At 37.1% G+C, this 535,905-nt stretch overlaps 111 protein-coding genes, 12 long non-coding RNA genes and 2 other non-coding genes across 156 annotated transcripts; 65 read left to right on the forward strand and 60 right to left on the reverse strand.

Annotated features, from left to right (window-relative positions):
- Positions 1-5,090: 5,090 nt before the first annotated feature.
- Positions 5,091-9,273, forward strand: LOC118434183. Its single transcript, XM_035847053.1, has 5 exons — positions 5,091-5,320; positions 7,719-8,051; positions 8,143-8,390; positions 8,480-8,730; positions 8,812-9,273. The coding sequence occupies exons 1-5, from the start codon at positions 5,104-5,106 to the stop codon at positions 8,984-8,986; spliced, it is 1,224 nt and encodes a 407-aa protein (XP_035702946.1). The 5' UTR covers positions 5,091-5,103; the 3' UTR covers positions 8,987-9,273.
- Positions 9,274-16,582: 7,309 nt separating this feature from the next.
- On the forward strand, positions 16,583-20,265 carry LOC118435811 (pickpocket protein 28-like). The gene is given in 12 exon segments (XM_035852240.1): positions 16,583-17,157; positions 17,223-17,423; positions 17,495-17,717; positions 17,778-17,926; positions 17,987-18,108; positions 18,110-18,228; positions 18,295-18,429; positions 18,540-18,675; positions 18,763-18,822; positions 19,114-19,261; positions 19,475-19,572; positions 19,653-20,265. Coding segments are annotated over 12 exon segments (1,899 nt in total). The 5' UTR covers positions 16,583-16,990; the 3' UTR covers positions 19,994-20,265.
- A 1,632-nt stretch (positions 20,266-21,897) lies between these two features.
- On the reverse strand, positions 21,898-23,141 carry LOC110859943 (protein canopy homolog 3). The gene is made up of 3 exons (XM_022109021.2): positions 22,968-23,141; positions 22,633-22,901; positions 21,898-22,554 (listed from the first exon to the last, which is right to left on the reverse strand). Exons 1-3 carry the CDS (start codon positions 23,095-23,097, stop codon positions 22,324-22,326), a joined length of 630 nt encoding a protein of 209 aa, XP_021964713.1. The 5' UTR covers positions 23,098-23,141; the 3' UTR covers positions 21,898-22,323.
- Positions 23,142-24,001: 860 nt separating this feature from the next.
- On the reverse strand, positions 24,002-24,938 carry LOC110846581. Its single transcript, XM_022093386.2, has 4 exons — positions 24,714-24,938; positions 24,538-24,639; positions 24,249-24,403; positions 24,002-24,182 (listed from the first exon to the last, which is right to left on the reverse strand). The coding sequence occupies exons 1-4, from the start codon at positions 24,853-24,855 to the stop codon at positions 24,105-24,107; spliced, it is 477 nt and encodes a 158-aa protein (XP_021949078.1). The 5' UTR covers positions 24,856-24,938; the 3' UTR covers positions 24,002-24,104.
- A 514-nt stretch (positions 24,939-25,452) lies between these two features.
- On the forward strand, positions 25,453-26,587 carry LOC110846572. Its single transcript, XM_022093372.2, has 5 exons — positions 25,453-25,723; positions 25,819-25,900; positions 25,966-26,012; positions 26,090-26,282; positions 26,357-26,587. Exons 1-5 carry the CDS (start codon positions 25,547-25,549, stop codon positions 26,449-26,451), a joined length of 594 nt encoding a protein of 197 aa, XP_021949064.1. The 5' UTR covers positions 25,453-25,546; the 3' UTR covers positions 26,452-26,587.
- Positions 26,588-26,870: 283 nt separating this feature from the next.
- Positions 26,871-28,798, reverse strand: LOC118435783. Its single transcript, XM_035852200.1, has 2 exons — positions 28,383-28,798; positions 26,871-27,944 (listed from the first exon to the last, which is right to left on the reverse strand). Exons 1-2 carry the CDS (start codon positions 28,618-28,620, stop codon positions 27,109-27,111), a joined length of 1,074 nt encoding a protein of 357 aa, XP_035708093.1. The 5' UTR covers positions 28,621-28,798; the 3' UTR covers positions 26,871-27,108.
- Positions 28,799-31,856: 3,058 nt separating this feature from the next.
- Positions 31,857-34,320, reverse strand: LOC110860040 (venom serine carboxypeptidase). Its single transcript, XM_035852191.1, has 6 exons — positions 33,949-34,320; positions 33,690-33,873; positions 33,476-33,622; positions 32,978-33,225; positions 32,546-32,733; positions 31,857-32,467 (listed from the first exon to the last, which is right to left on the reverse strand). The coding sequence occupies exons 1-6, from the start codon at positions 34,282-34,284 to the stop codon at positions 32,113-32,115; spliced, it is 1,458 nt and encodes a 485-aa protein (XP_035708084.1). The 5' UTR covers positions 34,285-34,320; the 3' UTR covers positions 31,857-32,112.
- A 418-nt stretch (positions 34,321-34,738) lies between these two features.
- Positions 34,739-36,453, reverse strand: LOC110846554 (bacillopeptidase F). The gene is made up of 3 exons (XM_022093349.2): positions 35,259-36,453; positions 35,024-35,178; positions 34,739-34,946 (listed from the first exon to the last, which is right to left on the reverse strand). Exons 1-3 carry the CDS (start codon positions 36,392-36,394, stop codon positions 34,906-34,908), a joined length of 1,332 nt encoding a protein of 443 aa, XP_021949041.1. The 5' UTR covers positions 36,395-36,453; the 3' UTR covers positions 34,739-34,905.
- Positions 36,454-37,720: 1,267 nt separating this feature from the next.
- On the forward strand, positions 37,721-38,284 carry LOC110846589. Its single transcript, XM_022093398.2, has 2 exons — positions 37,721-37,856; positions 37,936-38,284. The coding sequence occupies exons 1-2, from the start codon at positions 37,785-37,787 to the stop codon at positions 38,212-38,214; spliced, it is 351 nt and encodes a 116-aa protein (XP_021949090.1). The 5' UTR covers positions 37,721-37,784; the 3' UTR covers positions 38,215-38,284.
- Positions 38,285-41,764: 3,480 nt separating this feature from the next.
- Positions 41,765-43,658, reverse strand: LOC110860142 (neprilysin-2). The gene is made up of 2 exons (XM_035852208.1): positions 42,249-43,658; positions 41,765-42,180 (listed from the first exon to the last, which is right to left on the reverse strand). Exon 1 carries the CDS (start codon positions 43,399-43,401, stop codon positions 42,580-42,582), a length of 822 nt encoding a protein of 273 aa, XP_035708101.1. The 5' UTR covers positions 43,402-43,658; the 3' UTR covers positions 41,765-42,180; positions 42,249-42,579.
- A 4,517-nt stretch (positions 43,659-48,175) lies between these two features.
- LOC110846561 (cubilin) lies at positions 48,176-49,679 on the forward strand. The gene is made up of 5 exons (XM_022093361.2): positions 48,176-48,333; positions 48,413-48,466; positions 48,647-48,857; positions 49,008-49,361; positions 49,476-49,679. The coding sequence occupies exons 1-5, from the start codon at positions 48,282-48,284 to the stop codon at positions 49,588-49,590; spliced, it is 786 nt and encodes a 261-aa protein (XP_021949053.1). The 5' UTR covers positions 48,176-48,281; the 3' UTR covers positions 49,591-49,679.
- Positions 49,680-50,636: 957 nt separating this feature from the next.
- LOC110860243 (pickpocket protein 28) lies at positions 50,637-54,766 on the forward strand. The gene is made up of 9 exons (XM_022109327.1): positions 50,637-50,788; positions 50,849-51,049; positions 51,181-51,400; positions 51,527-51,675; positions 51,744-51,984; positions 52,059-52,193; positions 54,271-54,406; positions 54,473-54,532; positions 54,609-54,766. The coding sequence occupies exons 1-9, from the start codon at positions 50,637-50,639 to the stop codon at positions 54,764-54,766; spliced, it is 1,452 nt and encodes a 483-aa protein (XP_021965019.1).
- Positions 54,767-55,609: 843 nt separating this feature from the next.
- On the forward strand, positions 55,610-59,518 carry LOC110863663. Of its 3 annotated transcripts, XR_004835488.1 has the most exons (7): positions 55,613-57,096; positions 57,168-57,255; positions 57,339-57,509; positions 57,581-57,785; positions 58,818-59,018; positions 59,082-59,242; positions 59,441-59,518. XR_004835488.1 is itself a non-coding variant. In XM_022113022.2 (6 exons), exons 1-6 carry the CDS (start codon positions 55,892-55,894, stop codon positions 59,156-59,158), a joined length of 1,947 nt encoding a protein of 648 aa, XP_021968714.2. In that variant the 5' UTR covers positions 55,613-55,891; the 3' UTR covers positions 59,159-59,333. The 3 variants fall into 3 exon arrangements, 2 of the variants coding, with proteins under 2 accessions (XP_035710539.1, XP_021968714.2); XM_022113022.2 differs by lacking the exon at positions 59,441-59,518 and having other exon boundaries at positions 59,082-59,333; XM_035854646.1 differs by lacking the exons at positions 57,581-57,785; positions 59,441-59,518 and having other exon boundaries at positions 55,610-57,096; positions 57,339-57,519; positions 59,082-59,333.
- Positions 59,519-59,861: 343 nt separating this feature from the next.
- On the forward strand, positions 59,862-62,768 carry LOC110863278. Its single transcript, XM_022112542.2, has 8 exons — positions 59,862-60,031; positions 60,116-60,304; positions 60,904-61,013; positions 61,316-61,475; positions 61,544-61,660; positions 61,731-61,864; positions 62,089-62,266; positions 62,329-62,768. Exons 1-8 carry the CDS (start codon positions 59,914-59,916, stop codon positions 62,625-62,627), a joined length of 1,305 nt encoding a protein of 434 aa, XP_021968234.1. The 5' UTR covers positions 59,862-59,913; the 3' UTR covers positions 62,628-62,768.
- A 611-nt stretch (positions 62,769-63,379) lies between these two features.
- On the forward strand, positions 63,380-64,442 carry LOC110854447 (vitelline membrane outer layer protein 1). Its single transcript, XM_022102887.2, has 3 exons — positions 63,380-63,575; positions 63,661-64,119; positions 64,195-64,442. The coding sequence occupies exons 1-3, from the start codon at positions 63,473-63,475 to the stop codon at positions 64,242-64,244; spliced, it is 612 nt and encodes a 203-aa protein (XP_021958579.1). The 5' UTR covers positions 63,380-63,472; the 3' UTR covers positions 64,245-64,442.
- A 989-nt stretch (positions 64,443-65,431) lies between these two features.
- On the forward strand, positions 65,432-66,549 carry LOC110842159. Its single transcript, XM_022087871.2, has 2 exons — positions 65,432-66,020; positions 66,315-66,549. The coding sequence occupies exons 1-2, from the start codon at positions 65,580-65,582 to the stop codon at positions 66,480-66,482; spliced, it is 609 nt and encodes a 202-aa protein (XP_021943563.1). The 5' UTR covers positions 65,432-65,579; the 3' UTR covers positions 66,483-66,549.
- A 6,015-nt stretch (positions 66,550-72,564) lies between these two features.
- On the forward strand, positions 72,565-73,984 carry LOC118434096. Its single transcript, XM_035846891.1, has 3 exons — positions 72,565-72,664; positions 73,490-73,839; positions 73,901-73,984. Exons 2-3 carry the CDS (start codon positions 73,522-73,524, stop codon positions 73,958-73,960), a joined length of 378 nt encoding a protein of 125 aa, XP_035702784.1. The 5' UTR covers positions 72,565-72,664; positions 73,490-73,521; the 3' UTR covers positions 73,961-73,984.
- Positions 73,985-74,891: 907 nt separating this feature from the next.
- Positions 74,892-75,928, forward strand: LOC110863280 (vitelline membrane outer layer protein 1). Its single transcript, XM_022112544.2, has 3 exons — positions 74,892-75,170; positions 75,236-75,691; positions 75,779-75,928. The coding sequence occupies exons 1-3, from the start codon at positions 75,065-75,067 to the stop codon at positions 75,826-75,828; spliced, it is 612 nt and encodes a 203-aa protein (XP_021968236.1). The 5' UTR covers positions 74,892-75,064; the 3' UTR covers positions 75,829-75,928.
- A 3,172-nt stretch (positions 75,929-79,100) lies between these two features.
- Positions 79,101-81,011, forward strand: LOC110863377 (vitelline membrane outer layer protein 1). Its single transcript, XM_022112673.2, has 3 exons — positions 79,101-79,424; positions 79,595-80,050; positions 80,302-81,011. The coding sequence occupies exons 1-3, from the start codon at positions 79,322-79,324 to the stop codon at positions 80,349-80,351; spliced, it is 609 nt and encodes a 202-aa protein (XP_021968365.1). The 5' UTR covers positions 79,101-79,321; the 3' UTR covers positions 80,352-81,011.
- A 34-nt stretch (positions 81,012-81,045) lies between these two features.
- LOC118436225 lies at positions 81,046-86,515 on the reverse strand. The gene is made up of 5 exons (XM_035853827.1): positions 86,399-86,515; positions 86,046-86,298; positions 85,434-85,746; positions 81,463-81,757; positions 81,046-81,207 (listed from the first exon to the last, which is right to left on the reverse strand). The coding sequence occupies exons 1-5, from the start codon at positions 86,513-86,515 to the stop codon at positions 81,046-81,048; spliced, it is 1,140 nt and encodes a 379-aa protein (XP_035709720.1).
- Positions 86,516-92,993: 6,478 nt separating this feature from the next.
- LOC118434112 lies at positions 92,994-96,252 on the reverse strand. Its single transcript, XM_035846908.1, has 8 exons — positions 95,763-96,252; positions 95,230-95,563; positions 95,041-95,150; positions 94,583-94,742; positions 94,398-94,514; positions 94,198-94,331; positions 93,784-93,961; positions 92,994-93,716 (listed from the first exon to the last, which is right to left on the reverse strand). The coding sequence occupies exons 2-8, from the start codon at positions 95,540-95,542 to the stop codon at positions 93,412-93,414; spliced, it is 1,317 nt and encodes a 438-aa protein (XP_035702801.1). The 5' UTR covers positions 95,543-95,563; positions 95,763-96,252; the 3' UTR covers positions 92,994-93,411.
- A 2,152-nt stretch (positions 96,253-98,404) lies between these two features.
- Positions 98,405-100,109, forward strand: LOC110863470 (retinol dehydrogenase 12). The gene is made up of 4 exons (XM_022112789.2): positions 98,405-98,827; positions 99,211-99,440; positions 99,508-99,808; positions 99,877-100,109. The coding sequence occupies exons 1-4, from the start codon at positions 98,516-98,518 to the stop codon at positions 100,045-100,047; spliced, it is 1,014 nt and encodes a 337-aa protein (XP_021968481.1). The 5' UTR covers positions 98,405-98,515; the 3' UTR covers positions 100,048-100,109.
- Positions 100,031-104,025, reverse strand: LOC110863471. Of its 6 annotated transcripts, XR_002549267.2 has the most exons (9): positions 103,797-104,025; positions 103,531-103,540; positions 103,401-103,424; positions 103,187-103,307; positions 103,000-103,099; positions 102,743-102,931; positions 100,454-100,598; positions 100,291-100,380; positions 100,031-100,212 (listed from the first exon to the last, which is right to left on the reverse strand). XR_002549267.2 is itself a non-coding variant. In XM_035851471.1 (7 exons), the coding sequence occupies exons 1-7, from the start codon at positions 103,887-103,889 to the stop codon at positions 102,584-102,586; spliced, it is 636 nt and encodes a 211-aa protein (XP_035707364.1). In that variant the 5' UTR covers positions 103,890-104,019; the 3' UTR covers positions 101,812-102,583. The 6 variants fall into 6 exon arrangements, 5 of the variants coding, with proteins under 5 accessions (XP_035707360.1, XP_035707364.1, XP_035707369.1 ...); XM_035851471.1 differs by lacking the exons at positions 100,031-100,212; positions 100,291-100,380; positions 100,454-100,598 and adding an exon at positions 101,812-102,682 and having other exon boundaries at positions 103,797-104,019; XM_035851476.1 differs by lacking the exons at positions 100,031-100,212; positions 100,291-100,380; positions 100,454-100,598; positions 103,401-103,424 and adding an exon at positions 101,812-102,682 and having other exon boundaries at positions 103,797-104,019.
- A 98-nt stretch (positions 104,026-104,123) lies between these two features.
- Positions 104,124-107,502, reverse strand: LOC110859690 (mucin-17-like). Its single transcript, XM_022108663.2, has 2 exons — positions 106,418-107,502; positions 104,124-106,344 (listed from the first exon to the last, which is right to left on the reverse strand). Exons 1-2 carry the CDS (start codon positions 107,379-107,381, stop codon positions 104,399-104,401), a joined length of 2,910 nt encoding a protein of 969 aa, XP_021964355.2. The 5' UTR covers positions 107,382-107,502; the 3' UTR covers positions 104,124-104,398.
- Positions 107,503-109,675: 2,173 nt separating this feature from the next.
- LOC110860536 (acetyl-coenzyme A transporter 1) lies at positions 109,676-111,881 on the forward strand. The gene is made up of 4 exons (XM_035853876.1): positions 109,676-110,327; positions 110,408-110,778; positions 111,028-111,380; positions 111,445-111,881. The coding sequence occupies exons 1-4, from the start codon at positions 109,840-109,842 to the stop codon at positions 111,793-111,795; spliced, it is 1,563 nt and encodes a 520-aa protein (XP_035709769.1). The 5' UTR covers positions 109,676-109,839; the 3' UTR covers positions 111,796-111,881.
- Positions 111,882-113,573: 1,692 nt separating this feature from the next.
- Positions 113,574-115,861, forward strand: LOC110859699 (spermine oxidase). Its single transcript, XM_022108675.2, has 8 exons — positions 113,574-113,737; positions 113,813-114,080; positions 114,143-114,382; positions 114,446-114,583; positions 114,664-114,759; positions 114,834-114,974; positions 115,040-115,549; positions 115,619-115,861. Exons 1-8 carry the CDS (start codon positions 113,664-113,666, stop codon positions 115,742-115,744), a joined length of 1,593 nt encoding a protein of 530 aa, XP_021964367.1. The 5' UTR covers positions 113,574-113,663; the 3' UTR covers positions 115,745-115,861.
- Positions 115,862-125,069: 9,208 nt separating this feature from the next.
- Positions 125,070-129,340, forward strand: LOC110860632 (histone-lysine N-methyltransferase E(z)). The gene is made up of 11 exons (XM_035846839.1): positions 125,070-125,198; positions 125,408-125,723; positions 125,817-126,471; positions 126,528-126,703; positions 126,783-126,956; positions 127,036-127,127; positions 127,196-127,478; positions 127,588-127,758; positions 127,838-128,020; positions 128,718-128,889; positions 129,013-129,340. Exons 2-11 carry the CDS (start codon positions 125,444-125,446, stop codon positions 129,119-129,121), a joined length of 2,295 nt encoding a protein of 764 aa, XP_035702732.1. The 5' UTR covers positions 125,070-125,198; positions 125,408-125,443; the 3' UTR covers positions 129,122-129,340.
- A 1,212-nt stretch (positions 129,341-130,552) lies between these two features.
- LOC110853744 lies at positions 130,553-132,595 on the forward strand. Its single transcript, XM_022102066.2, has 5 exons — positions 130,553-130,977; positions 131,054-131,252; positions 131,341-131,525; positions 131,653-131,833; positions 131,988-132,595. Exons 1-5 carry the CDS (start codon positions 130,655-130,657, stop codon positions 132,147-132,149), a joined length of 1,050 nt encoding a protein of 349 aa, XP_021957758.1. The 5' UTR covers positions 130,553-130,654; the 3' UTR covers positions 132,150-132,595.
- A 273-nt stretch (positions 132,596-132,868) lies between these two features.
- On the reverse strand, positions 132,869-133,376 carry LOC118433807. Its single transcript, XR_004833588.1, has 2 exons — positions 133,285-133,376; positions 132,869-132,947 (listed from the first exon to the last, which is right to left on the reverse strand). It is a non-coding gene; the product is annotated as an uncharacterized LOC118433807 (long non-coding RNA).
- A 5,412-nt stretch (positions 133,377-138,788) lies between these two features.
- LOC110842049 lies at positions 138,789-139,906 on the reverse strand. Its single transcript, XM_022087756.2, has 3 exons — positions 139,695-139,906; positions 139,274-139,552; positions 138,789-139,151 (listed from the first exon to the last, which is right to left on the reverse strand). The coding sequence occupies exons 2-3, from the start codon at positions 139,525-139,527 to the stop codon at positions 138,932-138,934; spliced, it is 474 nt and encodes a 157-aa protein (XP_021943448.1). The 5' UTR covers positions 139,528-139,552; positions 139,695-139,906; the 3' UTR covers positions 138,789-138,931.
- A 7,774-nt stretch (positions 139,907-147,680) lies between these two features.
- LOC110848098 lies at positions 147,681-154,097 on the reverse strand. The gene is made up of 7 exons (XM_022095222.2): positions 153,921-154,097; positions 153,748-153,835; positions 153,491-153,651; positions 151,075-153,379; positions 150,885-150,998; positions 150,468-150,803; positions 147,681-150,379 (listed from the first exon to the last, which is right to left on the reverse strand). Exons 1-7 carry the CDS (start codon positions 153,999-154,001, stop codon positions 147,939-147,941), a joined length of 5,526 nt encoding a protein of 1,841 aa, XP_021950914.1. The 5' UTR covers positions 154,002-154,097; the 3' UTR covers positions 147,681-147,938.
- A 3,409-nt stretch (positions 154,098-157,506) lies between these two features.
- On the forward strand, positions 157,507-160,894 carry LOC110854852. Its single transcript, XM_022103283.2, has 4 exons — positions 157,507-157,897; positions 158,083-158,367; positions 158,888-159,697; positions 159,842-160,894. Exons 1-4 carry the CDS (start codon positions 157,687-157,689, stop codon positions 160,384-160,386), a joined length of 1,851 nt encoding a protein of 616 aa, XP_021958975.1. The 5' UTR covers positions 157,507-157,686; the 3' UTR covers positions 160,387-160,894.
- A 3,179-nt stretch (positions 160,895-164,073) lies between these two features.
- LOC110860722 (plasma alpha-L-fucosidase) lies at positions 164,074-166,580 on the forward strand. Its single transcript, XM_035846118.1, has 4 exons — positions 164,074-164,313; positions 164,393-165,548; positions 165,618-165,765; positions 165,836-166,580. The coding sequence occupies exons 2-4, from the start codon at positions 164,862-164,864 to the stop codon at positions 166,477-166,479; spliced, it is 1,479 nt and encodes a 492-aa protein (XP_035702011.1). The 5' UTR covers positions 164,074-164,313; positions 164,393-164,861; the 3' UTR covers positions 166,480-166,580.
- Positions 166,519-167,618, reverse strand: LOC110862670 (gamma-glutamylaminecyclotransferase C). Its single transcript, XM_022111888.2, has 2 exons — positions 167,069-167,618; positions 166,519-167,004 (listed from the first exon to the last, which is right to left on the reverse strand). Exons 1-2 carry the CDS (start codon positions 167,246-167,248, stop codon positions 166,693-166,695), a joined length of 492 nt encoding a protein of 163 aa, XP_021967580.1. The 5' UTR covers positions 167,249-167,618; the 3' UTR covers positions 166,519-166,692.
- Positions 167,619-168,186: 568 nt separating this feature from the next.
- Positions 168,187-169,797, reverse strand: LOC110862464. The gene is made up of 6 exons (XM_022111661.2): positions 169,609-169,797; positions 169,407-169,539; positions 168,749-169,330; positions 168,555-168,675; positions 168,455-168,488; positions 168,187-168,361 (listed from the first exon to the last, which is right to left on the reverse strand). Exons 1-6 carry the CDS (start codon positions 169,691-169,693, stop codon positions 168,294-168,296), a joined length of 1,023 nt encoding a protein of 340 aa, XP_021967353.1. The 5' UTR covers positions 169,694-169,797; the 3' UTR covers positions 168,187-168,293.
- A 3,859-nt stretch (positions 169,798-173,656) lies between these two features.
- On the forward strand, positions 173,657-175,241 carry LOC110863624. The gene is made up of 2 exons (XM_022112972.2): positions 173,657-174,323; positions 174,415-175,241. Exons 1-2 carry the CDS (start codon positions 174,251-174,253, stop codon positions 174,978-174,980), a joined length of 639 nt encoding a protein of 212 aa, XP_021968664.1. The 5' UTR covers positions 173,657-174,250; the 3' UTR covers positions 174,981-175,241.
- An 833-nt stretch (positions 175,242-176,074) lies between these two features.
- On the reverse strand, positions 176,075-177,282 carry LOC118433987 (esterase LipQ-like). Its single transcript, XM_035846546.1, has 3 exons — positions 177,129-177,282; positions 176,823-177,047; positions 176,075-176,750 (listed from the first exon to the last, which is right to left on the reverse strand). The coding sequence occupies exons 1-3, from the start codon at positions 177,190-177,192 to the stop codon at positions 176,209-176,211; spliced, it is 831 nt and encodes a 276-aa protein (XP_035702439.1). The 5' UTR covers positions 177,193-177,282; the 3' UTR covers positions 176,075-176,208.
- A 4,623-nt stretch (positions 177,283-181,905) lies between these two features.
- On the reverse strand, positions 181,906-184,467 carry LOC110859332 (protein LURP-one-related 15). Its single transcript, XM_022108269.2, has 2 exons — positions 182,929-184,467; positions 181,906-182,828 (listed from the first exon to the last, which is right to left on the reverse strand). The coding sequence occupies exon 2, from the start codon at positions 182,804-182,806 to the stop codon at positions 182,168-182,170; it is 639 nt and encodes a 212-aa protein (XP_021963961.1). The 5' UTR covers positions 182,807-182,828; positions 182,929-184,467; the 3' UTR covers positions 181,906-182,167.
- A 255-nt stretch (positions 184,468-184,722) lies between these two features.
- On the reverse strand, positions 184,723-186,992 carry LOC110854726 (prostaglandin reductase 1). The gene is made up of 9 exons (XM_022103187.2): positions 186,680-186,992; positions 186,498-186,597; positions 186,367-186,434; positions 186,173-186,290; positions 185,974-186,092; positions 185,752-185,903; positions 185,195-185,306; positions 185,003-185,121; positions 184,723-184,917 (listed from the first exon to the last, which is right to left on the reverse strand). The coding sequence occupies exons 1-9, from the start codon at positions 186,780-186,782 to the stop codon at positions 184,807-184,809; spliced, it is 1,002 nt and encodes a 333-aa protein (XP_021958879.1). The 5' UTR covers positions 186,783-186,992; the 3' UTR covers positions 184,723-184,806.
- A 6,701-nt stretch (positions 186,993-193,693) lies between these two features.
- On the reverse strand, positions 193,694-195,200 carry LOC110863271. The gene is made up of 2 exons (XM_022112532.2): positions 194,687-195,200; positions 193,694-194,569 (listed from the first exon to the last, which is right to left on the reverse strand). The coding sequence occupies exons 1-2, from the start codon at positions 194,963-194,965 to the stop codon at positions 193,862-193,864; spliced, it is 987 nt and encodes a 328-aa protein (XP_021968224.1). The 5' UTR covers positions 194,966-195,200; the 3' UTR covers positions 193,694-193,861.
- A 7,369-nt stretch (positions 195,201-202,569) lies between these two features.
- LOC110860821 lies at positions 202,570-203,850 on the forward strand. The gene is made up of 4 exons (XM_022109968.2): positions 202,570-202,704; positions 202,779-202,922; positions 202,992-203,184; positions 203,272-203,850. The coding sequence occupies exons 1-4, from the start codon at positions 202,573-202,575 to the stop codon at positions 203,820-203,822; spliced, it is 1,020 nt and encodes a 339-aa protein (XP_021965660.2). The 5' UTR covers positions 202,570-202,572; the 3' UTR covers positions 203,823-203,850.
- A 282-nt stretch (positions 203,851-204,132) lies between these two features.
- Positions 204,133-205,344, reverse strand: LOC110847506 (chymotrypsinogen A). The gene is made up of 3 exons (XM_022094458.2): positions 205,164-205,344; positions 204,370-205,096; positions 204,133-204,295 (listed from the first exon to the last, which is right to left on the reverse strand). The coding sequence occupies exons 1-3, from the start codon at positions 205,299-205,301 to the stop codon at positions 204,267-204,269; spliced, it is 894 nt and encodes a 297-aa protein (XP_021950150.1). The 5' UTR covers positions 205,302-205,344; the 3' UTR covers positions 204,133-204,266.
- A 2,303-nt stretch (positions 205,345-207,647) lies between these two features.
- Positions 207,648-209,072, forward strand: LOC118434043. Its single transcript, XM_035846724.1, has 2 exons — positions 207,648-208,278; positions 208,352-209,072. Exons 1-2 carry the CDS (start codon positions 207,967-207,969, stop codon positions 208,658-208,660), a joined length of 621 nt encoding a protein of 206 aa, XP_035702617.1. The 5' UTR covers positions 207,648-207,966; the 3' UTR covers positions 208,661-209,072.
- Positions 208,849-211,301, reverse strand: LOC110842034. The gene is made up of 4 exons (XM_022087737.2): positions 211,097-211,301; positions 210,812-210,955; positions 209,634-209,811; positions 208,849-209,561 (listed from the first exon to the last, which is right to left on the reverse strand). Exons 1-4 carry the CDS (start codon positions 211,166-211,168, stop codon positions 209,038-209,040), a joined length of 918 nt encoding a protein of 305 aa, XP_021943429.1. The 5' UTR covers positions 211,169-211,301; the 3' UTR covers positions 208,849-209,037.
- Positions 211,302-212,970: 1,669 nt separating this feature from the next.
- LOC110842268 lies at positions 212,971-213,485 on the forward strand. The gene is made up of 2 exons (XR_002547326.2): positions 212,971-213,106; positions 213,191-213,485. It is a non-coding gene; the product is annotated as an uncharacterized LOC110842268 (long non-coding RNA).
- A 799-nt stretch (positions 213,486-214,284) lies between these two features.
- Positions 214,285-215,828, reverse strand: LOC118436250 (acetyl-coenzyme A transporter 1-like). Its single transcript, XM_035853922.1, has 4 exons — positions 215,486-215,828; positions 215,233-215,405; positions 214,799-215,056; positions 214,285-214,635 (listed from the first exon to the last, which is right to left on the reverse strand). Exons 1-4 carry the CDS (start codon positions 215,826-215,828, stop codon positions 214,285-214,287), a joined length of 1,125 nt encoding a protein of 374 aa, XP_035709815.1.
- Positions 215,829-217,992: 2,164 nt separating this feature from the next.
- On the reverse strand, positions 217,993-219,932 carry LOC110854822. Its single transcript, XM_022103256.2, has 3 exons — positions 219,352-219,932; positions 218,798-219,242; positions 217,993-218,545 (listed from the first exon to the last, which is right to left on the reverse strand). The coding sequence occupies exons 1-3, from the start codon at positions 219,886-219,888 to the stop codon at positions 218,046-218,048; spliced, it is 1,482 nt and encodes a 493-aa protein (XP_021958948.1). The 5' UTR covers positions 219,889-219,932; the 3' UTR covers positions 217,993-218,045.
- Positions 219,933-220,485: 553 nt separating this feature from the next.
- LOC110841889 (GDNF-inducible zinc finger protein 1) lies at positions 220,486-223,882 on the reverse strand. Its single transcript, XM_022087589.2, has 7 exons — positions 223,719-223,882; positions 223,407-223,604; positions 223,157-223,325; positions 222,828-223,061; positions 222,572-222,748; positions 221,777-222,502; positions 220,486-221,693 (listed from the first exon to the last, which is right to left on the reverse strand). The coding sequence occupies exons 2-7, from the start codon at positions 223,602-223,604 to the stop codon at positions 221,041-221,043; spliced, it is 2,157 nt and encodes a 718-aa protein (XP_021943281.1). The 5' UTR covers positions 223,719-223,882; the 3' UTR covers positions 220,486-221,040.
- Positions 223,883-224,551: 669 nt separating this feature from the next.
- Positions 224,552-226,727, reverse strand: LOC110862991. Of its 3 annotated transcripts, none has more exons than XM_035846488.1 (4): positions 226,301-226,727; positions 226,084-226,173; positions 225,027-225,953; positions 224,552-224,921 (listed from the first exon to the last, which is right to left on the reverse strand). In XM_035846488.1, the coding sequence occupies exons 2-4, from the start codon at positions 226,156-226,158 to the stop codon at positions 224,832-224,834; spliced, it is 1,092 nt and encodes a 363-aa protein (XP_035702381.1). In that variant the 5' UTR covers positions 226,159-226,173; positions 226,301-226,727; the 3' UTR covers positions 224,552-224,831. The 3 variants fall into 3 exon arrangements, with proteins under 3 accessions (XP_035702381.1, XP_021967889.1, XP_035702380.1); XM_022112197.2 differs by having other exon boundaries at positions 226,250-226,727; XM_035846487.1 differs by having other exon boundaries at positions 226,084-226,727.
- Positions 226,728-228,707: 1,980 nt separating this feature from the next.
- LOC110853508 lies at positions 228,708-229,290 on the forward strand. The gene is made up of 2 exons (XM_022101787.2): positions 228,708-228,865; positions 228,936-229,290. Exons 1-2 carry the CDS (start codon positions 228,802-228,804, stop codon positions 229,235-229,237), a joined length of 366 nt encoding a protein of 121 aa, XP_021957479.1. The 5' UTR covers positions 228,708-228,801; the 3' UTR covers positions 229,238-229,290.
- A 361-nt stretch (positions 229,291-229,651) lies between these two features.
- Positions 229,652-231,135, reverse strand: LOC110853502 (protein lifeguard 2). Its single transcript, XM_022101775.2, has 3 exons — positions 230,833-231,135; positions 230,472-230,753; positions 229,652-230,300 (listed from the first exon to the last, which is right to left on the reverse strand). Exons 1-3 carry the CDS (start codon positions 230,961-230,963, stop codon positions 229,751-229,753), a joined length of 963 nt encoding a protein of 320 aa, XP_021957467.1. The 5' UTR covers positions 230,964-231,135; the 3' UTR covers positions 229,652-229,750.
- A 2,626-nt stretch (positions 231,136-233,761) lies between these two features.
- On the reverse strand, positions 233,762-237,470 carry LOC110859598. Of its 2 annotated transcripts, XR_004835211.1 has the most exons (3): positions 237,452-237,470; positions 234,248-234,363; positions 233,762-234,167 (listed from the first exon to the last, which is right to left on the reverse strand). It is a non-coding gene; the product is annotated as an uncharacterized LOC110859598 (long non-coding RNA). The 2 variants fall into 2 exon arrangements; XR_004835210.1 differs by lacking the exon at positions 237,452-237,470 and having other exon boundaries at positions 234,248-234,743.
- On the reverse strand, positions 235,424-236,420 carry LOC118436109. The gene is made up of 2 exons (XR_004835212.1): positions 236,111-236,420; positions 235,424-236,034 (listed from the first exon to the last, which is right to left on the reverse strand). It is a non-coding gene; the product is annotated as an uncharacterized LOC118436109 (long non-coding RNA).
- A 124-nt stretch (positions 237,471-237,594) lies between the features above and the next one.
- On the forward strand, positions 237,595-239,513 carry LOC110841690 (protein real-time). 2 transcript variants are annotated; one of them, XM_035853293.1, is made up of 8 exons: positions 237,595-238,167; positions 238,236-238,263; positions 238,327-238,402; positions 238,467-238,510; positions 238,600-238,717; positions 238,786-238,992; positions 239,070-239,150; positions 239,245-239,513. In XM_035853293.1, the coding sequence occupies exons 2-8, from the start codon at positions 238,237-238,239 to the stop codon at positions 239,436-239,438; spliced, it is 747 nt and encodes a 248-aa protein (XP_035709186.1). In that variant the 5' UTR covers positions 237,595-238,167; position 238,236; the 3' UTR covers positions 239,439-239,513. The 2 variants fall into 2 exon arrangements, with proteins under 2 accessions (XP_035709186.1, XP_021943071.1); XM_022087379.2 differs by having other exon boundaries at positions 237,595-238,263.
- A 13-nt stretch (positions 239,514-239,526) lies between these two features.
- LOC110841688 lies at positions 239,527-241,774 on the reverse strand. Its single transcript, XM_022087378.2, has 4 exons — positions 241,542-241,774; positions 241,293-241,388; positions 240,550-241,193; positions 239,527-240,474 (listed from the first exon to the last, which is right to left on the reverse strand). Exons 1-4 carry the CDS (start codon positions 241,557-241,559, stop codon positions 239,778-239,780), a joined length of 1,455 nt encoding a protein of 484 aa, XP_021943070.1. The 5' UTR covers positions 241,560-241,774; the 3' UTR covers positions 239,527-239,777.
- A 195-nt stretch (positions 241,775-241,969) lies between these two features.
- Positions 241,970-244,366, forward strand: LOC118436104. The gene is made up of 2 exons (XM_035853286.1): positions 241,970-243,657; positions 243,711-244,366. Exons 1-2 carry the CDS (start codon positions 242,705-242,707, stop codon positions 244,330-244,332), a joined length of 1,575 nt encoding a protein of 524 aa, XP_035709179.1. The 5' UTR covers positions 241,970-242,704; the 3' UTR covers positions 244,333-244,366.
- Positions 244,367-244,566: 200 nt separating this feature from the next.
- On the forward strand, positions 244,567-247,743 carry LOC110863634 (SEC14-like protein 2). The gene is made up of 7 exons (XM_022112987.2): positions 244,567-245,421; positions 245,516-245,591; positions 245,677-245,720; positions 245,781-245,898; positions 245,975-246,181; positions 246,263-246,343; positions 246,748-247,743. Exons 1-7 carry the CDS (start codon positions 245,266-245,268, stop codon positions 246,948-246,950), a joined length of 885 nt encoding a protein of 294 aa, XP_021968679.2. The 5' UTR covers positions 244,567-245,265; the 3' UTR covers positions 246,951-247,743.
- A 676-nt stretch (positions 247,744-248,419) lies between these two features.
- Positions 248,420-250,231, forward strand: LOC110860922 (SEC14-like protein 4). Its single transcript, XM_022110073.2, has 8 exons — positions 248,420-248,643; positions 248,723-248,798; positions 248,893-248,936; positions 249,080-249,133; positions 249,276-249,339; positions 249,427-249,561; positions 249,630-249,782; positions 249,858-250,231. Exons 1-8 carry the CDS (start codon positions 248,458-248,460, stop codon positions 250,046-250,048), a joined length of 903 nt encoding a protein of 300 aa, XP_021965765.1. The 5' UTR covers positions 248,420-248,457; the 3' UTR covers positions 250,049-250,231.
- Positions 250,232-250,620: 389 nt separating this feature from the next.
- On the forward strand, positions 250,621-253,004 carry LOC110842218. 3 transcript variants are annotated; one of them, XR_004833234.1, is made up of 7 exons: positions 250,631-251,030; positions 251,113-251,188; positions 251,267-251,492; positions 251,558-251,765; positions 251,846-251,926; positions 252,005-252,382; positions 252,451-253,004. It is a non-coding gene; the product is annotated as an uncharacterized LOC110842218 (transcript). The 3 variants fall into 3 exon arrangements; XR_004833233.1 differs by lacking the exon at positions 252,451-253,004 and having other exon boundaries at positions 250,632-251,044; positions 252,005-252,338; XR_004833235.1 differs by lacking the exon at positions 252,451-253,004 and having other exon boundaries at positions 250,621-251,030; positions 251,113-251,492; positions 252,005-252,338.
- A 1,586-nt stretch (positions 253,005-254,590) lies between these two features.
- Positions 254,591-256,214, forward strand: LOC110863677 (bacillopeptidase F). The gene is made up of 3 exons (XM_022113039.2): positions 254,591-255,749; positions 255,816-255,987; positions 256,084-256,214. The coding sequence occupies exons 1-3, from the start codon at positions 254,652-254,654 to the stop codon at positions 256,122-256,124; spliced, it is 1,311 nt and encodes a 436-aa protein (XP_021968731.1). The 5' UTR covers positions 254,591-254,651; the 3' UTR covers positions 256,125-256,214.
- Positions 256,215-258,032: 1,818 nt separating this feature from the next.
- On the reverse strand, positions 258,033-260,219 carry LOC118433423 (SEC14-like protein 4). Its single transcript, XM_035845348.1, has 7 exons — positions 259,713-260,219; positions 259,571-259,646; positions 259,459-259,502; positions 259,269-259,386; positions 258,991-259,194; positions 258,680-258,760; positions 258,033-258,618 (listed from the first exon to the last, which is right to left on the reverse strand). Exons 1-7 carry the CDS (start codon positions 259,839-259,841, stop codon positions 258,428-258,430), a joined length of 843 nt encoding a protein of 280 aa, XP_035701241.1. The 5' UTR covers positions 259,842-260,219; the 3' UTR covers positions 258,033-258,427.
- A 934-nt stretch (positions 260,220-261,153) lies between these two features.
- Positions 261,154-263,092, reverse strand: LOC110863441 (SEC14-like protein 4). The gene is made up of 8 exons (XM_022112751.2): positions 262,934-263,092; positions 262,492-262,866; positions 262,344-262,419; positions 262,203-262,246; positions 262,016-262,133; positions 261,736-261,942; positions 261,558-261,638; positions 261,154-261,473 (listed from the first exon to the last, which is right to left on the reverse strand). Exons 2-8 carry the CDS (start codon positions 262,633-262,635, stop codon positions 261,271-261,273), a joined length of 873 nt encoding a protein of 290 aa, XP_021968443.1. The 5' UTR covers positions 262,636-262,866; positions 262,934-263,092; the 3' UTR covers positions 261,154-261,270.
- A 1,977-nt stretch (positions 263,093-265,069) lies between these two features.
- Positions 265,070-266,971, reverse strand: LOC110863651 (SEC14-like protein 4). The gene is made up of 7 exons (XM_022113005.2): positions 266,731-266,971; positions 266,589-266,664; positions 266,476-266,519; positions 266,060-266,177; positions 265,786-265,992; positions 265,636-265,716; positions 265,070-265,380 (listed from the first exon to the last, which is right to left on the reverse strand). Exons 1-7 carry the CDS (start codon positions 266,863-266,865, stop codon positions 265,187-265,189), a joined length of 855 nt encoding a protein of 284 aa, XP_021968697.1. The 5' UTR covers positions 266,866-266,971; the 3' UTR covers positions 265,070-265,186.
- A 3,455-nt stretch (positions 266,972-270,426) lies between these two features.
- On the reverse strand, positions 270,427-273,253 carry LOC110841674 (platelet-derived growth factor receptor beta). Of its 2 annotated transcripts, none has more exons than XM_035846794.1 (10): positions 272,806-273,253; positions 272,642-272,741; positions 272,486-272,571; positions 272,125-272,410; positions 271,606-271,890; positions 271,431-271,536; positions 271,255-271,354; positions 271,062-271,187; positions 270,786-270,997; positions 270,427-270,695 (listed from the first exon to the last, which is right to left on the reverse strand). In XM_035846794.1, the coding sequence occupies exons 1-10, from the start codon at positions 272,896-272,898 to the stop codon at positions 270,500-270,502; spliced, it is 1,590 nt and encodes a 529-aa protein (XP_035702687.1). In that variant the 5' UTR covers positions 272,899-273,253; the 3' UTR covers positions 270,427-270,499. The 2 variants fall into 2 exon arrangements, with proteins under 2 accessions (XP_035702687.1, XP_021943057.1); XM_022087365.2 differs by having other exon boundaries at positions 270,786-271,000; positions 272,806-272,984.
- Positions 273,254-273,996: 743 nt separating this feature from the next.
- Positions 273,997-276,543, reverse strand: LOC110861023 (platelet-derived growth factor receptor alpha). Its single transcript, XM_022110167.2, has 10 exons — positions 276,406-276,543; positions 276,058-276,157; positions 275,906-275,991; positions 275,560-275,836; positions 275,191-275,475; positions 275,015-275,126; positions 274,839-274,947; positions 274,643-274,768; positions 274,356-274,570; positions 273,997-274,282 (listed from the first exon to the last, which is right to left on the reverse strand). Exons 1-10 carry the CDS (start codon positions 276,493-276,495, stop codon positions 274,078-274,080), a joined length of 1,605 nt encoding a protein of 534 aa, XP_021965859.1. The 5' UTR covers positions 276,496-276,543; the 3' UTR covers positions 273,997-274,077.
- Positions 276,544-277,812: 1,269 nt separating this feature from the next.
- LOC110862072 (sphingomyelin phosphodiesterase) lies at positions 277,813-280,387 on the reverse strand. The gene is made up of 6 exons (XM_022111230.2): positions 280,108-280,387; positions 279,779-280,040; positions 279,317-279,715; positions 278,753-279,245; positions 278,239-278,674; positions 277,813-278,149 (listed from the first exon to the last, which is right to left on the reverse strand). The coding sequence occupies exons 1-6, from the start codon at positions 280,251-280,253 to the stop codon at positions 277,894-277,896; spliced, it is 1,992 nt and encodes a 663-aa protein (XP_021966922.1). The 5' UTR covers positions 280,254-280,387; the 3' UTR covers positions 277,813-277,893.
- Positions 280,388-280,995: 608 nt separating this feature from the next.
- LOC118434140 lies at positions 280,996-282,600 on the reverse strand. 2 transcript variants are annotated; one of them, XM_035846948.1, is made up of 2 exons: positions 282,344-282,600; positions 280,996-282,097 (listed from the first exon to the last, which is right to left on the reverse strand). In XM_035846948.1, the coding sequence occupies exons 1-2, from the start codon at positions 282,485-282,487 to the stop codon at positions 281,717-281,719; spliced, it is 525 nt and encodes a 174-aa protein (XP_035702841.1). In that variant the 5' UTR covers positions 282,488-282,600; the 3' UTR covers positions 280,996-281,716. The 2 variants fall into 2 exon arrangements, with proteins under 2 accessions (XP_035702841.1, XP_035702840.1); XM_035846947.1 differs by having other exon boundaries at positions 282,344-282,591.
- Positions 282,601-283,029: 429 nt separating this feature from the next.
- LOC110841608 lies at positions 283,030-287,997 on the reverse strand. Of its 5 annotated transcripts, XM_035854551.1 has the most exons (7): positions 285,282-287,997; positions 285,112-285,201; positions 284,504-285,030; positions 284,078-284,421; positions 283,785-284,005; positions 283,455-283,708; positions 283,030-283,378 (listed from the first exon to the last, which is right to left on the reverse strand). In XM_035854551.1, the coding sequence occupies exons 3-7, from the start codon at positions 284,728-284,730 to the stop codon at positions 283,195-283,197; spliced, it is 1,230 nt and encodes a 409-aa protein (XP_035710444.1). In that variant the 5' UTR covers positions 284,731-285,030; positions 285,112-285,201; positions 285,282-287,997; the 3' UTR covers positions 283,030-283,194. The 5 variants fall into 5 exon arrangements, with proteins under 5 accessions (XP_035710444.1, XP_035710438.1, XP_035710434.1 ...); XM_035854545.1 differs by having other exon boundaries at positions 284,504-285,475; positions 285,560-287,997; XM_035854541.1 differs by having other exon boundaries at positions 284,504-285,201.
- On the forward strand, positions 287,932-290,033 carry LOC118436422. The gene is made up of 2 exons (XM_035854528.1): positions 287,932-289,572; positions 289,643-290,033. Exons 1-2 carry the CDS (start codon positions 287,956-287,958, stop codon positions 290,012-290,014), a joined length of 1,989 nt encoding a protein of 662 aa, XP_035710421.1. The 5' UTR covers positions 287,932-287,955; the 3' UTR covers positions 290,015-290,033.
- Positions 289,426-290,866, reverse strand: LOC118436440. Its single transcript, XR_004835450.1, has 4 exons — positions 290,726-290,866; positions 290,524-290,587; positions 289,635-289,783; positions 289,426-289,560 (listed from the first exon to the last, which is right to left on the reverse strand). It is a non-coding gene; the product is annotated as an uncharacterized LOC118436440 (long non-coding RNA).
- A 366-nt stretch (positions 290,867-291,232) lies between these two features.
- LOC110861127 lies at positions 291,233-293,417 on the forward strand. Its single transcript, XM_022110270.2, has 2 exons — positions 291,233-292,338; positions 292,413-293,417. Exons 1-2 carry the CDS (start codon positions 291,265-291,267, stop codon positions 293,148-293,150), a joined length of 1,812 nt encoding a protein of 603 aa, XP_021965962.1. The 5' UTR covers positions 291,233-291,264; the 3' UTR covers positions 293,151-293,417.
- A 118-nt stretch (positions 293,418-293,535) lies between these two features.
- LOC110852949 lies at positions 293,536-299,819 on the reverse strand. The gene is made up of 4 exons (XM_022101137.2): positions 299,061-299,819; positions 294,886-295,235; positions 293,846-294,150; positions 293,536-293,781 (listed from the first exon to the last, which is right to left on the reverse strand). Exons 1-4 carry the CDS (start codon positions 299,688-299,690, stop codon positions 293,618-293,620), a joined length of 1,449 nt encoding a protein of 482 aa, XP_021956829.1. The 5' UTR covers positions 299,691-299,819; the 3' UTR covers positions 293,536-293,617.
- Positions 299,565-304,276, forward strand: LOC118436438. Its single transcript, XR_004835448.1, has 4 exons — positions 299,565-299,691; positions 300,743-300,799; positions 301,759-302,297; positions 303,596-304,276. It is a non-coding gene; the product is annotated as an uncharacterized LOC118436438 (long non-coding RNA).
- A 3,970-nt stretch (positions 304,277-308,246) lies between these two features.
- Positions 308,247-309,669, reverse strand: LOC110842133. Of its 2 annotated transcripts, none has more exons than XR_002547302.2 (2): positions 309,033-309,669; positions 308,247-308,846 (listed from the first exon to the last, which is right to left on the reverse strand). XR_002547302.2 is itself a non-coding variant. In XM_022087845.2 (2 exons), the coding sequence occupies exons 1-2, from the start codon at positions 309,248-309,250 to the stop codon at positions 308,327-308,329; spliced, it is 705 nt and encodes a 234-aa protein (XP_021943537.1). In that variant the 5' UTR covers positions 309,251-309,657; the 3' UTR covers positions 308,247-308,326. The 2 variants fall into 2 exon arrangements, 1 of the variants encoding a protein (XP_021943537.1); XM_022087845.2 differs by having other exon boundaries at positions 309,066-309,657.
- A 2,525-nt stretch (positions 309,670-312,194) lies between these two features.
- LOC110861231 (dehydrodolichyl diphosphate synthase complex subunit DHDDS) lies at positions 312,195-313,831 on the forward strand. Of its 3 annotated transcripts, XM_035859069.1 has the most exons (6): positions 312,195-312,451; positions 312,706-312,762; positions 312,828-312,989; positions 313,066-313,220; positions 313,301-313,600; positions 313,664-313,830. In XM_035859069.1, exons 1-5 carry the CDS (start codon positions 312,342-312,344, stop codon positions 313,585-313,587), a joined length of 771 nt encoding a protein of 256 aa, XP_035714962.1. In that variant the 5' UTR covers positions 312,195-312,341; the 3' UTR covers positions 313,588-313,600; positions 313,664-313,830. The 3 variants fall into 3 exon arrangements, with proteins under 3 accessions (XP_035714962.1, XP_035714954.1, XP_021966059.2); XM_035859061.1 differs by having other exon boundaries at positions 313,301-313,831; XM_022110367.2 differs by having other exon boundaries at positions 313,066-313,214; positions 313,301-313,830.
- Positions 313,832-313,838: 7 nt separating this feature from the next.
- LOC110855755 lies at positions 313,839-316,577 on the reverse strand. Of its 2 annotated transcripts, XM_035859055.1 has the most exons (7): positions 316,447-316,576; positions 316,149-316,367; positions 315,970-316,049; positions 315,680-315,884; positions 315,428-315,597; positions 314,615-314,758; positions 313,839-314,523 (listed from the first exon to the last, which is right to left on the reverse strand). In XM_035859055.1, the coding sequence occupies exons 4-7, from the start codon at positions 315,882-315,884 to the stop codon at positions 314,245-314,247; spliced, it is 798 nt and encodes a 265-aa protein (XP_035714948.1). In that variant the 5' UTR covers positions 315,970-316,049; positions 316,149-316,367; positions 316,447-316,576; the 3' UTR covers positions 313,839-314,244. The 2 variants fall into 2 exon arrangements, with proteins under 2 accessions (XP_035714948.1, XP_021959849.1); XM_022104157.2 differs by having other exon boundaries at positions 314,615-315,597; positions 316,447-316,577.
- A 2,407-nt stretch (positions 316,578-318,984) lies between these two features.
- LOC118433688 lies at positions 318,985-320,936 on the forward strand. Its single transcript, XM_035845876.1, has 5 exons — positions 318,985-319,443; positions 319,534-319,739; positions 319,817-319,910; positions 320,199-320,245; positions 320,339-320,936. Exons 1-5 carry the CDS (start codon positions 319,194-319,196, stop codon positions 320,642-320,644), a joined length of 903 nt encoding a protein of 300 aa, XP_035701769.1. The 5' UTR covers positions 318,985-319,193; the 3' UTR covers positions 320,645-320,936.
- Positions 320,937-326,067: 5,131 nt separating this feature from the next.
- On the forward strand, positions 326,068-329,227 carry LOC110861333. Its single transcript, XM_022110473.2, has 3 exons — positions 326,068-327,229; positions 327,325-327,684; positions 327,753-329,227. Exons 1-3 carry the CDS (start codon positions 327,002-327,004, stop codon positions 328,833-328,835), a joined length of 1,671 nt encoding a protein of 556 aa, XP_021966165.2. The 5' UTR covers positions 326,068-327,001; the 3' UTR covers positions 328,836-329,227.
- A 1,752-nt stretch (positions 329,228-330,979) lies between these two features.
- LOC110858745 (1-acylglycerol-3-phosphate O-acyltransferase ABHD5) lies at positions 330,980-333,285 on the forward strand. Its single transcript, XM_022107609.2, has 9 exons — positions 330,980-331,242; positions 331,321-331,391; positions 331,462-331,683; positions 331,750-331,924; positions 332,007-332,037; positions 332,112-332,235; positions 332,326-332,446; positions 332,711-332,897; positions 332,971-333,285. Exons 1-9 carry the CDS (start codon positions 331,148-331,150, stop codon positions 333,085-333,087), a joined length of 1,143 nt encoding a protein of 380 aa, XP_021963301.1. The 5' UTR covers positions 330,980-331,147; the 3' UTR covers positions 333,088-333,285.
- A 2,387-nt stretch (positions 333,286-335,672) lies between these two features.
- On the forward strand, positions 335,673-338,428 carry LOC110861438. Its single transcript, XM_035848152.1, has 6 exons — positions 335,673-336,897; positions 336,989-337,142; positions 337,227-337,441; positions 337,518-337,686; positions 337,754-338,025; positions 338,103-338,428. Exons 1-6 carry the CDS (start codon positions 336,596-336,598, stop codon positions 338,200-338,202), a joined length of 1,212 nt encoding a protein of 403 aa, XP_035704045.1. The 5' UTR covers positions 335,673-336,595; the 3' UTR covers positions 338,203-338,428.
- Positions 338,429-341,069: 2,641 nt separating this feature from the next.
- LOC118432869 (6-deoxyerythronolide-B synthase EryA2, modules 3 and 4-like) lies at positions 341,070-350,551 on the forward strand. The gene is made up of 13 exons (XM_035853974.1): positions 341,070-341,076; positions 342,546-342,687; positions 342,755-343,044; positions 343,113-343,167; positions 343,248-343,428; positions 343,515-343,693; positions 343,875-344,087; positions 344,151-344,661; positions 344,740-344,803; positions 344,874-346,384; positions 346,454-346,951; positions 347,010-350,440; positions 350,482-350,551. The coding sequence occupies exons 1-13, from the start codon at positions 341,070-341,072 to the stop codon at positions 350,549-350,551; spliced, it is 7,152 nt and encodes a 2,383-aa protein (XP_035709867.1).
- Positions 350,522-352,995, forward strand: LOC118433806 (reducing polyketide synthase swnK-like). The gene has a single exon (XM_035846073.1). It carries the CDS (start codon positions 350,589-350,591, stop codon positions 352,479-352,481), a length of 1,893 nt encoding a protein of 630 aa, XP_035701966.1. The 5' UTR covers positions 350,522-350,588; the 3' UTR covers positions 352,482-352,995.
- A 238-nt stretch (positions 352,996-353,233) lies between these two features.
- LOC110861530 (DBH-like monooxygenase protein 1) lies at positions 353,234-355,978 on the forward strand. Its single transcript, XM_022110697.2, has 9 exons — positions 353,234-353,549; positions 353,873-354,147; positions 354,223-354,334; positions 354,401-354,613; positions 354,686-354,834; positions 354,891-355,066; positions 355,133-355,273; positions 355,346-355,526; positions 355,596-355,978. Exons 1-9 carry the CDS (start codon positions 353,277-353,279, stop codon positions 355,864-355,866), a joined length of 1,791 nt encoding a protein of 596 aa, XP_021966389.1. The 5' UTR covers positions 353,234-353,276; the 3' UTR covers positions 355,867-355,978.
- Positions 355,979-356,170: 192 nt separating this feature from the next.
- LOC110841979 (cullin-3) lies at positions 356,171-359,731 on the forward strand. The gene is made up of 13 exons (XM_022087683.2): positions 356,171-356,211; positions 356,290-356,413; positions 356,509-356,621; positions 356,695-356,895; positions 356,999-357,187; positions 357,259-357,486; positions 357,548-357,797; positions 357,873-358,012; positions 358,080-358,262; positions 358,331-358,474; positions 358,562-358,773; positions 358,847-359,203; positions 359,289-359,731. Exons 3-13 carry the CDS (start codon positions 356,574-356,576, stop codon positions 359,302-359,304), a joined length of 1,968 nt encoding a protein of 655 aa, XP_021943375.2. The 5' UTR covers positions 356,171-356,211; positions 356,290-356,413; positions 356,509-356,573; the 3' UTR covers positions 359,305-359,731.
- Positions 359,732-360,596: 865 nt separating this feature from the next.
- Positions 360,597-361,857, forward strand: LOC110863011. The gene is made up of 3 exons (XR_002549240.2): positions 360,597-360,670; positions 360,790-361,496; positions 361,575-361,857. It is a non-coding gene; the product is annotated as an uncharacterized LOC110863011 (long non-coding RNA).
- A 228-nt stretch (positions 361,858-362,085) lies between these two features.
- Positions 362,086-362,991, reverse strand: LOC110863012. The gene is made up of 2 exons (XR_002549241.2): positions 362,799-362,991; positions 362,086-362,694 (listed from the first exon to the last, which is right to left on the reverse strand). It is a non-coding gene; the product is annotated as an uncharacterized LOC110863012 (long non-coding RNA).
- Positions 362,992-364,051: 1,060 nt separating this feature from the next.
- LOC110861732 lies at positions 364,052-366,418 on the forward strand. The gene is made up of 2 exons (XM_022110890.2): positions 364,052-364,238; positions 364,320-366,418. Exons 1-2 carry the CDS (start codon positions 364,220-364,222, stop codon positions 365,903-365,905), a joined length of 1,605 nt encoding a protein of 534 aa, XP_021966582.2. The 5' UTR covers positions 364,052-364,219; the 3' UTR covers positions 365,906-366,418.
- Positions 366,419-366,443: 25 nt separating this feature from the next.
- On the forward strand, positions 366,444-367,469 carry LOC110863463 (S-antigen protein). Its single transcript, XM_022112779.2, has 2 exons — positions 366,444-366,568; positions 366,646-367,469. Exons 1-2 carry the CDS (start codon positions 366,503-366,505, stop codon positions 367,390-367,392), a joined length of 813 nt encoding a protein of 270 aa, XP_021968471.1. The 5' UTR covers positions 366,444-366,502; the 3' UTR covers positions 367,393-367,469.
- Positions 367,470-368,851: 1,382 nt separating this feature from the next.
- Positions 368,852-370,528, forward strand: LOC110842002 (acidic repeat-containing protein). 2 transcript variants are annotated; one of them, XM_022087706.2, is made up of 3 exons: positions 368,852-368,968; positions 369,033-369,375; positions 370,243-370,528. In XM_022087706.2, exons 1-2 carry the CDS (start codon positions 368,912-368,914, stop codon positions 369,372-369,374), a joined length of 399 nt encoding a protein of 132 aa, XP_021943398.1. In that variant the 5' UTR covers positions 368,852-368,911; the 3' UTR covers position 369,375; positions 370,243-370,528. The 2 variants fall into 2 exon arrangements, with proteins under 2 accessions (XP_021943398.1, XP_035702620.1); XM_035846727.1 differs by lacking the exon at positions 370,243-370,528 and having other exon boundaries at positions 369,033-369,487.
- Positions 370,529-371,778: 1,250 nt separating this feature from the next.
- LOC110842110 lies at positions 371,779-374,115 on the forward strand. Of its 2 annotated transcripts, none has more exons than XM_035846869.1 (5): positions 371,779-371,956; positions 372,035-373,199; positions 373,295-373,510; positions 373,586-373,801; positions 373,897-374,115. In XM_035846869.1, the coding sequence occupies exons 2-5, from the start codon at positions 373,151-373,153 to the stop codon at positions 373,959-373,961; spliced, it is 546 nt and encodes a 181-aa protein (XP_035702762.1). In that variant the 5' UTR covers positions 371,779-371,956; positions 372,035-373,150; the 3' UTR covers positions 373,962-374,115. The 2 variants fall into 2 exon arrangements, with proteins under 2 accessions (XP_035702762.1, XP_021943515.2); XM_022087823.2 differs by having other exon boundaries at positions 371,781-371,956; positions 372,029-373,199.
- Positions 374,116-375,911: 1,796 nt separating this feature from the next.
- LOC118433916 lies at positions 375,912-378,211 on the forward strand. The gene is made up of 4 exons (XM_035846407.1): positions 375,912-376,104; positions 376,194-376,287; positions 376,355-376,395; positions 376,490-378,211. Exons 1-4 carry the CDS (start codon positions 375,913-375,915, stop codon positions 376,901-376,903), a joined length of 741 nt encoding a protein of 246 aa, XP_035702300.1. The 5' UTR covers position 375,912; the 3' UTR covers positions 376,904-378,211.
- A 25-nt stretch (positions 378,212-378,236) lies between these two features.
- On the reverse strand, positions 378,237-379,504 carry LOC110863348. The gene is made up of 5 exons (XM_022112629.2): positions 379,351-379,504; positions 378,983-379,259; positions 378,750-378,923; positions 378,607-378,696; positions 378,237-378,545 (listed from the first exon to the last, which is right to left on the reverse strand). The coding sequence occupies exons 1-5, from the start codon at positions 379,399-379,401 to the stop codon at positions 378,325-378,327; spliced, it is 813 nt and encodes a 270-aa protein (XP_021968321.1). The 5' UTR covers positions 379,402-379,504; the 3' UTR covers positions 378,237-378,324.
- A 1,085-nt stretch (positions 379,505-380,589) lies between these two features.
- LOC110842320 lies at positions 380,590-383,142 on the reverse strand. The gene is made up of 4 exons (XM_022088033.2): positions 381,790-383,142; positions 381,380-381,706; positions 380,824-381,043; positions 380,590-380,716 (listed from the first exon to the last, which is right to left on the reverse strand). Exons 1-4 carry the CDS (start codon positions 381,883-381,885, stop codon positions 380,646-380,648), a joined length of 714 nt encoding a protein of 237 aa, XP_021943725.2. The 5' UTR covers positions 381,886-383,142; the 3' UTR covers positions 380,590-380,645.
- A 3,189-nt stretch (positions 383,143-386,331) lies between these two features.
- Positions 386,332-390,164, forward strand: LOC110861828 (glucose dehydrogenase [FAD, quinone]). 2 transcript variants are annotated; one of them, XM_035846547.1, is made up of 12 exons: positions 386,332-387,053; positions 387,122-387,184; positions 387,255-387,397; positions 387,457-387,643; positions 387,915-388,046; positions 388,153-388,274; positions 388,345-388,515; positions 388,655-388,808; positions 388,888-389,223; positions 389,310-389,456; positions 389,532-389,601; positions 389,670-390,164. In XM_035846547.1, exons 1-12 carry the CDS (start codon positions 386,867-386,869, stop codon positions 389,809-389,811), a joined length of 1,854 nt encoding a protein of 617 aa, XP_035702440.1. In that variant the 5' UTR covers positions 386,332-386,866; the 3' UTR covers positions 389,812-390,164. The 2 variants fall into 2 exon arrangements, with proteins under 2 accessions (XP_035702440.1, XP_021966685.1); XM_022110993.2 differs by having other exon boundaries at positions 386,334-387,053; positions 389,523-389,601.
- A 2,837-nt stretch (positions 390,165-393,001) lies between these two features.
- On the forward strand, positions 393,002-396,490 carry LOC110861925 (oxygen-dependent choline dehydrogenase-like). The gene is made up of 12 exons (XM_035854015.1): positions 393,002-393,391; positions 393,460-393,522; positions 393,587-393,852; positions 393,937-394,123; positions 394,412-394,540; positions 394,612-394,733; positions 394,808-394,978; positions 395,125-395,278; positions 395,337-395,707; positions 395,750-395,879; positions 395,946-396,024; positions 396,093-396,490. Exons 1-12 carry the CDS (start codon positions 393,205-393,207, stop codon positions 396,238-396,240), a joined length of 2,007 nt encoding a protein of 668 aa, XP_035709908.1. The 5' UTR covers positions 393,002-393,204; the 3' UTR covers positions 396,241-396,490.
- Positions 396,491-405,685: 9,195 nt separating this feature from the next.
- On the forward strand, positions 405,686-407,332 carry LOC110862023 (glucose dehydrogenase [FAD, quinone]). Its single transcript, XM_022111203.1, has 7 exons — positions 405,686-405,700; positions 405,818-406,021; positions 406,167-406,320; positions 406,385-406,720; positions 406,817-406,963; positions 407,030-407,108; positions 407,176-407,332. The coding sequence occupies exons 1-7, from the start codon at positions 405,686-405,688 to the stop codon at positions 407,330-407,332; spliced, it is 1,092 nt and encodes a 363-aa protein (XP_021966895.1).
- Positions 407,333-408,806: 1,474 nt separating this feature from the next.
- Positions 408,807-413,012, reverse strand: LOC118438371. The gene is made up of 5 exons (XM_035858399.1): positions 412,066-413,012; positions 411,760-411,936; positions 411,484-411,668; positions 411,242-411,407; positions 408,807-411,167 (listed from the first exon to the last, which is right to left on the reverse strand). The coding sequence occupies exons 1-5, from the start codon at positions 412,616-412,618 to the stop codon at positions 411,031-411,033; spliced, it is 1,218 nt and encodes a 405-aa protein (XP_035714292.1). The 5' UTR covers positions 412,619-413,012; the 3' UTR covers positions 408,807-411,030.
- A 1,973-nt stretch (positions 413,013-414,985) lies between these two features.
- On the reverse strand, positions 414,986-416,280 carry LOC118436313. Its single transcript, XM_035854112.1, has 2 exons — positions 415,982-416,280; positions 414,986-415,691 (listed from the first exon to the last, which is right to left on the reverse strand). Exons 1-2 carry the CDS (start codon positions 416,278-416,280, stop codon positions 415,211-415,213), a joined length of 780 nt encoding a protein of 259 aa, XP_035710005.1. The 3' UTR covers positions 414,986-415,210.
- A 678-nt stretch (positions 416,281-416,958) lies between these two features.
- LOC110842132 lies at positions 416,959-418,277 on the reverse strand. Its single transcript, XM_022087844.2, has 3 exons — positions 417,922-418,277; positions 417,712-417,851; positions 416,959-417,389 (listed from the first exon to the last, which is right to left on the reverse strand). The coding sequence occupies exons 1-3, from the start codon at positions 418,105-418,107 to the stop codon at positions 417,062-417,064; spliced, it is 654 nt and encodes a 217-aa protein (XP_021943536.2). The 5' UTR covers positions 418,108-418,277; the 3' UTR covers positions 416,959-417,061.
- A 74-nt stretch (positions 418,278-418,351) lies between these two features.
- Positions 418,352-420,884, forward strand: LOC110862122. 2 transcript variants are annotated; one of them, XM_035858408.1, is made up of 5 exons: positions 418,352-419,737; positions 419,957-420,038; positions 420,113-420,130; positions 420,247-420,310; positions 420,388-420,884. In XM_035858408.1, the coding sequence occupies exons 2-5, from the start codon at positions 419,970-419,972 to the stop codon at positions 420,756-420,758; spliced, it is 522 nt and encodes a 173-aa protein (XP_035714301.1). In that variant the 5' UTR covers positions 418,352-419,737; positions 419,957-419,969; the 3' UTR covers positions 420,759-420,884. The 2 variants fall into 2 exon arrangements, with proteins under 2 accessions (XP_035714301.1, XP_021967010.2); XM_022111318.2 differs by having other exon boundaries at positions 418,352-420,038.
- Positions 420,885-421,496: 612 nt separating this feature from the next.
- Positions 421,497-425,336, reverse strand: LOC110862210 (cytochrome b5-related protein). Its single transcript, XM_022111420.2, has 5 exons — positions 424,871-425,336; positions 424,497-424,801; positions 423,753-424,262; positions 423,529-423,656; positions 421,497-422,710 (listed from the first exon to the last, which is right to left on the reverse strand). Exons 1-5 carry the CDS (start codon positions 424,962-424,964, stop codon positions 422,431-422,433), a joined length of 1,317 nt encoding a protein of 438 aa, XP_021967112.1. The 5' UTR covers positions 424,965-425,336; the 3' UTR covers positions 421,497-422,430.
- A 616-nt stretch (positions 425,337-425,952) lies between these two features.
- Positions 425,953-429,790, reverse strand: LOC118434163. The gene is made up of 3 exons (XM_035847000.1): positions 429,125-429,790; positions 428,198-428,518; positions 425,953-427,831 (listed from the first exon to the last, which is right to left on the reverse strand). Exons 1-3 carry the CDS (start codon positions 429,561-429,563, stop codon positions 427,386-427,388), a joined length of 1,206 nt encoding a protein of 401 aa, XP_035702893.1. The 5' UTR covers positions 429,564-429,790; the 3' UTR covers positions 425,953-427,385.
- Positions 429,791-432,357: 2,567 nt separating this feature from the next.
- Positions 432,358-434,779, reverse strand: LOC110863633 (mitochondrial chaperone BCS1). Its single transcript, XM_022112986.2, has 2 exons — positions 434,531-434,779; positions 432,358-434,419 (listed from the first exon to the last, which is right to left on the reverse strand). Exons 1-2 carry the CDS (start codon positions 434,708-434,710, stop codon positions 433,115-433,117), a joined length of 1,485 nt encoding a protein of 494 aa, XP_021968678.1. The 5' UTR covers positions 434,711-434,779; the 3' UTR covers positions 432,358-433,114.
- A 1,074-nt stretch (positions 434,780-435,853) lies between these two features.
- LOC110859361 (methyltransferase-like protein 7A) lies at positions 435,854-437,798 on the reverse strand. Its single transcript, XM_035846117.1, has 5 exons — positions 437,527-437,798; positions 437,118-437,332; positions 436,924-437,018; positions 436,683-436,841; positions 435,854-436,603 (listed from the first exon to the last, which is right to left on the reverse strand). The coding sequence occupies exons 1-5, from the start codon at positions 437,625-437,627 to the stop codon at positions 436,379-436,381; spliced, it is 795 nt and encodes a 264-aa protein (XP_035702010.1). The 5' UTR covers positions 437,628-437,798; the 3' UTR covers positions 435,854-436,378.
- Positions 437,799-443,870: 6,072 nt separating this feature from the next.
- LOC110857876 lies at positions 443,871-444,947 on the forward strand. The gene is made up of 3 exons (XM_022106493.2): positions 443,871-444,046; positions 444,120-444,207; positions 444,272-444,947. The coding sequence occupies exons 1-3, from the start codon at positions 443,959-443,961 to the stop codon at positions 444,813-444,815; spliced, it is 720 nt and encodes a 239-aa protein (XP_021962185.1). The 5' UTR covers positions 443,871-443,958; the 3' UTR covers positions 444,816-444,947.
- Positions 444,948-448,857: 3,910 nt separating this feature from the next.
- On the forward strand, positions 448,858-452,985 carry LOC110862306. The gene is made up of 6 exons (XM_022111526.2): positions 448,858-449,009; positions 449,135-449,222; positions 449,307-450,185; positions 450,256-450,369; positions 450,432-450,767; positions 450,856-452,985. Exons 1-6 carry the CDS (start codon positions 448,926-448,928, stop codon positions 452,799-452,801), a joined length of 3,447 nt encoding a protein of 1,148 aa, XP_021967218.1. The 5' UTR covers positions 448,858-448,925; the 3' UTR covers positions 452,802-452,985.
- A 472-nt stretch (positions 452,986-453,457) lies between these two features.
- Positions 453,458-454,141, forward strand: LOC110841844. The gene is made up of 3 exons (XR_002547257.2): positions 453,458-453,571; positions 453,647-453,800; positions 453,879-454,141. It is a non-coding gene; the product is annotated as an uncharacterized LOC110841844 (long non-coding RNA).
- A 276-nt stretch (positions 454,142-454,417) lies between these two features.
- LOC118439025 lies at positions 454,418-456,292 on the reverse strand. The gene is made up of 2 exons (XM_035860053.1): positions 455,561-456,292; positions 454,418-455,336 (listed from the first exon to the last, which is right to left on the reverse strand). The coding sequence occupies exons 1-2, from the start codon at positions 456,060-456,062 to the stop codon at positions 454,561-454,563; spliced, it is 1,278 nt and encodes a 425-aa protein (XP_035715946.1). The 5' UTR covers positions 456,063-456,292; the 3' UTR covers positions 454,418-454,560.
- A 3,475-nt stretch (positions 456,293-459,767) lies between these two features.
- LOC118434129 lies at positions 459,768-461,616 on the reverse strand. The gene is made up of 3 exons (XM_035846921.1): positions 461,347-461,616; positions 461,107-461,267; positions 459,768-461,037 (listed from the first exon to the last, which is right to left on the reverse strand). The coding sequence occupies exons 1-3, from the start codon at positions 461,588-461,590 to the stop codon at positions 459,850-459,852; spliced, it is 1,593 nt and encodes a 530-aa protein (XP_035702814.1). The 5' UTR covers positions 461,591-461,616; the 3' UTR covers positions 459,768-459,849.
- A 616-nt stretch (positions 461,617-462,232) lies between these two features.
- LOC118434104 lies at positions 462,233-464,531 on the reverse strand. Its single transcript, XM_035846900.1, has 3 exons — positions 464,174-464,531; positions 463,926-464,086; positions 462,233-463,710 (listed from the first exon to the last, which is right to left on the reverse strand). The coding sequence occupies exons 1-3, from the start codon at positions 464,412-464,414 to the stop codon at positions 462,472-462,474; spliced, it is 1,641 nt and encodes a 546-aa protein (XP_035702793.1). The 5' UTR covers positions 464,415-464,531; the 3' UTR covers positions 462,233-462,471.
- Positions 464,532-464,897: 366 nt separating this feature from the next.
- On the reverse strand, positions 464,898-468,629 carry LOC118433532 (platelet-derived growth factor receptor beta-like). Its single transcript, XM_035845527.1, has 10 exons — positions 468,389-468,629; positions 467,967-468,308; positions 467,550-467,894; positions 466,641-467,210; positions 466,343-466,567; positions 466,141-466,270; positions 465,947-466,058; positions 465,729-465,851; positions 465,449-465,660; positions 464,898-465,385 (listed from the first exon to the last, which is right to left on the reverse strand). The coding sequence occupies exons 1-10, from the start codon at positions 468,588-468,590 to the stop codon at positions 465,226-465,228; spliced, it is 2,421 nt and encodes an 806-aa protein (XP_035701420.1). The 5' UTR covers positions 468,591-468,629; the 3' UTR covers positions 464,898-465,225.
- Positions 468,630-470,041: 1,412 nt separating this feature from the next.
- LOC118434757 lies at positions 470,042-471,451 on the forward strand. Its single transcript, XM_035848938.1, has 2 exons — positions 470,042-470,467; positions 470,613-471,451. Exons 1-2 carry the CDS (start codon positions 470,097-470,099, stop codon positions 471,364-471,366), a joined length of 1,125 nt encoding a protein of 374 aa, XP_035704831.1. The 5' UTR covers positions 470,042-470,096; the 3' UTR covers positions 471,367-471,451.
- Positions 471,452-471,469: 18 nt separating this feature from the next.
- Positions 471,470-472,203, reverse strand: LOC118434773. Its single transcript, XR_004834232.1, has 3 exons — positions 472,096-472,203; positions 471,956-472,024; positions 471,470-471,863 (listed from the first exon to the last, which is right to left on the reverse strand). It is a non-coding gene; the product is annotated as an uncharacterized LOC118434773 (long non-coding RNA).
- Positions 472,204-478,983: 6,780 nt separating this feature from the next.
- Positions 478,984-481,305, reverse strand: LOC118434188. Its single transcript, XM_035847064.1, has 4 exons — positions 481,191-481,305; positions 480,577-481,122; positions 480,194-480,409; positions 478,984-480,089 (listed from the first exon to the last, which is right to left on the reverse strand). The coding sequence occupies exons 2-4, from the start codon at positions 481,099-481,101 to the stop codon at positions 479,910-479,912; spliced, it is 921 nt and encodes a 306-aa protein (XP_035702957.1). The 5' UTR covers positions 481,102-481,122; positions 481,191-481,305; the 3' UTR covers positions 478,984-479,909.
- Positions 481,268-482,685, forward strand: LOC118434189. Its single transcript, XR_004833822.1, has 4 exons — positions 481,268-481,390; positions 481,527-481,763; positions 481,837-481,912; positions 482,019-482,685. It is a non-coding gene; the product is annotated as an uncharacterized LOC118434189 (long non-coding RNA).
- Positions 482,686-484,249: 1,564 nt separating this feature from the next.
- Trnap-ugg lies at positions 484,250-484,321 on the reverse strand. Its single transcript has one exon. It is a non-coding gene; the product is annotated as a tRNA-Pro (tRNA).
- Positions 484,322-485,728: 1,407 nt separating this feature from the next.
- Positions 485,729-488,024, forward strand: LOC118434097. 2 transcript variants are annotated; one of them, XM_035846894.1, is made up of 3 exons: positions 485,729-486,358; positions 486,421-486,850; positions 486,937-488,024. In XM_035846894.1, exons 2-3 carry the CDS (start codon positions 486,460-486,462, stop codon positions 487,002-487,004), a joined length of 459 nt encoding a protein of 152 aa, XP_035702787.1. In that variant the 5' UTR covers positions 485,729-486,358; positions 486,421-486,459; the 3' UTR covers positions 487,005-488,024. The 2 variants fall into 2 exon arrangements, with proteins under 2 accessions (XP_035702787.1, XP_035702792.1); XM_035846899.1 differs by lacking the exon at positions 485,729-486,358 and having other exon boundaries at positions 486,379-486,850.
- Positions 488,025-490,405: 2,381 nt separating this feature from the next.
- Positions 490,406-493,016, reverse strand: LOC110862397 (bestrophin-1). Of its 2 annotated transcripts, XM_035846471.1 has the most exons (6): positions 492,707-493,015; positions 492,370-492,611; positions 492,094-492,306; positions 491,490-491,869; positions 491,249-491,427; positions 490,406-491,177 (listed from the first exon to the last, which is right to left on the reverse strand). In XM_035846471.1, the coding sequence occupies exons 2-6, from the start codon at positions 492,597-492,599 to the stop codon at positions 490,695-490,697; spliced, it is 1,485 nt and encodes a 494-aa protein (XP_035702364.1). In that variant the 5' UTR covers positions 492,600-492,611; positions 492,707-493,015; the 3' UTR covers positions 490,406-490,694. The 2 variants fall into 2 exon arrangements, with proteins under 2 accessions (XP_035702364.1, XP_035702362.1); XM_035846469.1 differs by having other exon boundaries at positions 492,370-493,016.
- Positions 493,017-493,084: 68 nt separating this feature from the next.
- LOC110841765 (immunoglobulin domain-containing protein oig-4) lies at positions 493,085-494,377 on the forward strand. The gene is made up of 5 exons (XM_022087459.2): positions 493,085-493,211; positions 493,291-493,453; positions 493,548-493,658; positions 493,737-493,886; positions 493,955-494,377. Exons 2-5 carry the CDS (start codon positions 493,376-493,378, stop codon positions 494,111-494,113), a joined length of 498 nt encoding a protein of 165 aa, XP_021943151.1. The 5' UTR covers positions 493,085-493,211; positions 493,291-493,375; the 3' UTR covers positions 494,114-494,377.
- A 470-nt stretch (positions 494,378-494,847) lies between these two features.
- Positions 494,848-497,118, forward strand: LOC118433996. 2 transcript variants are annotated; one of them, XM_035846580.1, is made up of 3 exons: positions 494,848-495,066; positions 495,126-495,695; positions 495,845-497,118. In XM_035846580.1, exons 2-3 carry the CDS (start codon positions 495,145-495,147, stop codon positions 496,608-496,610), a joined length of 1,317 nt encoding a protein of 438 aa, XP_035702473.1. In that variant the 5' UTR covers positions 494,848-495,066; positions 495,126-495,144; the 3' UTR covers positions 496,611-497,118. The 2 variants fall into 2 exon arrangements, with proteins under 2 accessions (XP_035702473.1, XP_035702474.1); XM_035846581.1 differs by having other exon boundaries at positions 495,129-495,695.
- On the reverse strand, positions 497,119-501,267 carry LOC118433995 (hemocyanin G chain-like). Its single transcript, XM_035846579.1, has 14 exons — positions 500,961-501,267; positions 500,852-500,887; positions 500,692-500,771; positions 500,397-500,621; positions 499,778-500,309; positions 499,585-499,677; positions 499,366-499,519; positions 499,186-499,296; positions 498,806-499,108; positions 498,527-498,730; positions 498,305-498,449; positions 498,104-498,229; positions 497,510-497,850; positions 497,119-497,427 (listed from the first exon to the last, which is right to left on the reverse strand). The coding sequence occupies exons 1-14, from the start codon at positions 501,218-501,220 to the stop codon at positions 497,374-497,376; spliced, it is 2,664 nt and encodes an 887-aa protein (XP_035702472.1). The 5' UTR covers positions 501,221-501,267; the 3' UTR covers positions 497,119-497,373.
- A 7,536-nt stretch (positions 501,268-508,803) lies between these two features.
- LOC110862503 lies at positions 508,804-514,071 on the forward strand. The gene has a single exon (XM_022111735.1). The coding sequence runs from the start codon at positions 508,804-508,806 to the stop codon at positions 514,069-514,071; it is 5,268 nt and encodes a 1,755-aa protein (XP_021967427.1).
- Positions 514,072-514,930: 859 nt separating this feature from the next.
- LOC110850698 (metabotropic glutamate receptor 2) lies at positions 514,931-521,718 on the forward strand. The gene is made up of 25 exons (XM_022098216.2): positions 514,931-515,066; positions 515,141-515,181; positions 515,253-515,521; positions 515,584-516,455; positions 516,546-516,672; positions 516,813-516,842; positions 517,257-517,423; positions 517,521-517,691; positions 517,770-517,802; positions 517,883-517,921; positions 517,997-518,069; positions 518,168-518,203; positions 518,299-518,514; positions 518,638-518,809; positions 518,869-518,975; positions 519,059-519,208; positions 519,292-519,425; positions 519,490-519,602; positions 519,667-519,849; positions 519,951-520,143; positions 520,210-520,417; positions 520,480-520,556; positions 520,629-520,908; positions 520,970-521,290; positions 521,686-521,718. Exons 3-24 carry the CDS (start codon positions 515,467-515,469, stop codon positions 521,251-521,253), a joined length of 3,720 nt encoding a protein of 1,239 aa, XP_021953908.2. The 5' UTR covers positions 514,931-515,066; positions 515,141-515,181; positions 515,253-515,466; the 3' UTR covers positions 521,254-521,290; positions 521,686-521,718.
- A 7,783-nt stretch (positions 521,719-529,501) lies between these two features.
- On the forward strand, positions 529,502-530,859 carry LOC110842086. Of its 2 annotated transcripts, none has more exons than XR_004833758.1 (3): positions 529,502-529,767; positions 529,843-530,437; positions 530,548-530,859. It is a non-coding gene; the product is annotated as an uncharacterized LOC110842086 (long non-coding RNA). The 2 variants fall into 2 exon arrangements; XR_002547288.2 differs by having other exon boundaries at positions 530,551-530,859.
- A 1,196-nt stretch (positions 530,860-532,055) lies between these two features.
- On the forward strand, positions 532,056-533,893 carry LOC110862589 (piggyBac transposable element-derived protein 4). The gene is made up of 3 exons (XM_035854190.1): positions 532,056-532,107; positions 532,168-532,311; positions 532,368-533,893. The coding sequence occupies exons 1-3, from the start codon at positions 532,056-532,058 to the stop codon at positions 533,891-533,893; spliced, it is 1,722 nt and encodes a 573-aa protein (XP_035710083.1).
- The last annotated feature ends 2,012 nt before the right edge of the window (positions 533,894-535,905 follow it).

The following is a 535,905-nucleotide window of genomic DNA, read 5'->3' on the forward strand; positions in this document are numbered from 1 at the left end:
AATTTCCACCCCCTCACAAAATTCTCCGAGTTTACCGTCACATCTGCAATTAGTGGAAGCACCCAATGTCCCAAACCTAGAATCGCTACTGTAACCGAGACCATAATAAATGTTACGGCATGTGGCATCGTATCGGCCATTTTAATCGCGATATACCCCATCACGACGACACACAAGAAGGGTAGGACTAATCCGATAGGTATTATGTAATAGAAAACCTCATTTACTACCTTATTCAAGACTTGAAGTTGACGATATTTTATGAAGCTTTTCATATATTTGGAAATATTTTGAAACTTTTTCCAAGAATTTTGAATCGTCCCCTTCTTTAAGACCGTGTTTAGCGTTAGGGTCACATTAGTTAGTACATTTGCACAGCCAAAGATCATCATGCAGCCGTGCAGGGTGGCAGGAAAGATGATCAGTATTCGGCAAAGTACTTTCATTTTTTCTGAGAGGAATGAAACATTGCGAAACCAGAGGTATGTCCCGTCAACATTGTGGCGTCGTAGGGGGACCGTGCTGGCAGAAATGGTTGACGTCACAACGGCGAGTACAAGTCCGTGAAGAAATAGTCCGACTGATGATGAAGATGCTGACCCATTTCCTAGAAAATTCGGACAGTTTAGAATTTTTGTGTTGCATAAAATGTAAAAAAACGGTGCTTTGGTGTCTTAAAGGCTGAAAGTAGAAGTCTACAACTGAGGTTGATATATCGCATCCAGCGATACAAAAATTCAAAACATCAACAAATTAAAAATTCACCGGTGAATGTAGAGTATCTTTTTACGACTGAATTAGATAACATTTTTTCCAACTTTTCAATATGCAAATAATTTCGATGGATCTAATTTCAAATTACAGTACAATAATTTGTAACAAATTACACCAATAAGCCACTCACTTCTGCAATATGTGGATAAATGTTTACAAACGCAAAAAATGTTTTTTCACATGGAAGCACGAAACCAGTATTGATAAGTACGTTTTTGTGTATCTTTAGTCGTGTAAATAAAGGTCTATACCTTGATCATACATACCTTTGATTTTCTCCAAATTCCGTAACATGAAACACATTTCGTTCACTTTCAGAACGAAAGTGAAAATAATAGTGGTCGCCACGGAATTAGAGCACGACCGCAAGATTAAAAGGAGCTGCACCGTGATGGTAATGTCCGCATCTTTCTTATCCGACGCCATATGTCTGATCAACATGGCCAAGTAAATTGATCCAATTATAGCAACCAAGCTCGACAAGAGGAACCACGGGATTAATTTTTTCCTCTGCGTTGGCCTTGGTTCCCAAGTGGCCCTATCCCACGTGATGAATTGGGGGTACAGATATTCGCTAAATATTGCGAAACGTTTCAGTGCCTCGAATTCTGTGTGCGATGGAAGAGAAAACTTTGGTAGGGTGAACATTTTTGTACAGAATTTCATAAATTTTGTGAATTTTATTTTTACAGAATGTTGTAATTCTGATGTGAGACACACAAACGCTTGTATCTGTATTACCAAAAATTGCGTTTGACGTGGTGGCGTCATACTTCCCTTGTCATTGACCTCGGGACTAAATTTGCGAAAACATCGTCGTCTGTAAAGTATTATGTATATGCAAATTCATAAGTACATATATACGTGCATGCATGCATACATACATATGTATGTACATACATATATATCTATAATTATGATTAGTAGAAACCCTGACATTAAATGTTGCCCAGCAATTTATAGATATTTTGTATTCACGACTTTTTAGTCCGTTGGTATTGTCAATTATAATTTTTACGTATAATGAGGCATTCTAGAAGATAATGACGATTCCAACATGCACAGCGATAAATTAAGTACTTATTACGTATTTAAATACCCTACTTGCCAGGAATGGGTAAACTATTTAGATATATATAGACAGAAACTATCTACACACGGAAGGAAGTCCTAGAAAATTTTTAGTTTGTAAATAACGTTAATTACATTAATCATGCACTTACATATTTACTCCTTATGAGCAAAAGTAAAAGTTTAAAAAATATATATCAGGCATGTACTAGTAATTGTAGAATCTATCGATTTCAAAGATAGCAAAGCTATGTATATTTGACACAATCTAAATAATTTGTCTATGCATTTATAATGTAATTATTGGAAAAGGTTATTATTGTGAATGCATTAAAATGGATGTCAAATTATTAGTATGGATTTATTTCTTATGAACAAGTTCCCTTTAATGCGCATATCATATACATATATGTACATTTACATAGGTTGAACTTATCATTGATAAGGATCAAATATTCTAAATCGAGATGACCGAAGATACCGTGTAGTACAAAACCTTCGACAGAAAACCTGTTCTCGACCCCTTCACCAAATAATAAAACGGTCCGATGTAAACCTTCAACTTTCCACAACTCTTTAACTGTCTCTTCCGATATTTCGAGTATCCCTGAAGCCCCCAAAACCTAATAAATTCCTCCGACCTTATCGTCAACTCTGCCATGAGAGGCATAATCAAATGTGCCATGCCCAAAACTGTCGAAATAATACACAAGCTCAAAAAAGTGATGGGAAGTGGCACCTTGAAGGTCATCTTGATCACGATATATCCCATCCCCACGGCACAAACGAACGGAAGAAGGAGTGAAATTGGGAGAATAAAGGACAAAATTTGGTTCAACAAAGTCGTCATTATTTCAAGTTGGCGATACTTGAAGAAACATTTCGGAAACATAAAAAGCCTACGATTTGTCATAGATTTCAAACACTGCTTAAAAAATAGTACTAAATTTGTCACGATTATTTCGAACGCGAACATAGCAACGCCGATGTGTAAGGTGAATGTAAAAATTATGAGCATTCTCAAAATTAACGTTATAAATGGGGAGATCATGGTCACATTTCTAAACCAGAAGTATGTTATATCAATATTGTGTAATAGAGTTGGGACGAGGCAGGTCGCAAAAGGGGCTGAAGTCACAAGCGTGATTAAGGTGTGAAGAAATATGCCGACGAGGTCCAACTCAGGTTGCCCCGATTTACCTAAAATAGCGAGAGTTGAATTTTATACATTTTTACAAATTTGGAGAACAAATTTTGACCAAAAAAATGCAAAAAACACAATTTTTCCAACATCGTTCATGCAATTTGAAAATTTCTGCATGAAAAGAAGAGTCAATTGTTCTTTTAAATAGAGCAGTTTCGCATGCGCATAATTAGAAGAACCAAAATGAGTGGAATAGAAAAATTGACTAATTAAGGAAATTTCAAAAATCTTACCATGGTCAAAATTCAAAATCTTTTCCATTTTCAACAAGGACTTGAACAAGTAGCACAACTCTTTTGCATGGAGGACGAGGGTCAGACTTACAGCGGTCGAGATTGAGTAAGCTGCAAATACGAGGACGAGTAGTATTCCGGACGTTAAATTAATGTCTGGATCCTTCCGGTACGAAACTAGTTGTTCGAAGAGCATAAAGAAGGAATTTAGAGCAACGAGGGCCGTACAGAAGGATAAGATGTACCAGACGGCCAGATTTCTTTTCTTATTAGGGCGAGGTTCCCACGTGATCCGATTCCAAGTTATGTACTGAGGATAGACCATTTCGCTCAAGATTGAAAATCGTTGTAGAGCATGAAACGACGTGTGTGGTGGGATTGAGATAGATTTTAAATGATTCATCATGATCGCAAATTTCGACATAGAAATCTACTTCATCAATTTTGTCTTCAAAATATCGTAATCAAAATATGGAAATGTTAGAGTATTGTCTTTTAGGTTATTTAGATAGTTTTGACACAAGTTGTATAATGAGGATTTAAGGAGTTAAAAATTTCAAATGAACTGAAAGAATGGTAAGAATTTGCATGACCAGTACAAAACAAATTTTTATAACTGTTTGTTTAATTCGATACGAATAACTGGAGAGTAATTGAGATTATAAATACAAAAATATGTGTACATGTATATACATGTGCATTTATGTATGTACACTAATACTTCTGAACATAATTGATACCCCATGCACATGTACATATGTATTTACTGGAAAGTAAAAATTACAAACATAAATAATCCTTTCGATCAAACCATATCCAGAACCTTGATCAAGGGAATACCCTAAAATTTCGAACAACATGGGTTGCTAATTACAGGGCAGATGTGCGTATCTAAATATCGGTATGAAAAACGTTACATTAAAGCTTGCAATGATTGGCTGAAATCGTGGGTGTGTACAATTTCAATGACGTCAATGCCCATCCCAAATTGACAACATTTATCTCGTATCGCAAAATTATGGTACCCAGATAATATGTCGAATTACAGGTTATGTAAGTTACGTAATATGTATTTGTTTGTTTATATGTACAAATTTATAACCTCAGCTGGCCTGTGCATTGCAAATATTTTTTTTGGAATGATGAATCCGTCACAATTTCGCAGTTCTTGATGGAAAATTATCTCTGCTATGAGTCTAAAATTGTGTTTAAACATTTGATCTCCAGCCATTATTTAGGCTGGACACTAAACTCATTACAAAGAAATAACAACTATTATGTAAATGAGAACCATGCGTATGTGTGCATGTACAATGTATGTATATGTGTAGATCTTGAGGGTCCAGCACAAGATCTGTAAGTATAATAGTAGTCTCACAAAAACTTGAACTTGACTCAACTCCTGTTTGCACAATTCCATTCAACTATTAAATTCACTCAATTCCGCCGTAATTCCTGCATCATTTTTATGCAACACATAAAGAAGTAATCATGCCAATAGAATTACGTCACGTTAAATTTCCTTACTTCCCAAATATCCCAGGGTTGCCTCGGCTTCGTTTTAAAATCCTTAATGACCAACATTATTTCGTGACTGGGGCTGAAATGGGTTTCTTCTCTTGTCTAATTCCCACAGGTGTAATGACTCAAGTCAATTACAGATATTTTCTAGTAGGGATTACCAGCATGCCAATTTCATCCAAGTAGGAAATGTAACAACGCATCAAATTTTGGTGCAAAGTTGCGCAATCATGGCCAAACTTTTAAATACAAAATGCGTAACTTGCCCATTTCCAGTTCAGTTCATTTTCAACTCTTCATATGAAACGAGGATTACGATTTGTAAAACTGTTCGAATTTGATTTGCTAAGCATGGAATCAATAAATGTCCAAGTTTCCATCGATATCAAACAAGTTTCTGATAAATATAGTGACAAGGTTAAAGCCCGTCTCGAATGTGTGCCAAAGTTAGACTTTGAGTTACCCTTCTTCCTTCCAAAAGTTTATAGGAAAAATTTCCAGGACTTGTCAAACGAAGGTGAGTTTGTATGCAGATTAAAAATTTGCCAATGGTGTGCGGAAGACTCCAGCCCACGGACCCCAGCCCGTGGGAGTCCAGCCCACCATTTCCAGCCCGTGATTAACTCCAGCCCGCGATCTCCAGCCGTAATTATTTCCAGGCTGGAAATAATTACGGCTGGAGTTGCTTTGCTTAGCTCGAACCAGGATTTATTAGAAAACTCAAGTTTCTTAAAATTTTCTTTTCAAAAATTTTGAAATTTAACCCTCCTATATTCTAATTTGCAATTTATTTTACGACTCCATACTAAATTTGAGCTGAATGTATAAACTCTTAGAAATCGGTGTTGGTCACCCGTTAGTACCTCTGGTTACTTTTTGTTCATATTTGACTTCCTATTATTTCATGAGAATCCACTAACTATCACCCTGCCGAATTTTAACTTCTTACTATTTCTAAAAATCGGTATGGGTCACCCCATAGGGTCGCTGTAGACAAAAAATTTACCAATTTCACTTCATATTCTTTTATTAGGGGTCAACAGCAGCCGCTTTGCCAAATTTCAGCTCGATTGGATTTTCTCTCCAGATGTACATAATGATTGCTTTTTGCACTATAACCCAAAAAGGGGTACATGGGTGTGGCTCCCTTGCTGACTACTCGGTTTTCCAGCTTGTGTGGTGGCACAAGGACTAAGCATACTCGAAACCACGTTTTGATATTCATTTATGTATTGGGGCAGGAGATATTTATGGGCTGGAAATAATTACGGCTGGAGATAATTAAGGGCTGGAGTTGGTGGGCTGGAGATCGCGGGCTGGAGTTAATCACGGGCTGGAAATGGTGGGCTGGACTCCCACGGGCTGGGGTCCGTGGGCTGGAAAAATCCGCAAATCTTTGCCAATAATGCTGAATAAATTCAGGCGGCATATTTTTTACATTGCTAAAAAACGGTAAACTATATATGAATATGAGTTATGTAAAGTGTCGGCATTTGGCATTTTACCAAATTTTATTAAATACAAAGACCCAGGCGATGTTATGTTGACAGTGGACGTACTCACGGAAATGTGTTTTCTCGTATCAAAACTTAGGTCCAATTATTTGCGAAATAAAAGCATGACCATTTTTTAGATCAATTTACACACCCCATAGTAATTTTCTAGCATAAAGGTTTGCAAACTTGCAAATTTTGGTGAACCTTACGCGTTACAAAATAGGTACATATGCATTTGTATATGTACTTGGTATGCTCGACTTGAGACATTTCCGACGATTGTTGTGAGTACGCCCAGTAGCTTTGCGAGAAGGGTGGCCCGACCAATGTGCAAAGACAAATGTGCAAACGACAAATGTGCAAAGACGTTTGTGCAAATGATAAATGTGCAACCTGACAAATGTGCAGCCCGATAAATGTGCAAACGATAAATGTGCAACCGATAAATATGCAGGAATTTTTCCAACAAATGGTGCAATATATCTTGATATAATTTAAACATGAAATCAAATTACATCTCCTCAAAAACTTAAATTTGAAACATTAATTTTGTGGTGGCATCCCGTATGATGTCTGTTGAAGCTGTAGATCTTATATTGAGCAGTATTAATTTATTGTTAACTTCATATTTTACTAAATTATATTTTTATGGTGCATAAATTTCCTGGTACATACATCTTCGTGAATTCGTGAATTTTAGCCTATCGTATAGGCTGGAATTTTGTACATATAAAAATTCTAAATTTCAATGAAATAATTCGGGATTTACTTATTTGCTGTCATTTTAAATTCTGTCCCCGAGGGGTGTCCCTAACTAAAGTTTAATTGTCACTAGCTAAATTTAGCATTACATAAATGTAAGGTTAGCATTACAGTGATTCGGCACGGGAATTTTATTATAAAATTGACAGGGGTCAACCCCGTTATAATTATGATTAGTAATATTTAATAAGTATAGAATCTCCATTATATGATCTCCAGCTTCATAAGCTTCACCACAAAATTAATGTTTCAGAATTCTTAGTTTTTTGATAAGATGTAATTTGATTTGAAGTGTAAATTATATCAAGATATATTGCACTATTTGTTGGAAAAATTCCTGCACATTTATCGGTTGCACATTTATCGTTTGCACATTTATCGGGCTGCACATTTGTCAGGTTGCACATTTATCGTTTGCACAAATGTCTTTGCACATTTGTCGTTTGCAGATTTGTCTTTGCACATTTGTCACCCCATCGCGAGAAGATTTTATTTCGTATGTAATTTAGAAAATCATGTACATATATATATTTACAGAAAAATTGTGTAAATACGTTCAAAGATGTTATAAATACTATGTACAAACATTCATTCAAGCGAATTTTCTCAAAGGAAGTAACTTTGATTACAATAATTTCTAAATTATGTATTCCACAGAACAAGACGTTCTCCTAACGCAGACGGAGTCTGTAATCAAAAAAGTCTCGGCCTGGCTGGAAAATCAATTCCCCGTCGTCATGAAGAAAGGAACTGCTTCAAAAATCACGTCGCATTCCGTCTCTTACGTCAAATATTGCTGTCCTCAAATCTCACCGGATTCAGATCAATTTTACCCCTTGGTTAGGGCAATATCCGTCGCCCTCCTAATCGACTTCTTTGTTGATGACACCCAACTATTTTATGACTACGATTTTAATGATTTAAGAGACGGTTTCGAAGTCTTCAAGTCCTTAATGGATGACGTATATGAAAGAGATCTCGATTACATGGGTAAGTTTTGTTTAAAAACTTATACATACAAAATCTTTACACTCATACTTATGTAAATTGCAATTTTTAACATACACATTTTTCCTCGTAGACGAGGAAGTTCATCAAAAAATCTTCAAAATGAAAGAAATTCATGGCAACAAATTTGCCGCAATGCTTGTCGGTGCAGCTTTTGAGCTAACAAACGACTCCGCCTGTATTTTTGGAGCTCGAGGAAATTCTCGAAAGCAAGCGTTTTTCTTTAACAAGGTTTTAGAATCTGCACTGGCAGGACTATTGTTTAAAAGTGGAGATATTGAGGAATGTTCGGCAAACACGCATCGATACCTTCGCTCGTCGGTGAGCCAAAACCCTAATAAATGAAATTGAAGTATTTACATAATTTTGGAAATTTAGAAATTTGAAAATTTCCTTCTTACATTTTTTAGGACGGGACAATAGCTCACATGGTGAACGTAATGGCGGTCATACGAGACGCAATCGTTCCCAGGAAAGTGACAGAAAATCCAATTTTCCGCCGATTTCTTGCCACAGTTGACGAAATTTCTGGAGCCTTTAATGATATTTTAGGACTACAAAAGGATATTCGAATTGGCGAAGAAAATGGCAACGTCATGTACAAGGTGAAGAGGGGAGTGGAACTACAGGTTGCACTGGAAGAGGAAATCAGCATTCTTAAGTGAGCTCTTTTTTGTCAAATATTTTCAACGTCATGCCAATAGTTCATGTAATTTATGTCGAAACCGTTTCTGATTTACAGGAATAATATCAACGACTACATGAAATTGAAGGAGATTATTGTCAAATATTTTCCACTGGACAAAAACTTGGAAGAATACTTCGACATAACAGATTCCGTCTTGTTTGGGCTTTTCCAAGTCTTCACGGAGTCTGAAATTTACGGGATGAGAGATCACATAAAAATTTCTGTATAAATTTCATAAATAAATCCCTGAGGATTATTTACCTACGTTAAGATTATCTATAAATTGTGTACATATATCCACATTACGCAATTTCTCAAGGCAGGGATGAAATAAAGATATTCCTTCGAACAATTGCGTAATACTCTTCAGTTTTCATTTATCAACGTCTTGTTATCTACGTATATATGTAAACGTATTTGTAAATGCAAATGTAATATGCATGTACATATGCATGGTCATTCTGCGCGAGTTGAGCGACTAAAAAAATAAATAAACTCAATTTAAAACTAATTTATGTATTATAGAGAAGTTTTCATAATTATTGGAGTTTTGACTCTTCAAACTTCAATAATAACCAAATTTTTTAAATATTTGAAAATCATGTCAGTTCATCTGGTATGCAGAAAGGAAAAATTAAATAGCCATAGATTTGTGCACATCGTCCCGGATGCAAACCAGATTTATAATCTGATATCCAATGACGTTAAAGGATTAATTTAATTTCAATTTCCTGTAGCTTTTAGAACGTAAATTACTGCCTTCCATGTATTTACATATGAAACAAAATTATAGGCATGAAGAATGTTGTAGTATGCATAGGAACTAGTAAAATACTTACCATTAGCTTAAGTATGTATGTATTTATATATGTACGTATCATCAACTAAATATTTATATCTCATTATTGCTATTTTATTCCGAAAAATTTTCATGCTATTTAAATATCCTCGTTAATATTGGCAGAAAATAACGAGGTTGACACATTACACATAAAAAATAATCCAACGGGTCCGGTCACGAAATGTCAGAACAGCAGTGTATTTACTAAATATCCCAATATTTATGTATGGAAGGACTTGGCTTCTAATATATAGAAAAATAATTATGTATCTATGTAGCAAAAACCAAATAGTCGTTTCCTCCAAATGCGTACACATATAATTATCATTTGCCAAAACAGACAATATCATATATGACATTTTATTTCCGATCAGACATCAAGACGAATAACAGATCATTTTCCAATAGTTTTTACAGATACTATCACATAGAAAATATTTTATCCATAGAACAGATCAAATATGTTTGCAAAAAAAATGAATACCGCATCTGTCATGACCTTATCAACAATACAAATTCTTCTACTACTGATAACATCATCGTCGTTGTCTTCATACACCCAATTTAGCTGGGCAGACTTGATTTCACATTTACCACGCAACTATGAACTAAATTTCCGAAGTTGTTCCCCCATAAGGAAGTTGGAATCATACGTTATTTCTAACTTTCAGCTTGACCATGTCAAAACAGTACAATCCTATTTTTCTTTTTGTACGGAAACTCTTGAATCATTCCTGGCCGAGCGAGAATTATTTTATTTCCGAACGATGAGAAAATTTTCGCCAAACAACAAACTGTTCATTCTGCTGCCTTCCGAAACGTTAGAAAGTCTTCATTACCTGATTACACGCACCGGATATGGAACGGATTCTAGTTTCAGAGTTCTGTTCTACGGTCTGGTGGGGGCAGGACATTTGCAATATTTCTTAAATGCTTTTCACGATCAGAACTTGATTCCAGAACCAAGATTTATGTGTCCTTTAGTTTTCTTGGGGGTATCATCTGAGGCGACAGACGGTGACATGATTACCTTGACATCGGGACACATTTTGTGCTACACGTGTCATGAAAGTAGACGGTTTTCGAGGGTTGAATTGAATAGTGATCCGGTCACCCTACTTCGTCTTCACGTAGAATTAAATTCTAATGGGCATGACGGAGTCTTACAGCTTTTTCAGGTGGCCGAAAGAATCCCAACTCCCGAAGAGTTTGAAGAAAACCCGAGGCTGACACAATGTGAGAAATATTTTGGTTCTGAGCCAAAATGTGAGAATTCGTTATTAGTGATGCTACAACTTGCTATGGAGAAAGTCAATATTTCGAAGATAGAAGGTAAGCATTTCATGCGATGTTTGCTCTGAAGTCGAAAGTATATAGTTTAAAGTAATTGGCTGAACAGTAAGCAAATATTAATAGTTTCAAATTGAGACTCTAAATTCATTGGAAAATTTTCTGAGAATTTATTCGGTTTTGGGAAAATAATATGCCTACCAGGAAACTGTTCAGATTTTTTTCTGTTGCTGAACAATACGACAAAATTAACATAAGCAAAATAATAGAAAATAAACCTCTTCGAAAAACTGATTACCTACATTTTCCTAATTATTTATGTATCCTTTAGTGCATTACTTTCACTATACATCATAAACTAAAATAGTGGCGCAATTTGATATATCTAGAAGAGTGAATTTGGAACATAGCACTCATAACAGGGCGGGAATTTCATATACATATTTGTATAGAATGCCCACCCTCTCATGGCTGCGCTTATGATTTCGAAGCGTAATTTTACTTTAGCGATTTAGTACAAAATTCATATTTTATGCAAATACATGTCTAATCTATTTCAGTCGTTCCTGCGTGCTCTCCATACGACGACTCTTCCTGGGCCGCGCTCCTCATCTGCTTAGGAACGCTGGAGATGGGCGCCGTCGACAACATCTCGGACTATGACCACGCCCTCCTTGCCGGCGGTTTGCAGCGGACGATGCATTCACTTTACTGTGTTGAGGAAAAGACTTTCACTGCACCCACGTGGACTTGGTTCGTCACTCCGTTCGACTGGGAAATCTGGTTCCTTTTGATAACATCAGTAATTTTGTTTGGCCTTGTGCGCCGTTCATTTTGGGTATCGTTTGACGTCATTTTCTACTTCATCTACGTCCCGATAAGAAAAATCGAGAATTTCGGGTTTTTCACGTTTCCCACATTAATCTTTATTTCGTTTCTTTCCTATCATTATGAATCTTTTACAACCACCTCGCTGACAGCACCACTGAATATTCTCATGTACGAAACTTTGAAAGAATTAGAAGACGCGGGGTATAAAATGGTTATCCCAGATCGATCGAATTTCCCCTTTGTAGAATTTTTAGTGGGAAAGTACTACAATAAAACTATGGGGAGACCGTTAACCCCAGATGATATCTATATTGACAAGGAAATCAATGTTTTTGATGACACTTTAAAATACGCATGGTTTAACAGACTCGCAAAAGACAAAGGACACATTCCCATTCAGGACGAAATTTTTACCAAGTTGGACAAGACTGAGGTAAAAATTCGAACGGATAAGGTTTCCTGTTTCGTGACTGAGCAGGCTTTGATGTCAGTATCGGTTCGTTTGCAACTCTATGGTCCGTTGCTGGTTTCTACCGAATTTCGTAGGATTTTTGTCTGGCATTTGGAAAGTTGGATTTGGAGTTGGTATTTGAATATGAGATGGACGCATTTTGTGAGACGTCTGAACAAGGAGAGGTTTGAAGAAGATTGTGGCGAAGGATGCCAGCAGTTTAGGAAACTTAAATTGTCTGAATCAATTGGATTATTGTTCATTGTGCATGCTGCGCTTTTGTGTGTGGCAATAATTATTTATTTGAGAGAAGATTATGCTAGGGTTAGGGGCATATTAGTTTATTTTTGCTTAAAAGGCAAGGAATTCATATCAAAATTATGGACAAAAATAAAGTACAAAGGGAAGGATAACAAATTGAAGGAAGAATGGATACAACTATTTGAGAACGAATTTAAGCATATTAATCAGCGATAATGGTATTATGTAGAAATTTATGTAATCAATCTTAGAACAGTAAGTAACTGAATAAGGGTATTAATTAAGTTAGGTACGTTAATCGTGAACTGCCAAAACTGTATAAATATAATATAAGGTATGCAGCCTGCATACATATGAACGCATATATGTACCTATTGATTTTAAGGCAATATATATGTATGCATATGTTATATATTTATGCATATTATGTATTTGACTCAACTGCATGACAAATAGCATCGATACGTGTGTACACCACACAAATACAAATAAATATGTACATGTTTTTAATTTTCATTGCAGTTTGCGTGTCATTCGACTTATGTATCTAAACACGTGGATAGAAATAGATACCTGAATGTCCCTCACTTGCATACGTACTTCACGAGCGTACCTCATGAGCAGACGTCGGATATGAATGAATGATAAAACCTCAAAAAATGACCGTAAAAATCCCCAAAATATGACCATAAAAATGACTTTATTTTTCAAATTTTTGGCTTAATTTTTTGATATATTTTCTTGTAATGCTAAATTTTTATCAATTAAACAAATTCTGGGGTGCTTTAATTCATTCCCAATGAATTAAATCACCTTAGGCGAAAGTGAACGTAAATTTCTGAAAGTTTCTCACAATGAATAATTGTGAGAAAACTGAATTTTTTGTCATTTTCCGTCGATTTGGTTGCCAAATCTTAGAATTTGGCCAAAAATGATAAAAGGGTTACTCCATGAGTTATGGTAATGGACCTGATGTCGAAAATCGATTTTTTTGAAATCCTTCAACTGTGTGTTAGAGGACCTTAAAATATGCAGAAAAATCATTTTCCCGGAATTTATAAAGTCTGAATGGGGCTGGTAGGAGGGGGTGTGGTTTCCGTTGAGATACCACCTTTTTGCAGCCGCTATTGCACTCAGGGGCTTCAAATTTCACATAAAGCTACCATAGGCCAATACAATTGCGGGTCTTTTTTTCTTTTTTTGAAATTAGGTCAAGTTGACCGTTTTTAGGTCAAAATCCGCAGCATATTTGTCTGAAAAACAGACGTCTTAGATAACCCCATAAATGGGGTATGGTTGGAAAGGTCTCGGAAAGAGGATTAAGAATATATATACTTTGTGGGGTCTGGGACCACTCCCTGGTGTTCCAGAGGCAGAACAATATTTTCGAGTTTTGCCCATCTATTTCTATGTTAGCTCCCCTATCTGCTGCAGTGTTAAAATCTGGAGAGATAGAAAATTCTCATTCTTCTGTTCTAAAATAACAGGGGGTGGTCCCTGACCCCACGAAGTAAATATATTCTGACTCCTCTTGCCGAGACCTTTCTAATGATGCCCCATTTATGGGGCTATGAGAGACGATCTGCAGAAAAATTTGACATAATGCACATTTTGACCTAAAAAAGGTCACAGTGACCTAATTTCAACAAAAGATAAAAAGACCCGCAATTCTAATGGCCTCTAGTAGCTATGTGTGAAATTTGGAGCCCCTGCGTGCAATAGCGGCTGCGTAAAGGTGGTATCTCAACGGAAGCCACACCCCCTCTTATCAGCCCTATTGAAACCTCAAAAATTCGGGGAAAATGATTTTCGTTCATATTTTAAGGTCCTCTAACACATACTTGAAGGAATACACAAAAATCGATTTTCGACATCAGGTACATTACCATAACTCCTGGAGTAACCCAAAATGAACGAAAAAAAACCCGAAATATGATCGGGAATATGAATATGTCCTAACACCCGAAAATATGACTAATATGAGAAAATATGCTTTGACCTACGTGACCTACTAGTGACCATAAACATTCTCAGAAAGTTTGGCGACTGTAGATCAATAAATGGAAAAAGTCATTTTTCATTCATATCCGACGTATGGTGATGAGCCAACCAGAAACCTACCCATATTTGCGATATTAAACACCCACACCCACACACATATTGGGCGGTGAAAGTAAATATGCACGTACCCAGGTCGATTTCTTCATGTGCCACAGTGCGGCGGCCTTATGGGGGCAATTCCGGAAATTCTCCAGACATTTTTTTGCAAAAATTTGTATATGCTCTTCTATCCTGAGGGTTGGAATGACCCTCAGTGAAATTTCGTTGGGCCACACCCCCTGGGGGGCGAAGTGGCCCCCCGCTTGACCTTTGACATTATACTGTGGCTGAGACTGTAGGTCTATGTGTGTGTAGCTTACATTCCAAATTTGAAAGCATTTGGTCTACCACAATGCCGGGCGCAGTATGGCGACACTTGCAAAACCCCCCTTTTCGGCCCTTTTCAACCGCTTATAACTTCGCTAGGTGGATCGATAGAGCTTAGCTGTTTGGGGGATAAGATGACACACATTCTCAAGATTCATCCCCTGCTAAAACGGTAGACCCACTCTTCCCCCATTCAAAGGCATCAGGTTTTGAATTTCGGCGTAATTGAACAATGTCGACATGCCCACATTGTCGACACTTCCGTGTCGACACGATCAAAAATATGTGTTTCCATCATCTTGTACATATGGATGCGATCGCACATAGTTGAATGTTATAGTCAACCGATATTTTTAACCACGAAGTGTGCAAAATTTGTCATGCAACATGTGTCACTTGGTTGGTGATTATAAAGAGTACGAATGAAATTTAGCTTCTGCAAGGTTGTGAAATATTTGTATTTTCTCGTGAGATTTGTGAAGAAATCAATCGGATAATCCCACGAAAAACTAAGGCCAAATGAAATAAAGAATGGGCACTTACATACATATACAAATATCTACATATGTAGGCATGTATCTATGTGTATCATGAGGTTCTGGCCTACTTACAATGAGTAATTTACATGTGTGCATTTAATTATATACATACATAGGTGCACTCTGTCCGGGGTTATGGTTTCGAATTTCTGTTATGTTAGGATTTTTAAATTTACGACTCTTGTGCAGTCAGTTTTTGACTTACTTTTTAGCCCGAACCAGGGCTTATGTAATTGTCATGTCCGTCTGTCTGTCTGTCCGTCTGTCTTTCGATAACTCTCGAACGAGTTGACCGATTGACTTGAAATTTTTACTATATGCATATTGGACAAAGTTAGGAAACGAGTTCGAAGATGGGTGACATTGGTCCAGTGGTTGACCGGTGGGGGTCATCGGAGTGGGTGGGGTATAATGCACCAAAATTTCAAAATCGTCATAGAAAGCTCAAATTTGGTACACAGGTTGCTAATGGCTCCTAATGAAAGAATATGAAGTGAAATTGGAAAATTTGTCAACCCGAGGTACCCGAGGGGGTGACCCATACCGATTTTTCAAAATCATCCAATCGAGCTGAAATTTGGCATAGAGGCTGCTAATGGTCCGTAATGGAAGAATATGAAGTGAAATTGGTAAAATTTTCATCCAGAGGGACCCTATGGGGTGACCCCCACCGATTTTCAGAAATTAACATAGAAAGCTGAAATTTGGACCTGAGATCCATACTGCTTTTTCACGAAGTAACATGAAGTTAAATATGAACAAAAATTAACCAGGGGGGCTATAGAGACGACCTCCACTAGGAAGTAGTCAAGGGAAGGGATAGTAAATATTTTTAGAATTTGGAGCCTAGTAATACGAAGGATTGCTGGAAGAATTAGTGCAAAATAGCACATAATTTCATAGAAAACTACTGACAAACATGGGTTTACTAATCATTCCTGGTTCGGGCTAAGCAAAGCTGTACTGATAGGTTTTTGTAAGCTTTAACAACGTAAACTGTGCGGTGTAAACATTACCCATACAAACTCTGTGATATATGTATTTACATATACATATGGATAAATGACTTAAATGTATGTAAATGTATTTATGTGTATAGCGTAGGCAAAATATAATTGCAGCATATAGTAAAAATTGACATATTGGTGCATGTTTTTCTCAAAAATCCTGCTGAAGAACAAATTAATTACCGATGATAAGTATACTGTCAAAACGTATTTATCTAAATATGACCACTTCCATAAATAAGTACCTATGTAGGTTAACGTGACGTATGCATGCATGTACATATGCACATACCTACATACATACGTAGCCCAGTAACCTAGAAGCTAAGAAAGAAATTTATCGAACTGTTAGAGAACAACAATTATGAATCTTTTATTAAAGGTGGTCATCCATTTCGTTCTGTGGTTATGAGTTTCGTTCCAGTGAATTATTGCATTAAAAATTGCGACTGAAATTATTTTTGGCACGTGTACATAGATTCCAGTTATACTCGATAACCCACAATGCCCGACTTTAGTTGAGAACTTCGACTACGGGTATGCACATTTAATTTCATTGAAAAAGACTGTGATTAAAACTGCAACAATGATGACCATACTGAACTCAAAGTCACACCAGCTTGACCTCAAAGTAACAGATGGGGTATTTCTGAAAGACTTGGACTGGTGGGAACCGACCTCACAGTACTGCATGGACAGCAGTTTACACGGTCTACGATTTATTGGACAGCCTAAGCGTCACTTGGTGGAAAGGTAAATATTCAATTGTAGTTACATAAATATGTGCATATCCAATTAATTTTCTTCATTTTGTGCAGAATCTTTTGGATTATCGCGTTTCTCGTGTCGGTCGGATTTGCTACCGTTTTGATCTTCCAAATCTGGGACAAGTACCGCCTCACCCCAGTAATCACAGTATTCCAACCAAAAGATACCAGAATTAATCTCTTGCCATTTCCTGCAATCACGATCTGCAACACGAACAATGTGCAGAAATCGAAGGCCGAGGAGTACGAAAAGTCAGTAAAAATATGTAAATTAATTTTAATTGCATGAAATGCATTCATATTAAATATTCACTATTCTGCAGACTGGTTATTGATAATCCAACAAATCGTGAAGCAAATCATGATCTTTATTTTTTAAATCATATTTGTGAGTCAACCATGACATTCACCGATTCCTTCAACCTTTCCCTCGAAGGCGGCGCTGTGCGAAAAGATCTTATTGACCACGTCGTTAAATTTAAAACGGATAGAAATATATCGTTTGGGACAAAAGCTGGTCAGCGTATTGTTCACCTTTTAAGAGATGTAAAACTCGAAATTTATTTCAATTTAATTCAGGATAAAGAATGTTTTCCAAATAAATAGGTTACTCAAAAATGTGACGAGATGATCCTTCTCTGCATGTGGGGAGGCGATGTTATGAATTGCAGCGATTTGTTTGATGAAATTGAGACTGATTTTGGCTACTGCTGTGTCTTTAATATGGCTCCGATGTCTTTGTTGATGAATTTGAGGTAAGATTGTCAAACTAATTTCAATATATCCTTTGGCTATTTGGATATTTTGTTTAAAAGAAATGATTCTCGAGACGACCCTACCAGAATTGAAGACTGGAAGTCACTAAACTTGGATACGGACAACATGATTCTAGAAGAGGAGGGATCATTTGAAAATGAATACGTACAAAGGTTCGGAACACGACCGAAATTCCCGCACAGGCAACGCCGACCTGGGAAAACAACGGGGACTGTCAGTCCTGCTGAATCCGGACGAGGAAAGTTATTTCTGCACGAATACTGATTCCGTTGGATTCATGGTAAGGTTAATTGTGTATTTTTTACATAGTTGCTGGTAATTAGATAATAGATTTAGAAATTTCCAGGCATTGGCTCATCTTCCTTTCGATTTTCCGAACGTGGCTGATAAAGGAGTCCCCATTAAACCGAATACTGAGACCTATCTAAAAATCGAACCTGACGTTGTCACGGCTGGAAGTGAGATTCAAGATTTTCCACTTGTAAGCATGGCGTTATGTACATAGTGCATCATAAAATTTGATCTTAACTACATTTTTAATCGTGAATTATGCTGGTGATATTAACTAACACCAATCTAATTTTGTTGCAGGAAAATCGTAACTGTTACTTCGGCCAAGAATTTTCCCTCAAGTACTATAAATACTACACAATGTCCAACTGTGAAAACGAATGCATTGCAAACATAACGTATAACGAGTGTAAATGCATTCGCTACTACATGCCGAGTAATTTTCTTGCAACTAACTTTTATTTAAGGCCCCATTTTAATATTAGAATATTAAATATTTTAATATTTTTCTATCTTCCAACAGGGAGCGAAGAAGAATATATTTGTGGAGTTAAAAAATACAATTGTACTGAGACAATTCTTAGTAAGTAATCATTCTGAAAATCCATGCAAAATTAATTTTCCTCATCCGGGTTTACTATTTGATACATAAACGTAATGAATGATAGAAAATTTAAATGACTTAATTTGAAGTACATATTTTATCTGGTTTGCCGCTGAGCTTGTTTGCAAAAATTTGCATAATGTTTTCAGTTTGGCAAAAATTCGTTAGCTATGTAATCATCGATTTAAAAAAAAATTATTTGGTGTCATTATGGCGTAAATAGTTTATCATGTTAGAAATACAAACGACTTGTTTTGTTACACGTTACAGGGGACATTTTACAAGAGGGATTGCAAGGAAGATGCAAAATGTGTCTCCCCAGTTGCACAGATATCGAATTCAAAATGCGAACTAGCTTCATGCCCATTCGGGGGGACATTCCTCTGTGGGAGTACACAAACAGGACAAATGCGTCATGGTTAGTTCGCAATTTTCCATTATGAGTTTCCAAATTCAAATCGCAATATTGATATTTTCTTGAAATTTTGATAATTACTTAAAAACTGAAATGCGAACGTTCGAAAATCACGTCAAATTTTTGGCAAACATGCAAACTTTGCTTCCATGTTAATGATACCTACTTGTAATGAAAATGCTATTATATGCGAATAATTTCTTCTGTTCTTGACAGGGTTGGTAAAAACGTGTCCATCCTTCACGTCCATTATATGGCGGATAATACCCACCCGAGGCAGAGAAAAGAGCTGTACGGTTTCATCGACTTAGTTTGTAAGACGTTAAATAAGAACGTTAACTTAATCCACAACAATTAGTTTAGGCATTATTCAAATAATTTATTTCGTGCTTAGCCAACACTGGTGGTCTTCTCGGACTTTGCATGGGGTTCAGCGTTCTCAGCATACTGGAGATAATTTATTTCCTCACGCTGCGACTTTACTGTCAGACCCGATCGGGCAGGAACACGGGACACAAAGCGTCTCGGGGCATCAAATATGCTTACAAGAAATTCAGACAATTTCTCGGAGTGGAACGATCCACAAATGTGACAATGTTCTATTTTCAACATGGAAAAAATAGCATCCAGTTTCTCGACAATCCACCGGCAGGAGACAAACTCTGCGACGTAAATGTTCCTCAAAATCAGTTAAGAATTATTGCGAAAACTGTCGACAATAGATTTTTTTGGTAGCGTGATTAACTTTGTCAATGTATGCACAAAGAAGAAAATTGGTACAAATCAAGTTCAGCATTTAAGATTAGTATCATTAAGTACGTACGCATAGGTTAGAAGAAGCGACATACATATTTATTTAAATAGACGAATAATTTAATTTTTTCCTAAAAAGAAACAAATACTTATTTTCGACAGGATTTTTTCTCAAATGATGATCAAGCAAAGTCTGAGAACTTCATAAATTAAATAAATTAACAAATAATTCAATTGTTAGGCATGAATGGCAATGGGTCGATAGTTGATGAGTCTAATTCTGTTATTTATGCATGAAAATACATGCTTTACCAGGGTGCATAAACATTTGTTGTCCGTGGTTTCTCCTAAGGTAAGTATATATGTAAAATGTAAAAATACCAATTTTCATAAATGCATCTATAGTATGACTATTAAAAAAAATTTATGCACGTTTGTAATAAAGATCACATAATACAATTCATTATTACATATATCATAAACTACTTATTTAACAATTAGAATTAGAGTTATCGGACGACATGATTGTTTTAATGCAGATATATATTTTTATTCCGAGCTTTCGATACTACAATTGTATCATCTTCAGGGAAAATTTTAGAAATCGAAAAACAAGAATGATTTCACTTCAAATAGTTATTACAAACTATTTTTGTTCAAAAACGGTATCGTTATTTAATAATCTCTAGAAAATTTCAATTTGGAATTTCTATATTCACGCAGTTTCTTCTCGACGATGGTTGTGATTAATCCACAACTCCCAGATTTCGTCCTCGTCATATTTATTCTTTAAGTTCTTATCAAAGAGAGGAATCACGCTGATACTTCCATCCCACGAGGAGCAGGCAAGATATACGCGTCCATGCGATATGAAGAATATTTGTCCCAAAAATCTCAGCCCAATTGGCCCCAACGTTCTGGCAAATGTTTCATGATCCGCGATAACCATTTCGAGATGGATAAACAGATAAACAGGGTCTAGCTTTTTAGATTTTAAGCGAGTTAGCAATTTCCTAATCGATCCCGCAATTTTTTCAGCATCCCTCGAAGGCATTGGGTACAAGATAGCAGTCGATTTTCCAAGAAATTTGCTGATATTCACATGTTTCCGAGAAATATCCACGGATACGGAATTTCCCAACCTTCAATTATTTCAAAATTGAAGTTGTATGTATTTCAAAAGTAAATCAATCATGCTTAATTTACCTTCGCAATTCCTCAATTTCAATCAAATAATTCTCCAGGACTGGATTCCAACAGTTTTCCGAGATAAATTCCTTCCCCTCGGCTAGCAAAGTGGAGTCAAATTCCACAAAGATGTGCAACGTGTTCCAATCTTGCACCAGGTTGACGATAGCGGATGGAAAGCATTCGTGACGAGATGAAGTAATTTGGATCAAAAAACTTATTATGATGAAAATGCTAGTTATCCAGAAATTAATCATTTTGCAGAGAAATTAGTATACATAAGTTTGTGGGGAAGTGAAACGGAAGGATATGGGGAATGAAATGAAGCTAAACCAGAAAAGAAGGGGGAAGGACGACAAATATACACGTCAGCTTAAAAGCGTGGATTTGCTATTGTTCTTTTCTTAATTCAATTGCATAATTGCTAGTAATCGGGGATATGCATGTGTTCGTCTTGTGTGGCCAATATTGATTAATGTTAGTTTTTTCAGGAAGGGTGATGGGGAATTAAACTTCCATGGCGTAAATATGAGACAAAGGAATATGTTCTTATACAGAAACGCATGCATGATATACATACATATGTATGTATGAATGTACATACTTATACATCAGTGTCCAACACCTTTTTTCATGCACATTTGTGATGGATTTGATTTGGGATTCATAATTAATAAAATTGGATGTATGTACTTGTCTAAATATTCAAGATTTATGTATTTATTTTAAGTGTCATATAGTGAAATAGTTAATGTACAGGTGATCTACATTTGCTTAATTACTTATGATTGTACATATATGTAGCAATGAATGTGTAACATGCTATGCTATGCTTAGCTTCGCATTTGATAAAAATATGATTTACACATAATTTAAGAAAACTATTTGCCAAACAATTCGATAAGCCACGTAGGAATACATAGATAGGTTTGTGTGTACCGTACACATAGGTATGTACAAGAATCTGAGAACAATTATAATGTTAAAGAATATGTACATACCTAACGGGCAAGCCAATTATGAATAGCCGCAGCTAGCTAAGCATGAAATCATGTATATACGCAGATGTGTACATATATTTAATTATATATCAATATATGTAAATGTTTTCCTTAGTTGTTTTCCTAATTAATTAGCTCATCTTCCTCCAAACTTTGTCCAGGACTTGGATCATACTCCACAACGTCCGGTCTCTTGCGTCCAACCGTCTTCACCTTCTTTCTTGGCCCCAAGCATGTCTGGCTGTTCCTTTGCTTTAACACCACTCCCCTGCACAAGTAGTCCTGCAAGGACATCCCGGACCCTTCATGCTCCAAGTACCACACCTCAATCTCATCTTCCCACCGTTCCACAAACTGATGAAAAATAAAAAAAACTTACTTAATTTGACGCTACCCACTTTTATTGTTTATTAAAATAATCGGTATACTTACCTGGTCGCATTTTCCCTTGAAAAGCTGAATCTCTTCGTATCTGTACGCCCTCTTGGTGTCATTTAGCTTTTTCTCATATTCCATGTGAGCGTGGAACAGTTGGAGACATGTTCGTTCCGTTGATTCGATTAGGCGGAGCTGGCTCTTACCGTAGTCCAATTGAGGTGCAGCGTCTCTTAGTTCAAAATTGTACCCTTTTTCAATTACCTGGTAGTGGCGACCCGTTTCGATAAATTGATCCCCGAGCTTGTTCGTAACGACCCTGCAAACTGATGAGGGAAATTTAAAATTGATGCAATTTCATTTTTTAATCCAACTTTAAAATATGTATGTACCTTCGCATTTTGAGTTGTCCTTCGTAATGTAGTCAAGCTCTTCCTTGGTCTTGGCGATTACTTGGTTGCTCAGTTTTGCAGCGCCGGCTGACCCCACAAGAAGGGCCAGAAAATTAAAAGTGGCAAGCATGACGCCAAGCAAAGAAGTTGTGCGTTATCTGTTGGAATGATACATAAGAGACGCTCCTTCGTGTCAGAACTGTTTTAATTTTGATTTGTATGGGCACAGTTACCATAACAACGATCGGATCGATATGACCTTGGATAAGATAAGTGTTTCAAACTAGTGTTTTTTTATTGATCAATATTTATATTTTATCGCGAACTACATAAGAAGTACATACATGCAAACACTTTAAAGCAATAGAAAACTTGGTCAACAGGATTTCGTGCAAAAGCTATCCACATCCTGTAGTGGGTAGTTTTCCGTATAGCATTTCTTCAATTTCAGCCTATGTACATATGTGTGTGGGTGTAAATTACTAGTGGAAAATTTAAAACCGAATGCCTTCTTCATATTTACATATCACTGTTTATTTAATATGTTTGTCAGCATACATATATCTATGTATGTACGTATGTATCGCCGTTATATGTACGGATAGTAAATAGTGAGGGTATTCGTTATTTTTTTGTATCCTTAGTATCGTAAAATAGTTTACGAAGATAAAACAAGGGTTCAGGTTTCGTAAAAATCGTAAGCGTAGTAACGTGATTTTCGATGAGAAAATCTTACGACGCTTACAAAATCTCGTAAGCATCGTAAGTTATTTTACGATACGAAAAATACTAAGGATACGAAAAAATAATGAATACCCTCATCCTCAGTATATGTAATGATTTCAAGGCTCAACTATAAAGAACGAAGAGTATGAAATAAATGCATATTTATGAACATATGTATATATGTCTTAGCTTATGAAAAATATAACGTTTTTATTTTATAAAAACTAATTTTGCTCATGTGGCAAGTGGCTTTAGTCCAAGCTTCGACTTGCAAGCATAATTATTTCACTTAAATAAGAAAAAAATGGTTCGTCCTTCTACGATGCTCACAATTTTATTACATACTAAATTTTGAGAAATGAAAGATTTCGTTTGTATTTCTGAAGTCCAACCGAGAGGAGCTTAACATTCCTAAACGATATTGATTGGGATGACCAAGCAGAGTTCGTGCACGTAATTTTGGTAAGTTTTCAGTCGGAATTCGCCTTGCTGCAAGTACAAAAACATATTAGTTCGTACTGCATATGTATTTACTATCAAAATGTCTCATCGTACCCCCATGTGAGATGATGCCGCGTTGAATGTGTACGAAAAGACGTAAACTTGTGCAGGATCAATCGTGCTGTCAGGAATTGGTCCGTCAGAAAGTTCTAGGAGTTGAGTGTCCCTCAAAAGGATGGCCCTATGTGACATGTCCCAGTGGAAGTCCCCTACATTATACAATTCATGTTTTAAATTATGTTCGTAACGACTTTTTTAGTCATATTATTCTGAACTTAGAAATCGTAACATAATAAAGTTCTTCAAAAATAAATAATACATCGAATTAAATTATTTTACATACGTGGTCTAAACGTGACATCAAGCGTGTATGAGCTTCCAGCATTCAATGTGCATGGGGCGGATGCACATCCCGACAAGGTGACATCAACAAGAGTGGCAACTCCTACAGATTAAATAAAAGTAATAATTACTTATTTTCTCCTTATTATTATTAATTATCGTATCATTTTTAATTACCACAATCAGTAAATCCTGACAAAGCCAGTGGTCCCTGGGAAGCTTTGGGGCCAACATACTTCGTCAATGATGATCCTGGAAGAGACGCTGAATTGGCAGAGAGGACAATGCCAACAAGCACGGCGAATGATAACTTGAACATTTTGCAATGTAAATAAATCTTGCTGCTGTACAAAAATTTAGGATGTGTCGTTCTGTCTTTTGACTGCGTGAGGTGCAACTTGACCACAAGTATTTATACACTATTTACCATTTTATCATCACTGTGTAAAACTTAGACAAACAAGCCCCCACATGATCCAATCATAACTAATTGCTACATTTTCAATTGAAATTGTCAATCAACTCCGGGCTTATCTATCATGTGATTGCGGCATGATGCTTGCACCTCAATGGTCCCATATTCAAAACAATTGGCTGTGTAGCATGTCCCGTTTGGGAATCACATTCCAGCGAAGCATCCCATTGTCATGTGATGTGATCTATTAGATTAATTAATTTTGGAACGATTACAATCTACAAGAATGACTCGAAATACACACACAATGAGCTCATCAAATACACTGCGTAGTAAAATTAGGAAAGATATTAAATAAGTGCCAATTAATCATGCGTTGTGGATGCCTATTTCCACATGGATGACAAGCCGCTCAAGTAGGTGCACGAATTAATTAGTGATAGATAAGCTGCCTCTTTCTGCGCCCGACACTTCACATTCGTATAAATTTGAAGGATAGTCTGATCCTGGATACAGTTGTGTTTGCTAATCGTTCAGATAGACATATAAATATTTACATATTTAGTTCGAGAGAAATTCGGAAATTTTGAAAAAAATGAAATTAATACTTATCGTACTTTCCTTGACCGTTTTGGCCGGTCAGCAGGTTGCAGGTCACGGCCGTGTCGTCGATCCCCCACAGAGAGGCTCGCTTTGGAGGCTGCCAGAATACGCTTGGGCGAATCCTGGACATCAAGCTGATGATCAGGAACTCCTCTGTGGTGGGCGAGACGTGCGTAGTTTATTTTTAAAAATACATAATTTAATGATATTATTTTAATTGATGATTTTTTAAGAAATTTATAATTTATTTACCTATGTATTTAGGTGACTGACCCGTACGTTGGGGCTTGTGGACTTTGCGGTGACAGTCTTTTGGACCCAAGACCGAGAAAGCATGAAATTGGAGGTATGCTAAATTTCGATTTTAAAATTCATATGTATGCATTTAAAAATTAATTTCTAAAAAAACAGGTGAATACGAGCGAGGAATTATCACCAGAAATTATACCGTTGGCCAGGTGTGTACCGTTTCTCTTAAAATCGTTACTATGTAATCCCCTCCCTGAATTTTATGAATTTTATGATTTTTTTACAGACCGTGCCAATCGAAGTTTTCATCGCTGTTAACCACAATGGTTGGCATGAGTTCAGAATCTGTCCTTACAGCGTGACAGGTCAAGAGAGTGAAACGTGTTTTAACCAATATTTGCTGACCTTTGCATCCGGTGGTACCCGAGAGGACATCGGAGGTAACCAGAATCTTCGAACGAGCGTCATCCTTCCTCCAGGTTTGTATATAAATTCATGCGGTTAAACAAAGGAATAAGATTTGGAAAATAATTATTATTCTCATTATTTTTAGGACTAACGTGCGACAGGTGTGTTTTGCAATGGTCTTGGTTTGGGGAGGGGTCAAACCAATACTACAGAAATTGTGCGGACGTTTCCATCCACTAAAAAACTTTTGGAATTATACGTTGTCAAAGGGGATCCTCAATAAATAAGTAAATTTCCTGAAACTAACTACTCAATATTTGGAATAAAATCAAAGTTCAAAATCTTGCACTGAAATAAATGTATTTATAATTTCGAATTAAGCGTTCGAGGAATATCCTATAATTTACATAATATTCGCCGTAAAATCACAAATTATTAAAACTTTTACAAATATCCGGACGGTTTATCTCCAACGATAAAATTTATTATTGTCATATTATAGTTACACACACGTTATCGTATCACATATATTTTACGTAGGACAAAATATATATTTGGGCATGTGTACATCATTTTTGAGTATGTAAATAGTAGAATGGCAATGGCGTGGTTAGCTGTATAACTATTTATATATTCGTATTTTAAAATCATAAAGATATTGGTAAGTAAAAAAATTGAAACATTAAGACATGTCTTGTACATATGTACATACATAAAACTGAATATATACTGAGCAATTTAGCTATCGATCACAACCAGAACTCTTCAAGCACTTTTTTAAACTAGATAAAATGTCGTAATAAAAATTGAAAGAAAGCCTAACTTATTTGGATACTACATTATTTAATTATTCTGCAGCACACACCCTTGCACCATTTATGCACATACATGTCCAGCTTAAAGTAAAACAACCATTGACACAGTATGGTACAATGCTAACGAAAAACACAGTATCTTCAATCCCTTCGTTACATAGCCGAATGGTCCAATTGATATCCTAATCAGTCGAAAACTCTCCAATTGCTTCCTCCTGTACGCCGAAACCCTGCGAAGTTTCCAAAGTCTGATAAAATCGTTCGATCTGACTGTTACTTCGACCATTAACGGAACCATGAAATGGACCAACGTGACGAACAAGCATATGACAAACATTGACAGCAGAGTGATCGGAAATGGCACCGATCCCGTCAGTTTGATCAACATGTATCCACACGCGACACAGCAGACGAGCAAGACCATCATTGAAAATGGCAGAATCACGAAAGCGATCTGATTCAGGATTGTAATCATGACTTGAAGTTGCCGATACTTTAGCAAATTTCTAGCGAAGGAGGGAATTCTTCCAAATTTTAGGCCAAATTTTGAAACTCGGATTAAAATTTTGAAGTCGGTAATTGTACTTGTACCATTTTCCTCTTGGTATTTAACATCTTCAAAAAGTTTCTGATTTATCATTGACTTCAAAGAAATGTGAAACATCAAGTAGATATTAGTTCCGTATATGATGCAAGTATAGATTAGTACAGAGCCGTGTAATGTTGAAATTGATATGATAAACAGTCTGCAAAATAGAATCGGAATTGATGAAAGTGAAGATATATTTCGAAAAAGAAAGTAGGTTGGATCGACGTGTGGAAGAATAAGTGGAACGCTGCAAAAAACAAAAGTTGTCGCAATTGGAGCTGGAATCATGGCGTGAAGTAGTAATCCGATTAGTTTGGGTTCTTCATCCCCTGGATAAATTAAAAAGAAGTCGTTAAACAAAATTAAAAGAGGCAAAATTTTGCCAGGTTACATATTAACTATGTTAATGCACATTGTGGATTAACATGAATTTCTATTTGGATAAGTGTGCTTTAATACATATAAACATAATTTTACGTATACCGAAGGTTATAGCGATTACTTCGATTATGCAATATTAAGTATGCGCGATTTTGAATTATGCAATTTGTATATTAAGTAACGTATTGCGAAACTTGGCAGAAAGTCACCCTTACAATTAGTTTGTATCAGTACATATAATCTGCACATAATCAGTACATATAATCGTATGTAACTGCTTATGATAATCAGAGTTAAACTATAGTCTCAAACCTTCAGACTTCGGAGTCGTGCCGTATTCAATACAGTGCTAGAAAATATTTAGAATACAAAATTTAACGTCTTACCATCACCCCCATTCATGCAATCCTTCATATTTTGCAGATTTCCCAAAACGAAGCAGAGTTCCTGCACTTTGGAGATAAGCGTAACAATCACAACCACATCGAAACCGTAAACAACAACGTGCAGGAGAAACATGAGAATCGGAATGAGTGTAATTTCCGGATCTTTTTGATACGAAAGGATTTCCTTGAATACGATTAAAGTGTATGAAATTGTGGCCAGGATGATAACCAAGGACATAAAGTACCACGGGATCAGGTTTTGCTTTCTGGTTGGATATGGTTTCCATGACGACCGATCCCACGTGAAATATTGAAAATATTGAGCTTCACTAAATATAGCGAAGTGTTGAAGTGCATCGTATATTCGTAAGGATGGTGGATTATGCTTCACAGATTTTATGAATTTTAAGATCTTCATGTTTATCTTGACAGGGTTTTTAAGGACAAGGAAACTGTTTAATATGGTAAAGTTCGACACGGGTTGCAATTTAATATTCAAAATTGTCAAAGTCATTCCCAATTATTTTTAGTAATTATTAATGTGTGTTTTTGCTCCGACTGGGTTATGCGAAACTACATAGCCTTTTATATAGTTTGACATTTGCAACATTTAATAGGTGAACGTATGATTTATTTATTGTGTTTTTGGGCCACGGGTATAAAAAATAAAGCTGACGTATACCGTACATTACGAGCTAAAAAATTACTGCAATGTTGAGTAAGCTCTTATTTAAATATTTATATCTAGGCAACCACGGAATTATATACTCAAAACTCTAAAGCTTATTTTGGGAAGCAAACAGATTTAATAAAGTGGCGGTAGATTTATCAGCACAAATTGATAGCAGCATAGTATGTATATACATACATACTCGTATGTATACCACGGACACCTCAGATTCAAAAAAATTTGCCAGCCACTGGACACGCCCATCTATGACGTGACGTCGCTCACAAAAATTTGGGTAAATAAAAAAATGACCAACGGATACTAATTAATGGGTATAATCTTCACATAAAGTAGCTCCCATCTACTTAATAATTGCCCATTCTACACCCGATCAATGTTTAACAATTCTCGTTCCGTTTGTTGCTGGCAGTACACATGTGTAATCAAATTCAACCTTGGAATATTTTTATTTTATTCGTTGAAGAGAAGATACGACGTGGTCAACATATGTACATAGATGATGGAAAGACCAAATGCTAAGAAAAAATTAAGTTCCTCGCGTCTCAACGTTTTGAGAAATAAGCTTTCCTTTTTTGCATGAGAAAGTTGGGAAACTTTTTCCGAACCCTTCATACATGCATGTAGAAATATGCATATGGAAACAATATGATCGATCGCCGATGTCAAATTAATGAGTATAAACGATAAAATAAATCAATTCGGACGGGGTAGATGACGTAATTGCGTAAGAGGGACTAGAGTTAATTCCTTTGTTGATTATCTACATGAAGAAAAATATTTAAATCCATATCCTTTAAATAATTAATAAATATTTCATTTGCTAGACAGATATACAGATATGTAGGGCTATGTACAGGCTATGCCAAATATGTACATAAAACATTACTTACGCTCATATGACATTCTATTTAAATGTGCCGTGCTATATATAATTTAACAATTGTTACTTTAAAAACAAAAGGTTATGACACAGTGTGATACATGTATACAACGCTTGTCCAAAAAAGTTTGATCGGTATCGCCTTTTTTGCATGAAGGAATAGTTCAACTGATATTTTTAGCAATTGATTTTAAAATTCCAGAAAGCATATGTAAAGAAGCCTTCATGCTCAAAACCATCGATAAGTGTCATCATTTAGCGGCATTATGGCACCACACACAATAATTTTATAAATGTGTATGCCCATTACATACACTTCTGTTTTCCATTAAAAATACAGTAATTCAGATGTTTATATTTGTATCCATGCAAGGCAACCTTTCTCATGAAAAGTTACAAAGATTAAAGATTGTTTTCAGATAAAGAATTTATCCAAAGTCCAAACGTATAATTTTGTACACCGTTATGTAAACGAGAACTACATGCAAATACATGTGATGATACATCTGATACGATATTCGAATAATGTAATCTAGACTAAATCCTTGGCTGGGTACGGTTATGTACCCAAATTTTTGTTAAAACCTAGATAGCAATCTGTAAAAAATTACATCGCAATTTAGTAGATATTTGTAAAGTATGTACGTATTTATTAATGTCATCGGGGTAACTGGTTTAATTCGGAAATGAATTCAAGGCTAGTGTTTATACTAACAAATAAATGCTTCTGTTATTATTTACTGTTAACCTTTTCCTACAAATCTATCATTCATAATGAAATTTGAAAATATAATAATATCCACAATTTTGTTACCATTCACATTATCTTTGCAACTAGAAACTGAGTCCAGTTACCTGAGACAGATTATACAGTCAAGTCTTGATTCTTCGCAAATCAGTACTTTTTGCTCAGCAAATATACTGATTTTCCATGAAGATTATCACGTAAACGGTATAATTGATTCTACAAAATTCATCAAGCTAGTTTTTACTCACACGATTTCAATTTCCATATCCAACTCTGCAACTGCATCAAATTCTCTCACAACAATTGGCGACCATGAAGAAGGCAGTTTAACCAAATTATTTATAACGCGGAAAATTCTTCACTGCGCTGCAAATTCATTATCCATCATTTTAACTCAAGCCACACATACTCATATCCTCGAAAAACTATATTTTCCAGATAAAAATTCCATTGTCCTACTTTACCCGTTAACAAATAATCTTTTTCAGTTTCTACATAATCTAAGAAATTCTTACAGCCTCCCATTTCGCAACCCCATGGTTATCCTGGGACTAAATTACAACTCCCTCATGTGCTACACATGCCCACCTAAGGAAAGATTTCACCCTATAAAAATCACCACAAAATCCATCAGTTCCACCCACGTGCGCCTAGTTTCTAACGGATTCAAGTCTCCCGCCCTAATCACAGCCCTAGCCCATCTCCCAATCACTTTAGAAGACTACCAAAAAAATCCACTGACTCAAAACTGTGCTAAAAATTTCATCCTAGAGAAAAAATGTGTCCCAAAATACATCCAGTGGCAAATCCTTGCTCTCCTTTTAAACGTCACTTTCTCCCAGATGGATCAACAAGGTGAGAAATATGTACAGGTCGCAACTTTATGGGGAGAGAGAGGCACCAAGTGGGGTGCTACGGCTGGGGTTGGGTGGGGCGGTGGGGTACGTTCTAGTGTATACGTTGGCGGGATGTTTGATTGGTTTGGTTGTATTTTGTGGAGAAGTTGAGAAGACAAATAGGTATGCTTGTAAGATTTATGGGTGGTTCAAGAAGGCGGGAAAATTTAAAGTACCATGCACATGGAGAGCAACTAATTCTTTGAAACGCTTAAAACAAATTGCAAACAAAATCTCAATTTAGACATAATCAGCATCATATTTTGTTACAGTGTTAATAGAGAAATTTGTATTTCTGTTTAAATTATCTCTTATAGGTAAATGTTTAATTAAAATTTAAGTAAGTATGCATTTGAACTACGCATAATTTATATCTTTTACTGTGAAGGAATACTAATTTTTGTTAAATAAATACTTTCCTTGCTTACTTTCACCGTGCATAAACTGATAATTTTAAATCATGGAACCTTATTTAATACACACCAATGATTACAATAATTTACATATATAATTCCTCAAAACGGAAGACCCCTAGTAAATCTATGCATCAAATCATACATAACAATCGGTTGATCAACAGCCGCGAGATGACCGGCACTTCGAAGTAAGACGAAGGCGAAATTTCTCGCAAATTTCGTGTATCCTGCTATCATGCCGTTGACAAGCCATACTCGACGAGGTGCATTTTCCATGGCGTCACTCCCTGCCCAATCCAGCGTGGATATGAACTTCTGAATGCCCGTTTGGGGAACGACAACGTCCAACTGGGAGGCGTAGAAAAGGACGCGATAATTTTCCTGAAGCAACGTTTCTACCGACGGTTTCACAGATTTGCTAATATCCTCCCGCATGCTGTCCAACATGTCGATACTAAAATGAGTAAAGCATAATTTTTTTCAGTATTCGACTTTAAAAAATTGACAATTTTTTAATATGAATTATTCCCACCTTCTCGTAAATGGCTGATTTCCTACGTGAATAGCTCGCCGAACGTCGATATTATTAACGAAATCGATATAATTTCCAGTTTCCTTTCTTCTGACGGGTTGTAACATGTTGAAGTAGTCCGTGAAACCGGTCATGTTTTGAAAGTGGGATTCAATCTCACCATCGCCAACAATTAATCTTTCCACAGCCTGGAAATCAGAATCGTAACAAATCACATTATTTAGTGTTCTCCAGCTTTTATAAGCAGATACTAAAAAATTTCAATTTCAGAATTTTTTATGTCTACTGGTTTTCAAAAATAATATCTTTTCGTAAATATTGCTGCCCTATCTTCAAATATATATAGATTCAATTTTCCCTAAAGCATAGGACTACAAAAATTTCCAATTAAAATATTGTACTTAGAAATATTTCTAAGAGAAAATGGGTTACCGCTGTCGCCTCAACCCACTCCTCCCCTTCAATTAAATCCTTAACAGTAGCCTCCTCCTGGAGAAAAATATCCCTCTGCGCACCATCAATTAGCCCCAGATTGTAGAGAAAATCTCCATATTCGTTTTGCGTGTAAGGGTCGAAATATCCAGACCCAATCATTACGCCTTTCAACCTTATTTTATCAGCCTTCTTCTTTCCGATGTTCTCCGCATGAATTTTTACTCCCAAGGATGGAATGTATTTCCCTTAAAATCATTAAAACAATTTTTATTAGATATGCGAATTTTGTATCAGAGGTCAACACCGCCGATCGTAAGCCCGCCGATAGCAGTTTGCACGTCGTCGACGCCGCCTAGGAATATCTTAGATTTTCTATTCCTTCAACATTAGGACACCGCGGAAAAATCACAAAAATTTGCCACGCCGTCGCCCCAAAATTTGTCGGTGTTGACCTCTATTTCAGTCAATTGCTTAAGTTTTTTATGTAGTCCTCACCTGCATAAGATTCTCCCGCTATGTAAAAATCTCTTTGCAAAAATTCTGGAAATATTTGATAAAACAGCCGCATCGCGGTGTACAAATTTTGACTGATGTCCCCTTGATTTTTTCCGTATCCTTTTGAATCGTCGGTGAAGCTGAACCCTTCAGAATTCAAACTTAACCTTCAAATGGTGACAAAAATTGACAAACTTTAAACATAACGCGTCACCTGTCCCGACTGGAGAGTCCATGTAAATTATGGAGTGCGTCCTTGTCCAGGCGTACTCCCTGTTTTGCAAGATTCCACCCTTGCCAACTAATAGTGGACCATGTTCGACAAAAAGTCCGAACAAAGAAGACGTCCCGGGACCTCCGTTTAACCATAAAATTACCGGCGCTGTTTCCGGCTTGACCTGAATAGTTTTATGTATGTACCGCTTTTAAGGAAAATTCTTTAAAAAATCGGAAATTTATAAATATAGTGTTACCGCGGCCGGGACAAACCAGAAGAACAGGTTAGAATTATATTTTTTATTCACGGTGAGAAATCCACTGTAGCTTTCGAAACCATCGGATAAATTTCTAATCCGGGATTGTTCCCTGAATTTTGAGAACGGTTCATCCTCTAAGGCTTGGCCTAACTTGGCTCGTTCGTCTACATCAAGTAATAGCTGATCACCACATATATTGTTTACATCGAAGCCACAGTTATTTTTGGAAATTTGTGGGACAGATTCTTGAAATTGTAGCCAACAATTTACAACTATTTTACCCTGATAGGAAAGAAATACGAAAAGAGAGTATAAATAACGTGTCAACTTCATCTTGAACTTGTCAATTGAAGTGTCACCTCAGTATCACCACGTGAATGCACAGACATGTCAAAGTTGTTATACGATATTAGAAAGTAGTTTAGTTGCTATTTAGCGTTTTATGAAATAGAAATCGAAGCGTGGACATTTTTCATCTCTTGATATATGTGCGGATGTATATGTACATATGTATGTACTGCGGAGGGTAAAAGTGGTTGATCGGCAGATGGATGATGTATGTACATATATATTGAAATGGTAAAAAATAACTGGTTATTTTCATTATAATTATGTATTATTTTCATTAAAGCATGACTGTGATGTGTGCTATTCTTTTTGTTTGATGCATTCTTTTTGTCATCATGTATAGGCGATAAATTTTCGTGCATAGTTAATCATACCTCAGTAAAACAAGACATTGTTATTAATATAGATTTATGCATAGCTAATAACAAATAGAGGAGAGTACATTTCAAATTTTCAAGTTTATTGATTCAAATTTATTTAATCATTTTAAATTTTCTACGCTTTAAAATTGGATTACATTCGAGTTCAGTTTTAAATTAATTAAACGAATTCGGGTTTCCATTCATCAAATTTTAAAATATGTACATCATGTCATGCCGACAATGATTATTTACCAAGGGCTCGTCCCACATCAATTCGTCCCCAACCTAAAAATAACAACAAATATACAAATACAAACCTTATTACAAACCATTCTTTTAACTTGAAAATTTTCCCCACTTACCGAACGCATTATTCGGATAATCACCCCCATACAGACCACAATTCTTATCGGCCGGAGTAACATACGGTCTCGCCGCGGACTCTCCCAACAGGTCGTAAACTTCGTCATATGTCATTGAGCTGTTCGCAGATAAAATCAGACAAATCGCTCCAGCACTATAAAAATACAAATTAATCATGCAAATTTTTTATCTGAGTATAAATTAAAATATGTCTAACAAAAATTTGCCATTTACACGTGCGGGGTCGCCATGGAGGTCCCACTCATCGTGACATAATTATTAATCGCCGTCCCACACGACAAGATGTTCTCTCCAGGAGCAGAAAAATCCGGTTTCAACATTCCCATTGGACCGGCCGCACCTCGGGAAGAAAACGTTGCCATGGCGTCCAGCGTAGTCGTCGCTCCCACGCCAATCAGGTCGGGTTGATCCCCCGGAGAATTTCCCGTTCTGCACGCTGCCCCAGAATTTCCGATGGCGAAAACCGGTATGATATTGGCCAAACGCCACGCAGCGACTTGACTTCCATACCATCCGTCATCACTTCCCCCGCCCCACGAGCAGCTCACGACGTTTGGACGAGGATCATTCGTCAAAACGAATTGAGCGCACGTCGTTAGTGCCGCTTCGGTACCGGATCCTTCATTGTCCAGGCCTCGACACGCGATCCACTGGGCGCCAGGGGCAACACCGACGCCATTCACGATACCGAGGATAGTTCCCATGCAGTGAGTTCCATGTCCATGATTGTCCGTCGGCCCCATCGTGGAATAGTAGGGGTCCGCCCATCCGCCCGCGTAATTTGACGAAAGCGCGATATGTGGTAAATGGACACCCGTATCGATGACGCAGGCGACTGTGCCCTCACCGCGAGTAACGTTCCATGCTGCAGGGGCCCGGATTTGATTCACGCCCCATTGAATGATCCCCTGCTTGTGGGAAGGGACGATCTCTTCATGGACTTTGGTGGCGGGGGAGATTGAGACAGTTTTTTGTACTCGGAGTTCATAATCACCTCCCAGATCGCCCAGATAGAATAAGGCTTCTGGCGTCAGACCTTTGACCAGGATGATGTTTGACGCCCAATATTGCTCATATGTTAAACCTAGGGCTTCAAGTTGCGGTAAATATGGGGCCTGGGCGGCGGACGTTAATCCTTTCAGCATGGTGATGAGGGTGGATACACGGGCATCGCCGGTGAGGGATGCAAGGACCGGAGAGGACTTGACTTGCTGGATAATTTGTGGCAGTTGGAGAATGGCTTCAGTGACATGGCCAGATTTCACGGATTGTTGAAGAAGAGGGTCAACCCTGCCTGAGAGGCAGAAAGTGACCTGGGTCACCAGGACGAGAAGGAGGATATGTTTCATTGGGAGAGATGGGTTTGTTTGAGGGCTGGAGTGAAACTGGCCAAAAATCTGGCCTGGATATTCGGTTTAATTTTAGCTTGGAGCCTTGTAATCGTAAATGATTACGGTTTGTGAGCATTGTTTTGAAGGTGACATTGATAAATGAATCAAATTCAGTGGCTTACGAAGGTGTCACCCCCCATGATACATTATTCAGTAAGTACTATTTACTTATTTGTGCGGGTACAATTTGGTACATTTTTACATTGTTTATAGACAATAATCAGTATATGCAGATATGACACCTCATTCCAAGCTTTATGTAACTGGTATTGATTAGAGTTGCACTTATACCGAATTTATGTTAGCAATTATGGATGTATTTGTCTGTCCTTTAACTAATGTCGGATAAGACTGATGATATAATAATTGCCATGGGCATTGTCGAAAATGATGCACATTTATTTTATGCTAAACCATTTTAGTTAATAAGTCTGACCGCTGTTGTCATTAATAATTATAGCGAGGATGAAATAATTAATTTCTCTTGTCAAATGAATGATCGCATAATCATAAATACAAAGCTTGTTTACTTTATCGCATGCAACTCGAGTTAAACAATGAAGCTGACACTTGTATCATGCAATTAAGTACATAGATTTAAATTGTCATGCATTTTAAATCTAATAATAGACTATCCCATTATAAGATAGCAAGTTTATCACTTTTCGCGAAAGAAATTTAATTCAAGTTTCTCAGTCCATTTATGAAAACAAATTAACGGTCCTTCTAACCCTGTTAATCACATACGTGTGCACTTTGAGTAAGCACTTAAACTTTGTCGTCATCCATTAATACCGGAGAATTAATGAAGAGTATTTATGAACATACAGCTGTGAAATCGGTCACTCCAACTTGATCGCGGTTCGTAAAAATCGTGATAACTTGGCGAAAAATGAGTTCGACACAGAAATCCATTCACTTTATATTTGAGATATTAATCACAAAGTTCAAAATGTCCAAATTACAAAGTTAAAAGTGTCACACACTTGTGTAGTCTGCAAAAAATTAGTTTCGGGTCCATGCGATTAATAAAATGATCCAGATATACATATATTAACCGATAACCACCACGACATATCTAATAAGTAATTGGAAATTTATGCATACATACATACATATCTACATATGTACATGATGAACGCTTATCTCCACGCGTATCTATATATCTGGACTTATTTACCCGAAACGTGTACGTACCTATTTCCACAAATGGAGAATATATGTATGCTCTTGTTCTCACTTATCACACAATACGTTTTAGACGGTTAATGATATTTACTCGACTTCAGTCTAGCCAGCTGTGCGGACCTAAAATATTTAATTCAAACGCCTAACAAAGTAATTTATCATGGTGGAACTTACCTTCATAGTTTGTGCATCCGCCCTTGCTTTCATTATTTGTTTCGCACTCTATATCAATGTAATAACTATAAAAATCATTTAATTATTTACACAATTACTTATGTCAAAGTACTAAATTGATTATTTATTTGACATAGTGGGTTGTCTGGATTAAGGGAAATGATCCAAAGGAAACTTCAAATTTTGGAGTTACTAGCTCAGAAGAAGAAATACGTGAGCATAAAAATAGCGCTCAAGTCAGCGTCATCGCCTCGCAGGGGACTCAACTTCCAGATTATGATTCCTTTATGCTCGCAAATTCTAATGGGAAGCGTGGAAATTGTGACTGTATTTTGGTAATGGAAGAAACTTATTGTGCTCCACCGACATATGAGGAATCCTTATCGTTGGCCATGAAAAAACATGGAAAGACATGATTGGAACGAATTAAGTAAATATGTAAAAAAGACTAATTTAAAAAAGTAAATAAACTATAACGAACATGCATAATCAATTAATGAGTGCAAGTGCACTTATATTACATACATGTCTACATACATTTTGCATATTCTTTATTGTAAATTGTACATACTTATTTTTAATACTTACTCTCAGATACCTTCATAGATAAGTACATCAGTATTAATTTTCACAATTCACAACACGTGTTTAAATAAGTACATGAATTTATATGTATTTATATGATACGCATATATGAATAACCACATCTGATTGAAACTCAATAGAAAATTTTCTCTCATAAAAGTATCACTTTATGGCAAAATATTTGTTAATATGCACATATGCGCGTATGTATGTATGCAAGCACGTCATTACGTACACACGCTCAGGTTGATAATTATGCATATACCGTATATGACATACGTAGAAATGTATATAAAAACTACTTTCAACCAGTGTTGGAAATTTCGCAATTTCCATTGTAAACGAGGGAGAGACGTGATGGTTTGAAGGTTGGAATGAAACTGGGCAAATCTGGTCCTGATTATGGGTTCAATTTCAACTTTGAAATTTGCAACCTCGTAAGGGGCCGTCCATAAATTACGTAACGCAAGAGGGGGGGAGGGGGGGTCATGGGAAGAGCGTTACGAATTGTTATGTAGGGGGAGGGGGGGTATAACAAATTTGTTACGTAACAGGTTTCAGTGTACGCATGTAAATACGTTTTTCATTATGGTGCTCACATTAAAAGAAGAGCAAAATTCTTGCCTACTTGTAAACCATCATTCCTCCACAGTGACCTCGGAGGGCGATGGTGTGACGTAAGTTTCACGATTAATTGAGCCTTACCTTTAAGATGAGAATTTGATCGGAATTTGCCGATCACCTGAGCCCCAACCAGGTCACTTAGGAGGCATGATGGTTGTCAAGAATTGTACTCATCTATTAATGGTCGTACGATAGTTTTCCGGGTGCAACTTGACAAAAGGTTCCATTGTGAGTCTTGGTAAACGTTGAGAGACCTGTAAGATTTACAATTTCCATTTCTTGTCGAATATGATTTCGTTGTTCTTGAACAAGAAATTCACAAAATTCTAATTTATCTAGCAATTTAAAAGAAATAGAAGCAATAAAAGCGACATTTGTCTACACAACCTGGAACAAATGAAAATTTTGCAAGACTGTTACTGTTACTGTTACTGTTAAAGAAATTACCTGCGGTGAAATCAAATTTACGTTACGTTACGAAGGGGGAGGGGGGTAGTCGAGAAGCGTTACGATGCCGTTACGAGGGGGGAGGGGGGTTACGTAATTTATGGACGGCCCCTAATCGGAAAGATCACCAATCCATTACCTCCATTTGGGAGGTAATTGTTTTGAGTGAAATTGATAAATGGATTGATCCAGGTGCAGGTGGGAGCGTTCACATGGCTGTTACTAACTGTACTTCGTACATACCTACATATGCAACTTTAATACATATTCTACATGTTGTATATTATAATTTACGTAAAGTGAGATAAGTAGGTACATACGCTCACTATTCCAATGAAATTACACAGGACGCATTAAAAAACATGAGCAATAGTAATAGTGAGATAAATAACGAATTTTATCTACGTAATAAACAAATTTCTTCAGTGCATATGTATCTAAAGCAGTGAATTTAGCATTTTTCATACATTTTTCTATATAAGTCAACACAACAATACAACAAAATGCAATACCTCAAGAAGAAATGATTTGCGAGTCACAAATTGTTACTAATATTAATGCACTACCAGATTAAATATAAAATTATACTCCCGCACTGAAATTATCAGTATGTGAGATTTAATAATTACATCTTACATACTGATCGTAAGTGAGGAAGGAAGTTGCTGTATAGATATTATGAATGACGCAAATTTATCGAATTAGTCAAAGGAAGGAACACACTATATGGTAAATAATATTTAGAAAACCAGAAAATACCAAAGCATTGCATAATCTATGCTGCATATTGACTTTGTTGTTGGAAGATTGTTGAAATTGTGTGTAAGGTGCGTATTCATGTATGCACATGTACATACATAAATACGCACCTTACACATGCACATATACATCTTATTAATACATGCATAAATATGTTTATTCACACGCGTCCTCAGTCTCTGAGAACGGGGTTGCTGGCATTGTAAAAATAATATCAGTTTAGATTTAAGTGGCAAAGTCCAAGGAAAGGTCATTAAGCGAATGTGGGGCAAATACCTAGTCGGGTACGAAATTCTTTGATAAACATTTTTTACTGCAGAAAAATAACGGGTAAGAATTTTTAATTAAAATTTCCCATATGGATGCATAATATACCTGTGTATAATATAAAAATACTACCTTTCCAAATTTCCTCTCCTGGAGTACACACGCTTGAGAAATCTGATGGACGGCCGGTCGCTTGGAGCACGCGCGGTTTCTACCGGAAAATGGTCACAAGCGTTGAGAAGCAAAATTTGAGAACTTCTGCACCAGTGGAAGTTTTAGAGCAGGCCATGGTCTCAATTTTACGCCCCAAGTCAAAATCCAGATGATTAAGGTCTGCTATTACCGATGGCATTTTTGTGACCAAATTAAATCGATGAAATGAGCTCATAGTCAATTTTGGACAATTTTTGCACCATATGGCTGAGCCGTGACCTTTTAAGAAATTCAGTTTTTATTTTTCAATAGGCCGGACTTCAAAGGTTTTACACTAAGTTTGGCAACTTTGGTAATGTAATTCTTGGCTTGCGCTGTAACCCTTTCTAGAGAAAAGCAGGGTTTCGCTTCCTCCGGCAGATTAATTCAAATCCAAACCATCACAGACTTAGGGGGATGAGATCTTCGACGTTTTCTATTTGCCAGGGGTATGTATGATTTTTACTTAGTGCAAATTCTTTAATTTTCCTTGTTAAATTTACGCAAGGCTTGTGATAAGTTTCCACGGGAAACCGTGCGTAATCCAGGCGATCGGTTTACCATCAGATTTTGTAAGTTTGTGTGCTCCAGAAGAGGAAATTTGGATATTTAGTATTTTTATGTTATACACAGGTTTATTATGCATCCATGTGAAAAATTGTAATTAAAAATTCTTACCCGTTATTTTTCTGTAGTAAAAAACGTTTATCAAAGAATTTCGTACCTGACTAGGTATGTGTGTGAATTTGTGAATCATTTGTATATACGCACCTTACACGTGAACGTCAACAATCTTCCAACGTAAAAATCAGCAATCTTATGCACAGAATTTTTATACATGTTTTATGCAATGTTGTGTGTGTGAACTTTTATTATGCTTAAAGATTTATAAGGCAAGGATTGGATTGCAAAAAGATGACTTCGATGATGATAAGATGATTTGAGATGACATGGTGAAGGTGGACAATTTTGATGACACTTAATACATAAATAGATATACAGCTTGCCAGTAAAATACGTACAAAAATTAACCTGATGGATATGTACAGAAATATGTATATTGTTTTTATTAAAAAATTCCCAACGTAAAAATCCAAACTATTCCAAACAAAGGTCTTCTGAATATAAAAGGCAAAAAATTATGTACAAAACATAAACCACGCGTTACATATATTACATTTCAACGTAAGCAAAATTTGGCTAATTGAAATTGACAAATTTCGAAAACAACTTATTAATCAATTAAATATCTGCAGTGGTGGCGAGCAGTATCTGAAAATTTTTCGTTTTACCAATCCGCATTAAAACGCAGTGGGCACAAAGAATCTGCACTTCTTTTCTGGATTATATCGTGATCCTACCGGACAGTTAAACGCTTTTGCAAACTCGTCATTGTTGCTGAAAGTACCAAGGACCCGGATTGAGCTAGGACTGTGGGGGTCTTTTTCTACCTGTTCCTTCAAAAGAAGCATCTCCATCTCATCGTTTACATAAGAGTGACATTTCTCCTATTCGGAAATAAATACGACGGTATACAAATATGCTGAATTAAAAAATTAGTGCGATTTATACATACTTGAGCACTTGCTATGAAGAATATTTGCTGCCAAGTAAACTTTTCCAGTCCGGGCGGTATTTATGGTACGGACGACCCCATATTTTCTACGAAAGAGTCAAATACAACCTGCATACCAATAATGTCCGCGACGTTTTCTTTCAAAGTGAGTGTCCCGTTTACGACGAGTGTGGTGTTCTCATAGCCTGGAGGAAGGGGGACGTGAAATACATTATACTGCGCTTCAACGCATGCACATTTTTCTGCAAAGTTGTCTCTGGTACGTTGGTTTACGACAGATTTTAGAAATTCAATAAACACTCCTGACTCATCTGCAAATTAAATTAAGATTTCACAAATTGGCAAAAATTCCTGAAGAATAATTCTGGCTCAAAAAATAGCCTTTCAGTCCTATTCCGTTAATGTATGGATCTAAAGAATGTGCCAATTCGTGGCCATATGTGCTCCCCAACTTTGAGAATTTTAATAAATCCGGAAACTCATGATCAAATATTGGCGCTCGGATGATCCCCGCCGGAATAAAGATGTTGTTCAAAAGACTATTGTAAAATGCATTAGCTCGGGATGTAGACTCGTCAAATTTTCGTTCTAATTCAATGTCCAGCTCCGCCTCAGTTCTCATACGCAGAAGCTGCTTCAAGTTGTTCAAAAAGGATGAATGGTATCCATATATTGATACATTCTCATATCTGGCATCCATCGCAGTTTCGTTCATAATGTGACCAAGGAGTCCAACGATCGTACTCAAATTGCCGATACTTGAGCTAATATTCAACTTGGAATTGACACCGTCAATCCAATCTGTCGAGTCAACCATCTTTGATTTAAACGTCTTCCAGATTTTGCTCGTCAAATCTGTCACACTTTCACCTTGATCTATATCGTAATGGTGTAGGATAAAAAGCTTGGCAAGAATTTCGGGAAAGAGTTCACGAGTAAAACTGGTGCACGCTTGGGGGTAGGATCGTTCTGGTCCAACCAAGAATGTAAGTTTTCTGGCGTCATCATCAAAAAATGGGAATTGAGGTTCAAGTAAATCCTTGAACATCCAACCCCAAGTCTTGATGTTGCGAATTCTGTGTAGTGATTCAGACCCTAGGCGAGTGGATGCACTATAAGAATTACTCTTCGCTTTGGACATCAACGTATCCATGATCGGCTTGAGAAGTGGGTTATTGTTGCACGAAGAGTAGAATAGTTTCGCTTTTCCTTCGGCACCATATCGGGTCCGGAGGCCTTCTGTAAAAATATGACAATAATATGTATAACTTCATATATTAAATACTATATGTAACATGCTGTTTCTAAACTTGCAGTGATCAGTGGTGGCGGAAGTTGGGGGGACATAGCATTGTGGGATAGGAGGAGGATGAACTTATTAACATGGATAAGATACGATTTTACTAACTTGCTGGAGGGAATGTCCCCCTGTCCCCCTACTTCCGCCCCTAGTGATAGTGATTCTATAAGTATTTACCTAGATACATATGTATCCACTTACCTATCAATTTCGTAACCAGTTTTATATTTTCTTGGTCAATCTCGCTCAAAACGTTGGTTGAATTTGCTTTCTCCTTCTTCAATTTGGCAGCATGTTCTACGATCCATCCACGACAAGAATACTTGAGTGAATACAAGAATATGTATAAGCAATCAGTTATGATATGCACATGCTATTGAGCGATTTAAAAAATTTCACCTGGTAAAAGTCACTGCACGGGTCGAATGACTCATCCACACCCATGGAGGATTTCAACCATGCTACAGCTTTACAAGTAGAAGTTTGGCAACGGCTATGCTCGTCCTCCTTTTAGCAATAGTTATCAGTTAGAGCGACCTTAACAATTTTCAATTTTAAAATATGTCGTCATTCATGGGCTGGGGAACGGTTCAATTTTTTTGCAATGCTATTACTGAAATGGACTTAGCGCATTCCTAAGTATTTACATACATGCATACATAAATATATTTCAGTGTTATTGTATCCACGATTCCGCAACCCATGTCGTCATTTGTCATGATTACCTTTCCCTTAGGGATTTCAGTTATCAAAGTACTTAACGGTGGTCTGGTCGTTATGGGATTCGTGCCACTGGGAGATGCCACAGGCTGTCTCGTCGTGCTGGCCGCTTTAATGGTAGGCGTGGTCATATGGATTTGTTCCGTTCTTGTGCGTGAAGAGTTTGAAGTGTAATCCAAAACTTGCAACGCGTGATTATCGACAGGAGTAGGTGGAGACGAATTGGGTGCCTGTTGAGTTTCGTTGCCTCCATTGAAAATCACTACTAAAATCAGGATGACCAGTAACGCACATGTCACCACCGCCCCTAAAATTCCTTTCGCTCCGAAACGGCGACCTCCTTGCAGGTCAATGTCTCCCACATTTGAAGGTGAAGATGGTGAAAGTTTATTTAATTCAAGGGTTTCATGTCCGCCACCCCCAACGCTTCCATCGGAGATCAATGATGAAGACATTCTTGCCTCTGGATAACTAATAACATTATCCAGTTCGTCCGACATGATGATATTGACGGACTTGAGTAAACTAGCTAAACCAACTTGAGATGCAATATCTGTAATATTCTCAGTCTCAGGAAAGGAAATGAAATGAGGGTAGGCCCAAGCAATCAATATGATGTTGTTGTTACATAAGTGGACCTCATCGAGGATGAGTCAGTCAGAGAAGAGATGTTAAGACGGGGTAATCTTGATGATTAGCCGGAACCAAAGAAAAACGTTGCATGACAAATAAGTATTTCATTAAGTTCGGATACCTATCCTAACCGACAAGATATTAAATATGGTTGTATGTAGATACTTGTGTGTACTTATTGGCTTCTTGTAAAATATTATTTTTAATATCTAAATACATAGGTACTTTCATATATTTTCTAGCTTGAGAGCATCTCAACATTCAGTGATTTTCGTTAATATTTTCATAAATCTTTTGCCTACAACGGATTGGTAATATGTATCTAATCATCACCAGCGAACGTTTTGTTTGGCAGCGGTAATCATTAAGAATTTCTTGGTAAGGATAAGTCATGGGCGAAATGAACGAAGTGAAGAAATATGAGATGTACAATGCTTAGATGCATTAATTTTTATGCATTCAAAAAATGGGATATGCACGTAAATCTTGTAAATAAATAAATATGTCGTGACTTATCTTAATATATAATTTTGATTTTCTTATTTACTAACCATAAGAAAAAATACTGTGTACATCTATATTGTGAAATCAGTCCTTTAAGAAACAAATATTTTGTGTGACTCTTCTGCGCTTGTATGTACATATTTAAATTAAATACATATGTACATATGACGAATACGTATGTAAGTGGGACCATCCTTAACTTTCACGCACTGGATGCAAATTATTTTGCTGCAGTGTTTTATCACCCGAGTACTTTGTCAGCAGAGCTGGGAATTAATCGAGATTAACCAATGTGTTTAAATTTTTAATCTTAATCTTAATTTTAATCTCTGTAATGCCAATACATTGCTTAATCTCGATTAATTCCCAGCGCTGTTTGTCAGGATGGAAACTGTAATAACTTCCATAGTATTAAACCCCACCATGTATACATTTACATATATAGATGTAAGTATTAGTAAGAATCATATCGGTTAATACTGATAAATAGATTCATAGAACGTAATGAGGCAATTCACATTGTCCTTCGTAAAACCCGTAAATTCTGCAAACTTAAAAGTTTTTACAAAATTAGCTTACAAATTTTTGCAACATTTCTCAGATCACGGTCGTCTTTTTAATTTGTAAAATGCATGAATCTGCATGAATGCCCAGTGACTGCGTGAATCACCTCATTATTTACAAATACATACCTACATACATACACGTGTCAAAGTTTTAGGTGGAATGCCTAATCCCAACTAATGCAGGGATCACAATACCACTATATAAATATCTGGAAAACCTGACATTGTCTGATTTTCTGGGGATTTTCTGTAATTATTTATTATTGATTAAAGAGGGGATTATGTATACATATGTAAATATGTATGTCGTATAATAAGTGCATATGTAAATCCATCGGCTTAGATACTCAATATATTCATGCAGTTAATTCAACCCAGTGATACTGTAATGGATATCTGTTAGACAGTTTCTATATTGCATTTTATTTAAATGAGATACATGACCAAATTCTACATATTTACACATTGCATAATAAATTTTCGGATAGAAATGTTTAAGTAAATCAGCTAGACACTCGAGCTACATACAAAGCCACTCTTTGAGCTAATCAAAGTATACAATGTGTCATCTGCAAGCCTGCATAGTGTGATAAATTCACAAGTATTTGGTATTTATGACAGGTTAATATACTGATTAGATCTGACTTTACTTTTGGGTAAAATGAGTTTTATCAAATCCTTGTATTAGATTTTCCAGGGAATTTGAAATTTATTTAGGATTACTTTTGATCCGTTGACGTCATGATTTACATTTTTGTGGACTACTTGACTTTACAGATCAGATATAAAAGGGAAGGTAATGTATGTGGGAAGCATCATTAATTTGTAGAAGCAGTTTGTTGATAATCTACACGCCGAGTTAGGTAACCAAATTGGTACACATATTAGCATCAAAAATGGCACGAGTTTACATATTCATCGCAATCGCTCTGATTTTCTTGGTCATGTCACTGAACCATGGTAATAAATACTTATCTTATATTTTTTAAATTTCCACAAAGTTTGAAGCTGATAAATCATGTTTTTACAACGCAGGAGTTCAAGGGAGTCCAGCCTGGGTGGGTGGGGCAGCTGATAAGGTAGCTATTTAAGCTATCTACATAGATAATTGACAGATTTATGCACATTGATCAAAATTTCCAAATTTAATTCAGAAATCATCACTATAATTTCGTTCTAACGCTTTGATAACATGGTTTTTATTGATGTATATTTTAAGGTTGCTTCTACCAGAGATAATCCTTGAATCCAGCCATTACAACCCTCGTGATAACCTCTGCAGCCGGGCAGATTGTGGATAGCTTACCCGATGGAAATGCATGCATGTAAATTACTTCAAACTAACAAAGTGTTCTTTCCAGAATACAAAATTCACCAAGAATAATGTCTAAATTAACTTTTAAAATATGATATCAGCAATTTAACTGCAAAAGTTAATGTATCAAATGCGAGAAAGAAAGCATTGAAGCAGTACTATTTACATAGGGCGAAAATAATCACATAAACTTTTCTCCCAAGGCAATTATATACTTAATTACAATATATTCAAAATTTATTTCGAATTCTGTGGTTCCACGACATGTATTTAGGTAAGTACATACGTATGTAGACAAGAATTTTGGAATATTAAGGATCAACTACAGTTAAATCATACAAATATATCCTGAAATATCCATGAGTTACTCGATCTCACTTTAATTTTATATACTTCTGTAAGATGTGTTAAATACTGACGAGTTTGTAACTTATTCACTTCTGAATTTTCTATGCATTTATTCTTCACTTTGATAACGATGCGACCGTGTAACGGGTCAGCAATCAAGATAATTAATCACCAATTAAATTCATACATATGTGACAAAGCACAACAGGTAACACAAATTGCGAAATATGCACAACTCGAATTGAAACTGGGTTTCACCATAACCTGCAAAAGGTTCCGAAATCCCAATAATGTGACGGTGGATCAACCAATTGAGACTCTCTCAGAGAGTCTCAATTGGTTAATGGAGAGAGTCTCTCTCCATTAACCTGTCAACTTACATAGGTACATCACTTGATGCTCAATTTTCTCGACTATGTAAAACACTCGAATGGCATATGTATAACGTTAGCTCCCATTGCGTCATCAATTCAATTCATCACAACAAAATACTTGACGACACCGAAAAGCAATTACCTTATCAAATTCAACGTCACTCCCACGCTCATTTATAAACCGATCCACCAATCCAAAATTGATCATTCTTTCAATTCTGCTTAATTACTCAATTATTTAAGTAGTCTCAAATTTCTAATCTTATTCATAAAATGAATTCCGTCACAAGTTTAATTTTCTTCTTTTTAGTGATAGCAGTTTCAGGTAAATTAAGATTTACGTAAAGTTTAAAACTCCACAGTATTTAAGATTGCGTCGCTAATTATAATCATATTTTTTGTAGCTGCGCCACAATTACCCGTACAAACACTGGAGGATCCTGCTCCAGTTACAAAAAGTAAAAATCCAAATCCAAATTTTGTGCGCTTTTGATCCGTTAGTATCAAGTCATATTCTGTCGAAATCGTATTATAAAATTTAAAACAGATACTAGAAAAAGAATTATCTAGTTAAATTCATTAAACTAATTAAACTAGTTAAACTTAAAGTGATCATTTAATTTTTAATTAATTAACAGTTATCACATGCGGCGGATTAATTGACGCATCCTCCGCTCAGATCGACCTTCAGGTCGGAGGTTCTATCAGAGCTGACCAGAGATGCATATGGCTTGTTAAACCTCCCCTTAATCGTCAACGGTTTAGCCTCACGTCAACCGGACTTGGGGAAAACGATGGACTATTTGTATCCACGTATATGTTAGGAGTTGTTGGACCACCAATTAAAATGTAAAGGGAAAAATTAGTGTATTTATCAAATTGTCCCTTGTTTTTGTTTAATTATATCACCTCAAACTTTATAATTCTGTAATCTCTCAACCCCAATATTAATGCATCACATTGCCTCAGGATCCTCAATTCTAAAAATTACTTTTCTAGCTCAACCGTTGGTCAGAATCATACCCTTACCAGCGATTTGGTCATGGTGACCTTAAGTGTCGGTCACGGTCCTACGAGAGGATTCTCCTTGACGTATTTCTCATCCGGGTCATACGTCGGTCCAGTTCTGACCGGGTACACCGAGCTGACCGCTACCGCGGGAAATTATTCATACCCCGAAGACGGCGGAAACTACAGGAACAGTGAGAATGCCTTGTTCGTTATCGCCCCCTCGGTTCCAGGACGCCCCACATTGCGATTCACCTTTGTGGAGCTCGAGTTCGAAGGAAACTGCTCATACGACTCTGTTCGAATCTTTAATTGGTTCGATAACAATTATATCGAGGTGTCAAGGTGAGTGGCAAAATTTTTATGGATTTTGTCGTGCAAAAATTTGCAAAAATTTTCATGAAAAGCTTTCCAAAAGGAATGATGAAATTTGAAGATTACGAAATATATTATTTTCAGATTTTGTGGAACAACTATTCCTCCTTCTCTCACGCTTATTGAAGGCGCTGGTATCGTCACTTTTAGATCTGACTCTAGCGAGGTCAGGAGAGGATTCAAGTTCGAGTGGGTTTAAAGTTTTTTAAATGTTTATTTTGGTGAATTTTGAAATATATGAAAATTGTTCTTAAACTTGACCATATGCACTTATTAAATGCATAAAACTAAAACAACTACACATGGCCACGATGAAGAATTTACATATTTGTACATAGGTGACGAAAAATCCTGTCTTAAATTATATTGTATGAAAGTTAAGTAAATGCATGAACAAATGCATAATTTTATGAAATGGAGAAAGCTATGGATGTCGCTTTCCATCATTCCTTTACAACAATATCTGTAAGGGTAGTATCAAAATAGTAGAGCCATCACCCAGAATAAATATGTATTTACTTCTATTTACATTTACACATACTTTTTTGCATCACGTATGTACGTGCAAATTATTTATTTTGAAAGCTTGCGTACATATGTATCTATGTGTCTCAACGAAACGATAACTCCATCAACGTAGCAAAATCCTACACACATAGTCAAGCAAAAAAATAGGCACCACAACCTCAATTATTCACATCATATTCATACTTCCGACTATGTCATAAATGAAATACAGAAGTGCGTGGAGTGAGTTTGTACTTCTTCATGTGGTTACACAGTGAAAGTTAGGGGAAAACATGACCAACCGCAAAATATATAACTTTTTTTGTCATGCAATATGGTTTCTGAATCGTCATAGACTACTGGTCGGCACAGATTGTCACGAAATAGCAATTTATCGCCCTCATGTACGAATATGAGTATGTAATGTATGTAGGAATTCATGGACTGATAGACTAGTATGAACGAAATCTTGAATCAAGTTTGGACTACAGAATCTAATACAAAGTTATTAACTTCTACATACATACTATGTCCACCACTCTTGCTATACATGAAATAAAAAGTCGTCATGGCTGATTTATTCTTTTGCGGTTTCGAGTTATGATTGAGTTTCGAACCTTTATCCTAATTGAATTTATAACGGGACCTTAGTCTAGAACTTGGACATGGTGCGTGAGCCTCACAATTTGAATATGTCTTGAATTTGGTATTATATATTTACATTAAAATTAAGTAAAAATGAAAATGCAGCCTCAGTTTGACCTTAAAGTAACGGATGGGGTACTTCTGAAAGATATGGACTGGTGGGAACCGACCTCGCAGTACTGCATAGATAGCAGCTTACACGGCTTCCGGTTCATGGGACAACCGAAGCGTCATTTTGTGGAAAGGTGACGAATTCATAGAAATCTATTTCTGAAACTTTTATTAAACAATTTTAAAATTTCCAGAGTCTTTTGGTTAATCGCAATTATCACTTCTATGTCGGTTGCGGTAATTTTGATCCTCCAAATCTGGGAGAAGTATCGCCTCACCCCAGTCATCACGGTGTTCCAACCAAAGGATACTAGAATTAATCTCTTGCCATTTCCTGCAATCACTATCTGCAACACGAACAATGTGCAGAAATCGAAGGCCGAGGAGTATGAAAAGTTAGTAATATTTAAGTCATTAACATGTAAATATCATGCATTTTCGCATCTGAATGATTATGATTTAATAATCAACTGTGAATTCGAGATTCTAGAAAACTATCAGTCCAACTAATTGTATTCCGTTACAGTCGACTGATTGCAAATCCGACGGATGCGCAGATCAACAGTGATCTCTACAGATTGAACCACATTTGTCAATCTTCCTCAACATTCAAGGATTCTTTCAACCTTTCCCTCAATCGAGGTGCTGTGCGGAGGGATCTCATTCGACAAGTCATCGAATTCAAAGCCAGTCGAAATCTCCCCTTTGGGACGAATTCTGCTACTTTTAATTATTTATTGAGAGATGTAATGACAAATACAAACAAATTATAAAAATTTACAATTTTTATACAAAAATATTCAAATACAAATACTACACAAATTTATATTTGTATGCAAATTAATTATAAATGACCAATCCACTTTTGGCAGGTGGCCCAAAAATGTGACGAGATGATTCTTCTCTGCATGTGGGGAGGTGAAGTTAGGAAATGTAGCCATTTATTTGAAGAAATTGAGACGGATTTCGGCTACTGCTGCGTTTTTAATATGGTTCCGATGTCTTTGTTGATGAATTTGAGGTAATTTTTTAGCCAAATAGATTACGTAAGCTGTTTGCTGTTTTGATGTACTTCACACTATTTTAAAGAAATGATTCACGAGACAACCAAGCCAGAATTGAGGAATGGGAATCCCTTAGTTTGGATACAGACAACATTATCCTCGACGAGGATGGGACATTTGAAAACGAATATATGCAAAAGTTTGGAACGCTACCGAGATTTCCGCGTAGGCAACGTCGACCTGGGAAATCAACTGGACTCTCAGTTCTACTGAATCCGGACGAGGAAAGCTATTTCTGCACGAATACTGATTCCGTTGGATTCATGGCGAGACTTATTTATTTAATAAATATTTTACCCTGTAATTGCTGGTAATTAGATAATAGAGTTGGTATTCTTAGGCATTGGCTCATCTTCCCTTCGATTTTCCGAACGTGGCCGATAAAGGAGTCCCCATTAAACCGAATACTGAAACATATCTCAAAATCGAACCCGACATTGTCACGGCTGGAAGTGAAATTCAAGGCTTTCCATTGGTAAGGATGGAATGGCTTGAGAAATAATTTAATTTAGGGAAAATTCGAAAATTCTCCTAAATTTAGACACGTATCATGTTAATAGCATTCATACTACACACGTCTCAAAATGGATGAATAATTTCATGATTGGCAAGTCATTATTGCACAATTAAAATATTTAGACCTCACAGTGCATACTAATTCTGTTGCAGTTTATAGTAAGTTCATACATACAGTCAATGGAAAAAGTATTGACAACCCCCACGCCAACTAAATAAAATTGGCTATAACATTGGAATTCATTATACAATTAGCATGAAAATTTGTACGTATTTAACAAATATAATGTAGTTTTCGATTATAGTCATGTTTTATTGATTAAAATTAGATGAACACGGTTTTTGAATAATTTGTTGGAAAATTTGCAAAATTAACCCACAAAAAGTATTGGCAACATGTGGCACAATTAATTACGCGAAACAATTTTCGTAACCACCTACCGCGACTCATTACGGTAAGTTAATTAGGTGACAAAATATGACGTTAGCTACATTTTTAGTACGCAATTGTGTTGTCTGGAACCAAAATGGCGACACCAAACGAGCTCTATTTGACGCGGCGAGAAATAATCAATTCTTGTTCGCAAAAAACTTTGATATCGAAAAATCAAAGAGAAAACATAGTTTTCCATATTTACTGTTGGAAATGTAGCCAAAAAATATAAAATGACAATTTTAGTTTCTACTTTTCCATGATGGGAAAGAAAAAAAGTCACCTACGCCCAAAAGTAGCTGATGAATCAAGCAACAAATTACTTGAAATCGGAAGATTTCAACACCCAAAACCAATTAGAATTTGAGAACCAATTATGGAGTCAATATTAAATACAATATTGTGATCAATCAAAAATCATACAATGGGGTTTCAGGGTCCAGTAGCCCGATAGAAGAGAAGGCCCCCAAAACGAACCAACTCAAGATATTTAAATCAGCTAAATATCACCCTAAATGGACTTCCAATGGATGAAGAAGGGTCTAGAGGTCTCACATAAGTAAATTTAACTTATTGGGTGCGGGTTGGATGGTTAGAGTTTGGAGGATGCAAAATTAGGCTCTCAAAAATGAATGCTGCCGTCTGGGAGTCAATCACGAAGGAGGATCGATTATGGTTTGGGGTTAAATGACTAGGTCGTGGCGTAGTTACCTGGTCATTATCGATGAATTCATGACCAATAAGGTCTAAATAATTATTCCAAACGATAATTTGAAATTATTTGGCAAAAACCTGACATGGGCAGGAATTTAATATTCCAAAAATGCTGTGACCCAAAACAGCTACCCCAATTAACGATGCAAGTTTTTGGAGACCTAAGAGTTTAAGCTTCTTTCGTTGGTTGCACAGTCTCCCGATGTGAATCTTACTGTCCGGGTACAGAAAGGAGAGACTGGTGGAAAACCACTCGTCGAAAAAAGAGCTGGCCGAAATTTCGAAAAAAAATTAGGCAGCCATGTCAAAAAGTGTTATTAAAAGACCTTTCGAATCAATTCCAATGCGTATTTCTGCTCGTACTGCGTCGAGGGAAGGTGATATGTATTACTAGAAGCAGTTTGTCGCAATAAAATTGGCGTTTCTTTGATTTATAATTTTTTAAGTTAGAGGGTGCCAATACTTTTTGCGGGTTAATTTTGCAAATTTTCCAACAAATTATTTAAAACCTGTGTCCATCTAATTTTAATCAATAAAACATGACTATAATCGAAAACTACATTATATTTGTTAAATACGTACAAATTTTCATGCTAATTGTATAATGCATTCCAATGATATCGCCAATTTTATTTAGTTGGCGTGGGGGTTGCCAATACTTTTTCCATTGACTGTACGTATTTACTTTTTGCATGAAAAATGATAAATCTCACAAATTTTTGCATGGTTATGACACTAATTTGCATATATAGTTTGATCACTGCTTAACTAACTTTCTAATTTAAGATGCTAATTCTCAACTTCCCGTTGAGTAATTTCCGAATCTTCCCTGCGAAATTATAAATCCCAAAAAATATTAATTGAGATATTTAAATCCTATTTTTTACAGGATAAACGCAATTGTTACTTTGGACAAGAATTCTCCCTAAAATACTTCAAATACTATACTCTATCCAACTGTGAAAACGAATGTATTGCCAACTTAACGTTTAAGGAATGCGACTGCATTCGCTATTACATGCCGAGTAAGATCGTTTCTACTTGGTAAATGACCAATTTACGCTGTAAAATTACGTTAATACTTATTTTAGGAAGCGAAATTCAAGAAATATGCGGAGTAAAAAAATACAACTGTTCGGAGAAAATTATTCGTAAGTAAATGATCCTAGCGATAAATGTTTATGAAATCATTAAAAAAACTCAGTCAAATTTAATACTAAATTTCAGGGAAACTTTTAAAAGAGGGGTTGCAAGATCGGTGCAAAATGTGCCGGCCTACATGCAATGACATTGAGTTCAAAATGACCACAAGTTTCATGCCGATGAGGACTGACATTCCTCTCTGGGAGTATCCAAATCGAACCAATGCTTCATGGTTGATTTAAAAAATACCAAAATTTTAAATTTCGATGAAACATGTTAAATTGTATCGTGCAGGGTAAATCAGAACGTGTCAATTCTTCACGTCCACTATTTAACCGACACGACATACCCGAAGCAAAGGAAAGAGCTGTATGGATTTATCGATCTACTTTGTAAGTACATATGCAACTATAGCAGATGAATTGTTTAATAATCAGAGTAGCTCGATTTACACGCATATGCATTTATTTAGCAAGCACTGGTGGTCTTCTTGGTCTCTGCATGGGATTCAGTGCTATCAGCATACTGGAAATAATTTACTTTTTCACTCTCCGACTTTATTGTCAGTCACGATCAGGAAGAAATTGTGGGCATAAAATGACCAGAGCAAGCAAAAGGTTGTGGACACAATTAAAAAAAATCTTCTTCAAAGTTGAGGATACCGAAGATCCGACGACATTTTATTTTCGAAATGATGAAGAGTTTCTTAGGGGTCATGTCGTCGATCAGCTCCGTGGTGTGCACGTTATAAAACCTCAGCAACAATGGAGAGTTGTTGAGCAACATAGGAATGACAAATTTGCGTGGTAAATAAATACGCTTTCGAAATAATATGTAGAATCTCCTGGGATGTCTTCTCTTTTGTGCGTATGTAGCAATTTCTGCTAAAAATAATTGAAATAGTTTCACATACATACTGATATTTACGAGTCTTACGACAACCTCAAGTTCGTCATTGCTTTAACTTTAACGCTAACTTGACATAAAATACGTAGACACAATAACTCGTTTATGTATGTCTTAATTGGTAATAAAGTCTTTTTATTTAAGCATACATGTACATAATCTGTATTCTTTAGATCGTACATCAATAACATGCGTTACCATGGCAACCTGTACACATAAATTTCTATTAATACTTCCCTCTCTTATCGTTACAATCTACATAAATGCATACATTATAAAATTTCATATTTAAGCCACACTTCTACCCTCCATATATGCATACGTTTGCGTATCTATATAAATATGTATCTATGAATTTTCCTATTGCCCTATATTAATCTCAATGAAATGCGATAAGCTAAATATTTGTGATAAGGATACAGATAAACATGCTTGTTCTCTGTAAATGAAAAGCCAGCTGCATGCTACCCACATTTCGCTTATACTCTCTTGACTATTCATTAGAAAATCGTACATACAAAATGTCAAATCCTGGCACACCCTGGGAATTTTTGGGCTCCACTGGTAACACGAGTCACAGTTCAACCTTCAAAATTTACAACAATGAAGGATTCTTTGCCTTAAAAATTATTCTCCCACCTTCGCCCGAACAAAGTGACCCCCAAGTCGTACAATGTCCTCTGATGTGGGGCAAGTCTCACTCCAACGTTGTCAAAGTGTACGAAATATTCAGCCATACCTGGAATACGGCCGAGTTGGAGGGGATTTTCAGCTACGCTGGGGGCAAAAATGTTAAAAAGTTGCTCAAAAAATACGGAAGTCAAACAGAATTAGAAACAATGTGCATCCGGACGGAACTCTGTGGTCCTTCATTACGATATTGGCTCAACAATTCCATCACCAAAAGTGAAGTAACCTTTGACACTGCGAAACTGCAAGCACAAATCGTTCGAGATATCATATCCGGTCTAAAATTCCTCCACTCTAAGAAAATCGTTCACGGTAATCTCACCCCGGAAAACATTTTATTTACGAGATCCGACATACGCGGTGATTTCCAGTTACCGGTAAAACTTGGCGATAACGTGTTCGAGTCTTATGGGTCCAAAAGTGACAGAATCATGAACGAATACACGGCTCCTGAAATAATAATAAATTATGTACCATCCACTCAAAGCGATGTTTACTCGTTGGGTCTCATAATCTGTGAAATATTAGAAAATATTACCCCGTTGGAAAGAAAGGCAAAATTTTTAGACGTCAAAAAAGGAATAATTCTTTCAATTCGGGAACATCCCGTGCTAAACGACGTACCGAGAGTGATTCATCGGGCGACAAGATACTCAAAGTTGAACAGATATCAAAGTATTTATGAGTTGGAGCTTGCCTTGTTCGAAACCATGGATGCCGACAAGTCTGAAAAAGACGAAGATAAAGTTCTGTTACAATCTTTGACCTCTAAATTGACCCTGACGACTCCAGAACCAATCCTTCGAGAGAGTTTGGCACCATGTTTGCATCACGTCATTGTCCAATTCGTGGAAAAGACCTGGTACGAGGCTATAGTTCCGATGCGGAAAATGAATATGGAAACACTAACATCCACCAAATATGGCCCTAATGAAGACCAAGCCACGGTTTTGACAGTACTCGCGTCAGTTTATAGGTACAACTTTCTCCACAATTTCACAAATCTTAAAAAAATGGGATGAGTAAAATGCATACGAAATACTTTAGAGAACAGAATCACCCCCAAGAAGCAGTCAACCTTTTAAAAGATGTCTTCGCCATCAAGGAGCACACACAAGGAAAATATAATCTCTCGGTACACACACAAAGTAAATTCATGTTTAACCAATTTTTTCACCAAACTTTAATTAACTCATCAACACTTACAACTTACGCAAGGTGGCTGCAACATTAAACGATTTGTACAAAATGTATGCAGCATGTGGAAATTATATCGATGCTAAATCCTCCTGCAAAACAGCGTTAGACATTCTGGAGGTAATTTTAGACAAAAATGACCTAAAAATTGCTGACCAGCTAAATCGTTTGGCCAATATGGATTTACTCTTGGTGAGGAAAAGTATGTATTTTTATTTCATTTATAAAACGTTGCTTAATTAATATTTATGTACCTGTAATAGGACAAATATGACGAAGCAGAAATGCACTACAACAGAGCATTGAAAATGTACTCTTCCAAACTAAAACCGTTTAATGTGAGAATTGCAAAAACCAAGAACAACTTGGCGTCCTGTTATGTCGCCCAGGAGAAATTTAAAGAGGCAGAGATTTTGTATAAAGAAATATTAACACGTGAGAGTGAAAGAGGGTTTGGTCACATTGAGGGTATGTAAAACATATTCATACACTGTTTCAAGCCAACTTTTTAAACTGTTTAATTTAAAAAAATTATCTCGGTACTGCACTGGGCCTGGGCTGGAAATATAAGAGTTAATTATCGCAATTATTGAATACATACGAGCTTCACAAAATTTAAAAAAAAACGTTTCAAAAATTTTTAAGATGTAACGAAATTTATGAAAATATCTTGATCAAGCTTGATCCAGTCACAAAATTCACAAAGCTTTGCGTGAATTTTCTAGATTATTACAGCGAAATGTTATATGCATACCTACATATATACATATACGTATTATGCTGAATGCATAATAATAATAATAATAATAATAGCCTTTATTATCCTCATTTACTAGTACTAGGGAATGCACAAAAATGAATTTAGCATAGCACACTAGCCTATTTTCGTGAGCTTACATCCTATTTAAGCCATTACTACTACCGTCAACAACGTCAAATTATAAATTTAACTAGATGAACAAAACAAAACTAACTCGCTACCTACTGGCGCGACTATGTTGGTTGCATACCAAGACTAGTAATGTTTGTAAAATTTAGATACATATAAGATAATCCAATATTTAACCAATTGACAAATTTTAATTAATAACTTACTTAAATTATAAATTGTGTTGGAAAAATGCACAAAAAACCAACTAAATTTTGAAATACAAACCAATTTTTGATTCCCCAACCAACCGAGGAGTGAGGGACAGAGGCCGCGTGGTAATTCAGATTGTAAAAAAAACACATTAAAATAAAGAATTAATAAACAAATTTTGACTGGAATAGTTGACCAGCTTGATAAAGAACGATTTTCGCACATTGCCAATTAAAATTAATGTTATTACCAATTAAATTTAGTTAAAATTAATATAATATAAATAAATTTAGGAGAGCTCGTGCAAGAGCAAATCCTCCTCGGTTGGCGCGCAGACGGGGAATGAAATATGGCATATGTAATAATAATAATGGCATATGTAACTAAATTTGAGTACCTCTATGATATATATTTTTTAGATGATCACCAATCCGTATGGCAAATTGCAGACCAAATTGAAGAAAATGAGACAACCCAAGATTTCCATTTTACAGAAGAGCTGCTTTACCATGCACCTCAAGTAACAAAAGTCCTCCAGAATTTAGCCTGGTTATATCGCCACCAAGGAAAAGTGAAAGCTGCCAAATTTATCGAACAACAAACAACCATAACATCACTTGGTACTAAAAAAGTAACAATTTATTTCGAAAATTGCAAAAAACATCATGTTTGATTTTGTGTAGATGACAACAATGCCGTGAATCCTAAATTTACAAAGACCTGCAACGATGATCAGAACAACAACGCCACAACTAATTAAAAATAACACAACAACTTCAATCATGTCCACAAAGTTACTGATATTTCGATAAGCGTAACAATATTTAATAAAACGAAAGATCGTGTAGGTTAATTTAGTAATTTTAATTAATTTTACTTATCTTTACCTTACCGAAAAATCAATAAATATCGCCTCAGACTTATCCTACTTTGCACAATTATGTACATCAATTCCTGATGTGTTTGCTTTGATCAAGTTTTGATTCACAACGGAAACAATGAGGAAATAATATGCACAAAAAATGTATCCTCTTTCTTTCAGGGTCATCAGGTTAAACAAATTTGTCGCCAAATCTCTAAAGCAGCGTCACATAGGTAAGTATTTGCTTAATACTTTTTTAAAGAAATTAACACCGTTTAAGCTAAATGACATTCATTTAATAATGTGACACTTTTCAATTTTTTGAGAAATCAATCTCCCATACAAACATCCCAATCAAGCTGAGAGGTACCGTATTCACATCACTGAACAAATATTGAAACATGCATACGTGGAAAAGCCTTCACCTCTACGTAGTCATAAATTCACGTGCTAATTAATTGTTTCAATTTGCATGTGTTTCCTGTACAGTTAATTTATCAAAGCAAGTCTATTTGTCCCCGTCTGCCGACCTTTTATTCTCGTTGACCTGTGGAACTGGCACAGATTTTCTGCATAAAATACGCCCTTTAGACTAAATATTTCTTCATTTCGTACCCTCTTTTGAAACAGATCACACACAAACTTTGGACAGAATGAGGGTTAGTTCTTTTTCTACGAGCAGAATTCTTTGCATGGGAATTTGTCTAGCCGGATTAATTGGTCATGGTGCAAGTGATAGTTCAGGAAAAAGTTCCTCGCGAAATCCGAAACGTGAGCAACTTTTCCAATATTTGTCAAGATATAATTTATGCAATACTAATAAAAAATACTAATCTGAGCTGTTTTTATTTCAAGGCATGAACGGCTACTTCCCCTTTATCAAGATAGTTATTCCACCAGAACCTTGTGGAAGTAATTTGAATCCAAACCCCTCGAATGGCAACATGGTTCGAAACGGGGTGTGCCTTCCGAGAGGACAGTGCGAATTCAGGAAGGGCGAAAAGGACGGGGATTGTGCGAAAGGATTTGGAGATTGTTGCAAGTGTGAGTTGGCTAAATTTCAAAATAAAAAATCATATATATGCTTAAGGCTTACCCTCAAGCTCGGAGGAGTGAATCGGGTTTGGAGCAATATCCCAGTTTCAACCTTCTCTCTCGCTTTGCGTAATGCCTTGTAGTGCCTATCTCGAAACTTCGCATCGACCCTGTGGGGGGGAGGAGTCGACCTCAGGGTTCATAATAGTGGAATATGTTGCACTCGTCTTTCTGCGTCTGATGGTATTTTTTCAAATTTTTTGGACTCGCGCGAAGGGCTGCAAATGGTTTACCAGTCTACATAAGATTACATTACTTGATGGTAAACCATTTGCAGCCCTTCGCGCGAGTCCAAAAAATTTGAAAAAAATACCATCAGACGCAGAAAGACGAGTGCAACATATTCCACTATTATGAACCCTGAGGTCGACTCCTCCCCCCCACAAGGTCGATGCGAAGTTTCGAGATAGGCACTACAAGGCATTACGCAAAGCGAGAGAGAAGGTTGAAACTGGGATATTGCTCCAAACCCGATTCACTCCTCCGAGCTTGAGGGTAAGCCTTAATTATGAAAAATGTATGTAAATAGATATTCTATTTCTTTACAGTTAAAGCAAGCTGCAATGCTACACATCACGATTTCACAATCTATGATGAAGTTGTTACGCTTAACACGCATCAACCTCTGGACACCGACTGTATTTATGAAATACGAAGGGTTAGTTGGTAGCCAGTACTTTTTTCATCGATGTAAATAATTTAAAAAAAAATAATGGGTGTACTCACGACAATCTTCGCGTAGCTTACGAATCTCAAAAGTTGAGCATATTAATAGATTCTATCTATAACCTCCGAAATTGAGATGTTTCGAAAAACTTATTACCGGAAAATAATGGAAGTCTGAATTGTGTTCCCATGTTTACACAGCACGTGCTAAATTGCCTTGCAAATTAAAATATAATCTTGAATGCCTAAATTAAATTAATTTCAGTTTTTATAAATTATATTTTTGCATTTTAGAAAAGCAGCAAATACTGCGGTGTTAAACTTGATTTTGTCGCGTTTAATTCTCAACATGCCGACGAGAATGGGATGTGCAGCAGGGACAGCATTACGATTCGTGGCTCAACCACAGTTCCTGATGGGTTTGTGACGTGTGGGGATCTCAGAGGTCAACACAGTAAGATTTCCATCCCCAATTCCAATTTGACATATTTATGTAGATATTTAGCATCAATTATTTTTCAGTGTACCTCAACTTCAATAAGGCCGGGTCGATCGAGATTCTCCCCTCTTTTACGACCATGGGCGGAGGGTCGTACCAAATTGTAGCGTCACAATATGGCTGTGTTTCACCCTCAAGGCGTAATTACCATACAATGAATTATTATTCTCAAATTAGCAGTTTTCACCATATACATATTTTCCTCCTTAGCACCAGACAACTCGTGTCTGCAATATTTCAACTCGACTCGTGGCGTCGTGAAAAGTTTTGGCTACCCAGTCCGTCAGCAAAGCTCTCAACAATACACGGTCTGTGTGGGAGGATCAAACTCGCAATCAATTACGGTAAATGGACACATTTAAATCATACATATTTACCAAAATTCGACAATTATTTTTAAGTGACGCCAGTTTAAACAGTGAAACCTGTAACCCATCGATTTCACGACGGGTTGTTTAAATTTTCACAATTATCTCAGTTTTCAAATTTCCCACGTTTTAAATATGCATTTAGCACACAACCTATTTCCATGGTATTACATTACTCATTATGCAAATTACAATCTCAGTGGCGACCCTGTTCAGCAGCCAACGCTGAGACGAAGGACCCTCCCTTCAAAATAGCCAGCAATCCAAACGGACCCACGTCGCCTGATTGGATCTGTCGTCCCGATCGGGACTGGGTTCAAGTTAACGGAGCTAATCAAATGTGCAAACCTAGCGATATTCCAGGGAATGGGATCAAAAGTAAACTATCATGAATTTATTAAACAGAATTTTCGCATAATTCAGTGTCCATATTGATTCAGCTTCCTTCACCCCGTTCCTGCTCAATGTAAACTTCAACGATGTTGAGAAAGACCCGCTGCCTTGTACTGAAGATATCATGAGAATGCCAGAAACTGCGTGTGTGCCTGACTTCACAGTGCCTCCAGTTGGTACCGTACCTCTTTGTGTAATGTCCCAATATGATCAATGTTTCTGGAATGCCACCGCCGCACCGGGGCGCTGTGAGTGTGATCCGAAACCAGCCACCATTGCCGGGCTTGAATCTGACATTGACAATTGGGGATTTTGCTTAGAGTATATGCAGAGTAGTAGAAGATAATGGGAATTGAAAATAATTATGCATAATTAAGACGCCAAATCTGATACTGATTTGCATACTTCGTATAACTTATTTACATTTTAACTTAAGTTATATAAAAGCAGGAGCAGAAAGCAATAAATGAATGTCACCCAATTAAAATTTTTTTTTTAATCCTAATTAGAAGGAAAATGTGGTGGAACATAAATGTTTGTGACTTCGCCACTATAAAATCCATTACTGATACTTGTTTTTAAACAATCTCCCATAACTCACGGGATATTTTACCTGGTGTGTATCCCAGTAAAGATTATTAATTGGAAACAAGCATCACCAATATGAAGCACGTCTACCCCAATAAATAATCAACCTCAAGTGGAGACATCCTTTCACCTATATTTGTTTGTACGCGAACTTAATTCTTCTGCTTTATCACTTTGTAAAAACATGCCGATGATCACGTCAATGGGCTGGACTCGATCAGACAACGTGTCCAGTCCAATGTACTTATTCATCCGTAATCAGTTGGACGTTAGTAGTAATGTGGTATGTGTTTAACTTCATGGTCCAAATAAAGCATTCATCCTTAGTTAACTAACCTGAGTAATGAACAATCAACAGGAGGATCAACACAATTGAAACCTTGTTGATTTCCACACTATAAAAAATGAGTCATCCATCACCCCAATCTCTCATAAACATCCTCAATTGAGAGTCTCAATTACAAATATGACGTATTCCGATAACTCCCATCACAAGTATATAACCAGCTTCGAACCTCTACCGATCATTACTAAACCATCACAAACATTCAAGCCAATAACAGTAAAATCTCCAAGCATTTCATAATTATCCAAGTTTTCAAAATGTGGTCAATTTTGACTATCGCACTCTTTTCTACAATTCTCATCACCGAGGGCAACATCATTATTGAATCTCCTCCTGAAACCAATTATGGCGAATGGGGACGTAAGTACTTAAAAAATTCGGTCGATAATTTCTTAATCCGACAAAAACTGTATCACTAATTCGCACTTTTTCACTTGGCCCTTAGCCTGGTCCCGTTGCCCTTTCGGAACATACGCCCAAGCTCTACAAGTCCGGACCGAACCCTACCAAGGACTCTTTGGGGACGACACAGCCACAAATGGAATCCGCCTCTATTGTGGTGATCCTAACAATGGTTCCACAATTTACATTACTTCAACCGTTGCGGAGTGGGGCAACTGGGGGTCGGTGTTTTCATGTCGATCGGACGGCCGTCCACTGCCCCCAGACGGTTTTGTAAGCGGATTTCAATTGAGAGTAGAACCACCCCAGGGGGCAGGCGACGACACCAGTACCAACAATGCACGAATTTTTTGCACATATCCACCCCACCTCGGCATCCCAGAAGAGATGAAGGAGGGCGATGGACTCACTTATGGCAGGTGGACTTCTGATCGGAAATGCTTCAGTAATCAAGCAATTTGTGCTCTTCAAACGCAAGTGGAAAGATATCAAGGGGATCCTGGTATGTGTTTTTGATTAAATATTTTTATAATATGCATTAACGAATATTTTGTAATAGTGTTTTTTACTAATGTAGGTGACGATACAGCAATGAATAATATACGCGCAGAGTGCTGTGACCGCTAAAAGAGATATACAACTACAGTTATGTAACTACATAAAAGCTGATCTCATGTATTTCATAAATTTGCTTATTCTTTGAAATGACTTTCGTTTCATTAATAATATTGGTACACTGAAATAAATAGGCTAAATTTTATTATAAATACCTTGATCCCGTCAATTGGGTAATAAATACATACATATGTGCATATGTACGTGAAATTTGCAACGTCCAAATGAACAATGACTTATCATCGTAGATTGCAGATTTGTGCACAAAATCTTTATCCCTATCTCTAAGCTATAAATGATTCAGTAATACATATTTAGATAAATTGTTACCACGTGCATATATAAATGCATACGTCACACATACATACACATAATAATGTATCTATGTATGACTAAAGCAGCAAATGTATGTATATTTTTATTTGTCATAAGTTTCCGACATTTAAATATGTATGTACAACCGGATCAAGTCTGTTACATTTATATAATTTGTGTGAATTCAACATTTACGATTTAACTATATGCACATATGTACATGTATGTACCCATGTATTTAATGACGCATAATTATTCGAGTGTATGCTATTCTAACTCGAAGGATATCAAATATGCAATTAACTAAATTGATACAACTCATGAACTATTTTCGTAAATAATATTATTGCAAATTGTGGATTTATATCAGGGGATGTACTTATTTGTAATCAAAATCCAAACCCAAAATCTGTACTGTGTTGTATGTATACATTATTATCACCAATGATGTTGAAATGGCGAGGAAAGGATACCGGTCCCAGTTTACAAATTTTGACATTTTAACAATTTTTACTCATACAAATGTTTAATTTTAAACGCCAATTACAATTTAAATGTGTGAAATGACTCGCATATTGAATTCCATAACATTAAGAACAATAAAGTAGGTCGTTCAGATAATACTTTTCCATTAAACATTCTCATATTTTTCATCATACCGGAAAAACAGCCTGAAAAACAATTCTATTGACATGCTTGTGGAGATTACAATTGATTTTATTAGTTGGTATTAAATTTTAACTCTCCATACATATGAATCATTCGGTAAATTTCGCAGGCTGATAAATATAATTAGGTCATAATTTTTTTCCATGATACAAACATAAAATTGGACGCTCAAAACAAAAACTAATTTGAGCTTTCTTAACTGTGTACCACCTTCGCGTAAAAGTCATCTAAATGGATTTTGGGGATCATCGTTAATGCAACAGCAAAGTGACAAGTATTTAAACTGGGTCAAAACAAATGTGTTGTTCAGTCTGAATTTCAATTCTCTTATAGACTTATCCAGCAAAAAACTTGTTTAAAAAAATGGAGGCTAAATTTTTAATAATTACCATTCTCATGACTTGTGTGGCATTGCGAGGTACCTGTGATCAAATCGTGATACCCGATGGGCTCACTTTCTGGCATTATTTCAACACATCCAGAGCTCCGTTTCAATCCGCTACATCTCCGGAAGAAATTGGTCTCTCCCAACTTGCCGGATGGCAAATCTTGTACCTCAAATCGTATCTACACACCGACAATAATATCGATTTTAGCTCGTCGTTCGATTTGCCAAGATGGATTTGTAAAGGGACCCAGGTCCAGATTAACATTCGGTACTTTAGTTCTCTCGCGTCAGTCACAGTATGGCCAATAGTGGACAAAAACGCCACCCACGGTGGAAGCAGCTACGCCAACTTGGTCGACTTTAACGGAGGATGGGTCAATTTTGTGGCTGATATCGATATCGAAAGGAGTGAACAGGTACATGCATACGTGGCTCCGTTGATATGATTGCAATAAATGTTTCACGCCGTTTAGTGATCAAATTTATGATTCCGCACGAACGTTGTTTATCCCGAGACTCTTTAATTTTGGTGAAGTAATTCGAAATCTACTAATAGTTTACAAATTAAGTACTTATGTACTTATGATTGTAGCGTTCAATTTGCACTGTGGAATTAATGTTATCGTGATTCAATATTAGCTGCTACGAATTGCCTGGAATTAGAAGTCCTTAGTTATATAATCTAAATGTATGTGAATGCAAATATTTAGGTCATGTTGGATGGCGTGATAATGCCAATGGGTCATTTCCTACTTGATGAAATAATTTTTCTGTACACCGGAGAAAAATGCAACACTGACGGGACAACTCAAACTCTGGAAACCGATACTACTCCATTGAATACTGATGGATGGATTACTGATGCTACCGTTGCTTGAGCTAGGAAGAGCGAATATATAAACAATTTTTGAAACATAAATAAACAATGATGCCAACAATTTAAAATTGTGCAAATTTATGAATGAATTTGGTCGGCTAGAAATGGCAATAGTTCATTAGACCGGATCTGCTGATTATGTTGACCGCAAGACCATGCATGCAAAATTTTAGACATTACAATATGTTTTGTTTAAAGCGAGTTACCGTGACCGGCGTGACCTTGGACATTCTGTTTATTCTCGACGTTAATTACGCAATTGGAGTTAAATTTATGGTTATTCACAACTCAGAAATCCATATCAACACATGCACTGCCACACGATGAGAAATGTAGCTTTGTTAGATGGGAAGCTATGTATATCTCTTGTCGTGTGATGCACTGCGTCTTTCTTCGGACGCTTGTGATAACTGAGCATTACATGTAGAATCAAAAAACATGAAAGACGTCAGATCCTTTCCTGTCTCCTTTTATAAGCATGATTTTCAAAATTTGTCAAATAATTTAAATGTCAACTATGATTTACGAATTTGCTACTCATTATTACAATTTTGTTCAGTAAACACCACAAGCGCTTGTGGTGTTTACAGTGTAAACTTTACACTACAAGCTAGTGTTGTGTGCCATACACGCTTGCAAACGTGTATAGCACATAAATAGTATATATGTATACTATTATGTATATATTTAGTATGAGCCTGATATTGCATTTATTGATTATAATTCTACACCGATTACAACAGCTTTTATTACTAATAATCTGTTCAAATGAATTCTTCGGCGAATCAGGTAGTCTTTTGTAATAAGGTCATAAATGTTTCCTAGTGGTTTCAAAAACCATAAATTTGGTATTGTAAAATAGACATACATTTGCGCATTTAAACCTTCATCAGCTATTTTGAAATTTCGCGTTTCTACTTTATCAAAATATTAAATGTTATTTTAAAGTAATATTTTCATCATAAAAAGCAGTTGTCATTTTTTGGCCGATTTTTAGAAACATGATTTTACTGCCCCCTTCTTCAATGTGTATGTGTTGCTATGATACGCAATAAAGTTCTAATCAAGTAGAAATTAATTAAATTTTATTAACTAAGAGTAGAATTCTCGGAAGACATGGTTGTTGGTATGTAAAGCAATTTATTACAAGCTTTCGATGCCACACTTGCATCATCATCATCATCAACACATCCCGAGCTCCGTTCCAATCCGCTACATCTCCGGAAGAAATTGGCCTTCACGATCTCGCCGGATCACAAATCTGGTTTATTAAATCGTACCAACCAACCGACAGTAATATCGACTTTAGGACGTCATTCGATTTGCCAAAATGGATTTGCAAAGGGACCCAGGTTCAGATTAACATTCAGTACTTTAGTTCACTCGCCTCAGTTACAGTGTGGCCCGTTGTGGACAAGGGGGCCACCCACGGAAGGAGTAGCTATGCCAACTTGCCCGACTTTAACGAAGGATGGGTCAATTTTGTCGCCTATGTAGACATTGATAGAAGCGAACAGGTATGAACACGTGTGTATGTACATATGTGTAACTATCTACTTGCATAAATTTATAGTAATATGTATCAGTGGCCCCGGAAGTGTGGGGACAGAGGGAAACTCTGTTAAAAACCCGTTAAATAAATCCCTCAACCCTTTATCCTACAATGTTAATGTCCCCACGGCTTCCGCAGCCACTGATATGCATATTCATATCATATTCACATAAACCTTATCTACTCATGACAAAGCTTATGTAAATAGGACAAATAAATGTTTAACAATTTATTACTTGTTATAACCTTGGGAAATACATAGATAATTACCTCATATGGTGATACGACAAATATGTAAATGACATTTATGTAACGACAATTATGTAAGGACATTTATATAGATGACATTTGTGCTGCCCGACAAATCTGTAACCCGACGAATATGTAATTGACCAATATGCAAACGACAAATATCGTACAAATAGGATTTCGTCTATATATTTTGGATTGGTCAATCATATTTTCGAAACAGTATATTCAAGCTGAAAATCTCAGGAAAAATAAAAATCCCAACATAAATATCAATCCCAGCAAGAATACAAACTACTTGTCCGACCGTTTTGCGGTCCCCGATCTAGGGTGTGTCAATCAATCTCGAGCTATTTGTTCAACAATAAATTCCCCCCTCCCTTCACCGGTTGACAAGTTTTTAACTTGATTTCATATTACCAGTTTACATCTCGATTTGAACCATAAAACCGAATTTTAACTAAATGTCTTACCTTTAATAATCAAAAAATAATTTTCAAAATTAATCTTATCCTTGTTCTTTCTGAGTAATGAGTAATTAATTACCAAATTTTCAGCTATTTCGAAAATTTGGCACATGCTACCACAGTCCTACCAAATACCCACCTATATGTCCCCTCCCAGTCAACTGGTTAACCGGTTTTGATCAAGTACATTTAACCTGACTCATATTTTATTATTTTTTCATTAATTTTTAAATTCAATTTTAATTTTTAATTTGTTTTTTGTCACTGTTTGAATTTGTCCTTTTAAAAATTCGCGAAATCCTATGTGTTACATATTTGTCGTTTGCATATCGGTCGCTTACATATGTGTCGGGTTACATATTTGTCGAGTAGCATAAATATCATTTACATAAATGTCGTTACATAAATGTCGTTACACAAACGTCGGTTACATATTTGTTTTTACATATTTGTTTTTACATATTTGTCACCTCGTCCCTCATATACATAGTCAATCATTTCCTGCAAATAAAAATTCGTGTCTAAAACTTTTAGATCGTGATCGATGGAGTAATAATGCCAATGGGTCATTTCATACTGGACGAAGTAATTTTCTTGTACGCCGGGGGAGACTGCTTTGATGACGGTACAACTACTGGATACCCTGTAACATTTACCACAACCAGATATCCCACAACATCCAGGACTACTTATTACTGGGACACTCCTTCCACGACTGACGAGTCAACGACTCGCGATTATTGGCAAGATTCCACCACTACCCGTCCAAATCCTACTACAACTCGTGGACCAACGACGCGTGATTGGTACGAGTCAACAACTGACGATTATTGGCACCACCCGACAACTACCCGTCCAAATCCTACTACAACTCGTGCACCAACGACTCGTGATTGGTATGAGCCAACAACTGACGATTATTGGCACCACCCGACAACTACCCGTCCAAATCCCACTACAACCCGCGGACCAACGACTCGTGATTGGTTCGAGTCAACAACTGAGGATTATTGGCACCACCCGACAACTACCCGTCCAAATCCTACTACAACTCGTGCACCAACGACTCGTGATTGGTACGATGCGTCATCGACTACCGATTCTTGGCACGATGTCACCACTATTGCACCGGCTGAATTTTTTTTTAATTATACAAATTTTTGAAATTATATAATTTTTTTTAAGTATTTGCTAATTATGTAGTTCTTTCAAAGTGTGCAAATTTTTTCAATATCTCTAATAACTTCCTGCCAAATTGGTAGTAATTGTTCCTTAGTGGTAAATTTTTCCTTACCATAACATTACTCAACGATAATTCTCGTTATTAGTGTCGGTAGAGTACTTCGGTCGGTAATGATTTAATACAAATTATCTATAAAAGTGTAGGCGGTAGGTGGAAGTAATCTGTTTGTCTCCTCTGGGTAGGCGACTTACGCAAAAAAAAACATTGCATGGAAGTGCTAATCTGAACCCCTTCCAAAAAATCGTCGAAGCACCCAATCAAAAATAAATCTTAATCATTTGATGTTTTTTTACAATTTATTATATATCAGGGTGAATAAACATTTTGTCGTCCGGGGTTTAAATACAAATTAAAAGTCGGGGGAATTGAATGCAATTTTGCCATGACAACCACCAAAATGCATAGCAAAATTGCATTCAATTCCTCAACTTTTAATTTTTAATAAAAAATTCATCTTGGTATCACCCCTTTAGAAGAAACCCCGGACGACAAAATGTTTATGCACCCTGATTATGTACTAAAAAAATTCAAAAATATTTACATTGTTTACTAAATACCCATTTTAGGGTGTTATTTACACAAACATTATGACTTATTTTTTTCTGAGGTGAGGAAAGTAACCAAGGGCTACCCTCACGACAGAAAAGCTCATGGTTACGGCGAAGCCAAAGTATGCTTTCAAGACAGGGTCCTAAAACTTCCGCCACAGCTCGAACGGTTGCATTTATTGAAAAATTGTTGAAACAAAAAAATCAGACAATCACGAAATCTAGTGTCTTTTCATCTTTCTCCTTACGAAAGTCTAATATTACAAGAATTTTAGGACCTTCGAAACATTAAAATGAACCGGAAATTCAATTTTTTTGCCATACAATGATCATGCCCGCTATTGATTTTATTGTCTGGGCGCTGATCACGCATCATTTGAGGTACGTTCGAGAAAAATCGGTTGAAAAATGAGAAACTTTTGATGGTGGTATCTGCAACCATTTACGCTGCTTAAAATGCTTATCATAATTGAACTTTAACTAGCTGGTTGCAGTGGTTGCTATTGGTAACTAGGGTTCCCGCGGGTAACGGGTCGGGTACCCGTTACCCGCATACCCGCACGATTCTTGCGGGTACCCGTTATCTGCGGGTAGCGAGAACTACCCGCACGGGTAACGGGTAATTCAGTTTTTATTTAATTTTCGCCATAACCTAGTTCACAAAGAAAGTTAGCAGCAAGTTAGTCCGCATTTACCAACAAAAGCGTCAGTTTATTATTTGTCATTTTCCAGCAACAAGCGTTTATTACGAGTTTATTGTCTCTTTTTGGAAGCCAAAGAAGCATACGGTAGCCTCAAATACATTTCACGTCCATAAAATTTGGAGCAATTATTGTTTCTCAAGCATCGTTTGCCTGCTCTAAAATATCAATAATAATTTGTCCTGTATTTGTCTGTATTTATGTAAGACTGACCAGATTTTAATTTGTGCTTTGTAATTTGTGAAGATGAAAAACCTGAATCCGATAGAAAGCAAAAAATTTATTTGTAGACAATTCTTTTAATGAAAACTTCATTTCAATCAAAATTTGAAAAAATCAAACAAAAAATTGAACCTTTTTCATGCTATCGCAAGATTGCCCAGGAGAGTATATCAAAAAGTCAGGCCCAAAATTAGGAATAACATGGTACTTATCTTTTTGTTGAATCGATTCGAAGAAAAATATTGGCAGCAAAGTTTAATTTTTAAGTAAATGTTCTGTATCTTTTCCTCCACTGGACGAAAACCATGGTGGACTTTGAACACAGTTCCCCAATAGTTTCCTTTAAACGGGTCATTCAACGGAAAAATAAGTGTCATGTAATTCCTATTTTTTGGCTTAATATTTTGATATATGTACATAAATCGGTATATCTAGCTTGAAAAACGATCCAATGTAAGCCAAAGATTTTGGTTCCAAAAATAGCTAGTGACACCTACGAGCAAATTATGGCATGCGTTACTTGCATAGCATTATCTCGAAGTACATATCAACCCAAATGAACAAATAATTGATCAAATCAAATTTATTCTGAAGTTTGGTTAGTTTTTAACCTTATTCTCATAACGGGTAGCGGGTAACGGGTACCCGCACGGGTACCCGTGCGGGTACGGGTAGTTGTACTGCGGGTAACGGGTCGGGTAACGGGTAGCATTTTCGCTACCCGCGGCAACCATATTGGTAACCAACAAAAAAATTCCAACCCAAAAACCAGAAAATAAAACTACGTTTAAAAACAGCATTTTTCGGCGAGGGTGCGACTAAAAACTTTAAAACAAGAGCATTGGGTTAATTTTAAAATTTAATATTTACCAACTTTTGCCTCGCCGTGGGCCCAAATTGATTTTGTACTTAAATAATGCCCACGGTGAGGCAAAAGTTGGTAAATATTAAATTTTAAAATTAGCCCAATGCTCTTGTTTTAAAGTTTTTAGTCGCACCCTAATGCTGTTTTTTAAACGTAGTTTTATTCTGATATATGTTCCTAGAAATTTCGTCGCTGGAGGCTTCATTTCAGTGTTTTCTACGTTTGGGGGGCATAGCTACGCCACTACAGACTTAAACGGAGGGTCATTCTCAGTTTCTCTTACACAGTACGATTATTTTAACAATGAAAATGGAAGGATTAGAAGTACAGTATCAGGTAATCTCATAATTTATTTGTAGTCATACATGTCAACAAAGCAAGTAAATGTGGATGTTCAACCTCCATTTTGACGTTGCTTAGGAAAATATTTCCTTATTTCGAACATGTTGATGTTGTTGCATTGAAAAAAATGGATTACAGTCTTACAGTATACGTATTTATATATATTCATCTACAATTAGGACGCAAGGCCGGTGCGTTGCAGATTTTTTTAAACCTGTAGAATGCCACACATCTAGGCAACTTTTAGTTCACAACTCATTTTCAGACCAGTGCGCAAAAACCACAGATTTTTTAACTTTAAAATTCCTGTGAAAACCCTCCCGTTTCCACGGGAATTTTTAAACAGGTTTGAGGACCGTGAATCCATCAATTCCGCTGTGGAAAATACAGCAGTTTTTTTAATTTAAAGTTACAAACATCTGCGCTTTTTGCGTACTGACCTGTGTTTTGAACTAAAAATTATTTATAGATGTGTGACATTCTACGGGTTTAAAAAAATTAGGAATGCACAAACCTGACGTACCCATTTTAAGAGAGATATGCACAATTACATTTTCCTTCTCTCCGCTAAATCTCGCAACAAAAATAACATTGTTTCACGCTACTATATGTATGTATCGTACCATCCTAAGCTAAGCCGCGCTATTTGTAAATTTCCCTACGGCGTAGAGCGGGGATTTATGGAGAACAGGCTTCTGCCTGTAGGCAGACGATTATTATAAAATAGCGAGCTTTTAGTTTATACTTTTATAAATGCGACATTTTCTTCCAACTAAGGTATCACTTTAGACAGAATTTTCTGAATTTTAAATCACTTAGCTAGCTACCAGGCAGATGGATCAGTACTCGACATGCTTCCCTTTTCTGCTGTTGGAGATGCACGGGGAACTGTAGCTACGGACACACATATTTGGGGACGTTTTTCGGTGAAAAATGGGCACATTTCTTACAATTGCGACCAATCAGAAATAGCCTACTATGTAAATCCATATTTCGTAAGTGTTACCGGGTTCCAAGACGATGCAATCCCGCCACCGCTGATGACGGAGTTCAAGGGTAAAGCTACTGCTCAAATGAGTAACAAATTGGCAGAGTTATACTTAGGACTGGCCAATTGGAATGCACTTTTGAAAAATGCCATGTGTCAATTCATGACGGAAATATTCACGGTAATTTCTTAGGGGAATGATTATACATATGTCAAGATTTTAATTTCTTAAATTTTCGTAGGAAACTTCTGTACTGGACATTATTAAAACTCCACATGCACCAAAATTTTCTTACTGGTAGATGGACGCCTAAACTAAATATGCATTAATGGAATAATAATTTGACTGTATTGTGAAATAAAGTTGCTTTCCTCACGTGTCAATGCGGGACAATTTGAATGTATGCAAATTCTAAATTTCTATATCCCTTTAATCCGACATTATTAAGTCATGCAGGTCAAAAAATTCATTGTTTCTACAATTTCTAAGCAGGCACTCGGCTTTCAATCGTTTCATGTTTATTGTCATAATGAGTTTCCAAACTTATATTTAATCATAACTTTCGTTTAAAAAATGCTCATACATATTTTGCTCCATCATTTTTGTGTGAAATAATTAGTTTAAAACGTTAGAAGTACTACTTCCAGCATCATTCTACTCAATGATTTCTATAATTTGGTGTGAAACTTCTAATCAATTCATAATTTCCTTATTTATAATTATGTTATTTCCCCGGAGTTGTACATCATTTCTTACCTATTGCTTTTATACAAATGCAAACCTATCGTTAAACCCTGGGTGAGAACATGCTCATGTGTAATCCTTGCCCGAAGTACTAACACGAGGTACTTTTTATCACTAATTATATACATACATACATCTGTAAATCCGTCCGTAAAATCCATCTCATTATGTCGAGTGGATACATCCCGTACTCGACGGAGGTTCAATTGTTCTGCGGTATCACGGGAAACACACCAATTAATTAATTAAACCATTTATCAGACCACACGCGAAAACAAATTCAGGTACACACTTAATAAATTAAAACCTTCACCTGTCGGCCTTATCGCTTGTAACTGGCCATATATTTGGCATTGTCCAACACACGTAAACATGTACAATTATACCTCTACCAACATACTCACCATTTTCACCTCGTTCTTCTCCAGTCATAAATGATGTATCAATTTAAAGCCTTCTCAATCTGTTAACAACTGGATCAAACTGCCATACGTACATATCTTACAGAACAATGGCACCGTTAATATTAATTCCTACCATTTATGCGTATGTAACTCTATATAAAAAGGCGTCCTGATTCGATACTCCTTCACATTGTACAGCAACTCCTGACCGTCACACCTTCTCCAAATTTTAGCACTGTATTTTTTAAAGACTAAAAATGTCACCCAGTTTTTTAATTCTTTTAACCTCGTTGGTAGCCTTAACAACTGGAGTTAACATTATTATCGAATCTCCACCCGAAACAAATTGGGGAACTTGGGGGCGTAAGTTCTAATTACATCATTACTTGACAAATTTTACATAATTAGATCTTACCCCCAACTTCTAGCCTGGTCACGTTGCCCGAACGGTCGATATGCTCAAGCCCTCCAAATCCGTACGGAACCTTACCAAGGTCTCATCATTGACGACACAGCCGTCAATGGGATCCGATTGTATTGTGGAGATCCCCAGAATGCGTCTACAATAGTGATCACGTCTACTGTCCAAGTTTGGGGGAACTGGGGAAACGTATACACGTGTCGTAGCGATGGGCGTCCCGTTCCCCCAGACGGATTCGTATCCGGTTTTGAGTTGAGGGCAGAACGCGACCAAGGATCCGGCGATGACACCGCAACGAATAACCTTAGAATTTTCTGTACTTATCCACCCTTTGTCGGTGTGGGGGAGCAGATGAAGGAGGGGGACGGTTTGACCTATGGGAGGTGGACGGGTGCGAGGAGGTGTAATAGTAATCAAGCCATTTGTGCCTTGCAGACGCAGGTCGAACCGGATCAAGGGAATGGTAAGGATACATAATCATGCTATTTACTCAATATTGTTAATTTAATTACCAGGTTACATTTTCTTAACAAGTTTTTTTGTTTTATAGGCGACGATACAGCCATGAATAATATCCGAACAGAGTGCTGCGATAAATAAATAAATTTTCGATTTAAAATTGTCAATTATATTGTATTCATTTAAGCATGACTTTACAGAGCATCTGCCCAATGAATAAATATAAACACTTAATTTCTGATATTCATTAGATTTATTGGTAATCTACATTTCATCAGATTCAAATTCATAACTTTTGTATAAATCTTGCTTGGTTGGTTAAATACAATAATCAAATCTATTTCCCGTACATAATGTATGTATGTATGCACGTAGTCTCATAAATTTTACATATTTGAGAAAATTAATTTATCTATTACAACAAAATTCAAAGTTTTTCATAATAAACTTAAATATGAATTTTCAAATGAGACGACAAAATATCTATATCACATTAAGTCGGTATGTTTTTACACACCAAACATTATGGCTACAATTTTGAACATGGAAATACAAATTAATACCATTTTTCTTTTTACTCCGACGATTTTACGAGGCTTAAAATGTTTGGTCCCAAGTTTACTGTATAAAATTTAGCCACGGGTCTCAGAAGCACAAATCATGAGCTGTATTTACATATTATGTATGTCTCAACAATTATGTATGTAGAAGATGAGTTGGGACTCCCAACTCATCTCATCTGTATTTATGAATGGATTAAATATCACAATAATTTTTTCTCTTTATTGGTTGCAATGTCATGCAAAAATAAATAAACAAACACTTAATGAGTCACTGAATTATAATGCCATCATCATTTTACAGAGGTGAGTAAATATATAAATGCAATACGTCAGCACGCGGATGCATATGCTTAACTTTGTACATTTCCCTGATAACTACCTATTCAGCATTACACAAATTACCTCAAATCAGGAATAATCTCAATTTGCATAAAAATCCCGCTTAATACTCAAGCTTAAGCTTAACCAGTTGCCTCCCAAGCACATGAATGTCATGTGCTGCACAAAACGTCGCTAAGGGCCCAAGTACATCAAAGTCGTGTAATTCTTGTACGGTAACCATGCGCCCAAGTACATCAATGTCGTGTAATTTTTTTTAGCCCGAACCAGGGCTTATGTGATCGTCATGTCCGTCTGTCTTTCGATAACTTTCGAACGAGTTGACCGATTTTAACCAAATTTGGTGCAGACATGTATATGCAACGACCGAGTTCGAAGATGGGGTTCGATGAGAAAAGATTTGGACCGGTGGGGGTCATATTTGGACCAGTGGGTATTAGGCACCTAAATCTCAAAATTGTGATAGAAAGCTGAAATTTGGCACGGAGCGTGCTAATGGTTCCTAATAGAAGAATATAAAGCGAGATTGGAAAATTTTTCAACCGGAAGTACCGGAGAGGGTATGACCAATACCGATTTTTCAAAATCATCCAATCGAGCTGAAATTTTGTATAAAGGCTGCTTATGGCCCCTAATGGAAGAATATGAAGTGAATTGGTAAAATTTTCATCGTCCGGGACCCGTTGGGGTGACCCATACCGATTTTCAGAACTTGTCGGAAAAAAGCTGAAATTCAAAACAGTGATACTTAATGGCTTCTCATGAAATAATATGAAGTCAAATACGAACAAAAAGCAACTATAAGTTAAAGTCACCCCAGAGGGGGTGACCCATACCGATTTCTATGAGTTATGTAAGAATTAGTGCAAAATAGTATCACAATTGTATAGAAAATTTCATTGTGAAAAACCTATCAGTACAGGCTGTACTGATAGGTTTTTCACAATGCCAATACTGCCCCAGAGAACGCTCGACTTACTTCTTCACTATCTGCACATGTTTATAAGTTTGAGAAAAGTTTAGGTCAAATATTTGCTATTGATAATAAATACTTGATCGTAATACACTAGCCCCAAAAAACTCCAGCTTTATAGAGATTATTTACGGAAATTCCAACATATCTGTACAGCTTTGCTTAGCCCGAACCAGGATTGATTAGCAAACCCATGTTTGTCAGAATGTTGTACCATTTTTCACTAATTCTTGCATTAACTTAACGTCACTTGGTAGTATTACTTGGCACCAAACCAAATACCACGAGCAGTAGAGGCTGTTCGCATAAAAATTTCGAAATTCAACCCTCCTATATTTTAATTCTAACTTTTTTTTCGACTCCGCACTAAATTTTATCTGAATATATAAACTCTTAGAAATCGGTATGGGTACCCCTCTGGCTACTTTTTGTTCCTCTTTGACTTCATATAATTTCATGAGAAGCCATTAAGTATCACAGTTCCGAATTTCAGCTGTTTGCGACAAGCTATGAAAATCGGTATGGGTCACCTCAACGGGTCCTGGCCTTTAAAAATTTTACCAATTTCACTTCATATTCTTTCATTAGGAGCCATTACCAGCCTCTGTACCAAATTTGAGTTTTCTACGACGATTTCGAAATTTTGGTGCATAATACCCCACCCACTCCGATGACCCCCACCGGTCAACCACTGGACCGATTTCGCCCATCTTCGAACTCATTTCCTAACTTTGTCCAATCTGCATATGGTAAAAATTTCAAGTCAATCGGTTAACTCGTTCGAGAGTTATTTTAAAGACAGGCAGGCAGACAGACAGACAGACAGACGGACGGACATGACAATTACATAAGCCCTGACTCGGGCTAAAAATTGCCTTGGCAAACAAGCAATGATAAGTAAAATAATTTCTATATGTCAAATTATCAGTATCAACTCTGCATTAATTTGGGCGCTAGCGTACGTGTCATAATTTCATATCTTGGACCGCATTGGAAATGATTGTCCAAGAAAAATGGTACAAGGATCGCGAAATTCGAAGCGTTATATTGGGGGCTTAGCAACTACTTTATGCCTTTTAATGTGGCAGGCAACTGGTTAACCTTTCAACTCTAACTCTCTTGTTAACATCCTTCTCCACGTTTACATAACCATAATCCATTGTCATCACCTTTATCAAAGAAAACAATAAACAAGCCCTCCTACGTAATAGGTGTCTCTTGTCATCACATTTTATGATCGAAATCGCACCACCGACTAAAGTCCGCAGTGATTGGGCTATCATTAGGAGAAGAATCGCCTGATATTTCGCCGACAAATGGTTATCTTCCTTCTGCCCAATTGTCCAGCGTTCGGTCGCATGATCCCCTAAACCTATCTTAAACCAGAGTAAAATACATACCGTTTTTGTCATTAGAATCGCTCTATCATTCAGCTGTCAAAGTAGTCAGATTAGAAATAACGCTAAGCCCTGTGTTTCCCAATGATTTATTCATATGATTAATGTTTATCAACAGTCACTGCCGGCTCATTTTTGATTGTCATTGTCAGATCCTGGAAGTGAGACAGGTCACTGTTTCATAACTGGCGTATCGAAAACCTATCTACCACATACCTCATGACATGGTTCGTCGATAACTCCAATTGTTGTATAAAACTGGGTTGATTAAGAATTTTCATACCAATTACAAGCTTTCGATCCTCTATTTAACATACAAAAATAGTACAAATTAAAGTACAAACATCTATACAATTCTAAAAATGTGGTACATCTTCGCAGCCACGATTTCTTCCCTGCTTCTGCTCACCAGTGGGAACATGATTATCGAGTCACCTTACGAAACAAATTGGGGTGATTGGGGTCGTAAGTGGAAATTATTTAATTACTTGAAACTAAACATTCGTAAAGAAGTTAAAAACTAATTTGGATATTTGTAAACCATAAAATTCATAAAATTCGTACTTAAATTTTTAAAAATTTATGATGGAAAAGGTGAACACCTTAATACAATAATTGTATCCTTTATATTCCAGCCTGGTCACGATGCCCGTTCGGAACGTACGCTCAGGCAATTCAAATCCGCACCGAACCGTATCAAGGTCTTTTCATTGACGACACAGCTGTAAATGGGATTCGATTGTATTGTGGGGACCCAAGAAACATTTCCACGATTGTGATCACCTCAGCCGGTCAGGTTTGGGGTAATTGGGGGACCGTCTACTCGTGTAGAAGCGACGACCGCCCCGTCCCGCCGGACGGTTTTGTGACAGGATTTGAGCTACGAGTGGAACGGGATCAAGGATCTAGCGACGATACAGCGACAAACAACCTAAGAATTTTGTGCTCTTACCCTCCTTCGATAGGAGTTCCGGAGCAGCAAAAGGAGGGGGATGGGTTGGCATATGGGGGTTGGACGGGGTCACAGCGTTGCTTTAGCTACCAGGCCATTTGTGCCTTACAGACTCAAGTTGAGCGGGATCTGGGGGATGGTGAGAAATTGAGATTATATTTGCAGTGCAATTCACTCGGCTATTTGTAAACTATACAAGTTTTATAAAAGTATTTTACAAGCTTTTACAAAGCATGAAGTCATCCATGATCTAAAGAAGATCACAAAAGATTTGTCCCATCAATTTGTCATTTTACCGAGGTTACATAAAGGTCCGAGTGAATTTGTGATGCATGATCCATTCTAAAAGTATGGTTTTTATTGCTAAATTTACATATAACTTATTTACAGGTGACGACACAGCCCTGAACAATATTCGAGCAGAGTGTTGCGATCAGTAGTTTATTTACTTATGATTAATTTATGTATGTATGTACATCGCTGTCGAAAGGAAGAAGAGCAAGTATGACAAATAATTCTTCATCAGTTTTTGGGAAGATTGGATATATCGTTTCAGAGGAATTCGTTAAAGCGCATTAAGTTATATAATAATGTACTAGCAATAAACCAGTTCAATAAATATATAGCTCTCACATAATTGGATTTGATGCAAAAATTTAAATTATATCGCTAGAATTTTAATAGTAATTTTGTTACACTACTCTAAAATGTCACAAATCAAACCATCAGACACATTACGTGTACAAAATGCCGGTGCAAACTTTCATCTGGGCAACTTTCTTTCACAATATTTACTATATATTTTAAATAATCTGTTGGACAAAATTTGCATTTATCTATATACCTATTTATTCACTCATCTGATTATTGTTTTATGCTTTACCCAGTTATTGTCTATATTTTCCCGATCGATATCGATTCTTCTAAAACTACTTGTTTTGTATTAAATAAATGTCAATATGATAGAATATGATAGATAAAATGACTTATGAAAATGTTAACAGGCCATCAAACTGAAATAAATAAATTCAGCATGAAAATAGTTAAATGATTGAAGCCCAGTTACAAAGTTAATAAAAAGTATTATGATTTTATTTTTATATGCCAATATGTATCTGTATACCATGCGTAATGTTAAATCGTAAGTAATAAACTGATCGTAGTGTCCAAATTGGTTTGTACAAATGTTGTAAATGTCGACATTTTAAAAAAGTAAAACGAGCCGACTTCAACTCGCAGTGAGTTCAGAGATTTAGCCACCTTTTTCTCGAATCGGCTTCCAAACTGGGTAACGTCCTGATCAAAATTATGAAATGATTTAGCAAACCGTATAAATAAAGCTTTTTTTATTTACTAAAGACAATTATTTAGCAAGCAAGTTTCAATTCTGGAGCATATGGTTTTGATCACTTTCTCGTCCTGTGTCGCACTTGTACTACTTCGGCAAGTAAAGTTGCATGGTGCTTATGCAAAGCTCGAGACAGTAACAATTTTCGAGGTAATATGACAAAATTTTCGTGATTCAGAATTTTATGTCGAAAATTCAAGTACCTTTTTGAATTGGTTAGAAATCGAGAACATTCTGGCCCCTGATGTAATACACCTTCCCTGAAAAATCATCGTCAATCCCAGAGCTGTTTCCACCATGAGGACGAAGCTGGGTTGCACATTGGGCAAAAATCGGATCAACGTAACATGTGAGGGGACTTGCAGGGCGAGCAATGTGTTTTGAAATGTTGGCCATAAAATTCCAGCAGCCATCTCATTGTTGAAAATGTTTAGAATTTTTAGGGATGAAAATAATTCTAATCTGGTCGAAATTGGGATTCCTTGGTGTGAAAACTTCCTAGAAATGTTTTCAAAATGTGAAAATGATACACATATTGTGGAAAATTAATTTTATAAAACTCATGCGGAAAAAAGTGCAAGGATTTTGCCAACTTTACAAATGAAAATACGCCCTAAATCGTAATGTACAATAGGTATGTTTATTTGTCGCCTGATTTTGTTTTAAGTGCATGGTTGTCTAAATGTTTATTCTTAGGTGAGGCTATGGTTACTGAAAAAAAATACCTAAGTAAGCATTCACTTGGGTTCTGAAAAGTGACCACAGCCCATAACTTTATCATTTCTCAACCGATTTTGCTCAAATAAAAACCCAGAGTCAATTATAATCATGAAGAATCTAGTTCTCAGCTGCCATGCATGAACTCTTCTTATTTTGTGTTTAATCGTTCAAAAATCACTTCCATAATAACATTTTGCCTTATTATACAGAAGTGAAGCATTTAACAGAAAATTTGCGTGGATGGAAATGTGACAAATATAGCTATCTTTCATTTAAAATTATAATCATCAAAATCGGTTGAGAAATAAAAAAGTTTTCCCTTTGACGAAAAATGAACCTTTGGGTTCAGGGCCGGCGCTGAAGGGGTCAGGTCGTCTAGCAATTGAAAAGCTTTGATTCACATTTTAAAGGGTGCAGGTGTAAATATCATGTAAAATGTCTTAACCCAGGCCTGGGTTAGGACATTTTACAAGATATTTTGCAAAAATTTGGCATCCGTCAGATAATTTTAATAATCAAATCAAATCAATTTTGTTCACAAATTTTCAGCACCTATCTCAAATATTTGAACCCAACCTTAACAAAGGTTTGAGTAACGACTCATTCACCGCGATATTACCAATTAAAAGCTTAAAATAAACTAAACCCTAAAAAGGATTGCTTAGGTGAGACTGTAGTATGTGCGATTAAAAGTTTGAAATAACCCCCCCCCCTCCTCCCACCCTGGAGAGAAAGTGTTGGTAAAATCAGCATCACCGCCCTGGGAATAATTTCATCACGGTTAAATAATTTCAACCCAAAACATCATGTACTTGGTCTATATTAAATTACTTCTAGCAGTTTACGCATCTACTAGTTTTATCGTTAGAAATACCATTGGTGGTTGTTGATTTTTCGTTAATAATGTACTGTAATATTATTGAAGACAAGTTCACTCGGTAAATAAAATAAGACATGGCTGGGGCTTATTTCACTTTGAATGCGCAGTCAAGAAACAGATAATCAGCCATTCTTTTGGGATGTTTATGTAAATTCTATGTTAATATTTTCTGTTATATTTGCACTGCAAAAACCTGCACAATTCAAAAATTATTCCCAGTGTGGTGATGCTCATTTTACCAACACTTTCGCTCCAGGGTGGGAGGAGGGGGGGGGGTTATTTCAAACTTTTAATCGCACATACTACAGTCTCACCTAAGCAATCCTTTTTAGGGTTTAGTTTATGTACCTAGTAGTCGCTAAAGTTCTGTTATAAGAACAACTCGCTGTAGCGAACCCAGTTTATCGAATTTCGAAAAAGTAATTAAATAACTGAAAAGCCCATGAAATTCTGTATAAGAAACATGATTCACTTTTTAAAGTGTCAATCTTATAAGGCTAGGCGAGCCCGCAGTCTTCGTTTCCACCACTCGATCGAAGTACGCACGCGTTCCCGGGAAGATTGACCGCATATCCTGACGACAGAATTTTTTATGGATTCCAAACTTGTGTGAAGTTTAGCACATACATCCAGCTGAAGTTTGAAAAATGTATCATAGTTCAGCAGGATTAGGTTCGACAACAGTGAATTTTTTTCTTGATCTGAAATGGAGTCATGAATTGAGGATTTTAACCACCGAATTGTTATCTTGACCATATGAACAGGACCTGAGCCCTTGTTGAATGTTACGTCGCTATTTTTGAATAGGTAATAGTTCAGTGGTTCCACAATTCGCTGGAGAACTTGAAAAATAATTTTTGACACAAATTTTCACCCCCTTGCTAAGAAAAAGCACTTTTTCGACCCAATCCGAGCTAAGGAGGAGAGTACGCCAACCTGATAATGACAGATCTTGATGTCCTTTGGGTATATGGTAGTACCCCCTCTGAAAGTAAAAAGTGTGAAGCGGTTTGATGCCATGGCCCAATTTACGCCCGTCACACCCCTTTGAAGGCGCGCCCGATGCCAAACTAGCTGCACTAAAAAATTCGCCAAAAATCCAATTTTGTTCGGATTTTCATAATAGTTACATATTTATGATCCCAAATAGTTGCTTTATCATATCTGATATCAATCTGAACTTTTTTGGAATTTTGAATTTTTTCAAGCCATGCCCTTTTCAGGAAATATTCGAAAATATTGAAAATTTCTGAAATGTTAATTTTGCAACTGAATATGATAAAGCAACTATTTGGGATCATAAATATGTAACTATTATGAAAATCCGAACAAAATTGGATTTTTGGCGAATTTTTTAGTGCAGCTAGTTTGGCATCGGGCGCGCCTTCAAAGGGGTGTGACGGGCGTAAATTGGGCCATGGCATCAAACCGCTTCACACTTTTTACTTTCAGAGGGGGTACTACCATATACCCAAAGGACATCAAGATCTGTCATTATCAGGTTGGCGTACTCTCCTCCTAAGTCCAATAAAAAAATCATAAAAACAGGATGGTGGGCCCCATAAAAATTTTTGAAATTTTTATGAATAGCCTAGACCGGTGGGGTGCAAATATGGTATTTTTGCTATTTTATTTAGCCTCACCCATAAAGGTGGGCTCATTTTTTTAAAATATCGGTTTCCATTTTTCAAGCGCGTACCGCGTGATCAGCACCCGGGTTCTGATGGGTCTGTTTTCACTTGGCGTGTAGCTAACAAGTAGTTCTCCTCAAATCTTGAAGATATAAGTTCGCATTAAGGGCCCGGGACGTACTTTTACTTGATCCGTTCTTTTGTGAGGGAAATTTTGTTAGGGCTCGGCATGGATTCGGGCGAATCCAGCTTTTTCGCGCCTTCGTCAATTTTGGTAACCTTTTTAGCCGTTCACTTCCACTTATTTTTCCGTCGTCGACACTGCCAGTGTCACTGCATCATTTTATTGTACGGTCGACCATCTTGCAATCAATTCCGATTTTTATTGAACAATTTAAAAATGTCAATTTTTTACGTTCGCTAAAATGTTGCTGAAAAATTTACATATGCCATGTTTGCCCATCTATCATTTATTCATCTGGGGTCACAAAAGTTTTCGAAACATGGTTTCTGACGGTAAATTGCATGGAGATTTCAATAAAAAATAGTACAACCTTCTAAAAAATTACTTTGCCTGCTTAATTTACCCGGGAAATCTTATAACAGAACTATTGCGAGTACTAGGTAGATATGTACGTACGTCATGTATGTATGTACTTCCAGAGTTTAAATGTGTATGCATGAACTGTAATGGGTTGCAAAATCCATTAGATGAGAATGGCTCAAATCAATTACCACATGTGTATGGGGGCAAGAAGATAATGGGGGTATTCACTACGAGTTCGCATCGCAACATAATTTTGACAAAAAATTGCAAACTAGATAAATACTAGCCTTGGAGTTCGCAAATGAATTTTCAAGCCAAATTAGTTGGCGACCGTTGCTAACGATGCGAATTCGTAATGAATATCAGAAATATAAATATTTGATACAATTTAGTCACCTGTTCTTAACGACTTCCAGCCACAAACTATTAATATGTATGTAGCAATACAATATCGACACGGTCAGCCCGACGGCGAAGGAGTTAGCAAAGGTAAGGTTTACTTCGTACAGGATAAACAGCAACGCGACGAGGGGTTTATCATAGACTGGTCGAGGGATGAATTGGGACCCCCAGTATTGAGGGTGGTGCCGATCCTTAATTTGTTGCGGCAACGTGCCCAAGATGGGGTAGAGGGCAGAGACAATCGCGACAATTACGATGAAACGAGCCAGGCTTTTATACCTCGAGGAATGCAATGTTCCAAATTTTCCTAGAATTATAATTTATTAGAAAAAACATGAACGTACTTTTGGTAACTAGCCAACCAAGTAACTTCTCGAGGATTCAGATTATTTTTAGTTCGAAAAATTTAAATCCTCTGATAGTCGTTTGGTGGAAAACTGTTTAAAATCTGGTCCAACTTGGTCAAATTTTCCGCATTAGGCGTGTAATTATTGTGGCTTTTTAGTCCATGAGAAATTCAGGAACATAGAATAGGAATAACATTATAGAGCAAGAATTCATAAAACACAAATTATATTTGTGTCGGTAATTGACACCTATACATACTTTTCAGATTGGCATCCAGTTTGACCACGCTGTTCAAAAACATACTGCACCGTTTCCTTCTGAGGAACAGCTCCCAGCCAATTATTCCAGTGCCAGATCGTCCAATTACATTTGTCATCTCGACCAGAAAATCAGGTATTGAGGTTTGTTGCGTCGGCCGAGAATAAATTGTCCAAACTCTGTATGTGCAGTCCAAAGTCATAACAAGCAACGTTGTGAACATTAGAGAAAGTGAAGTCAAGCTCTTCACTGCCTGTACACAAGGAAAATAATGGCAAATGTTGTATTAAATATACATTTGTTTTCCACCAAGAGAAAATATACATACTGACAAATCAATTCTTAAAATTTACCAGAAATTGACCATCAATTTCGGAATACTTGAGTGGAACCGAGTTTACAAAATTTCCATACTTTAACAAGAGTGCGACGCTGTTAACCCAATATTTCTGTAGTTTTATGGGAAACATTGTTTTCAGGGAAAAAATCTTTTTGTGGTATGCACCGTTTTCAAGAAAAAGTTCTTAACGGAATACAAAACTGAATAAAGCACATTATTTACTACAAGTTATGTAGATAGTTGGGTAATAACGGGAGATGATGCCTTTCACGATATGCGTTGTTTAATTTTTCCAGAATTTAATATTTAAACAAGATTACTTTGAAAAAAATAATTTAAAATTTAAAAATAAGTAGTCTGCAAAAAAAATTATTTTCCTGATGAAGGGTCAAGCATTATACTGAAAGTTTGAGTATAATAAGTAAATATCCGATAAACTGGCTTTGGTGCACTCTACTCAAACTTCAAGATTATTTTTGTGGGCAATGTGCCTATTTTGAAGTATAACTAGATAATCCACAAAATCTTTTGTGTTTCAAAAATTTCTACAACCTTCAGCAGTACTGTAAAATTACGAGAAATATCTCGTAATTTTACAGTTCTACAGTTTTACAGTTCAGAGAAACTGTTCACGGCCAAGTGCACATTTTCGCAAATTTCAAGCGACCAAAAATGTAGAATAATTGTCAAAAAATTCGCCCGATAGCTTCGTACACTCAGAATAAAAAGTAAGCAAATTGCTACTGGGCGGTGTCTATATATGACCTCACCGGTTTGGTAGCGATTTCCTACAGAATTGTAGTAAATTTGCTACCACATTTTGACTAACCGTAACAGCGGGATAAGGAAATGCTACAAGATGGTAGCAAATTTACTACAATTCTGTAGAAAATCGCTACCAAACCGGTGAGGTCATATATAGACACCACCCAGTAGCAATTTGCTTACATTTTATTCTGAGTGTACATAAATTGACAAAGTTATTTACTTTTATCATGTAAAATATAGGTCGGACTGAACTTACTTATTAAATCAAAATTATGTTATTGAGTTGTCGGCAAGCATAAATTGAGTTTCACAGGATGTGCATAGATACTTAAATATGCAAGATATGAAAGACTACTTTTGATTTAATATCCTCTAGAAAGGTGAGCTACGTCATGAATTTAATATAGATTTTGATATGCTACGTATTTATTGATTTCAACATTTAAATTTATTTAGTAAGGATAGATTTCGAGATTATCCATTGCATTTACTTCATATGTATTACTAACTACTGTTCATCCAATATTAATAGTCGCAATTTCTTCGAAAATTTTCTGAAAGGTTATTTGGTTGCTAATTGAAAAATAAATAATCTGCCAGGTAACCTTTCAGAATTTTTTGCGACTAATAATACTGGATGAACAGTAACGATGAATTATTCCTGGAATTGAGTGGATAAGTAAAGAGTTATATAGTTCATTACTTGGTATCATTATGGTTTGTTGGGTTGGGCTAAATTTTATGTATCCGTGTTACATACATATGCACTTGTTTTTAAAGGTCATGTGTATCTGTCTGTCCGTCCCCATAGGACCGAATTGGTTCGTCGAAGTAAACACTTTTTAAACTCAGAGTTGTAGACTAATTTTCAGGTGAACTTTATCAGTCGTCAAAATTGGCCCTCTGATCTTGCAAATTAAGTGCAGATTATGTATGTATGTAACGCTACAAAATCACTTCTTGTTTATTGATCAGAGTATAAGCTGTGTTCGCAGAGTTTGTACGAAAAAAATCAAAAAAAATCACAAAAAGTATAGCAAAAAGCTGACTACGCAAGAGTCGCACAAGAAAGGTCCCTAACTTAAAAAAACGCTACAAAATCATGCTTGTATCTATGTAACCAATGGCATGCATTACCTTCTCCCAGTCATGATGACATTAATATCAGTAGTTTGGCAATAGCAATGATGTACCTAGTTGGATTTTTCTGAAGTTATTCCATATTGCATATTTACATATTAGAGATATGTGCAACCGACGGCCACTACGCTAAGGTGAGTTATTTTATTTTTCACTGAAAATTTAGGATAGTGGTTCATGCAAACTCTGAGGTTTGATGGAATGTATTAAAAATTATCAAACAAGAAAATAATAGAAGGTGGAACACTTGAAATATAGTTCTAGAACATTAATTCTATTTTTAAGATATTCTTTCCAATTTGTATTTAACCAATTGGTAAAACACAGGATACGTCATATGACGAATTTGGTCTAAAAGAGGTTAATTTCCCAAACCAAGTCAGTTTCATGAACTTTGGGATAAATACAATTTTTGCTACTTCAATGTGTAGTTAATATTACATTATTTATTTATTTATTGTAGTTTTGGTATTACGAAACTACTTTCTAGAGAAAAAAATAGTTTATTCATTTTCATAGACATTTATTCTACATTCATATACACATTTTAGTGACAAAACTTGCACATCTCAAAACTCATAAAATTGATTCAGTTTTGGAAATTTGATAAGTGCCAGTTTTGTATCTGACGACTTAGTAGATACCTATTAACTTTATGATTTTGTAACACTACCTAAACTATTGAATTGGGATAGTGTAAGATGAAAAATTCAAATTTCGACGCGTCACACAATAGAACCTTAAATAATATTTTGAATCTTACAATATGTAGGCATCAGTGTCGTCAACATGGACTTTGTAATTATATCGTGCATCGGAGTAGGAGCATGGTGCCAATTGCTGTATTCACTCTGGCTTTGTTCCGACCCTGCATGCCACCAATTTTGACCAGCATGCTGTATCTTCAATATTCATGGGCTGACAGTGGGCAATCAGGGATCATGTTCAAGACTGCGACAGCAATTTTGATGTCTTATTTCTGGTTCATGATTCCAGGAACAGTATTAACGGAGGTGCTATTATTCCTTCTGTACCCAGCCGAGGTGAAGCTCATGATCCTTAAAGAAATTAAAAGGTTGAAAATTCTTTACGTATGGAAACTTTGAGCGTACTTTCGTTAACCTCGCATCGAATATCTCGAGAACTAAGCATACTGTAGCAACACAACTTGTGAAGTTTTGCGAAACCTCGCAAATTTTGCAAAACTTTTGTTGGAAAACCAGGATTTTTTCACAAACTTACTTACAAACGTAATTGGGCATGTTTTTATTTTGCAAACTTAGATATTCTTGCAAATCGCAACTTCAACTAATCAATGAGTAAGAATTAAATAATTCGACAAGCAGATCCGCCGACTATTTCAAAAGTGGAAATACTCTATTGGATTATGTTCCCTATATGAAAAGAATTAAAACTTAGCAATTTTTTCGGGCGCCAAAATTTCCCTTGGGGGGTTATGAGAATAATGGGAGATTCATATGGTGCACCTAGGGCACAGCATATCTATGGAACGGGTTGATGAAATTTCAAAAACAAAATTTTGTTAGACTCTCTGGATCAGTACCCCGATAGGTTTTTCGAACCGAGTTGGAATTCCGACTTTCAGGGGTTTTTCCCAGCGACGCAAGATTTACTCAAAAATTAGTTTTTCGCTATGACGAAAAAGTATGACGAAATGTTCCTACGTTAGCGTTTCACCAATTTTTACTATGTTGCAAATTATTAGTAGTAGAATAAAGGTTAAATTACCCAAAAAGTCGAAATCGACCTGCGTGACCTTTTCTGGGGATCGAAAGGTCACAATGTCAAAGGTCACATTGCCCCATAAATGGGGTATCGTTGGAAAGGTATTGGCGAGAGGATTCAGAATATGTATACTTTGTGGGGTCTGAGACCACTCCCCGCAAACATAGAGCCAGAAGAATATTTTTGAGTTTTTCCCATGCATGCTTCCGTGTTAGCTCCCAATCCACTGCTGTGCTAAATTCTGGACAACTGTCGATTTTCGCTCCTTTGCCTCTAGACTTGCAGGGAGGGATTTCAGACCTTACCTTAGAGGGAGGGATAATACCTTTCCAACGATACCCCATTTATGGGGCAATGTGACCTTTGACATTGTGACCTTTCGATCCCCGGAAAAGGTCACGCAGGTCGATTTCGACTTTTTGAGTAATTTAACCTTTATTCTACTACTAATAATTTGCAACATAGTAAAAATTGGTGAAACGCTAACGTATGAACATTTCGTCATACTTTTTCGTCATAGCGAAAAACTAATTTTTGAGTAAATCTTGCGTCGCTGGGAAAAACCCCTGAAAGCCGGAATTCCAACTCGGTTCGAAAAACCTATCGGGGTACTGATCCAGAGAGTCTAACAAAATTTTGTCTTTGAAATTTCATCAACCCGTTCCATAGATATGCTGTGCCCTAGGTGCACCATATGAATCTCCCATTATTCTCATAACCCCCCAAGGGAAATTTTGGCGCCCGAAAAAATTGCTAAGTTTTAATTCTTTTCATATGGGGAACATAATCCAATAGAGTATTTCCACTTTTGAAATAGTCGGCGGATCTGCTTGTCGAATTATTTAATTCTTACTCCAATGGAAACTAAATTAAAATAGGATTACATAACTGTTTGCGAAATTTGCGAAATATCATATTTTGCGAATTCCCTCACGATAAGCTTCGCAAGTTTGCAATATAATGAGATGTGATACGAACCAGGCGTTGTCGTGAGTACGCTCAACAATATCATGTGTATATTGCATATTTTAATTAACCCTTAGCCGAGGAGAAACGGTAACTATGTTTGGCGTTGCTGCGGGGCGTTTCGATGACCATAATTGTGATCATTCGGGAAGCCAAAAAATAATTAAAATCTGACAAGTTCTAAATCTGGAAACTTTTATTATATGAGTTGCTTAGATTCGGGACGATTTTATAAATGCTAAATTCGGGAGAACGGCAAAACACGTTAGGAGAAAATTAACTGCGGGACAACGTCAATAAATATCATATTTAAAATGATGAGTATTAAAATTTAAGTGTAACATTGTAAAGCAAAGTTGCATGATAATTTTAGAGTTATGAACTATGACTATGGTGCAAAATTATGACTATGCAAAACTACTCAAGACATTTGTAAAATAGAGCTATTGGTCCAAAACCACACATGTTTGTGGATCTATATAAGGGTTTTTTTTAACTTGGATCAAGAGTTCTGACTAACTATATGCATTCATTTGGTATATTTTAATTTTTAAATGCAGCCAAGACCTTAATCCAGTCGAGGAGATCAATTTGAAAATTTATGAGTTTGATAAAAGGTGTATATAACCCTTTAATTATTGGGGACGCTAGTTTTACCTCATATTTTGTATCTTAAATAATCCCCTGTAACTTTATAAATTATCTGAGATAGTTGGTGTACTAACCAAAAAATTTGTCGAGCTTCTGGGAAAACTCGAACTAATTTCTCCCACTAGTTTTTCATCAACATTGAAATTTAGCAAAAATGAACATTTCCTGGCAAAACCAAGATTACACGAGACGGGTGTGGTTTGGCCTCAATAACTTTCCGTTATAAATTTCTTGAATAGTTTTAGCAGTTAGTAAACTAGAGTCAAAAATTTTACATGCAACCCATCCTATGCAAAGCAGGGGCGAAGTTATATGAATGTGACCTAGTGTTACCACGGACGATTCTGAACCAAGGCCCTAATAATTTTAGTTTTTAGTGCCAACGTGTTTTGCCGTTTCCCGAATCAGCTAAATAATTTTTACCACGGAAATATCCGTTGTCCCGCACCTGACATGGAAACGTGAAAACGTGAAAAGCCGTTGACCCCGAAGGCAGAGACTTTTTTTGTGAACGGCTTTTCACGGTCTCCCGAATTAAAGCAAAAACTCTCAAACGTTTTTAAACGGTCTCCCATGGCTGAGGGTTAAAATTAGTTTATTTTGTATTTAGGAATATGAGCCAAGGTGGTCAAGCCACATTTGAATATCTAACAACCTTCCGGACCTTACAGCTCTTATCAGACATGCACAACTCCGTCTGCAGACAACCAGCCATGCCAGCGTTGATTTGGAGCGTGATTGTTTGCGAAAGTTTCGCACTGTACATTTTGATCACGTCAGCGTACATAATTCCATTCCCGGTTCTAATTTTATTTGCTGTCATAGCGGTTGAGTTATTTGTCGTGATTGTGGCTCCCCTCAAAATGGTGGCGAAACCGTATGTCAAATCAGTTGTACTGTTAAAGTCGTTAAATGTGTGTTCACGAGTTTTTTGCATCAATTGATGCTAATTAAAAATCCCCTTGTCCATTATTGAGCATCTTAATCGTACCATTAATATCGAAGAATCCGCGACGCAATTGGTGCGAATCAATACAGAAAATCGATAGTGAAAAGACTACAATTTTGGAATTACTAGCACCTTTGGGGTCGAATAATCGGTTATCGAAAACGATGCGAAATAATTGCAAAATCAGTTATATTATGCAAAATGCACCAAAAGTGCAGAATAACTGGAAGAAATAATTATACAATTTTGATCAATCAGTATGCAAATGGTGCAAATTAGTTGGGAAAATTGATCGACGAAGGACTACAATTTTTGGAATAATTAGCACCGTGAAATCGGTTGACCAAAATGATGCGAAACAATTGGGAGAATCGATGCAAAATGCACCAATAGTGAAGAATAACTGGAAGAAATAATTTAAAAAATTGATATCACGATTTAATTGAGTCGTGCCAAAAGTCTAAATTTCATCAAAAGTAAATATTTATTTTCTCGCGTTATCCTACATTATTGGTGCAAGATTATACGATTACAATATATCTAATTTCACTGATTACTCTGCACCAATGGTGCAAAATTGTATTACACGCAGAGCTGGGAATTAATCGCGATTAACCAATGTGTTTAAATGTCTAATCTTAATCTTAATTTTAATCTCTATAATGCCAATACATTGCTTAATCTCGATTAATTCCCAGCTCTGATTACACGTATGCACTTATTTTGTCGGCTTATTCTGCACCTGTGTGGTGTAAATTTATATCAAATGATTATTGCAGGTGAGCTACTTCTAACGTTACTACGGTTTATTTTCTACTACTCTGCGTATACTCCAAGCAAAATCCCCAATTATAAATATCCCATTCAAGCCCGGCAATGGTGGCTGGTTTCGGGTCACACTCACAACGCCCGGGTGAGGGTGTGGCAGTGGCATTCCAGAAACATTCATCATACATGGACACTACGCAAGGAGGTACTATACCAGCTGGAGGCGCTGTGAAGTCAGGCACACAAGCAGTTTCTGGCATTCTCATGATATCTTCTGTACAAGGCAGCTCGGCTTTCTCAACATCGTTGAAATTGACGTTGAGCAGGAACGGAGTGAAGGAGGCTGAATGAAATAGGGAAACTTACATAATTATGCAAAAATTCTGTTTAGAAAATTCATGGAAATTTACATTTAATCCCATTCCCTGGAATATCGCTAGGTTTGCACATTTGATTAGCTCCGTTAACTTGAACCCAGTCCCGATCGGGACGACAGATCCAATCAGGCGACGCGGGTCCGTTTGGATTGCTGGCTATTTTGAAGGGAGGGTCCTTCATCTCAGCGTTGGCTGCGGAACAGGGTCGCCACTGAGATCAAAGTTTGCATAATTACTAATACCATGAAAATTGGCTGTGTTAAATACATAAAAATAGGGACGTTGAAAAATGAAAGCTGGGATAATTATGAGAATTTAGACCAAGTGTCGAGAAAACGGTGGGTTAAAGTCCGACTTGCTTCGATTCAGACAGATTTCAGTTTTCTTTACTTCAAAATAGTACTCTATTTTCTATATGTATTTCTAATTTGTATTGTGTCTATTTACCGTAATTGATCGCGAGTTTGACCCTCCCACACAGACCGTGTATTGTTGTGAGCTTTGCTGACGGACTGGGTAGCCAAAACTTTTGACGACGCCACGAGTCGAGTTAAAATACTGCAGACACGAGTTGTCTGGTGCTGAGGAAGAAAATATGGTGAAAAAACTGGTAGTTTGCGTAGAATAATTCATTGTACGGTAATTACGCCTCAAGGGTGAAACGCAGCCATATTGTGACGCTACAATTTGGTACGACCCTCCGCCCATGGTCGTAAAAGAGGGGAGAATCTCGATCGACCCGGCCTTGTTGAAGTTGAGGTACACTGAAAAATAATTAGTGCTAAATATCTACAAAAATATCTCACTTTAGAATTTAGGATGGAAATCTTACTGTGTTGACCTGTAAGATCTCCACACGTTACAAATCCATCAGGAACTGTGCTGGTGCCACGAATCGTAATGCTGTCCCTGCTGCATATCCCATTGTCATCGGCATGTTGAGAATTATATGCGACAAAATCAAGTTTAACGCCGCAGTATTTGTCGCTTTTCTAAAATTCAAAAATTTAGTTGATGAAAAATTAAATATATTTATTTGACGTACTACACAGGATACTAAATATTTTATTTTGCATCGCAACTTAGCACGTGCTATATATGAAACCTTAGTAACAAAATTCAAACTCCCATTAGTTACCAGCATTTTTTTCTATGGGTAAATACCGAAAAATTTCGAAAGTAATTTTGATACATACATATGTTCAACTTGCGAAAGTTGTCGTGAGTAAACCCAATATTTTTTAAATTATTTAAATCGATTCAGAAAAAAAATATTTGTTACCAACGTACCCTTCGTATCTCATAAATGCAGTCGGTATCCAGAGGTTGGTGTGTGTTCAGCGTAACGACTTCTTCATAAATGGTGACATTATGCTGAGTAGAAGTGCAGCTTGCTGTAACTGTAACCATAAAAAAAATATTTACATTTTCCATAATGCAGCATGAATTTTTTATTATTTTGAAATGTGTCCAACTCACATTTGCAACATTCTCCAAATCCATCAACACAATCCCCGTCCTTTTCGCCCTCCCTGAGTTCGCACTGTCCTCCCGGAAGGCAGACCCCGTTTCGAACTGCGTTACCACCTGGGTTCAAATTAATTCCACAAGGTTCTGGTAGAACTTCGTGACAATCATCACTAGTGGTTGGCATATCAGTGGTGGAATATTGGTCCCAATAATATGTGGTCCTGGGTGTCGTAGGATGTCCGGTGGTTCTGCCGTCATCAAAGCAGTTTCCCCCAGTGTACAAGAAAATTATTTCGTCCAGCATGAAATGACCCATTGGCATTATTACTCCATCGATCACGAGCTAATTAATCATCCATTTTAATCCACATTTTTAATTAAAAGCAATTATTAACATTATTGAATATATTTCAAGTTTATTACAGTTAAGGAAGTTGTTCAGAATGCATTTAATTTTATTTGCATAAGCCTAACCATTATATTACATGCATATTTATGTACATATGAAATTGCATGTACATATTGTAGACATATGTATATACCTGTTCGCTCCTGTCAATATCGATATCGGCCACAAAACTGACCCATCCTCCGTTAAAGTCGGTCAAGCTGCCATAGCTGCTTCCCCCGTGGGTGGCATTTTTGTCCACCACGGGCCACACTGTGACTGACGCGAGTGAGCTAAAGTACCGAATATTAATCTGAACCTGGGTCCCTTTACAAATCCATCTTGGCAAATCGAACGACGCGCTAAAGTCGATATTACTGTCGGTTGGTTGGTACGATTTAATAAACCAGATTTGTGATCCGGCGAGACCGTGAAGACCAATTTCTTCTGGAGAGGTGGCAGTTTTAAATGAAGCTCGAGATGTGTTAAAATAGTGCCAGAAAGTAGCCCCGTCTTGAATTACGATTTGATCACAATTTCCCCGCAATGCCACAAAGAGTGCAATGTCAACAGAGTGGCAACTATTCCTAGTTTGAGGTACATCTTTTGCAGTTTGGAAACTATGTATTTGATGATTCCCAACTATCTAGGCTCCAATGCGAACTGAAACACGGAATGAGGTACAAATTTTGGTCTACATGGTTTAAATATTCCGATTTGCATAATGTAATCTCCGAAAATCGTATTTTATAATGGGAATACTTGACGTACAGGAACATTTATGAGATTAATAAAAGTCTATCATGAGAATTTGTGGCATTTAAGCCAGAAAATGTGTGCGGTTATTCGGCAACGTTTGAAACTTTTTAAATAACCCTAGATTAGGCTTGCTCGGTTCTCTAAAAAATTCACCTGGACAGATTACTCGTCATAAAATCAGCTCAGGATTAATTTTAATTTGTGCACGATGTAAATCCATTGATTACGTCGCAGTTTTGGAGGTGACCGTGGATGGTATGCATACAACGTCATCGTTCTGAGGATGAAAACATCTCTACCTGACCTGCTCATATTTTGATACTGTTTGGATACACACAATGTAGCCTTTGGGGAGTACATAGAAAGATGAAGGAGGGTTTGGTGACATGTCCCCTTTTGCATGCGCCACAACCCTCAAATGGCAAAAAATACGAACAATTTTTGCTTGTTTAAATCCAAGTATCGGATTTTGATAATGCTTGAATTGTTATACCCCCAGTTTTCAAAAATATTCAGACCAAATTTAATAAATTGCACTATGTATCGGGTATGATAAAGCAACTATCTAAATAGGTTAACAAAAATGTAGACCAGCGGTCGAGGTGTCCTTGGTCTTTCAAACGTTCAAACGTTATAAATTCATGTGTACCTCGGCAATTTATCAGATTCCTGGGGAATCGTAATTTTGTAAGCTTATCCGCCTAAAGTTGTCGAATTTGGCTAAATTTGGTTTACAATGCACTATAATTTAATTTTAAGTGTAGGTTACCGTGGTTTATGACATAATTATCCCGGTTGCTTGCTTATACGGAACAATTGAAGTTTACAGATACCTAATTTAATTGCAGGATATTTCACCCACTAACGAATTTAATTATGTATGTATATGGGTGGATATGGGTTAAATTGCAGATAACAATGACTCACGCCGATGATACAATTCAATTACTTAATTTGACTTGATTCTATTGCGTATCGCAGCAACGAATACATATTAAATTGACCCCATGCCACTAATAAAAATACGTTTGCCGGATAATGGGTCTTATAAATGTCCAAACTTGAACGGCCCGACCTTGAGGATTTTCCAAAAACCCGGCCTTATTCTTCGTCGACATTTTTAATTTTGAGCTAAATGACATTAGCATTATAATTTTATTCAAGGAATCAAAAAGTACTTAAAATGCTTGTTAATAGAAACAATTAATTAAATTAACTATATACATGCTCAATGATCATTGGTTATCACAGGCGTCTGAAGAAAGACGCAGGGCCAGTTTTGATATGGATTTCTGGTCTGAGTTGTGAATAGGTAATTCTAAATTTAAGAGGAAAATTGTTAAAGATTGGTAAGCAATCCGAAACAACAACATCTCTTGTGATAGATGAAAATTAATATTTAAATTAATAAAACTACTGAAATTCTATATATGCATAAATGTACATTTAACGAATGTACACACTTTTGATGCAAAATATTCAAGTACCAAATTTTATATTACATCAATTCTACATAATATATAAATCCACCCTCTTCCCTTCTCATTTGTATGCAGAGTTTAATTAGATGAGCAAGCATGGATACATACATAAATACAATTACATATGTACAGATTACCGCATTAAAGCTCAATACATACACAAGTTAGCAATTTCCAAGTTCTTTGTTTGATATTTTGTCCGAGTGGTAAATACATCTGAAATGCAGCAGTATACATAGCCGGGTCTGGTAATTTAGGTTATAACGCATTCTAATTAATACGTAGCTCCTGCTTACATACATATGTAGATATACGGATTATGAAACACATCCAGACAAAAAACATATATATATAACAACATGTTTACATAATACAGATCCGATGAGTGACTCGTGACTGTCACTACTTGGTTAACATGTAAACTGACCAATACATAAGTAATACACAAACCATGGTCAAATACGAATCACAATTTTATGATTATCAGATAACAATTTAATCAATATCACGGCTAACTTATGCAATCCTAAACATATGTATTAACACCGCACGTTAAATATGCACTTGACTTTCATTCCAACTCATTCCATTAACCCATAAATACATATTATTCATTATTAAATATTATTAATCTTTCAGCATAAATAAATAATTAGTTGCACCTGCCATGTTCATCCTAATTTCAATCCTCTCCTATTTTGGAGGGGTACGTCTCGCCCTGTTCCCTCTGGGGGGCTACCTTGTGATAAAAGTGATCAAATACTTGCTCCGACGAAACCGCGGCCAGGTGGACAAATCCAATGAAGTCGACGTTCAAGGGAAGCTTGTAATTGTGACCGGGGCATCCGCCGGGATTGGAAAGGCCACCGTTCTGGAATTTATTGAAAGGGGGGCGAAAGTGGTTTTGGCATGCCGAAATATTGCAAAGACGGAGGAAGTGGTGGAAGAGTTGAGACAAAAGACGGATAAGGGAGAAATGGTAAGAATATTGTCCATCAAGTGATGGTCCTGAGAATTTTCCTTTGTGTTGTATTATGGATAATACATCCAGTTTTTGCTTGTTTTTAAGAAATTACATATTTAAAAATCAAGAGAACTAGTATTAAAAGTATCCTGATAATAATATTTGTAATAGTATTTGTAAACCCTCGTACTAAAATATGCCAGATTTAGTCCCAGACGAAATAGTTCTTTGTATAATGTTTTTTATCCACAGTTTCCAAAAAAATATGTCTAATTTGATATTTTACAATATGTCGGCTTTGTAAAGATTTCTCATCGGTTTGAACATAACCCAAAAAAAAAATTCAATAATTTAAAAATTCAAATTTAATTCAAAAATTTAATAATTTTTGTTCCCAGATCATCATGCAACTCGATCTAGGATCACTGCAATCAATTCGCGATTTTGTGCAACAATTCAAATCCAAATTCTCCAAGTTGGACATTCTCATTAATAATGCCGGCTTATCCAATTTAATCCGAAGAAACACCAAGGACGGATTTGAGGAACAATTTGGTGTCAATTATTTAGGACACTTCCTACTCACAAATCTCCTATTGGATGAATTAAAGAAAGGTGATATCCGTAGGTGAGTAAATCCTGTTTTCGAATACCGTTTAGAACCAACTTTTTAAATTCCTCAAAAATTCCTACAGGATAGTTAACGTCGGATCCTTCGCACACAGTTGGGGAAAACTTAACTTTGACGACCTCATGCATGACAAGACGCCTCCACCAAGCAAACCCTTGCCCATCATGTCCGGTTTCTACGCCAACTCCAAGTTGGGCAACAGTTTATTCAATCTCGAGCTGGCTAAAAGGTTACAAGGCTCCGGAGTGAACACGTACTGTCTTTGTCCCGGCTTTGTGCAAACGGACATTGGAACTGATCGGAAATCTGGCATTAAGAAATATATTATGAAAATGTTCCGTTATTTTGCCAAGACTGCGGAAGAGGTTAAACATTTAGTGATTAAGATATTCATAAAAATGAGAATTTACATAATGTTTCGCTTTTTTATTAGGGCGCCGCCACCACTATTTATTGCGCCCTAAGCAAAAACGTGACTAATCATTCTGGTGAAATGTATCGAAACTGTGAATTCTGGGATGCCGGCAAGAGACCTAAATTGAGCCACGAGGATGCCGCCAGATTGTGGAGTAAGAGTGAACAATTGGTTGGACTTGACAAATAAATTTATTACGAATGCAAAAAAATTTCCAACAAATTGTAATCAATAAAGACATGTTCAACGAATAAGTAATTAATTAGATTCTTAAGCAAATTTGCAAAATTATGAAGGGTCTCCAGAGTGAAATTGTACAATCACAACTAAATACGTGCTAATCCCTGCAATCATCTAAAAAAAATACATGTATGATTTAATTGCATATTTTCCAAATTTTCGTTTAATCAAAACGATTTTATTGTTACTCACCGATGCGAAAAGTTTCAAATTTAAAGTCAACACAGAATTTGCAATGGACAAGGGTTCCAGTGTCACTCGAAGGCTGGATTGATCTTCAACCTTTAAATAAAATAATTTTTACTAAATATATTTGAAGTTTGATCCACTACAAATTTATAACAAATTTGCACACCTTAAATTTGCATGCCTCCTCAATTTCTGACCATCTCGCTAGTGCAATTTTCGCCTTGATTCCCATCACTTTATCATCATCGCTCCCACTATACTTTACCATTTTGCAAAACTTTTTACTCTTCTGCTCCAAACCACTTGCCGAACTGGCCAACCAATAGAAATATATTGAAAATATAACAATTTGCGAAATCGTTAAAAAACACATCAAATAATCACGTACATTCATAGCAACCAGGATAAAGTAGACACAATAAATTAAATACACAAAGCTATGGAATACTTGAGCGTTCAAGAATGTTGCAAACATTTCTGAAAACTCGGAAACATTTTCATCCAAGGAAATATAGTCCTTGACAAGATTACTTATTTTATCGTGATAATTCTCTTTCTCTGACTTTAATTCTAGTAATAATTCGTCCAGTAAAAATTCATAACTCGTCACGAAGTAGATCATTCCATGAAACGCAAAACAGGACAAAATTGCGTTAATAGAAAAAGCCCAATCTTGCAGAGAACCGAGTAACCCGATCCCATCCCAAGCTCCAGCGCCCTTTAATCCGTAACTGATGTAAATCCAACTTTCAACCGAAGAATTTACCAACTGTGTCACAAAATGTAGCGCCCATCTCAACTTAAGATTTTTTGCATGTTTCCTGCCTCTTCTAAAGTTCGTAAACTTTTTAAATTTCCCGCATAATTTACAAAATTGTTCCCAAAAGGAAATAAGACGTTTCCTATCTTGCAACAAACTTATTCTCGAAATTAACGGGCAAATGACAGATCCCGCTCCCCACGTGACGTTCAACACTAGGAAAGTATTCCTCCCTTGATTTACGAATCCGGATATGGATGTTTTGAAGCGATTGACGGCAAGAAACAGGGCTGCCACCATGGGTCCGATGGAACTTAGGATTAGCGCGATCAGCCAAATAGCAGCGGGTGACCGGTACCAGGATGAATAACGCAGTGTTAATGATAAAGTGTCCCTTCGATAAATCGAAATTGGGAAAAATCCGCAAAGTTGTAAAATTCGAAGAGGGTAGAGTGCTCCATTTGTGTGGAAAGATTGTTTTGTAGGGGTTTGAACTTGGCCTGTAGTGATTTTTTGAGATTCTAGATCCATTATTATGCCACTGATAATTTTACTAATTTAATCCGTAAGATTACATATAATCTACTCAATTGCTTGAGTATTATGAACGACCTGTACGAACGGAAAGTGTATTCGAAACTATCAAGATGCATGATATTTCTGTACGGAAAGTACAGTCTACTCATAAATTCTTTTTATGTACATATGTATTACTTGCATGTTTGCCCATATCAATTTGAATCCATTAACAAATTGCTGACAAATATCATTAACAAGGTGTACATGTATATATTTATTAAGCTATTTATCCATTGAGGTTCTACATAAATTGGTCTTGTTGACTACTGGAGTGTATGTACAAACTTATTCTTAGATCCATTATGGTTAGACGTACATTACAAATAATTCATCACGTAATTGAAAGTTTCTTCCAATTCGTATGTGGGTTACGTGTACACAGAGGAAAAGTGGAATATGTGGGTGTAGCTGGTAGGGGGTGTACTTGTATCATTTTACCTATTAGTCAAATTGCTCTAAATCAACAATCAAGTCCCTTTCTTTTAGTCAGTTTCTCAAGGGGCTCAATTTATAGAATTGGGTCAAGTATTTCATGCAACCCACATTTAGGTATGTATATATATATGTATCTCGATATTTGTAATATAATAATATCTGTTCTAATGGCCTGGAACATATGCAAGTATGTGTGTATATAGACAAACACGTATACAAAAGTACGTTAGCATTACTTATTTGGTAAAAAACCTGTGTACCTAATTTAAATACGAATATTATATGTAGATATGTAAATACATGCATGCAATTTTACTGTTTACATTAGTTTCAGCAAATAAATCCGAGACATATACATATGTAAAATTAAATAACGGTGGTAATTAACTTGTCGAAGTAAAACTACCTCAAATTAAAGCTTAGGCCAAACCAATTTAAAAATTTGCAGGTCTAAATTTTATGCCGATATTTCCTTCTCCGCCATTTCCATTTCTAGTAACGCTTTAGAGTTTGAAGTCTTAACTAAAAAACCTTTAATTTCTCGAGATCTTCATCTGTGCGATGCGTTTTCAGAAATTTGTACAACATGAGAGCTTTTACTCTTGGATCAAATTCACGCTTCTGTGAAAACCCACATTTTATATAATTTTCTGATATCATTTGTGAAAAAAATTTTCTTACGATTCGTTCAGATAGCTCGCCCGGGATGATATTGAAGATCTCCAAATAATTTAACAGAGTTGATGACATATGCGTACAATCACATAAGTTTGACAAAACCATGGAATCCGATAAAATTAAAGCCAGTCGGCTTGTGCTTACTTTCTTCTCATATTTTACTTTTACCTCACCACCATTTTTAATCGCAATCTATGGAAATCAGTAAAGTTATGTTTAACAAATGTAATAAAATTTATTAAAGGCCAAATGTTATTCACCTGGTCCAACAATAGTGTTTGTTCGACGACATTACCGTCCGTCCCCACGTCTTTCTCAGCCTTGTTCGTCTCCATATCATATCCAAGACTACCATTCCCTCTAAAAAAATATACTAAATGTAAAAAACCTGTCTAGAGTATAGCACGATGACTTACAAATTAATAAATATATGTATGACCAACGTACTGCTCCCGAGCGTTAATTATCCTTGGATGGAACGCAATCTTTTGGATATATTGTTCGGGAAGCTTATTGATAAAAGCTATAATTGCTTCCTCTGTATTTTCGAGGATTATGTTTTCCCGATCTAAATATATATTTGTATATGTACATATATCTTATAATTTATAATACTATTATATTAGGAAAGTTATCTTCTCAAATTTTACGTTTCTCTTACATGCATCAACCCTCGTTTCATTATCTGAGGATGAGTATAAACGAGCAAAAAAATAATTAAGAAATAAATAGCATAATTCCAAGATGAAGGAAGAAATGAGAAATATTATTTTTACTGCATAACAACTTACCCTTAATATTCTGCTGGTGTTGAGTATGTTGAGCCAAATCGTCGTTCGGCATTGCGATAAATGGCAGAATTTTTGGATAAAACAAACAAACTTTTAATTTTAAATGAGATTTTTTTGAAAGACCACGAATACTGAGAATGTGTAGAGTTGGCAGAGGGGAAGACGGATAATAAGAATGAGTAGAAATATGGGAGAGCAGAAATTATGCAAAAATTTGCAAACTCATTTCATTTTCATACAGAAAGTTAAATATCTCATAACCTCACCTCAATCCCACCTTCTTCTGCATTGGTTTGTGTAGCAACATTATGTCCAGCACTCTTTCTCCCCTCTAATAATACATGATTAGATGTGACCATGGCGAAATCTCTGTGTGCAATGAGAGTGTATGCAAAAACGGAATTATAATAGATATGCAACGGATTATAACTAGCAAATTCTTACAAAATGTAAAATCAACCAAACTACTCAAAGTATAAAAGCGGACTGGAAAAAAATGCCAACACTTTGCGTATACTCTTAGAACATGGCATGTAGAGAATACGATTAGCTTGGCATTCAAGTTTTCTTCAGAATGCATTACATCTTATCCATTATTTGTAGTAGAATAATTTATTTAACAAGATAAGATTAGTCGTTTCATGAAATTGTGTTACACATTATATCAGACTACACTATCGGACTGTTTGCTGTTCAACATTAAGACTCAATATGAAGGAACAATAATAATGCCCACGTATTCCAGTTAATGTGAACAAGAAAAATGGAATATTTTTTAATAAATACTTAATAGGTTACTTTTGCTTATCATTAGATTACACCTCCAAAACAACCTTATCCAGATAATTATCAGGATAAGCATGCACAATTAAGGAGCCTTTACACAAGTTTGTTTTTCCTCGTCAAAATTGAAATCATTGACATAAGGTGCCATAGTATCCTGTGGGCAGCGGTAGAAAACTCGGTAGAACCTGGCGTAGAAAGGATACCACGAGCAAAGGACAAAGTCACACCTTGGATTATTTACACGCGGGCAATATTTTGCTTTTTCTTCTCCACTTCTAATAGAAAAGTATCCCTCTCTCTTGCAAGGATAGGGAAATGGGCCGGGATATGTCGTTGTAGTTAACGGGGGATTCGAATCGTCCGTAGTTGGATTTGAACTTGAATCATCAGGGGTTTCAGTAGTTGGCAGTGGACTTGAATCAGTGGGCGCTGGGTTTGAATCTTCCATAGTTGGCGAGGAACTTGAATCGCCCGTAGTTGGCGGGGAACTTGAATCATCCGTTGTTGGCGGAGAACTGGAATAGTTCGTAGTTGGCGGGGGACTTGAGTCGTCAGTAGTTGGCGGGGAATTTGAATCGTCAGTAGTTGGCGGGTAACTTGAGTCGTCTGTTGTTGGCGGGGAACTCGAGTCATCCGTTGTTGGCGGGAGACTTGAATCGTGAGTAGTTGGCGGAGAACTTGAATAGTCCGTAGTTGGCAAGGAACTTGAATCGTCAGTAGTTGGTACTGAACTTGACTCCTCGGTAGTTGGTACTGAACTTGACTCTTCGGTAGTTGGTACTGAACTTAACTCCTCCGTAGTTGGTACTGAACTTGACTCCTCGGTAGTTGGTACTGAACTTGACTCCTCCGTAGTTGGTACTGAACTTGACTCCTCAGTAGTTGGTACTGAACTTGACTCCTCGGTAGTTGGTACTGAACTTGATTCCTCCGTAGTTGGTACGGAACTTGACCCATCGGTAGTTGGTACTGAACTTGATTCCTCCGTAGTTGGTACGGAACTTGACCCATCGTTAGTTGGTACTGAACTTGACTCCTCCGTAGTTGATACTGAACTTGACTCCTCCGTAGTTGGTACTGAACTTGACTCCTCGGTAGTTGGTACTGAACTTGACTCCTCCGTAGTTGGTACTGAACTTGACTCCTCCGTAGTTGGTACTGAACTTGACTCCTCGGTAGTTGGTACTGAACTTGACTCCTCGGTAGTTGGTACTGAACTTGACTCCTCCGTAGTTGGTACTGAACTTGACTCCTCGGTAGTTGGTACTGAACTTGACTCCTCCGTGGTTGGTACTGAACTTGACTCCTCCGTAGTTGATACTGAACTTGACTCCTCGGTAGTTGGTACTGAACTTGATTCCTCCGTAGTTGGTACGGAACTTGACCCATCGGTAGTTGGTACTGAACTTGATTCCTCCGTAGTTGGTACGGAACTTGACCCATCGTTAGTTGGTACTGAACTTGACTCCTCCGTAGTTGGTACTGAACTTGACTCCTCCGTAGTTGATACTGAACTTGATGCATCCGTGCTTATCGTAGGTGGAATTGTAGAAATGATCGGCGGAATCAGCGCATTCATCACATCCCTTGCATTAACTGTGCCGTACCCATAAGCATTGTTCGGAAATGCAGTTTCTACAAAATTCCCGCAATTTCTCCCCGTATCCCAATTATACACCGTGCGACAATTCGAAGTTAAACTGGATAAAACCTGAGCAAATCTAATATCTGGATTGTATCCCTTCATCAAGGCCACCACTCCCGCTACATGAGCTGCTGCAGATAGCGTCGAATCTAGGAACGCATACCCAACATCGCCCCGATTTGTGAAAGCCGACCGTATATTGACCCCCGGGGCGACAAGATCCGGTTTTACTAAGTTTAGTTGAGAGTTGTCGCCTCTACTTGAAAATGGGGCAAGTAAATTCGAAGTAAGTGACGTTGCTCCAACGGCGATCACATCAGCAACGGAATCCGCCGGTGATACCACAGTTCCACATACTTCGTCCGGAATAGGAATCATGTCCCCTAAATACATATGTAAAGTAGACACAATTTTTATTTCCTACTTTTCGGAGTTCAATATTTTAGTTCACCTCACCAACGCCAAACACTGGAATAATATTCGCCACATGCCAGTAATTTATGGTTTCGTCGTAAAAGTCATCGTCTTGACGGCCACGAAACCACATGCCGAGCACGACGTGTGGCGCTTGGTCACAATCTGCCTCACTACCATCAGCCAAAGTTGGGCAGCACATCCACTGACCGCACGCAATAAGATCAGCTTCGCTTATCGTATCGCTATTAAACGCTCGACACGCCATCCATGACGCTCCTGGCGCTACGCCGATGCCGTTCCCGCCGACGATTGTTCCTAAAAAGTGGGTGCCGAAACCTCGTTCATCTATTGGAGTTTGTGATGCTGCATCCAACGCATCAAACCAACCATATCGGTCGCCAACATATCGGTCCCTCAGGATGACGTGGGATGCGAGGGCTCCACTGGCGATGACTCCAATGCGGACACCTGTTCCATTATTGCCTCCGGGTAATTCCCATGCTTCCGGGGCCGAAATTTCGTCTATGTTCCAGTCAGCTCGAGTTTCCCCTTGGGGAGATTGAGATACTCGTACCGGAAGACTTGGCACTTTAACTTTCTTGCTTTCCTTAATTCGTGTCACGGATGAGAGCAGGGCAATCTCATGGGTCAGAGTACTATTCGCGTCGAGGACGTAAACCTGGTTCGTACTCCAGAAGACGGTATATTTTATTTTTTTCGCAATCAAGAGTTTAATTAATTCCTCTTGCTGTTGTGTGGCGTGGGATTTGAGTGATTTGACAATCGCTGTGATACGCGAACCTCGGTCGGGGAAGGATTTCGTGGCGAATGTCTTTAAAACGTGGGATGCCGAGACATTGAAGGATATCAGGACATTAAAGGTCGTTTTTGGGCTTAAAGTTTTGAACTTGTGCTGAAGTGTGGGCTCAATTTTGTTCGTGGAAGTACCCGTAGCGACAAATTGTGACATTATCGGTATTATGTAAACGAGTTTAAGAAGCATTTTTACTGTAAATTAAACCAACTTAATTTGGAGTTCGTTGTATGCCGTACTTCTTTGCGACCTAAAACAAGAACTAATGACTGGATGGACACTTTCACGACCTCTTATTGTCCAGATTTGCGTTTCGAACTTTGTTGTACATAATGTAAAAGTCTGCGGTGTTTCTTTTAGGATAGATTTGAATCGCATTTTTTACAAGCAAATAAACATGATAACTGATATTAAATACGACAAATAATACAAATATTACATTATTGTTGCGATATTTATTATCTACGTACCATGTACAATAATGTCATAAAGAGTTTAATCCGATTGGTAGGATTAGTGAATTAGTGAGAGATCATATCCCGTTAAAAGCATTCTTATCAAATTAAACAGGACAGTGGACCACGACCTGGGGATGAAGTGGGTCAAATCGACAAAAATTGATCCCACAATGTTTTTAAAGGATTGTACGAAGAGAGTAAACATCATATAATTAAGTACCTCAGCCATATAAAAAATGATCGCCGGCTGCATAAATGCACTCTTTTACAGATTTATTAAATTTAATTCGAATTGGATATTTATGCAAGCAAGTTCATTAGATACCTATTTATTATTCGAGTACTTTTTCTTGTAGATTATTAAAGTTCAATGTGATAATATCATATTGAAATAAGCATATATGTAAAACGCATAATGCACAATGTAAATACTGTATTTATTTAAACCCTTGTTTTACGTACAACGTAGAAACCCTGATGGCAATAAGAGTTTAATTATCAATTTTCTTTATTTGCATGTGCTACGTTAGTACTGCTAACTGCGAACTTAATTTACTATTTCTGAAAATTTTGCTATATGTATTTTGCTTCATTCAGACTAGCCTTTTCATATGTAAATATGAGTTTTATCTGTAATAGTTAAAAAAATCAACTCTTTATGTAGTTGGCAAGGTCAAAGCCCCAATCTCATGTGTACATACATACTTTTCAACCTAATTATCCCGTTGCCGTAGTGATATATAGTACATAGTTCCTTATCTTATATTAAACTTCCGTGAACAATTTAAAATTGGTCAAGTCAAAATCGGCGATAACCACCTTACAACACCTCCTAATTTTTCATTGGACATATTCAATATTGCCGTGCCGGTGGAGTCATATATGTGCTCCGGACGCTAATAATTTAATGCCAGGTTTCTAAGAGTGTACACAAGTACACATATGTATGCATATACATACATACAATGATGCAATATGCATAATAATGATATACATAGGTAAGTATATGCATATGTACATATCTACAAACAAGCAATAACCATTTATTTACAATTTGTGCCACATGCAAGATTTTAATTGATACGTATCCTTTCCAGAAATAATCCCGGGGGCAGGTGGATTTCTCTCAAGAAAATTAGTAGCACCTGGCTCAACCAAGACCTAACTAAATGAGACAGGCATTGTATTTATTTATGTAACAAAATAAATTAGAAACAAAGAAAAGCAATTATGAAATTTCAATCCAATCTGTAGAAAAGTATGCAAGTGTCCAAGCTAATGAAAAATTAATTAAATTACAAACCAGCAAACTTAACTAACATTCTAACATGTCCAGTATGTATTGACGGCATGAATATACATAAGACACGGATAATGTGACATTATTAATGTCACATGCAATAATTCATTTATGTATTTCGTAGTAAAACACGTAATCTTCAAGTACTGATAAAACAATCAGTATTTAGTTATCGTTTGTTTCTTCAACTATTTAGACATCGTACTAGGGTGTTATAATTGGTGTTTCTTAACGCTATACATATGCAACAAGTAACTCAATTTTTCTTTTCTATATTTGTCACTCTGCATACGGAAAAAGTACCAGTTAAAATTTTACCAAAAATTGAATCATTGAGGGTATTCATTTTGAGTTCGCATCGTTAGCAACGTTCGCAAAAAAATAAAGTTCGCAAGTTCGCAAAAAAATTGTGCTTGAAAATTGATTTGCGAACTTGCGCATCTCCAGGGCTAGTATTTAGTTCGCAAAATATTTTTCACAAATTTTGCAATGAGACAAGTTCATAAATCTCTATTAGTTACCGAAGTTTGGCTGTTTGAATTTTTGAAATTTCATATTTGGTAAATTTCAGATGCAAAATTTCGGTAACTAATGGAAATTAAAGTATTTTTCCAATTTTAAAATTCGAGAGATTTGTATATCAAATTTTCGGAACTGTCATTTGCGAAGTGTCTTCACTTCGTTGCTTCGCAAAATTCGCAATTTCGGAAAAGTTATGTTGCGATTCGAACATGCGAACTCGTAATGAATACCCTCATTATTTTGAAAGTATCTTCAAGTAATTGTGTCTCAAGTTATAGCCTTACATCAGTTATTGCTTTAATTATTTGCCGCATCTACCTAGAAAAATATCGATTGAGTTTAAACTGTAATAGGACAAAACTAAAAAATGGTATTTTGTATAAATAATAAAGTGAACGAGAAGATAAAATCTAACCTGGAACCCGGAACTGAGCAAGGAATTTTGAAAAGAATTTTATTCGAGTGGAGAAATATTTCGATTCTGCTCTTCCTCTACACATTACAAGGCGTCCCCAATGGTCTAGCCGGATCAATCCCTCTCCTACTCCAAGCTCGTGGCACTAATTACTCCGACCAAGCCATTTTCTCGTTAGTGAGCTGGCCTTTCAACTTGAAATTATTATGGGCCCCACTGGTGGATGCCATTTACTGGAAGCGCATGGGAAGAAGGAAGTCATGGCTCGTACCGGTTCAATATCTTATTGGTGTCACGTTATTATTTCTATCCTTCCATGTGGACTCGTTAATCGACTCCCTCGAGATATGGGTGTTAACGGCTTTGATGTTTTTTCTCAATCTCCTCATTGCAACGCAAGATATCGTCGTCGATGGTTGGGCGCTGAATCTGCTTAAAAGGTTTGCATCTAATTTGATCTAATGGATGACAACATTAAATAAAATTTTACATTTTAGCTCATTTATTTTCCTTGTGTTAGAGAAAATGTGGGCCTCGCGACAACATGCAACGCTGTCGGCCTCCAAATTGGGAGATTCATTGGATATGGACTCTTCATAAATTTGGCGTCTCCTGATTTTTCAAATAAATATCTACGCACCGTCCCAAAAAGCGACGTGGGAGTGGTCACTTTATCCGGTTTTATGTTCGCGTGGTCAATTATTTACTTTGTTTGTACGACACTCACCTTCTTCTGCAAGAAAGAGAAGGATGCAGATCCAGAGATTGAAAATGCAGAAGTGGACGAGGACAAAAGGAACATAACAATTACTAGTTACCTTCGACTATGGCGTATCATCAAACTGCCTGCTGTACAAAATTGTCTCATCTTCTGCTTAACAGGCAATGTGGGTAATTATACTAATTAGTATTTATTTCCTTAAGGGAACGCGTATTATTATGTCATCAAGAAAACTCCGATTTTTAGACCACCCACCTACACCCTCCCTCTCTTACTCTCTCATGTTAACCATAACACTAGCAAAATAGGGGACCCAGAACCACCAATTTTTAATAACGTATTATTTGGACCTTTGTTCCTGAACAAAGTGTACCGATAAAGTGCATCAATAAAATGTATTTATTTATTGAATGTTACAGTTGGCCTTTCATCTTTCATCCATGACTTGAAGCAGGTAGAGGCTGGATTGTCCAAGGAGGTTTTGGCACAGCTCTCCGTTCCGTTGGCACCACTTGGACTTCTGATCACTGTACTAATGACAAAGTGGACGTCGGGAGTGCGGCCGATGAGTCTATTTAGAAATACTTATGGTCTCACGTATGTAGATAGATATGCTAAGTCTGCTTTTAACCTTAACGACTCTACTATTTGTAGGTTGCTCTCGACAGTTATCTTTGCTGCAATGGTGCCGGTAACTGGCTTTTTAAACAACCATGGCACATTCCCATGGTGGTATTTCCCCTCACTGCTCGGGATTGATATATTCGCTACGGTAAACAAGTCAGTCCCCACAAAATACTCAATCAATATAATTAGTTTAGTTATTTTCTCTTTAGATTTGCTTCACATGTACGGGTGTCGCTCAGGTTGCATTTATCACGAAAATCAGCGATCCGGCGTATGGCGCAACTTACGCGACATTATTCAACACCGGAATAAATGTGGGAGCAATCGGGTCTGTCGCGGTTTCCCTTTGGTTGGTTGACCCCCTCACAGTGAAGTCTGGCAGCTCTGACGGATTGTGTTCCACCGTGTTTGATGGCTACTACGTTGAGACGATCGCTTGTGTGCTTATCGGCGTCAGCTGGTTTTATTTCTGGGGAAATAATGCGATTACGGAGTTACAAGCGAAACCTGAATCTGCATGGAAATTAGGGACAGTACGGGATGAGTGTCAGCCTGTATGATAGCATAATTTAGAAGAATTTCATTTAATATCTACTTCCAAAACCCACACTTTTAATATTAAGGATTAATTAGTTTGTTCAAATTAAAAAACTCTCAACGTATAATAAATTTTAAATAATGCATTTAATTTGTCGAATTGAGTAACCGAAATTGTTTTATTAATTGTTTCATTAATATTTTTATTAATATGTAAAATTGGAAGGGAACTCCTATGCTCGTATTACTTATACCCTTACGCCTCAACGTAGCCGTTGTTATCACACCAACTCCAAGATGGGGTCACTTTGATTACGGTGACTGCTTTTTAGTTGTTTTTTCATAGTCATTCTTTTCATTTTCATAGTAAAGGCTTTTCATTATTAGTTTTTTCATAGTCGGCTTTTACATAGCATATACCTTTATATGGTCGTTGCTTAAATAGTACAGTCTCTTTCATAGTGAATAACGTTAACAGTGATATCATTTATGTACATAGAATTTCTCCGTTAATCCAACCGTAGTTTTGACAACCCATGAGGTCACATGTAAGCTCCTACTGGATAAAAAATAATGCGAGAAGTAATTTTAACCATAGTCGACGAAAATTTTGTCCATGTGTAAGTGTCTAACTCGAGAAAATCATGAGGTCAAAGGCAAGCCTCTGAATGAATAAATGCTTCACACCCTGCACTGCCAAATCTAGCATATGTATGCAAGTGAAATCGTAGTGGGAAAGTTCAAGTAGCTAAACTCCGATGTTAATCGGCCTTAATTCATGTCCCAAAATAACCGGACATTTTTTTAATTTTTGGATATTGACTGGGATGTACAAAAAATCGACGACATGCAAGGTGAGATACAGCAATACGAATGAAACGTCAATTACAAGTAGATTTCGTTGATTCAGAATACCATTAAGGGACGGTCCATAAATTATGTCACGCGAGAGGGGGGAGGGGGGGTCCAGGCTCCAATGATATCGTGCCTATGTGACACATGTTAAAGGGGGGAGGGGGGTCTAGAAAATCGCGATTTTTGCGTGACATAATTTATGGATCTCCCCTAAGGAATGGGTCTAGGGTAGCTCGTCGAAAGAGTAACTCGTCGAGGAGGAGTCGAAGCAAAAAACGTCGTGAAAGATGATAACGATGACGAGAAGAAATGAGGCGTCAGCAATAATACTAGTCGGGATGTTATTTAAATATGTACATAAATCTGATCATATGTTTTCGACACGATATTGTACAACATTTTAATCTACTTAATAGTGTTAGGTACAAAAATGTGGAGATATATATTTTATACTTAAAACTGACAGATCTAGGTAACAAATTCCAATAAATTTCATATCAATGAGTTAAATAGTTGAAGTTATTTTATAAATACCAATTTATTTCTCCTTAATTAGCTAACAAATCATAACTAATCTGATAAAAAATTAGATATGTATTCACGTAGGGAAGGTATCCGAACTATATTCGTACACACATACATACTTGCATACACGAGACGAGCTTTTTTAATTAGTTTTTTGCACATTTATCTTGATTGATGGCTGCATTGTTACATAAAAAAACCAATGGCCAATGGAAACTTAACTGATGCTTATTGGCGTATGTATCCTTACCAAATACCAGGGAATTATTGCAACCTTGCTACCATTTACCCACTGGTTGATTAAGCCACTCACGGACAAATTACAAGTGCAGTCCTTAAGCACAATAATGTAATAGTGATAATATCTACGTAACCAAGCCCTCATGGGATTCATGATATCAGTTTATTACGCAAGTTGCTCCAGCAGACAAAAATAACTTGGGTTATGTAAATTTGAGTTTATTCCTGTAGTGGACGCCAGTTAATTACTTGTAAGACTGGGACACAGATCATGATGCGTCTCCTCTTAATTTTTGCATTCCTCGGGAATGCATTCGCCCTACAAGCAAACTCCATAGACACAAAGTAAGCCCGAAAATAATTATTTGCATACATATTTTTGACGAAAAATTCCAGGCTTACGTAAATATTAATTATTAGACAAGTCACTCCCAGCGTGATCGTTGTGGGCGCGGGCGTCGCCGGGATCAAGGCTGCAGCTCTCTTAAACGAGGCCGGATTTAATGTCACCGTTCTCGAGGCAGGATCTCGAGTTGGAGGTCGTGTCATGACGGTGAAATTAGGCGATGGACGACACATTGAGATGGGTGGAGAGTGGATTCACGGACAAGTGAATAACAGTGTTTTCGAACTGGTGGAACCCCTCGGCCTGGTTTTGGATACAATTGAAGACAACCAAATTCTGGAGGTTTTTGATAAAATTAAATAATTAATTAGAGTAAAAGTAATACAAATAGGTCTCGATTTTAGTATGGAAACTATTTTGGTCTACCAACCGGAGAATTGCTGAATTCCACTCTGGCTGGTGCAATGGAGCAATATTTGGACTACGTTTGGTTCGACCCGGAAGATTGGGGGGTGGAAGTGGAGGTAGACATGTCACAGGGCGAGTGGGCGAGATGGATGCTGGACAGATTTAATGGCGTATATCCGATTCATGACAATGCCACATTTCTCGAAGCAGTTTATGACTGGGCTCACAGGACAAGTGTAAGATTGTTAGTCGCACATTTATTTAGCATAGGTGAAGTTTATTCTCGTATAAATTTATAGAACGCTGAGGAATCTTCGACAAGTTGGTTCAACGTGTCGTCAAGCGATGAAGGGGAGCAGTACATATGGCTCGATGGTCATCCCAATGTGCGGTGGAAACCTCCATACTCTTACGCAAGTTTGTGCGAGCTTATCTTGGTGGGTTGCATAGTGTGACATTGTCAGATGAGGGTCAAATTAAAAGGTGCCAAATGATATACAATTCATACAAAATTTAGACCGGATCCGTGACGGACGACAACTTCTACTCGCTCCCAGGATACGTCAAGTTGGGCAGGGAAGTGTCCAACATCCAGTACTCGACGGGTGCAATTGTACGTAAATTTAAGGACACATTTATTACCTGGTTAATAATCCCTTCTCTACATATGATATCTCGTATTATTAGTCGGTAACGGTCACCACGACAAACCAGGAGCAATATATAGCCGACCATGTCATCTTCACTCCATCGCTGGGCGTCCTTAAAGCCAACCATCTAACACTGTTTAACCCACCTCTGCGTGCCAAGAAACAACTAGCCATCGAAGTAATTTGACCTAATTTCTACGTCAAAATCACTCTCTTTTTACAAAAAAAAACTTATAATTACAGAATATCGGATTCGGGACCGTGTCGAAGGTCAACCTTGAATTTGCCGAGCCCTGGTGGCCGCTCGAATTTGAGGGCCTTTTCCCAGTGTGGGATGACATTGATTATACCAACGCCTCCCTTCAATACTGGCGCGAGGACATTACCGACGAGGAGTTACTTTTTGAATATGACGGAATCCCCCTTTGGACCAGGGCGATCCTTTCCTTTCACAACGTCGACTCTGGATCAGCCCCAAATATTTTGAGGACCTGGGTGAGCGGAAACCCATCCCGCTTAATCGACCGGAGTGATCCCGTCTACGTGCAGGAGAGCATAATGAAGGTCATGCACAAATTTTTGGACGCCACTTTTCCCAACATGACGGAACCAATTGTGTCGTATAAGACCTTCTGGAGCACAAATCCCCTTTTCCGGGGGACTTACAGCTACAGACGGCCAGAAAGTGATGAGAACGACGTGTGGGCGAGAGACTTAATGGAACCGGTGGAGCACTTGGCGTCGACCAAACCGGTACGATGATACAAAATAAGTAGTTCAATCTTAGTGAAATTTATGCTAAAAAGGGATGTTTTTTGCTAGTTGGTCTGTTTTGCTGGAGAGGCTACGCATCCCACGTATTATGCAACTGTACACGGCGCTTATGACTCTGGCGCAAGAGAAGCGGAGAGAATTATTGCGTGGTGGCGTGACAATGCTTCGCCATGACCAAAAATAAATGAAAATAAAATGCAACACTACAAATGACGTTATCGGATGTATGTATAAAGGCATATCAGTAATTTATTGTTCATGGAAAAAGTAAAAATCAAATTTGAAATCAAATCATTTATGTATCTGTATACATTTATTTGATCAAAAATTAATTCTACCCTTGGCCCGTAAACAGAATTGTGGCATTTTAACTTATTTTCGTATGAAATCAGCTCCGCAAATATAACATTACACTCGAAATAAAAATAAGTAAAATTTACTCAAGGTTGAGTAAAAAAGAGGATTGCACAACCAAAAGGTAAAAATTAGCAAACGTTGTGCAAAATTTATCAACCCATTAGACAATTATTGCACAACGGTTGGAGAAATTTTACCTTTTGGTTATGTGGTCCTCTTTTTTCACTCAACCTTAAGTAAATTTTATTTAGCACATTTTTACACTATTATGTTTTACTAATCAATCATCTACATCATTATTTAATTAGGTTAAATTAATCCCGCCTGCCTCATCTACACTCAACAAAGCAGTAATCGTCGCATTTATCATTGCATCATAATACAACGCTTTGGTCTCCATTTTACACAAAAATAAATTCCCCATTGACCAGTTGGTTCTCATCACGTTTTTAACTGGTCCTATTTGTGCTGGATTCGTACAGGACCAAGGGCACCGGTAAAAGACGTGTTTAGTTTGTGCGTATGACACGAGCTTCGCCCGGTACCAGGGGCTCGAGCTTAGGACGTATGGAGGTGGTCACAACCATACCACCTCGAGATGGGGTTGTATGGTTATTTTCATGTTTAAATTTAGACGAGTTAAAGACGGCCGAGGGACGAAGACCGATGAAACTAGTGCGCCACATTTAAATATTTGGCAGCATGGATGTTTTTGCTTCTAGTTTTACTTCCAGTCTGCAGCAAGCGGTCAGACAGAGGATATTTACAGAAATTCGACGAAAAAAATTACCAGACGTGCTACTAAAAATTTTGAAAGCTCGCGAGAATTACTAAACTCTAAAACAGTCAGTAAACCAGACGCCAAAACTTGGAAAATCTTGAGACTGAAATAGTTAAACGATACGGTATGTAGTATTTTTTACATTAGTTATAATATAAAGTTCGTGGGTGTATTGTTAAAACTTTATTTATATTCTGTTTAGGAAAATACGAAGATGCTCGCCTAAACCTTCCACTTCTTGTGCAAGGAGGAGGGATTAGTAGTGGCGCAGAACTGGGGAAGGAGTCGACTACGTAAGACCGTCAACAGAAAACTTTTTAACGCTGACTCAAGTAGCGATGACGAGAATGATAGTCCGTTAAAGAAGAGCTACATGTAAAACCTAAACAATCTAACTCATTCGTAAACATAATTTACCGTTTCATTCTAACTTGTTTGCATTAATTAATATAATTAGAATAACTAATTTTTCAAAGGACGAGCCCCGATGAGTTCTTTGTCCCAGGTACGAAGCCAGAATATTGATCAAGGGTCATTTAATGGAACAATTGCACTTACTCCAAAAACCGATGGTATGTAGTTCACTTCCTTCTACAGTAACAATTTAAATTTTAGGAGCGCATCTATTTTTTTGGTGCAGATATAATTCGTAAACTGGATTATCTTCAAGCGACCATTAACGAGCTTCGAGAAACTTTACATCTGACTTTGCGTAATCAAAATAGGACGATTATTGAAGACCTTGATGGTGACGAAAAGGTTATTCCATTAAACAACTTGACGGAGTATGACGAATTGGAAAGATCCCTTGTTCTAAAGTGATGGCACCGATTATCGCATCCGATAAGATTTCAGAACAAGGGTTAACATCAAGCTTTTAAGTTCACCCCAATCTTCTTACTTCTGCTTATCATAATTTATGTATTGTAATTTCTAGATAGCGAGATTAACAGGCTCATGCAGTGAAGGCACAGATGCTATTTACCGCGTGCTTACACTTTTGATGACGGACGATTTTGCAGCAACACAAAGTTTGGCGGGTCAACGCGGAAAAAAATCTTTTAAAGATCGTGAAAGGATCAAAAGCTTTGTTTATTGTAAGGCTGATAATTTAAGCTTTTCGTCCTTGCTTCATTCTGGTGCATATTTTAACTATTTTCAATTTTAGCTGCCGTCCGGACAAATCCACTAATGTCATCAGCTACGCATAAAGACATCGACGAAAGCATCCAGAACTGGCTGAACAAAGCTCCTGCCAGGATCAAAGCAAGAAAGAAAAAGGTATGTACATAACCTTCATATATTAGTAGATTAAGAATGTTTAAGAATATTATTTAATGTGAGACATATTTATACTTATCCTTAGATGCAGCTTGGATGGAATTGCAGAGCACGTTTCGTCATAAATTAATTGCTAGTTATATTTTAATTTGTATTAAAGCTACGAAGATAAATATAAATGAATTGAGTAAAAAATAGTTCTTGGTGGTTACATACTCGTACTATTTTCGTATATTTGCACCGCATACGAACGTGATTAGAACGAATTCAGCCCGGTTCCAGGGACGTTCTCAATTGGTTCCGTTTTGGTATTAACGGACCAGATAAGGACGAGCCTAGCACGTTTACCGGCGCCCGTTCACCCCGTACCAGCCCGTCTATAACTTGTTCTAAACACGAACTTCGACTCGTCCTTTCGTCCATTACGGACGAATAAAATACGTGTTCAGTAACCAGTTTGGTCAATGGGGTTAGTACTTCCCACCGCTCCGTAAACTTTCAGAGGCTGGATCGCTTTTAACCTCTTCTTTACATATTTTTTATCTCCACCTTCATCACCCAACATCTTATTCCAGCCTGCACGGAGCTTGACACTATTTTCATACACGTCCACCAGCATTGGCAACATGAGCCGAATTAGGATCGGAGTTAGCACTGAGACCGTCGGGAAGTAGAGGAACAACGGCATCTCAATTGTACTGTACATTTTCAGAGATATAAAATTGCACACGGTACAAAGTGCCATCCTGCAGAACATGACAATTAAGCCCATATTGGCCGTGTAGTTCCTTGTCGCCGTGATTGCGATGTGACAAGCCTCGTACTTCACAATGGCGGAATGCGTCGCAAGCTGTTTAATATCTTCAGTCGTCATTTCTCCGACGGTTGAGATTCCGGCCAGGACAAGATGTGCAGAAAAGGTGGCCAAACAAATTACTGTCGAAAATAGGCGACACCCTTCACAAAGGACGCAAATCATGGAGAGACGGACGGGATAGAGTAGGATTTTACTAGCCAATTTCAAATCTGGAGGAACCAAGTATTCTGTAATTTTATAGAATGGATCCCCACCTGAATGCAGGATGAAGATGAAAATAAAGAAGGGATAGATGGCAAAGGCGGAGACTGTGCAGTTAAGAACAATGTCGACAGGGTGTAATCCGCTACTTCCTTTTTCTAAAAGTGACAAATTTTTTGTTATTTTGCTTAAAAAAGATGCATTTTTATTAATGGAACCCACCCACGACTATTGTAGCGCTCAAATTGAGCGTAACTTACAAAATTTGCAAGATATCGTAAAATCATTTCCCAAACTTATCCTCTCTATCACAAGCGAAAGAATTGCAGAAATCCATAGAAACTAAATGAAAATACGATCACCGGACTGTTTTTATCCATAGCTTCGCGAAATTATATTTTGCGAATCCCCTAATGACATAAATTCTCTGAGCATCCCAAATTTAATAAATGAGTTGCTATGCTAAATAAGACGCTGTCGTGAGTACGCCCATTGATCGCATATGTATGTCTAGATATGTATTTATCTATGTGTACCTTTTCTGGCGAACATGGCTGTGAGAACGTTAATCGAATATGCAAAATCCTTTCCATACAGGAGGATCACTACTTCTTCTATGAATGCGAATGAGCTCATGCATAGAAATAACACGGAAAGCACTAAGTCTTTAAATTTGACGTCTATTTTCCCATAGTTGTGGCAGATGATGAGAGTCGAGCAGGTAAAAATTACAGCAAGCATGCCTCCAAAGACGGACCACACCCATGGTAACATCTTTTTAGATAGTATCGGGTTAAAAATTAAGATGCCTAATTTTCCATCCCACTCGAGAGGACAGGAGAATAAGTATTTGAAAGATTTTGTCAAATTGTTCAAAGACTTGTACATTAACAGAGTGACAATCATTTCGAACAGGATTGTTTTTGGAATTATTTTAAAAGTAGTCAAGATTGATGAGGAAGTATAGAAGTGAGAAAATTTGTGGAGACATTGTAGATTTATATGTGTTACGAAACAGCGTATTGACGTATGTACGTACATATGTATGCACTTATGTACATGGTTTGTCCTTAAGCGTACATATATGTACATAACTTGATGTAAATGTTATTACTAAACGTAGGATATATGTAATCAAATAATTTGATTCAGATTGTATAATAGGAGGATGGAATTGTTCATAAATATTATCCGAAGGTGAAAGTGAGGTAAATATGTTTTTACTAGGAAATGCCAAAATTATGCTTTTAATTTTAATGAGAAGCAATATACTGTGTGTGCATAATTCTAATGGTTTTTACTTATAAATGTATTTGGCATTGAATATAAAACAAATGAAGCTAAACGCATTGCATAATTGCACTGAAAGATCTTTCGAGTAAAATATGTATGCAATTTAATTATGTAAAATATTTTTCTCGTGTTAAGTAATGTAATATATAATGCCACCCTTGGCCCACATTTCGTCATTCCAAACTTTTTGATCAAATTTTTAGAAAAACAACTCTTTGCATACTCCACGGAATAAGTTCTGTAAATTCTGAAATATCTTCCGATGACTAAATTAGACCCAAAACATCGAGTGTTGGTCAAACAAAAAGCGATGCTTTCGGAACCCTGCTTGAAAAAGCGCGGCGTGTTTCTGATTGAAAGAAATTATTTGGAGGGTTATAGACAAGTAGCTGGCGTCAGGCTGTTTCACCTATATATGAGATAACTTTGACTTGAGGAAAAGGCCGGATCATGTAAAAAAAACCACGTCCGGTTGTCTCCTGGTTGCTTACCTCTGTTACAGAGGCGACCGTACGTCGTTTCTTTTTAGATTATCCGGCCCTTTCCTCAAGTCAAAGTTATCTCATATATAGGTGAAACAGCCTGGCTGGCGTAAGTTAAGTATGTTATCGTGCCGACCGTGAGTTTGTCCCAGTTGGTATCTAAATATGTAGCTGGATATCACATCAAAAATAGGAAAGATTGATATTGATTGGGAAATGATTTATGCAGCGTGATGAATTTGATTTGAATTTCAGCCCGCTCTCAATGTTAATCAAATGGGCCCGTGGTTTTTGCGGGTAGAAATTCCATCACGCTTAATTATTTTCAGCACAGTAGTCGTCACCCAACTCGCATGCTATTGACTGGGAAGTGGTTAAGGGTGATGGATTTGATTTGAATTTCAGCCCGCTCGCAATGTTAATCAAATGGGCACGTGTTTTTGGCGGGCAGAAATTCCATCACCCTTAACCAGTTCCCAGTCAATATGTAGACGGCTCCCGTTTGAAATGCTGGATGGAAGGAATGATGGCTGATGATGATTGATATTAAAAAATGATTTTAATGATGAACTTGAACTTCGCATCTTTTCCTTCTTCCGGGGTTGGCTGGATGAAATGTTTAATTTTTGTCATTGCATGTGACGTCTCAATTTGTGATGCTGTGGAGTTTGAAATCCGATTTGGGGTTAATAAATACTAAATGTTGTAATTACTTGGTGTGACTGTATAAATAATTTATTCTCACTACGTCAGTGCTCATATTTGATAATTACATCTCCGAAATTGTTATCTGAGGTAGTCTGCATATCAGAGCTTTTTAATTAACGCAAAGAATAATTAATTAGTAATTAATAATTAGCGCTGACATCTTTAATCTAATTAATTATCAATTTTTAATTAGAGAGCTTCAACTAATTAATTATAATTACTAATTAATTACTTCTAAAAAAAGTAATTAATTACTTCTCGAAAAATAATTAATTAGTTAAAAAAAGAATTGTTTTCAACGCAAATTTACAAGCTACAATATAAAATTACGGACGGCAGAAATAATTACCGGCAACTCAAATTTATAATAATCGTTACATTTTAACATCGCCCATATTTCGGATACATTTATGTATCCTTTAATTGATGGAATGATTATAATCAGTCCATCAAGTAAAGTTCAACTGGAGCTGATGATGGTATTTGAGTATTGACATTGTTAGTTTGTTAAGATTTTCATATTAATTTTTGAGAATATCGTCTTCCATTATTTGCACTTATATACTTTACAGTATGCAGTTATTTATTGTAACAAAGTTGAAATTATTGCATGAAATTTAATTATGAGGGCTTGAAAATAAGTCATGTAGAATAGGAGAGTTGCCAGATTAAAAAACGCCACTTTACCTGGGAAAACGAAACAGCGCAAACCAGATAAATCTCAAAAATTAAGTAATTAATTAGTTAATTAATTAATTGGTTAAAATATCACGAAACTAATTAATTATAATTGACTCAGTTTAATTACTCTAGTAAGGTAATTAAAACTAATTTATAATTGTTAATTAGCTGAAAATTGGTAATTAATTAGCAAATTAATTGATTTCACTAATTAATTAAAAAGCTCTGCTGCATATACACAGCGCGTAACCGTTTTGATGAAAATGAGGGCTAAATTCCATTAACTTCGGAGTAACTGGGAAAATCCTGTCCAGTGACTTCCAAAAGTACTTATGAAGTTTCGACGGAGAACGACGCTATCCAACGCCGTCGTCCCTACTCTGAAATGCACCTTGATAACCGAATAATTCTGTAAGTCCGTACGACACCCACTGGGAATTTTGCAACACCTTCCCGAAAAATAGTACATTGTGCATATGTATGTACATATATGACTCAAGGCGGGATTCGCCAAAAATTTGCCGCTTCGTTTTTGCAACCCAACTCACCGAGTTGGTTAAGATAAGGGCATACTGTGAAATTATTAAGTGACCTTAATAATAATAGGGGCAAGGAAATATAAGGTCGTTTTTTATTTGACAAGCGTGTTATTAGATGATAAATTGGGTATATAGTCTATTCAGATAAAGTCTTACTCGCGCAGTACTTTTGACCCCAGTAAGATAAAATTAAAACACAAGTTGCATTTTACATACATTCAGTACCTATAATTGATGTTAAGCTCTTTTACCTGGAGCAGCTTTACCATACACGCGCGGCATAATAATTTTTCACTTTTTACGTGAGAAAAAAATCGCAATGTTCGAGTTGTGTAGTGTGTAGCAGTCCAAGGAAAATTATCATCTGGCTGCCCAAACTATTAAGCTTTCCCTAGGGACAGTGTCTATCTATGGTATAAACGTTTCGGTGGTCTAAGGTCAGGGAGGACTCCAGTGATGTCCGAAGTTCTGAACGTCAAACTAGCACAAAATCTCCGTCGGAGGCCAAAGACTTTGACCATACAAATTATATACCTTACAACTTCAGCAATCAGAAGAGCACTGAAAAATGACCCACACATAAGTCCTTCAAGCTTACAATGCGATGGTGTGAAGTGTAACCCTCTGAATTGTTTGAAATTTTAAAATTGTGTGGTCCAAGTCAATACAACAAACGTTTCTTGGGGCATTTTGTGCGATGGCTGGAATTGTTCAAAACTAAACTATTTGAGGTCAAAGTTGAAAAATTGGCTATTTCTCCCTTTAAAAGAATGGGAGTGGGGTTTGCTTCCTCTGCTTAGTAAAAATCACCCATTTTTGGAACTTCGACTTCAAATAGGTTGGCTAATTCTGACCATCGCACAAAATGCCTTAAGAAACGTTGGTTGTACTGACTTGGACCACATAATTTTAAAATTTCAGCCAAATTTGAGGGTTACACTTCACACCATCGCATTGTTAGTAAGTACCACAAGGTCACCCATCCGCGGAAAGATGCTACGCTAAAAAAAATAAACTCCTTCCTCAAGTGGCATGGGGAAAAACAAGAAAAAATTATCAGTTTGTCGATGAGAATTCCTATACGATCGAAACATTTCTGAACCAAAAACTAAATAATTTTGCATTATATAATCTAAGGGTTAGCTGATTACACAATAGAGGTCAAAATTTCATCTTATCGGGGTGCATTCATGGTTTTTGGGGGAATCGGCGGAATTGATTGGGCAAAAACCGCCCAATTTCCTTGATTAAGGAGAGGAGATAGTTTTAAAATATATTTGGTTAACGTCTTGGTGAAGAGTGAACACCCCCTCAACCAGTCCATATTGGGTGGAAGCCCGCCGGCCCTTGTGCAGGGCTCCACAATAAAAAATGCAGCGAAATTCGTGAAAAACTTAATTATTTAAGATGCACATTTCTGACTTCATTTCCACCTTAGGTTTGACTTTGGCATTTTCGAACCAAAATAGATATCAACACCAAATGTCTATTAAAGTCGAGGAAAAGGTATGTTCTTAACCCCATATAAACGTCAGGGTCACAAAAAAATTTCTGACCCGGGAATGTGACACTTTGTCAGTAAATTTCGTTCGTTCCGCGGTGGGTGATTGGGGTTCGCTTCTTCAAAAGTTTACCAGCACAAGGGGATCAAACGTTTAAGTGTGACATGTTTTCTATTCAAAATTTAACTGGCTTTCCAATGAAATGACCATGAAATTTAAATTCTCAAAAATGAATGCGTCCTACGCGTTTATACCAGTAACACTATATCTGGATAGACTGGGTAATATTAGTTGAGAATCTCAACTTGAAATTGAGGTGGATGCTAATTATAATTGGTTAATACATAATTAGTAGCTAATTATGTATTTTACTACCTAATAGCTTATCCATACGATTATATATAAATATATATTTTCGAAAGACGATAAATCTACTCTACGCGATTTAGACTCTGACTCGTTAATTCAGAAAAGTTGTATATTCAGATACACTCCCAGAACTTTTATTGACCACGCAAATTAATCAGTTTCACAAAAGTCTCTAATCTCTTTCATAATTTCACAATTATCCAAAACGGTATCGAGTTTTCTAGTCTATCATTTTTTACATATAACGCTATAGACATGTCTGGCCGATTATTTTATAATCATAATTCTAGATATTACATACTTAACTAAGGTGTAATTTGACATATATAGAGCTACATATTTAATAAGCTAAATAATATAAATATTATTTAGCTAAGATAGAATTAGATAAGCTAAATTTTAGCTTATCTAATTCTACCGGTTTATCTTTCTTCATTTGGGGGCGGAATGAGTCACAGTGGGTGACAACCAACGCGCCAAATTTAATGGGACCCATGCCCAACGAAAGCGACAAGTTTTAGTCTTGCTTGGTTGCTCCAGAAATTTAGTTTGATTTTGATTTTGATTTCATATCGTAGTTTTTTGGACAGAATATAATAATAATTAAGAACCAAAAGGTAAACTTCTTATGATAGACTTTCCATTTGGCATTTTGTCTTTGATATGTTTTTTTAATTTTGTAAACTGAAAATCGATTTATAAATTATAATTTATAATTTATAAATTATAATTTATAATAAATGATCTAATCATCTCTTTTCGAAATTCGAATCATTTACTGCGCTAATAAGTAAAGTTGACTAATTGCAGTTCATATTTTATGTAGTTAAATATCAAGCTAATATTCTAACCAGTCACCAAAATGGAAACTACAACTAGGAATCAGGATCAGTCGGACGACGACGAGCAGCTAGACTCATCATCGTCATCATTGGATTCGGCAATAGGACATCTGAAAAAGAAAAAGCACATTCGGTTGGAAGGGGAAGATTCTGATTCGGAATCTAGAAGTTTGAACGAAGAAATTGAGGTGCTGAAAACATACTTCCAGGAAAATGTGAAACAAGCTGCTGAAGATCTTCACGAAGAAGTAGAAGCTGAGCTCACCGCGGATTGGAGAAGTAACATGAACCGGATGGAAGGTAATAAAATAGTTTGAAATTTATATTCTCAATTTGTACTAAATGCTCGTAAGTAACAATTCTATCATTTTATTTTATATTTTGTATTTACAGAGGAGATTAAAAAACTTGACGAGAGGAAAGACTCAGAACGACCGGCTGATTTTAAGCTCAATACAAGTCAGTGGACCGTACCTCCTTCAGTTACATCGTCTTCATCGGACTCGGACTCGCCCCAAACCCAAAAACAGACCAGCATGAAGAGTCCTGGAACCAAGTTTAGAGGTTATACCATTCCAATTAAAGATAAATTGCGCCCGTCATTTGGTGGACGATCCAAGGTTGCAGCCAGTGTCATTCCGAAGATAAAAGCACTTCCACCAGTGACCTACTGGGTTTCCACTCCTACAAATGTTTATGCTGAGGATGAGCCGACGCTGACCCATATTCCATACCTAGGAGAAGAAGTGCTGGCGAATAAGAAAGAAGCTGGAAGGTTTATAAAGCAACTTGTTAACGACACCTATGATAGTCAGGTGTATGGGCATGATGAAGACGATGACGACGACGACGCTGATGATCAACTAAATAGTACGCCAACGTACACCCCTGCATATAAGATTGAGAGCGATGAACAGTTTATGAAACTAGTGAACAAGGCGATGCAGATTAGTGGCGAACCTGAGGGTGCCTCTCCGAAACTGGAAATATTTGAAGCAATGGTGAAACTGTATCAGATGCGTTGGAAACCGGAAGCATTGATGGATCGGTATGAATTTTGCGAAGCAAATGTAATGATTCTGAAGATGGTCTTTTTAATTTCAGATATATGAGCCTTTCCCAAGAAGCAGCCAGCTGTCAATTGTTCGAACCTCGACATCCTGACTACTCGCCAAACATTGATGGACCAGAAGCCCAATCCATTTCGAAGGACAAAGCCATGCATTCTTATCATTCCTTATTTTGCAAGAGATGTGCCATGTACTACTGCACGTATCATAGTAAAAAAATAGAATTTAGTCAAGATCGTCAAAACTCGAATTAACACAACGAATAATTATACTTCAATTTATTTTTCAGCGCCGGAGGAGCGTGGTGAGATGCCAACTGATTCAGATGATTCCAGTTCTGAAGAGGATGCAGAAGAAGAAGAAGAAGACAAAATTTGTGGTACTAAATGTTATCGGCTGGGAATTGAGGAAAAGCCAACATCGTCACGTCGTATTACTTCTCATACAACCGAATGGACTCCGGGTATATATGCACAAACAAAAAAAGACATTTTTTCCTGATTGATCATCCATTTTTCTTTATTATTTATCTATGCATTCAGCGGAGGAGACCTTATTCCGATCAATTCAACCTTTGTTTAAAAAAGATTTTTGCTCAATGGCGGAAATAATTCTGAATCGGACGTGCCAAGAGGTTTTAGAGTTTTTATTCCAACGAAGAGAAATTACACATTTAAATGGTATTTAACTTGTTCTGTGTAGGTGTTCCAGTTTGCTCAAGGACAGAGTCTTCTTGAGGAAAAAAAGGAGTCGAACATGGAAAGTGAGGACGACCCTCCTTGCTCCAGCAGCGGAAAAACTAGGAAAGCAAAGTCCAAGACTCCGCGAAAACCAAAGAAGTTTAAAGCTCCGTTAATTGTGGATTCGCATGAGAATAACTACATCCCGTGCAATCACTCTGGGGAATGCTCTGTATCTAATCCGGATTGCTGCTGTGCTCAATCAACGCTCAATTGCGAAAAATTCTGCCTTTGCAGCGCCGACTGTAAGACAGAATATCAAACTCGCCAAACAACTAATTTTAAATCTATATTTTCTTAATTTATTAGAGGTTAGTTCTTTATAATATTTTTTTATTGTTTTTTGTGTTCAAGGTTCGAATCGGTTCCCGGGTTGCAAATGCAAGGGCCAATGTTCCACGAAATTGTGTCCATGTTTCATCGCTAGTCGCGAATGCGACGCTGACCTTTGCAAAGCTTGTAGTGCTCATGAACTCGACAGGGAAAAAATTCATTGTAAAAACGTCAACTGTCAACGACGATTTGGTAATCAAAAATATTTTTGCTGATCTAATAATTAGTAATAATGGCTGTTTTTACATGAATATCATTTTGTACATTGCAGGCAAGCGTCTCCTGTTGGGCCGATCTTCTGTCTCTGGTTGGGGCTGCTTCCTTGCCGGCGGTGCAAATAAAGATGACTTCATCTCAGAATATTGTGGGGAACGAATCTCCAAGAATGAAACGGAGCGCAGGGGAATAGTCTATGACAGAAAGAAATGTAGCTTCCTGTTCAATCTGAATTCAGGTATGCATCAGATAATTAATGAATTGCCCATGACTGGATTATCGTTGATGCACAGGGCAAGGAAAACCCCGGGGTTTTGCTATTGAAAACCCATACCCAGGGGTTTCCCAGTCCCAGGCTTTTTATGGTAGTCGGGGTTTTGGAAGCAAACTGAGTTACGACCTCGTATATTAAGTTCTGAAAATAATCTACTTTTTCAGTAATTTCGCAACAAAACAGCTTATTAATTCAATTTTAAAAGCTAATTAATTTGTAGAATTTTTAGTAATGTCCTATTATCATACTTTATTCAGTTCGAAAACCCCGTCTACCCGTGGGTTTGCTAGCCCAGAACCCACCAAAAACCCGAGGTAGCATACCCTGTTCATGTCCGTCGGTCGACCCTTGGTCAGCTAAATCTAAATAACCTCATTTACCGGTAGAAAAAAAAATCTTGAAACCAAACGTAAAAAAGTTACAGGCTAATTACATGTTAGAATTACATGTTAGAATACGACAAAAATTAAATTTTAAAACGCAATCAATTTGATTGCGTTTTATTTTTTTGTCTGAGAATATTGATTGAATCAATATTCTCAGTTAAAATATGCATATGACTCGCAAATTGATAATATATTGTCTACTTTAGGTGTATCGTTTACGATTAGGTGATATCAAATGGTGTTATATTATATTATTATTATTCTATCCCTTTCAGATTATGTGATTGATTCAACGAGGATTGGAAATAAACTACGATTTGCAAATCATTCTAAAGGTGCGAAGGCGAATTGCTACACAAAAATTCTGCGAGTGAATGGAGATCATCGGATTGCTGTATTTGCAAAGGATAAAATCGAACCAGGCACCGAGCTTCTCTTCGACTATGGGTAAATTACTTTATTAATGCATGAAATTATTAAATTAATTGTTTATGTGCTTACATATGTACACAGTTGTACATATATTCACTACTTATAAATTAAATGGTTATATTTGGGTATCTCTTTCAGTGCCAAGGGAGACAATAAACTCGCCAAGCCGATTTATGATGACGAGATGAAGGGTGGTGGTACAGGAAAGAAGAAGCCAATGAAATGCACTAAGAAAAACGCAAACTAGGAAACACATTTAAATTACACGCTTGCAAATTTTCACATTACATTTGTTTTATTTAGTATAGAAAAGTATTAGCTTTTCCTACTTCTGTAGTTGAGTAGTTATTATCTTTTTTTAGACAGATTTCCTGACATTCTACTTATAAAATTATACGTAATTCAATCAAATATGAAACATGTTAAAACTTAAATAAAGAAAATATTCGAAAAATATAAGAACAAATGGTACTACTTAATAATTTATATATTGACATCCGTTATGAGCAATTATATAATAATGCAAGGCTCGGGCTCTCCAGGTGCGGCACTAGTGATGAAGTTTCGAATCCAGTTGGATCCGTAAGCAGTTGCATTTGAAGATGTTTGGGGCACGTTTATCTATGTCTCTGGAATAAAATTTTATCCTTCCCCAGACTTGGTGATTAATTCTTAGAGACATTGCCAAAATGGAAAACTTCTTACATATACAATCTTTCAGTTATCTTAAAGAAAAATTCAGATTTTGTCAAAATAAATAAACTACAAATACTGGTATTCCCTTCGTCATCTCGACGTTTCTTTGACGCTGGTCGTGGTGGTTTGAAGAAGGCGCTGGGATCAAATGCCATACAGATTACTTGGATGTCATACCCTTTTCCTGATTTCAAAATGAGTGACTGGTCAAATAATATTGTTTCATATTCATTTACGCAATCTTTCCCATGGGTGATAGTCGCCTTGGACAAAAGGAGTCCCGTCTCTGATCTAACGATTAGAGTTTCGTCGTCACGTCCAGTTTCATTTGTAATGAAATGACCAACATTTTCATTCAGGATGTGTCGTCGTTAAATTAAATACATAAACAGCAGACTATCTGGAAATTAGTCATCCAATTTGTTGAAAACAAATTCGTTGTCCATCTACAAACTACGATCTTTTTGTCCTTAACAATTTAATTTAACCGAGTTGACAGGTACAAATCAATTTAATCAAGTCTGTACAAAATTGAGTCACACTTGTTATCGACATCGTCCAGTTAAATAATGCATTTGTCTACCTGCATGACAAATAAGACAAATCATTTACTGCATGACTTATATTTATCTCAAATAATCGTCGTCGCATTAAACCGGTTTCCATTAATTTCTTAAGAAGTCAATTCCCCGTAACATTATTAACCAATGCTACGTAATATTATTACAATGGCAAAAGTGAGGATGACATCAGCGGAACAGGTATGCAAAATAAGTCGCCCTTCGTTCATACAAATTTACCTTGATGCATGTATGTATATACGTAAATACATATATCTATATATCTGTTCGTTCAACACTTCTTTCGCATCAAAAACCTACATTACCTTCTCCAGAATTAACCACATATACATATTTCGCGATAACAGGTCGAGTCATGCTTGTTGTCAACTTATTAGATAAAACTAATCCTATTCCACGCTAAGCTGTAGCCAGTCTTGTCTTGGCGAGGAATCAACTACCACGCACATATAAATCTCTACCTCGCCCGCTACTTTTTCCATTTTTGAACAATTCGTAAAACAATGTGCAAATTAAGCTTAATATCCTTCACGTTTGTCCTGTTCGTCGCTGTGAGTTCATCCCCACAGCAAAGGTATCGGGGATCGACGGGGGAGCAGAGGTACCGCGGGAGTGAGTATGACTCGGAGCGAGCATATCGTGGTGACGGATCTGACCAGTGGTATCGTGGAGGCGACAGTTCGCAGCAAAGGGTAGCAGGCGACGACCGATACAAGGAACGAGAGTACCGTCGCGATGAAGACCGATATTATGCAGATTCCCCACAAAGTAGTTACAATGACAGGAATCCGAGACCAGAAAAACTGCATTTCGTCCTTTCAGCTACGTACGAAAGTCATCGTATTTTTGGGGATAATTTAAAGTAAAAGTTATTTACTGATTTTAATTTGAAATGTATACAGAAATCTCCCAGCGGGAAGAAATTCGCGACATGAGAGCGTCAATTCGTACGTAAAAGTGCGATTTGGCTCCCTTCCAACCCATTCGACGCGAAGAGGTGAAGATCTCCAATCATTGGATGATTCTGAAGTCTTTGTGAATGAATTGAATCCAAAATGGATCAAGGTTTGGGAAATTCAGTACACCAAAGGAACTAATCAGGTGAAATTTATGCGTATCTAAATAATGTGATGAACTCAAGGGTTCAAAATTTCCTGATACAATTTTTTATTGCTACTACAATAATCAGAAAGTCTGGGTCCAAGTTCGAGAGCATGGAATTACTGGCGAAGGCACCGTCATTGGACAGGCCGAGATTGATTTGGATGAATATGTCGAGCACGGTCACCAACTCACCGTTCCAATTTCGGGGACTAAATCGGGACAGATTGTGATGCAAAATACGGCACCATTCAAATTTACACTAGAACTTAAGTATGTTTTTATTACTTTTAATTCATTTATTTTGCATTTATTTATATGTTTTTTAACCATGCGTAGTTTTAAACATTTGTTCTTAAATTTCGCCATGTCATTAACATATGTACATATTTATGTGCAGGAGCATTCCAGGCTTGGATGAGTTTGGAGGTTTAAGTGATCCGTACGTATTGTGCTATTTCCGATACGGAAAGGATGGACGAGATTACAAGTTTCATGAGACAAAAACGCTGGATAATACTCGTACGGCTGTGTGGAATCAGCCCATAACTTTCGACAACTTCCAACGTGGAACTGACCAGGTTTGTTCTTTCAATGTATTTTCTTGGATGATGTGTATGCATAATTAGCGCGATTTTTTTTGTTCGCCAAGTTCTCAAATCAAAGTACTTTTTTAGGAAATGATAAAATTGCATCCGCATTAATTTTGTATTAATTTTACTTTCACTTTTCCAGATGTTCCACTTTGTTGTAAAGGACGCAGACAACATTTCGGCTGATGATGATATTGGCGAAGCGTTCCTGGACGTTGAAGCATTTGCTGATAAAAAACAAAAATCAGTCCTGCCAATTTCTTCATACTCTAACGTCACACTGTATGTCAAATATGTGATATGATTATATTTTTGGAAATTGGTATATATATAAATAATTCTGTGAATAAAATTGAACCTCAATTTATGTACGTGTATGTATGTAAATAAATGTACACATGTAGGTATGTATGCTCATATGTACATGCAATGAGAGTTGGTCGCTTAGTTCTTGCATACGAAGAATGTAGAATTTTAAATGTCTCATTAATATTACAATTCCCATGAAAATTTTCCATACTTAAGATTTTAAATTATATCCGAGAATGGCAAGGATATTCGTAACTTGGCCAAATTTATTTCATCACTCTAAATACACTATATTAATAATCACAAATAAGAATATGATAAAAAATAAACAGTTGTTAGGTATATGTATGCCTACGTAGTTATGTATATGTAATTAGTTATGAATCTGTACATCACTCCAGCTTTAACTCTCTTCCAATAAATACTCTCCTCTGTCTCCTCTCACTGTGTACCACTTATTTATGTATAATCATATATACATAACATTGGTGGACCGTCGAGTACTTTCTTTCGCTCCTCCCACTCACAATGGATTTTAAAATTTTCAAAATTCTTCGCAAGACATATCACCTACCAAATTTGCTCCGACTGCGACGACTAAGCAGCTTGACCACCGCCGCTTAGAGCTTGTCATTTTGCTTCCGAGGGTAACTTCCCAAATCTCTCTTCTCAAAACCTTGCGTAAACTGTGTGATTTTCCTGTGAAACTTTTTTGTGAATTTTCGTCATCTGGTCTGTAAATTGGATTATCCTCCCGGATGCTATCAGGTCTGTAAATTGGTTCTAAACCACCCTGAAAATATTCCCCCATTCTTAAAATTTCCAAATCTCCAGTCCAAAATTTACATTTCATAATTCGAGCAAATATGCTAAATTCAAAATTCCGTTATTTGTTTTAAACACGTCAAAAAAATATATGCAAAATTGTCCTTCAAAATTGTTAAAAAATCGTAAAAATATTGTAAAAAAAAAATTCCGTTTAATTTCTGAAAAATTTTGATCAAAATTCGTTAAAAATTTATCAAAATTTCTGCAAAATATTTTGCAAAAATGTCATTTTTATTCATTTCGTCTGGAAAATTGTCCCAATTCTTTATCAAATTTTGTTGCAAAAATGTAATCTGATTCACCTTGTCTCAAAATTCTGCTGAACTTTTATGCTCGATCTGCGTTGTCACCACTTTCCCAGGCTGAGAATGAAATCTAACGCCGAGATTAATGTTTGTAATGAGCAACGTCTACATAATATTTGCATGGTTAAGTATGGAAATCCAGATTGTATATAGTTCCCCTTTTTTAACCAGTCACGGTTATGGGTCACCCACATAAAACCCTGAGTCTTCGAGTTGTACGGTTACGGGTCAGCGTCTCAAGTCTCACACAAGTGTGCGTATTCCACTTGTAACTTTAAAGTCCAAATTGTATATAGTTCCCTTATTTCAAGAGTTGCGGTTATGGGTCACCCACACAAAACCCTGCGTCTTCGAGTTGTCCGGTTATGGGTCACCCACACAAAACCCTCACCAGTCTGCGTATTTATGTATCTCCGATATCCCGATGGACCACATACCAAGACCACAATAATTTATTTCTCTTTGTTCATCGTTTTGTCCAAATCTGCAAGTTTTATATAAGTCAGCCACCACCACGCCTGAGATGATACAATTCTACCACCGATTGCGAGCCATACCATCTTCTCAAGTTCCAGCCCGTCATAATTACGACGTCATTAGTTATGTGTATTAAATTGTTTAATGTTATTCATGCAAAATATTCGTTCATGTTTGTTTACCGGAGTCATTTCATATTTCGTTTTTCCATGAATTTTACCTATGTATTTCTCAAACCACCAAAATTTCTAATTCAAATTGTTAGTTTGCAGACCTACACACCTTTCAGACTATTTTTCAGGAGAACAATTTTTTCGTGAGAGGGTAGTGTTAGGTATATGTATGCCTACGTAGTTATGTATATGTAATTAGTTATGAATCTGTACATCACTCCAGCTTTAACTCTCTTCTAATAAATACTCTCCTCTGTCTCCTCTCACTGTGTACCACTTATTTATGTATAATCATACATACATAACACAGTTTAATACTAGGAAATAGGAAAATGGACATATATGTAAATAAATTGATACATACATAAATACATATGTACCATAAGAATATATGAAATCAATAAGATTTAAGATAAAATTTATAAATTGTCTTACAATTTATCTAAACCAAATCACAACCCTAAATGAAACGTCATGAAAAATTTTAAATATGCATGTACACATTATTAAAGACTATTCAAACTTTATAATAATCGTCTTCTGACAAAAATGCCAAACAGTCTCCACACAAAACAAAGTAGCTGCAACAAGCAAGCCTACACCATGAATAATAAATATCTGGCCAAGCTTTCCCGTCAATGCAACACTTTCCGTTTGAATCGCAGTATACGCCACGCGATGCATATTTTTGTCAATTATAGCCCAAATATAATTCCTAAACCAAAGTTGTACAAGCCCAACTTGTCTCAAGTAATGCATCCAGGAAACAATTTCCTTAAAACCGTGACCCTTCAGGTAGAAAGCGTATATTCTCTGAAAGAATATCGTGTCCGTCACGGCGTGACAAAATCTCCGTGGCGCCTTTTCTTTTCTCGTGATCCTTCGCTGCTTCACGCGAGAATTTACAAATGGCATAAACCATTTCAATTCAGTTTTTCTAAAATCTCGCACAACGTTATAGTTGACCAGAACACTGTCCCATGATGTCCAAGGCGTGTCCAGCACTTTTATCCAATCTGAATGATAGGATGTGTCAATATTGTAGTGCTGTAGAAATAAATATTACTAGATTTAGAGATTTAAACGAGATTGTGTAACCGTTATCCGATGATACGTAAATATAAAATCAAGCAAGGGATATCATTTATGCGAAAAATAATAACGATCTTAAATCAGGTTGAATTATCCAAAATATTATTTGCGTAATCAGTTATTGTGAAAAAGCGTATGCAAACAAGCGTGCCCAATCAAATTGAAGTTTTTCTTACCGCAAGTGCATCCTTGATTTCGTGCAGGTCCAAATCATACGTCTCGTCGATTGAGTCTGTCGGTATAAAGACCTTGTACCCCCTCTCGACCACTAACTCTCTCAAGTTTTTGGCAACAAGTGGCCGTGGTGGGGCTATGATGTCACTTGTGATGACCGATTCGTATCGTATCGTCAGAAATAGCGATAACACGGAAAATACGATTAGTGTTTTCGATTCTAGGATTACCCTGAGTTTGACCTGACGTAAAACGGTGGAAAGAATGTCTAAGAGTTTGTGAACTAGGAGAAATAGTTCTTCTCGAAGTGACATGCCATTGTTTTTATGTTGCATGGAAATAACGGCATATTGTATGTAATTAAACATCAAGATTAGCAGGATGGACGTTACCCACCAAATCCAAACACTTTGATGCAACGGATATAACCAGGACGAGTAGGTCGACGTCTCATATTTTAACGCATCCTCACAATAAACAATTGACAACTCCTCCACGTCCCTGATGAATGTGAGTGAAGATATTGACGCCTGCCGGTACTGCTCAAGGTAGAGTTCGCCCCCAATCACCAAATTCACTCTGAAGTGGCTATATTTTCAAAAAAATATTAATTAATCTTATCGTATTGAACTTAATTAATCTAAATAGATATACAAAAAACCTACAGTGCAGACTCCATATAGCCCGAGTCAGGGACATAGTCCCTGAATCAATAAGTCAGAGCCCACTTCTAATTTTTTTCCGACCGACATAATATCACCAACTTCCGTGTTGTGGATGGTTAAAAGTTTGTTAGATAGTTTCTACTATTTGGTACCAAATTTTTGAATTAGTTACAAATCATGTGCCTTGACCACCATGACCAGTGGGCTTCTTTAACATCATGAAGTTCTAAGCTGTATGCATGTACTATCCAACAGTGGTTTTCACTTTTTCAGCCTCCATATCAAATTTCAGCTCAATATAACGATTTTGAAAAATCAGTATGGGTCACCCGATAGGGTCACTCTGGTTGCACTTTGCTCACTTTTAACTTCATAGTCTTTAATTAGAAGCCATTAAGTATCATTGTGCCGGATTCCATCTTTTTAAAGCAATTTCTAAAAATCGGTATGGGTCACCCCATAGGGTCGCTCCTGATAACAATTTTACCAATATCATATCATATTCTTTCATTAAACCCCATAAGCAACCTCTCCACCAAATTTCAGTTCGATATGATGGTTTTTAAAAATCGGTATGGGTCACCCCATAGGGTCGCTCAAGATGAAAATTTTTCCAACTTGAAGTCATTTTTATCTAGTAGGAGCCATTAGCAACCTCTGTGCCAAATTTCAGCTTTCTACGACAATTTTGAAACTTTGGTGCATAATACCCCACCCACTCCGATGACCCCCACCGGTCAATCACTGGACCGATTTCGCCCATCTTCGAACTCGTTTCCTAATTTTGTCCAATATGCATGTGGTAAAAATTTCAAGTCAATCGGTTCAGCCGTTTTGGCTCTATCGTGCCGGACAGACAGACGGACAGACAGACAGACGGACGGACATGACGGTTCCATAAGCCCTGACTCGGGCTAAAAACTAATCTGATCTTAAATATATAAATGCATACCTTGGTGATTTCCGTGAAGTGAAGAAATCCCACTTCGTATCCCAATCAATTAACTCGATGGAAAAGTTGTAGTAAGCTTGGGCAGTTTCAAAGAATCTGTAATTGGGCTCACAGGAGAAAGGTTTCCTCAAATATGCTTGGTCTGTGCAAAATTTTTCAAGATATCCATGTATTCCGATAGGCTTAAGATTCCAGTTTAATTTGTCCGGTTTTTGATTGGATCGAAATTCTACCGAATGCTTTAAAACTATCGAATTAACCAGCGAAGAGAGATCCTGGTGTAAGAAGGTGTGGTCAGGATAATTTTGAAGGCATAATTGACAAATTTTGACCAAACTCCAAATGTTTTTTGTATTGGAAATTGAGTAAATTTGAGCCGTGTAAAAGCTGACAATTTTTTGGAAATCGTGATACCTTATTTCATCATTATTGAGGAATACGAAAACGGAGTTTCGACTAAATCCTGCCGGATTATATAAACTATGGTGAATATCATGGTCAGAATTGGGATACAAAATAAACACCACTTTCACAAAGTCATGATGAAATTTATACTGAAATTTGCCTAATTGTGTAACATCCTCTCGGTTTGAAAACGAAAGTAGCACACATTTACTTTGTGGTCCGTCTAAGAAGTTTATAATTTCGTGTTGGATGTCTAAATTTGGGCGGAATGAATTCACATAATATAGATCACAGTCAAACATGCAAAGGGCAAAGGTGGCTGAAAGTATAAATAACAAAAATTTGAGGGTAAATTTCATTTCAAGACTTGAGATAACTTATAAAAATGTAAATATGCAAGACGACTTATTTTTGGGTTTATGTTTTTCTTAGAGACTTTCAAAAATGTTAACTTATTTCAAAGGGTAACTGTAGAGTTACAGAAATTGAAACTTCTAAAGTAAGACTCGACGAATAATGTAGCATGTCACGAGAAGGACTAGACCAAAAAAACATGAATTTAAAAAATTGAACGAAACAAATTATTCTAAAAACACTAATGTAATCAATATTGCTTTTGTGTTGTCAGATATGACGTAATTACATAATATCCTTATTAACGAGGATTACATATGTATGTACATTATTTACATAAATACATATGTACATATGTATGTATTTATGGAAACAACACAAAAGATCTACACAAGTACTTCCGAGTATTTATCAAGCTACTTGACCAAATTTTGTTTTGTATCTCAATCCGCATTTCTAAATAATGTTTAGTTTACGCCCACATACGTTCATAAACTAGTTAAATGTTTGCCAACTTATTTTTATGTTTCGTATTGGGAAGCTACCAACGACATAAGTAAATGTACCCCTACAGTAATTGTAGTATCTATTCGGTCAGGTAGACAAATATAGTGTCTAGAAATTAACAAAAAAATGCTCTATTATTCATGTGTACATACATATGTATGTAATATTTATGTATAAATGAGCAAAAGCTATTTGTCATTGTGTTCCAAAAAATGCTAAACTTGTTCACTTTCATAGTTCTGATGAGACATTAATAATTGGATAAGTTTTAAATAACTACGTTTGTATGGTTCCGCTCGTTACACGGAAGATTTTAATTTAGTTTTTTATAATCTCTTCTTTAATTTGGCATTATTAAATACATACGTACATTGTGTCACTAAACTTAATATGTACATATGTATATACAGAGTTCAAGAGGAACTTTACACCTATTATATGTATCCTAATTATTCTAAGTTTACAGCCATTACTGGATATCCCATTAATGTATTTCAAACTAGTCACGTAGCTTGCGACCTCATTATGAGTTAAAAAACAAATGCCTAGCAATGATTCATCATGCCATTTAATTGTATGCAATATGCATTTCTATTTAATATGTAAATACTTGAATATACGTGCCCTTAAAATTTATGCGACCATACTTTAATGGGTAAAAAGTCAAATTCTCCTAATTTTCATACATACTTATGAGCAAGCAATTTTTTTATTAATTCAAAGCTCTCAAAATTTATAAAACACAACAATATTTTACTGATCCATGCATTTAATTTCAATTGGTTTTGACATCTAAGTCTAGCATTTGACGATTTAGGTTGAAGAAAATCGCTATAACGTCATACTTAGCAATTGTAACAACCATACCCATAGAGAGCTTGGTCGGTAACGAATTCTCGAGTACACGGGGTGCTCTGGCCGCACCCACTGCAGCAGAGAGTTTGCTCCCCATCGGTGTCACCACGCACCTTGTTCGGCCCAGTGGCGAATCTCTTCATGAAGCCAAGCCCATGTTTTTCGACACCTTGGACGAAAACGTCATAGAAATTGAGGGAACGGTTGCACCTGAAAACGAATAAAAAATGTGTATGTAAATAATTAGTAATGCATGATGTACTTAGGAATTTATTCAAATGCCAAGATATTTGCATATTTAGAAACCGAAACGTAATAATTAAAATTTTCACCCGACACAATCCACTTTGGAGAGAAGGGCAGTTTTTCCCTGCGAGTAGGCATTCATCCCCAGCATGGCATTCATCATGTCCAGTTCTGCATCAGTGCATGGAGTTCGAGGAATGCTGGCGCCGAGGGCGATTACCTCATCGAAAAGTTGGTCGCTAACGTGGGCGAAGGTTTGGGTAGAGCCGGACTTGGCCAGACGCACCCAGTTGTCCAATTCTTCCATGGTTTCATAGCGTCGCAGGGTTGAGAGTGACATGATGTTGAAATGGGGAGAAGTTTGCCTGAAAAATAAATACATTTTTGAATTAGCTGAAAATTACTGAAAATTACTGAATTAATTGAAAAATAAATAACTTTTTAAAATTGAATTAGAGTACAGAAAATTAGTAATTCGTAATCTGTGTAAAGAAACTAAATACTAACCGAAATTTTGCCGTGGTAAGTTATCTTGCGTGTTGCAAATGTGAAAGTAGAATGAGAAAGCTGGAAAAGAGGGCCACTTTTTATACCCTGTAGGACACTTAGTAGTTGATGAAAATTCATGAAATCCCTTAATTGAGGTACACAAGATTTGATACACAAATATATTATTTAAGGAAGTGGCAACGATAGTGAGTAAATAAGTATGCGTCAAGATTCATAGTCGGAGTCTTGCGTGGCTATAAGGATTACACGATTTGTGTCGGAAGCCAAAGTCCGCAGAATGCAGAGGTTTCCGACGGGTTGGAGTATATGTAATTGTATAATTACGATCGTTCATGAATGTACTTTAATCTAATTTCACGAATAACGAGCGCAATAAAAATCAAATAACAACTAAACCTCTGGAACAAAATAAAATAACAATCTACATACGACGCATGAAAAAGTAAACGTGCTAAATCTTGAGAATTTTATCTACTCAAGTGCCCTTTGCATAATATTGAAATGTAAACAATGTTTACTAAACATTTTTATTTCTCTAGGTTCCGTTCGGTATAGTGTTGTACATGGATAGCCATAGAAATACTTGGAAACAAATGGCTTCTTGTCTATTAATTTTTATTATTTGTCATGAACTAAATTTTGGGTATTTATATATTTAGTTCATTGCTCAGTCTGAATAATTATGATACATTAAAAAATTTGGTAACGAAATTGTAGAAGCATAAGCGTAATGTATCGGTTCTTAGGATTAGTTAATAAATAAGTTTACAGTAATTAATTACCAACACGCTGGTGGAATACATCCTTAAATTGTACCCACCTGTGATACATAATATGTATATAGTTACCAATCTACATGTTCATGTGCTGTCACATTTTGTCACCAATTGTGCAGTGTGTAAGCAATGCGATGATCTGTGACCTATGTACATACGTAGGTAAATTTAGATACATATTTATGTATGTATATGAGATGGAGGTGGCTAGATGGAATCCATTATTCAGTTCATGAAAAACAGTAAAAGTTATGAAGTGCTGCCTTAATTGAGCTTCATGTCTAAATAATGGCTTATTTTATTATGTGTCAAATTTCTCCGACATAACTACATATGTATATATGTGCATATACGACTAAATCTAACAGATCCCTGTGATTCCATGTGGTTACCCACCATATTGATCTTGTTATTTTATGCCGGAATTATTTAATGGTTTATATTGAAATTCCAACTTGGTAGCCCAAATTTTAAAGTAAAACATTATCATCAAAGGTAATATATTCTAAAAGCTCTAAAATTCGAACTTGTCCAGAATTTCCTCAAAAAGTCACAATTAAAAGAGACTTCTACTCTTAACAATTATAAGATGTTATTTTAACGATGATTTCTTCGACGTCAACAAAAACAGATTTCTGTAATTTTAATAAAAACATTGTCAACAATGGCGCATTGATTATGAAATAAACTCCTTTATGTACATGCATAAAGCCCCCTTTGCTTCCATTTATGAAATCCAGCATCCTTGGATTAAGGATGAATGAATGAATTGCATAACAAATTTTCCCACTATACAATACCTATTTATAGATCACACAATTGCATAGAGCACAGTTTATAAATTCCATTAAAAAATCACACTCCATTATTATTTAAAACCACTTTTTTATTATTTCCAAATGGTTACCATGCCAATTGAAAATAAGTTTCTAATTATCTCCCACACTTTCTTCCCCCTTTGTCTGCCCATCCTTGCGACCTCTGTCTGACTGCTGCTACCGCGCGGCTAAACACATTTGGGTGTGCCGCGGGAGCCCTCCTGATAGCCCCCCGCGCCATGAGATTGACTTTCTCTGTGCTGACTGCACCCATGGCACGCCCTACTGCGGCTACGGACCTTGCAACCTTTTCGGTTGTAATTGTGATGGTGGATGCCGAGATTTTCCACGTAACGCGACATCTTCATTAATAAATCGCCTTAAATTATCAACGTATATCGTATATAACGTAATTATCAAAGTATGTGCATCTCATCAATTTCCATTTCGCAACGAAGGGCCCAGAGGACAAGGGGTCATAGATCATGATGCCGAGATGAGGGAGACGGTGAACTCCATCATGTCAGACCTCGATACGGATAAAGACGGTGCAATTAACATTCATGAATTTCGCATCTTACGAGACACACAAGACATTGACGTTCTTGAGGAGTTTGTAAATTTGGACGAGAATGAAGATGGACTAATCACACCAAACGAGATTGATGATAAATATACGAAATGACGATTTTCCTCGTGTAGTTTGATTCAATTTGATTTACCGATTCTGTTAGCAATTTTTTTATATTTGTTATATTTATGTACACAGTTTGGGCAGGATGTTAACAATAATACGTCATAAAACTAAAAGTCGGATGTTATTGATTCATATTGCCAAATTTTTATAGCCGACCCAATCCTCAAAATATAAACAATACATATCCCCATTGGAATTGGAATTCATTATTGTTTTAATGCAGAGCGTTTTTTGGTGGCATTTGAAATTGAAACATGTCAATTTCAATTGAATGTTAACTTTATGGAACAAGTAATTAAGCAGATTACATGATAAATAAGTGCACAGAAATATTTTCACATACATAATGGACAGGACACCTCACTTTTCTAAAATGGTCAACTTTTACGTCACCATCTCATTAGTGAGTCAAACTCTGGTACGAATTTCATAAACGTACGAAAATTGTAAACAATTTCCCAACACGACAGATATTTGCCTCGGTTAATTCCATGTCGCAGAAGGATTACGAAGTCTATTTCAAATGTAAAGGGCGTCCAACGGGGATGGAAGATTATTACAAGGACATTATGCCAACCGTTGCGTCATGTTTGACGGAATCACCGCGTGCGGTATTGCATATTATTTTGCAAATTTGAGCTGATTACTGACCCACAGTCTTTCTTGTTAATAAAAGTTGCCTAAATTTACTTGTCCTCAAGTGCAGACATGTTTGCGGGTATCAACGCCTAAACCAACTTGACGAGGAAACGGGAAAGTTTAACCACAAAGAATTGCGAAAGTGCATGACAAATATTACAAGTACGAGAATGCAACCAAGGAAAAGGTTTTGTTTTCGTATAAGCAATGCTTCCAGGAAAGTAAGAAGTTCATTTTTTTACTAAAAAAATCTTACCTTTGATTTTCATACACGTTTCAAAAATGTACAGAACCCTTTATTCTCAACGGTCGCTGCGAACCGATGCGCATCGCCATGTATTGCATCTACAATGAGTATATAAAAGTAATGAGATTAATGCTGTAAAAAAAGTATCAGTTAGGAATATTATTCGTACATAATTTACTAAGCTCCACGTTAAAAATATTCCCAGTACTGCGATCCAGGAAAGAAAGCCAAAAACGTGAAGGATAAGAGTGAAGAAAATGACGTCGTGGGTGACGTTGTCGGAGCCGCATTGACACGAAGCGCTAATAATAATGATATTCCTAGGACAGACTCAAACGTAGCAGGACAAACAGGACAATAATTAAGCAATCAAATGCATAATAAATATGTAGACAAGAAACGTATATATTTATAATGAAACAAAAATCCAATATTGAATTTCCAATTTATTTCGTTGCAAACAGGAGGCATAATATTGAAGCTTTAATTACTGCAGGACGTACAATTATACAATGCCATATTTACAGATGAACTCAATTCAAGAACACTACTTAGGCTTCACAGGTTAGTTAAAGTACTTACTCTACTTAGGATTAAGATTAGTATTTTACAAATGTTGTAAATATGCTCATTTTTAACATAAAGTATTACAAGTGAACATTTCTGTATTTAAAAAATCATGTCAATTTTTCTCATTGACAGAATTATTTGTAAAGTTTTTGTTTTTATTTTGGGTTTTAGAAACAAATACATTAATTGAAGTAATTTCATCGGCATCTGAGGACATTTTCTTGAATTATTTTATTGCAAGCTTTCTTTCACATAAATAAATAAATTAAGTTTACTTCATCCGTTTATGTACTTGACTAATAAGCTGTAGTACGGCACTTTCGTCTCTGAATTTCACTCCACAGGCGTATTTCACTATATAAATAATATAGCAATGTGACACGTGTAACAATGCAAAATTATATTAATACTAATATCTCACCACTGTTTTTGCACCAATAATGTTCCAGTAGCAGAACTAATATGGCCATGGAGCCCAATACTCCAAGCACTATGAATGCCCAAACTACATCATCCACGCCAAGGTTTTCCAGATATTTAGACTTTGAAAAGCAAACCAAAGTCCCATTGTTCGTGTAGGACAAGTACCTCCGCAGTAAACCTGTTTCCCTGATTTTTAAAATACTACGCAAAAAAATTGCATCTTACTTCTAAACCAAACCATGTAAAAACATAGAACAAAATATTTACTGTCTATTCAAGTATCCTCTCAGCGGAGAATTCTTTCTCACATAAAAGGATCCCGCTAAAGGAAAGTTTGACCTTTCGATCCGAAGGATGGACAATGAGTCGCAGATTTGGTCGTCCGAATTCCTCATCGGATTTATGGAGTGCACACGTTCCCTAAACTTTGTTAGCATGTCGGCATTGTTGACGGAGGTCAGCTCTACGGTGACATAGCAGTGCTTTCCTGACTGGACAGCTCCAATAAATTCATCCATGGAATCCAGAGTGTCATTAATAACCCGAAGTTTAAATGGTTTCTGTCAACAATGGAAATATCTCGTGTATTTAATCCTATGTCAACCTTTTAAAAAATTGAACCTTCGGATCCGATACAATATCACCCAATGCTGCTTTGACGTGGAAAATGAAATCATGCTTGAGCAAATCTTCGATCGTGGTGATAGTTTTAACCCGAGTCATCATAACGTTCAATAATTTGGTCGAGTAAAACAAATAAATTATAGTGGAGAGAAAACAGGCCGTTAATATCAGAAATTTAAGCAGAAATGGTTTCTGATTAGGCCAGAATTTTGGGCAGAATGAGTAACCTAACAAAATATTTATGACATTTTTAAAATGTGCAGAATTATTTATGCACATGCATATGTACTTTTGGGATTAGTGATATAGATAGCCTTACTTCTCTGCGCCACGATGGACACGATAATTAAAAGCGTTTCTGTAAAACTCTTCTCTCTAATGGATTTTGTTTCCAATCCGAACTTTACGCTGAGCATAAGCGTTCCAATTAATACGATAAATATAAAATATACTAGAAACACGTCAGGATTCAGCGGCTGGATAAATATATTTCGAACCGAGCTAGACTTTGGTTGCTGAAAGTAGGCGAAGAGTCTGTAAAAATACAATCCGAATTGATTTATATTTTAATACGAGAGGGATTCATTTACATGTCACCTTTCACCCAATAAGGGTGACAGTGGGGACCATTTGGCGACGCGAGCGGGGGTGATGTAGAAGTAGCCGATGCCAATATCCGCCTCGCCACTAGTTATTTGTAGACCGACGCCACCCTCGAAGTAGCCAAAACTAAAGTCAACCTCGGAATAGGACAATTTTCGAAGTTTTGCGCTAAAAAAATAAAATGAGCGTATGCAATTATTCTTTAAACATTTTTTGATTAATTAATTTTTAGTATAATTTTCTACGCGATTGTCAAAAACTGTAATTGATATTGAATTATGAAATTTCTTGTGTTAACAAAAAATCTGTATTTACCGGAAGTTTGAAATGCTTTGCATATCTCGAACGACACTCTCTACTATCCGACTTCCTTGTAAAATGCCATCGATATCCACCAACCCTTCAACACCTTCCCTCACCTACATAGGCAAAAATCAAAAGAAAAAATCCCAAGGATCGCATAATATTCGAACTATTTTATTTATTTATAACACCCACTCACGTTTGTTACAAGGGATAGAGTGAAGCCCTTCAAGTCTAATTTCATTGGTAAACAGTCGTCCTGAAAATAGTAATCGTCGTCATACCCAAACTCTGAGTAATTATTAAGTCGAAGTAAGTGCATGTGGTCACATTGTTGGGGAGAAATAAAATTATTTTTAGAGAAAGTGGAAGACATGGGAAACATGTGCAAAATTATGAGTACCACAGAAAAAAAATATGGCCATTTCACAGGCAACTTTTAAATTAAACGTACGTTTAAATGACTAGAACATTTAGCGAGTTTCATAAATGTGTAAGATATACACACAACATAATCTATGTAACTGTGTACAATTGACAATTGGAGAATTTGAGCAAATGCTAAAAGTTTATTGAATGAAGTGTGACGATTAACTCACTTAACCTGATTATGCTATGCATTTATGCATGAGCTATGGATTTTCTAAAGCAACAATTTGCTAAAATTGTTTGATTACTTACTTGTTGACTAATACACGTTAATATTTATTTAGTGTAATATTAATTAATATGGACGAATACGATATGGACGAATAATATAGTGAAATTTTCGGCTTCCAACGATTTTAGCATTTCATACCTCAAAATTAACGTATTATTGAATTGGGCACATTACGGATTTAAGAGGTGTGCGGATGATGCCACCCGATCAATCGCACCCCATCAATCGCACCCCGGCTAACGCACTCCACCATTGCCACCCCTAGGAGTATCCCACCCCCGATTTTGTGAGATTTTGACAAATTTTCGGGCACAAATAAATGAGTGTAAATATGCGATATGTTGCTGAATTTATTGGGGTTATAAAACAATGCTAGGATTATCTCATGAGTGAGATTACCAGCACAGTTTAAGAACAAATTTTGGGTACCGGGACTGTACCTGCAACACTATACAAAAATGGTATTGGTACTATATGTACCGATACCGCCGATGAATTTCCCCGGCGGCGGCGGCGTGTCAAATCGGGTCGGCGTCGGCGGCGCGCCGGCGAAAAATCGGCGGCGTGGAGCTCTGTACCGGAACCGGACAGGTTGTGCTGGAAGGGCGTCATCGTTTTTAAATAATTGACACAATTTTAATAAAGGATTTACACATTAATCCTGCTACACGGCAAAAACGCCCGTCGGTGTTTCAGTACGGGCGTATCAAAAATCGCATTGCGAGCCATTTGTACTTAAATTTAAATACATTCCTACTTGCACCGAGTACGATTGTACTTCGATTAAGTACGGATGGCTCGCAATGCGATTTTTGATACGTCCGTACTGAAATACCGACGGGCATTTTTTGCAGTATACTAGTAAAAATAAAGCAAACGTGTATGTATGTATGTACATATTACTTTCTTAATGCTTCCCAAAGGCGTGTAATTTATTCAAATATCATCAGGCTTGATAAATTAAATTCATATTTCGACAAAAAATCTATAAAAAATTAAATCTCCGTAAAAATTGAAACACATAAGTCAATATCAACGAAAATAAGTCTCAGTAAAAATTCAAATATCATCAAAATATAAACAATTAGGTCTACAAATTAATCAGTTCAGCTTTATTTTTACTAGTAATAGGATTAATGTGTAAATCCTTCATGAATTCTTAGGATTGTGTCCATTATTTAAAAACGATGACGGTAACTCAAAATCTCACTCATGAGATAATCCTAGAATTGTTTTATAACCCCAATAAATTCAGCAACATATCGCATATTTACACTCATTTATTTGTGCCCGAAAATTTGTCAAAATCTCACAAAATCGGGGGTGGGATACTCCTAGGGGTGCGATTGATAAGGGGTGGCATCTACAGGGGTGCGATTGCTCGGGTGCGAATGATCGGGGGTGGCATCATCCTAGGGGTGGCAATGGTGGGGTGCGTTAGCCGGGGTGCGATTGATGGGGTGCGATTGATCGGGTGGCATCATCCGCAAATCTGAATAAGATTGGGGGACGCAAATTGTCATGCTTATGAAAATCTACGTTTTATGGAACAAGTTACAACTTACATACTTTCCAGTTAGTTTACGATTTACGCGTTTGAGACATGTCAAAATTAGTAGAATTCTTATTAATGTATAATACTTTTATTAAAAACTTTATTATATCACACAAATAATTCCAATAACGGTACGATAAAATATATTTATTCTGTAAATTTTAAGAATAAGAGTCATAATCATAAATAAAATAAATTCAACCAAGACTACATGAACACGTAGTTATTAAATAATTTAACGTAATTTACTTAATCAATAAAATAAAAATGCTTAAAGTCGACATTTGGACATACATGTCTACATAAATTTACATACGCATCTTTACTACTTCGACGGAGTACTAGCGTACTCCCTTGCATAATATTTCTCCAGATGCAAATCCCCAATTACGCCCCCTTTGCTCAGATAATTCGCCTCATCGACGTAAACCCCACTTCCGACCAACTCCAAATCCACGTAGTCTGCATACACCTCCAGATCCGAGAAGGACGCGGTGTCACTGGCCAAAAAGAGTTGAAAGGTCCACAAAGTGTACGGGCTCATGATGGAGTCACCCGCCGCAAACTTTTTGTAAACCTCGTTCCTCCCCAGTCGCAAGTGAGTGTCGGGATCTCTCTCGAAATGGTAGGCTATCGTTATATTCGGTCCCGGAATTTGATAGCTCTCTCCCCCAAATTGATACCTCGAAACTCCCGAGTGGACCATTTCTACTTTGAAGTGCTTCAACAAGTCGTCCAGTTTTCCCTGCTCTCTTTTTACCTTGGATCTCAAGCTGATCTCCGCAATGACAAACTTTACAGCGGCAAACCCTTTCTTGACCCCGTATTCGCTGTTCGCGGTCAATGTGATGGGTGCGCCTTTGAGCAAACTTCGTATCGCGGCGTTCCACCTCTCATTTTCCCAAACGTAAAAGGCATATCCCGAAGTAAACTTGGGGTCAAATTCTAGTGTAATGAGGTTTGTGTCTTCTTTCACAATGGAGCTCTGGTACGTGTCCAAGTCTTGTTTCAAAGTGGAGATTTTTTCATTTAATTTCGACACGAGAAAGCTGGAATTCTTATCCGTCAATTGCAAACTGTCCGGGAGGGTGAACTTGGCCAAGTATTTGTTCGCAAAGGGGAAGACCCATTGTTTAAATGAGGTCATGAACTTATCATACTGCTCGATTAGCAGGTTGGATTTGCTCGCTTGGGTGACCAAGTTGATCCAAGAAGCAGTCTCCAAGTCGGTAATGCCCACAGTGAGGACATCCTTCGAATTTACGGCTGCGATATAATCCACTAATTTACTTTGGTCTTCATACTTTTCGATAAAATCGTACAAGTCGATGAGCAAGGTCATGGCCTGGTCGAGTTTGTCCACGCAGGTGAGAATGCTTTCCTCCACGGCTTGACCTTTGGTGAATCGCTTGATGAGATTCTTATAATCGCGCAAACTTCCTTGCACTTTCCACTGCGTGACGCGCAGAGAAACTTGAGATTTGTCCTTATCATGCTCCAAATTGTGGTAGAGTTGGGCCATTTCGTCATTCATTTTCGCCATGATGGGAATCATGTTTCTGTTGATGGAGGATTCGAACGCTTTTAGATTTTCGACGGCCCCTTGCGCCTTTTCCACTTCGCTGCCCAACTCATCCAGGTTTTTGTACTCGTTCGCCAACTTGTTATAGTTATCGAGCCCAAATCCGGTTATCAGGTTGAAACCATTCTTCACTCTGTTCAAGGATTTCAGGTTTGCATCCAACTTTTTCTTATCTGGTTCGGAGAGGGGTTTGGCTTCCTGGTCTTTGAGGAGTTGGTCGAGTCGTTTGGTTTTGGTTTTCATGAGCTCTTGCAACTCTTCGGCTCGTTTTGAGTAGGTGTTTTTAAAGACGGAGAAATCCAAGGGACTGTTTTTGTCCATGTCGGCCGCCTTTTTCTTAATTTCTTCAATTTTTTGGGGCAGGTCTTGCAAGTCGTCGACTAAATCGCCACTTTCTTTTATAGCTTTGTCCGCCTGTTCCGTCATTTTGTCAAACTTTTCCTTTTCTTTGTCATACGTTTCTTTCGTGTAGGTTTCCGTCTGTGTGAGAAAGTCGAGCGCTTCGGTGGGCACGTTTAATAGGGGTCGGACGGACGAGTCGGCGTTTTCCGCTCCACTGAATTCTTTCGAGAAAGCGGTGAAAGTTCCGATTGCTGATCCCGCCAAGGCGCCCTGCGCTCCGAAGAAGGACGCAACTTGTCCAGTGAATTCTAATCCGGTCAAAAGATAGCGGAAAGGCATCAAATCCTTCATTTTTTGGAGTCGTTTCTTGGCCTTTTCCACCTCGTCTTTCGCGTCCTCTTCCGCGTTGATGATGGAACTGAGGAGAAAGTCGGTGTTGTGTTTGAGCTCGGTCCGCACGGAGAGCAAAGCTGGTCCAACGGTATCCGAAATGAAGGAGAGGGCTTGGGAGATCTTTTGTTTGAAGGTCGAACTCATCGCGGCTCGACTCTTCTCCACAACTTTTTTCTCCTCGAGGTCCTTGAGTTCGTTGAGCGTGGTCGTGATGACGCCGGCGTATCGGGCCAGGTCGAACACCATGTCGGCGGAGGAGTCAGTTTCACGGAGACGAGAAATAGTGGAGAGCGTGGAGGAGTACAGGGTCGCGAGGACTTTCTTTTCTTCCTTGACCCACGTGGGATTTGAGGCGTTTTTGGTACTGGTGTAATTTGCAAAGGCTTCAAGTCGAGAGGAAAACGAGGTGAGGACGGATTCAATTCGGGCGTTTTGGTTTTCAGTATTGTCTGAAATTGAAATAATTATTGCTATGATTTATCTTTTAATTCATAATTTGTAAGATTCGTTTTTTATGAAATATTGGGAAATTTATACCTTGCAAATTCAGTATCTTTTTCTGATATCCAACCAACTCATAAGCATATGCTTTCCCACTGCGGTAAAACCAATCCGTCAAGAGGTCACAGTTGATGTCAATGTCTGGTTCGGGCAGTTGGAGAAAGGCATCTGCTTTCCAATCGCCTAAAAGCCTGTAGCCTTCGATGATTTGTTCAGCATGGGCTGGTTCTTGTTGGTTCGTGGTTGATACGTTCCACGTCCCCTTGGAACCGTCGGGTTGTCGCGTGTAGACTCCGTAGTTTACACAGTTCACCCAACTCCTCCCGTCATTCTCACACTCGACGCGGTCCCCTTGAAGTCCACCCAGACCGGCTGAAAAAATTGTTGGCAAGTAGATATTCAGTAATTGTGCATTAAGATATGCATTTTGAATGGGGAAGACTGTTAATTTACCTTCGCCTGCCCAACCGGGATCCCCAGTGGAACCTTGTTCCATCGAAACGATGACTTCTGGGTCTTTTGGTGAGCGTGAAACTGTGTGAATTACTACATCACCCGGAAATCCTCCTACGCATCAAACAAATAAAATTAGTAATATGCAAATTAATTGTTTAACTCATCCTAATACGAATATTCTTCGAACCTTTGCCACCTACGCCACCGTTCCCACCATTTCCGCCCTTCGTTCCATCGTGTCCCAAAGTTCCTCTATTCGTGCACGAGGGAACGTTGTGATTGTTGTCCCAACAATGGCTCGCGACGATGGAAGCTTTCTCCACATCCTGAAGTGTTTTGTCAGTCGCATCGTCCCCCTTCTTGCCTTCGCCTCCTTTCTCGCCTTGCTGTCCGTGTGATCCGTTGCCTCCGTTGACAGAAATGTAGAGAGGAACTGGACTGACATGTTCACCGCCGGATTGTTCCCAGTGTCCCACAACGCCGACAAAATAGGCTCCCGGGTTACCTGGCCTTCCAGCATAACCATCCTCTCCCTTGAAGCCAAACAGTATTGAAGTTGAGGGTCGATTCACCTTCGCTGGCCAAGGAATCCCGTCTTCCCCATCAAACTTGAAATGGAATCCTGACACGATTTGGTCATCCCGAGTCAAATGCATGTCCCAAATCGGAGCGATGATTGAGACCTGTTTGACCCCCAAAATTGTGAGATCCGAGTCGATAAAGAATTTGCGCGTGGCGAGGATAGAAATTGATTTGAGTTTCTTGGAGCAAGGATTCTTGACGGAGGTGCTGTTCACGTCGGTGAAGTCGGTCACTTTGATATAATTTCCTCGCACGATAAGCCCGTCTTGATCTTCGTTGCAGATAATCTTTGGCTTCGGCCAGGCGGAATGGACCAGTTTCTTTAACCAATTTCGATCAAAAGCGGTTAAAGATTTTGAGTCAAGGATTTTTTGGACCTCGGCTGGACCGAGGTAACTCTCGTTGTGGAAATAAGGATACGCGAGGTCAAACGCTTTCATCCCTTCGGGTTCTGGGTTTTCGTCATCATTTCCGACAGGTTTTCTCGCATGGAAATAATAACTGTCCAGACTTTGTGAAAGGTCGGAGAGCAGTTTGTACCAGTCCATTCGTGTTTTGAGTTCCCCTTTGTCATACGACCGGATGGGTTCGATCCACTCGCTCCACTTTCTCTCCACTTGTCCAACGGATGGAATTTCCCTCCCGATTAAAATTAGAAAATCGAGGAAGGACGACACCCTCAAAATGTTTCTCGTTGCGGGCAGATCCACCTCAAAACCTGGGAAATTACTCCACCGAGAAACGTCTGAAATTATTCTCTCGGTCGTGGCGTGTTCGTCCTCGTTGTTCAATTGGATGAGAATCGTTTCCAGTGGGTAATACTCACGGTATAAATTGACCAAAATTCCATCGATGGAAGTGTTCGGGTGGTCCCGCAGTTGACCAAGTCTCCTCAGCGTGGTCACGTAGGAGGCAAATTCTTCCGTAATCTTGGCGTTGGCTTGGACTCCCATTTCGTGCACTTGCTCCGCCGTGGAAAGGCTGACATTGTAGGCGAAACTGGTGCTTTTATCGGATACATCGGCGTCACCTAATTGTTTTAGGAGGGTGTCGATGTCTTGTTTTGCCTTCACAATTTTTGCATCTTTGTCCAAACTTCCACATTTCTCGGGTGACAGGAGCAGCGAAATGTAAGAGCCGCCCTCGTGGTGCAGATTTTCGATGAATTTTGCTTTCTCTTCGATCAGGAGTCTGTCCTCGGAGGTGAGATAATTGAAGGAGAGTCCTTGCAGTAAGGATTGCATGTGCGTCAACATGGTGGAGCTGATGTCTTGCAAAATAATTTCGTCACTTTGTCCCCTTTCCGTTGTCACGTCGGTCACAACGAGGCCCATTTTTCCCGTGTAATGAGCAACATTATGGGCGAGAAAGGGCACGGCGTGATTGAGGAGGGAGTCAAACTGGTCGCTTTCCTTGTTTTTAAAGGCCGAGTGAGGAATGGTGAACAACAATTTGGCAAAGGTGAGCTGATCGGTCAACTTCCTGGTGTAAAAGGTGGAGAGAATGTTGGCTTTGGGGCCTCGGTTTCCTGAGAATTCTGGCAACTCGTAGAAAACTTGGTGGCTCGTGGGGTGGACGAGGGTGCGCGGAATGACCTCGAAAATGGAGGAATACGATGGAGGACCAAATCGGGCATGGATGGCGGATAGGATGATGGGTGTGGTGGTGTCATTATGTGGAAATACGCCACGTAGCGAGGCCAGATCGGAGAGGGTAACCAAGGCAACGGAACTTTTGCTCAACTTTGAATTGCTGAGGATGAGAGTGGCTTGAGACGAAGGATATTTCTCTGGGACGAGGTCGGACGTTATTTCGTTGAGGAGGTTGCTGTCGTGCTCGAAATCTGGGGGCGTTTCGGGTTCCGGGAGGGAGCAGGAAGACGGATAGAAAGACATGGAAACTTGGGGTGGCTGTAAAATGAACGGAAAAATTGAATTAAATTTAGATTGCATTTAATATAGAAGATTGAGCCACACTTAATTTTGCTACTCTTATATTTATGTAAATAATACAATAATTACCTGGTCGAGACTATGTTGAGAGTAAGGTTTGCAAAGCTTCTCGTTATGGACGTCGATATGCTCAGATTCCTCCAAGTCTTTGCACCAAGCGGTCATATCACTGGAAGAAAGTGATTCCAAGTGAAAGCTATTTCCGGGTTGAAGTCGTCGCTCATTGTCATCTGGAAAGACAAATTTTACAGTTTCAAAGTAAATTCCCATGTTTACAGTGCACAAAAGTTAATTATCCGCAAATAAATGCTATTTTAAATACTTACCTTGGATTTGTTCACCTTGTCCTTTAGCTTCTTGTGTTGTACTTAATTCTCGTTGCTGACGAATTTGTGCACAATTTGTATCAGGTATCTGTCGGGTTAAAATCAATTTATTTCATGTAAAATTTAAAGGTAGAAAAATCGTAGTAAAATTTGTAGCAATTTCCATTACTTACCAGTCTCGAAATTCCAAAGAGGAATAAGATAAGGTGTAAGTCGTTCCGAGATGTTTTATCTAGACTCGTTCTGAGTCTCATTTTTCCCACTATGTATTTCACGTCTAACCAAAAAACACTGAAAAACACTCCACTAATCTGTAGTTCCTTAGTTGACGGCTGGATTTGGAGTGAACGAGTTTTGATAAGGTGACCACCTTTTAAACAACCAAGAAGACTTTGTAGGACCAAACAGGACAAAAACGCTGGATATCCCAAGGGTAATCAAAATTCTGAGAATAACAGCGTTTGTGTTCTCACTGTCGGCTTAAACCATTAGCAAAGGAAGGAAACACTAATATTTAAGTAACTTAAGACAAGGGTTCTACCAACAACAAAGCATACGATAAATATGTAAGCACCTGCCATGACCTCGTACATATACTCCTACCCAAACAAAAATTTAAAATATTTCGAACAACAAAAAAAGAACAATTCATAATTCATTCATTCTGCAGCTGGACTGGACATTCCAAAATTTAGTGTTTTCCGTTTCCACGCTTTGTTTAACCAGCTTGTTATGATACAAGAGATTGAAGCATTGTTGGTTGAAAATCATTAAAATGTACATATGCATTTCATATTATGACATAATGTAAGGTCAAGGATCCCGTCCCACGGTCCCACGCTTAGTATCAGTTCAATGAACTGAGTTCATCAGCATCATTCGTCTTTCCAAATTTTATGAAAATTTTTGTATTTTTATTTATATTTTTATGTAGATATGAAGCTATCATAAGCTTATTGTAAGCTTAGATAGGATTTTTAACCTATGTAAAAAATGATACGGCATTGCATACTAAATATGTAGTTGTACGTCATTTATGGTTGTATCTTTACACAAATGTGTAACTAATGCTTCTCAGAAGAGAATATTAGGAAGCTTTCTAATCCATGATTTCTAAGGATAAGCAATGCATGGAACACAGAAACATGTATCTATTACTAATAGTAATTTATGTATTATTTTCCAAAATGGGAATCATTTAATAAGGAAGGGATTGATACGAAGAAACGGATTTATGCATCGCACTGTAAAGTCAATAGTTTCACAGGGAAGGTTGAAGGTACTTATAAAGTGAAAAATTCTTAGAAATAATTGTAGCCTGCTGAGGACTTCACAATCACAATTTTATTCTACTCCATGATAAAAGATTATATCCTTACGTCTCTGTACATGCATGCATATTATGTTCACATAATTTTGGAACAAACCCATCCGGGTCCCTGTTTTGGGGATAGAACTAGAAATTTATTTATGACGATAAAATCAAATGGATTTTTGCAGAATATTTGTAATATGTGTACGTACATATATATTGAAAGGATTTCCAAGTATACATATATCTGTATGTAGAAACATACAAAAAATTTTTAAACATGCAGACATTTTAGTTCACGATTAAGGACAAATTGGTATTTGCCTATAAAAATAGTTTGAAATTGACTTCACTTTAATAGTGAAGTCAATTGTCAAACCTCAACACAGCATCATTTATGAATAGATCATTTATCTAGGCTCATTTAATATCAATCATATATCAAATATATATTTCAGCTCATGGTTTATTTGATTGCAAAATAGTGCAGACTTCATTTAGCCCGAGTCAAGAACAGAGTCCGCTTCTAAATTTTTTTTTCCGAATTGACTGGAATTACCACTCTCCCCTACCCAGAGATGGCAGAGAACTAATCCAAGGTCCTGCTGAGAAACTACTTTAACGCCAAATTGGTCAACATCGGTTCGTCCGTCCGTCCGTGTGGCACTCACAGACACACCGGTTCTATAAGCCTGACTTGACTCGGACTAAAACAAAACGCGACCATGGCCTCAAATGTCATGGCAAAAGCAAAACTGTCCCTAGTTACTTTCAATTAGTTAACCATGCACATATTTTTTGCTATCACGTGCAGTCGTATACTTTTCAGCTTCAGCTTTATTGACAAGGACATCAAATCTTGATGATCAAGACTAACAATGTGGATGTTAAGTAGACAAGTGGTGATTATTAAACCTGGAATAAGTTGGTTTAAATTAGTGCTTCCTATTTTAGCAAGGATGCCTAATTTACACGAAGATTATTTAATACTTCAGACTCCGCATGAATTAAACCAGTCGCCAAATTACTGTCATGCTGACATTATTAATATCATCTTAAATTTGAGTTATTAGGATACAAAATACTTTGGATAAAATGGAGACGAAGATCTTCTTCTATCTATTTATTTTACTCTTATTTGTCACTATTGGTACGTAATAATGAGGGTATTCATTATTTCTTCGTATCCGTAGTATCGTAAAATAGTTTACGAAGAAAAAACAAGGGGTCAGGTTTAGTAAAAATCGTAAGCGTAGTAACGTGATTTTCGATGAGAAAATCTTACGACGCTTACAAAATCTCGTAAGCGTCGTAAGTATTTTACGATACGAAGAATACTAAGGATACGAAGAAATAATGAATACCCTCAATATTTATATTTGTTAATTGTGTAATGAAAATCATGCAGTTGGAAATCCATATTTTCTCATTTTTAGGGAGCTGTTGCAACACAAATCCTTCGCGATCGGACGACTTGAACTGTAAATTAGAATGCGAAGCCAGATTTCGAAAGCGTCTCGTTTGCAGCGGCGAGTTCACTTCGGACCTCGACGACCCAGAAGCAATTAACGGGTGCAGGTGCTACTGTCTTAATAATCGGTTTGCTTGTGATGGAATGCAAGCCTGCTATGGAGTCTAGTTTTCTAATTTTATTGAACGCCGAGCATTTATAAAAATAAAACAGTAAATAAATATTAATCTGAACGACGCCAATCAACGCCAATCTCGGAGAAGATTGTTTTTCTGTTCCGTTAATAAAAAAAATTAACCCAATTTTGACTAAAAATATATGGAGATTAAATTAATTACTTCAATGTATTTATGCGACAAGTAAATAAATATGTAAGTGAAAGCGTAACCCCGTATAGAAATGCATACATAAATACACAATATTCACAAATTTTCATGTTTTTATTTATTAAAGGTCAACAAGCTATCGTGAATCGTAACGTGTGGTGCTTTCGCTGAGCAATCGATTTGATAATCTCAGCAGCATATTTATGTAAATTGTCGTCACAGAGCTGTACGTATTCACTCATTTATGATTTACATACAAGCCATACAAGGCACGAACTTTGTCTTTAGATTCAGCTTTTCAATTACGGGATAAGTCGGAGATGACTCATGCACTGTGATTTAACCTACATTGAGTTGTATATCATCATCATTCTTCATTTCTGGAGATTTTGTAGAGTCGGAATAAGTCGGATGTATGTAATATTTAGTTCTCGGATCTTAAACATTGTCAACCCTGGAGATCTAAGATTCCCAAATTATTTTCGACCAGTTTCAATTCACGCATTGTATGTATGTATGCATGTATATACACATATGTGTTTTACATATGTATGTGTTATTCTAAAGCAAGACGCTAATGTTAACATGTACGCAATATTGGTTTTGTATTGTCAGATATGATGTAACAGGGATTACATATGCACATAAATACATACATACAATGCACATTGTACATACATACATCTATGCGGTTGACAGGCGATTTCCCTCGCTGAAATTCGTGTTAAAACCGTATCCATTATAATCAATTAGTTTGTGAACAATAAATTACACGCCAGTTGTCATACGACACAATCGAAGACTCCGATTACCATCGTAATAAGTTTATCATGAATACGAATTCAAATTCAAGTACCCCTACCGACAAGGACGCAGACGAGGATACTGGTAGTGGTACCAGTACAGATCAGGACAGTACAAGTACGAGTACGAGTACAAGTACAAGTACCGACACGGATTCAGACAAGGGCTCTGGCACCAGTACAGATAGTGATGGTATGGATGCCGAAGCAGATAAGAATATCATGGATACATCAATCCGTAAGTTTGGGAGAAAATATACTCCAACTATAAACAAAATTCCAAAACGTTTTTGTAGTCAACATATTTAATTTCAGTTAATATGATTTCTTAAATACAATTTTCTTATAGTAATTTCAACTTTTATATCTATATATTTTTTTTAACTTGAAACGAGGAAACTACAAAATTTTAAAATTTTTCAGCAAATGTTCCCTGTTTACGAACCACTCAGCAGAATGATGGCGAGACAACGACCACGATTACAAAAGAAGTAGAAAACCGTCAGACGTTTAAAAATTCCAAAGGAGGAAAGTTCGTTGAAGTGAAGCAAGTTAGAAGAATGCTGATAACTCGAAGGGACGGAAAATTTGTCACGGCTTCAATTCCGAAACCGACTATTAACAAAAAACAACGCCTTGTTAAGAAAACAAAAACAGCGAGGCGAATGAAACAGACTGACGACAAATTGTCCTATATTCTTGGAGGAGGTAAGAAAAAGGATGTACATATTGAAGTACATGTGCATACGTGTACAGAAAGTAGGCTATTAATACAGCTAATTGATAATTATAAATTAGTAGTATGTGTATGTATATTAATACATATGTGCGTGATGTATACATACTTAATGTGCTTAATTCACTGATAGGCGACAAATTTATTACTTTGGAATTATTAGGATCTATGATTCAAAGGGTTGATCTATTTATTACAGTAAACAATTACATGAACTACAGTATGCAACTTTATGTACATACACGCAATTGCTGACATAATATAGCGATAGATGTAGCAATTTTTATGTCATTCACAGTAGGATTTTTCATTATAGTACTTCCGTGAATACCAAATTTTCGTCAGTGTAATAATTAATTACGGAGGATAGTACACTATAAAAATAAGTGGTTAAAAATGGCTTATTATAAATATACGTACATACATATATTGGATAGATATTGTAAACAATGTATGTAAAAAAGATTATCTAATTTGTAATCGTTTTTGTAGACTATGCCTCCACCATGGACTTTGCAGCGTTGAACGCCAAGGTTGTAAATGAGCCTAAGAAAAAGTCCGAGTTTGAAATTCGGAGCAAAGACATTACCAATTCTCTGAAAAACGAACTCGTTAGGAAGAAGTTCGGCAAATCCACCCCAACTACGAGGTTATACGACTATCAGATTGAAGCAGTTCTTAGAGCAGATTCATTTTTTAAAGAATTTGAAACTGCTCGAGAACCTCCTCAAATGGCTCTGATCGTGGCACCACCAGGATCTGGAAAGTCTGGAATGGTCGCTCTGCTCCCTTACGTCCTTAATTCACACAAAGTACTAATCTTGACGCCATCAAAAATTATTTCGGAACAACTCGCCACCGAATTCGGGCACGGCTCACCACAAAAACCGTTTTTCTACAAAGTAGGAATGATCCAAAACTTATCCCTCTGTAATAAAGTACTGGAACGCGTCCATCTAGCTCAATCGACTCGAGAGGTCATCGAAATCATGACGAATGGCAATTTGGTCATCGTCAACGCCCAAAAATTCGGAGGTAACTCGGCCTGCAGTCTTACCTCCCAGAGGGCTAACGTCGAAGATAGGCAGATCACATTAGATCGATTGGATCAGTTTGACACTATTATTGTGGACGAGGCGCACCACTATCCTGCCGCGACTTGGGAAACGATTGTGCAAGCATTTAAAGGAAAGAAAGTCGTATTTTTGACTGCGACACCATATCTTGGAACTGATGAGAAGGCTCTGACATTGTTTGGGGCACTAAAACTTGTGTATGAAATTCCAAGGAACGCGTTGGAAGGTAGCCCTGCTTATAATTTTTAGTTTCCATCCTAAATTATTGCCAAAATATATTGAGCAACTATACATATATACATATATTTTTTCAAAGTTCGCAAATTATAATATAATTCTTATTGGTATCAATCTTTACGCCCATTTCCAGGAGTCACCATCCGCCCCATGGAATTTATCGAAAACCATTTTAACTCTGTAAATCTGAAGGATCCGGCATTTTTGGACCAGTTACACAAGGATGTTAAAGATATTCTCAAAAAGCACCGTCGTCAAGAACCTCGAGAGAAACATCCTCAAGCCATGATACTCGTCGCAACTAAGGTGGAAGCAAAAGCCGTCGCGGCCGGACTGGGTCCAACTGCAACCTTCATCATCGCAGACAACCAGATGGAGAGGAACTTGTCTGCTTTCACCAAGAAGGAAAAGACGATTGCCGTCGTGTGTGGCATGCTGCGCGAAGGGTATGACAACTCCAGCGTCACTTTGGTCGTGTTTCTTAGAAAATGCAAGTCAAGCGTGTTGTTCGAGCAATTTTGCGGCCGGCGCATCCGAATGCACAGGTTGCTTACAGGGAAAAATCCGGACAAAACGGTCGCCACGGTCATGAGCTACACCTACTTTGGGCAAAGGAAGATGTGGGAGGCGAGGGAGAGACGGGCTGAGATGGATCCTGAGGACGAGGATGACGAATAATTGGGTAGATAATATTTAAAATGCTTTGTAATTCCTTGTGCCAATCCAAGATGTTTAATGTCTGGCCAGTTAACTACTTATTATTATTTAGTATTAAATATTTTATACTATTTTTTTCATACAACGATATGCGAATTTATGTGTTACGATGACTGAAGTAATATTCTTGCTCAGCCCATATTACGGACTAACAAATACTTCCACCGTATTATATTTATGTACAAGTTTTTTAAGAAAATACTTACCTGACAATTAACTTTACTTTTTTATGCAATCTTCATGAAAAATCAAATTATTACAAAAATGGTTAATTAATTATATCAATAATAAAATAAAAATCGACAGTTAGCACCAATTACATAGATTAGAAGTAAATAAATAAATCAAGGTAAAGAAGTTATAAATTGTTACTTAACTTAGATTTAAAAAAAAGTATTTTATGAATTTCGTACTTTTATATTTTGGAAGTTAGTTATTAATAAATTTCCTACCTTAAAATGATCTAAAACATTTAATACTTATCTGTCACCATAATTAAATTTTGAACAACAATGCTTACGATTACAAAATATTTATCATTTTCATTTCCATTTTTCACCTTTCACTTCCCCATCACTTGCTTGAAATTGAAGCAGAACTATTAAATAAGTCGTGATAGTTCCCACAATCTGAAAAGATAATTATAAATGCATATATACGTACATTTCTTATCCATGCTCAAAAAGCGAAATAAGATTACCGGTGGAATCATTGCAAGATTAATGCGAAAATAGTCCGTTTCAAAATGCAATCGTTCCATCGTTGAGACGGAATTATGATCATTTAAACGGTTCAGGTTCCGGTTGCATAGTTCGCCCAAAAGAAGAAAATAAAAATCTTGGCATTCCATTTTCCTTTTAATTTTCATTTTGTCCACCAAATCGCCACTAACCTTTTGCAACTGCGTTCCTTTTTTGCAAACCATGTAGAGCAAATAAAAATAGGCAAGGACGCTTAACCCATTTTGAATCACGATTCGCAATCCGACCTCGCTCGGAGGGATATTTGTTGCCGCAAAATATGCCGAGAAGATGATGCGGATTAGATTATGCGTCATGTCGACTAGGATCCAATGGCCGAAAAGGCTTTCAAAATCCGTCAAGTTTTGCCTAACTTGAGAATACAGGTTAAGTTGGGATTGGAATGAAGCGTCCGTCTCACAAATGCGATGCACTAGTTCGAGATACCAACTTAAAAAGAAGACCAGCAAAAATGGAAAAATACATCGAAGGAGAGCCAAGAAAAATGGGGTCACCATGACGAAAACGAATGGAAAGCTTCCTTTAAAGTTTGTAATGTATTTTGGATGCAATTAATTGTAATAATTATTACAATTTTTAATTAAATATGCAGTCTATTTAGTATTTACCTCCCATGTCGATCACGTACATCTGCAATATTTCGACCATGGTTCCCATCACGAATAGTACACAAATGAGGAGCTCTTTCCTAGACCGAGAGCAATACCGATTTTCTTGATTAAGCTTCTGAAATACTGGGTTATGGCATAAGTTCCAAAATTTTGTGTAAAATTGGCCCAGTTCTTTCCTCTTTAGATAAATGGACATTTGTAAATACACCGATACAAATAGGTCCGCGATGGATATCAGAGTTATTGATGCGATGAAGGTCCGTGATTGAAATTTAAGGGCGTGAACAACCCATATCTCGTTGGTTTGAAAGTTGTCTATATTAGCGAGGAAAATTGTTACAATTAAGATAAACAGGACTGCGTAGAATGCTGTGGGGAGACTAACTAGGTGTCGTTTGATAAGGATTTGTTTATTAGACTTATTGTCATGCAGTTTGGGGTTTATGGGAAAATAGCCCAAAATTTGAGACAAATATAGCACAAATATATCCATTACGAAACTCTACAGATTAAATAAATGTGTTCAGGAATTTTACTAATGATCATGGAAGTTTGCCCATATTTTTAAGAATATGACAGAACCGTGTATCATGTAGGTACATAGATGACATTTCCAAAAATTAATTCCAATATTAATGTGGTTTTAGTGGATTTTATGGGCGTAATCATTTTAGTAACTTTACTTATTTAGCAATTGTGTTTGGAGAAGAATAAGTTGATTACAAATATTTTTAGGCTCGATTTGAGCAATTTATCTAGCAATGCGTATACCTCTTTGTGAAATTAAACTAATAATTATTGGGAGAGCTAAAAAACTTCACTTACGTAATACGCACAATCATCATAATAACCTATGTAGGAGGCGTTTATTTGAACATTCCGTCGTGTTCTACGGCTTCATGCAATGATAGCGTAATACTTATTTATCAATTAATTGTGGGTTAAGCATTTATTCAAACAAATAACTGCTCAATAAATTCGCCTCATAAAACCCTTGAAAATGTTTGAATGTCAAAGTCGCCTAACAAATACATATAGTTCTATATACATATGGCGGAAAATCCAATTACTTATTCATGCAAATATTATTACACACATACTTTTACATGCATACATATATTCTCGCTTATAAGCAAGCATCAACAGTGAAGAGATACATTTACATTTCGCCACAATTTTAGGACAGGTGGAAACATGTACAAATTCCTAGACACGAAATCTTCTAAAATTGACCGTTCCGACAAGCAAATTCCAATCTTCAATGTGCCAATGTCCTCATCAGGCGGACATATCGTGCTACACGTGGCACAAATTCTTGGTTACTTTCCAATCTTTATAAACCCCATTACTGACCCATTACGTAAAAACACACGAAGAAAAGTAGCTAACCAAAATTTCCTGGCTATCCCCACTGTGTTTCACTGCATTCTCATCTTGTCCATAGCTATTATTTTCTTTACAAATTTGACTGCATTCGAAACCAGCGAGGTCTGGGTGGCCGGTGCGCGACGGAAGAGGTCACGCACATTCATAATGTCAATAATTTTTAAATCCACTGCCGAGATCTTGGTCGCAGCTTACATTCAGATCTCAATTTTTGTTAAACAGAACAAGTTGAACGATTTCTATGCAGAGTTTGTAAACATGGTAGATTTTTTAAGATTGTATCATCAAGCCACAAATTTGGTCAAAGTGCAATCTGTGTAATGAAAATCATAGCGAAGCATCCTCTCTTAGAGGTATTCTCCTGTGGGCGTTGTTTGTCACTGGAATGACGCTGGAAACTTTACTAATGTACGCAGTCGAATTTGACGGTATGCAAAATTTGAGTGTCTGCACATGTATATGTACTTGTACATCTACACATAAATAAAATAAAGCTTACTGGATTAAAAACATCAAAATTAGTTTCTTAAATATTTTTGAAATTTTGATCTGCAGGAAGTCCAGCATTCGTATTCGTTATTGTAACTCCAACAGTTCTTGGTCTTCTTCGATCGATATTTCCCTTCTTGCTGACCTACTTCCTTAATTGGTACCTGAAGATTATTTATCAACTGGTACACGATTCTAGTCTCAATATTCAACAAGTGGATCTGTATTTTCGCCTGAGACAAAATTTAACCGTTTTTGGCCGGATTTTCAGCCACTGGATACTACTGGACATGGGGCATAGTTTAATGCGCATAATTTTCTCTGCTTACTTTGTCGCTACAAATATAATTCAACCTGGTATGCGGTGGAGAGTCGTAATTCAGAATGGCTGCACAGTTCTCGTTTGCTTGTACTGGTTGTGGGTGTTGTGCGAGAAAGCGACAAAGTTAAGGCAAGATAGTGTTGATTTTTTGGAGAAAGTGAGACTTGCACAGAAATTGGAGAAGGCACGAAATGATCCTTCTTTTTCGAGAAAGTTTAACAAGGCAGGAATGGATGAGATATGTGATTATTCGTCAAGCATGGAACCCCTCTATTTTGAGACTGACTATTACCGTGTGGACCTGAGCTTGATCACCCCGGTTAGAAATATACATATACTTATTTATAGTTTGTGTAGTTGTTAAACTTGTTAAGTATGTAATCTATATTTATTTTTAGATTATTAAAACAATTACGACGTACTTGATTGTATTGATGCAGTTTCAAGTCGAAACACCAGTGGCTCAAAAAAATTAAGAGATATATAACTTTCGTTGCATATGAGGGTTACAAAATATTAATTCAATGCATTGATTCATATGTACATGCATCTCTACCACTAAACAGTTCTCTGACATATGTAGACTTGTGTGATTTGGTAGTTAATAAGGAAGTATTTGTTTATTCACTTGGAGTCATCGTATGCATTTTATTTATCTTTCCAGCTCTACACATGTATGTTAATGCTGAACGGCAACGGTTAAGAGAATATTCTTTAATTCATGTTATAATTATAGCTTGTTTCATGTAGCGAGACAAATCAGTGCAAAATTTGTACTACAGATACAAATATTTCTAGTTTCAGTCAATCTCTACCGGTTTACATCACCATTTGCAGCTTCAAATTAACAAGTAATTCATAACAGTAATGCATTCAAGACTTGCCATCATACTTTTCATGTTGTCAATCTTTTACCCATCGATGTCTAAATCTGGGTTGCCTGTAACAAAAATACTGTACCACGCTGATAAGTCACAAGAAACAAGTTCTCGACCTTATAATTTCACTCCCACCTGGAAATCCCTCGACTCGCGACCATTGCCCGAATGGTATGACAAAGCCAAAATCGGGATAAAATTTGCATGGGGGGTATTTTCTGTACCATCGTTTCATGGTGAGTGGTTTTGGTACGACTGGAAAACTTACAAGTATCCCGACGTCGTATCTTTTATGAGGGACAACTACCCCCCAAACTTCACCTATCAAGATTTTGCATCCGACTTCACCGCACAATTTTACAACACTTCTGAGTGGGTGGACCTGATAGAAAAGTACGGCGCGAAGTATGTCGTTTTTAATGGGAAGCACCACGAAGGGTACACAATGTACCCGTCGAAATATTCTTTTGGCTGGAATTCAGTGGATGTCGGGTCTGGACGGGATCTTCTAGGCGAATTGGCAACCGAGTTAAGACAGAGAAGGAACGATATCAAGTTTGGGATTTATCATTCCTGGTATGAATTTTACAATCCGTTATATTTACTCGACAAGAAGAACGGATTTAACACGTCCGAGTTTGTGGAGAGAAAGACATATCCAGAATTAATTGAAGCTGTGAGATAATAACTTTAAATGTGAGTAGAGTTTAATTGTGGATATAAATGTGATCTCAATAATTAACAGGTAATGAGCTACAAGCCGGAAATCATTTGGTCAGACGGTGACTGGGAGGCGGAAGAGGGGTATTGGAAAAGTAAAGAATTTTTAGCCTGGCTGTACAACTCGAGCCCGGTTAAAAACACGGTCGTTGTAAATGATCGGTGGGGAAGAGGTAATTAATTTTTTACAAATCTTCGTAGAAAATAAGCGAATGTCATACATATTTATGCAAATATTTACAGGAACTGGGTGCAAACACGGTGGCTACTTCAACTGTCAGGATCGCTACAACCCTGGCGTCCTTCAGCCCCACAAGTGGGAAAACGTGTTATCCGTGGATACAATTTCGTGGGGTTACCGACGCAACGCTCTCGTCCAGGATTACCACACGACGCAAGAGCTGATCATGCAAATGGTCATGACGGTCTCGTGTGGGGGCAACTTTCTGCTAAACATTGGGCCTACGAGGGAGGGAATGATACCACCGATTTCTCAAGAACGACTTGTGCAAATTGGGATGTGGCTGAGAATTAATGGTGATGCTATTTATGACACGATCCCATGGACGAGGGCGCAGAATGACTACGTCTCCCCGGGCGTTTGGTACACTTACAAACCAAGAGAAAATAAATTGTTTGCGATTTTGTTAGAGACCAATTGGCCGAAGGAAGGCCAATTGGTTTTGGGATCTGTGGATAGTAAAATGATGAAGATTTCAAGCGTTGGGATTTATGGGGTGCTGGATAAAGGAGAAAAGCTGTTAGCGTGGTTACCATGTGTTGAAGGGGGTGGTTGTAAAGATGGTGGAATCATCGTAACGTTGCCAAATATTAGACCAAATTCGAGAAATAGGTGGGGATGGGTGTTAATAATACATTATGTGTAATTTTATTACATAGATTTTTTGGTTAATTAAGTCTTAATACACATTTTTAAATTTCTTTATTGCAGATTGCAAAACAGTAAGAATAAATGAAGGTGAAAGTATTTACGGCTCTAATTAAGTCACAAATTGCATCTTCAAATTAATTTCTCGTATTGGTTAAAGAATTTTTTATCAGTATTCCAAAATGATTGCATATCTAACAGCAATTTTATCCTAACTTCCAATTTCCTTTCGTAACGTGTCTAAAAGTTGCTTCCTCTCTTCCGGCGAAACTTTGCCAGAAATGGATCTCAATACGTCGTAGTTGTTACATATGTAATTTTCAAAGTACTCTTCATCCAGTAGATCGTCACGGAATGAGTGGAAGACAAATATCCAGGCTGTCACGGTCTTAGGGTGACCATTTGTTGGTGGAATGATTTCAATCTCGGCTTCCTCTCGAATATAAACGTCTGGGTTGTGTTCGAATTTATCCAGAAATTGGAGCATTTTGTCGTCGATCTTGTAAATTTCACCACTCACGTTCTGAAATAAGTGACAAATTACTTATGTAGCTTAATTTTAATTAATTTGCTAAAATTATACCAACCTTTCCATGTCCTCGTTTGTCCAATAAGAATGGAACTTCGTACTTTGTAGTGACAATCAATGGAAATAGATCCTTCGTTTTTCCATCACTTACATATTCAGCTGCACCGTTGTCCTTATTCTCAATCACGTAATGATTTGGACATCCCCTCTTCAACGTTCCGTACACGAAGACGTACATTATTTTGTTCAAATATAAAACAATTTTAAAATAACTGCTTCTGATTTTGAGCAACAAACCGAGTTACACGCTACGAGAGTCAACTGCACATGTTCATATGGACATACATACACTGGATCGCAATTCTCCGGCTCGGTGATAGATGATTACATAACATATGTAGTAAATGCAGTATGCATATATAGGTAGATCTAAATATGAAAGTATGATATCTATGCACAGATATACATTTATATTGTATTCAGACTGGGATATCGAAGTGTTATAGTACCAAACACAATGGGATCACGTTGTCTACCTCACTGCAAACTTGAAGAGTAATTAATTTATACATTTACACAATTACTTGGATTAAGATTGATATATGGTGTGGATGGGACTGCTTGATAGAAGGTCATCTTTTTTGCTGTCCGGCTAGATTTTCGTAGGTAATTGCTATACTTTAGTCTTTGGTAAGTACGTAATAAAAGCATGATAAGTCAGATTAGAGACGAGGGAGTAAACGTGAATGTATTTATTTTACATATGTATGTACCTAATATGTACACAGAAGTAGTATTGCACATCCAGATTGGACAACTGCATATTGTCCCGGCTTTACTAACTGATTATAGTTAGACTAACTTGATAAAATGCATCTTTTTGCTTATATGCAAACATTTGCAAAATTTATTAGTCCATGTTCATATATTCAGTATTCGCAGATTTGGTGTTATTTTTTAACTTAACGGATGAAAACGAGTATGTACTCTTCAGGTATCATTTATTTGCCTGTATTAAAAACGAAATATTTTTCTATTTTACGATCAAGCCAAATGGGTACAAATTTCGAATTTCATAACTGCTTGTATACACACTTACATATGACCATAAATACATACTTATTTTTTATACATGAGAAGGTGCATGAAAAATGACAAGAATTTTGCGTACAAATATGCAGATGCTCAAAAAATGCAACTTTAGGTTTGCAAGTATTTATTGTCTTTGGTTTGTGGTAGGAATAACACAGCTCTGTCATCTCATTAAATCTCAACTTTAAAACTTAATTAATCCCCATGACCCTCTTCGTCATCTTATTCACTGCAGCAGGTTGATTTCCCCATTTGGTTGCTGGAATAAAGAAACAAGAAATATAATTTATGCACATTCACTAAATATCTTTAGCATCAATTTAGAAATGTATGACATATAACAAACTCTCACCGAAGGAACCAAGTCCCGTGTATCCAAACCAATCCTAAAAGAAGAATAACCGTCAAATTATATCATTTGCTCTACCTCTCCCAAAATCTGTATTCCTTACCCAACATCCAACCGGGCTTATCAGTGTAGACGTCGTCTGTGGGTACATGACAATGATGTCGTTAACTTCAGCCACGTCGTTGTACTGGGTCTTTGTCGCAAATCCATCGCCAACCATGTGCCTGTCAATCATTGATTAATTAAAAACCAAACTATTACTACATATAATTATTATTTATCTTATCTTATCTTTACTCATTCGCCATGCATCCATGAAAAGCGACATGAAGTCTGCATTTCTTGCCCCAATTTTTGCACGCTTTGGGCACGTAGATCAATCCCGTGTACGACATAGACGCCACGATTGGGTCAATGGCGAAAAACTCTCCTTGATTAAACTCCAAGAGTTCTCCATCGGCCACAAACCCAGGCTCTGGCCGAGTAATGTTATCCCCGTAGAGATGCTTAAACATCTCGTAGGCGCCATTGTAAGCGCATTCGTTCACGAAACCGTGCAAAATATTCAGCTGCCCGCACGGCCCTCCGAATCCATTACCATCGACGGGCTGTCCATGACCTGCTCCAATGTCGAATTCGTGTCCGATGTTAGCGCCATAGTGTTGGTACATGGTCTCAATTTTACGTCCACCCAACGGGTCTACGACCGAGTCTAAAAATCCGTGGAAAATGTAGACCTTGGAGTCGGCCAGGTTTCTGACGGGGTCAATCTGGTTGGCAGCGGCGAGGATGTTGGCTTCCGAGATGAGCCAGGGGACGCTGACGAGGGAAGGTGTCAACATACAAGCAGCCGCATCTACTGGACCGCCGTAACCACACCTGGCAAATTACAAACTTGCTGAAGCATTACTAATGGAATTAATTAATTAATTAACTGAAGCATTAATTTCCATACAAGTACGGTCCTCCCGCGAAGATTCCGGCCCCCTTGACGATGCTGGAGTAGATGAAGTGATATTGAGTAGCAAACGCTCCGCCGGATGAAATTCCAGACACGGTGAGAGAGTTTGGATCAACATCGTAGGTCACTGAAAATAAGGGAGAAGTTTGTGGTACATTTTACTGATTTTAAAAATAAATTTTATGTAAATTCTTACAAAGTCGTGGGGGAATTTTAGGCTGAGGATTAGCCTTGCTGGCTGCAACCAGTGAAACGAACAGGACAAGTTGTAAGAAACCCATGTTGGTTATCGTTATGTGTACGTTTTTCTGGTGAGGGTCCAGCTTTTATATTGAATTTGAAGTGGATTCAGTTCCTGCTTATCGAAAAGAGGAGTCAGGGTACAAACGTGAAACATGTCATGTAAAACATGTACATGACAGACAGGGTTTGAGCAACCGAAATATTTATTTGCAAATACGTAAATTATCAGAGGAGATAATAAACCAATTAGCGAAGAATATACTGCTTGGCGCAGGGGTTGGACCTTCACACCTATAGACTAAATATAGGTGGGAAGAGAGGTCATGCAGTAGATTTTCAGTTAAACTGAAAATCTACTGCATGACATCTCCTCAATTACATACATACAGTATAGGCAGAAAGTCATTATACCCTCATACTTTATGTACATAAAGCCTCATATAGTTCGAGAAGCTTGAGAGGACGAACTGCAATTTTGCACAATTACTTACTATGATGCAAGGTTTCCGGAACCATACTTTGGATAACGGCCTGGCACAAGCAACGACACTGTGAAATTATATCCAAAATTCCGACAGGAAAAAAGTGTTTATACCCTTTGACTTTTTGGTACTTTTAATGTAATTTTTGAAAATAAAATCTTAAATCGCCCTTCTCGCACCAAATGATTCATTATTAATTGAAAAATAACATTTGTCTCGTACTGAACTGGTTGTCCATTACTAAAATTAGCTCATAATCACTCAAAAACACCTTAATCCCGGCCTGAAACAAATTGTCGTAAATTTTGATGATGAAAGGCTTCGACACCAAAGAATTTCCGACTAACTACCCATTAAGAATGGTAGAGTTGCCAGAATAGTCTAGAACTGCAAAAAGTTTGGGATCGAATGGAATTTAACAGCTTTATCGTGTACATGGATCACGCCCCCATGGACGGATCACGGCAAGTTCTCCAAAAGCCAAAGATTTCACGGTTATCTCCACGAAAAATCAACTTGAACACGAGGGAGGAATATAATCTTCGAGTTCTGTTCGAATTACAAAGGGTAGGATCGCTTAAGATGAATTTGCATAGCGAGCAACGTGGAGAATTCTATTTCTCCGCGAGGCCTATATTGCAGACAGCTCTAAATGTGCTAAAAATCATGATAATTGGACGGCTAAATATTAGAAACTCCTGATATTGTTCGCCGACGTCAACATCAACCTCTTTGGTTCAAATTGGGACCAGTGGAATATGGATTCAGCAAAGAGACGCTTACAAAATCAACTACCGTACGCTAACCATTCAGAATGGGGAGGAAATCGAATTTTTTGGGCGTGACGTTATGGAAGGGCGTCCGAAACTTTAGTACAATCGAAGTAATAATGTACTCCAACTACCTCTGCGACGTTCTGAGTTGGAATTTGATGGTAACGTGAGGAAATAACCGTTGGGGAGTAATTATATTTTCAAATAGTAAGGCGATCCTAAGCATACATCAAAATTATTGAGGATTTGATTTAGAACGAAGGAGGTTGAATTGTTGAATTGCCTTCCACAATCATCGGACAGCATGCTAAATGACATTTATGATCAACAATGAAACCCAAAATTTCTCAGCACACGCTATCCAACCTCAAAGGACTGGTCCTCGCCATAAGGCTTGAATAGGAGAATTAGGACACTTCTGTCACTAGCTTATTTTTTGGCTCGATGCCAAGATGTGTCTTTGCCTTCCTAAGCGATGGGGGAGGACATCCCAGGTGCTAATTTGACTGTTATTTGACACAAAAAAATTATCAACACATTTTCTATTAAACTTTAATTGGGGTATAAAGACTTTTTTCCTGTCGGAATTTTGGATATAATATCACCGTGTCGTTGCTTGTATCACGCCGTTATCCAAAGTATGGTTCTGGAAACCCTGCATCATAGTAAGTAATTGTGCAAAATTGCAGTTCATCCTCTCAAGTTTCTCGAAAAATATGAGGCTTTATGTACAAAAAGTATAAGGGTATAATGACTTTCTGCCTATACTGTACTACATACATATGCATACTTGGTATACGGTTTATTATGTGCTTGTGTTTGTGGAAATGATGGATTTGCTGATTTTTCCAAGTCAATTTCAAGTTTCAAACTCTTGAATGATAAGTAAGACGATCCAGTATGCTCGCCTGGGTCATGTGTAAAGTTGTATGTATGAGTCGGCTCCACCTCGAGAACAGTGCATATTGGCTCAAAGAATAATTGTCCAGTTATCTAATCAGATATTTCAGTTACCTATAAATGTTTAACAAGTAGATGGTTTTTTTAATTTTAAAATTAGGCATGATTTCCTCGCAGTCGAACCGCATGTATCGTACACATGCGTCGATTGCGAATAAATTCAAATCAAATGACTTTACCTGATAAAAAAGTAACATTCAGTTTGAACTCGTGTAGGTACACTTGGCATTATCATAAATTATTATTATTAAACACAAATTATATAACAAATGCACTTTGTCGCGTACATTATGCTCATCCAATTTGTTTTATTTATAGTATGTGCATACTGATTAATACTTAATTAATTGGCGTGCAAAAAATACCTTCAGATCAAAATTTGCATATCAAATCTTCCAGGATTTTAGATTATTATGAATTATATTGATCTCAAGTTTAATAATTGCAATACACAATATACATACATATATGCATGCAAATTTTGAAGTACACAAGGGATAGAACATGTTATCTTAGGCAGAGTAGATATACTAATACTGATACTTATAAATATTTACCAGCTTAACAAATTTCTAACTGAATTCAACGAGCATCAAGTACACATGTACATTCTACATCATTTATGAAATTGATCATGTGGAGGGACATGAACCCCTATTTTTAATTAAGATGTATTGCTTGCATATTTAATACATTATTTAAGTTGAATTTTCATCAATAAGAAAGAAAGCATGCACATTTCAGTTCCACTGGATTACATACATACATGTTATGTATTCTTTATCTCTCTATCAGATCATGATCTGGCAGACCTCGAGGTCTGCCACACATAGTCACAGTCTGAGACGAGGATGTTGTACTTTACAAAATGGGTAACTCCATACACATTTTGCCTGATTTCATGTCACATTTTATCTGTAAAGTGTTGCGAGGAAATTAAATGCAACTCGTACACGAATTTGTGCCATTAAGGACAAGTGTCTACATTTCTGTATATGTACATAGATCTATTGAGGAATGACGCATATCATATCATAGAGGAGAATCGCAGACTAATAAAACATTTCTTACACGCTTCCATATTTTTTTAAATTCCCGAAATGAGAATAGTAGATATTTCAGGCATTATTTCTACTACCTAGATATTTATTTATGTATAAATTGATTTCGTCGCACATTTTATACAAGTTTTCAATAACTAATAGGAGACACACTCTGCAAAATGGAATTATTCTGCATATAATAAAAGTCGCAGATCTTTTGTGAATTTAGTTACTTCTGTAATCATATTGAATTAATGCATAAAAATGTGTACATAAATATTTACATATATGTGCTCGTATGTTCCTAGGTCACTTATCAACATGCCCTTTATTGCTTACATGCATTCGCTTACATACATTAAAATTACATGTTGAAATCTAGTTTTTGTGACAATGCCATTTCCGTTGACTTTTGATGGTCATAATAACCACATTGAAAGATGTCAGATCAAACCGACCAAATATGGAACACGTCATACGTATCGAACCAGCTCTTCGATTAGCAATGAAAAACTGCACACTTGATTTGTATTATTATAAGTATTAATTAAAATACTAAAAATATTGCTTTCGTTGAGTAGGCAATAAGTATATATTACTTCCAAATACATGTGTTGCCATTCCTTTGATTGACAATTAAGTTCATTCCTCAATTAAAGTAATCTTCTCATTATTAATTCATCATTATGTTCAGGTTCGTTTGTGGCAGGGTTTCTGGAAAGCTTTTTTGCACACAATTAAAATGTTTAAACACATTGACTCATATAATTTATATGGTAAATATTTATGTAGATAAAGTTTCGCAATAGACAGAAGATGACAATTTACGCAATAAACACACAGAACATGAAGAACTTTAAGGTACCCTGGCGAAGATTTTTGTTCACACAAGAACCGGTTACACAGTAAGGTGGCCCTTATCCAAACCTTTATCTGCACATTTATCTATTTATCTAACTAACAAGACCAATGCATGATTCAGTACAAAACAGGAACAAAGAGCAAAGATCAGTTAATCTAGTGCAATAAAATCTTCTTTTTGCTACAGTTTCGCATCTATGTGTAACCTCCACCCTTCTTCGTATTGAATTTATTAATTGTAACGTAGGATCAAAATGAGAAACATATTTCTCAATTTCCTACTATGCAGTACACAGGTATTCCAGCAAATATCACCTCTTCCTCAACAACATGCCATGACAAATTAGTATCGCCAGCTACCTGCAATATATTACTACGAATCATTGTTAGACTACTAATTTAATTGGGCTAGAGTATAAACTGAGTTAGTTAGACCCAGCCTTTCGATCCAGGACGTTCGTGCTCTAAAATCCGTCATGATTCGTACAAAGATAATTTCTACCTGGACTATTCTCCTAGTTTGCGGAGCTCAGGCTGGGATTCTAGAAAGTAAGTGATTTTTAAAATAAGAAATATTGAGATATTTCTAAATAAAAGTCACTACGAAATTGTGGTAATTAAAATGTGCAACATTTTCCAGGTCCAAATTATTACCACGACTATGCCCCCACGTTCCATCACTACCACCCACAACCTCGACCTCAACCGCACTACATCCATTGCACCCCGGAAGTCCACAACGTCATCGAAGTCATTCCGCCACCAGTAATTGTGCGTGTGGTGGAAAAACGGCGACAAACTGCGAAGGACCTCCTCGACCTAATTTGTCGCGCTCTCACGGACATGGGTGGAATCGCGAGCGAAGACAACCCTGAAATCGGGGCCAGAATTATTGCCAAACTGAACATCGAGAAGGACACTGCCACCCTGATTTACGCCGAGTGGAAGGATGGAGTAAATTACCGGAGTCGGAGATTCAAACGCCAAGCTGCTGGGGAGGACAGAGTTAAGAACGAACTTGGCGACCTGCTTACCAAAGCGGGCGATGTTATTGAGTCAGATAAGGAAAAACTAAGTCCAGCTGCGCAAGATAAGATTGATTCGAGGCATGAAAGAGCTGTGGACGATTGTCAGGCGGACGTCTGCAAGTCTCATGCAGCCAAGAGGAACAGAATTAAGGAGGCGAAAGCGGCGAGAAAGGGATAAGTAGATTGGCGTCAAGTATGCAAATTAGTAGATACGACGGAGAGTTTTTTAAGTACAATATTTAAGAATTAATGTATAAATTAATATTTTATATTTTCTTAACAATTATATATCGATTAGAACATTTTTCTTTATTTTAACAAACATTTCCCGAATTTTATAACGAAGGTGGGCACCAAATTTTCTCAAGTAACATACTTATGTAACGAGATCATGAACAATGATTTAAATTTTCAAATAAAACAATCACTATGGAGTAAATTGTGTTTCTTAAATGTGGATATTTATCTCGTAATCCGAAACTTGATAAAATGGAAAACTTAGGATAACTCTAGATAATAAAAGTAACTAAAGTTCACAGTACCATCACATTATCATATTTGCGATGCAAAATATCGTAATTCCTATTAGGATTCACAGTTAGTAATTATTAATTACTCTTAAACACAAGTCCAGAAATTCATATGCAACTAGTCTCAACATTTCGTGGAAGCATTTGTTCAAGTACAACAGCCAGATCGGAATGAGAATGTCAAACCAATGTAAAACCCATTAAACAAGAATACTCAACCGCAACAACATTATTGGAGTGAATGCAGTGGCTTAATCACATGAATTTAAATCAACTCGTTTATGAACTTTTTCCAGTGTACATATGTACGTGTTTATACAATAATTGTTGGTATACACGTTAGTATGGAATTGGTCCCCAAGTATGTATTTAATTTTGACTTATCCTACATGCAACGATTTACGGTATTTCGTGAAATTTCTTATCGCATTTTGAAGTCGTATTTTATGTTCGGAAACGTTTAATTAGCCACTTTTATATACTTGCATGTATTTACAACTGTCCAAAGCGTGATTACAGAAATGTTTTAGTATTGCAATATACGAATGAAACTCGATTACATTCAATACGTAATTTCAGGTACATAATGCTACAACTGCTACAAGCCAGCATTTACATAAGTATATATGTATGTACATGGAATGGAGCAGATTGGTTTTTGATATGTTGTTGTCCATAAATTTGTGGTACATTGTCATTAATACATAAAAGTAAAGCTGTCCCTTTGCATTGTCGAAATTGATATTTTGAACTCTAAATACGATCATCGGTTTTACTAATTCAAAGAAATACGATACGTTTTTTGTTATCAAAACATTCCCATTTTTGTAATTCAAGCATTGAACGAAATAATTATATCTGTAATTCTACTACGGTTTAATTCCAGTGCGTATTAAAGAAATCTGCCATTTGCAGAATCATATCCTCCGTGTACTCCCAAGCCCAATCGAAATGGCCTCCTGGATAAACCGTAAAGTTATTGATGACACCGTATGCGTCCAACTTGTTTTTCAGCAATCCGACTTGACTTATCGGTACGAGTGGGTCCGCATTTCCGTAAAATCCGATAGTCGGAGCAGAATCTGCCGACACATAAGTCACCGGACTTGTAGCGTTGTAAAGGTCAGGACATTCCGCATATCGACAAGGACCAACCAGTGCGAGGAATAGCTCGGAGACGATGGGATCTTCAGTGTAAGCTGGATCTGTTAGGTCAGCTGGCCCCACCAAGTCGACAACCACTTTTACATTCTTGGTCTGACTATCCCATAGATAACTGTAAAGCATGGACAAGTGTGCACCAGCACTGCCCCCGAACAAGGCGAAGGTCACGTTTGTGGTGAACGTGGATTTTAGGAATGATATGGCCAAGTGAATGTCTTCGAGCTGCTTCGGAAATCCGGGACTTGCAGTGGTCCCTATTTTTTAGAAAAATTACAAACTCATGATTTTGTACGACAATGGCAAAAACGTTTTATTTAATTCGCTACCGAGTCGATACTCCATGTTGGTGACGCAGTAGTCGGGGAACAGGGTCTGGAAAATAGGAACCCATCCAGCCATTTCTGCTTTGCTGCCTGCCCCCCATGCGCCCCCGTGGATAAGGATGATCACTTTGTTGATCCGACCGAAATCAAGGGATGGAAGGTAAACGTCGATAACTTGTTCGGGGTCCGTACCATCGCCATATGGAACGTTGGGTATGGGAACTTGGGCTATAAAAATTTCACAAAGCTTATTAATTATGTTTACAAATACCGAAGTTTGGTTATACTATTTTATTATCTAATTTTTACCATCAGTAGTTAAATAAAAAAGTGAAACTACGAAGAGCAGAGGTATGATTTTTTGCATAATCATTGTCACGTGGTATATATATGATTGTCTGAAAATATGTGAGAAAATAAACTATTTTTGATAAATTGTTCAAATGGCGAGGTCTGAGTGGGTTTAAATACACAACTTCCAAGTGGTTTATTAATTATAATTGAGTAATCGGTATCGTTGTTTATCTTTATCAGTTTGACATAGTCTCTACTTATTTATGTACGAACGTATCATTTTGACAAAGGTGAAGTAATTTAAATAGTTGCACCGTTTTTGCAATTTGTACAGACAATACAATTTGCACAGTCATGATTGGATGTACATACATACGTAGGCTTGAAAGACATTATCCAGATTTACATACATTAATTGATGTTTAGCTACACATGTACACTATCTACATATTATATTACATATCCGTAATTCCAATATCCAAATGCATTTCGTTAAGTTCTGGAAGATTTCACTTTTCCGCAGTTTTATAAAATTAAATTCTAAAATTTGTCTGATTTGTATGATCAATTATTATTACATTTATTCCCCTAAATACTTATTATTTAATGTATGTATACTAATTTTTCGCGAATGCAATTTATACTACAATTGACAATGAATAGACCCGAGAAGGATTTTTATGTTGATTTTTACGTCATACATAGTTGGTTTCCCGACATTTCATGTACCTACACATTAAGATGAAAGCAAATATTGAAATACAATCTTATCGTTCTCACCGTCTGAACAAGAAATCATTGGATTCGAAAACTAGCTAAACTATTTATATCGGGTCTCAAAGCCCATAATCATTTCGTTAAATTATTTAATTAATGACGGCATGCAATTTTATTTACAAAGAGTTGACAAAGTGCATCAAATTAAGCCTTACATATATGTAAGTATTTACATATTTCAAGAGTTTATTTTATGGTACAAATTTTTTATTTATAAAGTAAGGTATTTAAGCGCATACCCTTCTCAACTAATAAAAAAATTATTGCATATTTATTGAAGTGAAAATATAAATACTTAACATTGGGCTAGACTAGAAATAACGACGTCTAGAGAAATATGTATATTTAAAACTTATTGGACATGTTTAGTTAGAATACTATGCTGCATACGCATTGCAAATATTTTATTTTGAGAAGCTTAATTAGAACAATTACACTGGTCAAAAGAAAAAATTACTTACTAACATCAATTACACGTTAGCATTGCGAAAATCAATACCTTTTGGAATTGGAGTTAATTTTTTGCCATCTTACTGTCAGTAGTTTAATCTGGCGATAACATACATTTGTAAAATAAGCGTATCGTATTTGTACTCTGCTCGACCCCACCTTGTCCTAATAATTTGTTAAATTTGAGGTCTATGTATTTGTTCATATGTAGAAATGTCAGAACATTAAAACTAAAACCAAACATTAATCCTGTTGAGTTTGGAAAGCTACTCCCATTTTTCCCTACCAAGTATAAAAATTAATTTAAAACAAGGATTTTTACTGATTTTTTGACATGTACTCCAGTTTTGTATACCACCTTTTGCACATAATTTCAATAACAACCACAAAAGTTGGAGCATTTAGTGCTCATTTTAATATAAAAACGAGAAGGTTTTATTCAACTGTGAAATCGAAGAGAGATTTCAAAATTTTGATTTTCATTATGACTTGTCGTTTAACATTTCTTCTCGTCAAAACGTTGAAATTGTGGAAGAGTCATGGAACCAAGTGCACAGTGTTCAAAGAGGCCAATTTATTGGAAGTAATTCCCCGAGCACTTTTCTCTTAATATTTTTGCATTTTCCGAGCTCTGGGGGGTCAAAGACGTGCCCATAAAAAATTTAACGAGCCACACCCACTTTGGGTGTGGTTTTTTCCTAGTGGGTTTAGGGTCAATCGCCCAGTCCAAACTTGTGTGCTAAGCGATTCTACACCTTCTAAAAAAATTTCATCAAAATCGGTCCATAAACAAAAAAGTTATTGCAGGTCAAAGTTTGGCGAAAGGCAAAACACCCCTACTTTAGGGGCGTGGTTCTCCGAAGAGTGCAAACTTCAAACTCTGAAAATGGTTGTAAATGATGGCCCCCCTTGGTGTGTACATATTCTGAAAAAATGGAGTTCTGAAATTTGCACATTTCCATGATACATGGCCGGGAACATTGAAAAAATTCATGTCGAAATTGTCCAAAACAGGCGAAACTCAACATGACGTAGAGTAGTAAAAATCGATATCTAGCTTCAGCTAGGGCTAAAAAGTGCGTCGCAAGTGAAATTGACCCATGTCGTAAGGGAATGACGTCGACTTGTCGAAATTTCGACATGATCCTATAAAGCTCAAATTTAAAACTAATATTCCCCCAGCATTCAAAATAAATATTCTAGCACTTTTGGCAATGTCGACAGTCAATTTCGCCGATTTTGAAATTTAGACATTTTAAAGGTCAATATTCGGCGAAATGGGCTGTCGACATTGCCAAAAGTGCTAGAATAATTATTTTGAATGGTGGAGGAGTATTGGTTTTAAATTTGAGCTTTATAGGATCATGTCGAAATTTCGACAAGTCGACGCCATTCCCTTACGACATGGGTCAATTTCACTTGCGACGCACTTTTTAGCCCTAGCTGAAGCTAGATATCGATTTTTACTACTCTACGTCATGTTGAGTTTCGCCTGTTTTGGACAATTTCGACATGAATTTTTTCAATGTTCCCGGCCATGTATCATGGAAATGTGCAAATTTCAGAACTCCATTTTTTCAGAATATGTACACACCAAGGGGGGCCATCATTTACAACCATTTTCAGAGTTTGAAGTTTGCACTCTTCGGAGAACCACGCCCCTAAAGTAGGGGTGTTTTGCCTTTCGCCAAACTTTGACCTGCAATAACTTTTTTGTTTATGGACCGATTTTGATGAAATTTTTTTAGAAGGTGTAGAATCGCTTAGCACACAAGTTTGGACTGGGCGATTGACCCTAAACCCACTAGGAAAAAACCACACCCAAAGTGGGTGTGGCTCGTTAAATTTTTTATGGGCACGTCTTTGACCCCCCAGAGCTCGGAAAATGCAAAAATATTAAGAGAAAAGTGCTCGGGGAATTACTTCCAATAAATTGGCCTCTTTGAACACTGTGAAGTGGAACCCAGAATTTCTCTCAGCATATGGCTTCACTTGTGGGATGTTCTTCATTTATGGGTTACTGATCAATCTGTATGGCTTCCATGACCAATTTATCCTCGTGATGAATCGGACCATACATTATCTTCCAATTTTCCAAAGTTAGTGTAATATTTGACTATATAAATACTTAGATATATGGATTTTTAATTTCACGAAGCTATGTGTGTATCCTTCCTGTTGTCCGTGGTTTCGCAAATTTCGCCATGATATGCAATTTACCATTCAAAAGCCAAAGCGACTTCATTCAAAGAAACCATAGACAACAAGAATTGCACATAATTCTCATTTATTATTTTAGAAAAATGGATGCCGGTCGCACATTCTCGATACATATGGAAATACTCAGCACTTCTGGATTTCTTCATTTTCATTCAAGTCGTGCTCATGCTTATCCTCCCATTTTCGACGACACTATTCTTCATCTTTTCTCCAAATAGTAGCGCCCACCCGAGGCACATAATTCCAGATGGCTATGCGTTCAAAGATAGCTTTATATTTGGTTTGATGTCCGTGCTATTTGCAACGTGGTCAGCGTGTGCTTGCTGGTATGCAATCATGGTGTATGTCGTGCTGGGAACAATCTATATCGGTAATATGCTATATATTTTGGTAATTAAACTAATGGTAAAAAACATATAGATTAAAATACATATTTTCCATCTAATCCTCAGTATCAATGACGCTAATTATGCGGGAATTAAAAATAAATGCGGAAGTTCACCTTGCAATTCCAGCACTGCGAAATCCGTCGAATCTTAGCATGGAATTTGTAACACTGCAGCTCTTTCATAATGAGATGATGCAAAATACGGGATTGTTGTTAGTTTTCATGCATGGCGTGCTATCCCACTTTTGTTTGTTTTGCAATTTCACTGTTTTACGACACTGGGAATGGATTCAGAAGTCAACGAAGGTATGATGATGAGTAATGTAATGAAACTTGACAAATTTCCGGTTTTTAAGTTCACATTTTATTTTTAGCTGCTGCTAACCGTTTGGTCTGTATGCACACAATTCGGGTGGGTACTGGTTCTCGAACTGTCAGGAAGGTATCATTCCTATTCGATCAAGACGGTGAAGTCGTGGAAGGAAATTTACTTTAAGGACAAGAAAGAAGCGAAATGGTTCTCCAAGTTCAGAAAGGCGAGAAAAGAGTTGGAATTGGGAAAGAAAGGTGTGCTAACGTTTAAACGGTTGACTGTGTTAAAGTTTCTGAGAGGAATTATTAAAGGCACGTTCAGAGCTTTGTTGACTTGGGGAAACGAAGGTTATGATGTGCAAGATAAAATATACAGGATGTCATGGATACGAAATTATTATAATGATTTGCAAATATTTATTTTCAATTTTTCGTAAATTTTTCGTTTCTTAGATTAAGGTTACGAGTTTTTTTAAGACAAGTTTCTTGTAATTGATGATCATGCAAACCGTGTGGTATATAAACACATATGTATGTATGTACCTACTTACGAACTATGTGATATGCATACGTATACATAAGTGAATAATGCATTTAATTACTTGACACTATAGTCTCAAGAACCTGTAATACTGTACAAACAAATTTGGCATGATATTTTCAAAGTTTATTATAAATATAAATACCATTATTAGTGTAACATATGTAAGTACAGTGGAACATGATAATAATACTTAAAATAAATTTAGTGCATTCGAGTATTCTATTGTTTGTCATGTTAAGTTCATAAGTAATAAATATTTGTTCATTTTTACATATTACGATAAGAGTAATGCTGGTCAGTTTTAATAAATAGTGGTACGAGTATATTTGAGATTCGAAAAGGTGGTAAAAAAATTGACACAATTTAATTACTGTCTCTGCTGTGCTCATCTAAGGCGATGCACATTATCACGGCTAGTGCGATATCAACCCCACCAGCAATTTCGATTATGTAGTCGTCAACTCCAAACAACAAGGATCGTCCAGTTAAAGGTCTGAATATTCTGGCAATGGGGATGCCTCCCTGTTTCGGTTCCCCCAAATAAATTACGCAACGTTTTTCCCTCCAGTCTCCCTTCAAGGTAATCAAACGAGGACGCCCGCTGATAACGTCGATGAACTGTGATGACAGCTTAGCTTTGAAAAAGGTCAGTTTGCTGTTAAACTTACAAATTTCTCGATCCGAATGTTCTCCTGCATATACTTTGAACTTGTCTGTGAACGAGAAGAGCTGTTCTTTCATGTTCAGAACGGGGACACCCATGTTGTCCCGTAACACCTTCTTCTCCCGCAGACTGAACACTCGTCCTTGACACTGGAAGTAGACAAATTCCCTGTTGGAAGCGTCCGTAATCTTAAAATCGTCCCCCGAAAAGGACCAGAGTTTCTCCCGAAGGCGGAGCTGGACGGTCTGCGGGAGGCAAAATCGTGGCTCAGTGGCGCAAATGGGATCCTTCGACTGGGGATATAAAGGTTGTTCAAATGCTGATTGATCTGCCCCCATTTTTTTATGTTATGGATCAATTCTGTAAATAATGGTAAAATATTATTATTGCATTCGTGATTGTCCGGTTAGTAATAGTAATCAAGCAAATTAATAAGAAATCATAAATCTATTTAACTTACCAGCAACAATGTACAAACAGGAACAAATCACAAATTCTATACAGAGTTTAAAATATAAATAAGAATTTTTCTTAAATGTAAGCCACGGAAACCTCGGTTTAGAAGGGTGGTTTTGACAGGATACAAGATACGGGGTGACAAATAGATATGAAAATCTGTATATTTCTTGGCTACTCAATATATACGTACTCCTTAGCCAAGTGTAACACGTGTGTCTCCACAAGTGGTTTGTCTTTATACATAAGGGTATATCGCATGGAAGGATGTATTTGTGTATAACCAATAAGTAACCAGCATCACAGGTTAACCTTGATTGCGTATAGAATAATATGTACATAGGTTCGGCAGACTTTTCTTCTAATTGAATCTATGAAATGATTATGACGCGTATTTACGCCATGAACATTATTACTGATTAATAGTGACGTATTAAGTAATACACGTATTAATGAATGATTCATTATGAATCACATTTCTAGCATCTTTAGTACTTGTTAAAGGGACTTTGAAAACATAACTGATCGTGTAGTGACGTACATAAGCATATACGCGTGCATAATCCAATATTGACACATACAATTTTCAAGAGTTATACATATTTCGTTGGATATAATTAGAGATCCAAGTCTTTATTTTAGTGCATTCATTGAGTTAAGGGTCGCACTGTTATGCCTAAAGGGCGGTTTACATCACATGTTTTTCACGTGAAATCGCCTTTGCGTGAAAATTTCACGCAAATTTCACAAAATGGTTCGAACGTCAACGGTGAAAACAACGCGTAATTTTTACTCAAACTCGATGAAATTTCCGTGAAATGCTTGGACATTATTTCACGTGAAAATTCTGGTTATTGGTCATATTGTATATTGTTTTCATAAGAACAAGTATGGCAACGTTCAGAAAAAGTTATATAAATTTTCAAATTCGAATAAATGACGTTTAAAATGGTCATGGTTACTTCAACAAGTAACCAATAATGTAGGAAGTAGGATTTAAAGTAAATGACCTGTAAACTGAGTTTTAGAATTTGCGTGAAATTAACTCATTTCTCGCAAATTTCATTCAAATTTTATTTTGTTGTTGCGGTGAAATTTTCACTGCAATTTCATTCCGCGCAAAGTTAGTGACCTGTAAACCTTACTTAAAGTATTAAAATCTCGTCGATCATATAAAGAAATTCATATGCATTCAGTTCAGTGCTTGATCATAGAAGTGAGACATCGATCACAAATTTAAAACGCACCCCAAACTGGACAAATTTTACACTTTCCAAATTTACTGCGCTTTTTTTCGCTTCAGATGCAAATATCTCTACGAGGAGGAGGATGGGCAGCGTCGGCTTAACACATACGGTCTTTGTCAGACCAAAACTGTCTCAGAAATTCTGAGTCAGGATGTAATGAATGGATAAATCGCATCTCTTTATACGAGAGGATGGTTATTGGAAAGGGCACAAGAGTTGAAAGTCTCGACAAGTAAATTGATAAATTGAAATTGTTCATACATATCGTCGTTGAAGCTGCCAATGGAGCTAAATCCATTTTGTGTTAAATGCCAAAGGAGCTTTCTCAATGTTAACTTAGGTAGAGAAGGCTCTTTTGGCATTTAACACAAAATGGATTTAGCTCCATTGGCAGCTTCAACGACGATATTGTATCCTGGCCATTTTTCTATCATACCAGAAATTTCTATGAAGATGTGCATGATTTTTTTTCATCTTGATTTCTATGCACGTTAAGGCTTAATGTGAGGTTTATGTAAAAAGTTGCTTATGAATGAAGTATGTACTCACTTTCTGGATCAGCACTTTTGGCTAGATTTTAGTTTAATTTAAGAATATTATTTACACATAGAAATGAATAACCCAAAGTCAACAAATCACGCTTTTACAATCATTTTCCCAGTGTTTTTACCCTGAAGGAGATTAATAAATGCAAGTGGCATTTGATCGAATCCTTCCACTCTGGTTTCTTGAACCTTGATCTTTCCCTGCGTACATATTTTCAAAAATTAACGGATTTATGAATAGATATGCAGGTATCCTTGATTTACACACAATATTAATTTTATGTACCTCAATAATCCAATCACGCAACTGACTCACACCTTGAAACCATTCCTGCCACCATCGAACGACCATAAACCCTTCCATTTTTATTTGCTTGTAGATCATGGTTCCATAATCGAATGGGACTAAAAATGAATACCAAAATAAGGGATCACGGGGCTACAGATTTTTAAAAGTATGCAATAAATGTGTACATACCCATTGGAAGCTGGCTGGAATCTCGGTTGTAAGTCTCAATTGCACCGCACAAGGCAATTCGGCCGTTTGAGTTCATATTTTTCACGACATTGTAGGCAAACTCCCCACCGACCTGGTCATGATATGAAGTTATAACTTTATTAAGTTTTTAAGTAAAACTTAAGAAGATTGAAATTATTAGTGGCGTCAGTCGCTTATTGTGATTGCTTTGTCCGTCCGTCGGTCTGTAAGGGGGATATTTCCAGAACGCCTCAATACAAATATAAGTAAATTAAACACCATTTCTGCCATTTTTCTTCAAAATTTTTTAAGTTCTCGGTCGAGTTCGATAAGGGGGACGATTAGACCATTGGCGTCAGGGGATGTGGTCCAAAATTATATTACCCTAATTTTCATATGGCATGTCATTTTGAAGGAAATTTTACAGACGCCGTCAATATTTTTGACTTTCCACAACCGTAAAAACGAGGTCAAGGGTCATAAATTACGTAATTTTCATGTCATTTTATACTTTACTGTATGACGCCACTTTTTCAAGTTTATTATAAAGTTCTTACATTGTCAAAATAGCAGTCGACCCCTTTTGGAGCGTATTTTTTCAAGGTTTCATCCACTCCTTCTTTCTTATAGTTGAATGCATGGTCAAATCCGAGTTCTTTCAGCCATTCGACTTTATCGTCACTGCCCGCATAACCGATAACGGTACAACCTGCAGAAAATTTGATATTTATGTTTTATATCACGCATTTAGTTTCTACATACAGTCGTAAAACTTGTACCTTTGATTTTTGATATCTGCCCCACAACACTGCCAACTGCTCCAGCTGCCGCCGACACCACGACGGTTTCTCCTGGTTTTGGGTCGCAAAGTCTGGTTAGTCCGAAGTAGGCGGTATTTCTGAAAAAACAATTGTTAATGATAATGATCATCATAATTTTTTCGGTTTCCGGTTATAAAGAAATGTATACAATATTCACCCTGGCATTCCGCATGATCCCAAAGCATACGATACCGGGAGACTCTTCAAGTCAGGGACTTTATAAATTGATCCAAATCCTTGTTTCTCCTTTGGAGGCACTTTGTACACTGTCAAATCTGTGGACAATTTTCAGTTGTGCTTGTATTTAAGGCCGACATTCAATTGCATAAACATTTGTACAACGTTTAATACCTCTCCATCCAAAATACCCTAGAACAACGGTTCCTTCAGGGTAATCCGGGGATTTACTTTTGATAACTCTGTAATAATAATGAGCCAATAAAGATAATTGACGTTAAAATTATTATTTTTGTATTCCATACTTTGCAATCTGCTCCCCAACCATTGCAGCTCCAACTGAACTGTCCATTCTGTTTCGCATATAGGGATCCACCGTGAGCCATTCAGCTTTGCACAAGATTTCTGAAATAATTGATCACTTTGTTAATTAATACAAAAGGATACATAGTTTTGTAATGAAATTGTTATGAAAATTTGCAATCACCTCCATCCTGAAGTTCAGGAATGGGCTCTTCGACAATTTTAAAATCGCTGACTTTAGGAAGTCCTTGAGCTTTGGAAACGACTGTCCACTTTTTGGAATTCATGATGAATAATAAATTGTATATTTATAGATTATATCGGTATGTATTTGACCAAAGTTATTTATCCGACTGCCTCGTGAAGTTTACCCGTATCGCAATTATATACAAAACATTAGCGTCACATTAGCGCACACTCGAGCACCAGTTCCAATGTCCATATGTACATATAATTTAATTACGCTATGTTTTTGTTGGGCCAAGCATGACATGACAACTATTGTCATCACAAAACACATGAAGAAAAAAACACATGTATGTACCTGCTTTCATATTCTCTGATATCAACAAAAACTGCTCCGTCATAAGTTGCATCATATGAATGCATAAGCATAAACACGAGAGAACCTACGAGAATAAACGATGAAAAGTGTGTATACCGTCAAGGTCGTCACTTACTGGCCCCGTGAAAACTGGAAGTTATGTACACAAGTATGGATCATGATGTAATTAATATGCACATACTTACTTGCATCCACTTAAATTTTTAGGTAATTCTAAATTAAACTAAAATTAGCAAGTAAGTATTGAAATCAAGATAGAAAATATTGGTCAAGTAAAGTTAAAAATTTGGATTATGTTTTTCATAAATGGGAACGCGCATAGTAGAAATTCTGCATATGCATGTATGAGAAGAAATTGAAAGTTCATGGGTCAGAATTCTCATGGGAAGGCTTCTGCATTGTGAACACATCTCGTCAGAAATCTATTAGTGTCTGTAGATAGCGGGGAACTTTAGCAAATCCAACTTTTACAATTGATTAGATGACGGGGAACATTGGCATGAGAAAGCTCATTACTGGAGAAAGTTGCGCCGTTGACTCACACACTGGCGCACCTCTTGCAACATGAAATGACATCAAGTAGGTATATTCTGTGCATTTTAATCCAATGTAAAGCTGCTTACCCAAAATTTCTACAATGCAAACTTTATCCATGTTGCATAAGCAAATACATAATTTAAATTGGATACAAAGATACACTCCATATGTATCGAGAGTATCGACCCATTAATGAAATTGCCTAAATATTAGGTTACATAACATAATGTACATGAATCCGCATTCTGAATCATAGAATACATAAATTAAAGTTACAAGTTCCAGTTAGTGTAAAATTTCTAATGTGCATAAAAATTGTAGTAATTTGAGGGTAGTAGATAAATATATGTAGAACTGAATCTTACATTTCTTTTATAAACATTGCAGTTCATAGTAATAAAATTACAACTTTCTTTAAAAAAATGTTGCATCATGAAGCAATATTGTGGTCTGCTGTTGCTGATTCTTTGCGTAATTCCCAACCAGAATGGGCTTAACAATAGTATATTTTTAAGGTTTTTGGAAAATATTAACTTTACAGACTCCAATCCTGTAACAATTGTGCTCAACTCTGAATATAACAGTGCACAATTGCATCTTTCAGGTATGTATACTTTGGTCGAAGGATAAGGGCTGTACGGGTGGGGCCTAATAACGAGGAACAAGTACCTTAGCCCCAGCTTTAGTGGAAAAACTGAGGTCAAAGCTACTGCTTTTTCACTACTACGCTTCAGCCGCACATCACTATCCTTCTCAACCGAAGTATAGCAATAATGAACGCTTTAGTAAATCACATCTACATATCTATCATTAATTGTATCATTGTTACTAACATAGGCGCCCCATATTTTATAAGCATTTCCAACAATGTAACGGCATCATTCTGCGACAAAAGCTTACGTAACGGTTCTGGAATTTTACTACTAAATCCCCCAGATTTGATAACCACAGTCAAATTATTGAGTCAAGTATGTAATTCGTATTATTTCACATGCCGGAAAAATATATATTATAAAAACTTTTGTTCTTCATTCCTGGTGTGCCTTTAATAATTTTCGACACTATGTACGTAGCTGAACGAGTTGGAATCTCAGTGCTGCAATTATAGTGGGTACAACCCAAAAGTATTCCTAATACTGGATGAATCCGGCAAAATACATGATCAACAACATAATTTCTCACAAGAACTGGAGCAGAAATTAAAATCTCGTCAAGAAATGTGGAATTTTTCCGTGGACACCAACATCTTCGTTGTTCTCATGAATCTGCAAATGCCCAATTCTTTGATAATTATAGAATTATACTCGATCAAAAGCCGTTTCATTGTTCAAGAAGTTATGAACCAGGATGAAACGTTTGAAGGATTCACAATAGGAGGACTTAGCAATAGGAGGAGAAGGTTGAATTTTCAAGGGGAACTTATTCGATCAATTATTTACGTAAAGAAAAAGTTATAATCAAAATTGAATTTAAAATACTCATATAATTTTGCTTTGTATTCAATAGAAAGTCCCGACAAGAAGATTTGTTACCACAATTGCCTTATTAACTGAAGCTTTAAACGATTTGATTGTCATTTTGAACTTTACGTATGCTTAATCAGAGAAATTTACGAGGTTTTCATCCCGGGTCATACTATTTATAAATTAGGAAATCATTTCTCTATGGTGATTCATGGATAAAATTCGACGCATATGGAAAACCGTTAGGAATTGCCAAATTAATAGAAAATGATGAAGGAGATGTTCTCGCTCAAGGTCACGAATTATCCCTGGAACGACAGGCAAAGCTCGATTTCTTGTTTCCCAACTATAACTTCAGGTTTGCTAATTATTTGGAGTTATTAAATATTTTAATTAATGGTTTCAATTAAAAATAAATTATTTACAGAGAAATGGCTTTCTTCAAGCAGCCTGAGACATTTTATCCCAATCTTATTTTCCAACCGTATGCAGTAGACGCCTGGATTTCGTTTCTCATAAGTTTAGGATCCATTTCGATATGCATTTGCACCGTCGCCTATTTCTGTGGGGAAATTAATCGGATTTGCGAATGCATAATTTTGAAAGTTCTCGGGCTATTTGCACAACAAGGTGAAGGAATTTAGCATTTAAAAATTGATAGTGTCGATTTATGGTTTTTATGGTATCGTGTAATGGGACATAACAGGATGGTCGGACAAAATGGATTATTATCCTCACACATTTCCTCTTAAATTGACAATTCTGGCGGGACTTATCTTGTCCGGATTTTTCTATAATTTATATTCGGCGCGGATAGTTTCCATCATATCCCTGAGAGATCCTCCTATCAAAACTATGAGCCAGATAGTATCCAGCGGGGTTAAAATCTTCGTCGATTCTGAGGCTACGAATTCTCATCGGTTTATTGAAGTAACTAGATGATTCTCAAAAATTCATACAATTTGTTGAACAACTTTTGTTCATGCTCATGATTTATAGAAATTCACTCATCAGAGTAAAAATGAGTCAATCATTTCGACGGAAGATGGTATGCGGGCCGTTATTGATGACTTGCCCCTCGTATTCTTAACTTTTCGTCATTACGTTGTTCAAACCATGGCAGTTGGAAATCTAACATTTCAAACCTTTTGCGACACGATTTCTTCCATTGAGCTTGACGTGAAGGGTTTGCCCGTCTATAATGGAATGTATGTCAAAAAACATTCTCCCCTGAGAAAATTTTTCCTTTATGCGTAAGACATTAATTTATGTATGCTACATCATGATGGTTATGAATAATATTCGAATCGCTGTGCTCGAAAAATACCCATAATTTTTCAGACATATCAGACGTGCTGAAATAGGTGCGATACATCGACAAACGATAAAGTTTTATAAAATCGTGAACCCAGGATGTCTCAATGTCAAAGGGAATGTGGAGTCCTTGGACATTGGCGTCGTGTTACCCGTTTTCGTTGTATCCTTGTCGATTTCAGTTTTGGCTTTTGTCTCACTAGGTTATGAAATTGTACTGAATTATGTAACTAGAAGTGTGAAAAGTTTATTGATAAAGTGATTATAAGTCTAGCATGAAGTAATTAGATAGTATTAGTAATTTGTCTGATTATAGTTCGTATAATGTATGGATATATTTTGTGTTCATTTATATATTTTCCCCATGAAGTAGCCATTCTAATCCAAATCAACTTTGTTTACTTTGAATAAATGCATTTGTACCTCATATGAAATTAAAAGACACGCCCCTCCAATGTAGCGAGCTATTAGTCAAATTGTGTAAATATTTGGGTATATGACATAAATCTAAATTATTAAGGACTCAATAAATGCAAGTTATATTTGTTTAGGTTCCAGTTAGAGGAAAAAATTTAAATGTGCATACAAAGCAATAATAATTCCATATCAAGAACTGTATCTTTGTGTATATGGATATTACATATATACAGATGGGTCACGCAATTAAAATAAGTTTCTTAACAAATGTTGCATCATGAAGCAATACTATGGATTACTGCTGTTAATTCTTTGTGTAATTTCTAACCACAACGGGATGCAGAATAGTATATTTACACGATTTTTAGAAAATATTAACTTTGCAACAGACCCCCATCCCGTAACAATTGTGCTTAACTCTGACTATACCATGGTGCCATCAACCCTTTCAGGTAGCAATAATAAACGCTTTGGTAAATCACATTTACTTATCATTAAATGTACATATCATAATTGTTACTGACGTAGGTGTCCCATATTTTATAAGTGTTTCATACAATGTGACGGCATCATTCTGCGACAAAGGGTTGCGTAACGGTTCTGGGATTCTGCTATTAAATCCTCCAGATTTCACAGCCGCAGTCAAACTATTGAGCCAAGTAATTCACTTTCAATATTGTTTTCATTCATGTTGTACACTTATTTACTTATTTATACACTTATTTTCTACACTATGTAGCTGAACGAGTTGGAATCTCAGTACTGCGACTATGGTAGATACAACCCAAAAGTATTCTTAATACTGAATGAATCCGGCAACATTCATGATCAAAAACATAATTTCTCAGAAGAACTGGAGCAGAAATTAAAATCTCGTCAAGAAATGTGGAATTTTTCCGTGGACACGAACATCTTCGTTGTTCTCATTAATCTACAAATACCAAATTCTTTGAGTTGTAGAACTATACTCGATTAAAAGTCGTTTCATCGTTCAAGAAATTATGAAGCAGGATGAAACTTTTGAGGGATTCACAATAGAAGGACTTAACAATAGGAGAAAAAGGTTAAATTTTCAGGGGGAACTTATTCGAGCAATTGTTTACGTAGGAATCAGATATTTAAATAGTTATCAATAAGCATTTAATAATGTGCGACTGACTTACAAAGGTTTTTACACTGTATTCAATAGAAAGTCCCAACAGTGAGATATTTTCACAGTATTTCCTTGGTAACTGAATCTCTAGATGATCTAATTACTGTTTTAAACTTTACGTAAGAGGAATCAAAAAAGTTGATTAATCATTTTTAATCCTTTGTGAAGCTATTTATTAATTATATAGAACATCGTTTGTCTTTGGTGACTCATGGATACAGTTTGACGCATCTGGAAAACCATTAGGGATTGCCAAGGTGTTAGAAAATGACGAAGGAGACATTCTTGCTCAAGTTCACGAATTAACCTTAGCCCGACAGGCAAAGCTTGATTTCCTATTTCCCAACTATAATTACAGGTTTGTTAACTAGAAATTTGGGCGACCAGTTAAAATTTAACTGTTAAATAGTTTCACTTGATGAACAGAGAAATGATGTTCTTGAAACAGCCCGAGACATTTTATCCCAATCTCATTTTCCAACCGTATGGCGTAAACGCCTGGTTTGCTTTTCTTGTAAGTGTGGGATTCATTTCGATATGCGTTTATACCGTCGCCTATTTCTCCGGCGAAACTAGTCGAATTTGTGAATGCATAATTTTGAAAGTTTTCGGGCTATTTGCCCAACAAGGTGAGTGGATTAAACATTTATATATTTACAAAATTCGTAGTGTAGAAGTAGTGAGCCCATTTTTTCAGGTTGGACGGACAAAATGGATGCGTTTCCTCTTAAACTGACAATTCTGGCGGGGCTCATCTTGTCAACATTTTTCTACAATTTGTACTCGGCCAGGATTATTTCAATCATATCACTGAGAGAACCTCCTATCAAAACTATGAGCCAGATATTGTCCAGCGGGATTAAAATATTGGTAGATTCTGAGGCTGCGAATGCTCTGCAGTTTGTTGACGTACTCAAATTTAAAAAAACTCGAAATATGAAATCCTAAAGCATACATTTTTACATGCTCTAAATTTATAGAAGTTCACGGATCAAAATAAAAATGAATCAATCATTTCGACCGAAGGTGGTATGCGGGCCGTTATTGATAACTTGCCCATTTCGTTCTTAACCTTCCGGCACTATGTTACTCAAACCAAGGCAGTTGAAAATCTAACATTTCAAGCGTTTTGCGATACGATTTCCTCCATTGAGCTTGACGTGAAGGGTTTGCCCGTCTATAATGGAATGTATGTCAAAAAACATTCGCCCTTGAGAAAATTTTTCCTTTTTGCGTAAGCAACTCAAGTTACAACATATTCATGATTCTGCAATTTGAATTGCTGTTATAAAAACTTCCATAATTTTGCAGACATATCAGACGTGCCGAAATGGGGGCGATATATAGACAATCCATACAATTTAATAAAGTCGTGAACCCTAGATGTTTCAATGTCAAAGGGAATGTGGAGTCCTTGGACATTGGCGTCGTGTTACCCGTTTTCGTTGTATCCTTTTCGATTTCAGTTTTGGCTTTTTTCTCTTTGGTTTATGAAATTGTGCTGGATTATGTAACGAGAAGTGTGAAAAGTTTGTTAGTAAAATAAGTAGCTGTAAATTTAGCACTGGTAAAATTTTTAATCTGCATATCGAATTATCAAGGTAACTCGTACTTTTGTGACCCGATGAATACAATAAGATGTAGGTTGTTATTCAAGCGTATTTAATTATAAAACTACATAGTTGTATACAATTTTTAAGTATGCAAAATTCAATTTATAAAGAATGGTACGATTCAAAAGAAACATTGTCAATATTTTAAAATAGTATTTATTAGTAGGTCACGTAAACTCAAAAAATATTAAATTTGCATATAATTTTGGACAAAAGTTAATACCCACAAGCATATACATCATACTTTTTTATATATCTATTACATATGTAAGTTGACCGATGTAAATTCTACACATTTCACAATTTATTGAATTGAGTCAAGGTCAACAAAGAAAACCTCATCATGCACAACAGTATCGTCACTTGTCGAGTTAAATGATTCTCCCCCAAAGAAGTAAATTCTGTTCAAATTTGGGACAAAGATTGACGCCGGTGCTGTTCGGAAATACGTGTTGCTACTGTTCAGTCCAACCGGGAAGTTTGAAACTGGAAAAAATTGGTTTTCAAACGTAACCCCGTCGAAACAGATAATTCCATCAGTCGGAGTCCCGCTAATATAACCTCCCGTAACATAAATGTATCTGCTTCCATCAAAGACGGAAGTTGGCGCCTCGTTAAAAAGTGGAAGCGTCGCCGGACCAACTGACATGAGACGAAACGTGTTCAAATCCAGCTCCAAAGCGGCACGATTGTTTACCGTCTCTCCAGCGTCGAAAATGTAGGCCTTTTGCCCAACGGTAGTCGCCGTTCCCCGGTGGAACTGGAACGCTAGGAAGGATTGGTTAAGGGTGATGCCAAGTTGTAAATCGAAGGTGAGCAGGCCGTTCGGCTTGGCGAATCCTCCCAATATGGACACCGCATTGTCACGGATGACGGAGTAGGCTTCGTCAACATTGTAGGGAAGAACGGCTGAGACATGAGTTTGGTTTCCGGTGGGGTCAAACTTGTAGACCTGGCGATATGTGGCGCCACTTCCGCCACCCAAGTAGAAAATGTTTCCAGTAGTGTCTCCCTAAAATATTTTGCAATTCTTATAAGGAAATTCGCTTGCATTTATAATTGAAAAGTTCCTGGTAACAGCATAATAATATATGCCAACTAATTATGAATGCTTGGGAATCCTACTTACCTGCACAGTTCCTCGGACAGATGGTCCAGGCAGGTGGGTCGGAAGGACCTCTAACGTCTCCGAAGTTATCGAAAAGGCGAGAATTTGAGTTTGCACGGAGACATCGCCACATCCACCAAAGAGATAAATGATATCCCCACCGGAGAAGAATGGTTTATGGCAGGCGTTGGCTGTCGGGAGCTTAATGTCGAGGTACTCAGCCGTCAGGGCCGACTGTCCAGTGGGAATAAAAACATTAACAAGAAACACAAGAAATCCTAGTTTGCTTAATGTCAACATTTGTAAATTTTAAACGTAGTAATTAAAGTAGAAAATTAGAGCACTACGTAGATAAATACTTCCGCTAATTACTTGTCGATTTAAACCTACATAAATATGTTCTTTAGTTATTTTTCGAACTGAAAGTGAACGAACTTGCTTCGGCAAGAGAAACTAAGTATTCTACCAACTGGTCCGTATTTTAAGAGTGAAAATCTTTTGTAGTAATTATTCATGTCGCATCAGCGTATGTGACAAACAGAAAGACCAAGTGAAAGATAAGAGAATGTTATCAGGTACATACTTGTATGTACTCGTATAAGTGTCAGCTATCTGTATGATGCCCCAACTGTACATACATAATGTACCTGTCTTTCACCACGCTCATCTCTATGTACATACATAGATATTACATAATCAGATATACACCTTTTGTTTATTTTACTCTATGTATACAATATAAAATTACTTTTCATACAATACACACGTGATTGCTGATTTTCAAATTTTCTGTCAACATATGTATTTAATTGCACGTACGTACATATAAATCATTGCGTGTCGTGGCCAGAATTGATGAGACAAAGTGACATGGTCTGATTTATGCAGAAAGTTTGAATATTTAGTGGTGTTCCACGATCTATGAAATTCGAGCCGAACCTGACGCTCATGAATGTGAGAGATTTCAGCTCCCGGTTCCCCCACGATTTATCCCCCAGTTTTCTGGATTTCCGACCCAAACGCTGCAACGCCTCAGTTGAAGCCTTTTCTACCAAGGACGCCATCGTGAAAATTAAAATGTTGCAAATCATCCCATCAACCCCCAACAGCGGGAATACTAGGAGTCCTGGTGTCGCTGAAATTTCGCTGTGATGCATGATGCAGACGTACAGCCCGATAATTTGGATCCCAGTTGCAGCCATCATGAAGGAAGGGAGGACGCGATGCATGAGAAAAACGTTGAATGATTTTTCGAGAAGGTGAATCGATCTGTAGAATCGGATGCAGTCGGATAGTTCTCGAATATTTCCAACTTCGTCAATTTTTCTGAAATAAAATTTTACAATTTTACCCAACCAGTCATTCCCGATTGAACATCGAATTTTTGAAGAAAATTTTGAGACTTTGACGCTACTTTATGAAATTTGTAAAGTGATACGCCAACTCCAAAAATATCGAATGAAATAATTTTAAATTATTAAAATGCCTTGAGAATTGATAGCCTAAAAGTATCAAATACTTAAAGTTGTCTTCCCTTTTCTGTTTCAAAACTTTTAAACTATTTTAAGAAATAAAGTTTGATTAAGTAAATACGTATGAATCATAAAAGTTCTATCAGAACTACCATAAAAATTTGAATATTTCCACCTCACATACCCCTGCAATATATTGAAGTACGTTAGAAACGATATGATTCCAGCACACAGAACGAACAGTACAGGAATGGCCGCCGAATATACTCCATGCGATAAGATCCACGTGTCCAAGATGTGCCCTGCAAATCGTAGCTTGCTCTGACAAGTGTTGACACTCGTAATTTCTCTGCAATTGGGAAACATTGACATGATGAAGGGTGGCGTGCAAGGGGCGAAAATCAGGAGAACCATTTGAAGCAGTGATATCACTGGGAGCGAGATTTCAATCAGCCAGATGAATAGCTTCATTGCTTTCACGGTTCGTGAATTACCCACAGTTTCAGGAGCATCTTAATTGTCAAAATTTATAATTAATATGATAATTACTTAATTTATGCAGTTTAATATTTGTTGAACCTTGGAGCGCGGTGTGTTCAAATTCCAGAAAGGAGTTAATTATCTGAATGGCATCGTTGTCTATGGTATTACTCCACCGAGTAATGCACGCTAAAAGATTGAGCATGAAGAACACGGAAGCCTGAAATTTTTCGGTTTCCACTAAATTTCCAAAGAAGAGGACAATGGACATGGCAAAGCAGTACAACATGGAGAGGATGCACTGGAACTGCGACATGCTAACTTGTAATACAGAATTTGATCTGACTAAACGCTCTGATTTGCTCGAATAGTTGAATGGGAGGCACATGTGAATTCTACACGCGATAAGGTGAGACTTGAGAATTGGGAGAAAGACGGAGGAGTACATTACGGTTTGGGAGGAACTTGATCGCGACAAAGTAAACTGAAGTTTAGCAATTAGCTTGGCTAAAACGGAGTTGGAAACTATTTTGCACCTTTTCCCAAAAATGCCAACCTCATGTAGTGCTATTTGGAATTTTAGCATAATTTGGTCAGACTTTGGTGAGATGTAGAACATTGTGATTAGTTTTATTGAATGGGGGATTTATTATGAGATTGTGTTGGGTTAATTGAACGCCTGAAATGAGCCATGAACTTACAAATGCATATGCATAAGTCGTTGTTTTGAAGCAAACCATACCAGTTGTTAATGGTTGGTATGATTATAAAAGTTATTATTTTAATTTGAGTTAGGTCCTAAATCCTGTAGCATCCTGCATTGAGCGGAAGTGTGCAAGCATGAAACAAATAATTATGTAGACTTATCTTGTGGCAAATCTAAATGAGTGCTATTGTTCTTTATGTAAGTACTGACATATTCCGGTAAGAAATGATACTCTCGTGCTTTGAAGGGTTTATTTGCTAATTGTCTTTGTCACCGGAAAATGTTTACCAGTAATTACAAATTAATGCATGTACCTATGCATAAATGTGTATATACAGGTAAGGTCGTTCGAAATTAACTAATCACAGGTATCTCCAAATACAGTAATATACTGCTTGAGCAAATGTTTTTAGAGCCATTTTGCTATGTTAGTATACAAATTTTATGAGTTCGAAGATGAGCATGATCGATCCAATGGTTGGCCGATGAGAGTCATAGGGTTTAAATTGTATAAATTGCAGAAACCTGAAATTTGTCATGAGGACACATCAGACCAAAAAATACAACATTCGATGCAAGAATATGTTTGAAAAGGACATCACACATTTGTTTATGAAACTGATTGGAAAAAGCTAAGAAAAGGCTCCTTTCAATACATATATCAGTATACTGCACAAAGCAATAACTTGGAATTTCATTTCTGCCTCTTGAACCTGTGCTTATATACATGTACATAATTTATTATGACCTTAATTGCTAACCCAGCTAGAATGCAAATTCCTTAATAATTAGTGCTTCAAATTTATTAAGAAGCAATATAGCGAAAGTTTTGCTTTTGTTGTTCTGCTTTATTTCATTATCGTATTACCAAATGTTGATTAACACCACTGGATTAAGGCAATTACATACATAGCTTTTAAATGTGGTAATCCGTTGCTTCGTTAATGTCTATTAAGGTCGAACAACGTGTCAAATTTGTGTTTCCATACAGTTTCATGTAAATATAATTTGTAATCTATGTTCTATATTTCTACAGAATTATTGGCCAAGAATGAAATAAAGCATGCATTGAAGACTGAAGTATTCTGTCGTATGACTTTCTCCTCCTTATTATTTCCTTAATTATGCCTGCTTCCGGAGTGTGAACTACATACGTACAAGAGGTTACATATTAAGCACGTAATTAGGGCTAAGTAAATGGAATTCTGCTTGCAAATTAAATTATATTCCATTAAAAACGACCACGAACAATGACAGGCAGATGAATGTAAAATACCATTATAAGAGGTGCAAAATTGCACGACATCATGATTCTAGCGAATAACCGTGCAAATTATAAATCAAACTCATTAACAGGCTCTGAAACTAATAAAATATAACACTTGTCACAACTTAAACGGTACTTGGCGAAAGGTATTAAACTTGTTTCATGTCATATAGTTTTACAAAATTAAAATAGTTTTACAAGATTAATTGGTAGTGTTAATTAAGATGACAGGAATATTTCTAAGGGAAACAGGCATTCCTGTTCTTGGTATTTTTAAATGTGCAATTGAGTAAGCTAGCCAACTTGTAACTTATCTATTTACACATATAACTGAAGCGAAATAGAAGCTTTGGCTTACATCAATGATTGGTAAACAGTGGTTAAGTTTTCAAAAACATGTTTTTAATGTTTTGCAGGGTCAATGTCAATCCAATTGCTCTTTTCACTAAATGATGCAATCAAAAAAGTATTACGCAATTTTAACACAAACATTCACTTATTCCAAGTTTTGCGTATGCATGCAATTGAACGATATGGTTAACTTGTAAGGTGAAAACTGTTTTGCGTAGGCGATGCATATGCGATGTATGTATGTACATCCATTGCCTGATGCGCATTCGAAAGAGAAGGCGAAAGTGTAAGCTAAATTAAAATCAATTAGTTAGTAACCTTTTAATCTTTTTTCGTACACTGCAAAAAGTGCACAAGTTCAAATTTTGACGCTTATTGGATAATGACGGGCAATTTAAATTGACCCACAAACAATTATTCGTAGTGCTGAAAATGTGTCCAGTGGAGATAGTCCTTTTCTCGTCAATGAATTCTACGTTAACTCGACTGTAAACTCAATTTGCAATTTTATTATAAAATAGTATTCTTGGCATGTTCCTCATAAAATATAAGAAAAGAATCGCTTGTTTTGATTAAAATGATCACTTTAAATTACTTAATGCAAAGAAATTATTAATTATTAACAATTATTAATCGAAAATAAGGATATTAACTAAGAAAATATGGATATGTACTTTTCGAAATCAGCAAAGCAATTAATAAACCTAACTCGTTATCAAATTTAAATTAAACTTTTCTTGGTTTACCACAATTTACTACATACTAGAAATCGAGTTGAACTAAATTGAACTTGTTTTCAGCACTACAAACAATGAATGATTTACTGTATTGCGTTCCCTGAGTTTTTGAAGTGCCCAGCATGGAATATTTACTTTAGTACAAAATCTACCAAAAACATTTATGTAACAGCCTTAAACAATAGTTCATCCAGATATGTACTAATACCAATAGTGTGTATTAGTTTTAGCATGCACAAGTAAACACAAAATGTATAACTGCTTTGATACACACATTTATTCGAGGCAAAGGTTTTTTGGGTGTGATCATGTCATCAACTGATTGACATTTGTAATACTACCCACATTTATTTGTATTCCATTTTTAACCCTATAAAACGATAAGTCAAGACCAAAGTTTGTTTCATTTTGGTCGTCAAACCTTTTAGCTGTAGGCTTCCAGCCTCTGGCTTAAATACCGAAATATTCCAAAATGCTAACTGATCATCTAGGTTTTATTAAGTGGAGTCTGAGATGCATGCAAATTTTGGGCTGTTTCCCAATTTACTGGGACCCAGGATCTTCTCGTACTCGAATTACTGCAAATCCGCATCGTCTATTCGCCGCAAAATTGATAGAAGTTCTTCAAATCTTTTATCTCCTCGTGATCGCATTGGTCATCTTCGAACAAGCGGAACAAGAATGCACGTTAGCACTTTTACCCAGCGTAAGAATGCTAATAGCCACGACGATCTTATACTTGTGGGGAATGGGGGTTGATTTAGCAAGCAATGCGGCCGGGTTACTAAACAGCATTTTATCGTTTGAGAAATGGTTGCAAAATGCGTTCAAAAGTGTCCCAATTTCAGTGACAGGGTAAGCTTAGCATGATTTACATACGCACATATTTATGAGTTGTTTTTTAAGCGTGTTATTAACTTTACATAAATATTCCCATTCAGAAATCTGAGGAACAAAACCATCCGACGTTTTTTATTCATTTTGAACACAATGTGCGTCGTCCTTCCATTAATCAGGATTCGAAGGCTGGTACGCAATAGGTGCAGTCCGATGTATCTCGGTTATGTATTTCAGTATTGTACGAGTTGCGGAGAGGAAAAATTTCGTGGGAGTCAATATCTATCAAACGCAGTCTTGATAATTGATGTGTATCACGTTAGCGTTAAATGTTTCAAATCGTTCTTTCTCTTTGGAAATGTGAATCTTGTCGCGACCGCGTGCGTCTTGGACTATCTGGATCATTTGGGAAGGTATATAACGTCGTTGAAGGTACATTTTGTGCTTTCTCATATGTTTTGCACATGTATCTCTGTTTTAAACATGGATGGCACCATGGAAGAGATGAAGTGGCCAAAAACTGAGATAGCACACAATGCACCGTGAACTACCACATCTACACATCGTAGTTGTAAATTCATTATATGCTATGTGGTCTTTTGGCCTTTATACTTCCCGTATCCACAATACGAGAGAATGAAATTGGGAGAAAGTTAGATAGCATAGACTGCAACAACAATATGTGACATGGCATGCATATTTAAACAATGAACTAAAATCTAAAATGTAAATTATGCACAGCATGTCTCACCCTTCCAAAAATATCGGTCTGACCACCCGGATCAGGCTGTACCGAAAAGTGAGGTGCCTCGGAAAACAGCTAAATGCCTTCAGTTCAGGTCGGATTGTTCCCGCGACAATGACGGTGGCTCCCTGGGCACAAATTTTCTGTTCCTTTGTCATCATAAAATTATCCAGCACGCTCCCATCAGAAGGACTGATCACGTATCCCATCGTGATTGCGATGGCGTTTATGGATCTCATGTTATTTGAAACGTTTGCTGCTCAACTTGGAATTAAATCGAACCAAGTCATGGAGATGTGGAAACGAGAGGGGCGAATTACTCGATTTCATCGACGTGAATTTTGGGCAATGCAGGCAATCACGATTAAAATTGAGGGGAATTTTATCGACCGTGGGACAGCTTTGGTGACTCAGAATTTTTGTGTGACAACAACAGCGTCATTGCTACTTATGAAGTGAATAAGAGTTTTGTAAAGGTGGAATTATCTGTAAAGGATGATATGGGTTTATTTATTTAAGTTGAAGACTTGTGAAAATTGCGACTGACGTATCTACATTGCAGGTAAAAATTCGATTGAGATGATCCCTTATAAATTTATGTAGGTAAATAATAAAAATACTTTATTTCGCTGTTATCGTCTATGCATATACATATTTTTGGTGTTTCTTTATAATAAAAATACAGTGTGTAAACAAATTCGGAGTTACACTTTCTTGTAAATAGTTTCCCAAACTATTTTAATTTGCTATCTATTTGGAATCCAATTAACACCTAGAGAATAAAAAAGATCAAAGATTTATTGTCGTGTTCGGTTCGGAGTGCATCTTCGTGTACTTCTACAATTTGTCCATACTTCAAAATTTAATGCGGAAATACTTTGAACTACTAAATCATGCATCCGTACATACATATAAGCACTCACTTTATATTCTTTCTATATATGTGTGTGTATGTATGTAAATGTGACTCTAGATGTAAGTGCGTGTGAATTTTATTCAGTATACAGATATATCTGTAATCATCAGTACAGATAATCTGTCGTTGTTATGATTCGATCATTCGTTAAATGACCCAAATTAAATATTTCGTCACAGGGATTTCCTGACTGACTGGAAACATACCTACATATTTATTCCGAATTTGGAATAGTGACACATATTTACTATTCCTTCCCTATGAAACAAGGAATGTTGAATAATCTGACAGTTTTTAGCGAAAGTTGTTCCATTGTTGTTCACACCTGTACAATTTGTCTCCTGCATCCTTGTTTATCTACTTGTGAGTTAGTAGCTGCTATTTAAAAGCTTAACGATGCATCATTCTTTCCAAGAAAATAGTGAAGCGTGTAAAATAAAAATGGAGACTAGTAAATTAGTTATTCTCATTATTTTTCAAATGTTGACATTGAATCCAGAATTATTACAGATTACTGCGGAAATTTCAGTAATTCTTAACTTTACATACTTAAAATTATCAATAAATTGTAACCAGATCGATATATTGCTTGGTAATTTCAGAATCAGACTATTCAAACGTCTACTGAAGTGCAAAGCGTCGGTAGGCAGAGCAACTCACGAAAAACCCTTATTGAAGAAATTGTTGAAAGTTTAGCGCTTGAAGTGGCAGAAATACGTAAAAGTGTAAAGGAACTGCACTATCTTGTAAGTTCTGTAAATATGCAATAAATAAAAATCAAAGGAATATCTCAATATTTTCTAATTATGCAACAGCATTTGCGGACCACCAGACAAATCTTGGAGGAGACAAAGAATTCTTGTAGATTACACGAATATCCTCAACCAGAAATTTCCAATATTGTAACGAGTTCCACTAAATTTACGAATGGAGAATTTGTCAATTTTCCACAATCATCTGAGGAGAGAGTTACACCCACAATTCAGAATGGAAGCGATCATGCAATCAGTATGTACTTGCAATTAGCAAGTTTGAACATTTGATCCATGCAATTACGTGTAATTTTCTTAAGTTAACAAAGAATTCTTTATTTAGGATGTTCCGGTTATCGCGTCCTAAACGAATTTATCCCAGTTGAAAACGTTATTTCCAATGACCAACTGCTCGAGGCTGGCTGGGACTCAATTTACGGTCCTCTGTACTTCTGCCACGCCTTGGTTCGCACAAATGGAATTTTGTGCCGACTTTATGGCAAAGGAAATCGAAGAACTTGTTGGGTCACGACACCCGCTGGCAAGGAGGTCACGATTAAGAACAATTACCACTTGCTCCGCAAACCGGAAGGAGTTCAGCTTCAGTGGCGTCACAATGCAAAAAATTGGCCAACCGATGACGCAGGATTTCCACATGCCGAATTGAAAACGGGAGGAGGAATAGTGGTGGAATGGGCGGTGTGGGACGTTTATACGTGTGGACTTGCACCACGATTTTATTTTGGGAGGTGTGACAGAAATGGGGCGAAGGTGCCGGGATTAATTCATACCCCGAGGGAAAAGTGGGGTGGGAAAAGTAGGTTGGCGTACACCTTTGGTGGGAGGGAAGAGCATTGCACAGAGTTTGAAGTTCTTGTTTGCATAAATAAATAAAAATTTTGCAAATATGTACAAATTTAAATAGTTAACATTTATGTGCATGCTGTTTTATAAGTATTTTTTTATGAAAAATGAATAAGCTCTGAATCCCTTTAACAAAATAAAATTAATTTCGAAGGTGGGTTCATGATTTTGGATGAAATGTGTGAAGTTTGTCATAGATATTTTAGTATGTACTATTTAGGATGAAGGAGAATTAAGGGAATTGATCTATGAGGAATGCGGTATCGGTATTACATACAGATATATTTTTTTTAATGATGACGAACACAATGATCGTTACCGACATAGCAAAACACATTAATCAGGTTTGCATAATCACAATTTATTATTTTTAAGCATTCCGTTACAAATTAGTCACAAATGCAGTCGGATTTATGTAGTACATTCAATTAGTAATTTAATTATTCACTTAAAGCGGTTCCAGTAATTCCGCGCTCATTCCGGTTGACAAAATGTGTCTCCATCTAAAAAAATCAAACACAACAATTATTATTCAAAGCCCCATAAACTCATCCTCATACAAGCTGCCACAACTTACGCGACATTGAAATAATCCAATCCAAATGGTTTGTAACTCTCGTAAAAATGTTTGGAACATTAGTATTGCAACCTGGAGCAACGGCACTTGTGACCCCGATGGTGTACGACCTTCCAGTCGTCGTGTTCAAGAAGTCCGCACCACCACCACTATCCCCACTGCAAGCAGATTTCCCTTGCATCCCAACGCAGAGATTCGTTTCCGGCCATGCAGTACCAAAAGAGCGTCGGCATACAGCCTCTGGCAGAACGAGCATCTCAGCTTTCATCAGTTTTTCCGAGACAGATCCACCATACTTGGTCATTCCCCAACCGGAAACGGTGACCTTATTCAAGTCCAAGTTTAGTCCTTTGAGAGCAAATGGGAGACAAGCGGGTTGGACGGTGGGCGAAAATGTGAGCGGAATTTGCAAGTAGACCAAGGCAATGTCATTCTTAAGTGTTGCCCGGTCGTAGGCTGGATGTTTCGCGATGGCGCGTGCTGCCGTCCAGAAGCTGGGAGTTTCGGTGGTTGACCCCATGTCGAGGTCACCCACGTCGACGACAAGACCATCGGTCGGGATAAGGGGGTCCAAACAGTGTGCCGCAACCATGACGATGCTGGGACTGATGATGGTGCCGGAACAAAAGGAATTGGATTTAGTCGTGTATACAATGCAACGCCATGGAAATTCCCCGACGACGGCGGGAGAGCCGTTAATTATTCGACTGCTTTTTCGGACCGTGGACTAGAACAATGAGTGCATAGAAATTTACTTAGGAAATATTTAAAAAAATTACTTTAGCTTAACCTACCACTCCGCAGGAACATGACGACTGTCGGGTTGCAGGAATAGTATTGTTTTTGGACACGATTCTTGCGGAAATAATATTCCCGTAATAAGCCACGGACAGGGTTAGGAACACTGCCGAATAAGTGAAGCTAGCAGCCATGGTTGTGTTGATTATGGAATGAGAGCGACTTGTGATTCATGATTTCGAATAGTGGATCAATTTATACACTTTTTGTGTATGTTAATGTATGAAAAATTATGTTTCGTAAATGAGATTCGTCTCCAGTGATGTCATTAGTTGCAGGAATTGATCGAACTTCTCAAATTCCCATGAGGCATCAATTAATCGGGCATTGTAATGCAAATTGAACTAGTTAAATGAACGTGTCGTCTTGTTGGTTTTCGAATTTTAAACTAGAGTTTGCCAGATTCAAAGAGTTGCATAAACAATCTGCAGGATGTGTGGAAAATGGAAATATTTTAATTTGTGATTCATATCGAACCATCTGCCAAGCTTTTGTATGTATCACGAGATTTGTTTGCAAAATTAAGAGATGTGGATTGATGATTCAATTAAATCAAGTAATAAAGTTTATGTCACGTCGAGGAAAAAATTTAACTTGTAAAATAGTAAATGGCAAATAGTACTCTCATGAGAAAATAGATAGGTACCTCGAATGACGGACTGTAATATGGCTTGCTAAATCATAAATTTTTTGTAAAATTGAATAATCAATTTCTCGTGTAAACATGCATTTGTACCTGCTGTTTATTAAATTGTTTAAAATTACAATGTTAGATTTATTTGACAGCGGCGTTATGATAATGACGTAATTCATAACCATATTTTATTTGACTTTATATGTACTTTGTGATTTATGCACATTATAAATATGTGTGTAAGGTCATTTATGCAAGCAATTTGTTCAATTGATTATTAATTTTACATTTTTTTTAAACTAACTATACAATACATATATTTATTTGCATACGGATAAACTTTCACAGGCGTTTCTCAGAATTGGTGTCAAAAATGTAAATAATGTCCTGTTATACGTATGCAAATATTAAGCAGATCTCCAGTACTTGGGGGAAACGTGTTAGGTCATCGGACAAAATTTCGTAACCAGGCTTTTACCCTGACTCGAGAACAGATATCCAGTTAAGTAGATATTTATGTACCTAGTGGGCTGAGGCTAGCTGTAACTAGCTCTTCACGAGAAATCCGCTGGAGATAATCAAGATCTGATAAGCGCATTGGATTCCTCGTGCGATTTTACATAAACACCACATGACCGTTTTTATTTACCTGCAAAGCATATCAGCAGGGAAAATATTGAAAGGACGCGGGCGGCGATAATTTTTCAGAAAAAAATGCAAAGAAAAAATGTGAATATGAAAAGTGTGACAGTAATCGAACGTGTGCTTTAATTGAGTCCAACGGACTACAAAAACCTTTATGGGGGTCGGATCGACTAGGAACAGTCGAAGAAATGTTTTTAGAAAACCTCCAAGGACCACACCCATCGTGAAGGCGCTGAAGGCAAGAATACGAAAAAATTCTCGAAATTCCAACCGAAAATAGCCTCACAGCTGACATTGTCGATGCACATTATCCAACGAGTGGTCAAACTGGACTCGGGGCTTTGAAACGAAGCACTTGCCGCATGCTGACCATCACTCATAAGAAAACCAGGTTAAAGAAATGCATGGCTCTTTTTAAGCGGTACGCTAAAAAACAAGTAAACAAAATCCTCGTTCCCGATGAGCAGATTTTCACTGTCAAGGATGTTTTTAACAAATAAAATGACTTCGGCTACGCAAAATAAGTCAAAGCTATCCCTAAATATGGAAAATAGGTCAAAAGTCCCATTATCCATGTTTTGTGATGATTTTGGCAGATGAGAGCCGATTATAAGTAATTTCTCCTCATCTTGTCGAAACGGGGGGGGGGGGGAAGGGGGGAACGTGAAAGAAAAAATCTTTGAAATACGTTTTTGAATCCGTGATACATCCCCTAAATGAGATCCAGGCCAATGGCGTCGGCTGGACCTCGCTGAAGGACTCAGCACCAGTGCATAGTGCAAAAAATGTGCCATGTGCCAAGCGTGGCTAAAAATCCAAATTCCGAACTATATCTCCGCTTGGGAATTGCAATCATCGTTGTTGGATTTAAATCTTCGGACTATGAAAAATGGTCAAAGTGAGGGCAAAGATGTGTTCTAAACCTCCTAGAAGTGTGGAGGCTCTAAAAAATTCTTTGACCCCGGGATGATAAAATTTGCCTATGAATTAAACGCGTGCTCCACTTGAAGACTTGAGGCGGCAACTTCAGCGCTGCATTAATGGAGGGGGAGGAAATTGTGAAAACTAAAAATTGTTTTCTACTCAAAAATTAACTGGCTTTCCATTAAAATTAACTATTTTAATATGTAGAAAGTTGTAGAAAGTTGTAACACAAAAACTGTTGATGCTACAGCGCTTCATTTCACTTACAGCTAGGGAGGGCCACCCTGTATGTGTAATGTTCGTAATTTCAGGTTCCAAAACTGCCTTGGATTGAAAGTGCATTTACAATTTTGAAAATATGCGTAATATGCATAAGGTGTATTTGCATAAATGTTCATTTGTGATACAGAATTATTCTAAATATTTACTGGAGCGCCTTATATTTATCTATGTACTAATGTGGTAAATATTTAGACATGAGTTTTATAAACAGGAAATTGAATATATATTTAGGTACATACAATAATGATAAAAATCTATTAACGACTATTTAGGTAACTACAAAAGGTTTCCACCCGTCAAAATTTCTTTCCGTAATGGCCGCCCTAATCCTTATCTTCTTTTTGAAAGTTATCTCCATTGCTCTATCCGACCCTAGTGACGACAAACTAAGGCAATACATCGGTCTCCTGGGAAGCCTAAAGTTTGGTGACAAATGTTCCTACAAAAATTCCGCGATTCTACGTAACTTTGTGGCAAAGGACAAAAGCAGGTTCAATTTTTCCGACAATTCTGAAACCCTAGTGGACTGGGTGGTCGATGGTGATCGCAAGTTTTGCGACGCCACCGAACTGCTCATTTGTGGGAAAGAAGAGGGACGCTGCATTTGCGGCGAAGCATCAAACGAGGTATGGATTGGCTTAAAGAAGGTCAGAAGAATCCATTAAATTAATCCCATATTTTTAATTGATATCTGCACAGCTCCCATTTATACCTTTGGATCAGCGTGAAAAATATGTCGTACAGCAGAACCGTACTTTACACGGGAGAAAAATGTGTCGTTGGGCACAGAATTCCATTTGTTGGCCTGAAGTTGAACAAATAACTACTGAAATTTCTGAGGACGGTAGAAAATGTGCGGATGAATTGCAATGCGTCGACAGGGTGGATACTGGTCCTTGTTCTTGGACGATTTTGAAAAAATATGGAAATGTGCATTCGTATCGCGATGATGAATTGCCAACTTACTTGTACGAGGAGAAGATTTGCTCGTGCCAGAAGCTGATGTGAATGACGAAAATATTTAACTACTCCAAAATAAATTTCCGACAGAAACATATTTAGAATAATTTCATATTTTCCATGTTTGATGATATAAAGATAAAATGAGCGTAATGTGTAAATCATTTTCGTCACCTACAATAAAACAAATTACAAATGGAATCTTGGGTGCAGGATAAATAAATGCAGCAAAGCTATTTTATTAATCCATTTTATTTTATTTGTATTTGCTTGTTTTATTTAGTCTTTACTGTCAAAAAAGGCAACACCTTGCACAACCTGCTGCAATTTTTATTAATCCATTTTATAAATATTTAACTCCCTAGCGAAACTGGAAACGTCAATTATTTGCTCACTTGTTACCGATCACATATGTACATATGTACTTATTTATTTGTGCAAACAAGTATCTCATACTTATCACAAGACTGTTCTCTCCCTCCGAACGTGTACTTTAAACTGACCTCGCCCGACTGAATGAGCCCCGGAGTTTTGACCCCAGCCCTTTCACACCGGCCAAAGTAGAACCTTGGTGCGAGTCCACAAGTGTAAATGTCCCACACGGCCGACTCGTACACCACGCCCGCGCCGGTCTTGAGTTCTGCGACGGGTCTTTTTTCCACGTCGGTCGGCCAGCTCGCCCTCCACTCGAGGTTGACCCCTTCTGGTTTTCGGAGCAGGTGAAACTTGTCCGTGACCCAGTGAACTCTTCCGCCGGGCAACGCTACCCAGCACGTTCTCCGATTTCCTTTTCCGTAAAGACGACACTGGATCCCATTGATGGGGACTTGCGTGTGGCAAAAGTACAAGGGACCGACCCCCGTGTCCCAGCCAGCCTCGAGCAGTTGATCGTTTGAAGTGACCGACTCCACCGGAATAAACTCGTGTAGGGCGCGATAACTGGAACATCCTGGTGTGACGAAGTAATTAATAATTAATTATGAATAAAGTTTATTGTGAAGAAATTTATAGTGCAACTTACTGATTGCATGTTTGGTGGTTGTGGTCGCGTTGCGTAGGGTGGCTACATCCTCAGAGGAATCAATTATGGACTCAACGTCGGAAAGTTTAGTGGGAGCTGAACTGTGCGAAATAAAATTTTGTGGATTGGAACATGAGACTTTGATATCTTCCAAAATTCGTCCGGACATTCGGGATTGCTGGAAAGATAATTAATTACAATTTTAATTTTTAGCCCGAACCAGGGCTTATGTAATTGTCATGTCCGTCTGTCTGTCTGTCTGTCTGCCCGTCTGTCTTTCGATAACTCTCGAACGAGTTGACCGATTGACTTGAAATTTTTACCATATGCATATTGGACAAAGTTAGGAAACGAGTTCGAAGATGGGTGACATTGGTCCAGTGGTTGACCGGTGGGGGTCTTCGGAGTGGGTGGGGTATTATGCACCAAAATTTCAAAATCGTCATAGAAAGCTCAAATTTGGTACAGAGGTTGCTAATGGCTCCTAATGAAAGAATATGAAGTGAAATAGGAAAATTTGTCCACCCGAGGTACCCGAGGGGTGACCCATACCGATTTTTCAAAATCATCCAATCGAGCTGAAATTTGGCATAGAGGCTGCTAATGGTCCGTAATGGAAGAATATGAAGTGAAATTGGTAAAATTTTCATCCAGAGGGACCCTATGGGGTGACCCCCACCGATTTTCAGAAATTAACATAGAAAGCTGAAATTTGGACCAGAGTTCCATACTGCTTTTTCACGAAATAATATGAAGTTAAATATGAACAAAAATTAACCAGGGGGCTATAGAGACGACCTCCACTAGGAAGTAGTCAAGGGAAGGGATAGTAAATATTTTTAGAATTTGGAGCCTAGTAATACGAAGGATTGATGGAAGAATTAGTGCAAAATAGTAGCACATAATTTCATAGAAAACTACTGACAAACATGGGTTTACTAATCATTCCTGGTTCGGGCTAAGCAAAGCTGTACTGATAGGTTTTTTGTATGAATTTATTGTCATATTGAGGGTATTCACGACGAGCTCTAATAGTTAGCAACGTTCGCAAATAATTTTGCAAACTTGCACACCCCCAAGGCTAGTATTTATTTAGTTCAATGATTTCAATAATTATATTGCGATATGAGCATATGAAAACACGTAATGAATAAGTGTTACTTTTTAAATTTGCTCACCTGATAATTTAACTCTATTAAATTTTCTTTAATTCCGGTAACATCCAGCATTAACCTTTCCATCATGATTTCCATGTGAGATGGGTTTGTCTGAATCAAGCTACGGCCTATGTTCACATCACTGGGTACTTCTTCATACGATTCCTATGGGTGGGGAATTAAAAATATGCATTTGTCGCTAATTTTCTCGATTTATTATGCATAAAGGGCGGTAAAAAGTACCCTAACCCTCCAAACCGAGCCTTAGATCCTTTATTTTCCAAAGTACTTAATTTTAAGACTTACTCTTGCTTGGATAATTTCCAGGTTTGATATTAACGTAAGACACCAAGCGAAAATAAATTTGTACGCCGTCATTCTAATGTCCCAATTTCAGATGTTTAACAGGAAAAATAAAATAAAAATCGTTTTACAAAATGCCAAATAAATATTTAGCGGCTCAACAGTTGACAGTGTAGTATAATCACTGTCCAGAATAAATATAGACGAACAACTAAAGTAACAAGCAGCTTATTTGTTGTTTTAGTAGTAGAGTAGAAAGTGATCTTGTCCAAAAAGCAGCACATGTGTTTAGGTATTTCCCAAAAATATCCATATAAAAACGATTAAGTACTTTAGTAAACAGCACTAAATACTTGTAAGTATTTACCCCTTTCTCCAAACTAACAGCAAATTAATTGCTCATTAAGTCATGTTATTATGAATATTATACCCGATTTGTGATACAAATGGTAGAATGTATGTACATAGTAATGGAAAGTAGAATTAAAGCAAAGAAACAAAACAACCTTGTAAAAATTTATGATTGCCGTTAAATCTATACATATGTGCCTAAATACATATCCATAAACATTAATAGGCAATATTGTATGATTGGAATTAAATTCATAAATTGTGTGAATTACAATCTCAGGAATCTATACAAATGTCAAATTTACGGAAGGAACAACAGTCTCAACTTGCCTCCAGATTTCTTCACACCTCATCTCATTGTATGTTTGTATTGCTTTCGTCTCATCTCAAAATGCAAAAAAATGTGCAAAACACAATAAACATTGACTGATGTGTTATAATATCTACATCTACATACTTTTCAGAAATATGTAGCTGGTAGCATATGTACCACATCACAACGTGGAGCTTGTTGGTCAAAAATACGAATTCAGATTAATAGTCGTCACTCGACTCGCATGCTGTGTAGACGGCTCCCGTTTGACATGCTCGACGGGAGGAATGATGACATGATAATAAAAAATGATTAATTTTAATGATGAACTTGAACTTCGCATCTTTTCCTTCTTCCGGGGTTGGCTGGATGAAATGTTTAATTTTTGTCATTGCATGTGACGTCTCAATTTGTGATGCTGTGGAGTTTGAAATCCGATTTGGGGTTAATAAATACTAAATGTTGTAATTACTTGGTGTGACTGTATAAATAATTTATTCTCACTACGTCAGTGCTCATATTTGATAATTACATCTCCGAAATTGTTATCTGAGGTAGTCTGCATATACACAGCGCGTAACCGTTTTGATGAAAATGAGGGCTAAATTCCATGAACTTCGGAGTAACTGGGAAAATCCAGTCCAGTGACTTCCAAAAGTATGAAGTTTCGAGGGAGCACGACGCTATCCAACGCCGTCGTCCCTACTCTGAAATGCACCTTGATAACCGAATAATTCTGTAAGTCCATACGGACTTTTTTTACCAAATCACCCGATGACGGTTCGGTGTCACCTCGTTCCACCGAAAATTGCCAAGGATACTTCATAATCAATAAATGAATTAACAGCACTTTGTTGTTCTATTGGCAGGCACGACTTAAGTACATATTGCTTGGGGAGAAGGTTAATTGGTGAAATCCATTGAAATAAATCTTCACGTAATCCTCATAAAGTATTGAATTTAGAGCCATTAAAATAACACAAAAAATTCCTCATTAAGAAGTCCATAAGAAATAATAATACTGCATAGAAAACTTACCAACTCAAGGATTTTGTGCTTATACACAAAGCAAAATTACCTTCAGTTTCAAATTGTGAATTAAGATTGAAAACTTTCATCGCCCTCAATTAATCAACAATGCTCCCCAATTTCATTGATTATGCAACAGAGCTGGGTATAAATTGCATGTTTGGCAAGTTCCCTACTCATCCACACAAAGTCTGTCATAAGACAACGAAACCGATATAACTATTTTCCTGTGGACGTCATGTCTCCATTCTCTATCTTGCTCTTTTTGGCGATCACGGTTGCTGCTGTCACGAATTTCCAAGTCGACGCTGCCCCAAATGGTAAGTTCATACTCTGTCAGCGATTATTATAATGTAGTATTAAAAAATAACTAAAGCCGCATAATTATTTTGTCATTTCTACAGGAGAAATAGGGTATTTAGATCCTGGAAAGAGTATTGAAGGGTTCAATTTTTTGGATCAAGCAATTCTCCGGCATAAGCGACACTGGTGGCGCTGCCAATACAATTGTATACCACATTGGTGCTGTCCTGGAAAGCGTCGCTAGCATGGCTGCCAAAAGATAAAAAGATTTCACTCCGAAACAGAAAAATGTACATTCCAAATAAATTTGTTCACCAAATAAACATTGACTTTCACCATTTTACCTATTCCTTAATAGATAAAATGGTATTCTGAATAAAAGAAATCTACTTGTAATTGACGTTTCAATCGTATTGCTGTATCTCACCTTGCATGTCATCGATTTTTGTACATCCCAGTCAATATCCAAAAATTAAAAAAATAAGTGTCTGGTTATCTTGTGACATGAATTAAGGTCGATTAACATTGGAGTTTAGCTACTAGAACTTTCCCACTACCACTTGCATGCGCTCGATTTGCTGTGAAATGCAGGGTATGAGTGAAGCATTTATTCATTCAGAGGTTTGCCCTTGACCTCATGATTTTCTCTATTTAGATACTCACACATATGTGTAATTATTGAAAATTTTGTCCATGTGCACATGGACAAAATTTTCGTCGACTATATGACTTAAAATTACTTCTCGCATTTTTTTAAATCCAGTAGGAGCTTACATGTGACCTGATGGGTTGTCAAAAATACTGTTGGATTAACGGAGAAATTCCTGAGCGTTTCCTAGTCATGTCTTTCATAGTTCTTTTTTCATAGTGTATGCGTTTCAAAGTTGTTTTTTACATCGTCATTTGCTAGTGTTCATAGTCGTTCACTACATAGTTAATTTTTTACATAGTGGAGATGTTACATATATTTAAAATAGTCGTAATCTTTCATAGCTCCTTAAAATTTCTCATTTTACATACTAATAAAGCATATTAATAAAACAATTAATAAAACAATTTCGGTTACTCAATTCGACAAAAAATTTATTATACGTTGAGAGTTTTTTAATTTGAACAAACTACATAATTAATCCTTAATATTAAAAGTGTGGGTTTTGGAAGTAGATATTAAATGAAATTCTTCTAAATTATTGTATCATACAGCCTGCCACTCATTTCGTAGTGTCCCTAATTTCCATGCAGATTCAGGCTTCTCTTGTAGCTCCGTGATGGCCTTATTTCCCCAGAAGTAAAACCAGCCAGCACCCATAATCACACAAGCTATCGTCTCAACATAGTAGCCATCGAACACGGTGGAACACAATCCGTCAGAGCTGCAAGACTTCACTGTGAGGGGGTCAACCAACCAAAGGGAAACCGCTTCAGACCCGATTGCCCCCACATTTATTCCGGTGTTGAATAATGTCGCGTAAGTTGCACCATACGCCGGATCGCTGATTTTCGTGATAAATGCAACCTGAGCGACACCCGTACATGTGAAACAAATCTAAAGAGAAAATAACTAATTATATTGAATGCATATTTTGTGGTGACTGACTTGTCTACCGTAGCGAATATATCAATCCCGAGCAGTGAGGGGAAATACCACGATGGGAATGTGCCATTGTTGCTTAAAAACCTAGTTACCGGCACCATTGCTGCAGAAATACCTGTCGAGAGCAACCTACAAATGGTGGGTCAAAATTTATATCGTTATGAGCAAACTCTGCCTGTTTATCTGCATACGTGAGACCATAAGTATTTCTAAATAGACTCATTGGCCGCAGTCCCGACGTCCACTTTGTCATTAGTACAGTGATCAGAAGTCCAAGTGGTGCTAACGGAACGGAGAGCTGTGCCAAAACCTCTTTGGACAATCCAGCTTCTACCAGCTTGAAATCATTGAGAACAGATGCAGCAAAGGCTAACTGTTACAATGAATAAATAAATAAACAGATTAATTATATGCACAGTGTATTACTCATAACTTTGTTAAGGAAATACTGATTACCCACATTGCATGTTAAGCAGAAGACAAGACAATTTTGTACAGCAGGCAATTTGAGGATATGCCATAGTCGAAGATATAACTAATAATTATTACATTCCTTTTGTCCTCGTCCACTTCAGCACTTTCAATCTCTGGATCTGCATCCTCCTCTTTCTTGCAGATGAAAATGAGCGTCGTACAAACAAAGTAAATAATTGACCACGTGAACATAAAACCGGATAAAGTGACCACTCCCACGTCACTTTTTGGCACAATGCGTAAATATTTATTTGAAAAATCAGGAGACGCCAAGTTTATGAAGAGTCCGAATCCAATGAATCTTCCTATTTGCATAATAATGTGACACCAATACGATATTGAACCGGTACGAGCCATGACTTCCTTCTTCCCATGCGCTTCCAGTAAATGGCATCCACCAGTGGGGCCCATAATAATTTCAAGTTGAAAGGCCAGCTAACTAACGAGAAAATGGCTTGGTCGGAGTAATTTGTGCCACGAGTTTGGAGAAGAAGACGAATTGATCCGGCTAGACCACCGGGGACGCCTTGCAATGTGTAGAGGAAGAGCAGAATCGAAATATTTCTCCACTCGAATAAAATTCTTTTAAAAATTCCTTGCTGAGTTTCGGGTTCCAGCTTAGACTTTATCTTCTCATCTTGGTTCACTTTATTATTTATACAAAATACCATTTTTTAGTTTTGTCCTATTACAGTTTACAATCAATCGATATTTGTTTAGATGCAGCGAATAATTAAAGCAATGACTGATGTATGAAGGCTATAACTTGAGACAAAATTACTTGATGATACTTTCAAAATAATGATTCAGTTTTAATGATTCAGTTTCAGTAATGATTCAGTTTCAGTAAAATTTTAACTGGTACTTTTTACGTATGCAGAGTGACAAATATAGAAAAGAAAAATTGAGTTACTTGTTACATGTGTATGTATAACGTTAAGAAACACCAATTAGATAAGTATAACACCCTCAAAACTAGTATGATGACTAGTTGAAGAAACAAGCGATAAGCAAATACTGATTGTTTTTTTAACTTGAAGATCACGTAAAATAAAATAAAATACTACTTTGCTACGAAATACATAAATGAATTTTTGCATGTGTTGTCTTATGTATGTATTCATCCCTGCAATACTGGTCATCATCTTCAGTCGTTGGTGTCGCTGGAATGTTAGTTAAGTTTATTGGTTTGTAATTTAATTGATTTTTCATTAGTTTGGACACTTGCATATTTGCGTAGACATTGCATTGAAATTGCATCATTATTAGCTCACCCTGCGTAGCACGGGAGCTATTGAATTCCTCTTGTCCGTCCGTCCGTCCGTCTGTTAACGACTTTTTTGCATCAATTGATGCTAATTAAAATGTACCAGGTCCGTTTTTAATCAATATATAGCACCGTTGGTTTCTAACAATTGGTGACACAAAATGATGCGAAACAATTGCTGGAATTGATACAAAACGCACCAATAGTGCAGAATATCCGGGAGAAATAATCATACAATTTTGACACGAAGTTTTCAAAGTTACCAAGTTTTCAAAGTTCCAAAATACCAATTGGTCGCTAATGCTCCACACGTGGTGCAAACTATTTCGGCGCTTGTACCTATTTTTCGTTTAAATTGCACCATTGGTGCAAGAATACATAAAAATTATGATCTCTTTTGTCGGCTTATACAGCACCTTCGGTGCAAAGTTATATCTAAATCATTATGACAGGGTGAGCTATTTCTAACGTTACTACGGTTTATTTTTCTTTGTTTCTAATTTATTTTGTGATGTAAATACATACAATGCCTGTCTCATTTAGTTAGGTCTTGGTTGAGCCAGGTGGTCTAATTTTCTTGAGAGAAATCCACCTGCTCCCGGGATTATTTCTGGAAAAGAAATCAATTAAAATCTTGCATGTGGCACCGTTTATGGTAATTAAATTGTGAATAAATTGCTGCTACTGTTTGCATGCATATTGAATTACTGTATGCATATAAGTACATACCCCTACGTACATATGTACACTCTTAGAAAACTGGTATTATCTAAATTATTATGGAATGAAGCACATCACTCCGCTGGCAGGGTTTCAAGCACAGTTTAGTTTTTCTTCTGCCACACATCATCCTGTATTTTTTAAAAATCTTTGTTTGACAAGTGAAGTTAAACGCATTGCATAATTTCACTGAAAGATGAACTTATGACCAAAATACGCATGCAATTTATGCAGCCATGTAAAGGAATATTCTCGTTTTAAGTGTGTGTAAATAATGCTACCCACATTTTGTCATTCGGAATTTTTAAAACATAATAAATTCCTTACATACTCCACGGAATAAGTTCAATGAAATATAAGCTGATTACTAAACTAAACACAAAACATCCAGAGTGCTGGTCAAACAAAAAGCGATACTTTCGGAACCCTGCTTGCAAAAACAGCGTGTTTCTGATTGACAGAAATTATATCGAGGGTTATTAGACAAGTAGCTGGCGTAAATTAAGTATGTTATCGTGCCGACCGTGATTTTGGTCCCAGTCTGTGCCTAAATATTTTCACATACCTTGCAAATCTCGAAATTTGAATATATTTACATTTTGTTAAATTTTTTGATGCATTGAATACCGTAGGATTTGTGCATGAAAATTTACCTACCAAGCAAATTGGCATGATTTTGTTTTTCAAAATTATTTGCCAAATGAGTTGCAATAGGAAATACATACGTGAGTATTAATAAACTCTTAAAATAATTCAATTACTCATTTTATTCCCAGAATGCAATTCAGGAATTATCTAAGAATTTGTAAGTATGTAAAACCGAAATTTTTATTCAAGGCAATATGAATTATTTACTTAATTAGCTGACAATATATTTATTTCATAAAAAAATATTTTCCAGCTAATAAATAATTCCTGGAAATTCCTGCTTCGCCGTGTTCAACTGGTTCTGCCATTCCGTCGTCCATCCAAATGCTGTTGTGGCCTGCGATAATAGATTCGCATTGGCCGCGCCACTCCAGAAGTGCACGAACTCTCCCATATTCATACTTTTCGAATAGCGAAATCCTGCCTTTGGGAAATGTTGCGCCAGGAGGGCAAAGTATTTTACCAGAGCCCGGTTTCCCCCATATTTTGAATAGATTGGATAAAACCAATTTTTAAACCACAAGGTTCCCGGACGAGGAAAACTGTCCCCGTTGGTATTTGACATCATTCTATTATAAAAATCGTTAGCTTCTGCTGTCCTTCCCAAGCCTTTGAAGACGTCGTAAATAAAAATCTCAGCCCATTTACTATCCCTCCAAATTCCAAAGGCTGGGCTGGATAGGATTCCATGACTGGCTGATTCAACAATATGAGCAATTTCATGAATCGGCAATTCCAAATGTTGACCTTTACCTGAAAATTATATCAAAAATATGTATTGCTTGTAAAGTGGAGTGCATGATTTTAGGATCTCTCACTCAACCTTGAAAAAATAATTAGTTTTCTATTGGTATTTCATACTTGCTATACAGACAATTTTTCTGCACGTCGTTGTCTTTTTAACAAATTTTTGAAATGAAAAACCGCTATGGAAAAAAAATCATTTTGTTCCCAAGGGAAGGAGGCCTATCACGTCTCGACTATTATAGACATTAAATAACTGACCCTCAACCCAAGCATTGGGCTCCTCTAATCCACAATCAATTACATTTCTGAAATCATGATGCCCGTCCATAAACGTGGCCGGGTGGCCGCCGGCATACTTCATTGCGTGGAAAATTGCATACAAATTGTTTTCTGGACCAAAATCACCATAAACGTTTCTTGTGTAGCGCCAAACATCGCCAAGAAATTGGAAGGGCCATGTAATCCCTCGATTGACGTCGGCATCATAATACACGACAAGATCTGCGTCAGCATACACCCTTTGAATATTTTGGTTATGTTCAAACCAATGTTCTTTCCAAGTGAGGGGTTGGCTCTGTTGGAATGTTCCGCAAGGGCTGACAGATTGTGTCTTGTCGTTAAAGTTTACCCTGGGGTCGCCCAAATTGTCGTGAGACGGTGTGCCAGGTTTTACTTCGATCCAATTTCCTTGGCAGTTGAAACCCTGATGAAAACGCCAAATTATTAGAGTTTAAATGCTTTTAATCTCTACAAATAAACCAAATTTTAGAAAACTAAAATTTGGTATCATATTAAAATTTGTGGAGAATTACGTCATAGAGTTTGACGCAGGTGTCCTGCGTGTAAATTGAAGAGGCCTGCTTTCTCCAATTCGCTGGTAGATTGTGACATTGGTCGAGCAGGACGATGTCAATCTTGTCCCCTTCAAAAAACCAATGAGTGTGCAAAGTTGCCTTGGAATACTCGGTATTTTTTGTATTGGACTGCCACAAGATTGCAGAAGGTGTTCCAAGTACGAGATTTCTATCGCTCCCAAATTCAAGATATGTTGCTCCCTTGCCAAACGTGTATGTAAACCATATCGGAGAGTTGGATGCGTCATAGATGACGAAATTTCCATCCGTTTGAAATATAGCACGATGCCCACGATTTGCCGTGTTTGACTCCCATCTTACATTGTCTTTAGTGTTGTAAATCACCAAGTTCCCGTCAGTCCGCCATGCTAGCTGACCTGTTGGGATGGTGCATGTGTAGCCTTTGGGGAAGGTAGTTCCGGGTAGGAATCTGCAACAATGTCCCGAATTAAAGAGGCAGAGGACAAAGACAACGATTTGGGCGGAATACTTCATATTGACGACGACGAGGTGGACTCGAAGTGGATATTAATAACTGCGGAGAGGAGTTCGGAATCCTTATATATCGACAGGGATTAAACCCAAGTCATAAATTTATACGGGATCAATTGAATTTTATAATTTTCCAATTCCATGAAATGTTGACGACACTTAATTATGTACATATTTTTCGTGGGATTAGTCAGTTATGAGGAAATTCAGGGGTTTATTGACGTAATTACATAAATGATTGATTTTTATGTGTGAATTCTTATTATACATATTAAGTTGAATAGCATATGCAAACCAAGTATGGAGTGGTATCTATGTATGTACAGTACATATGCGCATTTGAACTTGGATAAAACTTCGACGCATGGGGTTTGGGTATTTAGATATTTATTATGCCTCTAATAACTTAAATTACCGACCGATACAAATTTTGTACAAATTTATACAAATTAGACATGAATGCAAACAAAACATGGAAACATGGGTGAAATAAATAAATATGTAGATGATTTACTTAATCTGCAGATCTGTAGTTGACTGTGATTGACCGAGAGGGATTATGCTGTAAAAGTTTCCCAAAATTAGTCATAAACACCTTAATACTTACTTCAAATACACTTTATTTGTTTTATTTAGACCGAAAATGTGAATTGGAAAACAATTACATTATTACAAATTGCACATATGTACTTGATCACGAAATTATGATTGAACTCGACAATTTTCACAAACTTCAAAAGTATTTACTTACTTATGTACATTAGTACAGAAAGCTTGTAATGAATAGATAAGACATATGAATTAATACTGTTACCACTGAGAACATGGGTCAGTTTAATACTAAAAGTACAGTAAGAAAGCATGCTAAAAATTAAAAAAAGTATTTATATATACTTCAGAGCTACCGATATTCACAATCTTGTGACCTTAATCACTAACCGAAACATAAGCGTGCACTATAATGAGCAAAAAATTTATTGGACAGCTTGGGAACAGTCAATTAAAAACTTCATATGTTAAATAATAATGTAAACAGAATTACAATTGTCATCTAATTTTTCTATTGTATGTATGTACATACGTACATACACAAGATAAGTTGTCCCCATAAACCATTACATGAGTTTACGTTTTGTGGGAAGAAAGCTCTGGAATCTATGGAGGAACCCACCACCCTCCTGTCCACTGGACGTTCGACATAGAAGACGATGATCCTTGACCACCCCCACTGATTCCAGCTTGAACATCATATTGAAGAATATGACTCCTAGAGATTTCAACCTCGTGGTGCATCGCATTGGCACCTTCACTCCCACTCCCACAATAACCCTCTGAATAGTTCAACACTTCATTACTAATGGGTTTTGGTTTCTTTTCTCGCACCCTCTTCCATGCAGACCCCATTCCTCCGTGGGTGCGGCTCGCCATGTGTTGCTTGAGATGGGACACAATCTTAAACTTTTTACCGCATAATTTACAATCAAATGTTTCGCCACCTCCGGCGTTGTGACGGAGAATGTTGTGCCTTTTAAGACTGAAATGCTGTCTGAAACCCATCCCACAAATGGAGCAGAAAAGTAATCCAGCAGCCCCGGTGTGAATTCTGGCGTGTAGATCGAGATCGACTTTTCTCCTAAATCTACGGGGACACGAAACACACCCGAACGCTGGGATTGTGTCCCCTCCCTCGTGCTCTTTAAGATGTTGGAGTAAATTTAACTTTCGCTTATACGATTTGGGACAAATATGACACATAAATGGGTTAAGGGTCATGATCTTGTGGACGTGGTCGAAATGTTCTCGCATGGCTGGAAATTTAAAGAGTAAGTTTGAGTAACGACGATGATGCATACACATTTTTAAACAACTAATTTACAGCTAAAACACTTACCAGATGGAAGTACAAATATTTTGTAGCATTTGGGACAAGTTCGACCTTCTAGCGCTGCCATGACGAGACGATCAGCGTGACTAGGCATTTCTGGCGGAGGTGGTTCAGTCGACGCCATCGTTCCATTGTCCACAGCATCAGGTTCGGTTGTCATTGGCCTAGCGTCGTTGTCGTCCACAGCTTGATCAGGTTCAGTAGTGGGCATTGTTCCATTATCCTCATGTGCATCATGCTCTGTAGACTTGACGGCCACTGGTTTATCATGTTCAGTCGCCATAGTCGTCATCGTCCCATTGTTAACTTCTTCAACGATATGCTCAGTCGCCGTTGTTGTTTTATCATCAACTGTTCTGTCTGATGCAGTCTTTTCTGACTCCACATTCATGGTTTTGGGGGGAGGAATTTTTTCGTGATTGTGAACTTCTTGCTGGTGACACAGTAACCACTCTGCTTTTAGAAATCCTTTCCTTGCTTGAGAACAGGGGCCTTCATCGCACCAGAATTTTGGCAGAGTTTCTTCCTTGGCGTGACCTTTTTGTAAATGAGTGAGCAATAGGGAAATAGTTGGAAAAGAGGGACAAGGACAAATTGGACAGTTAAACGTGACGTTTTGTTTCTTCACATATTTTCTTTTCCCTTCGCGAATGGGAGTGTCACCGACGATTGGAGGGACAGGCGTTTTTGCTTTTTTTATTCGTGGGGTTCTGGATCGCGATTTTCGAGGTTCTAAAAATATTTCGAATTCTGAATTAGTAATGTTTAGCACTAGATAACTATAGTAAATAAATAAACTACTGTATTCTGTGTCGTCCTCCTCAAGTTCAGGCATGTCGTCGTCAGCCTCTTCTGACTCTGATACAAATTCTTCTTTTATTACTAGTTCACACTTTGGTTCAAGCTTCAATTGAAATTCTTCCGAGAGATTTCTTTTGCGGCTGGATTTCCTCGTTTTTCTTCGTTTCGGTGCTGGTTCTATAAAATACGAAATAAGTTTCCCAAGTGCCACCATTTATTTTATTATTTATTATATATTTCTACATTCTAAGCTTACTTCGACTAGTGGATGATGGCACATCCGTCTTTTTGTTTTCAGTCTTGCGGTGCTTTCTAATGGATTCTTTCGGTGTATCTGAAGGAGCTGGGGACACTGGCGATAATGGTTCCCCTCCCATGTCATCGTCATCATTATCATTTACATCCGATCCGTACAAACAAATTGGAGGAGGTGGCGGTGAAGAATTATCTGCAAACGTAAGATCTGCGATGGCATCGTCGTCATCTTCAACTGAAATGTGAAAATTGCATTAAATTATAACTATGCATAATTACTGTCATCATATCAGCAGCAATATCATCACCCCCATTATGAAACTGACCCACCTTCTTTCAATCTTTTTCGTATCTCGGTGTAAACATCAACCTCCCCCTCCGCCTTTTTCTTCCTATTCAAAGTGATGAGGAGGATTTGTTTTTTTATCTTCGATTTCAATGTGGAATATTGTTCTTGCAGAGCATTAAGTTGTCCCCATATCGATTTGCACTCTAAAATCTGCACAGAAACAAATTTTATAGAAGAAAATGTAGGAACATTTGTATCGTTGTATAAATTATTTACAAAAACTATACCGACCTGAGCGTGGCACTCGGCGCAAAACTCGACAGTATCGGATATACTGGCTCCATTCGAAATTAGGGACACTATTTGCTCCGGAGATAAGAGTTCTTGGGGGAAGAGGAACTTAATAAAGTACAGAGAACAGAGCTGCTCATCAAGGAGGGGCTGTGGGTGTGGTGTGAATTTATGGGAACAAATCACGCAACAACGCATCTAAAACATAACAATTAGAGAATAATATATGTAATAGCCGTTTGTTTAGTTTGTTATTAATTTCTGAATTGTAAATTTGTACGCTATTAAGTAATTGGCAAATGTTTCACCTACCTTGGTGCAAATGTTGGTATCCACACCCACTCAGACACACACTCGGTTTTAATTAAATCGATTTTAAATATTGAAAATTACAAGTATTTTTTAAAAAACCAGCCGGATGAAGAAAAGAAAATCATCATTCTTTATTCCCACTCGCCATCACGATCGGATCGATGCAAGCCTGCGCTGTGCTAGTTGGAGATTGAGTCTCACATTATGAGACCGAGTGAAAAAGTGAGCTTTCTCCGTGAGCTTTCTTCATGAATTTCTGTAGCGTGTATGCATTTCACAGGTGTAAATTGATAGCACACATAGAAGTGCATATACTGTAATTTGTGAATTTAAAGTGCTATATATTTGTTCATTACACACAGATTTATTTGTAAAACCAACAGTTAAAAAACTTGTGTACCGAGCATTAAATACATATGAATCACTATGCAAGGACTGAAACGTGATATTTCCTGGCGAAAGGTCGACTCAAAAATATAGTACCTCTTCTATCACAAAATTCATATTCATAAATCATATCATAATATTACACATCCAGGATGTGTAATAAAATTTACGAGCTGCGCATTTATGTGCGGCACCCGACAGGGTAATTTTTAGAAAGTTGTGGTACTAATTTTTGCTTGGAGTACTACACTACATACCTGTCATTTCATTCACTGTGGAGAAAATTTATCTAAGCTTATCTAAATTTAGTTTATTTAATATTTTTGACATACTTTCGGAAAAGAATAAAATTTTTATCTCCTATAAAGCTTCAATAAACTCAATTGTTGTTTTTAAGTTGCTTAATTACTTCCCAAAGTTTCTGACAAAATTGAACTAGTTACATATCAGTATTTTAGTTTCTCATCGAGCATGATTTATTCATGGACAAATTACATGACAGATTTGGTGTGTGTATTACATACTTTGTGACAAGGCTGAGTTGTTCAGTTATAGTTTTGTCGCAATTAATACATCCATTTCTTGCCAGTCGAAGGCCACATTAATACCGATCTGTAAATAATTCGATTTAATACGTCCATGCAATCTTCTTCCACACATGTTTGGTTAAATTGTAATCGCTTCCGAACATACAGATAATACAAGAACAGAATAGAACCCCAACTTTTAGTTATGTAATTTCTTGATCAATCTGGCACCAAAAGTAACTTTGTAAGATTGTAATTGCGGAAGTCGCTCCTTCAATATCGCTTTGTCCTGCAAAAAAAGTATGGAAACCGACTTTATAAATACTGTGCATATTAATTGCCATATCTACATGTAATTCTACTAAAAGATAAGCATATTTATGTATGAGCGTACCGCTATTTTTCTGCCAATCAACTCAATTAGATTGCAGTTTGCATCATCGTGCTTTAGAAACCGGATCGCTAGCTTTCTTAATTGTGGCATTTTTACAAAAGTAAACTCATTTCCAATTCCCTTGTGGACCTCGAGGACATCCAATTCTAATACTTCCAAAGTCTGGGAAAATTTCATCATAATTATCTCCAAGTCATTCAGTTCTTCCTCGGTTTTCAAATTGATCCCACATTTTATCCCAGTCACAGGTCTGTCCATCGCTTTGAGCATTTTTACCATATTTGCTCCAAAACGTGAAGTTGTGATATTTCTCAAATTTGGCACTAATTCATCTCTTTCTGAAATTAATTGAACGCACACATTTTGCAATTGACTGTCGCAATATCCTTCCTCAAATTTGAGCGTGGTTACATTTCTACACAATTGCAGCAAGTAAACTGCGACCATAGTAATTTCGCTGGGAAGAAGATATCGCCAAAATCTGATTCCCACGTTGAAAATCTGCAAGTTCTTCAGTTGCAAAGTGTCTGAATTTAGAGTTCTGACGAATTTGGACCCATCAACATCGTCCACGACGAAACGAAGGGAAAGTTTGACCAAGTTTGGTGTATCGCGTAAAAAGTTAAAATTGTGATGAGAGACTTTGCTTAATTCGAGACTGGTTATAAAGATGCCACAAATATTAAAGAACGCTTTTAAACAATCCGTAGGTATTGTCGGATCGAGAGAAAAGTTGCGATGTCTCCATCCTTCGTGAAGATACGAAGCAATGTATCTGTTTAATTTGGCGATGCGACGAGAAGTGTCAAAACGGAATATTCCTTCCTCGAGATAATACGGGTCGGATTCCAACTTCCAGGTAGAGTTTACTAATCGCGTGCTTCGTAAATCGTGAAGGGGTAAATATGCCAGAATTTTTGACAAGATCTGCAACGTATAAAAAATCATACTTGTTATCAGGTTTCACGTAGATATGCATTTGTGTAGATGCAAACATATATACGTTCATGCAAGATAAGCCTAAATATATCATATACATAGGTATGTAAGTACTAACTGTTGGTATATCAAGCGGGTTTAGGATGAAAGATTGGAAGTCGGGTTGATCCGTTCTATCCAAGGGGGTGGTCATTTCGAATTAAAAAGTCTATCACAAATTAGAGAAAATTTAGTTGTATGGTTATTGTATGTATATATAAACCCTTAAATCCTGAATATCCTACCGTTACCAACCACACACAAATTTGTGGCCACATTAACAAATTTTAAAACACCTGGTATTGTGTGTTGACGTGGAGCAATTTTAATAAGGAATTTAAATGTAAGTGTTATGTGCAATCCGGTATTATTGGAAATTATGTATGTACATATACAGCTGACCGAACAGATAATTGTTATATCATAAACCATACATACTGAATGCAATGCTAAAGTGTGGGACCAAGTTATATAATTCAGAACAGACAAAAAATACATTACATAATATTACATATGTGCATGCGTATATATGTATTCGTTTAACTCATCATTCTGCATTGCATGGTGAACCTGCAAAGTTGGCAGCTTGGGATTTCCACTCTTTGACAAGAAAACAATAAAAATTATTGTAGAGCTGAGGATGAGTTATAGCTTTTCCTTGCATTATCAATGTTAAATAAATATGCAGGTATTGATACATAAATGCATACTCTTGCATTTATTATTATTTTCAATACTTAAATTCTCTCTTGTGATATACATATGTACATATGTATGTATGTATCTATTTATGTAAGTACTAAATAATTTTTGTATCTTATCTTTAAAAAAATTGGAAATAAATTGATAATACTTCGATTTGAAGTTGAATTTAATGCCTCTGAATAATTTAATTTTTGCATATTTACATGCATACGTATGTATGTCACGCTTGCCGTGTGTACGCGTCGAGTGTCGAGTGCTTCACGTATGTACGCTTGACCTGTGACCTGGGCACACCCACTGGACTCGACGCTTGACCTGTGACCTGGGCACACCCACTGGACTCGACGCTTGACCTGTGACCTGGGCACACCCACTGGACTTGACATTTTCTCTGACCTGCGAACAACCCGTAAAGTTGACACTTGACCTGTAACCCGTAAGAACCCACGCTATGGTTGACTTGACCAGTGCCCTACTAATTTAAATTTCCTACCAGCGCCACCTACCGGGTGTTGGTTGTTTTTCGGAGTTTTTTTCCCGCCCGCTAGATGGCGGGCTTTCGCTTCAAGTGCCTCATCGTTTTTAAAACGTTAGAACAATTTAACTTGGAATCGACTACACTTGAACTATTGATCTGAACGCACATAATAGAGTTATGACGGAACGTTTTTCGAGGTCACACCCTTCAGAGTCGTGACTGAACCTTTTTTGTGGTCACCCTTTAGAGTCATAACTGAACGTTTTTCTCGATCACGTCCTTTAGAGTCGTGACTGAGCGTTTTTCGTGGTCACCCTGTAGAGTCTTGACTAAACGTTTTTCGCGGTCACCCTTTAGAGTCGTGCCTGAACGTTTTTCGTGGTCACCCTGTAGAGTCGTGACTAAACGTTTTTCGTGGTCACGCCCTTTAGAGTCGTAACTTTGTGTTTTTTGTGGTCACCCTATAGAGTCGTGACTGAACGTTTTTCTCGGTCACCCTTTAGAGTCATAACTGAACGTTTTTCTCGATCACGTCCTTTAGAGTCGTGACTGAGCGTTTTTCGTGGTCACCCTTTAGAGTCGGGACTGAACGGTTTTCGTGGTCACACCCTTTAGAGTCGTGACTGAACGTTTTTCGTTGTCACACTCATGGAGTCGTGACGGTACAGTTTCCCGTGGTCACACCCTTTAGAGTCGTGACTGAACATTTTTCGTGGGCATACCCATAGAGTCGGGATGGAACGTTTTTCGTTGTCACACACTTTACAGTCGTGACAAGTTTTACGTGCTCACCCCTTTAGAATGGTGAGTCACCATTGGTGACGTGACGAACTGTATTATTACACATCGTCCTATACAACGTGATGATCAAGTCCACGGTCCTTTGCTCTGTGTGAATGTAAATGTGTAGCAATTATTTAGCAGACATTTGTATCGCTAAACTAAATCAAATGGTTTTGATTAGAGCCCGCATTGCGGGCTTAAGAGACTAGTCCTACTATAAAATATAACAAACACCGAAGATATTTGGGAACAAAGTGACAAAGTATTTCAGAGAAAGGGAAATGCATATGTACATAGGTATGCTAAGACTTTGTACTTAGCTGAAGCTTACGAGCAAACCTTAATTTTACATTTTTAGATATGTAGAAATGTGCAAGGTATAATGACAGGTAAAAGGAAGAACCACGATCCGGAGCTCGCATAACAGAGCATGTCATGTCATGACCACAATTGACACGCCAATTAACAATTTAATCCATGCGGCTTGCATAGTTTTACAGCATGCGCTTAATCCATATTTCTGCGGAAAAACATTATGAATTTTCCACCACGATTTCTCGGAAATGATTAACGAATAACCAACCCGAACACCTATTTTAATCGAGTTACGAACATGTCATAAAAATCGTCAAAACTTTACATTGACATTTAATCCTCACTTATGAACAAAATTCAATGATAAGTATGAAATAGATTTATTAGCTTACTATACGATTTTTATTTCATATAAAAGGTGAACATCCACCTTAATCGGCACCACAGTCCAGTTTGTCTTCTTCGCCTTTAAAATTTCAAACCTTATAGAAATTCTTCATCAAGCTCAATTTCAAAATGAATTTTGCTTCTATAGTCCTCGCCGTTCTGATGGCCGCTAATTTTGCTGCTGGTCAAACCTGTAAGTTTTCCCCATAAAATGTCCAATTTTGTACCCTTCATAATTTTAACATTTACCTATTCTAAAAAAGTATGGACCTGCAACACCAAGGCCAATCAATGGACCGCCTGCTACTCGCCAAACTTTATAACACCGACGAGCAGGGTCTATGCCCGTTACGACATTTACGAACCGGGAACGGCCGCCGGGGAATCAAACTGCAAATGTATGAATGTTTTTGCTGGTGAACTGACCTGGGTGGACTTGTACAAACAGGAAGCCGGTCATTTCGTCGGGAATCCATATTGGTATGCGCAAGGAGTCTACTACAAGGCACAGATTACGTGCTATACCACCACTGCCAAAAGCATTCAATGGAGCTTTTATTACTAATTTGATTGTCTGACGAATAATAAATTGCTGTCCGAAAGCATTGTGAAGAAAAATAAGAGTATTTAACTAAATAATTGATTTCTCACTGTAGTCTTGGACCGACAAAGCTTATATATCTAGGACTATATATCCAGGATTAGCTCGATGGGCACAGTAGGATTCTAAATTTTTTTCTAGAACTTTGTTACGGCATTTTTATTTGGACTATGAGTCATATTGCATATCTATGACTAAACAAATTTTGTTACCTTTTCGGTTTAGCTGGTAATTTGACCACTCTAATTCGGGCGTAAACTAAGTTCCGTGAAATATTTAGTTTCAAACCGTGTTTTACTGATTTGCTGCTGGAATCCAGTTTTGACGCAATTTTTATAGATTTTATATCTACATATGCAAATCTACATATACCCATAATTAACTATACTTGGAAGTATTTATTATTGTACAGGTATTAATTTTATTACATAAACGTGTGTGCAATGTACAGAAATATACATATTTATCATTATACTTTTACACTTCTCTCGCCGGGTCACTGCCGTTTTGCGAATTTACACCTTCCTCAGTGTTCCGATGATGCACCGATGACGTCCCATAAACGGGATAAAACCAAAACCAGTGCCCACAACCACTCCCTCTCACATTATTTCCTGCGTTCGACTGACTAGCAGTTATGATTAGAAGAATCAGTACAAAAATCGCGATGGTTATTATATAGAGCAGCATCGAGGCCAAGATGAAGTCCTCCGGCGAGCAGGCCATCTTGGACGAGGGTTCACCAAACATAATTCCTCTGGCGATGGCTATCCAAATCATTCCGAAAAGAACGGTTACAATCAGGCAGGCTCCGAGAATTCCGGCGACCATCCCCTCCTGGTCCTTATTTTCAGGCAGGTCTCGAACCACGAAGTACATGATGGCCCCTGCGGCAGCCGTTGAGGTCAAGGAAATGAAAAACCCGGTCAAATAGGTCAATTCCTGGCGAGTTTGGAGGGAGAAAAGTAACAAGGAAACAACCATGCAGACCATCATTCCAATTACGAAGAATACTGATTGTTTTGTCCTGAAATTAATAAATTGTACATATTATCAGGATTTGGGAGCAGGCATTTGAATACACATTTAAATCTGTGTCACTTAAATATGTATTTAGCAACAACTTTCATCAATTTCTCAAATTGATAAAATTCCCGATTTATGAAAATCGAGCTTCACGATTTGTTATAAGACTTACTCGATATACGCCGTCAATATGGCGAGCGGTATCGACGTGCAAATTGTGACAAGAGCAAGAACAACATAGTTCCACGGAGTCTTAGAAATAGTCTTGGGTTGAAATAGGATTATTAAGATTATCGCCAAATCCACTAAAGCAAATCCGAAGGAGGCATAGACAAAGATGTCCTGAATATACATGGACTTGTGTAGTTTGCTATTAATTTCAGTGTGGAAAGTTAGCAGGGCAACGAGTCCGAAGGTGAAGAGAATTTGGATGAGCAGGATGGAAAATACTTTCCTAAATGAGACATTAATAAATCCTATTACATAGTTGCTAATTTTTATTTTAGATTAATTAAATTAAAATTATTGATTACCTCGCAAATCCAATGCGAATAGATTTATCTGTGAATAGTAACGTTTCATCTTTACTGTATTCAAAATTTGGTGGATTATAATAATTTTGGGGTTCCTCCGTATAAGTAAAAACTTGAGGAGACGATGACATTTCAATTGTAGTTGTTTTTTTTACTGTGTATCCAATCAAATGTGGTCCTAACAATTTATGTTTTTTAATTCTTATAATTTCTTGGAAATTCGTTTTTTATAAAAATTTCTATCATGTTTACTGTACAACTGACCACTCTGTCTAGCCTTGTTCTCTTTATTATGGGACAGATGTGATGCAAATTATGTCAAGTTTAACATTTAGTATGTGACGCAAAATAGTGATAACGAGAATTTACATATAACCACAATTATTTCTGATACGATTTATGACGTGATGATTAATTCCCATGTTGAGACCAAGCTGATTACGTTTACATACGTATGTATTTATGTACATATCCATATAAATGCGTCCAAGTTTACATGGGTACACAAAACATCAATTTGTCATCCGCATACACTGTTTACTGATAATAAAGGAGTTTTCGTATAGAAGATCTATTTATATCGTTTAATGCGTCATGATTATTATAAATGTACACAAACATTTCATGCATTTAAGAGGATAACGTCACAATATCTGTGATTCGTTTCCGCCAATTTTTCGATGTGTACATATGTTAGTCGGACACCAAGCTGGATAACATTTATGATGCTAACCCTTTAATTTGGGGATTCAAAACCGGACTAATTAGTGAAAAGGAGCACGAATCAGACTTTTATAGTCCCCGACAGTTGCTTCCTCATTCAATATCAAATTCAGCCTTTTTGAAATTTTAACTTTTTCGAAGTTACTCAAAAAATTAAAACAAATCGATTTTGATTTCAGATATCACAAAGCAACTGTCTGAGACGAGAATGCGTAAAAATTTTCAAAATTCGAGAAATATTGGAATTTTGGCGAGCGTTTAAAGATCGACTGAATATATACCTACCCACATCCTAATAAAATTTTATGAACGCTAATTCAAATTTTATAAACAATTGTTTGGAATTTCTGATTTGACAAAAAATCGGTATATCTCATGTTATCAAACGTATATAAATATGCACACATACATACATGCATTATGTATGTTCATGCATATCTACATTGCATATGAATAGGTGAGCTAAATAATGAATTCACTAACTTATCTTCTTGACAGTTATTGAGTTCGTTGGGATCGTGGGGTTCTGACGATGCATATTATTCGTGATTAAATAATTTGAATGAGTCAGCACAGTTGTATGGCAATGTTATGCATTCATATTTATTTACAAGCATGTGCATACAGCTAACATATTTTAGATCGCGTTGATGAAACTCTTCACCTTCATTTTATTATAGATAAAGTACATATGTATGGCCTTATCGAAAAATATTGCTTCTGATATTGTGAATTCTCGAAGTAAACGGGACAGATTTGATTTGAATTTCAGCCCGCCTCCAATGTTAATCAAGTGGGCACGTGATTTTGGCGCGTAGAAATTCTGTCCCATTTACTTCGATGCACCGCAATAGTCGCCATGTTATGAACACCTCAGTAAGTTTGCTTTACACATATCGTTCAAAAAATGGTCCATCACATTTCAAACTTGAAATGTTATGAAGAACTATTTAGTTCATAAATCTAATTGTCATCAATAAGTGGCAATTGTAATTATTGCATTATGCGCATTTCAATACAAAATACATAAAATGTTTCAAAGAACACCTACATAAGAATGATATTAATTCGCATTAAGTTATTAATTTTTTTATTCGACATAAATCGGGTTGTTATACTCATAATTTACTTCCTAGATTTTACTCCATGCTACAAACTTGTAGAAACTACCTAGTTCAGTATTCAATACCATCGATAAGGGCAGATGTCCCACTGACAATCAGTCAAGCAACCGAACTCACGTGGGTGGATACAGCACAACCGACAAATTCCAGGATTGTTATTCTCTAGGAGGTAGGTCACCTGAGATTTCAAGCAAGTCAAGTAAACGCTACAAATTGTAGTGCAATTAACGCATTGATCAATCCAGATCGGAGGCCTGATGTCGTCCGCAGGAAGTTTTTGGCTGGTTCCCCCAGAAATCATCACTGCTATCAGAAGAATGCTCAAAGTTATTGATGGGTTCATCTGAAATACATAAATAAAATATCAATTCGTCACGAAAGCTTTATAAATCTTGAAAGTTTTAGTTTTACTTGCCTTGTTAATTTTTTTATTTGCCCAAATTAACAGGGTTTTCATTCAATCTCCTTAAAACGCGAATAACTTTCCTAGCTTGGAATCGCCCAGGTTTTATATTGATTGAGTGACGCAGTTTCTAGGAATATGTTAATTATTACTGTTATGTATAGCATGCTAGGAAGGAATAAATTGAGCTATTTATCGTGCAAATGCATAAGATTTAGATTTAATGTAAATATGTCAACAAAAGGAATTTTGACAATTGTTTTCATGAAGGCTAATTATTTTCTGGAAAGATTAGTTGTATGGCGTGTACACTAAGAGAAAAATCAGTTCGTCATACGAAATTGGCTGTCTTTTTACTGAAAATATGTATATAAATATTTATTATATTCAAGATAAGTGAGACAGGTCGAGTCTTCGAGTAAAGTGAAAGACAAGAGCTGTTTGCAACATATTTACATGTAATCTGATAATTTGAGTTATATACTTAATTGACTCCGTTTTGCATTACCACAAGCAACCAGACTACGATGGATAATTTCTCCGACTATCGAAAACACTATGGTTATTCGAATTCGAGGTTTTAGGAAACATGTAAGTATGCAGGTTTATATGCTGTATATGCATCAGGAAGTATGTGATGTGCATTAACTGTATTTATAAGCACTCGTGCATGCACCAATTAATATACTCACTATAAATTTATTTATTTGCATTATGTAAATGTATACATTATTTTTTATACAATTTTCTATGGACATTTAGAATCTCGTTCATTATATTTCAGCAATAGGAAGGGTTGGATACGGTTCCAAGATCAGTCTTGGACATCTAGTCAGACAGCCGTAAGTTTTCGGATGCACACAGCATGACCGATATCCACACAGCGCTATCCTGTTTTCATCAAGACGAGAAGTCATCTCAAATTTCAAACATTGCAAGTAAGTGTTGCAGATAGTAGAGCAATTAACACATTGCTCAGGCCAGACGATCGGTATTTTCGCACTGGAATCTTGGCTTGCGACAAGCGTGCCTCCAAAAATTATCGCTCCTACCAGAAAAATGGTCAAAGTGCTTGCTGGGGTCATCTGCAACTCACATCAAAATCATTTAACAACTTTATAAATATGGCATGTATTTTGTCAAAGTATTTTTTAGTTCTGCTTACCATCTTAATTGAATTTGATCCCAAATTAGTAGCTACTTTCTTATGGAATCAGCTTGAAACGCGAATAGCTTTCTCTCTTCATAATCAACTGGGTTTTATATCAAGTGAATGACGCACTGGATAAGAATACGTTAATTATTGCGGTTATATATCTGCTTATTATGATACTACAAAGAATTTCACTTGACTTGATAATCGTGAAAATGCATAATGCTTAGAACTAATGAGATTTTGTGAACAAATTGTTATGAAAATGGGGAGTGTATACATATGTATATGCATTAAATATTTACGCGAATCCTTTACATTTATGCATGTATGTACATAGTATGTTAATTCGTTAGATTTTGGTATCTGGATATTTACTAAGAATATGACAGTATGCTTCAATCCTTCTTGAACGACACTCATTGTTCGAAGCTTTTTTAACTTTCAGCTTTTATTAAGTAGCTTCAGCTACTTTATGTGAAGACTTTGTCTGTCTGTCTGTCTGTCTGTCTGTCTGTCCGTCTGTCAGCAGGATAACGGGAGAACGGATAAAGATAATCGAAATCGGTTTTCGCCATCATACATAAGACCCCAGGGGGAGGATCCTATCAACTTTTGGGTGCAACCGGACCACACCCCCTGGCGCCAGGGGGTGTGGTCGGGGCAAAATGAGATTTTTAGTGCAATCGAATCTATGGATGAACTAGAGTGAAATTTTGTGTATCCCTGATGTGCCACACCCCCCGGGCGCCAGGGGGTGTGGTCGGGGCAAAATGAGGTTTTTAGTGCAATTGATTCTATAGATGAATTAGAGTGAAATTTTGTGTATCCCTGAAGTGTCACACCCCCTGGGCGTCAGGGGGTGTGGTCGGGGCTAAATGAGATTTTTACAAAAATTGAATCTATATATGATATAGAGTCAAATTAAGTGTTCCCGAGTTGTGAGACAACTCCTGGGCGCCAGGGGGTGTGGTCGGGGCAAAATGAGATTTAAAAAAAAATTGAATCTATAGCTGAAATAGAGTGAAATTAAGTGTTCCCGAGTTGTACCACACCCCCTGGGCGCCAGGGGGTGTTGTCGGGGAAAAATGAGATTTTCAGTGAAATTAAAAAAATGGATGAAATACACTGAAATTAAGTGTTCTCCCGCTGTCGTGGGGGTGGAGTGAATCTGAAGCTACTTCCGTATGCGCGTTTGCGAGGGTTTATTTTGAATACAAAGGAGTGACTAGAAAGATCACCATTAGATGAAACCTGATGACCAAATACTTGTACATTTTACTACGAGTTTTATATAATCCGTTTTAACGAAATTAACTTTGCTACAAATAAAGTAATTTTTAATGCCTTTTTCATATAAATAAACATGTATGTCTTAAATGGAATGGAATATCAATAATTAATTGTTCGGCTTGACGCTATTCCTGTAAATGAAAAGTGGTCCAGGATATATGCAACCTATCTATATCTAATTTAATTGTATTAGTAACTGTGCAAGCGTTTGCCGGCAGCACTTCCGGTATAATTATGCTCCTCCCACATGACCATCGCTATAATGATATTTTATTTCTCCAGATTATACCCATTATTTTCCAGAGCCAATGTCATGTTGCCAAGAAACTCGTCTTTTGAACAATAGCAACAACACCCACAGGGGAAAAGATCGCATGGATAACAACACGGGCAACATATCCGGTCCTCGCCAGGTCGCAAGGCTACTTCCAACTCTTTCATGTACATGGCCAATGTTCCTCGCGGATTTGAAATATCCACTTCATCCGAACAGTGGAGGGCAATCACTTATACGTATGCATAAGAAATCAGTTATAAGAAAAACCTGTAATTTGATCATGTCGCAAAATATGTGTGCGTTACCTAATAGGACGACAATTGATGTGAAATAGTACGACTTCATTTCCGTGATCAATTATTTGGCACTATAATTTAGGCAGACTATAGACAGTAGTGTGAACAAGTTAGTTAAAACAAATTAAGTACTTGGAAGGATCAAACAGAGTGAGAAATAGATGCGAATGTCATCATTTTATAACAATTGGAGAGTACGACGCACGTGTTGACAATTGCATTATCTGCACTGATAAGGATGATGCATAATGTTTTGGTCGAATTTTATGCGTCGTAGATGGTCAAATCAATTTGCGATGCAATACATACGCAATGTTTTATCAGGTTGCAAAACTATGACTTCCTGAACACTGGAACGAAAACAGTTTTTTATAATATATATTCTGATTGAGATTAAAATATACCGATTACGGTGTAAGTGCAAATAAAATTTTGGAATTGTATTGGCACTGTAATAAGTAGATATTTGCTTTTTCATGTTACATGCTGTGTACATCCGGCGTAATTAATATGTAGGCAGTTTGCAAGACTACGTTTTAAAATTTCCGTAGGCTTTGCTTCTAGTTAAAATTTAAGCAATATAAAAATAGACAATAGGAAAAAATTTTGCCAAAAACAGAAAAATTTAGAAAGAATACTCAGATTTCAGAGTTTCGGGATTTTTCAAAACTATCAAAAGTTTTGACAAAGGAGAATCAGATGCTAATAATGAGATTATTTCTAAATTCAGGATCGAGACAATGCACGGCCGAAGATGTACAAAAATGCGAAAATAATTTAAACAAAATGGATAGTATTAGAATCAAAGAAATGCAACCAAATCCTACCGCTTATAACGACGAATTCAACAATACTTACATAGCTTCTCTAAAAAACATCACACAAATTGTGTGCATAGTGATTTTCCCACGACCCGACAAAAAACAATCCTGTAGAACCCACAGAAAATCTTTCCTTCTTATATCAACTATTAAATTTTCGACATTTTAGACATACATGCAATCAATTTTAGTTCCTCTTATCATTCCAGTACTATGACTTATGACCTAGCGCTGTGACCTGACGGTCAACGAATTCGCTCGTACATTAAAAGTGAAATGTCGTTGTCTGAAAAGAGAAGTGCAAAAATTACCAAGTTAGAGTAGGTCGTGTCTGCAGACGGACATTGAGACCAAACCTTCACATTAATTAGCTCAAGTTTCTTCCGCTAATTTAAGAACGATGCGTATTTGGGATAATTCTCATGATCTAATTATGTGCTATTTTTTAAATTCAGCCAAGTGGTGGAGGTTAAGTACACATTATAAATGCACATGGACTTATGCACTCTTTAGCTTAAACGACTCATACCTCAACTAAAGGATAATTCTTACATAAGAAGAAACAAGGAACCCAATTAAATCCACTTTTCAAGTCCATGGACATGACATTGCAATGTCATGTCATGGAGAGTTCTAATGTTATGATTGTGTGAAATCTGGTTTCAAGTATTAAAGATTTACTTCTACGTATGCATATGTATTAGAATACAGTCGCAATTACTTAATTTGGCGAACGAGGAATTTCCCAGATAAATAAATGTGCCCATGAAGCGTAGTCACATATGTATGGGTTTAATGGGTATATTATATGTATAGGCGTACATTTTGCTCTATTATTAATATTACCAATGCAAATTTGCTAGTCTTAAAGGTACCAAAATGAGTACCTGCATTTCATTTGGTAAATATATACTTATCTATGTACATAATATGTATTTGTATATCAAGTGAGATACAGGTACGCATATTAATGAAATAATTACTATTTCATCAATATGCGTACAGTAGGACGTCTGCATCTCTACATGAATCCTGTTGAATTAAGACCTGTTTCGATCATATCTGGATCTGGAATTGACAACCCAAAACCTTCAACCAGATTATGGAATATTAATTAGGTGACATTTTACATATTGTCACCTAACAATTTGTTGGGATTTTCAATACCTAATCAACACGGTTTCGTCGCAAAAGCCTGAATTGAAGATGTGTTTCGAAACAAAATTTCGGCGCCATATTTTGAGCGTTAGTGTATATTTAACTCTAATTATTTTGGTGAGAGGAATTACGTTTGAACAAGATATTAATTTAAGCATGGACCAGAAGAAACTTTTGGATAAGGTGAGAACATTTTTTGGAAGTATATGTAAAAATCATAATTTAATTTTGTCATATTTTGAACAGTTTAAACAACGAGTAATTGATCGGCTGCCTCATGAGTATATGAAGAAGGAAATTTATCTTATCAAATGGCTCCGATGTGAGATGATGGCTTATTTTTCTAATGATTTGTATACATAATTATGTAATGTGGTACTTTTCAGCTAGTGATTTTCAACTGGATACAGCAGAAGATAGGTTAATTCGGGTTAGCCTAAATTTGTTGACTCTTAAATATTTACATACATACCTATTTATACCTTGTTAATTTATTTTTGCGTCTTATTTTGTGCATAGAATTTGAGATGGAGGCAAGAGCAAAGAATGGATACGATTCACACCGAAGATTTTTCGGATATGTGGAAGAATGACTTCCGGTATTACACCGAAGGTCGAGACAAGCTGGGACGACCATGTACATAAATCACACCGAAATATTATGTGAAATTTGATCGAGTTATAAAATTTGTTTCGACTTTTTAGTCGTTTTAGTAGAAATCAAAGACATGGATCCCAGAAGATTCATCATACAAGGAAAAGGTGAAAGATTAGTCCGATACTTGGACAAGGGGTTTGACGAGGTGTGTGGCTTGGTGCGAGAATTGGGAGAAAAATGGAATAATATGACTCGCGTGAACGTTTTGGTCAATGCCGATGGGTTCAATGTTGTCCAACATGCCTGCATTCCATGTAAAAATTATGCATACATAAATAATTTTTTTTCTAACTTTTGGTCCAAGATTTTAAAATTAAAAAAATCTATTTAGGCATACCCATCATGCTGCGTCATATATTTAGCTTTGTGGAGCATTTTCCCGAGTGTGCAGATAAATTTATATTTGTCAATTGTAAGAAATAATTATATTATGTAAATTTTTTGTAAAAGTTTACATAAATATTTTCTTTTTATATTTTTAATTTGGAATTATAAATGCACATTAGGTCCGAGAACAGTTGAACAAATATTGAGTATTGGAAAAGCAGTAGTAACGGAGGAAATGCAGAATAGTATTTTCATTTACGGGAAGGATAAGAAGATTTGGATGCAAGGTTTGAGCCAAGACTTTGATAAAGATCAACTCCCACCATCGCTGGGAGGCATAAAAATTTATAAAGGGATGCAGCTTGATGATTGAGAAAATTATGTTTTAATTTAATTTATAGTGAATGGTATGAAATTGTAATAAGAATACGATTTTGCACAAAGTAAATTTTATGACTCTATTTTTTTTTATTAAAATGAAAGTTTTGCAAAAGCAACTGTCATAAGTAAATAGGTAGACAAAATATGTAAACTGCATACTTGTATCTAAGAATTTGTAACACAACTGGCTTAAAAAATGACTCCTAATTCCAAATTTTTTCTGCGTATGTATGACAATAAATCTTGCACAGTCTTCACCTCAATTTTCATAAGCTCCTTAAATTAAACGTTAATTTATCAAATACATTGTCGGTTGGTTCTATTGGTCTGATCACTGACTAGCTAACATTAGCCACCTATTCCGCTGTCGCATGGCTCGATCAGATTCAATTCTTGTGCAGGTCTTAATCCCCTGCATGTATGTATTGCCTGCATTTGGGAACAATTTTGGCAGCCGAAAATAGTCGACTTCTAATTTACCAGAATCCAACTTGTCTACCGTATCGGATTCATAAAACTCAAAGTGTTTCAAAGTCTGACAAATATACTTCTTATCGTTGGTATTTAAGGGAAACCAAGATTTAAAGCTGTCCCCGCTTAGCCCTTCAGACCTGGCCAAATCGCGAGCTAGAAATAGTTGCAGCTTTGGAAAGTTATATGAATAGTCAATGTCGCCATAAACACCGGGTTGGTCTGGCTGCTCAAACGTGAAGTTACACTTGGTTTGCATCAAGTAAACCTGGAGTCTTTTAAGTTCTGGAAATCGAGGAATTTCAATATCACGAGTGCCATCATACTTCAAAATTAAGAGCTGGACACGTTCCAACGATCCACTCTGTTGAGATAGAAAATTTCGTAAAAGAGATACGTCATTTTCATCTGGATTGTCAGCTATTGCTTGATCCGAGATGTGTATAAAAGTCAAAGATAATTTCTTCAGGGTGCCCGGAAACTTTGATATCAGTTGTAAAGATTTCCCCCTCGTGTGTGGTCCAGAGTACAGCATTACCTTCAAATCGGTAATGTTCCTGTTTGGTAAAGATTTACGGTTAAAATATAATTTATTACTACTTTGATTTAAACATTTTTTTTTGCAAAATTACCTCATGGCATTAACAGATGCGGGCGTACAAAATAGTGCAGAGATTCCCCCAAGGGTGGCAGATAGTCTACGAACGTTAGGAAAAGCTTTCAGGAAATGTTCGAAAAATGACGAAGCCCATTGGCGATGACCGTCCATTCGAACGTCCACCTTTGTAACTTTTGGAAATGTGTGCGTACTCCAAAATTCCACTGCTGCTGAAGAAATGGGCTGTTCAGGATAGGCGGCGATGGCGAAGCTGAACATCTGCAAAACTCCCGTTGAATTTAATAGCATTTTCTGCAACAAGTCCATCTCCCAGTTTGTGCGCAGTGTTGCCTCGATCTGATGAAATTGTAATTTTTTCGCAAAGATGGAAGTACTTTTGGTAACCATTGGCTTTGGTGGGGAATCTGCATCTGTCACAGTCCTACCACCTGCACATTGAGATCCAAAATTGGCACAGCCAGTGAATCCTTGCCAGGTTTGGAACTCCTTGAGAAAATCTGCGTTTCTGCGCATTTCTTGTTGTGAGAAGTTACAAACGAGCGTAATTTTAGCTCTTCGCCTCAATTCTGGAGTTAAGGCAGTGTTCCATAATGTGGAGACGAGTCGGCAGTTTTTCAGATCTTTGAAACGCATGAATTGTGCGACAATATTCAAAACCTGCAAAGTATTTGTAATTGACAAATTTAATTATTATTATTATTATTAAGGTTGACTATTTGTGGAATCTTAATTTGGCTATCAATTATTATTACTTACATCTTCATTTAATGGAGTCGTGCATGGTGAAGAATTTGGATCATCTTCAGTTTCTTCAGCTCGTTTCTGCTTTTTCGCACGATTTTTGTTGACAATCTGAATATGAAGGACACACCAATATTATTAACTTTTATGTAATTCATTAATACAAAAAATATGATCCATCGTCACAATAAACTTCTGAACTACAAGTTAACTATCGTCAAATTTAAGTTAATACAAAAATTAGGACTGTGACAAGTGACCAACCTGCTTTCTCTTCCCCATGCTTATTTAGATAATTTGTATTTACAGTTGATGTAATCAGTACTTTTTACTCTTCGTACATATACGTATCACAAATCATGTACAATGCTGAATGCTTTGGAATGAATTAGTTACAGTGCGAAATTAAGAGACGAAGAATTTGATTTTGCACACCTGATGATTAGATTTGACAAGTGAGTTTTCGTGCTGCTTTTACTCTCACACCGAAAAGACAGAGTTTAGCCTTTGAGAAACTTGCATGAAAGAAAAGACGAAATAAAATCCATTGATGGCTTTCGCATTTTCCCGTCTAATGGATATTCTCATTATTCATAAATTGAGAATCACAATTCCGGCATGAATACCGTTACATCATGACTAAATCCATTTAAAATATGAATTAAATAAATTCGTCAAGGAGGTGACAATTTTTAATTGTACAACACCCCACCCATCCATCGTTGTGATAAGTAAATACTTATGCATCATGACAAATAATTGTGGAAACTCATCCATTTGCATATGTACTTATGTATAACATAGCAACAAATGTTATCCTTTTCTAATTGTAATCATCTATCCAGGTAAAATTAGATTTAGGAATTAATAATTCGCATCTTAATTTGTTTACTACTTGTCAAATGAAAGATTGGTTATTAGTTGGCATATGTACATACATTTCTCAATCCGCAGATTCAATGCGATAAGCTTTCATGGGGGGCATCTTTAACGGCAAATGTCAACTTCGACATGAAATGTTGGTCAATTAAGGACGCTAATCACAAAAATAAAGTATTACATCTTGTGGATAATTTCTTAGTATCACCAAAATCATTTCCAAATATTCGTGGGTGGTAGAATTTATTGTTGTACATACATAAACCTGCTGCCTGACATATTGACATTTGCACCCATGACCCCCAACTATTCTTGCTAAACTTGGTTGTTAAGCTAATTACGCACATTTCAAAGTGTCTAAATGTCAATATTTCGTACATACATATATCTACCTACTATTTACTACTACGTTTCCAAGTGCTCAGTGCCATTGCTGGAATGTATGTAGTATTTTACCAATTAGGGACAATACAATATTCGTACACAATAGCAGTTGAACTTCATTCTCATAATGCACCTATATACGTAAGCGTGTAGTAATATTTCAAATGTATTGGCCTCACAATTCGCATAAAAAATGTACGCCCCTAATTGAAGCTAATCACGCGAAGCGATCAAGTTGCATCTGCTTTTTAAACAACTTTTCTCCCTCAGTTATTCCTATTACATCATCGACAATGTCCCCACATATTCCAAATCTCCTCGGTGCCCCCACAATTCTAAGCACACACCACTTATTTACGCAAACTTTAATAGAATCCGTTCTAAACTTGAGATCTGCAGATTTTTATGGATTTACCGGCCCCATGGTAGAGCGAAATCATACACTTCCAGGCATCGCAAAAATTGCTGCAGAATTTTCCAAAATATGCAATTTCACACCGGTAGTCGTAGACTTGCAAGAATTTGAAACAAATGGGATAGACTTGACCAAATACCGTGGCGCTGTGGTGCCCTTCGTGGTGCAGAATATTATAACTGCGACACAAAATTGTTGTCAAACTGTGACGAATACTACGGTCTCACTTTCATTTTATCACAAATTCAATTTTGCATACTGTGACTTTAATCGGGAAATAATTCCTAACGATTTGTCACTCTTGTTGTACCCATTTGACCCGAAAACGTGGATGTACCTGCTCCTGCTTTCAGTCCTGCTTGCATTCTACTTTTTGATTGCTGATAGGAAAGAGGTGTCAAAGTTTGAATCCATTTACACCATTTTTGCGGCGTATCTCCTCTTTTACTGGCCAAGCAGAGGGACGCAAAAGTCGAAGCTTATCGTCCTCTGGTTTATGGCTTGTATCGTGTTGAACACAATTTACAGCGGGGTACTTACAAGCCTCCTCGTCGCACCGTTACAGCTTGACGTAATCAAGAACGTGGAGGAGTTGGCTGACCGGAAATATAATCTCACATTTGCAAACGTGGGTCATTTCAGTTACATAATTCTGCTTGTGGGAAATCTGTTCAAGTCGCAGGAAGCCGCTGAATTGCTAAAGTAAATTTATGAGATTACTCTTTGGTCAATTATTATATTTGATTTAATTTTAGACCAAAACATAGCAATGTGACACCTACCTCCTCGCCAGGACTGACGCTATCCACAGCAATCCTGCAGCCAACTTTGCATGAATTTATCGAAACGCTGTCCACAACACCGGCAACAGCTACTTTTGGGCCCTGGGAGTATTCTTCGTATATTTGGACCATGGTGCAGGCGAGGAATGAAGCCATGAATAAGAAAACTAAGAAGAAATCCAAACTGCGAACGTGTCACATTGGGAGGGAATTGTCCTCGAAAAATGCGAATCCGACGTTTTGGATTTTTAAATTTCCCCAACAAATTGAAAGCGATAGCTTTGCGTACGCATTTAATGTAATGCACGCCAGTGGGATACATGATTATTGGATGAATACTTTCTTTTGGATGCAGGCCTGTAAACGAGCACAGGATGTGAATAAGTACAAAACTATTTCTGAGGTGGTTTCCAGCGTTGGGGGCGAGGTGTGGCCGCTGGGGTTTGATAAGGGGTCGGTATCCGTGGTGTTTAGGTTGTACGTGGTGTGCATATTTTTGTGCGTCTTGGTATTCCTGTTGGAATGTGCAAAACGGAAGTTTGGGATACATTTTAGAGAAATGTTATGTTGCTATGCGTATTTAAAGATGGGTTAAGGCAAGGAGACGAGCAAATTTGGTAGTTCAGAAATGAAAGGCTTAAATAAGATTAGAAATATAGCGAAAAATATTTGACAATCCAATGGATTAAAGTGATAGATTAAATCTGTCACTTAATCACTTTGGGGGTCATCAGCGCCCATGCTGGAAATATTTACATATTAAAAGTGTACGTCATTTACTGGTGCAAAAGCTTGTTAAATGTATGTTCTTTTAGTCTCATCAAAACTGTCAATTTCTGAGTTTAGCTTACATATGCTAATAAATAAATATTTGTATGCATATTTACATACATACCCATCATAAGTATAATATGTTATACAGAACGGTGTAATACGCAATGGTAATATTGTTAAATATGCATGTAGATGTTAATTTTATTACGATTGTGTGTGTATAAGTTTTCCTTTCATAATCCTCTTAAAATCAATAATTGATCCATCAGGCTTCAATCAGTGTTTTGATATTCATTTACATATACATGACTTCGATTTTCATAGTTTTGCTTTAAACCCGTCTTACTTTTTTTCAATCGCAATCGTGTTTCTCACAAAAGAAATAATTCAAGACAGGTGTGCAAGTTCAACCACAACTAGCTTGTAGTTTCAATGCGTGATTAGAGGTCATTTTGCAACATCGTATTGGATTGTTAATCCTGTCCGACGTTTTCATAGATATTAAGTTTTGTGGGAAAAGAATAATTTTTCATGCTTCATAAATTTACATATTGCGAATATATAGTTTACTACATGCAACAAATTCACATTTCACCCGATTAATATGAGCGTACATAAGTTTGACCAATAAAAAATACAAGGTTCTGATTACACAACAATCTGGATTGACGTTATGAAATCATTACCATCCATACTCATATACATTTGTATTTACACTGGATAGAAGCCAACTCCAAAAGTCGTGCTCATATAAATGCATATTTCGAATTCCTGGAGGATTATAAAAATGTTTTCAAATAGCAAAATATTAAATTTCGCAACCTTCATAATTTTAATTAACCTCGTGGGTGCCGCAGTTTTTGAAAAGGATGTGAATCTAACCATGGACCAGAAGGCACTTTTAGATAAGGTTAGATTTTCACAAACTTTTTTCATATCAGTAGTTTAACTTTCATGCACTAATGTTCATAACATTCATATTTCATAACATTTCTATCTTACAGTTCAAAATCCGAATGGCCGACAAACTGCCACATGAATACATGCAGAAGGAAATTTACCTCGTAAAATGGCTCCGATGTAAGAACAACTATTGATGGATATATAATACGTAGTTCTCATTTTAAATAGAATTATTTGATGTTTAAAATGTGTCTATTTTCAGCCAGCAATTTCAACCTTGACCAAGCAGAGGAAAGGTTGCTTAAGGTAAGTTAAAACTGCTTCATGTTTTTTTATTTAGTATTGATTCATGGTGATTTTGTTTAGAATTTGGAGTGGAGAAAAGAACAAAATATGGACACGATCCACTCAGAAGACTGGAGCGACATGTGGGGGGCAGATTTTCGTTATTTTACCGAGGGCCGGGACAAATTAGGACGCCCATGTAAGCCTTTTCTGTGCACATAACCAATTTACACCACGGATCCAAATTAAAACCTTCTTTTCGTACGCATATGTAGTCATGGTGGTAGAAATGTTGACCGCAGACCCCAGGAAGATAGTCCTCCAAGGGAACGGTGACAGACTAGTTCGTTACGTGGATAAGGCGATAGACGAAGCATGTCAACTGGTGCAAGAATTGGGAGAAAAGTATGGTAACATGACGCGAGGAAACGCCATTACAAATTTGGATGGATTCAGCCTTATAAAACATGGCTGCATTCGATGTAAACATTAAATATTGTTAAATATGCATACATACATAACTACATAATTTAACAGTTCTCATAATAATGAATCCTTTTAAGGTTTACCATTTCTGATTCGCAATGTGGTCAGTTTCTCGCAACACTGGCCTGAATGTGTGGACAAGATGATATTCGTTAATGGTAAAGATTCGATGTATTTTCTCACGGGTGAAATCGTCGTGAAAATTTCCCTGACACGGAGAATTGGAAACCCGTCACAATTTGTACCTGGACGAAATCTTTAAATTTTGGTTGCTTATCTGTTAAGACTCCACGGCAATAAAATGAAGCGTTAAAATTTAGCAAAAACTCAAATTTTGAATGAAAAAAATTATCGAGTGGCAAATGTAAGTATGTACGTACTCGTAAACACATACATAATTATGGAAAAATTACAACTAATTATTAGCTGGCCATGAAAAATGAAGTGTGCCTGGAAATTTCACGCAGGTCGATTTCATCCGAGAAAAGACAACGAATATAAAGTTCAAGAAACTTGTAATTACGTTTATGATGAGAAATTAGTTAATTTTTATTTTTTTCAGCACCAACAGAAATTGAGCAAATCCTTACCCTGGCGAGACCACTTGTTTCAGAGGAGACAAGGGAAAACATGTTTGTTTACGGGACGAATAAGAAAGTTTGGATGGAGGCTTTACGTCAAGACTTCGACCTGGACCAGCTCCCACCTAGTTTGGGAGGGACGAAAATATATAAAGGGATGGACAAGGAGAATTTTGACTATTAAAGTAGGAAAATTCGTAAACAATTACTGCTTAACTAACTTCTAATATTGGTTACATACATATTTGCACTGATGTGTAATTTACATACTACGTTAGGTCTAAAATGGAATTTGTAGAATTCTTTTGTCGAATTTTAGATCAATCTTGTAGAAAAGTCTAAATTTCGTGCAATCCAAGAGTTCATAATAGTAAATAGCCATACTGATAAGTATGAGTATGGTGTACGTACGTATGTAAAGCTTGGAAGGTATGAAGGTATTCGGCTTACAACGTGTCAATATTGTTTAAAGCACATCCTTGGAATTTTTAAAGCATAAATAGTATGTAAATTTCACCCACTTCGAGATTTTCGAAATACTGAAGTACTTCTTAGATTCGTGGAGAAAGCGTATATTGGAGAACGTTGCTGAATCTAAATACGGGTGACGGGGTTGAGAATGCACTATTTATGTATGTATGTATGTAACTCGTAATGTTGTAATGTATTGTTGTGAGGCATAGTTGTGACAAGGTGAGAAATTTATGAATAATACTTAATTACACTAGTTATATGTTAACATCAATTTTAGTGAGGAAATACGCAATAATACGCAATTTTGTTCGAGTACAACTATGCTATGTAAAACCGCCTTTACAAAGTTTGCGACCATCGAGAAGCACATATGAACCCTAGGTATGTATGTACTTGTTGTCTTCGTTATTTAACATGAATTACAAATTAAATTATTTATATTGGGAATTGTGCCAAAGCTGAAAAACATACATCAACAATAAAGACAACTAAATACTTACATACATAGTTCCCTCTACATACATATTTTAACAATGAATTGCTACGCTAATTCTACATATAAGATGCTATAAGAAATGCGATTCTCATACGTGCCTTACATACAAATATTTATAAGGATTAAAAGAGGTCTCAAAAAAATTAGATGTCGTGGATAAATCGCATCTTCTCGTATTTGTCAACTGTACATTTCTTGATAGCAACTTTGACAATTTTTGACATTTGGGTAGTGCTTGAGGGCCTATCCCAAGATGGACTAATGTACAAAGTTTGTACTACAAACATACTTTATGCACTACCTATATATTCACCAAACATCTGGAAATACCAGTTTAACTCAATAAGACCAAGATCGTAAATACATGAGGAAAAGTAAAAACTATAAAACAATTGAATACCTAATAAGTAGGATGTAGTAAAATTTTAGAAGAGTTCGTCCTGGACAATGACGAAAACAAAGTATTTGCTACACGTACGCAACATATAGTTGTGTATCTTATATTTGTAGGAAAGTAATTACACCGCACTTCATGCCAATCACGACAAGGAAAATGCGGCGATTAAATAAAATAATAACAGTGAATAAAAAAATGAATTGCATGTCTACCTTTCAGCTCTACCTGAACCAGACATCCCAAAAAAACTAGCCCCTAATCCGCAGGGTGGATTAGTTATAGGGATAAGAATTCAATTGATTTTTACAGTAAAAACATAGATTAATGCAACTCATTGATCAGTCTATGTACATATGTAGGAGAAAAGGGTGCCATCACATAACGCCAAAAATTATGCACTTCACAATTTTCAGTTCTATTGTTATCCTCGTGTTAATCAACCTCGTGGGTGGAATTTCATTCGAACAAGATGTAAGTCTGAACCTGGAACAGAAGAAACTTTTGGACCAGGTAAGCTCTGATAAATAGTCGTATTGAAAATACGATTTTTATAAATATTATTCTCTGCTTTCTCTGGAAACATTTTCAGTTTAAAGCAAGAGTCATCGACCGTCTCCCTCATGATTACATGAAAAGAGAGATTTATCTCATTAAATGGTTACGATGTGAGTTTAAAGTCAGCAATAATCATTTATGCAGATTAGCTTGAAAGTATAATGTGCTTTACTAAATATGCAAATTTGACATATACATTTTCAGCCAACAATTATAATTTGGATCGGGCTGAAGATGCGTTGTATCGGGTAAGTTCAATGCTTTCTTAACGAGCGGAACGAAATGAGCGTATGTATGTATATAGTTATTGTGATGGATTTGTCCGTTTTGTTGTCCTACAACTTAGGATATGCATTATTTACATGCGTATACATTGTTTATTCCCATTAAGAATCTAAGATGGCGGAAAGAACAGAAGATGGACACGATCCACTCGGAGGACTGGGTTAGATTAAGGCTCCCTGGGCTTTGGAAAAAATTGAAGTCCACAACATTAGCCTCTAAATATAGTACGGAAAAAAATAAGGTTAATGTTGTGGACTTTGAGATTCTTCCAAAGCCCCAATCATAATGTAACGGAAGATTAGTCTGACATGTGGGACAATGATTACCGATATTACATCGACGGACGCGATAAGATGGGACGACCGTGTAAGACTTATAAAACAATTTAAATACATTTGTCTGCAAATTATTACGAGGAAACTTTTAATTTAAATTCTATCTTTCCACCATTAGTTCTATTCTTAGAGCTTAAACATTTCGACGCTAGAAAGTTAATCGTTCAAGGAAAAGGGGAGAGAATGCTTCGATACTTTTCCAAGGCCTGGGACGAAGGGTGTAACCTAATCCAGGAATTGGGAGCTAAATATGGTAAAGTATTATTTTCTTTTCGCTTTTGTGAGCCTTTTTCACATTTAGAAGCCTTGCCCCACCAATAGGTAACATGACGAGAGGAAACGTCGTCTTTGATCTGGACGGCTTCAACGCTGTGCAACATGTTTGCATCCAATGCATTCCATACATGATCAGAAATGTCGTTGATTTCGTACAACATTTTCCTGAATGTCTGGATAAGATGATTTACGTGAAATGTAAGAAACGTCATAATTTAAATCGTATGTATTTGTAAATAACTTTACACATAAATATTTTATGACTTTAATCAGCGCCTCAGATTATGGAGCAAGTTCTCACCCTCACGAAACCACTGTTGCCAGCGGAATATGGAAATAGCACTTTTGTTTACGGGACAAACAAGGAGGTTTGGATGGCTGGGTTGAGGGAAGATTTTGATCTTGACCAGCTCCCACCAGGGTTGGGAGGCACAAAACTTTACAAGGGAATGGAATACAGATAAATATTTTACGTTGGTCAGTTTTGAATCGAAATGTTGAACTACGACGTTGAATTGATTATTAGTTTCTATCACTGGTGACAGTACCTTGTAATTTTATTATTGCAGTGGCAAAATAAAATTTACATAAATATGTATGTGCAAATAAATTATGCCGGTCCGATTAATAGTTGGGATCTTCAAGCATATCGTACTTCGGTAGCTATAATTTACACCCATCAAATTTTACGACGCAATTACTTCTAGACACGAAAAAGTAATCTTCAACCTGACTCATGCATCTAAAAACTATAATCAATTCAGTATTTCCTACATAGGTATATTCATATGTACATACGCAAACGTATATATATTCATCTGCTGTACGAGCATACATGTGTACTTCTGTATGTATGTATGTATGTATTTCTATAAAATCGAGTTGGCTTTGATTTTTTCATCTTATTTCCCACGGCTCGATTGAAACAAATAGATAAGTTGTTCAATTGAAACTTATTGTCCTAGATTTGTACGTAATCTACATACCTGAATGAATCTACCTGAATCCTCAACATAATATATTGAAGATTCAGGTACATATTATAGATTTTTCTAACTTTCCGTGAAGCAGTAGTTAAATTTGATAGCAATCAACGCATGCAACTGCTTCAGATTTGTATGTATTTGTATATATGAATGTATGCATATGTATTGGAGGCAAAGATAATCCCCATGCATACCACAATTGTCAAGGCAGTGTGGGTCGTCTAGTTTTGTCTGGAATTATAAAAATTGAAATTAATTTACTCAAAAACCATTCTAAGCACCTAAATTTTCATGTAAATTTTCAAAATTTTACGTCTTATAATAGAGTACATAAAAATGAAATTAATTACTTCCTGCAAAATTCATCTTTTGATATTCCATCTCACATTCATTATAGTACGCAATAACTTTTCAGGAAGATGTTAGTTTAGGTTTAAAGCAGAAAAATATCCTGGATCAGGTAATTCAGAAACGGTAATTAAAAATAATATTTTATTGTCATAGATTTTATATTTTATGTATATGCATGCATTTAACTATAGTTTCGTAACCGGGTTATCGACGGGCTGCCACATGATTATATGAAGACGGAAATATATTTAATCAAGTGGCTAAGAGGTTGATATCAAGTTATTAAGTTTATACATATATGCAAATACGTACATACATATGTATATCCATTCTGATTATTTACAGTCACCAATTTTGAGAAAAATTTGGCCGAGGAGAGATTACTTCAGGCACGATCGATACAATAAGAGGAATTTTCAATACCGAATTTGTAAATAAATATATATTTTCTAGAATCTAGAGTGGAGAAAGGAACAAAATATGGACACAATCCACTCGGAAGACTGGAGTGACATGTGGGACAATGATTTCCGATATTATACTGAGGGCCGAGACAAAATGGGACGACCGTGTAAATTTGAATTATATTTATTACTATATATTTAAGAAGTAAACTATTATATCGTAATTATTTAGTCGTATATATGGATATGAAAAATTACGACACAAGGAAAGCAGTACTTCAAGGAAAAGGTGACAGATTGTGCCATATACCATGACAAAATAATGGACGACTTGTGCGGACTGGTGCAAAAGTTAGGAGAACAGTATGGAAATGTAACGCGTGGGCATCTTCTGGGGAATATGGAAGGATTCAATCCCCTGCAGCATGTGTGCATCCGATGTAATTTTTAATACCTAAATATCAATAGTCACCTAAGGAGCCAGGATATGTACGTAATTATAATGATACCAATTTAACAGGTATCCCACTTGTGATAAAAAATGTATTTGGTTATTTTGACCACTTTCCGGAATGTGTGGACAAAGCGATATCTGTAAATTGTAAGAAATATCCCGGAATTTATTGCAAAATTACTGGCTCTTCATTTTAATTTGGGTTTATGTATTTGTCGCATTAAGCCCCCGCTTCATTTGAGGTCGCGCTTGACATTGGAAGACCACTTCTTACGGAGGCAATGAGAAAAAGAATGTTCGTATATGGCACAAATAAAAAAGTGTGGATGGAAGCTTTAAAGAAGGGTTTTGATCTTGACCAGCTCCCACCAAGTCTGGGAGGCACAAAAATTTATAAAGGGATGGAAAAAGAATATGACGATTAGGTTGTAGTCTGAAAAGAAAATTAGCAACATTAGCAAAATATGTAAACGAAATTGAAATAATAGCTTAATTTTAAATGTATAGAAAGTACAAATTGAATTATAATAAAAGTATTATCGAAATGATCATAATTAAATTGTTATGGAGTGGTTATCTATCTGGATAAAGTTACACGTACAGGTAAACATATTAGTTAATTGGCACTTAAACCATTTTGGTGAATTTGTGGGTTTATCGCTAAATTTTAGGTCGAGGAAGCTGTGTTTTGACCTTGGCAAACTTTGCGGAAAAACATAACGAAATCCGAATCTGGATAGTTTAAATTTGCATAATATTATCTTAATTTAACGATAACTGATTTTACGTAAATTCATCTGTTAATCTTATTTGTAACACTTGAATAACTTTTAAGCAACATGTTTGCATACTTATAATAGATATGCATGTGTAACGTACAAATTCATTTGTATGTACATAGGTACATACATATGTAGTGTTGTCAAACTTTTTACATTAATCATAATTTGATAATATTTTTAACTCTGTTGCCTGTAAAAGAAAGAACGTGTATCAACTATAAACTAAACAGAAACGCATTAAACAATTCGCGTACATATATTCTTGCTTTCTTATTTTTCTACTGATGTATTTTTCTTAGCTGTAAATATTTTCATAATTAAGTAAATCTCATGCGACAAATTTCGAAACTAATTTAATTCAAACAATCCCATTACCTTAGTATTGAATGCATGTGCACTTATCTAAAACAAACCCATTTAAAAGATAAATTCCCAGTTTTTCAATAAAACTTTTTCTGAACGAGTTCCAGCAATAAGTTTAAAAACATATTTAATATGTGCTACACATACAAAATATATGCATTTCATGTCAAAGAATTGCACACGTACCGATATTCTGCTGGTGATCAATTATTCATTGTGAAACTATTCTTCAGTTAATAATCTGACAGTGAATGAGAACATGACCAAATTTATGTTTACTGATCGCTTAATCTGACGGAATTAGCTTTTTAATTTCAATCGAATTGTGGTCCAGTTGATCATTTACCTTGGAATTTCCATGATTGGACGGTATTCCCGATTTAATACATCATAAATCTGACCTTATGTAAATTGTATATCTTCATAATTGCAACTCGATAGCCATACAAGAAGATCATCCCGTATTATCGAATCAACTTATAATCGGAAAACCCGTGAATCAGCTAATGCGTAAATAAATATTGAGGGTATTCATTATTTCTTCGTATCCATCGTATCGTAAAATAGTTTACGAAGAAAAAACAAGGGGTCAGGTTTAGTAAAAATCGTAAGCGTAGTAACGTGATTTTCGATGACAAAATCTTACGACGCTTACAAAATCTCGTAAGCGTCGTAAGTTATTTTACGATACGAAGAAAACTAAGGAGGGGAGCTTGCGAGGTTGATAATAACAGATATTGGTGCCCTTTGGATATGTGGTAGGGACCCATGAGTGTACTAAAACCCTGAAGTAGTTTGACTCCATGGCCACATTTGCGCCCGCCACACCCACTCAAAAATGTCCAAAAAACGCTTTCACCCCAGTTTTCACTCACTCAAATCCACGCCAAAAATCCAATTTTACTCGGATTTTGAAATTTCTTTCACCATTATACTCCCAGATAGTTGCTTTCTTCAATCCAATATCAAACTCAATTTTTTCGAAATTTTTAGTATTTTTAAAATTTAAAATTCTGAATGAGCATTGTTGTAGTCATCAACAAAACAAATTATGTTTGCGAAATAATCATCAATAAAATTGAGTTTGATATTGGATTGAAGAAAGCAACTATCTGGGAGTGTAATGGTGAAAGAAATTTCAAAATCCGAGTAAAATTGGATTTTTGACGTGGATTTGAGTGAGTGAAAACTCGAGTGAAAGCGTTTTTTGGGCATTTTTGAGTGGGTGTGGCGGGCGCAAATGTGGCCATGGAGTCAAACTACTTCAGGGTTTTAGTACACTCATGGGTCCCTACCACATATCCAAAGGGCACCAAGATCTGTTATTATCAACCTCGCAAGCTCCCCTCCTAAGGATACGAAGAAATAATGAATACCCTCATTGAATCCTATGCATGTGAATGTGTACCTAATGCCAACTAATCTTTGGTATTCAATCATGTCTGGGGTTTAAAGTGTCCCCTTGATCAGACTTGATCAATGGAGAGTAGACCAAACGAATTGCAATAACTGATAACTCTGTAAAACTGGAATTTCCCTACTGACCAGGCAACGATAAACGGCTTATCTGCGCTTATCGAAGCACTGCATATTCTACTTTTACACAAATTAATCTTCACCTCACCTCATTGTATTGGTCCCTTTTGGTATAAAAGCTCTCCCAGGTTCCCATTTCTTCACACCGTTCCAGAACGACCAATCCAGTAATATCTCCAATTAGCTCCACCATGAAGTTGCTTCTCGTCCTCGCTGCCTCCCTGGCAGTCGCCGCCGCCGGCACTGTCGACCCAGCCCTCAGCCTGGCCATCCAACAAGGTTCCACCGAGGCGATCCTTGCACTTCCCGCAATCGTCGACCAAGTCCAGTCCAACCCATCGCTCTTGTCCCTCTCTGGTGACGCCAAGGTGTCCGCCCTCGTCGCCTCCCTGCAAGGACTCACCTCCGCTGCACAGGCCCCTTACGTCCAGGTTGCTTCTTCCCTCGGCCTCGAGACCCAGACTTACTGGGGATCCAACATCATCCACGTCAAGGGTTTGACCTCCCAGACTCTCGCCTCCTTGGCTGCCACCCCCGGAGATTTCACCCTCCGCAAGGAAGTCACCGTCCGAATGACCCCATCCGTCATCGTCGAGTCAAAGAACATTAGCCAAGCCGCGCAATGGGGTGTTGAGAAGATCAGGGCACCAGAGGCCTGGGCTCGTACTCAAGGTGAGGGCATCGTCGTTTGCATCATCGATACCGGAGTTAATCTTGGCCACGTTGCTCTCGCTGACGCGTACGGTGGTGCCTGGAGCGACCCGTACTACAACACTGCTGGACCAACTGACCAACAAGGACACGGATCTCACTGCACTGGAACCATTCTTGGACGTGCCAACGGTGTTGGTGTCGCCCCAGCTGCCCAATGGGTCGCCTGCCGTGGACTTAACCACCAAGGATCCGGAACTGAGGCTAACCTCATCAATTGCGCCCAATGGGTCTTGACCGCCAACCCCAGACCAAACATCGTCTCCAACTCGTGGGGCGGTGGTGGTAACGATCCATGGTACAACCAGGTTGTCTCTGCCTGGCGAACGGCTGATATCATTCCAGTTTTCGCCATCGGAAACTCAGGATCCTCCTGCAGGTCCGTCATCTCCCCTGGAGATCAGCCCAACCTCATCTCCGTCGGAGCCACCACTGACACCGACGCCATGGCGACCTTCTCCTCCCGAGGACCCAACGCAGCAGGAGCACTCAAACCAGAAGTCTCCGCACCAGGGAACAACATCGTATCTTGCGGAACTGGAGCCAACAACTACGTCACCATGTCCGGAACTTCAATGGTAAGTTGCATTAAATACTTTAGTTTCAGAGGAATCGACTAATGTTTAATAATTTTGTCATCACAGGCCACCCCCCACACCGCTGGAGCCATCGCTCTTCTCATGTCCGCCAACCCAAGCTTTGGATACGACGAGATCCTCGATGCCCTCTCCACCTCCGCAGCCCACCCAACCGTCTCCAGTGCTGACAGGAATTGCGGACTTCCCGGACCTGGAGATTTCCCCAACCAAGCTTTCGGTAAGATTTGCTACAATTGACTTACAACTTCCAGCGAGCCTGGATAATGTCCTCTGAAGACTTAAGTATTTATTTAAAATATTTTGTGAATTTCAGGTCACGGACGTATCGATATTGCTGCTGCTCTTGGTCTTTAAATTGAGTGATCACAACTTGTTTTAAACAAACCAAATTATTTTCAAATTGGAATATCCCCATAAATAAAATTTAGTTTCAAAAATAATCAACCTGACTGACTTGAAACATTTACATATTTATTCATATGCACAAATGTTCATACATACAAATAATTAAGCATTATTTTTAATAATATAGCAGTCATTTAAATAATGGAATTTACTGTGTTTCATTTCAAACGATGCCTAAAATATACCGTACTAGCGAATAAGCCCGTCTCCCGCCGGGCCAGCGAGAATTATTAGCTGCAAATGTCTGCTGGCAACGAAGTAAAAGTAAATGTTCCTCAGCGAAAGTGATAGTAAAGATACTTTCCAATGACGCGTAAATTCAAAATAAGCTAAATGAAATGTCTCTTCAAATTAGTGAATTAAACAAAATTAAATGTCTCATGGTAGTTATCTTGGGCTCTGCCACAGGTTGTCTTGGCTACTTCAAGCTACGAAGTGCCCTGGAAGTGAATTAGAAGTCAGCCACGGGTATACATAACTGGTACCACTTCACTTTAACTTTACTTTAAAGTGACCAACCCGTTACCAAGTTCCACTTCACTTTACTTTACTTTAAACTAAAGTGGCTAATCATCCATAAATGTGACTGACTTCCACTTTACTTTAACTATACTTTAAACTAAAGTGACTAATCCTGCATACCCGTGACTGACTTATACTTCACTTTAACTTTACTTTATTTTAAAGTAAAGTGGTAAATCCTGCATACCCTGATCTGACTTCCACTTCACTTTACTTTACTTTACTTTACTTTACTTTACTTTACTTTAAAGTAAAGTGGTCACGACAACCAATATATCAACTGTTAGATAAGCACCCATGATTACCATCCTAGATAACCACCATCGGATAACCCCCCAGATAACCACCATCGGATAAGCCCCCCAGATAACCACCATCGGACAACCCCCCAGATAACCACCATCAGATAACCCCCCAGATAACCACCATCGGATAACCCCCCAGATAACCACCATCGGATAACCTCCCAGCTAACCAGCATCGGATAACCCCCCAGATAACCACCATCGGATAAGCCCCCCAGATAACCACCATCGGACAACCCCCCAGATAACCACCATCAGATAACCCCCCAGATAACCACCATCGGATAACCCCCCAGATAACCACCATCGGATAACCTCCCAGCTAACCAGCATCGGATAACCCCCCAGATAACCACCATCAGATAACCCCCCCCCAGATAACCACCATCGGATAACCCCCCAGATAACCATCAGACAACTATTCCCTGATAAACATCAGACAACCACTCCCAGATAACCATCAGACAACCACTCCCAGATAAACATCAGACAACCACTCCCAGATAACCACTGTCAGACAACCACTCCCAGATAACCATCAGACAACCATTCCCAGATAACCATCAGACAACCACTCCCAGATAACAACCGTCAGACAACCACTCCCAGATAACCACCATCAGACAACCACTCCCAGATAACCATCAGACAGCCACTCCCAGATAACCACCGTCAGACAACCCCCAAAATCTGACTTAATTTTTAAATTTTGAATTTATTTTGAATTTTCGCGCCATTCGAAAATCAACTTTCTCTACTTTCACTTCCGTTGCGGAACATTTACTTTCAGTTCCGTTGCCAACAGACATTTCCAGCTTATAATGTAGATTCATTTGACAAACTTAACCCAGAGCCCATAAACTGATGTTTACATACCTAAAATTATGACAAAGTGCATAATCTTCATGCATACGTTTCCGTGATGTAAATTGAATGCGTGATTAACAAAGTAACTTTGACGGAGGCAATAAATTTATTACAGAAAATTTAGCCGGATTGGAATTGCAATAAGTGGTCCGTTATTCCACGATGAAGATGAATATCAGTTTTATTGTTTGTCTACACCTTATAGTTTTACATACATAAACTCATAATTACGTAAATTTTGTATTCAAGAGGAAAACACTGCACTCACTAAGATTTTAATTATTAGTGTGGGAAATAAACAAAATTTATACAAAACTTACAATTAGTTAGCACATTTCCTTACAACGTCTTGTAAGTATTTGTTCATGCATTTATAGATGCAAGATCTTGTTTCTTTGCAGGATATAATTAATGACATACATAATTAAAATAGGATTTTAATAATATACATAAATATGTATAGTGTATAGACATTTGTCTATCAAAATAAAATTATTTCGTAAAAAAAACTTGAAAAATGTGACATTTTCTGGTTACGAATCAATTCACAAAGAAAGTTTACTCGTCATTCATCCTTTCAAAGATTTTCGACCCACCCAAACTTGGAGGGAGTTCAGTAAGGTCAAAATCCTGTCGCAACGCTTTCATCCACACTTGCTTTGACTTTCCGTAAATGAATATATGCTTTTTAAACTGTTCAGGAATATAAGGTTTTCCCATGTCCATCAATCCATGCAATGACGGAGGTGCTAAATATGCATACAAATTGCTTGTTCATCTTAATTTGTAAAAGTTGTGATTCAGACATACCTTTCACAAATATCGCCTTATCCACGCATTCTGGAAAGTGATTGTCGTAACCGACGATATTTTTCAGTATGTAGGGTATGCCTAAGGAAAATAGGTAGTGATACATGCAGTGGAGTTATTTGTGCGTGTCACCTCATTTGCATACTTATTTTGACGCATTAGCGAGTTTATATTTGAGCATGAAAAGCCCGTATCGCAGAAAACTGGGATAGTGAGATTTATGCAAATCAGGTGATACGCACAAATAATTCTACTGAACTATTCTATGCGTATGTTTGGATGCATAAATGAATAAAAATGTATGAACATACATCGGAGACAGGCATGTTGCAAAGGATTAAATCCATTCATATCATAGAGAATAGTCCCCCGTGTTGTGTTATACTTTTCGCCAGATTCTCTGACCAAGTTGCAAAATTCATCCATAACTTTGTCCACGTAGCGACTTAATCTGCTACCTTTTCCTTGCAAGACCATCTTCCTGGCGTCTGCGTGTCCTATCGGCACAAACATGTCTAAATGGAATTAACTATTAGGCAAATACATATGTATTTATGTATCTATTCATTATAATTAATTACAATCTTACACGGTCGTCCTAATTTGTCTCGACCATCGGTAAAGTAATGAAAATCTGCATCCCACATATCACTCCAGTCTTGTGTGTGTATTTTATCCATATTTTGCTCAACTCGCCACCTTAAATTCTAATGAAGTTATTTACATATGTCAGACAAAAAACTGTACCAAAATTAAAATATTTTTTTAAAATAAGAAACCTTGGATAATCTTTCCCTGGCGGAATTAATCTGGAAATTACTGGCTGAAAGAGAATGATGAACTTTGTGAAATAAGTATCTAAAAGTGGCATGAAAAGATAATTTAACTAACTTCTCAGCCATTTTATGAGATACATTTCTGTCTCCATGTAAGCGTGAGGTAATTTTCCAACAAGATCATTCCGAAACTAAAATTTGAATGTCATTTTTTTGTATGAATATAAAAATTGTTGTGCTTCGCGAATTAAAAATACCTGGTCCAAAACTTTCTTTTGTTCCAGAGTTAACGTAACGTCATTCTCAAAAGTAGCTCCGACCACTTGACTAACTAGCGAAAAAGAGAAAAGTATCGTGATAACTTGACAAATAACTTTGGTATCCATTTCATTACAGTTTTAAACTAATACTGGACCTAGGATTAGTTGAGTGACGGCTAAATAAACATGCCATTATTTATTGTGACAGAGTAAATAATATGAAATCGATGGGAAGGCCCTAGCTGTATTCAAATACGCCATATTTTTAATCCAACTGTCCAGTCGACTAATTACGTATGTAATTTGAATCATTAATAAAGATCTTGAATATTTCTTCCTTATTCCTTATTTGCTAAACGCAAAAATAAAGGGAGCGACAAAGTCAGACCATGTCATAGTTGACTCGATTGCATCTCAGGATTCCAGTTTCGCTGTGAATATTAAAATTAAACAGTATCACAACAATATGATTTTAATATGATTTTTCTTCTGCAGTCTTGAATTTCAAATAAATTGGTCTACAGAGGCAAAAAGGGTAATGTAGCGAGATAACTATCTATAAGGAAAATAATTTTTGCCTTTATTCAGTAAAGCCTAGTACTCAGGACGAATGTTCACGCGGAATTTCATCGTGCTTAAATTCTGTTAAATTTTTCGCTGGAGAGAAATTCGTAAGCGGGCAGAAAATACCACTATTCCACGTATATTTCGCTCAATTTTCACTCGTAGGTACTCAGGTCATTTGAGCTGAAAAACAGGTTTCATTTTGCCCCATTTTAAATTAACCGCCTTGCCATTGAGTTGAAACTGAGATTTTGAGGTTGCTCCGCCCTCTTATTTTGAACTCAGAGGGCCGCGAGTCACTTTCCGCTCACATTTCACGTGAAAGAATTGCCTCGATTTAACGGAAACTTTGAGCTTACATTGAGCGTAAACTGCTCGCGCGGAAAATTCCGCACAAGTTTCACGCGAAGACCTGAGTACCACTCGGGCTTAAATTGAGCAGAATTTCTGCAAAAGTCGTTTTCCGCGCGTAAAGTCCATCGTGAGTACTAAGCTTAAATTGTGACTTCTCAACACTCACCACTGACAATGAGTGCGTGTACTGATACATATTTCTCACTGTTTAGTTGCCATACACATATTGTCGTTACAACGCCATTATTCAATTCATTTGTGTTTAATTCCCTGTATCACCGATATGAAAGAGGCCATGGGAGAGATGAAATTGGCAAAAGTAGATAACATATTTATAACAGAGTAACAACAGTCACAGATACATATTCTTAACTTGGAACAGCTTTCTGACATGGCAATCATGAGTTTTTCTGCTTTCATGAGCGTATTTTATTCGTGCGGATATTTGTAACAAATGAATGAATTGCAAAAATAAGGAAAAATATGCGAAGACGATAAGAAAAATTTCCGTGATAAAATTAACATTCCATAACATGCTAAATAAGTCCAATGTTTATTATTCATCCAACTAACAACTACATTTTACATATGTAAGTAAATATGTAACCGTCATTATTTTTGTTAGCTGAATTTTTGATTAAAAGTCCTGCACATCTTTTCCCAAACCTTTAAATACCCTCGTGCCACCAAGCGTTGTTGGAAGTTGATTTATTTCAAAATCCTTTCTCAGCCCTTCCGTCCACACTTTCTTATTTCTGCCATAAATGTGAATCATGTTCCTGTCTGCTTCTGGGAGAAATGGTCGGCCGAGATCAAGAACTTGTTCAACGGATTTGGGTGCTATGAAAAGAAAAACGATTATTAAGTACATACATTTAATTTTGTAAGAATAAGAGTCTAATTTGATATTGCATATTTACGTACATTTGACGAACACCAACTTATCGACACATTCTGGAAAGTGATCTGCGTATCCTACTGCAGGGCGAAGTAGAAAGGGTATGCCTGTAAAAAAATGTATGTAACTCACACGTCTCAGATCTGGTTTCCCATGTGTATTTTAATACATGGTAATTTTCAAATGCATAAAGTATGTACATACATCGAAGACATGCATGTTGCAATGGGTTAAATCCTTCAAGATTGGTGAGAATAATGCCACGAGTCATATTTCCGTAACGTTCTCCAGATTCTCTGACCAAGCCGCAAAATTGGTCCATCATTTTGTCAAAAAAACGAAGCATTCGCTGGGCTTTCCCTTGAAGTACTGCTTTCCTTGTGTCAGCATTTTTGACTTCGATTAACAAATCTATAAGTCCATAAATGTAACTGATTTATACTCGATCTACATTAATCTTCAATAAAAGTAATCATCTTATTACATGGTCGTCCTAACTTGTCCCGCCCTTCGGTAAAGTAATGCCAATCCTCGTTCCACATGTCTGACCAGTCTTCGTAATGAATCGAATCCATTCCTTGCTCTTTCCTCCATTCCAAATTCTGATAGGGATAATTTTAATAAATTGAAAGACAATAACCAAACTGAATAAAGTTATTGTGATCACCCACCCGAAATAATCTCTCCTCTGCCAAATCAATTTTGAATTTACTTGCTGAAATTTGACACAGTTAGTTAATGACATGTATGCAAATAAATGCATACAACTGAGGGGATTACGATATTAACGAAATCTGATATGATTAGCATACTTCTGAGCCATTTTATGAGGTAAATTTCTTTTTTCATATATTCTTCCGGTAGTTGATCTGCCACTCTTGACCTGAACTGAAGTCACATCGTAAACATATGAAATATTTGTACAAGTGTCAAGCATAAATCAAAATGAGAATTTTTTACCAAATCCAAAAGTTCCTTCTGTTCCAGAGTTAAATTTGTGTCTTGCTCAAACGTAGTACAATTAATATTTCCTAGTGTTAAAGATACTAGAAACAGTAAAACTAAACTGCAAAATTTCGACTCAAACTTAACAAGGTGAGACATTTTTAGTAACTTTGAAGATCAAATCAACCTTGGCTAGAGGATAAGATTAAAGTGAAGACTTGGAACGAATAATTCTTATATATGTAACTATTGTCCACAATGGAACAAAAAATGGCAAAAATTCGATGTCCGACTGCAAGATTATAAATCAAAACCGGTCGATGAGCATCATCAGATGAAAAACGGACTTGATTCGCCGTATTTTATTTACGTATTTATTTATACGCATACCTATAGATATATTATATTTACATATTATACTTTAACACGTGTATACGACATAAGTTGGTGTACTTACAATGAGGGTATTAACAATTGTCTTAGTATCGTAAAATAGTTTACGAAGAAGTAAGAAGGGGTCAAGCTTCATAAAAATCGTAGGCTCAGTGATGTGACTTTTAGTGACTAAATCTTACGACGCTTACAAAATCTTTGTAACCTTCGTAACTTTTCGATACAAAGAATACGACGGAATCATGAATAGCCATACAATAATCGCGTAATTAAATGTGTATGTACCTAAATATGTATATATGCATGTGCATAAACCATTCATTACAATAGTAGGGTAGTTTTTCTCTATATTTTACTGTATATTGATGGGAGTTGTGCAAGTGAGGATATGCATATTAGAATATAAGGTTATGGGAAAAAGCACTAATTGCATGTATGTATATAGTATCATCACTACAGTCAACAGTACAAAGTGGTACATCTACATAGGATTTACATATGCACATGCACATCACATACCTTTGCAAAATTCCTATATTTTGCAAACATAGGAATCAACTGGAAAATATCTCAATATAAATCTCACTATTCCAGTTTCTTGAATATTATGAGCACATCATTAACCTGATCGTCTTGACAACTTTGCAGTGATACAATTGATAAAAGATATAGTTTGACGCACATGTCAACCTACTCCTGCAACTTCAATGACAAGCACGATCGATTTTCACCTGGTTTTTTAATTGACATCATTTAATTTAATTTTTAATTGACAATCGCAACGGTCTTATGTACTGTCCAGTATTTAAAGTAGCCCACATCATTTTGGGTCGTCCATAAATTACGTAACGCGAGAGGGGGGAGGAGGGTTCTCAGGCTCCAATAAACCCTCCAAACGAATGTAAATAAGTAGCGTCAGACCGATTCAAGTTTCCTTTAACGTTTCCGTATATATGACCCCGTCCTAACGGTCATGAGGTCAAAAATATTAACGTCCTTGAAATTGCAGTAAAATTTCCTCTAAAATGACACCCCATATGACCATTGTGAATATTTTGACCTTCGACCTCGTACTCAAGGTCATGAGGTCCAAAATATTAACGTCTTCAAATTCGTGGTGGAATTTCCTTTAAAATGATACCCCATATGAAAATTATGAATCTTTTGACCTTTGACCTCGTCCTCATGGTCATAAGGTCAAAAATATTAACGTCTTTGAATTCGCGGTGGAATTTCCTTTAAAATGATACCCCATATGAAAATTAAGTGTTTTTTGACCCCATGACCTTGGCGACGAGGTCAAAGGTCAAAAATATTGGCGTCGTTGAATTCGTGGCGAAATTTCCTTTAAAATGATACCCCATATGAAAATTAACGTGAATTTAATTTTGGACCACACCCCCTGGCGCTGCGGGGGGTGGTCCGATGGACCCCATTTTCGAACTCGACCGAGAACTAAAAATTAGAAGCACAATGGCGAAAACCGCGTTTGATTATCTTGACTCGTTCTGGAGATATCCTGCTGACGGACGGACAGACGGACGGACAAAACGATCACAATAAGTAGCTGACGCTACTTAATAATGATATCGGCCTATGTTACACATGCTAAAAGGGTGAGTGGGGAGGTCTAGAAAATTAACAATTTTTGCGTTACGTATTTTTTTTTAATTTAGAAGGCAAGCTTCACTAAAAGCTCCACTCTCAAATTTCGAAGCCTTTTGGATATGTTATATGCAGCATCTCAGTAGTAACCAAGTACCCCAAATGATACCATGGCATGGCAACATTTGCGCCAGTAACACCCACGCAAATAGGCCACCAACATCAAAAAGCCCTTCGTTTTCACTCTTTTTAACCCCAAAACAACAATTTTAGTAGGACTTTGAAAATCCGTGCACCATTACGCTCCCAAGAGAAAGGCGAGACAAAGATACAACTTTCCATTTAGAACTATATTACGAGAAGAGGAATATTCTTGGTCAAGGTTCAAATACGACTTTTGGTTTTCTCAATGACGACGAGCCTCCACCAATAGAAACGATTCATAACCAGTTAGACGCATAGTGCAAAAAAGTGGTAAAGCCAAAAGCCAACGCCGGCAGGGATGGCAATTGACGTAGAATGTAGAGTAATCAATTCCATTTCAGACCTCTTGAACTAAATTTATAGCACAATATCTTGATATCACAAATCCATGTTTACGCAAATTTTCAGTTTCGTCAACTTTATTGTCGAAATATTTTCCCCTTTTCGTGTAATTTTAGTGAAATAAATAGCAATTTTAAATATGTGGAAAAATTATTTGTCATCTTGCTTAATAGTCATCCACTTCATTATTCTGACTTTTCGTGCCTCCCAGCGACGGTGGGAGTTGATCTTGATCAAAGTCTTGGCTCAAAGCTTGCATCCAAACCCGCTTATCCTTCCCGTAAATGAAAATACTATTCCGCATTTCCTCCGTGATGGCTGTTTTCGCTAGGTTGAGAAGTTGTTCCACCGTTCTTGGACCTATATACATATGCAGAATATCCATAAATAAATAGATAAAAAATCAATAATATTTATCCATATCATCGTTCAATATGCATTCGGGCATAAATTCAAAACTTGAGCATTGTATTTGGACACATCTTCAATTCTAGATGTTGGAGTTGTCCAAATAGAATCCACAGGATATGGAAATGTATACGAATGCATATACAACGAGGATAAATATAAATATGCATCTGGCATTGTCCTAAGAGAGAATTATAAATTTCTTACAGTTTACGAATATCATTTTGTCGATGCACTCGGGAAAATAATTGACGAAGCTGAATAGGTGTCTCAGCATGTAAGGAACGCCTTAATACATAGATAAGTGTGTACCAAAAGTGACATAAGTTTTTAGTGCTTAACAAAAGTTGAGCTCACATTGAAGGCATCCATGTTGTACCAAGTTAAATCCGTCAGCATTGATAAGCGCATTACCGCGAGTCATGTTTCCGTAGCGATCTCCCATCTCTCGCACAAGGCCGCACGTTTCGTCAAACCCTTTGTCCAGGTAGCGGACCAGCCTGTCGCCCTTTCCTTGGAGGACGATTCTCCTCGGATCCGCGTGCTTGATTTCTATTAAAATATCTACGCAACGAAATGAAAATGTAATAAGTTTCATATTGTCAAAGTTATTTAGCTAAGATTTACATACACGGTCGTCCCATCTTGTCCCGTCCTTCGAGATTGTAACGTATATCACTTTCCCACATGTCAGAAAAGTCTTCAGACTGAATTGTATCCATGCTTTGTTCTTTCCTCCATTGTAAATTCTGGGAGTAAAATTTAATGTTAAGTGTGACCCACATAAAACGTAATTCATGGAAAGCTATTATCTGTGCAAACTGTGCAAATTATGTAAAGCTACATACATATTAAATCTATAAGCATTTATTTCTAAATTAAGCTCAGGACAGAAAAATATATGCACATCATGAACATGTGACCTCTCCTTTGAGATTGCTTGTGTAACTTCATACAATTGCACGCTTTGCAAAATTTACCCTGATCATTTGGTACCAAATTCGACATAAATACCCTCACGGGTAAATTAATAAAGACTGGACGTACCCGATATAACCTCTCTTCTGCAATGTCTATGTTGAAGTTGCTGGCTGAAAATAACATCAATCAACTACACGTTGAAATATGTTCATACATATGGAAACTGATATAAATCTCACTTCTGAGCCATTTTATGAGGTAAATTTCCTTCTTCATGTAATCATGAGGCAATTTGTCCACGACCCTGTCCTTAAACTGTAGAACAAATATTAAGTTGAAAAAGTTACTTTGCATACATAGTTTCTCAAATTGAAGTCTTACTTTGTCCAAAAGTTTCTTCTGTTCCAGGGTCAAATTTATGTCTTGTTCAAACGTGATTCCTTCCACTAATATAATTAGTGCGAAAGAAACAAGTAAAAATGAAATTTTATTGTTTACTTTAGTGCAACAAAGCATGTTCACTCGCCCAGAAAAATGAAACTAGTTACTCTTATTGTGGATAATATGTGAATGCGCGTGGAAGTAATTAAATCATATCTTTTAAAGATGTTGTTACGTAGCATAAACAACTTAGGGTTCTGAATTTATAGTCTACATTATTTCGTTCACACATAAGCAAATATGGAAGCGGTAGATATGTAAATATGTAGGTTTAATTTTTGCGTTTTATTTCTTCTGTTCTAGAAGTATGTAGGTATGTTTAAAGTAGATATGCTCAAAATATTTTCAATTTAAAGCAAATAACGCATTCGATGTGATAGAAACCCTGCGTTGAATTAAACTGTATACATATACAGTACATAGAATGTAGGTACCTGTAATATTGTGTACATACATAGTTCCAGAATGATTGTGATCACACATTCCGGTTGAATAAGTTATTAGGTAGACTGACTTTCTCACCTTGTAATAAGGAAAAAATTAATGAGGCAGATTATGTACAAGATACTGAAGGTTGTCCTTTCCTATACATATGTTCATTATGTACGCAACAATGTGCAACACGACGAGAAGGGCAAATTCCAATATTCCAAGTTTTTTTAAAAATCAGTATAAACTGGAACGAGATGAGGCTAGGAAATGTATTGCGCCATCGTCAGATTTTGATATGAAGACGACTTTCTGCTTTCATTGTACATAAATAATAATATATTTTAAATAATTCAGTATAATTTCTTGCGACAGGAAATTAATCCAATATTTATTATCTGAATATTTGAGCGACATTGGCAACCCCACTGCATTTTTACCATGGTCGTAAATAGCAGTAGCACATGAGTATAGCCATTCCCATCCGAATTATAGAAATGAGAGAAAGATAATTTGTACATAAGTACATGCTTAGAAGTGTGTATGGCATAACCTTCTGGACAACACACATGAATAAAACAGAGAATTTGTGCAATGTTAGCTTTACAGCAAATTCATACATAGATTGCATTTTTGTGTGATCATCGACATTTTCAAATTTTGTAAGATTTGTAAATCTGCCTTAAAATTATATTTTAAAAAACAACTATGAATTTCCCATAATAGGTGCATATGTAGAAATTCCGATTTGAGTTGGTGTTGCAATCATTTGTATTTGCATATACAAACTTTGTACCTTGAGGTAGTCACAAATCATTCTAATTTACTGGGAATGTCCAATATTTCGCGATTGCATGTACATATGTGTACATATGTACATATATCGATGAACTCACAGACTTGCACCTTGCACTTGCATTTATGTACCTATAAATAATGTAATACAAAAATTCCCACTTTCTTGAATGCTACATGTAAACCGCAGGTACGATATCATTCTCCGGCTTAGTAACAGGTAGACCTCATTTCCCCTCCTTCTTTCGTTACGAAATTTATAAAATTTACACAACCAACCATTTTTTAATTGATTTTAGTATTTTTGTGCATATAGTCTACAATGAGGAAACATTATTTTGAAAAATTCTAAACTATGGGCTTCATAAAATAATAAATGCCACACAAATTTCAAAGATTAAAGTTGTGAGTAAGAAAAAGGTTTTGTGAAGACTTTGCATGACTCGATAGTGATTCTAACATCAAATAAGAACAATTTACTTACATGTGCCTATTTGTGAAAAAGGAAATGATACAAGACTGGCATTATGCAGAAATATTTATTTGCAATCAATCAGAATTTTTTCATTCACACATGAACGTATGTATGTACACAACATGTACTAAATCATTACCAAATTTATGTCTAATCAGACCTCAAACGACAACAAAGCATCAATCGTATAGTCTCCAACGGCCTGAAGATATTCAAACGGTACGTCCTTGGTCAAATTATAGCACCGATATTCTTGGAATCCTCCATAAAGTGGAAATATGTTCAATGCCTTTGCCCTCTTCTGTAAGTACCTTCCTTTCTCGCCACCCCCCTCGCGCCCCACCCGCACCTTGCTCACACTGTTCCTCCACTTCTCCCGAAACCTCTCTGACGCCTCGTTCGGTTCTGCAGCCATGGGCAGAGCAACTACTGTGATCCCGATCTGAGCGATGATGAAAAAGAGGGAAATCAGATAGATCTGGAGCGACTGAACACGCCACATTTTGAGCACGATGACGCTAAACGTGACAAACATGACGATGCTGATTCCACACCCGAGGAGGAGAATGAAACTGCACGACTTATTGGTCACAAAGGTGATAAGGTAGAATTGTTGGTAGTACGGGATGTATTGATCCGCATCAAGTTTTCCTTCCGGTGTGAGAGATTCGTACAATTTGTCGAGAAGGAGGAGCGAATTTTTGCACATGACGATGCCAAAGGCAACCCCGTAGATTAGAATGATGCAAACTCGTGCGATCTCAAGTGCGACGGCGGTTAGGAGGGTGAATCTGACGGCGAAGAGGATAAGTCGCATTCCTGCTATGGATAAGAACCATTTCGGTAGGAGAACTGAGATGACCGTGTAGTACGGATCTTGTCGCAGCAGAGTGGTCGTCAAGGCAACGATTGGTGGTATTATGGGCACCAGGGCGTACTCTAGAAAGAATAAGGTACCGACGAGGTCGAATTTTTTGGGGCGTTGTGGTACCCCTATCGATAGTTCGTGCATTTATTTCAGTGCGGAAGTTAAATATCATAGAATTTTATGCGTTGAATGAATATCTTACTTTTCTTAAGTTGTTGCTCAAGGTCCATCGAAGTATTGAAGATGCTAACGATGTCGGCACCCCAGATGAAGATTCCCCCGAGGAAGGCGACCCCTCCGAAGTAAACCAAGCTCAAGACGAGACGGGTGGTCACGAAGTGGGACGATTTTATGGTCTCCATGTAGACGGGATGAGTTTTTGAGGCGAATTGAAAGAATGCGAGATCAAATATGTACGAAGTAAGGCCGAATATTACGAAATGAAAGATTTGTTGAACAGCCCAAAATAGTTGAGTTCGTCCAACTTGGTAACGAAGGCGTTGTGCAGAAATATCCCATACTACGGGAGGAAGGGATATAAAGTTGGACACTGTTTGACCAACGTCTAAAGCCTTGAACATTAGTGGGGTTGTCATTTTGATGCGCAATTTTGCTTGGGCGAAGTAATAATATGTATTTTAAACTCTTTAATTTTATGCAGAATGAGGTATATGTACATATGTAAATATCTATATGTTTCAAGCGATGCATAAGAACTAAATTGAAAAACGATGGATTCATGAATATGTGTACGTAGTATGTATGAAAGGAAATATTAGTTGATTAAATTTCCTTTGCTTCTCTAGAGTTGGTAAACAACCTTAAAAACAAAATGATAATCGCATAATCTAATACGGTTGTATTGAGGAATATTTTCTGCAAGTCCACCAATTCCTGACAAATGCACATATTTACCATATTCCTTCATATATGTTTAAAGCATAAATTAGGCCTTTACGTTAACCAGTTTATGCAATGGTAATTGTTTTCATTGGTATTATTTTAATGCGAACTTATATTTTGTCTTAATGAAAATAAATGCATTCGTTACACCTGAGAGATATTGATATGATAATGCATATAAAAATAAATAAATATTATAATAATGACGGGGAATATTTGAGGACAAATTAAGTATTAATTTAAATATAGTTGAGATCCCCAACGGCAACATAGGACAGTGAAGGTTGTACTTGGAAAGATGGGTTGTGAATTTCTGGCGTAGTGTGAATTTTAACCGATGAATTGTCAAGTATTTCAGCAAAGAAGGACTTCAGCTTTGAAAAGGATGGTCTTGCGGTTGGATCCACTGCCCAGCATTTGCATAGTTCTTGATATCTACGTACGTGCAAATTTAAAATGGAAAATTTGCAATTCATACCCTTAAAATTTAAGGCTTAAATCAATGTGACAAAAAAATGTACATACATTTCATTGGTGGCATAAAGGGGTTTATCTGGCCTAATTTGTCCAGTTTTGAGTCCTTGCACAAAATTACTTGAAAAAGATAATCCTGGATAAGGCGTAGCTCCGAGAGAGAAATATTCCCAAACCGTTATTCCATAGGACCATGAATCTGAGTGAGTCGTAAATTTTAAATCGTCCAGACACTCCCAGGCCATCCATCGCCATGGGATTGGCTGCTAAAATAAGGATAATTCAAGGTCAACCACTAACTACCGGAAGTTAGGAGAAACTGCTTACTTCGTTGCTGTGTCTTGCATAAGTCGCGTATCGGTATAATTGTTTAGATAAGCCAAAATCAGCGACTTTTGCAGTTCTGCTGAACGTTAGGAGCACATTTCTAGCAGCAAGATCGCCATGAATTACCTGCACATTAATTACTAAATGATTGCTTCAAAATTCAGAATTTAAATAGTTTGGCAAATTAGGTTACATGATTATTGGCAATGTATTCCAAGCCATTTGCAGTTTCCTTCGCCCATCTGACCAGGTCGCGGAAATTTATGGGTTCATCTTCTCTCGAGATGTATTCCCTGCATGATTTTTATACGGATTAGTTGCTCAATATTATTAATTATTATATTTAACACGTGTGACGTCTGTGTGTACCGATCCAAGTTATACGATTCGATCCCCATTGCAGCGGATCGATGGTCCTCCAAGTAAGATTGGATGCTTCCAAGTGCACAATATTCGACAATTACGTACAATTTTCCTAAAAATGAATGCATGAAGATTATGAAAAAACTCAATACATATTTATAATAATTTTTGGACTTATTACTCTGTTTAACCTCAGACGTACAAGCACCCACCAAATTTACAATGTTCTCATGATTTCCGATACAATTTAGTATTTGCAGTTCTCTCACGAGAGACTTTAGGCAGACGACGTCCGCAGTTGGGATCACGGTTTTGACTGCCACGATTTGAGTACCAGCAGTATTTTGGATTGGTTTTATCAAGGTGGCTTTATAAACTACGCCAAATTGACCGCTTCCAAGTGGCCGGACTGTGTCGAGGAGGAGTTGGGAGAGTGGAATCTCAAAAGTTGTTTTGTAGCGGTCGCCTGTATGAGATAATAAACCAAGTTATATTAACTTCGAGGCATTTACGTACATAACTTGATAAACTCAGTAAATTTCCAAAAAGTTTACAGAGCTTAAAAACGACCAAGGAAAATCAGGTTAAAAATCTACGCAATCCAATTTTGCATACAAATGCAGGTGTCACGTTATAAAAATTTAGGGAGACACCAACATCCACGTGACCTGGCTCAATGCTTAATTTTCGAATTGAGTACCTCTATGACTTTGATCGACTTGTCCAGTTTTGAAAAAGTCATCCAAATCCTCATCCGATAAGACGCACAGAGCTTTGTCAGTCACCCCGTTCCTTTTAATTTCATTACTGAAGGAAATTGTAGTCCAGAAAAAGTATAATTTGTAAACACCCATGGCGCAGTACATGGCGAAGGACAAGTTTTGTTTCCAGGATCTCAAAATCGTATTCGTAACAAAACAGCAGAGCCAAATTAGATACAACGTGGCCGAAAGGATAAGCCATCGATGGAGACCGGCTCTATTTCTCTGGTAGAATTAAATAGACACTAATTTATTATTCTAAAATAATACATAACTATTCATCCGTCCAGAAAGGCTTACGTTTGAAACAATTATGAATAGTAAAAATGCAAACGCGATAGAGATTGCTTTGTACAAGTGACAATAAATCCAAGTGGTCATGTTAACTAGAAACACACCAATATTTAATCACAAACATTCAGATTACTAAGAGAATAACTATGTTCCAGGACGTACTGCAAAATCTGGTAAAGTTATATTCCTTCACTTTCAATATTTCTACGTATTCGTCACCATAATCGGGAATGGCGACAGCGAGCATTACAAAATTTACGCCCTAAAATAATGTGATCAATTTTATATTCGTTTTTTCATTTATGGACAATATTTCAATTTCTTACCACTTCAACAACGGCCAATGCTTTTACAGCACCTTGAAGGAAAAGCCCCATGCATGGTTGCAAAATGAAGCTGGCAAGTTTAAGGCGTCCCATGATGATTACATTGTGTCTGTTATCGACATGGATGTAAAAATTGGACTAAAATCGGTAAAGGTGAATATCACGGTTTCATTTGCATTTTTGTTATTGATCTTGTGTCTCGCTTTCCTGTTGCGTAGTTCAATGAACGTCAATGTGATAAGGGTACGTACATATTTGCAAAATCATTGTCACAACCACTACTGTATCCCACTTTTATTTTCGACATGTAACAAATCTGTTCTGGAAGTTTCCCTGGAAGCTCTCTGCAAATAATTTGATCCTGTTTACTTCATCTTGTGTTATCGTGTCTCGAAGGGAAACGAGCGCATATTTGGTGGGCGAGTAATCAGTAATCCGTCGGTGCACTACCAATTAAATACTTTGTGGAAATAAGCCTGATTTGCCACTTATTCTGCTTAGCTTGAAATTTGTGATTGAGTTGCCGACTTGTTTGCTACTACTTCAATTGTAAAGGTTTTGTTTCAATTATTTATCACAAGGCAAAAAAGATAAATGAATATACAGTTTCTTATGAATATTGTACTATAATGCGCAAAGTTAAACATCGTTTTATGCAGAATAACTTATTCAGTCATTAAGATCCAGGAATTTTTTTGTTATTCGTAACGATATCTATATGTAAATATGTATGTATTTGCCTATATATACATATTTATAAACATCCGACACAATCATGCAGATTTGTTGAACTAATTGTTTGCACACGTGTAAGATATGAAGTGAAAAGATAAGCGCATACAATTTTCCACTCGTTCTATGTCAGTGTTGATAAATAAAGTGAAATGGGGAAAAAAATGCTGGTTCGATACTATTTTATCATGAAACCACTTTCCTCCTTAATTAATTCGCATGCACTTTATCCGGCTAATCCACTTAATCTTCAACGATTATTGAATTTGGTTTTTGTAAGGTAAAAAAGCTGAGTAACGTTACACGCATATATGTAGAGCTTGAGATAATAAATCCTAATTCTTCACAAATCATTGCTTTTATCCTTAAAATTTTGAAAAGTTCATTAAAACATTAAACGCAATTCTATTTGCATACTTCTCGGTTTAAAAATTAAAACCCATCGTCTTGGTATATTTAGGTGATATTTACAATGTTATTTTCAAAAATATTATTGATACTACATATGGTTCTACTTAAACTGGAAAATTGAAAATCTTGCTAGATTTCTTCGTATTCATCGATGATAACGACGGATTGGTCAATATTTTCGTAATTAGTTTGGCGAACTGGCTGACTCAATATTGCAGACTGGCTATCAGTGTTTCCAAATTGGTCAAGTTGTTGGGAAAAACATAATTTCAGCTCCGTAAATGATGGCCTCTCTTGTGGATTGATAGCCCAACATTTGCAGAGTTGGTGATATCTGAAAAATTTCATTTTGTTTCGTCTTTACTTACATATACATGTAGAATTGCATATGACAAATATTTAATTACATCTCAGTCGACATTATAGCTGGTTGATCTGGTTTACTTTGTCCATTTTTAAGTTTCTGGACAAATTCACTCGATAATGACTCGGCCGGAAAAGGTAGCGCTCCAAGGGAAAAATATTCCCAGACAGTTATTCCATACGACCAAGAATCTGAGTGTGTCGTAAATTTTAAGTCGTCCAGACACTCCCAAGCCATCCATCGCCATGGAATTGGCTGCTAAAATATGAATAATTCAAGGTCAACCACCACGATCGGAAGCTAAGAGTAACGATTGACATATGCACTTACTTCTTTGTTGTGTCTTGCATAAGTCGCGTAGCGGTAGAGTTGTTTAGATAAGCCGAAATCAGCCACTTTTGCAGTTCCACTTAACGTTAGGAGAACATTCCTAGCAGCGAGATCTCCATGAATTACCTGCAGATTGGAGATGTAAAAATTACACCAATCCTTAGAGATGTTAAAATTAATGTAAAAAAACGGCCACCTTTTTCCTCGAAATGTATTCCATTCCATTTGCGGTTTCATGCGCCCATCTGGTTAAGTCTTGAATTGTGACAGTTTCTGTTTCTGTATTTCTCCAGGATATGTAACCCCTAAATTTCGATGAATTTAAATTTAATGTGCATTTTTCATAAACTTGTGACCAGGAAAAACAGATACCCTATCGCTTCAGTTTTAAAGTCATCTCCTGCTACACCCGATTCGCGATGGCGTTTCAGGTACGATTGTAAGTTTCCAAGAGCGCAGTATTCCACCACGACGTACAATTTACCTGGAATCAAAATATTTATAAAATTCCGAAACCTTTTCTAAAAATAAGCATCAAATACGCATACCTTGTTTAACTTCTGAAGTGCAAGCCCCGACAAGATTTACAATATTTTCATGCCTCCCGATGCAATTTAGGATTTGCAACTCTCGCAAGAGGCATTTTAGAGCGGTTGTATCCGCAGAAGGCAGAACCGTTTTGACAGCAACGATTTGACTCGATACCGACTCTGCGAGCTGTTTTGTTAACGAAGCCTTGTACACTATACCGAAGGCCCCGGCTCCTAAGGGTCGCTCTTTTTCAAGTGTTAGCTCACAGAATTGAATCTCAAATGTCTTCTGATACCGTGGATCTGTGAGAAATTTAGCAGTATTGACCATAAATATACTTGTGCGTATTTGCAAATTCTCATACTAAACATATAAGAAATTGTTACCGTGGACAACGTAGCCATCCTTAAAGAAATCGTTTAAATCTTTGTCTGACAAGACGCGAAGGGCTGGGTCGATAGCACCGTTCCTCTCGATTTCTAGGATAAATGAGATAATTATCCAGAAAAAGTATAATTTGTAAACGCCCAGTGCGCCGTACAAGGCTAAGGATAGAGAACTATGGAACAGGTTGAAGATCGAGTTCATTAGAAAACAACAAAGCCAGATACTGTACAGGATGCCTGACAAATATAACCACCAGCGAAGTTTTGTGGAGTTTCGCTAAAATTGGGATAAACAGAACTATGCAATTATTTGTTGCCCTCTTCGGTTAAAAAAATACTTGCTTACCTGCGAAACAATCATGAACAACCGAATGGCAAGTATGATGGAAGCAATCTTATACAAATAGCAATATATCCACGTGGAAATGTGACCTGTTAATCGAGCAATGAAAATTAAAATTGGGGAGTCGTGGAGTCAAAGCAGAGTGGATTAAATACCGCAAAATTTTGAGACGCTAAACTCTTTCGAATTCTTAACTTCGTTGAATTGGTTCGAGTAATCCACACTGGCTAAGATTATCATTCCAAAATTGACGCCCTGCAGTGCAAAATGTGTGTGAAATTTTGGTAAACCACATTACGGGAGAGAAATTATTGGAAAACTTAATTCCAATAACGTATGTAAATATGTAATGAATACATATATGTATATGTATGTATGTATGTATGTATCTGTCATTATATATTACTACATCGGTAATAAATTGTTACAACATCTGCGTTATGTATATATCCGGGATGAAATATTTATATCACATTAACCAATATAGATAAATACTGACGTACCACTTCAACAATTGCTAAAGCCGTTACCGCTCCTTGAAGGAAAAATCCCATGCATGGCTGAAGTAAGAGATATTTTAAATTGAATCCCATGTCGACTCAGGTGTCGCGAGTTGATTGTTCGCAAACCTTTATTCGGACAATGGACATACGACAATATAAAATTGGTTATTATATACATATAGATTAAATTAAGGTGATACTGGTAATCCAAACTTTTTGGTCAATGTACGTCATAGGCAGGATTTTTAAAACGTATAATAATTCCTAGTTCTTGGTAATCGGATAGCTAAATCCACCCATAGTCAGGCAAAGGCAGTTTCACTCCATAAGGGGAGTGGAATGTGATATGAGTTGGGTAATACATGAGCAATTCAGTGTATTGGCTTGAAAATACGCTGGAAAATTTGTAGTGACTCACATAAATCACAATTTCATATCTTCTTATATTACATAATGTAAATATGCACGTATAAACATTTGTTCATATGAAGCCTGGTGGAGATAATGCTCTCAAAATACAATTTATGCTCCCAGCACTTCGACGGCCAATCTACAAGAGGTGGATTATCATTTTTTGGTGGGACCCACGTCGTCGACCTGTACGATAATAAAGCGGATCCTCTTTACATAAATCACGTCGATAACATTTTTCCCATTGAAATTAGTGGATCTGGATGTGCATACATTTATAAGTTGATCGTATGTACACAGTTAACTACATAAAAAAGCTCGCATGTCCATTAAGTCGCAATTTATTTTACGATTTATCTAATTGTAAGTAATCATCCTACATAAGTATATCAAGATCCTATGGTAAAATAGTTTCCACGATTTCCAACGTCACCAGTTTTGATTACATTTTCAGGACTTCTTTAAACCTTAAAAGCTCTGTTAATACTGCAGTCCATAAACTTAATGTTAACTTGATCACAAAACCTTCAAGCTTGAGATTTACACATGTATTAGATTATCAAGATAAGCAGATTGGTTAAAAATTTATGGGATTATATTTCCTTTTTCTCTTTAACCGACATAGATACATACATAAATCATAAATTGCACTACACTTGACATTAATGGCTGAGAATTCATTATACATATGTAATGTAAATTAAGCACATAAGTCTATGCCATATATCTAGATACATCATGATCATTGACAACTATGATTCATTGTTTAATTAGGATGAAGCATGCTTAATATGTCATTATTTTGATCTCCACGGAATCCGATTTTACTTATTTAGTAAATTGTCTTGATGTTCAACTTTATCTACAAACGGTAATTTGATAACAAAATTTTGAAGTCATCTCTACAGCAGGTTTATACGACCGGTGAAAGTTTAATGCATGAATAATCCATCGATATGGAATTGAATGCTAAGTATGTACGCGAAACTTGTGTCGTTGATCGAGTTGGAGAATTATTTATTATCAGGAATTAATTGTTCATAAAGTACTTAAATTAAGTTAGGATTTATGGTTTAATTATGCAAAGGCAAGCTTGATAAGAATGGCTACCAAGAGGGGAACGTAGACAGATTTTTCACCACTTCCTGCGGTCGTGGTTGTTGGATTCTGATCAGTGCAGTCTACCGTCAAGATATAATCTGACAACCTGTTCCGGTGGGAGTGGTCGCCAGAATTTGACACGAACAAACTCCCCAGCACATTCGCCTTGCATCTGTAGTCGTTTTTAGGACAGGGGTTAAATCTTGGCGAGTCGGCCCCTTTAGTGACCACCCTAAATGTTTATAAATTTGGTCAATTGCTATAGAATAAAATTAGTAGGTACATACAATATGCCAAAATAAGTATGCAAACCCAGCTAACTTTTGGTATTCCAAGAATAGCGCGTCATCGCATACCATCCTGTAAATAAAGTCGTGCACCGTTTCCGCCGTCAGGCTTGTGACCCCCCACATTTCCTGTGCATCTAAAATCATATTGAAAGTTGGTGCTGCCTCGACCGGTTGTGCGTTCGAATGAGTCAAATTGAGCACGAAAGTCTGATGATTTATGATTTCCCAGGTCGAATCTGCGCCACGCTCGCCATCCGCGTAGAAAACGTTGTACCCTGAATGCATTCCATCGGTCACTCCACTGCCGCCAATAAAACCCAAACTGACGGGGTTATCATCCTCACTAAATGCGAGATGGTAGTCCTGCTCGTGCGAATGACCGTACCACTGAGCCCGGATCGTATCAGAATATCTTTGAATGATCCGCTCAAACTGGCGTGACCAAACCGGCCAACATGACCCCGACCCTAAAAAAGCAGTAATAAAAAAACTTAAACCCTGAAAATGAATAAAAAATTAACTCCATAAAAAATAAAGAAACCAACCTGGGAAGATGTGCCCCAGCAAAAACACCGCTTGACCAGCATCTTCTGCCTCTTGTAGCCGATCAGCGAACCATTGGAGTTGTCCGGACGTGTCGGTCGCGTTATATGGGAGCCAAAAGTTGTTAATGTAGCATAAATTCGTGTTAAGCGCGATGATCCGAAGGTTTGGATCAGCTTTCGATATGACCGTGTAGTATCCATATTTTAAAAAGAGTTCCATCTGATCTGCTGGTAAAAAGTCGCCGAATGCATCGGCGACAGAGTGGTACATCCAGCGGAGAGGGAAATCCGCCCATGTCTCCTCGGGGGGATACATATTAACCACGTCGGGTTCGTGGTTGCCGACGAGAGGGTAGATTTCTGGGCCGATGGACTCAAACGCTGACTGCAGCCAGGTCGTTATGGCGACGTGGTGTCGGGTGTTTTCGTCAACGCCGTATAACCAAATGCCAGAATGGATATAGTCCCCGGTGAGGAAGATGAATTTGACGTCCTAAATAATAGTAAGCGTAAAGATAGATAATTTTAAAAAATTGCATGGATAATTTTTTGCACAGCTTTTACCGAATGTGTGTTTGCAGCGTGTTCATACATTCCTTTCAATGCAGGTTCTGGTAACGCACAGGAGAAATGACCCCATTTTCCTGCTGCATTACCAGGATTGGTTGGGGTCCCATCGGTTGCTCGACAACACACGGGTAATCCACACGCAGCGTCCATTCCAGGAACGTAGTCGAGGTCCAAGTGAAGGTCGGTAAATTGGAGGATCTTGGTGAGCTCGGTTTGTGCTGGAAGCCCATCCTTAGGTAAAGTTTTTCTTGTCTTTTTCCCATTCGGTGGGGATATGTCAACCGTCCAGTCCCGTAAATGGGGGCTAATTGTTCGACAGCCTGGATTTATTATGCCACAAAAGTCGTCGTCTGGGATTTCTGGCTTATTTTCGATCATGTACAGGATTGGTGTCTGTTGATAAGACAATTAATTTGAGTACAAAAATCAGATAAGAAATTACAGCGAAACTCGTACCGCATAGGAGCTAATTGTTGGCTCGCAAATTTCAGGTTTTGGTGCCAAATTTAGGACTTGACAGGCAATGGTAAGGACACCTATAATATCCACCGGTTGGACGCCAAATTGTACTAACAGTTTTACCAGGGGCAGGGCGGGGACGCATATCTCGCAAGTTATGTAGTCAGCCAAAGTTCCAATTTTCCCGGGGTCGTTTTTGAAGTGCGGCGAGTTGTAGGAGGTGCCAGAGATTTCCCAAAACCATTTTTGGATGTCGGTCCTAGTAAGTATGTGTATGTTTTCTAGATGATACTTATTATAGGATATTTTTTAAATTATATATTTACTTGTATGGTTCTAGAAACTTTACGAGTTCACTTGCGGCTTCTTTGTCAAAATGTGTTAGATTTGATACATTAAATCGACTAATGTTAGACGACGAAACGAGAAGAATTTGCACCGAAATGCAACAGATTAATGTAAAAATCTTCATGTCTGTGGGTTAGTACTTAATTAAACTAAAGCGAATTATGCATAAATCTAGTAATTTTTGGTGACAAAATTTACGAACTCCAGCGTTCTCTGGAGTGGACTGATGTCGCACTTGAGTTCGGGATGGGCTGAGGGAGCATGTGAATTTGGCCCTATCTGTATATACATACAAATATAATTGGATTGCTTATTACTTAATGTGGAATTGGTTCTTGAGAAATATCGCTCAACATTCTTTGATAATGTCGAATCAATCAATAATTTGAGATTACTTTGGGGTTTGCACACGACTTATTGTTCACTCATCCTCAGTTTTCTGTGGGTCAAGCAGCCAATCATGCATAATTTTGCACGTGTAGTTAATAAAGTGTCGATAATGCAGAGCAAGTAAGTATGTATTAAGAGAGCTATACATAAATACTGTATGTACATATTTCATACAAATTTACAATTAAAAAAATGCACGAGGATTTGGTAATTCCACATCATGTTCCATAGGTTTATGTATCACCAATTATACATATCAGGGGTGATGAAATATCTATTATTTGGTTGACGATATCGTTCTTCACATTTGCAATGATAACACTTTAATTTGACAGGAGTGTATAGGTATATATTTATTTATGTATTTAAGTACTTACATATTTATCTATCTACATATACTTGATTGCATTGCTTTAGTGACGTTAACAACGCATCTTTAAAGAACAAAAATTTATAATTTTACAAATGTGGTCAAATGAGTTTGTGACAAAACTGCATGCAAATTTATTTTCATTCAAGCTTGTAATTGTACAATCAGAAATAAAACATTTAAAAATAAAGCCAATAAAAGTCATCAACATTTCACAAATGGTTAATGTATAGCCTTCTCCACAGTGAACCTCTCCTTTACTCCTCCATACCTTTCACAGTGAGCAAACAATATCATTTGTCCATAGATAATTGAATCAACAATATCCAACAATTTAATCACAACGTCGGATTCATCCTCCTCAGAAAATTCTTTAATGAGCAACTCTCTCAGAAGGGAAAATTCATTCCTCGTCTCCTCAAAAAGTTTTTCCTCTTCAGCGATGACATCCACGAGTGACGCCCCCTGTTCCAGCCTGAGCAACACGACGCCCGATATCTCCCCTCTGCAAATCTCCTTTTCCGATCCGAAAAGGTCGTTGGTAATGGCCGCTAGTCGTTTCAGCAAGTAATGGTATCGTACATAGAGTGGATGTCTGATCAGCTCTGTTGGCAGGGTGACACCCTCAATGAGCAATATGGCAGAAAATACGGCGTCCATTGTGACGCATTCGGTTCGCCAGTGTCGCAGGGCGTCGAGAGATACCATATTAAGGGCAGCCTTTGGCACCTTCTCGGCGCAAAAATAGGTCGAATGCATGTCGACCGCGTAAGTGAATGCTTCCTCGGATGAGCTAAAGGACGCCAGAGCTTCTTTTTTAAGTGTCATCATGGCTCGCAGGATGGCAAAAAGCGTGGATTGGAAAGCAAGGTTGATATGCTGAAATCTCCAGTGTCTTCTTTTCCCTTCACGGTCAGTAACAAAAGGTCGAGCGAAGGCCGGGTGGACTTTTTGTCATCGTCCGAATCATCAAAGTAGTCGTCAGTCATCAAGGCGACGGTCACGTAGCGGAGGATCCACCAAAATTTGGGGCCAGAGAGGGCATCCAATGGGTAAAACCAGGCAGTGAACTCGAGACTTTCGACCACTTGGTGTTTCAATTTGGAAGTTGGTATGATTTTGGAGAACATCAAGGTGAGCCACTTATCCAAGGATGCCTTTACTTCTTCATAGGCTGGGCTTTCGATTTCAGCAATGCTTCTCTCATACTGCGAAATATGATAGCATGACAAAAAGGGTGGCATAGATTAGATATTTCGGTTAGAAATCTTACTGAATAAATCATGCTGAAATCAGTTAGGTTTTTAATGCAAGTCTAACAATTATTAAAATAGCATTTAATCTGAGAATTGCAGTTCTTTAAAAATTAAGATGGACAAAAAGTAGTTGGATTTGAAAAGCTACCCGAATAACCTTAAACAATTAAATGTCCCCATTAAAAACTAGATAATTACCTTAACTGGGTAGAAGGACAGAGTTGCACATTTTGGGAGTACGGCATCACTTCCGTTTGTTACCCGTGACAAAATGTTGGGGTCGAACTGAAGTGTGAACTTGGTGAACTTGGCAGTCATTTTGGCCATACGACTGGTATTCATTCTTTGAGGAAAGCAAGAATAAGACTATCTGTACTTCAATCCCATTTCATGGAAATTCTAACAAAAAGATCAGCTTCATATTCGCTCAAATGCAAATCTTAATAAGATTAACTCATCAGAACGCAACTAAATACTTCAGTGATTATACACATGCTTACAAAATATGAGAAATCATACATATGTACATGTATGAGGATTGAAAATGCAATTATATATTTTATTATGTAAATAGGTATTCTGAAGAAGAATTAAAAATTATCATTTAACGTCAGACTACGGAGAACTTGGTTTCGTAAGTTATCGGGTACATACTTGTTTTCTCGTCCATGATTTTCTCACAATAAATTTAAGAGATTAAAATAAATAAATTCACACGTTCTACACTTTCCGACTAATAATTTCATACTTCATAACATGTAATAATATTAATATATAAAAAAGTACTTTTACACGGATTCATTTGATAAACTTATGCACATAGGTATGTATGTCAAATTCGAAGTGACTCATACACAATCAACATACGAGTGTATACATTCAGATGTATATAATATATATACATGAGTATATATGTATTTTTCAAGATATTTATTCACTCCAAAACAAGTCCAATGTTTTTCATGCAATACAAATTAAATACTTTTATAATGTGCTGCTTAAATTCTGGTGCACTGCACCAGAATTTAAAAAATTTAATAAAGCTATATTTACAAATTATTTACAATTTTGACCTGATTTTTCATGCCATATCTTGGTAAAATATTAAACAATTTCAAGTTTCCGTACAACCAGGAATCCACGTACTCCATATATTTCAACAAGGCATCGTTTCCTCGCTCATATTTTTCTGCAAGAATTTTGTACTGTCTGCCATAATCTGTAAGACGGTGCCTGCAAAACATTGTAATTTATGAAATATTGGGCTTACATGAAAACTAGGTAATTGTTTCATAAGTATTTCTCATACTTCAAATTTTCAATTTCTTCATCCAACGCCTTTTCTAAGGTTGTTCCTTTCGCAACTTTTTGCAAAATTGCTGAATCATTGTTGCCAAGAATGATATCATTCTGCAAAGGGAATAACCTGAGGTTCATAATTTCTGCGATTTTATTGGCAATTTCGTTCCATTCAGCTAAATTCGAGTCCTCCTCAAACCATTCTGAAATGTGCAGATCATCTAACAAGGAAACAATTGTCATGTGCAGTATGAGGCCAGATTTCTGAAAATGCATACACAAATTCAACATAAATTAGCAAAATATATTCAGTTTATCTACCAATTATGTACATATTTACAAGTCCACGGAACGATGTATCTGTAAAATCCTTGTCAACTGTTTGAATCCCACTGAGAGCCAAGATTATTGACCCAGCTTTTTTTAGAGTAATGTCACGATCAGTTTCTTTAACCATGTCAAAAATTTCGAGGCATGAATTCGCAGAAACGCGTAAAAATTCGGTCGATTGCTCATGCACAATTTCCATGTTGAGCACCTTCTTCAACAAGTTCTTCAAGTCTTTAGAGTTAAGAAATTATAAATAAGTAAATAAATTTCATGGAATTCTTGGATTTTTTTATCATCGAATACCTTGTTCTTCAAGGTTTTTCACGTCGACCAGATCAGCGAAGGATTTGTTGGCCATGTCAAAGAATTCTGCTTTGGCGTCTCCCTTGCGACCAATTCTTTCAACCGAGTCACTGAAACAAAGCTTTATGATTTTCGCTGTTGCGTAGGCATAGCATAAAATTTTGAATTTCGTCGATCCAACAGATTTGGTAGGGCTGGTGTAGAGCATTTTCGTCACAGCTTCTTCAACAACGGGTTGAATTTGCTCTGGAGTTACAAAGGAATCAAAATAGTCCAGCAACCAGCTCTCCAATTCAGTTATAAATTGTAAAAGGTCGGGAGAATCCGATGTCAAATTTGTGCGGCTTGAAGGAAAAATCAGATGTGTTTTGTCGAAATAAAAAAAAAATGCTCATGACCTATTGTTTTCAAAAATAATTTAGTTACTTGCAAGTGGTTTGGGCGAGAACCTTAATTTTTTTCTCGATCCTTTTCACCCCACTGTTTGAAATTGCTTGTTTAACTTCTGGACACAAATCGTCCGAGAACGAATCCAAATTTATAGAAACCGTTATGGTCAACATTTTACAAGTTTGAATTTTCGCGTGGGTATTGTATTTTCTTAAAAGGTTAAAAATCAAATGAATGCTTGTGGACTTCTTCAACTTCAACATGTGTTACCCAAAAAAGGTGGAGCACAAATATTGGAACACATTTTCGTACTTGTAACTAAAAATGTGTTTCGCCGGATGTAATAGTTTCACACGATCTATGATTTATCTATGTGAATTTGTTGGAGAATTACACTGCAATCACTTTGCAATGATCGTCACTGGAGCAAATTTATTGCTTAATTACACAACAGCAACGTGCTGGTTTCTTGGTAATCTTGTAAAACCATCTTGGGATCAAGTTCCATCTAAATACTTAGAAAAGAAATATGTTCATATATCCTCCTTAATCCAGTTGTGTACCTACTTGCATAGGTACATATACATAATTATATATAGAGCATACGTAAATGAGTAAGAACTACATAATTATGGTTGCTTTACCACGATAATCCTAGACAATTTCTTGCTTATCTTTTAGGTATAAATGTATAAATAGTTTGCGAAAGTTGTGAAACCTCATTTCGTCAGACTCTAAAATTATGTAAAAAACCATTAGAGTTTATTGCGGCACGTGTACCTAGGAGTAAATTTGTGTAAATTTATGTACATACATATACTGATATTCCAATGTATGTAGATATTCGAAACGAAGAGGTGTTCCCTTGCAAAAAACACTATGTAGAATATTACAAAGCCAGCCATTTTTTGTCGTTTTTCGGATTGTCAGAAACTGACGAACTGCAAACCTGACACTGGATTAAACGATTAAACAATCGTTTAACCCCTTTGAACCAAGAAGGCAAACCTTCGAAATCAAAATTAACAGCGATGACAATTTTGTTACTCTTTGAAAACTTGGCAGCTTTGGTATTCAATATGGGAAAAGTACCTCAACACGTGGCTTTCATAGCTGATGGGTGAATACATATTAAAATTCCTCTGGTCTGGTAACTGCTCCTCATATGCAGGCACAGAACAAATACTCTTTAGAACAAAACCTTGGACCGAAAGAAGTCTGGGATGGACACAGGGCAGGGTAGTATGAAATACGCTTGCATATAAAATATTTTCCGAAATAAATTTAGCTGGTCAATAATAGAATTTAGATTGACTGATTACTTAAATAATATGCATGTAAGATGGGTAGCCAGACAACGTGAGGCTAGTTTCATCTCCGTTTGACATCGACAGATCCAAGCAACAAACCCCAATTATGTTGAATTAAATCGCATTTTTTGACCTGATCTGAATTTGGCTTTTTCTTCAATTTATTTATTAAGTTAAACGTGCTTTTTAACTGTCGCGACTGGGCAAAAGCCATTGGAATTAAAGAATACACTATGTATAAATATATAAATCCTATATTTAAATTTATGTAGCAATTTAGTACCCACATATTTCAAACAATTTAACCAAGGTTTGTAACAAATTAAAAGAACCCTTCTTTGTTATTTATGTATATTAGGTAAATCAGCCTGAGTTCACCGAGTTCTATGCGAGCTTTTTCCTGGGTTTTATATAGCCGTCGAAAGTGACGCTTGACGAATGTCCAGAAAAAGTCGATTTACTTGCTTATTTTTGTGAAACTACATGAGACGAAGGAAATACTGAATCAACTCATTCCAGTCTCACGTCAATTTGATATTCAGTTGTATTGAATAGTTAACTAGACAATAATCATCAAATTGCATTTTGTTTTTAGACTTTGTCCACTCGCAGCCTGGTTTCTTTGTCCCATATTCTCCCCTATTTCTCACTGAGATAAAAAAAGAAGGCCCTGTTAAATATGTCATTATTGTCCTTTCACTTGAAATATGTCCGTCAATAATTTCAGTCTTGGGGGAATGGTCTCAGGGGAATTATTATACACAATTTCCTTAATGCACCTATACCTTGATGGAACACCCATAACTGATTAGTTTGGCTTTAGTTGCCTTTAATTTCAGGAGTTTTATTACTAAAACGAAAATATATAAATAGCTTGAAAATTATAAATGAAATGTCTAAAGATATCAGTACGCATTATGACTGTGATACAAGTAGATGCTGTTATCCGGGAAGTTTTAATTACATATATGAAAGCTTTTATCGTGGTATTTTAATTACGGGTGTGAAAGATTTTATAGAGGCAATTATTTTTTTGCTTTGATGAAAGCTTTCATGCATTAAAATCAACGAGACCTATGAATAATGTTTTCGAGACGACTAAATCGACTAGGCTCTGGCTTGTAAATAATTTACGAAATCTTGGCTCAAACAAAAGCTGGATACACACCTTCAAGAGTAATTCTTGACCACGAATAACGACAGTAGATTTAGCACTAGTCTCACAATAACTAATTATCCAAAACGATATCGAGATTTTAGACATATGATTTTATGCATTAAACGCCATAGAAATGTCTAAATACGTAGCTAGCGATTGTAACTGTATCAAAGACCTCATAATTTGACAAATATAAATTATGTTATTCCAATGCGTATTCATGTATGTATTTGTCAGGTCAATATAAGAGGAGCATTGCATTGTGATTGGACTTACTTAGGATTAGCGATAAAGTGGGGCATACACTTGAATAAAGAGAAGTATTTACATATGACAATTATTTTATTAGAAGTAAACGTAATCTAAATATCTACAGGGGATAACATTTTAAATCTCAAATTCCAGGGTTGCATTAGCGACAAACGCTTAATGCCAGTTATTTTATTTACCCATCATAGATTTTCTGAGTTCATCTATCTGTAATTTCCAATAGATGAAACTCATGAATAAAATTGGTAATTTTATTCACAGGTTTCATTTTTCATTTAATGAAAAACGGAATGGGTGAAAGCTTTCAGTAACTTTTCTTCCTGCAAAATTCATGCAATAAAAATAGTCTTCATGAAAGTTTTTATACCGATAATTAAATTACCCGATACATTCTTGGAACCTTTCATGCGGTAATAAAAATTGCCACGGTGAAAGTCTGTGGCCAACTGTGTTCATCATCATCAGTCAATTTGACGGTAATTAAGTCGTTAATAATTGATCATGACGTTTGTCCTTCGGCATGCAACACTTTTTCAGTCATGAATTGTGACGCAAGATTTTTTTACCATGCATATAAGAAGGCCAACCAACCCTGCGTTCTCCACAACCTCGTCAACTTTCACCTAATCTCTGCGTAACATTCTTTCTCTCGCATGTATTCCATAATAATTTTACTACTTACGATCTCCATCCTCTCAAGGAAGGGATCATCTCATAATCCACCCCCACACAAAGAAAAAATAGTTGCAATGATTTCACACCTCGTCCAGAATCAAGTCTCACTGCACAACTTTCACCCAAAAACAATTTGGTTTTACAATGGATACACATTCCATCCAAACGTGCGGAGAGCCACGGGAGGATTTCCGTTGGATGAAAATCATTTGGAAGATATGCTCCCAAATTTGGAACGACCTGAGAATGTATTCCTTCCCTTGATCATTGGAGACTTTGGCAAAGATGTAAGAAAAATCCACACCGATTTGTACTCCTTCATTTTCCTCGCCATACTCAAAACACCTTTAGAATTGGAAGAGTTTATCAAAATTAACGGGAATCGGAGGCGGGACCGTTTCATTTTCGTTGGAAAAGAACCTTCACTGTCCAATTTGTTTCATTCCGAAGTTATCAAAGGTCTCAAAGACAAAGTTGGGCTGACCATCCCGAAGCACGGTATGACGACTGAGCTTCTACTCGACCCCGTAATCTACAACCCTTCCGGAGAAATGGTCAAAGTTTCAATTCATGATGTCCAGGACTTTTCCAACATTATAAAAGTAGGACCACTCATGGGGCGAAATTTGAGAGGACGCCACCTCAAAATAACCGGCAGTCTCCTCCCCACCTGGCTGTATCGCATTTCGGACGACAAATCTCCTCAAGGGTTGCAACACGACGGGTCAAACTATCGCATCTTTGTCGAAGCCTCGCGCAGATTTAATTTTACCTTTGACCTGGACGCTCCACCCGGAAAAGTGTATGCGGCGAAACTTGCCAATGGAACTTGGGTCGGGCAGACGGGGGATCTTTTCTACACGGAGAGGGGTTATACCAACTCCATTTATCTCGGACAAATTTACGGCTTATTGGACTTTGTCGAATATGCTTCCACCATTGACCACGCACACTTGATGTTTTTCGCGGGAAGGGCTAAAATGGAATCCAACTCGGAAAGCTTCCTCCTCCCGTATCAGAGGGAGGTGTGGATCAGCGTGATTGTTGTTTATGTTGCCATCATTCTCACGGTATTTTGCCTCCTCGTGCCGAAACCATGGAAGAAAAATGATTTGACTTGGAGAGACGCGGCCTACCATGCGATCTGTGTCCCGTACTTGGTAGCGTTAGAGCAAGCCTTATCAAAGGTGCCGATAAGCGTGCGCTTCATCGTGGGGTTATGGTTGGTCATGACGATTGTCACGGGGACGGGGTATAGATGCAATCTGGCCTCGTTTCTCAGCGTTCCGACGATTCCACCAGTACCGAGAACGTTCGCCGAGTTAGCTGCAGACCCAGACTATTGCATCATTCTCAACAATGTGGGCGTCCCGGAGGTGAAATTCTTTCAGCTCAATGATAATCCAACAATTAAGGCTGTGACGAGGAGGCTGATTTATAATCCGGACAGTGATGATTGCGCCAAGCAAGCTTTCCTCCACAAGAAAACGATATGCGTTGGGTGGCGGAAAATCATATTGACGGCATCGCTTGGAACAATGACGATAAATACGAGACTGGACCCACTAATTCCGTCGAATGATATTGCAATGCTGGTTCCGATGAGTGTGGCTTTCGTCAAGGATTCCATCCTTGTGGACTCAATGACTCCTATTACAGGATTTATTTTTTCGACCGGGCTGCATAATAAGGTGACAGTTGAATTTTGGTTACAATAATAATATTTAAGAGTAAGTATTGATTGATTTATTACAATCACAGTGGACGGATGAAGCGTACTTTCACTTCAAGATTCTGGGGAAGGCGAAGGTGGAAAAGTCGGATAAAGGGTCGGAGTTGTACTTGGCATTGAAAGAGTTTGAGGACTCCATCACGTCGCTGGGTGCACTTAAGCCGTTCAATCTAGAAAATGTTATAATTCCATTTTATAGTTTGATTTTTGGGTTGTTAATTTCCGGCATTGGGTTTTTATTGGAAATTGGGTATGCCCATTGTTCCAGCCGTTTCTTCGACCAAACCAAGAAAGTCAGAAGAAGAATTGTAAGCCCCATGAACACTGATAAGGAAAATAAAACAAATCTGGTTGTTTTGGGTCAATTGGGACATTTACAAATATGTGTGAGCAGTCAATAACTGGACATACCGATGGGATGATAACTGATAACCCGGTAACACTAAAGTAATGACCAATGATAAGCAATTAGTTTCCTGATTCAGATGGAGGAAAACTTGAGATGTGTAACTGGATTGTTAAAATGTATACATTGTTAAAGGAGTGCACAATTTACCGAGAACGTTGTACAACTTTATCCTAATTTTGTTAACCTGTCAAATATAGCACATCTGTAAATTCTTATGATTAGTTAGATTGGAGTGCATTGATAGCATGCACATAAATAAATATGTAATGTATTTAAATACTGTAGATAGCGAAAGAAAATAATAATCAAGTATGTACTGCTAGCCCAATGTTGATCTCGTTTAATTAGTAGGAACAAAATTAATCCGTGACATGTCACATGCATATATTTACATTGCGTGAAGATACGCCTAATATGTACAGATCCGCAAATACATGCATTCGAGCGTATTAATAAAATGAGTATGTAATTATTTTGTTATGGTTTTAAGTAAACTGATACCTAATTTTTGTAGGGGCACAACTTTTTGACACAGTGAAGTTAATGGTGAAGTCCAGCCCAAAAACTATTCGAACATACAAAATAATAATATTATGTGACATGTTACATAACCCAATATTGATAAATAATTAAGTATACATGTGATTATTTTGCCACATGGATTTATTTATTCGAATTATATTCAATCAGTTAACATATTTACCATTAATATGATATTTTTTATGTAGGCACACGACGACGTTCCACCGCCACGTATGAGAAAATAGTTGTAAGTACACTTATCAACAAAATTTTTATAAATGTGCTTAATTGAAAAGACGAATGAATATGTAGAACGGAATAATCATAGATCGAAGATGTACTGTAATAAATTGTGCTATCAAAAAAATAATTTTCAATAGGCTACATGTTTCTAAATGATTAAATTTTCAACTCTTCAAAATTTACATTATTTGACACACATGGATAAGATAATCATTTCTCAGGACTTGGTATTTGTATAACACTGGACAAATAAACGTTTAATGTATGCATTTATGTATGTAGAGTGCCAGAAACAATAGTAGTTATAAAATGCAGATCACACACGCAATTCACAGGGATAACCTACGTAACGTTTATCTTCCAGTTCACATGCTGATAAGCCAAGCCATCAATGAATATTTCCGCGTATAATCACCACATCAATTTCCCAACATTTCAGCCAATAACTCAGTCAATAAGTGCAAAAAGTGCATCACCATGTCCATCACGCACAGAAATAATCCCGACTTTCTCGACAGCATCGCCGAGTATCATTCTTCCCTCGGTCATGGGGCCTTCGGTGTCGTTATCCAAGCCATCGATATCGATAGAACGGTCACTGCCATAAAATTCATGCATCCAACCTCCACCCAGGATGAGGAACAGACTCATCGCGAATGCAAAATTACCATCGGCCTGAGAGAACACCCCAACGTGATAAAAATGCTAAATTTCGTTGTCAAGAAGGAACTGACACCATCTCAGATTCAAGGCATCATGCAAATCTCATCTCCCATGGTGCGTGTCCTTTATGAAGAAAAGTTGAATCAACTTCAACCCCTCGAGTGGACCTGCATCCAAATGGAAATCTGCGGAAAAAACTTGAGAGATTGGCTTGCCGAACCGGATACTCGAATTGACTCCATAATCACCCAAATGACCCAGGTCACGATCGTTCTCAATTTAATATCCGGTCTGAAATTCCTCCACGACAACCAAATAATTCATCGCGACCTGAAACCCGCAAATGTAATGTTTTCCAGAGGAGCAGGGTACCAGCTTCCCGTCAAAATCGGAGATTTCGGATTATCCCGAAAACTAAGAGATGATGAGCCCAGTTCATTAACGAGTAATGTTGGAACTCGATACTACTCTGCGCCGGAAGTTCGCAGTGGAAAATATTCTTATCAGGCTGATTTATTCTCCTTGGGTCTCGTTATTTGGGAAGTGGTCGCGCTACTCGGGCCGGATAAAAAGTGTGGAATTTTCGACCGCGTAGTTTACGATGGGGAAGAAGATCTCGTAAAGTCTCACATCCTTCTGGGCGATTCTGTGAAGGACGTCATCATCCGTTTAACCAAGCGGAAGCCGGAAGATAGGTTGACCAGTTTGAAGGAGACGGAAAATATTACGACAATCTGGGAAAACATTACTCTACCGAGACAGGAAATGGTTGCAAAGACGGAGTCAGATCTCAAATTGTGCTTAAAATTTGCTACTTCCGGGTCAACAATTATCTTGGTCGAAGGCGTTTATGTGATCGACTTTCACTTCAAATTAAATAACATTAAGGTAATTAAGGTGAAAAACATGTACATATGTTCATTTGATTGTTGTGTTTTTAATATTTGATGTTGACGATTAAGATTGTTGGTGCTGGCAAGACAAAAACCAAACTGAGATCTAATGACGTCCGAGTCATTGGGAATGACTGTGTTTTTTGTGACATCACCATTTCCGAATTTGGTGATACAATCCGTGTATTATTAGACGGATGTAAAAACACGTTAAAAAATGTGGACGTCAACGCGGGAGGGCTCATTGTTTTGCAAGGTGATGATAACAGAGTGGAAAACGTCACAATTTCCTGGCCTGGACAAGGCGTGCTAGTTAAAGGATGTCGCAACGTGATTGACGGAGTGAAACTTGACATTGTTGGCCAATGGGGAATCCATATTGGACCAGGATCTGATCACAATGTCGTGTCAAACGTGTATGGCGACACGTATGAGTGTGGAATCCGCGTCGACGGTTCCCATAACGTCTTGAGGAGTTGTAACTTGGCCAAGGGTGTTTTACTGGAGGGGTCAGGTACTCTCAACGTGGTGGAGGACGTGTCTTGCATAAATTATGGGATTGGGGGTGGGTGGGGAATTGTAATTAATGCGACCAATTGCACAGTGCAGGGTACCAAATGTGGCTCAGTTTTTGTAAATGCGAACAACACCGAGCTCAATAATGTCGAATGTGGAGCTCTGATTAGGATTAATAAAGGTGTTGAAGGGGTCAAAGTGTTGAATTGTGTGGGAAAGAAGTTGGTAATTTCGTCACAAATTGTACAAATTGCGGCATGTAAATTTGAAGGGGTGGATTGTAAAGGATAACGTAGAAATATTTTTTAAAGTGGTCTATATTTTTACAAATTTTTTAGTTGATTTGTGTTTCTAAATACTATTGTTGCACAATATTTACCAAGAAATGGGTTTTGTGTATATATTCAAAAATACAATAAGGTGGATGGTTTTAAACTCTGATTAGATTTTTCATTCATTAACCCATGTCAAGAATCTTTACAATGTTGATTTGTGCACAGGTGCACAAATAGGTCTATTTGTCTCATGAAAAATAAAGGAATAGATGATGTACGTTAATCTAATTTGGATCCCTTTGTTGTTTTTGATATCAAAAACAGTTATTTTTATATTCTTATAGATGCGTTGAAATACTATATACTACTAATTTTAAGAATTCAATATTTGTAATCCATGCTTTTGTGACTTGTCAATTTAATTTATTTTGATGACTGGGATTTAAATACCCCAAAAAATTCAACAGGTCAGACTGATTAGAACTATGACTTGTTTTTACAACACAATTTCCAGTAATCATCCAAAACATCGACAAGAAATTTGTCAGCATACTCATCAGTTTCGGCCTGAGTTTTAAATAAATCTGTCGATCCGACAATGCTGGCATCTACTTCGTTCCCTCTGGTAAACGTGAACAGGGTGACTCCTGACCGAAATATATTAAATAAGTACAAATAAAATTACAAGTTTGCAATCAATTAAAATCATACCTCGTAATCCGCAATTCTTAGTGTCAAATGTAGTCCCAAAATAGAAGTTGCTAATTGTCGTCCCTTGCAAAACGTACGGTTCTGGGGACAACAACAGTGTCGAGATGGTGGAGAATAAGGGATATTTACTCATATTCTGAAAATGACTCAAGATTGGGTTCGGCAGAATATATGGGATATTGCGAAGAAGGGCTGCCACTTTTTCGCCATCGGATCCTTCATACTCCTCTAACAGTGTGTTCGTTATGTGAAGTCTGGTCCGCAAGTTGGTCTCTTGAAGGGGAACTCGTCCATCTCCCATGATCCTGGCGAATATTTAGCGAAATAAAAATATACGTACTTAGAATTGTCTAAATGAATAAATTACTTATCTAAGGGCATTGAGTTTTCTCGCTACCACGGTAGCACAACGACAAGCGTCATGTTTCCCATTAGGGTTTGTAGATATGCACATAACACTGATTGCATTGGGATAACTTATTTTTATTTCTCAGCCAATTTTCATACTGTGAGGACTAAAAAATGCAGAATTTTAACCCGAACAATATTTTCACTAACAGTTTTACTCCTACAAAATTTTCCCCAGTAAGATTGCTTTCAAAATCAGTTTAATTGGACAAAATGGTCGCAATATGAAATAAGCATTCGATTTGAAAGCGGTTGGAAACCTCATATCATTGGGGTCGTGATTAACTCCCCGTAAAATTTCAGCTGGCTGAAAAATTACATTGGATGTTTTTTTTTATATCCTGAAAAATATCACCAAGCAAACTCATTTTACGCATAGTTTTGTAACCTTTATAAATCGGATAAATGCGTAGTCTACAAATATGAAATTTGTACCGTCAATTTATCGTACTATTTCATAGGTACAAATATACATGTGTGCATATATGTACATGGATGATAATTATCAGTGTCATATATGTGCATATGTACATACAATTATTAAGCCAGAAAATATTTTTAATGGTGACTAGCTATGCCTTATTAAGCAGTTCAAAATATGTACTAGTTTAAATTAACTTCAATTAACTTACGAGTACACGCAAAGCCGATTCTCTCTCGCGGCGGGGTGTTCAGGAATCGGAAGGTTAATAATATGTCGAAAATACTCCTGCATTTGGGTTCCGTCATCTATCCTTTTATGTGCTGTTAAAAACCGTTTCACTGCTTCCACCTGGAGACACATAAAAATTGGTAGGACCCTACAGCCCTCGGCTTTTCGAATATCGTAAATCTTTTTAAAATCAAGCGTCGCGGTGGATGTGGTCAGAGGAATGTCTGTGGAAGTGTTTTTCTTCAAAGAAAATGGATGATGAACCAGGCACACGTCAAGGTTATAGATGTTCTTCAAAAACCCGAGAGGAAGCTTGAGGAATATTTTGATCTATACAAATCCAAAAAATTCTATTGTAAATAACGTAACATTTAGCAATTCATTAGCAATTCATTATTTATGCATAAATATGTATGGGATCGTCCATATATTACGTCATCAAAATAGTGGGTGGGTGGTTTTCCGAATTGATGATGATTGTTGACTTGGTGGGTGGGTGGTTTTGCTCTTGATGACGTCAACTTAAATATTTCTATATATTTCTTTGTTTTTGCACATTTTTTTCAAAAACTGCATAAATTTTTTATTTTACATACCAAATTGTTGAAACTGAAAAATTGTGCGCAGAATTTTACATATGTATGTAGGAGGTATGAATACTTTTGACTTGCATCTGCCATCTGGCTTCCGTAAATAATACAATAAAAACTCAATTATTTAGTAGCCGGGGCTACTATTTAAAAAATCGGTGGCTGTGACCCGGCTACTACATAGTCGGACCATAAGTGCCCGTACATGCATTTCTAGTGATAAATCACAAAGTATTAGAGCTATTTGCTAGACATTTTTATGGATGAACAAGGCACTAATATTGTTTAGAAATCATAACTTACTTTTCAAGATTTCGTCCAGGGGCTTTTACGCAAGACATAACTCGTGACAGAAACTGCTCGCTCGCGGCACGCGGTGTTTTCATGAGATAAGTGCTCCACAATTTCGTTAGGATGACTTCAGGCCATCCACGCTTATGTGAGATTTAGAACATACTTGTGTCTATAATTTTGACCACCGGTCATAATTTAGAGGACTAAGGTCAGCAGATGCTGAGGACCGTTCTTGGGATGAAAAAAGGTCAGCAAAATTCGTTCGAAGCCATTTTTGGACAATTTTTGCAGAATGGTCGCCAACCAGAGTATCTTGAAAAGTCAAATGTTGGTTATACAAGCGTTCATGGTCCAGGGAATTAACTATTAGCTTTTGGAAACTCTGAAAATAAGTCTTGGGTTAAACTTGTACTCTTTGCGGCAAAAAACAGAGATTTGCCTTTTCCATGCAACTGGCTCCTGTCAGATCCAGGGCGATAATTTCTGATTGACCTCTGCATACTAAATGGAATGTCAGGGTTCCGTAGAGCAAATATCTGGCCATTTTTTTCTATTAACTTTGTCTCTAAAGGCGAAAAGTCTGAAAACCTTTTGTCCTGAAAACGGCGCGTGCCGTGAGCGAGCAGTTTCCGTCACGAGTAATGTCTTGCGCACAAGCCCCTGGATGAAATCTTGAAAACTGAGTTATGATTTCCAAACAATATTAGTGCCTTGTTCATCCATAAAAATTTCTAGCAAATAGCTCTAATACTTTGTGATTTATCACCAGAAATGCATGTACGGGCACTTATGGTCCGAGTATGTATTTTAGTAAGGCCACTGTTTGGGCAACGTCACCATTTAAAAAATTATTAAGATGAACACGGCTACTATTTGCATACAACTGTTATTTTCATTTCCTGGATCAAGCTCAAATTAAATTGAAATAATCACACCAATTTTTCCCTTAGAGTCGTAGTGCATTGGAATATTATTCTGCTCGACTTGCTCTTCAATGATTCCTTTGATGAGCTATATTCGTGTGTTCTGATCGACTCATCCCTTTGATAGCGTGTATCTGCGATTATATTTATTTATAATTTAATTATCGTAATGAACGGTCAAGAAGTATGGTTGAATGGAAATAGAGACGCGTCTATTCGAACAAGGCTACTATTTGGACAAGGCTGCTATTTGAGTACTGTCACTATTGATACAATTTTGAAAATAGACACGGCTACAATTTGAGTTTCTACGCTAAATCAAAGTCCACATTTATTTAAAAATCTCTCAATATCACGTATATATGTAGCTGTTAAAATGATAAAATCTAATTATTTTCCTCGAAGGTGAAATCATTGTCATTATATTATTTTTGTTTTACATGCTTAATTATAGTATTTGGAGCTGTTTAAAAATTGACCAAACTCACCGCAGCGAATTGGTTTTGTTAGTTAAGCAACTTTATTCTCAAACTATAAATAATATGTAGGTAGTTACGGGACGTTAGTGAAATTCGTGAGTTACAAAAAACTGGTCAAAATGTGCCCACGAAATTTAGGGCAGTCAAATTCGTTTCTAATTGTTGCATCAGGACATTCAAGCGAATTTCATCTTTTGTGATTTAAATATCAATATCGCTCCCTGAAGAAGATAGCAGCTCCCTGTCGAAAGCTCGGAACAATAATACATTTAAAATGTCATCCATGATTCCCGTACAAAACTCATTATATTTTTTGTGAGGTTTTAAATATTTTTGAAAATTTTCTAATTGTCTAATCATTTCTAATCATTTTTGGCATATTTTTTAGTTACTATACTGAAAAATGTATATTTAAAAAAAACTGAGTTTGATGTCGAATATGATAACGCAACTATGGGGGATGAATAACAGGCATTTTTTTAAAGTCAAACCTATCTGAACAAATATGCAAAGTCCTGATGCCAATAATTTAGACTAAATACTACAACAATAGCTTCATCTCAGGCGAGCGATAGCTTTTAGTCGTGTTTTGAAAATGCGCAATTAAACAAGTTTAATTGCGCATTGATTTTGGCCAAATAAGTTTAAAATTGCAAATGCACATAAATATTCCGACCGTATGCTAGCGGTTTCCTGAATGCGAGTATTGTCTACTATTTATGACAGAAAGTTGATACAAATTGTTAGCCCAAAACATAATTTTTACCAAAGGGTATTGATGACAATCCGAATTTGTCCCGCCTCTACCAGGAAGACAAAGATAGTGCTGAAATTTATGCGAAAACTTGAAGTTCGTGTCCAAATGGTTTAGGGGAGTTAAACACTAGAAAACTGATGATGTGAAAATCAAACATAAATTGTTTCTTATTGTGAAAAATATCGTCGAATCTGCACAATGTTGTCACGGATTACGGAACAGGCCAAGCCAAAAAAAGCATTTTTCCACCAAAATATTGATGTCCTAGTTGAATTTGCATAAATGCTTTGAAAAACTTGGTATTTGACAAGATAAATAATTTCGTCGGCACATCCTTGACACTGATGAATCTCAAATCGAGTTATATCCAAAATTACAGACAAAATAGAGGATAAAGAACAGCCAAACCAAAGAGTTGAGGCTTGATTAAAGTCAACTGTGGAATCACCAATTCCTAAGGTAATTCAGATAAATAGTTGGCTTTCGTCATACTTTCACTTTTCAAAAAACAAGCATTTCCTTTACGGTAAACAATGTTGTCGAATTAAATCAACACCCTTTACATAAATTCTACAAATTCTAACCCAATCTCAAAAATTCTGAATGTTTTCTCAAAATTAGTTATGTGTTTCTAGAAGATTTTAAAGGTTGCAACATGTTACTATTTCTGAATTTTGAAAAATGCATGAAGATCTTCAAATTTTTTAAGCTTCAAAGAAAATGAAAAGTAGGATTTTTATTTACTAATTGTAGTTCTGAGCAAGAATAAATACCATTATCCACGAAATGACTGATATGCATGCCCATTTGCTTAATAGTAGTCAGATTGTAACTGCGTTATTATCTTTTACCCAAATCCCAACATTTCTTATTAGTGGAGTTAATAAAGCTGTATTGGTGATAAAATTGAAGAACTAAATACTAGCTTCATAATATCGATTGATAATTTTGAGATTTCATATGTTGACGTCATCATAGGGGGTGGATGGGTGCTTTTGAGAAATGATGACAATTGATGATTTTGGGGTGGGTGGGTGGTTTTTTCAAGATTTTTTGATGACGTAATATATGGACGATCCCTATGCGTCTTAATACAGGACAAATTTACGTACCTTCCTCCATGGCGAAAGAACCCAAGGCTTCACAATATAAGGTGACCTGTTACCTGTGAGTTGATCTATAATGCTGACCATGGAATACCCATCAGCTAAGGCGTGGTGAATTTTTATCACTATCATTGACCCCGGAACACCCTGGATATCATTACACACGAGAATTTCCCACGGCGGACTAGTTGCCCAGTTCTCTTGCATACTGGTCATGTCATTCCACAATCTGTTAAGCGTTGCATTGAATCCTTCTCCTTGAACTGATCGGACTTCTCTGATGTGTAAATTGAGATCAATTTTTGATACTGGTCGAGTATAACCATATCCCCAGAATTGGAGGACCGTTTTATAGAAAATTGAGTCTCTCTGATTTGTAAGGAATTTCTCCTTGAATAATTCCCTGAATTTAATTAGATTTATTTTCGAATCTAATCTAAACCCCCCTGTCAACAGTGCCCATATTTTCCCCTCGGGACAAGTGTACAACTGTTCGCCATGCGTGATTGGGCTGAGACCATGGGATTTGGCGAGCACGTCGACAATCAGTCGAATTATGGCGAGAGGGAGGACGATGGGGGCAAGGATGACGGTTAACAATGGCCATAATATTAATCCGGAGAGGAAATTGTCCATGGTAGTTTTTTAGCGAAATTTTGTGTTTGATTTTTGCACTGTTAATTTAATTTGCACAGCTTTCTTGCTTTAAATGCGATGCAATCTTCCTGTCGTGAGTGGAGATTCGCAAATACATGGAAGAGTCAGCCGGCTTCCAGATGACATATATCGAGTCAGACTATGGATTCGATAAAGGGGCCGTACATAAATCATGTGATCGATTTTTGGATAATTTTGACCTGGTGTGACCTATATGCCTCATATTATAATTTAAAGGATAGGACAGATTGACCCCTACCCCTCGTCTCCCTCTAATCGATCACATGCTTTTTGCACGGGCCTTATGTGTCTGCACTCATATTATTTGAAAATTGACGTGAAATACGACCTTAGAATATGACATGCTATCGTGCATACGTTGTCATTAATAATTGCACATGATGCTGACTTGCTTATGTATATAAAGAATGAGTCAGTTACGCAGATTGCAAGGTACATGGTTTATTTCAAGGTGAGTAACAGCGAGATTATCGTGTGCTTAACCACTTCGCTTCCAAATTCTTTGACATGTGCTATGCATAAATGTCAAATTAAATATTGGTGTGATACAGCCATTAACATTTTGTCATAATACTATCCTTTGTACACTGGCACATTTTTACTTGACAAAGGTCATTTATATAAACGGAAAACTCCTTTAGAAACAGGATGGGCATGGGCCAAAATTGTGGGATTACAAATTTACGAATGAACCAGCAGAGATTTTACGTCATAATTTGACTACGCTAGAAAATAAATACCTGAGAAGCTAGGCCTGGTAGAAGCTGGTTTAAAAGAAATTTAAAATATCAGATTTCGTATTTTCAACTGTTTCCAGATTTTTTGACCAATAAATTTTAGTCCAACAATAGATTTCTGTTATACTTATGTGGCTGAGCTTATTGTCGTCATTTTTTGAATTTTTTACATATACGTACATATAACTGGTACGATATATGTATGTGCATATGTGTTTAGGTAAATATATGTATACAGGATTGAAGTGGTTAACCACCCGTGACTTTACATAGGTACTTTGTTCATCATTCACTTGATCAATTGGACCAGCGTGATTAAAAAGTGACTCAGTAAGTGACATTATTAAAATTTATCCCAATCTGCCCATTGAACCTTTCTTTTTCTGTATCCAGATAGATACAATTTTGCTCGTACATACATAAATATATACATCTGTAGCGAAAATTGATGATGTTGATGTATATTTATTTTATTTATTTAGCGAAGCTATTATATTGTTAAATAATAATTATTTGATCAAAGAGATAAACAAGGATATCACAGAAAACATCTTAAACAAGACAAAGCTTTATTGAATTAAAAGTGCGACACAAAGTATTTAATATGTAAATTTCTTACGAATAAACACATACATACAACATATATGAATTAGAATTTTAATATGCGCCAACTGCCCAGCCCTCATTTCATTCCAAACTCTCAACAATATTACTTTACAAGTGTTGTGATAAATTTGGTAGGTTAATTAATTTGTCATTGATTGCAAAGGTTGGATGTTGGATTTCCAAACGGGTATCAAGAAAATTGGCGTGCTGTAACACATTATTAAAGCATCCTTAAATTCGTATAGTATCACATTCTTCGAGAAAACAGGTCCGTTGTTGCATGTACATACCTATGTAAATATGTATGTAAGTACAAAATGTACATAGTCAATACATACATACTTAAGTACAACTGTACAAAACGACTGCACGGGTGATCAAAGGATTCTTGTACGTTCTCCTAACATAATAGGTACATACATACATACATATGTACATAAGTAGCAGGAAAATCGGAAGAATGATTGGGATTAATATGAATGTTTTATTATTCAAAATCATGAATAAGTACTGTACATATGCATTAAACAGTAGAATATGCAGAAAACCTTTCACCCAAAAATTACAATATCCGCTTCATAACTAGATACTCAAACGACAATAAAAGTTCGTCATTAAAGCAAGAAAACATATTAAAAGGATAAAACTTCAATACTCTAAATTTTATTATTATTCTTATCCAGCCCATCTTTGCCAGCGGAGAAGGATAGCATTTCTGAGCCCAATTCCCTTGACAACCTGACTAAACCACAGTCAAATCTGAAGCGAGGATTCATCGCATATACCAAGAATTGACCATCAATCAGTGTATCAATCAAATTCAAGAAGTCGAGAAGATGGTCATCGTCCTCTCCGAATATGTGGATCAAGGCTTCCTTCATCACGATCAATTCCCGCAGTTCGTTTCCAACCTCTTGACAAACCTCGATAACAACGTCGTTGAGTGATTTTTTACGCTCAAGGGTACGAAAAACAAACTCGTTGTCAGTGTTTCCCCCACGAAACTGAAAATCCTTCCGACACCCAAATATGTCCTCGGTCCACTGGACATTACTGTCAATCAGTGTCAAAATCCGTTTGAAAATGGGATGATCCCGAACCAATGCAGGGACTCGAGTCCCTGAGACAAATAAAATTCCTTCCACGCACGTCGAAGTACCGGCGTTGTACTGTTTCCAGAAGTTGTAAGGGCGTAGGCAAAGTCTACAATGTCAGAATAAAGGTAACTTGTGATTTTAAATTTTTAGGTGCATTTTGGTAAAATGGAAATTTAGAAAATTTATGAGAATTATACTAAAATCAGTATTATTAAACTTAGTTGATCACCTCACCTGTCGTCTACAGGGTTGAAATTGATAACATCCGCACTCTCAAAGTTGTCGTGGAACGCTAGCACAAAAGGCTCAATTCTTTCCGCGTACTCATTTCCATACAAATTAAATCCTGCCTGCACCATACGCTTCAGAACGTTGCAGATGGCGTCAAAATTTGGTGGCAAAATCATCGCTGTGATTGACTTCTTTATTTTCTGCATACGCATAATTCGCAAATATGTATTTTGAATGTGCTCAATGATGCCAGCCATGTCTCTCCTCGTCATCCTGTGGCCAAGGTACCAACCCTCCTGGAAGGCATCGTCGAAAATCCAGGAAAAAATGAGAAACCAGACATAAAACTCGATCCCTGTCGAGTCCCAGTCGAGCCCAGGGTTCCAGAATAAGCTAAACTGGTCAGCAACTTCTACGACGGATTCGATATTACCGATCCGGTCGAAAGAATCGCTGTTGATGCCGCATTTTTGGACTTGTTCAGTAAATTTGTTGATCAATGTGGTAAGAATTTTAGGATGAATTTCTCCTCGGCCGTTGAGAGGTTTTAGTCGTGGAAAATTTCCAGAAATTTTAGCATAGCCAAATGAACGGTGGTAAATGTTCGAGATTTCAAATTCCACAAATCCGTTGAAACGTGTGGGTTTGTATTTGCTCAAGATAGCCATCGTGGTCTGCATTCAAAGATGAAATTAAATTTGGAAATAGATGACCGGGCTACTATCAAATTTAGAAATGTTTAAAAACCTAAAAACTTACAATTTTTTGCAGAAATGTTCCCCAAAAATACATTCAAACTCAGGAGAATTGTTATCAAGTTTATGTGATTAAAGACTTGTCTCATACTGAAGTTAATTAGCTTGGAAAATGTATTTTATATGCTCGCTTGAAACTTTGACGGATATTGAAATATGAAAAAAAGCATGGTCACATGAAACAATTTCAACCTTCAGCAGCCACATCATACAATTGATCGGTGAACTTTGGTCGACTTTTTTAAATTGAAATTCCCTAATTGTCCAGTCAAACTTGAATATGCATTTTCATTCACCTTGATTTTGCAGAACTCGAAATATTTTATGCAAATTTATGAGGAAGGATATGGATTACTAATCGACCTGGTTACTTTAAAGCAAACATTTGTTACAATCTTGGGTAATAAATCAAATACTTTTTTTAAAATTTTTTTCAGGTACGAAATAGGAGCTCAATGTAATATGAAGAGAAATGACAACAAGGAAAAGTAACAAGTCTGTTATCACGATGATACACTTTCTGTGAATTATGTACATAGCTCAGAGTTTTTATAATAGAAGTATCCAAGGTGTAAAAAAAACTGGTTAGCATATTTCACAAATTTGATGCAATATTGATTTTTTTTACTCTGAATTACTTAAGTAGTTCGTACTTATCATGTGCTTGTCGTAAAAACAAAGTGACATATTTAAGTATACGTATGTAAATATGTATGTTGATTGTAGACTACAACACCCTAAGACTTTGTAGCTTGGGAAAGGCTAAAGAGTTCACATTACAGGAAAATCTTCTCTTAATTCTAGATAATTAGAGAAATAAAGTTGAATTGATCGCGATTACACAGTGTGTTTTATTGTAGTACATAAGTTAGATTATTTGTGATCTTACTGATACGAGGAATAAATGTTAAGTTAAAACAATTTATCTAGGATCTAAATCGTGTAAGAATTGAAATTAAGAATTTCCGCCTATTCTAAATTGTATGTATAACCTTTCTCAACCTACAACATTCAGACGGGATGCATTATGTACTAGGTAGCTTTCTGTTACTATCTGGAACGGGGCAATAATTAAAATATTAAGTCTGAATAAGACTAGTAACGTGCTGATAATGTTACAACTTTATGCATTTTATGTACCAAAGTCCAACAATTTTTTTGCACCATTTTCAATCGAACGGAGGAAATGAGATTAAACTTCTTGCAAAGACCTAAAATGTATTCTTATCGTATAATGCAATCCATGGAAGTAGAGTTGGAAAGCTCTTGTTTTCCTCGTCTTCATAAAATGACGTAAAGTAAATTTGGTAGATCTTAAAAATTAGACGGAGTAAAAATTTTTTAATTGACAAGCTGATTTTCAGTTACTAAAATGCATGCCCTAATTTTTGTGAATTTCGTTATCATACATACATAGATTAAAGAAATATGTATATAGACAAACGTACATTTGCATATCGTTCAAGCTTTCAAGTTTAGTATTTGAAGTTGTTACGGATGAGTTATATGCAGCTGTGAAGGATTAATTGGAATTTTTAAACCTAAGAAAATGCAGATATTCAGCTAGATATCATCAGCTCAAACCAAAACTCGAACGTTATATCAAAACAAATCTCCAGGGCTCATGCATTCAGTTCAGTGCATGCATGCGAGAGGTCAGTTTGAAATATAAGTTCAGTGTGAAGGAAAGGTTTTGCAATACATAAATACATACATATGTACATAAATGTATGTATTGCAAAACCTTTCCCCACATTGATACATAAGTATTTACATACATGCAGATGTAAAGTGAAATACTTATGTACCAGTTCGCGTACATATGTAAGTCATAAGTACCAATATGTTAAACTTATTCCCAACAATTCACATTGCAGAATGCATGAATTTTTCTCGGTTTGATTTTTCCTAAATCTGCTTGCATGGGTAGGACCCAGTACTTCTGGTCAAAGGTTACACCATCAGAAAGCACATATTGAGATAAAATCTTTTGAAAAGCACAACATCCATATTATATTTTTAATACTCCAAATGTTTATCCTGCAATGTTTACAAAAATATATACGATAACCAGCCAAATTAACTGTGCTCATAAAAACCCGGTAAGGTAGCGTGTATGTATCTACATATTTATAATTAATACAGTGTTTACTCATCAACTAATCCTAAGTAATAACAATCCTGTACGTCCTGTTGGCCAAACATGACGTACATAAATTGTAATCAGAATTACATTTTTACGTGACGAGGACGCTTTATCCACGTTAACGTTCGTAATGGTTGATGGATTTTGTTAGACTAAAGTTTTCTGATAATACACTGGAATTTCACTCAAGTACATACGTTTAAAATGGCTTTTAAAAATGGTCCCCTGTTTTACTTACTCATTCTACTCACTGTAAGCCAAATTAATTCCAGAAATATTGTACAAATCAAAAATTTGCTTAAAATCGAGCGACAGTGCGATATTAACATATTGCATGACAATTTCGATTCCGAAAATTTTGTCAATTCGGCCCTGAATGTACAAACTGTTGTCCTCTTTCCTAAAAACACGCTACCACCAAACTCCATCTCCAAAGATATTAGTAAAACACGTCTTCCTCCATGTCGGATAAATATTTTGCTATCCAATTACTTCGCTGGTCATAATAATGATAAGACCAACCAAATTGATCTGAGCAATTGGATATGGGTTGCCACCAAACGAAATATCCACGACCGGAAGTCAGAATTCCAACGGAACGACCCGATTGCCACGACGACGAACGTCTTCACCGTCTTGTTTGTGTCGAATCATCATACGAAACGTATTCCTAGAACATCCCTTTATCTCAGCGGGATTGACCATTTCGCCATTGCTTTGATCTATTCGGACAAAAAATACGTGACATTCTGTGTCCATCGTCAAGGAGAGGACCTTCATGTTGCAAATATTATCTGCCAAAATACCATCGGCAACGTTCTTTCTCAATTTGTCCTGCTAACAATATCACCAAAGACGTGGTACTTGGACGAGATAGAGGAACCAGTTCTGGTTAGTCGTGTCCCATGGCGAAGGGTAGACATAACTTCTGCTCCGACCATTATACCAAACCCGTTTGACCGTACAAGGTCATCATCCTCAATACAGCTTTACCTTGCCCAACTCGTCATGCGAAAAGCCGGAAACGTAACCCTTTTTTACGGCAGAATTTCTGGTCCGGCATTTTACGAGGCACAACTGTCTTTGAAGAACGCAATTAAAACTAATTACTTTGACGGTGACACCATCATTGCACCCTACTTCTCAGGATATCAATTTTTAACGTGCTACACCCAAGCCTGGTTATCATTCAAGTTTTACATAGAACCCTTTCACCCACACGTATGGAGTTGGGTCATAACTTTTCTATTCGTGGTTATCATCGTCACCGTGACGTATCAGAAGTTAGCATTTATCAAAACATCATTTTCGACTTGGCTCTTTGTCTTCGCCATACTTTGTGAAGAGGGAACTCCCATCCCACCAAAATTGGAAAGTAGGCATTTTATCCGGCTCGTTTTAGGAAGTTGGGCTTTAATTTCGTTAATTCTGACAAACTGCTACACCGGTTTGATGATTACCAAGCTGAACGCTCCTCTGCCAGATCAATCCGTCCAATATTTGTCAGACATAATCAGCCTTGGAGATGATGAGAAGCTCAATAAAAATGGACTTCCGCAATGGCAAAGTGATGCGAGCAGCCGTTATCACAAATATTGGGGCCCGGAAGGACAAAAATTATATCGGGGATTGGTAGAAACAGTTAAACATGAAAATCCCTATGTGTCATTGGAATGCTTTAAACTATTGTCCTTCCCAATAACGCGACGATACCTGTACACACCTAGTTTTGAGTTTTTCGACTTTTTGGGTGGGCTATATATTCGGTTTAAAAGGGAGATGGAATACAAATCTGTTCGTTTTACACGTTATGATGAAATGCTCTTGGGACTTTTAAATCCTCGTCATGCTCATGAACCGAACGGTATCAACTATTCAAATGGGACGGTGTACAAAGTGAAACAGCTTAAAGATTTGGTGGAGACTGATTTAGTGAGATGTGGGAAAAGCGTGTTAATCGCTAAATATGAGCAGATTGAGATGGAAGCGGCATTTTTCGAAAAGCATTATCCTATCAAAAAATGGGACAAAGGAAAAGATAGTGTTCAACCAGTTCTGGCTGGGATGGTTTTTCGCCACGCGGGAATCTCAATTGTCCCGAAGTATTACATGTCCCTCGTTGAGACAGGAATATATGGAAGGTTGGAAGTGGAGTTGATCGCTAGGACGATTCGAAACAGGGTTCCTGCGGTAAATTTAACACAAGGAAATTTCAAATCAAGCCTGGAAGGCGGGTTGGTGACGCTGTTCGTAATTTTAGGCTTCGTCTTGTTTTTTAGTTTGATTTGTTTCTTGATTGAATGTAGAAGGATGTTGGTAGGAAATCTATTGCCTTTAAAATCTAAGAATGCGATAAGTGCAGTGCAGATGCATCCTGTCAAGAGCTGAAAGTGATGGAAAGGACAAAATTTCTTTTAAAACTAAATTAGTAGGAAATCTGTAATTATTCTGAGTAACTCTATTACTAATAAATACTAATGCAGTTGCAAGTGGCACCCATGCATGCATGTATATATTTTCATACTCGTTTTCTGGATGAATAACTATGATCATGGGAAGGATTAGGTTAATTATTGATCTCAAGTATTTATGTATGTATAGAAAATAGTAATCGCATGCTCTGTTTATTTATTCAACATCCGCTTCGTGAATAAATAAGATACACGTGCGTTGTTCCAATATATTTTGTTTAATTGTAGAACCAATTTTGAAGTGGGTTTGTCGTACATTCATAAACTATTGGCTGTGTCATTTGTGAATGGTAAGTTATCATTGGTAACTGTTCCCAATAGTTAATTTTAACAGTTGGTAATGCTTGTGATAAATTATGTTTATAATAATACCACTCGTGTACTTATTTGGGAACTGAAATGCGGAGACTTACAAATATGCAGGGCATTTTTTCGGACCCGTCCACATATGCCACTATATAAACTGTTGAATTTTTAATGTAATTGTGTCTGCATTTATTACATATATTTAAGAATAATTACTTAATGGAAGGAAGTCAAATCATAAATAATTACTTATAGATAATCATCAAAGTAACAATAAGAAACCCAATTAAAATAGTTAATCTTGGAATTATCTTCTTACTACCACCGGATCCTTCAGGTGGACAATTTCTCTCAGTTTTTCGTACACTTCCTAAAAGCATTACATCAAGTCCTTCCATCACTAATGTAATTCCATATCCGCGATCTATCACATCTTCACTTGGACTTAAACATGTCGAATTCCCCTTATAATCAGGTTCTTCATAAATTAACCAACTTTTCGTTCCCACAATGAAATACGACTGCCACTGGGATATCCTAGTTGTAGGCCTGGTGTCAAGGAAATTTTGAAACGTGGAATTTAAACCGGGTTCGCCGTACAGGGTTAGATTAGGCTCATCTAGCTCATACGCACGACTGGACATTGCAATAACGTAGGGCATATCCATGGTTAAGGGATGACAGGTCGTATCGTAATCCAAAATGATCTCAGCGTGACAATAGATGCTGAAATTTTCTGCTGGTTGACATTCTTCGATTTCCCATCTGCACATAAATATTTCAGAAATGTAGGTAAATATTACAATTGGCAACACATAGATATGTGTAACTGTACATATATGCGTTCAACTCTATGATGTGCACGCACATATACACACTTATATGTCCGTTTTGTAATATAATAATTATGTATGCAACTTATATTTATAAAATTTCGTGTATTAAAAATACCCCACTCGATTTGTGTATATATTTTTCGGTTACATGCCGTATACTCGAGTCCCCCTGGTTACGTTGGGAGCATTACTATTAATCAAGTAATGCTCAACTGTTGTAGTTTCTGCTAATGGGATCCCGGTACAATTTCCGTTATCGAAGAGTCTAGCCCTCTGCGCCAATATTGAACCCGTAAGTACACAAATTGCAAAAAATAATTGTGACTTTTGCATTATTGGATAATTATGTAGGCTGCTAACTAAATATAAAAAAGAATAAATAAAAGCATGTTGTTATTTTGCTTCATGGTTAATTAATGTAGCATTATTTTCCAAGCTTTTATAGTAATCTGTTGATATTGTCTTATCTATCTGATTGTATATACATACATACATAAGTTCATGTAACATAGCCCTTTGATGCCATACATAATTCATCATCACATCCAGATCAACCTGACAACTTTCGTTTTTGCCAGGATAATGGATTACTGATTGGATCGCTTTAGTCCAAGGATATCAATAGTATCACTTGACGCTGATAATTGAGAACTTATCAATGAGAAGTCTGTAATTTTGATGTTCGTTGCACGTTTGAGATGATATATCGTCTCGAACATTCCCTCTAAACGTAAGATGGGAAACTAGTTGAGAAACCTGAATTAATCAACTTATGTAGTTCTAGGTACAAATGTGTATCCACATGTATGTATACTTTATGACAAAAATTGTATTATTATAAATTGGCATTTCTTAATCTCTGTTTACCATACTTTGCATCTCAATGCAAAGCCTATGTATATTATTCGACATATGTAATTGCAACTCAAAACTGTCAGTTCAAGTGGTTTTTCTTTAATTGCTACCTACATAGGGGCTTGTTTTATTTTAACAACAATACTTCCGTTGAGTTCAGCTACATAGGTGGGTTTTCCATGATTTATTCGTTGTATGAAATTTATCGCAAAATAAGTGCTAAAAAGATATCAGGGTTTTCCAACATTTGTAGGTAAATATGTACATGTTGATGCCTTAAATGCACCTCGGGATGACTAACTTTTGTGTGGATATGTATATGTAACAAATATGCAAGGATATTGTTCCCTGCAATTCACAAGGTTATTATAAATCTAAAAAATGTGGCAAACTTATAATAAGTCTTTATTGTCAAAAGGTAACAACGTGATAACATGCTGATTTCCAACCATTGACATTTAACTAAATACTTAATTAGTAGTATATTTAATTTCAAGCTTAAGATTAACATCTCCTTTTTAAAATATACGCCGTCAACTTGAATTTGAAGACATCAAGATTTTTTTCATCTTTAATTTCATTTGGTAGTTCATTCCAAAATTTTATTAACCTATATTTAACACTTTTTTCAAAGAGCACAGTTTTGTGTGGTGGAATAACGAAACAATTTGTGGACCTTGTTTCATGAACCGATCCATGAATAGTAACAAAATTTTGAAGTAATTTAGGAATATATATTTTATAATCATTTGTAAAACTTTTAGCAAAAAGGGAAAGATAGTAGTTTGGGTACTCATCTAACTTAAGTAAATTAAACATTTCATATAATACATTTATGTTAATAATACGTGGAGAAACCCAAGATCTGAGACAGTTATTTACGACTTTTTGGACGCGTGTTAAAGTGGTACTGGAAGATCCAGCCCATATTTGAATACCATATTCAAGACAAGACATTACAATTGCGTTGAAGATTAGATGAAACTTATCGGTAGGAATTTTCCTTTTGAGTTTCAGCAGATAATGAATACGAGGTGTAATTTTGTTAATAATTTTATCTGCATGCACGTCGAACCTTAACTCCTCATCTAACCAGACCCCTAAATATTTAAATTCAGAGACCCTGGTTATTTCAAAATTTACCGTTTTTATTGAATCCAAATGGGGTATTTTTTTCGTGCGACTATTTCTAAAAATCATAAAATGGGACTTAGTCCAGTTTATTTTCATGCAGTTTAAGTTACACCATGCATGCAGGATTTCAATCCTTTCAATTGCTATTTTTTGAAGTGTGTCAAAGTTTTTATGGGACACTAATGACGAAATATCATCAGCAAATACATCCTTGTGACCTTCAAGTTGGTCAATGCCGTCGTTTACATATAAATTAAATAGAATTGGTCCAATTTTTGACCCTTGGGGGACAGATGCATATATAGGGAAAGAATCAGATATAAAGTTCCCTAGTTTAATTTTAATGTGTCTGTTTTTCAGGTAATCCGAAATTATGACTATAAGGTATTCTGGCAAATGATAAATGTGACGCAATTTATCAATTAAAAGCTTGTGGGATATCGAATCAAAAGCACGAACCAAGTCAAAATATAAAACTAGTGTGTAATTGCGTTTTTCAAGTGTGTCATAAATTTTTTGAGTCAAATGAGTTAGTGCATGGAACGTAGAGTGCTTACTTCTGAACCCAAATTGTGATTCTGACTTAGCTGATAACTGTTAGTGACGCTCGACTATGCCCATGTGCTTTTACTAATATTTACTTCACGTTTTTGACGCTCTGCCAAGGAGGTCTATCACCTAAGAATAAAGCTGGGAAATAATTACCTTTAGTCATTAGAATTAATCTGCATAAAATTTTATGTTCAGATTCATACCAATTAAGACATTTTATTGACGGTTTAACCGGCAGCAGAACATAAAACTCGAAATGCATAAATACTGGGGCTGCACATATCTGTAAAGCATGTGCCACGTGACACAATTGTGGAATTCTTAACCAGCACCACCTTCCAATACTTTATGTACGGTCCAATTCAAGAGCAAGCCTATCTATATAGGTTAACCACCACTAATTAAATACATATGTAGGTATGTACATACTTAATCTTAAATTAAACTCGTATGTCAGTGCATTTTCATCTTTTGATGCCATCGCGAGCCATTAAATTTACTTCACATGGGAAGCCCGTAGAGCAGAAAATAATTGACATTGTGAGATTCATGTTAAAGAACTGAGACTAATTTAGCTTATCTGTAGGTACTCTGGATATTTCCCCAGACGGGTATAAACATTTTATAACATTGTTAAATATCTAGTATGTACAAACTTGTCTTCTTCATGACGTTTTTAAACGAGACAAGTAAATTTTAAAAGTCCAGACATACAATTTATGCAATATATAGAAGCTGCAAGGTATATTTAAGGAGCGACAATGACAATAATTATTACAGTTGATATGGAGAGTCGGCTTGAAATTGCAATATTAAGTAGCTGCCTGGTTTTTATTTATTAATCTATACACAAATTTAACTACGTGAATTAAATCCGCTTGCGATGTCAATGTCACACAAAAATTCTTACGAGCTGTCCTTTCTCGAAATATTGACTACTTCTGTCGCAAGAATGGGAAAGATCCCAGATCACATCGCAATTATAATGGACGGGTGAGCATCACAGATATTGAATGAAAGATCCGTACTTGTGTTTATATTAGATATATTCATTACGAATTCGCATGTTCGCATCGCAAAAATTCGACTAGTTTTCGAGGTGCACAAATTCGCAAATAAACTTTCGTGCAACAATTTTTTACGAACTACGAACTTTTTTGCGTACGTTGCTAACGATGCGAATTCGTTATGAATACCCTCATTGTTTTACAATAATGCTAAGTATTTACATTGCAATTTGTAACTAGAAATCGACGATATGCGCGACGTAAAGGCTTGGAAGTCTCAAATGGACATAAAGCTGGGTAAGTAGTCCTACAAATACGGTATGAGCCAGTATGAGGACTACATGCCTCCTGTTCTTCTATAGGGCTGACACCCTGTTAAATTTGTACCGCTGGGGAAATGCGCTCGGCTGCAAAGAGCTGACAGTGTACGCATTTTCCTCAGAGAATTACAAAAGATCAAAACAAGAAGTGGATTATTTGATGGAATTAATGGAACAGCGATGCACCCAATTGCTACAAGCCATGTATGTATATGCGCAAGAAAATCCCAAATTGAGATATATGTATGATTTACTTACTAAGATTATTAATCAAATCTAGCGAATCTCATCACGAATCAGATACATGCATACAAATGATTGGCAACTTGGATAATCTGCCGGAAAAGTTGAGACATCGGGTGGCTCACTTGATGCAGAGAACGAGACTTAATAAACCATATCGGCTAAATGTCGCAGTCGCGTACACAAGTTGGAGTATTTTTAATTAGATAATAATATATTTGTCTATTTAGCATATGTAAATATGTATGTACATACGTCTCCGTGTCTCTTAGGTCGTGAAGGTATTTTGGCAGGCTTGAAAGCTTTAATTGACAAGGATCAAGACAAAAATGACCCATCAGAATTGAATGAGTATATAATTCACCAATCTCACTCCTTGATGGATTTACGACCCGTCGACATGCTTATCCGAACTGGGGGTGACCAACGCCTCTCGGATTTCATGCTTTGGGAAGCGAGCCAGGCTTACATATATACATTTTACGCAGGTTTCATGGCCGGAATTCAATTTTGGCGAACTGATGCATGCGATTTTTATGTATCAAATGCATATGCGTAAAATTTCGGAAACGGTACTATTTTTTATCAGAAATGGTAAGTGATAAGATTCCAAGTTTTGTGAAATCTTCCATTAGGTGGTACCGTTTGAAATCAATGAGGGTGAAAATGGTGGAAGGATTCTGGAGAACTTGCGTGAAGAACGATGGGCGCTAGTCGAACAGTTGGCGAAGGATGACCTGCCAATAAAGAAAATTGAAAAGTTTACAAAAGCTGAGGAAAAAAAGTTTCTTAAAGTTGCGCAAACTTTGATGACATTCTGATCTTAATAATATTGTATTATTCTAATCTATTTCTTATTGTGTATATGCGCAATGCGCACATAGGTACAATTTGAATTAGAAACAATAAATTACACATGTCACATGTATGCATATTATTTTAGTAGTTTTTATGTTTAAACTAGTGCATACCCCTTATCGTAAGTAGATATACATACATAGTTGGGATAATAGGAAATTAATTACTCTCAATATGTGATAAATTACTAAACATTGTGTTAACTCAAATCCTTATTTCCAAAAAGTGAATCTTGGTTGACTTGGTTCATAATTAATTTATTTGATTTTTTAAATTTTAAGATATTACGATATTTACGGCGTAATATTCAAATTAATATTCAATATCTGCGTAATTAATATTCAAAACTTAGATAGTTTTATTTCTGCGAGCCAGTAGTTTTATTCTTTGTCTTAATTTTGATTTTTAATTTTGTGGAAGGCGACACTGCAGCCTTGACTTTGGCTGCACGATTTTTAGCAATACCAGCATATTTGCGAACAATTTTCTTGGTGGATTTGAATTTAAGAGTCTTTTTATTCTCCTTGTTCTTATTCGCCGTCTTCACACGCGACTTGGGTATTAGTTTCACCTCTGGCAATTTCAGGCTCGCAACGTACGAGCGTGAAAGTCCAAGTCCATGCAAAGTTTCAATCACCTATAAAATTTTGGAGGATATAAATATAAAATTATATATTAGTTAGAAAAATTAATAGTTCAATACAAAATTTCACCGATTTTGTCCGTACATTTTTTGACGCCCCGTTCCTCCACAGAAAAATCGCCATATCCCTCTGCAACCTGGAACAAGTTTGGTTATGCACCCGCCCAGCTATACCAAGTGCGATTTGCATTTCCATAGTAAAGTTGACATCCGCCGTCCTATAATTTCTCTGAAATAGAGCAAGCAATACTTTCCATAACAGAGGACACTTTGTCTTTACGAAAATCTCGAGATCTTTATTTATTTGTGTAAAGTTCAAATCTTCGGACCCAGTTTCGCCCCCGGTATAATTTAGTAATCCGTTCGTCTTGGTAAGACTGATCATTTGCTGTCGTAGCATTTTGCGAACAGACTGTGTAAATGAGGTGTGCTGCCGGACATTTTTGACGGATTCCTTAATCTGGGCACTAATTGGTTTAGACAATACGTCTTTAGTTTTAGTTAGTGGGCTCCATGTCTGGGTAGACACGGTGCGAGTATATTTCGGAGTTGCTGTCGTATTTTGTGAGATAGCTTCGTCTTTTTTCATAATATAATTCCCCAAGTAGCCTTCCGGGTTGAATGCTTTTCTCAATTTTTTGACTGACTCGTACACATTTTTTAAATGAGTAGAGCAAGGAGAGCACAACTTTCTCCGTTCTATAGATTTTGGTGGGGGAGGTGGCAGCGAGTGAAAGGTGTGTTGTAATAAATTCTCATCATAAACTACCCATTTTAACAAGTCGCCCACTTTGGGATCTACTCCGTTGATGAGTTGACATTTAGTTTGAGCCCGAGCTGACAGCGTTGGAGATTTCGCTGGGTTAAGATCATTATTGCAGATCATGCAAATACTTAGTTGGTTCCTGATTGGGGCTGTTGTAGTTGTCCGAGGATCTGCTGAGGTCTGGGTATCGTTAATAGGTAACTGTGACCCCAGATTGACAACTGGTGAAGGGAGTGGCGTTGATCTGGTGAGAAATATGAAAGTCACTTGTTTGAGAGGTTCTGAGTTATCGCTGGTCTTGCCTAGATTGGAAAATTAGCCTTGAATAAGAGCTTCTCACATGCGTAACCTAGAATTTTAACACCCAAATAAATGGAAACGAACCTGGATCATCGTTAGATGAACTTTCACTAGCTTTCACTTTCTTTTCCGGTGGTGGAGACATCATATCATCATGTTCTCCTGAAGTCGTATTCTTGTCAGAAAGGCTTCTTACATTGGTCACAATTAGGTTGGGGCCATTTTTATCTTCAAGGGATAAGTCTTTTTGGGAAGTATTTGGAATTTGATTAGTATTTTCGTTTTGCATCTATGTAAGCATTACGTCAGTTAAAAAACAGGTTAGAAATATGAAATAGTACAATATGAACAATATGTATAGAAATTTTGTATACTCTGCTGCAGTGAGTGCTGCTTAGTGCTTGGAATGTTATCCGTCAAATTTGGATTTTCTGGTTATAGTTGAAGTGAATTACTAAAATTGCATCCCAACAAAATGTAATTAAATAACTCAAAATATCATTATTATTTAATTGGAAACAAGGCAATTTATGTAATACATTGGCTTACTTACAATTAGCACTCCGATATGCTCTGACTTATCTATTATTGGGAAAAGATAACTTAAGCTGTGACGCTGATTTTAAAAGACGTAAATTCTCCAGAGAGCAAAATTATGACGAAGACAAAAAGAACCACATGTCCAACTGTTTCGTGTTTCGTTCCACAGTGTGTTTTGTATCATCATCCTCCAAAGAATCACGTTATGCAATTTCTCTCATGGAACCATATCCTGTAATGCAGAATCAAGAATGCTTTCAGAATATTTAATCCACACTGGTTTCAAAATTAAAAAGGGTTATGAAAATTACCTGCTCAGCTCATGTGAAGTCTGTGCAGTATGTTTTAACTTTGTTATTAGTCGTTCTTTATTATGAAACAACAACGCCCAAAACAACGTAAAATCGTGCTATGCTTATGCTCCGAGGAGCATCTGAAATACATATATCGGATGGTATATGTAAGTATGTACATGTTTGCATTCAGCAGCTGCAGAGCATAGCACATGCATAGGGTATGCAGATATATGGAGTCTACTGTATGTCCATCGTGAGTTGTCAGGAAAATAGAACCCAAACTTTGTGCGGTATTGCATTACATGTCTGTATCAAATAACAAAAACAACTGAATGAACAGGGAAACAGTGAGATGTTATCAGGTTCTTTTTCTGACCTTTTCAACAAAATATGTGAAATTGCATTTCTCTAGCTTTCAACATTCGTGATGAGATGATTTCGAGTTGGATGAACAATTCGTTCAATTCTCCGAGTACGGTTGAATTCCGTGATTTGCTTAAGTATTTGCAAGCATCGAAGAAAGTTCTTGGTTCAACTGTTATATTGACATTTCTCTTTTTTCAAAGTCTGTCTTTCCTCTGTGAAAGAATGGAGTTCACGTCGACTTACATAAAATACATATCAAGCAAATGACATATAGTTACGCATGTGTGTAGATTGATATTAAGTAAAATGAATTGTTCGTATATTGTAGGTGCTTATCTGCAATGTATAAAATTCTTTGAGTCATCTTAACCTATGCAATGTGAATATTACTGACTTATTGGTTATCCCAATATTTCATTGTTGAAGCAATAAATTCGTATGGATTTGGGTATGTAGGCTTCATATAAAGTATTAACATTAACATTAACATAAATAAAATTAAATATGTAGTAAAGGAACTAATTACCTTGTATAATTTTGTACAATTGTAACTGACAGTATCACTAACGGTCAGAAAGTAACGAAAAACTAGTCATAAACTGGTTAAATGTATACATAATATTTATTTCGTTGCATTTTATGTACATATCACACATATAAATATGTAAATAATGTTCGAAAATAAGTGTTGCAAAAATCAAAGATTTGTCGGTATTAATAGTTACCTTAAGCTAACTTAGCATATATAAATATGAGAGTAGCAAACTTATTCGAATTATTTACATCCATAAAATTAATAGAACGTGTGATATTTCGTTGTTTTTTGAGACTTAAAACTATGGATGTACGTATGGGTATCCGGAACAACTCCAAACGTTATGCACTGCTTACCTTGGCTAGGCAGCAGATAAAAATAGACGAAATGATTCCGGTCCAGCATCATATTAATAAATCACGAAACTACAAAAGAATTGTACAAACGTGAGTGTTTGCTGAACCTCCTTTTCTGGATTTTCTAGCCTCGGTCCTATGCAATTCGTAAGTACTTAAATCTGTGTCGTCGTCGGAGGCACGAAATATAATTATCATTTCTGTTTTACCGTATACCGACCATACATATACATGTAGTCATTTGACCTGGGGGTGATCGTGACCTGAGCCCTTTTACATATGTACTTAATTTAAACTTGGTCAGCTATATGGAAGGTCTTTTATGCATGCTTATTTATTTAAGGAGTATCAAAAAAATACTCTCCTAATTTTGCGAATTTCTTCATAACACAAGAATACCCTTAGGTTTTGGGTAGTTTGATATCAAACACAACTAGACTTACTTCTCTTTGTTTTATGTTTTCTAATTTCTTTTATTTGAGTTTTTCATAAGTGTCTTAGACTTTTAAAAGTTGTAGCTTCTATGGCCTAAAAATGACTGAAAAATGTTCATTTTTATAATTAAAAATACAGCCTACAATTTCCATTTCTAAAATGTCAAGCTTTAGGTGAAATCATGTTAAATTTGAAAACGAATAATCCAATAAATAAAAAACTTTCGCCCCCAAATTAAGTCTAACTCTGGAGATATATGCCCATGCCCATTGCAGTCTTCCTAGTGAAAAATTTTACATTAAGTATTACATAAATATAATGTTGCATAAATGTGTTACAAAAATAAACTTTTTTTTCACCTGGAGTTCATCTGGACAAATGTCTATACATAAAATATATTTCTGTACTTATGTATTTATATAGTTCGAAAGGCCCTAAAGAGAAATTGGAGGATACATTTCATTACTGATGGATTTTAGAATTATTTATTTACCAGGATACTGATGACAAAGTACAATGTATAGACTTCTAATTAAAGCTTCGTGACAATCTAGCTTCATCAATGTTGATGTAGACAATGCTTTCACCGTGCTTTCATTTCAAGACAATGAGTCGCTTCAATTCCCCAATTGTGTAGATATGCAATAATGATAGAAAATAATCCCTTTCGCTAACGAACAATCAGAACGACCCTCATGTTCCTGTCCTTCACGAAAAGCTAAAGCCCTGCATTTCCAACATGCACTTGAAGCACTCTGATCATGCTGGAATATTGCATTCCTTTCTCCGGGCAATAAATCATCTGCCTGATATGCAACAGTTCTTCACCATCCGAACAGCAGTAGGGTCTTACCCGTGAATTCGACAACATCACACGCTCCTCTTCTCTTTGAGACAGTAGAACCTGTCATGAATTGTACAAACTTGAGATTCTTACCTGCCTTGAAATCTAACACATCCGTCTCAGAGGACCATCAAACAGGAGATGGGAACTCAAACAGCACTTTTATATTGGTTTTTGTAACCACCTTGTCCTTCTCCTTTCTATTTGGCGAGATTTTTGTACTGATATGCATCATGAGAAAGAAGGGAATAAGGCAAAAGCAAGATTTGGCAAATTACCTTTTAGCAATTGTATTAATTGGATTATAATTTATTTAATACTTTTCAGGAGGTTACTTTCCACCCCCAACTTGATAAATTTGCACATATCATTGGTCCTCTCATTGTTAACGGTGCCCTATAGGCGACTCAGTCAACTGAATATAATTCCATGCAATCAAACCTCGTGGGGGTGTGGGCTCTGTGGGACATTGGGCAGTAAGAAGATTGTCTGTTTAAATATCTATGTACAGATTTCATATTTTTGTGAATGCTTATTCTAAATTCTTTAAAATCTTTGCATCGTAGGAGTATTTATCTGTCTCAATCCTCTTACAATGTCCACAATATTTTATGAGTTGACGAAACCAAGAGAAAGCACAAAGTCGGGATGGATTGCTATCTTCTTGTTTCCTTGGTTGACATCTATCTTTGCGTCAGTTCCAAAATACTGGTTCTACAGAAATGTTCCGACTGAAAATGTGGCTGGAATTGTGATTTGGTCGTGTGCTAGGGTACGTATTAAACGGAAGTATGGACGGAAATGAGATTCTTGTTGTTGTAGTAAAAATGTACCGGTGTACGTATGTAGGTAACATTTTTGGGGTCAGTATGGGCTCACATGGGATCCGAATGTTTCTCAGTGTTTTTAAAGAATGTTCTTCCGTCCATGTACATGTTTTACGGTGAGTGAAATACTTTCGAGATCCAATTTAATACTGCCGTACTTGGTAGGTACTGTAAAATCCGCAAACTTCTGAAAACTAGAAACTCTCCAAATTTTACAAAAACTTCCAGAGAAAATCAGCTTACAAAAATTTTTGTAAGCCCCTTTATAAATTACAACGTAGGAATCCTTTTGTTTCGAAAACAGTTTGAAAACTCATTTTCAAAACTTAAGGATTTTACGATGCATGTAACTGTTTGAATTGCATTATCCTTAATATTTGACATATTTAATGTTTTCTGTGTAGCTATGTGGAAAATTGGATTTAGACTGAGGTATCTTTTCCTTTGCCAGGTATGAAAATAAAATGACTAAATAAACTGATTTATCGCAGGTACTTGTAGTGCTTTGTTTGCTGATTTACAAAATGCATATATTTTATTCTAGGAAATTCCCCATACCATTCAGCTCAACAAGATCCGTCGAGTTCGCTTTGTTTTTTGTCACATGATATTTTTTGTCCTGACTTCAACACCTGTAGGAATTTATCACTTGGCAGTCGTCTTCTCTCGTCCACCGTCATCCTGCCCGGAAATCATTAGACCGGATGAAGCTCTTGGCATCACGTTCAGTGCATTGGTCCTTGTGCAGTTAATTGTCCAGCCGTTCTTTTATTTCTATAATGTGTTCGAAGTTCCTCTAGCAGATTATTTCGAAAACATTCTGACTGTGCTTACTTGCAAATCAAATTAGGCAACGGATGATAATCAACTACTAATAAAATTAATTTAGCGTTTTCTCCAAAACTTTCTTCAAGACTTTCTCTAACTTTCCGAAATCCACTTTCTTCTTTAGAGTACAAATCCAAGTTAAAGTACAAATTCATGGTCAACTCCTTCAATTAAATATTTAATATTTGTAGACACTCGAAACGAGCAAGGTTACAAATTATTGATGTACAAATTAATAATTGATTGTTTTCGATGCAGCAAATACAACTGGGGCTTTGGTTGGTATGTTGGTTGGCTAAAATAAATACGGACATATGAACCAATACAATGTGTACTGACTTTTAGAATTTCATTTTATTGCTAAAAGCTTTGCACGTATATCGCTAAGGATTTTTGTCTTCCAATTTTCTAAAACGACTTTGATTATACATCAAAGGCATTTTAGCAAATATGGCACTGCCAGAAACGAAAGTACTTGCAGTAACGTAATTAGCTTCATTTATTCATGATTTCATGATAAATTCCATATCCCCCAATCTGATCGAAATACATTACGCAGTAAGAAAATCATCTTGAGATCATGAAGTACAAACGCATCTATTTATTATTACCTAGAATTTCATAAATATGCATGTACGCGAATAAATTGGGTACGCTAATGATACTTGTCATTACCCAATCGCCAAGGATACGATAGATTTATGTAAGATATCCGTTTGTAAGTAGTAGCTCCAAAAGCAAGTCTTATACATCGAATGACTGATATGTACATACATATGTGTAATTCTATCATTTGTCGGTGAAGCAACGCTTTCCACTTTTTATTCTTTCAGCTCTGGAATAAAGAGTAACAAATTGAATTAAGTATGTAGGTACTTGGTCATTCATGTGTGTATTTTTTGTGAGTAGGTGTTTTTATACCACTACAGTGGTATTTTTAGTGGGCGTACCTTTTCACCGATGACTTTATCTCCGCCCTGTGGTTGACCTTTATGGACTCTAAATATTGAAAGCCACGATGAATCATAAGCGAAATTGACTTTATGTTCTTCAATAACCCGCATTACATAAATGAAGTTTAAAGGCAAAGTTGAAATTTTATACTTTTAAGAAGCTTTCCACCTCCCACCATAAATCTTTACAATTTTAGAACCTTTACTGCGTATGGGTTAGAAAGGTGATATGAGGGCTATATGAAGATTAAGTTTGCCGAGTACGTACATAGGCAATAGTAGCAAGATTCACGTTGTGCTCGAGATGACGTAAGCAATGACAAAACCATCGGCTCGTTATACATAGATAACGAGTCGTTTGTCTCCAATTGACCCTTTCAGTGCTCAAAAAAGCATTGTTATCATAGCGGAGACTCCTAGTAAAATCAGGTATAAATAGATGTATCTGTGAATAGGTGTGATTCAGTATTTCAGCAGGCTAGATCCTAAGGTTATATTTAAAGGAAAACTGGACCACGCTGCAAATGTCGCAAAATCTCTTGGGATGGGAAGCTTTTAGGAGCCGTAGAAATGAAACCAAGAGGATTTTCAGGTGGATTCCTCCAAAATTAACCATCCATAAGATGCTGAAAATGTGGAGCAAGTGACAGACTCCGCAGACATGAGAGATACCCCGACGGTATGTGCAGACTATAAGTTAAGTAACAAATAGGCAAAGATATAATTACATTTTATTTATGGAAAATGTCACATACTGAAATTTGAAACCTACTAATTGAAAGCAGTGAGCTTAATTTTTCCATCGAATATTGACGAGTACTCGTGCAAATCACCAACATAACGTGTTCCGCTAAAGGAATTTCTCCAAACACGTGATGCTGGCGGATGATGATTACATATTAAGACATCAAAGTTACATAAGTAGATAAGTTTGTATGTAATGAGGGTATGTGTAAAGAGATTTTCCCTTTGTCCATGTTGCTATTTCTGAATTTTCTCAAACAAATTTTTTCACTTTATGGAAACTTTTTCTTTGAAGTACAATTTCAAGGTTGGCTACTTCCAGGGACTGCACGTAAAGGACGTGTTCTTCGGAGGGGGAGGGGGCGTAAGGATAAAGGTGTCTTATCCGTCTCAAGTTACATAATTGTAGGATGAGAACTATAGGTAGCAGCTAAGGGGTCAAAATTCTATGAAAATCACATCATTTATGCACGGTCACTTATTAAACAAATTTTAAAAAGTCAATCTTGCTTCAAGTTCTATGGTTTGGAGAATGGAATTCCAATTAAATAAAGATCAGCTATTATATAAGATACGCTTTATTTTCCGTACTATTGTAAAAAGTTCTAAGAATAATCCGCCTAACTTTTAACAATTGAAAGTCAATTGTAAACGTCTCAAGTTTAAACCTAAACCATTGGTTAAATGTCAACGAGATACGGGCTACTACATTTAGATTACTTTCTTTATGCTGGAAGCCTCTTATGTCATCTGTGAGATTTAGAGGAATCAACGACTGCTAGAATTATGTACGTCGTGCAAATACCTATTACAACTCCCAACTGCAGAATAAGTATTGGCTAAGTATAAATTGGTGTTCATGAACCGGTGTTCAAGGCAAATACATCAATTGAGCAATGCAATCCCTCTAATTGAGTTGAAATTCTATCTTCAGGCACGCTAGAAGAGGAGGATATGCACAGATAGGTTTGCACAAAAGCAGGACAACCTTCACATTGCTGGAGAAATCCTTTACGTCATTTCTCGTTGCATATTATGTAATTAATCCTCTATGTAGATCTGCTCACGGTATTGCTGAAAGTGTAATTTACAGTTTACACACATGCCTGAATCTAATCTAATCTAATTTCAGACAAGGGTATGTGTTACGTGGGTTACATAATTATGAATGGCTAGATTCCTACTTTTCATGCGAAAAGTGAAAGAAAATTTTATTAAAGAAATTGAAGATGAAAGCTTTGGTGGAACGGGAGCTAATCTTATAAATCTACCACACTGTATAAATCTACCACCTTGATGGGTTGCCCTTAGAGCTGTGCACGGGCCCGATTTTTAAAAACCCGGCCCGCCCAGAACCCTACTGGAAACAACCCGGCCCGCCCGGCCGTACTGGGTTTTTCTTGACAAAAAGCCCGGCCCGCCCAAAACCCTACTGGAAAAAGCCCAGCCCGCCCGGCCCTATAGGGTTTTTCTGAAAAAAAGCCCGGCCCGCCCAAAACCCTATAGGGTAGGGCTTTTTTAGGATAAACCCAATTCCGCTTTAGCTGGGACTATAGAAAACAGTGAAGTTTTGTCTCAAATGTCATATTGTACTTTATCACTAGGGCAAATTAAAAAGCTCGAAGCCCTGCAAAAAAAGCCCGGCCCGCCCAAAACCCTACTGGAAAAAGCCCGACCCGCCCGGCCCGACTGGATTTTCCTGGGCAAACAACCCGGCCCGCCCAAAACCCTATAGGGTAGGGTAGGGTAGGGTTTTTTTAGGGTAAACCCGACCCTACGCACAGCTCTAGTTGCCCTGGCTTTTTACATGATTTTCTCTATGCGACTCTGTCAGAGTAGATCATGGTCTATATGCTAACTGGTTTACATGAATGTCAAATGTCAAGTCGTATTCCCCACGGCGTTGAAATTATGAAGGATAATAAAATTAATTTTCGAAAGTACATACTTATGGACTTTAAGCTATGTAAATACTCTAATATATTTGCATGTACTTAGCGCAGGCTAATTCACTACGGGTCACCTTTCTCATTTCGTATAATTGCAATTTTTTGCTAATGATGCAAACTCATCGTGGATACCCTTATGAATCACTTAATTTAATTTAATACTTCGCATTGTAACAAACACTTCTGTGCAAATTTTAATACTTACATACATAAGTATGTGTACTTGACATTTACATATCTACAAAACTGTAGTTTCAAAGTCATTGTCGTTCGTGGTGCTTCTCTATACCTACATATAAAGAATTTATTTATGGACGTGCATAAATCTGAACGTTTGACCAGGTTCATATCGTCTTCTGTCACAACACAAATCAGCATGTGGTTTTAGTAACCATGAAAATACCGCGAAAGCCTGATTATGCATTCAGACCCCCCCTGAAAATGCTCACCGCGAGTAATCTTTAAGGTAATATCCCCTTGTACCAAAATGGCATGGAGAAGATGGGTTATTCGACATATGTATGTATGAGCCGTATTACATAAACAAACGTTTGAATATGCTTCATTCATGTACATTTTAAAATGATTTCTGGAATGGTAAATTTCTAACAAATATTCACTACTTGCATAATTTTCAATGGAATATTTTTCATATACTTGTACATATGTACATACCCTCTTTATTGGCTTGCTTAAATTTAATGGAATGCTTATTGTACATGGATAAGTAAATGCATGACCTGTTGATTTCCAATTTTAACTAAAAATACCAGAAAGAACACATAAAACAAAAAACACAATGATGTAATTTCTTCAAAAACACCGTGTTTTTGGAATCCTTTCCCCTTATTGATGTCGTTTTCTCTCCAAAATTGCAAACCACAATGCTTCACTTGCCTAAATGAAACCACACATTCACTTTTCCCAAAAGCACTCATCAAGTGCTTTCTCTTCACTGCTGAACTAATATTTGCGTTAGAAATTGCATCCATTCTCTTCTAACTGGTATGAAGTGGTACATGTTGCATGCCTGATAAAGTATTTACATATTTAATTTTACTCATATACTGCTCATATTTCTGAGAAATGCATTTTTTACAGGATTGAATTTCTGTAGAGAAGTCCGCCTTGTGGAAAAATTTATAAATTGATGAATTTTAAATAACGGTTAATACAGGTTTTTAATATTTTTCGTGTAGATACTTAACCCTATAAAATGCAAATCATGTCTGGAAGGGATTTTGTGTTTGGAGGTTATAATTTGGAGTTTATATATTAAATTTGGAGTTTATATATACTCAGCAAATATTGGTAGATATATACATACATATGCATCGCAAATATATTAAGCAAGTAGCAACAGACTTGCGGTGCATTACATTACATATTTATCAGGTACTTGCTTATGAATGTAGCTAAATTTAGGAAAATAGTGAATACAAAGGACGATAACTTATTTATGGCAATCAAACCTATTTTTAAAACTGCTAAACTATTCTAGAATTTCTCTACGGAGGATAAGTACAAAAATGTCTCATGAAAGTTTTGTCTCATATTTGTCTTACATTGTGATTTTTGACTTTATACGAAAGTAAGATGTAAATAAATATATAATGATTTATCAGTAGGGTCTCGACGTATCTATGTACATATTTACATTCTTAGAAAGTATCTTGAACTATAAGGACAAATTGTATTGTAAATTTATAGATTTATATATGTAATCAAAGTGGAACAATAAAATGCATAGCATCTTTTTAACTAAATATGCATACCTATAGGTACATATATATGTGCATGCTACTGATTATGAAACTATGTATGTACAAACTATTTATTACCATAGATCGTGTATAAGTAAAATTATGATTGTTTTTGATAAAACTGGTGGAATCACAGTTTCAAATTAAGGCTAAAGTATTTTGTGCATGACTCAGACTACTCAGATGTGCTCAGACTACTCATTAAGTTTAGCCGGGTAGAAATTAAGCAAAAATGATACGAAAAAGTTACAAGAGTGTTGATAATCCTAAGATTATCATGCGACATATACATGCACTTAATTTTTTTTGCTGGATCCAATAATTTAGAATTATTTTTGCATAAATAGTATGAACAAATAAGGAAATATGTATGTATATCAATATATAGCGCATGTACATAAAACTCATGGAATGATCTAGAACTCTTATAATAATGTACATAGGCATGTGCATAAGTACATGTTTTTACATGAAACTGTGCGCATCCTCCTGACACCGGATAGAAGTCCATCATTCGTATCCTTAGTCATTGAGGAAATCTACTAAACATTGCAGACTTAAATAGCATGACGAATATTGTTAACATTTTGTAATTAAGTCAATATTATATAATTTCAGAATGTGTCATTTATTGCAGGACTATCAGTAAAACTTAAAATTGATGCACATACATATTTATCTGTATCATAAATATTACCTACTTATGTGCATGAATCCCCATATTAAACTATGCCATGTTTTCAGCTATCACATTAATCCTTGATTAAACATCAGCCTGCAATCCGATGGTGAATCATTTACTCATAATGTAAATACTGATAAATGGGCTATTTAAGTCCAATACATGTGTTTTAGCAAACATTAACAAATTCATCCCCCCTGGATACTATCCAGACTATTTTATATCGTCTAAAGAAATAAAGTTCATAGGTAACCCACCACGTGACAATTTTTAAAAATCTTTAATAAAATGGCAATTCCGTCGGTTTCTACGAAAACACAATTTCCAAATGTAAAATATATCTGGAAGTCTGTAGGGATTTCAATTTTTTTTGGTTTGATTACCTTCTCTATTTTAATTTTTAAACTTGATATCAACTGGGTCTTCTGCATCTTGATAAGCTTTGTACTGACGATGCTGATTTCTGTAGCTGTACACTTTTCCAGAACTTTTAAATATGTAATGGTCCTTTCAATTGTAAGTACATATTAACTAATATATATAAATATTAGTGAATCTATAAATGCACGGATTTATTATAACATATCTCTAAATTGTTATTTTTACGGCAGATTAAACTTGTCGGCCCTCAGAGTCGCCTCGTCTTGATGTCCATAGTGACCGGACTGATAATTGCCGGTCCGACTGTTTCTATAATGCACAATCTTCAAGAAGTCCACCGAACTGCGCAATGCGTTGGTGACATTGTGAGGAATCATTCCGAAGAAATGCAATCTGCATATTCTCACGCTTACAAAGATATGTCAACCACGATACAAGAATCCTTGAGCGTTTGGGTAGGGTTAAGCGGCAAAATTGAAAATGCGTTGGAACCAGCTCGAAAAGCTATCGACACCGCGGTGGCAACCATAGAAAACTTTGGAAAAGATGCTGATCGAATTAGAGGGGAATGTGAAAATGCAGTGTCTGGTGTAAGTATGTAACGAGATTCAACTATCTGAAATTTTGTAATAAGACAAATAAATGTGTGAATTTACAGGTTGGAAAAAAATGCAGAGACGATACAAATCGGGCCTATAACGACTGTCGTAATAAAGTTCCTTCCATGTTTAAGTGGGTGTGCGAAACCGTTAACGTTGGCGAGCAGAGTTGTTCTGCTTTCTCAATTTCCAGTGGAATATGTGCACCTTTGCGACTTGGAGGATACGTCGGAGTTGGGATACCAACTGTGATTAATGCCTTTAAAAATGTCGTTGATATCGTCAAACTTTCCATAAAGCCTAAAACTAAAATAGACACGGGAATTGACATAGATAGTGGAAACTTGACCGAGGTCGTATCCGAAATTCGGCATGGCATAGAAAATAAGTGGGATAAAGTTATGCTGGTTATAAAAATTGTTCAAGCTTTGTTAACCATTCCAATTTTGCTGGTCCCACTGCTGGCTTTAAAATACTTACGAAAGGCTTCCCAAGAAAGGGAAAAAGGTGAACAGGCTTTTCGGAAATTTTTAAGAAAAGATGTTAAAAAGGAGAGAGCAAACATCGTGCCGAGCTTATTTCTTATCTTGACGCACATTCTGCTCACCTTGACAGTTTTTGGCTTTGACTATTTGCTGCATTGGAGTCAAAATATTGTTGGGGAATTTGGTGGTTCAACGGTGAGTGTGACGGGATCACTCCAGTTTGAGATTGATGTTAATGCTGGGGTCATTTTGCAGCCTTTTGTCAACCTATTTTTACAAACGATTAGCCAAGAGAGAAGCTACACGTTGCAAAAATCAAGTGTGGTATGCCTCCCAAATCCGGTGCAGTCCAGTGGGATGAGGGATATGTGTTTTGTTGGCGTTTTGTACGTGGTGATCTTGTTTTCTGTCGTGTTTCAGATCATTGTTGTGAATCTGAAGGAAAAGATTGTCTCGAGTTATTTACTGATAAATGAAGTTGAAGGGCAGAGTACGAATATGGTTGGTGAAGAAGAGTACAAGAAACTTAATAATTTAGGGGTGGAACAGATTAATAAGTGTGTTGACGGAATTGAATATTCTAGAGTGGAAGGAGAGCTGAAGATTAATGTGAAGGAGCTTAATAAGCTGAATCGAAGTCATAATGAAGGATATTAAATATGTATGTAGATTCTTAACTAGATATGCATATGTTATTTGGATTCTAATTTAGATAAGTTGATATTTTTTGTACCATGCCGAGCGCACTTGTTATTTTCAAATTCACACTTTTCTATTCTTCGTATAGGGAATCGTTTTAATTAAAATATGAACTTAATCTGTACTTAACATACGAGTTATGCACATACGTATTCTATCTGTGAATTTTAATTTTTGATATAAAAATAATTTATAACTTCTGTCCATCCTTTCGTTATTTATGCATTAAAGTGTTGAGAAACCGGACAATTTGATCAAAATCTATTACATATTGCTACATACATACCTCGCTGTTCTTTTTTACCTTTACTCATGATTCATAGCATGGTCGATTTGATAAAATTGTGTCATATATTTAGTCAACATTTACTGAATATATTTACTTTGGTGTCTCAAGTGAAATGCGTGCTAGCTAAAAAGTACATTGCCAACACAAAAAGAAAAAATAAGTCCATCCAATTTTATGGATGACATAATTGGTTTTGAATTTATTACATAAATATTTAACTTGGCATGGCACTAATTAGGATGTTGTCCTTATATTTTATGAGTACTGTATTTTGCTCTATTTTTACCATTCGCAATTCCTAATCCAAGTAGAATCTTCTTAATATGGTATCTGATCCTGGTCCGATTTCTACCTTCACGATCCGAATTTGTGCCATTTTCTGTTTCTGTATCGGTATTCTTCCCATCAATTTCCTCCAACCCCAAATTGTCTTGAGTATTAAATCCAGGAAATTGTAGTTGCAGAAATTCGGGAGAGTACGGAATATCAACTTTCTCACTTTGAGACGACACTGGGACAGCGATACTCCGGGATTCGACCAGGCGAAAATGAGTAATTACAATGGATATCCCGGTGAGGATTATGTAGTTAGAAATATTCTTCATTTCGAAAAAAACTCGATAGTTCTCTTATCTAATACTAAGATAATCAGATATCAGTTCATTGATTTACTGTATAGTTAGAAGCTGATAAAGTACAGTGATAATTTTTGCTTGCGAATCCCAGTTATTTATCCATCTACCTATTTACTTATGGATGCACATACTCCGTCACAGATTTACTCAATACATAATGGATTTCGTAGTTTAAAACGGCCTACTCTTACTTTCCGTAGTGTGAAGAACATATATGCAAATTTATATAACGGACTTGCAGAAATGGGACTTGTCAAAACATTACATCACGTGAGGTACACGTCTAAATATAAAAATTAAGACATACATACTTATAAATACTTACGAATATTTATTAAGCTAACAGGATGTAAGCATATTATTGTTATGAGTTTTTATGTACTGCGTCCTAAATACAAAGTTCGAACGTGGAGAAATCCGAAAGCTGTTTAAGCTTTATATATACATACATATGTATGCACATATGTACGTTACATGCATATGACTAATGAATGGGATGTCTCAACATTATGTGTCTAAATATGTTTGGGTATACACAAATGAGATATAATAAAATTGGTAATTCCGTATACTCGTACAGTAAACTAACTGGTAGTGCCACTAATTAATTTAGAACGATTTTGCTTCACTTTCACTGAACTTAATAATTTTTTCAACTGTTCCCATAATTATTTGCATTCAAGGTCCGTTTATAAATTGACAAAGAATTAGAAACTATTTGCTAAGACACGCATTACTTTGAATTCGGATATTTTGAATACTACAAAACTTTGCATGCATTCACACGGACTCGCATCATGAATTTGCCATATGGTAATTTGCTTTGATTGAAGATACATACGCGTAAATAATATTACCAGGGAAATCAATCTATAAAGCTGTGATTTATCTGTATATATGTATGCATATGCATACATATCTCATAATATATGTGTGTAGATGCATGATTTAATATAATGTATATGTACAATGAATTCAATGTCAACTTTATACCCTGGACGATGGGCACCTCACTGTATAAATATAACGTAGAAATGAATAACCATCTAGTATTTAGCACTGGCCAATACGGGCAAATAAATATGAATGCGAAATTGCAGTCTCATTCATGAGTCATATCCCACTCCAATAAATACGTGTATCCTTCGTCCTCGCTCACTATGCTGAATTCCATTTCGATTTCATAAGCCATTGTTCACTTGTCCCGAGTTGGGACGAAGATAGCAGCTGAGCATGTAACTTTCAACAGTGTGGAACATTCTTGGTGGATGGCGACTAAAATTTCGTATTTCGACATTAATAAATTAACTTAAATAAGTTCTATAAGCTGAATATTTGCATACAAAATGGGGCATAATGGTGTAAGCGATACCGGCGATATTATCACGGGCACAAATGGTGAACAAGACGTTGCATTAAGAGATAATTGGGGACATCTTGGGTAACTATTTAAATAAGATTATACTTCAAGAATGCGTGCTTTATTTGACTTTCATGCTCTTACGATCTTCACACACAGGTTGCTCTATAAGTGGTGGTGTCCAACCTCTGAAGACCAGCTTAGGGACGCAGAGACAAAAATATTATCATGTAAAATATACACATTCAATTTCTGAACATTTTCATAACTCTTCAAACTATGGAATGGTTTCATATTCAGACCTCAAGACCCCTTCGGAAACGTATCATGTCGACATTGGTCCCATCATGGTGGGTGGGGAAACGTCAAATCATCGCATCTGGACATTATCCGCCAAAGAATCCTTTCCAGAAAGAATACCACTCGTCCTCCTGCACGGCCTTGGTGCAGCAGTGGGTCTCTGGGCACTCAATTTGGACCAGTTAGCAAAGGACAGGCACGTCCACGCCATCGACCTCATGGGTATATCAATTGTAAAACTGTGTACGAATTACTAGAAATTTGTATAATTTGGGCTGAAATAAATAGGATTTGGTCGAAGTTCTCGACCCCAATTTAGTCAGGATGCCGTTCTGGCGGAGGAGGAGTTGGTCACATCGTTGGAAGAATGGAGAAAGGAGATGAAACTGGAAAAAATTATTTTGTTGGGCCACAGCATGGGGGCGTTTATTGCGACATGTTATGCGCTCAAATATCCGGAAAGGTTCATTTCTAAAATACGAACTTAACCTGATTTAGTCTTTTTTCTCAAAATGTCAACAATATTTATTTTCATTTCATTCCAGGGTAGCGTCCCTCATATTGGCGGACCCTTGGGTATTGTTACAACTTTACGTGAACATTATTATCTACGTGAAGGAGAAGTTAATCCAGTTTTATTTCAATTTTAGGGTGTTACAGAACCACCGGCCGATATTTATGCCAGATTTGCACTTCCCTACCTAGTTAAAGTTATTGACTACATTATGACGTACTTTTATCCATTTTTTGGTCTCAGAATGATTGGCAGATTGGGTATGTCGTTAGGCTACATGTTATATAACGAATTAATTAAACGGGAACATATGTATGTATTACTTACTTTCTTGATTAATATGTGCGCAGGACCAAAAATAACTGGAATTGTAAAATGGAGACTAGTGAAAAATTTTAAAAGTTTGGGTGGACAAGAAGCCGCGTATGCAATACAGGAGTATATTTACCATGCAAATGCTGCACCGCCATCGTAAGTCAACGAAGCAATGATTTGTAATTGTGAAGGTTGAGCAAAATTGGGACACTTGATAAATTTTCTAATATATATAACACAATGTATATAACAAGGCAATTACAGTTGCAACTTTACAAATTTTGAAAATATTTTATTTTTTATTAATTAACTATGCTTTGCCAAGTAATTTTGCAACAAGTTACACATTTGTGCTAAATTACCTCAATTTAATCCTTATTTATACGCCACTAAAATTATGGTAATTTGGTTATATTTCAGAGGTGAAGCCGCCTTTTACTGGATGAAAGGTTCTTTAGCATTTGCAAAAAATCCACTCATTCGCAGATTCGCCTTTCTCCATCCGGACATTGCATTGTGCCTCATTTACGGTGGGAGGTCGTGGCTTCGACAGTGTTCGAAAGAAGTTTTGACGCAAATTTGCCCAGACTCTGACATCGAAGTGGAGGTTGTTTTCTCTTTCTAAATAATACTTTGTGGACGTGTGGGAAAGATTGTACATAAATTGTGATTTTTTGCAGATCATTCCTCATGCAACACACCAAGTACCCACAGATGCTATAGACGAGTTTAACCAGATAGTGTTGAGGGCTTGTACCAATGCTGACAATAAAAGTATAATTATCGATAAAAATTAGATTTGCGTAGAACACTAAATAATTCCAAATTTCGGAATAATGACAAGTTATTAATATTCAAGATAAAGATAAATTAAATTTTTGGGCAGCATTGAGAGAGAACATATATCCTTATTTTTGGACTCTTCCCGACAATAATATATAAATCGTAAAGTTACAGTAGTTAAATAAATACAAAATATGAATAAGTTAAACCAACGGAAGGACCTCGTTAATCTTGTAATTATTGACATTTGCGTATGTATTGCATTGTTTGTACTCTTCAGAAAGAATATATGAATCAGAAAATAACAAATGTGACAAAGGCACATCAATGATTGAAGTATTGAACGCGAGAGGAAAATTAGTGCAAAATCTGAAATTTATTACACACATTTTGCATCTTACGCAATAACGTAGCCTGTTCATGAGAATGGGTTAGTCTGGTTGCCTATTTGTAACGTAGCCGTGAATACAATTCCTACCTTAATATCTAAGGAAATATTACAGTGAATTCATCTCGAAGCAAGTATGATTAAACCACTTTTTTGTCTCTTAACCATCATCACTTTTCTAATCACAACCTGCGTCTTACCACAACTAACTAGTAGTCGAGACAGAAAATAACAATAGTTACAACTCCCAGCACATGTTAAATGTACATCGATATGGGCCCGTTGGCTATGCTTTATTTCAATTTAAATTCTTGCAAATATCAGATGGTTTCAGTCTTGTGTATGACGCTTTTGCTTCTCAGACACAAATTAGATTTGTAGTTGCATTATATTTAATAGTGTACTATCTTCTTAGTAAGTGACATGATACAAGAAATTTCTTTAATACATCTGTACACCTCAACATAGACATAAATTAACTTCTAATCCATTTTTGAAATATTGAAAGTCACCTTAAAAATTGAAAATTGCAAGCTATTCTAAAAATAAGCCGAATATAATCAAGCGTTTTCTTGACCTGGACGTGGCGAACGTGAATTATATATAAACTGACAATTTTTCTTAACCACAATATCATAGCAAGTCGGTAAGATATGGTTAACATATTTTAATATTTTGTCTTATTTTGCCAGCCCAAAATTGAGTTAAACAACTTAATTATTTGCAGGACGAACTGTTAAAGGGCTGAATAAGTTCTGTTGCGCATCTCTTCAAAATCATATTTTGGCCAGAGTACTTAACAATATGGGAGAGAAAGATGTTATCCGACGTAACAGAGACGGTGACGACGAAAATGATGAAATGGACCCCCAAATCTGCACTAATAAAGTACTATTAATCATAGCAGCTCTTCTCGTCGTATTCGCTGTTTGGATGGGACTTAAAATGAAGGAAACTGACCGGTTTTAATTCCTAACTAAATATGAAAAAATTAATATTTTTATGAAATTTTATTCAAATTTACCCAATGCCTGCAAAACGCAGTCTCCATATTGTCATAAATTTAATATCCGTATGTAAATTCTGAGCTTGAGCTATTTGTTAGAGCCAAGTAATAAATTTACTCATGACCGGCGTCGGATACCTTATTTTCATAAATTATTAAATACAATTTAAATAAAAAGTATTTCATATTGTTATGTAATTTCACCCCTAATCAGAATTTTATTTGCAATGTTTCTCAAATTTGTAAGGCAATTGATAAACTGCCAGAGGCTAAAAGATAACTTGCAAATTACAAATTGCAATACTTGTTTAGCAGTGAATTCATACAAAATTCATCATCCCAGTCTGGGATTCCCAGACGAGAAAAGTGAGACTTTTTTTGCTGGGAAGCTTTTTGCAGAGTACGCAATCCGAGTGTGAAGGGGACACGAGCTGCTCATGCCAATCTAGGCGAATCGCTTGTTCTCTCGCTCTCTCTTGGGGGCCGTAAATAAAGCATGTGATCCACTTTCGCCAGGTTTTAAATTAATATCTCCAGTATTTAATAAATTTTATGTTTTGTGCATGTCCCAATATGAAATTGCTGTTACGTTATCACCATCACTAGTCTCAGATCACTTAATAATTAAGCTTTATGAGCTTACTGGACACGGAGAAAGTATGTATGTCGATTCCTTTAAAGTGCAGCTTTAAATTTTAAAAATTAGTGCATTCCGTTTTCGGTATTATGGATTTCGTGAGATTGTAATTTGTCTATGCTATGAGATTTAAACATTACAATTATAGATTGGGGAGCTTGTTAGATATCTTGTGACAAGATTCTTGTCGTTGTAAAATTGAGACAAATTACACATAAGTAGGTATGCTTTTTTTGCTGCATAAAGCTGATTGTAGTTTATATGTGGTGATCAATTGCAATTTTTAAATTCTTATAATGTCTCACTTGGTAAATTATAGTACAAGCGTTTTAAGACTTTTAGCGTATTTGATCCTTAAATTGCATATCCATCCATGGCCAATCACAATTTCGGGTAAATATGTATCATAGTGTATGTATGACGGTGCAAAAAGTTAGCTGGCATTGGTACACATCTAATAACAAACGGGCTCAGAGGTTTCCTTCAAATCTGTTAATCACTTGCTGCTTATTATAATTGTGTAGCTAATTTTTAAGCCCTTTATCTACTTGACAAAAAGTTTCAGAGATTTATGTAAACAAATGTCAGTCGAAAAATGTCGCAACAGATTTCTTTAACATTTTCAAGGCCTAAGATACCTTATAAAAATGATCTGCTTGTTAAATTTCTGAAACTAAATCTGAAGGGATTTTTCATGGAATTTATCAAACAGAGACGCCAAGAAGAAGCCACCATGTCACTGGGATTGAGTATTATCGTGTTATCCTACAAAAAATATTACTTTCATGGATACCCTATATCTAGAAAATGAGTTCCAGATTCTGAATATGCAGCCGGGAATTACGTCTAAATCGTATACCCAATCATCAAACCAAGTGGAAGGATCAACATTGGCCCAGAAATTCGTTTTTCGCCACAGTATCCACTACCAGCAGCAGGACAATAACTTGACCCCTCCCGAAGGAGCCTTGGGATACGCTCAATCTGAAATTCTAGTTTCAACCGATTGGCGACATATCCCTGCTCAAAGCCAGGAAATCTATGAAAAACCACACGTCCTCGTCGGTGATGGAGATGTGCAATATTATGTTTAAATTTTGTTTGTAAGTGTTAATTTTTGAATCCAGCTGGTTTAATGTTTCTTAGCACTGGTCAAAACAAGTAAATAAGTAAAAAGTGACAGAGCGTATGTAATCAATTAATGTCAGTTATATTGATGGACGAGAAACGTAAGGATAACAATGTTTTAACTTTGTTTACTTTATCGATCTCTTCATGGTGAAGTGAAAGTATGTAAAAGTTTTCTCTGCAGAAAATGATGCCCAGCTTTCTCCATACATTTATGATCCAAGGTTACTTCGCACTTTCTTCCAAGTTAGTAGATATGCATGGATTTGAGTCTTGTATGCCCTACTTCCTATCTAACTTCAGCCTGTCAATTTCATATCAGAGATTTCTTCATTTATAAATTTCGTTCACCAAATTTCAAAAATGTTCAAACTGATAGTATTCTGCTTATTATTTACTGTATTATTCACAGCAAGTCAAATCACCGAATGGGTAACAGAACCCTATCACGACGAGGATTTCAAGTTCGTCACAAATCTACCATCGTATTATCGCGCACGGTGCAAAAATTCAATGCACTGTGGCGAAGAACCTGGACTTATCTGTGCAACGGATAAGGTGTGTCGCTGCCGGACTCACGAATTATGGTACAGTGTTACGAAAAAAGCCTGCATTGCGAGCAATGGAGATCGATGCAAATTTGGGGCGGAATTAAACTCTGAAAAGTAAGATCAATCGATTCATAGCAATTGTAATTATGTAATTCAATTTAAAACCTTTCGTATAAAAAAACACTAATGTACTAATTATGTGCAGGCAAGAAATCCTTGAATGTCCTAAAGCTTCTGTATGCAACGAGACAGGATTTTGCAGTTGTGCCCCAGGATACTTTGAAAATCCGGAGAGGTTCGAGGTCCCATATTCCTACGGTACCTCTTTCACCGCCCACAAAGGTGTATGTGTGGGAAAGGTCAGATGATATGAACAATTACTGGATTAAATACTATGCGAAAATCCTTGTGCTCAATGACTTCAAATAATGCTTGCATTTTAGGTAGACGTGGAGTGTCAGGTCGAAGCAAACTACAAGTACGGGTCAGACGGACCTCAACTAGATAACGTTTATTGCATGGAGGACGCTAAGTGTGTGGGGAGGACCTGCTGGTGTCAGGATAACCTGGTTAAGACACGTGACCAGTTGTGTGGGAGAAAATATGGGAAGGAGTATTCTATGACGAAACCATGTCAAGATAATTTAGTGTGTACCCGGTAATTTAGTGGCTTAACGAGTAATTATGTCGATAATCTATGACAATACTTATTATAAGACTCATGTAAATTACAGAGTTCAAGGAAATTCTTCTATGAGATGTCTATGCAGAAATCAAGATATGCAGATATATGACGACACAGTTGCAAAGTATGGAAGTTGTCGGGGTCTCGTAGGGACGCCGTGCGATCCGGAGGATACAAATTCTTGTGTGGTGGGTGCACAATGTGAACCGACGGCGGAGGTTGATCTATTAAATAGGACACTAATAATATACTAAATCTGGAGATAATTATAGATTTTATTTCCAGAAACATGGAATTCCTTATCGGTGCGAGTGTAAACTGGGAAATATCCGAAATTCAGACAAGAAGTGTGAGATACTTCATGGAAACACATGCGACCCATCGTCCGCACATGAACATTGTGATAAACTGGCAAATTTGACATGTCGAATTGTTCCACAGATGAACAAGGAACGAAATGTCACTGAAATTGGAGCAGTTTGTAGTTGCCGTAATTTGGATGACTTGTACGAACCTCAGCTTAGGAAATGCGTATCGGCTTTTGGAGTTTCGTGTCGGTAATGAAATAATTTCAAATGATAAAATAGCTACACACATAAGTTTGGAATCATAAATTTATATGTATTTAAATAAGGTCCATGGAGGATTGTCCACTGTATGCAAATTGCATGAAATCCTCCCCGAACGAGGATGGACTGTGTGCTTTTAATGGCACACAGGCATTTTCCGACTAAATATTTTGGAATATCTGGAAAATGCACGGAAATATGAAAAATCCAATAATGAGGAATCTTTAAATGGCAGGGTTTATAAAATTAATTAATCCTAGAATTCTACTATATGAACATGTTGTAAATTGCGATAGTATAAAAGCTAGAAAAATGTTAGTCATACATAATTTAAATATATATGTAGCATGTACAAAATTTGCAGGGTCCATGTGCAATTATTTTAATAAATACTGTTATTACTTGCACAAAATTGATTACATCTGCGCGACATTTTATTTAGGAGCTCATAAAGCACGATATGTGTATGAGGTCAGAAACACTACAAATATGTAAGTAGTTTGCTTTTAAACGTAAATTTTCCAATTATGTACATAATTGCTCGTCTACGGAGTAACGTTGACCCATGGAAAGAAGATTGCATGCCAGAGGGATCGATTCCTTTGAAATGCATAAGCAATACACTTTCTTCAAATTTCTTAAAATCTCACAGGTACTCAGAATTAGTTTCTATTATGCAATGCATATTATGAAGGACTGATTTGATTATCTACCTTTTGCGACCAGTAACGCTCTTTAGCGTATTGTACGTATATATAAGTTTGCCTTACGACATGTTTATTAGCAAATTCTCCCAGCTTCTGGATTACTTTGGCATGGTTAAATGTTTTATTTATGCGTATGACAGCCCCACTACTTGCTAGTTGCTTATCGTAAATATCGTCTAAAGCAAGCACACTGCTAAAAAATTAATGAGACCCACTGATTGCTTTTAAAAAAAACTTGACAGATTTTATAAGAAAGTATCTAAATAAAAATAGTGACAATAAAAATATTATTATTATTGGCAGTAAAGCTACCAACACGATGGTTGAAGTGTAGAGAAATATTTCTTGCAAATTATGTGCAGTATAACAGTTCCCATCATATTGAAGATGACTGTGACTAACAATCATGAAAAAATGATGGATTATAAATACGCGAGTAAGTGCTTTGTGTTGAAAGTAAATAAGTTTTAAGTGGAGTTTTTTTTATGATATCAATTGTATTGTACACTTATAGTTATATAAAAAGTGAAGGTCATGGCGTCATAGTTCGGCAATATTAGGTCCAGCGCAGTGGGGACAGAGGGACAATGTCCCCACGGTTATTCGATGTCCGCATCATCTCCCCATCTTATATAAACCCCGCCCTCCCCTATCCTACAATGTTAATGTCCCCACAGCTTCCGCGGCCACTGGTCCAGCGTCCGTCGCCGACGTTGTCCTTCCTTGGCCTAAAGTTCTGAGTTATTGAGAAATTCCGTACCTGCCGACCCATGATTTGTCCGGTAAACTTTATTGCGGTTACAGTTTACGATCCAGCTTATGATTTATTGAAAAATTGGAGCAATTTGATTTGATTGTTTTAGTATCAAAATATCTATTTATTTAACAAAATACTTATTTAATTTAGGCAGATAAAAATAAATATTTATAATTTTTTATATTAATTTTAGTAATTTTATTTAATATGGTACGTATGTATTTACTTATCACGCAGTCGAATTAATTTAGCCGATATGGGTTTTGAAATCATACATAGTTTGTTGAAACTCCTACATTCATTATTAAGTAGCTTCAGCTACTTTATGTGAAGACTTTGTCTGTCTGTCTGTCTGTCTGTCTGTCTGTCCGTCTGTCTGTCAGCAGGATAACGGGAGAACGGATAAAGATAATCGAAATCGGTTTTCGCCATCATACATAATACCCCAGGGGGAGGATCCTATCAACTTTTGGGTGCAACCGGACCACACCCCCGGTCGCCAGGGGGTGTGGTCGGGGCAAAATGAGATTTTTAGTGCAATTGAATCTATGGATGAAATGGAGTGAAATTTTGAGTTCCCCCGTTGTGCCACACCCCCCGGGCGCCAGGGGGTGTGGTCGGGGCAAAATGAGATTTTTGAAAAAATTGAATGCATAGATGAAATACAGTAGAATAAAGTGCTCCCGAGTTGTGCCACACCCCCTCGTCACTAGGGGGTGTGGTCGGGGCAAAATGAGATTTTTGAAAAAATTGAATGTATAGATGAAATACAGTAAAATCAAGTGTTCCCGCGATGTCGTGGGAGTGCTTGGAGTGAAGTAGTCTGAAGCTACTTCCGTATGCGCGTTTGCGACGGTTTATTTACCTTATTAAATTTATGAATACTATTTCCTAATATTAGATTTGTGGCTTTCTTTATCAACAATCAGTTGTCAGTGGGACGTATGTACATACTTATTGCATTGCATTCATTACATAGACAAATCGATTTGCACTTCCTTAAATTGATCCTATTTTGGATGCATTATGAATTATATTTTCCTGTACATTTTTGCACCGCGTAAAAATACCGGAATATCATTAACCCAATAAAATAGGGAAAGATGCCTGGTAATGCAATTAATATTTATTTAACTATGTGTTAATTACGTATGTTACTTTTGTACCTAAAGTAGCATAAAGTAAAGTTGGTTCTCATTGTAATTACTTTGATATCGTCGATGTAACAAGGAAAGAGGGTAGTTCTTATTAAAAGTATATATGTTAAATCTACTCTGATTCTATATATGTAGTCATGGTTTTAATTATTCCATAAAATTTACGAATGCGGTAAAATATTTTACCGCATTCGTAAATTTTATGTCTAAAATTCCTATAGGATGAATTTTTTTAATACTCTGAAAATGAAAACGGTTTATTGGAGTGTAATTAGTTAATCCTGTCGCACTTATCCAATGTCCTGTGTCAGCATGACTTAAATACCCCGTGCAGCCAAGACTTTTACTTATTCTGAAATTCAGAACCCCATCAATCACAATTCTTAAGCATTGTTAACATTGCATAGCAATATGCCTGGTAAGTAAGAATGTGTTAAACTACCGACGTTGAATCGGTAACACGTGAACGTTTTTGACCTTAAATTACTGGTTGAACGGCTTGGAGTGGAGGTCCCGAACATTTTTTATGTGAAAGCCCTTTTCTCGAGCTACAAGTCGGCATCGGTGATTTCAACTTTTGTACACTGATTTGACCATGGCGAGGTCAACTTTTGACCACTCGTCTCTCAAAACTTTCCAAACTCCGTCAAAAGTTTTTGGGTGGCGGAGAAAAGATTTTATTTCAGATATCCAAAGCCGAAAAAATCCATGGGACTTACATAGGGTGACTTAATAGGTATTTCACTATCCTGGATGATTGTTATCCCGAGTCTAGCTTTTAAGTCCTTGGCGTAATCCTGGGTCAAAAGGGCGGTGTGCGATGACGCTGCGTCGTGATGAACTATCACTTTTATGGTGTCCTGGCCATTTAGTTTTGAGACATAAATCTCCAAAAGCGGTTTTAAAACAAAGTCAATATAGTACTTCGTAGTTACCTTCACTTTTTGTGGAACTTTGATAAGTGGGAGGACACCACGATCAGATAATGCACCTACCACCATGAACTTGTTGCAAAAGTTTTCCGTGTGCGGGATGGCCAATCTTCTGGAATTATTTTCTCCTTTGGTTGTATAGTAAATTTTTCTCTGACTGTTGGTATCTTGTAAGGAAAATAATTCTTCATCCAACGACACTAAAAAGCCACTTTTATCTTTTGTCAGGTAATTCACATAAATTTTTTTTGCAGGTCAGACGACTATTTTTTTAATGCTTCCCAGTCAGCTGATTGACTTGGATTTTTCTTCTTTTTGGCTGCCCCAAAATTTTAATTGCTCGACGCACACTAGGGCGCTGTTCGTAAACTTCGTAACGCTGGCTAACCATAGGAAGATAGAGATTTTTCCCTATCTTCCCATGGTTAGCCAGCGTTACGAAGTTTACGAACAGCGCCTAGTCTCTGACACTTTGGTTAGACGTGCCACTGCTCTCTGGGGTGGTGAGTTGCCCTTAGAGGTCAATAGGTCAATTTTCTTAAGCACGGGCCTAATTAGCACTTTTCGGACTCGTGTTTGAGGCATGATGGTTTTTCTTTGGTACGAGCTTGTCGTTATTGACCTTCATTTTTAAGTACCTTATGTATCTGGCCTTTCGAAACTTGTTGTCCTTGAGTTTTGAAGTGGTTACTTATGTATGTGTACAAAGAATTAAGTTTGGAAAGTGTTTTTATGGTACCCTCTTACTCTAAGGTCAATGGTCGGGTCATTTTTGAATCTAGAGAGCTAATTTTTTGCTCAGCCCTTGTCAACAATCACATGTCGTTATGCTCAAAATTTGGAACCGAAACTCCAACCAGTTTCGGAGCAATTCAAGATCGCCCGCGTTCACGTGTTACCGATTCATCCTGTATGTAATTTGCAAAAATTGCATCGTTTGTCAATTAATTTCAAGTTGGAAGCCAGAACTGGACAACGTTGGCTGAGAACGACACCGATGCTTGGAAATGCTTAGCACTGGTGCGATCACTCAAAGCAAGTATCTCCACGAGACACGCTGTGGTCCTCTTATCAAAAAATGTGTCGCAAAATATGTGGTAATTCAGTATCATGCATTACTTCACGAATAGTTACATCTCTCCAAAAATATCTATAAAATTTCAGGCTAAAGCTGCAATCCGAATGCAAAGCGTGTTATCTCGTTATCGAAGACGAATTCTTTACCAGCCTTGAATTCAGATCTGGGGCATTGCGGTACGCGTCTGAAAAGTGGAGTCATTTTGTCTGGTTGGATTGTAACTGTCTCGTCGTGAACAACTGCGACGATCTGTTTCATCGAAGCGGCGTCCAATGGGCGAAGAATGAAGATGGACGAGTGGTGCCTGTGTTTCTATCAAGCACTGCAGCAGAATCTGAGCTGGGGGACACAAAGAAATACATCACTTTGGGAGAAAGTACGTACAGATCAATTAAGAGTGTTCTTGTCATATGCATTCATTGAAAGATTGATTATTTGTTTAAGATGGAAGAAATTCTGGTGAAGAGTTGGATTATTGCCATGTAATTGACCTGGACAGGTGAGGCTTGTGCGATCATTATGCAATTCCTGTTCGCCATAATAGTGCAATTAATGTTTCGAATACATATTTTGTCAAAGCTCAACCAATAATCCACTGTGCGGAAAGAACCTCAAATTGATTTATTTCTCGAATGGGCACCCACTTGAACCCACTTCTTATGACGAAGGAAGCACAAAGACTGCGAATTTGGACAATGATCTTAAAAAGAAAGCTACCGAGTTATATAAACGGTTTTGCCCGGAACTATTCCCCAGCAATGTACATACTTTTTCCATACTTCATAGCGAAATCATCCAGGACATAAGTAGAACACATAATTTCTAATTGGTTTGTCTAAAAATTAGACTATTCAACCCATTACTAACGAAATGCCAAGCCAAGTTACAAATTCCATCGCTATAGTCGGGATGGCTTGTCGGTACCCAGGCGCAAATAGCATCGCTGAATTCTGGGAGCTATTGGTAAATGGATTGGATGGAATCAGCAAAGTTCCCGAGAGACGATGGACCAAAGAGAACGCATTGTAAAAAAATATTTGTTATGAAATGATTCAGAAATTATTAAACGCCAAGTTATTCCATATGCTATTGACATTTGAATCAATCTTTTCACGTAATTTCCGAATCTTTCCTACATATAAATTTCTTGAGAATAAATTTCTACAAAAAGCTTCAGGATATAAAGTGGTCATAATTTAAATGCAGATGTCGAATGGGGAACTGGCGAAGTACGGAGGCAGGCTTTCTTTTCTGCTCGATAGAAAACTTTGATTCTAAATTTTTTAACACGAACGCCGCCGACATGCAATTTCTCGACCCTCAGCAAAGGTTATCCCTCCGCGTTGTTTGGGAAGCTTTGGAGCATGCCCGCATTGATCCGTTGTCATTAAAGAATTCACTGACAGGAGTTTTCGGAGGGTGAGATGCAGAGAAAACTATTGAATGGAAGATTATGAAATTAATCTATTTTTTACCTCGAAGATGGTGGAGAGGTGACTACAAAGAGTTGTTGCAGATGCAGGGAGCCCTTTTTGACACCGATTTTCTTCGAGGTTACATGGGCAACGCTCTTGGTCCATTCACCGCGAGGATATCTCACTTTTTGGAGCTTATCGGACCAAGTTTCTCTACGGAGAGTGGCTGTTCCACCTCCGTCGTTGGGGTGGACATGGCATGCGACAGTTTAAGAAATGAGGCGTGCAATTTAGCCATCGCGGTGGGAGCGAATCTACTCCTTCACCCGTACACTTTGGGTGATGGGTTAATGGAAGGCGTTCTAGCGAGGGATGGGAGATGCAAAACTTTTGATAGTTCGGCTGACGGATTTGGCCGCGCAGAGGGGATCGGAGTGTTGATTTTGAAGCGATATTCTGATGCGATAGGGGATGGTGATCGCATTTGGGGATTGATTCTAGGTTCCGCCGTGGTGCAGGAGGGACCAAGTAAAAGTATGGGGACACCAACCGTCGGGGTGGAAGCGAAAGCTATGGAGGTGGATATTTTTTACAATTAAATTACAATTTTGCAATTAAAAAATTATGGTATTTTATAAAAATTTGTAACTACTTAGCTCGGCCTGGAGAGGGCTGGTGTGGCACCTAACCAAGTTCAGTATGTCGAAATGCATGGCACAGGTAAAACTACTTTTACAAGCTTTGAAGGTTGCAAAAAACACTTACGGTCAAATGTTTTTGCAAAAAACAGGGACCCCGATTGGCGACCCAATCGAGGTTGAAGCAGTCTCGAAAGCTTATTCTAATCGAGAAAATATCCTCACCATCGGTTCCGTAAAAACTAACATCGGCCATACCGAATCCGTTTGCGGAATAGCTAGCATTCAGAAAGTTGTACTTTCGATGCATCACGAAATAATCCCAGAGCATCTGCATTTCAAGAAACTCAATCCGGAAATAGATTTGGCTTCTATTCCGGCACAAATCCCGCTCAAACAGGTCGAGTGGAAGCGGGCCATGGATAATGGACAATTGCGTATAGCGGGAGTCAATTCATTCGGAATCACTGGCGCTCAGGCGCACGTAATTGTTCAAGAACCCCCGGCGAATGGTTATCCATCAGAGGACATGAAGATAACCTTTCATGATGAAAGACCTCGTAAAATTTTCACCATCTCTGCAAAAACAGAGACTTCCTTCCATTCTCAGGTGGAGGCTTACAAGACTTTTCTAACAACGACGGACTGCTCTTTGAGTGACATCGAATTGACGATGCACACGGGCAGAGCACATTTCCTACTTCGGGGCATTGCAATTTGTGACACTAAAGAAGAGCTAATTGCATCATTGGATCTTCTGAGACCAAAACATGTACCAAATTCGGGATCGAAATTGTGTTTCCTATTTACCGGGCAGGGATCACAATATATCGGAATGGCAAAATCCCTTTACGAAGAAAGCATCGTATTCAGGTCAAATTTCGAATTGTGTGAGACCATATTATTCACCGAGCATGGAATCTCTATCAAAGATGTCTTGTGGAATTCAAGCAGCAAGCCAGATTTTATGAACCAGACGCTATTCAGTCAAACGTCGATATTCTGCGTGGAATTTTGTCTCCTCAAATTATGGGAGTCTTGGGGAGTGGTGCCAGATGCAGTGATGGGTCACAGCCTCGGCGAATTTGTTGCAGCCGTCGCGGCGGGAATTCTGACTCTTCATGATGCTCTAAAACTTGTGGTATCAAGATCCATTTTGATCGAATCATTACCAAAAAGCGGTATGATCGTGGTCGGTGCGGATCTTCAGACATCAAGAAAACATTTGAATAACGCATTTACCAATACGAGCCAGAAATGGCTTGACATAGCTGCGGTGAACTCGACAGGTCAAACAGTTATGGCAGGAACAACTGAAAATATTCAAGAATTTCATACATATTGCAAAAATAATGGTGTCAAGACTCACATACTAAAATCATCTCACGCATTTCACTCCAAACTGTTGGATCCGATCCTTGAAAAATATAAAAGGATAGTTGACACCATTGATTTTTCCCCTGCGACAAGATGCACTTTCATATCAGCGGTTAGCGGAAGAGAGATTACCAGCACTGATTCAGATTACTGGATTCGGCACACGCGGGAGAAAGTGTGTTTCATGGAAGCGAGCAAGGCGGCGGCAAATCTTGGAATCACTGGATTTATTGAGGTCGGACCGCAGCCTGTGCTGTCGGCTCTGCTTTTGGAAAATATCGACGAGGTATAGTTTCCATTTACATGTATAATTCTTTTGGTCTGAGGGGTGTTAGAATTTTGTAAAATTTTCCAGATCGTGGAAATTTCAATTCTCGCTCCGTCTCTTAAAAAGAATGAGCCTGAGTGGGAGACAATGCTTTCCACACTGGGAAAGCTGTATCTGACAGGAATCAAAATTAACTGGTCAGGTTTCCATCGGTACACGAACGCAAGGAAGGTAGACGTTCCAGGGTATCAATTTGATGAAGTTCCATACTGGGTGACAGTCAAAAACGGGAATCGAACCCATTTCCATCCTCTACTCGGTGTCTACGTTCCAAATGCTTCGGATATAACAATTTTCAACAACAGCATCGATGTGCAGAGATTACCCTTCTTGAAGGATCATTCGCTCGGGGATAAGATTATATACCCCTGTGCAGGATACTTGGACATGTGCATGACCTCGTCGTACGTGGCAAGTGAATGCAAAAGAGGAATGTTTACTAAACCAACCAGCATGCTGACCATTACAAATTTTTCCATCATTACACCAATTTGCTTAACCGAAGGACAGCCTATTGATACACAAGTAAAACTTCACATTTCTGGCTAGTTTGCTGACTTTATTTAACAAATTTTCTAATCAGGTTGTCGTGTCTCAAACTCCGGAAGGAGGCATGTGTTCCACTATTTACTCAGAAATTCAACTGGATAACCAGGAATATAAATGGGTCAAAAATGCTACCGCACAGTTTGGAACTTTTACACCAGATTTTAATAATTTACCAGAATTGCTAGACATCAAGAAACGATGTTATGACGTCGTCATGGACACCTTGGACTACAAAGTCTTTGAGGAATATGGATTCAATTTTGGTCCTACATTACGTGTAATGACCAGAGTGTGGGGAAATTCCGGTGGAGAATACCTCTTCAAATTTGAAGTGTTCGAATCGGATGAAGATATTGACCGGTTTATTATCCATCCCTGGATTGTTGATTCAATGTTGCAGGCACAAATAATCAGCATGTTTCTATTTAACCGGCCACCCGCCAAGCAACTATTTGTACCCGTGCAGATAGCAAGTTTCGCCTGGTTTGGTCACGTGGCACGGTCAGGTTATGTCTACACAAGTATCGGATCGGGATATAATGAAGCGTATTTGTTTGACGAAGACGGGAATCGAATGACTTGCATGCGTGGGGCAGAGTTTGTCCCGACCAATTTGAGCAATTTACTTGCACTAATTGACGCGCAGAAGAATCCGCTTCCCTCAATGGCTGAATATTCGTGGCGGCAGTTTCTGGGTCCGGAAGAGAGGAGAATTCCTGACGAAGAGAGGGGGTCAATTTGCCTCAAAGATATCGTGAATTCGTGCAACCTTACGGATGCTGAATTTACACAAGAGGAGGAACAATTTTATAATAATTTGCAATCTTTAGCAGGGCTTTACATGATAAAGGTGGCAAAACAGCTTCATCTTGATAACCTGAAAGAATTTAAATGGCCCCAAATTGCAGAGACGTCAAATATCGCACCCAAGCTTTATACATTCTTCAGACGACTTTTAGGAGAACTTGTTGCCGATGGATTGATTGAACAAACTAATGAATCCGATTTTAAAATAATTCGCAAGTTTCAATCACTGGACAAGATTCAAAACCAGATTGACGCAATTGTTCATGATTTACAAAAATTGCAAATCGATTGGATCGATATGGAACTAGCTTCAATTCAGTCAATCGGGGATTGCTTGTACAATATTATACTAACTGATGATAAATCCGTCCCCAAAAATGTGGAACATAATTTCCTCACGACTTCACTGTTTGCAAGAAAAATGAATTCTCTTAACCCGATACAAAAAGATCTGTTAACCGAATTGTCCAAATTGGGATCGAAATCTGTAATTCGTATTCTCCAACTTGGTGGGGGAATTGGAACCCCAGCTGCAAAATATGCATTATCAAAAATGGTGGAGATTGGAGGCTTTCACTTTGAATACACAATTACCGACATTGACAAGAGTGTTGCAACGGAAGTAGAAAACATGTTTCACGATACTGGGATAACCGCAAAATTTTTACAACTCAACCTTGAAAACGATCCTTTGGCGCAAGGCTTTATTCCAAATTATTACGACGCAATCATTGTCCCATTGCTCATTTTCCATGGAACTCAGAGTTCGGCCGATGCTGTAGAAAATTCAGCCAAGCTATTGAAACATGGTGGCTACATTTTTATTTCAGAGATTATTAAGCCGTGTCGACATATTGATATGATGCTCGGTGGAACAGGAAACTTTGAACTATCCCCCATCACAAATTGGGAAATTGTTCTAGAAACCAATGGTTTTTGCGATATCGTTTCCGTTCCTGTTTATGCAAAAGCTGGAGCCTTAATTCTAGCCAAACTTGGCTCACCAAACTTTAGCATTTTGACAGACAAGGCAAAAGAGTATAACAAAAGTAAGTGGATTATCTTTGGGGATGATGGTTCCACAACGAGCAATCTCATAGACAAACTAAAACAGATCTGCTGCTCTGTGGAAATTATACGAAACACGCATACAATCAGCCCAAGCGAAATGATGGAGGCACGAATACGCGAAATTTTTGAAAAATCATCGCACAGTAATATCCAGGGTGTAATATACTTATGTGGAATTGACCAACCACTCGAAACTCGGCAAGTATCCGAACCATTCTTGTACATTTGCAAATATTTGGCCAAAGTTCAATCTCCGCTGAAAGTAGTTACATGTACTCGTGGAAATATGTGCATCGGCTCATCCGACTTTGACCTGACCGCACCAGTATCCTCACCAATTATTGCCATGACAAACGTGCTCGCCAACGAAAACCCTGACCTGATCTGTAAATGCATTGACATTGGAGCAAGCGATGATGCCTGTGCAGAAATTTTTTCAGAACTTTTCATCACAGACATTGACGTCATGGTAGCATATCGAGCTGGACAGAGATGGACGCCAAGAATAAAACCCCTCAAATTGAAAAACAACCCTCTAATGATCCCCAAAACCAGCCGATACCGACTCGTTCTACCAGCCACCAAGACCATTGAAGATTTACATTTTGAACCGTGCCAGCCTGAACCACTTGGCGAAGGGGAAGTTGAAATTGAAGTTAAAGCTTGCGGTTTAAATTTCAGGGATTTATTTTGCATAACAAAACCCGATCCTGCTTTTGCGAATTTCAACACGTTGGGTGTCGACATGGCTGGATACATCACTGCTGTCGGGCCTGGGTGTGGTCCAGAAAGGAAAGTTGGTGATCGCGTCGTCCACTGTCGACGACATGGAATATCGCTGCCGAGTCATATCGTGGTTCCAGCAGGGCACACGGTTCTTATCTCAAATGACATGACATTCGCAGATGCCGCAACCTTCCCACTTGGCTACATTACGGTAGTACAGTGTCTTGAAAGGGTTGCCAAAATCGATGCTAGTGACATCGTCCTCATCCACACGGCTTCAGGCGGCGTGGGGCTAATTGGGATACAAATGGCGCAAGAATACGGGAGCACGATTGTCGCTACGGCGGGAAACAAACGCAAGAGAAACTATTTGCGAAGTTTGGGTGTAAAATACGTCTTCAACTCAAGGACGACAAATTATGCGCAGAAAGTCAGGAAAGCGCTTGGAGGTCGAGGGGTCACAGTCGTGCTCAACTCGCTCACCGGACCAGGATTTAAGGAAGCGACGTTGTCCTTATGCGAACCAGGAGCGCGGTTTGTGGAAATCAGCAAAATGAATATTTGGGACGTCGAAGAATTTGAGAAACTGAGACCCGACGTGCAATACAACATCGTTGATGTATCTGTTTTAGAAATGAGCGTACTTGTCAGCATTATGAGAGACGGTTTGGCCGTTAATTTGGGCAGCAATATGAAAACTAATAAACTCATCCCACTTCCTTACGTGCGGTTTGATAGCTGCGATATTCGCCAGGCACTCGAGTTAATGGAGAAGACGAGACATGTTGGAAAAATTGTGGTAACGATGCCAGAAAAATGTGTGACTGGAGGGTCAGAAGTTACCCAGAAGAGTCAGCTACTGTATCCGGAAGGGACTTACTTAATCACTGGTGGGCTTGGAGGAATTGGTATGGAGGTGGTGAAATGGATGGCAAGTTCTGGCGCAAAAAATATACTTCTCATTGGACGTAATCCACCAAAACCAGCAGCACTCACGGTCATCAAAGACATGACAAGTTCAGGAGTCAGGGTTGAAGCAAGGCAATGTGACGTTGGCGATTTTGCGGACCTTATGAACTTCCATGACCACGTGTCCGAGTCATTTTCCCCCATTCGAGGAATTATCCACGCTGCAGGAATCTTAGACGATGGAACTTTTGAAAACCAAACTTGGGAGAAATATGAGACCGTGTTTCATAGCAAGGTCAAAGGCAGCTGGAATCTGCACATGCTCAGCCTACGACTAAAATATCCTCTCGAACATTTCGTACTTTTCTCATCCACTGCCGCCACACTTGCTGCGATGGGACAAAGCAACTATTCTTCGGGAAACTACTTCCTGGATGAGTTGGCCCATTATCGTAACGCTTTAGGTCTTCCCGCCACCACGATAAATTGGGGACAGTGGGCCCAAGTTGGGATGGCGGCGAATATTGTGTTTCCTCTTTTTAAACCAATGTCCATAAATCAAGGTATCGCAGCGTTGGAGAACATTATGAAAAGCCACAAGACACAGGTTCTCGCTTACGAGGCGGATTTGGGGGCAGTGAAAAACTTTCTCAAGTCCACGAAAGGTCTACTTGCTGAATTTGAGAAACTCGACACGGGCGAGTCTGGCATTGATGGGGACGAATTTTGGTCCGATTTTGACTCTGCGCCTGATTCGGACGCAAAGTATCAAATAATTCGCGGCTTCCTGAAAAAGCTTCTTCGTACAATACTCAAAATCGGGAAACACGACGAGATCAAGGACGACGAGAACTTTCAAGAAATGGGCGTTGATTCGTTGATGATGGTTGAGATGAAGAACGGAATCCAAGCCTCCATCGGAAAGAGAGTCAAAATTTCAATAAATTCAGTCAAAGATTGTAAAACAGTGGCAGAATTGTCGAAACGACTGGTTAATCTGATCACACAGAGCGAAGATTTTGCCCCACTAACTCCCGACGCCTTGCTTCAGTTGGCCTTGGAGGATGGAAAACTCCCCCACGCTGTTAAAGTTGACGTGTCCCTACGACACAGCTTATGTCCGCTGTCTAACATCTGCACAGTCCTGGTCACAGGAGGAACGGGAAACTTGGGTCCATACGTAGTTCGGGAACTGTTAAGAAGGACGCACATCAAGAAGATCATCTGCGTTATGAGAAAGCATCCATACATGGCAATTAGCCAGCGATTCAGGTTTCTGTATGAAAAGAAGAATTTGCTGTCGGAAATTGAAATTGAAAAGATTGAATTCGTCGAGGGTGACGTAACTGAAAAAAACTTGGGTATGGAGGATTCAACATATGCGCTGCTCTGTGGCGAAGTTGATGCGATTTTTAATTGCGCCGTAATCATGGAAATGCACACAACATACAAAACAGACTGCGCGGCACGATCAATCAATGTGATCGGAACTAAAAACGTTCTGGAATTTGCGGTTGAACAAAAGTTGAAATACGTTTACCAAAGTTCATCAATTATTGCGGAGGCAAAACTGGGTGAAGATGGAACTTTTAGTCAAAACTGGCCCTTTATTGAGGACATCTCCCTGATTCCGAACTCTGCTTATGCAACTTCAAAGTTCATCAGTGATTGCCTCGTGGCGCAAGCGGTTGCCAGAGGCGTTCCTGCAAAACTTTTCAGATTTCCACACATGAGTGGTGACAGCGTCACTGGGGGAAATGTGCAGATGGATTCCTTCGTAATGATTAGATTTCTATCATATTTGAACTTCAAACACATGCCGATTCAGAAAATCCCGATAAGCATTTTGCCGGTGGATAAGTGTGCACAATTTTCGATGGAATTGTTCTTTAAGGAGGAGACCGGCTTTGAAGTGTTTAACGTGTATAACCCGCATTTAGGTTCGGTTCAAATAATCTATCACGTGATTTATTGTCAAGTAATTGATGACTAATATGAGTTTGTAAATTCAAATTTCAGACGATGAACTTAATTTTGAAGAAATGGCCAGAACCGAGTTCGGCATCGTTGTTAAGCCAATTACAACAACTGAATTTTTCGAAAAGTTAAATAAGGTTTTGGAAAATGATACCGTTCATGAAATGGCCAAATTGATCACTCCATTCGATTCTGAGCTTCGAAACATGGAAAACAGTTTTGAACCCTATATTTCTTGGATGAATGGGAATCAAAAAATATTTTGGAGTCATAAGTTGGAACAGTACTTACCTGAAGATTATCCAGGCTCACTTCAAAATTCAATGGACTATTTGCGACAAGATTTGCAATGTGCAAAGGAATCTGGTGTCTTTGAGAGATATAATATCAAGTAGTAGCACTACTGAACATTCTTAATATTTGAATAAACATGTTAAGCATGTATTCAAGGGTTTTCTCCTTATGTATTTACTCGTAATATATACACATATCATTATGTAAAAAGTATACAGGTGCAATGTTTCAATAAAAATTTCCCTCTAATTCGACTCGAACATAGATTGCAACATAAATACAAAAAATTTGGAGGAGCAGATTGGATAACATCATTATGTAATAGCACTAAAAACTCAAGCTTATATGTAATTATGATAACCAGAACTGTGATGCTTATTGTACTATGTATTTGAAGACAATGAATAATGCCACAGATAATCTTTCCGATAAGCCCTGTATTACCAATAGTTTCCATTAGTAGGATTGGGTGGGGGTACACAGTTCGTTAAGCTCAGTTGGATACAGAACAATCAAAATGTTGCTCCTGAATTTATATTTGGTTGCAAGTTTATTATTTTTCTCTGGGAACTTTGTATGTGGGAAGCGTAAGGAATTAATTTCAAGCAACCCTGATTTCACTGTAGATTGGGAAATTACCGACGAGACTAGTAGAAATGCCACAGTCACTTTCAACCTTACCGTAAAAACGACTGGGTTTGTGGGGTTCGGAATTTCTAAGAATGGAGGAATGGGTGGTGCAGATATCGTGATTGGTGGTGTGCTTCCAAATGGGACGGTATATTTTAGTGTAAGTAAAAATATAAAAAATATTGCATAGTCGTATTCAAGTGCATACCATGAAAAAATATCTGCAACCGAACTATGCTTTGTTGTACTCAAAAGTACATTGTGTAATAAATAAGCGTATCATTATACATAATTAACACTTATTTTGGTTGGGATTGTTCACCAAGTGATCAGGTGACCGTAGTTGTTTTCTATTGAATCATTTCTTCCTTGCACCAAATGGGCTCTGGTAGTGGTTAAACTTTTAATCCTGGGGAGAGGGTCAAACGCATATCAAAATGCAGTTTATTAGGCAACATTGACAACTATAAAATTATATAACAGGATCGACACGCCCCGTCGAATGGGTTTCCTCCTGAGGATATTTCTCACGATTGGATTCTTCACTCCGCCACTGAAAATATGACCCATACACATCTTCATATTTCTCGCCTGCTTGACACCTGCGACCAAGATGACGTTGCCATTACAAAGGACACCTTCAGATTCATATGGTCAGTTGGAAGCGACGATAATATCGCCTACCATGGCGTCAACAATAGGGGATCGTTTGCAGTCAATATATTGGGCTTGCCTTATCCTGACATTGATTTATCAACGTATGCACCTCATAATTAATGCGAATCGAGAAATATGACAGCGGACACATATTTACAACTTACCGTTTTTTATAGATTTTCCACTTTTGATGCCGTCACAAACTTAACGATGCCATCTAAAGACACGACATATTGGTGCACAGTGCACAAGGCTCCAGTTTTTAGTGGGAAGCAACACGCCGTGGCGGTATGACTAGTCAAAATGACCAATGGTCTTAAACTTTATGTTTTTACTAACTATTTTTCTTGTTAGTTTGGTCCCGTGCTTTTTGGTCCAGTTTCCGAAAAGCATTCTCACCATATTTCCCTCTACTCGTGCACTCCACCGAATGGAGAAGATCCAGAGGAATTTTTTAATAAGTATATCGTCCAAGGTGGAATTGATTGCTTGAATCCAAATCCAGGAGAAATTTCTGCATATCGGTACTGTACTAAACTCATATATACGTGGACAATTGGAGGCAGGGTACGTAATAATAATGTAACTTTTTAAGGGAAAGTGACAGCAAAAGATATATGAAGATGTACTTATTTTCAGATTATGCACATGCCGGACGGAGTTGGTTTCCCAATTGGGGAGGAGACCCACATGTACTACTTAATGGAAAGCCATTTCGACAATCCTGAGCAACTGGTTGATGTCTCGTTTCAAAGTGGAGTTCGAATTTATTATACCCCAGAATTGAGGTACATGTTAATTACAACAAAAATGTGTATTTAGTAAAATTTTGAAAAATGTATAGATCAATCGAAGCCGGTGTGATGAGAACAGGTCAAATGTACGATTACAATCTCGTCGTACCACCCAGTTCGAAAGATTATGTCGTCGTGGGACATTGCAGTTCAAATTGTACGGCACAGTGGATCCCAACCGAAGGGGTCAACATTTTCAATATAATGTTGCACTCCCACTCTTACGGTACATGCATAATTTTATAATTTTTGTAATTATGAATACTAATTTGTTGAATTGTAAATTAATTAGGGACCAAAATGAAGCTTCGCCAATTCCGAGATGGAGCTGAGGAACCGTGGGTGTTAAATGACGACAATTACGATAACGATTATCAGGACAATAGAAATATTCCACTAGTAAAATTTTTACCAGGGGACCAAATGGCAATAGGTTTGCAGATGAAATTAAAAATATTAATTCATCATGGCGACAAATACTTAGTATTTATATGCACTTATTTAGAATGTCACTACGACAATTCCATGCTTTCTCCACCGACCGGCGTCCTGGGTGGATTTGGGACACGACGAGAAATGTGTGAAGCTGTTTACTACTACTACCCTAAAGTGGGTCTAGAAAACTGCAGAAGTAGTATTTTGAAGGAAAATATACGGAATTTTTTCGGAATTTCTGTCCGCGAATTGTAAAATTTTCATATTTTCGTATGATGACAACCTTCCACCTTAATGATTCATATGCACATCTATTTTAGAAACGACGCCTTAACAAACCCCATAATCACGGCACCAGAACACCTCGCAGGATTAAGTTTCCTTGACTATGTTGACTCCATTGTTTGGAATGACGTAACCCGTGGCGAGTTGGAGCGATTGATGCGTTTTTCCCTTCATACTGAGCAATGTGGTGGGGATGGATTTCAAAAAAGGTCGACATACTCTACAAGGGAAACGTATTATGTGACTTATCCGGACATCGAGGAGGAATATGTACCACCAAATTCAGAGTGTCCTTCAAAATTTTAAGTTATAATGTCAATTTTTAATGTCGGGTTTTCCAGTCTATGAATTATATATGTGATTCTGTAATATGAAAGGCTTGAATATGTGCATAAAATAAAGTTTAATTTGCAAACCATGTCATATTTATTGAAAGCCCGAACCGTAGTGGCAAATACGATCATGTGTGATCCAACTTGATACCAAAAATCTCATACAAACTGTGACGCATCTTTCCATGAAATTATTGGAGAACGGATTGGTAGTGAAAGCAAAATGATCGATCGATCGCTTCTCCCCCAGCTCATTCTGAACAGATCTCATCACAGTATCACACAGTGCACTGTGTGATTCGCACGCACATGTAACATGGTAAGATTTCTTATAAATTGTACAAAATACAACATAATTATCGTTGAATTAACTAATTACGTTTTATCTACTTCACAGATCTCAGTCAGTTCTTTAGGAGGACTTGACCATACATAAAGTACAAAGTATGACATAAATATGACGTTGAAAACGCATATTTTTAAGAAACTGACCAAGTTTGAAGTTACGAATTACTAATTAGGTAAATCCTTTAATAATAATAAGTTATTATTAATAATTAGGTTGTTATGGTTGACTTGGTAAATTTTAATTTATTTGCTTCTTTAATTGCCACAGATAATTGTTACGCTTATTACACTCATCTCCACTCATTATCCTTCCGTGTCAAGAAAGAAACAGATATGTCGCAAAATAAGGTTCCAAAAGGATACGAATTTTTAACTAGTCTGGTAAGTAAGAATTTAATAATAATAATACTACTATGAGTTATCATTCTAATTTGCTAAATTGTTTATATTTAAGATGCGGAATGGAACATTTTACGACTACGACGGACTCGTCGCTTATGTCACTGGCGCCATCAAAAATCTACTACGTACCTCAAACCTGACCTCAGATTTTGACCAGTTGCATCGACTGGCTTGCATCATCGTTGTAAGGAGGTATGGAGAACAATTGTACAATGGCATCAATAAAGTCATCACGGACCATTTGCAAGCCTCGGTAGGTTTTTTATTATTATTTACTTATCGCTAATTCACTTGTACATGTATAATCTTAAACTTTTATATTATTACATTTTTCCTGATGTATTTGCGATTTGCAGGTGCGACAGACAATTAGGAGAAGGATAGACAAAGACGACTTTTTGGAGACAATCCTCCTTGCATGGACTGCTCATAAGGTAGCAGTCAATACGATCGTGGAAATGTGCATGAACATGGATAACATTTACGTGAAACCGAATAAACTCGTGGGATTGCGTACTATGGGTTTTGCTCTTTTCAAGAGAGAGGTATGTGTGTGACATTATTACATCACTTATTGTTAGCTTACCATCTTTTTAATATCCTTTTGTTTAATTAGATCATCCTCTGTCGGAAAAAAATTAGACCCCACATTTCAAAGTGTCTGAGTGAGTCTATTTTTCCACCGGAAGACGGAAAACGCACTTGTGGTCCGTCCCTCCACGTTGTCAAGGGATTGCTAAACTTGATCGATGAACTGGAAGAGGTGGACCCGAGTTCCGACGAGAAAGTTTACGAAAATGTATTTGAGAAACATTTACTTCTCCGGTGTGCTGAGCTGTATCAGGTATGAATTGATTAAATTAGTTTTCAAATGGACCGAATACTCATTCCTCAGTAACATTTAGGTGGCTGTAAAGTCCTTTACCGATGACAAGGCGTCCTCAATGAGCTATGCGGAGTGGGCTGAAACGAGGATTTCTCAAGATTTAAACCACGTCACGCAATACCTGCGACGTGAAGGACGTGAAGGGACGCTAGCTAAACTGGAAAACGTGATGGTAGAAAAACTAGTAGAGAGACGAATCATGGACATTTTTGAACCTGCAAATTTAGAAAAGTTTCATTTTCTGAAAAACAATCGAGTCGAAGAATTGGGTAAAAAATTAAGCCTACATACGTGAAATTTTATATATAAATTATATATATATATATATATATATATATATATAGGCTGGATGCTGGCCTTGGTTGGTCGCTATTCCGGTGGAGAAAGTTACATGAAGGATTGGATCTCAGCATATTTGAGTAAAGGTGACGACCCAAGCAAGTATGCGCATGGAGCATACATTTACGGTCCCTCTGGGGTGCAGGTAATGTTGAAAATTAATTGTGGTTTGTAATAACTTCAAAATTTAACAAAACCTTGACCTTGTATAGAATCTCCTCTCAATGAAGGACAGGCTGGACAAGTTCGCCCTAGATTTATTCTCGAGGGGTCAACTGATGGGTGACAACGTGATTCCAGACGACGTTCAAGTTGTCATCATCCAGAACAAATTGTACCCAGAGCTCCTTCCAAAGTATATGCGGGACAGGGTAGAACGTAGCGAGGGGTTGGAGGTAGTTTTAATTAAATTAGGTTTAATCACCAAGTCAAAAAGTCATAACAACAATATGTTTTATTCAAGCTTTCTCAAGAGGAATGGGCGTCGTTCCTGTTCAGAACGAAAAATCTCTTTGAATTAGTCCAAAAAGTTTTGGATGATCAGTTTCTCGAACATTTGAAAAAAGGTGCTACGCATCATCAGGCGAGCAAGTATCGTAAACATGAGGTTAGTTTTCTAGAAGCTAATATGTCCAAGTTGACGATCTTGAGGTCAAATTTATGTAAGTAATTACATGTTTTATCTTCGATATAGATTGCTGTGAAAATACAGAGGATGTTTAAAGATGTGGTGGATCGTGACAGACTTATGGACGATTTCCGGCATTATTGTGCTGAGCAGGCAAATTTTCCCAAGATGGATCTGACTTTTTGCGTCCTAACGGCAGAAGTTTGGCCGATTCCTTGTCCAGTAGACACGAGTGTTTTTCCAACGTATCTCATGGATGAATTCCAAAAGTTTGAAAGGTTTCCATATTCATAAGTTATACTGAAATAAAATGGTGCAATACTTAATTAAATTATCCATTGGGATTTCCAGATTTTATATCGGGAAACATGGAGGAAGGAAGTTAACTTTAATCCCATTCCTCGGTACGGCAGAACTCGAAATCAAATTATTTCCAGGAGGATTGGAACAAGGTGTCTCTAGCTCTATGATCTCAACGCGAAAGACAATCCAAGTCGGGACGATGGCAATGTGCGTCCTGCTCCTATTTAATGAAAATGACGAGCTAACATGGCAAGAAATTCGGGACCTGATCAAAATTTCAGAAACCACATTGTTTAACTTATTTTCCGGAGAGAACAATATTTTAGTCAAGAGTCCCAGCATGGAAAAGATTTCTATTACGGATACCTTCAGGATTAATGAGTGGTACGGATCCAAACATGACAGGTATTTAAACAATATTTATACTACTTCAGTTTACGGAAATGAAATTTAAAATTAAAACTTGAAAACTTTTCTGTTATACATTTAGGCTGAAAACGGACTAATTCCGATCGTAGATTAGCTCAACGTGATATAAACTGAGGAGAAATGCATGAGATTAATTTTGGTGCCAACTTAGTCCGATATGTATTTTTTAAATGACAACTATATTTATTTTATTGTTAGTTAATTTTTTTACACCTTTTTATTTTTTATTGTTATCATTATGGAACTTACAAATTGACGAAATTGATGACTTACATACGCTTAAATAGTATTATATCTTGTCCATGGTTTTTGTTAAGATGTGTCTGCCCCTATATAACAAGGCTTGACCTGTAAGTCACTCTCATAAGTCATTATAATAGTTATCGACTACATAGGTACATACATAAATCTCACAAATGTAGAATCTGTGAACGAAAGATTATAATCTGTATATATGATATTTATTCTTGGCTCTATTAATAAATAAAGCTACTTTCACGTTAATTGTTTCAATTTGTATTTTCCTATTTTTAATTTTAATGCATCATTAAGTTTATACATATACATGGATGCATATGTAATGTATGTGCATATGTGCATACATGCATACCTACATGCACATCTATTCTCCTTTCTTTCTGATATGACGTGTCTCTTACAGATACCTAGGTACATATGTAATCGGACTGGCGAATTCTAACTCTACCAAGCTGACCTATTGAATTTATTGAATTAAGGCACAGCATAGTATTATCACTATTAAAATGCTCTTGAACTTTTGTAAAAAAGAATTTTGTGAACGCCATGTCTTGGCAGTGAGCGAAGCTTATCTCTGACGCTGCTAATTTGGGAAGTTCCAAACTTTCCCCCACATTCCGTTCCAATTTGTCTCCATATTCTCCAGTAGCTTTCAAGATTTTTGGCAGTATAGGGTACTTAACTTTGCAATGGGGCAAAACTAACTTTATTGGCTTGAATAAAGAGTATTTGCCTCTTGGTGACGAAATTGAGGTTTTCACGCTGACACAGGTAGTCCCTACATACATTTGCGTAATTGGCGTGTCCACAAAAATCGGCAATTTTGTGATGTGTACGAAAGGAATGACCGACATTCAGTTTGCATTTATATCTTTGTTGATTACAATACATCATTAGTACAAAGATGATTACGTATTGATGTCATTAGTCTAAAATCTCATTAAAATTACATTTTCCCTCAAATGTGACGACGTTAAGTTAAATATTCAGCTATATATGAAATATTTTGCCATCAGATTTGGGACAACGGGTTTAATTTTTAAACAACAATTTTTTTGAGTTTCCTCACCAAATTTGATAGCATGCGTTTCATTATTTCATTACTTATTCTGGCTGGATTATTTTCATTTGGAATTGGATCATTCTTACCAATACCTGATGCGAAACAGACCCGAAATGTGGCAGGTATTAAATGACATGTACTTAATTCCTTATTGAAACTCTAATTTAACTCAGTATGTAATAAACTTAAAAATTAATTAATTTACTTACACTATGCAATTAAAAATGTGAATTTTCTATAGATGAAGATCGTTATGCTGAAATATCAGGACATCGTGTCTCGCGTGGATGGTTTAGACCTCGACCTTGGGAATATTGAAAATATGGCGATTAATTTTTCAAACCAATTCAATATGTTTATTGGACGCATTTGAATTATGCAAATATCTGTAATCTATGCTTTCACCCAAGTTTAATAAATCCAGGATTTTCCAGGATCCAGGATTTTGTACAACCAGGATTTTCATATAGCGTTCGTTCCTAATGACAGAAGTAAAATATGGTTACGAGTTACACCATTAAATCACCAGCAAAACTTTTGATAATTGATTATCTTTTTTTACACTCAAGTTCTAACAAGATTAAACTTAATTGGTTTCATGTGTAATTATAGGTTGGTCAATTAATACGATGCCGGGTCCTGCACATATGTATATTGTGTCATAGTTCGAAAATAATTACAAACACTACAAGCGACGTCAATATGATAGTAGATAAATGTGTACAACATGACATTTCAATTATGGGCGTGGACACCAATTCTAATAAAAAGCATTGGCAATTCGTTGAATTAAAGCAGTTGTGATTTTTGCAGAATTGTAGAATAATAAACCGGTGAATTTTTTCTCTGAAAAATAACTAAATTCATCCATACTAAGAATGAAATCCTTGATTTTATGGGTTTTGGTCATCGGACTTGTCTGCGCTGCAGCCTCGCCAGCTGAGAACGGTAACTACACAAACTTGTACAATTAGCAATTTAACAAAATGTATTACAAATTCAAATTTCATAAAAAATTTTATGCAGAAAAAAATTGCTGCCCCTGCGGATGCGAACCAGGTGCTGAATGCAGCATTCGTTGCTGCATGAAGGAAGGACACTTGTTTGGCGTGGGTCAACCAAAGTGTTGTCTTTGTAATCCGTGCGATCCAAACTCGGAGTGTCACATTCGATGTTGCTGATTATCCATGGAAAATATATGGTTCACACCTTTCAAAAATCTACCTTCCTTGATAAATATAATAATTATACATACAAAAGTATAACTTTTATTTAATCAATGTCCTGTAAATAAAATCGTATGCACATACATACCATTTGAAGATGTAATTTTATATGCATATCAGAATAGTTGACAAGTCTAGGTGCATAAAATTGGTCGGTAATAGTAACTTGGCACTAGAAAATAAAAATTGAACGTTATTACGTACCAACTTTCATGCACGAAATTAATGAAGTACCTAAATACATATGTACACATATATTTAGGTTGGCACAACCACATACATACATATATATGCATGTACATACCTAAGACTTATTATTGTCGTGACGCTATTTATTAGTAAATTTATTCGTTATCGCTGTGAATACAGTTAACAAAAGTGTTTAGTAAATGTAATTATGTATAAATTCCGATAAGGGTATGGACCACAATATAATTCCCCCTGCATTACTAAATAAGTATGAACATACAAAGATATAATTAGCAAACAATTATATTTATGAGCTTGATTTACTTGGTACTAAAATACATATGTACAATTTTAGTTACAAAATACAATTATTCATACATCAAAATAACATTACAACTTTGTCCCTCTGAAGCCGTACGAATATGTTCTTTGTTTGGATTTTCTCCTCAACAGGACAGCATCTCTTTCAAACTGATGAACCTTCCACCTTTCTTTGGGATCTTCACCATCAAATCTGTACGATCCTGCGGGTGTGTATGGAAATTGGTCAATCGATCTGTGGTGACTGATACCCCCACCGCCACCTCGACTAACTGATCCTGTTCCAGACCATGATCCTCCCCTGCCTCCAGCAGAACGCATCACGACCACCGCCCCGTGTATCACCATCTCGGTTTTGGAGAGGAGCAACCCCAACCCAAGGAAGATAAGATACAACCGCATGCTTGTGACTGAAATAAGTTTCATAAGTTATTATAAAATTTGGAGAAATATGTACAAAATTTCATAGGATGAAATTTGGAAACTTTCGATATTGATCGATACCCACACTTACCTTGCTCCTAAAACAGACCAAAACAATGAGTGGTATAGACAATGACGACAATAGAACTGGTATTTTAAAATTTGTCTTAGAATGATATATTTTTATTATGAAAACGACAGAAATAAGTTGTCCCAATAAGCGATACAATCCAAGTTGTTCTCTTTGCCTGTGTCAACAGCGAAATATTAGCTGAATTTGACGCAGTTGCAGACCAAGTGACGAAAGGACGAATCAATTAATAATAATAAACTTCGAGGAGACTTGCGTATACAACTTTACGAGTACGTGCAAGCTACGAAGCATCCATAAATTATTTATTTTGCATACATTTGTGATGTTTTGGATTAAAATGTATATTATTTTAAGAAAATTAAGATGCACAATCTGTCATTGGTCCACAGGTGAAATGGAGATGCATTTTTAGCTGCGGCCATGATTGAACGTTGACACTGTGAGCTCATCCAAAACTGAGGATTACTAATTTCTAGCTTATTGGCAATAACATCCTCACTGTTTTTTTATGTAGGACACGCTACTTAATGCTCACCCCACGCCACGCGACAAACTCCAGACACGGATTAACTGTGACAATTATGACTCAGACAACATCACAATTTGTTGTACATACATAGTGCGGATGGACCAATTGGTATTATTAGTGACCTTTTTATTAGCAAACAAATTAACTGGTAGGGACACGAGTGAATTTCCATGACATCCAAGGCATGTTGTTTGCCTCGTAATGTGAGTCACAAGATAATATGTGAGGTGACCATGTCATGGTCAATGACTTTGGCTGGTAAGATTAGATAAAGTTTTTATTTAGCAGGTTTAAGTAGTAATTTGTTCGATTAGTTTTAGTGGAGGTTGACATGACAATAATTGCGAAAATTGACCATATATCAATCGTTAATCAATTGTTTGTGGAACTAGTATTAGTATTAGGTCCGTCCATGTACGATAGGATATGACACGTTGATGCACTAATTCTAAGAGAAGGAGGTCCAATCCTAAGAATGCGAAGTCAATTGTAGATATAATTGAGTACAAGTTGGAGTGCATGATAAATTGATTTTTTATTTGATTGACATGTGCTTATCATTGCAATTGCATAATATATGCGTATGAAACGCTATGACCTGCTTATGTACAAATAATATGTACAAATAATATGTACATATGTATGTATTTATAAACATTATCAGAAGAATATATTCTGCTAATGACGCACAATTAAATATTTACATATGTATGTATACGGTAAAATTGATCGATAAATCTCCAACTTGAGCTTTGTGATAAGATACGAGTTTCTGGGAAACTGAATAGTTTGAAATCATACCAAAGTACTTAAATCATGTCAAACAGCCAAAAAAAGTTGTTCACCTGTTGAAGCAAAGTACATATTAAACCGGACAACGTTCAAGTTCATGTATAATCAGAACTCTGGTAAGGCCTATTAAATATTTCAAAATTAATATTTTTTTTTTATTAAAACCGAGCTTACTCACTAGAACTATAAAATTGCAGCCTACTTGCGTAATTCCTCCGAAATGGAGTGGTGGAGGGAAACAGTTTCGGAAACTTACAAACCTAAATACGAGAACGTAATAATGGACGACGTACAAAAACCTCCACGACCACCTCCACCAATTTTTAGAGCACAGAAGCCAATGCAAGCATTACCATTAGTACCGTCTAAACCGGCTGTGAGACATAATTCCGAGCTACCAAGAAAACCACCGGTACCGAAAAAACCAGAGTCGCTATCAAACAGAATATCGGGAAGCAAAATTCCACCCGAAGTACCAAACAAACCTCGCACCCCTCAAAATATACCTCCAAAACCTTTATGCAATTCTGCTCCTTCAACAAATCCACCAGTTGAACCTGCTGTGCGTCCAACATTGAAAGAAAATTGCAGAAAGGAGCAACATAACTCGCATCAAAGTAATCATAACATACATTTCGGATTCGGGGGCATTAGAACGGTTCTCGCCAAACTAGCATACACTCCAGAAAAAGCGCCACCACAAAAGAAGCCGGTCTCCGACGACGATTCCGACACTGACCTAAACAACAATAATTATCCGAAATTGTCTCCCTCCGGCGAAAAATGTCTAATTTGTCGTGATTTTAGCTCAATCGACGCCCATGCAGCCACTTTCCCTCGCTCCCAGGTTCGCCTGCTTCGCGACCTAGCTGAATACCTAACTCTACCCTTTTTCAAAAGAATTGACAAAGCTCGTGCAATTTTTATCTGGCTTCATCACAACATTAGTTATGACACAGAAAGTTTTTTCTCAGGCAACATAAAACGAAAATCACCTGAAGAAACTATAGTCACCGGCCTCGCCGTATGTCAAGGGTACGCCGAACTATTTCAGACTCTTGGAGAACTATCTGGCCTCCAGGTCAAGGTGATCAGTGGGGACGCAAAAGGATACGGGTATAAAGAGTTACCAGAGGGAAGTCCAATTCCCAAACATGAATCGAACCATGCGTGGAATGCGGTCAAATTGGATAGTGGGCGATGGCATTTAGTCGATCCATGTTGGGGTGCTGGTCATTTAGATAAATCCAACCAGTACGTTAAATGTTTAAACACGAAATATTTCACGGCAACGGCGGAAATTTTTAGAAGAAATCACTTTCCCACGAATAAGAAATACCAGTTTTGTCCACAGGTCATGTCGTGGGAAGAGTATAGCACAATGCGCAATGCTCTGCAAGTTCTTCCTGTAACTATGGCGAAAACTGGTCTGTCCGGTGACACGATTCGGCCCCCATTAGAGCACATTAATGCCAATTGCGCCACCCAGTTCCTCGTTACTGCTGCCTGCGAACATTCTCCAATTCGTTCCAGAAATCAATATGTTCTTATCCTAAGTGTGGATGGGGTTTTTACACCGTTTAAGGAACAAACCAAAGGTTTGGTGTGGACCTGCGAGCATTCGGGATTAAGAAAAGGAAGCAACGTAATATTGTGCTATGTGGATACTCTTAACCATATGGATGCGAAGGGTGTTGGGGTGCAGGCTTATTTAAATTCTACTAAACCAATGTCGTGGAAACCCTATACTTTTGGAGCGATTTGTAACTGGACTGTTGTTTGAGATTAATGGTGGATTGATGACATCAAAATACAGATATATATACCGTTACACATTTAAAATACATTTCTATTTTCAATTTCACATATTTAGCATGTGGTAATAGATATTAACTCCAAAACATTGGCGAAAAAACTGTCAGCATTACTTTTATGAAAAACAATTTGTACATGAGAATAAGTGGTCGAGTAATACTAATTCTTGGAGCAATTAAGATATGAATTTATTATTTTTAAATGATATTAATAGAAGTCCGATAGTTGTATGGGACATAAATATATGCATGCATAATAGTTAACGGAGAGATTAAAAATAAGCGTGCGTGCGTACTCATCACAAATGGAGAGCGTCACTTCTGTTCACACAATTAAGACGGATTTATTCACAATACAAATTTGTAATTATTCAAGTGTATTTCAGTGAAAATTTGTTATCAAACACCAGATTTTTATTGTAATGATAATTAGGACCCAATGCAATTTTATGTAACTAATAAAAAATCCTGGTCGAAAAACGTATATAACGAAGTTGGTTACTCATTTTAAATTGACTCAACATTTCTACCTTCACTCACGTTTTTCGAAGCCATCAGCATACAAAATGAGGCACTGTCTTTTATTTGCGGCCGTTTTGATGGTCACTGTTACCCTGTCGGCTGGACGCCCTGTAAGCTTAATTGCATAAATCATTGAATGATAGTAATATGCATAGGGAATTAACTAAATGTGAAATGTAATCCATAGCACAGAGAAGGATCTCGGCCGTTTGGATGGGGTTGGGGTCATCATCAATGGCAACGACAGTCCACAACCTTCGCACCAACTTCCTCTGCTCCTGACGCACCCACATCATCTGCACCTGACGCACCTACATCATCTGCTCCTGACGCACCTACATCATCTGCTCCTGACGCACCTACATCATCTGCACCTGACGCACCCACTTCGTCAGCACCCGATGCACCCACTTCCGCTGTTCCTGATGCACCTACATCGTCGGCGCCGGAGGAATCAAGCTCGGTTGATGAATCAGTTCCAGCCCAAGAACCTGAAGTTGTAGAGTTGGAAGGAGGCGACGATATTCCCTCAGCGTTACTTGATCGCGTACGACGTGCTAATAATGGGAAAGGCAAAGGAAAGGGAAACAATAAGCAGAATCAAGATGGTGACGACGGGGGGAATGACGACGGGAACGACGATGGAGGGGACGACGATGGTAACGACGATGGCGGGGACGACGACGGGAACGACGATGGAGGAAATGACGACGGGAACGACGATGGAGGGGACGACGACGGGAACGACGATGGAGGAAATGACGACGGGAACGACGATGGAGGGGACGACGACGGGAACGACGATGGCGGGGACGACGATGGCAACGACGATGGCGGAGATGATGATGGCGACAATGGTGGCGACGAACAGAGAAAGAGGCGTGACGCCGATAGCGACGAAGACGACGACGATGATACGAGCGAGGATAAATAAAGCAATCCAATTATATGAACCTAAACACCTCTCTGTTTTTCAAATTATCTAAATAAATATTATGCAGATTAGTTGAAGATTACTTACTTATTTCTGTTTTCATAGTGTCGTGGTATTTTTAGAACCTTCCGGGCATGATTTTTAGAGAACTATGTATTTATTAACAACATATATATGTACCATTAACTGATACTTCCGTTATAACCATTTTACATGGTAGTCGTCAGTTCCTTTAGCGTTTCCTACCCGATGTAAACAGTTGCTCGTCACTTAACATAGCAGAACATAGTCTCATGCATTCCGATTTTTTTTACTTTCGTGCATAAATACATATGTGATGCATATGTATGTTTACTCCAATAACAGTAATGATCGAAAACCTACAAACAAAGGTTGATAATCGTGAAGTGGGGAGATGTGTACTATCAACTCACGGATCTCGATGCCCTTTGAATGTGTTATAGTGTCCCATGAATGAACAAGAATCCCCAAGTAGTTTGATCACATGGCCAAATTTGTGCCCGTCACACCCACTCAGAGGTGCCCAACAAAGGGAAAAAGTAGTGCTTTCACTCATTCAAGTCCACACCAAAAATTCAATTTTATCGGGTTTTGAAATTCCGTGTACCATTATACAGATACTCCCAGAGAGTAGTTTTCTTATATCCAATATCAAACTAATCCTGAGTTAATCAACCAAGATATCATAGTGTCAACACAAAGTAATCATAAATTAAATTGACAATCTTAACAGTATATTAATAGCATAATCATTCACGTGGCTTTAGTATAGATCTGAAATGTTTTTAAAGTCATAAAAATAATTATTATGTGAAGTGGAGGTTTCTTAACTGCATATATTTATGATACATATTGGTAGATAATCTCCAGTATTGTGTAGGACAAGAACATTTACTTGAATTGTGTCTTTAAGAGACACGGTTGTAGCGAAAGGAGTTGCACAAAATTAAGAGGTTAATCCTGGCTCGCTATGTATTAAATATTACGACTTTGTTAAAATGAGGGTGTAAAAGTACATAAGTATGTCCAACGAAACCTTAATTAATCTTCATTGCTCAAAGATATGTACATACTCGTATATGACCTTAATTTATGGCATGGGTAGTGGCGTCAAGTGTAATTTTTACACATGTTTTTGACAAATTCAGGTATGACGATCGTTCCCTAGTCTCCTTCCTGTGATTCAGGGGTCGAGTCAAATAACTCCGAATTGTGCTTGTACCGGATTTCGATGATTCATTTTGATGATGCATTTGTCTGCTTCTAACTAGTCATGCACAGTTGGTACTATTTAATTTCATTATCATAGAAAAAACACGACACTACTAATTTTAGCTCCCTACATATTGCTATGTTAATTTGTGCTACATCCTTTTAATCAACATAATAATGAATCCCAACCCGACTATATAATCATGTCAAGCTCGTACTTGGCATTGGCACTAGGAATCTGGATAATTTGCTGCCTGACCTTACCCATCATTTTTTTTCACTAAACATGTGGCGTTGTTTTTTGACAATTATTGTTCTTGTGGTGGGAGCGTCCTCATATCCAGTTAGTCGAACTTTGTTCATAAATAGTTCTATAAATTCATTGCATAAATTTACTTTTGTTACAGCATCATGGGGAATCCCATGGAGTTTTGCGACCTAATGGAAACCGAGGCCATCAAAACGGGAACCTGAAGGAGAGATCAACATCATCCTCACCATTAGAGCCTTCAAGTCCTCAGGAGCTAACCACGATTCAAGAAAATTTAGATAACGATGATGATGCGGAGAACGACATCGTGGGTGTGGACGATCACCACGTTTATGGAGAAGAAAATGAAAGTCGACAAAAACGTGACGATAATAGTGACGAAAACGACGATGATGATCCTAACAGTGAAGAAAGTCATGTAGACGACGATAGTGATAGTGATGAAGACTTGTCTACATTGATTATTATTAATGACTAGCGTATAAGCCCGTCTCCCGCCGGGCGAGCGAGAACTATCAGATGCAAAAGAATGTCGGAAGCCGAAGTGAAAACAAATAAAGTCACCCATGATAACCACCCCCAGATAACCCCCACGATAACTACCCCCAGATAACCACCCCCAGATAACCACCCATGACAACCCCCCACGATAACTACCCATGATAACCACCCCCAGATAACCCCCACGATAACTACTCCCAGATAACCCCCCACGATAACTATCCATGATAACCAACCCCAAGATAACCAACCATGATAACCACTTCCAGATAACACAGCATGATAACCACCCATGATAACCACCCCCAGATAATTCATTGATAAAGTGTGCACTGGTGAGCACTGCAATTTGTGTCTTGTCAATACTTCCAAAAACTGTGAAGTGAACACAGGTGATCACTTCACACTTTTGTGTCTCGTCACCAATTGCACAAATCTGTGAAGTGAGCACATATGTGCTCACTTCACAGATTTGTAGTGGTGATCTGGAGGTGGTTGTCAGACAGTGGTTATCTGGGGGTGGTTGTCAGACAGTGGTTATCTGGAGGTGGTTGTCAGACAGTGGTTATCTGGGGGTGGTTGTCAGACAGTGGTTATCTGGGGGTGGTTGTCAGAGAGTGGTTGTCAGACAGTGGTTGTCAGACAGTGGTTATCTGGAGGTGGTTGTCAAACAGTGGTTATCTGGGGGTGGTTGTCAGACAGTGGTTATCTGGAGGTGGTTGTCAGACAGTGATTGTCTGGGGAATTTATATTTTTAAATAAAGAATATAAAGTTGAATTTTCGCGCCATTCGAAACTTGACTTTCTCCACTTTCACTTCCGTTTACGACAAATTCCTTGGACAGACATTTCCAGCTTATAATATAGAGATTATCCGCAAGAAGTGCAAAATGGTTCTTCAAGCGGGAATGTGGCATGATTTTGTTAGCACTGCAAAATTTGTAATCTATAAATAATAAAGCCGTTAATTTCGTAAAATTTGTATGTAGTCCAACCGCTAAATTTATTTTTATGTAGTCATCTTGCTCTCCGTGCTATATATTTGTTCGGAAGAAATGCTTAAAAATTGGGAAATGTTGCCCCAAAAGTTTATGTATTTAAAGCTTGAATAAAGAGTATAAAGAACCATCATTTTCATTTCATGCCAATTTTATTGAGGAATTCAGTTCGCTTCGCATGTTCGCATCGTAATAACATTTAACCTCTTGGCTACCAATTACACACATTTGTGTAACGATTTTTTATCACTTGACTACCATAAACTATTTTTCGACATGTTACTTGCCTACCAATTACACACATTTGTGTAGCAAAATTATTTTTCTTGGCTAGCAAAATATTTTTTGGAAATTTTATGTTGTCCGGCATTTTAAAACTTGATAGATTTCCGTTGACTACCAGAATTTTTGAAATCCCCGATATAATTACGCACATTTGTGTAACTGGTACGCAATGGAAAACGAACTCGTGTGTAATTGGTAGCTAATGGAAATAATTTTGCTACACAAATATGTGTAATTGGTAGGCAAAGTAATATTTCGAAAAATGGATTGGTAGTCAAGTGATAAAAAATCGTTACACAAATGTGTGTAATTGGTACGCAACGGAATATTCCCGAGAAATAACTGGTAACTAGGAGGTTAAAGCAATAAGTTTACGAACAAAATACTAAATACCACCTTGGAGACGCAAATGTATTTTTAAACCAAACTTTTGGGGAACTTTGTTTTTTTCTAATGATGCAAACTCGTCGTCAATACCCTTATTGTATTTTATTTTATTTTAATGTACTAATCCTAAGCGGAAACTGTATGTTTTTAACATTTTTGTAAACATTCTTGCAATTTCTTATGTAGAATCATCATTTATATTCGAAATTCGAAATATGTATGTAAGTACAGAGGACCCAAACGTGCTATAATTGATCAGGTAGAAAATGAAATCTTTCAGATGCAATATGTACATATTTACTTACTATTTATGTACTAGAAGCCTAGCAAAAATTATGTATTCCTCAAGTAAATTTATTCTTCAATGGATTTAATTGTACGCGAGTGTCAGTACGTATTTGCATACATAAATGAAACATAGATAGATGGATCAAACCAACGTTTTTACAATTACGACGTGGACAAATCGCTTATTATTATATGATTTTAATTTTTAAACCGAATAAGTAGATGCCGCACAGATGGTGTGAATTTTGCTAACAATTACTTATTTTTTGTAAACGAAAATCTATTACGCGAATTTATATGTGTATGTATGTTGTACATCTGCATGCACTTCAGGATTCCTGACATGATAATAAATCTCCACATAAATGCGTAGGAATAATAATCCATCCACGAGTTAGGTATATCGATGGTTGGATAATCATCAAAATTATGCAGTTATTCAGATTAATCTTAACACTGGCTACGAACTAATGCTTACAAATTTTCCTCAATCTAGAAGCCGAGGGTTCCGAAATATATTCTTGAAATGAAGTGCTATTTCATATTTGCGACCTCTTTAATGGTGTCTCTCTTGTTTACGCTCCTAATTTATAAGCGTCCCGTAAGTTTATCTATTGCTACGTAATCTCTTGATTTAGTTCGAATTTTCACTGTATACTAAACTTTGAATTAGCAACAGCACGAACCTGCTAACAATACTACAGTCTCCGAGCCAGATAACGTTACTGAAGCCGACAACACGGATCATCATCAGTGGTGGAGTCCGGATCCTGATCCTGTCGACACATCAACACCTTCACAAATGACGCCTCTGGATGACTCTCTCATCCTCTTGGAAACTTGGGAAGGTATGAGTGACGAAGAATTGGAGTTTCTCCAACAAAATCTCGAAAACCTTATGTCACACAATTTTGACCATTTCATCCATCGCAATAATAAGAATAAAGACAGTTCGAAAGATTTAGAAAATTAAATTTTATAATTGGAATATTAAATGCTTGTACATATCTACATATTGAATTCCTGGAAGAGTTGGAGTAAAAATGTTGAGCGAATTAAGTGAATCGTATTGTAAGCGCATACGGATGTAAGTATAAGTATCTGCTGTAATCGTTTATTATTTTAGTCATTGTAGTCATAATAAATATAGTACAAATTTTTATGATGTAAACTATTCCACGCAGCAATAATTCAAAGTTCAAGAAGATTTGAACTTTGCATCGAAGACGAATTGTTATTAAACTCATTTGCCGAGTTTAATAACAATTCTAATAATTTGTAAGCATGTAGCTAAAATATCTAACGCAAACAAGTCAGTGTATTAGGTATGTATGTCATATGTACATGCATACAAAATGCGATTTGTATATCGCATTCTTGGCGCACGTGTTGCTATCCAATTAAAAACATTCATTTGCCTACGCAAATAATCAGTTACATATAAATACCTAAAAATATTAAATGACTAATCTAATTTAAATAAATAAAAACTATTCGTCTCTATTTCTGACATAAATAAGCATGTTTCAAAACTACACGAAAATATTTGTTTCCCAAATTATAATTTTCCTACTTCAATTTAATCTAAGTATACCAGAACGAGTTCATGAGCATTGTGAGGATTCACTCCTTACATTGTCAGACGTTCCACACGGTAAAATTTCAACAGTTTTAATTTTGTTTTACCAAATATGATATTCATAAATTAAATTTGCTTCTACGAAATTCTAAAGGTGAAAGTGTTCTTTCGATAAACAGATTAGATGACGACGACCAAGTAGCCAATACATGTACAATGTATTCCATTAATAGTACTGCCCCATACGCATTTGGAAATTATGGGGGTAAACAGCAAGCTTTTCTTAAGATTAGTAACCTTCCGAAATACGTATTGCCACGGATTGGCACCATTGAGAATTTTTAATCCGTGCATCAACAGAAATGGATATTTGTCCATGCGGACATGCCGCCGTGGCGTACAACTTGCAAATAGACGAATACCACGGTTCCGGTCCTGGTCAGGACGACATGTTCATTTCCGGGATAAAATTTCTCTGCACAGATGACACGACCCAAGTTAGCAGCGCTACCTCAAACCAGATCCCATGGAACTCAAAGGGATGGACTAGCTGCCCGGATGAAACCTACCCAATCGGTTGCCAACAAATTTATACAAATTCGGTATAAATGTGATGTTCTGATGTGTTAATTTTGTCCGTCTGTTTTCCAGGTATTCAAGTCTTTTATGAGGAAATCCTCTCAAATAATGCGGAAGATCTTGGATCGACGGCAGGAGTACGACTCATCTGCAGTGATGGACGGCATGAGAATAATTATGCCAGTTTTATGACAGGACGCTGGCCACTGATCAAGCTAGCGGCGCAAGTGTGCCGATCAGGATATGCTCTGGTAGGGCTGAGGACGCAGGTTGACGATTTTAGCAGAGGTGAAAAAATGGGATATAATTATTTGATACTTAATTAATCGTATTTATGATAATTTAACCTATTTATCATAATCATAAGTATGTTTGGACAATAGATAAGACTGGCTTAAACAATGTCATCATTTATTGTGAACGGGAAGCGTCAAGAAGATGCACTTGAGGAAAGACCAGTCGTTGTAGTACATATGCTGTATCTATTTGGCTTCATTATCTATTTTGGATGAAATATAAATTTTCATGATTTGCTACATATTTTGTAAGTACGGAAGTACTCAAAGAAAAGGAGTGCGTGCGTATAATGAAATAAACTACTTAACCCGAAAAATTAAAATAAGCCATGCAAGTGTAAATTACGTCTGAAAAATTAATGCTCACAACTACAAATGTACATATGCGAACATGGAGAAAATTCCTAGGATTAGTAGATTCTTGGGTAATAGTTGCAAGATGAGCGACATTCAATAGATCGTAGCTACCCATCAATAATTGTTTTTTTTGTGAAACAATAATTGTCATATTTATGATTCTTGTTTCATCGGAAATGTACAATTTCGTTTTCACCCAGAATTCGTTGCAATTCAATTTCTTCTACTGAAGAAATTGTATGTAAAGAAGCGACATTTTATGTTCAGCATGGGACATTTATTTATTTGTATTTACTTATGTGTATATGCCATATGTAAGTATGTATGTACGTCAAATGAAGAATACTTCACGAACATACACACATTACATCGTCACGTCGTCAGAGAAAGTTTGACACATTTAAAAATAGTAAGTATTGTCATTTCTCAGATTATTGGAATTTAGAAATTGGTCAGGAAACGAAACCCAAATAATACGCTTTACTTCTAACTTAAGTACATAATCACCTACGTAAGGTTAATTGGATGTTTGGAACCTTACCTTTTATATAATGGATCATGCATAATTAGGTTTTTAAAACTTAACTACGTTTAACTTTACATAAAAGTTATCTCAAAAATAACTCTTCAAAGTAGTGATATGGAATTACACCAATTTCGTCTATTGGTTGATGCAAACTTTCTCTTTAAAGTAATTTTCACCCTTTCGTAATGGTTACGTCTCGAAGAATGCTTTTACACATGGGATGAACACAAAACATATATTTACTTGGAACCTTTCACCTTAAAACACATATTTAAGGTGAAAGGTTCTATATCTGCTATTTACTGAAAAGAAGTGATGCTCTGACATTATGAGAACAGGTATTTCATGTCGAAAGAAGGTAAAATTCGTAGAGAAACCTCACCTGCTTAACTTTCGCCCACTTTCTTCCCTTCCGAATCTCTGGAGTCTCACAGATCAGTGAAAGTCGTGGACCAGTAAAGGCGAGCGTTCGAAGGGGTGCAAAATCCCGTTTAAGTCAAAATTGAGATATTTTTTGCTGCAAAGATGGAATCATTTTTTCAAAAGTTTATGGTCCTGGTTTGTGCAACGTCAGTGGTGATTAATTGCGCAATTATCATAATTGTGATTTTGACCAAAAAACCAAGGTAAGAAAGTAATTTGTTGATTGTGAAAAGTCGGGGTAATGCAAGATTTCAGGTATTTCGTGTATTGAATCTCATCTACAGAAACACAATTAAAATTATGCTTCATACATTTAATTATTAAGCACTAGTTGTGCATTTTTTCACAATTGCTGAAAAACTTATTATTGACCAGTGACCATATTTCTGTATATTTTCAAACATAGATATGTGTACGCCTTTCGAGCGTTTAATAAATTATGTTTCTTAACAATGTATGAAATTGGCATTCAATTACAGCCATGTAATCACCTCAATGTAATCCGTTCATTACAAATTTTCAGCTCGGTCAACATATTAATTGCGAACTGGTCCTTCATCACCTGCTTTGCATCTGGATTTGTTCTCTTCAATTTCGGACATGGAGAAAGGTTTCTCTCCAATTGTTCGGCTTGGCTGTGCCCATCGCTCCACTTTCTGCGAAGTAAACTAATCACTTTCCCCATTTCTTACCCCACACCCCACTTGACATGATTGCGTTGCGTAAAAAAGTGTCAAGTTGACCAAAGAATTCAAGCAAATGAAAATTCTTGACTTTTTCTAGACTGGATCATCAACATGTATCCACTTCAAGTCCTGTCCATCGTGCATGAGACGTGCAGCCTGCTGGGACCCCGATTCAACAACGGTCATATCATGTTACGAAAGATTCTCACCTGTTGGCTAATCTCCGGGGTGGGAGCGATCCATTCTCTGTTTGATACGGTTTTCTCCAACGGTGATGGACCTGAGGTGGACAAATGTGTCAAGGTGAGTTGTGCAAGATGCTTGACATTTGTATTTACCTGGGTGAAATTGAACCGGATTTCTAGCTTTATTGCAAAATTCTTTATGTCAAGGTACCTCTTTTTGGCAACGTCATTCTCGGAATATCGGTGGAGTCTGTGAGAGCAGTAATCTTCCATGTTGGATTCCTATTTTGTCTGATGGAGTGTAACTAGAAATAAAAACTTCGCTGGTTGAGGGTTTAGACGCAGTACATATATTTTTTGTGTTACAGTGATCTACAGAAATTGGCAAAAGTTGATGTTTCTGAAGAGAGTAAGACAAGTATTTTCTTTATTGCTTGGCCAATTGCGATATTAAATGTCGCAATGTTGGTACAATGAAATCATGCAACTTTTACGGTATTTAGGTCACTGGGAATTGGACACTGTCTGACAGATTGAAACGGATTCGATTCATGTTCATTTACGCGATTCTGATGGCAATGTTTTGGGTACCTTTTGGATTCGTGATGTCGGGGTATCAAGTGGCAGAAATGAGTCCAGAGCTGCAAGAAATAAAGGAACAAGTTGACAGTAACGCGACCTTTTGCAAAGTTTGGGTCACGATCTTCTCCGTTTATATTGCATACGCACCAGGCGTGGTGTTCTGGATTGGAGACAAGCGAACGGATCAGAGACATTGCAAACCATTTTGCACATTAAGATCGCAACCTTCTGTGGAATCTGCAACACCTGCAATTGTAGATTTTAGAATGAATGATGGTGGAATACGCATGCAAAATTTGGTTAATCTGAACTCTGATGAAATTGAGATGCACTAGAGTTTCTTGGAATTTCAACTGCGAAAGCTTAAAACAGGGTAGTGCTAGAAATTAATGCCAATTTTGTTCAGATAGCAAATACTAATCCTAATTATCTTGATAAATGGATTAAGAATATCAGATTGCATGGTAAAAACAGCTTATTTTAGCATGTTAGTGCTTAACGCTGCTCTTTGCAACAGGAAAAAATCAGCTAAAAATCCAATCCTTAAATTGCACGAAAAATTTATGTACCTGCTATGATTGTGGCTTGGCTTTTGATGTAATGCAGGGTTGCATATGTGTGTATATTATAAATATACTTACATTATACTTATGTTAGATAATTCCATAGAGATGTATGTTAGATAATTACGCCTCATTTTACGGAGTATGAAAAATGCAGTATGAAAAAGTAGGGAATAAGGATTATCAAAGTCAGATTTAAAAAATAATATAATTGTAACGCAACAAATACATATGTAGCAAAAGCACATTTGAAAGCTGACCTATTTGGGTAGTAAGTACAATGTACGGCGTCACTGGGGACCTGTTAACATATGTATGTACATATCTATGTACTAGAATTCATAATCTCAATTAATAAATGCATACATATTAATACGCAAAGTTTTGAAATGTGTCTAAATAATGACCTTTGTCACGATTGTTAGATTTATGTAGTTAGCTTTAGCATCAACGTTGCAACTTTTTGGAATGCCAATGTTAAGCGTAGGACTAATGTCGTCAATCCGGCTTCTTGTTTGAGTGAAAAGTATTTAACAATTACATACTCTAAAGTGGGTCTGGTACAAGGAGAAGTGTTTCCCATATGTATAAATTAGCATTCTAGATTTCGTCCTCAGGGGTAAATTTGCCCACTGTCGGGTCAATACGGCCTAATTGTTGTTTGATCCAATGTTTTTTTTATTATTCGACCCTGCTGAACCTACTTTTAAATATATATCAATTCTCTGAAACGGAATTAAGTCGATGCTATTTAACATTTTAGAGACGAATTTTACGATTTCTAACTGGAATTACTACGGAATCGTTTTGTGCTACGGAACCTTCGGAACCGATTGATGCTACATACATATGCAAACGCCCATCATCGTAAGATTGACACTTTTTAATAATCGCGATTTCAAGTTCATTTCTCCTTCTTTGATTTAACTTTGTTCTTTACCAAAATGGATAGGATGCTTTGGATTAAATGGCATGATTAAATAGCATGATTTTAATTCCAGCGAAAAATTTAGTCTGTTAGTTCACACTAGCTTTAGCTACATATTATAAATATGCATTAAATCAAGATTATTGTGCGGAATAAAATATCATACTAAAAAACAAATTATTTCTCAATTGAAATTATTTATTTCATAAGCTTGGAACATATTTAGAGCTCGACAAGCAAGTCATTGAAATGGTCAACGAAATAATTATCCGTAGTACGAACCCCCGTAAGATCCATAATACGCGCCTCCACCATAGCAGGAACCTCCGGCCATGGAGTATCCACCACCACCACCCCCACCGTATGAGTAGGTGTTGTACCCAGTCTGGTAGCAGTAGCTGGAGTATCCCGTGTTGTAGTTGTAGTACGTGGTTTGTGGATAACCGTAGTACGAGTAACCCGAGCAGTAAGAGTAACCACATCCACCTATGCAGACAAATTGATAACTGCACGCTCATCAAAAATTGAGATGGTAAGCACTAATCACCTCCATAATAGCCGTAAGTCCTAGCGGTCGCGGCAGGCTTGACGTCAGTCTCCACGGGAAGTGCGGAAGCCCCGAATGCAGTTGACCCTCCTGAAATTTGATGGTTTAATAAGTGGAAGATTTGTGCTCATCGGTGAATTTACCTGGATTGTAGTAGACGAGTGGGTTAGTGTCGGCTTGGAAAAGTCTCAAGTCGCAGTTGGAGCAGTAATACTGGGCAGGAGTTTGGTTGGGGTACTGGACGCAGCTGTGCGTATTTCCGTTAAATTGAAGGTACTTGACCTCAGAATTTGCCTTCGTGTATTTGACGTTCGTACCTGTTAATGAGTAAAAAATGGCGAATGTGACATATTAGGTTTTGGTAGGTTTTCCATACCTGGTGCAAACGTCACTTGTACACTCGAACCGAAGGTCACATTTGTATCAGCAACGACTCTGGATGGTCCTTCCTTTACGTAGAATTCCGTCTCGAAGGGAAAGTTGACGACAGTGCCGTATGGGAAGATAACCGTAGCACCGCCGACGTACTTGACCAAAGTATTGGCGTTGTAGATAAGCCCAGTTTGTGGTGGGTAGGCTGCAGTCACTCCAGCATTGTAGGTGAAAGCGGAAGCCCGAGCTTGTGGCTTGACGGGCTTGACTGGTTTTATCCCCTGGTAATTTTTTTATGGATAAAGAAAGACATTTCAGAAATATGAATTTGTTTTATGTTTTGGAGTTGAATTACATAAATTAATTTTTTACCTCGCAAGAGGCTGCAACAATAGCCAACGATACCAAAAGGATCACCTTCATGATTATGAAGTTCTATCAGTTTGGAGGAAGAGTAGTTGTCGATGATAAATTCAGATTTTCGTATTTATACCCCCTTCCTAAATAATTAGATATCTATACTCTTCTGGCTGGAAGTTTTGCTTAATTGTAATGGAAATCAAGGCCCCGAAGACCTATGTTTCGTGTTCTGAATGGATTATTTATCATGCAAAGTAGAGATTTTAGTTGTAAATCGGTACAAACTTGTAAAACGGACGTCATGCATGTTTACTATCAAGTTCTTGGAAAGATAATTAATCCGCAGGTGTTTATAAATTAGAGAAATTATGTCAGTATTACACACTTTCAAAGATCACTGCAACGAATGATAGCTTTTGATATTCAAATTTCACAGTTCGTAACTACTCATCAACGGAAAACATGATGAGTGCATGCTAGTTACATCAGTAATTTATTGTTTGACTATTCCAAATTTTTATGTAACAAGAATCTCTGCTCGAACTAGCAATTCCCAATTGCAATATTTACAAGGTTGTAAAAGGTTATGACCTTTTCGCATCTGGGAGATTATGCAGCAACAACTGAAAGTCAAAAATATTCACTTTACAGATTTTGAAAATCCCAGATGAATTTACATACATATGTAGGAAAGAAAAGAGTTGTATAATACATATGTAATCATTGTCGGTTGTTTCCCATGGTCATGGTCACCAATTCACTGTTTTTAAATAAGTAGATAAATACGAGAATGTACATATGCATCTACATATGTGTGTATGTCCTTTATTCAATGTGCATAGTGATTTTTTTTTACATATTTCTTGTATAATCAGTACAATGCCTACATAAGTACATATGTATCAGCCCCATGGAACGTCACAAGTGACGGTCACGGTCATGTGACGGTTATCATAAGGCGTCATCAACGATATGATGACCGATGGCGAAGTTAATTAAGTAGTTCAAACTGAAAGAATTACATAATTCCTTCAAGGAGAACCTTAGTGAATCTCTAGCTAAAGCAAGAATATCACATGTGCAACATATATATTTGTGTACATATATACATACATATAAATATGTATATAGCTTTTGATGTGGTGACGAGCATTTTTGATGGATATTCAATTTTGTTTAATAATTATTCAAGGTAGTTAATACATAAATATACAAATAGACAAATGACAAATACGTGTCGTTAAGAATCAATTCGCTATAAATATTTTTGTTAGCCAAAACAATTTATTCTGTTTATGAATCCACAATTAACACGATCTGCTCTTGTTAAAATTGGTATACAGAAATCCGTCCTGAATAGGTTTGACCATCAACATAGCTAAAATATAAAGTAAATTATTTATAATATGATGATACTACAATATTTTAACGTACATATGTACATAAATATGTATGCACACATAAGTATCTATTTAGTGGACTCACTCTGTTTCCAATCGACATCAATTCGTGTCCCATTCTTCAGATAAAATCCACCACTGCTGGACCCAACCAATGTTCCAATTGTCGTATTATCTTTTCCAAAACGAAAATATCCATCGCCGAAACCCCAGCCTTGCTTACTTGGATCTATGTCGCGATCGCATTTAAACTTGAGTTCGGATTTTAATTGCCGTGCCGTCCCCATACTTTCCGTGACTGGTGTCTGAAAGGAAAACGATCATTTTCAAGCTTCCAGTCAATGCATGCATAGCATTTCCCTCGCTTTGTTTAGGCATGAAGTTTCATCATCATTGAAAGCCAGATACGAACACGAGCATATAAATCAAAATCAAAAATGTTACATTTTTGATTTTGATTTTTGATTTTTAGTTATTACATTTTAAATGCAATAACTAAACTTTTAGCTAAATTCAAAATCAACTCGAAGCTTTGGAGAATGTACGTAAATTAAAATGATCGTAGTATCACAGTATTGCCTTAAAATGACACCTTAATAATTAGTTTATGTAGTTATATCTTACATAATCAACAATCTTACCGTTTCATTGTGACAATGCTCATAGTCAAAATATATCACGCCAATAAAGTCTTTCGTCGTCATTGATTTTTTTCCCGACGCGCAGGTGCATTTCGTTTCGTTGCAGTTATAGAATTTTATTAAATTAGCATGACTGATTATGGGGAACTTTTTCTTCCCTTTGGACTCATACCGCTGATAATCTCGGATGGTAAAGTGTGTCCCGTTGTCCGAAAATGCGTAGGCATAGTGACAGTCCTTGTTCTTAATGCAGTTGGCATTAGTGTCGCCAGAGAGCTTCAGTCCGAAGCAGTTGGAGGATTCTTTGTCGCAATTTTCGAGAAAACCCTGGCAAGAAATGAAAAGAAGTTTTGAAATATGTTAAATCACAAGTTTACTTATTTGTGTTTCACACATGGTTATACTTTTACCTTAAACATTGTGGTTGGCGTTTCGCCATTAATGAGATATATCTGTAGACATATTGAAAGGAAACAAATTGCAGAAAACCAAAAATATTTTTTCATGTTTTGATATGAACAAAAATTAATGCTAAGTACTTATTTGTCGGGACTGGAATTTGCAAATGTAATTTTTAGGCACTTCCGGAATCTCGTGTCGAGTGGTATATCATTGTAATCAGTGTTATATTTAATATGCTTTGTATATTGCACATAATGTCATGCAACACGTAATAGATTTATTCCACCTTCAATGCATAAATAGATAAGTATTAATTCTATTAGAGCTATTCGTCTACTCAAGAATGACAATAGTCGTACATACATATTTACCTTTAGTAAATTTGCATGAAGCATAAAAACTATTTCGCATTGATTCATATTTATTGTAGTTTAATTTTAGATACATACATACTTAATGTGTCTGAAATCTTCACACGAACAACCCATACAGTCATTTAATTACCCGTATACTTGTGCATGCTTTTATACATGGATAAATCGTTCTACACAAAAATGTGCATGTTTTCTAGATTTATTTACATTCATCACTACATTCTCAGTACTTTATCACAAATTACACTTACTCAGAACGTAATCAACAACGTGATCATATACTCAAAAAAATTTCTAATAATCGACACCAGCCACGCCTTATTGGCAACTCCGGAAGGGCCACTATCTATCCCAGCAGGCTTTAGAGATCTTGCAACACGACGCCCATACCGTGAAAAGCATTTGCTCCTCATTATCACTAGAAAAACGGTCGCCTTTTCAAAAACTTTACTCGCCTGGGGCAACAACGTTACGAAAAGCGTCGAACTAATACCAGCCGTTATGGGGAATAAGAGATACAGCGTGGTAGGAATGACCCCATGAAGTCTGATCGTGCCATAATATGACACAATTGTTATGCCAATTCCAAACAGCACAAATACCGGTGTGACTAAACGGCAGTAATTTATATTGTAGAATTGGTTCCAAATGTGAACCTCTTTGTAGACCTTCATAACCTTCACGGGAGGTGTGGAACTAATTTTTGCAATTCTCGTTATTCGATCGATGCACTGGTTCGTCGCTTCCACAACGAGTTCGGAAATGATCAAGTTTGCACAAAGAGATTTTGTGAGTGCAATTCCCACGAGGAGGAGGACCATACCTCGAAATATTAGCAACAGCATGAAACCAATTGTGCTGCGAACTGCATTTGGCAGAAGGACATTGATAGGGTCCAGATTTAAAAATATTCCTATTGGAATTAATACTGGTGGTATCAGGTGACAAAATTGAGTTACATATTTCAATCCTAATTCGACTGGTTTGTTCGACTTGTGTGCAAAGGTTAATCGGCAGAGTGCTAAATAATTTAAAAGATATTAATTGTTAATACACATATATTATTAGTGATTTGTTATCATTTATAATGATAAGTAGTTTATTACCTGAGATGCTAAATTGCAACTGCATGATTGCATTTACAATATCGCATACGAGTTCAGGTTTGAAAGAAATGTAAATATTGATTGGAATCAGACTTGGGGCTAAAATTGCAAAATAAAAGATGATACATGTTCTTAAATTTAAAATGTTTCCCATATCAGTTTTTGTTGGACTCAAGAGTTTTTCTGCAAGGAGGAGAAAGCAAAAGAAGGTATGACCAATGAGCATCACGGTGTTGAATTTCATGAGAAACCGTTTGCAATTTGACATGTTGAGAATATGCAGCTTTTTAAAGGAGGTGGAGAAACTAAAGGGAAGAATTGATATTTTTCTATAAACTGTAACAAATATAGTCAGCGTGTCCCATAATCCTGGAGAAAGTAGATCCGAATTATATGTCGGAGACCAATTTGAATAAAAAGAAGATTCCATGATCAATTTTGTTTTTCGACTTTAAATTTGATTTTTAAAAGACGTTGAATCTTCAGTTATGATGGGAAAGAAATAGAACGAAAGACCAAATTCTGTCTTGTCAACAACCAAATTATTTCATATCAAAAATCGTATGACGCAACCGTACATACATATTGCATATGCGTATATTGTTAATTTCAACCTATTTAGATCCCGAATTCAAATGTATACCGCAATGAACATATAATTACTAAAGTCTCATGATGGATTACTAAAATTATGTTTAATATGCATCCTGTCCAGACTATCAGATTTTAAATATTATTTACAACTTTTGGAAAATAAAATAATTGCAACACGGTAAATCATAAACTTCAAAAAATAAGAATTTATAAATGAGTTGAAATCTGCTTGGTTACAAGTTAATTATGGCTGTGATGAAATGTTTTTTGATGCTTTGAGAGATAGTTTCTTTGATTATACACGTTTTAGTCTCCATTAAAAAAGTCAATGTCAGTGATACGTTTGGTTGATGGAAATTGTTATTTGGTTTAAATATAACTGCAGACATAGATCTGAGATATATACTACATTACATATATTATTTGTATATCATTTACGGAGTACAGAGGGAGGATCCCGACCTACATATGAGTGCACGACTGAAAATACATTAATATCTACATGTGAGTACAGATGTATGTGCATTCGATTCATGTAATTTGGTACTTGGGCCCTTATTTAATCAATGCAACTTAAGGGCCCGGGGGAAGATTTACTTTTCGAAAATTGATTTTATGTTAGCAACAATAATTGCTAGGAATCTAGGATTATTTATTACTCTATAAAGATTAATTGACACCGTTTCTATGGTACACTCACGTCCAAAAGCTTTTGTTTGATCACTTTTCCCTCAAGTTTTTGAAAAAGTTGTTTTCTTTTGTTCCATGGATACTCAAAATGCAATTCATGCCATCAATTTTGCAATTCTAAGCCAATTTGTGCTCACTTTATGACCAAATATCTCCACTGCGCAAGAGGGCACATTGTCAAAAAAAAAGTTAGTAAAACCTAAAGATATGATTAACAAATTCAACATAATTTGAAAAATGTGCCTTCTTGCGCATTGCTGAATTTTATGGTCAAAGTTGACATGATTTCTAAGCAACTTCCCCTGGGCCCTTAAAATGTCTGATATATTAGACCATTACATATTCAGTAAGTTAGATTATATAATAATTTTTATGCATGTGATCAATAGTTTCATGCAATTAAACGCATTTGCATACATACATATATGTATATATGTACATATGTATATACATTTGTAAATACAACGAATAATAAATTTGTAAATACGTACATGCATAGTATCACATAACTTTTGTCAGGTGACAGATGCAACTTTATACTGAGCTTTATACTCTATACCAAACTTTACATCCAATAAATTGCCAACAAGGTTGCACCGGTATGCTAATTAACTAAGGAGGGGAGCTTGCGAGGTTGATAATAACAGATCTCGATGCCCTTTGGATATGTGATAGGGTCTCATGAGTGTACTAAAACCCTGAAGTGGTTTGACTCCATGGCCACATTTGCGCCCGCCACACCCACTCAAAAATGCCCAAAAAACGCTTTCACTCCAGTTTTCACTCACTCAAATCCACGCCAGAAATCCAATTTTACTCGGATTTTGAAATTTCTTTCACCATTACGCTCCCAGATAGTTGCTTTCTTCAATTCCATATCAAACTCAATTTTGCTGATGATTATTTCGCAGGCGTAATTTGAGTTGTTGATTACTACAACAATCCTCATTCAGAATTTCAAATTTAAAAAATACTAAAAATTTCGAAAAAATTGGGTTTGATATTGGATTGAAGAAAGCAACTATCTGGGAGTGTAATGATGAAAGAAATTTCAAAATCCGAGTAAAATTGGATTTTTGACGTGGATTTGAGTGAGTGAAAACTGGAGTGAAAGCGTTTTTTGGGCATTTTTGAGTGGGTGTGGCGGGCGCAATTGTGGCCATGGAGTCAAACCACTTCAGGGTTTTAGTACACTCATGAGACCCTATCACATATCCAAAGGGCATCGAGATCTGTTATTATCAACCTCGCAAGCTCCCCTCCTAAGTACCTTAACCTACCGCAACACCAATAAATTTTTAAGTATATTTATGATTTTAGTTACTACCTGAAACGCACGTCATCTACGAGCTATTAGCGTAATCTAAGGCATGACAAAATTTTTGGCCCTATTGGAATATTTAAGTCTGCAATTTGAAAAAGTCGTCCTCAAATTAATTATTGAATTGTTTAAATTGGATAAATTTTTATACTACAATAATGCACATACTTATAAACTTTATATGTGCATTATGGTATACTTCAGTATGTGAAAACCTTTGATACTGGGCCCCGTTGTACTTGTGGAGATGATTTACATAATTCTTTAAAGTGAAAAATATTCATGGATGATAAAAATTAATGAAATGGTCATGGGATTAGTATGCAAATCAAGCACCTGTATTAAATGCAAATATTTGGTTACCTGGCAATTACACTGGTAGAAATGCAGTGCATTTCTACCAGTGTTCGAAATTAAACAATCAACCTACACATGCTTTTGATGTGTCACGTTTCTATAATATATTTTTTAGTGTGAAGTGTATCTGTAGTATTCAATTTACAATACTTTTCAGCTCAAAAATGCATTTATTCCTTCTTCATCTGAGGATGAGAATTGAGAACACCGACGAGAGCATAATTAGATAATTACATACATAAGTCGATCTCTGGTACCTTAAAACGAATAAAATAATGCATCCCCTCATTGTCAACTACATATGTACGTACGTTTCATGCAAGATGTTACAGTGCTATGGTTACAAGTCTTGGATTTCCATCTCCAACAAAAATTTCCTACATATAGTGCATAATCTACATATTAGATTTATAATGTCAAAGATTTTCCCTTGTTAGCTACAAAATACCCAAGCCTTATAGATCACTCTCGAATTAGTACCCTTGATTTCATCTCAATTAAAACGTTATATTACAGTTGGCAGTATATAATTTGTACATGTACATATTTGCATACGAATTTCCCCCATATTTTTTTGAAATAAAAAGCACTCGAAATAAAACCTTTAAGCAAGATCATTTTCGGTGTTGGCAACACAAAGAAAATGGATCCGTCCAACACAATCTTGCATTTTCTGAACACAATTCCAATTCCGACGATACTGGTTAGAAACTTGAAAAACATAATTTTTAGAATTACAACAGTTTTAGCCTTGTTCAATCATGGCTTTGATTCTGTGATGGATCCCAACCCATTATTTCGCTCGTCTGAGAATTATGACTTCATTATTGGTTTGTTTTAAACACAAATTTTCTGTCCTTTAGAAACCGATTGTTGTATTAATACGTATTTTTTAAAGTGGGCGGAGGTTCGGCGGGAGCAGTCGTGGCAAATCGACTATCAGCAAATCCAAATTTCAAAGGTTGTCCGTAACAAATACAAAATTATTGTGTGGTATTTGTGATTAGTAAATATAATTATGCGCTTATCAGTCCTGCTACTTGAAGCTGGTGGCAATCCCACCGTCTTAAATTCAATCCCAGCCATGGCGACGTACAACTTACATCATCCTGACACCGACTGGATAACACCTTCGGATCCGCTAACCACTTCTTGTCTTGCGTGCAAAGATAACGTGAGAAAATTGAGATTTGGTAATGTCAGAAAAAATTAAATTTTGAATGAATATTTTAGTTGATTACAATCGTGAGAGGGAAAATTCTGGGCGGCTCGAGCAGCTTGAACGGTATGATTTACATGAGAGGGAATCCGAATGACTTTGATAACTGGGCGAATCTTACCGGGGATGCGTCCTGGTCATATGAAAATGTCCTGCCCTATTTCAAAAAGTCGGAAGATTATACTGGAAATTATCCTGATCGTATGTAATCCTGAATTTGTGATGCGATGTAAAGCTTTGCAATTCAGTCAACTATACAAGTTTCCTTTTCCCCAGGGGGCCGTTCATAAATTATGTCATGCAAAAATAGGCAATTTCTAGACTCGTCCTCCCCCCTTCTAACATGTGTCACACAGGCACAAAATCATAGGAGCCTTGGACACCCCTCTCGCGTGACATAATTTATGGACTGCCCCTAGTGGATTGTCTCATTACATAGTTTATTCGCAAATCAAAATTGTTAATTGCGTAGCGAGGTATCATGGAACCGGAGGACCTTTATCGGTGACTGCTAAACCTGATGATCCCCTCACCAGGGATTGGATGTCTGCCGCGAGAGAGATGGAATTCAACAATTCGGATGCAAATGCGTACCAGACATCGAGTGAGTTTGAATAATTAATCAATATGCATATATATTAATCAATATCAATATATTAATCAACTTGCACAATTAAAATTTAGTATAATAAATTAATTTGTTAAGCAAGCATTTTTCCCTGTCGACCACACCACGAAGGACGGGCGGAGATGGAGCACGTATAAAGCTTTCATTCAACCGGTTCTGGATCGGAATAATTTTAAAGTAATTCGTTATGCGCATGTCACACAGGTAACATCATGTCGATAAATTAACATTATATGACAGGTAGAGCAAATTAATGGATATGTTTGGAAATCAGGTAAATTTTGATTCGACTAAACGTGCCGTGGGAGTCTCGTACATCAAAAATGGGCGCACATTCAGTGCGACAGCTTCAAAGGAAGTAATCCTTTCGGCAGGTGCGATAGGAAGTCCACATATTCTAATGTTGTCCGGAATCGGGCATTCTGACCATTTGAAGTCATTTGGGGTATGCAAAATTGCCTAAAACTTAAACTCAAACTTACAGAAGACAAATTTTTGAAATTTCGGATTAAAATTCAAAATTTCGGATTTGGAACCAAGGTTTCGAATAATAAAAGCAAATTAATCATGACCCACTCCGATAGATCCCAACCATATCAAAACTCGCTGTTGGAGATAATCTACAAGATCACGTCTTATCACTGGCTGGACCTTTCATTTTGAACGACACTGTGTCCTATATTTCCGACAGAGATTTGAGTATGGGAGCTGTAAAGCTGTACCTTCGGAATCATACAGGTAAACTGGTAAAAGTACATAAATCCTTAGGCTACATACAACAGTAGGAGAAACAACAGGAATATGTTGCATATTACAGGGCCCCTTTCGTCTAGTCCCATAGCGGCACTTGGACTGTTTAGTACGGCGAAACCGCCAGAACCGAATTGGCCGAACTTGCTTACAATATTTTATCCGGTCGGGATCCACAAGTCATTCGGGGAAGACTTTGATTTTCTTCTTGGTTTTAAGGAGGGAACCATGAATTCATATGTAAATGGATTTATTGGAAGAGATGCAAATATTGCCGTATTTAATTTTGGACTTCCAAAAAGTAGAGGAACAGTTCGTCTCCGTTCAGCAAATCCGCTGGATAAACCGGTCGTTGATTTGAACTATTACAGTCATCCAGACGACATGAAGGAGATGATTAGGGGTAAAATAGATTTTCATACAAATGTACATGACCATGCATAATAAGTGAATCGTAGTGATAGATATACATACTTTCTAATTTGTCAGGGTTGAAACTATTAATTAAACTTTTCGAAGAAACTGAAGCATTTGCGAAATACAATGCGACGTTAATACCAAATCATTTCCCTGGATGCGAAAGCCACATTTTGAGAACTGATGAGTATTACGAGTGTTTCTTAAGACATTTAACCGGTAAGGTTTGCAATAAGTACATCAAAGAATATTTTATTTGAATCGAACCTGGTGTAAATTCATAAGCGACGACAGAGCATCAGAGCTGCAGTGTAAAAATGGGAAGTGCTGATGATCCGAATGCTGTATTAGATTCACGATTGAGGTTCATTAAGTAATTTAAGTTTTAGAAGTATAATTGACCAACCACTTATCGCAGTTTTGAAATTGCAGGGTGCGTGGAGTGAAGGGACTGCGAGTTGCGGACGCGTCCATAATGCCGAGAATAACAAATGCTAACCTGAACGCACCAGTTATCATGATTGGAGAGAAAGCTGCGAGTATGATATTGGAAGATTGGGAGAAAAGTACATAATTTTAAGGATTTTTAGGTTTTCATGACTTTAATCCCCAACTATTAAACAAATATTTCACATCATGTAGATTATTATTTGCAGCTAAAATATCTTAATTGTATGGCTACAGACAAGAATATAGATACTATTTTTAGATATGTACATATACACATATGTATGTACATGTAAGTGGTACATATCTATGTGACAAGAAATTAAGTGGCAATAAATGCCACAAACCAAGACACATTGGCCTAATGCCTTCCATTTGACCAACGTTATTCATTTCATATATTACTGAAGTTTGTCATACATAGACTTGACAGAATTGCCAAATGTTGATCGGAATCAGACTTGGGCGTAAACTTACAAATAAAAGATAATACATGTTCAGCTAAGAACTACAGAATACGATGTTGTCGACATCCGTTTTTTATCGGACTTCACAGTTTTCCTGTAGAAACCAAAAGAACATGTGACTAATGAATGAGGAAGAAGGTGTTGAATTTCATGAGAACCGGTTTACAATTTGACATGTAGAGAAGAAGCAGTTTTTTAAAGGAGATGGAGAAACTAAATAAGTGACAGAATCGACACTTGTTTTTATAGATATAGCCAAAGTGTCCCATATTCCAGGAAAAAGTAGCTACCTTTAAATTAAGATGTTCTATCGTCAAGCATGATGTGCATGACTAATTGGCTGGAGAAGAAGAGACTCGTCTGGAAGAGGAAAATTAAGCTATGTACGACGGTATAAATATATACCAGTCAAGAAATCGAAACAATTCACTGAGGGGTTTAATCAATGTTTGAAATGTGATACGGCTACGAGGAATAATTCAACACCCTTCTGATATCATCCGATCGGATAAAATTCCAAGGTGTAGTGCTCATCAATGTGGCAAAGCCCTGTTTATTACTAATGAGTGTAATAATAATAAACACGGTGGTTTAATAACATAAATTCCGACTTGCGACAACCAAGTATTTCATATTAAAAAGTCTATGAGCCCTTATACCCGACGTAAAATGTCTGATCTACTAATAAATATGCAAGGATTAGACCATTACATATGCAAGAAGTTCGATTATACAGTAATTTATATTCGTGTGATCAGTGACAGCTGATCCCTGTTTTTATGAAATTAAACCCATGTGCATAAATGTATGTGCATGATAGATTTGTAAATATAAACCCACATACAAAGTATCATATTTGTGTGAGGTGACAGGTGCAAGTTTATAGTACACGCAATAAATTGCTAACAATGTTGCACCGGTATGTTAATCATCTATCTTAACCTTCCCCAACACTAATAAATATTTATATGTGTTTTTATTTGCTACCTCAAACGCACGTCACCTGAGAGCTATTAATCTAATCTAAGGCATGACAAAATTTTTGGCCCCATTGGAACATTGAATTATATTTATACATATTATCTAATTTATTCAATTATTTAACAAATTTACGACAAATTCATGTACTGTGAAATACTAATATGTCAGGCATAACGAGCTTTGTAAAGAAGCAAGCTTGATTAATAAATAATAATAATAATAATAATAATAATAATTGAAGTTGGCAATTTGGAAAATTCGTCCTTAAATTATCTACATAATTCTCAAATTGCTTAAATTTTATAAATTTTTACTATGGATGTGAATCTTTAAAATACATAAAATGCTTGAAGCGGCGAAGATAAATTTCTCACATCTTCTTGGCATGATGAGAATTTAAATCCCACCCTTCCTATTTGTATTATATATTTGTGAGTAGTTGATGTGCTTGATTCTAAATACGTTAGCCAATCCATGTTTAATGAAGCATACATGGCTACTGCATAGTGCATATGCATATATATTTACTGTATACATATACTTAAATGAGGCTCCCTCCAGAAGTTGATGTTGCACAATTGTGTGATTTCAAGCCTGAGCAATCTGGAATAACATGTAATATTGACGTATGTACCTTGTACGTGTGATATTTTATGACCATTCGACATTTAAAAGGAACCTGTATGATTCTTAATACTACTATAGGTTAATTGGAGAGCTGGATAGAAGCTTGATTAATGTAATTAGCATCATTAAAAATTAACTTGATGGAATTCTCAGTATGTAATAACTCGAACATCTCTAAGGCGTAAATAAATGAACATTACATAACTACACCAAAGGATTTTCCTCCATCCTGGGTAATCCAAGTGTACGAGGGAAGGTCGGAAATTAACCTTCCCTCGAAGATGATAAATACATATAAATTATCGAAAATTGCAATCTTTAGCTGGGGTATATTCATGTTCATCGGATCTGTGGGACTGTCATTGTTTCTTCGTGCAATTCGATCCATTTATACTTGAGGCTTTCAAATTAGGTACAAATAAGTATTTTAGCTTTCAATCAGTCAACTACATAGGTCAACAAATGCACAAGTGTAATTTTGATTTGTGGCGAAAGGCTTAAAATACGAATGGTCTTCAAAAGGCTGATATTATATTTATTTCTGTACGAAGTGTTTATGCACTATCACTTCAGTATGTGAAAACCTTTAATGCATAGGCTCATAATATGTAGGATGACCATGTCTTAAAAATATTGAGGCTCGGGCTGAACCAACATTGCAATCTATAAATACCTTATTTATCCATGACAAAAGTTAATGAAATTGTCATGGGATTGGTATGTAAATCGAGTACATGAAAATAAATACAGCTACTTGATTATCTGGGACTCGCACTTTTAAGAATGCAGTGCATTTCTACCAGAGCTGGAAATTAAGCAATCAAGCCACGCATGCTTTTAATGCGTCATGTTTCTATGATATATGTTTTGGTGTGGAGTATAGTATTCAGATTTACGATAATTTCTGGATATAGCGAAAAAAATGACGTCATCATACAAGCATGTAACTCAAAAATGCATTTATTCCTGCATTATTAGTACCTTAACACGAGTACAATAAAATAATGTTATAAATGTAATAATTTAATAAATGCAATAATGTAATAAATAAAATAATAAAATAATATAATATAAGAATCTAACCATTGTCAACTACTTACGTTTCATGAGAGTCTCATGATGAGACTTGTTCCAGTGCAATAATTACAAGTGATTGATGTCCACCTCCAATAATAGTTTTCTGCATACATGCGTAATCTATTATATTTTTAATATCAAAGATTTTCCCGTGTTAGCCACAAAATACCTAAGCCTTATCGATCACTCTCGAATAAATACCCTTGATTTCATCTCTCAAAACGTTATGTTACAGTTGACAGTATATAATTTGTACATTCAGTACATATTTGCATAGGAATTTTCCTCATTTATTTGCTATAAAAGGCCCACGAAATAAAACATTTGCTAGAAACAAGATTATCTTCGGTGTTGGCTACACAAAGAAAATGGACCCGTCCAACACAATCTTTAATTTTTTGAACACAATTCCAATTCCGACGATAATACTCGCAAACCTAAAAAACTTAATTGTTAGAATTACAACACTTTTAGCCTTACTAAATCATGGCTTTGATTCTGTGATGAGTCCCAGCCCATTATTTTGGTCGTCTGAGAATTATGACTTCATTATTGGTTGGTTCTAAATATCAATTTTAAATTATTTAGGAAACTAAGTTAAAATTAACATATATTTTTTTAAGTGGGGGGAGGTTCAGCGGGAGCAGTCGTGTCCAATCGACTATCAGCAAATCCAAATTGTAAAGGTTGTCCGTAACAAATACAAAATTTTGGAGTGGTGTTAGTAAATCTAATTTTTTCGCTTATTAGTCCTGCTACTTGAGGCTGGTGGCAATCCCACCGTTTTAAATTCAATCCCAGCCATGGCGACGTATAACTTACATCATCCTGACACCGACTGGATGACACCTTCGGAGCCACTAACCACTTCCTGTTTTGCGTGCAAAGATAACGTGAGAAATTTCAAAATTTGTCAATCACCTTGCAAAAAATCAAATTTCCATGAATTATTTATCCAGCTTATGACTTCTTTCCATCCTCTCTTTATTGATAAAAATGTTGTGATATACTGTAGAACGACTATTTAACAAACTTGATAGTTTTATTTTTACTTCACCAAGCTATGAACAAATAGTGTCTTCAAATTATGAATTATTTAGTCGATTACAATCGTGAGAGGAAAAATTCTGGGTGGTTCGAGCAGCTTAAATCTTATGGTTTACATGAGAGGAAATCCGAATGACTTTGACAACTGGGCGAATCTTACCGGAGATGTGTCCTGGTCTTATGAAAATGTGCTGCCCTACTTCAAAAAGTCGGAAGATTACACTGGAAATTATCCTGACCGTATGTAAATACTTAATTCTAACTAGAATAGTTCAAGAGATAATTTGTAATTCAGTAAACTACATAACTTATAACTTTTGAAAGGTTCGTTAGTTTAGAATTTGAGATAAGTGGCATAGTTCAAAAATAATATTTATAATGTAGTTAACTCTGTGAGTTTTAATTTTTGAAAATGCTTTTTACCTTATAAATTTCAAGTTTGTGTACTGGGTTACAAATACCCGAGTGCATTGTCTCATTAAGTAGTTCGTTAACGTCGTAAATAAAAATTGTAAATTGTGTAGCCAGGTATCATGGAACTGGGGGGCCCTTTATCGGTGACTGCTAAACCTGATGATCCCCTCACGAGAGATTGGATGTCTGCCGCGAGAGAGATGGGATTCAACAACTCGGATGCAAATGCGTACCAGACATCGAGTGAGTTTGAACAATGAATCCATAACTTGCATAATTAAAATTTAGTATAACAAATTCATTTGTTAAGCAAGCATTTTTCCCTGTCGACCACACCACGAAGGACGGGCGGAGATGGAGCACGTATAAAGCGTTCATTCAACCTGTACTGCATCGGAGTAATTTTAAAGTAATTCGTTATGCGCATGTCACTCAGGTAACAACACGTCGGAAAATTAACGTGCTATGACAACGATAATAGAAAAGTTAATCGATATGTTTGAAAATCAGGTAAATTTTGATTCGACAAAACGGGCCGAGGGGGTCACGTACATCAAAAATGGGCGCACATTCAGTGTGACAGCTTCAAAGGAAGTAATCCTTTCGGCAGGCGCGATAGGAAGTCCACATCTTCTGATGTTGTCCGGAATCGGGCACTCTGACCATTTGGAGTCCTTTGGGGTATGGAAAATGCCTAAAAATTAAACCAGGACTAGCAGATGTCTAACCTAAAAAATTTCGGATTACAATTCTAATATTTCGGACTTGGAACAAAAATTTAGAATCTGAATAATAATAATGAGCACAAACTATTCATGACTAACTAGATCCCAACCATATCAAACCTCGCTGTTGGAGATAACCTTCAAGATCACGTCTTATCACTGACTGGACCTTTCATTTTGAACGATACTGTGTCCTACATTTCCGACAGGGATTTTAGTATGGGAACTGCAGAATTATATCTCCGGAATCATTCAGGTAAACGTAATCTACGAATGATATGAAAGATGAACATTGAATATGTTGCATATTACAGGGCCCCTAGCATTTAGTGCCATATCCGCACTGGGACTGTTTAGTACGGCCCAACCGCCAGAACCGAATTGGCCCAACTTGTTTGCAATATTTTATCCGGTCGGGACCCACAATTCATTGGGGGAAGATTTTGATTTTCTCCTTGGTTTGAAGGAGGGGACCATGAAATCATATGCAAATGGATTTATGGGAAAGGATGCAACTCTTGTAGGTTTCAATCTGGGACGCCCAAAAAGTAGAGGAACAATTCGTCTCCGTTCAGCAAATCCGCTGGATAAACCGGTCGTTGATTTGAACTATTACAGTCATCCAGACGACATGAAGGAGATGATTAGTGGTAAGATATATTTTCATACAAATGTACGTGATTATGCATAATATGTAAATTAGCCGTAGTGACAGATGCATAAGCAGAAGCTTCTTGAGGAAACTGAAGCTTTTGGGAAATACAATGCGACGTTAATACCAAACCATTTCCCTGGATGTGAAAGCCACACTTTGAGAACTGACGAGTATTATGAGTGTTTCTTGAGACATTTAACAGGTAAAATTTTCAATAGGTGCAGAAAAGAATGTTTGATTTTAATAGTACGTGACATAAAATTACAAGGGACGACGTGGCATCAGAGCTGCAGTGCAAAAATGGGTCGTGCTGATGATCCAAATGCTGTGTTAGATTCACAATTGAGGTTCGTAAAGTGATACAAGTTTTACAGCTTTAATTGATCACAATCTTATCACAGTTTTGAAATTGCAGGGTGCGTGGAGTGAAGGGACTGCGAGTTGCGGACGCGTCCATAATGCCAAGGATAACGAATGCTAACCCGAACGCACCAGTTATTATGATCGGAGAGAAAGCAGCGAGTATGATATTGGATGATTGGGAGAAAGGTTCAGAATTTTAAACATTATAAGGTTTTCATGAGTTTTGTCCCCACCTATTAAGAAATATTTATGTTCGGTTGTATGATTATTAGCAGGTCAAACATAAAGCTGCACATATGCTTATTGTAAAAATGTAGATACATACTCTTATTTTTTCGGCAATAAAACCACTGCAATGTTATTATGTAGTAATGGGATTGATGATATCGAGGGTTTTATAGCCGCCGAAAAAAGCAGGAGTAAATGTGTGTGTGCATTTAAATGGTTTCTCATGCAAACAATTCAATACTTAAATGAATAAAACCTACATAGGTATTTAAATATTCTGCATTGAAAATTGATGGCTAACCTAACCAATGCACATTTGAATGCCACTTCCGTCACACAAGCTTAGCATTTGATGCCACTGAAAGGGGTACAGCAAGCAGGCGCGCATATGGGAGTCACTCCAAGTCAAAACCTTCGATTGGAGGAGAGTCATGAGAGCGGAGATGTCTCTCCATTCCGAGCGACACTACTGATGGTGGTGCTCGCCAGCTGTGGGCGTAGCACGGGTTGTCATTTTGTATGTCGACACGGTCAGGGCTAATTTTTTTAAGTTATAGTTTTTTAAGTCAGCTTTCACAATAATCTTTATGGATGTGACACTAGAATTTCGTCACTAAAAGTTTTATTTACGCCCCTTGTTTTTCTATCATTTTGGGAATATTCCCTCCCATAAGCTAACATGTGTCAGTAAAATCGCAATAATTTCTTGCCACTCATGTTTGGCGTAATTTTTTTTTCTTGGTAACTATTTCGTCACTAGATCATAATTTCAAAAAATTTAGAAAAACATGAGTGGGGGCAAGAAGTTACAGCGCTTCAAAATTGTCATTCAAAATTTTGAAAATTGAAAATTTTCAAGTTTTGAAAATTTTATTGAGTAGATTACGGCAAATAAAATAAAGTTTAAGTTGGAGTAAACTGTGTCAAAAATCTGTTGCACTTGATATTTAAAATGCAAAGCGTTTTTAAAATTTCGAAAAATAATAATTACTCGGATAATATTTGAAATTAAATTTTAATTTTTTTGACGATAAGTTCCTTTTCATACTGGCGATTATTGATAAATTCGGAGACAAAATCTGAGACCTATGCCGCAATTGGAAATAGGCCTTCAAAAAAACTGAGTCATAGAGTAAAGTCCGCCTAAACTTTTTCTGCACTCACCTAGATATTACTGCAACATATGCAAATAGCACAAAAATCTGGTACTGGATGGTGCATGGTATTTCCTCTTTAGTTTGGTAACTGATGAAAGTTTCATCATGGAACTGTGTATCTACAACATGCATTCAAGAAAAGAAATTATTATGCAGACATCAGAGCTGAGAAATTTTTTCCTAGGATTATGGATTGATCACTGAGATTGTGTAATTAGATTGGGGATTAGAATAAAACATGGATATTGATTGGATTAGTTAGGTACTTTTCAAAAATCATTTAGATTGATGATAATGGATTAGCAAATCTGGATTAAAGAAGGATTTTTTAAAAATAAATGGTTTACTTAATTCATGCGTTTAACGAACTTTTGTAATTTCACCGCAAAAAAATGAATGTAGTAGGAAACGGTTTAAATCATTAAAAGTTTCTTAGAGCTATATAACACCATATCATAATATGTAAGTGGTTCATGGGAGAAAGAGGTTCGTTTTTGTGTAAAAAATGACAAAAGCTAAACGAACCAGTTGCGAAAAGTGAAGCGCACACAACTCCAAACTGATACAATATCCAGCGGATATTGGATTAGTTTAGTCATGGATATTATCCCCGACCTATCCAGATTGGTGATTAACGTGTAATATATATTTTGTTGGGTAGGGATTCATTTGATGGTGTTTATTTTCGGGATTAGGATTAGAAGATTTTCATTATTTTCATCATTTTCATTCGAAAGATTTTGGACTGACTAATTCCAATCCCACTAACCTGGATTTTCCCAGCTCTGTCAGACATAATGCTTAACATGTTGCACAGGTATGCAAATTAGGTACCTCAACCTGCCGCAGTAAAAATAAATATTTAAGTTCGTTTATGTATACCAGCTCAAACGGGACCTGAGGGATTCTGAGGGAAATGTGCCACGAAACGTGTTTCCATTTTCGAGAGAAAAAGAGAAAAACTCGGATTCTTGTGGGTATCCACCACTTCGCGTCAGGGTCGTAGGAGAATCCTGTCTCACTTTGTTTCTCTATAGTTTAGTGGGTATGGTTTGTTACGGCTTTTGCCGTATAAGCCCCTCCCTCAGAAACTTTGACCCTAAAAATCTCATGGTTCCCACACTTTTACTCCGGACAACAAAAGCTGAAAATATAGGTCTTCCCAAGAAGAAAAATCTGGCATTAGGTTGTCAGAAGTAAAAGTGTGGGAACCATGAGATTTTTAACGATTTATGTGTAGGTTCAAAAACCGCCAATTTTCAAATTTTGAAACTTTTTATGAATCAAAATGTCCGTATTTATGGAGGTATTGAAATGTCAAATGCAAGTTGTGGTGTAATTCCTGTTTTGCCGAGTATGCATAGACTTTCTCATTTTTCCAATTTTTGAATGGGGTGTGGTTACATATAATTCGAAAATATCTATGCTGCATCGACCGCAGCACCCGGAATTTTACTTGCAATTTTTTATATTTAATTCGGTGAAATCGATGCAACGTGGAGCGATATATATCCCTCAGAATCCCTCACCTGTGAACTATTAATCTAATATTCTTAGGCGTGACAATAGGCGTGTCGGCAATTAGCCTTTAATGTGCTACCGCCGCTGGCCTATTTCTATTAATGAGTAGTCCGGTCACCCCACAAAGTACATAGGCGTGACAACATTTTTCGCATTGGAACCCTTGAGTTGGTAATTTGGTATAATCGTCCTCAAATTAATTCTCAAATTGCTTATTTAAATTATATACATTTTTACTATGGGTAAATAAAAAATTCTTAGTTGTATAAAATTCATTTTGGAGTTGATTCGAAGTTTACCTGCTTTTAATATGAAAAGCTAACGAAGGTATAACTCGACGATTTTTAAGAACGCTATATACGGACTTCATTCGCTTAATTTTTGATGATGTATTAAATATATGCTTTACTAACTTTTATATACTTTTTCAGTTCGACATCACATTCGACTTTTTCACATATCCAGTTATGCATGTTGCTATTCCGTCACATTCTAAAAATTTAAGACTTTAATTTCTGGAATTAATATTTAATAACCAGTTTTCATCCAAAACTTTTAATATCCAAAAAGTGCATCTATGATGTATCAAATCAGTATATGTAGAAGTTTAGATAACTGAATCTTACCCATTTCCCCATTTACAGGAAATTCCCTACATAAATTATATATCACTCCATTTTATGCGTTTTATGCACTTTTATTAGGGTTGCCCCGGGTAGTAGTACTACCCGGTACCCGGCTACCCGGTACTCGGCCTCAAATTTTTGCCGGGTACCGGGTAATATTTATATATTAAAAATAACGGGATTTTTTCTACTTTTTCTAGAATTCGCAACAATTTTATAAGTTTTAAAAATTATAAGTTAATTTCTACAGTGCAGACTTCATTTTTAACCTCCATGCCTAGTTTCAGATTAAAGAAATATTTTGCAAAAATTAGTTTGGGTCGCCTTTTCTATGGCTACACTCACTATGGTTGCAATTTGCTTCCCCAATCCACAAATGCGACCCACCACAGGGCAACTGGGTGATCAATGCAGCCTATCTTTGAACTTGTTTCCTGTATCTTTGCCCAATATGCACATTGTAAAAATTTCATTTTCTCGGGCTAATGATTTGGGCTAGAAAGTGGGTATTAAAAACGAAAGAATCATATTGGACACAAACAGCGTACTCACAATAATGCCTTGTTTATGATCGCAATCATTTAGCCAACTCGTGGGGCTTAAAAAAGTTATTGCTTGAGGGCATTCGAATCCCCTCATGAAACATAAAACCAATTTTGTGAGACTTTTTGAGGTGATACATATCCTGCGAATCGATCACCAAGATAGCACTTCGAAAGTCTCACAAATCAACTAAAGACGTTTATTTTGATTTTTGTCATAGATGTTCGCAATTTCTCTCGCTCATGATCGCACGGATGAGTCTGCGAAATAGTCTTACAAAAAAATGGGTTTTTAGCAAAAGCTTTGAGAAATCTTGCAAATTTCGAAAAACTTCGCAAGTTATGCTTAATTTGCGAGATATGCAAATTTATTGACTGATAATTCGTCGACGTGGGCGCGCTCAAAGTAATTTTAAAATTTGTACGATAATTTCCAAATAAGTTTTGGCCAATGCTGTACCCAGAATATAGTATTTTAAACCAAATACAAAAATTAAATCCATCGGATTCTATTTTTTTGTAAAGTTTTGCATTTTAAGTAAGAAATTTATAAATTTAAATTACCCGGCCGGGTAGACCGGGTACTTAAACATACCCGGCCGGGTACCGGGTATCCCAAAACAGGCCGGGTATGCCGGGTACCGGGTAGTTACCCGGTACCCGGGGCAACCCTAACTTTTATGGACCATGCATACAAAAATAATACTTGCGGGCACAAGAACCAACACTTGCGATTTATACACTACCAATAGCCAATACATATTTAATAAAGCATACTTATCCTTAGGTGAGGCTTCCTCCAGAATGTTAACTTACATTACAAATACATGCGTGCATAACTGAATAAAGTTGGATCGATTAAAACTTTTCGATTACATAATTAGATTGTCACACTCGTTGGCAAATATTGTGTTGCACACTTGTATGATTTCAAGCATGATAAATCTGGAATAACATGTAATCCGACGCATTTACGTAAGATATTATTTATGACCATTTTTCGTTTAGAGGAACCTGTTTGATTTTTAATGTCTTCTAAATTAGAGAGCTGGAAGCTAGAATAGCCTAATTAGCATCGTCACAAATTAACTTGATGGAATTCTGAGTATTTGTGTATGTAATAGCTCGAATGTCTTTCAGACGAAAATAAATTAACCCAAAAAAACTACACCAAAAGATTCTACTGCATCTTATGCGTAGATGGTCAATACATTAAAATTATCTAAATCTTGTACATTACACAACTACAATTTGGTATGTATTCATGGGAACTGTGGGTCCGTCATGGGTCTGTCCGACCCAATTAAACTTTAGTGTGCATTCAAATTATTTGGCTTTGCAATGAGCTAACTAGATAAATACATAGATCCACTTGACGGTAACCATATGCAATGCAATACATGTATGTATGAAATACAAAAAATGTTAAAAACCCAGGCTCGGGCCACACGAATATGGAATCTACGTCTGCCTATAAGCTGCATAAGTTGTGAATAGGCTGCTCAAGCAGCAGTTTCACTGCACCCGTGGTTATTTTTTAAAAAGGAAAAAAATATTCATTAGGGATTAAAGTGAATGAAATTGTCATGGGACTGGTATGCAAATCAAGTACCTGTATTTCTATTAGTGCTCGAAATTAATCATCAATAAAACCGCACATATACATAGATAGATACTTTTGTATCATATTTGTATTATACATTTTAAGTGTGCAACGTGGTTTTCAGACGTATGATACACTCTAAGAAACTCGGTAACTAATCGTAAGTTATTACCAGGCGGAGTATCTATGTGACTCTACCGCATGGTAATTAATTTATTATTGAGTGGTAGACATTTTGTTACCAAAACGGTAATAACCCCGGTCGCGAAATTTGCAAATATTACCAGTTGGTAACTAATTTTCTACCACTCAATAATAAATAAATTACCATGCGGTAGAGTCACATAGATACTCCGCCTGGTAATAACTTAGTTACCGGGTTTCTTAGCGTGTACTTTCTGCATAGCGAAAACAAATTATACAAGCCTTGCAATTTAAAAAGTCATCTATTCCACATTAGAGAATTAAGGATCAGAGCATGATAAGCTGACCTTTTGGTACCTTAACACGAGGAAAAAATGCATCTCACTATTGTCTTAATTCGTTTCATGATAAACATGTTCCAGACAACTTCCAGTGTAATGGTTACAAGTCATTGATTACATTTTCCAATAAAATTTTAGTATATTTATAACATCAAACATGTTACCTTGTTAGATACTGATACAATCTACATAAACCTTGTTGATCACATCTCTAATAAATATAGAATCTATTTCCCTGCAATTAAAATGTTATACAATTTGAACCTGTACATATTTGCATATTTAGGAATTTTCATGAGACTTGTTCCAGTGCAATAATTACAAGTCATTGATGTCCACCTCCAATAAAAGTTTTCTGCATACATGCGTAATCTATTATATTTTTAATATCAAAGATTTTCCCGTGTTAGCCACAAAATACCTAAGCCTTATCGATCACTCTCGAATAAATACCCTTGATTTCATCTCTCAAAACGTTATGTTACAGTTGACAGTATATAATTTGTACATTCAGTACATATTTGCATAGGAATTTTCCTCATTTATTTGCTATAAAAGGCCCACGAAATAAAACATTTGCTAGAAACAAGATTATCTTCGGTGTTGGCTACACAAAGAAAATGGACCCGTCCAACACAATCTTTAATTTTTTGAACACAATTCCAATCCCGACAATAGTACTTGCAAACTTAAAAAACATAATTGTTAGAATTACAACAGTTTTAGCCTTGTTCAATCATGGCTTTGATTCTGCCATGGATCCCAACCCACTATTTCGTTCGTGTAACAATTATGATTTCATTATTGGTTTGTTTTAAATATCAATTTTAAATTATCTAGGAAGTTCATGAAATATTATACATGTAATATTTTTAAAGTGGGCGGAGGTTCGGCGGGAGCAGTTGTTGCCAATCGACTATCAGCAAATCCTAATTTCAAAGGTTGTCCGTAACAAATTAAAAAGTATAAGGATGTGATCAGTAAATATAATTACATATGCGCTTATCAGTCCTGCTACTTGAGGCTGGTGGCAATCCCACCGTGCTAAATTCAATCCCAGCCATGGCGACGTACAACTTGCATCATCCTGACACCGACTGGATGACACCTTCGGAGCCATTAACCACTTCCTGTTTTGCGTGCAAAGATAACGTGAGTAACCTCAGAATCTGACATTGCGACCAAAAAATAAACTTCGAATGGATTATTTAGTTGATTAAAATCGCGAGAGGGAAAATTCTGGGTGGTTCGAGCAGCTTAAATTTTATGGTTTACATGAGAGGAAACCCCAATGACTTTGACAACTGGGCGAATCTTACCGGAAATGCATCTTGGTCATATGAAAATGTGCTGCCTTACTTCAAAAAGTCGGAAGATTACACTGGAAATTATCCTGACCGTATGTAAATAATTCTACATATAGATACATTGATTTACGACAGTACATATTATAAATAGTGGACGAAAAAAGCTTTCTGAAGCCAGAAAGGGTCTGTTGGATACGAAGTAAACAAAATTGAGGCTTTGCAAAAATTTAGAAAACCTAAATAGAAAATTATTTTCCCTATAAAATTTTTCGATATCTGACCTTTTGTGACCTGCAATTTAAGGGGTGAAACCCATTAATAGGAATACGTTGTTTGTCTGTGTGCATGATAAGCTGCGAACGATTAAAGTCAAATTTAGATGTTGCATGTTGTGCCAGTGGGGCTAAATAATGGTTTCTCTTAAGGCTCTGTACCAGTAATTCACCAAGGTATTTAATTACCCTCACTACCCAAATTTCTTGGGACTGAAGCACGATAGCATGTTTTGGAAAAAAGTCTTTGGTGGTAAATTTATCAAAATATTTTTTAATGAAAATATGATGTCACCCAGTACCACCAACTTCGCGAAAAAATTAAAACTGCCATTAATGTTTTAAAAGTTTCAAAAGACGTTCACAATTTTTGGAGCATTTCGACGTTCATAATTCTTGTGCATAGCGGTGGAGAATAGTGTGGCGCAGATGGTATAATAGGTCATTGACCCTGATAAGCAGTGGTGGACAGTTTTTCTCTCAGAAAACTTTGCACTGACCCAATTACGCTCTCTTCTTTCAAAAATAGTAAAATTCTGGAAGTGTTTTGGAGTCTCTCACTGATTAATCCACCTCGGCTATAGTGTTGACCACAACTTCTAATTCAAAATTTCGTGCAAAATACACTAATACCGACAGGAACGTCTTTTGAAAAGTTGCATCCGGCTAGTTGTCAGGTAGTATATAAGATTTATGTATTAAAAAAAAACTCGAATTTTCGAATTTTGAAACTTTGAATTCATCAAAATATTCATATTCATAAGGCAATCTGAAGGTAAAAAGCAAGTTTGGGTCTAGGTTATATTTATTTTTCATTCACTTTTGATTAATTAATTTTTCCAAATGTGCTTCCCCCTTTTTTCCAGGGGGAGGGGGGGGAGGTTTCATAATTTTAAAATTAATTGGGTAACTAAGGTCAAAAACATATTTGGGTGTTTAAAGTTGGTACAGAGCCTTAGGCTCTCCCTCAGCAAAGAGTGCAAGCTGAGGGTAATATTAGGCTCCACAGACAGCACACGTGTTTCTAAATTTGACTACAATCGTTTTCAAATTATCGTGCATACATACAGACAACGTATTCCCAAAAATTCCCATTAATGAGTTTCATCACTTACAATTAGTAACAAGTTTTTTTTGCTTCTGCTGATTATTTTTTTTTCAAATGTCCAATGAGAGCTTTTATTAACAAAAATATTTTTCCCAAGTTAAATTTTTTGTACATATCGTGATCAACTAAAACTATCTAAAAATAGTCACAGCATGAACAAGAATTAGTAAGTAACAAGTCACAAAGGTCAGGTATCGAAAAATTTTAATAGGAAAAATAATCCTTTAGTAATGCTTTCTAAACTCTGCTGAACTTCAATTTTTTACGGTATCCCACAGACCATTTATGGCTTCGCCCGTCTACGGTTTTGCTTGGTAGAGACTTGGACACAAGCAGTACCTAGTTATTATACGCCGTAAATCAAAATATTTAATTATGTAGCGAAGTATCGTGGAACAGGAGGACTTTTATCGGTGACTTCTAAACCTGATGATCCCATAATAAAGGATTGGATGTCTGCCGCAAGAGAGATGGGATTCAAAAATTCGAATGCAAATGCGTACCAGACATCAAGTGAGCTTGAATAATTGCTCAATGGGGGTATTCACTACGAGTTGTAGCGTAATTTACAAAAAATTGAGAATTAATAGTAGCTTCGGATATGTATAAGTTTGTAAGTGAATTTTCAACCCAATTTTTTGTGAGCTTGCGAACTTTGTTTATTTGCTAACATTCGAACTCGTTAATTGGTTCAAGAACTTGTAATGAATATCCCCAGAAATTTGTAGAATTAGAATTTCCGATAATAATAACTTTGATAAATAAGCATTTTTCCCTGTCGACCTGACAACGAAGGATGGGCGGAGATGGAGTACGTATAAAGCCTTCATTCAACCTGCGCTGGATCGGAGCAATTTTAAAGTAATTCGTTATGCGCATGTCACACAGGTAACATCATGTCGATAAATTAACATTATATGATAACCAGTGGAGCAAATTAAAGGATATGTTTGGAAATCAGGTAAATTTTGATTCGACGAAACGTGCCATTGGGGTCACGTACATCAAAAATGGGCGCACATTCAGTCCGACAGCTTCACAGGAAGTAATCCTTTCGGCAGGTGCGATCGGAAGTCCACATATTCTGATGTTGTCTGGAATCGGGCATTCCGACCATTTGGAGTCCTTTGGGGTATGGAAAATTGCCTAAAAATTAAACTCAAAGTTGCAAAAGACCAATTTTAGAAATTTCGGATTAAATTCGAAAATTTCGGACTTGGAACCAAGATTTCGAATCCGAATAATAAAGGCAAATTAATCATGACTCACTACGATAGATTAGAACCATATCAAACCTCCATGTTGGAGATAATCTACAAGATCACGTCCTATCGCTGGCTGGACCTTTCATGTTGAACGATACTGTGTCCTACATTTCCGACAGGGATTTGAGTATGGGAGCTGCGGAGCTCTACCTTCGGAATCATACAGGTAAAAGTAAGCTACACAACAATGAACGGAAAAACATTAAAGATATTGCAAATCAAATTCTAAGGGCCCTTAGCCTCTGACGCCATGGCCGCAATTGGACTTTTTAGTACAGCCCAACCTCCAGAACCGAATTGGCCGAACTTGAATGCAGTATTGTATCCAGTCGGGATCCACAAGTCATTCGGGGAAGACTTTGATTTTATTTTTGGCTTAAAGGATGGAACCATAAAATCATATGTAAATGGATTTATTGGACGGGATGCAAATCTTCTCGGATTTAATCTGGGACTCCCAAAAAGTAGAGGAACAATTCGTCTCCGTTCAGCAAATCCGCTCGATAAACCGGTCGTTGATTTGAACTATTTCAGTCATCCGGACGATATGAAGGAGATGATTCGTGGTAATATACCTATTAGTGGTAATGCGTGATTATGCATAATATGCATAATATGTAAACAAGTCGTAGTTACGCGACATATATTTTCAAATTGATTAGGGTTGAAAATGTTGATTAAACTTTACGAGAAAACTGAAGCTTTTCGGAAATACAATGCGACGTTAATACCAAATCATTTCCCTGGATGCGAACACCATATTTTGAGAAGTGACGAGTATTACGAATGTTTCTTGAGACATTTAACAGGTAAGATATGCAATAGGTGCAGAAAAGAATTTTTGATTTTAATCGATCATGACATAAATTTGTAAGGGACGACGTGGCATCTGAGCTGCAGTGCAAAAATGGGGAGTGCGGATGATCCAAATGCTGTATTAGATTCACGATTGAGGTTCGTAAAGTAATTAAGTTTTACAAGTTTAATTGACCAATAACTTATGGTGGTTTTGAAATTGAAGGGTGCGTGGAGTGAAGGGGCTGCGAGTTGCGGACGCGTCCATAATGCCGAGAATAACAAATGCTAACCTGAACGCACCCGTTATTATGATTGGAGAGAAAGCAGCGAGTATGATATTGGATGATTGGGAGAGAAGTACAGAATTTCAAGGATTTTAAATAAGTCTAATCCACATCTATTAAGAAGGATTTCATTGATATACAAATACAAGCGTATAAGCCCGTCTCCCGCCGGGCGCAAATTATAGGCTGGACATGTCTGTCGGCAGCGGAAGTGAAAGCAAATGTTCCACAAACGAAGAGAAAGTGGAGAAAATTATGCAGATTCTGAATATTTTGAATATTCTATATGTTCTGAATATTTATCTCATATTTGATGGTGTTTAATTGGGAGTAGATGATAACCATAAAAAAACCATCACAAGTTAACTATAATCAGCCTTATACTTTGTCATTTTTTTATTTAATTTGAATTTTCGTGACATTCGAAACTTTACTTTCTTTACTTTCACTTCCGTTGCGGAACACTTCCGTTGCCGACAGACATTTCCAGCTTATAATACAAATATGTTTGTACATTTAAGTGATATGTACAAGTCAAATATCTTAATTTTAAAGCTAGACACTTATTTGAGCTATGTTAGTACATTTAAATGATCTGCATTGACAATAAATGCGAGAAACTAATGCGCATTTGAACACTTCAATTGTGACATGCTTTAATTATTTCATGTTCATATTGTGGGAGTTTGTCATATTTAAGCACCAAATTTCTACAGAATGTCAAAAACATTCATTTATTAAATATGGATCTAAAATTAAATCTAAGCATTGTTGGGCCCATTGGTTCAATTGAATTTTTGTGCTACGTAATGAACTGACTTGAACTAAGAATGAGTTCGTGTTCGTGATCGTGATGAGTACATTTATGCAGATATACATTTGCGTGTATCAAAATCATGCAATAAAATTTGGGTTCCACAATTTGTTCAAAATTATTTAGTTGCTGGTTTAGTCACCCATACACATATATCAAGTTAGAGATAATACAAATTCACCTTCGCTGATCCTGAAAAAAATGGGGAACTGCAACAAATCCTGGTACCTTGGGATTGTTTTTATTATTTTCATAAATTCAATTTTTGAAATATCGACTATGAGTCCTGTTCTGAAACCAGTACGATCTAACAACAATTCAACAACTTCGAAACCTACCCCAACAACATCAACCGGACCAACTCCAACCAATGCCACAGCCAGTCCGCCACCAGTAACTACAACTCTAACATGCTGGTGGCAATGTAGTACACCAACTACAAAACCAACTATGACAACTACACCAACTACAACCACTACACCAACCACAACAACCACACCAACTACGACAACTACACCAGCTACGATAACTGCATACACCAACTACGACAACTACACCAACTACGACAACTACACCAACTACGACAACTACAACAACCAAAATAGATCAACAAGTAGCTCGTATTGGGGTTTACCAACTATAACACAAGCTACACCCACAACACAAAATACACCAATTCCTACAACTGCGCCACCATCAACAACTTCAACAAGTACGATAACTCCACTGATAACCGAGCCGGTCATGGGATTACCTACAGCACCAATACTAACAACATCAGCAACAACAACTGGAACCTTACAAACAATCCCGATTTGCCAAACTAGCAGGGCCGCAGTAGGCGCAGCTGCGGCCAAAATGGGTCGGCAAACTGCAGGAAATGTCCGAATGGCCATAGGTGGCTTGGCGGTGGCGATCGCGTACGGGCCAACTTCGTATTCCAGTTGGCACGCCAACTTGATACCGGCTTGCCACCGGTGGCAAGACCATGGCTCAGACCTGCGGAAATGCTTATACCCATCCAAATGCCACCAGTAATTGCACATATTATTTACTTTTTCATTTGTTATTTATTTTAAAGTATGAAGAAGTGGTAAACACAAATACATATTTTTATAAGGTAAAAGTAAACATTTATACATAACTTCACTGTAATTAACAATCCTCACATTAGTCGTAATTTTAGCTAGAAATATATTTACGGTTAAGCTATTGAATGGATATTCCGGAAATTTATCAAGTTTTATAACCTCGTAAAACTCTGCATATTTTATGGATAGGTTAATATATTTTAATATTACATAAGTACCATCTCCTAAGTAGAAACAATTATCATATTTACTATTAGAAAACTGTTGCGTACTAGATTTCATAATTTTTGTCGCAAAATCAATTGCCTCAATTTCTTGTAAGCGTTTCGCTACTTGATTCAGGTGATAATTTTTAGCATGCAGCATGCTTTTTAGTTTCTGCATATAGCTTTCGAAAGGAAATGCGCTGACCCTGGACAAATTACCAAAATTCAATGCATCATCACAAATGTGTATAATTGAATGCACATTATATATCATAAATTCTGGACCGTAAATTAATTCAACTTCTTTTACGAATTGTATGAGCAACGACCTGGCTACATCATTCCACGATTTTATACTTGCATTAGGAGATAATAATATTGACATCGCTGCTTGTAATTTTAGAAAATTTTTAAACTTATTTAGTGGAAGTGTCTCGCCTAATACTGCTATTCCAGAGTACAGCAAAAAAAGTCTAAATTCAGTGGCCTTGAAATGATTTAGTTCGTCGAGCCCACGAGGTTTGCGTTGAAAATCACGGGATACAAAAGGTCTAAGTCGAATTAAATTTCTAGATAAAATTAAAACTTGTTGTGAACTAAGTCGGTGCGGCAATTTACCTTTCACCCAAATGTTCAATAATTTTTTAGTTACTCCTAGAAAAACTAAATGCATATGGTCAAGTACTATTTGTGACACCAGGCCTAAATTTAATCTCAGCAATTCACTGTCGTATGTGTGATGATCTGCATCCGTTTTTTTAATAAATTTATCATCCGTTCTCTGTGGACATACTGTCTCTCTTAAAATTACTCTTCCAAGCCATTCACCTTCCTGTTCGCATCTTTCACACGAGTTGTAGCTATTATGCTGTTTGCACCCTTTTATAAAACTTCTAGCTGGTGCATCAGCTATTATACAAGATATTTTAAATGCAAATTGTAAGTCTTTAAATAAAATACCAGTCCTTTCTAATTCTAATGCTTCGTCAACAAATTGTTTAAGAAATAAAGTATCTTTTGGCTTTGACATGCCGCAAAATAATCCAATAATAAATGGACTTGAATCTACAGCTTGGTCCAGCATACCAAGAATTGGCCAAAACGACTTAGTATTACTTTGAGAAATCGGTACCCCGTCAATACCAACTGATATTGAAATAATTTTCGAAATAGACTCATGCTGCCATTTTTTAATAATTGGAAAATTGCAATCCGATAATTTTAGTTTTAGCCGTCTTTCCACACCTTTTTTTATACCGAAATAAACTAGTTCACCTCCACCTAGCTTTTCTATAACTATCTGTCGTGGCGTTTTCATTAATGTTCTAGGATCGAGAGGAAGAATATTGTTAATATGTGGATTTATAATGGTTATCAGTTCTCGGAGACACATATGTGTAACATTATGTGCTGTAGCCCACAGACGAAGACTATCTGGCAAAAGTAAAGGAAAATTGATATCTGACTCAACATTTACTTGACTGTTGTCTAATACAAAATCTGAGGGTTCAGCGCTACTTATTTCAGTTTCAACTATTTGAACATTCACTGGTGGCTCTACAATTTCTTCACTAAATAATAATGTCGGCACAGTATTTCCTATCGTCTTACTTCTAATAAATTGCAATATACGTGATGTTGCTTTTCTTCTGCGGCGTAATTCCGTTCTCGGGGTGACTGTATTCATCCTGTCAAATGACGTTGACGACGAGCTGCTCGACCCCCACCTCTGTCACCAGCGTTCTTCAACCAGTTTATTATTGCCTGCTTCACCTCGAAATCTGTTGCTTGGCTAAAGCCTTTATTTGACCGCACCGACTCTAGAAAATCGTTGCAGAACACTTAATCATTTTTAATTATAAGATGGTTTCGAGAATAAATTTTATTAACGTACTTGTGATTAATTTAGGTAATATTGAGTCCTTTATGCCACAAACCGCTTTTTGTCCTTGTCCAGTAAAGCTAACTACTGTTGCGAACTGGTTCGTAAATATTTCAGAAAGAATGCTTCCGGTTACTGCAGAAACATTTTCTCCTCCGTGTAGACTTAGATAATCGATCTGTCGTTAATAAATAGATTAGGTCATACCCAGCGTACGCATAATAAATAAAGTACGCATTAAAATTCTCTGGTACCATTAGGTCACTATTTTTATCAATACCAAGCCAGGTTATGAGGGAAGCTAAACCATCCTTGCTGGTTAAAGGCAGTAGCGGGGCTCCAGTCAATTTAATATTTTTTGCACACGTCGTCCCAAGATTAATGTGCTTCAACTTACTAGAAATTATTTCTAGCTTGGAAATCACCGCATCTTGAAATTCTAATAAAAAAGTTAGTTAATTCCATAGTATAAATATAATAGAAAGGAGAATACACACAATCGTATTTTATTCATACGAATATTATCATACTTCTATTTTCCTCTAGAAACTGTACGAACTGATTTTTAAACTCGACATCCTCTGCCTGGTGGGTTGCGGAAGTGTTTTGATCTCCTCCTCCTGGGTATATTTCTATTTGTCCATGAGGTGGTGCAAATAATGTGTTGTCATTAGCTGCACCTTCATAACCGCCCCTTTCCAAATCGGCTATTATATAAACAGAAAAAAATATCATAACTTAAATTATTAATTATTTATAATACTAATTAAATGATTTAAATTAACATAAACTATGAACTGGCGACGTAAACTAGTGGTTACACCCTTCCGGTTTACCTGTTTCTCTAACTAATCCAAGGCAAAAAGTTGTCGGGTTGTCGTCCTCCAACGTGTTGGATTCGTCGCTAGAATCTTCGGCTACAGCAATTATTTTTTGAAGCTTGTTGCTATTGGAATTACACGGTGGCGGCTTTACTTTGTTTTGTATGCGTTTTCGGATTCGCCTAGAATCTGCCTCCTCAACGGAAGATGGCTCCAAGTTGGAAGCTTCTTCCGCCCTAATTGATGCTTCACGGGCGGTCAAATAATTGTCTAGAAAATAACATAGATAACAGCAAGTAATTAGTTTTGCCATATACTTTTTTGCAACAAACTGCTTACCATACTCTTTCAAAACTCGACAAGAACAGACCAACCAATCCGAAGATGGGGGTTGATGATTGCAAACAAGTTTGGCTAGTTTTGCACCTCGAACTTTTGATGGTGGATATCTGCAGTTCTTCACTTGGGTCCCCCCATTTGCAATAAGTGGCGGAAGAATCCAAGATGACGATATAACGTCAATGGCGTTATCTTCGTCGGGAAATATAACTACTGCAAATTTAATCATGACAAAGTACGTTTAATGGAATAAAGACAAAATACTGATTTGATGGACAGAATGTTGACGGTGTGGAGGTTTTTAAGTTTCCTCTACTTTAAGTAAGAGTTGGGGCATTTTGGTATCTCATTCGAGTCGGGCCGTAGTTGGCAAGAATGTGGCCAGAAGCAAAATCTTAAATACCATTTAAAGCTTGCTATGGCCTGGGATGGGCCGTCGACGGCAAGTAGACAGATTAAGTCCGGCAAATACACTGGTTTGCCGAGTGAAAATGGCGGCGGGAAAGCGGTGGCAAGTACTCGGCTGGATGTCGGCAAAATCTGCGACTCTTTGCCGCCGGTGGCGACTACTTGCCAACTGTTTCAAGAGCCTTTGTGGCACACCGGGATAATCATCACTCTTCCAGCATCCCCCGTACGCGAAAGTTTGTCAATTATGATCTCTCAGTCTACATTAATTGGTGTGGCTTTGTCAATATTGATCTTGCTCGTGGCGTCCGTCCTCATGAGTCTGAGTGCATACCACAAAATATCGGAGTTACAGGTTAGTTCGTAATATTAAAACACATCAATATGTTGGGCGGAGTACCGCATATGCATATGTTTGTATGTTTGTATGCAGGCTTAAAGTGCATTCTGCATTAATATGCATGAGCAAGTACACACATAAATAATTGATAATGTTGCAGAAACGGTTGGAGCAGTTGTCTTACTTTACGATGAATTCGTCCTACTTGAATTCCTCATTTTCAATGGCGAAGAATGAACGTGAGGTGTTTGAAAAACAGAAGACCCCAAATTTAAATTTAGCCTGAGCTGTGGTGACCTAACGCTTTTTGAGTGTGTTGTCATGACCTTGCTTAAAAATGAGTACTTTGATTTAATAAACTCGCAGGTTAACATTCATATGCATGTAGAAATCTATTGGTAAACCACAATACAAATTCTAGCAATACCGTCACATAAAATTCTGCGAATATGTACATACCCAGAATGGAATATGTAAATACTCGGTGAGAATTCCGTATGAATTTTGCTGTCTGGGAGTGTAAACATACATAAATATCTGCATACATATTTTTAAAATTGGCTGGCGTCCTTATTTAAGTACTTTCAAAAACCTTCATGCGGAGAAAGTGTCACAGTTTATCGGAATGCACATAAGCAAATATGATAGTTTTTCAATTGAAAACCTATCCACAAGCATTTAGGTAGTGGCTAAAATCTCCAGTATTTTCCATACATGAATACATATAAATATTTCTTGATCACAAATTTTACAAAAGAATTAGACCCGGTGTCAGTAGCATTCTTCGGAGTTTTTTTCCCAGTTTTTTACAGTGTCGAATCAAGTTTTTGTGTACCAATACAGCTAATTATATTGCCACCATGCTATTAACAATATTGTGTGGCGTTCTTATTTGTATTTTGTCTCCCTTAAGATTAGAGCTGCTCATCACTTTGCTGAATGCACATCATGCATCGTCGAATAAACGACGAGTGCAGATATTGCAAAAATGAATTAAACAAATTCCTTCTGATGATGGAGATGACAAAACAAGTTTTTTTTCACACTCCTCTATCCACTATTAATTTGAACTTGCAAAGATTGCATATTACTTATGTACTCCTACATACTTGTTGCCTAAACTACACGTGGTTATATTCATTATCTGTAAAAGTGATAACTTCAAACCGGTCGATATTGATGTCCCACATCAAGTTTACTTTTACGTTGTAACGAAATTAAATTTCAATTTTACCCAAATATCTACTCGTCACAAAGGCTGATTTAATTTAGTAGTGGTTCATCTTTTGTTTGATATTGGTCTTTAAAATTTGGTTTTTTATCCCAAAAAATACAAAGATGTGGATGATCTTAGTTTCTGCATTTTTGGTCATCTTTGTCACTCCCATCTCCTCGGCTAAATATGGCGCTGAGGATTCGTTGTCACTATTCTCTGGATTAACACTAAAACATTTCCTTGCCCAAAGCTCTGGTCAGTTGAGGATTGGGAATCAGGTTCTCAAGTTTCCGCAAGATCTTGAAAAAATTTTTGGCAATGTAAGCCACGGGATTGGACGGAGTATTGGAGAGGAGGAGGAGGAGGTGGTACACCATCTACCACACCCACCACCCTTACGACGTCATCACATGGAAGAAAAAGCTGAACGGGACTTGAGTCTGATCTCCATTGGGAATTTCTTTCGGCTCGGATGCGTCGTTATGCACTTGCAAGAAATTCAAGAAAGTGTCAAATTCGAGTTGGAAAAGAGAGGGGGTCACGGGCCACACCCACCGGCACATCATGGTTCGTATTTTTAAGGATGATTTTATATGAAAACTTACTTATTTGAAATATTTTGCATTTCAGAATTTTGATGTATACAATCTGAAACGAGACGAATCTCATCTTGCAATATTTCCACCACCACCACAAAGTACAACTTATGAAAATTTGTAAACTATGATTTATTTATAAATTATGAAATTTTATTTATTGTATCACCATATTTTTTTAATTAAAAATATACAAATTAATTTAAAAATCTTTGCATATTAATAACTTATTTACTACGACGCATAAATACACCTCACTCACTAAACAGAGTCAAGTCTGGTCAGGACATTCTGCAAATTTTTTAGTCTGGTTAACGTGGCATTAAAATCCTTCGTTAAACTAGCATCGACTCGATTGGTTAGCTCGACGGTACTTCTGCTTTCATCAGAGGATGATACAGCAGTAGTATTTTTACGCTGCTTCTTCTCACCAATTTTTCTCCTCCTTGCAATGCCAGGGATCCGAATGCCTGCATCTTTCCGTAGATTATTCGCCAATTCGAGCGTTTGCGTCCCAGTCGCCGTCGTGTAAGCGATGAGGCGTAAAATATCAGCGTGAATTCCCATAATTTCTCTGGCAAGTTCTAATTTTTGTTCTTTTTTCATAACGGCACGTTCCTTTTCCCGTCGTGCTTTCTCTTTCATTTCTTCGATTTCTTTTTCCTCCTCAGTTTTTACGGGTCTCCTTCTCTCGTGTTTTCGTCTCATTTTACGAAGAGGTTTCTTTTCTCGTGTAAATTCTCTATTCAAAAAGAAATTTGTCTATAAAAAGTGTGGCCAGTTCTTTATCATAATTACAATTATATTCCAAGGTTTTTGCACTTGGGGGATTGCTTGGGGAGTAATTCGATGCTAATGTCAGTTTATAATTTAAAAATCCGGAGTTTGAATAATTTACGCTCTTAATTTTTTGAATTTCTCCAGAGCCAGATTTTTTTAATTCGAATAAACTGATTAGCATCTAATTAATTCCCAAGCAACCCCCCAAGTGCAAAAACCTTGATTGTATCCATTATTTGATAAAAGTCTCACTTCCACATCAGGGCGGCCGTGTAAAGGACTGCGACCGGAGTAACCGTTGTGACCAGGGGAATTTCTGAGAAGCGTTTGCCACCCTTGATGACAAATTCGTTAAGTTGACGACACCTCTTGTGCAGACATTTCCGGTTAAGGAAATAATTGGTAGCAGTTAGTGGGCGATGATGTGGCGATACAAATTCACTGACACTTTGGTAATGTTGTACCACCTCGTTTGAGATGGGTGGTGGTGGGGATGCTGGTTGGTACCGGATCACTGGCAGTGATTCCGGTACTTTGACTAGATAACCCATTCCTAACGTTTGGCTGGAGAATGTTGGCACTATATTTAAGAATAAGAAACTAATAAAAACTATGCACATTGTCAGGAATTCTTTAGATGATAACATTTTCCTTCCTGCCTCTTCATGTGGCGACAGGTATTAGTATGATACATAAATAAGTACGTAGAGATCCTACCGAATGGCACATGTATACACACATGCAGAGCGTACTGCACAAAAAAAAACGACCCACTTTATTCCCACGCCGTGAGGATTAAGTTACTTAAAAATTGTGTGCGATACGAAGATAACTTGTTGTATGGCCATGTGTGTGATTACAGAGTACACAGCGTTGACTTGTGGTTTGGGGTCGAAAGAATGAGTAGAAGTTGCACCACTTTTTGTTCTCTGAAATTAAAAAAACATGCAGATGCACTCAAATTGTAAGAATTCTAAGAAAATGAGGAAGAGACGGAGGCAAGGTCAGCTTTTTCTCTAGTTTGCAAGTGATTGACCATAAATTTGATTGATTTCGATTTCATTACATTCATGCAGCAGCAAAGACACACATTTGCTTTTATTGCCAAGAACCGGATGCCACTGGTTTGGTTAATTGAAAAGTAAAATGTAGGGCCATCATCATTTTCTTATGTTTGTGATTGTTACGTTTATGTACATGCAAAAATTTTAAAACCGGTATCATTCCAATTAAGATTGTAATTTTGTTAAGTAATTTTATTATTAATGAGCTCTACGGCGTAAAATGTGTAAAGCAGGTTTTTATTAATCTACAAATCAGGTTCATGCATATTTAAGGGGGGCGCGTATTGGTGGGTGTAGTTTGAGCTTTGGTAGGTCTTCTATTTTTATTGACCGGGTTATCTTTGCTTTTATCTTTTGTTGAGTGACTTCCACTAACTCTCTCTCCACCAGGTTCGGCATGACCAGTTCGGATGTCGTGTATCACATTTACAAGTTCGAGATCGTGGGCAGCCTTGTTGAAGGATTCGGAAATGATGGTGATTACTTCACGAGCTATGCCAAGTTTTTTGGAGATAAGTCCGATCTCTTTTGATTCCTCTTCCTCCTCTTCTTCCTTGGGCTCTGGATGATGATGGTGTTGCGCTTGCATGTTGTGACTGGAATTGAGTGAGGCAATATGTCATTATGCATTTAATGAATACTTTTTTCAATAGTCATTTCACTCTGATTCTGATTGTAGACCGGAAGCGCATCAGGAAGCGCATCAGGAATCTATCAGTATTCAATTCTCTCTAATATAGAGCATACATATTGAAGTTGCATTTTTCAAAATTCCGGCATTTTTATACAACCAACAATATCGAAACCTAAAAATTCCGAATGTCTATGTAAACGTAGCACTCAGAATCCGTATAAAAATGACTATTGCGTCTATTGTGTCTAATAATTATTGATAATATTATAAAAATCGAGACTCACTTGGCAATCGTCACATAAAGCACGACCAGAATGATAGAAAAGCTAAAAATGTACGGAGACTCGAACAAAGTTGTTATCAAATTTCTACCCTGGAGGTTAGGATTTATTTTTGTATCGAGGTGGGATGAAAAATTCCAAAGCTGTCAAAAATTGCAAATATTAAAATATGCATAATACCCTAAAAATAATAGGAAAAAGTATTCTGTTTACCCCGTTTGATCTTTGTCTAAGTACTTGAAGATGATTTCCTTCTGGGTTAATTAATGTGTTAAAATTATTGTTCCTCGTGGATGCACTAAGATGTGGGTGGAGAAGCTGAAGCAGGACTAGTATTTCTAGAAATTTGATTGGTCGGTGAGTTAAGCGGACTAGGAAATTTATGGCGATGAATTTCATTATTATCAATACAGCCTAGTATATCAGAGTTAAAGGTAGTAAACGGTAGGCACAGCAAATTTGTGACATGTTGTGTGTTAGGAAGACAAAGTGAGAATACACATTCTCACTATGCAGTTAGCACCAGTTAGTACCTCGTGGCAAGATGAGGATGAAAGTGGTACATTGTTGCATGTGCATCGCATCAATTTTCACTTACTGTCAGGTTAAAACATGAGTTGTAATTAGGCTCGAAGTTAAGTGGAAATAGGTATATGAATATCTCTTTTTGAGTAATTTGGCGTAGTAAAACAAGTCGTATTAAATTCTCAAAAGATGATACATGTTGAAAGAAACCAAAAGGGGTTGAGCAGGGGATTCTTGTTTGCAGACATGCAATTTTAGTGCTCCTGAATAAATTCATAGGTTTTTAAAGAGTATGTACTTAAATTGTCATTACGAAGGAATGAAAATATTTTCATAGCATGATAACATGAAGAAATAAGATTTAAGCTCAAAATTATTACTGCAAATTATTCCTTGATTCGCCCTCTAACATTCTAAAGTTGTGCACCTTAAATTGTTTCGAATGAGCGTCAAGTTCAATATCAGGTGTTCAGAGTTGTTATATTTAAATACTTTGGTATTTAAGATCAGTATTTAAATACCGGATTTGGATATTTATTATTTATTATTTAAAATCCAGATACTGAATTTCAAGTATTTATTATTTAAGTACCTGAGTGCATGAAATGTATTTAACTAGTTATATAGTATTTAAATACTTTAAATGTTGCAAGTATTTAGAAATTAATCATTTAAATATTAATTTTCTTCTATATGATGCAAAACTCGGATTTCGGACGTTGTTAACTAACGAATTCATAGCATTCATTTTGTGTTCTGAGGTATAGATTAATTTCATAGGAGCAAGATCAAGCAGTTTATTACAACTCGTGTCTCAAAACATTTGAAAATTAATCAAATATGGGTGAAAATTTTAGTTAAATTGAAAATTTAAAGAAATGATTTGTATTTAGCTTTTATATGCTTATTCACATTTGTTACTCATTTTCAGCTCGTAACATAAATTATTAATTCCACATATTAGTCTAATTTTCACATATATTACCAAACATTTCTAGTAGTTAAACAAGCCTTAAAGCTTATCTATTAAGCAAATGATTTATTTTAAGGCTACCTCATATTGTTTGTTCAAGTTTGTTGGCGATTCTACTTGAGAGTATAGATCTAAACTATTGAGTTGGTAATTCAGATGTTACCACTATTTAAACACTATTTAAAGAGTATTTAAATAACTAGTACTTAAATACTTAAGATATATTCAGGTATTTAAGTAATTGAGTATTTAAATACCTAGTCAAAATACGAGTATTCAAGTATTTAGTATTTAAATATTTAAAATAAATTCAGTTATTTAAGTATTTCATACTTAAATACCACTCAAATATTCAAGTATTTAGAAATGAAGTATTTAAATACTTTTGAGGTATTTAAAACAACTCTGCAGGTGTTTGGGTCGAAGCGAAGTCTGGGGGTTGCCGGTTAGAATCACTGTCTACACCTTTCTATGTACATAATCACACCCTACTGGATATTTTCAGGGAATTTTATTAGTATTTTGGAACAGGTATAGTAAAACTGAGCATAAAAAAGTCCAATAACGGCCACAATCTATTATTATCTACTCCCTTTGACCCTTAATAATTAAAAAAATGAAGAGCCAAACATACTTCATTTAATACTTTACTCCATATTCAACACCCTCCACAAAGGCATTCACATTTTGTCCAACTTTGTCTACAGTTTTGCAAAACTTAAATTTTGCTATGAATTTGCCCTTTATCAGAATCATAGCGGCCATGGTTTTGGTCAGCATGGAAAATTCACATCTTGCCGTGGAGGCGGTTGACAATCATCCAGCTAATGAGGTAAGCATCATGAGCTGACATATGTACATATTTATCTGTGAAAATGTTGAGTTTCTGTATTATTGAATTTTCAGACTAGGGATTTGAACTGGGTGAAACATTGGCTAATTAATATCAATATTAACTAAAATTAAACTATGATGGCTGCAGGATGCATTTATTTCGTAGTTACATAATTTAAATTATGTCAACCTGTTAATATTTCCAGTGGTTCTGCTGTAACCAACTCACTCAGAAAGTGGACTCCCTGCAGAATCAGTTTAATTCATTAAGTACAGATTTAGTAAAATTAGAACAAAGTTAAACTTATTTGGTCATTTTTATCATAATGAATGCATCTGATTTGTAGTTCCTTCTGGCTTCATTTACACCCAGTATCCTGGACAAGCCGATCCAACCACGCTTTTCCCAACGTACACTTGGACTGATGTCACGACGGAATATGCAGGCCAATTCTTTCGGGCTGAGGGGGGAAATTCGGCCACTTTTGGTACTCCTCAGGCAGAGAGCAGTCCCAAGATAACCACAATTAGTTGGGGAAATGCTGCACCGGGGACGACCTGGCCGACTTCGATCCAAATTGCGGATGGGGTATCGCCACACATGTTCGTCTCAACTGGGGGAGACGGTCCTGTGGATGGGATTAGTGTTACTGCGACAGGTTATGCGACCGAAGTTAGGCCAGTAAACCAGGCCATCAGAATTTGGAAGAGGGTTTGATTTAGTCCAGTTGTGCAAGATGTTTATCTTTGAAATTAGAAATATTAGCGTTGATTTGTTTAGATAATTAATAATCTTTCAAATTAAGCTGTAAAATTACGAATAAATCGAGAGGATGTTACATTAGCACTGTTTATGTACGTACTTGTGTACATTGAGGATTTGTTCATACGCTAAATATACCTCATATTAATGTGCTAAAATTTGGAATGTAGTGAAAGATCTGTAAGAGGAGAAAGAATGTTTTGAAATTTCCATATCATAAATCAATGAATAATCAAATGCACAATTACAAAGTTTTTTTTTACTTCGCTGTGGTTTCTTAGAAGTGCATAGTCATAAATTTACATATTTATTAACAGTGTAAGGTAAGTTTATACTGGAAATTGTAGTTGCGTTCAAAATGACTTCTTCTGGGTATGGAATACCTTCCGACGAGCTATTTACAACTTGTTCTTGTCCAAGCAGTCCACAATTTTCCACTCCCGCAGCCGTTAATGGGATGCACAACAGCCTCGTTATAAACCCATCAAAGACATCCACCGCTGCGTTAACTTGATTCAGAATGATATCAGTTCGCTGGTAAGTTTCCGTGGCTTGCGTTGTTGTCACTAATAGAGAAATTATGTAAGTAAATGAAAATTAATTGTAAAAAAACAATTTGATTTTGTTATTTAAGAACAAATGGTACCTTGCTCGTCTCCAGTGTCAAATTGTTCATCGTGACAATTAACGTACGATATGGTGAGACAAACAACGAAAAACAGTTGTATCAACATTTTGATTTAATTGAAGCTAGTACAATCAGTTGCGCAATACGTTTATTAACAGCAATTAAAGATAAGTTGTTTCATAAGTATCTAGGTAAGTATGTATGTGTTTACCCTGAAAGTAAATTTCTGGACATATTTCTGGTTCTGGAACAAGGCTGTTATATATATGATAGATTTTGAGGTACTCTACCCCAATTTCATAAAACTGGAACTCGTGTTTTATGCGGATTAGGCCTCAGAAACAATGGATATTACATGCCTGCATTTTGAATGGATTTATGTATGTACATACATACTTACATATGTGACCAGCATACGCTTTTCAGAACGTGTAATCTTGGCGCATGCATTGATTCATTTACACATTAATTGCATATGAAATTAATCATGTAGTTATACACCTACTGGAAGGTCGCAAGGTACTTTTCTCATGGCGACATGCCAACATTTCTAACATATACATACATTATTTATAGCTGCATGCAGGTGAAGTTATGTACTAGGAAAGTCGCATATGCATAATTTTCTTCTGGATAGTACAACTTATTCTCCCAACTGCATACCGCTTTCTAAAATCGCAAAGTCACAAAGGATTCTAACTAAATACACTTATTCTTGCTGGACTTGAGAAACTTCACATCGAAAGAGCATTTTAGAGTTTTGAAATTGCTGAAAGTTTCTGGAGCAATAAATAAATAAAATGTCTAAATGTACCCACACTTTTAGTGCTTACGATCTTAAAAATTGGGACAATTAACCTTTAATCAATTGGACTAATTTCTCACATGTTTTTTGTACCGGTTTATGGCATAACCATTTTATTTAATACTGAAGATAAGTTTATTTTATGACCCGTCAAGTTTGTAATTTTAAACTAAATAAATATAAAAGTAAGTAAATTATGGAAGATTTTTCTTTCTCTCATCATAAGTCAACTCCTTGTCCCTCATGTACTGTTGATATGTCCCCCGAAAAAGTTCTAACTGTGTAACTTTGCGATTTTTTGTCTGAAATTCCTCCAAGGTTTGTTCAAATATTGGTTTTAGCATTGAGAGTTTTGACTGACACACGGTCGGAAAGAGGTGGTGGAGGGGATGCTCTCCGAACGTGGTCGAAATGGCGAGCAACGTCGAATGGACGGCGTCATTCTTCTCAAGAACGGTATCCAGTTGACGCAGGCTATAGGGCAAAATAATACAAAAATTGTTATCGTGGAGATTTGTGTCCATATTTAAATTCAACTTCATATTTTTAAGATAAATCACTGGGTATTTGTCCTCGGTAATTTCTAAACCTACGTTAACATAGTAAAGTTTATGGATTTTACATAGTTTACTATGTAACATTAGTAACATAGTTTACTATGTTACTAATGTTCATGTGAATAAACATGTAGAGGCAATTCACGTAGTCGTTTGTAACTTGAAAATCGACAAATTTTGCAAAATAATTTATAAACTTTAAAAAAACTTCCTTTAAGTAAGTTTACACGAATTTGTAGGGCAATTTTCGTTAGAAATATGTGCAAAATTTTGTAAGATTACAGAATTTACGGGTTTTGCAATGCTACCAAGCGCGAATTGGCTTATAGATTCATTACTAAATTTATCAGCAGTTGCAACACACAAGATAGAATATCCACAGCATGATATAAATTTTAACTCAGCAAGTTTAATTTTTCATGAACCAAGATATTTTCACAGAAAATTCATGGAGGCGTTGTACATACAAAAGACCCCCAACACAATGAACAAGGACTCCGGCATGGAAATTAACCCAATTTGGTCGTCGCTAATGGTTCCATTTCTCAAACAACCATAAATTATTTCGATTTTAATTTTCAAGTCTCTGGGAATAATAATAATTGATTTGTAATATTTTCCGTCCTGATGACGAGATCGAAAGCTTGACACCATTTAGAAAACAATAAAGTTTTTCTCATTTGTACATCCACAATGTCAGTAAATAATAGTTCTCCTAAATTTATCATTCATTACCCAAAATCGCAATCAGAAATTGGTTGGTCCCCATCGTGAAAGCATGCAGGATGATGATGTGAATTGGATAAGAAACCGATCCAGTAGGACGCCCCGGCAAAAACGATAAGGAAGCATTTTATCCCCGTCTACAAAATTTACATAAATTTCGGATAAGTAATTGACTTAATTTCAAATAAATATTCAAAGTTTAGTGCATGGAAAACTTTTTTTAAATTGCATACCAGAATATCTGGAGAGAAATAAAAGAATCCCAAAACTTGGAGTGCGATCAGACCTTGTTCCGGTCGAACTTCTTTTCTGAACAGCAATCTTATCCATGATATGAACGATAAGGTGAAAAGCTGCGTGTAGAAAATGTGAGCCAAGAATGGAGTAGCAACGCCTCGAATATATCCACGCTTATCCTTCCCCGGCCGAGTGTCCAGGATAATCGACAGCGATTCCGATTCGTAATCCAGCACAGTATTGGGGAACATGTGGTGACTCAAGTTGTGCGTGATTCTGAAGTCGTAGCTGGTAAAGGGACACAAGTCCAGGTAGAAACGCCGCCAAGTGTCTTTCATGTGTGCAAAATTATGAGCACAGACGACACTCATGCCGAGCAGGAAACCGGACATGATTTGGACCAGGGTGGACGAGTAGGATGCACCGACAAGGGCCGTGGTCGCATACAGTAGCACAAGACTGTCTTGCAACATAGTTAAAGCGGGACTTGGTCCTGTTCCGATTTCCTGTTGAAATTTGTGAAGAAATTTGTTTAGATTGCTTAATTAAACAAATTATAAATTCATATTTAATCGGGAATTGGATTTGCGACAAAATGAAATGAATTTTGTGGGTGTCGAGTATTTAATAAAGAAAATTATTAAGAATATGCTTAATAAGTCGGTAAATCCTGAAATAGGAACGGTATCCTTCTGCTAATACACCACCGAATATTGACCAAAAACTGTATGATGTCTAACCTCAAGTAATGGACGAACTCTTCTCTTCAACGTCTTATAAAATCCATCCTCTTCAAAAGTATATGGAGAATTCCGCACATGACCGACGTCTGCATCTCGGACATAATACTTTGCCAAAATAGCATCTACTTTTTCTACATTAACGAGGTGAGAAGTTTCGAATGCTTCCGTGATATCCGTACCGCGAGTCGTCTCTATCCAATCCCTCCCGCCGGGGTGGAGGTCAATAAAACTGGAAAGATTGTACAGCTTGTCGTGAACCCTCCAAAGCGATGTGGACCCCAGATTGTCCACTTTCCGCTTTGCTGCATTTGTATGAAACATGGACAAATTATAGTTTTTTTATCCAAATTATTAAGTTAGTTGATTCTTACCTCTCAACCAGTCCGACCCCGTTGGAAATTTGACACCGGTTTCCACAAATTTGCGAAAATTCGGGTAGCTTGACTCAACATACGTACCTGACATTGTTATTGTTTGGAAATTTTCACTTTTTCGTCAAATCGAGTCCCTGTGTGTGGCACTGAGTGCGAAATAATACTGCGGGGTAATCTTTACCGTGACATGGATTGATAAACGGAACATGTTTCGCATGCGAAGTTTGTCCTGTGAATGAGAAAAAGAGGACGAGCACGAGATCGGGTGGATTCTGTGGTACGTTGGAATTTGGGTACAAATGCCAATCATCAAGATTGCAGTCTGTCATTAAATCAATGAGCTATCTTATCAGAGACACGAAACGATACTGGCTTTACATCAATTGTCTACGTGAAACAGGACAAACAAACCATGACCATGCATTATGCTTACGTTCGTGTATGACTTCTGTCTGCCTGGAGTATGAAATCTAGTTTTTTGCGAAGGTTTTAAATGGTCCACTGAGTGGTGAGACATGTCCTATGCCAGCCAATGTCAATTTCTTGATTATTGACCTGCTGAAACCAGTTTCGTTGGAATTTGCACACGTCAATGGGATCCAGGTGGGTTTCGTTCAGTTCAGGGTCATTTTATAGGGTAGGGCATCACCTGAGGAGGTGAAGAAGGTGAATTTAAAATGCGAAGTGCATCTTGTTGTATTTTACGAAAAGCATGTACCCTAAGATCCGATTCGAAATGATCGTTGTAAGTTCTGCATGTTATTATTTGTATGCAGATATTTTGCACACGTCAAAGTTTGAGCTTCAAACCTCAAACCACTCATGATGTTTATGATGATGCATGCAAATGTAAATACATACAATGCATACATATGTACATACATACTATACGTACATATATTAGCAAAATTTAGATTTTTACAAAAGTGTTTTTATTTTGCATCGCATTATAATTGTAATAGTGTTTACGGATGTGATACGTAGCATGTGATGAATTTTTGCACACATGATCAATTCGAACCACGCACTTATGTATGTACAAAGATAATTTTTTTTACGTTGGTGACACGAAAGTACGTATAAAAGTAAATTTTCTGGAACTGAAAATTTCAAAAAGTTTGTTGTGCAGCCTTAAAGTTCATAAAGTGGGGATTACAGAAAAAATCAAACAAAGTCTTGCAAAATACGTTAAATACCGAAAAATTACCTTCCAAAAATGTTGCAAAAAACTTTGTCTCCAACTGTCATTAAAAATTATCACCATTTATGACGAGACCTACGTCAACCCTGATCCCTTAAAGACTTCGGAAAACACATTTTTTCACGCAGGCAGCCCTGCCAGTCTAGATTATCAACAAAACTTGTGCATAAAAACTGAACTCCCTGTAAAATTCCGAATTGGTCATGCCACGGTTAGCATTGAGAAAGATACCCCTAAAACAGTAAACCCCATAAATGACCTTTATTTGGGAGAAAGTGGCAAGTTTTTGACATTGTGGGATAGAACGGAATCTAATCTTCGTTTCAACGCGAAAGAGATAGAAAAATTCGAACGTTAATGGCGCAAAACCAGCAAGTACATTTCGGATTTCGAGTGAAAATCGCAAATTGGAAGGTAGTTACGGAAAGTCGTATTGGTGACCAAGAATGAAGAAAGATAAATCCTTCGAAACAAACACTGACATGTCTGGTTCCTACCTACAATTTACGAAAGACTTTATAAATATCTACCAAGCGGGTCGAAATGCACAGGTCATTGAGCGCGGTTCCACTTAAGAGAAAATGGATCATACTTACTTAATTTTCTACCGTCTTCCCTTCATGGTCCTAATTCTTGTTTTTATCGTCATGCTGTTCTCATATATAAAACTTGGGTGTCGATGTACAGACATAGGCGTGGATGCTACTTCTCAGAAAGCAGAAGGGAGAATTATGAAATTAAGTGGCTAAAAATTATATCGCCATGGAGGTGGCATATTTTTCGTGTATATAAAAAGTACAAAAAGAGCTACATGATAGTATCATGATGATACTATCATGATGATAGTACCTCATTACCCACACGACCAATGTGCTTCTAATTGTTAATCAAGAAATGATGAGAATTTGATGGAAATTTTTTGAAAAAGAACATTTGTATGTATATATTTTTATTGAAATTATGGACATATTTAGACAGTATTATTACTTATGTACGTACATATACATATGTATGCATATAATAATTAAGGTGGTATTAGACAAGGTGACTAATTTCCTTCTTACATATCTCAACTATGAAACTCGACGATTTTATGTCAAATGAATGTAAACAAATTTCATTATACAGATTATGTCAATATGTATTTATTTTTGTATAAAAATAATATTTGTCGTGGCATAATTAAATTAGCAGTTATGAAATAGGATGGATTGGAACAATGTTGATAAATTATTTGGTACATATGACAGATATAAATAAATATTGTAGGAACCCTAAAATAATTTGTATACACAAATATCATTAAACCAATTATATTTGAGATTCAGATGTGCACAGAACATCAGATCTGTCCTCTTCCTCCAGCTTATCACAGGGTTTGTCCTTGCACCTCTTATTTGCGCAGGACGCGCCCACTCCGATAAGCACGAGCAACAGCACCACGGAAAGGACGAATGTGCTCATTTCCCAAATGTGGGAAACAACAAATGCAAATTTAGGTTCAACATTGTTAATTTTCAGGTCGTGTTCGCAAAGTTGGATGGACCTAAGGACCTTGGGATAAGTCCTCGTCAAATGTGCCTGGGCGTAGTAATCCGAAGATTGACCACTGGTTTGGTGAGAATATCCCGACGTATCCATGCAGTCAGGCTCCTCGTAGAAGACCACGCACTGGCTGTAGGACCGGATCGAGAAGTTTTTAAAGCTCTGGTCCAAAGTAATGCAGCCGCCGGTGAGGTTAATGTTCATGGCGGTGCCTGAAATTTATATGTAAAAAAAAACTTTAGCAATGGTACATAAATGTAATTTTTGTAATCTTGTAACCATCTAATATCGTAATCTTAGCAATTACAGAGATTACTAAGGAAAATCTGCACAATTATTTACTGGCTACAAACATCGGAGTGAATTTCCTCAATTTTCTCAACTCAACACGAATAAAATATTATTATCATTATTTTATTATTCATAACTGTCAACTGTGGAAACAATTATACCTAGTTACGAAGTTTTCTAATTTTTGTAAAAAATCCATAAAGTTTTATTTAAACTAAATTTTACCAGTAAAATTCCTGCTGCAAAATTTCCAAAATAAGCTTACAAAATTATATTTTGAAACTTACCGTAAAATCCGGAATGGTCGAAAACTGTGACCAAGTTGTCGCCCAACTTTTCTTCCGCAATTTGGTTGACTTTTGGAGGGGTCTTGTCGCAAAAGATTCCACACCTAGAAATGGCCACAGCCTTCGATGTCCAGATGGGCAATTGATGCATGTCCGGGTATTCAGGTCGTAATTGCGTATATCTCCCTCCGCAGTTGACACTTTCATGGAGCTCGATGCAGGAGGTCATATTCCCATGGATTCGAATGGATTTCAAATTTTGGCCTTGGAAAGGGAGAGGGAAACAGGCGTCCCCATTGATCACGAGTGATGAGTGGTTGCCTGTGAGTTTAATAATAAAAAATCCAGAGTTACCAAACCAATTTAAAAATTAAAAGCTGAGAAATTCGAAGAAAATAAATATGTAAAGCTAAAAATTTAAAGGTGAAAACTTTGTAAAGTTACAAAATCTCAGTAACAAATATACATATGCATGTACTTGAATTTAAAGCATCGAGGCAATTCACGCAGTCATTGGCAACTTGTGCAATCCGTTAATTGTATAAGATTATTTTACAAAACTTATACCAAATAAGAAGGCGCCCTTGCTCTGAGTAAGTTCAAAAATTATAAAGCTAATTCTCCTTAGAAATATTTTTAAAATTTTGTAAAAGTTTGTAAGTTTACAGAATTTACGGATTTTACAATACTACAAAGACGTGCGTGAACTGCTTCATTGTTTGACATGATTATGCAAGTAAAAATTTTAAAAGCCAATCTACACCGTTTATGTAATTGAAACTGATCCGACCATGAACATTGACAAATTACAAAATCTCCCAAACTTATTTTTGCAAATATTTCATTTAAAAAAACCTAGGAAAACTAAACGCTGTGACTTTGCTCATCCTCATAATAAATATTAAGTGGACAAATCTTGGTACATACCTTCAAATTCTGGCTTTTGGAATAATTCCACTGTGGTATTGGCCTTTGTGTCGTTGTGCCAATTTCTGGCGTCGCACTTATCGAAGCATGGTCCAATCGATCGAACTATAAGTTTAGTGACTTTAAAATCATTTCCATTCCAGAAAGACGTGTCGGCCGAGAAGGTGGAAAGTGCGACCTCTCCAGACTCCAACCTAGCAAACCATCCTGCACAATTTTCGGAAGAGTAGACGTTCACACACTTTCCATTGGTTTGAATCCGTCGGACGTGGCCCTTCGGAGCGGAAATGCTTGAGCTGCATCTCGTGACGTTGTAAAAAACCATATTTTCATCTCCTTCTTTTGAGGTTTGGGGTTGAATCCCTATTTGTGCAAAAGAATTTTGCACGAAGACTAGAAGCACGAAGATGAGAATAGCCCTAGTTATTGATGAATTCATCGTTGGATGAAAATCTGGACTTGATGAAAAAACTTGATGAGGAGACTTGAGACTTTATTTAGCTCGTCTTGCTGACAAACGGAGAGAGTAAGTGTCAGGCTACTTATTGGAAGTGAACTGAACATTTCGTTGTGCGTAGGGCATTATATATACGTAGATATTTACATAAGTCCTTTACTTGCCTCGTGTCTCAAGTTTGTCTCCAGCTCCCTTCTCCAGTATGTATGTACATTATTGTACATTCTGTATACATACATATGATATTTTGCCTGACAGCGTGAGTCAGGGCTTATGGAACCGTCTGTCTTGCAACAAGTCTCGTTAAACTCATTTTATCAAGGTGAAATTTTGTGCGCATGCATTTAGTATTGGACAAATGAGGAGTTAATTTCGATGATGAGTTAAATCGGTCAACAGGTTGACTGGGGGAGGTACTAAATTTTGGGAATTAATTTTCCAGAAGGGTCAAATGGGGTGACTCATAGTAGTCATAGTTAAACTCATCGAAAGAATACGGAATTTTGCGCATCAAATAAATAGGAAAATTAATGCACAATGTATATAGATGTGCTTAAACAAAAACATTGGTCCCTAAAATTCAGAAGAGATAAAGTGATTGACTCGGGCGTATGAAGGCTGCCCTGTAGGTTTTTTTTTGTAGGCATTAGGATTAGAATCTGATGAGTCAGCCGATCATTATAACCTAACTAAATAGTACATACGCATATTTCTATTTTGGTCTAGATATCCGTGCGTCATAAAAATAATCGGAATTGAGGGATATTAGAAATTTTCAAGATATATGTAATATTTATTTTGCTTAGATTACACTTCCATATTTTAACATTCCGATCTAGCCGAGCAAAAGTTCATTTAAACTGGACTTTATTTAAATTGCTTTTCGACTACGCCGTTTATTATTGTAAAATAATATCCGTCCAATATCTTATGAATTTTACAGAATTACACAGGCAAGCGTGAATTTCCTACATAAATGAACGTTTTGCATTTTACAAAATTAACGCCTAAATATTTTTATGATAACAGGACAAAACTTGAACCAGCAAATCATTTCAATCCCAGTGGCTATACATATTTACTTTGTTCAGCAATAAACCTTATGTTGTATGTGTATCGGAACTTTATCATCATGCGCTGATCATTAAACAATCACATCAATTTTTACAAGCGTAAGGCATTTTGGGTTTCTAGTTAATATTACGTTCTTTAAAACAATGTACACAAACCAAGTTGCCTAACGTCACGAAGGGAATTGGATATTGAGCACGAAATGCGTCATCTTGTCAACACAAAAGAGATTAAGATAACCATAAAAGAAACCTTTCAGAGTCGACGGGGCTGGAAATGATTTGACAACGGAACAATTTCAAGAGAAATGTGGGCAGAGATTTAAAACACGTAGCGTAGTCCACGATACGTGGTCACACTTCAAGAATATAAATAAACCGATGGACATATGTATTTTTTACTAATACAAATATATATGTGCACATATATTCGTACTTATCCTTAGCTTCTAGACGCGTTTAATATACGTCAGAATTCTCCTCGTGCATTATGTTCTGGTTGATTTGGCATAATTCGTAGATAAATAAGAGAGCATTTGCTGATTAGCTAAATTTGTATTTTAGAATCAACTCAATTATCTGAATATAATCAAATAAGTGTTGTGCTGCAAAACTATAGTTAAGCATGGCTATTTTACATACTATATGGGAATCAATATCCTTGTGTGCCCTTTGTTGTAATTTAGTAAATAAACACAAAAATACGTAACTAGATAGATTAAAAGTGCACACTCCATTTGTTGTACTAAAGTATTTCTAACACAAATGTGTAAGTACATAACACGATCTCAAAACTGATTCATAGAGACCTAAATGAAATGATTTAGCATAGCTAATTTGCTATGCATTTTAATGCGAGGAGATATGACGTAGGATTAATTTTTCTTCTTGTTTTGAAATGTCCCTAAAATTACACAAATTCACGTTCATATTCACACTGGCGATATGAATGATACATTGGTAAATATATATCCCATTTCTGTCGGAGTTGAAAATATTATCTTTTATGGCAAAATGATATCGTTGGGTCGATTCAGGTTTTTGTACAGCATTAAATCTCTGCATACCATGCTGGTAATTAATATTTTAGCAAAGCAATACATCTATCCAGATTCCAGATTTTAGCGGTAGATTGTCTATACCTTTCTTTTAATTCTGGATTTTCATTATTCTAATCAGATTCCGCATTCCAGGATATTTTATCGTTGCGTAACCGGAAAAATGGGTCCATGCACGTGATAAATTTTTCAAAAGATATAGGACTCCAAAGGTTTTTTGGAGGGTTTTGCAATTTGTACACAATATCTTGCATTTCTATGTAACGAGCCACCCCGTCACCCGTAGAGAATGACTCATCGACCGTACGTTGGAATGGATAAGTGCATGCCCTTTTTGTCAAGGCCACGGGTGAGATTTGTATGCATTGGTAATGTAGAGCATGACCAAAGTCTTGAGATGGGTTTGTTAGTATTTAAATAGATACTTTCAACTCAACCACATCGAGCCCCAGATTTATTTTTCATGTTACGCCTGGACACGTGCATAAATACATATGTATGCTTTAAATACGTATTGTAATGCAAACTTTACAAAATTTATTTGAACACATGAATATTATTGATGTTATCTGCATTTCCCTTGACAATTTTGGCTCTATATTGATTGCCGAAACTACCAGTAAAGCTGATGGGCAGAATTTCCGCTAATTAGCATCAGATAACAAGGGTCATCAATTATAATGTGCATATAATTGAAAATAAATTTATTTATTATTTGTTGATAGCATTTGCAACCTTATGAATCACATTCATCTTCGTAACGTAGAATATTCGTTCAGGAGGGTAATCTTAAGGTAAGAATAATTTTTTTAGAAGATTTAAAATGATTTTGGTCAAGGCATACATATTTTCACACATACATATGTATACATATATGTCAATATACGGCAATACATATGTATATATGCCAATATATGCTAAGCTAATACATACCTGCAGGCTGGTTGCACATTTTTTTAAGTTTAATGTTAAAATTCATGCTTTCTCCTTTAAATTAAATTTTAACAACTGTGAGAAGTTACTCAATTACGCATTGTGTAATTGATTAACGCCGACATTCTGTTCTTCATTTGATGATTACATAAAACATGTCCACGTATTAATACAGTTTGCAATTAATTAGAAAATGTACATATTTTCATGCTTCATTGACTATCAAGTTATTAATTGTAAATGAAAACAAGGAATAGTTTTGCGTGTATAGGGATATTATAAACGCATAAATATTTATATCACACTTCGTCATTTCGAATAAAAATAATATAATACACATAAATACTTAAATATATGTAACACAAGATAAGCATAATGTATCATTGGAGTTATCATATTTATCATGGTGCATATTAATTATTATTCAAATACTGTTTAAAATTTGGAAACAAAATTTCTTTAGGATTTGAAATTACAATTTTCCTTGCGAAAATTTTGCGCTGCCAAACTGTTCCTCAAAGTGTTCCTCCGCTTTCTCCACCGCAGCCCGAGGATCATTCCGATACAAAAACAATAAACCTTGAATCATAGCCAGCGACACTTTGATTTTCATCTCACGAATAAGCTTGATAAATTTCTCCCTAATTTCTCCACCGTCTTCATGTGGCGCATAAAACTTGTCAAACATGCCCCCAACCTGAGCGTCGTCAGGATAATCAATATGTATTTTGAGATCAACTCTTCCCGGTCGGATTAGGGCAGGATCCAATCGTTCCGGATAGTTCGTCGTGAGAAATACGATTTGTCCATCATCTGAGGAAGCGACGCCATCCAGCGCGTTAAGCAGACCTCTAAAAGTCAACAAGGATTGCGATTGACCTCCAAACGCGAAATGTGTCTGTGACATTTTATTCTCGACTACTTCGAGATCTGGCTCGACCACTTTCTCTCGATTTCCAAACGCCGCGTCAATGTCTTCAAGTAAGATGACAGATTTTGCTGGTGCTGAGTTCAACAATTCCGTGATGGAGTCGTCCGTGAGTCGCTGGGAGAGAGAGACGACGGAGATATTGTACCCTAGCTCGCCCGCAATGGCTTTGACGATGGAGGACTTGCCACACCCGGGGGGACCGTGGAGCAGATATCCCCTCCGGTATGGGATCCCCTTTTCCACGTACCAATTCTCCATTTTTAAAAAGCCTTTGATATCTTGGACGAGACGGGGCAAAATTGTAGCGTCCAGAATTAGAGAGTCGAGAGGACGCTTCTTCTTGAGGCCTCCCATTTGCTGCCAACTGCAGCCGTCTCTCCACTGGTAGATTATTTGCTTAGTTTTGTCATCTTTTTTTGCGATGGGGCTGCATTCCTGGATAATTTCGAGGAGTAGGGAGCGATTCCAGGGGAACGTGGAGAGTGTGATGATCTCGTGGGAGTTGTCGTATTCGCGATGGATCTCAAAGCGGGCGTTTTTGTAGAGGAATGAACTCGCTGATCGGATCCCAATGGTTTTGAAGAAATAGTACTTCCAACTGTTGGGGGAGGAGACGAGGCGGTAATCATAGGGGTCCTCGTCGCCCAGGGCGATGGCGGATATTTCCTCGCTTTTGCTGCTTAATTCTAGCTGGTCGTCGGGTAAGGGGACTTGTTTGCTGATAAGTATTTGATCCCGAAATCCTGAACAGTTTGGATTCCTTGCCAGCCATCGGAGCAAGGAGTTGTAAATTATTTCGTTATAAGTTTCACGACATACGCCAGATCCACAGATTTGGAGGGATATCTGTGTAAACAGTAATGATTAAGATTATTAAAATTCCAGGAAACTCATAATTTTGAGTAACAATTTAAGAATTACATATGTAAAGTTAATAATTACGTATGTTTAATTTACCATGAAACGCTTCTTGATTCGAACGAAACTCCATCGTATCAAACGGATTGAGACTGTAAGGGTGGCCAGGAGGAGAAGGATGGTGACTAGCTTATCCTGGATCCAGTTATTCGCAAAAAAGGTGAACATGTTGTTATCACGGTTTGGGCAGAAATCTTCTGAAACTTGTGGAGAGCTCATGATTCGCGATTTGTTTCTCTCACTGCACACGAATGAGAGTGAGGTTAAATTTGTTGAGCATTTTATGGACGAATGAGGAATACAACGAAAATGCAATAACGTTGCACAGGTACAGGACATTTGTATCATGTCCCGACCAAAAACGTATGTATGAGAAGAGTCGCATTAGATCGATGATATCACACACGTTGCATTGTGCCGGCATTAGATCATGCATTTCGCGAAATGAGTCATGACTCAACTGACGTGTTTTAATGCATGGTAGATACATATGCATGCTTGTTCCTTGCCATAATACCTATTCGCGAAACGTTGTTGGTAATGTTATGTACATATTATTATATGCATCTCTTGTTAGGTCGTTATTCGCAAACGATTCCCTCGGTGTGCGAACCTTGTTGACTATGTACCTGGCATTTTGTATTGAAGCAAAATTCCAGGAATCTCGTAATAAATTAGGGGTAAAAATCAAGACTGGATCATTGAGTGTGCTGTTCTACAATGTCACGGTCGTTTCAATCGATGGTTTTGATGCTTAATCGAATGGCTTATGTAGTTACATAGTTTGTTACTGTGTGCCTAGTTTTAGTGGATTTTTTTTTGTGGAAATACATGACTCTAAGGTCCTAGCTAAGTCTACTTTATAGAATTTGGTAATATTAAATTTGCGTAGTTGTTAAATAGGAATATCTTTTTGTAACTTTATTGTTTTTCTCCTTAATTTCGCATTAATTGAAAATATATCATAACTTAATTAATTTATTTAGAAATCAAATACGTAAATCCCGAATAATGCCAAAAATTGTTACCCAGCCGGGAATCGAACCAAGGCTCCCTTAAATTCATGTCAAGTGCTCTGACCTCTGAGCTACTAGGGCAATTAGTAACATTATAGGAACTTTTACTGATATTTGTCTGTGGCCTTTTTCTGTGAATTTCTACTTTCTTTTACGGTGGTAACGAACTGTTGCCTACCAAAGAAAGTTCACTTTTGGCCTACGATGGAAAGTTCTTTTTTATTCCGAACTAGGAATTTGTTTTGATTTTAACACTACTTCTATCCTTGTGGAAACCAAATTTATTTAGAAATCAAATAATTAATTATTTAATTAATTTATACCATGAAAAACCACTTCATTGTAATTTCATTTTTCGTTCAATGTTGTATTGATCTGTATCTTAACCGAGAAACATAGTATTGTATATGCATGGTAAATATTTGTCAAGTTGCTTTTCGTGTTACCCTGATTATTTCAAACACAAATTATATATTTGTATCCTAACATAGAAATAATAATTAGATTTGAGTAGATAAATTTATGCATCTCGCGAATATAGGTTTACACATGAGCTATGTGCAATATAATATAAGATGTGTGAGTACATTTATTATGTTTTGTAATTCAAAGTTGGATAGATTGTGACATTTGATATACTCTAAACTGTAATACTTCATCATTCGATTTCTTTAGCATTATATTTACAAAACTGCACCAGCATGAAATTCGTTAAAAATAACTGCATGTAGGAATATGTTAGTTAAATTAATTTATATACACACCCACATAATGAGATTAAAAGCCAGAAGTTAAATACTATGGAATGCAAACAAAATAAATTGGTATAACCAAAACTAAATACAAGTACAAGTATTTCAATCTCAAACTATTATTTTTCTGCCACTCCAATCACCATATTTGTCTTCCCTGATTTAATATATTTATGATCCACACTTTGAAACGCGGCGTGTTGGATATCTTTGCCAATGTCGCGATCCAAATGGGCATTGAGGAAGACGCGAGCTATTCCGCTGTACGTCAGGAAAAGTTGGAGTAGGTGGGTAGCTGATCCTTTGTCTGCGGCGAGGTGATCCATGAAGTAGAATTTGCCACCCTAATCACAAAATTAGGCTGTTAAAATTATGTTAATGAATTTAAAATGTAATACGAAAATAGAACATTGTTCGACATACTGGGACAAGAACTCGTAAAATTTCCTTAAACGTCTTCTCGATATCCTTCACTTGACAAAATACCATAGTTCCGACAAGTACATCGACCGAACCGTCAGGAATTTCACTCATATCTTCGACTCCGGTGATGAGACGGCGTTCCAGTTTGACTCCAGGATACTGAGGACGATACATGAAGAATTAATTAAGAATTGAAAGCATATGGCTGTACAGAATAAATATATATTTTTTAAAATCCAACCTTGCTCAGATTTTCTTTCACATCGTTTTCAAAGAATGGATTTGGATCAACGGCAATAAACAAACATTTGGTTGGAAAATATTTAAAATTGGTTCCTACAAATTAGACAAAATGAAATATTTCAATTCTTCGTTTTAAATTTTGTTACATTTTTTAACTTCGTAATTTTTTAAATTGCAGTAAATTCAAGTTACCTGACCCAACTCCAATTTCCACAATGCGAATACCGTCATGTCCAGATTTAAGTTCAGGTACGTTGGATACCTTGCACTCCGCCAATATTGGACCCAAGTGACGAAATAAGGTATCCTTCAGATCATCCATGTTAAATGAGGAGTGAGAACCATGCTTGTGACCGTGTGAGTGGCCGTGCCCTTTCTTCTCCTTTTGAAAAGTTCTCGCCAAAAACCTGAAATTTTATTTAAGTATTTATATTATTAAAGGTTACAAAAACTTAAGAGAACGAACCCATACTTTTTCATGTTTAAATTCAGTAAATTTTTATGGAAATAAGTATTTAAATTACCAAACGTAGGAAAATGCTCTGTTTTATACGAAATTATTCTAATTTTTAACTTAATTTAAAAATATGTATGTATGTACCTTTGTCTTAGCGAATATAAAAAACTCCGGTTTAAGTACAAAACTCCAATTGTTCCCGTGATAGAAGCGAAAAGTAAATACTTTTTTGTTTGCAAATCCATTTTCACGACAAAAGTGATTAAATTGGCCACAAGTTTTGTATAGAAATGAACTATTTATATGAATAAAATCCGGCTAAGGCTTCCTCAGCTGTCCACATGAAACCGACTTTTGTTGAAACGGAAATGATATGAACTTTATAGAGTGAGTCGGGTCCTTATATACTTTTACCTGCATACTGTACGTACATATATATGTATTTATGCACATGTGTAGCACAAGATAAAATGCATGCCGATTTTACAACATGTTCGTACATATGAGCACATACACTATCCACAATTCGCACCAGGCTTTAAACCTTGATCGGGCATTCGCCTATCTAGCAATGTTTCTTGCCCGGGCACAGGATACCCCTGCCCGACCAAGGTTTATTCTCTGATTCGCACTAAATCTTATGTACATATCCAGCATTATTTCAGCTCCTATGTATGTACCATGTACGTACTACATATGCATGTATGTATGTATGATTTTTCTGCCAAATGGCCCTAAACGCAACCACAATCACGGGCATATGGGAATCCCATGATGGGATTATGAGAAGGCTTTTTCTATCAAGTATGAAGTACGAAATATGTGTCTAACGTACGGTCTTATTTATACATAAAAAATATTTCGTAATTTTTGAAAATCTCTAATTTGGAGAAATTACATAATACCCATTTGCAATAACTGCATATCGCCTTGATGGCAAGTATGTAATTACGGTTTAATTTGAACTCGATTTGATGAAGTCGTTTAGAAAAAAACTTTTTGAGACTATGACCTTTAAAATTTACAGAATCCGAATATTAAAATATTATTTTGGACTTGGACCATGGTTCAAATTCAAGTGTACATAAAAAATACTGTATGTATGAATATTTTTTTAAATTTTCTTACCTGTATTTGAGTGAAGTTAGAAACTTCGGGTTGAAGTACAAAGCTATAATTGCACTGGTAATGCCAGCGTAAATTAAGTATTTATTGGATTCCATGTCGACTTGTCTCAAAATTAGATTAGTATCAGCTCAAATATTAAAATTATGCACTTCCAAATTGTTGAGGTAGTAGATGCGTTCCGCGGGGTACTGGTTGCAGACAAAGTGCATCTTTGAGGTGAGGGGGACTTTATATAGGTGTCGAAAAATGTCATGGAAACGTTCATACGCACTCTTGCACGAAATGCTGAAGAGATGCTTAAAATTACGCTACTTAATAATGCCATAACTTGTCGAGTTACATATACCTCTCGGTATCAATTTTCTGCCGAGTGCCCGCAAGTTTAAGCACAGGCAGGATTCAAGGTGCTTAAATATACGAATTGCTATATACATACATACACACACATGCATACATACATAAATATGCATCTACTGTGCACTACAGTCCGTATCTTTTTATTGAAGAGATGAATGGCAAGTACATACATCACTTTATTGCCATTTTTTGTCTTATACACTACGAGAAGCATAATCATGGTTATCTGTAATTGCGTAATGCCTAATTCAGAATTTAGAATACTACATACGAATTGACAAGTGTATGTTACGAGTACCTACTTATTTTTTGCTGTCGTCATTAATGCCACTACTGTAGACCCCTCCAGTCTGTCTGTCTCTCGCAAACGGGTATGGCATGCATGTGCAATAACGTGCTGTGCTTACTCAGGAGTCAGTGCCTTATACATTGCATTGAGAATTTTCTTCCAAGCGACCCAATATTAAGTAAGATTGCGAGTACACAAAGCACACCGGTTATTTTTTGGCAGCAACTTTCATTTACTAACCTAAACCTCATACAGACTAATTGAGTATTTGTAAACAGCAAATAATGAAGTTAGATGTACATACATATATAGATACGTACATACATACTTATACTTTATGTATGCATCATTCATAAATATGTAGCTGCGTGGACAGTTCCTAACCAGTTTATAAACTCGTCTCCCAGCCTAAATTAAAACTAATTTGTAAACTTCATCCTTGGCATGTGACACTCATATAAATATAATCCAATTAGAACAAATCCGGTTCGGAAAATCTCTGCCGAATCTACTTTTGCATCAAAGGCAAAGCTGAATGCATGTATTTGAGACACACTAATGCAACGTTCAGAACTTTGCTGGGCTCTCATTGCTTCCACTAATCATTTCTATCATTGTCTTTGTCTTTCATGTGTTCATCGATTTTAAGAGTAATCTATACAGTCAGCATGTACCATCGTAGCACAAAGAACAATAATATGTATACTTTACTAAATATATGATATTAGTAGAAGGACTATTGCTACTGAATCTCATTCGAATTTCAATGTAAATGCAATTTACTTGATATTCCTCGAGTTAATGGTCGTAATCAATTTTTTCAATCTATTTATTTGTCTGCAACGCATAATTCCATATACTAAAACTATCTATGATTATTTTAAATTAGCGGTTTATCCATGTATTTCAAATAATTTCAATATTTTTTTTATTATTTTTCTTTCCATGTTCATTTTACATACATTTATTTTGAAAAAGCTAAACGACCAGCGCCATAATAATTGATTTCAATAATTGATTAATACATATGTAAGTATTTTCTAAAAAAGCATCCTGTTTTCCAAGGTAGAATAAATTTCAATTTCAAACCAAAATTGCAAACCATTCTGTGGGCAAAAAATATTTTGTTGTTTGAGTCCAAAGAATTCGTTTCTTCTAAATGTATAACAAATTGTTCTACATAATTTTTACGTACCAAATAAAGGCTGCACGAAAATTTGGTGGCGCACCCTTCGTGTGGGATGCACGCCGCGGAGAGTTGAGGGTCACCAATCACAGCAAGATTCGATTCTATACTTACTGCGGAATCCTGTATTTACGAATCGCTTATTTGGGGCCTCGCTTAGTAAATATTTCATCACATGAATCCCTCGCACAAATTTGCCTTCTGACCGTAGTGTTTATAGTCGCATTGTTCGATTGTAATTCTTCTCTATTTTTTATACCCACGCCTGAAAATTCTGCTGCAGTAATTAACGCGTATCTGCGGTTTGGGAATGAATTCACAGGTAATTTGTAAAATATGTTTAAAGAATAAAGCTGGATCCATACGTCATACTCACAGGTCGCCCTTGATTCGTAGAAATTTGATGGGGTACTTCCGATAACATCTTATCGCGTCGTAGCATCACAACTTATTAAAAAAAGAATTTGGAAATTTTCAAAAAATTTGTGTTGTGAGGGAATTCACAAAGAATGATTTTCAAACAACAATTTTTTTCTGTTTTGTTTTGGTCCCCATGGATTATTTGTAATTTGTATCGCTTGTGCTGAAGAGGATGGGTCCCCAGTTGCTGGATAAAGTTGTGAATAAAGATCCGATAAAGGTTTTACAGAGGGCATGTGGGTACACCAGATTTTACTGAAACAATTAATCAGAACTATGTAACTTACTTTCCTAAATATGTACATACTGTATATATACATGCACATGATTATGAAATCAGGAGTGTGGACCCAACTTTATTTATTTCATTAGATGGCTTGCGAATATCAAACTACAAAAACCATAAATTTCTTCATGAATTTCAATAATCAGATCATTGATTTATTTTAGCTAAATGGAAACCACGTTTGCTGCCATATTCGGATAAACCCACGACATATTTGTCAATTTGGTGCTCCTTCACAGCACTAGCTGCAATTTTCTATCCACCATGGCTCGCTCTTCACTACTTTATGTTCCCAAAAAGCTTGGCCTACCCGACGTCACTGCTGACATCGTTACAACTTGGAATATTTCCATATCTAGCCTATGGCGTATTCTACACTTGGATGTTATTCGCCATTTGGGCGAATATATCTGTCAATGGGATTATTCTTGGAAGCTATGGATTCCTCATATTTAACGTGCTTCAAAGAGAGTTAATGGGACACAGTAAGACGGGATATTCTACCCGAAATGTCCTGCGGAGTGAGAATAATCTTACCCGTGTGTACAGAGAATTTGAAATATTACATAAATATGTAAATTCAATATTTGAGCATATCCTACTTCCAGCACATATTGTATGCGGACAAGTTTGTATAGCGTGTAATTTTATGCTAATCACTGGGCGGAAATACTTGGATGGCACGACGGTGTTAATTCTTGTATTTTGGAGTACTTGTGCCCTTACGGTTTGGTCAATTATTCTGGTAATGGGGTCCTTCGTGTACAGCCATGGTGAGGAAGTGCTAAGTTTATGGAAATATTTGGATTGGTTGGTCAAACCAGGATAGAAAATATATGGCAAAGTTTAGACAAGCGTGTCGCCCTCTAGGGATACGAGTTGGGTGGAACTACTTTGTTAAGAGGTCAAGTGTCCTAAAATATTTTCAGGGAATTATACGTGGCACGTTCAGGGCACTGTTGGCGCTGAAGGGAACTTAATTACCTATCTTATTATCTTATGGTTATTTATCTGTTTATTCATTTGTATGTATATGTATTTATTAACTACATAGCCATTAGCCCATGCAAATCTTTTGATAAATACAGAGTTTGCATGTATAGTCATATAAGTGTCGGGTGTAGGGAAAAACCAATTTATGATAAAAAACTGTACTGTACTGGGATTGGGAAAGCCCTGTACATCCTACCACATTTGCCACGTAGGAGAATGAATGCTGGAAATTACAGGCAGATTCCATGGAGTTGTGGTGGCATCCAAATGACGATGGCGTCGGCATTTGGATGCAGAGTGTGATCCATTCTCATCTTTCTCGCTAGGAGAAAGCTTGACTTTCTCTACAAATGCCTCGTTGGATGGGATTCATGTCAAAGATGAGCGGATGGAGGGTATGAAAATTTATGAATTATTGATTGCAAAAATTTAGGGATGACTATGAGTGTGACGAAATGAGGTATCTGTATGCTTCTTAAAGTGGAGAGGGGTAGTGACAAGCGGGATTGGGAGTGGGGGTAAGACCGAGAATTTTGTACCATGTTTGATCTATTGTTGATTTAACTAGTCTAGTCTAGCTGTGATTGTAAATTGTTGTAAAGCAACGAGGGAAATTACTGGGAAGATAGTTTAGTTTAAAGTTTCTATGTGCTAGCTGTATTACAAAGGTAGGATGATTACTTGATGTTCAAATCATCTTAAGCAACTGAATTACTTACATACATACATATGTACATATATTGAGTAATTTAAAAATTCATTTATGTACATATGTACAGGTACACGCAGTCCAAATTATTTATCACCTGAAATATTTTGGTGTAAATTTTGATACAATAATAATATGCAAACTTGTAGAATATGTAGCTTTAATTTAAAAATGCACAAAATACTTTATTAAGAAAGCCACATGCTACTTGTAATTCATCTTTATGTTTCTTGAAGATTGGATCTAATAGTTAGTCCATAGTTGAAGCAATCTATTTATAAAACATTTAATACTTGAACGTTTGAAATCAACCTTACCTGTCAGTTAAATACCTATGTACATATGTAATTCTGTATAACCGACACGCATTGTGTAGCTGTACAGATAAAGTAAAAAAATGGGTGGCCTGATTGGCATGTTGTTCTAGTCATTCCGATAAGTCAATTGCACATTGTACTTGTGCAGAATGCCATTACATCTCATTTGTTCATGTTACTATGACCAGCCTCAATTTAATGACTGGAAAGTCCAAATCCTTGCATAATGATGCCGAACTCTCTCACCTTTGTCCTGAAATTCTTTAGTGAGACAAAACACAAACACAGAAAGAAGCCATCATCTTCTGGAGAATGATCATAGCATTAATTTAAACATAAATACGTGGAGGTTACAAAAGTTTTCATGCATATTTATGTCTAGCCGAAATCGCTGTTTTGCTCGGAATAAAAATAATTAGATACTTAGGTTTTAAGTAATTTGTACATTCGATTTAGAAAATAAGTGAAGTCTTTATTCTCCTTTGCAGTTATATCTAATCGTTTGACTCGTTTCCATAAATTTATCTTCCTGTTTCAAGTTTACAGATATTTAAATTGCCTCACCTAAGGTCTCCTTTTTCCCAAAAGTCCTTAATTTATTTATTCTGCGAACTGCGTTTCATGCTGGAACTTCATCATGCCATCAGAACTAATAGTAAGGGGAAGCCGATGCGCAAATATTCGTTACATAAAGTTGCGGAATTTGAGTGACAAGATTAACAGTGTCGCCCGATGATTTTTTAGTTTTATCACGCCATCACCTTGGTACAGGAGGTGGAAATTTGCATATAAAATGAATCCCGATTCAGATCAAGGCATCAGTACGGGATCCCTCCTCCTACAAGTAATTACTAACCTAGGAAGTCAGCAATTCCAAATTCGTCAAGGAACATGAAGGTCTTAGCAATTTTAGCCCTCGTGGCGACAGCCGTAGTTGGCTCCAGCCTTCGAGAAACACTAGAAACTGGACCAGCTTGTCGTAAGTTGAGCAAATTATTGAAATAATACAAGTCACACCAAATATAAATTAACCAAATATTTTATTCTCATAGCCCCCGCCGACCCCCTGAATGCCCCAGCCGGTCCACTTAACGTTACCCTCGACCCCATTTTGAAGATCGATCAGGGGAGCACCAGAGGGTAAACGAATATTTAATTACTCAAAATTTTTGAAGGTTGGTAATAACTTTAATTAATTTTGTAGCGATCTTCTCGCCACTGGCCTCTCAGGATTGTCGTACGATTACACCATCATTATCATCACGTTGACCCTTAACTTCCACCTGACCTTGCCCTCGGCCCATATCACGACCGACTTTGTCGTCACGGGATACCTGGATGCTCGACCATTCTCCTCGGGATGCATCCCATCCGGAAATTTCACTGGCAGTGGAGCCTCCACCGTTCACGCCAGCGCATTGGACGTCAACATCCGCGCTGTCCTCTTCGCCAACTTGATCACCAACAAGCTGTCGATTCGAACCTTGGAAATTAGAAACATCTCCTTCGGCTCTGACATTATGCTCTCCTTCGGCCCTGACCTTCTCATCGGAGGAAGTCCAGTCGACTGGGATGCAGTGTCTGCCGGACTCAAGACCTGTTTCGATGCCGAATTTGCCGCCAACAAGGCCGCCATCACGGAGAAGATTCGACTAGCTGGAAATGTCGTGATTGGAAAGTATACCATTGATGAGCTTTTGGAGTTGATTGGAGGAGGCGGCGGCACATGTCCACCACCACTCGAATAATTATACGTTAAGGATTTGATTTGACAAAATATTTATTTATAGTAATGTGAAAATGTTTAATTTCAATAACACTTTAAATTCTCCAGAATTCTTTAATCACTATTAAATCGAATCAGGGCAAAATTTAAAAAACGGTCTATTCATTTGCATGGAATGGAGAAAGAGCATCTTTTTTAAATTACATAGCGGTTTTATGTATTGAATAAATTTCAGTATTGTCCATTTTACATAATTTTAAATACAGACATATTAACAATGAGATATTATAAATATACATGCGTTTAAGTCGCGAAGCAACGCAAATTAAAGTTTATGACTCAAATGGTCAACTGGTCTGGTGGTTTATGAGGGATTTTGGGATTAAAATTGTTCTAAATTCGTCAAATTAAGAATATGTAAGTACTCCTTTCGGTTGATTATTCCAGATAATTCTTGATCATTTGGCATGCACGGATTAAGAAATGGGTTTCTACAGAAATCGTTGCTTTCTCTATGACCGATGCATGCTCCTATAGCATCCCACTCTAATTGAAGTTATCCTTGTGAATGGTAACTCTGACTTAAGTGGAGGCCCAACCTGAAATTGGCAGGGTTTTCGCAAAATGCAGTAATTACTTTCTTGCAGGTTATTATGACATTGTTTTCTTGACTGGATTAAATACTAGGAGGGTCAATTCGATTAAGTCGGGACTAATCTATCTCTTGGCTGACGCTATTTATCATGATTTAGAACAATTATAATTTGAACGAGTGATTGAAGTTAATGGTCTGGCTCCGATCAATAGTATCAATTTAGGCAGATTATTTCTTAACTGAAGATATTTATACTTTGCGTAGGTATCGACATTAACCAACACTTGCGTTTTCTCATCCAGTAGATTAAATTTCTTTATGTCTGTTGAACCAACTTCATTAAGAGAAAGCTCGAGAAACCTCTTTCTTGCCACCGTGACCGCCACCACGATTTCTTCTGAAGGATGCTCATCATTGCAATCCAAATCCACAAGGTTGTAAGAAAGATAGTTATCTCTTTGGCTTAATTATAAAATAAAGCGACACTTCGGATTGGATAGACCAATAAACCAGACTTAATAAAGTGTCAAGGTTTACACGCTCTCGATAGCTTCCCAGTGATCGCTACCAATTTTACAACTGGACAGACATGTCTTTTCCATAAAGTGGAAACATACATAAGTTCTCATTTAGTGAGAAAACACAGCTTGCCAAAAGTATATAAAAGCTGATAAAGTCAGTGAATATGTCACTTTCACCTTTAATTCGGCTTCTTCCTAATCCTGCCAATTCTTCCGAGTTTGGAGAGGATATCATTATGAAAGCCTTGGCAAGAGTCCTCCTGCCCCTGGTTCGGCGTTACATCAAGAATTCCAGAAAATTTTTCTGCATTCCGTTCAGCTGGGACCGCGTGGGCGATAAAGTGGTCAGATCTGCACGCAAGGAAAGATTGATTGTACGCTCCGGAATAATCCTCCACTTGACATATGTCGTGCTCCAAATTCTGGTCCTCTGGAAGAAATCCTTCCCCATGGTGCAGAAACTGGAAGGTGTGGTCATCTTGTTCGTCTACATTGGTGTTCAGATTCGACTGGGATGCCGACTATGGGCCGATGATTCTCATCAATACCATCATTTCAAAGGGCAAGGTGAATATCGGTGATGATAAGACCAAAGAGTCAGGTCTGTATTCATTGCATTTTAACTTTTTAAATTTGCATCATTTCAACGCAACCAATAATTTTTTGCAGAACCACCTGTTAACAAAATGGTCATAAAATTGGTCCAAATCTTCTGCCACTTAAGCGAGTTGGTCACCTACACATTTCCCATTCTGATAACAGTCACAGGCCTCATTTTCCCCTGTAAACCGCCCCTTTTGGGATCCATCGTGTACCACTTTTTGGACCAGGATTGTCGCGTCTGGAACTACGACATCATTTGTTTCGATGTCAAGAAGGTTGCTATCGCCCTGCTCGAATTTCTCATCAGTAAGCACGGGACCGTAAGCGGACTTCACTACGCTGTCTACTCGTTGGTCAATGGAATCATATATCTCATCCTAAAATTCAATCAAATTGTTGAAATTCGGGCGTCGATCATGAAGTTTCGAGAGGTGCAAGTGCTGGAAAATTTCCTTAATGGAAATATCCGAAGTCGGCTTTTCCCCATTGCGATGGGAGTGATTCCCGTAGTCCAAATATTCGTTGGATTTGTGATTCTCAAGCTGAGTAATGTCGAGGAAGGCAAAAGTCTGGACTGGTTGAAGCTTGGAATGTTTGGAATGGTTTATCTCGAAGTGCTGTCTTTCAACTTGATCGCTGTTTCGGCCGGGGCGAAACTGTACGATGGGACACAAAAGTGGTTGCAGGGTCAAAGGTCAGCGAGGATTGTGGGGATAGAAGAAATTGATTTCAGGAGGGCTAAGGTGATGAGGAAGGGTTGGAAATCTTGTCGACCATTGAGACTGCAATTCGGCAATAACTATGTCGATCGGTTGACCCCTCTTGTGATTCAGGAATTTTGTGCGGTGCAGACCATGTCGCTGATTTTGTTGAACAAGTCGTCATAAAAAAGAATTTGTGGAACGTTGATGATAGAAATACAGAAGTATCTTACATAAACATGTAGGTACCTGCGGCTCTTATTGCATGTACAGCAGGTATCATTTTTGCATACAGGAAGGATGTATGTAGGCTTATGTACATACGTGCCTAGATTTGTATGATTGAGTTTGGGCTGCACAGACATATCTACATAATCTATATATTTACATAAAGCTGTTTTATAAATCAAGACAAAACGACCTAGAATTTCATCAAATGATTGCTTGATTTAAATTATGTATAAGCCAAATCTGAAGGACTAGATGGACGTTATGCACCAAATTAAGGATTACTGATAATCATTCCGTGATTGGTTTTGATGGATTTACTTATCTGCATATGTGAAGTAATGAAAGTATAATTATGACTGCTTGTTATATATATGTACGATACTGCCCAAAAAAATGTACAATACTTTTACCAATAAGCTTCATAGGTTAGTGAAAGTACTTGCTCTAGCAATTTAATTACAACTGTTGTATATACATACATACATATGCTCATTTTTTAAAATAATGTGTTGCGAGTGAGTATTTCTGTATTTCAAAATATTTTGATGTTAATTTTTCCCCACGACAAAATTGTTTGTGAAGTTTTTTATTTTATTTTGGGGTTTATATATAAGCAAATTAATTAAGATTATTAACTGTTATGTACATGATCATAGGCTGAATATGTATGGCACTTTCGTCTCTGAATTTCACCCCACAGACGTAATTCACTGTGTACGGGAAACCATCCAACCACAAATAAAGCTGTCAAAACTAAATATTTAAAATTTCGACATTTTGAGCGTTATACCTTTTATCATTGCATACAATAATTTTTTCTCTGTATCGGCGATGCGCCGATACCAAGCTGATTGACGACGTAGAGCTCTGAAACTGATCGAAAAACATTAATTTCTGCTGTGCCCAGCTACCGAATGAATGAATATGCTGATTTTTCTGGTTTGCAATATTTTAAGCTTTTGTTTGTATATGATTATACGAGGTCATGACAGGTGCTTACATATTTATCATGTGTTTTGTTGCTGGTAGAAGTTCTACCGTGGAACCCTTGTCATAAGTTGATTAAAGATTCTATTTAAATATCGATGTTTCCTTCCCTGGGCTTCGTAGTGGTTTAAGCCGACAGTGAGAACACAAATAGTATTATTCTCAGAATTTTATCACCCTTGGAATGTCCAGCGTTTTCACCCCGTTTAGTCCTACCTGCCTTCTTGTTGTTAAAAAGTTTGTCACCTCACCCGAAGTCATTCACCCTAAATCCAGCCATTAAGAAATAAGGATTAGTGTAGTGATTCTCCATGTCTTGGGGAGAATGCTATGTAAATTTCCTACCCCCAAATCACTTAAAGTGTAAGACACGGAACAGTGTACCCTTACGTGATTTGGGGGTAAGAAAGTTGACGTTCTCCCCATAACACGGATCGTCGCTTAATTAGTGGAGTATCATTTTTTGGTTAGCTGTGAAATACATAGTGGGGAAAATGAGACTCGGGACGAGTTTGGATAAAAGAACATCTCGGAACGAGTTACACCTTATTGTATTCCTCTTTGGAATTTCGAGACTGGTAAGTACTTACATACCAGTTTAGCAAATTTTCAAGTTTCTATTAATAGAAATTGTTAAAAATTTGCTACGATTTTGCTTTCAATTTTACATGAATAATCGAGTAGTTTTATTTTGACTCGGCAGATACTTGATATAAATTGTGCACAAATTCGACATCAACGAGAATTAATTACGACACAAGAAACTAACGGACATGACCAACAAATGCAAAGTATTTAAATAACATTAATAAATAATGCAATGATACATGTAAATTTTGAAGTTTACTTTGAAACTCTAAAATTTATCTTTTCAGATGACAATGAGCGACGACTCTCACCCGGAAGTAGGTTTCACTTGGAATCACTTTCTTCCAGTGATATGACCGCTTGGTGCAATGATTTGGAGGAATCTGAGCATATCGACGTCCACAAAGAAAAGCTGTGCAAACCTTACTTTCACCAAAGTCTCGACCAGAAGAAACTGATCCATTCCGCCTGGCCCAGGCCAAAGATTGCTTGCAACGAAGCCCAGGACGGCCTTATCGTGAGAGGAAATTACATCAAAGTGACCGACTTCACCGACGTGAACAGCACCTCCGTCAAGAATCCTTGCTCCAAGAAACTCAAATCAATTTCGATTCTCGCCACGAGGAAATTCTTTATCGACTCAGATCTCACAATTTTGGGGCTTAAGCAGGTCTCAATAATCGCTCCGATTTGGGACATGCATTTGACTCGGGATGACCAAATAATGTCAGGATTCCATTTCAAGTTTGATGGGGAAGACGGGATTCCTTGGCCAGCGAAGGTGAATCGACCCTCAACTTCAATACTGTTTGGGTTCAAGGGAGAGGATGGTTATGCTGGAAGGCCTGGTAATCCGGGAGCATATTTTGTCGGCGTGGTGGGACACTGGGAACAATCCGGCGGCGAACATGTCAGTCCACTTCCTCTCTACATTTCTGTCAACGGAGGCAACGGATCACACGGACAGCAAGGCGAGAAAGGAGGCGAAGGCAAGAAGGGGGACGATGCGACTGACAAAACACTTCAGGATGTGGAGAAAGCTTCCATCGTGGCGAGTCATTGTTGGGACAACAATCACAACGTTCCTTCGTGCACGAATAGAGGAACTTTGGGACACGATGGAACAAAGGGTGGAAATGGTGGGAACGGTGGCGTAGGGGGCAAAGGTTTGAGGAATATTCGTATTAGGAGGATGAGTTAAACAAATATTACTAGCTTTACTTGTTTGATGCGTAGGAGGATTTCCGGGTGATGTAGTAATTCACACAGTTTCACCCTCACCAAAAGACCCAGAAGTCATTGTTTCGATGCAGAAAGGTTCCACTGGGGATCCAGGCTGGGCTGGCGAAGGTAAATTAACTATTTTAATGGTCATTTACTGAATGCCAAATGATAACCAACAATTTTTTCAGCCGGTCTGGGCGGACTTCAAGGGGATCGCGTCGAGTGCGAGAATGACGGGAGGAGTTGGGTCAACTGTGTAAACTACGGAGTCTACACGCGACAACCCGACGGTTCCAAGGGGACGTGGAACGTATCAACCACGAACCAACAAGAGCCAGCCCATACTGAACAAATCATCGAGGGCTACAGACTTTTAGGCGATTGGAAAGCAGATGCGTTTCTCCAACTGCCCGAACCAGACATTGACATCAACTGTGACGTCTTGACCGATTGGTTTTACCGCAGTGGGAAAGCATATGCCTACGAGTTGGTTGGATATCAGAAAAAGATATTGAATTTACAAGGTAAAAATTTCCCAATATTTCCTAAAAAAAGAGTCTTACAAATCATGAATTAATCAATCATTGCAATAATTATATTAAATAATTTCAGACAGTACTGAAAACCAAAACGCCCGAATTGAATCCGTCCTCACCTCATTTGCCTCTCGGCTTGAAGCCTTTGCAAATTACACCAGCACCAAAAACGCCTCAAATCCCTCGTGGGTCAAGGAAGAGAAGAAAGTCCTCGCGACCCTGTACTCCTCCACACTCTCCACTATTTCTCGTCTCCGTGAAACCGACATGGTGTTCGACCTCGCCCGATACGCCGGCGTCATCACGACCACGCTCAACGAACTCGAGGAGAAAAAGGTCGTAGAGAAGAGTCGAGCCGCGATGAGTTCGACCTTCAAACAAAAGATCTCCCAAGCCCTCTCCTTCATCTCGGACACCGTTGGACCTGTCTTGCTCTCCGTGCGGACCGAGCTCAAACACAACACCGACTTTCTCCTCAGTTCCATCATCAACGCGGAAGAGGACGCGAAAGACGAGGTGGAAAAGGCCAAGAAACGACTCCAAAAAATGAAGGATTCGATGCCTTTCGATAAGTTTTTGACAGGTTTAAAATTCGCTGAACAAGTTGCGTCCTTTTTAGAGCCACAGGGCACCCTGGCAGGACCAGCCATCAAAACTTTCGCCGCTGTCTCGAAACAATTCAGAGATGGGCTCGATAATTATAACGCTTTGGCGAAAGAGCATAAAACCCTGGAAAAGTTGGGCAGCGAAGTGGAAAAGGCACAAGAGGCCGTCAAAAATTTAAGAGTATACAAATCCTCCATCAACAGCGATATGATCCCCATCATGGCGAAAATGAATGACGAAATGGCCCAACTTTACAACAATTTGGCGCAAGATAAGGACAAATCTGAAGTTTCTCTGCGTGTCACGCAGCGGAAAGTGCAGGGAAGTTTGCGCGATTATAAGAATCGTATTAAGCAATTTACCAAAGATCAAGCAATGGAGGAAAGCATTCTCACCTGCGTGGACAAACTCGACCAGACCATGACCCATCTCATCGACTTGTATATTTTAATCAAAAAGTATGAAGATCAAAGTAAGTTTATGGATTATATCACGACCATAAATTCGGACGACGTTATGGATATTACCGACTTGGAGACTGCTTCTTGGATCAATTTGGTCGCCCAAGCGAGCAAATCCAACCTGCTAATCGAGCAGTATGATAAGTTCATGACCTCCTTTAAACAATGGGTCTTCCCCTTTGCGAACAAATACTTGGCCAAGTTCACCCTCCCGGAAAGTTTGCAATTGACGGATAAGAATTCCAGCTTTCTCGTGTCGAAATTAAGCGAAAAAATCTCCATTTTGAAACAAGACTTGGCCATCGTTAAGGAAGATGTAAATTTCATTACAATGGAATTTGACCCCAAGTTTACTTCTGGGCAAGCCTTTTACGTTTGGGAAAATGATGAGTGGAGCGCCGAGATACGAAATTTTCTCAAAGGAGCACCCATCACATTGACAGCGAACAGTGAATATGGGGTCAAGAAAGGGTTTGCTGCTGTAAAGTTTGTCATTGCGGAGATCAGCTTGAGATCCAAGGTAAAAAGAGAGCAGGGAAAACTGGACGACTTGTTGAAGCACTTCAAAGTAGAAATGGTCCACTCGGGAGTTTCGAGGTATCAATTTGGGGGAGAGAGCTATCAAATTCCGGGACCGAATATAACGATAGCCTACCATTTCGAGAGAGATCCCGACACTCACTTGCGACTGGGGAGGAACGAGGTTTATAAAAAGTTTGCGGCTGGTGACTCCATAATGAGTCCGTACACTTTGTGGACCTTTCAGCTCTTTTTGGCCAGTGACACCGCGTCCTTTTCGGATCTGGAGGTGTATGCAGACTACGTGGATTTGGAGTTGGTCGGAAGTGGGGTTTACGTCGATGAGGCGAATTATCTGAGCAAAGGGGGTGTGATTGGGGATTTGCATCTGGAGAAATATTATGCAAGGGAGTACTCTAGCACTTCGTCGAGGTAGAAGAGATAAACACGTTTAGGTAAATATGCACGTATGTTAAATTCCGACTTTAATCATTTTGATTTTATTGATGAACTAAATTAAGTTAAATTACTTAATAACTGTTGTCTTGGTTGAATTTATTCTACGATTGTGACTCTTACAAATGAAATTTAACGAATAAATACATTTTTATGAAACCACAGTTTGTCGTACCGTTATTGGAATTACTTGTGTAATATAGGATTAAGCTTTCAATAAAATCTATTATACATTATACAATGCGAAATATTATAATGCTTGCATGTCTCAAATCCGTAAATCTTAAACTACCAATTTGTTTCATGAACCAAGATTTCCATTAGCATATGTAACGAAGAACACTCCGCGTCCCCCAGGGTCACATATGTAGGATTCGAAATGTATCTAATATCGCCTCCCTGTCGGTTAAATTCCTTTGTACATTTAGACAACTGTAACAGACGCGCATTGTGTAACTGTTCTGATAAAGTAAAAAATGTGTGGCTTGATTGGCATATTATAGTCATTCCGATAAGTCAATTGTACATTGAACTTGTGCAGATTGCCCATTACATGTCGTTTGTTCATGGTATTATGACCTGCCTCAATTTAATGGCTGGAAAGTCCAAATGCTTATTGCATCCTTACATAAGAATGTCGGACTTTATCTGTGACAAAGTGGTGTTCAAATTGACTGGAATATTACAAGTAGTTATTTACCACCCCCCACATGGAGATGGTTGAATGCCAGCTAACCCTTTGGTTGCCAAGTAAGTAACATTCACGTAGTCACATCTATTTTAGCAAGGAGGTCCAACGTACATGAACATTATTTAATGTTTCAGGCTCCTCATGTATCACACCAGTTGCCTAATTGCTGTCATGCTGACACTGTTAATATCATCTTAAATTTGAGCAATTAGAGTACAGAATACTTCTTAAAAATGAAGACGACGGGGTTCTATTACTTGTTGATTTTACTATTTTTTGTCACTATTGGTACGTAATAATTGCTTATATTTGTTAATTGTTTAATGAAAATCATGCAGTTGGAAATTCATATTTTCTAATTTTTAGGAAGCTGTTCCAACTCAAATCCTTCGAGATCGGACGACTTGAACTGTAAATTAGAATGCGAAGCCAGATTTCGAAACCGTCTCGTTTGCAGCGGCGAGTTCACTGCAGACCTTGATGACCCAAACACAATTAACGGGTGCAGGTGCTACTGTCTTAATAATCGATTTAGTTGTGATGCAACGCAAGCTTGTTACGGAGTTTAGCTATCAAATTTTATTGATTACGAAGCATTTAAATAAATAAAATAAGGAATTCTTAAATGATACTTATGTAATCTGATCAACGCTAGAAGACGACGCCTTTAATGAAAAAGCGTAGGTCTTACGTACCATTGATAAAAACCGATTGAAAAATTTAGCCAATTTTTGAGAAAACTATATACATCGAAATTAAGAAAATGAGTAGAAGGTATTTAAATGATAAATAAACACGTAAGCGAAAACGTAACCTTGCACAGAAAATAAATACACAAATAGAAATGCTGTATTAATTTTCAATTTCAATTTTCTTTTGTTTATTTATCAACTAGCACACCGATTATTTATATAACATGTACCTGCGATAAACTTTGTGTCATACATTTTTTTCATATGTGAATGCATACACAGAAAGTACTAATAATTTTTACATTCGTAAAATTTATATAAAAAGAAATTTCACCAAAAAATTGCACCAAAATTTCTTAAAACGTTAACAACAAATGAATCGTATAATCCACCACACTTTTGCTTATGGTCACCACGCTTGGCTTATCCAACATATGGAATGGTCCAGACTGTATCCCAATTACTTTAATGGAATAAAACAATCTCCTCTCATACCGCGAGATGCACCGTCCTCTCAAAAACGATATAAAATCAGACGCCGTTTCATAAACTTTGCTCGCTAGTGGCAACACTACCACGACAAAGACTCCCCCAAGAAAGCTGGTTAACGGGAGGATGAAATAAAGTGACAGGGGAAGCACATCGTGGAGGCGAACGGTCCCGTAATTTGTCAGAGTCACGAGTCCAACCCCGAAAAATATTAATGGCGGGATTGTATAATAGCACAAAGTTTGATTGAGATACTGATTCGAAAGCTGCAGCTGTGAGTACAATCGCATTATTCTCATTGGTGAAGTACCTCTGATCCGTTGAACTTGACGCAATTGTCTCATCCCGGATGTGAATCCGTCCATCACGATTAAAGCCAAGGTGAAAATACCTGAAACCACTTTTAAAAGTTCTGTCCACAATAGCGTCAAAACTGTGGCTCGAAGGAAAATGGAGAAAAAATTGGGAATGAAATTTTCAGAGTTTATCAAAATTTGTAACGGGGTGCGCATTGGGTCGAGGTGAAGCCACATAAAGCCTGGCACTATGACGGGGAGGATGAAGAGAATGTATTTGACGAAAGTTGACACGACCAGTTCCAACAGTTTATTCGAGGTTTGTTTGTAGTTGATTTGACCGAGTGCTGGAATTGCATGTACATAATTGTTACATATCGTTGCTGTAAATCCTTAATGTGTCAAGTTGAAAATCAGTTGGAACCATAATATCCCTAAACTGTATTGAAGTGTATTACGATTTTTGGAAGCATTTTACATATGTGTAACTATATTTTCAATATGGCACATTATTGATCTACAGTGACGATATACAGTTGTTATTCTTAAGTTATTGTAAATATGTAAATACCTTTTATTCTGTTGTGCAATGGTGAAATTGAGTTCATAATGTTGCAAAGACAAAGGGGTCTCCACGCCACGAAGTAATTGAACTGTGTAAAGGCGGAAATTATTGTGATGAAATAAAACAAGCAAAACCGTTCGGCAATGCGGAATATTTCGTTTTCGCGTGAATATTCATCCTCCTCTGGAATCCTGAACACGTTTTGGATGAGGATAACTACGCAGATCAAGGTGTGTGTGACCAGGAAGATGGGACCAAGCTTTTGGACGAAATGCTTCCCTTTAGAAATTGGAATCCGGGATACTTTTCTTTCTACGAGACGAAATTTAAACGGCAATATCGCCACGTTTTTATAAACTTTGAGAAATTGGTCGAACGCTTTCCATAATTTGGGAGATACGAAGTCAAGTTCAGGAGGATTTTGGTGTGGTTTCTTAATTTTCTTGCGTTTCCTGTCCATCTTTGACTTCATATAAGTATGGATATTCGCGATAATTGGTTTAGTCATTTGAGAAAAATTTGCAAAAAATCATGCGTTTAGCAAATTCAGCTAATCTGTGGTTCAGAGCAGTAAGAACAAACATGGAACGAGCCATGAACGAGTATGGAATTTGGTACAACTTGTCAGTAGTACCATCGACCTCCATTACGCCAATCAGTTACGCTGACGAAGTATGAATCTCAATGACCAATTTGGATGCATACACAACTGTGTTTTTTGTTTACGTGACTGGTACCCTACACACTAACAAACTTGAAATCAGAAGCAGTAAATATTGAAATATTTAAATTGGGCAAAATCGGAGTTTTGTATTTTACAAGTTTCATTTTATGTACTGTGAATGCCTATGTGTTGAATTATTTAATATATAAATGCGTCACTCTTGTATAAATGCTCAATGAACAGCAAGAATCAATTGCGCATACAAAATTTATGCAGATCCCATTGGTCAAGAACTTGTTAGATAAATCTTATAACTATTCGTCTTGCCAAATCTTGTCAAATCCAGAGTGAAAAATTGATTCACGTTTCTAAACAAGGTGCCATAAAAGTGAACTGAAACCTTAAATATAATGAAGTAGCGGAATCGAAGTGCTGAAAACCATACACGAAACATTCTGCAACAGTATCTACCAAAAACGAAAATTTGAAATTTTCTACCTTCGACCTTGTCCATACGAGTCGAATTAAATTATCGCGTTGGACAGTTCTTGCAAAATGATATTAATTTGACTCCCAACATGACCTCTTGGCTTACAAGGTTAGCCTACGAACTTACCTTGACTAAAAATTATTTAGATGTTTAGATGTTAATATCTGAGAGCTGAGCTCAAAGATGTAGGCGCCTTCGGACGGACGGATAACTCGGTCGCCTTACATAACTCGATATGTACAATTTAGTAGTGTGTAATAACCCTTCGTATTTTATGACACAATAGCTTTATAAATAGCAAAAGTGATGTAACAACTGTGAAAATATGTATATTATGTCAAAATATGAACTATTATTCCCCGAAATTTTGGTAGGTGTTAAATTTGTTAAATAACAGGTATTCTGTGAATAACAATGTAAAATTCATGCACCCTTCGTATGTACGTACATATAAGTGCATTGGTTTAATTATAACTCACTATAATCTAATTATTAGATTGTGTGCTAAATCGACTTAATGTCCAACTCCATATCTTGTAAATAAATAGGTTGTGTTTCAAAATAATGTAGTTTTCTGTATGTTGCTTATACTTACTTATGCATCTACATACAGATTATGTACTTGTGCATGCTTACATATATACCATACCATAATATGCATGCAGTGGCGGATAAATAGGGTATGTGGGGTAGGCGTGACATAGGGGCCCCCGCGCAGCGGGGGCCCCCGGGTGCGGCGTGGTGTACATATTGCTATACTTAAGTTTGGTCAACGAATTTCGAAAAATAAATTCACTGATACTGCGGATAAATTATTATTAAGTTAATGGTTATTAAGTACTCGCATAACAAATAGTTTGGGGAAACTACAAGTAGTTAGTTGAGTATTTATGTGTATATGTTGATGGTAATTAGGTTACGATTATTTTTGCCGATTTGGAATAAATTTGTCACTGGTCGATTATAAATTGATAACCAGTCAGTGGTAGACTCAAATATATTTCTTCGATTCTGGTTATAATCGTAACCGAGTCATTTCCATTGTGGATTATGTAATCTTGGAAGGTGCTTTCTTGGGGTTCTAACAATTTTTGCATGCGATTCCGTAAAATTTTCGCAGGAATCAATGTGGGGGCCCCTTGACAGAGGTGAGACCTTTTGTAAGCAAAAACTGATTTTTTTATATTCTTGAAATATAACAAATAAATATGTGCCAAGAATTATATTTCAACAAAATTTGGCTAGAAAAAAGTCTCATATCTGTCAAGGGGCCCCCAAATTTATTATCCAGCTACTAAAGTATGAGAAAATTTTGCGGAATCGCATGTAGAAATTGTCAAATAAAAATTATGTTGGCCTCTTTATATTAATCGTTGTCTCAATCTAGTTCATGGTGATTCCGATCTTTGAATTGGGAATTATTGAGACGATGGTCATAAGTGGTTAGGATTAAAAGTAACTGTATAACTTCAGTCATTTCTAAAGCGATACTGTCTGGCGTAATTTTATTTCTGGGAGCGGTGCAACGTAGAAAAAACTGAATATTTTCTCTAAGAAATGAAAATAGTTCGATAACATTACCAGACATTAAAAATGTCGCCAATCGGAGTTCTTTTTAAGCAAATTCATTTTCCGTATCAAGTCGGAGCGTATAATTTAATTAACTTGACAAAATATGCTTGCTAAACATGCATAGTACACAAAATAACAGAAACAAAATATTATAAAATCTAGCATATTTACAGTGTACAAACAATTGAGTATCAAACAATTAAGTGCACGTTGAAGTTTTTTTAACTACGATATGATGCCGTGTACTTAGAGCTTCTAAACTCCACACTCATTTGTGTAAACTCAGCCGAATAGTTCCGCGTCGCCGAGTTTTAAGGTCACCGATATTCAAATGTCAGAATTTTTTAGCAATTCGAAATGAGAGCCATTTGAAGAGCCAGATGAATTTTTCGCCAAAATAGTTTTTAATGCCTAAAATCGCGACCGCGGCGAAATTAAAAGACTTGAAAGATGCAAAAGCCTATAGAAAGTGCATATATGCTTTTGTACATATATTTCAGTATATTGTATATTTTGTAGGCATCAAAAACGTTTTTGGCGAAAAATTTCTGTGGGCGTCAAAAACATCGTACACTGTCGTAGCTCATTTTCCTAGCTCATTTTCTTCGTAAGACCTTGCAGTTTCCAGTAAAATATATTAGAAAGTTCGAAAAAAATATGCAGGGAGTTTTATTTTTTGGCTCTCATTTCGAATCGCTAAAAAATTCTGACATTTGAATTTCGGTGTTCTTAAAAATCGGCGACGCGGAAGTGCGATGAGTTTATCCAAACGCGTGCGGAGTTTAGAACCTCTAAGTACACGACATCATATCGTTACTAAATAAACGTCAATCGTTGTCACTTGTAACTCAATTGTTTGATGCACTGTAGTTAAGAATTTAAAATACCGTTGAATATCGCAAAAAATCCCACCTAGGGGCCCCGAGTTGGCTTTATCCGCCACTGTATGCATGGTACTTATCCAATCGCTCAAAACTAGATAATATCTAGTTTTGGGACGGTAATATGTATGCTTATCTACTATGCATGCACGTAAATGCATATACTTAAATATTAGATTATAACAGCATCATTTATTCCCCATAAATAATTTTTGTAATTATGCACACTTTGAAGAAGTGGGCTAACTCATAGATAGACCCTACAGCTGCGAAAATCAGGTTCGAAAATCAGGTTTGAGTTCAAAAAGTTTGAGGTTTTTTTCTAAGTTGCATATAAAATCAAAACAACAAAAAAAAATTCATCTTTTAAAAGGTTTACACGAGCTGTTTAAAGTCATGTTAAAAAATACCAATGGTTAACTTTGCCAAATTGTTTTTAATCCGGTATTAATGAAACAAATTTGTTAGTAAATATGTAAATTGCTATCCCATTGCTATGCATGTCGTATTTTTCGTGCGAAAGTGCGTCTAGAAAAATATTCCTTAAAGCAATATTTGTTTCCCAAAATTATGTACTTACATTGTAGTTAGCGGACATTGCATAACTTTGTGACGACGATTCAAACAGTTTATTTCACTGAAACTAATAAATTACAATTTCTCCTGCATATACGCGTTTATACATGGATTAATTCATAGAAATATACAGGTCTAAAAAACTCGCTGCCGAATGCCCAAAGCAGAAAAGAACAAAAGGCACTGTACAAAAGACTATGACGATCCACGTAATCTCTCCAAAAATCTGCATCGATCTACCATGTAAAGAAATCTGTTTAGCGTGCAGCGTCCAACTCAACCAAACCCCGAAATTCAGCAAAAATAGCAGCAACATGGACAACTTGACCCACTTATCTTTACGAATCAGCTTTTTCGGGGTGTCGTGCAGCTGTGAAATAAAGAAGGCCTGAAATGCTGCCTCTCCCCAGAGGAGAAAGGCCAAAAATATGTCGATACATGTCCAAAGGTGTCCAACAAGGGGTCCCTTCACCGTAAACGGGATTCCAATTATATTCGGAAGAACGCGCAGGGTGACAAGGATCCCAAGTTGAAGAAGGGGACAAATCAGAAGCAACTTGTCCAACTCGTGATGACCTCCATGAGTCGGGTCACTTTGGCCCCTGCCGTTCAGTTTGGTTACAAAAATTAATATTTCTATGGACAAAATTGCGATATTGAAAATAAATTGTTGCACGATATATGTTATAACCGCCGACATGTGTTCCGCTTGATGCATCAAGACATAAAATATAGATATCGACCCAACCGTAAAAACGCTGACTGCAATACACGACATGATTATGGTTAGTTTGAAGGAGGGGGATGCCTTTTTATGGCGGAGGCCTTCTATTTCGAGGGATTGTTTCGTCACGAGGGTTTCCAATGGAGTGAATGATGGCATGGAATTTGCTCGACGAAGACGCGTCATTCCTTTTCTCGTGACATTGGTTGATTCACCTGTAATTATTTCTTCGGAACAGTCTTTGACCTCCAACCTGTGCCACTTGTTGGCGCAGAAGAATGCAGAGAGGAAGTAAAATTCCGGCCCCACCGGAAGTAGGTGAATAATGAAGTCTGCTTGTTCATGGAATGCGTCGTATTGGAAACATTTCACCCTCTTTTTAAAAAGTTTTGGGACATATTCGGCCCATGATTGGATTGGATACTCAAGGTTTCTTAGGATCCTCTTCCTGACACAAATTTCAATCTGGGTTAAAATTATTTCTTCCATGACGTGATGGAAAGCGAGGCTGAGGGAGGTGGCGCCCACGATGCTCCAAGTGTAGTACGAGAGTGAATTGTTGCTTGGGATGTATTTCTACGTCAATTTAAATAATGGAAATTTGTATTTACTGATAACTATTAATTTGTGGCTTATGTAAATTACCTCTTTGTTATACAACGCCTCCATGAGACCCAAGGCGAGGCACATTTGGACAAGGATTTCAAAAATTGTAATACATTCGAAACAGTCTGGGGCGACGAAAATGTAGCGGAAATGATTTATCAATTCGTACCCAAGGAAAGTCTCGTAGCAGCAGAAAAATGCTGAAATGAGACACATTTTAATAATTTTTTATGAGCGTAAATAAATGGAGACATGGACATCGGCATAAAGTCAACTCACCAAGACCGAGATATCTGTGACCTCCACCTTCAACACGGTCCGAGCGGAATCCCGTGTTCTTTTTCTGATTCTTCCATTCCCTGGCAAGGAGAATACACGAAATCGTACAAAAAATGAACTTGGAATATTCCGAGATGCCATTGGAATCCCGTTCTTCCGAGAAAAGTGGGACCTCAAAAACAAATAGGACAGAAATTGTCCCAATTGCCAGAGCAAGTGATGGGATTTGATGAGGGAATGACATCAAGTTTTGCGTATGGATTCGCTCACATTCTTATGAAAACTGGTGCGAGTACATAGTATGAGGTAAATTTTATTGTAATTAAATAAAGTTGTATAATATTTATGCCAATTGGCGATACATGATTCAGTATTAGCGAGGAAGTTCAATTAAAATACATTCACCTAATTATAATTCACATATTTAACATAATCATGTTGGATTATCGTTCAAGAATTACCATAGCCTTTATCGCGCCAGTTTTTTTTCTATTCATTGAATTGACAAGTTTTTTTTTATTTGAAACAACTCTTGTTCTTTTCTGAGAATTTATGGATATTGATGATATGTACGTGTCTGTCACAGATGTTCAGTCACGTCAGGATTATTTTTTGTGTTATATAAGTAAACTCATGACCAATTCGGGTAAAATGAATATAATAAATTTCATGTCGAAATACTAAATTACTTGTGAGATTCTGAAATGCATATGTGTAGGTAAATCTCCGAAAATGCAACGTGATCTCAATATGACTATGTATATAGTATCAGTAATGGAGTCTCACAAAATAGATGGAATTTCACACGACCAACCCTGCATCTCATTTTCATTGTCAAAGCATATTCAATGCAAAACCAGTGATTAAAAATATATGAATGTGCGTATTTATTAATCTAAACATATATAAAATTTATTTCAAAAGTCTTACAAGTATGTATATTCAGTGCTATGATTAAATAAATGCCCGGAATTTTAGGCATACTCCATATATCTGTACATATATAAATTTCATACACGTTGGACTTATGAGGACATAAACTCAAATGCCCAAAAATTAAGAGGGCATGAAATAAATGCCCTGGCCGGGTACAAATGTGATCAACTCACTACCAATCCTTTACAACTATCTTATCGAAATGTACAAATCAAAGAAACTAGCCGCGGAATGTCCAAAACAGAAAAGAATGAATGGAACTGTAGAAAACACTAAGATTGCCCAATTTAAATCTCCGAATATCTGTCGAGACCTGCCACATATCGCAACCTGCTTCACTTCCAATGTCCAGCTCAACCAAACTCCGAAATTGAGCAGGAATAATACTAACATTGCAAACTTCACCAATTTATCTTTACAAATCCGCTGTTTCGGCGTATTTAGCAGCTGAGAAATGAAGAAGGCTTGAAATGCCACCTGACCCCAAAGGAACAGACCCAAAAATATGCTGCAAGCTTTCCAAGCGTTTCCCACCAGAGGGCCCTCAAAATTTATCGGAATCCCGATGATATCAGGGAGCAAGCGGAGTGTGATAATGATACCTAGCGGAAGTAGAGGACAAATCAAGAGAAGCTTGTCCAAATCGTGGGCATGATGAGACGGATTTGTTGCTGAACCGCAATTTCTAAGCTTTAACAGAAATAAGAAAATTTCCAGGGACAATATTGTCGCTTGTAAGATGAAATGTTGAGCGACAAACGATGTTATGGCTTCAAGGTAATTCTGTCGTCTTATAAGGGCACAGAATAGCGATATCGTTACCAGTAAAAAGATGCCTATCGTTACACAAGTTACGAGAGTGGTGATTTTAAAGGGTAAGGATGCCTTTTTGCATGGCTTGGGTTCATTGCTGACCATTTCTATTTCCAATACTTGCGCAGACGTTGTTTGTGGACTCGCCAATTTCAGAGGCCGACTTGGAACTGAGTTTGATCGACTTCGTAGCACTATTTGTTTTGGACATGTGTTTGAAATATGATTCAAAATTAAATCCGGCGATGATTTTCTACCTTTTTCTTTCTCATTGTTATAACCCAATTCTTGCCACTTGTTTGCGCAGAAGAATGCCGAGAGGAAGTAGAACTCTGCACCGACGGGAAGCAGGTGAATAATGTAATGGGCTGTTTCTCGATATGCATCATATTGGAGACACATCACCCTCTTTTGGAAAAGTTGAGGGACATGTAGCGACCATGATTGGATTGGATATTCGTGTAGAAAATCTACGCCAGTTTTATTCAGTATGGAACTCTCGATCTGGGTCAAAATTACTTCGTCGACGATGTGGTGGAAGGCGAGGCAGAGAGACGTAGCCCCCACGATGCTCCACGTGTAATAAGACGTTGAGCAAGAATTCGGCAGGTATTTCTAAATTGGGAAAATTTAAAAGGATTGCGACTGTATTAATGTTCATAGTTTTATTGACTTTTTAAAGTAATTGACGAAGTCACAGACAAGACTTCGAAACATGACGTGTAGAATTGGTGTATTCATAAATCGGTAAAACTGTGTACCAAATTTCAAAATTTTACTCTTATGAGTCGTGGACTGTAATTTGAATTACAATCTAAATGATTCCGTACCTGCTTATTATACAAGGATTCCATCAGCCCCATGGCGAGACACATCTGCACAATAACTTCAAGGACAGGCATTGTTCCAAAACAATCGGGTGCAATGAATACGTACAGAAACTGGTTGACCAGTCGGTACGCGAGGAATGTTTCGTAGAAGAGGAAGAAGGCTGTAATGTACAGTAAATTTGTAAGAGTTATCAATTTGAAGTCACTTTCCGGATGGAAATTCTAATATTTTTATATTGTTGACTTACCAAGACCTAAGTACCGATGACCACCACCCGTGACGTTGGAAAAGTTGGGAGTTGTTTTTTTCTGAGACTTCCATTCCCTGAGAAGAAGGAGACATGATCCCGTGCAGAGGATAAATTTCGACAACTCGGAAACTTTATTGGAATCTCTTTGATCTGGGAAGACTGGAATTTCGAAAATGAATACGACAGAAATTATTCCAATTGCCAATGCAATTGATGGAATTTGATGTGGGAATGTCATGAGGTATGTGCTTTGTCTATGACTGAACTGCAGTGGTGTTGATTTTTTCGCGTTAAGTAAGTCCAGATTTACGCATAATTTGATTGCATTTTGTACACAAAAAGGGATGCAAACATCTGAGTTTATCATTCAGTCGGTGTCGTGAAAATTTGTGATTTGTTAAAATCATATGTCGCTCATGAGAAATCCGGTTTCATGATGAGTTTGGAATCAGATTTTTCTTGATTACACGTCAGCCAAACAGAATCCATTATTACAGTTCTGGAGTACGTCTGTGACTTCTGGTTTTGCATCTGTCGCATTATTCACTGAAATCACAGACGTTTAAATATGGAATTATGCAATAATTTGTGTTGGCATTTGTAGTAAATGACGTTTACCCTTATCAAAGCTATCATCACAACAATTACAAATTTTTTGCAAGTGAAAAAGTCGGATTGGGAGGCGTTTAATTATGTCCTGGCCCAACTCCTCATAAATATGTAGGCATGACAATAAATTCTACGACTTAAACTTTAATTCTACGAATTTTATAAATAAATGTATGCCCATACAAAACGCATACATATAGTTTCTAAGTGTACATGCGTATATAAATAAATATAATACAATATATCTACATACTATACTATTAAAGAGTGGTGTAGATATCGCTTGAGTTACGTAGGGATCAGATTATACATATGCGTATATTTGTTTCTCTCATTTCGGTGTTATTTAATAGTCGGAGTTAAGTATGATATGTGATCGCTCAAATTAGCGTTCAAATTAATGAATGATTATTTCTGCTAAAGTGAAGTTTGGCTGCTTATTAGCTTATCGCTTCGACACCAACATACAGACATGCATTCGGTCCAATGTCAGTGGATGTGTCTTCACAATGAAGGATTGACTGCAGGCGACATTTCAGCTCGGTGAATGAACACCTCTCCTTTGGCACTTGTTTCCAGCAGTCGTTCATCATTCTGCAACTATATATTTCAAAACCACTTGGTTATTAAGAAACAACTAAAATTCTGAAAAGAAATCCAAACCAATCATTAGAAGCATTAATTGGGTTTTCCAATCTCATTTCTTGCTCCAAACTTTGAGTAAACTCTTGTCCCCAGGACAGCCCTTCATACGGGACGCTTCCAAGGGTAAAAATTTCCCACATGGTCACTCCGTACGACCAAACGTCAGAATGGGTAGAAAAAATTGAACTGTTTAAGCACTCTATCGCGAGCCATCTCCACGGGAGTGGAGTCTGAACAAAAATAAATTAAAGTTTAATTGGTGTAATAAGAATAAAATGTATATATTATCCTGCCTCACATTTTTGTTCTTAATGTATTCGTAATACTGGTGGAGCTGGACAGAGAGACCAAAGTCGGATATCTTGGGAGTTAAGTTGTCATCAAGGAGGACATTTCTGGTTGCCAGATCACCATGGATTACCTGAATATATGTGCATACATAAACATACATGATTTGGACCTAAATAATTGGCTGCAAGTGCATATTTCGCTTGATAGTAAATTCTGAATATGTACCTTTTTATAGGCTAAAAATTCCATTCCCTCCGCAATACCTAGGCACCATTGGATAAGACGTTGTGTGTTGAAGGTTGTGGAATCATGCTTAAGCAGTTCCATTTTCGTATAGCTTAATTAAGAAATTTTGGTTTAGTTTCTGAATTATTTTGGGTAGTTGAATTTAATTAATTCGAACTTCTTAAGCAGCTTACGTAGGATCATCCGTTGAGGACAATTTATTGTCGCTTTGTATCCCTGATTCCGTAAATGAATCCCTATTCTCGTTTAAATAAGTTTCAAGAGAACCCACCGGATAAAGCTTCATTAATATGAGAAATCTCCCTGGAAATTGAATTCAAATATTTTTAAACACAATTTTATCGCGTGACATACACGCAAAAAATATATATCTACCTTTTTCCAGGTTTTTGGTGCAACAACCAACAAATTCAGCAATGTTTGGGTGCTTTCCGATGTAAATCATAACCTTCGTCTCCTTCAGCAGAGCTTTAAGATACTCAATACTCGCGTCAGACTTGACAGTTTTAACGGCAACATCCATCAATATTCCCACGGAATTTGTGAACCTTCCCTTAAAGACGATTCCAAACTGTCCAGAGCCCAAGACTATCTTAAAATCTGCCGAAAAATTAAACAAATCTTGACCTACTTATCATTCTTTTTAGGATATGCCTTTTTAAAAATTAAGCACCGATATCAATCCGATTTTTTGCAATTTCATAATGTGTATCGTACGGCGAGCTGAGCACGATACTTGACGAATCTTCATTACTTTTACTTTTTGATTCATATCCTTGTAAAAACTTGTTGGTTTCCTCCTGCAAAGCAATTCTTTCAGTTTGATACACACTTTGCTTTTTGCGTTGTTTTCTTCGCTTAGCGATGTAAAATAAGATGGAGAAAAGCAGTGTTGCTGTGATGAGGAAGACGGCAGCGATCGGTATTAAAATTTGTACCAGGACCGAATTTTCCTCTTGATTTGCAGTCTCAAACAAGTCTTTGTGCCTTTTAATCGTGCTCTTCTCTTCGGAGCAGGATTGCAGTGATCGTAATTTTAGGTTGAATTTGCCCAATTTGAGTTCTTTATGTTCGGCAAGATTTGTGGAATCTAGTCGGAGATGAGTTCCGAGTTGTTCGAGGCAATCAACGTCCTCGTAGAGGAGGAGACAATCTTCGTTCATTGTGTCGATTGAGTTGGCCACACCGTTCCATTCGATGGGAAGTGTGATGCAAGAGTCGAGACGAACTTTTATAAAATTTCCTAAAATAGATATGTACATGTTATTTTACATTGGCGTGTTTACAATGAGGTATAATTCACTATAATGTTCACTGTATCTGTAAAATTTTGCAAAGTAAATATTGATGCCAATATGTTGCAAACTTTGATGAAATATATCTTTAAAGACGTATTTCCCCGTGTATGCAGTCTCTAAGCTGATTTTTCGAGTTAAATTTTTAGACAAATTATATGCAACGAAGTTACTAAATGAACTATATCAATTAAAGTCCCCATCCTTATAACAAATATGCATGTACCAGTACCACAAGCTTTACGTAATTATGCTTGCCATCGTCTTCAGTAAGTAAACATGCTCACCATAAAAATGTGGTTCATCATATATTACGACCTCACCCCCGTCCTCTGATGTTGGACCAGTGTCCAGTTTTCCGGACGGAAATGCCTTTCGCATCGTGGAATTCAGACAGTAGTACAAGCATGAACTAATTGTGACTGCTCGCCGGTCCAATCCATGATTCCAAGTATCCAAGCTGCCCTGATTTGCAGGTGGGGCACGAATCATTCTGTGATCGTCATGCCCGTTACAATCTCTGCTCGTGTAAATGACAACGCAATCTTGATGCATTCTTAGAGACGATATCCGTCTCTTTAATGAAAGTGGGACCACTGTGCACCCAGACAAGTTGAGGGGCAGCCCAATTCCTGTGAAGATATGTAACAGTAACACAAATGTGTACACCGGTTTATGAAGAATTTGGCGTTATTTCAAATGACCTTCAAAATCCCGGTTTTCGTAAAAAGTTGCCAAAACCAAGCCTGCCTTTTCGTTTTCTAGCTCCTCTTGAGAAAAGCTGGGGGGACAGTCGGAAAAACAATATCGCACCGATCGAACCGGTGTTTGGCTCGGGAGGAGGTTCCAGTGTTGTTTGATGTCTGTGAGACGAATCCGTTTCCAGGACTGAATGTTTCCAAAATCGAAGCAGTCATGACTTGGGTAGATCTTGATACAATTTCCCGGAATCACTTCGATGTAGTTGAATGTTTGAAACTCGGCGGGTAACAGTTGCGCAACTGTGGTACAGTTTTCGAGTGAAGCGTTGCCAAAATAACTAGGTCCTGACATTTGCATACATTTTGTATGATATGTCTGTATCAATGTGATTTACATATTTATGATCAGGACAGGACGTATTTACCTTGGCCATAAAATTGCTTGGAGACGCGGAATTCAACGGTGGTGGGCCAAACGACGTCCTCGGCGTGAATATGCTCTGCCAGTATTGTTGTCGCATTTTTTTCTGAGGCACAAACCGAGTGGGGAATTAAGACTATAATAATTGAGATTGTGAGAAAGTTGGTTTCTTGTTCGAGGAAGAGTCGGTTCTTTGTAGTCAACATATTAATTAATGAACTTTGTCATAAAAAAAGTACGGATTGATCGAAAATAGGGAAAACAATGTTGTGAAGATATGTATGACTTCACAATAACCTGCGACACAACCACGTACGTGTCCTCATTTAGGAATTATGCACATATTGATTGATCATGAGCAATATCTTGTTATATAATGGCATTTTTACTTCCATTTACATAAATACGAGTTATAGTCATACAATATTTCGGTCTGTCAATGTATAGTGGGTACATACATATTTACTAAGGATACGGTGAAGACATATGTAGATAGTTGTCAAATTTTCTCTTGTCATGTTGGAAACACTTTGTGTTAAGGTTTTTTTTTGCAAATAAACTTCTTAACGTCGGAGTAAGTATGTAGATATTTGCTTAATGAGGTAATATGGGGATGGAGATGAAGGACAGAAGAAGAGTTTATTCACGTACATAATCAAATGTTATTCCCTGTTGTGCAACACAACAACATGTAACGTATACAAATTGTATGTAAATATTTACACATAGCTAAACATACATATTCGGAAATTTTTATTTTAAACGTTTATCCCACTCCACTATGATATGATTTATCCCAATAGAACCGAGTGTCTAAAAATGGTGGACAAACTGGGAAGTCCAATTTAGAAATAATATTTATTTATTTATTTAAATTGTAGATAATCCTGCTAGGTTGGGTAAAAGCGACTATTTATATAACTTCATCGTACTTATCAAAATGTGCATGCGCTTAAAAATGTGAACTTAAATCAGGTTAGCTCCCACATTGGGGACTATGAATTGTTACTATTTTAACCGTATTTACAATTTATGTGTATCAACTCAGCCTTGAAAAATATGGATACTCTAAAATTAGATACATAATGTATCATTATCCAGCTTTATCAATTTTGCCGTGATTTATTCTCAAAGGGTAACAATAATTGCCAAAAAATTAAAATAATTTATCATCCAGTGAGAAATTCCAGCGTGCTACTGATTAATTTGTTTGCGGAATTATTACACAGATTAAACTAGATATTTATTATAATAATCTAGATAACCAATTTCAAAGTAAACTACGTAGTATAAAAATTTTATTTATGCTTTACTCGAAAGTTAATCCCCGGAGTCATACGCAATTCAGCTTATCCGGAATTTAATTAATTTTATAAGTAGATACATCATTTATCATCATAATAAAATACGATGATAGTCCAAAAAAATGTGTGTGAATAAAATAATAACATTTTACTTAGTTTTTACTTGAATATCTACCCATACTTGACATAATCCCGTTATCGTTTCCATTTCCACGAAATTATTCATCCATGTCATTATCACTCTCGTTTGGAGGGCATCGAGATTGTTAACATCGAGATAAGAATGTCACATAGTTTATGCTTATATATCAATGAGAACCATTGCTTTAACTAATTAACTCGATTCATTGTTATTGAGATCCACCTGTAACTAACAACACGAATAAATTACGAATTAACTTATCAGCCATGGAGCATTATTTTCTCTCTTTCTTCATAATATTTATCATCTCGACTTCCTTGGTGAAATCCCAGTTCGTCGCAGTGGAGTCCAAAGTGAAGCTTCCCAAAGCGAAACACGGAAGTTGCGCTGTTTATGATGGCAACGACTCGATTTATATTTTGGGAGGTTACAGCATCGACACTCCGCAGTCGTCAGAGATCTACAAATACACAATCTCCTCCGATACCATCGCCCAAATTGGCGAGCTGCCTCTGCCCGTTTTCGAAATGTCAGGGTCGATCGATACCTCCGGAAATATGTACACTCACGGCGGGATGATTGAAATTATGCATGAAAATGGAACACTCGATTACCATTCATTGACAGAAATTTTTAGGTTACAATTTAATGAATTTACATAACAATATAATTGTATTATGCATATTGGTTATTAAGGAACAATTCTTCTATCACATACACAAACATATTTAAGTACGTATGCGTATGCACGTATCCTTAAATGCTTCTTGCTTAATATTTAGATTTGACCCTGTCGCCAACACTACCAGCAAAGTAGCAGACCTTCCCGCACCTAATCTCGAGATGGTCTCAATTCCTGGAGATATGCCAAACACGGCTTATATTCTCGCCGGATATCATGACAGAGAAGCCATCGTTCTGTTCAATATGACCGATCTCACAGCCTCCAGGATTGCAAATTTGCAAAAAGCTTACTGGTTCATGACAGCAGTTTCTTCCGGGGACGGTTTTGCCTTCATATTTGGAAATGAGGATGACAACATTGCGCCGACTTATCCTGTGGCAAAAGTCAACTTGAATACGCGACAGGCAAGCTATGGACCTCCCACATTTCCAAGATTGCTCGGAATGCCGGCGGCCGTATGGGATGGAAAATTTGCTTATATCATTGGCGGATATGGAAACATATCGGCGGGTTATAACACAGACACGATAATTCAGTTTGACCCAAGCACCCTTGAAAATAAGGTTATAACGGTGGCCAATTTTCCCACGAATGGTAACCCGGAATTATTTTTTGCATGGACGAGCGCCGTTTATGTGCCAAAGCTGCATCGTATTTATATATTTGGCGGGATTAACAGGGGACTAGACGGGTGTGTCGTTGCCGATTGTACGACTTGGCGTGATGGAATTTGGTACATCGATTTGCCTCAAACTTCACGAGCAGCTATGCTCCCAAGTATTGGGTACATTTTGTTATCATGTACTATTCTTGCAGTGATGATAAGTACTAAGATTCAAGTACAATATTAAATTCACTATTAATTCACAGCTATTTACTGTATGAACAGAGAGGGTAAAGCATAAGCTTAAATAAATCTGGATCACTTTTAATCATAAGATTATTATATGCATATCTATAATAAATACATTGAATACTAGAAGTTTGTCACAAATTATAAATCATTTGATATCTTCAGATGCCTTCCTTATTTGCTAATTTAGCGACAAGGCACATGAATTTGTCAGAAATGTGGCCCGCAAATTAAACAAATTACAAAAATGGGAGCAAAAACATAATCACGAAGAGTTTTAATTAAAAGTTGCTAATTCATGATTAATTACAATCAGTCAATTTCGCCTAACCGCACCCACTTCCTCTGACCTCTCCGTCTCCACGTTCTCTCTCACAGCGACGTAGTCATAGTCATTTTTGGGGGCACCACTCTTCAAAGATTTCGGTCGCGGACATGAAAAACTTCGTGCCAAATACTCATCGCATTCAGAAACTGTCCAGTGTGGGTAGCGTTCTGGAAATGTGCAAATTTATTTTATGCATCCATTTTTAATGTAAAATGATAAAAATTTTATCATAAAATGTATATGTATGTGTAAAACTTACCCGAACATTTCTCCCACAGAGTTAAACACCGAGGTTTCTTAAATTGAGCGTTCATCGTTGTGACAGCTGCTAAATGTGGAAATGGAAAATAATAATTGTGAAAAAATAATAATGTATGTAGTTTAAAAGACGTTACATACCAACAATAAACAACCACACGACACCCGTTGCCATGACAATACTATGCAATAATTTGTTTCTTGCATGGTGTATGTACATCCAGGGTTCAACTTATGTACGTACGAGTGCTACAACTAATAAATACAATGAGGCAATTATTACTATTATTTTTAGTTTTGTTCATATAATGTGCATCTATTGTGTTCGTGACGACATAAATTTTGAACGTCAATACAGTTGGTGTGCCTTACACTCCATACAAAACACTTCAGTATTTTATTTTGTATTTCATGATTTAGATTTGCTAACTAATATCTGATTTTTGTTGAGCATACATATGTTGACATAGTTTATGACTATATTACATAAGACCACCTATGCTTATCAAAACCCATGCCATAAGCTGTGATTATCAGATATAATCAACATCGTTGCAGAGGAAATGGGGCATTTGACTCTTTATCAGTCCAGAGAACAAATAATGACGAATCCGTTCTCGGACACTGGCAGACAATTCGGGATGTTTATTTAATGAGTGAATAAAATATTCACCAATTTTATTTACACAACTACCTCAAATTCTGATAAAAATAGACTCGATCATATAAAACCCATCATTTCATGTTCATTAATTTCCATGAGCCGAAAAGAACAAACCAACTCCACTCAAGTTATTTTATTTCTTGCAAAGATGAGCGCAATTAAAATCATCGTAATTTTTTTACCTATATTTTTTGAAAATGCTTACGCCTGCAGTTATAGAAACGCTGGTGTAAACTCGGCCAACTCCTTAGCATCCGGGATGAGAGAATCCAGCGATAAGCTGAAAGCGGCCATGGAAAAAGGTGCGGGCGACGTGAAGGAAGCCGTGAACGGAATGTCGACCAGCATTTCTGACTTGGCCAAAAAAGTCAGTGTCACCGTGGACTCGAAAGATTTCGCCAACGTTGGCCAAGCCGCGTCGGAAAACCTCCGTGATGCTGTGGCAGTTTTGTCGCAGAATTGGAAATTGGCAGTGAACACGGCAGATTTGAAGGTTCGCAAGTTTTGACGATTTTTACAAAAACTAGAATCACTCTACTTAAATTTAATTCCAGGATATTGGATCGGAAGCAGCTAAGCATTTGGCAGACGCACTGACAAAAATTAGCATCCGGATGGAGGTTAAATTTCAAGTCGGCGTTGATGAAAGTGTGTCCCAAGCTGTTCGGGATATGTCGCAAGCAGCCGTCGCCTCAGCGTAGGAACTTCGGTTTGCCTTGGAAGATACCACCACAAAGTTGGAGAATTCTATGAAACTGGCGATTAATGGGACACAAGATATCGTTCACGAGTTCGCCAACACAATTGTCGCTTTGGGCGAACGAATCAGTGTGAGGATGGATTCTGGGGATTTGGCACTGATGGGGGACTCGGCGACTAGAAATTTGAAAGAGGCCATCGTCGAACTGTCCAAAAATTGGGACGTCGCCATTTCTACGTCAGATCTTAAGGTGATTATAAAAACTTTATAAAGGATGGTATCTACCATGGTTATCGTTCTGGGCTGATTTTTCTCCCTTTCCCATTTATCCCCCAGAAAAATTATGGGGTCTTTTTTGGGTGGCACAGAATAAACAATTTATCAAGAGTTTCTAAGCAAAATATGGTGGTTGTGATGCAAGTATCATGTCGATACGCAGGAGGTTTACAGAATAATTTTAAACCGATGATGCAATATATGATCAATTTGGTCCCACTGACCTACCCCAACTTGTTTTTCGATTTCCAGATAATTCTTTTCTCGTTGTATAAATACATAGCATACTTAATAATTTATTTCGTTAGTCTCATTCGTGTTTTATTTTTCAATTTTGGAAATTACAAAGGTTACACAGGTTACAAAGGTTGCACGGGTTACAGAAGTTAATAAGTTTACACAAGTTATAAATGTTACACAGGTTACAAAGGTTATACAAGTTACAAAGATTATACAAGTTATACAGGTTACAGAAGTTACAAAGTTTACACAAGTTACAAAACTTACAAAGGTTACACAGGGGAGGTTTATTGTGGTAAAATCACAAGCATTTTACACAAGAACGTGCATAAAACAATACAAAATAAATATACAGAGGACAGGCTTACAAGCCGAAAAAACTATAAACTGTAGAATAATTAACTCAAAATATGCGGACTCTTCAACTAATCCTCATCGGAAAATTCCTCATCATCAGAAGACTCCGCGGCGTTAACATCGGCACCTTCCAGCAATTCTACGACATCTGCGACCAAAGATACTCCATGAGATGGTCCAGGTTGAGAGGAAGATGGAACTTCTTGATTGGGAGTTGCATCCAAGTAACCTTCGGAATCCAACTTCCGACGACTTCGGATTGGAATGAATCTATCGTAGGATAAGTACCGGAGAACCTGGGAAAAGCATTTAAATATTTTAAGAGGGAAAACTCGATTATATCAAAAGTTCAGAGATGATTTTATTAATGCTGCAACATGGCCACAACACCCCAAAGTTCGGGACCCATTCTTACAGAGGCAGTACCATCCCCGAATGGACTCAACTCCATGTCCCCAAGGATTGAACAAAATCCAAACTGTGTGCCTTCGACTTCTGGAGAATCGTGACTGAAGTTTTATCCGGAGAAGGTCGTCCATGTCCTTATGAAGCTGGAAGTTGTACCCACCACCAGAGGGTGCATGCTGCCAATTGTATTGTATTCCAATTCTCAACTGGTACGGACCAAGAGTTATCGATTTTAACTCTTCCAGTGACAATTCTGGAAACTCCAACACCTCATCTTCCTCGGCGGGATCCCAAGAAGCATTTCCCCTATGAAGATTGTTTTCTTCTACCAAGGTTTGTACGGAATTTGTGGATTCAAGTCGGCTGGCAACATATTCAATCAGATCCTCATGCCACGGAGATTGAGTGAAGATTGGGGGAGAGAAAGCATTGAGTATTGCAACAGTTACTTTCAAAAGTCCAGGAAGCTTGGGGAAGTAGCTGGCGCAAATAATATCTTCAAAAAACTTGAATTTGTTCTTGAGTCTTCCGTTGACACTTTCCACTACCCACCTCAACATAGTAACCAGTCTTGATTTGTTGGCCTCGGTGGTTGTGAACTGGGCTTGGTTCTTCTTCAACAATTCTGGCATAAAACATGCAAGTCCCTGACTTTCGGCTGACTCAATCGCATCTCGGAATCCACGGTCAAGTATAAGGACGTCATCTTCTTCAAGCAATGACATTATGGAGTCTTGTTCTTCCATCATTTTGCGCAAAATATTGGCGTCGTTGTTGCCGTGATCTCCATAGAAGAGGCCAGTTGCTTCTATTATATAGCCGTCCGGACAAACTGCCATCATTGGCTTGAAGAGGTTGCGTTTCTTGTGCATGGAGAAGGAACGACGTTGCAGATGAAAACTTGATGACTTCTGCACGAAGAGGTAGGTTCCATCAAGTATCAAAATGAGAGATTCAGGAGGGACGCCAAGGATAGATGTAAAAAAAGGGTCGCATGTGCTGGTCGAACAGTTCTTGACGAGTTTTGTGACCGTATCCAGTGTAGAGAGGGGCAAAACTTGCAAGGAGTGACTTCAGGACAGAAGAGATGGTTTCAGAAATTGTTGATTGATGCGAAATTCCAAACAAGAAAGCCATGACCCGTTGGGACAGGTTCAATCTCAATTTCATGAGGAAGATGGCAAGGGAATTTCTCACACTTCGATTTGCACTATTCCGTACAGAGCCTTGGCAATGGGCAAGTAGAACGTCAAAGTTGTCCATCGAAACCCCGAGAAGCATCTCATAATCAGCGTTGGTAAGGCGAGAATCCTTGGAGAAGTCAATGGGAAGTTTTTTCTCGGTGATAATTCCTCTCAAGGTCACCATCCACTTCGAGACTTGTTCCCCAGTTAGCGAAGAAGAATCTCTTGCAATGACAAGTGAGGTGAGCACATCTTCTTTCAACATTTCTCCATGCAAATGTTCACGGCAGCAGCGGTTGTTTTCTGGAATGAGGACCCCGCGACGAATGAAAACCTCGATGATGGCACGTTTCTTGATTCTGGTTCTGACTGGGGACTTGCAAACAAAACAGTGTGATTGAGTGGAAATGACGGAAGGAATTGGGACATCAACGACTGGAGTTCTGGGTACACCAACGGGAACGGGAACGGGAATAACTTGATGGGGTGGGGGAATGTTGTGTTGCATACGTGGCGGTGTTGGTACATTCTAGTCCGTGTTAGGAGGTAGTTGCAACACATCAGGATCCAGCTCCATAGACGCAACAGGATCTTCACACGGGGTAGGTTTTGAAAAACTACGTGGCCTAGATTTTGCAACTTGATCCAGACGAAGCTGAAGGTTTACCGCACCTCGTTTAGAATTCACATGCAGAAATGCGAAGCATCCACCGCAGACAAGGTCGTCAGGCCGAACAATTTTTCCGATGTCCAGCATTGCCCCTCGTAGTATTCCCCACAGCGAATCCTCATTAGCAGAGCGCATGCTTTTCCTGACGCCAGACTTGGAATCGCACACACAGCACGTGAACTTGACCATTTTTGACACCTGTACAAACTTTTAATGAAAATGCACAATACTTAATATTATTTTTGGTTTATTTTAGATGGATTTATTGTTTGCACAGTTCTATTATTCATAACATTTCATAATTCATAATATTTCATGATTATAATTGATACCATTTTATCATTTAATTAATTATTAGTTGGGTTAAAATAATATGTAATGATGTAGTTGTACCTCAAATAAATCACCACCACCACTACCACCGATTTCTCTGCAAGATCAAACAGAGAAATGTAATTGAAGATTACACAACACCAATCTCAAAGTTGCCAGTCCTCCCCACCTACTTCCTCAACAATGCCAGTGCAACAGAAAGGGAGAAACTGGCTAATTTCGTACTGTTGCACTGGGTTTACTCCCGTCAATTGAGGGCGCCCTGAATTGACGTTCTTCAACCAGAAGTAGGATTTCGTAGAATGCGCAATTTGCATTATTATTGTATGCACTTACAGAATCAGGATGAAAAACTTGAGGATGAGGTGTCCAGAGGGGGAGTAGAGAAAGAAATCCGGAGAAAGTCGAAAAAATCCAGAGAAAGTTGAACAAAATCCAGAGAAAGCTGAGGAAATCAGGCAGCAATCCATCCAGTTCAGAGTGATGATGAAGATGTGCAATTTTTCCAGTATTTGTAACATTTTCGTTGTTGATTTGTTGAAAAACGGCAAGAAAAAGTTGGCAACCCCGTCCTTAGCAACCCGTCATTCAGTGAAAAAATTAACATTTTCTCATTTTCCCCACCGAATCGCATTTTTTAATTTTAGCATCAGTAAAACTTTTTATCTGGGAATGTAACATTCCCAGAAATCATGCATGTATTGCACAATGACCTGAATGATCATTGTGCAAAGTTTAAAGAAAATCGCTGGTGGTCTTCATACTTTTTTTGGCGTTGCAACATGCATCCCATGAAAAGTATATGGAAAACAGACTCCGGCAAAACTCTAATTGCACAAGTTCCAGGAATGTAACATTCCTGAAACTTAAGCAAACTCAAGCTAAAGACTTGCTTTATATCATACAAAAAAATCAGTGAAATTGATCGTGGTCTTCATTGTTTTTTCTGCTACCCAAAAAAGTACATCTTTTCAATTTGGTCCTTTGTCTCAATTTTCCCACCATTATGTAAAACCCATTTCACTTCAGAGTGTTGGGGCCGACGCTGCGAAACATTTAGCCGACGCCATGACCAAAATAAATATCAGGATCAATATTTACACAGAGTTTGAAATCGGTCCTAATTTGTCCGATGCCATGCGAAACCTCTCAATTTCTGGAGGGATCGTGTTTTCAGTCTTTTTTGTCGCGCTTGTCGTTTGTGTGGGCGTCATCAGTGTCAAGTCGTGTGGAAGGTCTCGTCCCAAGATTAGCCTCCCTGGGAGAAAATCGGCGTCAAAGTCAAGGTACCGGAGAGAAAATAATCGCAGACAAATTGAGGATGGAGAGTCGAGTAACGATGACGAAAGTAGCGACGGGTGTGTCAAAGATATTAAAAAATCGAGAATGATGCAGGAAAGTGCAAGAAATATTTACACGAACGGACGGAATGGTGAGCTAATGAATTATTTATGTGTAAATCTTCATCATGCTAATAATGATAATTTTTATGAAGATTTTTACAACAATGTGATGCACGATAATCTGCACAATGGGAGCCGCCCCCACATTTATCAAGAACCAAGTCAACAAAGACAAAGTTGAGGACAAGACGAAATTGAAACCAACAGTTAAAATTTACGTGATTAGCATGGTATCAAATTAATTAACTCTAAATAAATTAATTACCGAATGTGTGTTCAAATAAGTATTCTCAGTTGATAATATAAACAAGGTCCCAAAAAATGGGAAATCTTAGTGAGGCAGTGCAATCTCAACTCAGAAATAAAATTAAATTGCAGAATTTTTGAATCACCACTCTCAGAAATACACCCCATTAATAAGGATGTGTATTTCTAAAACATAATGGTCCATTATATTTGATCTCAGTTAATTTAGCACATTTCTTTTTCACTAGTAAAAACGCATTAAATTCGCAAATTAAGATTGGAGAATTCATTCTTATAAGCAAAATTTAGTGCATCCAGTGAAAATGATATTCAGAGCGGTGATGCAAAAATTCTGCAATCTAACTTTATTTCTGAGTTGAGATTGCACTGCCTCACTAAGATTTCCCATTTTTGGGACCTTGTTTATTTAAAACTTGTAATTCGGTTGTCAACGACATTATTGCACCGCATTATACTTCCATCCACAGTAATTTTACTGAATTTTTAATTTTCAAAATTGAATAGCGTCGTGATTTCTTAACCGATTTCGGTCAACTTGGTCTTAAAATGATCAGAAGGAATCAGCGCAACTTTTTCCAATAATTTAGGACAATGTGATGCTCCGAAATGGAACAATGGATGGAAAGGTGACTCCGAGTGCAAATTTTTGCTCTATTTCGCCCATAACTCGGGTAAAAATCAAAAATTCGCCAAGTCAACTAGTACATCGTTTCTAAATCCTGTAACAATGATCTGTGCAAAATTTCATCAAAATCGGTTGAGAAATGGCCGAGAAATCGACTTATGTCACTTTTTTTGGGTGGGGTAAATGCATACTTAGTAAATTTTTTCCGTTGTTAGGTATTTGCCTCACTAAGAAAAAAGCAGCCAATTTAACGTGCCTTACACAAACTTTGATAATTCATCAATAAGTAGTTTATCCATGGTCGGCATTCATTCTGTAAGTTAAGGTGTCTCGATTTCGAAATTAATTTCAATATTACGACGGGAGTATTAGGATCTGTTTCACGGCTGCCATCCCATAATTATTAAATTTATCTATATACATATACATCTTTAATGCTGATGATTAAAAGGGATGAGATCGTGGGAAATAATTGGCTTGGAACAATATGTATGACTTACGATTTTTTCGTTTAATTCATCAATTCGGGTAATTTTGTTTAACTAATGCACCATTTTTTTTACATACATATGCGATACATAAACAAGTTTTGTCTTTAAAAATACTTCAAAGTTAATTCATTTAAAAACAATTAGGATTAAAAGTAATAGTGGTTTGTAAATTCATTGGATAATATTAACTAAAACCACCATTAAAGAAAGCAACAACAATTATTTGTCTGTATTTATATTTTTAGCCTAAATTATTTTACAAATCGCTGCTAGAGTAAAAAGCGCGTTTTTCCAAAAGTTCATCAATTCTAGTCATAAAATTGTAAAGTTTTGCACATCAGTTCTTCATCAGCATCTTCATCAATTTTGCTACGTCGCGTCGTGCCTGGTCAAAATTCGCGGACCTTAATTCCAGTGGGACGTCGTAATTGTAGGGACAGTATTTTAAAGTGTGGGCCGTGTCGCCAGTTTCCCCACAAATGCTGCAGACCAAATTGCGTAGGACTGGACAGGAGACCTAACAAATAGAACGAGTTGAATCGTTAGATTTGATAAAATCGGGCGCAGAGTTTTGGGGGTTGGTCAAAAATGGAAATTTTAATAAATCTTTAATATACGCACCTTGTCCTCGGAATCCCGGAGCGTGTGTGACATGTAAAATTTCTCCGATTCCCCATTGCTGAGACACAACTTGCAATGGTTGTTCAAAGTGAGAGAGCTGCCCGAGTTGGATCTGGGGTAACGATGATCTTTGTGAGGACGACGCTGAGGACGGTGGCGACGACGAGACTTCGACTTTTTACAAGGAAGGGTTGTTTCGGACTGCTGTTTGTCCTGCTAAATATGATATAGAGAGAGCAGCATTATTACTAACCACGTCTCAAATTTGTCTCAAAGTGCCTCAACTTACGCAACGTCATGGAAAATGGCAAGAAGCGTGAAAAATCAACCGATAATAATGTTTTGTCAAAGTACACGAAATTAATAAAGTTAATTAAACTTACCATCATATCTCCATCGCCTGAACCGTCTTCCATCTTCTTGCTCGTGTTAGGCACGCTGTCACTCCCAATTTCAGAAAGACTTTGATTTGGCCAATCCCCCTGACACGGTTCTGTCGCGTATCCCATGGCCGGTACGATCACGATAGGAAGACTTGGTCCCTGCGGCAGAACTGATACTGTGGCAGGCGGATAAACCCCATTCACTGGTCCCGGGTGAAAACAGGTCGTGCAGGGAAACGATAAGCAGTTGTTGGTGAGATGGGCATCTGCCAAAGTGCACGGAAGTAAGTTGAAGAAACCTCCAGCGTCATTTCCTCCTCGGTATAACATTGAAATCGGCATCGAAGGGTCCCAGTACTGGACTGGTCCTTGTACCCATTGTCCTTGAATTTCGGTCTGGTTCGAATAAAATCCTGATGCTTGAGCCACAGGTGGGAAGGTTGGAGGGATGGAAAAGGTCACGTTCCCCAGAGGTGGGAGGAAGGTCACTCCGTAGGGAGGCAGTGCGGCTTGTTGGTGTTCCATAATTCCTGGCAGCAAGATTTACTGCAAAACGACACAGTATTTGATTGCTTACTTGGCACCATACAAAATTACAATTGATTGGTACTTACGTGTTTCAACTTCTTTTGTTGTAAATGATTTCTGAATCTCTCGATTGAAGATATTTTGAAAAATTTGAAGAAACTTTGTCGTGATGATGCTTTAAGCAGGAGGCGAAGAAAATCTTCTTACTTTGGACTCTGAAGTCACAGAGGCAACTGAACCAAGTTCCAAGACACCACAACCGAAAGGCTTACCCAAACCAAGCCAAGTAAGTGAGAGAAAAAAAAAGTTTGCGAGAATTCCAGGTGAGAGAAGGGACGCTGACTTTTGCTAGCTCCAATTCAAGGTGCATCAGTGAAGCGTCCTTCTTAAAACATGATATAAATAAACTTGGGCATATTCAGGGACATCTATCCACTAAACAAGTTGAGCCCAGTTCAGCGTGGAGTCAGGAGTATAAGGGACTCTGATAAGACGGCGTCTTTTTCCTTCAGCGTGGACGTCGAGAATGAGCGTCACTCATCGCAAAGCATTGGTTCAAGGTGCTCTTCGTCCCAGAAGACGCTTCTCTCTCCGTGGTGCACTTATCCAAAATTTTCATCTTAAGATTTTTAAATTGTGGATGAAACAAATACGACAAAGTAAGTCCAATCAAATTTTATATTAAAGCTATCAAATTACTTGTTAAAAATATATAACATATTTCCATTTTAGTCCGGTTGTATCGTGTCCATCGTGTCCATCATTGAGAAGTATTATTGTTGCAGCAGTAAAAGTTTTCTCGTAAACAGTGAGCCAAAATTTTGCAAACTTGAATTATTATTTTGATTTGGATAATGTATTTTAATACTCAATGTCAGTATTTAAATAAGTAAATAAGGCAATTATTTTTGTAGGTCGTGGCAGACCGTATAGAAATCGATTCTTGCCCCCGTATCTCAGAAATTCTGAACGGATCGTCCGTCTCCCCGGCCGTCCACAAAACCGATACACCCAAACGGCCCCCTTCGTCTGCGTTCATCCTAACGTCGGGCACAAGAATGTGAACCGAGTAATGTCGCGGTACGTGGAACACCAGAAGAGAGCCTGCGTTCAGGACGAAGACGGGAATTTCTGGTTCCGAGGGTCACTGACGGCTGAGAAGGAGAGGAATTCGTCCACCACAGATTCCGGCCTTAGCGAAACCAGCACCGACGAAGGATCTCAATTCCTTGTGCGGAAATCCAGCAAGGATCGAGATGGTGCTGTGAGTCCAGATTTGGGCGTCTATTTGAATAGAGACGAAATAATTGACTTTGAAGACGAACTGTATGACAAGTTGTCCACGTTTAAAATTGCGGATAGGAAATTTTGTCGAAAACTTCCGCAGATTCGTAAATGTGAATTTAAAAATTGGAATGTTGATTCAGTTTTCGGAATGTTATTTTAGTCAGTAATTTTTACACATGTGGCGAATTAAAATTGTATCGTGTACCGACTTTAATGAATTTAAGTTGCTTATTGTTTTACGATTCAATATAGTGTAAAATCTGTATATATTTTTCGATCAATTATTTTACCAAACTTTCGACGGATTTATACCTATTATGATCTTGGCATTTTTTATTTAAAGTTTGCCATTTGCTACTGCTTGAAATAAATTGTGTATTAATTATTCTACAAATATTTGGAAGTTTGCTTGCATCTGCGTTTCATATCATGGAATTTAGTTTCATCACTTGTCCTTTTTTATTTGTCCAAAAAATGAAAGCATTAAAAGTAAGAAGAACTTCTATGATAATTACTCTGGTCTCGTATGAACAGCAAATTGCATACATACGAACAATGAACGAACTTAAACTCACATATTTATATGTTCGCATGATGCACAAAATGCATGTTCATTTCGCTGGTGTATTTATTTATCTACTTGCAACTTGTATGCTTTTGGATTCCCGTTATAATTTTATCATAAGCATTTGCTGTTACCCAGTTTTCGCCCAAGTTGAATTAATTTGCTGCATTGGCATTGCGTGGTGGGAGGTCAGTTTCTAATGATTGATAAAATTTGGAGTGTAACAAAGCTAACGTAATGGTAATACTACGTTAAACAAACCGAATCAAGCACATCGACTGGAGAATCTGTAATTTCTGTATTGAGCAGTCGTCTCTTCGCGTTCTGTTTCCCGTGCAATCATTTTCGTGGTGCTCACGCTAAAATATCACCAAAATACAACCAAAATACCACCGAAATACAGCCATAGATCAGGCGAAAAGCTCGGAGTTGGGACTGGACAATTTTCTTCCGTCTCAAACTTCGGTTTCATATCGCTCGTTGAACAATACAGCGTTATTTTGTCCCCCTACATCTCTCACATTCATACGCTTACAATACGTAAATGATGAACAGTGCTACATTTTTGGAAGCAAAAATAAAGGAATTGGCATATGCAAACTCTTACGGATTTGGATATGTTATAAAACAAAGTAATCCTTAAATCAAATCTACTGAGTTTTTAATGAAAACTAATGAAATACAAATTCTAGCAGGTAAACACGAGAGCAAGTTTTACATGGGGAGTAAGTTATAACAATTTTAAATTTGAAAATTAACTATGCGCTATTCTTTTAAATTTATTTATTTTATTATGTGATGATAGTACATCATAATCTGCGTATGTGGTAAAAATTTCAAAGAATCTCATGGTTCTGATAATAATTGGTACGTGTAAATGCAAAGTTGGCCTATCTTCCTCCATGCTTTAGGTTTGGCTTGTTTTGCGAGAACGAGGACCATCGCGCACGGTGACGAGAAGTCGGGACAACCTGCTGTGGAATCGAGACCCGGAGATTGTACTTCGCACAAGGCGCTGTCTCAATTCGTGTCGATGTTCTTTGTCTACAAAATGTACCACGCTAGCGTTTATCCATGAATCTGGATTCATTTTTAACGCGGTTACCTGCGCTTATCGTAATTGCGTTAATGCTACTTTCTAGATACCTTATAGTACGTTATATAAGCAGATTGAGGTGTAACATACAAAAAGTCACACAAAAGCAGCAAATTACGAGCAGTTTTCGCTCCTTTCTGTCCGACATAAAGCCTAGCAAAATATTAGCAATTTTTCGAAAATTTTGGCAAAATATTGGGCTCAACCGGGATTCGAACCCGGGACCTCCCGCACCCAAAGCGGGAATTATACCCCTAAACCATTGAGCCACTGATGAAATCAAAAAATTCATAAACAAATTGTAAAGAATGACAGTAAAAATTGATATAGTTCTTGAAGTATACACTCTAAAAAACTTGATAGCCAAATCGAAACCAGCGTATTGTAAAAGCTTGAGCTATGCATTTATACTGTCAATATTGTGGTCGAACGAGGATAATGATTTTCAGCAAATATCTGTAATGTACCGATCATTACCTAAACGGCAGGTATTATACTTTTATACCGACTTATTTAGAGTACAGGCAAGGTGGCAATAAAACCAATAACAATGTTAAATCAGTGGCAATAAAGAAAGTTGAAAGTTGTATCTTATCTGGTTGATGAATCAACATATTTATGCAAGTGGTTGTTGCTTTGGTGGTTGGTTTGCGTGAAAACATGTGCATATTTATAATTCATGCAAGTCAAATTAAACTGAATAATTATAATGTTCCATATAATTTTTAGGCAATTTCCACGGCAAATTTTGCAATTATGGTTTGATGAACAATGTAAAGATGCAAAGTTAGAAAGGTCAGAGGTCAAGATTTTTTTTCAAGTGTATCTTCTGGGCATATACACATTTTAATAGCGACAAATGGTTGATTTTGACGCTGGGTCCTAGACAAAATGTCCGTGTTCGAAATTGAGGGTAAAACATCTTGCCTGCCGATAACCTCGTAGACCCGGAATTTTTAGTTCAAGAAGTCGAATGTTGATTCAGTTACCAGATTGTTATTTTAGTCAGTCATTTACTTAATTATGTATGTATATATGTAGCTAGTTGCAACAATACAATTTCGTAAGTAACATTTTCCTGCTTTATGATTTTAATTTGTCCTTAGTTTACTATTGTGTAGAAACAAAGTGCATTTGAAAATCAATTATTTTACCACAATTATATAGAATTTATGCGCATGTTATAACATTTCAATATATATATTCATCTTGCCAGGATCACTACTACATACATGATGAATGAGTTTCATCAAATACAGGCATCCAAATAAAATAACGGTTTTCATAGAACTTGATTTCGCTAATTTTCTACAAATACTTTTCTGAAATCTTGACGTTCATGACTTTTTATTTGGCCAAAGATGATATCACACTCTCACTTGAAAAGTCATGAATATTTAACCCTTCCGAGTAGCATTATCTGCTACATTATGCAATTCACAAACTCATTTTCAGTTATCATGTCAAGGATTACATTGATAGGAACGGATGTTTATTTAATTGTTGACTCATTATTTGTTTCATCTTGCTTCGAAATCCCGTCGGATCAATGAATCGCAGACTCATGATTGTCTGCAGTTCACGTTGTTATCTAAATTACTATACGCAATTCTGCTTACTTATCAAATATGCTCCCAAAACACATACCACAACACAAATATGTACAAGTAACGATAAGTGAGTACCTCACTCATTCATACAATCAACCCACATCTATTTCCATCTCATTTTTTTTTCATTCACAAAAGATTTCCATGTACTTGCTTAACTTTAAACTTATTTTATAATTACTCATATTTTAAAAACGATAATGTCGAAATTATTACTTATGTTCGCTTTAGTAATTTTAACTATTTTTGACAGTGTCTCATCAAGTGACTCTAGGTTCGATCAGTTTCACAGTGAATTAATAAAAAATCATGAAAAACTTCAAAAATCAAAGCAGGACTCTTCCACCCATAACAACCCCCTTCCTGCAGTACGGCCCCTAACGTCAGACGTTAATAGAAATATTCATCCTGTAAATGAGGGGGCTGCCCTTCAAGGAAATTCAGCTGGCTTTGGAGCAAAGCAAATTCAACGAGAAATAGAAGAAATAAACCAAAGGCTTAAAGAAGCAGGTTCAAATCCTGCCGTTGTCGCAGAATTATCACCCACAATATCCGAACTCGCCATAAAACGTTAGTGTGAGACTAGATTCGGGGGATTTTGAAAATATAGGAAAGGCTGCGACCGAAAACTTAAGAGATGCAGTTTCATCGCTAGCCCAGAATTGGAAAATTGCCCTTAACACGAGTGATCTCAAGGTAAAGTTTTAATAAATACTTGAAGAACGCGATACTAATGTTAGGAATTTCTATTACAAAAGACCATCGGAGCCGACGCCACTAAACACTTGGCAGATGCAATGTCCAAGATAAAAGTGAGACTTGATATCTACACAGAGATAGAAATTGGCAAAAATTTGGCACAAGCGGTGCGAGATGTCGCAATCGCGGGAGGTATCGCAGCCTCCGTTCTGTTCGTTGCAATTGTGATAAGTGTCAGGTCAAAGTCTTGTAGAAATTTGGGATCCTCGTGTAAGCGGAAGAAGAGCAACGATGTGGAATCATCGGAAGACCAAAAGCAAACCGGTCAAGAAGGAAGAGATACTGGACCGGAAGTAAAGGCAGAGTTCTCGGCTCAACCATTGTTGGGGAATGTTCCTATCCAGTCAGTAATGGATAAGCCCGTGTATATGAATTTACGGCATGAAGAAAGGAAGCACAGAAACAAGAAACGTGTACCTACGCTGGCAGGTATGCAAATATAATGCTTCTTATTTACATACAGTTAAAACCCAGTTGTATGTTTATAAATGATTCTGGTGTAATTATTGGAACAGATTTTGGAGGACACTACCAAAACGTGAGGGAATATTGGGAACATTACGAAAAATCTGGGAAGAAATAAGAATCCTTAGAGTAATGTGTATAAAATGCTTCAATTAAAAATAGGATTAAACTTAAACTGTTAATGCATACATACATACGTGTGTATGCAAATTTGTACGACATATATTTGTCTATGTAAAATACCCCAACTCTTTATTGCTCAAGATTCCACTTATTTGCCCTTGATATTCTGTCTTTCAATACTCCGTTATGCAATACTTATTTAGTTATGGAAGCTATTTTGTATGTACATACTTACCTAAGCTTTACACTAAATTTTCATGTGACTAAATTTTGTTGCATTACATATTCAGCGTGACTGGTTTATCTGAGGTCGACTAACACTAACTGTACAAAAGGTTCAAATAGAAATAATTTATAATGTATGTAGAATGTTTAAAGCCTGAATAAGATATTTAGTACAGCGAATTAAAATAATTATGAAATGAAATATGCATTTTTAAATATTTCCAATATGCGACACCACAATTATGTATTTAACTCGATATCTGTGCTGTAATTATACTACCTCATGTTTCCCATGGAATATTTCCCCGAAGAAATAATAATTTTGTAATCTAAGATACAATTGCGCAACATGCAAGACTCCAGATTCTTGAGAGGAAAATACATAATTACATAATGGCTTTATTATATAATGTGTGTGTACATGTTCCTATGTAGATAAGTACAAATACTTATTATGTGTACATGTACACATGTACATAAATACGTACATATATATATACGTTTCTCTATCAATGGTTATATACCCACATAACATGTACATCAATATATATGTATGTGTTATGTACTACATTATCATAACTTACTCAAACTTCTATAAATTTGTAACTCGTGTTACTAATTGATGTTTAATGAATCACGTATGTAGATAGAAAACTTTGCTGAGCATAAACTTAATTCCTCCTCCAATTTCGAAAGTTTATAACGAGTTTAAAATAAGTAGGTAACCGGAGTCTCTAAATTGTTATGTAATGAAGAAAAATTACGCCTAAGTTGCCAAAACGTCAATAAAATTCAACAAAGGAAATAGGATGTATTTATAAAATTATTCATGCATGTAAATACTCGAATTGGAACCCTCTTGGATTGTTTGTCCATAAAATAATCTAACCTACGCTGTATTTGCGGAGTTCAACTATATATTTTTAAGTCTATGATAGACGTTCAGCGTCTGAACAGAAATTCATTTAGTTTACATTTCGATAATCAAGTCTTACTCGTATAAATTTTAAAATAATTTTGAGCCAAAGAAATGCAGATTTTAAATCTCGTACCAGCAATCACTTTAGTTGGGATTGTTTCCAGCCTAAAATTAAAGGCATCGTTTTCGCACGGTTGTATCATCCATATTCTCAGTAATTTTGAGAACAGAGATACCAACTTTTTCGAACCTATGCAAATCATAAATTCCATTATCCTTGACAAAATCAATACTACTCTCCATCCAACGAGTAAATTCTATCCTAGGGGCACACCCCACCGAGCAGCATACACAACGACGAAATTACAAAATTCCTGCTTGATACAGATCATTGACACGACCGTAATTTCCAACTACAACGAGACTCAAATTTTACTTCGTGGAATAACATATCACAATTTCAACCCAGATTTCATAATCTTCTTGACCTATGAGGACACCAATATGACAAATTTTAACGTAAACTTCCGAACATCAGAGTATTGCTTAAGTTCCACATTCATCTTGGCACATCCAACTTTTGGATACTTACTTCTTTGCAAGCACTGCTCCCAAGAAATGCCTCAACAAATTGAAGATATTTCTAAAGGGGTGATAAAACTGGAGAAATCGATATCTTGGATAAAGCACGTCCACATTTCGAAACGTAACCCCATCCCTCTCAGATTTCGGACATGTTCTCCGTACCAATTCGGATTTCACACGTCTGTGGTGTACTGCATCCCATATGTGCTCAGCAGCCACTACAACTACTCCGTATTTCCCACGGAGAACGGCATGGGTCCTTTAACTAACCTTAAATTTGACCAACCTTCGAGCACAATATTCAATCAAGTCAACTTTATCGATCCCTCAATTCGGAAGAATATTTGGATAAATTACGGCTCAACTATTGACCAATATGACCTCGTCCTGTACGTTGGGAGGGGTGACTTCAATTTTTTAAAGCTCTTTCTACCCATGGGAATCTGGTTATGGGTCGGACTGGTCGTCTCCTTTGGAATATTGGGACTTCTGCTTGGCGCCTATTATAGCGATGGATTTGAACCGGCGAAAATTGCAAATTCGGTCGTCATCATATTCTCCATCCTAATGGAACAGTCAGTCCCGATGGATGAAAGGAAAACAAGTCAACACCCAATGAGGAGGAACGCGTTTCTTCTGCTGCCCTGGATTTGGGCCTGCTTCATCTTATGCAATTGCTACAAGGGTGACCTCTTCTCTTACCTGACGAAGGACACACCGCCCCCCACGCCGGACTCGTTCGAAGCCATTGCCAACTCGGACATTATGATCGCCACGAGTACGAAGCACTATTTCAATGGGACGGCTTACTCGACTTTGAAGGATTATGTTTTGGCAGATCTTTCTTACGGGGAGGATGGATACTCGGAATTCTTTATGAGATTTCGCCATTTCTCAAAATTCTTTAGGGGGGAGATGTACTCCGTCGTGCGAAATATTAGCGAGGGTAAAGCCGTTGATACCGATCGAGGAATGACCTTTATGCCAGACATTTTTGCAACTGTGAGTGCACGTCGGGATTCGGATATCATGAAAGTCTTGGTTAGCAGATTTTGTGTGGATTACTTTATTGATGAGAAGAAAATGGGACCAAATCCTTACGTGAGTAGAACGCCGTGGTTTGGGGATAGGAATATTTACTCGGAAATGTTGATAAAAGGATTGGCTCATTTGGTAGAGTCGGGAATTTATGAGAAATGGCATAGAAATTTTGAGTTGTTTAAGATAATATGGGAGCTAAGGAGGGGGGACAAGGCGATTAATGTGAGCAGTTTAAATTACTTCGGATTACTGGTCATGCAGGGGGAAAGCGTTATCGAGATGAACGAGGGCGAGGGAAAATTTGTACCGGTGGTGGTGAATAATATTACGATTTGTTTAGCATTATTTGCAGGTGGTTTAGCAATAAGTTTTGTGTCGATGGGGTTGGAATTATTGGTGAGAAATCTGAAGAGGGATAAGAAGTGGGGTTAAATTTTCCTTTTGTAAATTGATATATTTTGAGCTCAACAGATAAATAAATTCTTTAAGAATTTCATTGCATATTCCATAAAATTTACCTACATATATACATATTCGGTAAATGCATCAACAAATTCATCTAAAACTTACATAAGTCATATATTTGTATGTATCATGTTATCAAAATTGTAAATAAAATCTCTCAATTAATAAAAATGGTCCAATATATTTAGGCATACAGATTAATTCCTTTTTTGCATGCAATTCTGATAAATACAGGCGTTCACATTTAAGTAATATCACGTTATAGAAAATCACAAACCCATCAATCGTCATTGTCTTTGTATCTAAGGTCCTAAGGTGTCTTCTTAAGTATACTTTAAGCCATTCTACTTGAGCTAGTATAAGTGCCTCGCAGGTACAAATATGAGGTTTAAGGTTATGAACCATTTTGAATTATAGTGATAAATTAATACTAAATTGTGTCTTATTTATTTATACCGCATTTGAGGCAACTAATTTAATCCCATTCTCCTCTTTATACACCTGGACGACATTCTCGCCATCGTTTTGTTTCTCTTCTTCTTCGTCATCATCATCATCGTCATCGTCATCTTCTTCGTCTTCGGGCATGTCTATTGTCGCCACGTCACCTTCTTGTCCTTGTTCTTGCAGTTGGCGTTGACGTTCTTGTTCGGCGAGGATACGTTGCTTCTTCCTCTCCGCCATGAGCGTTCTTTTGCGGAACTTGATATCTGCCTTGGCTATGGTCGCCATCGTGATTAAGTTTGGCGTCACTAGTTCCCTCTCCTTGTGCGGAACCACGACCGCCGCCGTGGAGGTGACGGGAGGATCATTGTTTCCCTTAATGGAGGCCACGGTGTGCGGCATTTCGGGTGGAACCATCTCTCCCCAATAAAGATCCTTCTGCATGGTCGGCGTTTTATAGTGCATCTTGTCCACGATGGTGTATGACACCTGGGGAAATTGAGTTATTTTTTACAGCACTTTTTTCAGGTAAATACGTTTAAAATATGTTTTTTTCGTACCTGTAAATGGCGATCCACCATCCAATTTAGTTCAAAATCGTAGTCGTCATCCCCAAAGGGATTTACTAAGCTTTCGGCGACTTTTAGCCATCCAATGTAAAAAAGGAATTGAAGAATTGTAAAGACAGGAACGACTAGGTCGAGCTCTTCTACGCCAAACTTTCCATGTTGTTTGGTTGCTATGGAAACGAGCACATCATATAAACATGACTATTGATTTTACCAATTTATTGTTAATTACGAGGTTTTCCGTCGATTTGTTCGGGCTGTTCTGCAGGTCTGTAGTGCACCCACTGTCGGCCCATGAGGCAGGAGAGAAAGTACGAGTACACCGCGAGGGTGACGACTTGCGTGTACACGAGAGGGACGCGAATCCGGTCAAAGCACAAGAGGAGGTTGCAAGCATCCTTGATTTTGTTGATTTCGTCAAGTATCGTTTTCGTCCAAGTGTCAGAATTTATTTTGCCCTCGAATCGTGCTTGCGCCACGAGTGTCGTCGCCCAAACGAGTGGGATCCAATGCGTTTGATACTTTGGAATGCCGGCGACGATATTTTCATACGCCACCTTTTCATCCGGGAGTAGCAGTCCGGCTGCGATTAAGTGGTCAAGGGTAGGAAATCTGGGAAGTTACAGTAAAATTGAATACTTATGTACATATGTACATGTGTCATGAATTTCTATGAATTTACATATATTAAAGACTGGATTACTAGTCGTGCATTTAAAATTTTAAACGAAATGTAAATTATAACCTTCAAAATCGACGAAAAATAAGATTGACAGATGAATTATAACTACTACTTGATATGCATAAATTATAACTTATGCAAATTATGTAAATACCTTCTCTTGCACTGATTACTGATCAAAGTGTAGCACTGAGTAATGGATAAGCACGCGTATCTGCAAATCGTCCTCCTCAACAACCTCTCCTCGTCTTCCGTCCCTTTAATCGACGTATTTATCCACATGGCTAGCGTATCAATCCACGGAATTATTTTATACTGCGCCCACCATCGCCCTATGACTAGTGACACGTAAAACCCCAGAACGAACCTGCATAATTTTAATCATAAGTAATAATTCTTTCAATATATTGAATTATGCAAAATTACTTACGACACAGGAATCAGCGTCCCATATTTTTCACAGTAAATTGAAATTTTTTCAAACCGTTTCTGTTGGTCGCGAGTAAGGCCGAATCGGTACAAGCAGGAAATTGAGAAATAGAGTAAGAGAAAGATGCACAAATCGGGCCAAACTAATTTGAATATTGACCCCTTCCAACGTAAAAGCAGGTGTTTGATGGACCGACCAAACCTGCTTTCCAGGTGGTACTGCACCGTCATTCTTTTCTTGATCTTGATTAACATAGCGTTTTATTTTATTTATGCTTTGCCTCTTACTACTCTCTAAAATGGAGCATTTTAAAATGGAGGTAAATTTATTGTCTTACTTTTGAAGGATTTAGTATGCGAACGCTGAGTTTGAGAGTTCTATGAAATCTGCATCTTCCGGGTTTATTGTGCCATGCTTATTTAATTCGCATTGCATACACCAAAGTGCATTAGACTCCGGTTTCTCGACACGGTGTTGGATCAATACATTGATTTTTCTTCAGTTACGTAAGTTCTAGTATGTTTTGGAATGTGTGGTATTAAGTATAATCTTATGATCTGTAATGTGACCAATTTCGCCCTAATCACGCACTCTTGGACAGATTTTTACAAAGTTGAGAATAATATACTGCACATATCACAAGACGTGAGGAAACCAGCAGCTCTCGTTTTCAGAAGATTGCAGATCCTGTCTCGTACTCGTCTGGCGTTTGTTTGCACACATGGCCAAGGATACGAAACCCAAGCTGCCCGAATCCGGGTACTGCTGCATGTATAGAGAACTAACCCGGGTAGGATATGTATGTTGTGCAGCCCTGCGATGTCAACTTCGGAGAAAGCTAGGTATGACTCAGTCTTGACATTCAGCCCTTGGTTGGAGAAATCAATACGTTGTATATAGAAACTTCTTTCTCTTCTGCAGGATCGGGAAACGTGGTAGGCGGGTTTATTTCTCTCCTAGGAATTTTGATTTTCGTAGAGTTCAGTAATTGTTAGCAGTACTAATTATGAGACTAATCTTCATTGTGGGAAATATACTCCTACTTTTGGGGATGATGACGGTCTGGGTGGAGGGGCAGAGAGGGGTGAGTGGCCAATTTTTGTGCGGATTTTTAGCGGAGAAAGTGGAGAAAGTTGGGAATTGGGATTGTTTATTTATATTTTGTGTGCATTGTTTAGGGTCGTGGTCGTTCAAAAGGGAGGAAAGGAGGTCTCAGCACGAGCCTTAGAGTTCCTCCGGGGGGACAATGGAGAGATCCGGATACGGCCAAATATTACACAAATCCCAAAGTTAGTGCAAAATAATTTGCAAATTTTAGCATGCTAATAAAATTTGGAATTTGTAAATATAATAATTATGATTTACAGGGTGCCAAAATCACAAAAGCGTCTCATTTCGACCTGGAATACGTTCTGGGTCACAAGGTCAGTTTTTTATGCGAAGCGAAAGGATCTCCTCGGCCACAAATTACATGGTTTAAAGACGGCATTGAACTTTATTATCATGGATTTCTTCAGGTAAATTGAAGCCAACTTTTGACCACGAAAGTTAAAATTATACTAAATTCCGAGTTATGCATTTTTAGGTGCACGAGTGGAGACATGGTGATGAGAAGATCAAATCGAAGATGGAGATTGATCCAGCAACTCAAATGGACGCCGGAATATACGAGTGCTACGCCGACAATAAGTATGCAGTCGACAAGAGGACATTCCGCACAGATTTTATCACCGTTTTTGACTAAAACTATTACGGTTAAGAGTTTCCGAGAGGTCAAAAAGAGCAATACTTCCTTCTCTCAGAGTAGTAGAGACTCTCTACTAGAGAGTGCAACTTATAATACAATTCAGCTCAGGCGTACGTGTAGTAGTCAGCCTTGCTTTAAACATATCCCTCGTTACGCAAAAAATATATATATCAAAAGGAACTAAATACATGCAATAATAATGTTAAGTTTTGTGGGAAAGATGAAAATACTATAAATAAAAATTTGAGGATTGTTACGATATTTACGGAAATTTATATCCATTTAAATACATAATCTGGCACTACGTGACATTTCAATACTTATTTAATACTTAGGTATTAATAATTCAATATGAATGCAAGTGAATCATCAATGAATCCACAGATACTTTGATACTGAAAGTGCATATCAATAGATTGCTAGTCGTAAACACATGGAGCAACTAATCACCAGATAACCTGATGTACCTTATCTGTAACATACATGCATACTGACCATTAGTTTTTCTGTAGTTTTAAACAACAATTATTTGGATAATTACTTATGTCAACAGTTGTTAACAAGTTTTAAAACAATAGTTTCAATTACATAAAAATGCATATCAGAAATCAACTTCATTTCATAGATAACAAACCTAACATCTCTATGCACCTTGTATATTGCACTATAGATACATACGATGGTAGCATTTAAATATTTGTACTAGAAATATGTATGTATGAACTGATTTACATTTGCGTACATGCAATGAAAAAGTTCCTTCAGTAAACTCACAACCTCATTAAACTGGTAAAAATTGTTTGAGAAATAGTATTATGTACGTACTTATCTTTCAACATAAACACAGTTTGGCTAACCCTGAATTATTTTAAGATTGAAAGTTGACGATAAATTCTACAGGTTAGCCTTTAATTGAAACGAACCTGCATTTACAGATAGCTGTAGAAAAGGTAAGGTAATTTGGAGTTAGGTTTCTGAGCATATGAATTTTTTATGAATTAATTATTAGCAGGACCACTAACATTGACATGGGTCAAACCATCTCTTTCATCGAAGCGGAGAAGAAAACATGGATAAATCACAACCTCCAATATGACCACACCGTTCGCTCCGCAAATTTAAAAATTCTTGAGGAAATTCTGGAAGATGAGAAATTCGTCCTTAGCAATACCGACAGTGGTTGGGGAAATGTCAAGTTTCAACACTGGTTTTTCACCAATGGGGTTTACTATATTGAGTTTGGAACACCAAATCTTGACATTTACTCGGCCTGCGTAACCATCGTCACAAACACGAAGAGACAACATATCACTGCACCCACGGCATTTGAGACCAAGTTGACGGCCGAAGTGCGACAAAGAATCAGACACGTGCTCGGAATGAACAATTATTCTCTTTGTCTCAGGAACTGCGAGCATGTGGCAAACTACATCGCGAGAGGGAGATGGATCAGTCATCAGATGGATATGGACCGAGGTCATCTTTTCGATTGGGTGAAGAGAGATATTATGGATCATCATTTGCGAATTGTCAACTCATTTCCGTCCGATATCCAGCCTCACGTATTTCGTGGCCAGCCGTAAGTATTTAAAATCACACTTGTCAATATCAATTTAAATGCCAAGCTCCACTTTCATCGTAATTGCTGTAAATTTTATAAGTTCAGCATCATTGATTCCTGGATTTAAAATTCATGTTTAAAAAACAATATTTATTGCACTCCTACAGAGAACGACAGATCTATTCCTTCCTCAAAGATCACTTCGTCGCAACGCAATTTTCCTACTATTTGGACTATAATGAGGACACCTACAACATTATTTTAATTGGGCCGACAGGTGCTGGAAAATCCCACTTGATTAATTTAATGTTCAACGACGCCATCTGCGAGAGCAAAGTTAGCCACAGTAGCGTCACACGAGAAATCTACTTTATTCGAGGAAAGGGAATGGTTTACGATGTAGAGACCAAAAAATTTGTCCAAAGAAACATCGTCGTCACGGACACGATCGGCCTTTGCGACACAGAGTGGGCTGAAAACGAAATAATTAGCATGATAAAAGGCCGCGTGAGTTCCAACATTCGAAAATTGGATGCCGTTTTCATCGTATTTAAAGCTGACCGTCTCCAACCGCAGCATGTGAGAAATATTAAGCACATTTTGCAGTGGCTCGATTATGAGAAGAATCGGCTGAGAATCTGTTTCATTTCGACCTTTGCGGATTTTCTTGACCAAGAGAAGAAGAATTCTTTGAGGGAAGAAGCAGAAAAGATTTTTAATATAACGAGCACCGTGCGAAGGGCCGTGCCTTACGCAGGGAAGATAATCAATTCCCTGATTTACACCGGGTTTCCGCCAGAAGATGCGCTAAATGCGTTGACAAGAGGGAGGGTGGATGAGAGTTGGGACGAGTTTAAGATGTTGATGACCTTGCCTGGGAAGGCAAACAGGATTGATTTAAAGGATAAGGTTTGGGCGTGTAACATTCTATGATATAATTTTCGTTAAAGTGTGTCCCAATATCTTTGAAATGACAACTGCATTTAAAGTGAATTATAATCAGGGATCATTAGAATAATGAGTATTTGGGTATTAATTATTGTTAATGAATGATACAAACATCTTGATGTATGTATAAGTAAGTAATATTGGTAAGATGAGATTACTGAGAAAATGTCAAAACGCAGAGGTGTAATTATCTAGACGTAGGACTGTAATTTTTCTTAAATAGTTGATTTCAGCTATTTATTACTAGACTTCAATAGCTCATGGACATAGTACATGGACAGCCCACATTGCTTAAAAATAAAATTTATCATACGGGTAGTTTTGGGTCTAATGCCGTTTTTGGTCCTTGTACAGAAGACGAAATTTACGAAGATTTGTAATTAATTGATTTGATAAGCAATAAATAATATGTCCTTATAAGTAATTAAATTGATGTTTGCTTAACGTTTGCCTGAATGAGTACGTTTCCTTAAAATAAAGATATACACATGTATGTGAAATAGTGGCACGATTTTATTGCATGCAGCATCTACACTGGAAATGAACTGCACGCCTTGCAATTCGCAAGCTACTTTCATCTGCTAATGTGCAATATATTTGCATTAAATATACATGAGTAAGCATCTGTAAGGGTATTAAAGTTCAAATAACTTATCAGTCTCGTTGGGATTACATTGAAAATTTACATTTGCATTAATAATTTATGTTATAGTTTGAATCAAGAATTAATTTAAGTCATAATTTATATTTATATTTCTCGCTTGGTTTTCTTTGATTTTTTGTCAACATGTTTAACAAGAATCTGTAAGAAAAAAATTGCAAAGTTATTTTAAAGACTTCACTACATAATTCTGAAGATAAGCATAAAACCAGTTTAAACCCACCGAAATCATTTCCATATTTGAAACGGTTGCCACATATTCCTCCAACACAGGTAAAGCAGTAGCTTTCAACGAGCACAACAAGCTGCCTGGCGTGCAAGACTTATCAAACGTTGGGACCTGATAAACAGGCCTGTCAAATGGATAGCCCATCGGTTTTGCGTCAGGATATCGACGCATAGGTCGGCCACAAAATATGTAAGCGGAATTGCAGGGTTCAGGAATTTTCAAGTCTCGTGGACTGTCTTGGACAAAGTCGTGATCAAAGTTGGTGACCATGACGAATAAATCGAAAACGGTTCCTTTCTTGCTTCCCTTCGGAATATAGAGATGTTTTGGCCACCCTAAAATTATAAATATGCAGTGAGACAATTCGATCGGTTAAACTTAAAGTTGATGCTTTAACTAATATTTGTAACTCGGTAAACTGTGTAAAATTAGTTAACAAATTTTACAAGATCAGATGCAAACATAAGTTTGCAATGGATTTGCACGACAATTTCTCTTTGTCCTCTTTGAAAATGTTTGTTACTTTGCGAAGTTTAGGGTTTGCCAATTTACAAACATTCGAGTGAATGGGTAGTCACGTAATCTTACCACAACCACAATAATCAGCAGCTTCAGAAACAGGACCGTGTTCAAAGTCATGCAAACTTTTTGACCATGGAATTGTCAGGCTGGAATCAACATCATGTCGCGTTATCACGTTCCGACCAACTTTCACTGTGACGATTGAATAAAATAAAACTGAATTAATCTTTTTCTTGACGGAAAATAATTAACAATTTCGGTACTCACACTTGACCTGAAATGTATCCAGTGGAAAAATTAGACGACGCTGTTCGACAAGTTTTAGTCTTTCACCATGTTCGTTGTATCTCGGTGCGAGCATTATTCGGACCGTGGCCAGGCCAGATTTGCTATCTACACAGGGTTTCATATCCTACAGAAGGATTTGTTTTGCAGAATTGAGTGTAATACGGTCGCAATAATTTATAAATGTATTTTTTTTTGGATTACGATAGTAATTTTGAACAGGAATGGTTCATGGTTCAAATGTGTAGCACAGACGTCAACCTTTTCTCCTTTGTCGACACTCCCATCAACGCCACCCGCTAAGGGAAACTTGGTTTGACTGTAAAATGTGTGAATTTCGTTCTGTTCACTCGCGATAATTTCTACTCCCGTAATTTTCACGCCATTCCAAAGGAGAGGATATGCACCCTGGCAATTGCAAAAAATTGCTACAGTTAATATGTAATAAAATTCATCAACATCTCGAATTTTCATGTAACGCACCCCAGTGATTTGATATGGCGGTAACGTTTCTTTAAATTTTTCAAAGAGGTTGTCAATTATGGTGTGATACGTATAAAAAACTGGGTCCCGCATCGAAACAGCCGCCTCAGACATTATTCCGGTGGGGAGATGCTTCTGAAAGTCGGGGTCAACTGCCAAACCGATGATTTGATGGCCGAGGTTGTGCAGTCCAAAGGCATCGTAAAAGAGTGGATTTATCGAGAGGGAGGAGGCCTCAAGCGTATTGGCCAAGGGTTCTATTCCTCGTCCGTTCTTGTTGTTGATAGCGAGTGAACCTTTCCTCTAAAGGTTTGTTTGAAATTAAATGATTACGCTGTGATCGTAAAAGTAGCTAAATTATTGTACAATGGGGCACATACCGACTTTAATTTTCCCAACTTTATTCCCTTAAGAAACCTTCGGATTATGGAGTTAATTTGATTGACCGTAATGTTGCGCACGATATCGGGATCATGAAAATGATTGGCATCCTGTATTAAATTCAGACAAAGGGTTTTTAGTACGCAATTTAATGTGTTATTAGGGAAATGTAATCTTACAGAAATGGGAGTAAAGTGTGGTCTCGGTGTCCAAAATTTTCCCGAGTTGATATCTGCCAAATGTGAATTATATCCTTCAAAGATTATCGCTCCGTGTTGAATTTTTAGTTCCGCAGTTCTCTCCAACCCGTTTGAAAACCGTTCCGCATTGTATCTAGAATTTCACGAGGTAAATTGTTATTTTCAAAGTAATGGCGTGTTTAATATATTTCCACCTGCCTTGCCAACATGGATCGGTGCATGTAGAAAAATTGTTCAGCACGTCGGTCTGGGTGTCGTGTCGCGTTAACTGGGTAGGTTTGATGCCAATATCTGTTTAGTTTATAAAAATAAGTGCATTTTTAATGAAATTAAGGACACTTTTCAATTGCCCCTTAAAATAAGACAATAACTTTTTAAAAATAAAACTTACAAGTGATGCTGGTTCAACATCATATCTTCTCTAAAATACCAGAGAACGCTTTCAATCCCATTGTCCTTGCCGATAGAGCCGTCCACTACGAGACACTCGTCACCATCATCACTATCTTTCCTAATAGAGTGTCTACTTTTCGTTGGTTTCTTCTTAATTTTTGTATCATTTTTTGGCGCAAATAATTCCGCAATTTCTGCCGAACTTATTGTTCTATCATCAAGAACAGATCGCGTTTGACGAGTTTTCTCGCCCTTTTTCTTGCCTTTGTATTTCTTACTGTGCGATTTATTAGTTTTTGTGCGATTGACCGGGTTTAAGTCATGTCGCCATTTGTCGTCGTCCTGTAACAAATGTGCCGCAACGAACATGTCCGGCACAGCGTCGAGAGGATGAGCTAATGGAAAACCGAGCATATCAGGACGTTCTATGGATGCTCCGAGTAGGGCCAAATACCAAACTTTTGGATTGACTTTTTTACTGAGAAGGATTGATTTGGCGACGAAATGAAGATGTGTTGGGGATGGTTGAGCTGGAATAGTAATCGCAAAAAGAGATATTTATATACATAACTTAAGAATTTTACATGAATATCTTTTCACAATTCAGGCTAATTTACCAACAAAAAGTCTCATTAGCGCTATGACGGCTTCATTGTGGCGTGGAGCCATTCCGTAGAAGAAGGCTTTTCTTGGGCACATTTCATTTACATAGGACAACTCTGCCTCGTATTGGGACATGTATCCCTTTTCGTCTGATGAGGAATCGTCATCCTCCTCGTCCCTGATTCGTTTCATGAGACGGAACAAGTCCAAAAATTCGCTCCGCATGCTGGGATCCGATTCTGAAAAGGTATGCAAATATTGTTATATTTGTATAACTAATGGGGACAATAATGCTGATTTATAGCGTACGAATTGCTGCAACAAGTCTTGGTTCGGCGTGAAACTCCCATTCTTGAAATCCATATTTGCCCCACGAGTTGCATTTTGTCCTGTAAATGCATTTGCATATTATTATGTACAACTCAGGCGAAAATATCGGAATAATTAAAATTAAATGTACTCCTCTTACTCGACAAGTTTGTCTTTGAAGTAAAGCGTGACAAGTCTGTAATAGAATCCAATACATGATTTTAATTTGCATGTCATCCTGAAAAACTTAGCTATGCTCAAATACTCACAGGTAGAGTGCAAGGAAAGTTACAGTGATAACTTGTTTTCCATAATAATCCCAAATTCCCCAAACACCAACTTCATCCCACGGATTTGCATTGTCCTTTTCATGTCCAGTCGCAGTAAGACCTTCTCTTTCCGACAAAGTATTGGTTTCAGGTATGGCATAAAATGATTCCAGAGTCGGGTCCCACCATCCAGTCTCGACTAAATTGTCAGCACTAACACCAAACAAAGACCCACAGACACAAATCAGAAAGATAAACATGCTGGATCCAAACGATGCAAAATGTGGGTTACATTCGACCCTGTGAACTTTATTTACTGAAGACCAAATTAAAACTGAAATTAAACAATACTTTTTTTAGAAGTGTTAAATTAAGGGCACATAAATGTTCCCCTTTTCCCTTCGTCAGAAGATGAGTATGCATGCATACAGATATTTAATTCATTCCTTAATTGTCTTAATGAAGATTTTACTTTAAAAATTGCGACGATTATAATCAAACCCAGACATCGAACATCGACATACTACGTTCTTAATGGGATAAGTGTGCATACACGTGCGTAGGTATGCATTTATATGTAACGCTTTGTTATGAATGGGTCAATAAAGGTGAGACAGGGCAGGAATGCAATGGTGTGGGTGGGTGTACTCAATCAGTAACAAGAAGAAGAATGAAACGAGTTTTCGGAAAGGGAAGGTGTCTGCAATTATACATATATTTTTTAGGCAGTGAAGGATGCTACTGCGTATAATATGCAATCTTGTTACTAATCGGATGTTGATTCCACTCTTAATCACGACACGCACAATCTTATCTCAATTCTGCTTTTTAATGAGTGTCTAAATTCTTGTGGGGAGGCAGAAACCATGAAATGTGGAGCAACGCTGTACAAGAGAATCTTCTTCTCTTACATATTTAATTGTGCTTAATTATTGAGTGTTTCTATTTTTTGTACTGGTTTTTGCTAACGTTTTCAATAAATCAATAGTGTACGATTTGAACTTTATCTGATAAAAAGGGATACACTTTCATTCTTCTGCTCGTGCTTGTTTTGCGTTTCCAATAGAACGGATAATAATCGGAGCAGCAAAAAAAGTGTTGAGTTGTATGGCTGGGAAGTGATGAATTGACCAGTATTTGTATACCTATTTAATTGAATGTTTGTGGTATAGAAAGCGAAAAAATAATCAGCTTACGTAAATGTAGATCAATTTTTGCGCAAATTTAATGACCACGCATGTTTAGATGTATATTAAAGATGATTCTAGGGAGCAACACGATGAATGTGCTGACGCGATGGTAAATGATATTTATGCTCATAGTGGCACTTTTCTGAAGGTATGTTATGTCATACATGCATTGATACAAGCGACGATGCATTTGAATTGAATTCGAATTTCATTTAAGTGACATGAATATTCTTGAACGGTGTGTTCAAGAATCGTAACTCCGCAAATTTAACTAGCGAAATTATTTCAATTTAATAAGGGCAATTTAATTTCCTGTACCCTTTTATGCAAAATGTTTTCATGAAATTTACCTCTTGTGAGGATTTTTAAGACTGATTCAATTCAATAAGTTGTGAGTTTTATCGTGGCTACGTAAAATCCAAACTCATTCAAAACTTATCCAAATTATGCCCCTTGTCATTTTAATGTAATTCGATTTAACCCTATTTAGAGTTACATAATTAATTGTCATGGATTTTCCTAAAATTTCCTCTTGTAACTGGCATTTATATAAATAATAAGTACATACAAATGTATGTATTTATCTGATAATCCTAACCACACAACCTTGGCTTGGAAGATATTTTGAATTTGCAGTATGATATTTGCATGCTTGCATTAGAAACTAACAACATTAGAAATTAAGAATTGCACCCCGATTAAACGCTAGGATGATGTCTATTATATTCAATTGAATCTTGGATATTATTTTTAAGCCCGAACTAGGATCTGAATTTCATCAAAGAATTGGCAAGGATTATAGCACCTGGCATACCACAGTAATTTTATTATGGTCATGTTAGCTATGCAGTATGGAAATGCGGCATCAATTATTGGAGCTTTCCTAATTCAAAAAGTTATGAATTAGCATTGCTCATTTATTTTGGCTAAACCAAAAATTTAATGTCCAATAATATATGTAGGTGCTTGTTAATTAAGTTCAAAATATAAACAATATAGTTTTGTACTTATTAGTACAATTGGTGAATTGCACTTGCATGCGTAGACGAAAATGAAATTTATTGAAGTACTTGATACGATGTTGTCCGTGATACTGGGTGGATTTAGCATATTGGTCTCTTACATACATTTGTAATTCAACTGGTTGTAAATAAAATAATGTCTCCTAAATTGAATACATATCTATAAGAATATATATAAGAATATGTTCTTATCTGGCCTGTAACAAACAACGTTAAACGCTAAGATACATAGTTTGCATTTATAAACGAATTCTAAATTAATGGCGTAAATCGTAAATATGTTGGGATAATCATATTTTGTTCAGCTTCCCAGCATTAAAATGTGAAGAATGAGTGCTAAATAGATATTACGTAAAAAATGCAACTTGTAAGTCACCGGTCGTGACATTAGTGAAAACTTTAACACTACATACATATGTACATACCTCCCTTAATATAAATTGCATTTGACGATGCAAATGGTAAATAAATTTGTTTTACATAATCTGCATGAAGTGCACTAGACGCCGATCAGACTGCAAAGCGATGGCCAGAAACCACTGCACTACTGGCATCCCCGAATTTGAGCATGAGTGAGACGATGACTCAGAATTTGGTCATAACGCTATTGTAAATGACGATTTGTCATATGCTTAATCCAACCAACGGGAACATCAATAATGTCAACTGCTATGTTCCTTACAACGGATTGGCCACCTGGTAAGTTATACATAAATTTCGTAAAATGCTAAAGCTCTTACACCAACGAGTTGTACATGTAAATATCTATGTATGTGTACATCATACAGTTTCTGTAAAACTTTTCGTATGCCTAATAAATAATTTTCTTTGGTGCGGGTATAATGTTCACATCGGTGGATACAATCTTGAAATTGCACAAAATGATATACCTACTACATACCATCACATACTAATTTAGGATTTGTTAATGTTTGGGCGGTTTAAAGACTAACGTATAATTGAATACAACTCTTCTGGACGTGTATATTCCAATCAATCCCAGTGTTTAGCTCTCTCTTTGTAATTTTGGAGAAAACAAAAGCTTTCTTTAATTATTAACTTGTATTGGACCTGTTTTTATTTTTGTTGGACTGTTCCCATGGCTCTTCTTCTCATGAACGATTATAAACTTCTATTCTGCTGATTATTTATTTCTCTAACACTGTTCGATATGGAAACGTCTCTCAAATTTGCCAAGTTTAGCAAAATATGATTTGCCCATCCTCAGCAATAATTAGTGCTTCATTCTGGATCAAAATATCTTCTGAGGATCTGGATAAATTTACGTTTCTTGCAAGTATGCATACTTTTGCCCTTTGTCTCCATTTCTGCATTGTTGTGTGCATGACAGTTGTGGTGCACAATGTACCCACAGTTTTCAATTTTTAAATCAATTTCCACAACTTGTGGAAATTGAGTTTGACGATTGCGTGCGTCACGACATATTAAGTATGAAGGATACTGACTTTCATTTGGAAAATATAGTGCGGTTCTGGTTCATTTTTAATGATGTACAAAACCCTAGAAATTGACTCGTCTATCAGAAGTGACCTTAATTAATTTTAAATTTATTGATATATAATATACCACATTCAGGATTAGTGTGGCGATGCACCATGTTTATGTACGTAGGTACAAATTCAGCAATATGACATGATCTGTACTCAAGTACTTTCCCCACTTCCCAACCACTCAAACTTTTACAGCATTACGTCTTTTCATTTCACTCTTGTACATACTTCCCAGTATTCCAGTCGTCCGTATAATCACTGGAAATTGCATAAAGGTAAGTGCATCGCGATGATCATTATGGAAATCAACATAGCGGAGCAAACTATTGAAAGGAGCTCAGCAAAATTAAGAAATTCTCTCATGACAAACACGTAAATCTCCATACTGTTGGAGAAAGCATTTCATTTTCGGATGGTCCCCACATAACTGTGCACAAAGATTACTTAATGCTTCCTATATCCACAAATACTTATCTGTAGGTGAGGAAAAAACCGCTTTATGCGGCTGCACCGTCTCGTTCATAATGATCACGTCAATTTAACGATGGAACATGATTTTTGAGAGAAATGGGGGAATAGCGTTGAGTGGAAGACAAATAGACGATGCTCAAGCTCGCGTTACGTAAGCAGTGAAAGCATTGGTTCGAATACTACTTCAACCTGAGAGCTAGTATGTGATTCGGAATATAATTTTACTAGTCTTTTCATTTAATTTATGCCCAGGGTTCCATATGCTACAAATATTGCCTAAATTTGAGTCTTGTGACTTTCCAATTATCTACGTAATAATGTACATACATGCCTTTATACCTATAAATTTGTAAATATGCTCTAATTTAATTGTTCCTTCAAATGAGTATTACTGTCAACGTGCTAAAGCCGATGAACATTGATCATCTAACTACAAACAAAAAGCATTAACGGATTACACCAATTTCAAAACGGTTTGTGCGAACCAGAGACAATTTTTGAGCACCCTACAAACATCTCGATATGCATCTCCGCCTTTCAAGGTTGTAAATTTTTTAGTTATATTAATAGTTTTTGCGTTTCACAGTTCTCTAGTTTTTCGAATATGTTCTATCAAATTTTGTCACATAAAGAAGATATTTTCAAACTAGTAGACAATTTAGCGTCAAGCCGACACCATCACTAGTTAACTTTTGACAATTTTAAAAATGGCGTGTCTCAATAACGCCACACTTTTCACCAGCTTCAACTCAACTACAGTTCGTGTCCCTTTTCACATTGATTGGCAGTGCTTCCCAACCACCTTAACTCTTTTTGGGGGAATTGTATTTCTGATTTTTGAGGTGACTGCAATCCTGTGTGTCTACCGAAGGATTAAGATAAGGTAACGGTGTTCATCATGTAGAAGTTAAGTTTTGTATGAGAAGTAAATAAAGTCTACTTGCATATGTCAATGAAATTTGTGAGTACCGTCAAGCGTAGCAAGTTTTGTAATGGAGCAATAAATGTAGAGATGTAGTAAATAAATGAAAATAATAATACAGATAAATATATTAAAAATTGATATTCGCTTTTAGGGATGTCAACATGCAACAATCAATTAATGGAACTCCTCGACCCGGTTGGGAGGAATGATTCTGGACAAGTTTCTCACTTCCTCCTGCACCTTCCTCACCAGATTTCCAAATGAATTTATTAATTTAGTCGATATTTTCTTCTACGACCTGTACATATATTCTTATAGGTGAAGCTATGCAGTGGTAAAATAAATACCAACTATCAATTTCTCCCAAGTAGGTAACAAAATTTTTAGGATTTGTAGTATTTAATGTATGAAAATAGTAATTGTAAATTAATTTAAATGTAAAAACATCGAGGTGCATCAATTTCGGGGATAGAATACCTATTTTATTAACTACCACTGTACTGATTAGAATGTTCACAACCTACTTATTTAGTTGAGCTGAACCAGCCCAACCGTTTCACAAACGCAGTTTCCATTATTTAGCGAAAGGCAGAGTGAGACTCGGATTCTGGTGGGTATCCACCACCACCGCTGACTGTCGTTGCCAGTGCCGTATGGTGGTCCGTCTCACTTCTCACTCTCTTCAAATTGTTTACCGGGATTATGAACCAACTCGTGTTGAGATGCTTTTCATCTCTTACACGAGTTGGTTCAGTTGATAAATCGTTGAGCTTAAGTTTTAAATTTGGGGCGAATTGGACAAACTAAATTTGCTTATCTTAAAAACTGATAAGCGCAGTGATAAGCCCGATAGCGTTTATTTTCGAGTGGATACTACCATTATATATTCAGATAAGCTTAAGTTTTAAATTTGGGGAGATTTGGACAAACTAAATTTGCTTATCTGAAAAATTGATAACTTCGTTGATAAGCCTCATAGCGTTAATTTTCGAATGCATATCATCATTATAAATTCAGAAAAGCTTAAGTTTTAAATTTGGGGCGATTTGAGGCTGTTTTAATAGCTTCTATGTAATTACCTTTATGTATATCATAAATACCTATACATTGTTACGGCTCCTGCCGTATAAGCCCCTCCCTCAGAAACTTTGACCCCAAAAAAGTCATGGTAGCGGTCATTTCGCAGCGGACAACAAAAGCGGAAAATGTGGCACTTCTGACGAAGAAAAATCTGGCATCAGGTTGTCAGCCGCGAAATGACCGCTAAGGTCACTTTTTTAACGATTTATATGTAGGTCGAATTTTCGAATTTTGAAAGTCTTGATGCATCAAAATGTTCATATTCATGAGGGAAGTCAAATGTCAAATGCAAGTTGGTATCTACTTCTTTCTGTACCGAGTGTACATTGACCTTCTCATTTTTCCCAATTTTCTTCCCCAATTTTTGAAGGGGGTGTGGTTGAATATAATTCAAAAACAGCTATGCTATATTAATCCCCCCACCCAAAACTGAATTTGTAATTTTTTATGTGCAATTTGGTGAAATCGATGCGAAAAAGACTTGCACTTTTGGCTCATTTTGTACCAGTTAACTACCTCTCAAGAACATGTTAGAATTATTATTATACATAGACAAAGGAAAACTGATTTTATAGTACTAAATGTTTACATATACAAATTTACATATACATATGTACATGGATATATCTATTTTCAAAAATAAAACAATTCCTGAGACAATTATTTGTAGAACATAAATACAAAACATATGGAATAAATACAAATATAACGAATCTTATTTGCACTGTTATTTCACTGACCCATTTTACGCTTGCGATTGGGTTTGTTAAGAACCTTGGGGTCGTAGCTTAAACTCATTTCCGGTATCCATTCACAACTTTGCGCGTCCCCCACTTCTTCTGACGGCAAAAGTCCAGGAATATCTACAAGTACAGTAATATTCATGTCGATAAATATTATAAACTTGTCAAAATATTTCAAATTCCAATCTATGATTCGACACCTTACCTTTGATCATTTTAGCCAAACGGTCCACCATGTCTTCAAGACTCAAAGGAAACCACGGCCCAGTCTCTTCAATTATTTCGATCTCATTTTCTTCCTCCGAACTGACGTCGTCATACAATTCGTAGAACTTTAATGCCCGCACGCGGCGAGGATCGTCGGGTGCCAGCGACCAAATACTTTTGAAGGATTACATATAGAATAATCATAGCGTGTATGTTTTTACTTTGTTCAGATTCAGTGTGTTATGAGATGGCGTACTGTACCGGGAGGTTTGAGTGTAAGTGCGCACTTACTTGATCGTTGTTCTTTGTGAGGGAAGCAAGAAAGAAAGGGCTCCCAATTTTTCGATTTGTAAATTGTTTTGAATTGAGAATGATTACATTGTTTTTGAGTAATAAATAGTTTTAACGGTATCTTTTTCACGACACAGCCTTTATTTGGAAAGTGTGTTCTCGACGGTTAGTTTAGGCTCATTTTCCGTGTTCGAGAAGTTGATTGAGTATCGAACATTTTTGGTGACTCTGATGGGACTTGTGCCGTGAAAGGAGATTGACCGTGACCGGAGAGGAGTACCAAGTAACCGGATAGACCATAGCGACTGGCCAGGCCGTGAGGACTCACTCTATTGGATTATTGAAAAGCATTGCCTCTTTGGGCCGACCCTGAGCATTCAGGGGCAATTGATCCATCTGCGCCATGGAGTTGGGACAACTGAAGAAAGTTAGAGCAGCGATCAGGAGGCAGGTGTCAAAGTTTGTCGTGACTCTGGAAGAGCTCATTGCAGTAGCGCCACTGGACGCGACAAACACCCTCGTGAGGCTGGACCTGTTAAAAGAAAGTAATGAAAAGCTGAAGAACATCGACGAGCAGATTCTTGGAAAGATTAGTGCTGTCGATGCTGATGCTAATGAAGATGCTGATGGGGAGGGGGAAGATAAAGATCTGGACGACGAGTTGGAAAAGGCAGATGAGTATCAAACGAAGGTTAAACTCATCATGTCAAAAGTTGAACAGAAACTTGCTCCTTCCATCAGACCGAGTAGTCCTACTCCAAGCGATTATTCGACAGCGTTTGGAGATGGGGAAAAGAAGAAACAGTACAAATTGCCCAAGATTCAACTGAAGAAGTTTAATGGGAATTTGTCAGAGTGGCTGGGTTGGTGGTCCCAGTTTTCCAAGATTCATGAGGACAATGAGCTTCATGATGTGGATAAGTTTGTTTATCTCAGTCAGTCAATGGTGCAGGGGACGAGAGCCAAGGATTTGGTCGACAGTTACCCGATGACCGCCGCGAACTATCCAGAGGCGATACAAGCATTGAAAGATCGGTTCGGGCAAGAAGACCTTCTCATCCCACACTACATCAGAGGGCTGCTGAAAATTGTGATCCAGAATGCCACTAACAAAGAGAAGGTGGTATTGTCGTCCCTGTATGATAAAGTCGAGACTGATATCAGGGCGTTGGGGACTTTGAAAGTTACGACACAAGAGATGGGAAGGTTCTTACATCCAATAGTGGAGTCGTGCTTATCAGAAGAGGTGTTCGTGGCGTGGCAGCGAAGTCCATTTTACGAAAAAGATGGATCTTCTGAAAATCCTCCCAAGAGCAAGCTGGATTTCCTAATGAAATTTCTCAAAGACGAGTCTCAGCGAGAAATGAAAAGGGAGCAAGCTAAAGTGGATTTTAATTGGGACGTCAGTTCACCGAAGAAACAAGAAGTGAAACCCAAGAAAGTGCAGAAAGTGTCTGAGGATCCTCCTACTAATGCTGGGTTATTCAGTCAAAATGTCAAGACGGCTTGCATTTTTTGTGACAAGAGCAATCATCCTAGTGGGCACTGCTATAAAGGAAAGGCAATGTCACTGGATGCCAAAAAGTTAAAAGTTAAAGAGAAAAATGCTTGTTTTATTTGTCTCGTTCCAGGCCATCGAGCAAATAAGTGCAGGTCGAATGTTGTTTGTCAGAAGTGCAATCTGAAACATCATGAAATTTTGTGCCCTGGATTGCCGTTAGTTGAATCAAGTTCCAGTCAACAGGATACAGTACTTGGAAATCTTGGGATTCAATGCCAGGGAAATATTTTGTTGAATGACATTCAGTCTGAATTTAAACTTGTTCGTGTTTTGTTTGATGATGGTAGTCAACGCAGCTACATCACAACAAAAGCAGCTCAAGAAATTGGAAGCAACCCGATTGGCAGAGAAGAATCAAGAATTGTTCTAATGAATGGATCAGTGACTGATTATGAAGTCTGCAACAAGCATGAAGTCATTTTATATGGAATCTCGCCTTCATGCAATCCAGTTAAATTGATTGTTCGAGAAAGACCCCAAATTGGTTGTGCAACTCCAAGAATTCCAACTGGTCCGTGGGTTCAACAACTGAAGAAAAAGAAAATATTTTTGACTGATTTGAATTCATCCCAGAATAATACCCCGGATATTGAAGTATTAATTGGGAGTGATTATTATGAAAAGTTTCGAACCGGAAGGAGGATTCAAGTACAACCAGGGCTGTTTGCTGTTGAGACGATCTTTGGGTGGACCTTGAGTGGATCTATTTCGGGGGATAATCTGGCTTGTGATGTGATTCAAAGCTATTTTTGTGCTGAGGTGACAAAGCTGTGGGATTTGGAAATCATCGGAATCCGCGACACAGCAGATCAAGAATCTCAAAAAGAAAAAGATTCCCGAATTAAAGAAGAGTTCCAGAATCAAATCAAAAGAGATCCAGATGGACGTTATGTGACTGGACTTCCCTGGATTAGTGGGGTGCCGTCAATTCCAAATAATCGAGTTATTGCTGAGAAGAGATTGCATGCAGCCACCAGAAAGTTGATCAATCAAGGAGAATTCGACCGATATGATCAAATATTCCATGATTGGGAAAAGGAGGGCATTATTGAAGAGGTGACAGGAATTTCTGAAAACGTTGGTCACTACATCCCTCATCGACCTGTCTTTAAACCCGAAAGTTTGACTACTCCCGTGCGCCCAGTTTATGATGCGTCATGCCGGGTGGGAAACCAACCTTCGTTGAATATGTGCCTGGAGACTGGTCCGAACATGTTGGAGTTGATTCCATCCATGTTATTGAGATTTAGAAGGAATCCGATTGGGGTCCTAGCTGACATTAGGAAAGCGTTCCAAATGATCGGGGTGATGACGGAAGATCGGGAATTCCAGAAGTTTCTTTGGTGGAAAAATTTGGAGCATGGAATCATCAAAGTTTATAGGCATTGTCGTGTTGTTTTTGGGATGACATGCAGCCCGTTTATACTGATGGCAGTTTTGGAGCAGCACCTCAAAGCAGCGTCTGATGAGGATAGAAAAGTAGCTGAGCTCCTCATGCATTCTTTATATGTGGATTACGTGGTGACATCGTTCTCAAGTTCAGAAGATTACCACGAATTTAAGTCAAGATCAACAGCGCTGTTGGCTGATGCTCAAATGTGTTTGAGACAGTGGGAGAGCAACGCTGAAGATATTCAAGAACCGGAAACAAATGTACTCGGATTGATTTGGAATAAGAAGATGGATATACTTCAATGCAAATTGCCAAAGTCAAATGAAGAATTAAATGAAATAACCAGCAGGAAGGTACTTTCCTTTGTGTCGCAAGTTTTTGACCCAATTGGATTTGTGTGCCCCTCCTTGTTAATCCCAAAACTAATGCTACAGAATGCTTGGTTGAAGAAAATGAAGTGGGATGATCCATGGAATGACGACGATGCGGAGGAATTCTTGAAATGGGCAGAAGAAATGACGGAGTTACCCAAGGTCCAGATTCCAAGATTCGCGTTCAGGTCGTATTCTAGTTTGGAATTAGAAAGTGTGAAACTCCAGCTACATATTTTTTGTGATGCAAGCAACTCCGGATATGCAGCTGTTGGATTTATCAGAGTTAAAGATGACGATGGGGTTGCAGTTCAACTGCTTCTGGCGAGGTCACGAGTATCCCCGCTGGAGAAGAAAAAGTCAAGAAAAGTCACCATCCCTCGACTGGAATTGCTGGCTTGTGTGATTGGAGCTCGTCTGAAAATTGGAATCTGTGAAGCTTTGGATCTTGAGAATATTCCAATGCATTTATGGAGTGACAGCACCACCGCACTTGCGTGGATTCATCGAGATGCGGATTGGGGGACATTCGTTGGTAATCGTGTACGTGAAATAAACAGACTGACCAACAAAGAGGACTGGAAGCATGTCCCAGGTTGTATGAATCCATCTGACCTTCCATCTCGTGGGTGTGAGTTGATTGAATTGATGGAGTCCAAATGGTGGGAGGGGCCTTCCTGGTTGCTGTTATCCGAGGAGAATTGGCCTACTTCATCTCCAGAAACAAATGAGGAAGAAATCAACAATGAAATGCGGAAAACTGTTGTAAGCAGCCATGTCGTCACCGCTGTGGAACCAACATTTTCTCATTATTTGAAAAACTTGAAGACGGCTGCTTGGATGCGAAGATTTATCTCAAACTGTCGCATAAAAGAAAAGAGTCAAAGGATTCTGAGCCCATATGTGACTGCTAAGGAAATTCGTCAGGGGGAACGAGATCTTCTCTATGAAATTCAGCAACGACATTTTCAAGAAAGGCCAGAGATCAAAGGCTTTGGGGCCATTCTCATGCAAGATGGATTATGGCACCTCAAAACCAGACTCACCTACCGGGAGGATACTGCAGATTTCAAGTATCCCATTATCTTACCAAGGAATGAGCCGCTAGTCGAGCAATTAGTCCTGTACGCTCATCAGAGTAGCTATCACTCTGGAACTCAGCATGTAATTGGGAGGCTTCGGGAGCGGTACTGGATAATTCATGTGCGGAACTTGGTGAAGAATATTATTCAGAAATGTGTGAAATGTCAAGGTTATCGGATTGGGAAAATGGCTTGTGACGCTGCCCCATTGCCTGAGCGGAGAATTGAGACGGAGTGTTCTTTCCAAACCACGGGCGTTGACTTGGCTGGACCTCTGGTGGTCAAAGGAGGGAAGAAAGTCTGGATTGTTCTGTATACTTGCGCAGTATATCGAGCAGTATACTTTGACCTCGTGGATTCCCTGAGCAGTGAGGCGTTTCTCATGTCACTGGAGAGATTCGTCAACACTTGTGGCCGACCCAATACCGTCTACTCAGACAACGGTACCAACTTTGTGGGGGCGGATAATCTGATGAAGAAACTAAATTGGACAAAATTGACCAAGGAGTTGGGAGCCAAGCGGATCCATTGGATATTCAATCCACCTTCAGCACCGTGGTGGGGAGGGTGGTGGGAACGCTTGGTCCGATCCATGAAAGAGATCCTGAGGAAGATGCTGGGCACTTCAAGAATGACCTATGATGAATTAAGGACTTGTCTTGCTGGAGTGGCCCAAGTAATCAATGATCGTCCTTTGTGTGCTGTTAGTGCTGCTGCTGATGACTTGAGGCCTCTGACCCCGTCAATGTTCCTGCGAGATATTCCGGTGGCAGAGTTTCCTGAAAGTGGCGTTGTTGGTGTTCGGTTCCTACAAGGCAGCTACCGAAAGATGCAAGACACAAAGCGATCACTACAAGCAAGATTTCGGAAGGAGTATTTGGGATTCCTGTCTTCTAAAAACTGTGCAGATAGGAATCAGTCTCCGAAACTTGGATGCATGGTTCTTGTTGGCGACTCAAACAAGAAAAGATTTGAATGGCCTCTAGGACGAGTGGTGGAGTTAATCCCTGGGAAAGATGGCAAAGTGAGAGTGGCGAGAATCAAGACCAATCGAGGTATCCTGACCAGACCCCTTCAACGCCTGTACCCCTTGGAGATCCCCAACCAGGAGCAGTTTCCCCTTCCACAACAGCCCCAATCCAAAGTTGAGATGGCAGTCTGTGTGCAGGCGGAAGACCAGCCGTGTGAGCAGAAACCGGAGATGATTACCAAGGGTGGGCGAGTTATCAAAAAGCCAGTTAAATACGGACAGTGGTTTAATTAGGTTTATTTTGATTTAGATATGTATATTTTGATAATTAATATATTTAGTTCTTTTCCCTAACTTCGTAGATAGTAAAAGAAGGTGGGAGGATGAAGGATTACATATAGAATAATCATAGCGTGTATGTTTTTACTTTGTTCAGATTCAGTGTGTTATGAGATGGCGTACTGTACCGGGAGGTTTGAGTGTAAGTGCGCACTTACTTGATCGTTGTTCTTTGTGAGGGAAGCAAGAAAGAAAGGGCTCCCAATTTTTCGATTTGTAAATTGTTTTGAATTGAGAATGATTACATTGTTTTTGAGTAATAAATAGTTTTAACGGTATCTTTTTCACGACACAGCCTTTATTTGGAAAGTGTGTTCTCGACGGTTAGTTTAGGCTCATTTTCCGTGTTCGAGAAGTTGATTGAGTATCGAACAACTTTCGTACGTGACCTCTCGACACGACGGTCCAGTCTCTTCAATTATTTCGACATCACTTTCTTCCCCCGAACTGACGTCATCATACAATTCGTAGAACTTTGATGCCATTATTTGGCGAGGATCGTCAGGCGCGAGCGACCAAATACTTACGTACGGGACCTCTTGATACGACGGCGAGTTGAAAATTGCCTCGTATGGGTCGAAATAATCTTCCTCGTCGCTTTGAGAAGTTATATCTATCTTCTATTGTCGTCGTCGCCGTCGCCACTGTCACACAATCGTTTCTTTCTAAATCAACGATTTCTCCAGCCTTCGCAGTCTCACTTTTCTCCTTTGTCATTCTGTGAATTTGAGATTTTAATTCACTTTGCACTCGATGAAGATAAGTTGATAAAGATGTGTATCTTATCCAATAATTATGATCAGCAGGAGTTTATTAAGTGCGTAGTAATTATGAAACAATGTTTTGCAGGGAGAGTTGAACTTTACACGAAAGTATGGGAACCATACACAAGGGCCTCAATGCTGTGACGGGACGGGAGCACAAAAATAGAGCTCAGCGAAACCTGAGAGGTCAAACATTCCACATCAACTTTTTTCCACATTCTTTGCACATTCACATTTTCAAATTCTTTTCTTTCTCCCAGAGATCATGACCACTGCGTAATCGGACGGAAGCATCTAATTAGTGAGTACGCATTATTTATTTTATACAATTTTTAAGGAAACTTTTAATTTAATTTTTTTTCATTAAACTAGAAGAAGACTTATTGTTGTTAACAACCGCATCGTCAATTCGCAGCGTCCTTCCTCCATGTCGACTTCTCAGCTAGCCAGGAGAGCCTTGAACAAGAATTTCATATGAATAAAATGATTTTGGCCACCACATTTTAAAAGAGACGGTTTACCACTACAAATAAGATAGCATACATATGTATAATGCAGTTACACAATACATACAAACATCGAAGATATGTCCGCAGGAATTCAAAAGAAGCAGAGAATACAATACAGCTTCATTCTCCCGAGTAAGAATTTCTCAACTTATATAACTCATAAATTTCTAAAAGTTTTGAAACCTGCCTTCCAGATGTCACCGTGTCCAATTTTCATCCAACTTCGCTTCGCACTGTTCCCATTCACCAGTTTTCTGGCGTGATGCAACTCTGCATTGCTCACTTTTCTCTACACTCGCACTGCTTCGGGTGCAGACTTTCTCTCACACGGAGAGAAAGCTCACTTTCTCTCTCTCGCTCTTCAACTCCACTTTCCAAAACTACACATTCTCCTCTTTCCACTCCACTTTCTCCAAAGAAAAAAAGAAATTCTCACCATACCCCACTTTACCATTACGCATCTACTTTTCCCTACTTTCTCTTCCAAAACCATATATCCACTTCAGCTTTCACTTCCACCTCCTCAGTCACCACGGACCCTCCGACCTCTCCAGACCGTACTCCATTCCCTCTTGTGCTCTGTCTGATGAAATTGCTCATATTCCTCCTCCTGCCCCCACTGATCCATCCATCCCACCACGACCACACCTACCCCACCCCACACCAAAATATCGACCTGGACCCTTCAAAACTTCGCTTCCTGGCAACATCTGGACTGACAAACTCATTCCAACATCATACTCACGGCAGGGACAATAACAACCACTCCCCCACGGCCACGTTGCTCCACCACCTCCGCCATAAACACCCCACCCACCAGATCGATTCGATTGAAGAGTTGATACTCAAGTTAAAATTGAAACGTGCCCTTCGCTCACGTCGGCATGGAAACCGACAGAATTTTACTGGCAGTAACATCGGCATTATCTCCGAGTTGTCCAAGAAGTTGAACATGACGTGGCCACTGAAGCGTGTGAGTGTTATTGAGGGGGACATCTGGTTGGGGGGATTGATGATGGTGCATGAAAGAGAGGACGCTATTATTTGTGGGCCAGTCATGCCGCAGGTAAGGATTTGGTTCAGTTTTTGTGTGGATAAGAACTTTTTTTCTGCAAATTTCGCAACGGGTATTAAGCTTTTTTTTGGTAATCTTAAGGGCGGCATTCAAGCCTTGGAAACCATGCTGTACACCATTGACTGGATAAACAACAGGACAGCGGATTTCATCCCAGGAGTTAAGCTTGGAGCTCATATTTTGGACGATTGTGACAAAGATACTTATGGTAAGCTGTGGCAAAATGGAATTGTGTTACTTTTTTGATGAACACAATTCAAGGCTTTAAAGTAGAAAAGAAGTTGCGAAATTTGGGATAAATTGATTTCATAAGTAGTACAAAGAGCATACCCATTTATTTGTCAACAGGACTCGAACAGGCGGTCGACTTTATCAAAGGTAACTCAACCAACTTTTTTATTTACTTACTTGCCTCCTCGTGTCTACCAGAAATTTGTACTTGTCAAACTTTCCCATAAATTTGACCGTTTCCATGTCAACGATATATGATGACAAATATTTGTCACGCGAGTGAATACTTTCTCCATGAGTAGGGCATAAATAAATTTAAACTTCTTAAGAAAGTCTTGGTATTCTAAATATGCCCCACTTTTTGGGCTCATTAAAAATTCAGAAAGGCAAAGTTCTTGAGTGGAAAATCGATCCATTTCATGCAAACCAAAGCAACAGGGGTTTCTTGACAGATATGGAAATTATGAGAGCGTTTTCTTACTTATTATGCGGATTATGAAAATATGCAGAGAGGGATTAAAATGGCAACAATGCTACAAAATTTGCATATCCAATTATTAGGATCCATCTCCAACATTGATTCATCCATAATCGACTCATCCACCTGCGCTTCTGCGGACTCCTCCGCCCACCAGAAGCACAACGTGATTGCGGGCGTGGTGGCCGCACCCTCAAGTGTGACATCCATCCAAGTTGCGAATTTATTGCGACTTTTTAGAATTCCGCAGGTTAGCATGAGAATAATAAAAAGAGTGCGATAATAATAAAGTAAATCACGTTATGCAAGGCCACACCTCCTTCTCATTTTGTTAAAATAACACACAGATCTCCTTCTTCTCCACGTCGCCAGAATTGTCAAACAAACAAAGGTTTGAATACTTTTCGAGGACAATTCCATCCGATAAGAACCAAGTGAAAGTTATGGTCGAGCTGATTAAAACGTTTGGTTGGACGTACGTTTCCATCATTTATGAAGAGAGTACTTATGGTATCAAGGTATGATTTGAGACATGATAAGGAGAGAAAAAAGTTGGAAATTAAATTTTAAAAATATTTATGCAATTTAAAAAATAGGCTTTCGAAGAATTGGAAAAGTTATTGCCAGAGGTTAGATAACTTTTCGATTAAATGCAATGCTTAAATAAAATTTAGTTGAACAGAATCTAATTAAATCTATCAAATGTTAGAACAATATTTGCATCGCGACGAAAGAGAAACTCGTCAAGGTAAGAAAAACCTTTTCACTCGACCCCTAAAATAATAACTATTAATGATTAATTTTAAAAATTCTCCTCGTCAAGGATTCGGGCGTTGCAGAGGAAATTATTTATGAGCGCATCGTAGATAAATTACTTCTCACTGGACAAGCTAAAGGTTAAAAATAAATTTTTTCCAGATGATTAAAAATTAGCCTTATATTCTAAAAGTCACGAAAATCAATTTTTTTTTATTTCTATAAATAACAAAATTAGGAGTAATAGTGTACGGGTCAGATCAAGAAGTGAAAGGTAAGACTCATTTTCAAGAGATTTGTGAAATAATTTGCCTTCGTGCTCTTTGTAAATACTTGAAATGCTCATAAACCTTTAAAAATATTTAAAAGGTCTCATGGCAGCCGTAGGTAGGAGAAACGCTACAGGAAATTTCTCCTGGATCGGATCCGATGGGTGGTCAGCGAGAACATTAGTTTCAAACGGAAATGAAGCCGTCGTCGAGGGAACGCTATCGGTTCAACCCAGAGCCGAAAATGTTAAAGGATTTAAAGAATATTTCTTAAATTTGAGCCCTAAAACGAATCTGAGAAATCCTTGGTTTATAGGTGAGTTAAATGCATTAACCCAGTCCTTAATTAAATGTTTAATTGCTCGGTAAAGAAATGGGGTACTTAATTTAATTGCCAAACTTAAAAAGGGATCTATCTTGTACTTTCTTCCTCCCATAGAATTCTGGGAACATCACTTTTCCTGCAAGTATCCCAACTCCTCTCGAACCCCGTACAACCAGAATTATGACCGTTGGTGCACCGGGGATGAGAAATTGGACGTTTCGATGGCATTTGAGGATCAATTGCAATATGTGTCTGATGCAGTGATGAGCTTCGCGTACGCTTTTCGGTAAGTGGATAAAATACTCGGGCATAGTTTAGCATAGAAATTGATTTTAAATCCTGTAGCGACATGCATCGAAATTTATGCAATGGAACGTATGGACTCTGCTCGAGAATGATTCCAGTGGATGGGACCGAGTTGTTGAATTATTTAAGGAAAGTGGAATTTGATGGTGAGGAGTTAATTTACTCGGGGTGGAATTTATTTTAATTAAGAAAATCTCACATTACCCTTTCGAAATTTCCATGAGAATAGGATTATCTGGAGATTCGTTTCACTTTGATGAATTCCAAGATGGTCCGGCACGCTATAATATAATCCATTTTCGTCGCAAGGGCCCAAACAATTATAAATGGATTAGAGTCGGAGATTATAATGAGGGATTACTAACTTTAAACATGAGCGGTAACATGCATTTTTAATATGTATTACTTTCAAAGCCATATAAAGTAAAATATGGCTTAAATAATTATCCTAATAATTTATAGAGATCTGGTTTCCTTCAAATACATCAACACCACCGGTTTCCGTGTGTTCAGAGCATTGTCAAAGAGGCGAGGCGAAGCAATACTTTGGTGGCGACAAGTGTTGTTGGAGCTGTATCAAGTGTTTGAATTATTATGTAAGAGTTTTTTTATCGGAAACGAAAAAATAAAATATAAATGGAGAATTGCACATTTCCGCAGATTGTTGATCGTACCGACGAATCTGAATGTTACGAATGTCCAATGGGAACTCTGCCAAATGAAGATCACACAATTTGTGTCCAGATTGAAGAAAAATATCTAAAACCTGGAGAGTAAGTTGGAAAAACTTGTGTATTTCATTGCCAAAAATAAAAATAATTGAATTAATTGTTTCAGCCCATCAGCCATTTTCTCCATGTCGTTTTCACTAATCGGTATAATAATTACGGTCACAATCACATTTATTTTCATTGCCCATAATGATACGCCCGTCGTCCGGGCGTCGTCTCGAGAATTGAGCTATGTTTTGCTGGCTGGATTGTTGGGATGTTTTGGATTAACTTTTCTCTTTGTCATTCGGTAAGGTTTTGTTTGGCTAGAAGAGTTGCGTAATACAATATTTATTAAATCTTTAATAAAAATTGGTTATGACAATGATTTATCCGCTTGTATTTTTGCAGACCGAAATCTTGGCTTTGTGGAGTGCAACTATTCCTGACCGGGTTTATTTTCACGGTTGTGTACGCCGCCCTCTTGACAAAGACTAATAGGATAGCCCGAATTTTCCAAGCAGGAAGGAAATCGGCTAAGAGACCCAGTTTTATCAGTCCGAAAAGCCAGTTGGTGATTTGTGGTGTTATTTGTACAGGGCAGGTTCGTGACTCGACTTGCGTAACGATGGTAACAGTTGTAAATGAGTAGGTTTTTATGTATATATAGATGTTTATAACTACAATGTGGTTATTAATTGACCGTCCCCTCGCCACCTACTTTTATCCGACACGGGCCGACAACTTCCTCATCTGCTCAGCCTATATCAACCATTCTTACATTGTGGCGTTTTTCTATCCACTAATGATCATCGGTACTTGTACCGTGTATGCTGTATTGACCAGGAAGATACCCGGAGACTTTAACGAGTCGAAATGTAGGTTAATCATTAAAATTGATGTAATTATTATTATAAATATTACTGTTATTAATATATAGGCATCGGATTTACCATGTATACAACTTGTATCATCTGGCTCGCATTCGTCCCGATTTATTGGTCGACCGGGTTGCAGGTGAGACAATTTGTTAGTAATTATTCTTTTTGATTTTTATGATTGCATAAGTACTTACCTATTTTGCAATAGGTTTCCTTGCGCATATTTTCCATGACCATTGCCATCTCTCTGTCCGCCTATGTCATGCTGGTGTGTCTCTTTGGTCCTAAACTGTACATCATAATTTTCCATCCCGAACGAAATATCCGGCAATCTATGATGGCGCCGAGTCAAAGACATGCAAACGTCTCTATGGCGACGGGCCAAGTAAAATTGGAAATGGGTGGGATCAAGGGGGACGATTTAGTGGGGAAAAATGTTAACGGACTGGACAAACTTGTCGTGGTTGATAATTGGACATCTATGGAGGGTGAGTTGAGATTATTTTTTTTAACTGACAGTCTGACAGAATTCGTAATAAAATTTGACAGAACCCATCACCATAACAATCACACCCACTCCGACACCATCGGCCAAACAGAAAATTCAAATTCACCCCGTCTCCAACCAAACGACGCAAACGGACGATTACTTGACTCTTTCCGTGGGAAATTCGTGCGGTAAAAATTTCAACTGTGAGTGTGGTGCTGGTGCGGTAAGTGACCGGAGCGGGTTACACCATCGATTCAGCTTCAAGAGGGAGAAAGTCTTTAATGAGGAAATCGTGGACTTTCACGGGAACGGAGAAGACATCGAGAAGGAAGTCATTCTCTGATTTCTTTGGACTCTCTCTCTGATTTTTTTGATTCGGGGTAAGTCAATTTTCCCCAAGTTTATAAAAGTTGCCATAGATACCAAGGCTAAAAAAAGTTTCAACACACCACAATTTTAATCACCACAAAAAAACCCTTACCTCAAAAAAGTGGCCACTTGGGAAATCTAGCTCATCTATCGAACTTTCCACTTTCTCATGATCCCGAAAAGATCCCTCTTCCCAAAGTGGATTACATTATCTCCATGGAAACTGTGTTATATAGGGATCAGCCAGCAGTAAAGATGTAGAGAGATCAAGTATCTCAAAATATTCAAGGAGAGAGAGAGAAAGACGCCATGTATATAATCCCTTAAAAGAAAATAGTTTCCATGACAGCCAAAATTTCCCAGGGATGAAAACTAATACATATTTTTTATCTTTTTCTCTTTACAGGTGTACATTTCTCTTCATGCAAACAAAAAACTACAAAAAAATAACCTTAACGACAACACGCCATACGAATAGTTGAGCCCTATACTTCCGCATGGCTGGTTGTTGTGTGAAAGTGTTACAAAAAATGTATGCAATAAAATTTAAGTTTCTTTAGTTACAAAAAACAAACAAATATGTGTAAAAAAACTGTTGCATTTATTTCTCCTGACAAATTGATGGGAATCGATTTTTATTGAGTGTTGTCATGCAACGTTTATGTTGTGTGTGTGGAGGTGTGAATGTTATGGGAGTTAGTGTGAGGAAGTGTAGATCAGGTTGAGTGGGTCGTGAGTAAAGTAAGAAAAAAAAACTTTTGGTGAGAAAGTTGAGACAGAGTAATCGATCCATTGGTATGTATGTTTTCAGCATAGGCTTCTGGGTCAGGAAGAGGAAAGGTATTGCAGTCAGTGGTGGTGAAAGCTGTCCCAGTTATGTATGTATCCATTTACTCCTCTCTCTCTCTCTCTCTTCCCATTTCCGGGGCAAGGGGAGAAAATTCGATTTCAATAACTCGATAAATTATCTCGCAGAATGAGATTTATTACACAACAACAAATGTCTCGACATAATTAATTGTCTCTGTGGACACTGCCGTACAAAAGGGAAGAGAGGGAAACACAGACTGAATGAAAATGAACAAAGAGTTCTCTAGTCTCACGGGGATACATGATTTAGCCGAGATAGGGAAACATGGGGTAGCACACTGTTATTAATTTCTTTCAGAAACGTACGACAAGTTTGTCGTCATGACAACGGGTCGCGGGAAGTAATGAGTATCTGCACTGCGGTCGTTTGATGGAGAGTGAGAGAGAGATTGAATTGATTCACCTTTTTGTGTCCCGTGGACGACTTTTTTTGGATCCTTTGGACCGTTGTCGTTCTTCGTCGTTCTTTAATATGAGAGAAATGTCACTCAAATTCTTGGCATCATGATGCGTTCAAATATTGGGATATTGATTATTTTCTGCTCTATACAGAAGGATAAAAGTAATATTGGTATTTTTTGGCAAGGGAAAAAATATTATTCCTATGAGATCTAGTCATTGGGTGAAATTGTGTAACGCATCAATACGTAATTGGAAAATTAATTCGCTTTTACAAATTAAGCTCCCTCCGATGAGATGAGATGAGATTATTCTGTCCATCCAGTTTTCTAATGATGAAATAATGCGATGAAGTCTAATTAATCTAGCTTATGTATCGGTCGGTATATGGTTAACAGGAGGAACTAATTATGATTGAGTGACAGCACGTGTCGTAGATTATGTAGCGCTGGAATATGTATGTATGTAGCTTGATGGGGAAGGAAGGGGATTACAAGAGGACGTCCAAGGCCGAAATATTTTGCGCCGACTTATTTTCGTCGTCGCAATATTTTAATGCCATTTTTTTAATCGGAAATGGGCCAAGTGACTAAGCGTCGTGTTGAAAGAGGATACTATTTCATAAAGTTAAGTATCATTCATACACTAATGGTTAGTTTTGCTCGAGGGCCATACAAATTTTGTAAAGAGGGTTATTTAAAGAGAGTAAGTAGAGTGTGGGAGGTATAAAAGGGAAGTGGGGGTGTGATTAATGCGGATTTCATGTCGTCGATGTCAAGTGGATCAGTGGTTTCCTTATCCACTTACAAATACTTATGTAACTTTTGACTGGGCGTCACTTTAATGATACTACCGTCGTATTTGTTAAAAACGTCGCAATTTCTCACTCTCAATCTCGAGCATTTCTCATATTTCCAATTTATACTACTTTATCCCAGGAAAAAGATGACCGGGCTCGAAGAGTGAGACAAGTAAGATAACATCGAGCGATGATGATAAGGGAATTTCTCAAGTAATCCCTTTGTTATTGTTGACTTTGACTGTCTCTATCCTGTTGATATTTGCCTTTTGTCCGAACAAAGTGCTCTTTCTCTTTGAATGATTTCGTGAGTGGAAATAGCTCGGACTGCTCAACCAAACTTTGAGATGGGGCGAGAGGGGGTCGGGTGGTAGAGAAATAGAGAACTAGAGAGATGGACAAGTGAGCACTTGAAAGTTTGGTAAATATATTGGAAACTTGTTAGTTATATGCATGTGGGGGTTCAAGTTGCCATGACGACTGGCATATAGCTAAGTAAGTCTAACCAATATTTACATAGTAAATGCTCAAATCCCTATGACAAGGGCCTATGTATTTCCAATATAAGCCCCCTATTTGAACATTTTAGAAACAAATGGCCTACTGATTAGTCACGAATTTCATTCAACAAACTAATGAAACTCTGTCAGACTTACTTTCTCTCAAAAAACTTGACAACTTTCTCTCTCATCTGACTCTACGTACTCACTTTCACCAAAACGTATGTACGTTACGTACGTACGTAGACAAAAGTATGGCAAATCCGTCAAATGCAGACTACTCCTCTTCACTTCACTTCACTTCACCTCCGCCTCCTCCTCCTCTTAATATCGTTGTCATGGAGATAAATCGAGTTCTTGTGTCGTTATCTTATCAGGAAAAAACTGGAATTAATTCGCAAAACTTTTATTTAAAAAGTTTATTTTTTTCCGTCTACAAATTTTTCCACATGACAACAAATTTTCCAGTTAAGAAAGTTTGTTTTGTAAAAAGAATGGTACACCGGGGTTTGTATTAAAACAAGAGGAAACTGTCACCTTGACGACGAAGGACCAATCTTTCTCGTCCCACGTTTCTCCTTGTACTTACTTTCACTCAATCCTAAAATATGAATTATTCAAAAGTTCTCTCTTTCTCTCCCTCTCTCACGGAACGGAGTGCAACAGTTGTGCTGAAGCTGTCATTTTTAGTGTCACACACAGATTTTCCATTTCCATGGAAATCTAACAAATTAAAGTACAAATTAAGTCTCTCTTTCCTTCCCGGTAGAAAAGTCAGGTTGTGAATTTTAATGACATTTTTTGTCCCGCTTTTTAAGAATCCAATCAAGTCGTAAAATCCAATGAATTTTTATGACAAGGGAACACGATGAATATTTAATCGCTAAGCTGACAAGTTTCTCTCTCCCTTTAAAAAAGAATTTGCAAGGTTAATTTTCAGTTTTCATGGTGATTTTTTAATGGAGTTTTGTTTTACAAAAACAGAATTACGTATGTAGAGGTGAGGACCTACTAGTTACACAAGTTAAGTAGCTGCTTTTTTCTTGAGAAAGACCTCGTCGCCATTTCCTTTGTACTTTCCCTTAAAATAAATCTCTGTCCACTTGACAACCGCATTATTTTTGTAGATCTTTTAACAATAAATCATTCCGTTTGGTCACTGGGTACAGTCCATTATCGTGGAGGTGATAGATGTCTGGGTTACTCATTTCTGACAGTTGTAGAGATTCACGCGGTTTCCATGGTTTCGAAAAAAAATGTATAAAAACGCAACTTTTTTTACATAAAACTTCTGTTAAACAAATCTCCACGGGAACATAAAAACTTTTTATAGTGGAAAAAACTAGTGCGAAAAAGTTTCAATCACCACTTTGTGGTTGGAAAACTATTTGTATTTCGTAGCAAATCGATTTCTTTTATTTATTTATTCCCTTCGTATAGGCCACACGTATGTATCTATCTTCTACGCGTCAAGAGTGGGGCACAATATATAAATAATTGTTCAATTAGAACAACGACTCAATTATTTATGACGCAAATTGATTGATCTTTAACCTCAGAAGGAAAACACGAAAACACAAAGTGGGAGACCCTGGAGTGAAAATTGGCTCAATTATTTTCCAACTTTGCTGTTAATCGAGAAAATTAGTCTCGCCGTCATAGCAACGACTTTACCACATGTAGCCGATCTCTCTTACATATAACTTGACTTTTTCTTCTTTCATCCGCATAAAACTAAAAACACATTAACCTAGAAGAGGGTCATTTTCACGTGATTTTTTATACTCAAAGTCACCACGATTTGATGATACTGCAGTGCAGGGATTTCACGTAGGTGGAGTGTGTTTTATGGGCCCTTTTCTCTTCTGGGCGTGGTAACCTTGGAGATTTTTTATTTTATTTTTTTCCCTCAAAAACCAGGGATTTCCTAAAAAAATAGAGAATTTCCCTAAACCTTCGACTCCCTTACTTAATTGCACACCTTTTACTTACCTTTCTTTCTCTCTCTCTCTTTTTCTGTGACAAAATTTGTTGGAAGAATAAAAAATCCCACCTTAATCCGCTCACACGGAACGCACACAATCTGCTCCGCTCAGTAAAGCCGAACATTTATCTCATTTTCTTTTATATCCGTTCCTTTTTTACACACTCTGCACCGGGTTTCGAAGTTACCATAATCCGAGTAGACATGCTATCATATTATTTTTTATTGGTTGCTATCGTAACGGTAATTAATTGTCGGGGTGCTTCCTCCCGTTAAGCAGGAAAGAATGGGCAGGAGAGAGAAACATATGTATATTTTTTCGTCAGTGCAGTATATTTTCGCCAGGAAGAATAAAAGGGTAAAGTAACTCTAAAATTTCCTGTAAGCGTAGACATATCCTGGCAGAATTGACAATTTACAAGGGATCGCTTGTGTTTAAGTGGGCTCGTGATTCTGCTCGTATAAAAGAGAAGAGAGGAAAAGAGACGAGAGGAGAGAATGATATCGATTGGAGAGAGAGTCAGAGAGAGTCTACGGCCGTATGTGTGTCGTCTCATGTTCTTCTTCTGCTGTGGAGAAAGCAGAGGAAAGTAGAGGAAAAGTGTGCGAATTTTAGGAGAACTTTTACTACTGATTTTTAACAGGGGAATGAAGGACTAAATTGGGGTGCGTTTTATGTTTATGAGGGGGAGGAGGAGGAGTACGTGGAAGAAGTAAGTAGTTAAATGGGAGGTGGAAATTTCAGGTTTTTGCCAGATTATTGTTTTTCTTAGGTAGTGAAAACAGGGAATTCAAAATATTCCAATATACGAAACACATACATCCCACACACAAAGGAAATATATGCATGCAGAGAAATGCAAGCTCAGGCCATTACATAGGTCTACTGGGTCTTTGCTTCTTCTTCTGTGGTATAATACGCGCAGCTATCTCGCCAAACCACACGATTTCTTGGTGTATAATAACTCGAAATTCTAGACTCTGCTGCCTTCCTCCCTAGCTCCGTGTAGTGTCACGGGTGACTGCCTCACTCACTTTCACTTCGCATTCACTCCAGAAATCACAAAGTTGCTATGGCAACCTTACCCGTAATTTATTTATTATTATTCTTCCCAACAAAAATAAATAGCTCCAAGGCTACAAAAATATTGGCAAGGGGTCAAGAAAATGGTACTCGATTGGATATGGATGGAGTGTTGAGTGAAGGAGAAAAAGCGTCTTGTTTTCTTTTATCCCCATAGAAACCAGGATATTCTTCTTAAGAGCGAGGAGAGGGAGGCGCACTTGTTTTGCAGAATCTTTTAGGAGGATTTGCTTATTTTAAAGATCAATCTCCACAGCAACGCGTAAATTGACCAGTTTGTTAGACCAAGGGCTAAATTGCCCAAATTGGAGCCTCGTTGAAACAAAAATCGAATTTCTTTTCCAATTTAGTCCCACAAAATGTGATTTGGTCAATGGAAGAGAAAAAGAAAGGAAATGGGACAGAAGAAGGAGATTTCCTCGTGTCCATGACGACTGCGGAGAAAAAGATCATTCTTTTTTTTTAAAGATTGGGATGGGAAGAAGACGAATAATCCCCCAACTTGCTGCCCCCCATGAGAAGAAGAAAAGGAAGGCATAACCCACCGCCCAACCAAAAACTAATTGCTCAGAAAGCCTCCCACACGTTCAATCACACAATCTGACAATCAAAAGTAATGACTTTTTTTCTCTCTTCTTCTTCCTTTCTTTATTTCCTCCTCCTTTTCTTTTGTGTGTCGTTGAATTGATTTCTTTTGTTGGGGTCTCTATGGATGAAGAGAGAAAAACATGATGTGTGATTTCTACCTCCTTATTTATTTTTATTCTTCCGGTATGTGATCTTGAGAGTTTGTCGTCACTGGGGAGAACGTGGATTTCAATTTATTTCAACTTTCGCTCATCTCACTCTCTCCACTCTCTCCGCAGGACGACGGTCTAATCTGGGGGAGATTATTAAAAAATTTGCATACTCATAATCACTTCGTTCCCATGGAAACAAACTGACCCGAAACAACCCCCAGTGGAGGAATCATTTCAATAATTGATCCAATTAAGATGCAAATGTGCAGAGGCCGCGTTCCGTCCGAATCCATTTATTGCGTAATTCGGGATGAGAGACAAGTAGCAGAGTTAAAGAAGAGAGAGAGATTTCTACAGAATATGTACGTGGTGGATAAACTTTGTTACATTTCCGAGGAGGAAAAGTGGGTTATGTTTTAGCCAGAGGGGAAAGTTTGTTGCAAAACTGAAAGGTTGTGTTTTTGTTCTCGTACATTGTATGCAATAAATTTCTTGTTGCTAGGGAAACTCTACGCGATACAAAATTTATGTAACCAATCTAACAAAAAAGATTACCATGACAACCGATTTAGTAAGTATGTTCACCATGACATGCCACTAATTGAATAAACTTTGCGGGAAACTTTTTCCATTGAGAGAGCAGAATTGCTGGTTGCACATACATTCAAACCGGAAAACTAGCCTAATTGGACCAAAGCTGGAGCAAGCTGGAACAAGAGCGGAAGTGTCCATCAAGTGGGTTTTACTTAGCAGGGAAGCCTCAAAGTTACCCAGCCATTAAACTGGTAGGTGAAAAGGTACGGTACAGGATACATACATATGTATGAGGATGGGGAGTCCTACTCCGCCCAAAAGAGGATGGGGACCACCCCCTCGGAACAAAATTGCCACCATTTTCACAATAACCTTATCGTCTCTCCGCGAAGAATATGCAAGTCTCCATGGAGACGAAATTGAAATTCTCTCCACGTTAACTCGTCTTCTCATCATCATCATCACAATTTTCCCAAGGGAACTCTGACACCTTTTTCGCATCACAAAATTCTCACAGAAATTCATCCCGAAATCCGGCCAGACTCGTAGGCGGGGGTTGTCATGGTGATTTAAAATAATAAAAAAATCATCGGAGCGTTACTAAATCTCGGTTAGTCGCACCTGAATAATTTTGCGGTGAAGAGTGTCAATATTTGAGTGAGTGGGATTTGTAGATTTCAGTCGAGGTGAAAGTTGGATTTGGGAGAAAGTCACGAATTTCGAACGTGAGAAGAGGTCAATTTGACATCAAAGCGGGGTTGAAGTTTGCTCTTTTGTGCGGTGAGAATGCCTTAGCAGAGGTGGTGGCGTGGTGGGTGCATGCGGTGGGGGTTTTAGTTGCTATGGAGATTTCCGACTTGGTAGGCAGTCTGGCAGGTGGGGGTAATTTAGCAGGAGTAATTTTTACATCAATAATAATCAAACAAAGGTAGACTAACAGAGTGTCCAATTTTTTGTCCTCTTTTTCTATTGTGTTTGCACATCATTACACAAAATGGGGTAGGTTGTCATGAAAAAGTTTACTTAGCAGAGTAGATGTCACGCAGAGTTTTTGTATTTTATAGTATGCAATGTAATGGATTACCATTTGATTCGTACCTGGTGCCTAAAAGATTTCCAGTCGTTGGCATGACAACGAAAATAACTATGACATAATCCCATTGCAGCGATACATACTAAATTATTCAGACCGACATCCACCAACCACTAACTCGCAGTTGTCATCTAATTTATAATTCATCCATCATTAACCATCCTTCACATTTGCATGACGGCCTTAACGCTTCTTACACAAGGGGAACATTTCATATGCATAGTCAAAAATAAGGAGGAGATTACACTAAAAAATCAATTTGTCTGCAAGGATAACGCCATAAAATCTGGTTGTGAACATCATTACGCCGAGTATAAGAACAAGACGGATTTTTGTGTGGGTGCCATACCAAATTGGATATATAAATAGCAACCTAGTGAAGTATATTGTACGAGAGAAACAGAGGATATACATACAAAATGCACAGAAATTTCGCAATTTTCTTGGCCATTTTCTTAATCGTGGCTTTCGTCGCGGTTTCTGTGGTAACTGAATAAATTCCTCCTCCTTACGTATTATTTTGAGATTTTGTAAAAATTTAAATTTCTTAAATTTCACAGTCTGCCGAATCAGCGATCTGCACCTTGAACGCGGCTGCTTGTGCTGCCGGATGCAAAACTGGTGGAATGGGGGGTGGAGTTTGCAAATCTGAAAACGGCTGTAATCGATGCGTTTGTTCATAAATTATTTTGTGAGAATTATTAAAATACGGGTAACGGTTTGTTTTCGTCTCGGAATTGAATAATTTATGCAAATTTGGTCCAACAAAGTTCTATAATATTGAATTAATGGAAAATTTAATAAAATGCTATTGAATTAAGAAATTGCTGTCGTGTTGAATTATTAATTCAAGCCGTAGGTGTGGATTTTGATGGATTATAATTTTGGGAGAGTGAAAAGGGAGGAAGTGAAGAGTGAGAAAGTGAGACGGATGATGAAAGGTGTGGAGAAAGCAAAGTGAAAGGTGGAGGATGGATGTGGCATGGGATGTGCGGGTATATTTTGCAGCCTGGCAGCAGAAGGGGCAGCAGGTGGCTTGGTGTGCCTCCGGTGAATTAATAGCCGAATTAATTTTGGGGAATATTGGACAAGAGAGAAAAGTCAGAGCGGAAATGCGTTGAAAAGTTGGTGGCTGGATTAGTAATTTCGTATTAGGTAAAAGTGGGCATTACAATTTTTGATAGTTTTTTAAAAGTAATTCTTGCTTATTATTTTTGTGGAAGTTATTTAAATTTTCGCATTTTGTTTAATTACACGTTGGATAGCAGACAAGAGCACAAATTCCGAATTTCAGGCAAAAGTTTGGCTAAATTTTTCCAGCGACACGTCTGCCATCTCGTACTGGAGAATGAAATGAATTCGAAACTTGGAGAAAGCAACAAGTGGTTGGGAAGAGACGGAGGAGAAATTCGACTTTCATACGATTGTGAAAGCATATTTTAATAAATAATTTATGTAATGTTGCTTCATCCTCAGATTTGTAATTATTAGTGCTCAATTGTTTCACAATTTGGTATGTCAGTCTAATATTAACTAGATACATAATAAGAATATATTGACTGTGGAGTATGCATAAATTTCTTATTGTGTACTTGGTTCCATGAAAATTGCGCTATCTTTACGCATGCATTATTTATAGAAACTGTATTTAATACAGACAGACTGTCTTTGAACTTATATATCTACATACATAAATGGATATATTGTGCACTATATAAAATTTTCTGATTGCAAAGTAGTGTTTCAGTACTTTGAGACCGGACGCACCTCATAAGCATTTTCATCATTTTCTAAAACTGGTGGGGATTGCTTTACTGCATCCAAGCAATAGCTTTCAAACCATACCTATAGTTACTTTTGTTAGTTTGAATTGCAAATATGGCCTACGTGTGTTCCGAAGACTAGCCTTCTACGGCCAATTAAATTCAAAAATTGGCAGTAATTTAATGCTGCAAAAATCTTCATATCTCCCAGAATTGGACACAGACAAACTTACCAGTTTAACTATTTTCAGCCCGTTTCAAAGTTCAATAACGTCACCGATTTCGGTTCAGCTGCAAGTACAATAAAACTCGATCGCAACTTGAATGTCTTGCTGTAGATTTGGGAAAACAAGTTGAACCCGAAATGATACAATAGTGGCGCACATTAATTAAGTATTTCGACAGCACCGATGAAGACGCTAAGTGTATTGTATTATTATTAGTTTCCATGAGGGCGCTCATTATGTTGCCTCCATTCAGTCCACCTTCCAGTACACAGTGTATCAGGAACCTTGAAAAAACGAATAAATTATTTTAAGGACTATGCCCAATGGGGGTAGTATTAATATGGGGGGTTTAAAAAAAGGGGGTTTGATCAGGAGTCGGGTTGTTTATCGAATTTTCAAAAAGTCCCAAATTTCCCCTAAATCCACACCAACTTTGATTAGAATTTAACCCTTTAATTCGTACGGACGACAATAGTCGTTTTTGAGAAATATCCATGGTGCGGGAGGACGACAATTGTCTTCCGAAAAAATAGTGCCATGGTGCGGGAGGACGACAATTGTCTTCCGAAAAAATAGTGCCATGGTGCGGGAGGACGACAATTGTCGTCATGCCAAAATTTTTCCACCATGCGGGAGGACGACAAAAGTCGTTTCATGGAAAAAAATAAATATGCCAATGTTCTAATTATTCGTCTTCGTCATCTTTGCATAATATTTAATTATTAATTAGTTATGACTACAATAAATTGTGAGAACTGCACAAAATCTATTCAAAACAAGAAAATGGAGGACGGCGAATCTCAAGACATGTTTGCAGACTTTGTGGACCAGCTCGGTAAGCCAAGGCAGAACAATAACTTTCTCATCCAGATTTTCATTTCTATTTCAATTTTAGAGTACAATATTGATTGCGATCGGGCTGAAGATTGTACAGCCGAAGGATCTGAAGAAGAGACCGATTCCGGCGAGGATGAGGATATGTCATCTGATGATGAGGATCTCGTGTCTCCTGATGATGCAATTGGTTCACCAAGCCAATGTAATTATTATCATTATCATTAGCAAGGTACGCATTATCACTCTGATTATGTACAGCGGAAATCCTCACGACTGCACCTACTACACAAGCGGTACCTTGGATTTGGACACCAGGGTCTCATCACACTCCTGAAGTGCAAGATTTCGATAATTTAGCTTCTGGTTGGGCTCACCTTATCTCAAATTCAGATTCAGAACTAGATTTGTTTCTGAAAATGTTCGATGATGACTGCAGAGAAATATGTCTGTCTGAAACCAATAAGTATGCTGATCAAACTGGAAATTGTCGCACAAAACGATGGGTGAAATGGACTGATGTCACAGATGGAGAACTTCTGAAGTTTATTGCTGTCCGGATGTTGATGGGAATAAACAAGAAACCAGAAATGAAGAAATTTTGGTCGAAAGATCCCCTATTCCATTTTCCAATAATTGGTCAGATTATGCCCCAAGACCGTTTCTTCGAGATTCACAAGAATCTTCACTTTTGTGATAATACTGAGTATGTGGCTGGAAATAGACTCTTCAAGATTCAAAAAATTTGGGATAAAGTGAACGCCAACTTCAAGTCTTTTCTCATACCCCATAAGAACTTGAGTGTTGACGAATCCCTCATTCTCTTCAAAGGAAGGCTCTACTTTCGTCAGTTTATTCCGAGCAAGCGATCAAGATTTGGAATAAAAACATACTCCATAGTTGACGCTGAAACTGGGTTCATTCTATTTTCGTACATTTATTCTGGCAAAAACGAAGACCTACCATTCTCGACAAAAGATTATGGATACGGTGGTGCAATAGTGCTGGAATTGGCGAAGCATTATTTGAACAAAGGGCATCACATCTACTGCGACAATTTCTTTACATCCCCAAATCTTGCTCAGTTTTTACTACAAAACAAGACGTATCTTTGCGGAACTCTTAGGAAAGGAAGAAAAAATGCAGCAGTACCACCACAGAGAATGCAACGGGGTCAAGTTGAAGTTTTCTCGGCGAACGGCGTTTTGAACGAATTTTGGAAGGATAAGAAAGTAGTGCGTATGATCTCAACGGTACATGAACACAGCATGGTAGATGTCGAAAAACGTGATGGAACAATTGTTCAAAAACCAAAAAGCGTGGTTGATTATAACAAGAATGCCAGAGGAATTGACCAAGGAGATATGCAAATGCACTTCAATTCGACCAAAAGAAAAACAAGGAAATGGTACAAGAAACTATTTTTTCAACTAATTGACATGTGTCTCTACAATTCATTCAGAGTCTTCAAGTACCTTCACGGAAATGCAAAATTCTTGGATTTCCAACTGCAAATTATCCGCCAGATATTGGACAAATTTGGACTGAAGAAAACCATTGTTCAGGTACCATCGCGAGATTTGCAGCGCTTAGGGGGCCGTCATTTTCCTGAATATAATTCAAGTACAAAAGGAAAGACTCATGGCTCCAGAAAATGTCATTTGTGCGGAATGAAGGATGTCACGGGTGGCAAACGTAAGGAGACTAGGTTTCAGCTTGATACGTGTCTTGTTCCGTTGTGCATTATTCCATGTTTTAAACTGTATCACACGCGTAAAAATTTATAAGTTAATTGGTTGATTCATAAATTGTTGCTAAATTTTCTTAGTTAGTTTTATGAATTTAATGTTACACGCTCAAATGTTCATAAATAAAATGTAAAATTAAAAGTTCGCATTAAAACAATATGACTAAGTTAGTAGAAATATTTTTCTATTGAAAAAATTAAAAAATTCCATGAAAAAGTCCTCCCGCATTGAGGGCAAAGTTGACCCTGTTTCCTCCCCGCAGTAAAATATAGCGACTTAATTTACATCTCCGCATCAAAGATAAGGATGCTTAGAAACAACTTTCAGTTTAAAGCAAATTCATGTATCCAAGTCCACGAATTAAAGGGTTAACACTGGTTAAAATGTGGTATCACACATTGCTCGTACTATTGTCTTGCAAAAAAACAAAATGCAACGGACGTTAGGTGTTTTTGAAAAGAGTCCTGAAAATTGCCAAGTTTGAAGGGCTCTCAACTTTTCAGTCCTTCAATCTGAAAACGCGCAGATGAACTATTAATTTGAAGTACACCTATTGCACAGTGTGCCGAAAACTTTAAAAGGGAATGAATTATTTTAAGGTCTAAAACTGTTCAACGGGGGTAGGGGAGCATACAAATGTGGTTCATTTTGGTTTTCAAACACTTCAACCTGAAAATGCACAGGAATTTCTGAATTTTGAAACATTTAGCTCCACAGGACTAACTTATATCATGACCTCGGTCAAATCTGAGGAGCTTTGCAAATTGAGGCTAAAGTTGACGAAAAAACGTCGTGAAAAGGGTGGATTTTGAAGGGCCACTGAACCCTACAGGAGAAATATTAGCAAAAACTGACGTTTGCATAGTACGGTGTATCTCCAGTATAGTATCTTATTCCATGATGTCACTTTCCTACCGTCAACTGCTGCATCAGAGTGACAGTATAACTCGACCTGATTGCTTGTTCTAGGTAATATCCATATTATAAGCGAGAATTTCTGTTGGCAACGGAAATAAGCGTCAATTTGTCCGCCGCAAAATTTTGCTCGTGACACAAATTTGATTGATTGATTTGATTTATTAGTAATCCTTTTTTATAGCCTGTCGGGCTTATAAAGGAGCATAAATTGTAAAATATATAAGTAGATAAATTGAGCTCCTTATCTCCTAAGTAAGGTTTATTAAAAAGTGTCGTGCGTGGAGTGCGCGGTAGAGGATTAGTAGTGTGTGTGCGTGTAAATAATGGTAAAATAATCAATTTTCCAAGATGTCGGTTCAGTGCTGGGATGGAAAAAAGAGTGGGAGAAAGTGCTATTGCCTGTCTAAATCGAAGCATAGGGAATAGGTTTTTGCGGAGAGCGAGGGGGGTGGTTGATAGGGCGTGGAGGCGACCTGCATCGGAGGGGACAGAACGCAAGGGCCGGGGCTGTGTAGCTGAGCAAAGGTGGGGAAGGAGGTAATACGGATTGGTATTCGTGGAAGAAATAAAAGCACAGAAAGTCAAGTTTTAAATGACGCGAAAGTTCAAAAAATCGTAATTTAACAAATCCGAGAAGGTAGGGTCATCGGGTCGTTATTGCCGTTATCGGGGAGTTGCTACCTATGGTGGTTATCTGGATTTGTTGCTTATTGGTGGTAACTGATTGTGGTTATCTGGAACCTATCTGGAGTTTTTTGGCCGTGGTAATATATGCCATATAACCTGTCATTGCCAGTGCCTTCAGTCGGCCTAGGCAGTGAAGAATAAGCCAAACATAATGCCAACATACTGCCAATTGTAATGACAGTGCTTAAGGGAGTCTGCAATAGCAGAGAGCCACGCATTTTTCCAGACCTCGAAGACAACACACTTCCAATGGAAATGGAAATGCGAATGTGTGTACATTGCAGAATAAAAATCTCTGTGGGACGGAAAATTTCCCGTTCTATAAGCTCAATGTATGTTAAAAAAGGCCAAAGTTGTATTTATTCGTCCCACTGAGATTTTTCACAGGGAGAGGTACAACCAACTGTATACCTATTTGTACGACTGCATATATTATGTCTTACGCA

This window comes from Folsomia candida, unplaced genomic scaffold (genome assembly GCF_002217175.1).
Source record: "Folsomia candida strain VU population unplaced genomic scaffold, ASM221717v1 Fcan01_Sc001, whole genome shotgun sequence".
Classification (NCBI taxonomy): Eukaryota; Metazoa; Arthropoda; class Collembola; order Entomobryomorpha; family Isotomidae; genus Folsomia; species Folsomia candida.

What these genes read in the sequence shown, in the direction of transcription:
- LOC118434183 (XM_035847053.1), top strand. Translation starts at nt 5,104, where the DNA reads ATGAAACGAGGATTACGATTTGTAAAACTGTTCGAATTTGATTTGCTA. An exon ending in AAGAGATCTCGATTACATGG is followed by an intron (nt 8,052 to 8,142) that starts GTAAGTTTTGTT and finishes TTTTCCTCGTAG; the next exon opens with ACGAGGAAGTTCATCAAAAA. An exon ending in GAGGAAATCAGCATTCTTAA is followed by an intron (nt 8,731 to 8,811) that starts GTGAGCTCTTTT and finishes TCTGATTTACAG; the next exon opens with GAATAATATCAACGACTACA.
- LOC110859943 (XM_022109021.2), bottom strand. Translation starts at nt 23,097, where the DNA reads ATGCTTGCCACTTTTAATTTTCTGGCCCTTCTTGTGGGGTCAGCCGGC. An exon ending in GGACAACTCAAAATGCGAAG is followed by an intron (nt 22,902 to 22,967) that starts GTACATACATAT and finishes TTCCCTCATCAG; the next exon opens with TTTGCAGGGTCGTTACGAAC. An exon ending in TCAAGGGAAAATGCGACCAG is followed by an intron (nt 22,555 to 22,632) that starts GTAAGTATACCG and finishes ATTTTTCATCAG; the next exon opens with TTTGTGGAACGGTGGGAAGA.
- LOC110846581 (XM_022093386.2), bottom strand. Translation starts at nt 24,855, where the DNA reads ATGTTCAAGTTATCATTCGCCGTGCTTGTTGGCATTGTCCTCTCTGCC. An exon ending in GTCAGGATTTACTGATTGTG is followed by an intron (nt 24,640 to 24,713) that starts GTAATTAAAAAT and finishes TTTAATCTGTAG; the next exon opens with GAGTTGCCACTCTTGTTGAT. An exon ending in CGGCATCATCTCACATGGGG is followed by an intron (nt 24,183 to 24,248) that starts GTACGATGAGAC and finishes TTGTACTTGCAG; the next exon opens with CAAGGCGAATTCCGACTGAA.
- LOC110846572 (XM_022093372.2), top strand. Translation starts at nt 25,547, where the DNA reads ATGAAATTAATACTTATCGTACTTTCCTTGACCGTTTTGGCCGGTCAG. An exon ending in TCCTCTGTGGTGGGCGAGAC is followed by an intron (nt 25,724 to 25,818) that starts GTGCGTAGTTTA and finishes CTATGTATTTAG; the next exon opens with GTGACTGACCCGTACGTTGG. An exon ending in GAGCGTCATCCTTCCTCCAG is followed by an intron (nt 26,283 to 26,356) that starts GTTTGTATATAA and finishes CATTATTTTTAG; the next exon opens with GACTAACGTGCGACAGGTGT.
- LOC118435783 (XM_035852200.1), bottom strand. Translation starts at nt 28,620, where the DNA reads ATGTCCTTGGTTATCATCCTGGCCACAATTTCATACACTTTAATCGTA. An exon ending in TTGCATGAATGGGGGTGATG is followed by an intron (nt 27,945 to 28,382) that starts GTAAGACGTTAA and finishes TAATTTATCCAG; the next exon opens with GGGATGAAGAACCCAAACTA.
- LOC110860040 (XM_035852191.1), bottom strand. Translation starts at nt 34,284, where the DNA reads ATGAAGTTGACACGTTATTTATACTCTCTTTTCGTATTTCTTTCCTAT. An exon ending in AGTGGGTTGAGGCGACAGCG is followed by an intron (nt 32,734 to 32,977) that starts GTAACCCATTTT and finishes TCTGATTTCCAG; the next exon opens with GCTGTGGAAAGATTAATTGT. An exon ending in AATCAGCCATTTACGAGAAG is followed by an intron (nt 32,468 to 32,545) that starts GTGGGAATAATT and finishes TACTCATTTTAG; the next exon opens with TATCGACATGTTGGACAGCA.
- LOC110846554 (XM_022093349.2), bottom strand. Translation starts at nt 36,394, where the DNA reads ATGAAACATATCCTCCTTCTCGTCCTGGTGACCCAGGTCACTTTCTGC. An exon ending in TCCATGGCGACCCCGCACGT is followed by an intron (nt 35,179 to 35,258) that starts GTAAATGGCAAA and finishes GTATTTTTATAG; the next exon opens with TGCTGGAGCGATTTGTCTGA. An exon ending in TTATCCGAATAATGCGTTCG is followed by an intron (nt 34,947 to 35,023) that starts GTAAGTGGGGAA and finishes TGTTATTTTTAG; the next exon opens with GTTGGGGACGAATTGATGTG.
- LOC110846589 (XM_022093398.2), top strand. Translation starts at nt 37,785, where the DNA reads ATGGTGGAACTTACCTTCATAGTTTGTGCATCCGCCCTTGCTTTCATT. An exon ending in GTTTCGCACTCTATATCAAT is followed by an intron (nt 37,857 to 37,935) that starts GTAATAACTATA and finishes TATTTGACATAG; the next exon opens with TGGGTTGTCTGGATTAAGGG.
- LOC110860142 (XM_035852208.1), bottom strand. Translation starts at nt 43,401, where the DNA reads ATGGATACGTTGATGTCCAAAGCGAAGAGTAATTCTTATAGTGCATCC.
- LOC110846561 (XM_022093361.2), top strand. Translation starts at nt 48,282, where the DNA reads ATGAATTCCGTCACAAGTTTAATTTTCTTCTTTTTAGTGATAGCAGTT. An exon ending in TCCTGCTCCAGTTACAAAAA is followed by an intron (nt 48,467 to 48,646) that starts GTAAAAATCCAA and finishes ATTAATTAACAG; the next exon opens with TTATCACATGCGGCGGATTA. An exon ending in GTTGGACCACCAATTAAAAT is followed by an intron (nt 48,858 to 49,007) that starts GTAAAGGGAAAA and finishes TTACTTTTCTAG; the next exon opens with CTCAACCGTTGGTCAGAATC.
- LOC110860243 (XM_022109327.1), top strand. Translation starts at nt 50,637, where the DNA reads ATGAAAATGCAGCCTCAGTTTGACCTTAAAGTAACGGATGGGGTACTT. An exon ending in TCTTTGTTGATGAATTTGAG is followed by an intron (nt 51,676 to 51,743) that starts GTAATTTTTTAG and finishes ACTATTTTAAAG; the next exon opens with AAATGATTCACGAGACAACC. An exon ending in AAATTCAAGGCTTTCCATTG is followed by an intron (nt 52,194 to 54,270) that starts GTAAGGATGGAA and finishes TATTTTTTACAG; the next exon opens with GATAAACGCAATTGTTACTT.
- LOC110863663 (XM_022113022.2), top strand. Translation starts at nt 55,892, where the DNA reads ATGCTACCCACATTTCGCTTATACTCTCTTGACTATTCATTAGAAAAT. An exon ending in AAGGAAAATATAATCTCTCG is followed by an intron (nt 57,256 to 57,338) that starts GTACACACACAA and finishes AACTTACGCAAG; the next exon opens with GTGGCTGCAACATTAAACGA. An exon ending in AGGGTTTGGTCACATTGAGG is followed by an intron (nt 57,786 to 58,817) that starts GTATGTAAAACA and finishes TATATTTTTTAG; the next exon opens with ATGATCACCAATCCGTATGG.
- LOC110863278 (XM_022112542.2), top strand. Translation starts at nt 59,914, where the DNA reads ATGAGGGTTAGTTCTTTTTCTACGAGCAGAATTCTTTGCATGGGAATT. An exon ending in GTATTTATGAAATACGAAGG is followed by an intron (nt 61,014 to 61,315) that starts GTTAGTTGGTAG and finishes TTTGCATTTTAG; the next exon opens with AAAAGCAGCAAATACTGCGG. An exon ending in CTGTGTTTCACCCTCAAGGC is followed by an intron (nt 61,661 to 61,730) that starts GTAATTACCATA and finishes TTTCCTCCTTAG; the next exon opens with CACCAGACAACTCGTGTCTG.
- LOC110854447 (XM_022102887.2), top strand. Translation starts at nt 63,473, where the DNA reads ATGTGGTCAATTTTGACTATCGCACTCTTTTCTACAATTCTCATCACC. An exon ending in CAATTATGGCGAATGGGGAC is followed by an intron (nt 63,576 to 63,660) that starts GTAAGTACTTAA and finishes CTTGGCCCTTAG; the next exon opens with CCTGGTCCCGTTGCCCTTTC. An exon ending in AAGATATCAAGGGGATCCTG is followed by an intron (nt 64,120 to 64,194) that starts GTATGTGTTTTT and finishes TTACTAATGTAG; the next exon opens with GTGACGATACAGCAATGAAT.
- LOC110842159 (XM_022087871.2), top strand. Translation starts at nt 65,580, where the DNA reads ATGGAGGCTAAATTTTTAATAATTACCATTCTCATGACTTGTGTGGCA. An exon ending in ATATCGAAAGGAGTGAACAG is followed by an intron (nt 66,021 to 66,314) that starts GTACATGCATAC and finishes GCAAATATTTAG; the next exon opens with GTCATGTTGGATGGCGTGAT.
- LOC118434096 (XM_035846891.1), top strand. Translation starts at nt 73,522, where the DNA reads ATGCTTCCCTTTTCTGCTGTTGGAGATGCACGGGGAACTGTAGCTACG. An exon ending in TCATGACGGAAATATTCACG is followed by an intron (nt 73,840 to 73,900) that starts GTAATTTCTTAG and finishes AAATTTTCGTAG; the next exon opens with GAAACTTCTGTACTGGACAT.
- LOC110863280 (XM_022112544.2), top strand. Translation starts at nt 75,065, where the DNA reads ATGTCACCCAGTTTTTTAATTCTTTTAACCTCGTTGGTAGCCTTAACA. An exon ending in AAATTGGGGAACTTGGGGGC is followed by an intron (nt 75,171 to 75,235) that starts GTAAGTTCTAAT and finishes CCCAACTTCTAG; the next exon opens with CCTGGTCACGTTGCCCGAAC. An exon ending in CGAACCGGATCAAGGGAATG is followed by an intron (nt 75,692 to 75,778) that starts GTAAGGATACAT and finishes TTTGTTTTATAG; the next exon opens with GCGACGATACAGCCATGAAT.
- LOC110863377 (XM_022112673.2), top strand. Translation starts at nt 79,322, where the DNA reads ATGTGGTACATCTTCGCAGCCACGATTTCTTCCCTGCTTCTGCTCACC. An exon ending in AAATTGGGGTGATTGGGGTC is followed by an intron (nt 79,425 to 79,594) that starts GTAAGTGGAAAT and finishes TTTATATTCCAG; the next exon opens with CCTGGTCACGATGCCCGTTC. An exon ending in TGAGCGGGATCTGGGGGATG is followed by an intron (nt 80,051 to 80,301) that starts GTGAGAAATTGA and finishes ACTTATTTACAG; the next exon opens with GTGACGACACAGCCCTGAAC.
- LOC118436225 (XM_035853827.1), bottom strand. Translation starts at nt 86,515, where the DNA reads ATGTTTCCCATAAAACTACAGAAATATTGGGTTAACAGCGTCGCACTC. An exon ending in AAATTGATGGTCAATTTCTG is followed by an intron (nt 86,299 to 86,398) that starts GTAAATTTTAAG and finishes CCTTGTGTACAG; the next exon opens with GCAGTGAAGAGCTTGACTTC. An exon ending in CTGGAAGTCGTTAAGAACAG is followed by an intron (nt 81,758 to 85,433) that starts GTGACTAAATTG and finishes AAACATTTCTAG; the next exon opens with GAAGTTTTCACACCAAGGAA.
- LOC118434112 (XM_035846908.1), bottom strand. Translation starts at nt 95,542, where the DNA reads ATGCCAATGGGTCATTTCATGCTGGACGAAATAATTTTCTTGTACACT. An exon ending in CTGCGTTTCACCCTTGAGGC is followed by an intron (nt 94,332 to 94,397) that starts GTAATTACCGTA and finishes TTTCTTCCTCAG; the next exon opens with CACCAGACAACTCGTGTCTG. An exon ending in TCCAGGGAATGGGATTAAAT is followed by an intron (nt 93,717 to 93,783) that starts GTAAATTTCCAT and finishes TATTTCATTCAG; the next exon opens with CCTCCTTCACTCCGTTCCTG.
- LOC110863470 (XM_022112789.2), top strand. Translation starts at nt 98,516, where the DNA reads ATGTTCATCCTAATTTCAATCCTCTCCTATTTTGGAGGGGTACGTCTC. An exon ending in AGACGGATAAGGGAGAAATG is followed by an intron (nt 98,828 to 99,210) that starts GTAAGAATATTG and finishes TTTTGTTCCCAG; the next exon opens with ATCATCATGCAACTCGATCT. An exon ending in TTGCCAAGACTGCGGAAGAG is followed by an intron (nt 99,809 to 99,876) that starts GTTAAACATTTA and finishes CTTTTTTATTAG; the next exon opens with GGCGCCGCCACCACTATTTA.
- LOC110863471 (XM_035851467.1), bottom strand. Translation starts at nt 101,578, where the DNA reads ATGGATCTAGAATCTCAAAAAATCACTACAGGCCAAGTTCAAACCCCT. An exon ending in AGGAGGCATGCAAATTTAAG is followed by an intron (nt 100,381 to 100,453) that starts GTGTGCAAATTT and finishes TTTTATTTAAAG; the next exon opens with GTTGAAGATCAATCCAGCCT. An exon ending in ATTTGAAACTTTTCGCATCG is followed by an intron (nt 100,213 to 100,290) that starts GTGAGTAACAAT and finishes TATTTTTTTTAG; the next exon opens with ATGATTGCAGGGATTAGCAC.
- LOC110859690 (XM_022108663.2), bottom strand. Translation starts at nt 107,381, where the DNA reads ATGCTTCTTAAACTCGTTTACATAATACCGATAATGTCACAATTTGTC. An exon ending in TATTCCAGTGTTTGGCGTTG is followed by an intron (nt 106,345 to 106,417) that starts GTGAGGTGAACT and finishes ATATGTATTTAG; the next exon opens with GGGACATGATTCCTATTCCG.
- LOC110860536 (XM_035853876.1), top strand. Translation starts at nt 109,840, where the DNA reads ATGGTATTTTGTATAAATAATAAAGTGAACGAGAAGATAAAATCTAAC. An exon ending in GCGCTGAATCTGCTTAAAAG is followed by an intron (nt 110,328 to 110,407) that starts GTTTGCATCTAA and finishes TCCTTGTGTTAG; the next exon opens with AGAAAATGTGGGCCTCGCGA. An exon ending in CTGCTTAACAGGCAATGTGG is followed by an intron (nt 110,779 to 111,027) that starts GTAATTATACTA and finishes TGAATGTTACAG; the next exon opens with TTGGCCTTTCATCTTTCATC.
- LOC110859699 (XM_022108675.2), top strand. Translation starts at nt 113,664, where the DNA reads ATGATGCGTCTCCTCTTAATTTTTGCATTCCTCGGGAATGCATTCGCC. An exon ending in GCAAACTCCATAGACACAAA is followed by an intron (nt 113,738 to 113,812) that starts GTAAGCCCGAAA and finishes ATTAATTATTAG; the next exon opens with ACAAGTCACTCCCAGCGTGA. An exon ending in AGAAACAACTAGCCATCGAA is followed by an intron (nt 114,975 to 115,039) that starts GTAATTTGACCT and finishes TTATAATTACAG; the next exon opens with AATATCGGATTCGGGACCGT.
- LOC110860632 (XM_035846839.1), top strand. Translation starts at nt 125,444, where the DNA reads ATGGAAACTACAACTAGGAATCAGGATCAGTCGGACGACGACGAGCAG. An exon ending in GTACTACTGCACGTATCATA is followed by an intron (nt 126,704 to 126,782) that starts GTAAAAAAATAG and finishes TTTATTTTTCAG; the next exon opens with CGCCGGAGGAGCGTGGTGAG. An exon ending in TGAATCGGACGTGCCAAGAG is followed by an intron (nt 127,128 to 127,195) that starts GTTTTAGAGTTT and finishes TGTTCTGTGTAG; the next exon opens with GTGTTCCAGTTTGCTCAAGG.
- LOC110853744 (XM_022102066.2), top strand. Translation starts at nt 130,655, where the DNA reads ATGTGCAAATTAAGCTTAATATCCTTCACGTTTGTCCTGTTCGTCGCT. An exon ending in ACACCAAAGGAACTAATCAG is followed by an intron (nt 131,253 to 131,340) that starts GTGAAATTTATG and finishes TACAATAATCAG; the next exon opens with AAAGTCTGGGTCCAAGTTCG. An exon ending in AAATTTACACTAGAACTTAA is followed by an intron (nt 131,526 to 131,652) that starts GTATGTTTTTAT and finishes ATTTATGTGCAG; the next exon opens with GAGCATTCCAGGCTTGGATG.
- LOC110842049 (XM_022087756.2), bottom strand. Translation starts at nt 139,527, where the DNA reads ATGTCACTCTCAACCCTGCGACGCTATGAAACCATGGAAGAATTGGAC. An exon ending in TCCAAAGTGGATTGTGTCGG is followed by an intron (nt 139,152 to 139,273) that starts GTGAAAATTTTA and finishes ATTCGTTTTCAG; the next exon opens with GTGCAACCGTTCCCTCAATT.
- LOC110848098 (XM_022095222.2), bottom strand. Translation starts at nt 154,001, where the DNA reads ATGAGACTCAGAACGAGTCTAGATAAAACATCTCGGAACGACTTACAC. An exon ending in TCTTTGGAATTTCGAGACTG is followed by an intron (nt 153,836 to 153,920) that starts GTAAGTAATGGA and finishes TTAACCCGACAG; the next exon opens with ATACCTGATACAAATTGTGC. An exon ending in TCCCGGTTGGGCAGGCGAAG is followed by an intron (nt 150,804 to 150,884) that starts GTAAATTAACAG and finishes CAATTTTTTCAG; the next exon opens with CCGGTCTGGGTGGACTTCAA.
- LOC110854852 (XM_022103283.2), top strand. Translation starts at nt 157,687, where the DNA reads ATGAATACGAATTCAAATTCAAGTACCCCTACCGACAAGGACGCAGAC. An exon ending in GTCCTATATTCTTGGAGGAG is followed by an intron (nt 158,368 to 158,887) that starts GTAAGAAAAAGG and finishes TCGTTTTTGTAG; the next exon opens with ACTATGCCTCCACCATGGAC. An exon ending in TCCAAGGAACGCGTTGGAAG is followed by an intron (nt 159,698 to 159,841) that starts GTAGCCCTGCTT and finishes GCCCATTTCCAG; the next exon opens with GAGTCACCATCCGCCCCATG.
- LOC110860722 (XM_035846118.1), top strand. Translation starts at nt 164,862, where the DNA reads ATGCATTCAAGACTTGCCATCATACTTTTCATGTTGTCAATCTTTTAC. An exon ending in ATCCAGAATTAATTGAAGCT is followed by an intron (nt 165,549 to 165,617) that starts GTGAGATAATAA and finishes AATAATTAACAG; the next exon opens with GTAATGAGCTACAAGCCGGA. An exon ending in AAATGATCGGTGGGGAAGAG is followed by an intron (nt 165,766 to 165,835) that starts GTAATTAATTTT and finishes AAATATTTACAG; the next exon opens with GAACTGGGTGCAAACACGGT.
- LOC110862670 (XM_022111888.2), bottom strand. Translation starts at nt 167,248, where the DNA reads ATGTACGTCTTCGTGTACGGAACGTTGAAGAGGGGATGTCCAAATCAT. An exon ending in ACAAACGAGGACATGGAAAG is followed by an intron (nt 167,005 to 167,068) that starts GTTGGTATAATT and finishes CACTTATTTCAG; the next exon opens with AACGTGAGTGGTGAAATTTA.
- LOC110862464 (XM_022111661.2), bottom strand. Translation starts at nt 169,693, where the DNA reads ATGGGTTTCTTACAACTTGTCCTGTTCGTTTCACTGGTTGCAGCCAGC. An exon ending in TAAAATTCCCCCACGACTTT is followed by an intron (nt 169,540 to 169,608) that starts GTAAGAATTTAC and finishes CCTTATTTTCAG; the next exon opens with TGACCTACGATGTTGATCCA. An exon ending in CACGGGACTTGGTTCCTTCG is followed by an intron (nt 168,362 to 168,454) that starts GTGAGAGTTTGT and finishes TCTTTATTCCAG; the next exon opens with CAACCAAATGGGGAAATCAA.
- LOC110863624 (XM_022112972.2), top strand. Translation starts at nt 174,251, where the DNA reads ATGATTCGTACAAAGATAATTTCTACCTGGACTATTCTCCTAGTTTGC. An exon ending in TCAGGCTGGGATTCTAGAAA is followed by an intron (nt 174,324 to 174,414) that starts GTAAGTGATTTT and finishes AACATTTTCCAG; the next exon opens with GTCCAAATTATTACCACGAC.
- LOC118433987 (XM_035846546.1), bottom strand. Translation starts at nt 177,192, where the DNA reads ATGATTATGCAAAAAATCATACCTCTGCTCTTCGTAGTTTCACTTTTT. An exon ending in TTTTTATTTAACTACTGATG is followed by an intron (nt 177,048 to 177,128) that starts GTAAAAATTAGA and finishes AAATTTTTATAG; the next exon opens with CCCAAGTTCCCATACCCAAC. An exon ending in CAACATGGAGTATCGACTCG is followed by an intron (nt 176,751 to 176,822) that starts GTAGCGAATTAA and finishes TCTAAAAAATAG; the next exon opens with GGACCACTGCAAGTCCCGGA.
- LOC110859332 (XM_022108269.2), bottom strand. Translation starts at nt 182,806, where the DNA reads ATGGGGGCAGATCAATCAGCATTTGAACAACCTTTATATCCCCAGTCG.
- LOC110854726 (XM_022103187.2), bottom strand. Translation starts at nt 186,782, where the DNA reads ATGAATTCCAAAAAGTGGACAGTCGTTTCCAAAGCTCAAGGACTTCCT. An exon ending in GGATCATGCGGAATGCCAGG is followed by an intron (nt 186,093 to 186,172) that starts GTGAATATTGTA and finishes TTGTTTTTTCAG; the next exon opens with AAATACCGCCTACTTCGGAC. An exon ending in GCAGATATCAAAAATCAAAG is followed by an intron (nt 185,904 to 185,973) that starts GTACAAGTTTTA and finishes AATTTTCTGCAG; the next exon opens with GTTGTACCGTTATCGGTTAT.
- LOC110863271 (XM_022112532.2), bottom strand. Translation starts at nt 194,965, where the DNA reads ATGTTGACATTAAGCAAACTAGGATTTCTTGTGTTTCTTGTTAATGTT. An exon ending in CTGTCCGAGGAACTGTGCAG is followed by an intron (nt 194,570 to 194,686) that starts GTAAGTAGGATT and finishes AAAATATTTTAG; the next exon opens with GGAGACACTACTGGAAACAT.
- LOC110860821 (XM_022109968.2), top strand. Translation starts at nt 202,573, where the DNA reads ATGCATCATTCTTTCCAAGAAAATAGTGAAGCGTGTAAAATAAAAATG. An exon ending in AGATTACTGCGGAAATTTCA is followed by an intron (nt 202,705 to 202,778) that starts GTAATTCTTAAC and finishes TGGTAATTTCAG; the next exon opens with AATCAGACTATTCAAACGTC. An exon ending in TGGAAGCGATCATGCAATCA is followed by an intron (nt 203,185 to 203,271) that starts GTATGTACTTGC and finishes TTCTTTATTTAG; the next exon opens with GATGTTCCGGTTATCGCGTC.
- LOC110847506 (XM_022094458.2), bottom strand. Translation starts at nt 205,301, where the DNA reads ATGGCTGCTAGCTTCACTTATTCGGCAGTGTTCCTAACCCTGTCCGTG. An exon ending in CGTCATGTTCCTGCGGAGTG is followed by an intron (nt 205,097 to 205,163) that starts GTAGGTTAAGCT and finishes TCATTGTTCTAG; the next exon opens with TCCACGGTCCGAAAAAGCAG. An exon ending in TTGGATTATTTCAATGTCGC is followed by an intron (nt 204,296 to 204,369) that starts GTAAGTTGTGGC and finishes TGATTTTTTTAG; the next exon opens with ATGGAGACACATTTTGTCAA.
- LOC118434043 (XM_035846724.1), top strand. Translation starts at nt 207,967, where the DNA reads ATGGCCGCCCTAATCCTTATCTTCTTTTTGAAAGTTATCTCCATTGCT. An exon ending in GCGGCGAAGCATCAAACGAG is followed by an intron (nt 208,279 to 208,351) that starts GTATGGATTGGC and finishes ATATCTGCACAG; the next exon opens with CTCCCATTTATACCTTTGGA.
- LOC110842034 (XM_022087737.2), bottom strand. Translation starts at nt 211,168, where the DNA reads ATGACGGCGTACAAATTTATTTTCGCTTGGTGTCTTACGTTAATATCA. An exon ending in TAATAGAGTTAAATTATCAG is followed by an intron (nt 209,812 to 210,811) that starts GTGAGCAAATTT and finishes TTATCTTTCCAG; the next exon opens with CAATCCCGAATGTCCGGACG. An exon ending in AACCACCAAACATGCAATCA is followed by an intron (nt 209,562 to 209,633) that starts GTAAGTTGCACT and finishes TCGTCACACCAG; the next exon opens with GATGTTCCAGTTATCGCGCC.
- LOC118436250 (XM_035853922.1), bottom strand. Translation starts at nt 215,828, where the DNA reads ATGGTATTTTGTATAAATAATAAAGTGAACCAAGATGAGAAGATAAAG. An exon ending in ACCGGTTCAATATCGTATTG is followed by an intron (nt 215,406 to 215,485) that starts GTGTCACATTAT and finishes ATTTTTCAAATA; the next exon opens with AATATTTACGCATTGTGCCA. An exon ending in TGGACGAGGACAAAAGGAAT is followed by an intron (nt 215,057 to 215,232) that starts GTAATAATTATT and finishes TCATTGTAACAG; the next exon opens with TTAGCCTTTGCTGCATCTGT.
- LOC110854822 (XM_022103256.2), bottom strand. Translation starts at nt 219,888, where the DNA reads ATGAAGTATTCCGCCCAAATCGTTGTCTTTGTCCTCTGCCTCTTTAAT. An exon ending in CCTGCGTCAAACTCTATGAC is followed by an intron (nt 219,243 to 219,351) that starts GTAATTCTCCAC and finishes CGTTTTCATCAG; the next exon opens with GGTTTCAACTGCCAAGGAAA. An exon ending in GCCCAATGCTTGGGTTGAGG is followed by an intron (nt 218,546 to 218,797) that starts GTCAGTTATTTA and finishes TATAATTTTCAG; the next exon opens with GTAAAGGTCAACATTTGGAA.
- LOC110841889 (XM_022087589.2), bottom strand. Translation starts at nt 223,604, where the DNA reads ATGCGTTGTTGCGTGATTTGTTCCCATAAATTCACACCACACCCACAG. An exon ending in GCCATCATCCACTAGTCGAA is followed by an intron (nt 222,749 to 222,827) that starts GTAAGCTTAGAA and finishes CGTATTTTATAG; the next exon opens with AACCAGCACCGAAACGAAGA. An exon ending in AATATTTGTACTTCCATCTG is followed by an intron (nt 221,694 to 221,776) that starts GTAAGTGTTTTA and finishes TTAAATTTCCAG; the next exon opens with CCATGCGAGAACATTTCGAC.
- LOC110862991 (XM_035846488.1), bottom strand. Translation starts at nt 226,158, where the DNA reads ATGACCACCCCCTTGGATAGAACGGATCAACCCGACTTCCAATCTTTC. An exon ending in ACCCGCTTGATATACCAACA is followed by an intron (nt 225,954 to 226,083) that starts GTTAGTACTTAC and finishes TATACGTTGCAG; the next exon opens with ATCTTGTCAAAAATTCTGGC. An exon ending in TGATTGGCAGAAAAATAGCG is followed by an intron (nt 224,922 to 225,026) that starts GTACGCTCATAC and finishes CTTTTTTTGCAG; the next exon opens with GACAAAGCGATATTGAAGGA.
- LOC110853508 (XM_022101787.2), top strand. Translation starts at nt 228,802, where the DNA reads ATGAATTTTGCTTCTATAGTCCTCGCCGTTCTGATGGCCGCTAATTTT. An exon ending in TTTTGCTGCTGGTCAAACCT is followed by an intron (nt 228,866 to 228,935) that starts GTAAGTTTTCCC and finishes ATTCTAAAAAAG; the next exon opens with TATGGACCTGCAACACCAAG.
- LOC110853502 (XM_022101775.2), bottom strand. Translation starts at nt 230,963, where the DNA reads ATGTCATCGTCTCCTCAAGTTTTTACTTATACGGAGGAACCCCAAAAT. An exon ending in ATTCGCATTGGATTTGCGAG is followed by an intron (nt 230,754 to 230,832) that starts GTAATCAATAAT and finishes TGTCTCATTTAG; the next exon opens with GAAAGTATTTTCCATCCTGC. An exon ending in ATATTGACGGCGTATATCGA is followed by an intron (nt 230,301 to 230,471) that starts GTAAGTCTTATA and finishes TATTAATTTCAG; the next exon opens with GACAAAACAATCAGTATTCT.
- LOC110841690 (XM_022087379.2), top strand. Translation starts at nt 238,129, where the DNA reads ATGTGTTTCGAAACAAAATTTCGGCGCCATATTTTGAGCGTTAGTGTA. An exon ending in TCTTATCAAATGGCTCCGAT is followed by an intron (nt 238,403 to 238,466) that starts GTGAGATGATGG and finishes GGTACTTTTCAG; the next exon opens with CTAGTGATTTTCAACTGGAT. An exon ending in TAAATTTATATTTGTCAATT is followed by an intron (nt 239,151 to 239,244) that starts GTAAGAAATAAT and finishes AATGCACATTAG; the next exon opens with GTCCGAGAACAGTTGAACAA.
- LOC110841688 (XM_022087378.2), bottom strand. An exon ending in CGACTCCATTAAATGAAGAT is followed by an intron (nt 241,194 to 241,292) that starts GTAAGTAATAAT and finishes AATACTTTGCAG; the next exon opens with GTTTTGAATATTGTCGCACA. An exon ending in GCATCTGTTAATGCCATGAG is followed by an intron (nt 240,475 to 240,549) that starts GTAATTTTGCAA and finishes TTTACCAAACAG; the next exon opens with GAACATTACCGATTTGAAGG.
- LOC118436104 (XM_035853286.1), top strand. Translation starts at nt 242,705, where the DNA reads ATGTATTGGCCTCACAATTCGCATAAAAAATGTACGCCCCTAATTGAA. An exon ending in GAAGCCGCTGAATTGCTAAA is followed by an intron (nt 243,658 to 243,710) that starts GTAAATTTATGA and finishes ATTTAATTTTAG; the next exon opens with ACCAAAACATAGCAATGTGA.
- LOC110863634 (XM_022112987.2), top strand. Translation starts at nt 245,266, where the DNA reads ATGCATATTTCGAATTCCTGGAGGATTATAAAAATGTTTTCAAATAGC. An exon ending in CCTCGTAAAATGGCTCCGAT is followed by an intron (nt 245,592 to 245,676) that starts GTAAGAACAACT and finishes GTCTATTTTCAG; the next exon opens with CCAGCAATTTCAACCTTGAC. An exon ending in CAAGATGATATTCGTTAATG is followed by an intron (nt 246,344 to 246,747) that starts GTAAAGATTCGA and finishes TATTTTTTTCAG; the next exon opens with CACCAACAGAAATTGAGCAA.
- LOC110860922 (XM_022110073.2), top strand. Translation starts at nt 248,458, where the DNA reads ATGCAACTCATTGATCAGTCTATGTACATATGTAGGAGAAAAGGGTGC. An exon ending in CTGAAGATGCGTTGTATCGG is followed by an intron (nt 248,937 to 249,079) that starts GTAAGTTCAATG and finishes ATTCCCATTAAG; the next exon opens with AATCTAAGATGGCGGAAAGA. An exon ending in CGATAAGATGGGACGACCGT is followed by an intron (nt 249,340 to 249,426) that starts GTAAGACTTATA and finishes TTCCACCATTAG; the next exon opens with TTCTATTCTTAGAGCTTAAA.
- LOC110863677 (XM_022113039.2), top strand. Translation starts at nt 254,652, where the DNA reads ATGAAGTTGCTTCTCGTCCTCGCTGCCTCCCTGGCAGTCGCCGCCGCC. An exon ending in CCATGTCCGGAACTTCAATG is followed by an intron (nt 255,750 to 255,815) that starts GTAAGTTGCATT and finishes TTGTCATCACAG; the next exon opens with GCCACCCCCCACACCGCTGG. An exon ending in TTTCCCCAACCAAGCTTTCG is followed by an intron (nt 255,988 to 256,083) that starts GTAAGATTTGCT and finishes TGTGAATTTCAG; the next exon opens with GTCACGGACGTATCGATATT.
- LOC118433423 (XM_035845348.1), bottom strand. Translation starts at nt 259,841, where the DNA reads ATGGATACCAAAGTTATTTGTCAAGTTATCACGATACTTTTCTCTTTT. An exon ending in AAAAGAAAGTTTTGGACCAG is followed by an intron (nt 259,647 to 259,712) that starts GTATTTTTAATT and finishes TTCAAATTTTAG; the next exon opens with TTTCGGAATGATCTTGTTGG. An exon ending in CCAGGGAAAGATTATCCAAG is followed by an intron (nt 259,387 to 259,458) that starts GTTTCTTATTTT and finishes TAACTTCATTAG; the next exon opens with AATTTAAGGTGGCGAGTTGA.
- LOC110863441 (XM_022112751.2), bottom strand. Translation starts at nt 262,635, where the DNA reads ATGTCTCACCTTGTTAAGTTTGAGTCGAAATTTTGCAGTTTAGTTTTA. An exon ending in GGACAAGTTAGGACGACCAT is followed by an intron (nt 261,943 to 262,015) that starts GTAATAAGATGA and finishes ATGGACTTATAG; the next exon opens with ATTTGTTAATCGAAGTCAAA. An exon ending in TAAGTTGGTGTTCGTCAAAT is followed by an intron (nt 261,474 to 261,557) that starts GTACGTAAATAT and finishes TTCTTTTCATAG; the next exon opens with CACCCAAATCCGTTGAACAA.
- LOC110863651 (XM_022113005.2), bottom strand. Translation starts at nt 266,865, where the DNA reads ATGCTTTGTTGCACTAAAGTAAACAATAAAATTTCATTTTTACTTGTT. An exon ending in GGACAAGATGGGACGACCGT is followed by an intron (nt 265,993 to 266,059) that starts GTATGTAAATCT and finishes TTCGTTGCGTAG; the next exon opens with ATATTTTAATAGAAATCAAG. An exon ending in CAAAATGATATTCGTAAACT is followed by an intron (nt 265,381 to 265,635) that starts GTAAGAAATTTA and finishes ATATGTATATAG; the next exon opens with GTCCAAGAACGGTGGAACAA.
- LOC110841674 (XM_022087365.2), bottom strand. Translation starts at nt 272,898, where the DNA reads ATGGGACGCCTTAAACTTGCCAGCTTCATTTTGCAACCATGCATGGGG. An exon ending in TATTCATAATTGTTTCAAAC is followed by an intron (nt 272,411 to 272,485) that starts GTAAGCCTTTCT and finishes TAATTCTACCAG; the next exon opens with AGAAATAGAGCCGGTCTCCA. An exon ending in ATGCAAGACACAGCAACGAA is followed by an intron (nt 271,001 to 271,061) that starts GTAAGCAGTTTC and finishes TCCTTATTTTAG; the next exon opens with CAGCCAATCCCATGGCGATG.
- LOC110861023 (XM_022110167.2), bottom strand. Translation starts at nt 276,495, where the DNA reads ATGGGATTCAATTTAAAATATCTCTTACTTCAGCCATGCATGGGATTT. An exon ending in CTTTAGCAATTGTTGAAGTG is followed by an intron (nt 276,158 to 276,405) that starts GTACGTCAGTAT and finishes TTTGCACTGCAG; the next exon opens with GGCGTCAATTTTGGAATGAT. An exon ending in AATACATTTCGAGGAAAAAG is followed by an intron (nt 274,769 to 274,838) that starts GTGGCCGTTTTT and finishes TCCAATCTGCAG; the next exon opens with GTAATTCATGGAGATCTCGC.
- LOC110862072 (XM_022111230.2), bottom strand. Translation starts at nt 280,253, where the DNA reads ATGAAGATTTTTACATTAATCTGTTGCATTTCGGTGCAAATTCTTCTC. An exon ending in AAGTTTCTAGAACCATACAA is followed by an intron (nt 280,041 to 280,107) that starts GTAAATATATAA and finishes CATACTTACTAG; the next exon opens with GACCGACATCCAAAAATGGT. An exon ending in CAACAATTAGCTCCTATGCG is followed by an intron (nt 279,716 to 279,778) that starts GTACGAGTTTCG and finishes TCTTATCAACAG; the next exon opens with ACACCAATCCTGTACATGAT.
- LOC118434140 (XM_035846947.1), bottom strand. Translation starts at nt 281,720, where the DNA reads ATGATGACACTTAAAAAAGAAGCTCTGGCGTCCTTTAGCTCATCCGAG.
- LOC110841608 (XM_035854545.1), bottom strand. Translation starts at nt 284,730, where the DNA reads ATGTTGAAGTTGAAGAAGTCCACAAGCATTCATTTGATTTTTAACCTT. An exon ending in ATACATCGTTCCGTGGACTT is followed by an intron (nt 283,709 to 283,784) that starts GTAAATATGTAC and finishes ATGCATTTTCAG; the next exon opens with AAATCTGGCCTCATACTGCA. An exon ending in GAAGAAATTGAAAATTTGAA is followed by an intron (nt 283,379 to 283,454) that starts GTATGAGAAATA and finishes AATGTTTTGCAG; the next exon opens with GCACCGTCTTACAGATTATG.
- LOC118436422 (XM_035854528.1), top strand. Translation starts at nt 287,956, where the DNA reads ATGATTTCACACCTCGTCCAGAATCAAGTCTCACTGCACAACTTTCAC. An exon ending in CGACCGGGCTGCATAATAAG is followed by an intron (nt 289,573 to 289,642) that starts GTGACAGTTGAA and finishes TTACAATCACAG; the next exon opens with TGGACGGATGAAGCGTACTT.
- LOC110861127 (XM_022110270.2), top strand. Translation starts at nt 291,265, where the DNA reads ATGTCCATCACGCACAGAAATAATCCCGACTTTCTCGACAGCATCGCC. An exon ending in TCAAATTAAATAACATTAAG is followed by an intron (nt 292,339 to 292,412) that starts GTAATTAAGGTG and finishes TTGACGATTAAG; the next exon opens with ATTGTTGGTGCTGGCAAGAC.
- LOC110852949 (XM_022101137.2), bottom strand. Translation starts at nt 299,690, where the DNA reads ATGGACAATTTCCTCTCCGGATTAATATTATGGCCATTGTTAACCGTC. An exon ending in TTCTTTCGCCATGGAGGAAG is followed by an intron (nt 295,236 to 299,060) that starts GTACGTAAATTT and finishes GGATTTGTATAG; the next exon opens with ATCAAAATATTCCTCAAGCT. An exon ending in TAAGAATTGCGGATTACGAG is followed by an intron (nt 293,782 to 293,845) that starts GTATGATTTTAA and finishes TATTTCGGTCAG; the next exon opens with GAGTCACCCTGTTCACGTTT.
- LOC110842133 (XM_022087845.2), bottom strand. Translation starts at nt 309,250, where the DNA reads ATGCAAAAGTCACAATTATTTTTTGCAATTTGTGTACTTACGGGTTCA. An exon ending in GGGACTCGAGTATACGGCAT is followed by an intron (nt 308,847 to 309,065) that starts GTAACCGAAAAA and finishes ATTTATGTGCAG; the next exon opens with ATGGGAAATCGAAGAATGTC.
- LOC110861231 (XM_035859061.1), top strand. Translation starts at nt 312,342, where the DNA reads ATGTCAATGTCACACAAAAATTCTTACGAGCTGTCCTTTCTCGAAATA. An exon ending in TCAAATGGACATAAAGCTGG is followed by an intron (nt 312,763 to 312,827) that starts GTAAGTAGTCCT and finishes GTTCTTCTATAG; the next exon opens with GGCTGACACCCTGTTAAATT. An exon ending in ACCCAATTGCTACAAGCCAT is followed by an intron (nt 312,990 to 313,065) that starts GTATGTATATGC and finishes AATCAAATCTAG; the next exon opens with CGAATCTCATCACGAATCAG.
- LOC110855755 (XM_022104157.2), bottom strand. Translation starts at nt 315,884, where the DNA reads ATGCAAAACGAAAATACTAATCAAATTCCAAATACTTCCCAAAAAGAC. An exon ending in TTCATCTAACGATGATCCAG is followed by an intron (nt 315,598 to 315,679) that starts GTTCGTTTCCAT and finishes TTTCCAATCTAG; the next exon opens with GCAAGACCAGCGATAACTCA. An exon ending in GGAACGGGGCGTCAAAAAAT is followed by an intron (nt 314,524 to 314,614) that starts GTACGGACAAAA and finishes AAAATTTTATAG; the next exon opens with GTGATTGAAACTTTGCATGG.
- LOC118433688 (XM_035845876.1), top strand. Translation starts at nt 319,194, where the DNA reads ATGCATCATGAGAAAGAAGGGAATAAGGCAAAAGCAAGATTTGGCAAA. An exon ending in GCTCTGTGGGACATTGGGCA is followed by an intron (nt 319,444 to 319,533) that starts GTAAGAAGATTG and finishes TTTGCATCGTAG; the next exon opens with GAGTATTTATCTGTCTCAAT. An exon ending in GTCCATGTACATGTTTTACG is followed by an intron (nt 319,911 to 320,198) that starts GTGAGTGAAATA and finishes TTTTCTGTGTAG; the next exon opens with CTATGTGGAAAATTGGATTT.
- LOC110861333 (XM_022110473.2), top strand. Translation starts at nt 327,002, where the DNA reads ATGGCAATTCCGTCGGTTTCTACGAAAACACAATTTCCAAATGTAAAA. An exon ending in ATGTAATGGTCCTTTCAATT is followed by an intron (nt 327,230 to 327,324) that starts GTAAGTACATAT and finishes TTTTTACGGCAG; the next exon opens with ATTAAACTTGTCGGCCCTCA. An exon ending in GTGAAAATGCAGTGTCTGGT is followed by an intron (nt 327,685 to 327,752) that starts GTAAGTATGTAA and finishes GTGAATTTACAG; the next exon opens with GTTGGAAAAAAATGCAGAGA.
- LOC110858745 (XM_022107609.2), top strand. Translation starts at nt 331,148, where the DNA reads ATGGGGCATAATGGTGTAAGCGATACCGGCGATATTATCACGGGCACA. An exon ending in AGAGACAAAAATATTATCAT is followed by an intron (nt 331,392 to 331,461) that starts GTAAAATATACA and finishes TTTCATATTCAG; the next exon opens with ACCTCAAGACCCCTTCGGAA. An exon ending in GCAAATGCTGCACCGCCATC is followed by an intron (nt 332,447 to 332,710) that starts GTAAGTCAACGA and finishes GTTATATTTCAG; the next exon opens with AGGTGAAGCCGCCTTTTACT.
- LOC110861438 (XM_035848152.1), top strand. Translation starts at nt 336,596, where the DNA reads ATGTTCAAACTGATAGTATTCTGCTTATTATTTACTGTATTATTCACA. An exon ending in GATAATTTAGTGTGTACCCG is followed by an intron (nt 337,442 to 337,517) that starts GTAATTTAGTGG and finishes TGTAAATTACAG; the next exon opens with AGTTCAAGGAAATTCTTCTA. An exon ending in GCTTTTGGAGTTTCGTGTCG is followed by an intron (nt 338,026 to 338,102) that starts GTAATGAAATAA and finishes TATTTAAATAAG; the next exon opens with GTCCATGGAGGATTGTCCAC.
- LOC118432869 (XM_035853974.1), top strand. An exon ending in TGGAAGCGAAAGCTATGGAG is followed by an intron (nt 344,662 to 344,739) that starts GTGGATATTTTT and finishes GTAACTACTTAG; the next exon opens with CTCGGCCTGGAGAGGGCTGG. An exon ending in ACCCAGAAGAGTCAGCTACT is followed by an intron (nt 350,441 to 350,481) that starts GTATCCGGAAGG and finishes GTGGGCTTGGAG; the next exon opens with GAATTGGTATGGAGGTGGTG.
- LOC118433806 (XM_035846073.1), top strand. Translation starts at nt 350,589, where the DNA reads ATGACAAGTTCAGGAGTCAGGGTTGAAGCAAGGCAATGTGACGTTGGC.
- LOC110861530 (XM_022110697.2), top strand. Translation starts at nt 353,277, where the DNA reads ATGTTGCTCCTGAATTTATATTTGGTTGCAAGTTTATTATTTTTCTCT. An exon ending in CCTGACATTGATTTATCAAC is followed by an intron (nt 354,148 to 354,222) that starts GTATGCACCTCA and finishes CGTTTTTTATAG; the next exon opens with ATTTTCCACTTTTGATGCCG. An exon ending in GTTGCACTCCCACTCTTACG is followed by an intron (nt 355,067 to 355,132) that starts GTACATGCATAA and finishes TAAATTAATTAG; the next exon opens with GGACCAAAATGAAGCTTCGC.
- LOC110841979 (XM_022087683.2), top strand. Translation starts at nt 356,574, where the DNA reads ATGTCGCAAAATAAGGTTCCAAAAGGATACGAATTTTTAACTAGTCTG. An exon ending in CAATCGAGTCGAAGAATTGG is followed by an intron (nt 357,798 to 357,872) that starts GTAAAAAATTAA and finishes ATATATATATAG; the next exon opens with GCTGGATGCTGGCCTTGGTT. An exon ending in ACGGTCCCTCTGGGGTGCAG is followed by an intron (nt 358,013 to 358,079) that starts GTAATGTTGAAA and finishes GACCTTGTATAG; the next exon opens with AATCTCCTCTCAATGAAGGA.
- LOC110863463 (XM_022112779.2), top strand. Translation starts at nt 366,503, where the DNA reads ATGAGGCACTGTCTTTTATTTGCGGCCGTTTTGATGGTCACTGTTACC. An exon ending in CCCTGTCGGCTGGACGCCCT is followed by an intron (nt 366,569 to 366,645) that starts GTAAGCTTAATT and finishes TGTAATCCATAG; the next exon opens with CACAGAGAAGGATCTCGGCC.
- LOC110842002 (XM_022087706.2), top strand. Translation starts at nt 368,912, where the DNA reads ATGTGGCGTTGTTTTTTGACAATTATTGTTCTTGTGGTGGGAGCGTCC. An exon ending in TGGGAGCGTCCTCATATCCA is followed by an intron (nt 368,969 to 369,032) that starts GTTAGTCGAACT and finishes CTTTTGTTACAG; the next exon opens with CATCATGGGGAATCCCATGG.
- LOC110842110 (XM_035846869.1), top strand. Translation starts at nt 373,151, where the DNA reads ATGTATTCCATTAATAGTACTGCCCCATACGCATTTGGAAATTATGGG. An exon ending in CGCATTTGGAAATTATGGGG is followed by an intron (nt 373,200 to 373,294) that starts GTAAACAGCAAG and finishes GTGCATCAACAG; the next exon opens with AAATGGATATTTGTCCATGC. An exon ending in GGATGAAACCTACCCAATCG is followed by an intron (nt 373,511 to 373,585) that starts GTTGCCAACAAA and finishes TCTGTTTTCCAG; the next exon opens with GTATTCAAGTCTTTTATGAG.
- LOC118433916 (XM_035846407.1), top strand. Translation starts at nt 375,913, where the DNA reads ATGTATCCACTTCAAGTCCTGTCCATCGTGCATGAGACGTGCAGCCTG. An exon ending in CCTATTTTGTCTGATGGAGT is followed by an intron (nt 376,288 to 376,354) that starts GTAACTAGAAAT and finishes TTTGTGTTACAG; the next exon opens with TGATCTACAGAAATTGGCAA. An exon ending in AGTTGATGTTTCTGAAGAGA is followed by an intron (nt 376,396 to 376,489) that starts GTAAGACAAGTA and finishes TACGGTATTTAG; the next exon opens with GTCACTGGGAATTGGACACT.
- LOC110863348 (XM_022112629.2), bottom strand. Translation starts at nt 379,401, where the DNA reads ATGAAGGTGATCCTTTTGGTATCGTTGGCTATTGTTGCAGCCTCTTGC. An exon ending in TTGTTGCAGCCTCTTGCGAG is followed by an intron (nt 379,260 to 379,350) that starts GTAAAAAATTAA and finishes AAAAATTACCAG; the next exon opens with GGGATAAAACCAGTCAAGCC. An exon ending in GACTTACGGCTATTATGGAG is followed by an intron (nt 378,546 to 378,606) that starts GTGATTAGTGCT and finishes TTGTCTGCATAG; the next exon opens with GTGGATGTGGTTACTCTTAC.
- LOC110842320 (XM_022088033.2), bottom strand. Translation starts at nt 381,885, where the DNA reads ATGAAAAAATATTTTTGGTTTTCTGCAATTTGTTTCCTTTCAATATGT. An exon ending in CGCCAACCACAATGTTTAAG is followed by an intron (nt 381,707 to 381,789) that starts GTAAAAGTATAA and finishes ATTTCTTGCCAG; the next exon opens with GGTTTTCTCGAAAATTGCGA. An exon ending in TGATGTCGATTGGAAACAGA is followed by an intron (nt 380,717 to 380,823) that starts GTGAGTCCACTA and finishes TTTATATTTTAG; the next exon opens with CTATGTTGATGGTCAAACCT.
- LOC110861828 (XM_022110993.2), top strand. Translation starts at nt 386,867, where the DNA reads ATGGATCCGTCCAACACAATCTTGCATTTTCTGAACACAATTCCAATT. An exon ending in AAATGCGTACCAGACATCGA is followed by an intron (nt 388,047 to 388,152) that starts GTGAGTTTGAAT and finishes TTGTTAAGCAAG; the next exon opens with CATTTTTCCCTGTCGACCAC. An exon ending in GTATTAGATTCACGATTGAG is followed by an intron (nt 389,602 to 389,669) that starts GTTCATTAAGTA and finishes TTGAAATTGCAG; the next exon opens with GGTGCGTGGAGTGAAGGGAC.
- LOC110861925 (XM_035854015.1), top strand. Translation starts at nt 393,205, where the DNA reads ATGGACCCGTCCAACACAATCTTTAATTTTTTGAACACAATTCCAATT. An exon ending in CACTGGAAATTATCCTGACC is followed by an intron (nt 394,124 to 394,411) that starts GTATGTAAATAC and finishes TTGTGTAGCCAG; the next exon opens with GTATCATGGAACTGGGGGGC. An exon ending in ATACAAATGTACGTGATTAT is followed by an intron (nt 395,708 to 395,749) that starts GCATAATATGTA and finishes ATGCATAAGCAG; the next exon opens with AAGCTTCTTGAGGAAACTGA.
- LOC110862023 (XM_022111203.1), top strand. An exon ending in ACCATTTGGAGTCCTTTGGG is followed by an intron (nt 406,022 to 406,166) that starts GTATGGAAAATT and finishes TCACTACGATAG; the next exon opens with ATTAGAACCATATCAAACCT. An exon ending in TTTCTTGAGACATTTAACAG is followed by an intron (nt 406,964 to 407,029) that starts GTAAGATATGCA and finishes TAAATTTGTAAG; the next exon opens with GGACGACGTGGCATCTGAGC.
- LOC118438371 (XM_035858399.1), bottom strand. Translation starts at nt 412,618, where the DNA reads ATGATTAAATTTGCAGTAGTTATATTTCCCGACGAAGATAACGCCATT. An exon ending in GTTTCTAGAGGAAAATAGAA is followed by an intron (nt 411,669 to 411,759) that starts GTATGATAATAT and finishes CTTTTTTATTAG; the next exon opens with AATTTCAAGATGCGGTGATT. An exon ending in ATAAAAATAGTGACCTAATG is followed by an intron (nt 411,408 to 411,483) that starts GTACCAGAGAAT and finishes TATTAACGACAG; the next exon opens with ATCGATTATCTAAGTCTACA.
- LOC118436313 (XM_035854112.1), bottom strand. Translation starts at nt 416,280, where the DNA reads ATGGGTTATCTAGTCAAAGTACCGGAATCACTGCCAGTGATCCGGTAC. An exon ending in ACGGCCGCCCTGATGTGGAA is followed by an intron (nt 415,692 to 415,981) that starts GTGAGACTTTTA and finishes CTTTTTGAATAG; the next exon opens with AGAATTTACACGAGAAAAGA.
- LOC110842132 (XM_022087844.2), bottom strand. Translation starts at nt 418,107, where the DNA reads ATGAAATTCATCGCCATAAATTTCCTAGTCCGCTTAACTCACCGACCA. An exon ending in TTAGACAAAGATCAAACGGG is followed by an intron (nt 417,852 to 417,921) that starts GTAAACAGAATA and finishes AATTTTTGACAG; the next exon opens with CTTTGGAATTTTTCATCCCA. An exon ending in CTTTATGTGACGATTGCCAA is followed by an intron (nt 417,390 to 417,711) that starts GTGAGTCTCGAT and finishes ACTCAATTCCAG; the next exon opens with TCACAACATGCAAGCGCAAC.
- LOC110862122 (XM_022111318.2), top strand. Translation starts at nt 419,937, where the DNA reads ATGAATTTGCCCTTTATCAGAATCATAGCGGCCATGGTTTTGGTCAGC. An exon ending in GAATCAGTTTAATTCATTAA is followed by an intron (nt 420,311 to 420,387) that starts GTACAGATTTAG and finishes TCTGATTTGTAG; the next exon opens with TTCCTTCTGGCTTCATTTAC.
- LOC110862210 (XM_022111420.2), bottom strand. Translation starts at nt 424,964, where the DNA reads ATGTCAGGTACGTATGTTGAGTCAAGCTACCCGAATTTTCGCAAATTT. An exon ending in ATTTCTCTCCAGATATTCTG is followed by an intron (nt 423,657 to 423,752) that starts GTATGCAATTTA and finishes TAAATTTTGTAG; the next exon opens with ACGGGGATAAAATGCTTCCT. An exon ending in ATTTCTGATTGCGATTTTGG is followed by an intron (nt 422,711 to 423,528) that starts GTAATGAATGAT and finishes TTTGCCCTATAG; the next exon opens with CCTGCGTCAACTGGATACCG.
- LOC118434163 (XM_035847000.1), bottom strand. Translation starts at nt 429,563, where the DNA reads ATGAATTCATCAATAACTAGGGCTATTCTCATCTTCGTGCTTCTAGTC. An exon ending in CCAAAAGCCAGAATTTGAAG is followed by an intron (nt 428,519 to 429,124) that starts GTATGTACCAAG and finishes TTAAACTCACAG; the next exon opens with GCAACCACTCATCACTCGTG. An exon ending in CGACCATTCCGGATTTTACG is followed by an intron (nt 427,832 to 428,197) that starts GTAAGTTTCAAA and finishes TATAAATTTCAG; the next exon opens with GCACCGCCATGAACATTAAC.
- LOC110863633 (XM_022112986.2), bottom strand. Translation starts at nt 434,710, where the DNA reads ATGAGCTCTCCACAAGTTTCAGAAGATTTCTGCCCAAACCGTGATAAC. An exon ending in GAATCAAGAAGCGTTTCATG is followed by an intron (nt 434,420 to 434,530) that starts GTAAATTAAACA and finishes CTGTTTACACAG; the next exon opens with ATATCCCTCCAAATCTGTGG.
- LOC110859361 (XM_035846117.1), bottom strand. Translation starts at nt 437,627, where the DNA reads ATGGATTTGCAAACAAAAAAGTATTTACTTTTCGCTTCTATCACGGGA. An exon ending in TTATATTCGCTAAGACAAAG is followed by an intron (nt 437,333 to 437,526) that starts GTACATACATAC and finishes ATAAAATTTCAG; the next exon opens with GTTTTTGGCGAGAACTTTTC. An exon ending in GGAAATTGGAGTTGGGTCAG is followed by an intron (nt 437,019 to 437,117) that starts GTAACTTGAATT and finishes TCTAATTTGTAG; the next exon opens with GAACCAATTTTAAATATTTT.
- LOC110857876 (XM_022106493.2), top strand. Translation starts at nt 443,959, where the DNA reads ATGAAGGTCTTAGCAATTTTAGCCCTCGTGGCGACAGCCGTAGTTGGC. An exon ending in AGAAACTGGACCAGCTTGTC is followed by an intron (nt 444,047 to 444,119) that starts GTAAGTTGAGCA and finishes TTATTCTCATAG; the next exon opens with CCCCCGCCGACCCCCTGAAT. An exon ending in GATCAGGGGAGCACCAGAGG is followed by an intron (nt 444,208 to 444,271) that starts GTAAACGAATAT and finishes TTAATTTTGTAG; the next exon opens with CGATCTTCTCGCCACTGGCC.
- LOC110862306 (XM_022111526.2), top strand. Translation starts at nt 448,926, where the DNA reads ATGAGACTCGGGACGAGTTTGGATAAAAGAACATCTCGGAACGAGTTA. An exon ending in CGGTGGCGTAGGGGGCAAAG is followed by an intron (nt 450,186 to 450,255) that starts GTTTGAGGAATA and finishes TTTGATGCGTAG; the next exon opens with GAGGATTTCCGGGTGATGTA. An exon ending in TCCAGGCTGGGCTGGCGAAG is followed by an intron (nt 450,370 to 450,431) that starts GTAAATTAACTA and finishes CAATTTTTTCAG; the next exon opens with CCGGTCTGGGCGGACTTCAA.
- LOC118439025 (XM_035860053.1), bottom strand. Translation starts at nt 456,062, where the DNA reads ATGACTAAACCAATTATCGCGAATATCCATACTTATATGAAGTCAAAG. An exon ending in ATTGCACAACAGAATAAAAG is followed by an intron (nt 455,337 to 455,560) that starts GTATTTACATAT and finishes ATGCAATTCCAG; the next exon opens with CACTCGGTCAAATCAACTAC.
- LOC118434129 (XM_035846921.1), bottom strand. Translation starts at nt 461,590, where the DNA reads ATGTCATTCCCTCATCAAATCCCATCACTTGCTCTGGCAATTGGGACA. An exon ending in TCACAGATATCTCGGTCTTG is followed by an intron (nt 461,268 to 461,346) that starts GTGAGTTGACTT and finishes GTCTCATTTCAG; the next exon opens with CATTTTTCTGCTGCTACGAG. An exon ending in AGGCGTTGTATAACAAAGAG is followed by an intron (nt 461,038 to 461,106) that starts GTAATTTACATA and finishes AAATTGACGTAG; the next exon opens with AAATACATCCCAAGCAACAA.
- LOC118434104 (XM_035846900.1), bottom strand. Translation starts at nt 464,414, where the DNA reads ATGACATTCCCACATCAAATTCCATCAATTGCATTGGCAATTGGAATA. An exon ending in TCATCGGTACTTAGGTCTTG is followed by an intron (nt 464,087 to 464,173) that starts GTAAGTCAACAA and finishes TGTACATTACAG; the next exon opens with CCTTCTTCCTCTTCTACGAA. An exon ending in AATCCTTGTATAATAAGCAG is followed by an intron (nt 463,711 to 463,925) that starts GTACGGAATCAT and finishes TTCCCAATTTAG; the next exon opens with AAATACCTGCCGAATTCTTG.
- LOC118433532 (XM_035845527.1), bottom strand. Translation starts at nt 468,590, where the DNA reads ATGTTGACTACAAAGAACCGACTCTTCCTCGAACAAGAAACCAACTTT. An exon ending in AAAAAATCGGATTGATATCG is followed by an intron (nt 466,568 to 466,640) that starts GTGCTTAATTTT and finishes ATTTTTCGGCAG; the next exon opens with ATTTTAAGATAGTCTTGGGC. An exon ending in CACCAAAAACCTGGAAAAAG is followed by an intron (nt 466,271 to 466,342) that starts GTAGATATATAT and finishes TTCAATTTCCAG; the next exon opens with GGAGATTTCTCATATTAATG.
- LOC118434757 (XM_035848938.1), top strand. Translation starts at nt 470,097, where the DNA reads ATGGAGCATTATTTTCTCTCTTTCTTCATAATATTTATCATCTCGACT. An exon ending in TCATTGACAGAAATTTTTAG is followed by an intron (nt 470,468 to 470,612) that starts GTTACAATTTAA and finishes CTTAATATTTAG; the next exon opens with ATTTGACCCTGTCGCCAACA.
- LOC118434188 (XM_035847064.1), bottom strand. Translation starts at nt 481,101, where the DNA reads ATGGAACACCAACAAGCCGCACTGCCTCCCTACGGAGTGACCTTCCTC. An exon ending in CAGGCGATGGAGATATGATG is followed by an intron (nt 480,410 to 480,576) that starts GTAAGTTTAATT and finishes TATCATATTTAG; the next exon opens with CAGGACAAACAGCAGTCCGA. An exon ending in TCCGGGATTCCGAGGACAAG is followed by an intron (nt 480,090 to 480,193) that starts GTGCGTATATTA and finishes TCTATTTGTTAG; the next exon opens with GTCTCCTGTCCAGTCCTACG.
- LOC118434097 (XM_035846894.1), top strand. Translation starts at nt 486,460, where the DNA reads ATGTCCAAGATAAAAGTGAGACTTGATATCTACACAGAGATAGAAATT. An exon ending in ACGTGTACCTACGCTGGCAG is followed by an intron (nt 486,851 to 486,936) that starts GTATGCAAATAT and finishes TTATTGGAACAG; the next exon opens with ATTTTGGAGGACACTACCAA.
- LOC110862397 (XM_035846469.1), bottom strand. Translation starts at nt 492,623, where the DNA reads ATGTTAATCAAGATCAAGAAAAGAATGACGGTGCAGTACCACCTGGAA. An exon ending in GGGACGCTGATTCCTGTGTC is followed by an intron (nt 492,307 to 492,369) that starts GTAAGTAATTTT and finishes AAAATTATGCAG; the next exon opens with GTTCGTTCTGGGGTTTTACG. An exon ending in TGGTGGATCGCCATTTACAG is followed by an intron (nt 491,178 to 491,248) that starts GTACGAAAAAAA and finishes CAATTTCCCCAG; the next exon opens with GTGTCATACACCATCGTGGA.
- LOC110841765 (XM_022087459.2), top strand. Translation starts at nt 493,376, where the DNA reads ATGAGACTAATCTTCATTGTGGGAAATATACTCCTACTTTTGGGGATG. An exon ending in GGGTGGAGGGGCAGAGAGGG is followed by an intron (nt 493,454 to 493,547) that starts GTGAGTGGCCAA and finishes TGCATTGTTTAG; the next exon opens with GGTCGTGGTCGTTCAAAAGG. An exon ending in AATATTACACAAATCCCAAA is followed by an intron (nt 493,659 to 493,736) that starts GTTAGTGCAAAA and finishes TATGATTTACAG; the next exon opens with GGTGCCAAAATCACAAAAGC.
- LOC118433996 (XM_035846580.1), top strand. Translation starts at nt 495,145, where the DNA reads ATGGGTCAAACCATCTCTTTCATCGAAGCGGAGAAGAAAACATGGATA. An exon ending in CACGTATTTCGTGGCCAGCC is followed by an intron (nt 495,696 to 495,844) that starts GTAAGTATTTAA and finishes GCACTCCTACAG; the next exon opens with AGAACGACAGATCTATTCCT.
- LOC118433995 (XM_035846579.1), bottom strand. Translation starts at nt 501,220, where the DNA reads ATGTTTATCTTTCTGATTTGTGTCTGTGGGTCTTTGTTTGGTGTTAGT. An exon ending in GCTAATGAGACTTTTTGTTG is followed by an intron (nt 500,310 to 500,396) that starts GTAAATTAGCCT and finishes TTACTATTCCAG; the next exon opens with CTCAACCATCCCCAACACAT. An exon ending in TGCTGATTATTGTGGTTGTG is followed by an intron (nt 497,851 to 498,103) that starts GTAAGATTACGT and finishes TTATAATTTTAG; the next exon opens with GGTGGCCAAAACATCTCTAT.
- LOC110862503 (XM_022111735.1), top strand. Translation starts at nt 508,804, where the DNA reads ATGGAGTTGGGACAACTGAAGAAAGTTAGAGCAGCGATCAGGAGGCAG.
- LOC110850698 (XM_022098216.2), top strand. Translation starts at nt 515,467, where the DNA reads ATGTCCGCAGGAATTCAAAAGAAGCAGAGAATACAATACAGCTTCATT. An exon ending in AAGGAAAGTGGAATTTGATG is followed by an intron (nt 518,976 to 519,058) that starts GTGAGGAGTTAA and finishes CCATGAGAATAG; the next exon opens with GATTATCTGGAGATTCGTTT. An exon ending in AGACTTTAACGAGTCGAAAT is followed by an intron (nt 520,418 to 520,479) that starts GTAGGTTAATCA and finishes ATTAATATATAG; the next exon opens with GCATCGGATTTACCATGTAT.
- LOC110862589 (XM_035854190.1), top strand. Translation starts at nt 532,056, where the DNA reads ATGGAGGACGGCGAATCTCAAGACATGTTTGCAGACTTTGTGGACCAG. An exon ending in AGACTTTGTGGACCAGCTCG is followed by an intron (nt 532,108 to 532,167) that starts GTAAGCCAAGGC and finishes TTTCAATTTTAG; the next exon opens with AGTACAATATTGATTGCGAT. An exon ending in AATTGGTTCACCAAGCCAAT is followed by an intron (nt 532,312 to 532,367) that starts GTAATTATTATC and finishes GATTATGTACAG; the next exon opens with CGGAAATCCTCACGACTGCA.